Below are 507,746 nucleotides of genomic sequence, written 5' to 3'. Positions count from 1 at the left end.
AAGAAATTAACACAATATATAGGGAAACCATAGAATGACTGTAGACCATAGAATGACTGTAGTGAATTCACGTGAAGCCACAGGGCTCAAAATAGGAAGCAGAGATGCAAACTCTACAGCATGAAGCACAGAGCCAGTGCTCACAGCCAAGGACAAGGACTGGTGGAAAATTCCTTGCTCCTGGGGCAGGGAGCACCTGCAAAATAACAGAATAAAATCCTCACTAATTGCAGATGCAGACCAAAGAGCTACGTTTTTCAGTCCTCACCCATGTGACTCAGTCCAGCTGAACAATGGCCATCTAGCTGCAGTGGGAAGAGGAGCTGTTCCCAGCAAAGCAGACAAGATTGATACATGTGTTGTCCACTGAACATTGCAAACTGACGGCACTCTCTCGGGCTAGGTTGCTATATCAGTGGCAATACTGGAGACACACAGTCTTTCTCATTACCTTGAAAAGGTACACTGAGCGCTGTGAACAGAACAGGGTTCCTGACCTGGGGAGACCCGCTCCAGCCAATCAAGATGCTCAAATCCTGGGGTGATGTGTGAGGATGTAAGGGCCAATGGTCGTCCTGCGACCCTGCAACAATGTAATAGATAGTTTTTGGGGGCGTTTCAGGCACACCCACCTGACATGGGAAGAGCAATCGAGCAACTAATATAGGGGATCTCTATAGGTGTTAGTACCTGAGCTACGCAGTGTGTTTGGTTCTTAGGTTATTTGGGAGGGTTGGCGATTGTGAAGTCACTGCGGGATAAAAGTTAGTGACACAGGCCCATAAACTGTGATTGCCGGAGGTTCTGTTATTTCCTGTGTGATCCCTGTCTGTTTGGAAAAATAAAGGACAGTTCTAACTTGCCCCATGGCTGAGTCCTCCGTCATTGCCTGGGGAGGGTTTGATGGGCCTTGGGTACACTGCTAATCAGTGATTTTGTGGTGCAAACCCCCTGTCCTCTGGCAAATGAAAACAGCACTATGGGCTGATTCATGGAATTTTCTGCACAGTTCAAAGTGACTTTGCACTGCTGAAAAGTGACTTTTAAATAACAGACTGGGCCCAAATTACAGTTTCACCACTTAATACATCCAAATATCACCAATTTACAGGCATGCAAAGTATCAACAAACTTCATTTCTACCCCTCATTCGTGTTCTTACCTATACAAATCTTCCTTGTATTTTTAACCTTTCTCCCCATTTGTCTTTTTTCCTGCGTGTGCTTTCCTTTTCCTATTTGCTTACAGACCAGGGTCTGGATACCCCTGGCGACGACACGATATACTACTCACTGGAGATGCCTTGGCACTGTCATGCCACGAAAGTGGTGAGTGGTGCGTTATAAAATCTACTCTTAACAGAACACAATGTGTGTCATACTGGGCAAATCATGTTATATCACTCTGTCCACTACGCCAACATCGGGAGTGCTTGGAAGTCATTAAGTTGCAGATTTTTGATTAAAAAGCCTCACTCATGGTTTAGTAGACTTTAGAGTTGCTCCAAACATAATAACCATAGGGACATTTCATAACTTGCACGTCACAAAGTGGCTTGTTTCCTGGCATAATCAAAGCAACTTCTTGTAATGCCCCTATCCATGGATGACATTCTAAGGAGTGTCATTTTTTTTATTTTTTTTTTTATTTCAAACCGTTGTTTTATTAGTTCGATCAACAAACTTTTACAACTTTTATAAAATATATTTTCTTCTTGATATACAGTTAATACATTTTTTTTTTTTTTTTATAACAATTAAGCAGTTTCCATCTAAAAAAATTCCTTTCCTGTGTACAGTTGCCTTTGCATTCTAGGAACAATTTATATACATATAAGTAACAATCAAGATAATTTGTTTCCTATCCATCATGTGCACGCAGTTTAAGCATCTTCTTATTTACATAATGTTACGAAAGTCCACGTTGTACAAAAACACTAGTACTCAGGCTTCATTACAACACTTAAGGATAAATTCGCAATTACCATGCAGGTTCCAGATATTATAATGCGATTCTAACTTCTAAGTAAGCTTAAGTATGAAGAAAGCCAAACCGCTAACGAGTATCATGCAAGATTATAGCAAGAGATCAATATGCTTTACAAAAACAGAAGTGATAGAAATGCGGTGTTCCTGACATCAGCAGCTATCCTGCCCCTTGTTCATTTGAAACCTCTTCTCAAGTTCATTATTTATGGTCATTAAAAGTCTACACAGAGCTAATATAAAGCTCGCTCGCGTTCCCCACATACAGGCTAACCAAAGCCATTCCCTGGTTGCCTCAGTTAATACACAATTAGTTGCAATTGTTAATGCACGTGTTGACTCAAAATATGGACAGAATATGACTAGGTGTTTCAGGGTTTCTTTAATAGAACCATCATTACAGAGCCTGCATCCTGACTCCGCTTCAACCTTCCAATATGTGCTCCAGCCACTAATTCGTTCTAAGGTAAGGGATTGGTTCAATTTAAAACGGAAATACGTTTCCCTAGCTTTATTACAGGGAAACTGAATTATATAGGGTTTGTGCGGACGTCTAGAGGAGGAAAAGCGCGCTGCTTCCTTAAAGCCGTTTAAGACCTCCATTCCAGTTACCGTTTTATACCAGTCATTCTCTATAATACGATGTTTCACATAAGCCGGTCTAAATTCTAAGTCTGCTGGTACAAGTGCAATTTCGTCCAATAAATGAACCATTTGTGCGTAATAAATTGTGACAGAAGATCGTTCAGATGCGACCATTAAGAGACCCAGATCTTCATACAAACAATTATCAGGTGGATATAACATTCTGGCGAAGTTAGCCAACAAACGCCAGTTACGGCGTGCAGATAGAGCAGTGATACCAAGTTTCTGCCTTGTTATGATATTTGGTGTGGATTTGGCCAACCTCAAGGCTCCCTTCCACATACAGCCTTGTAATTGATCAAGATATTTATTGATATTCGCTAGGCACATGTCTAAAGCAAAAAGAATGACGGACTCCACTTTTAAGATGTAAAATTGCAATAGTGGCCGCAATGAAAATTTACAAAACTCTAGATATACTATCCGCATTTGTGTGGCGAGGGGAGCCGTTTTCTTATGTAGTACCTCTTTCCACATTGCTAAAGAGTGGGAGTCAGTTATGGTATATCCAAGATATCGAATTTCAGGGACTGTGTTTATAGGAAAGTTTTCAATCCTCCAATTACGTGTGATGTTCTTCCTCTTGCGATTCCTGAATACTACTATATTGGATTTTTCCACGTTACATTTTAGGTTGTGGGTAGAGCAGTAAGATGCAAATAGATCTAATTTAGTTTGCATACCTTTGGGCGTACGATCAAATAATACAATATCGTCCGCAAAGGCCAGCCATTGTATTTTAAGATGGCCAAGCCTTGCTGGATAAGAAATCAGGTTGTTCCAAATGTCGTTAATGCCACATAAATAGAGATTGAAAAGCGTAGCTGCTAAGTTACATCCTTGCTTAACACCCAAGCCGATCTTTATTGGATGTGTAGTTGCACCTTCGTTATTCACCCTTACCAAGTAGGTAGTGTTCGTGTGGAGCTTGGATATCAGTTGTATGATATACTCAGGTATGTTCATGGCAGCCATTTTTTTCCACAAAAGTGAGCGTATGACAGAATCAAAGGCGGAGGTAAGGTCTATAGAAGCCATGTATAGTGGGCCAGAGTCCCTATTTTTATGCTTGGCTAGGAGATGTGCCATAATTGTAGCATTTAACGGAGTACCCATCCTTGCGTGGAATCCAATCTGGTACTTGGACAAGATCTTAAGCTCTCCAATAACCGCTTGTAATTCACCCAAGAGCAAGGTCGCAAACACTTTAGCGGCAGTGTCAATTAGCGCTATCGGGCGAAAATTACATGGCTGCGACCTTACTCCTTTTTTGTATATTGGTACAATGATGGAATTGAGCCATGAAGGGGGGGTGTCAGCAGTTGTCAGCATATTATCAAAAAGTTTCTTAAGAATCCTAGCCCACATGTCAGGCTGCCGTTTCATAACACAGGGTGGGATCCCATCTGGGCCTGCTGCTTTTGAATATCTTAGGGAAGTTATCGTTGCTGCAATAGTACAGATATCCCAGAGCGGAAAAGAAGTGGGGGATAAACAGGTCCATTTATATTCGATTTCTACAAAGGCTGGAGGAAGGGCGAATTTTTCTTCAAAATAGGTCCTCCAGTCCTGTGCAGAAATCGATGAGGACTGGTCTGAGGTGAGTACCGATGTTCCCGCCCTGAGCAAAGCCCAAGTGGATCGTCTATCCATGTGGCAAAGTGTGCTAAACATTTTCTGGTTGTCCTGGTTGTGAGTAAAATGCCTATGATCTCTGCATCTATTCCGATATCTATTTAATACACTTGTTTTCTCTATCAAGTAATCCCCCCATGTGGGTGCGGTTTTAAGAATATGTCGCAAAGCCACCCTTTTAGATCTTTTAGCTTCAAGAATGAAATTAGAATTTTGCGGGGTAGATCTCGATTCGGAGTGCGATATATACCCCCGCAAGGATTGTAATACTTCAGTTGTTATTCTAGCTATAGCGTCAATCTCTCGATTAGGCGAGTTACAATGGACACCAGACTTGCGATAGGAATTCAGACGTGCAGAGATCATATCATTTACCCTGTCACAAAGTTTAGTGGCCCATCGAATTGATAGTCCAGGCCGATCCCCTTCCAGAAACCGTTGTTGCTGGTCCATGGGTAAGTGCACAACGTCCAATTGGAGATTCAAGTGGATCATATAATGGTCATTATACCCAGTATCATATATTGCGATGTCCTTGGAGTGCGACTGCAACCCTCGCGATATGGCAAAATAGTCTATGCAAGTCGATCTATCCCCTCTTCTCCAGGCATGGCACCCATCACTAGAGCAAAACGGGAGGATGTCAAGTTCCCAAGATTCTAAATACTCTTGCCACAATTTGCCTCTCTGCCATGTTTGATGAGTGCCCTCACAATCTACAGGGTTAAATCTAGTTTTCATACAATAGGCGTTGAAATCACCTCCTAATACAATGTCGCATGTGGGATGCAGAGTGAGAATTTCGTCAAATAGCGTGTCGAGCTCCTGGAATGCACCTGTTTGATTGAGCATTGCTGGATTGTGATATAGGGATACCAAAAGAAGAGGAGTAGGCCGAGAACCTTTAAGGATAACTAATACGGCCATCATTGCAATTGCCTTAAAAACGTCTAGCACCAATGCATTTAGATTGGTGTTTATGCATATCGCCAGACCCCCATACGGCCGACCGCATATGCCACGTTTCGCCTTTGTTTGGAGAACAGTGTAGCCGGGCAGCAAGAGTTTGTGGGCACACATAGTTTCCTGGCATAACATGATATCACACTCCATTTCAGATTGGTAAACCACATGAATTCCAAGACAAGATAGATAGGGGAGCAGGCTTCTTAATGAGGAGTATTGTTCATAGCTGGGTTTCGAGTATTTTGTAAAGCGGCTAACCATGACCAGTCCTTGCTGGTATTAGATAAGCTTACTAGTTGTGCAATTCCCTTTGCATTCACCCCACTCTGAGAATCACCAGGGGCCAAATTTGGCAGTTGCGCAGGGGGAGGCGCCAAAGGCGTTTCATTAAAGGAGATAGCATCATAGATTGAATCGAACGGATACGGCATTAGTCCAATAGAGCGTAGCTCCTCCGTGTATTGCAGGAGGAGGTTGGTGATAATAGCCGATTGCACCTTGCACACCATACGATGGTTTTGAATAGGAGGCAATGTCATCCATTCAATATCATTCGTATGCAACGTACGCAGGCCAGGGATGCGGTTGAAGGCTTGCATCAAAGCTGAACGATTAAGTCGCTTTGTGCCATTCTTAGTTGATATAATCTCCCATCCTATGATGGTGGTGGACTGTTTCGGTACATCCCCCAATACTTCCGAGTCCTCACCAGGCCGAGCTGGAGATGAGTCGTGCTGGTTTTGCTTCTCACTTCCTCCCTTTGTGTCCTGGACAAGTGAAGACTTCTTAACAGTCTCCCGATCATAGCCGGAGTGTAAGGACTGCCGGCGTTCTTTGCTTCCTACGACCGTGACCGCAGCGGTCTCCATGCCCATCTCCATCTGACTATTGCATGAAGAAGTCCCATCTACTCTACCTCTTTGAGTGATTTTGTTATCTATATGTTTAAAGAAGTTGGGTAGTTGCGTCTGGGATGAGGATGGTCCTAGCTCCTCAATAGGCGAGTGGGTCATTTAGAGGGGCCGTTTCTTTGGGTTTTTGTTGGAAATTATTTCATCGGGGTCCAAGTTATTTGCAGGTATTTTCAGTACTGCAGATTTAGATAGAGACTTGGCTGTACTATTACTCCCAATATTTATTTTATTTTTTCCATTTACTTTTGTATGGGGGATCACTTCCTCTTGGGAAGCTTTGGACGCCTTTATTCTATCTGCTTTCCTTTTCAAGGCACGGAGGAATAATCTTTTCTCCTTCCTAGAGATAAAGGACCGCTCTGCAAGATGCGGGAGAGTTTCATCATCAGCAGATTGGCTGTTCTGAGGAGCAACTGGAATATTATCAAGCTCCGGGTCAGGTTGGGAGGTGGTCTCAAAGAGTTTAGTTAGTGCTGAGGGGCTATCTGGATAAAGGACCTGACCCCCTTCCATGGAGGTTAAGGAAAGCCCCACTTTTTCCACCTCCTGGCTAGGTTGGAGAAAGAATAGCAGCTGTTCCAACTTTTGAGCGTGTGATGCAACTTCCCTACATAATTGAGCATGCGTAAGAATTTGGCATGTAGTATCAGGTCTTGGGGCAATCAGAGTTTGTGCAATAGATTGCGGGAATGCATAAGTAACTGTGGGAGCATTTGCAATGTTAAATTCATTCACTGGGACATCTGAGTCATCTGTTTGAGTAGTCACAGAGCTTTTTGAAGAGATTTCCCTTTCTGGCGGCTTATGGCCGTCTGATACCTGTGTAAGGCTATCTGCAAATATGAAGCCTTCTAATTTGTTAATTTTTAATAAAATTTCTGTCAATGCTGTTTTGCAATCTCTCAATTCGTAGTGCGTGTACTCATGTCCACGATCCAATAAATTAAGTATTCTTGTTAGAACCGGATAAGATGCTTCAAGAGTTTGCACATCCCCTGTCGGTTCCAGAATATCAAACCCCAGAGGGTGATTCGAATCTTTTTTAGGGGGTGAATTCAAAGGATCCGTTGCCAGTTTATTAGTACCAGGTGGAAACCGGATGGGGGAAGATGGCCGGGTAGGGGACGATGGCCTCGAACTAGATACAGGAAAATTGGTGGACTCGGGTACATTGGATAGAGGTGTTGTAGAGATGTTTAAGTCCTGCATATGTAGAGCATTTTTACAGTGAATATGTACATCAGCTCTTTTGCCTCCCGGAAAGGTAACTGGTGTCGAGGGCCCCACTGATAACCTTACCCGTTTTTCAAGGGCAGCAAGTACCACCAGGGCTAATATGGAATTATCAGAGGGGGAGGAGGAGGAGTCTTCGATAGGAGGTTCTAACTGTGTGGGTACGGTATCCATCCGCATGCTCAGGAAGCTTTTATGGGCTGGTTTGGGTGTAGGCTTCCTAGGGAGCAAATTAGACTCTGAGGGGGGAGACCCATTACTCCCACTGCGAGTGCCTGTGAACGCACGTAGGAGAATGCCACCTCGTGTTTTATTAAGTCTTGATCGGTAATTGGACCCCAATGCACCGCTAAACCAGCGCTTTCACCCAACCTCGGAGCGTCGCTCTTCCCAAAGTCTTTAGGCAGTGACATTTTTTTATTTTTTACGGATTTTTTTCGTAATTTTACTGGGAGACGATTTCAAGGGGCGCCCACTGCGCAGACTTGAAACCATTGAACCCACACGTGCAAGTTAAGACACTGAATTGAGTGATAACAACTTACATGACCCGTGCTCCCAGCCTCACTGCCTAACATCCCAACAGCCACTTGGAGCCCACTTCGATTCAGGCTGTAAAGGGGGAGGGCGATCGGCGGGGCCAGTCAGGGAGTGACTGCAAAGCAGAAAAAAGAGAAAGAGAGAAGGCAGTTACCTCTTTGAGCACAAGAGCAACAGAGGCATATGAGACCTAATGAGGCAACCGCGGTGAAGCCGCGGCAACAGTATACAAACTGAAACTAACAAAACTTTCCAAAACATTAATGCAAGTCCATTTACTTGATGGAATGTCAAATGCAGCGTTTCGCCGTCCAAGCACTTCCTCTTGCGCACGGCGCTCGTGAAGCACTCAATGTCGAACAAACGTAAATCCACTGGAAAGGAGCAAGTCCAGCAGCGAGTCCTGTAAGAAGATTCAATTCAACACTACAGCTATGCCTAGTCTGGGATACTGAATGGAAACCCTTATTGATATATCTTTATGTCCAGTTCATGAGTTCTGGATGACTACCCCTATATAACACCCCTCTCTTAGAATCCCCCTGACCCCACTGAGCCAAGAAGTAGTTCTGTTTTGCAAGTTTAAAAGGTTTATTTGAGAATGTAAACAATATATATATATCACACTTTATAATAAATTAATAATTGAATATCACACTTAATCTGAGCAGTAATCAATAATGGATAGTCTGGCACTAGCACACTTCTTTATAATCAATGATGAGTGGGTATAGGATGGATAAGATAGCAACAATACTTTTATGGTTTCAAAAAGATGCAATGTGGAATGAAAATGCAGTACAGAAAATAACTTGATAGGATTTCAGCAAAAGACAATGTAATCACTTTCTTGGACAATTCACCCCCCCCCCCTTTATGCAATGTAAGGAGATGAAGAGGAGAGCACACAGTTTTTAGGAATGCAATCAAATAGAATTCAGTTCAATTCCCCCCCAGCAGCTTATACAACAGATAGGAGTTTTGAAACACAGGCAAAGGCAGCTATCTTTTTACAAGTAAAGAAATCGGGCCAAGTCGCAAATCGCGGCAAAATTCGCGAGTGCTTGAATCGTGATTAGGGCAAAAGTATAAGCCCAAACGGTTCCAGAGATACAGACGATTAAATAAAGGTAGTTTTTCGGATTTAAAGTAAACTCAAAATGACAGGTGACAGCTTTGCAGCTTCAGAATTGACAAGTGACAGTGGTGCAGCTTTACAAATGACAGGTGACAGTTAGGAGGCAGTTCTGGTTAGATTAAAATAGTTTGGATTAGATTATTTTAACTAAGAGATTGGTTCTGCACAGTTCTGCTAGGTACTCACAATATATTTTTGAAATAGGCCTCGCCACGGATCTGGTCAGGTTTTGGACTGGACTCCGGTTCTGGTCTCGGCACTTCACAGCAGTCTGGGTCAGCTCTCTGGTTCTGCTCACAGCGGTCTGGGTCATTCTGGAACTCTGGCCTCTGGTTCTAGATACTGCTCTGCTTTCTCTGAGTACAGCACTGCTTCTGGATCTTTCTGGCGCAGGGTTTCAGGCCAGAATCAACAGCTGAGTCCGGCTGTGAATAGTCTGCAAATGATTTTTGGGCCTGCTGACAAATACTTTTGCTTGCAGTGGGCCTTCTTGGTTCAAAGTTCTGTAGTCTCTGTTTAGCTTGGAAGTCTAAGTGTAGGATCTCTGGATGTGAAGTCGTCGGTCAGCATGCTACGCAGCAAATGGAATTGAATCTCTCTACCTGTCCCAGCAGTCTCTTTTTATGTGTTTTGAAAGTGGGTGTGTGCCTGGGCCTAGCTAAGCCTGCCCCTTTCTACTTGTCATTGGCCCAATTGTCCCCTCTCCCATGATTGGGGGAAGGAAATGTGAGTCAGAGTGATGCTGTAGGTTTTATGGGTCAGAGGATCTTCCCCTGGTCAGTTTGCCCACAAATCTATATTTGATTCAAATACATATTGCACAGATACACAGTTGTTTAAAATTACATGCACCCATCACCTATCACATGAGGTATACTCTGTTCAAACTCTGCTCTTCCTGGGGGCTTGCATCCAGAAATGGCAACATTTTGTGCTTTTTAGTGGGTTTTGCAACATCGGATTTTTCTCCAGATTTATACACATATACACCCCCCTCCCACACATATCTCAGTAACTTTCCAGGTCGCTAGCTTAAATGCAGTGTCTAAAATATCAATAAATAGCGGGGTTTTGCCTCAGGACATGGCACAGTTTCCCAACGCGTCTTAAAACGTGCACAGAAAAATCACAAGAATTATGGTATAATTTAAATAATTTTGACAAGTCCGCACTGTGAGTTATACATCTTTCTTAGAATCATATTCTGGCCAACAGGGGTGTGTCTTTTCAGGTCACATGGTGTAGAAACCAGTTTATCCAGTTTCTGCCAAGCTCAGAGACCCTGCCACTCCCAGCTTCTGCCAAGAGGAAGCTATTTTACGGCCCCCCCAATAAACTATCTGCCTGAGTCAAGGAAGGGCTTTGTTCAACCTCCTGCAGTCTGTAGGTGCTCCACCCCTAATCCAATTATCAGAGAGATGGCATATCCTTTTAGTGTGGGCAGCAGAAGGCAGCTAGGCCTGGGAACTGCTGTGGATCCAGTTTCACCCCAGTTGGGGGAAGTTGTCAGGCAGAATTCAGTTCCTTTAAGCCCGAATTTAGCTAACATGTCACTTTTTGTTCCCAGCTTAAATCAAACATACAATTTTTACACATGCAACTAAAACACTGATTCTAAGTTCTAAACTATGACATTTCAACAGTGACAAACTATGTGACACTCAAAAGTAGTCACTCAGTTAATTTAAACATTTTCGATTTTTGGTAGTTTTAAATCCAGTTTCAGTTAGGCTGCTGCAGACCTGCAGAGCTCAGCCAGTCTTGTTATGAACATTGTTTTGGGGCTCTTCAACTTCCCAGATTTTGTATGCACACATACTTCATTCTGCCAGATGTCTGCTGGTGTTCAGTGAGATTTTTGGATATGTTGCAATGTTTGAAATAGGCATTTTGAGCTGGCATTCAGGGAAACAAAAGATGATTTTTAAAGTGCGGTTTTTCCTTTGGCACACATTTCACTCATGCCACCCTGGCCCATCCTGCTCGCACTGGTGGGTGACAAGTTAGGCAACCATTTTGGTGTGCTCAAACTGCGTGGTTCTCCTGGATTCGGGCGCACATGTGGGCTTTTTGGCCATCTTGGATTTTCTAAGCCCACAGCACCAAATGTTGCAGCATGATAGCTCAAACGTGGGTCAGGACACCCAACAAAGCCCCCCCATGCGACTGCACTTTGAATTTGAGTCGATGGGGAGTCGGGTGCACAAGGGTTTTGACCCACGCACTGGTATGTCAGCATAATCTTCTTCCAATTCTGCAAATGGCACAGTTCAGCATCTTTTCCTCCATCCGGTACTGATCGATCGGTTCTCCTCGCCGGTCCTGATGGGAATATTGGGCGGTACCCCGGGCCCCTCGGGTCTCTGCTCCCGGTCTCCGGATCGTCCTCCTTGGCCAGTCTCCAGGTTTTCTTTCTCCTAGGACGACAAAGGAAGAGCGGCAATACCTATTCATGGACATTTCTCCCCCACCATTGATATAGTGGGGTGGCATATATATTTTAGAACTCAACAGATATGAACATGCACATTTTTTTAAATTAAGAGACAGGAACACATAAACTTGAGAAACACAGAATTTGATAGGCAATATGTAGGATCTTTTAGGGTTGGAATTGAATTACTCTGGAGCGGTACCCTCTGGGATTGCAGAGGACTCCTCCAGTTGCTGCAAAGTGTGCCTGGGATGGCAACACTTCAACTGGTTTATGTGGACCCACTTGTTTTCCCCCTCTGCCAAACCGCCTTTGGGGATGCGGATCTTGTAGGCCACAGGGGAAATCTTGTCTATAATTTCAAACGGTCCCGTCCATGTAGGCAAGAATTTTCGCTGTTTGGCCTGGTTCCTTTGGAAATTGTATAGATAGACCCGATCCCCCACCTGATATTTCTTCCTGGAAGTTTTCAGGTCATAGTGGGTCTTCATACTCTCAGCTGATCTTTCTAGAGTCCGCTGAGCATAGGCAAAAGCATGTTGAAGGTGTTTCCTTAAATTCTCCACATACTCATGAGTTGTGGAGGCATTTATCAACGTTTGCTCTTGGGTTCTGTAGAGCAAATGCTGGGGAAGCACCATCTTGCGTCCAGTCATCAACTCAAATGGTGACATTTTGGTTGCAGATGAAGGGGTAGATCTGATGGCCATTGGGACCAGAGGTAATCGGATATCCCAACTTGGCCCAGAATCTGCCACAAACTTCTTTAATATGCTCACAATGGTTCGGTTATATCTCTCTACTGCCCCAGAAGAAGCTGGCCGGTAAGCAATATGTAACTTCCTTTTGACCCCCAGTATCTCCCACATCTTTGTCATTACTTCACTGGTGAAGTGGCTACCCCTGTCTGACTCAATCCTTTGAGGTAGACCAAAACGGGAAAAGATGTGGTTAATCATCAGGGCAGCTGCAGTTTCTGCCTTGCAATTTGGGGCTGGGAGGCATTCCACCCACTTGGTAAACAAGCATGTAACAGTCAACATGTACTTATTCCCCCTAGACGAGCGATTCACAGGGCCTACAAAGTCGATTTGCAAATCTGACCATGGCAGTGTCATCCCCCTCTTTTGGAGGGGTGCACGGTGCGTGAGGGATGATGGCTGAAATTGTGCACACACAAGACACCCCTTCAAGTATTGGTCGAGGTCCTGCCCCATGTGTGGCCAGTATGCAACCTCTCTTAAGATTTCCAATGTTGTGTGAAACCCCCTATGACCGGCGGTGGCCGCATCATGGGCGTGACTTAACATCAGGCTTCGGAATGAGGTAGGAACCACCCACTGATCGTGGCCAGCTTGGGATTTCCTTACCAACAAACCGTCTTGGATTCAGAACATTTTTGGACATTTCATCAACACTCTTAGGTCCTCTTTCCCAATGTAATCGGTATCCGTCAGGGGAAAGTTCTCAGGGTCCTCAAGGTGTTGGTAAAACTTACCAATAATTGGATCCCCCTTCTGAGCTGTAATTAAATCAGCATCAGGGGTCTCCTTACTCCATTGTGCAATTGAAAGATCATTGTGAGCATTTGTCTGGGACCTAGTGATAGCGGTGACCTTGATTTCTCCCAACAGGGACTCTATTTCTATTAGATCCCCTTGGATGTCCCCGGTTTTGGCCAGCTGATCAGCTAAGTCATTTCCAGTTTTGTCTGGTCCCTCTACTTTGGAATGACCCTTGATCTTTTTCCAGTAGATGGTCATCCCATTCGATATGACCAGATCATCAATGTTTTGGATTAACTTCCCATGTTTCAGGGGTTTGTTATTAGCGCATAACATGCCTCTGGTTTTCCAGTTGACCAGGTGCTCCACGAACCCGTTCCGTACATAATCCGAATCTGTGATTATGACCAGTTCGTGGAGTTGATGCTGGACAGCAGTGAGGATGGCCTGATGCACAGCCATAAATTCTGCCACCTGACTACTTTGGGGACCAATTTTGTATCCAGCGGAGGGTTCTGGGAACTCCTTCACCCATGCATTCCCTACGCCAGCCACCAGTTCTTTCTCCCCGTCGTTGTCAACATGGTAAGAGCATCCATCCACATAGACAGTGGGCATTCCCTCACACTTGTCTTTTTCAAAGACTTTGTGTGGGGAATTAAGGTATGCCTCCATGTTGTCCTTGATTTTTAGACTTTCGTCCTCGAGACAGTTTTCTCTGGCACAATCATGCAAGTCAGCCAGACCTTGCGCGAGGGGACTCTTCTTGTTTTGGCCATATCTGACCTCCACAGGAAAGCCTTGCATTGACAGAATCCAGGAAGTAATTCGGGAATTACTCACATTTCCGGCCCGGATTCTGTCACTTTGGAGATATTGCAGAGGCTGGTGTGGAGTCTCCACTATGATGTGTTCCCCCTGGATAAACGGGCGGTAATTCTTCAATGCCCACACCGTTGCCAGGAGTGCCTTCTCACAATCGTTGAATTTTTCCTCCACAGAGGATAAAGTTTTGCTCGCATAAGAGATTACTTTATTGATCTTGTCATGCTTTTGGTATAATACTGCCGTCAAGCACGTATTAGAGAACCCCGTCTCCAGGAAGAACTCCTTGTTTCTGACAGGGTAAGCTAGGCAAGGCGCTTGTGAAAGGCTTCTTTTGAGTTATCTTACTGCCTCAGCTTGTTCTGGACCCCATTCCCACTTGACCCGCCCTTCAGGAGATGAATCAGGGGTCTGGTGATCTCTGCGGAGCCCTCAATGAACTTTCTGCTGTAATTAGTCAGTCCAAGGAGGCTCCTTAGTTCCCGCAGAGTTGTGGGATCTTTCAGTTTTTGCAGTGCTTCCACTTTCTTTTCCTGGGGACAGAGACCCTGAGGAGTAATCTCATGCCCTAAGAAATTAACACGGGTTCTACACCACTGTGCTTTCTGAAAGGAAAGTTTTGCTCCGGCGGCCCTCAACTGCGTCAGAACATAACGGATCTCCGCTACGTGTTCCTCCACAGATGAACTTTTGATGAGGACATCATCTACATAAGCCAGGTTACCCCTTGCACCCAGGTCGGGAATGGCCTTGTGCAGGAAAATGTTGAATTCATTGCCGGAGTTGAGGTATCCGAATGGAGTCCGGGTCCATGTGTACTGCTGGCCCCCAAAGGTAAAAGCCAGTTTGTATTGGTCCTCCCTACTGACAGGCACAGTCCAGTATCCATTGTCTGGTCTATTGCAGTGAATACCTGTGACCCCTGGATCTGGGCCAGCCCTTGGTCAATGTAGGGCAGAGGCCATCGGGAAGTATGGACCCGTTTGTTGAGCTCCCTGAGGTCGGCGCAGAGTCTCCACTGGCCGTTTGGCTTCAATATTCCCAGCACTGGGTTATTGAAGGTGCTGTGAACTGGACGAATTATTCCCCGGGACTCAAGGTTCTTAATTATTTCAGTAAGGGACTCCATGGATGCAAGAGGCAAGCGATATTGCTTCACAAACACTGGAGTCATTCCAGGGTCCGTGGGGATTGTTGTTGTGTGGATGTCGGTGCGGCCACAGTCATATGAGTCTAGCGCAAAGAGATCTTGGAAATCCAAGAAAACTTGTTTCAACTTTTGCTTCTGTTCCAGAGTCACACAGGCATCAGCTAGGTTGACTCTCTCTTCCACCATCTGCCTGAAACCTGGAAAGATTTCTGGTTTGGCTATCTCAGCGGCCTCCTCCAGCTGGGTGGAGAAGTTCCTGGTCAGAGTGCTGATTTGGACTGGAGGCTTCAGGTGGGAAAGGCAGCCCTCATGGACCTGGAAAATCACCTCATCCCTCCTGAAGTCACAAGTCACATCTTCCTTACCATAAGGGCAGGAAGTGTACACCAGGAAGTTCCCCCCATGCCGGGTAAAAATCCTGTCTGGTGTTGCATTGTCATCACTGTCACTGTCAAAACAGTCCTTGGGGATTGGTCCTAACAGTTCATTTCCTAAATCAATGGAAAAATGTCGGTCATCAACCGCCATTCCAATAATGGTGCCTGCGGCTAGAGTAATACTCTTTAAGACGCTGTTATCCACCTCTATTGGAATGCTGTCATGTTCTATGTTGACTAATGGTGTTGGGTTTACCCCCAACCCTTGCTGTTGGAGAGAAGCATTTAGATGTATATAAGCATCAGGCTTTTTCAAATGTTGTCCTCTTTTAACTTTCACTTCCAGGGAGAATTGTCGGGTCCTTTCTGGGATGGTGACTTCCTCTTTAATCTGAATTTCAACTGCATAAGGTAGCAATTGAGCTGACCTAAATGCTTTTTCTGAATCATCAAAGCCCATGGGATTATCCGCTAATCGGGACCAAGCTTTGAAGTTTATTAGGTCCAAACTAATGGCAAAGCGATTGAGAATGTCACTGCCTAAGTGAAAGGCGGCAGTGACGTCTCGCACGACCCAACAATTATGGACTATGCTCTTGTTGCCAATGGAGATTTTGAGCATGCACCTGCTTGGCAGGTGATGTTTGGAATTAGGTGCTTCCAGGTCCATTTCCCATTTGTCTATCAGTTTGAATGTGGGAATGGCTGGATCTTTTGGGAGTTGGCGGAACATGGCTTCGCTGATGAAGCTCTTACCGTTGTTCACACACACTCGAGCGAGAACAGAGTCCTTCCCATCATTTAACTGAACAGGGATGAACAACTGCTCTCCAATTTGCTGAATATCAGCCAGGCTCTGAGCTGATTTCACATCTTTCTGGACTATAGGAGTGGGAGTTTCTGATTGTGGATTGGTGAAGAATTTCAGAGTGTTTCCTTCCAGTGTGGAATACCACCTTAAACTGGAAGGAAGGTTGATTTTCAGAAATAGAGAGGACCCCCCCATCACCAGTCTGTTGTCCTACTGCTATTACTGTCACGTCTAGAGTTTGGTTGTTCTGGAAGTGAAATTCTACTTGGTCAGATTTTTGTTCAACCATGTGGCAGGTGCCGTTTAAACTAACATGGTTGACACTCTGTTTTAATTTTATTGGTCGGCTAGTCTGGGTCCAGAGGACCTTGTTTACACAATCTATTAGGGGTGACAACCTTCTCAGGGGGTCATTCCCTAGTAAACAAGGGGTGCCCTCTGGAGTCACTACTATGACCGGGTGTTTCACCTTGTGTCGCCCAATTTTAATGTCCAAGTCTGCAGTCCCCTCAACGGGAATTTCCTTCCCGTCAAAGTTCTGCAGTTGTCCAGAAAGAGAGGTGAGAGGAATTTGGTAATTCTCCCCCCTTCCTGCATTTAGTTCCTCAAAGGCCCTTTTGGACAGAAGGGTAGCTTGGGATCCAGTGTCCACCAGTGCCAAAATTGTACCCTGCCCCTGTACTTGTACCGGGGCATAGTATCTTCCCTCCTTCTCCTCAAGGGGGCACAGATAATGCACATTTTTGGACAACTGGTGGGCTAACTTTCTGGTTTTGGACATTGCTAGAGAAGAGATTTGGGCAGAATTCTGGGGAGAGCCTTGGGAATCTAAAAGAAAAAGTTGGCAACTGGAGATCAGAGCCATTGTGGGTTCCCCTGGTTCCAGTTCTGGGCCGCCCCCCCTTTTTGGAGGCAGTCACCAGGATGGGTTTGAACCAGGGGATTTTGGTATTGTCGGTTCTGGGATGAGATGATGGGCGGCGGTAGCTCAGTCTCCACATCTCCCCAGTCTGGATTGGAATCCCTTGGGACCCATTTTTCTTTGGGAGGAGTTCCCCCATCTCTGAAGGAGAAGATCCTTTTCCCAGGATCTTCTGAGGATCCCTCTCCCTCAAATTGGAAGATCTGTACCTCCTCCACAAAGTGGGTCTGTTTGGGTCCTTTGTTTCTCCTACCCCCCTCTGCTCCTTGGGAGGCAGGCTTTCAGGGGTAGGAGATTTTGTTTCCGGTTCCTGGTTTTCCAGGGACTGTTTACAAGTTGGGAAGGAAGCTTCCTCCAAGGCTTTACACCCCCCTTCCCCTTGTGCCTCCTCCCTGGGAACCGGTGTGTTATCGGGGTGCTGCCCCCGTCATTGTTCTGGAGCACCAGGTCCAGAGTTTGGGGCATTCGGCGGTGGCATGCTCATCTGAGGGTCCTGTTGAGCCCTCAGTATGTGACCCAGATCTCGTGCCATATTTTGGACCTGGCGCTCAAGTTGTGAAACCCGCTCAGGCTGATACGGGGCTCTATTTTCTCCCCTGGGCTGATCCCGGGAAGGGTAGCTATCCCTTCTCTGGTAGTACCCCTGGTTGGGAAGATTTTGGTACCCCTCCACCCTTGGCCTCCCCTCTCCCGGATTAGGTTGTCTGGGCTCAGGGAATTGGGGAAAGAAGGATGGATGATTTTGGGGCGGGAAATTGGGTGGATACCTGGGGAAAAAGTTCTGCCCAGGATTTGGAGAATTTCTGCCCTCCTGTGGGAAGTTGGGAGGGAAGTTCCCTGGGTTAGGTGCTTGGCTGGATCCCCCCCCTTGGGCTGGAGGAGTCCACACATAACCCAGGATTGGGCTGTTTCCCTTGTAGCGAGGACTTACATAGTCAGGAGAGCGAGGGACCCCATTTGTGGGACTACCTCCTCGACTCCCTGTCTGTGACTGGCCCGAGGGATTTCTGGGTTTAGTATTATTAGGTGCAGGTAGGTTGTTAGGCCCCCCATCTCCAAGTCTAAAACGGGGGCAACCTTTACCTCTGCCACCTTGGCAGCAGCAGGGGTGCTGTTGGTTTTGGGGTTTTTGGGCGCATTATTTTTATTTTCTATGGGCTTCTGCACCTCATAGATCCGGGTAGCCTGTTCAATGACCCAGTCTAAAGATCTTTTCTCGTGAAAATCTCTCACGAGCTGGGTCATGATGTATTTGGGCAAGGCATGGAAAAAAGTATTGATAAATTCTCTGCTGTCTGTGCGCACCCTTCTGGTGGTCTGCGCAAAAGCATGCTTTAATTCTTGCACAAACTCTTGTGGGGCCTGATCCTCCCCACACTGCAAATTGTAGGCTGCCTTGCAAGCCTCTTAGGGATTTCTATGAACAGAAAAATGTTTTAATATGGCCGCCCTATAGGTGGACCACCTTGAATGATTTTGGTCATCCAGCCCCGCAAAGAAACTGGAGTACTCTGGGGAGAATGTCCACTTTACATATTGGATACATCTTTGGCTGTCCTTCAAATGAAAAGTCTCCATCATTTGCTCATAGAGCTCCAAGTGTTCCCAAACAGAGTACTTGGCGTTCTTATGATAAGGCGTGATGACACTCCTGATTGCCTTAATCTGTTTCAATGGGTCCTTAAGCAAGGCCCTTTTTGCCTTATTGACCTTTTTGGTTCGAGTAACCCTGGTCCATTCATCCTCTGACTCAGAGGCACTGCTCCCAGAGGTTCCTGTCTGCTCTTCCAGGTTTTCCCGGATTCTGCGAGCCTGGGAATGGCTGGCAGAATGTGGGGACCTGGTCTCCTGTGTCCTGCGCCATTCAGAGGAGTCTTCAGATTCCTCCTTGCTGCCAGGATTTGATGGGTACCCACCCCCCCCCCACTGACCTATCTGGGCAGAAGTTTTCAGGATGCCCTTAATGGGCCTACTCTCCTGGGGTTCCCCACTAAATTGCACTGTGCTTGGGTGCCCATACCCGGATGCCCCCCAATCCATTCCTGGGAGGTACTGGCCTATGAGCCCCATACTTCTAGCTGGATAGTAAACTGCCATCCCTGTGGCCCTAGGCTCATGTGCGCGAGGGGACATGGGGGTGGCAGAGTCCAGGGACTGGGAGAGATGAAGGCCTCTGGTACTAGGGCTCCTGAGGTTATGCTCAGGAGTTTCTCTTTCCCAACGAACCTCATCTCTATCCCCCCTGCTTCCTGTTGCAATGCAAGAGCCTGCGCTTTCAGTTTCTCAGTTAAGGCCTTACTCGACTCTATCAGTCTCTCCTGCATCGCTACCTGTTGCTGGAGCCTTTCATTGTGCTGACAGAGAGCCTCATTTTCTCTCTGTGCCTCCTGATTGGTCCTGGAGTACTGGGCCAGTCTCTGCTGCAGGAGGGTTACCTCCTGAGCTGTGTCCCTATTGGCCTGCTCCTTTCTTGCCAGAGCATCCTCCACCCTCCTGGTGTGCTCTAACAAGTTCTGGTGTTCTTTTTGGAGGTCGCCCAGTCCCTGGAGGGCCAGGCGATTTTCTTCCATTTTCCTTTTTAAGTGGCAGACTTCCTGGCCTAAGGTGTCCCTTTCCTGACTAAGAGCCTGCATCTGTGCCGCCAGGTCGTCCCTTTGCCTTTGGAAGGCACCAGCTTTCTGGTGCTCCTGATCAAACTCTGCCTGGGTATCCAGATCTTTCAGAATCAATTTATTGCTTTCCTCTTTCTCTCTATCTAATCGAATTTGCAGGGTGGCTTCCTGTTCTGTGCATGCCCTGTTGAAGTCCAGTTGTTGCTCCAGCTTTTTCTGGCTCTGCAGAAGGGAGTCCAAACCTTCTTGGTACTCCTTCTGCAAGGCCAGAAATCTGGTATCCTGGTCAGCCTTCTCCTGTTGCAGTCTATCCATGTCCTCTTTTCTTTTAATGATATACTGCCTACTATCATTTTCTGACTCCTGGCTCCTCTGCAGCCTCTGCTCAGAAGAGACCAGGTCAGATTGGGCCTTTTCTAACGCCAGCTGTTGCCTATTTGCCAGATCTTGGCCTTCAGCACATTTGTCCTGCATGGCTCCCATATATAGATACAAATATGCTGCTATCCTGGCAATCTTATTATGTTCATCTTTGGCTTTAGGGGCCATATATAGTTCACTCAGGGCCACATGTAGGGGACCATGATCTCCCCATATATCTGACCCTGTTTCAGTGACCTGTTGCGTGATTGCCTGCAACCAGACCGTTTGGTCCTGATGAGTCCACTCACCTCTCACAAATAGCTTATGTAAGAAGTGCTCTCTGGCTATTTTGATGTCTACCAGTGTCGTCATTCTGGAATTTGAGTTCCTTCCTGACTTACAGAAGTTTGTATTTTATTTTTGCAAAACAGACCGTTTCCTTAGAGCGTTCCTTTGAGGAGTGCTTTACAGCGTAACACAGCGTGGTGATCCGACCGGATATGTGTATCTGGTCAGCTGGCACACTGTATTAATCTGCACAAATGGTAAATCTAACCCAGAATATCCCGGCTCGAGCCCCCACTTTGTAAGAAGATTCAATTCAACACTACAGCTAAGTCAATGCCTAGTCTGGGATACTGAATGGAAACCCTTATTGATATATCTTTATGTCCAGTTCATGAGTTCTGGATGTCTACCCCTATATAACACCCCTCTCTTAGAATCCCCCTGACCCCACTGAGCCAAGAAGTAGTTCTGTTTTGCAAGTTTAAAAGGTTTATTTGAGAATGTAAACAATATATATATATATCACACTTTATAATAAATTAATAATTGAATATCACACTTAATCTGAGCAGTAATCAATAATGGATAGTCTGGCACTAGCACACTTCTTTATAATCAATGATGAGTGGGTATAGGATGGATAAGATAGCAACAATACTTTTATGGTTTCAAATAGATGCAATGTGGAATGAAAATGCAGTACAGAAAATAACTTGATAGGATTTCAGCAAAAGACAATGTAATCACTTTCTTGGACAATTCACCCCCCCCTTTATGCAATGTAAGGAGATGAAGAGGAGAGCACACAGTTCTTAGGAATGCAATCAAATAGAATTCAGTTCAATTCCCCCCCAGCAGCTTATACAACAGATAGGAGTTTTGAAACACAGGCAAAGGCAGCTATCTTTTTACAAGTAAAGAAATCGGGCCAAGTCGCAAATCGCGGCGAAATTCGCGAGTGCTTGAATCGTGATTAGGGCAAAAGTATAAGGAGTAGCTCGTTGAAAAGCTGAGATTCTAAGCTTTCAGGGGAAAGTTAAACCAAGTTCCTAGCCCAAACGGTTCCAGCAATACGGACGATTAAATAAAGGTAGTTTTTCGGATTTAAAGTAAACTCAAAATGACAGGTGACAGCTTTGCAGCTTCAGAATTGACAAGTGACAGTGGTGCAGCTTTACAAATGACAGGTGACAGTTAGGAGGCAGTTCTGGTTAGATTAAAATAGTTTGGATTAGATTATTTTAACTAAGAGATTTGTTCTGCACAGTTCTGCTAGGTACTAACAATATATTTTTGAAATAGGCCTTGCCACAGATCTGGTCGGGTTTTTGACTGGACTCTGGTTCTGGTCTCGGCACTTCACAGCGGTCTGGGTCAGCTCTCTGGTTCTGCTCACAGCGGTCTGGGTCACTCTGGATCTCTGGCAAATGATTTTTGGGCCTGCTGACAAATACTTTTGCTTGCAGTGGGCCTTCTTGGTTCAAAGTTATGTAGTCTCTGTTTAGCTTGGAAGTCTAAGTGTAGGATCTCTGGATGTGAAGTCGTCGGTCAGCATGCTACGCAGCAAATGGAATTGAATCTCTCTACCTGTCCCAGCAGTCTCTTTTTATGTGTTTTGAAAGTTGGTGTGTGCCTGGGCCTAGCTAAGCCTGCCCCTTTCTACTTGTCATTGGCCCAATTCTCCCCTCTCCCATGATTGGGGGAAGGAAATGTGAGTCAGAGTGATGCTGTAGGTTTTATGGGTCAGAGGATCCTCCCCTGGTCAGTTTGCCCACAAATCTATATTTGATTCAAATACATATTGCACAGATACACAGTTGTTTAAAATTACATGCACCCATCACCTATCACATGAGGTATACTCTGTTCAAACTCTGCTCTTCCTGGGGGCTTGCATCCAGAAATGGCAACATTTTGTGCTTTTTAGTGGGTTTTGCAACATCGGATTTTTCTCCAGATTTATACACATATACACCCCCCTCCCACACATATCTCAGTAACTTTCCAGGTCGCTAGCTTAAATGCAGTGTCTAAAATATCAATAAATAGCGGGGTTTTGCCTCAGGACATGGCACAGTTTCCCAACGCGTCTTAAAACGTGCACAGAAAAATCACAAGAATTATGGTATCATTTAAATAATTTTGACAAGTCCACACTGTGAGTTATACATCTTTCTTAGAATCATATTCTGGCCAACAGGGGTGTGTCTTTTCAGGTCACATGGTGTAGAAACCAGTTTATCCAGTTTCTGCCAAGCTCAGAGACCCTGCCCCTCCCAGCTTCTGCCAAGAGGAAGCTATTTTACGCCCCCCCCAATAAACCATCTGCCTGAGTCAAGGAAGGGCTTTGTTCAACCTCCTGCAGTCTGTAGGTGCTCCACCCCTAATCCAATTATCAGAGAGATGGCATATCCTTTTAGTGTGGGCAGCAAAAGGCAGCTAGACCTGGGAACTGCTGTGGATCCAGTTTCACCCCAGTTGGGGGAAGTTGTCAGGCAGAATTCAGTTCCTTTAAGCCCGAATTTAGCTAACATGTCACTTTTTGTTCCCAGTTTAAATCAAACATACAATTTTTACACATGCAGCTAAAACACTGATTCTAAGTTCTAAACTATGACATTTCAACAGTGACAAACTATGTGACACTCAAAAGTAAGTCACTCAGTTAATTTAAACATTTTCGATTTTTGGTAGTTTTAAATCCAGTTTCAGTTAGGCTGCTGCAGACCTGCAGAGCTCAGCCAGTCTTGTTATGAACATTGTTTTGGGGCTCTTCAACTTCTCAGATTTTGTATGTACACCTACTTCATTCTGCCAGATGTCTGCTGGTGTTCAGTGAGATTTTTGGATATGTTGCAATGTTTGAAATAGGCATTTTGAGCTGGCATTCAGGGAAACAAAAGATGATTTTTAAAGTGCGTTTTTTCCTTTGGCACACATTTCACTCATGGCACCCCGGCCCATCCTGCTCGCACTGGTGGGTGGCAAGTTAGGCAACCATTTTGGTGTGCGCAAACTGCGTGGTTCTCCTGGATTTGGGCGCACATGTGGGCTTTTTGGCCATCTTGGATTTTCTAAGCCCACAGCACCAAATGTTGCAGCATGATAGCTCAAACATGGGTCAGGACACCCAACAGTCCGGGCAGCCTAACAGCCACTTGGAGCCCACTTCGATGCGCACGCGCGATGCACGTGCGCGAGGGCTATATAGGAAGTTCAGGCTTTAAAGGGGGAGGGCGATCGGCGGGGCCAGTCAGGGAGTGATTGATGGAATGTCCAATGCAGCGTTTCGCCGTCCAACCACTTCCTCTTGCGCACGGCGCTCGTGAAGCACTCAATGTCGAACAAACGTAAATCCACTGGAAAGGAGCAAGTCCAGCAGCGAGTCCGGGCAGCCCAACAGCCACTTGGAGCCCACTTCGATGGGGTGTCATTAGCCTTTGATACTTTTTGCAGTGTCCTTTTCTGTGATGTCACTTCTGGTGATGGGAATACATAGGAATACTACGATGGCTGCACGTCTTTTGAGCAGACAGGGCTGCCTCATTTGAAGTCCTGCACTGGTGCTACATTTAACATGTCAGTGCATACATGTCAACATTTTGCAGCTCCTGGAGCAAGATTATCAAAGATTTGCAGTTGTACAAAAAAGTGGAGCAAATGAATTTAGCACCAGTTTTCTTCTCTGACAACAGAGAATAGATTAACAGGTTTGACCCAATCGGTATTATCTAAATATGTTTTCACTGGGGGAAATTGGGGCAGGCTGTTTTATTTACTATGTTTGCCCCGTAATATGAAAAGAAATGTTGTAGACACCTTTTGTTGTATGTTATACAGCAAGTATAATGCAAAAAACAGCATGATTAAAGTTTGCCCTAGTGCAAACGTGTTCATATAATGTGGATTGTAACAAACTCTGTTTACATCAAATTGCATTATCAAAACATTTGCTCAGTTTAAGCATTGGTGCACATGTTCGATAATCTGGCCCCAGGGAGGGAGATTTTCTACAGAAAGCCGGAGATCTGAATGTTGCCGTTGGATTGCATTAGGATAATAATTATTTTAGGAGGTAAAAAGTAAAACATTGCAACATTTTTGTTTAATAAACCGGGAGTCTCCGGTTGGCATGTATGTCAGTTCCATGTGTGTATACATGTCATCCAGTTGTTTTTTGTTGTGCTGTGTGTGCAGAAATGCCAAAGGTGGAAAGAGTAGCGCGTAAAACACCACGAGGAACCAACCACACCGTAGGCTGCTTCTTCTGTACCTCCACCTCATAAGTGTCCTGCGAAAACATGTGTTAAAGTAGGCCATCCAAGTGTGTGTTTACTCCCTGTTTAAACGTTCTGTGGTTGGTATACCGCCACATCTACGGTAACAAATTATCACAGTCTGCACACCACATCGCCGACTTGAACGCTATAACATGCCATCTCTCAAGTTGTAGGTTTTTTTGGGGGTAAACGGCTCCATTCGCTGGTCAAGGATGTGGTTTATTTGACAGCCTGTTAACACACAAGTTCAAGTGTTGCAAAAGAGGCGCGGGCTTATGGGGACCCGCTCGAAACAGTGTCCCGTTGTTGCAATGGCGAGTAAGATCTCGCATTTTTCTCTCGCAGAATTAAATTGGACATCCTTCCGGTTTATTGTGAGAAACAGCAGCCCGCCTCGAGCTACTTTCACATTGCCATACGCATGCCATGTTGCATAGCCGTCCAGTTCTGCTAGTGAAGAAAAAAGAAAGCACCCCCCTTTTGGTCCACGCCCCTCTTCTGTTCTCAGAGCAGGGATCTAGGAACTTTCCAGAGGTCAACGTTTTGCATCGCGCATCTGCTTCGGTGTACAGAAAGTCACGTCGCCTTTGCAACAATAGGACACTGTTTCGAGCGGGTCCCCATAAGCGCGCGCATCTTTTTACAACACTTGAAAGTTTTAGTTCACGGGCTTGTGCTTGAGAGCGCTTCCTTCCCCGCGCCCCTTCTTGTAGTCCGCACTTGGCTGAGCGCGCAGGGGGGGGGGGGCGGGACCATCAACCCACGCCGCCCCACACCTGCACAGGGATGGGCCGCGTGCGATAGAGCCCGCGCGCTGCCCTTTGTTCTGTTGTCTGGGAGGAGGGAGCCGACATCCAGCAGAAACCCCAACCACACGGTCGTTTTTAAGAATCGCGCCCTGAGCGCGGGAAGAGGGAGTCAGCATGACAACAAGTGGAACTGTGGAGCCGCGGGCGCAGCACGAAAGGTGAGCACTTTGCCCCGGGATTGGGGAAAGAGAGGGAGCGCTGCTGAGGCGACACCGCCCCGCCTGCGGCGCTGTCCAGCAGATAGCACCTGCGGCTGCGTCCGTGATGGGTGCGCGAGGCAGGGGCGCCGGGATCCCGCCCCCTGCCCCCATTGCATTCAGCAAACGCCGCCTGCAGTGCCTGCCTCGCTCTCACCCGTGTGCATACGTGATATCCCCGAAAGCGCCCTTCCTTAGGTCACGCGTGCCGCCATTTGAGAGGGAGTGATGGCGGCGCGGCCATGTAAAGATAAACACAATAGACACATGCACAGGGTGTTGTTAATAACCGCCATTTCTGCGGCTTGTATATCCGAGAAGTCTAGCGCCCGTCTCGCTGGCCGAGGCCCGAGGGGCCTCGTTAAACACGCACCTTGCTTACCATGCAGAATATGTTAGTATTGCGTAATGAGCACCCATCTCCTCAATACACATAATAATCAGCACTTTTCATGTTCCTGCTGTACCAAGGCTAATGTGTTGCAGTGCCAAGTTGGAGCGCGTCCCGTGTTTGTATATTTTGGACCAACGTTTCAGCTATTTACATCACTTGCAGCATTGCATCATGCCTTTGTGTGCCCGCCCGTGACACCTGCAGCATCACACAACTGTGCACATCAGCATGAGTACTAAAGGATGTCACTTTCACTGATCAGAGTCTGTTCAAGTTTCGATGATGTTGCGCTCACCCTGTAATAATGCGTGTTGTCTCAAAAACGAGTGTGCGGTCCACTTGTGTGTTACCTCCACATGTGAACATCCAAGGGGATATTGACAGTCTTTCAGTAGCTAAAGTCATTGTACAATGTACATATGTCTGCCCTCTGCATTCCTTCAAGCTGTGTCAGGCCATGTGAAGCATATATATCCAATTAATTTCATTGTAAAATAGTTTACTCAATTCTGTCTCCTCTCTTGTTTGGTTTCACGCTGTCTGTTATTAATCAGAAGACGCCATATGCACTTTGTTCTTTTCCTGTGAGTTGTTTATCGGGGGTTGGGGGGCACTGGTCCATCCCGAACTTTCCATTGAAATTAGTTAGATTGGATGACGCTTTTGAAGGGACCAGCAGGAAGGTTTTTTGGGGATCTATGGTAGATGCAAGAGCCATCTGTTTGGAAATATTTGTGGTTCAGCGGGGGTCCATGGATAGAATTAGTGTCTGTTTTGCTCGGGCCCAGGATTATTCCACATACCTTGGAGTTGACTGCCTCCTCAACTAAAGAACATATGGCTACTCTACCGAAAAAGCCCAAACCGTAGTTCTCGTCTCAAGTTATGCACACCATAATAACGAATAGCTATCAAGAACAAACTTTACTTCCATGGCACGGTACCAAAAAGTGTGCTACTTACTAGCATGTGTATACATAGCTCGAACAAGCGTGTAGATAAACGCAAGACGCCCAGTTGTTGGTTCCATGTGTTAATATTCCAGCAAATATATCGGCATACAAGAACATCGCCATATTTTTGCGGCAATATTAGGTCATGGAACCTGCGAGGGAAAGACCCTGCAACTCCCATCATTTTTTTAATGGAGCGGGGGACACCCCCTCAACCCCGTCCCATTAACCCCATAAATTATCCCCACTAATAATATCACCTATGGCCTTACCCCACAACCATACCTATGGCGATATAATTGGTGGCAATGATATTACCTGATACCCAGTCATTCTATTGAAGGCAGCAAAAAAAATAAAGTGTTGGTAATACAACTCTTGTCTCCTAATGTTCTGAATCTGAAACATTTCTGTTGATCCAGTGCAGGGAAATACCAACACCATGACATCTGAAATGACTACAGATTTAGAATATTCTCTTAAAAAGATCTGCTTCGTTATGTGTACAAATTGACGTGCCAATCACCAAAGCAACCCCAGCATATTCAGCATATCTGCCAAAACACCAAGCTAGGGTCAAGCTATGACTTCTGGGAAAGTAATAGTGCCTCACATGTCCTCTAACTGGGGTCTTCAGCCATCGACTATACATATGTTGTGGACTACAACTCCCATGACCCCTCACCATTGAATTACCTGGCTACGGTTAATGGGAGTTGTAGTCTACAACATCTTGAGACCCAAAGGTTATGTTTTGTTTCCCGAAACTGCCTTCCCTGAAACATTAACATTCCAGACTGTACTAACTTTTAAAACATGTACCAGATTATTTGCATATGGCTGGATCCCTTTTGCAATGGCACAGTCAGGCTAAAAAACGGTGGTGTGGAAGGTTGCCCAGAGCAGTGCTAGTGGTTCAGATTTATTCAAACCACCCCCCCCCCACCCCATCAATTTATTTGGCTGTAGATTATTTTCCCACACAACATTGTGACTGGTTAGGCACACGTCCTTTACAAATCAGCTCAAGCAAGGGGAGGCAGGCCTAATTGGATTGAGCAACCTTTGCACATGCTTCTTTTCCTTTTATGTTTAAAAAAAACATAGGTTCCTGGGGAATTAACTCAGCTGGGTAGAATTTCACTTGTATCAGGAAAACCCCCGTGTTTCTATTACTAAGGACCTGTTCTGTATCAAGGTGATACGAGGAAGCCACCAAAGACACCACCAGTAAAAGGTCAACACCTTTTCTCTAGAATGGCCTTAGAAGTAGCAAATGTGGCCTTATTGCCTAGCGACATTGCTAAATGCAATTTCTTCTAGGGCAGAAAACATCATAGCACTAGTCTTGCTATTAATTACTATATCCATTTCTAGTCATCATATTTACTTCCTACTGAGGTTCCCTTCCTGGGTTGAAGCCATTTGAATTGAGATGAATTTAGCAGAAGATACAATTGTTTTAGCAGATGCAAATGACAACATCATTATCTTAAGCAAAGAATAGGGTCACCATTATATCATGTTTGGTACTTGATGGGATATTGCTTTGGCATATCACCCATTTTGAAAACTTTCAAACATAGGTAGGCTTGCCAACAACCTCTGTAACAACTGGCCTTAGCACATATAGAGGAGCAAATTCAGGGAGGACTTTCTCACTCCATTCAACCGTCAGCACACTTGTATCACTAGGTACCGCAGCATATATACCACACATTTTTATATTTTCAAAACGTGATGACTTTCCTGAAATACTTATTTATTAAGTACACATATTAAGAGAAAATCTAAAGCATTAGCCTCTGCACTGCAAATTATACCACATATATGATCAGAAAATATTATTTTTTTTAATTTTAGCGGATACTCATTAAGTCGTCATTCAATTAAAACAAGTATGTTGCAACAGTGAACTAGCTCTCTGGCAAATCAGTAAGCAACCAAAGTCTGTTAATTAACGAAATTCTGCCCAAATACCGAAATTTTGCATAGATTCCCCTATTTAAGTAAGTCATCATCATAATAATACTTTATTCAGCCTTGTGCCTTTAGCACACAGAACAGACAATTGTAATACATATTGTACATATTTTCAACATACAAGGTTTTGACATAAAAAAAACAGTAATGTAAATCTAAAAATTATAAAAAGATAAAAAACGTGCATAAAAATCATACATTGTTCAATCACTTTATTATAAAGTTTCTACGTAGCCAGGCTCAATGGATACATCTTGCCACAAAATCTCAGTCATTTATTGATGCAGTTGATTGGCATATTGCTAGAGCATCCATGACATATCTGATACCCGCTTTTTTAAACAGAGGTAATACATATGTTCTCCCCAGGTCATCGTATTCTGCACAGAATAACGAAATATGTGTAACAGTCTCAGAGCCTGCTTCATACAGCGGACACATTTCAGAATTACCAACTTTCCACCCACCAGTGAATTTTCCTGTCTTAAGAGTGCTAGTTCTGAACCCCATTAAAATAGAATGTGCATGTGCTGGGAAGATCAGGTCTATATGTTATGTTATGTTACTTTGCATTTATATAGCGCTTTATATATCATTGGTATGGTCTGAAGGCGCTGGTAGGTTGAACGCTCTTGGGAACCAAAGTTCAGGTCAGTAGAGAGAGTCAAAGGTGCGTGTGAGCACCGGATATGTGTGCAGCTGATGTGGTATTCGTGTAATAGCTGCTTCTTAGCGGTAGGTGTGGTGGTTGAGATATCAAGAGTATGTGTTCGTTCTGGCAGGATTTATCCAGACCGATTGTGGCTGTGTTAGGCCTGAGGAGAACGCCTGGCTGGGGGTGTGTAACCAGCAGTGTTTAGTTAGAGTGATGGGGAGTATGAGGCAGATATTGGTATGAGAACAGTTATACCGAATGGTGTCATAGTATCTCTGTGTTCTAGTTGAATAGTGGTGTAAAGAAGAGAGTAAGCGCGGTGATGGGTTACATGCTCTTCAAACGTTGCATGCATTCCAAATCATTTCATGTAAGTCGCGCAATTCTATGCACTCCAGTCTGCTCCATGCACTCCAGTCTGCTCCATGCACTCCAGTCTGCTCCATGCACTCCAGTCTGCTCCATGCACTCCAGTCTGCTCCATGCACTCCAGTCTGCTCCATGCACTCCAGTCCGCTCCATGCACTCCAGTCCGCTCCATGCACTCCAGTCTGCTCCATGCACTCCAGTCTGCTCCATGCACTCCAGTCCGCTCCATGCACTCCAGTCCGCTCCATGCACTCCAGTCTGCTCCATGCACTCCAGTCTGCTCCATGCACTCCAGTCCGCTCCATGCACTCCAGTCCGCTCCATGCACTCCAGTCCGCTCCACGCATTCCAGTCCGCTCCACGCATTCCAGTCCGCTCCATGCACTCCAGTCCGCTCCACGCACTCCAGTCCGTTCCATGTACTCTGTGTATTTCTAAGTTGTTTTATGCACTCGAGCCACGTATTTCATCCGTACCATCCACACACTTCCCGGTACCTTTCACATATTACACCAGTACCTTCCACTTACTTATCATCCACATATTTCCCTTTCAATCCACATATTTCACCTGTTTCATCCACATACGTCACTCGTTCCATCAACATATGTCACCCGTTCCATCCACATATATCACCCATTGCATCAACATACGTCACCCGTTCCATCCACATACATCACTCATTCTATCTACATATGTCACCCATTCCATCCATAAACTTCACACGTTCCATCCGCTCTAGGCACTCAACGGCTCTACGCACTCATCCGCTCTACGCACTCATCCGCTCTACGCACTCATCCGCTCTACGCACTCATCCGCTCTAGGTACTCATCCGCTCTGCATGCTCTACGCCCTCATCTGCTCTACGCACTCATCCGCCTTACGCAGTCATCCGCTCTACGCACTTGTCTGCTCATTGCACTCGTCCACTCACGGCACTCATCCATTTTATGCTCTCTCGTGCTCTATGCATTCACCCGCACTACGCACTCACCCGCTCTGCGCACTCACCCGCTCTGCGCACTCACCCGCTCTGCGCCCTCACACGCTCTATTCACTCACCCGCTCTCATGCACCCCTCCGCTTTCACGCACCTCTCCACTCTCACGCACTCATTCGTTCTTACGCACTCGTCTGCTCCATACATTCGTTTGCTCTACCCACTAGTCCGTTCTACGCATTCATTCACTGTACACATTCCATCGTTCTTACACACTCCTCCGATCTGCACACTCTTCCGCTCTGCACACTCTTCCACTCTGCGCACCTATCACGTTCTGCGCATTCATCCGTTCTGCGCACCTATCGTTCCACGCACTCATCCGTTCCCGCCACTCATTCGCTCTATGCGCTCATTCCTTTCACTCACTCATCTGCTATATGCACTCATCTGCTCTACAAAGTCGTTCGCTCATACGCACTCATCCGCTCTATACACATATCCGCTCAAAACACTTATCTGCTCTATACATTCAGATGCTCTATACACTCATCTGCTCTATACACTCATCCGCTCATACACTCATCCGCTCATACACTCATCCGCTCATACACTCATCCGCTCATACACTCATCCGATCAATACACTCATCCGCTCTGCACATTCATCTGTTCTGTGCACTCCTGCGTTCTACACACTCCTCCGCATTCACGATCTCATCTGCCCTATACACTCGTCTGCTCTACACACTCATCCGCTCTACATTCGTCCCCTCTGCACATTCATCTGCTCTATGCACTCCTGCATTCTACACACTCCTACACACTTACGCACTCGTCCGCTCTACAGATTCATCCGTTCTACACCCCATCCGCTCAACACACTCATCCGCACAACATACTCATGCGTTCTATATACTCATCCGGTCAACACACTCATTTGCTCAATGCATTCATCCGCTCAGCACACTCATATCTTCCACACGCTTCATTCATTCTAGCGATTTTGTCCGCTCCATTCACTTTGTTCATTCATCGTGCATTATCGATTTCAGGCCATGTCACTCGTCATACGCACTGGATCTGTTCCGTGCTCTCTATCTGTTTCATGTACTACACTCGTCTCATGTACTTGAATCGTCTATTCTGTGTTTTCCATTTATGCCATGCACTCATACAGCCAGTGTCATCTGACTGTGTATTCATTAGTCTCTTGTATTCATCTTTTCATCCTCTTCTCTTTATTAATTTCGTTCATTTTGTCCATTGCACTCATTACATCCATTTCATTAATTTAAACCTCATTACTGTTTTCGTACGATTTATTCTTTTTATCCACTTCACTGCTTCGATCTACTTCACTCGTTCTATTCTGTTTGTCCTTTTAGTTTACGTTAGCGGTTCTTAGTTGTCGCTTTCTTGCATGGATCTTGATGTTGTATTGTCATTTGTCTTATTGGTATTCACGATCTAGTAGTTAGTTGGGTTGGTGTCATTGATATGCTGTTATTCAGTTTGGGTTAGTTTGAGTATGGGTTGGTTTTAGGGGAAGAGCCAAGTTTTCAGTAGTTTGCGGAAAGACATTAGATCTTCAGTTAGGCGGATGTGGGTTGGGAGTGTGTTCCACAGCGTGGGGGCCAAGGCTGAGAATGATGATCCGCCTAACCTGGCTGAGTTTGTTTTAGGTATGACTAGGAGGCCGGCTGAGCTTGATCTTAGAGTACGTGGAAGGAGATAGGGTTTTAGCTTGTCTTGAAGATATTGTGGTCTGGTTTATGCACTGCTCGATGAGAAATGCATAATGTTTTGAAAGTCACCCTTCGGGCCACTGGAAGCAAGTGCAGAGTTTTAAGGGCTGGGGAGATGTGGTCTCTCGGGCCGAGCGCTAGTAGCAGTTTGGCTGCAGCGTTTTGTGCTCTTTGAAGTTTATTCAGTTGGTAAGCGTGGACTCTGAGGTAGAGGGGGTTAGCGTAGTCCAGTCTTGATATAACAATTGATTGGACCGCAGAGAGTCTGTTGGGAAAGGAGAGATATGGAAAGATGCGCCTAAGAGTTTTAAGGTGGAAGTGGCAGGACTTTGAGACGTTGTTGACTTGACACAAGAGTGTTAGGTCGGAGTCAAGGGTGCATCCAAGGTTTTTTAATGAGTTAGCGGGAGTCAGTGAGTTGCCCATGGCAGATGGCCAGGGTAGTGGGTGTGGAAGAAGTTTGGAGTTGCCACATACCATGATTTCGGTTTTGGAGGGGTTTAGCAAGAGGTGGCTTTGGGTCATCCAGAGCTCTATGTCCAGGAGGCGAGGTCAGGTCGGCGGTTGGGTTTTGAGTTCAAGAGTTTTAGAATTAGTTGACGTGCCAATCACCAAAGCAACCCCAGCATATCTGCCAAAACACAGAGCTAGGGTCAAGTTATGACTTCTGGGAAAGTAATAGTGCCTCACATGTCCACTAACTGGGGTCTTCAGCCATCGACTATACATATGTTGTGGACTACAACTCCCATGACCACTCACCATTGAATAACCTGGCTACGGTTAATGGGAGTTGTAGTCTACAGCATCTTGAGAGCCAAAGGTTATGTTTTGTTTCCCGAAACTGCCTTCCCTGAAACATTAATATTCTAGACTGTACTAACTTTTAAAACATGTATCAGATTATTTGCCTATGGCTGGATCCCTTTTGCAATGGCACAGTCAGGCTAAAAAACGGTGGTGTGCTAGGTTGCCCAGAGCAGTGCTAGTGGTTCAGATTTATTCAAACTCCCCCCCTCCCCCCCATCAATGTTTTGGCTGCAGATTATTTTCCCACACAACATTGTGACTGGTTAGGCACACGTCCTTTACAAATCAGCTGCTCTACGCACTCATCCGCTCTACGCACTCATCCGCTCTACGCACTCATCCACTCTACGCACTTATCCGCTCTACGCACTCATCCGCTCTACGCACTCATCCGCTCTACGCACTCGTCTGCTCATTGCACTCGTCCGCTCACGGCACTCGTCCGCTTTATGGTCTCTCGTGCTCTATGCATTCACCCGCACTCTCACTCACCCGCTTTACGTACTCACCCGCTCTGCGCCCTCACACGCTCTATGCACTCACCCGCTCTCATGCACCCTTCCGCTTTCACGCACCTCTCCGCTCTCACGCACTCATTCGTTCTTACGCACTCGTCTTCTCCATACATTCGTTTGCTCTACCCACTAGTCCATTCTACGCATTCATTCACTGTACACACTCCATCGTTCTTACACACTCTTCCACTCTGCACACTCTTCCACTCTGTGCACCTATCACACTGCGCACCTGTCACATTCTGCGCACCTATCTGTTCCACGCACTCATCCGTTCCCGACACTCATTCGCTCTATGCGCTCGTTCTTTTCACGCACTCATCTGCTATATGCACTCATCTGCTCTACAAAGTCGTTCGCTCTTACGCACTCATCCGCTCTGTACACTCATCCGCTCAAAACACTTATCTTCTCTATACATTCATATGCTCTAAACTTTCATCTGATCTATACCGTCATCCGCTCATACACTCATCCGCTCAATACACTCATCCGCTCAATACACTAATCCGCTCTGCACATTCATCTGTTCTGTGCACTCCTGCTTTCTACACACTCCTCCGCATTCACGCTCTCATCTGCCCTATACACTCGTCAGCTCTACACACTCATCCACTCGACACTCGTCCCCTCTGCACATTCATCTGCTCTATGCACTCCTGCATTCTACACACTCCTACGCACTTACGCACTCGTCCGCTCTACAGATTCATCCGTTCTACACCCCATCCGCTCAACACACTCATCCGCACAACATACTCATGCGTTCTATATACTCATCCGGTCAACACACTCATTTGCTCAATGCATTCATCCGCTCAGCACACTCATATCTTCCACGCGCTTCATTCATTCTAACGATTTTGTCAGCTTCATTCACTTTGTTCATTCATCGTGCATTATCGATTTCAGGCCATGTCACTCGTCATACGCACTGGATCTGGGTCTGTTCCGTGCTCTCTATCTGTTTCATGTACTACACTCGTCTCATGTACTTGAATCGTCTATTCTGTGTTTTCCATTTATGCCATGCACTCATACAGTCGGTGTCATCTGACTGTGTATTCATAAGTCTCTTGTATTCATCTTTCCGTCCTCTTCTCTTTATTTCTTTCGCCCATTTTGTTCAATTTATTCATTGCACTCATTACAGTCTCTTGTATTCATCTTTCCATACTCTTCTCTTTATTTATTTCGGCCATTTTGTTCATTTTGTCCATTGCACTCATTACATCCATTTCATTAATTTAAACCTCATTACTGTTTTCGTACGATTTATTCTTTTTATCCACTTCACTGCTTTGATCTACTTCACTTGTTCTATTCTGTTTGACCTTTTAGTTTACGTTAGCGGTTCTTAGTTGTCGCTTTCTTGCATGGATCTTGATGTTGTATTGTCATTTGTCTTATTGCTAATCAAGATCTAGTAGTTAGTTGGGTTGGTGTCATTGATATGCTGTTATTCAGTTTGGGTTAGTTTGAGTACGGGTTGATTTTAGGGGAAGAGACAAGTTTTCAGTAGTTTGCGGAAAGACATTAGATTTTCAGTTAGGCGGATGTGGGGTGGGAGTGCGTTCCACAGCGTGGGGGCCAAGGCTGAGAATGATGATCCGCCTAACCTGGCTGAGTTTGTTTTAGGTATGACTAGGAGGCCGACTGAGCTTGATCTTAGAATACGTGGAAGGTGATAGGGTTTTAGCTTGTCTTGAAGATATTGTGGTCAGGTTTATGCACTGCTCGATGAGAAATGAATAATGTTTTGAAAGTCACCGTTCGGGCCACTGGAAGCCAGTGCAGAGTTTTAAGGGCTGGGGAGATGTGGTCTCTCGGGCCGAGTGCTAGTAGCAGTTTGGCTGCAGCGTTTTGTGCTGTTTGAAGTTTATTCAGTTGGTAAGCGTGGACTCCGAGGTAGAGGGAGTTAGCGTAGTCCAGTCTTGATATAACAATTGATTGGACTGCAGAGAGTCTGTTGGGAAAGGAGAGATATGGAAAGATGCGCCTAAGAGTTTTAAGGTGGAAGTGGCAGGACTTTGAGACATTGTTGACTTGACACAAGAGTGTTAGGTCGGAGTCAAGGGTGCATCCAAGGTTTTTCAATGAGTTAGCAGGAGTCAGTGAGTTGCCCATGGCAGATGGCCAGGGTAGTGGGTGTGGAGTTTTCACATACCATTTCGGTTTTGGAGGGGTTTAGCAAGAGGTGGCTTTGGGTCATCCAGGGCTCTATGTCCAGGAGGCGAGGTCAGGTCGGCGGTTGGGTTTTGAGTTCAAAAGTTTTAGTATTAGTTCAGTGTCATCAGCGTAGTTGTAACACAGGATGTTGTGTGAACGAATTATTGGTGGGAGGGTGATCAAGTCGAGATTGAACAGGAGGGCAGATAGGCATGCTCCTTGTGGAACTCCTGTGTCGACTAGTCTGGCTTGGGAGGATTAGGTGGAGAGTATCATTATTTGGTACCTATCTTTGAGGAATGATGCTATCCATTTGAGAGCGGTTCCACAAATTCCTAGGGAGTGGAGGCGGTCAAGGAGGATTGAGTGCTTGATTGTGTCGAATGCGGCAGATAGGTCGAGAAGGATTAATGCGGCGCATCCTGCGGAGTCTGCCATGATTTTAAAGTCATGCCAGAATGAGGTTAGGGTGGTTTCAGTTCCTTGCCGGGCTCTGAAACCTGATTGTGCGGGGTCAAGGAGATTGTTGGCTTCGACAAAGGCATTTAGTTGGGTGGAGGCGGTTCGGTCAATGAGTTTGGCAAGGAACCTGGTGTTTGAGATGGGGCGGTAGTTTTTGGGCTCGAGAGGGTCGAGGGAAGGTTTTTTTATTAGAGCTTTGACATGAACCATTTTGAATGCATCGGGAAAAATACCCGAGGAAAGGGAGGCATTTATGATGGATCTTGCGTGTTCTCCTGTGCAGGTAGAAGCAAATATTTCTTTGAGGGTTGTGGCCGGGTAAGGGTCTAGCGGAGAGCCGGATGGTTTGCGGGCAGAGAGAAGTTTGAGAAATTGGTTGGGTGATATTGGACTAAAGGAGTCGAACGTTGGTTGCGCAGTGGTCACAGGCGGTGGGTTGGCCAGTATGGGGGGAAGGTTGCCTGGTGGATGTCAGAGAGCCAGTTTGGTGGTTAGCGAATTTGTTCTTTCGAGAGCCGTGGCGTAAAAGTGGAGAGAAAGTGAGTCGCACAGTGATTGTGAGGGGGTCGGGACGGTGGTAGTGCATGCCGGTTTGATGAATTTGTTGATGATTTTGTGAAGTTCTTTGCTGGGGTTTTTGCAGTTTAGGATTCTGGAGTTGTAGTGTGCTTTTTTTGCTTTCCGGATTTCAGCCTTGTACTGATGAAGGTGTCGGGCCAAGGTTGCTCTACTCTCTTGGGTTTTGTCTTTCTGCCATTTGCGTTCTAGGTATTTTTGTAGTTGTTTGCTGGTCTTCAAATCAGGTGTGAACCATCTAGGGAAGAGGCCACGGCGGGCTGATGGTTTGCAGGAGGGTGTGAGTCACATTAGTGAGGCATTGAGCCATGAGTCGAAGGCGTCGGGGGTTAGTTTATTGAGTTGGCAGATAGGTGGAGGAGACTGGAGGAGTGCGTCGGCTAGGTCAGGAACGTTTATTCGTTTTTTCCAGCATTTGCATAGATTCGGAGGTTCAGGTTTGAGTATGGGAAGCGGGTCGGGTGAGCGAATGGTGAAAGAAATAATGAAGTGATCAGACCAGATGATAGGGGTGGGGGTTTTACATGAATCAGGTTGTGGGAGCTAAAGATGGCATCAAGAGTGTGTCCTTTATAGTGAGTTGGGCCGTTTATGTGGGGTTGGAGGTTAATCACGTCTAGACCGTCAACCAGAGAGTGAGTCATAGGGTTGGTGGGGATCTCAAGCCATAGTTGAAGGGTGGCAATAGAGTCGCAGAGGTTGTTTGAGAATTGTCTATCATAGCCAGGGGGTCTGTAGATTATTAGGAAACTGTGTGAGAACGACGGGGAGAGGGATAGTTTAACGAGGAGTGATTTGCAGGAAGGAATGGAGGGTTGATTGTCGATGATTGAGATATGGAAGTGAGACTTGAAGACGAATGCTATTCCCCCTCCTCTAGAGGGTCGGTTCAGTGGGATGAGGGAGTTGTCAGGGGGGAAGGCTTCATTGGCAATTGGGGCAAAGTCATCAGAGAGCCAAGTTTTGGTGATGAAAACCAGGTCTGGTTTGTCAGAGGCGAGAAGGTGGAAGATGCTGTGTCTGTTTTTTGCTACAGATCGGGCATTGAATAGGATACAAGTCACTTCGGTAGGTATGGTTAATGTCGGAGCTGCAGCGGTGGGGGCTTGGGGGGAGAGGGTGTAAACTGGAGAGGGGTGGGGAGGTTGATGATTGGCTGGAAAAGTGGGCGGCAGAAAGGTTGGCGGGTTTCGGGTGGGAGTGGGTGGATGCGCGTGTTAGGGTGATTGGGTTTGGCATGGGGGCATTTGAAGGTGGGGTGTGAGCAGTTAGGAGTTTCAGTTGCGGTCCGTGAGAAAACGTGGAAGAGGGGTTTTAGGAAGGGTGAAGCAAGGGGCGGATCGTGGTGATTGGGGGAATGAGGTGGTGGGTCGAGACAGGATAGGTGATGAGTGCTGAGAGATTGAGGGGGACCAGGTACGTTTCCTCTTTAGTGTCTTTGTTGCGATTGGTGTGTGCGTGAGGGTAGGGGGGTCGACGGGGGAGGGGGATGAGGCTTCTGTTTTTGCCAGGGCTAGGCGTGCGGTTTTCAGGGAGGGGAAGGGGTGTGGTCGGGGGGTGATGGTGGGTGTTAGTGGGAAAAGCAGGGGGTGCATGATTGCTGGGCAGGGAGTGCCCGGTATGATAGCGAGGGGAGCGGGCATGATCAACGTAGGTTGGTCGGTGGTGGAGTTCGGGGGAGCATTGGTTTTAGGGTGGTTGGCTCGCCATCGTGCCCCTCTGGCTTGGTGTTTGGAAAGGGGATGGGTAGAGGATGTGAAGGAGGGTGGGATGATTTGGAAAGGGGGGGATGGGCGGCAAGGCTGACCGGAGAGTGGAGGCCAATAGCCTCTCTGTGCAAAACTTGACGTTTTAAGCGTGCCCTCTGTGCAAAGTTTGGAGGCGGTCCACGGTTTCCGGCCGACCTTGGCGGATTGGGCCCATTCATGGTTAGCATGTGCTATTAGGTTTAGTTTCAGGTGCAACTTACACTTTATGTTGGACTTTATAAGTTCGGCTATATCACTGGGTGAGATTAGTCTTGGTTTCTGGGTTCCACAGAGCAGGGTGATATTATTCACTTATTCTAGGTTTTAGTGTACTAATTGTAACTAGGATGCAGATATTATGCCGTTTTGAAGTGTAGGTACATCTTAGAATATGGTGTTAAGGGGGCCTATTTAGTTGCAACTACACCACAGTTACGCTGTTGGGTAAGCTTTCTTCAAGCAAGCTGGAATACAGGTAAGCTATTGGGGAGAGATTGAATGTAGCTAAGGAATGCTTTTAGGAGGACTTTTAAGTGCTGTTTAGGAGGACTTTCTAATTGTAGTTCTAAATTCAATCGGAGCACGCTATTAGGCAAACCTCAAGATTCAAGCAAGGCGTGCTATTAGTCCCACTTCTAAATTTGAATTTTGTACAGATAGGGTATTGGGGATGCTTCTATATTCAACTAATAACTCAACACTAATGGGCCCACTTTTGCAGAGAGAGAGGGATATTGTGTCCACAGAGAGGATAATAGATGCGCTTCCAAGTTCAATTTGCACAGAGAGGATATTAGGGACACTTCTGAATTCAACTAGGGCACGTTATTGGGCACACTTCTAAATTTATGCAAGGTGCGCTATTAGGTCTACTTCTAGATTTAGCTTTGCGCAGTGAGGATATTAGGGACACTTTTAAATTCAACTTTGGACAGAGGGGATATTTAGCCACACTTCTAAATTCAATTTTATTCACAGAGGGGATATTAGGCTATTAGGCACACTTCTAAATTCTACATTACACAGAGATGATATTAGGCACACATCTAAATTAAACTTTGCACATAAGGGATATTATGCACACTTCTAAATTAAACTTTGCCCAGAGGGCACGCTTAAAACGTCAAGTTTTGCACAGAGAGGCTATTGGGTACACTTTTAAACTCAACATTACACAAAGCTGAAATTAGGCACTGTTCTAAATTCAACCAGGGTGGACTATTGGGTGCCCTTCTAAAATTAATTTTGTACGGAGAGGTTATTAGGGCTAGTTAGTTGGACTAGACACGCTATTAGGTACGCTTCTAAATTAAACTTTGCACAGAGAGGGTATTAGGGACACTTTGTCAGTTCAACTAGGGCACGCTATTAGGCACACTTCTAACTTCTACTTTGCACAGAGAGGATATTAGGCACAATTCTAAATTCAAATAGGCACGCTATTAGGCTCACTTCTAAATTCAACTTTACACAGAGTCGCTATCGGGCACAATTCTAAAATCAGCTTTACACAGGGAGGATATCAGGCACAATTCTAAATTCAAGTCTTGCACACAGAGGCTATTAGGCAGGGTTCTAAATTCAACTTTACGCAGAGAGGATACTTGGGACACTTCTAAATTCAATTTTGCACAGAGATGATCCTTGGCACATTTCTAAATTAAACATTGCACAGAGAGGATACTTGGCACATTCCTAAATTCAATTTTGCACCCAGAGGTAATTTGGCACACTTCTAAATTCGACTTTGCACAGAGCGGCTATTAGGCACACTTCTAAATTCAAGTAGGCACGTTATTAGGTACACTTCTATATTCAAGTAGGCACGCTGTTAGGCACACTTCTAAATTCAAGTAGGCACGCTATTAGGTACACTTCTGAATTCAAGTAGGCACGCTGTTAGGCACACTTCTAAATTCAAGGAGACACGCTATTAGGTACACTTCTAAATTCAAGTAGGCATGCTATTAGGCACACTTATAAATTCAACTTTACACAGAGAGGATATCAGGCACACTTCTAAATTCAACTTTGCACAAAGAAGCTATCAGGGACACTTCTAAATTCTACTTTGCACAGAGAGACTATTAGGGACACTTCTAAATTCAACCCGGGTACGCTATTAGGCACACCTCTAAATTAAACTATGTACAGAGAGACTATTAGTCAGTTCAACTAGGGCACGCTATTAGGCACACTTCTAAATTCAACCCGGGCACGCTATTAGGCAAACTTCTGTCTTCAACTTTGTACAGAGAGGCTGTTAGGCACGCTTCTAGAATTTAATTGTACACAGAGTGGCTATTAGGCACAATTCCAAAATCAACTTTGCACAGAGAGGTTATTAGGGACACTAGTCAGTTCAACCAGGGAACGCTATTAGGCACACTTCTAAATTCAACTTTGCACAGAGAAACTATCAGGGACACTTCTAAATTCAACTAGGACACGCTATTAGGCAAGCTTCTAATTTCAACTTTGCACAGAGAGGATACTTGGGACACTTCTAAATTCAACTTTGTACAGGGAGGATACTTGGCACACTTCTAGATTCAACTTTGCACAGATAAGCTATCAGGGACACTTCTAAAATTCAACTAGGACACGCTATTAGGCACACTTCTAATTTCAACTTTGCACAGAGAGGATACTTGGGACACTTCTAAATTCAACTTTGTACAGAGAGGATACTTGGCACACTTCTAGATTCAACTTTGCACAGAGAGGCTTATTAGGCACACTTCTAAATTCAACCCAGGCACGCTATTAGGCACACTTCTAAATTCTAAATTCAACTTTACACAGAGGGGATAGCAGGCACACTTCTAAATTCAACTTTGCACAGAGGGGATATGAGGCACACTTCTGAATTCAACTTTGCACAGTGAGGCTATCAGGGACACTTCTGAATTCAACATGGCACAGTGAGGCTATCAGGGACACTTCTAAATTCAACTAGGACACGCTATTAGGCACACTTCTAATTTCAACTTTGCACAGTGAGGCTATCAGGGATACTTCTAAATTCAACTTTGCACAGTGAGGCTATCAAGGATACTTCTAAATTCAACTTTGCACAGTGAGGCTATCAGGGACACTTGTAAATTCAACTTTGCACAGTGAGGTTATCAGGGACACTTCTAAATTCAACTGCATAGTGAGGCTATCAGGGACACTTCTAAATTCAACTTTGCACAGTGAGGCTATCAAGGACACTTCTAAATTCATGTAGGGCACGCTATTAGGCACACTTCTAAATTCAACTTTACACAGAGGGGATATCAGGCACATTTCTAAATGAAACTTTGCACAGAGAGGCTATCAGGGACAATTCTAAATTCAACTAGGACACGCTAATAGACACACTTCTAATTTCAACTTTGCACCGTGAGGATGCTTGGGACACTTCTAAATTCAACTTTGTACAGAGAGGATACTTGGCACACTTCTAGATTCAACTTTGCACAGAGAGGCTTATTAGGCACACTTCTAAATTAAACTATGTACAGAGAGACTATTATGGACACTTCGTCAGTTCAACTAGGGCACGCTATTGGGCACGCTTTTAAATTCAGCCAGGGCACACCATTAGGCACACTTCTAAATTACAACTATGCACAGAGAGACTATTAGGGACACTAGTCAGTTCAACGAGGGCACGCTATTAGGCACACTTCTAAATTACAACTATGCACAGAGAGACTATTAGGGACACTAGTCAGTTTAACTAGGGCACGCTATTAGGCACACTTCTAAATTCAACTTTACACAGAGGGGATATCAGGGACACTTCTAAATTCAACTTTGCACAGAGAGGATATCAGGCACACTTCTAAATTAAACTTTACATAGAGGGGATATCAGGCACACTTCTGAATTCAACTTTGCACAGTGAGGCTATCAGGGACACTTCTGAATTCAGCTTTGCACAGTGAAGCTATCAGGGACACTTCTAAATTCAACTTTGCACAGTGAGGCTATCAGGGATACTTCTAAGTTCAACTTTACACAGAGGGGATATCAGGCACACTTCTAAATTCTACTTTGCACAGTGAGGCTATCAGGGACACTTCTAAATTAAACTTTGCACAGTGAGGCTATCAGGGACACTTCTGAATTCAACTTTGCACAGTGCAGTGAGGCTATCAGGGACACTTCTAAATTCAACTGTGCACAGTGAGGCTATCAGGGACACTTCTAAATTCAACTGTGCACAGTGAGGCTATCAGGGACACTTCTAAATTCAACTGTGCACAGTGAGGCTATCAAGGACACTTCTGAATTCAACTTTGCACATTGAGGCTATGAGGGACACTTTTAAATTCAGCCAGGGCATGCTATTAGGCACACTTCTAAATTAAAACTATGCACAGAGAGACTATTAGGGACACTAGTCAGTTCAACTAGGGCACGCTATTAGGAACACATCTAAGTTCAACTTTACACAGAGGGGATATCAGGGACACTTCTAAATTCAACTTTGTACAGTGAGGCTATCAGGGACACTTCTAAATTCAACGGAGAATTCCTGCTTCATAAATGCAACTATGCCACAGACATGCTGTAATGCGTACTTCTAAGTGTTAAGCTAACACAGTATGGAGATTTTTACAATGGTTTAGGTTCTAAGGTTGAGTGGTAGGGTAGTATGGCATGAAGTAGTTGCTTCAGTCCCCGCCCTTGCCACACTTACTTGTTGTTGTCTTCTTGCTTCTCCTGCGGATACTTGCAGATACGACCTGGCGCCGTCTCAGTGGGAGCCGTCCTTTGCCTCAGGTCCTTAGCCGATGGGCTGCCGGACAGAGGGCTGCCCTGGGAGGACTAGCAATGAAAGGGGGACCCTCCTGCTAAGACCAATCAGGGGCGGTGGGCGGTCAGAGGGGAGGGCAGAAGGGAAGCAGGAGAATGGCGAGGGGATGCGGGCCAAGGGGGCACAGGGAGGGTTTTACACGGTACTGGGCAAATTTAACAAGAAGGAGCACCTTAGGGGCACTCACCTGCTCAATCACCCATGGATGGCAAGAAGGAGCGGGAGCCCAAGCGCGGCTAGGTAGATTCAGAAGCTTACAGGGAGCGGACCAATCAGGGGTCGTGGGCGAGCAGAGTGGAGGACAGAAGTGAAGCAGGAGAATAGTGAGGGGATGCGGGCTAAGGGGCACAGGGAGGATTTTACACGGTACTGGGCAAATTTAACAAAAAGGAGAAGCTAAGGGGCACTCACCTGCTCAATCACCCATGGATGGCAAGAAGGAGCGGGAGCCCAAGCGCGGCTCGGTAGATTCAGAAGCTCACGGGGAGCGGACCAATCAGGGGTGGTGGGTGGTCAGAGGGGAGGGCAGAAGGGAAGCAGGAAGCAGCAGAAAGGTGAGGGGATGCGGGCTAAGGGGGCACAGGGAGGATTCTACACGGCACTGGACAAATTTAACAAGAAGGAGCAGCAAATTTAACAAGAAGGAGCTTAGGGGCACTCACCTGCTCAATCACCCAAGAATGGCAAGAATGTTTTTCAGTTCCTTGATCAGTTTTTCGTGTTAGATATTCCAACCCAATTTTTAGATACAAACATGAACTCATAAGCAACTCATGCCCAATCTGTTTGACAGCGGATTTCACCTTTTCCTCTAAGTTCTCTAGTTTCTGCCTCATGTTGCCAAGGCCTAAGCTTTCAACTGAGGCTTTACATGATTCACCCATGGAAAAGAGAAACCTCCTGGGTAGTTTCTGATCAACAAAAGTTTCACGATATTTCTCAAGCTCCGGCGTAACCCAGAGCCATATCCAGTAGAACACCGGTTTCCACCCTATGTGGAAGACTATTGGTTTTACACCACATTCCATCAGCAGGGGAGCATTTGGAAAACTACTCAGAAGCCTCAAAAGCATTTTTAGAAACCGGCTGTCCACAGTCCCCATTTTCTGACAATTGATGTGCCCCCATAATTCAGCACCACAGAGAGCTGTCGAGGATGTCTGTAATTTATAAATATTAATTGCAGGAGACACTTTGTCAAGGAGCGTCAGGGGCTCTCTTGCTGTCAACCCGATTACCTGCAGAGAGACACCAAGGCCCATCAAATCTCCCCGCTGCAAGAACAGATGACACAGCCAAAGGGCAAAGTTTACTGTCTTCATCATCCAACAAATTGACCGGGATCACACTAGAAACACATAAATTCTCCAGAGTTCTTGTCTTCTGAGAGTGACCTCACAAAACCAAGTTCCGTCCCCAGAAACCTATCAGGTGTGCAGATTTGTCAGTTTAGGCCAACCATGTACACATTCTATACAGTTTAATTATACTATTGGATAGCCATATCTGGTGGCTTCGCCTGAGACTAGGTGACTCTGGATTAGGCAGAATGAGCCCTCCCTGCCCTGGGATCCTGGACGGTTACCAGGCTGGATGTACCTTCTCAAGAAAATGCGAATGAACAGAGGTACTGTGTGTTCCCTAATGTTGCCATCTCTGATCGCCTAAGCCCGGGAGAGTGCTTTCAGTTGTTAATTTGTAAGTAACACTTGTATATTTCCACCTCTGGTTTGATGGGAACAGCTTCTCTGTCTACCTTGATTGAATGGGCAGTGTCTTGCTCTGCTAGGTCACGTGCGTTGGGACTACGAAATGGAGCTCTCCTGCTTGTAAATGTGAGGATTTTAGCCTGAATTTCTTGCAGGTGACTTATCGTCTTGGTAACCGGGAACTTTCTATCTCCACTCGTTCTGGGCTGGGGTGTATTGTGTCTGCCTGCCTCTGGCTGTAGCGATCCTGTCAGCCCTTCCATGTATTGGGAGCCTGTCTCCTCTTCCTCATTTACCTCAGTGTGACTAAAGCTTCCATATTCATCCTATGGCTTTCCATTTTGATGGCAATCAAGCGTGTGCAAGCTAGGTATACGTATACTTGTCTTGCAGTTTCAGCTTTGGCAAATGACCTAAAGGACCTATATATATATATATATGTATATATATATATATATATATGAATATATATATATATATATGCATATATATATTTATATATATATTTATATATGTATATATATTTATATATGTATGTGTGTCAGTCATATGCCTGCGTGAGTCATAAGCATATGTTTCATGCCTATATGCACTGAACTAATGCATCTTTGTGTAGCTTCATGAGTGGATGCCTGTGTACTTCATGTCTAAGTGCACCTACGTCGTGATGTCAGTGATGATGTCATTGATTTCTCAATTTGCTGCAGGTTGACTTGTTCGATTGATGACATCTCCATTTCCTCAATAACATCAGTTGGATATAGTTTAAATGGATGCCTGAGAGAGTAGCGTTTCTCACACCTGTGATACATCGACAATGGGGATAAAAGGCCTAAAAGTGATGTGCAGCTGTCATTTCTCTGTCTTCGAGCTGAGAGTCGCGTGGGGTAATGAGGGCCATACTTGGAACTCCGTCTTCAATCCCCCTCTGGTCGACGAGTCAACTGCATTACGTACACAATTCTCTCTGCTCATATGCAGTTTCGGGAGCCAAACCTCTGTTATTCCTCCGAGATGTGCATGATTCTTTGCATGGTCATCAAAGCTTCAAGTCAGGTGACTGCAGCCTCCACCAGGGTTGCACCAGTCCCATTTTCCCCAATAGTCACAGGTGTTCAATGGAAACTCGGAACACTGCTCGCATTGGGAACAGGGGACACTGCGTCAGTTGTGATTTCAGTGCACTTTTATCTTTGTCTCTTCGTCTTCTTCAGTCTCTGTCTAGCAGGACTTTCATTCCTATTGTCTTTTCATTGGTCTTGCTCCATTGCGTGAGTTCTACTCTGATGACACAAAAGGCAAATACTACTAGTATCAATGCCCCTACCAATACTTTCATTCCATCCATATTGGTATCCAAGAGAAGATGTACAACAGCCAGTCATCGCCCTTTCTTTCAGTGTTCGTCTTTGCTTCCATCTGGGCATGCAGCTCTGTTAATTGGGTAAAGGCCTCTGTCAGGGTCCCATTCACTTCATCATGGGCAGGAATAATGTGCAGCAAGAAGGCCTGATCTTGGCGCAAACACCTCCCTTCATGGCTGTGAGGAGGTCTAGAACATATCTGTTCTGGAGGGCCATTAACCTTACTGCTTTCAGTTCTTCATTGATAGCATTGAACCCTTGGGCAGTATAATTTATTGTCTGCATCAGCTCTCAATGTGTTATCTGAAGCCATTTGAAATTCGTGTTTGCCTGGACTGCTGGAACGATGGACGCCAAGAACATTTCAGTTCTGCTGAACAGCTTGTGTTCTGGTGGTATTGCGTCTAATGCATCTTCCATTTTTGATGATACATCGTTTTCTCTCTTCATTCTTGTCAATTCTACAGATCTCTTCTTCCTTTGATGCACATCCATTTGAGGGAACCCATCTACTTGTATGTCTTTCTCAGGCACTACCAATGCAGGTGTGTTCAGCTGTACGAGTTAGCACACTCCTCCCCAGTTGGGTTGCAGCTGCATGTACGCCTTTGACTCGCAGGCCCAGTAGTGGTCCATCAGCACTGCGGTTCTGACCTTCATGCCTGGTATTTTCAAGATCTGCTTACAGCCTTTATTCTTTCCAATGTTTACTCCACCGTCATTCTGGAAACATAATGATACACCCTTGAGCGGTAGAATGGACATGAGCACTGCTTCATTTTCTACCCATGTGTGCAGTTTCGCACTTGCTTTCCACTCCTTGAGGCAATTATCATTTTCCTTCTGTACTATCTCCACTGGAACGGTTAGGAGCACATGTGCTTTCTTCCCAACCACTCCTTCTTTCCACCAACCTGCTATGTCTAGCATCTACATCCAGGCATTCCCAGCATCCTGGCATTCACCCTATTTCCCTCGGTCCTGTTTTGGGGCACCTGTAATTCCTTTTGTGTCACTACCTTTGCTCCTCCCTTGTGCGGACCTTCAGTGATGTATTCTATGGTATTGTCTGTGCTCCAGTAGTCGTCTATCATTTCTTGAGTCTTGATGTAATAATCTTCATACTGGAACGTCTTTCTGGATATCCACCTTAGTGTGGCCCGTCTCCCTTGTAGTCGTCCCCTTGTGGTGCAGAGTGATAGATGCATGAGGCATTGTGCTCTGGTCTTTGGAATTTCCGTTGCTATGAATGTCCTGGATGCATTTGTGGCGTAGGGGATGAGAGAACATACGTACCAGCTCTCTCCTGTGGCCTCTTTGCCTACCATGGCCATGTGGATGTGCCACATTATGTTAGAAATGTGGGCCAAATCAGTTAGATATGAATTTACCTGGCTGAAGTCTATGGGCCTCATTATGAGTCCGGCAGTAACTCTGGCGGTGCTACCGGCGCGTTGCCGCCGGACTCGTAGCATTTTATCGGCACCTAGCTTCCCGGTGCCACCGGGACATTACAAGTAAAACATACTCCCCATTCCCATGGAATTCTATGGGACTCCATGGGAATAGGTTCAGGGATGACGATGTCAGGCGCAGAGAACCCAGCAGGCATACTTGTAAGCATACCAAAACCCTTGTTTCCGGACAGCAAGGTCGTAATTAGGCCCTATGTCTGCACTGTGTCTAAGTTGCTTTATTTCCTTAGCAGTGCTTATCACCTGGCAAGATATGGCTTTCGTAACAGCATCGAAAGGGGTTACGTTAGTAGGGGACAAGACCTGTGCATGTGAATATAAGACTCTCTGTAATACAAGGAGGGTAAAGAGGTAGAGACAGCAGAAGGCACAAAACGTTATCACAGCATTTCGATTTATGTTTCCCATTTTATTTTGTGGTTACCAAGTGTTCTCTTGTGTCGCTCCACAGACTGATAAAACTCACTTGAAAAGCCTAAAAAATACGTAATTATGGTGTCAGTGTGTGAGGTTAAGCTCTGTCTATAATATTGTGCAAGTGCCTCAGAAAACAATCGTTCCCACACTATACAGATTCTCTAATCACTGAGTAAGTCAAGGATGGATACGTTTTTGTGGGTCAACTGTGGGTAGGTCTGGGCTACATAAAGCAGAAAGGCATGGAATAACATTTGAGGAGGAATCATTTGTTCAGTTTCAGACTCAATCACGAATCTAATAAAGTAATCTTGAAAGGACAGATGCGGATAGAGAACCACGTATCTAGGACAGCCTGTACTTTCTCAATGAATATCTAATGTAAAGAAGAGATTGTTTGTCTAGTCGAGGTGTGCATATTTTCGTTCCCTAACTATTTGGTCCTGGACGGAGTTTGCCACGACTGTGGTGCTTTTTCCTTGTCTTGTTCTTCTTTTTGCATCAAATCGTCTTCGTTCTGGTGGGAGGTCTCACTTCGGCAGGGCTTAACTTCTCCAATGAAGTTACAGACCATCTTGCCACTTAATTTTACTGCATGACCTGTGGCCCGTTCGACGTGTGGCCGCTCAAATCTGGGTTTATACCATGGCCTGATGAAACTCTCTAACAAGACATTGTCACTGGGGTAAAGTAGTTGCGACTTTAAGAGTCCCTTGTCCGTTTCTGGGATGTTGTCTTCCTCGCTGTTTCTTGACCTCGCCCCACCATGCCTGTATTTGGCGAGAAATAAAAGAGGCACTAGCCATCAAAGAAGCAATATACTCATGCATTTAATTTCCAAGTACACCAGAGGTGATATAGGCATCTATCAATGCCCTAGTGGGAGGAGCCATGGTGAGTCGCATGCGCCACCCAGTCCCCACCTCACGGGGCGTTAATTGGTGGTCAGATCCAGGCTGATTGCGCAATGCAAACAGGGCTAAGGGCAAACAATGGAGCCACCCCTTTTTAAAGTGGTTTTTATTTTCACAATTTTCTCTTTCAGCAGGTCATTGAGGAGCTCACAGACCCCATTTGGTTGTGGGCTACAGGCACAGGAGAATTTGGGCCTTATCCCCAATAGAGCCGTGCCGTGATCAAACATTTAATTCACAAAATGAGGTCCATTGTCAGACCGCAGGATCTAACACACCCCCAATCATGGAAACACCTCTCTAAAGAGATATTTTGCAGTTCTGAGAGTATCGGGGTATGAGCAGGGACCGGCTTTGATCCACTGGGAAAATGGGCATACAACCACTATCAGGTACTGTTAGCCCTGACATACTTGGCTCAGGTCATCATAGTCAATGTGCAGATGTTGGAAAGGCCCAATCAGGCAGAATATGGCTCCTCTCACTACATGTAAAGTATGACCAGCAGCACATTTCTTTAGAGGTACACAATTATCCATGACCGCGACTATATGCTCTGCCATATTTGGACAGAACCACTCTTCTCCAATGTGTGTGACAAGTACGTTCCTACCCAGATGAGTCGGTAGTGCAATTGTGTGAGCGCAATCTGCAATAATGCTGTTGGAATCACTAGCTTGCCTATGCTCTCCTGTTGCCACAAAGCTTCTATAGGGGATATCGAACACCCCTTTCTCACCCACAGTTCTTTCTCCTCCACCGGTGCCCTTACCTGGAATTGCATTATTTGCGTGGCTGGTAAGGTATTACAGCCTTCCTTTAAAATCATATTGCGCACCCAGATACGCGTGCTAGATGGAGTGTCAAAGTCTGTGATTTCGGAGAAATATGCTACTTGCTTTGCTTCAGCATCTGCGGCTTTGTTGACCCAGGAGACTAGGCCCTCCCCCCTCGTCTGGGCCTGGCACTTCATGACTGCTATGGCTGCTGGGAGTTGGAGCTCATCTATAAGCCTACCCAATAGGGGTGCGTGCTGCACTGGTGTGCCATCAGCACGTTGGGAGCCCCTCCTCTGCCATCATGATCACCCAGAGTGTACTGTAGATGATACGTAGGCCGAATCGGAATACACTGTGACTTCCTGGTGCCTGAGCGCTTCTAATCCCATTATGAGAGCCACTCATTCTGTTATTTGCGCTGAAAAATGTGAAGGCAACCTCGTGCTTGCTATTACTTCAGCTGTCCCGTCTGACTTCATCCTCACCTGTGGCGGTCGCTCACATAGGACGGGGCGGCGTCGCCCCTCCACCCTGGTTCCCCTATAGTGTGCTGCAGAGTGCAGACACTGAACAAGTTGTGTGTTCTTTTTTTCTTTTTTGTGGATTTATTTATTGGCAGCGCTGCATCAGCTTTGTGGCAAAAAAACACAAAAGTATAAATAATGAATGTGACTGCTGAGAGGCACATAGCTCAATCATTAACATTACAGAGCACGGTCTGACTCAGAGCACTCTGCAATGTTGATGACTGGGCCTGGCCTGGCCTACAACAACACAGGGGCGCGTCCACTTTTACGCATTTTCAGTTGTATTGTAGATGCATGGAGCTCATAGCTCCACTCATTCTACGTTACATCACACAATGTAGGCGACTGGTGGGGCGCTAGAGTGGTGGCCCCGCCAGTATATAATCTGTGCGCAAATAGCGTACCACCAGGCAGCCTCTGACTTTGAATTAGGCGGGGCATAGCAAAAGTGATTTTCATGTGTGGGTGGGGTTGGGGGTGATGGGTGCCGGCGTGTGGGTTACGTCAGTGTTGCCACCTTCCTTCTAGAACTTCTCTGTCTCACACTTGACTTTGTACTGGCTGGTTGAGAAGTGGCACAGCAGCAAGGCCATAAAACAGGAGTCAGGACAGAGGACCTTAAAATGGCCTATGTGGTGCCAGTAACAGTGGTAAGTAAAAGGGGAAAAAGAAGACTTTGTGCCGGCCTGGGCTGGCCTTCAATCATTTCCCAGGCCAGGAGGACAGTACTCCCCTGGAGCCCGGCCCTGGGGAATGCAGTAAGGCCAGGGAGGGCCTAGTGGCTGTCGATGTCAACGCCATAGTAGGCCCTGGCTGCATCATGTCCACCTCCTCTTCCATTCTAAGAGGAGTGGTCGTGGAAATGATGCAGCAGGGCCTAGGCGATGTCAACACAAGACATGACTGAGAGGAGGACCTGCAGTCAGGGTGGATAATCCCTTTGGTGTCAGGATATTGCGGCCAGTGGGCAGCTGACTTTTAGTTTATTATTGTGTTCTTGGAGGTGCCTATTAGTCCTGATATCTGTGTTTTTATGCTTTAAGTCCTCTCAGCTTTTATATACTTCATTATTTAAGGGCCTGATAAGAATAAGATGTATGGGCTTAACGCCTGGATTGGATTACATACTGTATACATACACTTTTACTGAACATCACAGTACACATGCTAACCACCCATACTTCCTGGTCAGCAGGGCTTTGCCTGCACGTGAAATTTGGGGAAAAGTGAAACGGGAGCCATGCTGGGTGGGAAGTTAGTTACTTTATCCAGGAAAAGGGCCGGGGGAAGAGCCAGGTAACAAATGTGTTGTGGGAGGTGGAATTTGCCTCATGAAAAGACTGGTTTTCAGCAGTAAATAATCTAGGCATTCACACAAGTCACTCATGCTGAATATTTCAAACCTAAGCTGCTTAGCATTTTGCATTTTTTGTTAGAGTCTCCAGAAAGCCGACCTTACCTTGTCTCTGCTGACAGTCACTACAACATAGAAGGAAATCTGCTAGTAATTGCTGTCCATTTTCAATGTGCAGAGCAGGCCTCCTAGTGGCGTGGATAATGGATGGCATTGGCGCTATAAGCGGCCATATGCATTCACCTCTTGCATTTTCGAAGAGTGGACAAATGAATGCCACTGTGGTGGTTCACGGTGGTATTAATTTGTCAACTCATGTAAATTCTGAGAAATATATAGATCACTTACCACAGAACTGCAACTCCTGCGAAGTTTGGATTTTGCCAAACTCCCTCTCCTACAGCTGATGAACCACTGAGACCCGGTCACACGGATATTATAATTTCTGGCCTTTCTGGTGTAATGGCCTAGTTTGTGGCCGTGGGAGCGGGCTGTAGCACCAGTGTGCTATCTGCGAGCCCCCCTCTGAATCAATGAGGCACTAAAAATCCACACAACGGGAGCCGAACAAAGCATGCTCCCATTTTGACTGTGATGTGTAAATTACAGAGTACAGCCACCGGGATGGCTCAAAGTTCAAGCAATATCTTTCTCTTTCTGTCTTCATCTCCTCCAAAGGTGCCTCTTGCAGCCTAAAAATCACTGCTGATGCCACAGGGGCGTTTTCTAGCAATTGCAAATGTTAAAGCCGAGCCAAAACAAGCGTAATTCTCCAATTACACAGAGCGTGCAGCACTGCATTTATCATGTGATTGGTGTGTACTTCCAAAATAAATTTTTTGCTAGTGATCATATTAATGGCATAGCCCTGCATAATACAGCACCGCATGAGCAATACATGTAGAACAATGCCTCGTGTCGGACTCGAGTCGTGATTATTAGAATAAATTGCCAGGCGGAGACATAAAAACCAAGCAATGCTCTGTGTGGTGCCCAGGCATCCCCTGGTGGAGCACAGGTTCGTGCCCCACGGTCAGTGACCCAGCACAGCTTAGTGAATGTGCTTGACAGTTCTGAGGTACGTGGTCTCCAGAAAGAAGGAAGCCAGTCGCCCAGATCACAGAATAACATTGCTGCGAGGCTGCATATTAAATTGGCATTGCCTGACTGAAGCACGAAATATTGAGAAAGAACAATTTAAAGTGTTCTCCTTTATAAAATGGCTGATTACAGTTTACAGTCTTGAAATCTGCTGCTACAGGCGAGCAACTGCCTAAGACCATACCCAGACAAGGACATAGTGTGCCTCTATTATACATTGGGACATGAAGGGGAAATAGAACTGTTACCCTTTTCTTGACAGATTAAAAATAATGCATGTTCGGTTAAACAGAGGTGTTATTTTGTCTCGACTTCTGCAGGGCCACACTGCTTGTCACTCTGAAGTACAGTACGTTCAATATAGTATATATAGTAAACTGTATTCCTTGGCTCTGGTGTGTAGTTGCATTTACGTGGGACTGTTTTGCGTGCACCATGATGAAGTTTGGACCCAGTGTATCCTTTCCCTCGCTGCTCACATTTCACCCCATTTCCAGGAGATTCACACAAGACACTGCTCTTTCCTTTGCATAAAGGCATAAAGAAGTGTCTGCAGACTTCAATATTCATGTGCTAAGTGGACATTTGCATTGGGCTAGAACCGAAAAAGAGCCACAGCCCCTCCTGCAGTGAGAACTGTACAAAGGGGTGACATCTGATAGCTGTGACAGTGCTGAAGAGACAGATGACTCTCTGCATCTCTACTCTCTGATCCAATTACAGTGCACATCTCTCTGACAGACCCAGCAGCTTGAGTCTGACTCCAGCGTTTGGGGAAGGACAGTACTGATTTCTCAGGTTATAGTATTCAGGTACAAAGAAAGGTGCAAAGGGTAGCCTCTAAATGCTCTAAACTTGAAGAAATCATATCATAGCAATATGACACCCCAGTCATGCTTACGGTGCGGACTGGAGGCAGACCTGGTAAGACATTTTCATTACACCATTAGCGGGTTTCCAACTCCAATGAAGTCATTAACTCTAAGAAGACTGCTTTGAAAAAGCACTGCTCGCAGGCACATGTTAGCACAAAGTTTGATGGCAAGCTCAGAGTTCCAGTGAGGAGGTGTTTTGGGCCAGAACTGTGTGGGAATGACTGATTAGCAGGCAATGGGTGGGCAAATAACCAAACAACAACTACAGGCTTTGTGACCCTCCTCATATTCCATGTCCTCATATGTCACTATGTTGTACGATTCAACATAGTACCAGCTATTCCCAAATACAAGCCGCTGTAAGATACACCATCACACTTGCACACATAAGAATAATGTACCGCCATTAGTATGTAAAACCTAATGGTTTTTATATCCTATTTCTGTGGATTTGGACAGTAAATTGCACATTTTGAAAGCCATTTTACAAAAGATTTCTCGCGGGGGACATCCCCCCACACCGCCCTTGGTGTGGGTGTGCTTTCTCACTGTGCTCTCTCCCTACCAAATTCAGACCCACAAACCTACTCCCCACCACCTTTCAAAGTCACCAGCCGCCACTGATCCTCACCACTGTCGTCTCAGTTTGTCTTTTCCCCATGGCATGGTCTATCGCTGAGGGCCCATCAATATAAAGCACTTCTCCCCCCTCAAGTGCCTTCTCAGCCGCCTTGGGAATAGCATCATACTGTTCCATGTACATAGTACAGTCGTGCACATAGACTCCCTCCTCTACCAGTTCAGCTAAAAACGTTGCTGGGTTTACAATTCTGCACCTCACCACCTTTATTGCTGGATTCGAGATAATGACCTCATAGCCAGAAGCTCTCTCTGAAGTCAACGTACTTTTGGGTCTTTCGAGGATTGCAAATTGGGCATGTTCCACGTAACGCGTGGTGCTGCACCCCATTCTCTACCGTGAAAGCGGCAGCAACCAGAGCTTGTCGCATGGGTAATGTCCTCTCATTACGGGGTCTAAACATCCATTATAATAGACCGGTCGATTGTGTCCTAGGGTAGTCTTCTGTGTGAGTACCGCAGTCATCAGTACTCCGTTGCAGGTGAGAACAAATAAAACTTGTCATGATAGTGTATAGATGTGAGCGTGGCTCTCTAGCAGTGACCCCAATTATCAGCGGAGAACATGTGGGCCAATAAAAGACTCCCCGCCACAAGAACGGAAGACTCAGCCATGGGGCAAAGTTACTGTCTTTTAGTAGCAAGCAAAATGACAGGGATCACACCAGAAAAACAAGTATACTCAGGAGCTCTCGTCTTCTAACCATGTATCACCCAGTGTTATCCCGGTATGAGGTCACAAGTTCAGGTTCCATTCCAGAAACCTATCAAACATTTACATTGGTCAGTTTGGGTGAGCTAAATATGGGAGCTATAAGCGTTATTTTTACTATTGGATAGCCATATCTAGTAGCTCCTCCTAGCACCACCTCTACTAGTATCAATCTACAATGTTGCAGGGTCGCAGAGAGACCATTGCTCCCTGCAAAAAATTGTATCCCCACGCAAAAGGTGAATCTGGATTGGGCAGAATGGGTCCTCCCATCCCTGGGACCCAGGACGGTTACCAGACTGAGTGTACCCTTTCAAGGCAATGGAAATGAACATGGAGGTGCAAAGTGTTCCCTAATGTTACAGATTGAGTGCGGAAGGTAAAATCAGTGCGCAGATCCCAAAGTTCTTGTTATGGAATCCATGAAACAAAATGCAAATTAGGCTTCAAATCCAATTTATTATTCATTAAACAGCCGGCACGTGTTTCGACCTTTCAGGTCGTTCTCAAGGCTGTAAATTAGTCCACAAATAAAATAATCATGTATAAAGATAATCAGAACATATATAATAAATTCAGATATGGTGACACAAATAGCAAAAGAAAATGACATACCAGTGTTTCAATGTATGGATGTAGCCAATGAAAACAAAAGAATGACCCAAAGTAAAACAAAAGAGAAATATAAATTAGAATATGCTTATTTAGCGTAAGAAAAAACATATTACATTTTTAGTAAACAATATGTATGCGGGAAGTTGCAACATACCGTGATTCCAATGAAATAATGGACAGGGTCGCGTGTTAAGCAACACAGTTGCTACCTAAAGTGATGATAAAGTAACCTTATTAAAAAGAAATCTCTGATGTCGGTAGAGTAGCAATGAGTAAATGTCCAGTATAAGCAACAATGCTTTTTAAAAAAGGGATGAAGATAACTTACCCTCCAATGGGTATAAGCCTCAGTGAGAAAACGATGTGTCTACAAGGTAAACAGATTACAGATATAATCTCTGCTCAGCGTATTAATTCAAAAAAGTAAATAAACTGTACCTGATGCAGGTAGCGCCAAAGTTGTAACAGGGTCAAATCCCCATCTCCAAATCAATATTTTTTATGAACACTGGTGTCGTGCGGCAAACTCAGTGTAAAATCGCAATAGGGAGTGAAAATGAGGCTGCGCGCGTGACGTCATGCGCACGTTTTGCGAGTGACGTCACGCGCGCACACACCGCAATGATGTCATTCGGCGTCATTGGTGCGGCTCGGATCTGTCGTCCGCGGCAAAATCTAGTGAAAAACTAGCATAAATATGGGAAACTGTTATTTAAATCATGCAACTCATTGTGCTGGAATCTATGAATGGATAATCCATAATAGTGAAAACACATTACTCGCATCATATCGCTCATCATTATGATGGTAAATGAAATACTAGCATAAGTATGGGAAACTGTTATTCACATCATGCGGCCTATTGTACTGGTGGTATGTTGCTATATCAGGAATGTATAAATGGATAATCCATAATAGTGTAAACACATTACTCGTATCTAAATGAAAGTGTTCTGCAAGGTGAATGTCCAAATTCCCACAACATATTGAATCTAAGTCAACAGACAACAATATTCTGAATTAATTACCCCCAGGGTAAGCAGGGACTTCTAAGGCATTCTTTTGAATCACAATATTACGGTTCATTTACAATCAATAGGTAAAGCTAGATGATATTGTTATGCATTGTAAATGGCCATATAGCCGGCCAAAGTGATATACAATGTTAGCTGATCTCATTATCAGTGCTAAACAGTATTGGGTGCTAATGCCCAAGTATACAGATATGTGTCAAAGCAATGACAAAGTGACAAAGTTCTGAAAAACAATATGAATAATAAATTGTCCAAAATTATTAATATTGGAAGTCAAAGTTAAAATATCCATTGGCAAGGCAAACAGAATATACATAAGTCATTATAAAAAAACATGCATTTCATGGTCTGAATTCAATCCAACTGAAGTACATCTGAAGTGGCAAATGAGTTTACATTATAGTCTACTTAGTTTCACGCAAAGGTCGCCACAAAAATACATAAGCACTTTGATATTCTGCCGGAAGTGAGGCCAATTATGAGTGGCATAGGGTGGATTACTGAAGCAATTTCACAGTATCTAGACGAGATTTTGCAGCCGCTTGTTACCAAAATGAGTACCTATATTAGGGACAGTACACAATTTTTACAATATTTGCAAACTGTAATATGGCGACCCTCCTTTCGTCTGGCCACCCGTGATGTTTCAGCTTTATACTCCAACATCAGACATGATTTAGCCATTCAGTCAATAGAATATATCTTTCGTAATACATCTGTATCCTACTACTGTCATATACAAATGGTCAAAGCATTTTTGCAATTTGTGCTTACCAACAATGTGTGTATCCATTTATACATTCCTGATATAGCAACATACCACCAGTACAATAGGCCGCATGATGTGAATAACAGTTTCCCATACTTATGCTAGTATTTCATTTACCATCATAATGATGAGCTATATGATGCGAGTAAATTGTTTTCACTATTATGGATTATCCATTCATACATTCCAACACAATAAGTTGCATGATTTAAATAACAGTTTCCCATATTTATGCTAGTTTTTCACTAGATTTTGCCGCGGACGACAGATCCGAGCCGCACCAATGACGCCGAATGACGTCATTGTGGTGCGTGCGCGCGTGATGTCACTCGCAAAACGTGCGCATGACGTCACGCGCGCAGCCTCATTTTCACTCCCTATTGCCATTTTACACTGAGCTTGCCGCACGGCGCCAGTGTTAATTCATTAAAAATATTGATTTGGAGATGGGGATTTGACCCTGTTACAACTTTGGAGCTACCTGCATCAGGTACAGTTTATTTACTTTTTTTTTGTGGACATTGGGCCGGCACACATTGAATTAATACGCTGAGCAGAGATTATATCTGTAATCTGTTTACCTTGTAGACACATAGTTTTCTCACTGAGACTTATACCCATTGGAGGGTAAGTTATCTTCATCCCTTTTTTAAAAAGCATTGTTGCTTATACTGGACATTTACTCATTGCTACTCTGCCGACATCAGAGATTTCTTTTTAATAAGGTTACTTTATTATCACTTTAGGTAGCACTGTGTTGCTTAACACACTACCCTGTCCATTATTTCATTGGAATCACGGTATGTTGCAACTTCCCGCATACATATTGTTTACTAAAACGTAATATGTTTTTTCTTACGCTAAATTAGCATATTCTAATTTATATTTCTCTTTTGTTTTACTTTGGGTCATTCTTTTGTTTTCATTGGCTACATCCATACATTGAAACACTGGTATGTCATTTTCTTTTGCTATTTGTGTCTCCACGTCTGAATTTATTATTTATGGTCTGATTATCTTTATACATGATTATTTTATTTGTGGACTAATTTACAGCCTTGAGAATGACCTGAAAGGTCGAAACACTTGTCGGCTGTTTAGTGAATAATAAATTGGATTTGAAGCCTAATTTGCATTTTGTTTCATGGATTCCATAATAAGAACTTTGGGATCTGCGCACTGATTTTACCTTCCGTACTCAATCTCATGTTTACCTGTACTGGTGTTTACTAGGGGACATCAGTGGAAGGTTATCCGAGCAGCAGGCCATCTTTTGTGCATTAATTTTGGTATTAACCAGCTCACTGGCTACTTACGACCCCCAGTCTGTCTTATTGTTCACTAATGCTGCCTTCTCTGATCACCTATGCCTGGGAGAGTGCATTCAGTTAGCAGCTCGTGGGCAACACTTGTAACCGTTCCCCTTTGGTTCGATGGGAACAGTCCTCTTCATCTACCTTGATTGAATGGGCATTGTCCTGTTCGGCTGGTTCCCGTGTGTTGAGTTCACAAAATGAAGATGTCCTGCTTGTAATTATGAGGATTTTAGCTTGAGTTTCTGCAGGTGGCTCATTGTCTTGTCTTGATAACTGGAACATTTCCTGTCTCCACTTGTCCTTGGCTGGGAGCCTTGTTTCTGCTCGCCTCTGGCTGTGGCGATCATGTTAGTCTTTCAATGTACCCAAAGCCTGGTGCTCCTTTGCCACCCATTTCAGAGATCTATAGCTTCAGTATCATTCAGTATATGGCTTCTCCATGTTAGTAGCAGTCAAGCATGTGCAAGCTAAATATATGAATATTTTGCATCCTTCGGTTTTAAGCGTTGGCGAAGTAAATTAATATAAAGAAATATATATGTGTGTCCATCCTCTACCTATGTGGGTCATAAGCATGCGCTTCGTGCCTGTATGCAATAAACTAGTACATGTTCGTGTAACTTCTTGAATGGGTGAATATATACTTCATGTATAAGTGCGGCTATATTGTGATGCCAGCAGTGACGTCATTGATTTCTGACTTTGCAGTCAGTCAACTTGCTTGATCAATGTCCTTCCATGTCAACCAAATCATTGATTGGGTATTGTCTGAACGGCTGTCTGAGAGAATAACATTTCTCACACCTGCGATACATCGAGGATTGCAGTGATGGCTCTAAGAGTGAGGCACATCTGTCGTTTCTCTGCCTTCGTGTTGAGCGTTGTGTGGGGGGCATAAGGGTGAGATTTGGCCACCCGTCTGCAGCAGCCTGGGATTCCTAACACTGGAGCTGTGCATGTTGTTTTTTTTAGCTCCTCAAATGCTTCATTCATCTCGTGTGTTCATAGCAACTTGCCATCCCCTTTCTTTGCCTCCTGAGCCCACTTAGCAAAGGTCTCCTGTAAGTGCTATAATCAAAGACCCAGGCCCTGCAATAATTACAGAGGCCCAAAAACTGGAGCATTTGTCTTACTGTCTTTGGCACTGGTTTGGTTTGGTTTTTTATTTGTATAGCGCACACAGCCCTTGGGTACCTCGGTGCTTAACTTACGCATGTCTTTACAATAAGTGCAGTACAGTAATTATATAAAGGTGAACATTAGGACTGGGTAGTGCAGGAGAATACATGCATGGGAAAGCTTTGCAAATTTATGCAAAGAGCTACAACAGGTACATATGAGGTCATGCAGAATTCAGCATAAAATATATGCTATGGAAAGCTTGCCTCTTGTTATGGGGAACTACCTCCAGTATATATATTAAGTCAAAGTAGGTACTGAGAATATGTCTGGGACAACTCGTCTCAGGTTACAGGGAGCTACATCAGGTACATATTTGGTCGTGAAAAGGGTGCTGCAAAGCAGCATCACACAGGTACAAATGTCAATTAAGCTGTTTACCTACATGGCACCTACCCCATGGCACCTACCCCATGTTGCAGGGTGGCAGCATCACACAGATACAAATGTCAATTGGGCTGTTTACCTGCATGGGGCCTACCCCATGTTGCAGGGTGGCAGCATCACACAGATACAAATGTCAATTAGGCTGTTTACTTGCATGGAGCCTACCCCATGTTGCAGGGTGGCGGCTTCACACAGGTACAATGTCAGGATCCACAGTTCAATAACACTAGATTTGGGTGTGTGAAGCAAGATGGGGGTGGAGTCCACATTAGTGGCCCAATGTAAGACATAGAGATTGTAACAAGGGTCGTTGCAAGAAGGAAATATTGTGTAGAATGCAATTGTGATGAAAGGCAGTTATGGGGCTGCAAAACAGTGACGGTGTCATTAAGGTAAAAGTTCTGCTGTGGAGGATCAAGAAGGTACAAGTATAAGACAAGGTCAAATCAGCGATCCGATCATTGGTAACATCCGGAATATACCAGGTGGTATCATGAGGGCCGTGGAGAGGCGAAAGTGGTGCAGAGTGTGCACACTAACGGAAGAATGAAGAGGATAGTGAATGTCATTACATTACGTGATTTAGGTTGGGTTTGAGGCGGCGGTAGTGGTTGAATACATCTTACCCGTGAAAGCATCAGGTATGCTTTAAGGCTCAGACGGGATGGGCGTTAGACGATGCAACTCCAGGCAACTCCTGGGCAAAGACAGGGAAAAGGCATCTGGCCTTCAAAATCGGGCCTTTAAATACCGGGCCCTGCTTCGCCTCACGGCTTGGCTGGGCCTTGGTATTTCATGTATGCAGCATCCGATCAGGCTGCGACATGTAGCAGGGTGCTACTCCAGGCAAGGACAGGCAAGGCAGGCAGGTTGGTTGTACATCAGGAAGAAGATGGTGTTCTGCAGATCGTCTCTGGTGTTCCTGGAGTCACTTTCTTTTGGCCTTTCTGTGATATCAACTGCCCAATATATAGCACTTCCTTTGGACAATATTGACATTTTGACTTATCCACCTTGTAACCCTTCTCTGCCTGTACTGTCAACATGTATACTGAGTCATTTCGACACTGTTCCTCTGAATTGCTACAAATCAGAATGTCATCTATGTACTGTATAAGGGTCTTCCTATCTGTATGTTTCCAAGATCCATCTGGGGGACCCTATTAAAGATGGGAGGTGACTCACGGTACCCCTGAGGGAGTCTCCTGTGTTTCCACTTTCGGTTTCTATATAGAAACGAGGTCAAACCCTGTGTCTCTTCATGGAGTGGTATAGAAAACAAGGGGTTCTTCAAGTCTATTACTGTGAATTGGGTAGCTTCCACCGGGATGCTATATAGGATTGGCGCTGTTTTAGGAACTAGCGGAAATTCTACTCCAAAAATGTTGTTCAGGGGCGCAAATCCTGAATAAAATACCATGACCCCAGTCGGCTTTTTTACTGGGTACACAGCAGTGTTACACTGCGACTGTGAGGGTACTAGAATTCCTTGTTTTACTAACATAGCGATCGTCTTGTAAATTCCTTTGTCTGCTTCCTTTGATGGGGATACTGTCTTGCCGTTGGTGAAATAGCTCCTGGTTTAAGCTTTATCTTGACTGCCCCATCCCTTTTAGCAACCTCGCGTCGTAGGGACCATTGGTCCATAGGCCGCTGGGTACTCACCTCAAGTGTTCCTCGAGAAATGGTGGTGGTGCTTATGTCAAACTCCACCTCGTGATCTGATTGATTATATTGAAACAGTTCCTCATCTGTCACATCAGTCAAACTGTATCCCTACCCCACTGCAATCACCATCCTCCATGATTGTCCTGTGTCATCAGTCCCATGCAACACTATTCTCTTGTCCCTCACTATAACTGCCTCGAGTTCTGTTGGGATCACCTTCCCTTCCTGTTCATCTAGGGGAATCTCTGATCTAAATAAGAGCTTGTTAGGTGTGCATAACCGCCTGCCCTGTATTCCTGCAAGCCACACTATCAACACTTCCACTCCATATTTGAACAGCTCAATGTCTGCTGGCCCCCCCTTTTACTGTCTGCCCACAATATGCCTGAATGAGTTCCCTCACGTTCATGTAATGAATTCCTGGTGTCAAGCACACTATCCCTTCATCTGTGAATGAAAAGGTCATGTTATGTCGGCTCATCATGGCTCTACCTATTGTGTTCTCTGGTGTCTTTCAGGAATATAACAGTGGCATGGTTAAGTCGTGTCCTCCTACCGTAAGTGGAAGTTTGTCAGTAAAAAGGACCAAATCCGTAGGCCTAGAGAATCCCTGTGCATTCATGGCATTGCCTGATATTGGGTATCTCCCTTCCCTAATACAGGACCGTGTCACCCCTACGAGAAAGGAAGAAGTCTAATCACCTATTGTCACCCTATACGTAGTTCCTCATTTAGATTGGGTGTAACTATAGGATCAAAAACATCAGGTCTGTCAGTGGGCTGTCCTGTCACTGATATAATGACATTCCCGACCCTGTGAATGGATTGCCTCCTATTACAGTCGCCCCCCCCCCTCCCATTTTACGGACAGGAGTTTGCATTGCGGAATTCGCATGTGTCATCAGTGTAGTGTTCTGCTGTTCTGATGCTGATGTCTGCTGTGCTTGCTGTGATGGCAGCGTATGTCCCTGTGACTGTGGTGCATGCCCCTCGGACTGATATGGCTACATCTGGACATCCAGGGTGTGTGTTGGTTGTGGCGCATATGCCTACACTTGTGTGTGATCCTGGGCATGGTAGTCGGTCTGCCCTGTCTGATATGTGGGCTGGAGCTGTATTCCCCTGTTCTGGTGCATCCCATCACTGTCCCTACACACTCGAGATATGTGGCCCATTCTCTCACACACCCAACATTGTACGGGACCCCCGTCTGTCTTTGCTGTCCCACATGGAACCTCTCTGTGCCCTGCTGCTTTGGGTGACCAAACCCTCTTCCTCAGGGTGCCCCTCCAAGTCCCTGTGGCCACTGATTCATGTTGCCTCGTCCTACAAAGCCTCCTCCTGCTATTTACGGTCTGTTATGCGCATGCTGAGTGACTATTCCCTCCGCACTAGTTAGCATTGCCCTTTCAATTGTTTACTTTGATCATTTCTTCTGCACTAACTTCGCTACTTCCTGTTTTCTCTCCTCACGCTCCCTTCTCACATTCTCCTTGCATTACCCGACAATAGTGCACTATGGTTAGCTGAAGTTCTGACCACGGCTTAGCCTCCATACCTGCCAACCACTTCAACTGTTGTTGCACCTACTCAGGTAACCCATGGCACAATATGTGGTAAAATAACCCCACTGTTTTGTCCCACAGTTCCCTCGTCTCGAGACGCAAGCGCTCTTCAATCTCTTGAATTTACGGAAGTGAGTCTTCATCCTGATGCATTTTGCGCACCATATTCACACTTATATCCAAGGTGTCTGGGTATTGCACCCTTAGAGCTTGCCATATGGCCGCTCAGCAATTACTGAATGGCGGATCATTGTGTGCTGTATTTTGTGCTGTCACTCCGGGGTACCCTGCTCTTTTCCACACATCATCTTCTACTTCTCCAAGGATGGCTGAGAGTAGACTCTTCATGTCACCCACTGCTAATGTCGTCCCTGTGTCAGTCTTTCGAGCTCATGAATCCAGTTCCCAGCCCCAGCAGTCAACGAAGATAGCTTACTTCTTACATCTTCTTTATCCATTTGTTGCCATGGAATGTACTGAGGCCATCCTTCTCCAGTAAGGGAAACTGCATAAGTCTCGTTCCTCCGTCCTGTCTCCCCATGTCTTAAGTAGCTATGAACGCCCTTGTCATCTCTAGAGTCAGTTCGGGGTCAATATTCTGTGCTCGATTTATCTTGGAGAATGAGTATATAGTTCAAATAATGCTCAACAAAAAGTGCAATTTTCAGAATGTGGTTTATTGACTTAGTTCTAAAGATTCCAAGTTTTATATTAATCATGTTGTTCCACATATTACTTGGATCAAATTGCAACTGATTATCATACAATATGTGTAGTCATCTGGCTTCTAATTTCTATATTAGGATTTCTTATTCAGGTCCTAATGGTATTCATGTTGTCTGATTTCACTGTTAGGATCTCTTATTTAGTTCCTAAATATAATCAACGTTGTAATATGTCTGCTTGTGTTCCTTGTGCTTGGGTTTCCATTTTATTTGTTCAATATTATGGTCCTCAATATAATATTCCTCAACATGTGTTTCACCACAGTCATGACTGTGGATCTTCAGGAGGATCTTTCGGTATCAATTGGTAACATCTGCAACCAGGATAGGTGCAATCAAATGCTCTAACATATTTATGATCATCAGTATAATACACGGATATCCAATAGGACATCTTGTTTCAAGAGCATAATCAAGAGAAACACACCCTCATTAGTTATATTCCATGTGATTGTGGATGCTATCCTTCACTGTTGCCAGTATTTGTAATGGATAATGCAGTGTGTTACCTCTTGGTGTCGTTATCTAACACCAATGTGACTTGCTCATTTCAACCACCCTTTTCCTAGCCCTTGTCATCTCTGTCTGTTTTCGACCTGGCAGGGCCTTAAACCTCTGCACATACAGAGTAATGGTGCCCTTCAATTTGTTTCTCTTCTCTCAACCCTATCTTCTCCATCTCACCACACTGTGTCTCTGTCAAGGCTTGCTTCCCTGGCTCGGCGATAAGGCCTATCGCCTTCATCATCATCACTACCCCGTTGATCCTCGTGTGACCCCATGGTCCCAATACTACTGTGACTGTCTGAATCTCTCTCATCCTTGAAGCTAAACCTCCTTAGCATTGGGTGTTCCCGCTGGTTTCCCTTGGCCCGATCTGTACTCCCTCGTTCTCCCTCAATGAGGGCCCTGTGACACTCCTAACCATCCGTGGGGCAGCCGTGCTGCCTCTCCTACTCCTGTAAAGTTCCACTAACCTTCTTTGTATTCCTAGCCCATCATCTAAATGTACCAAGTCTGTCTTAATCCCCAACGGTTTGAAAAAACATCTCGTTTTACTTCTATCCCTTTCCCGCTTGTGTCTCCGTTCCTCTTCTTCCCTGTATCATCGTTCTTTAACGAGCTGTTCGACTTCTGCCTTCCTTCTCTTCTTCTTTGTTTGCAACTGCCTTTCCTGCTCATCTTCTGCTTTCCTCCTTGCTATCTCCTCTAGCTCTCTGTCTTTTCTTCTCTCTTTCCTCTCTCTCTCGCTCTTTCTTCTGCTCACTCGTGTTCCTTTCACAACCTCTCGTTTTCCTCTTTCTCTTCCCTTTCTTGTCTGTGTACTTCCCCCATTATCTCCACCCATTCCTTAGCTTCCTCCTCTGCGTCTTTACAACTCTACTTCCTACCCTGCGGGTGCCGTTTCACTTGTGGCCTTCCCATCCAATTTGAGCAATATCTGTCCACCTACCCATTCATTTGGAACTATCATTTCCTGGCTCATCCTAAGACCTGTCCTCCCCAAGTCATTCTCTTTTAATTTCACTTGCAGCTGGTTGTGTTCCCTACATTCGCTGCTAGTATCCTGTACTCTTTTACTCACTTGCTTTGCGCTGCTAAGTGTATCTTTGCCACTAAACGCTGGAGGTATGAAAGTGGGATTGGTGTATCCTGCTGTTGCTTTCAATTCTTTTATTGGGTAAAATCCCTTACTTTCTGCTACCTGACCTACATCTGTGGTTTGAGGAGGAGGAGGTGGAGCCGAGGGCGCTTCCCCTTCCGTATCGCGTTGACTGGGCATCCAGTGCTTTTTGGATCGGGTCCCCTTCTTAGTCTTGGAATATTGTCCATAACTGTAATATTGCCAGCCACTTCCTTAATTTGTTCCCCTTGTAGGCTGCATGTAAATAAGTGGTCATATGTTGCTGCACTCATTTGGAAAAGCTTCCATCTTTGGGCCATGGTTTTGCCAACTTGTCCTAGGTATCACAAGTCCATTCTGCGCTATATGGCATATTGTCTTGATACCGTGGGAAGGACTTGCATAAGTGTTGGAGGGGTGTATGTCTCATTTCGTCACGTTATTTAGAAAGTCTCAATACTTACTTGACCTCAAATCGGGATTTCAACACATCCAATTTACCTTACAATTTTTGCAATTCATAAACTCCATACTGTCTCTCGAGTACCATTTCTCCAAATAGTAATAGTGCAACAAATCTTTTCAAACGCCTCTCTGGCTCACCAACACCCACACAGGCATGGTCCATGCACCACCCCCATTGCGTCCTCTGCCCTGAATGCTCAAACCACAACTCCTGTCATGTGCTTCTCTAGCTTCGTCCCAATGCCACAACACTGGTTCTCAACTCACTTAATAGTCCAAAAACTGAAATTCACAGTCGCTTCTCACGGGTTGCTGTGCAGCCCTTCTGGCATGCGGCGGGATGAGGCGGGCTTAGTGCTGAGAGGTGTAAGCGACCATCCTTTTGCTACCACTTGTCAAAGAGTGGTGAGGCCCTCTAGCAGTCACCCTGATTACCAGCATAGCCCATCAATACTCCCCACAGCAGGAACAGAAGACACAGCCATAGGGTATCCAACAAAATGACAGGGATCACACTAGAAAAACTTTAATTATCCAGAGCTCTCATCCTCCGAACATGTGTCACCCGGTTTTATCTGAGAGTGATGTCACAAAACCAAGTTTCCGTCCCTGACCCTACTGGGCATGCAGATTGGTAAGTTTACGTGAACCATATACACATTCTACACGCGTTAATTCTACTATTGGATAGCCATATCTCGTGGCTCCTCCTGAGACCACCTCTACATATAACGAATACAGAATTGCAGGGTCGTGGGGAAGCCATTGGCTCCTGCAACATATTATGCCTTCACGTGAAAAGTGTCTCTGGATTGGGCAGAATGTGCCCTCCCTGCCATGGGACCCTGGATGGTTACCAGGCTGTATGTACATTCTCAAAGCAATGGAAATTAACATGGAGGTGCTGTGTGTTCCCTAATGCTGCCATCTCTGATCACCTAAGCCTGGGAGTGTACATTAATGTGTTAATTTGTGAGCAACACTTGTATCTTTCCACCTCTGGTTTGATGGGAACAGCTTCTCTCAGTCTACCTTGTGTGAATGGGCATTGTCTTGCTCTGCTAGGTCACTTGTGTTGGGACCACAAAATGGAGCTCTCCTGCTTGTAATTGACAGGATTTTAGTCTGAATTTCTTGCAGGTGGCTTATCGTCTTGGTAACCGGGAGCTTTCCATCGCCACTCATCCTTGGTTGGTGTGCATCGTGTCTGCCTTCCTCTGGCTGCAGAGATCCTGTCAGCCCTTCTATGTATTCAAAGCCTGTCTCCCCTGCCTCATTTACCTCAGTGTGCCTATAGTTTCCATATGTAGCCATATGGCTTTCTATGTTAGTGGCAATCAAGCGTGTGCAAGCTAGGTATACGTATAGTTGGCATCTTGCAGTTTCATCTTTGGCAATGGACCTCTGTATAGCAATATGTATGCGTGTCAGTCATCTGCCTGCTTGAGTCATAAGCATGTGTTTTGTGTCTATATACATTGAACTAATGCATGTTTGTGTAGCTTCGTGAATGGAAGCCTGTGTACGTGCACCTACGTCGTGATGTCAGTGATGATGTAATTGATTTCTCGATTTGCGGTCAGTCAACTTGTTCGATTGATGACATCTCCGTCTCCTCCATATCATCGATTGGGTATGGTTTGAATGACTGCCTGAGAGAGTAACGTTTCTCACACCTGCGATACATCGACAGTGGCGATGTAGTTGCTCGAAGTGATGTACATCTGTCATTTCTCTGTCTTCAGTCTGAAAGTCGTGTGGGGGTCATGAGGGCCAGACTTGAGCCTCTGTCTTAAATTGCCCTTTCACCAGGATCTGAGAAAACCTTCTTAGTTCTTAAAGTTAGTATCAGACCCATGCATTGGTGGGAAGCGTTCCTTGTTTAAGCGCAGTGCTTGATAACTGCAATCCATTATGCTCCAATGTGACAGAATGCAGATACATTTTGAGAATGTTGCTATGTTTACTTAGAGGATTACGCTTTGTCATTTTTGTAGCATTTATGTAGTTTGTCAAAGTGTAGTCATTATATTCTTAGATAAAGTTCTATGTCACCTTTATAAGGTTAGTCCTTTCTCACCCAGGGTCCTGGACAACCCAAATGCCATTTAATTCCTTTATGATGTGTGCCCAACGTCACTACAGTTAGTAAATGGCACACTGGTTTGGAATGGAACTTTTATGTTGCATGAAAGAGCCATTGGTAGATGTCAATTTGACAATGACTAACAGAGATCAACATTTCTGGGAGATGGCAGGTTTCTAGCATGTGCTTTTGTAGCATAAAATAGCCTGGTTACATTGACCTCGAAAGCTACCAGAAACTACCATTGCGTCTCCAGGCCAATCAGTGACATTCAACTATGCCTTTGTAAAATGTACTTGTGTTTGGGAATGTGTATGAAGGAGCATTATGAAACACGTAGATGACATGCAAAGCATAATAGGTGCTATATAATGGACAAAAGTTATGGTTTTCATGTCGTGGAAGTTGGGTTTGTGGTACACTATCTTCTAGCACCTTGTTTCCCAGATGTAGTTCCTGCTTACTGTATGATGCCTGATGCCAGGGACATGCAAATACTTCTCTTTGTTTTGTCAAGTGCAAACATGCACTATGCTCTTCCTTTTTTTCTCTCTCATTTTAGTGCACTTTGTTTACTTTCTCTGTAGGCCCTTGTGCCCGTAGGCAGTTCCTTCCACATTCTGCCACGGAGTGGAGCACACTGAAAAACTTTCCTCTCCTCTTTTTTTCTTTGCTAAATTCACCGCCCTGCAGTGCTTCGAGGGAAAGAAGACAGTCATCGCCATTGTTGTAGCCAGTCCTGTGGGCACAAAATCTGGCATGATTAGTGTTGCAAGCACCTAGCAGGGAATGACAATGCCATGATCATGCAGTATTAGTAGGCTGCCGGGGATCACTCCGGCACAGATGACTGATCTGTGGTCCCACGGATCAGGGACACACAGGCCGAGAGCACACGGCAACCCACACAATAAATGAGCCAGAGACATAGCAGGAAGATCCCCATTAGACACCCCCACCTCCTTTGGATAGAGTTATAGACATAAGAATAAATAACACAGACAACTTTGTAAGATTCTTTTTTGGAAAGTACAAGGTCACAGTTTATTGGGAGCAAGACAATAAACTTGGGACGGTCCCAGCCACATAATCATTACAGTCAGGTTACGGGTGAACCATGTCATCCTATTTGCCACCGGCAAAACTGACGAGCTTCTGGTTACTACAAGCTAACACTGGCTACTACCAGCAGGACACACAGGGGCACTGACCAGGAGGTTGTTGGCCTAGAGCCCTAAGGAAGGGAAGTCAGTGCCCGTCGAGGGATCCCGAGCCGCTGCTGCCGAAGCTGCAGCGTGAAGTCCATCATTGGCTCGGACTGCCCCGATACTCCGCCTGTAACAAAAGAAGAAAATTAGAAACAATTTGCACAACACAATACCATTATCCTAGCTCTACATTCAAGTCATTACTACTATCCCTACGTGAATTACAGGTCAGTGATATGAACGCCTCTCCATGGTCCTTTCAACTATTAAATATACATTAAAAACTACCTTCACATGTTTATGCACAACTTCATGTCATACGACCTTTTAACATGTCGTCCTCTGTGTTCCAATCCTATCTGGTGTGGGTGGGTGGGGATCAACAGACACGGCGGGAGCTGCTGGGCAAAGAGACTGATTGCCTGCAGCTCCCGCCTTATAAGCGTCCCCCGGGAACCTGACCGGAAGCCAGGTCGAGGGGGACGCCTCTTCCGCCTAGACGGAGGAGGAAGAGCGGAGGCTAGACCAACCCCTGGAAGGGGGTGGCCAGAGGGGACAGCCCGCTATGTAGGCTGTCCCTCTAGCGACCCCTGCGGGGCCGGTCAGCCTCTGAGTTGCCGGTCACAGAGTCTTCCACCGCACTGCTGCACGTCCTAGCAGGGAACTCCCTTTATTAAGGGTACGTCATGACTGAGGAGCTTAAAGGGGACACCACCACAGCTAGGAGAAATGTTGCTTTGCAGAAACGACTCATGTCCGTCTTCTAAATGTTTTAAAATAGTATTCAGTTGGGTGAGTTGGTTTTAGAATGTTAGGGTTAAAAAATGGTACGAAGAATTCTAATAATTGAACAGGATTGTGTTTAACCATGTAAATTGGTACATAGCCACAGGTGTGCATTTATAATTACCAAAATGCTTTTAATGACATTCAATGGTGAGATTTTGAACGGGATGTTGTAGTCTTAGAAAGGTGGCTGTGTGTGATGGCAGTAAGTATATATGAGTATGCAGTTTTCTTTTCTTGTTAGTTACTAATCTTTCAGGGATTGGCAGGCATACAGCTGCCGAAGCAGCAAATTGACTTTTTGAAATTGCGTAATGCCAAGCTGGAAGGAACTGGTGTGCTTTGAATGTAGGTTTTTTGTGTGTGTTGCATTGGTTATTAAGTCTGTCATGGGAAAGGTGGAATGTCCTATTTAGAGGATAAACATTTTCCAGCATTTTCAGTAGTAGAGTTGCGCCATCCAATTATGTGGTTAAGACCATATAGCTTTCACTTGTTCTTGGTTACCACAGTGGGGTTGGCACGGCCCCATCTCTCATTCACATGTTTCATGTGTTGTGTCAGTGTGAGGCTTGGAGTTTGATGTATGAGTGTGAATGAAATTGTGTGTGTCTGGCAAGGAAGGGAGGTGTATTGTGAAGTGCTTCAGGTAAGGAAGGGAGGTGGGTTGTGGAGTGCTTTGCTCTATGGATGGATGCATGCTAGTCTGGAGTGCATGAGGTCAGAGACAATGTTGAAATTTGTGAATGGTGTATGAGTGAGAAGATGCTACGATGCTGGCGTTCCACCCGAGGAGAACATACAGCCTTCTGGTGGGAGCTAGTGGGTTCCCCTCTTGTGATCATAAGGACTTCTACGTCACTGTAATGAAGGAACTGCAAAGGAACCTACATGAAACGTCCTGAAGTGCCCTTTACAACAAGCTGCTTGTAATTACTGCTCACCAGAGCTTTACTTTTAACCCTGAGTATCAGACAACCTGTGTAATGAACACTTTTCTTAAGCACTGTTTTTGTTTGTTGCTTAAAGGCTGCTGATAGCCCGAGTTCAGCATGGTGTTTGTATACCAGCCATTACATCTTAACAAACAAATATTGGGTAATTTTGACACGGACGCTTCCCCACCCCTATTTTCTTCTTCTCCGTAAATTACCCTTGCATGATCCACACACAGAGCCTTAAGCACGTGGGCCTTGTTCCTGGTTGGCAGTACCGCAATTTTCCACCGTTTTATTTCTCTGCCTCTAGTGAAAACAAAGTTAAATGCTGCCTAGTGATTGCATGTGAATGCCTGCCCATTCCCTGTCATGTTTCATATTTTATTTTTAATGTTGATTTTTTGGCATTTTACAAAGTATTACATCTTAAGTGGAGCAAGTCACAAACAGGTTCCGTGAACCGTATGTGTAGCCTGTGGCAAAATGTTCAGAATCTAAAAAGACACATTTTAAACAGGGTTGAAGACGGAAAGGGCGTTCTGATCAGCCTCTCAATTCATGTTTCTCCTGTAACTCAATACCTTTTTTTTCTACCTGAGCTTTAGAAATTGCTTATTTAGTGCCTTGTAATTTTGGACAGTACGTAGATAGAACTTGTTCAAGACAACCACTGTCTAACCCCTTCCATGCTCTCCCTACCCACCCAGATTCTCTGCTACCTCTGCACCCTACTTATATGTCCGCTAGGTGGTGTCCCCTGTGTACAGCGCTCATTGATTTCTAGCTAGCTTTGCGTTTTATTAATCCCATACACACATACATGCAAATCACACTGATGCAGCCTCAGGGAGGCATATTGCAGTCTATCCTTATTGAACAACACACTTGTATCACAATCATTTGCGCAACCGGCTAATGTATTTTACGCAAACAGCACTGGAACCAGCGCAACTACAGTGCAGATGTATTTGTGTCGGGGTGCTAATGTCGTTTGCACATGCACAAAAACTGATTCCGGTTGTACAACTTATTGTAAAGCACCCTTCGTCTACTCCCATGGTTCCGTTTGTGCAGTCACTTATATTTTTGGTGGAAAGCAATTTGAAGTAAAATCTAGTAGTGGCAAGTTTCAGCAAAGCCCCGTTTTAGCAATGAAGAAAGAGCAAATTACTTTTTCCTCATGACTACTGCTAATGTTTAGTCCAAGAGATTGAAGACATTATTGTCTTTTTAATGCAAGTAATTGGAAAAGGGGTAGAATTTTAAAACTACTAGCAAGGCATAAAAAGTCATTCGCCCAGTTAGTTTGCAACGGACACACAGCTCACTATGTGCCAATTTCCACTCGCCAATGTCTAGTGACAAGCAGTTATTCTGAGGCCTGATTAGAAGTCTGCAGTATCACCACAAACTGTTTTCAATGTCTGAGTGGTCACCACACTGGAGCTGCATTTCCTCCTCATGGCTAACACCATGGGCCTCATTATGAGTATGCCAGTGTAGAGGAGCAGGTGATCTCATCTCTAGTGACGGCCACCTCATACTGGAAGAACAGCAAGAGAGCGGTGTGTGTGACACCAAGTATCATCCCAATACGGCACCGAAGATATGAGAAACAATATACACTCAGAACAGCCGGATCAAATGTACCCTGGTACTGAAGTGGTGGAAGGATGTTGACATACACCATTGGACATAGAAGAACTTTAACTACAAAGTGACACGAGTAAAGCAACGTCATAAAGGGAAGACACAAGGACGCACGGAAGCGATATGCAGACACTTAAAGAATAAAGGTGCAATTGAAGTAACAAAGTAATCAAGTGTAAAGCGATAACAAAATTGTCTATGTTGGAAAGATGAGTGAGATGAAGCTCAACAAATGTACATTTGCAGAAACGGGAGGTAGATAAGACATATTGCTTGCTGTAATAGAAACGTTAAGTAGGGCGACCATGATGGAACACATTGGATCGTGTTGAAACTACCTAAGAGGCAAACCGAGGCTGCAGGACTAGGAGACACTGCAGAAACAGTTTTGCGCGAAGAACAAAGAATTTCTGTTTTACTAAGTCTAAGGATGATGCAGCAGAACATAATTGGAAAGTACCAAGGGAGTTAACCAGGATAAGCTATGAACGAAGGGCATGTTTCTCTTAGATTAAGCAGAAGCAAAGAGCTCTGCAAGTGCCAAGTATTGGATAATTAAAGATGCAAGAACCATATGTAAGGTGGAACGCCCACGTCTCCACAGGCCAAGAGGAGTAATAGCACCCAGCACAATTAAATCAAATAGCAGTAAATAAAAGATAAAATGGAAAAATGTTTGATCTACTAACATGTGGTGCAAGAACAGAAGACAAGGTGTATTCATTGGGACTCAGACGAAGATAGTGGTGTGCCCTGACTCCATTAAAAGTCTCAGAGATGAAAGAAGTCACCAAGGTCAACTATAAAGGAGAAGCCTTGGCTTGTGGCCTAACTGATGAGAGATGGTAGGCTAACTGACCAAAGATGGCATTGTTCGGATGTCGTTCTCTGCACCTGGGTTTCGTTTTGTTCATGCTCTGCTAGTGAGCCGAATGTCCAAGGTTGGGAGACTATACCAACCAATCATGAGTGGTTATGAAGCAGCATTTTATACAGTGTTGCAAAAGAAAAATCCATTGTTAGTATTTGGCTAGAATCCGTGTTATATGTATTTTAGGGGTAGTTCCTTGATAGGTTTTGTTGTTTGCCACGAAGGATGATGTCTTAGCTGATGTACATTGAAAGTATAAAGGCTTTGTGAAATCAAAAATTTGACGAGAGTGAGTGATCTGCATTTTGTATGATCACCAGATTTCCCTACTTTATTTGAGCTGACAATAAAGTAGCACTCTGCCATATTCTTTGAGTCTGTCTGATTATTTGGGTCTGAGATTATTTATTATGGTAATTCCATCCTGTGCATAAGAAACTCTCCAGGTGCTAGTGCACACCAGTGGATAATTAACATGACAATAATTCCATTTACCAGCACTTTTCCGTACCGGCATACTCCGAGTTTGGTGGTGTGGTGGCCAGAATTACCTCCAGCTTGGAGCTGGAGGTAATTCCGGCACCTCACCATCAAAAAATACTAGCCGCTCCCCCGATGGAGTCCTATTGGACTACATGGAATGGAGAGTAACTGCCCCTACTGGCACTTGGAATCTGCTGGTGATTCCGGCAGACCAAGTGCCGGTAATGGCATTACCATTCGGTGGTATCCCGCTGGATTAGTGTGTTCCTACTGGAGAAACAGCTGCACATTATTCCAAATCAGTGCCAAGTTAGAATCCGTAGAGTTGCACACTATGACAATTCCAGACTCTGCAAATCCCTTAACAAGGACATTCGGAACAAGATCAGAACAGAGTGTCACAGGCCTTACATGGAAATAAAGTGGCCGACAATTGACCCCCGTTATACTTTTTTTGTCAAAATTTGTGATGGATTAGAAAAACCGATGACTAGTGCAAGTTATGGAAGGATAAACAGCTAGACATTACCGGTCTGCTGATGAAGATATCAATGATTCAAACATCCAAAAGTGAGTGGATGGATTACATTTTTGTACACATCTAATAGACAATATCCAATAATGCCTGTGTTATTCAGACAGTGCAGGACCCAAAGATACATTTTTTGGGTTCCCCACAGCAGACTTCACTCACACTATTATTTGTTTTTCACAGGAGGATGGAACGCTCATATTACATAATGTTAACGACTGTGTCAGAAAGGGGCAAATATACAGACCAGAGCCCATTCTGTTAGGGTTCACAAACCAATACCTTTTTAGTAAAGGAAAAGGCCAACCACCCTGGGATAAACCTCAGCCGCTTCAACGCCTTGGATGTCCTCCCATCTTCTTTGCCTAAATGATGAGAATTACGAAATCTTCCTGGTTGGCATTCGAGCCACACTCAACAAACTCGACCCAGCTTATCGCTCCTTCGACATGGACAGAAACACAATTCCTGTCTCACCAGCTTTTAACACCATGGGAATTTGCTTGGATGCTACCCTTTGCTTGATCCGACAAGTAAACACCATCGCCTCCTCCACCACCCACACCATGAAACTCCTAAACGCCAGCAGACCCCTTCTCTCCACTGACAACCGGCTCACCATCGCCAGAGCCATCATCGGGTCCAGACTCGACTACTGCAGTGCCCTACTGGCTGGCACCACAGAACGAAACCTATGCACATTCCAAGTCATCCAAAACAACACCCTCCGCACTACCCTAAGCCTATCGAAACACAATCACATTTCAGAGGCCAGAAGAAAGGTACACCGACTCCGTATACGGGAACGCCTCAAGTTCATAACTCTATCATCTACTGCTGCCTCACCAACACTGCCCCAGCATACTTGTCACAAAGACTTGTGAAACCCAACCCACTGCAGGAGACTTGATCAGCAAATTCGTATAGTCTCAATGTTCCAGAGTTCCCAGAATCAAATGCTCTAGAGCAGGAGGTTTGAGTTTTCTGGTCACCACCGCCAAACTATGGAACTGTCTCCCTCTCGCCTTCCGGGCTGAACCATCATTCTGGACTTTCAGAAAACATTTAAAATCATGGTTATTCACCTAAGTGCCCAGACTGCCTACACCTCATTACGAGTTTGGTGGTATGTGACCAGTAATTCTGGTGAGATGCTACCAAAACAGAATTAGCATTCCCACTGCCTGATATCCCAGGATTACCAGGATATTACGGGCAGCGAAAATGCCAGTAGCGCCCTATTGCATGGATTCCCATGGGGTCAAGTCCCATAGGACTGCACAGAGGTAATTGTGGAAGTATTTTGCTGGTGGGGGCCTGATCTACGGAATGATCGTCAATTTTATAGGCATTTGTTCTGGACTGGGGAAACTGTAATGAGCCCCCTGTCTTAGTGTTCACAACCCTCTTCCTTTGTATGTAACTGGTGCCTAGTTGCCTCAGGGTTAAGTGCGCTATCTTCGAATGCAAAAATAAATAAATAAATAAATATATTGTAGAGAGGTACTTAAAGCTGGGAGCTACTTTTCTCTCACCTGCACAACTGGTGCTTGTAAGGAACTCATGGTGGCAACAGTAAAGACAGACAAAAGTGATCACAATTCAAGGGTGTTTATTAAATTGTAAATCCAGGGTGGAAAAGTGCCTAATCAAACCTAAATCTAAGATGGGAGGAAGCGTCGACTATAAAATGAAAAATAAGGCTGTCCTTGTGGCGTTGTGTCAAAATAAAAGGACCTACACTAAGAAAAACCTATTGCCAATTCCTTACAATTCTTTACAAAAAGAGTTTGGGATATGGGTTCAATAAAGAAAGAAGTGTTCACAAATAATAAGTCAGGATGTGATTGCCGAGGGTCTCCGTTCCCCACGTTTTCAGCACGGAACAAGGTGGGACCTTGGAGCACAGCACACGCTCAAGCTTTCTCAGCATGAGCTGACAGATCCGTTCCAGCTGTCAAGTTCTTCGATGGATAAGTCTCTTTTCAATAAAAAAGTCTCTTGCCTGCGAGGCCTAATGTATTCACCAACAGATAAACAAACAAAATGTTTCTTTGCACAATTACTTTGGGTGAGGACTTTTCATCCCTGGATCTCCCTCGACCGGGCTCGGACCCACTTGACAAGGGGGACCATTCACTTCCCCCCCGTCTTCCAATGCTTCTTACCTTCGCAAATCTTAATGCCTTTTAAAACAGTTGTTCAGGCTTCGCCCCTGATTGTCGGCTTCCCTCTGCTGGGTTCACTGTCGCCAATTTTTACAGACAGTTCACTGTGGACACCCATTGGTCAGGTCCACTTCACTTAACACACTATTCTGGTTGTCGGCTTCCCCCTGCTGGGTTCACTCTCGCCCACTTCTACAGACAGTTCACTATGGGACTTTAGACTTCACCCTGTCTCGTTAGCATCCCTCCACCGGGTTGACTCTTGCCAACTTTTAACAAACAGTTTGTGTACTAATTTTCACAATGCAGGAGTCATTTCCCTTTTCTTTCACAATCATCTGTTCTTTCACAATCATCTGTCGGTCAAAGACTTTCATTGGTACAGAGGATTTTACAAGATCCCTGCATGTCTACTTTGACCTCTTTTCGCCTCTTCCCAAGGCCTTCTAGTTATGGTGGTCTCTTATCTTCGGGTAATCACTGAGAGTTTCCTGCGTGAGCACCCGTGTGGTGCCGGATGCCTCTGTTGCAGGTTTTCCCCCTCTCCTTTCTCAATAGTTCCTTTCAAAGTTCAAATGAGCTCTTGCTATTTTTTGTTCAACACAGTTCGGTTTCTTTTCGACTCTCACGTCGACTCACCGGCTGTGATGAACCGCTTGACTTTTTTCTCCTTCGAGTCAAGGTTGGTACCACCGAGACAAGCGTCTCTCCCTGGCTTGCTTGTCAGTGGAGGAGGGTCTTGTGTACCGTAGACATCTGCTGCAACACATTCTGGCCTTTGTTCGCGGCCTTATGTTTCCGTTTGCAGAGGTTTTCGCAAGCCTGGATCGGAAAGGGCAAGGTCACGTCTCTCCTTGTCCGCCACGCATTATTTGCCGTCTTTCGCCTTCTCAAGAAATACAGTGCTGAGTTAGCTCACACATTGGTCGGCCTTGCTCGTCCTGTGCTCTTGTGGTCCACATTTTATCCCTGTGGGGAAAGGAAAGGGCTGTCAGGTGTGCGCAGTTCTGGTTAATTGCCTGACTTTGCCTGACCCTCGGATTGGGACATGCCAGGTAAACGGCTTTAGTGTCAGTGCGTTGTTTGGTTTGATGGGAGAAAGTGGAAAAGGGGGTTGTTAGAGTTTCCAGGTAGGATCTGAGATCGCCAGCCCTTCCCTGGTCACTTGAATAAGGGTTTCCAGTGGTCTACTCTGGAGAATACCCTCAGGTTTCTCACAAGCTCACTGTGTGTGGCATTTGCTATGTTTGGGAATGTGTATAAAGAAGTATTAGTACAGAAATGTATAGCAAATACAATGGACAAAATGTTATAGTTTGCAACTCATGTAGAAGTCAGGTAGCTCCTGTTTACTAGGTTATGCCTGATACCCAGAAGCTGCATTTAACCTCTGTTCATTAAATGTTTACTTCAGTGGCTCAATAGGAACATTTCCATTACTTCCCCTAGAGCTGTTGCTTCTAGAGTAGTGTTTCACAAAGCTCCTCAGTCTGGTAGTGGTGCCTTACAAAGCAAGTGGGGTGGAAATGATTGAGCAAGAGGATTTTCATGACCCAGAATATGGCTTTCTGTATAAATTTGGAAACAGACATCGCCACATTGCAAAAGATGCAATTCCACGTTTTTCTTGTGAACACAAGGGTGGTCATGCTCAATCTACGCTGATAGCATCCACTATTTTGTTGATCTACTGGTGACAGACAGGTGTCATGTCCTTTATGGAAGAGTGTACTTTTCAATTACTGGTAAAAGTGTCAGCACTATCAGAGGATGGTGCATCAGAAGCAGTGACTAGCACAGCAGAATGGGACGATGCTTTACAGTCTAGAAAGAGACTGATTAGTACAGAGCAACACGGTTCCATCATGATGGAATACTTACAAAGTAACACGTTACCACAAGGGCTTATTGTCCAAAATGAACCATGTCTCTTTGTGGACAATCTCAAATTCAGGACAATGTAGAGCCATGTGGCTAATAAGTGCGCCCCCAATTGGCTTGTTCTTATTATAAACACAGCCAGGGTAGTAAAAAAGGAGATTTTAGAAGACCTTATGAAAAAGGAAGAAGTCATAAAAATATGACTTCATTGGAAGTTTTAAAAAAAGATTAGAAGAAATAGACTGGGAAATGGACGAATTTAAGGAGTTCACAACTATTGACAGAATAAAAAGAATGAAAAAAGATTTGACCAGATTCAAACATGAGAATGCATTCTCTTACTCTGAAGAGGGCTACAAGTTCAACCCACAGTATCAAGATAATGATCCAGGCACATGTTCAAATTAACATGCGAGATTCAGGGGACCTTCATATCACTCTAGCAGTGATGATACAATAGAATTGTCGCTTCAGGATACACTAAGAGCTTCCAATAAAGGAGAAAATACGAATAATGACAATCAAAGAGGAGGCCTTTTACACAGTCACACTCATTTTTTAGACTTGGGCAGGGGCTGTTAGAGAGGTCAATAATGGCAACCACAGGTGATGAGAGTCAGGAGCAGTGGGCTACGCAAATAATTCATCTATCTAGGCACATGCTGTCAGTAGATGAAAAGACTATTTTGAATAAAGGCCTAGGATTTGTTACTACCAATAAACATGATGCAGTTAATTACCGCAAAGAATTCCAACAGTTAACTCGTAAGATTATACTCAAACAATTCTCCGCAGATAACCTGCCACCAGAATCGGATAACATCACAGGCTTAACAACTCTGTCAACTTTTACTCCACCTTGGCCCTGCATGCCAGCTGAGCTCAAGGTGTTTGAGAAGCGAGTCTTAAATGATTTTGATAATTTAGAGAAGAAAAACTACTGGTTCTTTCGAAATATAGGAAACTCCGTAATGAGGCCCATTGTTTTATAGGTTTTGTATTTCAATGAAACCTTATAGACACAGCATTGGGGATGGTATATTTAATGGTGGTTCCATTGAAAGAGATCTATATTCAAGGGCTTTACACCAGTGGCGCTCCCTTCCAACATGATCGCACTCTATACCAATTAGTTAACATAGGCATTACATCCTTAATTTTATCAGCGTCCCATACAATTACTTGCAGTACTCCTTTAATTGTTATGTGTTGTTTTGCCCACTAACCACCACTTCTTCGTGGTCATGCAGTTATCCAGCACGGCTCTGGACTGTAACGTTTCTAGCGCCCCATTGGTTACTCACCATTAAGGTAATCAAAGCTTTGTTTTGTTTCAGCACATTTACACAGGCTGCAGGTGTGCAAGCATAGTGCAACTTTGTCAAAATATAGTCTACCGTAACGGCAATAGTGACCAGGTTTTCAGCTCTCACTTCATGTAGGTTGGCAGTGATCAGAAATGCAAACAACGTTGTATGTATAGGCGTGGGGGTGAATTTCCGCTCCTGATCAAAATGTTTCTTGACAGGAACCCTCCATATTAGTCTTTGCTACACTTCAAAGCATTATTGGATCTGTATAGACACTCTGAGCATTTCTGTTCCAGCCAGCTGCATAGCCATGTGATGCATTTACAACTATACACATTATACTTTCTGTAGACTGTGCTTCAAACGATTATGACTGAATAGTGGCTGATAACAAAGAATGAAGAAAAGAAGTACTGCACTGCATGATGACGTGTTCCATCCCTCCAACATTAGAAAGGTCAGTTTATTTAAAAGCTCACCTAAACATTGGTTGTGGCAATAGGTGCGTCATTGGCTATCTTCCTCTGGAAGAGGGTGTGTACAGTCACACTCATGCTTATTAACATTGCCCGATATGGGCAAAATTAACAGATAAACATCATATTTACAATGATTGGGTTGCTGTAACAGAATGAATTAGAAATATTTGTTGGAAGACAGTGCTTCCAAACCTCTAGATCATAAATACAACTAGAACTCTGTTCTTTTGCATTGCAGAAGGCCAAATGTTCGCCACTCTTAGATCGGGACATTTATTGTCAGAAACCTCCCCTATAGAATGTTCTGTCACATTTTGGGAACATGAACATGTTGGGAATAGGACCTGCAGAGATTCGATAGTTGCTTGATTCTGGTCTTTGGGAATTTGTTGCGTCTTTACTCAAAGGATTCTTTTTTTTTCAACTGAAACGGGTTTTCTTCTGTCTTTATGCATTTTGTGATTCCATTCTTTTGCCACTTGGTGATGGGTTATTTGTGTCATTTTAAGTCTCATCATTCATCATAAGTGTTGTTCATAGTGTTGTGTACGATTCTTGGTTGAGGTCCATATAGTAAACTGTTGTTGTTTGTAACTGTTGTTGGTATCATGATTTGTTAATAGGAATAATTATGCATTTTGAACAAAATGTGTAACATATATTTTTTTCTGATCATCTATCTGGAAGTGATTTATAATGTGTGCAGCATAATATTCAACAGGAAAGGACTTCAATGGCATGTATCCAGTATTTGCCTTGCGCCAGGTATAAAATTAAAACCAGATCTGTGTCTTTGTGCTATTTCACCATACTGCTAGCTCTTCTTTTCTTGTTCGTACCGGCCATATTCATAGACCTTTTTTAAAATGGTTGATCCTACTTTACGAAGATGCGCATGTCACTCAGCCTAGGTCAGAACTGGATTGGCAAGAGCAGGAGGGCCAGGATCCGCAATTTCCTGAATATGAGTGTATAGTCTGAAACCAGAACATCAGGCTGGTGTACTCATTCCGGGAGATGGCCATGGGTGACAAATGTTCCCATGAGGATCTGCTAATGCATCTAAATTACTTGGAAGTTTTAGGGACATTGGTTTTCCATGAAGTCACAGAACAGTTCTGTGAAGATGTAGTTGATCTGCCAGATACTACCTTACAAACATCTGAGGGAATGAAATCAAAACTGCTGTCAGATATGGCAGGGGTCTGTCTCTATTTTTGAACAGATATCAAAATTCAGTTAATCTACAATTTTGTTGGGTCTGAATGGAATTTGCACCACCTGGTCAATCGCAGTAATTGAAAGCTCGCTCCTCTGGTGTTTCAGAAGTTGATGGATTAATGATGTCCATGTTCATTGAGACAGTGTTTGCAACTAGACTTAGTTATCACTTACAGTTTGTTTTTTAGCAGAAGGCTCCTTTGGTCTTCACTAAGGATACTTCACTAAAGAAGTTGAGATGGGGATGCTGCGATGACTGTTTCCTCTTCATAAGGATTCCTCAAGTGAATGCTCAGGTGCAGAGATATAGCAAGTCCCTGGTAGTGTTTTTACTGCTTTGGTCAGCATACACATGGTTTACAACCTTGCTGGTACTCTGCACAAATTCTTTAATGTTTCCTCCCCAGAATCAAGTGTTGCTTTGGAATCGGACCGTCTCCCCCACAATCTGCTTTGAGAAGGATCCCTGACAATAGTGGTGCTGCCATTAAAGAGGTGGATGGACCCTGTCAGCAATTATTCAGGACGGTTCGCTTTTTATCCGACTTCAGGACACTGGACACCAGTAGTTATTTTTTGGATCAGCCCAGGCTGCATAGCCTTTTATAATTATAATTATAATTGGCTATTTATAATGCACTTTATACCAAAGAGGTTTCTAAGCACAGACCCGGGATTCAAACCTGTGTTGCCCTGCATCGTCTTGCTTCCAAGACAAGCGTGTTGCCAATGACCCATACTACCCGTGTTAATGGAGAATTTGCCTTTCATGGAGAATTCTCTTAAGTCTTTTAAGAACAGTATAGTCTTCATTTGTAATTTCTGTCCAGTTTTGCCAAGAAAGGTAAGATGTACAGGTTAATCAGTGTCTATAGGGTCACATTTTCATCAGGGCATTATCTAGCTCTGGGAAATTGGTCACAATTATTTCTTCAAGGGGAAATTCTTGTCAAATTGACAAGAAGATTAAGACGAGCATCTAGATTTCCAGCAGGAACTACACCTCTGGGTGGTGAGATAATTCAAGACCAAAGAAAAACAGAAAAGGGATCCTCAAATTGTCAAGTGTTCAAAATTGCTAAGTGATTTAATGAAATCACATGCACTGGTGAAGTGCCCTCTCTTGCCATATGGGTTAATGAAGTGGGAGGTAATGGTGAATACAGATGAGGAGATTTCAGATTTGGGGCACACTAGAGTTGCAATGGCCTCTAAGTCCTTCAAAATAAATTGAATCTAGGATGGAGGACAACTTGAGGATGGCGGTATCATCCATCCACTGTTTAGACCTTTTTTTAAACTAATTTATCGACACCTCCTATTGACATACATTATAGGTGTTCTATAAATTGACATCAAAAAGTCTTCATTATTATTAAGGGCGCAGGGGGCATGCTTTTCCTACCCTGTGTTTCCCTTTCCAAAGCAAAGCTAGGGTTTGAAAGTAGTGTGGTCTCCTTTAGAGGGACAGAGTTGAACGTGATATTCTGGAATCCCCTGACTTTTAAAAAATTGGCGTGATGGGTAGATGGTTGTTGGGTAGTCCCTATCAATAATACAAGTATTTTGCTTTGTGTTAAGTGTTAGAGACAAAGCAGGATTGATGGATTGGAGGGGAAACAAGAAATTTCTTAGGCTCAACAAGTCATACAAGTCTGTATCAGAGCTTGATGGGCAGTGATCAATTGAGGGCATAGAAAGAAGGTCATGTATTGGATCGGCTAGGGAGACCATGAGAATTAATAATTTGATTCTGTGTTTGTCCAAGACTTCTCATGGGAAGTAATTCAAGTGATAATTGTATTTTACGAGCTATCTTTGGTTTAGAAAAAAATATTTTAGCAGGCTTCTTGAGACACCACCATACCTTTAAAGTAAAGAAAACATTCCTATGCTAACATATGGAAAATATGCTTTATGTCAGTCGACTTCTGCATTGTACTTCAACATTTTACTCATTATAAGAGAGAAGATCCATCTTTTTTTATCTCTCTTAGAGTAATAATCTGAGAGCACATTAGTGCCAGGGCTGAGAACTTTTTTTCAACTGGAATAGGAAGACAAAGGTATATTTGTTCTCTTTGCTTCTAAAAAGGATAAAGGTGCATCTTCATGCCCTGATCAGTCTCGATGTAAGAGCAAGCTGAGTTTGTTTTTCTAATAAAACGTCCCTTTTATTTCTAGAGGAAGCTGCCTCCATCAGTTATTTGTAGAGTACCCATCTCTGAGACATTCCTACCAGTAGTCCCCAAAGAAGACAAAGGGAATATCATGTTTTTTGAATTTGGAAACCCTGAACTGTGTGTCTGGACTTTCTGGCACCGGAATGTGGCCAGTAAGTACTTATTCTAACAGTAAAATGCAATATCATATATTTATTCAAGTTTTAAATGGAGGATCCATGTCATCCCTCGTGTGTAGTTAGATATTTAGGCCCCAATATTTGCAATTGCCACTAACCACTGGCTAGTGATAATTGACTCCTGGCACGTAATACATGGTGTGCTGTGAGTATGTGGAGAATTGAGAGGGCGAGTGATTTTTCATGCCTTGGAAGCCGCTTCCTACTTGAACATTTTACTCCTACGGTATTGCTTCTAAGGACTGCAGTTTTCACTGAAGTAGTTGACTGGTCTTTGTGTGGGATGACAATATCGCCACTATCCAGACAGATTACACCAGCCTCAGGAGGACAAGACACTCACATGAATATGGACTTTATGGCAAGCCTGTTGCACAGGGTTATTGTTTTCCTGAGAGACGGTGGTTCCAACAGAAAAGTTATCAGTAGAACTTTGTGATACTGTGCTGCATTATCTGCATATATTTTCAGCAAACAATGCCATGATAATCCTTTTGTTACTTTAAGTTTGGTGCTATAACATTTCACTTTGTTCTTTAAGGTTCCAGTGTTAGTAATAGAAAGCCATGGCATTTGAACCTTACACAAAAAAGCATAAAACCACCAGCTAACACTAAATTACCGATTTACCATAAAGTCCATCTAAAGTATGTTTGAGCCAAGTGATGAGTGTCACCTTTTTCTTATACCTATTGTAGAGCTTTGCGGTACGCTTATCAGCCGGCCAGGCTCTTAGACGGCTACCCTTTCTTCTATTAAATACTCCACAGAGGCAATTTTCCACTGTCACACTCACTTCAAAACTCATACGAGTATCCATTAATGCAGATTGCCTTGTCAGCGATTGGCTAGCTTTGGCTAGCTTTGGTGGCACCCAGACATTTTTCTTTTTGACTTCAGGGATTTTGCTTATCTGTATTTTTCCATTATTGGGAGAGAGGCCCTGTCATTCTGATGAGACATTTCTACAGCAGTGATAGACTGTGTTCTTCATTGAGTGGACCTATGAAAACAAGGGTCATGTGATCCTGATAGTTCCCTCTTGGCATGCTACGTCAAGTACTTAGAAATGTGCCAGATATGTGTTTGCCTTCAGTGGGGATTCCAATGTTTCATGGATTTGTGTCCCAGCATGTATGACTGCATAGGTGTTGCTCTTGCAAAAGCGAGAGCTTGAGGGGGTGTAAACCTTGCCAATGATTTTTATAACTATTGTAGAGACCTGAAAGACCTGTATCGGAAAACCTGATGGTGCCCAGAAACATCTATGCCAGCATTATTTTTGGATTGGGGGTATGGGCAGTGCTCCAGATAGGATTTTGGAGTGAGAGTATTTTACTCTCAATTTTTAGAATTGGAGAGTATATCCAATTTCAAGAGAGTAAACATGACTCTTCCTCCTTCGCAAGAGAGTAAAAAGTGTCTGACAACTATCCAATTTGTGTGTGAAGTTAATACTTTGTTGGAAAAAATAAGTGAGTCAAAGTGGTTCTAAATATGTTATTGCACCTGTCGAAAACATATTTTCCCCACACAAGAACCCTGTAGATTCATACTACCCAGCTTCATCTTCATGATACTTGGGAACAACCTCTGTTAAGAGTTATTACAGATGCCAGCTCATTACATCAGGTGATTCATAAATCATGTCCCTCACTCTACCAGCATCACTTCTCTGCCTTTGGGGCCTACTGCTTGACAACCACTCCATGTTTTTGCTCCATCTCGCCTTCCCTTTTGTTTCCCCTGTCTCTCACTTTCTGATGCTCTGTCTCTCACCCTTAAGTGTTGCGATACCACATTTTGCGGTCTGTTTCTCTGTCACTCTGCCTCTCCCATCTCTGCATTTTATTTTTGCTTTTTCCCTCCTATATCTCACTGTATCGTTTGATATAACTCCTCTTCCTCTCTCATGTCATTACTCTGGCTATATATGTGTTTTCATTTTTCTCGGTTGTGGTTGCTACTCCTTTTGATTATCTTTCTTGTGCTGTCTCTTATGTTATTGGCCTGCCCTTCTCTAGTCTTGCATTTCTATTTCCATCTCTCCCCACCTGCTGTTGATCTGTGTTTTATTTTACTGTCTCCAAATGTCTCTTTTGCTTTGTTTCTATCCCTCGCTCCTATTGTGCATTTGTCCTATTATTAACTCTGTTTCCCTTCTCACGTTCTTTGTTGCCCTATCATGTAGCTCATTGCTGTTGCTCGAATTCCTGTTTTGGATTGTCTAGTATGTTCTCTGTTCCTTCGTCTTCCCTACCCGCCACAGCTTTGTTCTTCTGTGTTGCTTAGGTTCAGGTTCCTCTCATGTTTTTATGTTTGTCTTTTAACATAGCACCAATAAATATCCCAAAAACTGAACATGCTTTTTCTTTAAAAAAAATTTAGTGCAGCTTTACCATTGGATGCTCCCTTTTAGATGTGTGCCAACCTTCGTTTGGCCATTATTATGGGAATTATAGAGTTAGAGGTTTGTCTGACCAGATGCAGCACTTGCTTGAATGCAGATGCTTTACCAACACTGTATGCCATTACAAGTACAGGAGCCCATATGATGTGTGTGTTCTGGGCCATTACAGGTATAGCAGCCTCAATGAGGTGTGTATTTGGAGCCATTACAAGTATAGCAGCCCTGAAGAGTTGTGTGTTCTGAACAATCACTGGTGTAGCAGCCCTGATGAGATGTGTGTTCTGAGCCATTACAAGTATAGCAGCCCTGATGAGACATGTCTGTTCTGAGCCATTACAAGTATAGCAGTCCTGGTGAGATGTGTGTTCTGAGCCATTACAAGTATAGCAGCCCAGATGAGACGTGTCTGTTCTGAGCCATTACAAGTATAGCAGTCCTGATGGGATGTGCTTCCTCTGAGCCATTGCAAGTATAGCAGTCATGATGGGATGTGGTTCCTAAGGGCCATTACAAGTATAGCAGCCTAAATGAGATGTCTGTTCTGAGCCATTACAAGTATAGCGGTTCTCATGAGATGTGCGTGTTCTACTTCTTCTGAGCAATCACAGGTATAGCATCTCTGATAATATCTGTGTTCTGAGCCATTACACATATAGCAGTCCTCATCATGGGATGTGCTTCTTCTGAGCCATTGCAAGTATAGCAGCCCAAATGAGTTGTGTCAGTTCAGAGCCATAACAGGTATAACAGCCCTGATAAGGTGTGTAATCTGAGCCATTACAAGCACAGCAGCCCTGAAGAGTTGTGTTCTGAGCAATCACAGGTATAGCAGTCCTGATGATACAAATATAACATCCTTGAAGAGCTGTGGGTTCTGAGCCATCCCTTGTATAGCAGCCCTGGTGAGGTGTGTGTTATGAGCCATTACAAGTAGAGCATCCCAGATGAAATGTGTGTGTTCTGAATCACTGAACATTTAGTAGTCCTTTTGATAAGTCGAAAAAAGTTAAGTCAACCGTGTTACAAAAGAATGTTACCTGCATCTTAAATGCATATCTCTGATGCAGACTCTTTAACTCACCTATTAATAGCAGTTGAACTAACAGGCTACACAATAATCTCTGCAGCAGTGTTATTGACCGACTGAGCTGCCTTTCCCAACAGGCTGTTGACACTGAAAGGCACATAGGGTTAGGGCACTGGCAGTTCCATGTGATGCTTGCCTGACATGAATGGCTTGTCAAAAGCTCTAAGCCTGTTTGGACTATCCTTCATTAGTCAGGAGATTCATAATGAGGCTTTGAATTGTGCTTGATCTTTGGCAGTGGGACTCAGTAATCAGACATGCGAAAAGCATAAGTTTGGAAAAGCGCAAGACCAAGTAGAAGGGATTGAAGTATATGACAGCAATGCCATCTTCTTACACTGTCATAGGTTGGTGGGAATAGCTCAGACACTGTTTTTGCTCTGTACTTTAGCTCGCTGCAGAAAATGCCAACACATGTTCGTGCTTTCTTAACAGCAGCTCTGTTAAGAAATTCAGGTACTGTCCCAAAACATAGCAGTCCTGCTAAGAAATGTGGGCATGATGCAATCAGCCCTGCTGTGAATATTTGGCATTGTGCCGTGACATGCGTACGGTATAGCAGCTCCATTTGCCACTGAAAATATATGCAGAACTTCTTCTACCTGTATCCATTATACCTGCTTGCGGTGGGTGGTCTGAAAGGGAGTTAAAGTTCAGACCACATGCCTAGCTATGCAATTGGTGTGCTTCTGTGATGAAAAGAAAACAATATATGAAATGCCCATGCTGCTGCAACTGCGCTGCCTCTATTAAAGCCAATTGTTCATGTTGCATTCACCTTCTACAAAGGTCATTTTAGTGTTCTTCATGTCTGTGGATGCTATGTTAATTGTCTTCATGTCTAAATGCATATATCTATTATACGTGTTATCTATTGTACGCATTCTTCATGTGGAGTACATATATTAAGCCACCTCCACAGTCCACAAACATGACAACGCTTTTCTATATTCCATACGCTTTGAACAGAGCACCTGCCAGGGGCTTTGTTTTACCTGCCAACAGAGGGTTTAGTCCATAAATGCGTACATGTTTTTCCTTATGGCATTCTTGGCTGTCTTCGTGCTTGTGATTGCCTGAAGCAACCAAGAAGCTCTACATTGCAAACCCTATATTGAAATGTAATCCGATTTTCCTTAAAAGGGAATTGTAATAAAGTTACTCAGTTCAAAGAACTGCAAACTCAATTTTAAAGTTACTGAAAGTGAGGCCTACTTCCTCATTCTAACAGCTCCATCAATGGCTGATCAAATCTAGTTTTGGGGCCTTCTATACCTTTTCAAAGCAAATATCCTAGACATTCAATAGGCGTCAAATCCCGTTTCAAAAGAGGTCCCTCCATTAGGTCTGTTCTTAAGGTTATAGGACAGCATCCAGATTAGTTTTAGGCAACCTTAAGGGTTTCAAGTTTAATGTTGGATTAAATTTGGGCCATGCACATGCAGCTTTTCAAGTCTAGGCAGACCCCCATTGTGACTGAAGTCATCAACGCCTATGGCAACCCTGCTCGGAATCCACCCATTTCCAATATGTACACATGCAATTATAGATACTATTGTCCAGTGGGTGGATCGCTGAAACGCAGTAAAAATTAAGGGATGCAGAAGCTCCCTTCTGTTTCTTCTTCATAAACTTAAAAAAGCCGTTTATATTTGTGTTTATATGGGTGATGAAGTCTGCACTTTGATAAAAACGGTGGACTTAATAAAAACAGGCAGTGCAGGCAGTCCATTTCTGGGTGTCTTAACAGAGTCCCTGTAAATATGTGGATAGTGAAAGGCCAGTTGTTGGAGGCCTTGTGGTCCGGAGATATGAAAAGGGGATACATGACAACAATGGCAGATTTGAAGTGCCCTTTTACAAACAACTACTTGAACCCTGGGATTCTCTAGACTCTATGAAGCCAAGACATGGGGGGGGGGGGGCTGCTCTTTAAACAATAGGAGTCAGGGGCGTCTCTTCTTTATGGATCTTTGTAAAGGCATAGTATATATCTATAATCCTGCTTGGGTGCCTTTGTTTGTACTGTTCAGGACCTTTGGTATTTTGAGAGGAGGCTTAAACCAATTGCCATGAAACTGCAAGTTATGCCAACTTTGTTGTGGATTTCTTTTTGGATGAATGAAAAAGCAATTTTACCACATTTAATTTTGAATGATGAATCGCCTTTAGAACATGTCCATAAATCACCCTGGTTTGGCTATGTCCGTTCCACATTGTATGAATGTGTTTTTTCAGACTTCTAAACACGACCAAGCTGTCCAAACATGCATACCTTGCCATCTGCCTTTCCACTCTCAATTACAAAACCCATACTCATCATCTTCTTATGTAGCTGATATACATACATGTGTGTTAATGTACAGGTTTAAGGCGGTTACATAATGCTGTTTAATAAAGATAACTTAAACGTACAGAAATCACAATATAAACCAACCTGACAAATATTGAAAAGCTTATGATAAGTATAAAGAGTGGTGATAGCATTATGTTCACCATTCTGAATGAAACTCTACATGTACAAGAATGTAACATAATGTTAGCCCAAACAATCCCACTTGTTTTTCAACTGTACCTTTGAGATTTAGATACACAACACAACTACTATTTGCAGTTATTGTTTCACATAGGGAACTGGTTATTGTGCACAGCATCTAGTGGAATTAAACCCTAGGAGATGTATGCTCAGTCTTTTAGCAGGCATATGTGGGAGAAACAGGAAGTACCCACAAGTCATGGATGGTGGAAGATTGAGGACGAAAACTATGGCAGGTGGCAAGCCTCATCCCTAGACAAGCATCCCATCTTCCTAGGGCCAGTGTGACCACCCACTGCCTCATTTACAAACCGGGTAGTACATGGGGGAGGGGATGAGTAAAAGAAAAATTCCAGACAGGCTCCTCATACAGTAAAAGAAAATGTCCCAGGAAAGCATTCTTTTTTTATTTTTTCTTTATTTTTGGTATTTTAACATCGTAAATACAGAACACACAAGTAGTTGAATTTAAAAAAAACAAAAAAGAGACTATGCCCCACACATCGCTCCGGCCCCCCGCTCCCTTACTGCATCCCGCACCTCCCACCCACCATGCTTCAGGTTTGTAGTGTATTAATGTCATTTAGTCGCGCCATGTTCAGATTTGTAGAGGGATGTCAGACGACTCACCACCCCTGGGACCTGGGGAAGAGTCTTGAGAGGAGTTTTGGTCCGGTGCTGACATTAAATAGGAGATATACGGGCCCCAGATTTCAGGGGGGCGGGCATGAAGGGGCAGGAGTCTAATAAAATTTGCTTCAATGTCTTCACAGTACGTTAGGTCCATCTGCCATTGTTGGATTGTCGGTATCAGACCTTTTCCCCACGACATTGCAATCCTTCTCCGAGCAAGCAGTAGCAGCAGTCCTGCTAGTTTATGGATTGGGGAGGGTAGATATTTAGTAAGTCCAAGTAGAGTGATCTTGGGGTCTGGTTCCAAGGGGGTATCTATGATTGCTGCCGTTTTCTCCAGGGTCGACTTCCAGAATTGGTGTATGACCGGGCATTCCCATGCCAAGTAAAGGAAATCCGCCACTGGGGCATCGCATCGACTGCATGATGCTGGTGACGTGGGATGATGTGCATGTAATCTGGCGGTGGTGTAATATGCTTGATGAACGTATTTTAGGTGTATTCGTTTATACCCCGTGCTCAGTGATACTTTTTGGGTTTGAGCTAGTATATAGTCCCAGTCCTCGTCTGAGATGTTTGACTGCAGGGCTTTTTCCCATCTGACTTTCGGGGTGATTGGCAGTGGGGCCGTGTCGGTTAATAGGGTTTTGTAGATTAGGGACACTAGTCTACCTTCCCCCTGAGACTGGACCACTCCGTGTAGTAGTTGCCATGTTGGCGCTTGTTGTGGAAACGACCGGAAAATGGCCTGGAGGGCTACTCTAAGGCGGAAGTGAATTTTTTATCATGGAACAGGTCTCCCAGGGTATGTAGTTGAAGCTTATCGGTCCAGTTCAGGTAGACTTTTTCTGAGGTTAGGGGGATCCCAGGGATGAATCTTGTTGGGAGTAGAGGGGAAAACCTTTCCTGTATGTTTCATTTTAGTGCTATTCTTTTCCAGACTGCAATCGTGGAGAGTACTGTATTCAATGTCGCGTGTGGTATGTGAGATTGTCCTATAATGACCGCTCTTAGCATATTGGGAGATGCTAATGCTCTTTCGAGTTGGACGTGGGGTCGTATAAAATGAATGGCGTACCAATGGCCAAGGAATTGGGCTTGTGCTGCCCAGTAATATCGTTCCAGATCTGGGAGCACCATACAACCTATTTTTACTGGTTGGATCAGAGTTTTATATGCTATTCTAGCCGGTTTGCCCGTCCACAATAATTCTAGAATCAGGCTATGCAGTTTTTGGAGGTATTTTTTGGGCACTAATATAGGGAGGTTCATGAAGAGGTACACAAATTTAGGGAGAATCACCATTTTAACTAAGGCTACCCGGCTCCAAAGAGCGAGTGGTAATGCTTTCCATCTGGTTACCTTCTCTTGGAGGTTTTCTAGAGCTGTGCCCAAGTTGTCATCATGGCCAGATCCCATTGAGCTTCTGATGGGATCTGGCCAGTTGTATGCCTAGGTATCTAACCTTGGTGTGTTCCCATTTGAACCCAAAATCATCTTGGAATTCCCGGGTCTCTGGTGTCAGTGGGAAAATGATTGATTTACTGTTGTTTATTTTCAGGCCGGAAAAAGTGCCATATTTGATGTCCCACATGACTGGATTTAGGTTCTCGGAAGGGTCTTGGATATAGAGGGCGATATTGTCTGCATAGAGGGATATAATTAATTTGTGTGGGCCGAAGGATAGGCCTCTATGTATGTGGCGGGCTCGTAGGTCTGATGCTAGTGGCTCCATTACTAGCGCAGATAGGACTGCAGACAGATGGCAGCCCTGTCTGGTACCCCTCATCAGGTTTATAGGTGGTGAGTGGGTTTTCCCAGAATTATGTGGGATTGGGTATACAGAAGTGTGATGTACTTAATGTATTGGTTCCCAAGACCCATTCTTTTTAGGACTTCAAAAAGAAAGGGCCACTCGACGGAGTGGCCCTGCATCCAGCAGGGTCGCCACCGCCTGGCTTGAGGGGCTCAGGGCCTCCATGGCTCCAAACATTCTTCTAATACCGAATGTCGTGTTGCGGCCGGGGATGAATCCTGCCTGGTCTGCAAGTACCAGGGCTGGCATCAAGCGGAGCAGCCTGGTAGTTAGTATCTTGGCTAGAATCTTGTTGTCGTGATTGATCAACGAGATTGGTCTATTGGAGCCGCACTCCTCTGGAGGTTTCCCCGCTTTGTGTAACAGGATCACATTCGCTTCTCGAAGGGTTGGTGGGAGGACTCCTTTTACGAGAGCTTCCTCGTATACTTGCAACAGCAGAGGTGCCAGTAGGGGGGCGAATTTTTTATAAAATTCCCTGATCAAACCGTCAGGGCTTTGGTGCTCGGAAGGGATTTTATTGCAAGATGGATTTCCTCTAGTGTGATGGGCTGATTCAATGGTTCTCTTAACTCGGAGTCCACCCAATATAGTTCGATATCGTTTAGGTATTTCAGGAGCTCATCTTGGTTCGTGCAGAATTAAGATTCATACAGATTTTGGTAGAATTCACAGAAGACTTCTGCTATCTCTTTGTCCGTGTGGATTAAGTGACCTCTGGGGTCGCGTACTTGCGTTATCTGTGAAGGTTTTCTATCCGCTGCTATCAGTCTTACTAAGATGGCCCCTGGTTTTTGCCCCTCGCCATATTGACGGATATGGTGAACTTGGGTCAGGAATTTTATTTCACGATTGGCTGCATCAGAGAATATATCCAGTTCTTTCTTTAATGCCGCTAATATTGACTGGTCCGTGGGTGCTGGGTTTTGACGTTAAAGTTCTTTCAAACGGGATTCACTGGCGTTGAGCTCTCTCCTGATGAGTTTCAGAATTCCCTGTTCCTTGGAAATGCAAACTCCTCTTACGTAGCATTTCAGTGATTCCCATAGTGTTCCAGCAGATGCCACCGAGTCCTGGTTGATTTATATGAAGGAGATGATCTCTTTGCGGAGTTCCTCTTCGAACACTTGGTCTTGTAGCACTCCCGGTTTGAACCTCCAGTGACGATCTCCTTTTGATTGATCAGGGAGGGTGCATTCCAGCGTGACTGCTGAGTGGTCCGAAATCGTCCTTGGAAATATATGGCATTGTTTCCATTGCAGCTCGCTCTGAGTGGATACCAGAAAATAATCTAGTCGTGAGCTTGTTTTGTGGACCCAGGAGTGGAACGCGTAATCCCGGGTGGAGCCATGTTGGTGTCTCCATGCGTCTTCCAGACCGTATGCTTTGCATATTTTGCGATTTTGGAGTGCTGCCTTGGGGAGCTGGGTAGATGTTGGGTACGATTTATCTTTTTGGGGATCAAGTGTGGTGTTCATGTCACTGCCCCAGATTATTGGCGCTGACCCTGCCTCCTCAAGGTATGTCATGACCCAATGAAAGTTGTTTGCACCGTTGACGTTGGGGCCGTAGGAATTCACTATGATGAGCTCAGTCCCTCCTAAGACCCCTCGCACGAGGAGTGTCCAGCCAGTTTCGTCCCTGCTGGAAGATAGGAGCTTGAATTTGAGGTTTTTGCTTATCAAGATGGCCACCCCTCTGGAGTATGAGGAATAGGAGGAGAAATACCTGTGGAAGCCCTACTCCTGTGCCCAACGATTTTCCTTGCCTGGGAGAAGATGAGTTTCTTGGATCAGGGCAATGTCAATTTGGTGTCTCCGGAGGTATTGGGTTATTTTCCTTGTTTTCACACGGTGGTTGCCCCCTCTAATGTTCCATGTGATTATCTTGAATGTGGCAAAATGGTAGCACAGTTGACTGGTTTTGGAGCCCCGAAGACGATGATTGCGTGATTCTGCTCATTTGTAGAGTGGGGTGTGGGTGCGGTTATTTCAGTTCCGTGGGCATTTCTGAAGTTTCTGATCGGAAAGCTTGAAGGGAGGCGGAGGGGTAGGAGTGCCCGGCGGGCGCGTCTCATAAACTGCAAACAGTATCCCTCCCACTCACAGGCAACCCCCAACTCGCCTTACTGATTCCCCCATTCAAAAACCCAACACATAACGCTGCTGCGCTTGGGGCGCTAGTGGCTTCCCAAGAGCTGTCGCACCTTGCCTTAGTGCACTGTTTGAAGATTCCAGGTGGTTGATCGTGTGGAGTTGGACTGGACCCCTTCACGTGGTAGGCAATGTCATGGAGGGACTCTTCCAGGTCAGTCTCTCCTTGAGGGTCTCGGATTGTTCATCCCGGGTTTACATCCCAAAGTATCGAGAAAAGAGTTTGCTTCCTCTGGGGTATTGAAGAAGTGGGACTTCCTGTCGTGTTGAATGCGTAATTTGGCTGGGTATAGCATAGAGTAAAGCATTTTGTTATCTTGTAACCGTCTTTTCACCCCGGTGAATGTTCTTCGTTGTGCCTGGACTGATGGGGGAAAAGTCTGGGAAGAATTGTAGGCTGTCTCCTTTGAAATTTAGATCACCCTTCTCCCTGGCCAGGTGCAGTATTGTGTCGCGGTCTTTATAGTTGAGAAGCTTAGCTATGATCGGGCGAGGTGGTGCTCCAGGGAATGGGCGACTGGCCGGGACCCTGTGGGCTCGCTCCACCACGAACAAGTTACAAGTTGGAGAGTGCTGAGCTTCCGAATAGTGTTGTATAGACCCACTCTACAAAGTCCTCCAATTTGGTGCTCTCTCACCCATAGGATCATAATATTGTTTCGGTATTAGCGCCCTTCAGGATCCTCATTTTTGGCTGCCACGGCATTCATTTGCATTTCCATTGTTGACATCCTTGATGCGTGTGGTCATCCAGGTCAGAGATCCGTTGCTCGGCTGTGTCCAGCCGGTCGCCGTGCTTGTCCAATAGGTGTTGGATCTGGTCAACCTTGGCGGATAGATTATCGAGTTTACTGTCGATGTTGCCGATGCCAGATTTTAGCTCCAGGAGGATCCCTTTGATGTCTATGGATTGGTCACCGTCGTTATCATGGTGTGGGGTTTCCCCAGGATCGGCTGGTTGGTCGATTGATAGGGGTGTTTTGGCTGCTGAGCCTGATTTTGAATGTGAGTTTCCTTTGAGATTTATCGTCTTTCCCCATTTTTGTGGGCTTGTTCGTCTTGCTTTTGTTCTTATTCACTGTAGGGAAACTTCGGGTCTAGAGGAGGTCTGAGAGGTTCGCTGGCCGCAGGGGTCGTCCGTGTGTGACGGAGGCTGCGGAGTGGGGAGGATTGCCGGCTCAGTTCACAATGTGATTGTCTCTTCTTGGCGGCTAGGGGGGGGGAAGAGCGGCTGCTGGTGCAGAGTGTCTCAATTGGCGGGTCTCGGCACTGCTCAAAGCTGTGGTATCAGTGGTGTGGGACACTCGCCCGGCCTGGCGTCCGAGGGAGTAGGTGGCACAGTGTGGTTGAGTACCTGTGCGTCGGTTCGGGTGTGCTTTGTTTAGGGGTGTCCCTCGCTTGGGCCGGGGTCGGCGACTGGGATTGACTAGGAGACCGCTCCCGGTAGTTCCCTCGCTGTGTGCTATTCAGCAGAGTTTCTCCAGGGCCTGGGGGCCCACCGCTTGATGGCCCTGATGTTGGCCTCTGTGGCAGTGGGGGCCTCTCAGAGGATTCTGGGGTTTGCCTCTTGTCGCTGCTCTGCACTCACAGTGATGGCCCACCCACTGGCGATGACTGCTGTTAGCCCCCAGCCATGGACTTTAGTGGCCATTAGGTGATTCCAAGGGGGGTAGTGGGGGCCCAGGTCCCTCTCACCTTGCGGTGCATGCATTGTCTGTTCCGGGTTAATGGCGCCAGCTGGTGATCAGCTTCTCTCCCGGGCCTCCCTGCACGTGTCCTCTCTCTGCTTGTCTGGGGCCCGGGGCTGGCGCGGCTCCAGCCACCTGCGCGGCTGCCCATGTCTCATTTCCGCCCCTACTCTCTTCCTGTCGCATCTCCCGGCCGGGCGAGCCCCCACCAGGGTTCGGGGGCGATGGGTGCGGGTCCGTCTCCGGGGCTCGCCACTCCCCCCAGGCGGAGCTTGCCTCGGTCCGCGCCCCAGAAGGCACCAGGGCATACCCTGCTGTGTGGTCCTGCCTGACCGCGATCACAGAGCACCGCTCCGCACCCCCGTGCCAATCCCCGCTCGGGCTGGGCGCCGCTGCTGGCAATCCGTCCCTGGGCGCGAAAGAGCAACGGCTCTCCCGCGTGTAGGAGGCCAGGACGGCCGGCGTAAGCTGGCACGGCAGGACCCCTGGAAAGATTTGGAGTCTTTATTGGGGCAAGTTTCCTTGTTGCTGGCTGCCTGGGGAGGCGCGTGGGGGCGAGTTTTATATGGATTTAGCCTGGAATCCATAAAATGTCAGGATTCATTAGAGGTGCGGCGTCGGAGCTCGCTAGGGAGCCGCCATCTTGGTTGGCTCTCTAGCGCCCTCGCAGGAAAGCATTCTTACTCACCAAACAGTAAAGAAAATAATCTATTTCATTTTTCTGTTATGAGAAACATGGCTCATAAGTGACAAAGCAATGCGGAAGTTAGGGGATACTTCTGCCTGTGGAGTGCACAATATAAATGATCAATATTCTCATGATATATTTTGTGTATTAAATTCTATCCTTTAACACACTATACATAAGCTGGGCTTTTTGTGTAGTGCACAATTAACAGAATCAGATCAAAGTGATCGCATTTACGGCAGCCACAGGAAACATGGTCCTTTAAGTAGAGAGATTTGCCCAAGATTGGGTAGAGTGGTCAAGTGTGGATGCCATGTTGTCTGGTTGCACATTTTGCAGGTTTCAGGTGACATATGTTCCCATTGCATCATTAGTTTTGCACCAATATGCAATACCTGCCAAAGTAATCTGTGCAGGTAGGTGATTGCATGCAGTTCTTTTAACTGTCACTGGGAGCTGTGTCACTTTCATTTACTCTTTGATGGTAATGGAGGATGAGGTGATGCTTGGCTCCAGTTGGACTTTTCTTTCACAAAGGCACTCAAGCCAAGCCAGAACCAGACTTTTGGATATAAGCTGGCTTGAGCTGCCTCTGGCTCCCCCACCTCTATGTCAGACATGTACAGGTAATATGTATTTCACAGAAGCAGAACCATAAGTCAATATTGTTGAAAATACCCTCATATTAATGACATCTATGTCATACTGCCGGCGTAAGAACACCCGCTCTGCTTCATATTATGCACATGTTGTTATGCCTTTCTATTTGCTTTCATGCTCTCACCCCTCTGCTAAGGTGGATTTCTATAATCAGGCCTTGCGGACAGATTTTAGAATGCCACCCTAGTTATGATGAACAGGGAGACTCTGAGAGTTTAGCCAAAACCTAATCAAGGAAGTGTGGAGAGCAGTCAAGACTTAGTATCAGAAGCGTTTGAGCGTGGTCAGGACCCACACAGAATAACAAACTAATTCAGCTGACACAGTCTGTTAGAAAAAAACAGTAATTTATGCAGACCTTTAGAACACGCTGAAAAATGAAACTAGCAGGTAGTAATATCACACAACACCATATAAAACAAACATATACATTCACCAGTAGGTTCACTTAAAATACATGACTAAATAACTAACCATGTGAAACAGCTAAGTAATGCAGATGTAGGTAAAATGATGAGAACAAGTCACAAGAACAATTCCCTTTTTTTAGAAGTCCAGCCCTAAGACTTATTGGTCCTAGTGCTCAAATGTTACAGGTTCCAATACAGGGTTTGCCACATGTATGGGTTCTTTAAAGGGACTCAGTGGGCCTGTGGTGGCGATTCCAAACAGTTCAAAACTATTTCAAAGTTCAACAACTATTTGTTGGAAGACAGGTAAGTTCTCCTCTCTCTTCCAGACCCAAGGCTAACCTAGAGGCAGCATACTTGACCCAAGTTCGACAACCAAAGGTACAAGGGAGATAGGAGACAAAGGGCTTCACACACTTACGCTTACTTCCCCCTTGACTCCGATTTTTCCAGGGGTACAATGTATCGACTGGGGTTCACTGGGAGTGCCGTCTTTAGTCCTTTGTTTAGATGAGACATTGCAGACTTGAGTGCTTCTTCCAGTCAGATGCAACTGCAAGATGCAAGCCCAGTCAGTGAAGAAATGCAGACTTTCACAGTGCAGACCTCTTCAGGCACACTTTACGGGATGGCGGAAGGTGAGTGTGACGAATCCACTTCTGGGGCACCAGTGGTTCAGGGATGAATATCGGTTTCTAAACCATCAATCAGCCCCACACCTCTAGTACACCTGAAGGGATACAAGCAGATTGGAAATACAAGCAAATTATAAACCTCCTTGTCAAATTTTGGTAACCTGAACGTAACGGCAGGCTTATCTATGCAGGGTCGTGGATTGTTGGTTAATTGCAACACAGCAAAAATACAATTATTACCCAATGATAAGAGACTGTCCAGTCAAGGTTTTATGAAAATATCTACTTTATTATTATCACAACAGATAGTTCTAGCTAGAGCTGGGGGAGCAAGGGAACTCTAGGGTAGGGCCGTGCCAGGGCCGATCCTGGGGGTCTGGCCTGGCTTAAGGGGGGGCCAACGCAGGCCAAGCCTGGGAAATAGCTGCGCAAAACGAGAGAGAGGCTTGGGGGGGGGGGGGTAATGTCGGTGAATAAAAAACAGTCTGCGTGGAAGGAAAGGGATTTGGAAAATAAAAGCACAATATAAAGCACAAACATGAACTTCGCCTTTACCTCCACTTTGAAATGCTACCCCTTGGAGCACACAGTCCATGCAATCCACTGCAAGACATGAAAACAGTGCTTCATGGGAAATGGAGAGCCTTCTTCCTGCCGACTGCCCCCCATGCTCCTGGTTTGCCAGGCTGGCAGCACTGCCTGATGTCCTGTCCTGCCACCACATAACTTTACAATACCACCCCCTACCTGCCGCCAGGGGTGCCGAGTACACAGGTGCTCCGGGGCTCGGGCACCCCCGGGAAAAGCTATTTTCATGAAAGTCCCTATTCTTAGAATGGGACTTTTTTTACCCGCCACCTTATCCCCCTGGGAAAACCAAAAGTCAGCACCCCTGCCTGTCTCCCTGCCACCAAACAACAATCACCAGACAAAATAGCACTCAAGTCGATAATCTCAACTCTACCCTCACTGTTATCAATGCAAAGCGCTTGCGTGCCGTCTGGGACCAGTTCCTGATTTTGCATAAACATATATATAAAACAAATAAATACTACTACTAATAATTGCTCTTTCTTTTATGTATGCTATAAACCCAAAAGCATCCAAGCTGACCATGGAATTTTGTGAAGAGAAAGTAGCCTGCTTTCATTGCCTGCACTTCCTCACTGATGTCCCACGGGAGTAACACCATCCTGATGCAAGTCAGATGTGTCTTTGTGAGTTTCCACCACAGATCTCAGGGCACACGTGACGATGTTCACTGCTCGTGCCTTTTCAGCCTGATAGTGGCTGTAGTTTCACTTCCCCACTTAGGTTTCCCGCAGGCCCTCCGGCTCTGTTATGCAGTTTGCTCTGGCCTCCAACCAGATAATTCTCTTGCTGGCCACGCCACTTATGGGAGTGCGTCTTTTGCTTTTTTACCTAGGGAGTGGGCGGCGAGCACCTGGTGGGGCTCGTGGCTGGCCCCTGCTTTCGGCAGAAACTGGCCTGACAGGGGCGGGGGGCAGGTGAGAGCCTTGGGTGGGGCTCGGGCCGGCCCAAGCCCCACCGGGCTCGCCCAGCTCTACTATTAGTCCACTACAAAATACAACCCACCCTGTAAAGGAATGCAGAGGACAGTTTCAAAGAAGGAAAAGGGATGCACTGTGGATACTGACAGGAGGGTAGTCTGTAAAGTAAGTCATCGCAATATTTCAAGGATACTTGGTTTCAACACAAAGAGAGCAATGGGTCGTAAAATGTCACTCTGGGCCTTCAGGGAAGAACCAGTTGGACAGAACCACAATGTAACTTGTGCTGTAATGTAAATGTTCTTGGTGCTCGACAGGGTCGAGTCAGTTTCAGGGTGCTTTGCAGCTTCTGCGAGAGTTCAAGACTCGAGACATCTGCGGGTATCAGGTGGCAGGCATTTTGACGAGTGAGTCTGGATGGACGGCTGCTGGCTGGCCTACTCAGCGGCTCTGGGCCAGGAATCGCCTCAGTGCTGGTCGGCGGGTCGAGGAATCTCGGATGGCTTTAGCGACCGCGGTGTAACAACAGGCAGCGGTGCAGTCGGTTACAGCTCGAGGGATTCGACTGGCTCAAAAATGTCCTTAAGACGGACTTCTGTAGATGCTTGTCGATGCACTCCTCCTTGCTTCTTCACTGGGCTCATGTCGTCCTTTAAGGCAGACGGCCCAAAGCTAAGGAGAGTGTTGCAGTCAGCTGCCTTGTCCTTGGTTTGGTTCGGAGACTCTCTGGCACTTCCCACCTAGGACACTTTCTGCAGAGCCTAGCAGAGCACTCTGTGTGCTGGCTGGGTAGCAGTTTTGGATCTGATGGAGGGTCTGCTGGATTCAGTATCTCCCTCTGTTCCCTGGGAGATGTTTAGGGGAGGGATCTTTCTTTCCTCTTGGAGGTCCTGGCATTCCTTCACTGGCGTTAGAGATGACGCAGACTGCAGCTTCTTCCAGGATCCAATGCTGAGTTCTTCTTGTTACTCCTTGCCTATCTTATTGAACCAATTCTGAGTCCCCACCAACAATCTACTGTATGCATGAGGTCATAACCAGAGTACTTTGCAACAGAAAAGGTAAAGGAATATAACACATGTAATACTAAGTCCCACCCATCTTCCTGTCTGTTGTGGATGAAAGGGTCTCTGGTTAATTGAGCTCTATGTGGTTCCTGCTTAAAGCGGCAGGTCTTCCTTGAAGCTGCAGCATGATCAGACTTTCTGGCTTCTGCAAACATTCTCATACTTCTGACCCCATTCTGAATGGGGTCCCCCTGTGGGGATGATTACTTCAAACAGCCGTCCCAGACATGACAGTTCACTTCCCTTGATACTGAGAGGTGGGAGCTGCCTTCAGGTTGACACTGATGCATATCAAAAGTTGTTGGGGTTTCCTGTCCCCTTTGTTATGTGGGCCTGTTTGAAGTATACTCTATTAGTATGCTAATTGTGTTAATCACTGCCACCATTCCGCAGGGCTCCACAAAAGGCAGATGCATAGAGCCTTTGATAGTTAATTAGGCTGGCCATGGCAGGAGGAAGGTTTTGCCCTCCCCCTTCTGAGAGTACATGATTTACTCTTGGCTTTCATATCCCAACTAAATAGGACAGGTGGGACGGCACCTGTAGGCTGTGTCCACTTAGAGGTCACAGGTCTATATGTATGTTGTGCGTTGAACATAGGAAAATGTGTGCGGATTAGCTCCACCCATTTTCCAGAGGCTGATCTACCATCATTCAGTTTAATATAAAGCCAGGTGAGCGCACACCCCCCTTGAGGATGGTGAAGTCCTCACAGTGAGTTCCAGCGACGATCACTGTTTGCAGGCGACGACTGGCATCCTTCTAGTCATCGTCAGAGAAGCTGCTTCAGGACAAGTTCCCTTGATGATAGGGAGCTAAAAATTATGATGAAGGCGATTTATGGCACAAGATGGCGACCACCAAATTTCTGGGCTGAACATGGAATGGCGACGATTCTGGTGAGGTAGCTCACGAGAGAGCTGGTCAGTCCACATGGCAGTCCACGGACACTTCTGAAGGTTCAAAGGGCATGCAACTTCAAGTCTAGTTTATCCCACTAGTCCAAGGGCTGAAGTCCTGATGAGGGTCTATTGAGATCTTGCAGATGAACATGACTTCACCGAGCCGGTCTCTGGAGGAGTTGCTGGTCCACTACAGAAGTCTTCCTTGGGTCCTCAATGGGCTCAACTTCTTCAAACGATATCTGGCTCCTAAATAAATCTCCTCTTGCCCAGATTCGTTACGGGAAGCAAGTCCAAGCCCACCAATGGTAAGGATCTGTACCATTCAAACAGCTAATAGTTGTCCCATCGGGGACAACTACTGGTCTCACATCCGCCCGAGTAGCAGACTTTCTGGCACCAATGATATGGACTGAGACTGTGGGAAACACACAAATGCTCACTAACCCATGAAAGCAGCAGCTTTCCCGGGAAAGTGCATGACCTTATAGTGGATTTCAGGAACTGGGAGGGCAGTAAGCAGGCCAAACTACAATATGGCCAAAGAACAAGTGAAAATGTCGTGGCACGGCCATTTTAGGGCACTTGCAACGTTTAGTAACCATACGCGGTTAACACGAATGTGCATGAATAAAAAATAAATGTAAACATGTAACCGCTGCCACCAGTTTGTGTTTAGGCACATATAAAAGTAACAAAGTCCCAAGTGTAAAAAGTTAGGGTGATACAAAAGTATCCCTGTTCCCTGTACTGAGAGTTGCTGCTTGCAATAAAAAAATACAAGCATTCAAAAGGAAATCAAAGCTTCAAGTACTGATAGTATGAAGGACTGGTCGATTCCCCATAACAAATGAGCAAAAGGCAAGGGGAAGTGAAGCGGAAGGCTTTTCTTCCCTTCCAAAATGCAGGACAGGATCAAAAACAAAGCAAAAAGAATGGGGTTCCACAGAAAACTATGGAGCGAAAGTTGCAAAAGAAAATATTTCCTAACACCCACTGGCCTGATTATAATTCTGGCAGTTAGTGTACTGCCACTTTATTTCAATTTTTTGACTTTCCCTTTGCAAAACCTACCCCACAATCCCTCTATTTTAGTTCTCCTCCGCCCAAACACCTTGTTCTTTGCCCCCCACCTACCAAAAACTTAACTTACACACAGTTAGACTGCTTGCCCGTGGTCCCTTATGAACGTTTCTCACAACTCACTCAATGCCACATGCCACCAGCAAGAGTTTTAATGTGGAGCCTTCCATCCCGGTCTACTTTGTTTATGCATATTCTTGATGATGTTTTCACCCTGTCATGGACGCAGATGAGATGTTATTTGTGGCTATTTTATGCAGCCTGGGACACATAGTTTCTCGTCAGGCACTTCACTTTGTTACTTTCCTTACATGTAAATCAGCAAGTTATAGAACAGGCATAACACTTGACATTATTTAAACAGGCAAGATTTATTGTCACATAAATCAATCATGAGTATTACTTTAATTCCCTTTTGTGCATTATTTGTTCAATCCTAAAATCACTGAAATCAATATGATCTTCACAAGCATGTTACGAATAAAATGCACAACTAATAGTGACAGATTTCACGTGTTAGTGTTCTCTTTCCTGTTGTGCATACAAATAATCGGGTGCCCTCTGCCATGAAATGAGATATCTGACCTGTCAATTTCTGTTGTGGGAGACTGCTTCATCATCAGCTGCATGGTGATAGAGGGTTTTTACATGAGGTCTTTGGGTAGAGATATGTTCAGTCATGATTCAAAGTGGGCTGTGGCTCCTTAAATCAGCTATCCTAGACTTGGACCTTTAAAGTTGGCGAAGCAGTTGCTGCTCAGAAATGTTCCTCAGAGGGTTCTGGCTGCATGGCCCTGCACCGGGCACTGGAGCTACTCAGCACACTTCATCGCCTGCATGGGTCCAGCAGTGGCCTTTGCCTTAGTCAGTTGCACTTCAAGGGGTGATGCGGTTAGTGCCCAAAGAGACTATTGGGCTGACGCGTGGTATAAACTTGAGGGAGAGCTTCCTCAAACCTGATGCATTTGCCACCTCAACATTAACAACCCCCCTCTCTTAACACCTGCCCCGCTCGTAAATTCCACAATGGCTCTCTACAGTGCTTGCCCTGGCAAAAACCCTAGTGTGCAACAGCTTCACCCAAGGTTGCTGCAAAGGTTCAGTTCATGTTGACACAAGGCTCTTATGACACATTTCAATGTAGAGCATCTGCATTGGGTACTAAGGCCGTCCATTGCCTGTAAATGTTGGAGACATGGGCCTGCATATCTCTGGCAGATATTGTGGATCAGGATCTTCTCCCAACTATGCCTTGTATTTGCACACCTTGCCATTGGACACCCTGAAAAGGACATTCAGAGCCGTGCACGATTTGTGCCGACAGAGGCCAAGTTCACCAGAGCCTGCAATAAATACACCATAGATCTCCGTTCACCTTCATTTGGAAAGTTAGGACTTGCAGTCACAAAACAGCCAGTTTCCTACTGTGCACCTCTGCAACATGTAAAAAGTTGATAAGTTTCCAGGGTGGGAAAACACTTTTAAAGGTTGAGGGGCACTGTGGTGGTGCACCCTCACAACCTGCATTACACACCATGCACATAACCACTAATATGTCAGTAATGTAATGAGCGTTCTGTAAAAAAAAGTATATTAAACTTTCCACTGCAAAGTTACATTTGCTTTTTACAGTACTGCCCACTCTGTACATACTGTACTTTAGCAACCCTAATGATCAGTCATCTATATGCTCTCCCATCCCATTTTGGATTCCTCACTCTACATATAGTATCACTTTCTGGTCCTTTGAGTAAATAATTGAGTTAATGATGCCAATAGCTGTCATGTTGTTGGGAATCCTCAGAATTGTTGACATTACTTGTGAATTTGACGATCGATGTATCTGCATATTATATCATCACTTCTATTCTAATGGCAGTGCCTGGGCATATACCAGTGCTTCATGGTGCATTGAATAGCAATACAGACAGGTGAAAACATCTGTGAAGTACCTGAGCATTTTATAGCAATATGTGGATTTTATGACAATATTTGACCTAATGTAGAATGCATGGAGATATAAAGGCACACTCTGGCACATTGTGTGAGCAGCTGTGTGCATGATGACACGGAATCCATCTATCTTTGTGATTCCTGAGTCACTTCCTAAGTGTATGATGACAAATGGTGGCCATATAAGCCATCTCTTATTCTTTGAATCCCTCCCTGCCTCCCTCTGTAATCCTCTCTTTTGTCTTCCTCATGATCTATCCTGCATGCTCCTTCCCTGAATTCTTTGCACTGCCTGACCTCCCCCTATACGTGTTCTCGCTGCGCTGCTTGCTCTATGTTTATAAGACTCATAAGAGCTGCACTGAACAAAAGCCCAGCTATTGTCTTTTGTCAGTGTTTTTCCGGATATGTTGAGTCCTTTAGACCAGCCACTTACCTAGAAGTTGGAAAATCTTTTGTTTGATGGTGATCATTTGAGTGACAATTCAATGCTAAACCAAAAACAGAAGTATTGATCTAAGGCAAACAGTTATTTTCGTTTGGCTTGTTGGCACTTCTGTGCTATTTCTGCCGAATGTCCGTGGCCACAATACCCAGTGTGTGTAGTATTTAAGCTTCAATTTTCACTTGTTAGTGTCTGTGCACTCTTGCTGTCTAGTTTAAAAACTACAACGTTCTCTTTATTCCTTCGGATCCTTCTCAGCATCTCTCCCATCTTCTTCATCGAGTCCTCTTTCCACCTATTCACATTCCTTTACATTTTCCTGGGCTCATCAGCCTTTGGTCATTACTCACTATTGGACTCTCTGTGAGTGTTTTTATTGAAGCAATATAACTCAAGGAGGGCGGCATTACGGGTCTGGTAATGCCTTTGGGGCGATAGTTATAGGCCCGAATCAAGCAAGGGATTTAACGTAGACACAGCGGCATTAGCAGATTGGTAATGCCCACCTCAGAGGGTTCTATTGCTATTGTTTCCCCGGCACGTCATACTAAAAGCATTTTTTCCTCGAGCTTTGAAACAGCGTTGAAACAGCATTGAAACCGTTTCTCGACTAGAGGAAAAAAAAGCACAAAAAAAATACCCACCAGGGATCGGGCAGAAGGGACTACATGTAGTCTCTTCTCCCTGTCCATGGCGGCCATTGAAATTAATTGAAAAAAATAAACAAAATGGCCACCATGGAAAGGGGAGAAGGGACTGTGCCCTTCTTCCATTCCATAGCAGCTAATTGCGTGCCGGAGATGCACCAGGAACAATTCTGTTCCCGGCACCAGGGAGGGGCAGAGGAGGGCAGCTAAGTTGGATTTAGGTAGGGAGGGGTTTAGATATATGAAAAAGGGGGGTGTTGTGTAGCGTAAGGGGCAGGGAAGGGGCAGGGGATGGAGGGAGCGCCCTTACCTTTGGTCTCGGCGAGGGAAGATAGCGGCCTCCCGCTCCCAGGAGTCACTTGCCCCTCAATTCTCCACATACACATATGTCTTACTTGTCAAGAGTCTGGTATCGCTAGCCAGTGGCTAGTGGGAATATTGAGTCCTACTAAACGGAACTGGTGATCATTCTGTGAGTGGTTCTAGATCTTCCTCCACATCGGTAACATGCTATGGTGGTTGCTTCATCATTTTCCCTTTGCTTCATTGACTTTAAGCACTTCACGTGGTAAGTCAAGTATTGTTTCTTGTGATCAGGTTAGCTTATTTGTTAATTTAACTTTCCAGTGACTTTAGTGACTTTGTATGGTGCATGCTACTCTCCAAGGATCTTATTGTTATTAGGTAGCAGGAGTAAAACTATATCACCAACTTGGACTTTTCTTAACCAGCCCCCCTTGGTTATAGCTCAATGTTTCTTCAAACTGGGCTCGTATAGGTTTTTCCAAATGTCTCACAAGACCAAATGTCTCACAAGACCAAAGTGTTCTTGAGTGTTCTGGGGAAGGTCAGCAAGGTCTGACTGATCATTTCATGTTCTTCTCATTCTTATATCAGAGTATACAGGAAATCTCTTTGGTTTCAACCTCACACCAACTTGAACACTGAAAAACCTGTTCTGTCTTGTGGGGTCTGCAGTATAGCAAACGGAAACACATCCAGCTTGTTTCCATTTATTTCCGCAGCTTTTCTTAGCATGTGCTTGCGAGGTTAGTTAAACCTCCCTATTGGTTTGAAGGTAAAATAAGAAATATGGATGTCCAGATGGTTTTGAGTCCCATCTCTTGTTGAAGTCTTTCATGAACGATGTCCCTTGATCATTTAGAATTTGCTGAAGAAACTCTTCTCGGGGATCGTGCTCCTGCACGAAGTTTGACAGTACTTGCAAAATGCTGTGGTGTTTTTCTTCATAAAGGAATGTTGCCTTTGTATCTTGTCGTGCAATCTAATGCCATTCTTTGATGGTTCCAGGGGCACAATAATGTCCATGGCTATTCACTCAGAAGTTAACTATAACCAAAGAAGTGATGGGTGGAAAGTTTTGAATTAATCTGAACCACTGGCACTGCTCTGGGTAAACTTTCACACCACTGTTTTTAACCTGTCTGCGCCTTTGCAAAAGTGGTCCAGCCATGTGCAAATCAGTCAGGTACTGCCACCAATGGGAGCAGCATAGCCCGAACTACTAGGCCAGGTCCCGTCTGCCAGAGGTTAAGATAGATTCTGATTCATGGAATTATTTGCGCTGAAAAACGCAGATTTGCGCGCCTTTCTGCCCGAAAATCCCCATACTTTAAACAGGGATTTTCGGGCAGAAAGGCGCGCAAATCTGCGTTTTCAGCGCAAATAATTCCATGAATCAGGCAGTAAACCTTCCAGCCATCATCTCTTGTGTTTTGCTCTATTCACTCGGAGGGAACCTTGATAAAAGGTAGCGGTTCTGAAAGAGCTTTTTTTATATCGCCGTTACTAGTTTCTTGACATATAGGGCACTTGATGTAGTGTATTATTGGCCATCTACTTCTTCTATGGATTTGCTCTTGCGATTTGTTGATGCCATGATGTGTGGAACTAATACGTGCAGTGGTGTTGCCTGTATCCTTTTGGAATGGATTATATATCCTGTCCAACAACCCCAGCTTTTCTGTGAAGACCTGATTTTCCTTCCTTCGATCTTCATCTCGTTGCATCTATACAATTGAGCATTGTCCTAAATTGGGGGCTGGATAAGAGTGGGCCCAATGAAGTCATTTTTTTCTTGTGTTGTGCTTCCTTAAAGCCGAGCTTAGTGTCCCTGTTTATTTTTTAGCGAGTTTACGTCCTACAACTCTGGATATCCAATTTCTCTGCAAATCCATGGGGTAATCCACTGACCTTCACAGTCCCTATATATTATGTGTGCATAAAATTGACTCTGCTTTTTAATGATATGGATTTGTAATTTACATAGCTGTGCATATAGCATGTTTACATACAGTTATCACCTAACCGAAGATGGTACACATTTATTGACCTCAGAAGGACGAAAGGCTGAATTGGCATTGCCGGGATTTGAACCTGCGACTTGCAGCTCACACATAGATCACAACAAAGCTTGCTCAAGCTGATTAGCTATCTTACCGCTTATCTTCTCTACAAACTTCTGTAATGCGAGTCCAGGCCATAGAGCAACCTCACCGTATTAACCTGGGAAGATTGCACCTGAAAAGTTGTATATATGAGGATTCAATATTGATGTGTAATCCTATTTGTGTGAATACTATGACAATTCAGTCCTGCAGCCTCTTCACTACCCCCAACTGTATGTGAAAGCTTGTGGCCTTATCCTGACTCATTGGAGCATAATTCTGATCTGGCAGACTACTTGGTTTGTTGCATTTTTATTCAACTCTATCTCCTTTGAGTGAAGTCCCTCTGATCCCGCTTCTAACACTTTGCGTAAGATTTTCAGCAAGTGATGGCATCACACAATAGTTGAAAGTGAAAAAGTATTTTATTTATAAAGGTACCAAAAGTTGTTAAGTGAAAAGCTTTTGTTTTTCTCCCTTATTTCAGTTATCTGGGTAGTCGGTAGCTCTTTCTCTTATTCTGTCCTGTCTCTCCTTCGGTCTGTGTCTTTCTGTCTGTGATCCTCAGAGATGCTTGAGTAGGTCAGCCCCACGTGTGTCTGTTGCGAAGTGGTAGAGACGCAACCCTTGGTGTTCAGTGTTTCCTTTAGCTCTATTTCATTTATCCATGCAACATTTGTGCAGAATGAGTACCAACCACTGCCAGTGTGTAGTGTTACTTTCTCCATCCAGCTTGAAAGGGGTGACATAGCCTGAACTTGCAATGCTATCATTTATTTGTATTTTTTTTATTATTACAAATGTTAATTTCTTCTTGGCTGCCTTTGGTTGTTTAGCACCACATGGCCTATTTCAGTATAGTGCTAGAGCTACAGCTCCCAGTGTTCGGTTCTCTTGTGTTTTCCTCAACTTGTCAGTGCCACTGTGCTACTGTCACAAAGTGTTAAAACTACAAATCCCAAGATTCATTTTTCCATTGTGCTGCAGTTACAGAGCGTTAGAACCACTCCCACTCCCAGTCTTCAGTCTCCTTGGTTCTCTTTTAGTTTGACAGCTTCTCTGTGCTTCTGTTTCAGAAAGTTAGACCCACAACTGCCAGCATTCACTTCTTTTGTTCCTCGACCTGTTTTAAGTGCCAATTGTGAGGGATTGCTAGAACACTAAACCGAGAATTGATCTCTCCTTATTATGCATTCGTTTTTTTAGTGCGCCTTGGCTATGGTTGCAGAGTGTTAGAACCACAACACCCAGAATGCAATTCCTATATTGTTGCCCTGTCACTGCTCCTTTGCCATGGTTGCTTATGTTAGAACCACAACATCATGCATACCTATCGCTTGTTTCTCTCTTTGCTTACTAATGCTCATGTGCTATGATTGTAGAGTGTTAGAAACCTCAACATCCAGTATGCAATTTTCGTGTTTTTATTTTGACCTGTCTGTGCTCCTTCACTACGGTTATCCGTGTTAGAACTACAGCACCCAGCATGCAGTTTTCTTGGTCCTCTTTTGGCTTGTCCGCCCTCATGTCATATTTCTGCGGAGTATTCGGAACCACGACACTCAGGATGCGGTTCTTTGCATTCTCTTTCGACTTCCAGGCCCCTGCACTTTTCCTGCCGTGTGTTATAACCACAGCACCTAGCGTACAATTGCTATGGTTTTTCCAGGCTCTTCACAGCATCTTCCCTGGCCTTTCCCTCAATATTGCCTCCGCCCCCCTCTGTCGCTCTCCACCTCCTCAGATCCTCTTTGGTCGCCATTGTTCGTCAGCGTCTCTCAGGTTTCTCCACACACGATACCACTTCTCTTTCACAGGCATTGGGGGAACGGTTTCCGTTCCTCCTCCCTGCTGGTTGGCCGTGTTTTCTCCGTGTGCAAGTTCGTTTTAAAGCCCTCGCTTGTGTACTAGCTGGTCTTACTCCTGGCACGTACTTCTCGCAGGCACCCGAGAGTGACAGCCTGCAGGTCGAGATGTGACTTCTGTGTTCTTTCAGTCAACGTTTCCGCTTCAAGCTTCATCTGGCAACTTCAGGAAATCAACCCTATTCTGACCTTCTAGTCTGATCCCCATGACTGGCGGTCACTCATATCTTGAGATCAGTTCATGTGGCAGTCTAATGCTTTGGATTTATGCAGAGCGTGTTTTATAATCCTCCCACTTAAAGGACCTATACGTTTATTGGTATACCACCAATGATAGTCATATGTAGTAACTAGCGTTACTGCATGCTCTAATCTGAGTGCTCCAGCACAGTTATGAACTTTATATGCGGCATTAAACTCACAACAAAGATGCAGATGTCATAAATACTTCATTCAGTTTTTCTGAAAATCCACATAACCACTTTCAAGAAAAATTGAAAACATTCATTTTCATCCCTGTTTGGGAGTGGAAATCAATATGCTACATCAGCGGGTGAGAAGGTTGCTCATCCATGTATGGAAGAGCTCAGAAGTTTCAGACGTGACCCTTTGGTGCATCATACAGCAAACAGGTGACAAATGTGGGATGCCTCAATTATTACTCCCTTCATGGATTCTTAAGTCAAAGGATACGCTGATGCAAGGACATCCCTTCACTTAATAGAAAGCAACTTTTTTAACATGTTGTTAGGGTGGAGTGTTAAGCATGTTCTACTGCACGTTGTGTGATGGCATTTGGAGGTCACTTTCTACCTTATTTTTTAATCTATTTATTTGTTATTGAATGAAAATGACAGGGGAAAAATGCACTTTTGGTACTCAAATGCGTACAAAACCTTTTAACATTGATTTACAGAGCAGAGGACCAGTGTCCTTAACAATGCGTGAGAGGATGTGGATTTAAGATCCGATGATGCAAAGGAGGTAGCAACATGAAACAGAAACAAAGACAGCAGAGGATGATATAGTAACGGGAAAGTGGAGGAAGTGCTACCTATTAGGATGAAGGGGATGAGGATAAGTGCTGTTGGGTTGTCGTAAAGAGGTAGTGGGAGAGAAGAACAGGCAGATGTGGTGGTGTAGAATGATTGCGTAAAATGCTGTGCAAGTGGTTTTTCCAAAAGGAGGAGAGCTAGAAGGTTGGATTTTGTAGGGCTAGAGGGTCAATGAGGGCACATGCAGGGTTAGCCCTGAGGAGAAGGTCAACAATCTTATCAGGGTTAGTGGGGGCAAAGGAAGACATTGTCGCAGGACAGGAGGGTAGAAGTGGTGGAGAAAAGTGAGTAGGTGGGGGATATAAGTTACTTTGCGAAGGTATTTTGAATGTTGGAAATGTTCGAAGCAAAGTGGAGAGCTAGATCATTATCAGGTAGAAGAGAGTGGATGGAGGAGGGTTTAGGGGGGAGAGAAGTGAGATGAGAGATTTTTGGAGGTGCCTATGTTGAGACAATCGAGACAAAATGAGAGAGAGATAGAAGCCACGTTTGGCAAAGTCGAGAGCAGAGGAGTCGTTTTGAAGCACAGTCTGGTAGAGCTGAAGATCTGAGGAGTGTCTAGGTCTTTGCAACGTGCAAAGATTTTTCCTCAGTGTTGTTTTCAGGGTGCAGATGGTAGGTCTAATCCAAGGAAGTGGAGGGGAGGGTTTTAGGAGGGAAGTGAGAGGAGAAGGGAGCTTTAAGAGAAGGGTTAAAGTTAGTCAAGGCTTTATCAGGGGATGGAACAGTGAATTTTGCTTTGAAGGAGAGAAAGTGGTGTAGGTCAGAGAGGTAGATAGCGAATTTGGAGGAGGGAAGCCTGCACATGATAATAGAAGTGGTAGACGGAGAGATAGGGGTGCAAGTAGGAAAGAAGATTAAGGTAAAGATGATGGAATGATCAGAGAGAGAAGGAGCAGTGGAGATATTAGAGGCAGAGAGTTTACAGGAGATTAACAAAAAGTCAAGGTACCATTTTAATGGGTGGGCAGTGAATAGTTAAGGAGAAGAGAGCCAAAGTCAGTGGATAGAGGGGTGGAGAGAGAGGGGAGGTTAAAGTCACCAGTGACAATGAGGTGATAATGGGGAGGAAGGGCCTCAATCAGCTGGAAGAGGGGATCAATAAATTGACCCGCGGGAATATGAAGGCCATAGGGAGCAGTGATTGTGTAGATAGGTTATTTGAAAGAGGGAGAAATTGCGGGACATAGGGTAGTAACAGAGATAGGTGGTTTGGAAGATGCAAGCAGTCTCACACCACCGTCCCTACTAATTATGCAGGGAGAGTGAGTGGTAGTGTAGGTAGGGTCATGAAGGGTAGCCATGCAGTATTTTTATCACATTTCGCAGTCCTAGAATACTGCCTGCACTAAATAACTCATGACACCAAAATATAGCAAGCAGTGAAAACATATGGTTTTGGAAATACTTTTGCAACATATCCCTGGCTAGGTACTCCATTTATACCGTCATTGTTCTTATCTCTAGGCATAATCTACGTGAAATCATGTAATTTTCTGCAAAACATTAATTTTTCCCCCACACATTTATTAAAGTACAAAAAAAGTCTGCCTCAAGGCACATTTTCACTGCTGTGGCGAAACGAAAAGATTGAACTTTGTGTAAACTTTGTGTGAACTTTTACATGTTATGATAGATGTTTACCTTTTGGGGGACAACATCACTCTAACTTAATATATCTATTTGTGTGGTTCAATAAGTACACAATACTGCAAAAGAATCTAACACCGCAAACTATAGATTTGAAATAGCCACATTTTGACGTGTTTTATTAAAATATGAAGACCACACTGATCACTCTGTTTTGTAAGCTACATTTTGAGTAGAACTGCATATGGTGACCCTAATTCTTAAGAATTTCTCCAGAAATTAAATCGTTTTCTGCATCTAGAATTCGTTAAGGAACATGTTTCACATAACTTTAAGTTGTGAGAAAAGCTAAATACTAAGCAGAAAAAAAGAGAACAATCTGTTTTATTGAATCCAAAGACCAAAGTGACCAACACAGAATGTAGCCCTGGTGTTATTTTGGCCCTGGCTCACTGACGCGTCCTTCACCTCTTGGCTAGAGTGGTTCACTGTACCCCCCACCCCCATCCACAGTGCAGCTGCAAAGGAAGGGGTTTTAGACAATCTGTAAACAAGGAGATTTTAAACCAATTAACACGAGATAGGCTACCACCTGAGTTCCTAACTATCATGCTATTATCCGTCCCTGTAATTAATGACACCAGCCACCAGTGTAGATTTGATGAGTCCCTACGGGGACCTATATATTGGTTGTAAGCACAATAAGGAACATCAACATTACTAATCCACCTTCCTGCTTCTATATAGATTTGGTCCTAAGGCTCCCAGTCTGGGTATGTCCCTCTAGCAGGGGTTCTGATTTGTCAGTCCGCACCCCTGGGTAACCCCTCCACCTAGGAGCCTTATGGAGGCCCTCCTACATACCTAACAAAAAGCTCACTGATGCAGACCCTTATTCCTTAGCCCTCTTCCCCCATGCACCTTGGCTACACTATAATATACCCTAGTACCATTTAGATATCCAGCCCTGTCCCGTTGCATTAATTACCCCAAATACACATGTGCCTAACTATACAGTCAAATATACATAACACTATATAGTCACTCATGATTATAATTGCCCTACATAGCGGTTGCAGACAGTCATTGCAATCCTTCAAGCAGGACCAATGATCCTATTGTAGGGGTTGCTGCTGTTGTCCCTCCTTAGAACCTGAAACCACATTATCCTCAAGTACCCTTATGGCCCCAGAGGGGCAGCTCATTCCCTCTTCACGTGTTTCACATGCTCCTTTGATGAGTGAATCTATGCTGCTGCTCAGAATTAAATGCTGTGCTTTCCTCTGGAGATTGGGTACATCGTCACTCTGTTCACCACTCCCGCACCCAGTTGGCTAGCACCAATTTGGCTGAGAGTATTGCTGTCTTCAGGGTGGTGCCCCATTGCTTTAGGGGCACCACTGTCATCGCCGCCATTCAACCGGGCTGACTGTTTCATGCATGGTGCCACCTAACCCATTAGGGCACCATTGTCACCATTACTGGCCCTGCGCTAGTGGTCTTCGTGCGGCCGCCATGCCATAGTGGGTGCAGCGCTGTCATCGCTGTAGGTCCATTGCTGATGCTTTTTTTTCAGTGGAGCCTGCCCACATAATCACTGCACCTGAGTGGCACTGAAGGAGGTAGACCACGCCCTAATGATGCATCGGAGAACGTTGCACACTGTGGTCTCCTATGCACCTTCCGTCTCTTCACATAGGCTGCCTCCTCAGCGCAGCCTCAGACTTTCGTCTTCTGAACCTTCCCTGACTGGCCCTGGGACAGGCATCTGTTCCTGGAGGCCACAAGGTCTGCCCCCGGGATGCCTGCACTTGCAGACTGGGCTTGGCTTGCCACCACCCTCACCTCCCCGCTTGGGCCATGACTTACACAAGAGGGGAGGGGGCCCAGTGGGGTCCTCTTGGCCCATCCCACCTAGCCTTTGAGTGGGTCAGCAACCCTATTAGGCCATGCTTTTCTGCTTGGGCCTCTCACCCGGTTTGGGCAGCAGTTTTTGCCCAGACGGGCCTGGAATATGCAACCCAGCCTTCTTCAGGGCGGGTACCCCATGGGGCCACCCAAGCCCACATCCCACCAGGGAGCCACACCACATTATCTCTGCTCTTTTCCTGCTTCTCCAAACTTCCCAAACCTTTTGTTCTCCTCTCCGCTTGCTCTTCTGCTGTAAGGTCAAGTAAAAATTGGCATCTTTTGGTAATCAACACCCATGACCCAAAATACATAGATAACAAACTGCAACTCATTTTCAGAAAAGCTCAAACATTGAAGCAATCTTAAGTCCAAGTTATGTACTACCTGCTAAAAATGTTCAGGGTTCATGGTTACCACCGAAATCATGTTTCTATCTTCAAATGTGGCCAGTGTAGCAACTGTCAATTTGCCCTGATCAAAATCAAAGAACCAGAGCATTGGTCTACTGAATAAGAAACCATACAAAAACTAGTTTCAGTAATAGTATGACTACATTTGCAATGCATATTATTGTTTGTCACAAAAGTATGTGGCAGCACCTTTGGGAAAACAAGAGAAAGAATTAACCAACATATTGAGGCATAAAAAAAGGACACAAGACAACAGCTTTCAGTGCATTGGTATCAAGTACATCCAGGAAGCCAAGTAGATCAATTACATTTCTGTGGAATAGAACAAGTCACAGGAAACATCAGAAAATGTGATTGTGAATTACATATAAGACGAAGGGAAGCAGTTTTGATTTAGTAATCACTAGCATTGACAGATTGTCATGATCTCTGCTTCCAAAAGATCAGGACTTGCCCGACTCCCTTGGAAGCAGACCCATAACCCCGGTTCCGAGTGCCAGCCAGTCCCAATTGGGACCTTTTGGACCCTGTCCTGGCGCCAGTGGCACCAGGCTCATAAAGATGCCCAGTCCCAGCGCTGGAAGCGCCGGGCTCATAATGCTTGGGTGAACTTACCTGCAGCAGACCATGCTGCTTACTTACCTGCCAGTTGAACCCCTGATCCTCTTCTGTTTGGGACTACTTTTCCTGTTGGGTGGGGCAGGAGCCACTCCCTAGGTTCAGAACACTGGAACTCTTCTGGAAAGCAGGAACTCTTTTCTTACCTAGACGTGGCTGTGGAAGGAGACACCTAAGCACTACAGGAGGCTATTTAAACCACACCCGATGGATGAATCTTGCTTTGCGTTATTCTGCATTCTCTGCAGCAGAACGCTCATCGTGTCTTCTGCTTCTGATCCTGGGCCTAAGGGAACAAAGGCTTACCATCCTGGAATCCAGTCTTCAGCAGCACCTGTAAAGACAAAGAAAGAACAGGTTAGCACTACGGTCTTCAGTGGCAGCGCATCTCTTACCTGGTCCATCGGCTGTCACCAACTCCTCGCGCTGCATTCCGGCATCTGGAAGACAAAGGCTTACCTACTCTTCGCATGCTCCGGAGGTCTTCGCACTGCATTCCGGCATCTGAAAGACAAAAGCTTACCAGCTCTTCGCACGCTCCGGAGGCCTTCGGCGCTGCATCCCGCATCTGAAAGACAAAAGAAGGTGCGTTTAAAGACATTGGGCAACTTTATTACTCACGTGCCATTACTCCTTCCCACGCCGAATCCAGTGGGTATTCCAGCACCCTTCAGCTTCTCTAAAGCTCCGAACTTGTACCTGCAATATAAAAGGGACAGTTAGTGCGCATCGTGAAGCAGGCTACAAGCGCTTACTTACGTGCTTCCATGCGCTTCTATTCCTCACGCGGGTTCGATCCTCAACTCTCATCAGCCCGCCATCCGCCATCGCCGGAACCCTGCAAAACAAGAGATATCATTACAAAAGACTTTTAAGACATTTGAAGTGCCCAGAACTTACCGTTCGTGCAGTTAACGACGGACAGCAGTCCTCTGAGGTCAAGAGGCCTGCACCCTTATCCAGTGAAGAAACTGGTTACGGCACCCTGCCCCGAGGCAGATGGAGAGCTCGGCGTTCACTTATCTAAGGTGAGGGTGTTAACCTTTGGGGTTCTACAGGAGAAGAGAAAGGGAAGAGGAGAGAGGCACCCAATAACCCCAGTTCATTAATCCCATATTTTCTATCTGCAGACATCTTACTCTTCGAGTCAGACATACAGTGCACAGAGGTCCAGCCCAAAGAGCCAACTGTGTGTTACACATCACCTTTGAAGATACGGCATTCACCCAGTCAAGACCGGCGCCTCTGCGGGAATCAGGTGAGCGTTACAGAACGCAAAGCCTATCGCAAAACTCCCACCCAGGCGCTATGGAAACCTCGGATACCGACCAGCTAGCCCAGTTACTTGGGGAACTAAGAGCAGAAGTGCATGCAGCCCGTCAGGAAACGAATACTCTAAGAAGGGAACTGATTATTTCCAAGGAGCGAACAGACGATCTCGCTAGACAATTGCTACAGTCACAAGCCGGACAAACTCCGTTACCCGCATCAGGGGCAAATCTTCCTTCAACATCCTCTACGAACCCAGTGCAGATCAACCTACCTGGGAATGTACCTCTGGCTCCGCCCGAACGATTTTCTGGTGACCCAAAGAGGTTTGCAGTATTTATTAATCAGTGCCGGTTGCACTTCTTATGCCGGCCAGCAGCCTTTCCAACTGATCAAGCTAAGGTAGCTTTCGTGCTTTCGTACCTTAGTGGCAATGCGGCAGACTGGTCGATCCCTCTAGTTAATCAAGATGATTCGGTTCTCCATGATTTTCAAGCTTTTCAGCTCAGTATGAAAAAACTGTTTGCAAGACATTCACAGGGGCAGGCCTTGGACAATGAGCTCCTTTCATTGCGACAGGGTAATCAAGACCTTTTGGCTTACATTGCGTCTTTCAACAGACTGATAGTGGAAACTCGATGGCCTGAGGACAAAAGGATTACGCTGTTTTATAGAGGTCTACGTGGAGAGCTCAAAGATGTGTTAGCCCAAGTAGTGAATCCCCCGCAAGACTGTTCGGACTATATTGACTTAGTCGTTCAAATTGACCACAGACTGCAGAACAGGAAGGCCGATCGTTCCAAGTTTGATGCTCGAGTATTTTCCAAACCACCAACTCCTACCAAAGGAGTAGACTCCGGGGAACCCATGCAAATAGGGGGCCTGAAAGGACCACTAACACAAAAGGAGCGGGAAAGGAGAAAACAGCTGCAATTATGCCTCTATTGCGGAAACTCGGGGCACTTTCTTCGAGACTGTCAGGTGAAACCAGCCAAGAAGGCAGTAGGAGCTGCAGTTACCAGATCACAAACTCTGAGCAGGGAAACGACCTCGCCCGACAAGAATAGAGGTCCTCTTGCCGAGCGTTAAAACCAGTTCCATGACCTCGCATTTCGTGATACCTATGGTCCTCATTAGCCCTGAACATCCGGATCGATTACATGCGATTGAAGCTTACGTCGACAGCGGTGCCATCGGCAATTATGTGGATCATGAAATGGTTTTGAGGATGAATCTGACTCTTTGTCCAAAGGCTGTAAAGGACGTCATTACTACGGTGGATGGTACGGAGATAGCCTCCGGACCAGTAACGCATACCACCCAAGAAGTGACGCTAGTAAGTCAAGATGGACACCATGAGAAGATCGTGTTCAATGTGATCAAGGCCCCTCAGTTCCAGATTATTCTAGGAATTCCTTGGTTAGAGAAGCACAATCCTCTGATTGATTGGCGAGCAAGAACGGTTCAGTTTCCAGAATGTGTCTCTACTTGTCACCCTCGACCTGGTGTTGCACTGGCAGCAATTTCCTCGGAGGCTCCTCAGTTACCTCCTGAATACCTAGAATTCCAAGATGTTTTCCGGAAGGATCAGGCTAACTCTCTACCTCCTCATAGGTCTTATGACTGCCAGATAGACCTGATACCTGGATCTACTCCTCCTTGTAGTAGAATTTATGCCCTCACCGAGCCTGAGAATCTTCACCTCCGACAATACCTGGATCAATACCTAGCGAATGGGTTTATTCGTCCTTCCAAGTCCCCTGCTTCCTCAGCTTTGTTCTTCGTTCCAAAAAAAGAAGGGGACCTTAGAACTTGTATAGATTATCGCGCCCTGAACCAGATCACCGTTAAGAATAGATATCCGTTACCTTTGATCCCTGAACTCCTGGACCAAGTCAGAAAAGCATGCATATATACAAAGCTGGATCTTAGAGGAGCCTACCACTTGGTACGAGTAAAAGAGGGCGATGAATGGAAGACGGCCTTCCGCACCAAGTATGGGCTATTTGAATATCAGGTCATGCCCTTCGGACTTTGCAATGCCCCGGCCGCCTTTCAATATTTTATGAACGATGTCCTCAGAGAGCTCATAGATGTGTGTGTTGTTGTTTACATTGACGACATCCTCGTTTATTCTTCATCGGAAACTGAACATCGGAAACACGTGAAAATGGTCCTCGAGAGATTGCGTCAACACAAACTTTTCGCTAAGTTGGAAAAATGTGTTTTCAACGTGACTGAAGTTGAATTCTTGGGATTCATATTATCACCTAGCGGAGTGCGTATGGATTCAAAGAAGGTCGATGCAATTCTCAAATGGCCATCGCCATCCTTCGTAAAAGGTGTTCAAAGCATGTTACGCTTCGCTAACTTTTACCGCAGGTTTATCCCCGAATTCTCTCGAATAGTCCAGCCCATCACCGCCTTGTTAAAGAAAAACAAACGTTTTGAATGGTCTACCGAGGCGGAACAAGCTTTCCAGAATTTGAAGACTAGATTTATCTCTGCACCGATCTTAAAACATCCTCGCCCAGAACTCCCCTACATCGTTGAAACTGATGCTTCGAGCCTTGCCATGGGGGCAGTTCTATCACAAAAGGACCCAGTAACCAATCAGTTGCATCCCGTGGCATTTTGGTCCCGCAAATTCTCGCCTCCTGAAATCAATTACACTATTACTGATAAGGAACTTCTAGCTATCAAGTCCGCCTTTAAGGCTTGGCGGCATTATCTTCTGGGGGCCCGACACACCGTTACTGTGATTACAGATCACCGAAACCTGCAATATTTGAAAACCGCAAAAGCTCAATCCTCTAGGCAACTCCGTTGGGCACTATTCTTTGCCGAGTTTGACTTCATAATTACCTATCGACCTGGTACAAAAAACGGTAAAGCTGATGCCCTTTCTCGGATGGGAGTGGAAGAACATTTGATCAATCCTAAACCTGTACCTATCATTCCCGAACAAAGAATTCTAGGTGTAATCGCCACACAATCCATAGAGGAAGTTAAGGATAAAGCCAGGCTACTGGTAACTCCAGCAGACATACAGAATTGGCATCTGCAGGGAAAGGACTTTACGGTGAAGGACAACCTATTATATTTCCAAGAACGGTTATACCTGCCCAGCACAGATTTACAGAAAAAGGTAATCTCTTGTTATCACGATTCTTTAATGGAAGGACATCCCGGTATGACCAAGACCTCGGAAAAGATCAAGCGCTACTTCTGGTGGCCGTCTTGGAAAAAAGATATCAGAGACTTTATAATGTCCTGTGGAGTATGCGCCCAAAACAAGAGTCAAAAGGAAAAACCAGCCGGCCTCTTACGCCCTATTGACATCCCGCCTCGCCCTTGGCATACGCTTTCTATGGACTTCATCACCGATCTACCTCCATGCTCCGGATACAATACGATCCTAGTAATCGTGGACCTATTCTCCAAGATGGCGCATTTCATTCCACTCAAAGGCTTACCAACAGCAGCAACTCTGGCCCGAGAATTTCTCGAACATCATCCGACTGCACGGTTTTCCTTCAGTTCTAATTTCGGATCGAGGTAGTCAATTTATTTCTCATTTTTGGCGAAGTTGCTGTCGGTCGGCTCAAATTGATGTGAGACTTTCGACCAGCCACCACCCTCAAACCGACGGACAAACCGAGAGGACCAATCAAACTCTGGAACAGTATTTGCGCTGCATGCTACAACAAACTGAAAAAACTTGGAAAGATATCCTTTGGATAGCCGAATATGCCTACAATAACTCTGTCCACTCGGGAACTGGGAAGACCCCGTTTTTTCTTTTATACGGTAGTCACCCTCGAACCTCGGAGTTGGATCCACTCCAAGATCTTGGAACACCAGCAGTAGACCACCTGCATTCTACAATCACCCAAGCCTTTAAGGAAGCCGTTTCTCACCATCAAAGGGCTAAAGAACAATACAAGAAAGGAGCAGACCAACATCGGAAGGAAGCCCCCCAATATCAAGTAGGAGATCAAGTCTGGTTATCCACCAAATATCTACCTCTAAAAGGACCACGCACATTCAACCCAAGATACCTTGGTCCCTATTCCATCACTACCATAGTAATTCCAGTAGCGGTCAAGTTGGACTTGCCCCCTCACATGAAGATACATCCGGTCTTCCACGTCTCTCTATTAAAACCCGTGCAACCTCAAACCCGACTAACTACATCTCCAAAACCTATTCTAGTTGATGGAGAACTCGAGTTTGAAGTCAAAAGCATCCTGGATTCCAAGATCTCCAAATCTAAACTATTTTACCTGATTGACTGGAAAGGTTACGGTCCCCAAGAAAGATCCTGGGAACCTGCAGAATATGTCCACGCGCCTCGTCTAATCAAAAGATTTCATCGAACATTTCCTAACAAGCCCAAACCCCCGGAGAAGCCCGGTTTGGGAGGGGCCTTGAGGGGGGGTGCTGTCATGATCTCTGCTTCCAAAAGATCAGGACTTGCCCGACTCCCTTGGAAGCAGACCCATAACCCCGGTTCCGAGTGCCAGCCAGTCCCAATTGGGACCTTTTGGACCCTGTCCTGGCGCCAGTGGCACCAGGCTCATAAAGATGCCCAGTCCCAGCGCTGGAAGCGCCGGGCTCATAATGCTTGGGTGGACTTACCTGCAGCAGACCATGCTGCTTACTTACCTGCCAGTTGAACCCCTGATCCTCTTCTGTTTGGGACTACTTTTCCTGTTGGGTGGGGCAGGAGCCACTCCCTAGGTTCAGAACACTGGAACTCTTCTGGAAAGCAGGAACTCTTTTCTGACCTAGGCGTGGCTGTGGAAGGAGACACCTAAGCACTACAGGAGGCTATTTAAACCACACCCGATGGATGAATCTTGCTTTGCGTTATTCTGCATTCTCTGCAGCAGAACGATCATCGTGTCTTCTGCTTCTGATCCTGGGCCTAAGGGAACAAAGGCTTACCATCCTGGAATCCAGTCTTCAGCAGCACCTGTAAAGACAAAGAAAGAACAGGTTAGCACTACGGTCTTCAGTGGCAGCGCATCTCTTACCTGGTCCATCGGCTGTCACCAACGCCTCGCGCTGCATTCCGGCATCTGGAAGACAAAGGCTTACCTACTCTTCGCATGCTCCGGAGGTCTTCGCACTGCATTCCGGCATCTGAAAGACAAAAGCTTACCAGCTCTTCGCACGCTCCGGAGGCCTTCGGCGCTGCATCCCGCATCTGAAAGTCAAAAGAAGGTGCGTTTAAAGACATTGGGCAACTTTATTACTCACGTGCCATTACTCCTTCCCACGCCAAATCCAGTGGGTATTCCAGCACCCTTCAGCTTCTCTAAAGCTCCGAACTTGTACCTGCAAGATAAAAGGGACAGTTAGTGCGCATCGTGAAGCAGGCTACAAGCGCTTACTTACGTGCTTCCATGCGCTTCTATTCTTCACGCGGGTTCGATCCTCAACTCTCATCAGCCCGCCATCCGCCATCGCCGGAACCCTGCAAAACAAGAGCTATCATTACAAAAGACTTTTAAGACATTTGAAGTGCCCAGAACTTACCGTTCGTGCAGTTAACGACGGACAGCAGTCCTCTGAGGTCAAGAGGCCTGCACCCTTATCCAGTAAAGAAACTGGTTATGGCACCCTGCCCCGAGGCAGATGGAGAGCTTGGCGTTCACTTATCTAAGGTGAGGGTGTTAACCTTTGGGGTGCTACAGGAGAAGAGAAAGGGAAGAGGAGAGAGGCACCCAATAACCCCAGTTCATTAATCCCATATTTTCTATCTGCAGACATCTTACTCTTCGAGTCAGACATACAGTGCACAGAGGTCCAGCCCAAAGAGCCAACCGTGTGTTACACATCACCTTTGAAGATACGGCATTCACCCAGTCAAGACCGGCGCCTCTGCGGGAATCAGGTGAGCGTTACACAGATGCCAAGAGCTGACAAGCCACATTCGTAAGTAAGCAAACATTGCTTCTTCCATACTCAATGAAACATGAAATTAACATAGAGAGTCCCTTTAACTAACATCTTTCCTTTCATTCATTTTAATTCGGCAAAATAATAGACATAGTCAAAATGTAAAATGCTTTTATAAGTATGAGTAATATATATTTGGAATTCCATGCCACTATTCTAGATTATTAAAAATAAGATTTATAGGTAAGCCTATATTAAATTAACAAAACAAATGTAAATTACATCTATAGAGAATGTAACTATATGAATGCATCCAATACACAATTTAAAATATGTTTTTAAATATATCCAAATGCCTTAACATGTTGCGCAACACGTTCCTTAATGAGAATTGTATGCAGAACACATGATTTGAGTTTAGGAGGAATTATTAATAATAGGGAAATCATTTTCAAATCTACTTAATATGTGATTTGCAAAATACCATGATTAGGTTTTTCCTCCGAAAATGTTTTTATTCATGAATAAAATTGGTCAACATCCAACCATTTCTCAGATCAATGGTTTGTGGTTTTAGAACGTTTTGCAGTACTCTATACTTATTCAAACACAAGCCTACATATATTAAGTTAGTTGTGAGTGATATAGTCCCGTCTGTCATAACAATGTAAATGTTCCTTCCCCTTCATGATTAACCACTCAACAGTAGCAATATATATACATCTTTTTTTAAATGTGTTTATTATTTAGTCAACACATTTTTTGATGCAGTGTTCCATTTTTTGTGTACACCTTTGAAAATGCACAAAAGGCTCGTAACACATTCTGGCAGGTTGTTTCATTCTTTAATGTTAATTGTAAGTAGATTGTTTCATTATTCAATTTAAATGTGTGTTTCTAAAAAAATAATGCTTATGGTTAAACTAAGTTAACATTTAACAGATACAGAAAAAGTCAAAAAGTTAATAATCACAAAACATTTATAAAACGTTAATCCACCAGTTATTACATATAATATAATTCCAAAACATATACAATCAACCTCTCAGGCCTTATATCACTAAAAGGGCATACATAAAATTTGATAAAAGTACACCCTCCCCTGTTCCAAGGATAATACAAATATTTTAAGATGGTTTCATCTCAAGCCCTGCACTGCTGGACATACTATCAATAGATGCTTGATGGTTTCACTCTCCACCACCTCTTTACAAAACTGACATTCAAAGGGATTGTGTCCTCCGACGTATTCCTCATCTTAGATATCTCCTTCCAGCTCTGCTGCCCTCGGAAATTTTTTTCTCTCTAGAGGGCGCTGCGCGTCGACGTCCTCCGAGTCGATGTCCCTCGACAGCCGCCGTGTCGACGTCATCCTGCCTATAAAGGCCGCGCGCAGCATCCGTTGCTCAGTTCCGTTTTTCCGCGCTTACTCAGTGCCTCGGAATACCGTTGCTCAGTTCTTAGTCAGATTAATCCTATCTACCTCGAGTCATTCGATCCGTACTCGATGGCTTCCTCGTCGGAACCGACAACTCCTCGATCCGGCTTCAAAAAATGCCGAGATTGTGGGAAAAAGATGTCGTTGACTGACCCTCACAGAGTTTGTCTGTGGTGTTTGGGAGCTGAACACCATTGTTCGGAATGCGAGGACTGTATGTCCATGACAGCTAGGGCCCTGAAGGAGCGTAGGGGGAAGCTGGAGAAAGGTAAATCTTTTAAAGCTTCTTCTTCGTCGACGAAGTCGAGATACTCGTCTCCTCGTCACCATTCGCGCTCCAGGTCTCGGAGTGGGTCTCATCACTCCTCGAGATCGAAGCACTCGAAGAGGAGACGTCGAAGATCCCCTTCTCCGTCTTCCTCTTCCTCTGTTTCGCCAAAAAGAATCCCTTGCCCCACGAAACATAGTTCCCGGGCTGGATGGGAGGAATTCCGCAAAAATATGATGAGCGTCTTCGAGAAAGCGGCCTCGACCCCCTCGAAGACTGCCGAGAGCGATGCTCTGGTCGAAAGATCCGAAGGTCAAAAACGCTGTGAGTCGCAGTACCCGGCGAAGGTAACCTCTCGAGCGCGTCTCGAACCTATGACCTCCAAACCTTCCTCGAAGGTTCCTTCGACGCCGTCGACGAGGGTTCCGTCGACGCCGAGGTCGATGTCTTCGACGCCGTTGTCGAAGGGACCTTCGACACACGGGTCTGTCGACTCGACGCCAGCTTCGACACCGGCGTCGACGCCAAGAAAAGTCACGGTTACGACACACCCAGTGACTATCCCCAGGTCCACGACGACGATGGCGTCGATGGCGTCGAGATTGTCGAGCAGAATTCCAATTCTGTCGAGGTCATCGAGGCCTCCGCCTTTGTTTTCGACGCTCGAAGCCTTCGACGTCGGCGTCGACGACATCGACGTTTTCGAGACCGATAATGACAAGTTCGGCACCCTCTGCCTTGGAAATGGGATTTACTCCTTTTATGAGTTCAGAACAATTGAGAACTATGTCCTCAATTTTGGAAGAGGGTGAATTGTCTGAACAGGAAGACACATTTGAGTTGCAGGGACCTGTAACCCCAATTAGAGAGGAATTTTCCTCTGAAGAACGCAGGTTAAAGGATCTTCATGATTCCTTACATGAGGCAAGTGGGTTAGACACTTCCCCTGAGGTGGAGTTTGCTAGGCCAGTCCCGGGGGAGCATGCTGAAACCCCCTATAGAGCCTTAATGGCCAGAATCACAGAGTTCATGGGGTGGTCTGCACCTTCACAATCTTTCCAACAAGATGACCTCACGGATATTCTTGACAAAGGCCCACAGGAGGATCCTGTGGTGCCTTTTCATAAAGCTCTTCAGAGGAAGATCATGACAAACTGGGAAACCCCAGATGTAGTACCAGCAGTAAATAAAAAACTGTCTACAAAGTACAGGGTATCTTCTACAGACCCGGAGTTTTTGTCTAAACACCCATCCCCAGAAAGTCTGGTGGTACATGCAGCATCCTCTACTGATGTCAAGACTGCTTATCCTACCGTCCCACAGGACAGGGACGATAAAAAATATGATGCTATGGCAAAGAAAGTCTTTTCAGCATGTAGCATGGCGTTAAAATCTGTTAATGTTACTTGCACCCTTGCTAGGTTCAGCCATACACTTTGGGAGTGTGCTTCTACAGCGGCTGACTGCATCCCGGAGGGAGAAGAAAGGGATGTGTTCCTGAATATTATACAGGACGGTTAAGACGCTATGTGCGAATCCCTCCAGACCGGCATTGATTCGGCTGACAGTATCAGCAGAGCAATGGCGGCAAGTACATCAACCAGGAGATTTGCTTGGTTGAGAAAGTCTGGTTTTGCCCCAGATGTGCAAGCCAGGCTCTTGAACATGCCATTCGATGGCTCTTCTTTGTTCGGGAAAAAGGCGGATGACAGTTTAGAGAAACTGCAAACTTCAAAAGCAGCAGCAAAATCCCTAGGAGCTGCAATCCGTCAGACTCCTTTTCGTCCCACAGGAACCTCTGCGAGAGGCAAGTCCTTTCGCTTCTACTCCGCATTCGGAAGAGGTAGAGGACGACCGACTCAAAGGGGACAAAGAAGAACTACCCGAGGTGGACGGGGTAGATATTCAAAAGCCGCAGCAACAGCAGGTGCCTCTTTACCATCGGCATCTGCATCAGCCACCCCAAAACCACTCTGAGGACTTCCCTCACAGGACACCTGTAGGAGGCAGGTTGACTCAACATCTGGCGGTATGGCAGGCTATCACGTCAGATGCTTGGGCATTGGAAACAGTTGCCCAAGGTTACTGCCTGCCTTTCCTACATATACCTCAGAGTCATCCACCGGGGATCAGCTCTCAGAAAGCTCCAGATCCGCTCCTCTTGCAGGAAATTTTGGACCTGCTAGAGAAAGGTGCCATAGAACCGGTACCTGTAGCGGAGAGGAACAAGGGCTGGTACTCCCCTTACTTTCTCATTCCAAAGAAAGACGGAGGACTGAGACCCATCTTGGACTTGCGAGAATTGAACAAATTCCTCAGAAAAGACAAATTCAAGATGGTCACTCTTTCTCAGATCCTCTAGGCCCTTCAGTTCCAGGACTGGTTGGTATCTCTGGACCTTCAGGACGCTTATTTCCATGTGCCTATCCATCTCAAACACAGGAAATACCTGAGGTTCGCAATTGGCAACTCTCACTATCAATTTCGAGTGCTGCCATTTGGGCTGACCTCCGCCCCGAGGGTCTTCACCAAGTTAATGTCGGTAGTGGCTGCAAGTCTAAGGAGGGAAGGGATTCACGTCTACCCCTACCTGGACGATTGGTTGATCAGGGCTGTTTCTCCGGAACAAGCTCAGATCCAGCTAAATCACGTGTGCCACTTCCTTCACAGACTGGGCTTCTCCCTCAATTTAAAGAAGTCACAAATGATACCATCGCAGAGACTCCAGTTCATAGGAGCGATCCTGGACACTTCCCTCGGAAAAGCCTCGCCACCAGAGGTGAGGGCTCAAGATATTCTACAGATGGTTACCAAGTTCCAACATGCCCAACGTCTCCCAGCCTTCGACTTTTTGAGGTTGCTAGGCCTCATGGCATCCTGCATTTTCCTAGTGCCAGAGGCTCGCCTGAGAATGAGATCCCTCCACTGGGCACTGAGGACTCAGTGGTCACAATTCTCAAGGAGAATGACAGATCTTCTTCAGGTTCCCGGCAGGGTGGCTCGAGACCTTCAGTGGTGGGCCTGTCAGAAGAACATTCTGAAAGGAGAACAGTTTTGGCAACCCTGGCCGGAGATAACAGTAGTCACGGATGCCTCACTCACGGGGTGGGGAGCCCACGCCAACGACTTGACCATCAGCGGTCGTTGGTCTCCATCGGAGTCCAGACTACACATCAACCTGTTAGAGCTGAGAGCCATCAGACTTGCGCTGAAGGCGTTCCTGCCAGCTGTACAAGGGAAGAACGTCCTGATAATGACGGACAACACGGTGGCCATGCATTACCTCAACAAAAGAGGAGGCGTAGGATCACTACCCCTGTGCAGAGAGGCGATGCAGCTCTGGTTTTGGGCAATCCAAGAAGGAATCTCTCTATCGGCAGTTCACCTAGCCGGAGAGAAGAACTTGACAGCGGACGCTCTGAGCAGGCAGAACACAGTCTCCCACGAGTGGGAGCTAGCTCAGGAAGTCCTTCAAGAGATCTTCGCTCTTTGGGGAACCCCTCAGGTAGATCTGTTCGCCACCAGCCTAAACAGGAAATGCGACCTGTTCTGCTCAAGGGAATTTCCCCCGAGAGGAGCTCAGGGAGATGCGTTCATAGTGGACTGGGAGTTTCCGCTTCTGTACGCGTTCCCACCGGTCCCTGTCATTCCTCAAATGATCAGGAGGTTGAGAAGATTCCGGCGAACCATGATCCTAATTGCCCCGGATTGGGCCAGGAGAACGTGGTACCCGGACCTTCTAGACTTGTCCATCTGCCCTCCAATTCGACTTCCACTCAGAGAGAACCTACTCTCGCAGAAGGGAGGTCAGGTTCTCCATCGAGACATCAAAACCCTCAACCTTCACGCTTGGCTTCTGAAAGGCTGAGGTACAAGGATTGGGACCTCCCTGATGATGTTATGGAGGTGTTGCTTTCGGCAAGGAGGCCAGCAACAAAGTCTTTATACCGCTGCCGTTGGAACAGATTTTGCAGCTGGTGTAGAGAACAGAATATCGACCCTTTTTCATGTGGTACACCAATGGTTTTGTCCTTCCTACTATATTTGGCAAATTCAGGCCTTCAAGTTGGCACCATTAAGGGCTATCTCGCAGCGCTATCCATCTTTAAGCGTACTGCGGAAGAACCATCCTATTTCAAATTACCCTTGGTAATACAGTTTCTAAAGGGGTTAACCAATGTTTATCCCCCAAGACCATTCCAAGTTCCCCTATGGGGTTTAAACTTAGTACTAACTTTCCTGATGGGTACACCTTTCGAACCTCTCCATTCTTGTTCGTTAAGATTCCTTACCCTTAAAACTGTTTTATTAATAGCACTTACATCTGCTAGAAGGGTGAGCGAATTACAAGCTCTTTCTTGTAAACCCCCTCATACAATATTTCACAAAGACAAAGTTGTCCTGCAAGTGAAGCCTAATTTCCTCCCAAAGGTGGTTTCTGAATTCCATATCACTCAGAAGATTACCCTACCATCTTTCTATCCTCCTCCTCACCCGGGGAAAGAGGAAGAGAGGTTACACAGGCTAGACCCTAGGAGGGCTTTAAGTTTTTACATCAGTAGACTAGCCAGGATAAGACAGGCAGACCAGCTGTTTGTAGGTTACGGAGGTCACAAGCTGGGGTTACCAATAACTAAGCAGACCATTTCCAGATGGATCATTCTAGCCATTCTGGAATGTTATAAACTGGCAGGGAAAGAGCCCCCTCAAAACCTTAGGGCTCATTCGACCAGAGGTATTGCAGCTTCATCGGCCCTCAAAAGAGGAGTGCCGGTAAAAGACATATGTGCGGCCGCTACATGGTCGTCTGTCCATACCTTTACACGTTTTTACAATTTGGATTCCTCCTCCAGTCAAGAGACTAGGTTTGGAAGGGCTGTACTACATTCTATTCATCAATAGAAGACAGCGTGAAGTCAGTACTCCCTCCTCCAATAATAGAATACTGCTATGGGAGCCTATCTAAGATGAGGAATACGTCGGAGGACACAATCCCTTCGAAGAACAAGTTACTTCTTACCTTGTAACGTTCTTTCGACGGGATGTTCCTCCGACGTATTCCTCATCGACCCTCCCATCCATCCCCGCAATTCTACTTCCCTTGTTGTTGCAGCTTACGCTCCTTCAGGGTGATTAGTTTAGTCCAGAAAGTATTATTGTGGGCTACAAAACGGAACTGAACAACGGACGCTGCGCGCGGCCTTTATAGGCAGGATGACGTCGACACGGCGGCTGTCGAGGGACATCGACTCGGAGGACCTCGACGCGCAGCGCCCTCTAGAGAGAAAAAATTTTCCGAGGGCAGCAGAGCTGGAAGGAGATATCTAAGATGAGGAATACGTCGGAGGAACATCCCGTCAAAAGAACGTTACAAGGTAAGAAGTAACTTGTTCTTCCACCTGATCAGCTTCCAATTGGCCAAGTTTGATCCAAATCTGTTTTGTGGGGAATACGTTCCAGCAAAATCATAAGAAGACATGCCTTATTGCCTTAGCTGGATACATTGCTAGAAAGGGGGACAATATTCCTTGTTGTTTATGCTCCCACTTTAAATGGCTCAATGATGAATATTCATGCATTCTCTCAATTGTACCGATCCAGTCATATTCAAACATGAGGTTTTTTTTAACGCTGCAGGGGCTTTCTCTCAATTTAGAAATTGAACTACTTACTTCTATCAAAAGTGTACTACTGTAGTCATATACCTCATTCAGCCATTTACTACACCCTGACTTGGGAATAATGTTTACATCCTCAAACAGGGAGCCCACCACTGGACATATAAGCTTTTGGATCTGTGACAGTATATTCCACTGTGCTCATGCTTGCAGTGATATAATGTCCTAATCATAACAAATTGAATGTATGGGACCTGAGTTGGGCACATGCAGAACCTTTCTGCCAGACTAGGGCTTCAAGAAGTGGCAGCACTTCTAATAGCAATAAAGGATATACTTCCATACCGTACAAATGTTTGGGTACAATTTCTCCTTCATAATATTGTAAAGATAGTTTCAGAGAATATGTGCCATAAAGGGAATCGACCATCACCAATTGATTGACGAATGTCAAGGTACGTTCCTTAAGCCACTCTTTCAGTCTAGTTGACCGCAGGTTTGCCTATATTAGGAACCCCAGATATATTAATGAGTCCACCTTTGCCACTGGTTCTCGACCTACATTCCATTTAAAGGAACGTTTTTTCCGCCCCTTTGAACATAGCAAGATTTTAGTCTTTGTGGGATTGATTTGAAATGCATGGTTGTTCGTATAGACTAAGAAGGCATCAATCGGCCTTTGGAGTGCTAACGGCATACAATCAAATATCAAAAAATCATCCACGTCGGATATCCAAAAAGGCCTTAATGTATGTACTGTTGATATAATTAATGTTACTGGTTTTAAGTAGTCACCTATGTCTGATAAGTAAAAATTAAGCAGGCAGGGTGCCAAAACGCAAAACTGCCTGGCACCCGAGGCATAGAAATATGATGAGAGAGTGCTCCAGAATAATTCAAGCGTGCCTGAATTTCCAAATGTGAATAGAGGCCCACTATTAATGTCAAAAGGTCCTGGGGCACTCGCCACCACTGGAGCTTCTAATACAAACATTGATGATCCACTGCGTCAAAAGCAGCAGTTAGATCTATGGAAGCCATAAATACTGCATTATACTTTCCATACCAGGCCTGAGGTTGAATGATTTTAACTATTGTTCCATTTAAGGATGTTCCTAAATTCCTGCGAAAACCGTTGTGCCATTTTGTCAAACCTGCCGTCTACAGGAGTCCACTCCTCTAGAAGGGACAGCAGGATAGATGCAAAAACCTTGCTGTCCACATACAGAAGAGTAATAGGTCTGTAATTTAAAAGGCTGGTTCTCAACCCCCTCTCATAAATCTGAACAATATGTGCCTTGGACCATGTATCAGGAAAAAGATCCAAAGTCACCACACTCTTAAAAAAAATATGAAGAGCTGCTGCCAAGGCCTCTGGATTAGTTTTAAACAAATAGTTTGATAATCCATTGGGTCCCGGGATGTACCAAGCTACGTTATTACCTACAAGATACTATCCTGATCAAAACAGACCAGGTCCATCTTATCCGATGGACTCCAGTCTGGTTGGATATTCACCTTGTTCCCTTCCAGAGCCATGTATAGAGTAGAAGAATGTTGGGCCCAATCACTCTCTCTTACTGCGTTAATTATAAACCTGCCACAAATGCCTCAACAGATTTCTTTTTGTGTCAGGACTAAGATCCTACCTTTGATTTAAGGACCTAACAACTTTTCTTAGCTGACGCTTTTTCATTGCCACTTCGTCGTTGTATAAATGAGCATGTTTTTTGGGATTCATTGTCCCAATACTATGGCCTGAATGGTGATTCTCCTGGATCAGGTCTTTCATTAATACCTCAAAATTGGGTGCAGAAAACACTTGATATTTCCAATGGATAGAGGCGACCTCAAGAGAGTCAAGGAGTGACACATCCTAGTTGCCAGCACATGGTTCTAATATAATCTACTACACAATGAATTTGTAGTCAAATCAGTGGTACCTAATGAATCAGGATGTTCCATTGATTTACCCAATACAAATTTTGCTATCAACCTAGCGTGATCTCTGAGTGGAGTGAGAAGAGTGGTCAGTAACCTACACTTCTCAAGCATCCAATCACTCACAAAAATGTAGTCGATGGTCGAATACACCTGCCTAGTTGACCAGGTTGTATGGTGAGTGTTATCCTCCTGGACAGACCCATTGAGTGGATATAAACCCACCCCCTCATACATCTCAGCCATTGCCTACCTGTACACGTTTTGAGGTTAATGACCATTGAGTTCCTGCGTGCCTTGTTTGAATAGCGGCACCCATACATTCAGAATTCAAGTCACCCGTTAAGAGTAACTGACCCCCAACTATAATTCACACCAGTCATTAATAAACCTTGGCAATCAGTTTAAAATCAAAACCAAATCTACAATCGTTTCATGCAAATACACATTCACTATTAAAAGATTGAGAGTCAAATCACCAAATATTTGCACAGAGGTTGCTAAAGTACCAAAAAATATGTCCTCCAACTTCACGACCCGTAGATTTCTAGCCCATCTAACCAAAGTTAAGAGGCCTCCATACGGACAATCCCCCTCTCTGCACCTTGCAGGTTGAGAACATACACTATACTCATCAAACACTGTTGGAGTTTGTAACCAAGTCTCTTGTAGACACACCAACATGTGAGTTTTCAGTTCCTGACCCACAGTAGGATTCGTAAATAGCTGGGAATGGCCTTGTGTATTCCATGACACAATAGAAAGGGGCACAGTCCTACCTAATTCAGAGTCCACAGATATTAATGGCTGGTGTTGGGTCACATTGAGTAACCATGACTGGTCCCTTGTTCCTTGTGATGTCTTCATTTTTAACTGGAGTGCTACAATTTCAGCATTTGGCTGATGGGAGCTATCGTATCCCTTAGTTACAATACTAACTAGTTTATTCTCCATATATTTCGAAAGAGCAAAACCAAACACTCTTATTGATTACCTTTCTTGTAAAACAACATCAGCAACCAACTTTGAGTTAAAATAAACCACTGATCTATCAGTCCTGTGTCGTTCTGGAAAGTATATTGTTTTTATTACATTTGTCAAAATTCCCGTCAGAGTTGGAATTTCTAGCAGCATGTGCAAGATAGTAGTACGATTTAGATTAACAGATCTATTTTCCAGAATTACCCATTCAACCAGGATACAATACACCAGTAGTTCTGGTTCTTTCGTCACAACCCCCCTGGACCTACTGGGTGACGTTCATCACCCCCACCCACCTCTTGTTCTTATAACGATTTATGATTCCTTGGGGCTGAACATCCACCCTATGTGACTCTTGACTTAGATGTCTCTGTAAGGACAGATCACTGGGTGCAGGGAGTTGATAAATTCTTCCACCTCCAGCATTGATTCATTTCCTAAGGGTGCCAACACCGATGAGCCAGATACGGCTGGCAGCCTTTTCTCCATAGAGAAAACTGGTGCCCTGGAACTTTCTAACAGTTCCTCCTTATTGGTATCAGACACCTTTTATAGCATTTGCCTTTCCCGAGCAGCCAATCGTGATTTGTTTGTATCCTGGCTTCTCTCCATAATGCAATTTTTTCACAGCTGATTGTGATAGCAGGCGATTAAAAAAGTGCCTATTTAAGTTCGTATTAGGGCAGTTTTTCTTTTTCTTTTTCATAAGCGTTTTCCATTTCCACACTTTCCGGTGAGCAGATAATTGGATGCTTTTAGGTGCTTCAGAGGGTCCTTGGTTTGTGTCCCCCCCTCCCTTGATATTATTGAACGCACCTCCCAAGTACCATCCTCACTTCTCGATATTTGCCCCACAGACCGCAGTGGTTTCTTATTCAACATGTTTACAGGCCCAACTCCATGGTAAGTTCCCGCCTCCTCTTCTGCGGGGGAACCCCCCTCATTACGGGGGCAGGATCAACTTAACAAAGAATGACGCTTTCGGAATTGCGATACACCATGTTCCCCGACTCATGTCTATTACGTGCCACCGGGTCCTCAACCAAAACGACCTATGTACCCTGTCTTCCCGGGGTATGGATCCACTATAGCCCCCCTGGTATTGTTTACAGTGGGAGACACCGCTAATGATGTCACACCCGCATTGTTTTTGGTCAAGCCACGAGAAAACAAAAACTCTTTTTGAATTTAGAAAGAAGGGATTACAATAACACTGAGTTAGCTTTCGTTTCAACCTTGAGACTCTCATATAGCGAAACTAAAATGCAGGGAACCTGGTTTATTTCCACCAATAATTGGTCCCCTGAAGGCACCCCCTCCCTATGCATGTTAAATGGAACATCAGGATTCCTTGCAGGAATAAAGGGCGGTGAGGAGCCAATTGACGAAAAAGATGATTCAAAGTCCGGAATATACCGGTGACCAATCTCAGGTGGTTAGTGTAAATAGCTTGACTCATCTCTGCTCTGAATAGAAAGAACTGAGGGGTCAATAGCCACTCATGGTGCAACAGCTTTTTTTGTGGAAATTAACAATGGTCCTGGTTTCTTCTGTGGCAATATCACCTGCTTGCCTTTTAATGGGAAATAGGAGGTGATTAATTTGGCAGTTGATTTGCCTGGTAGCAGTCCCCCTACCGAATCCACTGGTATACTGTTCACAGTGCTCTGTCCCTGCTTCCGTGATTCAATCTGGGGGACCCCTTTCACTTAGACCATGGTCGGAAAGGGCAGCGGTCAGTGGAGACAGGGGAGCGGCATATTAATTGCAGCCAGAATCTCTTTCTCCGTAATCAAAGCTCCACCTATTGGGGGACAAATGTTATTATACTTTGCGTTCCATAAGTCATACTTATAAAAGGAGCTCCTCCTCCCATTACATGCTAAAACACACAGAGACTACGTGGCCAACAATACAGAAAGTCTTGATAATATTTGTAACACTCACAAGCTCTTACAGCGAGGGCAATTTCAGTTCATTCAATACCCGCTAACCCACGCGCCACGCAGCCCACACACACTGCCTCCACTCGTCTCCACTCCGCTCTATGGTTCGTTAGGGTTTTGATAGTGCAAATCCTCCTTCCACAACAGTAGCAAGAAACAACAGACTGACTGCCTCGGTTCTATGAAGGTTTGCCGCATTTTTTTTGCCGAATGGCAACTTTGCAGAATTTGTTTGCACTGGATTTGCTGATTATTTTTAATACCACAAACAGCACTGGGGCAGGGGTGGCACACTCCCCAAGAACACCACTAAATACAGCAAAACAGAATTCGGCAAAATTGCTATTCGGCAAAACTGAGCTAGGCCCGGCCTCGTGGAGCATATTATTGCATGCTTTAATTTGAACTGCCTATGCAATAGAATCCAAATCAATGGAAAAACTCATTTTTGTTTTTACTGTAGATTGAGAAATTGCGGAATTTATTGCAAATTGGCCAATTTTCATAAACTATCTTAATGTTATGTCATGCAAAATGTATGTTTTGGGGAAAATACATAATTTCATTTAGATCCTTTCAATAGATAACAAAGGTTACTGCAGGATATAGAGCTGTATCCAGGGATATATTGAACAATTATATATTATATAATTATAATTTGCAAAAGCTATTATTCAATAAGAATTAAATATACGGCTTTGGTGTGTTTTATAAAGGCCGAATGTACCAGTTGGAGTCAAGATCCCTTTTAGATAAGCAGCTAGCAATTGTGCTTTTGAATATTAATTTAGAGCTGAGGAGTCCTCTATCGCAGCTGTTTTTCAAGTCGAACTTGGTATTGGAAATACTGCTTGATTTTATTGTAACTGCCTAACCTTTAATGAGGGCCATAGAGTTGGTTATGCTCCAACTATTAATTTATAAAGCCTACATTTAATAATGAATTCATGCCTGGATTCCGTCTGCCTCTAAGCACTGTGATAACAATTGTTATTTTTTCCAGTCTAATGTTACACAATTTACCGATCTTGGCTGAAGGACTAAGTCAAGCTTGCCAGACCATGACATTCCTTGATTTTGTATCCTTTGTCTGACAATATATGACTGTGGATTGACCACTGCAGGTTCCCTTCAGTATACACTGTTAATAACGAAAAATAAATAACGAATGACATTATAATAAATAAAATAAATAACAAAACATAAATAACGAAAAATACTGAGTGGGGGTGGGGTAAGTGGTTAAATCTTGTCGGGAGGGGTTTTGGGTGGTTTTGTAGCAAGGGAAAACGGGGATTTGGGGTGACACCCCAAAAAAAGAAAACAAAATGTCACTCTATTTTTCGTTATTTTTCTTTCGTTATAAATTAATTCGTTATTTAGTTAGTCGTTTATAAGACATGGAACCGTTCCCTTCACCCATTGACTACTTCAAATATTTACAGAGTATTTTATGAGACCACAAGAAGACTGTTTCTGTTTCCAAGTGTCACACAGCATCATAGTTTTAAAGGGCCTGCTTGTTCTAAAACCCACATTGCAACAGCCATGCAAAAGACAATCAGCACAATATCAGTGGACCAAAGACGAGTACCTTGTCTTGAAGGTACTGAGGCTGAAATGGGTGGCGTTCATGCAGAATTGTATCTGCAGGAGCCATTCAGCTACTGCTTTACAGAAAACTGAAATATCGAGTTTGAGATTAATGGAATATCATCCGCGCACATATGGTGGTTGATATTTTGGTTAAACAGGATGAAACAGAGTAGTGATGGGCAGGAATATTGTAAAATGCCAATAGTCCTTTTCAGGGTCTAAAGCTGCAGAAAGTTGCAGTAAAAACATGGAGCTGGTCTGCTCCTGATTCCTGGGAATTATTATTTTTTTGCACATATGGAGAGACACCCAACTTCACTCAGGTGGCAGTATTGTTGGATGTATGTGGCGAGCAGATAAAAATACTGATAAAAATCCTTTGGCACCACATGGAGCTAATAGGAGTATGCCAAGTTGTGGGGTTCTCATAATAGAGATGTTAGAAAGAGGACAGGAAGCCTTGAATGATTTCAGTATCATAGCCGCATCATTGGCTGAGATTGTGATGGAATCGGATAGAGGTTATCCTTTGTCCCCTGAGCAGCAGGGGACCAGTTTGTAGAGCAGAGAAGGATCTCTAGTAATAGCCCACAGGGCATTGAACTTTGTGTGAAAAAATGCATCGGATGAACCTAGTCCCATTGTGTACGATGAGTGAAAGAGGATTCCTTGATGGACAAAGTGATGTCTTGTAAGATCTGCAAGAATCCCTTTGTTGAGTTGTTCCATGATTGAGACACAGATTAGGCACTGAGCTTCTTTCTCTAGTTAGTTTACAGCCTCATAGACCATGTTATGAATGGGGCGTGTTGCATGATCAGAAGAGAACTTTAATTCCTCTCTGAACCGATCCAGTGTTCTGCCACACTGTCTCAATGCCCATAGGTTATTATGAACCCATTTTCTCCTTTCTACTGTGCTAGATTGGGCCATCCGACAATTGAGTGGGCTATGGCATGGATACAAATGTGAAGGTGCAAGCTACTAGCCGAGCATGAAAAGTCACTTGTCACCTCAATTTGCCACATACACAAAGCACATGAGTTTTTACTCGCCTAAAGTCAATTATCACTAGGTGGTGGCGTTGGAAAATTTTGAGGCGTGGGCTGTAATGTCCAATGTCTATGTGTCTTTGCATTCCAAAGTGTTGAAGATCGTAGTTGTTGATCATCTAAATCATTGAAGTGTTAAAGAAATGTGAAGGAAGTGTTTACCTCTGTATAAGGTTTACGTGCAAAACATCTTCCTTCACATTTCTTTAACACTTCAATGATTTAGATGATGGTTTTATAACTTAAGTTCGCTCGCCTATATATATTTTCATATTTTTTTTATGGATTGGATAATTGTTGTTCACCATGCCATGCAAAATGTTGTCAGGAATTTCAGTAACCTATATATATATATATATATATATATATATATATATATATATATATATATATATATATGTATATATATATATAATGTTTATAGTGATGAAGTGTATTATGATATGTAAGCATATACGTATCTAATTCTCCTACAATGTTTTTGCTGTTTTTACTTATTTATGATTTTAAGACAATTGTTGAATAAATCTGATCTGAACTGACCTGAATTCTCTCTGAAATGTTAGGCTTCACCAATAAGGAACAGTTATATTCAGTAAGCCAGTCCAGCAGAGGTCACTCAGGGGGGCGCACTATAAAAGTGATGGAAAAGGGCAAAACATGTCTGTGGCTACCTTTTGAAGTAGGCATGTGACCTAGCAGTTTGGTCTTCACTGCCCCTTATGGGATGGGACCTAGATTCAAATATGAGTATTCCCTTACTGCAAAGGTATGTCAGAGTAAAGTATGATGGAATGGACAGAAGTATGACTCGCTGACCTGTTCTGCTGGATATATTGTTGCCTGCTCGTATTTTACCGGGACTTGCCTATTTGTGCCCTTACTGCTTCCTGTTTGGCAGATACTTATCCACCCACCAGCAGTGTATTTAAACACCGTCTGCACAAATTAGCGTGTGCGCATTCAGGCGCGTGCATCGAGTGCTGACTTGCTGACTGGCTGCGTGTTGATGAAGGACCGGCTTTAGTGGAAAGTGGAAAAAAGTATTTGGCAAGACTCTTGATTAGCCGAACCAGCACCATACATATTTGAAGCTTTGGACCGTGGAAAGTGTTTGAGCTTTACTGGCCTGTGCCCACAAATATCAACTGCGCTGCACTATGTGAAATACTGCAGTTAAATCTACTAACTTATCAAAGGGGGCTAGAATTAAGGAACATGGTCAGGTCACCCACCAACCAATGCTTCTCTGGTAAAACAACTGCAGAATGCTGATAAACGGCCTGAGGATATGACCAAGAGGAGGAAAATTACATCGATTTTCCCAGCACAAGGGAATGTGTCACATGTATCTTCTGCCTCTTCTGCAGTTAGGAGTGCTAACAGCTCCACACAGACCTTTGATTGCTCCTGATTCCTCTCTACGTCCTTCGATTCATAATAACAATTCACTTCTTAAGTTGTGTTATTCACCACAGTGGGACTCTATGAGCTTTTGAGAAAATGCTCCGATGAGCAGCGGGGCTGAATGTAGCAATATCATTGGTTTCACTCTGTCTAAGTCACCAGATTTGGCAAACATTTGTGAAAGTGTGTATGATGTTGTGGTAGAGTTTCATACCCTAAATTAGTCAGTGTCGCTGCATTCAGAGGTGAGTGCACTGTCAGCCACGGTAAAAGTGCTTTTTATGTTATGTACCAACATAGCGCGGGATCAAAATGAGCTAATGTATGCGAATAGCCGCATAGTTGATACCATCATGACTAATAGTGGCATGGATTCCCAAGTATACTCCATATGCCAATCTTATGATCGAAACTTGATAAGGAAGGAATTAACACTGACATAAGTATTCCCGGACAGGGTGGAAAATCTTGTGTGACTAATTATACACTGTCAGATCTTCCTGACAGTAGGAGGAAATCTAAAATAGTGCTCTCTGAGGATATATTAGTCTTCCTCACATAATACTAAGTGCGGCAGAAAAATTACTAAAAGAAGGAGAAGAAGGAAGATGCGCAAGCATGCCAATGTATCACCTTCTTGGAACACTCTTGTGTGGATGTCTTTATCCAAAGTCAATGCTGGATCACTGGCTGTTACATCATCTTCTGGGTTAGCATCTGTCCAAAGAACGGTGGCTTTTGAGCTGGCACCTATGGATAAAAAAACAATGAGCCTATAGGACATGCGAAGCATGGCCCTCTAGGTATTAATTTGCATAGGACCAAAGGACAAACCAGTGTAAATTCCAAACAAGAAATTGTTTTGACTGACTCCTCGTTCTCATCTGCTAGCACCTCGGGGCCTGTGAGGGTAGCCAGTGGTAAAGCTAAATTAACATAATGTGAACAAAGTAAAAATTGTTTAACTTTTTGCAAAGGAGGACAGTCCTTATTTGAATAGGGGCTTGATCCTTCAATTATTACACAATTCTTGCTATGATCACCTCTAAGGACATTTATTTGGTGGAATTGTGCGTGCTTGAGAGTTCTACTACTTGGGTGATAGTCCACTTCATATTGCTGATTATTATTGAAAATGTATTAACATTTTCAGTGGACTTTCTATGGGTTTCAAAACTATTCCTGTGCAAACTATTGAAGCTGGACTTGATGTGGATCCATCCTGGAACTTGAAAGGATTGAATAATTGGAAAATTATTAGGACAGATTTGGGTTGAAGTGTTAATCAGCTTCATACTAATCTTGATGATTTTAAGTTGACAGAATAGAACACCGACTGGCTTAGCTTCCTTCTCCGTTATGTAAGAAGGATTGATTTCAGGGGTTGTGGTGAATTCTATCACAAGTGCGTTCTGTTCCCTGGAATTTCTTTCATGGAATACTCATGGCTTTCCCTCGTTTCTTGTACACCAAGAAGAGATTAATATTCAGAAAGTCTGATATTTTTATATTGCCGGAAACTTGGATGAACCAAAATCTATGTGTGGATGTTTATACGATTGTACAGATATTTGCCACAAGAAAATATGTTGGGAGACCTTCTGGTGGACTAATTGGAGTTAAATCTGAGTTATCCATTACAGAATATTTACCTCATATTGTTAATAACAATGCTCTGACTGTTGTGGTGTTTATTCCGTTAGAGGAGTCTGAATTTAAATTCCTCCAGATGGATATATATGATCCTTCTGGTGGTGGTCTCTCAAAATTGCTGCATAATTATGTTGACACTGTTCTGAACTCACGGTTATTTGAATTTGATGGTTGGCAATTTGTTGTGGCTGTGGATTTCAATTTTTCCTGTGAAGAGAGGGTCCCTGCAATGCCCCAGTGGATCCCCATAAATAAGCATGACAGTTCGAAGAGCCAGAAATGCAAGATGTCAGTCACTGTTTGGACAGCCCTCAGGGGGGCCAGTGACATCCACGTATGCAAACAGATTATCTCCCAGACAACCATTCCAACCTTATCCAGCTGATGTCTTCCTCGATACAGGTGCCTCATTGGTCATGGATGGAGGCGTCTCACTAGACCTGATCGACTAATGCCAAATATCTGACTGTGCTGAAATCATTAGAGACACCACGATTTAGTAACTTTAGCCATGAAGCAAACTCTCATCCATGCACAAAGTTTCACATACATACATGTGCACACACAAAGAACATGCTTACACAGTTCTGTAGATAGAGGACAGATACATATACATACTGTCAAAAGCCTTTATTTTCTCTCATTAGCCAAATGCAGAAATGCAGAAATGCAGAAATGCAAGGAAATAAGAGATGCAGAGCAAGATTACTGACGCTTATTGCAACAAACCATATGAAACTACAGGATCGTATAAGGAACCTCGAAGAGCCAAAATACTAATAACCTATAAGAAGAATAGCACAATATAGACATATAGCAACTATAGCATAACTGTAGTATAATTACATGAAGCCACATGTCTCAGAATGAGAGGTGAAGAAAAGCAGAATAAGGCTGCAGAAAGCACCAGGCCAGGGCCCGCAGCCAAGGTCAGAGACAAGCAGAACATACCTATGCCTCAGAGACGCGGAGCCACCTGCAAAATAACAGAATAAATCCTCACTAATTGCAGACCAGAAAGCTCAAGTTTGCAGTCTTCACCCATGTGGTGCAGCCAAGCCGAACAATGGCCATTTACTTGTGGTGGGAAGAGAAGCAGTTCCCAGCGAAGCAGACACAAAGTGATACATGTAGTGTTTTCCAACTTTGCAACCCAGCAGGCACTCTCAAAGGCAAAGTGGTTATACTGATGGCAACAAAGGGGACACTTAGTATTTCTCATCACCTTGAGAAGCTGCACAGAGCGCTGAGAACAGAGCTGGGTCCCAGGCCTGGGGAGACCAACTCCAGCTTCCCACAAGCCAGCCCACAATTTGAAAACTGTCTTGTATACAGATTTTGTAAAACTGTCTATGTGCCTTGAGAAAGCCCAGGCAAGGGAGAAACAGTAGAATGTGCCTCTTAAAAGGAGAAATGTTGGCACCACGTACAAACTAAACATGCAACACCAATAAAACTTTTAACTTGAATCAAAACAAGAACTCTTTAAAACTTCATTGATCATTTTAGAATCCCATGCACACGATCTGACCTAGAAACTCTACATCCAATTTGAAGTCTAGTTATGACTCAATGGCTGAGTGGTATTCCTTTGAGGTTAATGATATTGTTGAGATCATAAAAAACCTAGAGCCAACAGTCTTTGAAATATATTCACAAGACATGTTTTTGTTTTCTCTCCCGATTCTGTCTTTTCTTTTGTTTTATCCTACAATCTCATCCCTTATCCCCCTCCATTCTCTCGGTGACTTTGCATTTACCATATATGTTGAAAAACTGTTGAAAAACTGTTTAAACTTTATTTACCAATTCCTTTTTGATGTTTTATATTCTTCTATATTTTTTTATTCTGATTTTTTATTTATTTTTCTTGCACTTGTTGCTTTACTATTTGTTTTACTATATGTTCGCAACTTGATTAGCGCTGATTGAAAAAGGCAAGAATTTTGCCGAAACACGTGTCTCACTATAGGGCACATCAATTATAAATTCACCTTGAACTTTACTTTGTGTTGACTATTTCTTGATGGTGCTACCTATAATGTGAAGAAGGGGGTCCACTTCCGCCCACCCTTTTCTTTTGAACTTACTAAACGGAGCAAGGGGTGTTCTCCGTTCCTTCACTAGGCAGACAACACTTCTTTATGCACAGGACCTAAACAAGTTGATATGCCGAGACCCCCACTCTGTGATCAATTACTTAATGTGGAAATATAAACTATCCGGCATGTTTTAACTAATTGTCCTAAATTATGCACTTTATGTGAAAAGGGATATGCTTGTTTTGTCTCTGTCTTGGAACACATAAAGCAGGGTCAGGTCTTTAGCACTTTATATTCAGGTGAATCATTAGTTATTACAGCTGCAGAGTTTTGTATTTGGAAAGAGTTTAAAAAGATTGTAGTTTTCAATTGAATTTATTGTTTTGTATTAATGTATTACTCGAGATGTATGTTATTTGTGATCTGTTAATATGTGTTAAATTGTTATAATAAACCAAAAACACAATAAATAAAAAAAGAAGTGTTCTAAGTGATTATGCGTATTAAGAGCTTTCCACCCATTACAATTTCATCTATTTCTGTTTTTTATTTTGGCCTGGCACCTAGTACAATTCCCACAGCATGGGTCTCAGTCTTCCTTCATAATCAATTATATATATGCAAAAAACACTCCAGAGCAGGTATCAAAAAACATTTGTCACTTACCAGGAGTATCAACATGCCATCAACCGTTTCATGCAGTTTAACTTTGAATGATTGCATTTTAAATATACACTCTTAATTTTCAAATGGATGATTGTGGTATAAGACAGCAGAAGTAGGTGGATGCATTAAAGAATCAAAGTGGATTCAAGTGGACATTCTCTTCTTTGAATCTTCAAGTGACTTGCAATTTTTATGAAATTCAATTTGCACCTGAATATTCACTGGGTGATACTATTTATATTTTGTTCTACCTCTTTGTCCCTTCCAGTGGTGTCCCTTCCCACCACCCTAATTCCATGATACCCCGCCCCATGGCTTTATCTACTGGTTTGCAGCATCCTTCTGCACATGCTGCACTCGGTTACTGTCCACGCCGGGCCACAACAGAAATAGAAAAGGTGCTTTTTTAAAAAAAAAAAAATTGTTTGGCTGATTACTTCAACCTTTCAAATGTTTTTTTGTTTCCAACAATTCCAAACTTTTTGAGAATTACAATAAAATACATTCAATTTCATAAAATACATTCGATTGATAGTTAGAGTATAATTCATTCAGTTTCATATAGTGCTAGTTTAGTTGTGGGAAGTCCACAGACAAATATTGAACCAAGGCAATATGTATTGATGTTATACCGCTGGCCAATAAACAACTCCAAATTTCCTCTTCTGAATAATAACAGAAGAGTTGTATCAAGTTCTTAACATATTTTTGCCGTAGAGTAGTTAGCGCAGGGCAGCCAACTACTACATGAGCTAAGGATTCTTTCTGCATATTGTTATTCCAGTAGCAACACCAGCTTTTGTTTTTTGACACAAGCCCGCGTCTAGCCAGAATTTCATTAGTTGGATACAAGTTCAAATGTATACTCAGTAACTGAGTTCTAACAATGCTTGAAGGACACTTTGGAAGGTACCTTTCCATGTGCCCCAAGCTTTTATGACCAAATAATAAGACAGAATAATCTACGTACTTTTTACATTGGTTCTGAGTATTAATCCAATCCCAACTGTTTAGGATCAAATAAGTTCTAATGTTATATTCGCTTCAGCTAATGATGCCAAAAACACACTTATACCAATTATTGGGAAATTTATCAGACGAAGTTAGAAGATACTGAGCTATAGAGTTCAGTAAGTTTTTCGATGACACCCCTACCAAACGCTTTCTGAAAAAGCTACACATCTTCCAGATTACTTGGCAATATATCGAGATAGTACCCAATTCATATTGTAGAAGTGGAATTGGTGTGCATCCCGGAAGTTTAAAAACTGATTTTCAAAATCTTCCTTTGTATAAATCCCAATAGTTTCTTGGTTTAGGCACTAGCGTCTCAGAACCATATGTGATTATTGGACTTACTTTTTGTAAGTAGAAAGTCATTATATGACTAGTGGTAAACTTACCATACTTACGCATCAATATGGTAGCTTGAGAGGCTAGAGTTCTAATTTTGGCATCAAGAATCAGAGTATGGGCTGAGTCACTAGAGCATCTTGCAAACAGTAATCCCAAATACTTATAATTGTCTACGACCAAAAGCTTTTGCTTGCCCACAGACCAGCTTAAATTAGATGTCTTCTTTTTGGCTTTTTTTTGGCATGTCACAGCCTGAGTTTTTTTTGTGTTAATTATCAAGTTGTTTTTGGTGCTATAGTTATGCAAACAATCAAGCAAGTTTTACAAGCCTTGGGGAGTTTGAGAGAGAAGCACCAGATCGTCGGCATATAATATCCAACTAATTATTTGGCCGCCCAGCTTCGGGGCATCAGTCAGGATGTCATCAACTGCAGCTCCCAAATCCAAAATAAATAAAATGAATAAAGTTGAGGTCAAAATGCACCCTGTTTAACACCTCTCTCTGTTTTAATTCAAGAGGAAAGTAGACCTTCAAGAGATAACCTTATTTGAACAGTGGTTTCTGAGTGTAATTTTTTGATTATTGTCAAAAGAGAGGGTGGACAGTAATATTGCTTCAATTTGGAAAAAAAGCAGTTGACGATCTATCGAATCAAACGCAAAGCAAAAGTCCACAAAAGCCATATACAGATATTGATTGCGGTTAATATATTTGGACTTTAGCATGTTAAGAGTTATCATGTTCGGTGCAGTCCCAAGACCGGCAACAAATCCTGTTTGAAAGGGATCTTTTAAGCTGTTGGCGTTCATCCATATATTTAACTCCGGCAACACAATATGGGAGTACATTGTCCCCAGAGCATCTAACAGAGCTATGGGTCTATAGCTCTCAGGTTTACAATGATCCCCTTTTTTTAAAAAGGGGATCTATTATTGAGTGTTTCCAAGACGATGGAATGGTCTGTGAGTAATTTATTTGTTAAAATATAGAATATAAAATATTAGTCCAACATTCCGGATGTTGCTTGAGAATTTTATTTGACAAGCCATCCGGGCCTGGAGCTTTGGATTGACTTGCTGCATTGATGAAGTGCACTATGTCAGATTTCTCGATGTTGAGATGAAATAGCCCCGACTCACTGTCTACTTGAGACTTGTATCCTCCAGAAGGGCGAGCATAAATCTTACCAAAATAGTTCACCCAAGCTACTTCGGGTACATTCTGAACTTGTGTGGATACTTGGGAGGATGAGGTTAGGTTATTAATCGTTTGCCACATGCGAGCTGTGTTCTTGTTTCGCAGCAATTCCAGCATCTTTTCCCCATCATTTTGGTACAGCTGTGAATGATACGCTCGAATCTAGTTTTTATATACAGTCTTTATGTGCGTTAAGATTTTATAGCGCTCACTTATTGGTAATTTTGCTGCTTCATGCTTTTCCTGACGGAAAATCGTTTTCCTATTTTTAACTGTTATGTCAAGTGCATGAGTCTTATGAATGTTATTTTTCCGTCTTGTGTTGCAAGAGCCAATTCTTTCTATAGCATCATAATAAAAGGATGAGCTCATAGCCTGATCGAATTTGGAATGGGTAAAAGCACCATTCAACAGACTTCCTATTTGCAATATTGATTTTTCTGTTCACCTTACTCTATTGACACTATTATTAGCTAGTATTGTTCATGACCATTTTTGTCTGCTAGGCATCGAATGTCATAAAGTACTGGCCCATTGTACACATAACTTTTTATGGTCGCTGCAGGTTGTTCCTTCAACTTGAAACTATTTAACTTTAGAAAGTAACCCACTGTCCACATATATGTAATAAATTGTACCTTCTATACCTCTTCGTGACTATGTCACTTGTGGGGGACTATCATAGTTACCAGTACCATTCAGCATATGCAATCCTCGTGACTTCATCAAATGTTCCCAAGGTACCCGTCTTATCTGCTTGTGTGGCTTATTGTGGTCAAAACAATGCAAATTTAAATCTCCAGCTACTACCGTATGTGCTATCTCCGGTACACTGGCAATATGATCTAACATTGTTGAAACATCATTGATGAATTTCTGACTTTCAATCCCGTTTGGATTCCAGTATAAATTAACTAGAGCATATGAAGTAGTGCAGATGGATATGATAGTCAGTTGTCAATTGGAATTAGGTGAATATGTATGAACTATAGAAATGTTTGTACTGATCTTTGAACTTGTAATGAGGCCAGGCATAGGTCGGCCTCTAGTGCTCTAGGGGTTAGATGCAATTCATGATCATTCCACAAAAGAGAATCAGTGATCCAAGTTTCTTGCAGCATAACTATACTGAATTTTGTCAAATCACAGTTTTGATTATTGATTATATGTTGGAAACCGCAGGTGTTCCATGATACTAATGAGATCACTGAGTTTACTTCTTCATGCTCTAGTTAACTTCTGGTCTTCACACATTTACAACCACAAGCAGGATTTATCCGACCCACCATGTCCTGGCTACTATTGTTTAGAGACCATGTCACACTTTTTTTGTCCACCTCTTTAAGAGTAGCCTCTTCCGGGTTTTCCAAAGGACCAGATAGCAAGACAAAGCCCATGTCAAACAATTTCCCTTTGGATTGCCATATGAGATTTCTCACAACTCTTGAGCAAAACCATAATCTTACTGTGCTCAAGAGCTTTTTATTTATGAACTCTACCTGTTCGATATCCGAGCTATGAATATCATCCAGCAATGGGACATCTGAAAATAATTCCATGATGCTATGCCGATTTAGGTCATATTGCGGATAGGGATCAGGCCGGCAACCAGGGATAATGATGACATATTTTTATAGTTCAAATTTACTTGATTTTGCACCTTTAACACAGGAGATGCTTTACCAATATTTGTGTGTGGCAATTTCTCACTCACTTTCCCAGGATGTTTTGGTAATAGAGCCTGTAGCACGCGGGCTATCTCCGCACCCGAGCTCTCAGAACTAGGTGCAGGTTTACTCATGCCAGAACTATTAGTTTCAAAGATTCTATTTGGTATGGTTGGGTTCACAGATTTCACACTGCTAAGAGGATTTTTTTAAGAGTTACACTTTTCATTCACTACTGTTGTGATCAGTTTTTGTATTTCAGGAGTAGATGTATGCCTATGATCTACTGTCATTTTCCCAACATTTAAGGGTTGATAAAGCGGCACAGCTTGTAGTTGAAAATTGTGACATATATGCATCAACTTCTCTCCTAATTTCTTTGTGTCGTAACTCATTTTCCTTTTGTTCATCATATTGCAGAGAAAGTTGTCGTAGTCCAGTGGGATGGACAGCGATCAGGCCCATTGTCTTTGATTTAGACAAGCTAGTTTGCTGTTGAACAGCTTTAACTAGATCATCTAAGGGCTCATATTGAACAACCGATTGTTCCAGGTTTCCTACTCCGCCTGATTTAGATTTTGGAGCTTGTGCTAATAGCATATATTTTTTGGTAACTGCTGAGGATGCCATTAAACAATTTGTAGCCGGAGCCTTCAGAGTTTTAATAAATTGCTTTGAGGCAGTTGTCAACGATTGTTTGCTCCCTTTGATGTTTTTTGTTTTCTTTTCTGTTTTACTCATACCTTTTGCGTAGCTACTCTTTTTTTCCACATTCTTCGTTTTGGAGAAAAAAAATTGTGTTTGCAGTCTTCATGTCTGTTGAGTTTGCTTTCATCTCAATGCAGCTTTTATCAAATAATACATCATTTGACAAGCTTGTAGAGACTCTGTTGGTAATGATACTGGGAAAGCATGGTAAAAAGGAGCCTACTTGCAGCTCATTGACACATTTATTTTAGCACCTTACAATGGTGTTATTGTCAAGGGCGAGGTAGCTTTGTCTACACATTTCGTATTAGCCACATTTTTGCAAGGCGTCTCTAATGTTACACTTTTCTCGGTGTAAAGTATGTTGTGCTTTGTTTGCCATGCTACAATAGAAACAAGTTGCATACCTTGTATGTTCATTTTGTCATTCAAAGTATGAAATAGCTTAACTATAGTATTCATGGTTGTTTGCATCGCATCAAAAGTAACAGCTAATAGCTTTGATACACCATCATTTACGTGTTGCGTTACATTGGTATCTTGCTGACGGGGGGGGTTGGCGCTGAATAAGAGTATATTACACTTTTGTTTCGATGTGTGATTTCAGATATGTTTGGAGAAAATGACACATTTGGAGAAAATGACAATTTTTCCATTAGAGCTTGTTTTGAAGAAACTGAATCTGATATGTTTAAGTATATGACTCCTACATCTTCAGTACCCTCAGTTTGAGACCCAGAATTGTCTGGAGCATCAGGTGCCAAGGATTCCCCTCTTAAAACAGTAATATTGGACAGTGATATATTGCAAGCAGTTAATTCAGTCACATTGTGTTCAAATTGCGCAGCGGAAAAAGTAACCATCACAACTTAACCACTAAATTGAGAAGTCCCCTTTTGTCTGCCACTTTTTAGGGGGGGCACCTTTAGGCACTATTGGTGCTGTTGGCAAGCAAAAGGTTCTGATGTCTGTAGTGTTTACAACACTCTCACAATTTCTGCCTCATTTCTTACTATTTGGGCGAGGTCTCGGTGTTAAGCAGGCAGGAAGAAAGCCTGCTATTTTTCAAGAGAAATGTCAGCGTTCTCCACATCAGGTGCAGGATGCCATTCAATCCTTGGAGGCGGCATATCTGTTCTCAAAGTATATACATTTCGCCTCATGGAATAGTTCAGAGTCTACACAATCCTCTTCCTCGTGGAAAACTATGATTGCAGTGATAGAAACCTGTTCAACTATTACTGAATTGTTGTGAAGTAAGGGCGGTTACTGCCTCAAAACAAAGATAAACTAACTAAACAAAACACAAATGAAAATCGCACAAAAATTGCACAAGGCACCACGACGCCGCAGCGAAGTGGCAAAGCAGTGCTTTCCAGGTGCTTTGTGCTAGGTGCGTGCGCGCTGGTGCGCACAAATACCTCCTTTTGAAGATTGGTGAAAAAAGGGGCGGAGCCAAGGCTCGTAAGATACAAATACTCTAAAAACTATAGAAAAGATAATATAAATATAACTAAATAATACTAAATATAGGTCCACTTAGTCCCAGAGGAGTGAGCAGTAGGTCACATAGGTTATATACCCAATTTCCATCCAGGCTGAAAACAAACGTCCAACAACAGCAGCAGGGTCCGGTGCAAAGCGGTGCTTTCCTGGTGCTTTGTGCTAGGTGCGCTTATTCCTTTTTTTCTTTTTACAAGAATGGCATCCTGTCTTTTTCTTTAATTGGAGAATGGGCTCGCTCAATATCTGTGCATCACTTCTACTGTAAAAAAACAACTTTTATACTATTCAAACCCTGAGTTGTGCCTTGGGTACGAATAGCAATCGCTCCTGCATTCGGGACCGTACAGGGCTGGTAACGGTGCTGAGCCCTCTCTGTGACCATTGCTTCGCTCAGGCCTACCCAGGCTTCAGCTGATGGTCAGTTACTGGCCCTGCCTGCCCACTGACATGAGGTTGATGGCTATATAAACAACATCTGCATTTAGCAATACACCTTTCCGGATATCGACTTTCGATGTAAGAAAGACAACTCAGAAACTGTTGCTTTATCTCAAGCTTACAGTGGTGCATTCCTGAAATCTCAAAGTGGATTTCTTGCTTCTTAATATGGGTCCACGTTGGGATAGTGTCTGGAAATCTTTACGTTTTATTTCCAAATCATCTGCTTATTGTAGACCAGCACGATTATGACATTTCCCTCACTTCTCATATCAACTGTCTTCATCTGCCTATGATTTTAAATAAATTATGTTTTTCCTGTTGATAATTTTTCTGATTCCTCATTATTTTCCTTTAGTGTGCATTTTATTCTTTATTAATATACCACGTTTCCATTGCATTCTGTTAGTGAGTGCATGGGTATTTTGTATTGAGTAGTTTTATCAGCATCATGTCCTTGACTTTAGCGTGCAACATTTGTACTGGCTTTTTATGGCACAATATCTATTTTCGTCTGGAAAACACTGCAGGGTGACAGTATTGGCTGTAAAAAGATTGACCGTTATACTAATCTTCACAAACAGATTGGTGGTAGGCCACTGGATTCAATAACTATGTTCTAAATGTTGAAGGGAATCCATTGTGTTAGCCTAAAAGTACTCTATCAAGTGTGAAAGCGTTATGTAATGATAATAATGGATTGAAGGGTAAGGAAAATATATATCAATAACACCTTAGCCTACAAAATAAACACAGGCAGCAATGGACAAACAAAAGGAAATAGATAGGAAGGGAGCGGGTGATTATTAAAGTATAGCACCAATACCAGAGTGGGGGATAATACACACCCCCAACCCTGCTCACAAAGGTCGAAAATAACAACGCTGGGAACTTGTCACGCGATCACCCCTAAGAATTAGACGGACAGGAAAGAAAAAGAGAAAGTGTATGCCTACCCTTTACGACCACCGAATACATAGAATAATAATTATAAGGACTAAGAGACATATAATCCACTAGCCCAAAAGCTCACATTTCTGCATAATTAACTCACTATTTATGTAGTGCATGCCACAGACGGATGTAACTGTTTGTACACATAATGTTCGCTCCTGCTCTCACACCCTCGCCAGACTACCTCGCCGCACCCACCCAATACATGCATTACTCCAAGACACACTGCACCACACAACTGCCTTAAGAATGCAGCTTTCCCCCTCAATAAAAATGTGGTCTTTCTGGACAAAACGGTTTTCTTCTCCTGCTTCTGCATACCCTCCATTCCACCTCTCAGCACTAATTCACCACACACACTACACTAATTTACTTTGCACAACATTTTTGCCATTAGAATGCAACTATCAACCACCATAATAATACGGTCAATCTGCAAACATAATGTCTTTCCTGCTCTCGCACGCTCCTGGTATTACCTCTCAGCACCCATTCACATTCCCAACTTGACATGGGCCACAAACGGGTACGTGGCCACCACTAGCTACCTTTGTATTGGCTTAAATGCACACACGCATTCTAACTCTCTCTGACACCTTTCCCATACCTGAACTTCTGTCCCCCAAGTGCGTTCAACCGACATAGCTTTGGGACCATAACCAATGGTGAAAGTCGCTTTACAAATTACCATTACATTACATTACGTCAACAGCAGTTGTTATTAATACCCAGCAGATATTTTTTGTCAGCCTCTGGAGGACACAATGCGGGACAGGCCTTGTCAGTACTTGAGTTTTTTGTTCTGGTTGAAAGGACGGCCTGCAAGTAGATCTTCACAGCTAATTGTGGTGTTAGTAAAGCAACATTTGCATGGGGACATAGAATTATATAGGTAGGTCTCTTAGGATGTCTGTAAATTGGGGTCTTAGCTTGTGCACTGCCATCCTTACCCTGAGAAATGTCGTCAGGCCTAGTACGGTAGTCGCCTGTCTGTTTCCATTTCCTTCCCACTCTCCCCCTCCTTTCCTTATCTATGTTTTAGCTCTTGTACTATCTGAAATGTCGTCAGGCCGAGTACGATAGTTAATTTCACATCCTTACTGTTCATGGCCTGTAAGAATGTCATTGTATTTTCCCTTGTTCCCTCCCTTGCCTTGAAGCGCTTTGAAACACATTGTGTATAGGCGCTATATAAATAAACTATCATATCATATCAGTCATACTGTTTTCATATACACATTTTAAAGCTCCAAGGTTGCATTTTTGCAAACATTTTAAGTTATGGTGAGTTTTGCGAAAAATATAATGATCAAGAGGCCCTGTGTATAGTATGTACTTTGTGATTTGAGCATACAACCCTTTTATCACATATGTTTGTCAAATATAAATAGCTTTGTCACATTTTATGCAAAGCAGCTGGAAACCTTGCAGGTGCTCTTTGCTCCTTACCCTTAAACATCGGGGTATTTTGAAAGATTATAAGAGAGTGCAGCATACTGTTCATCTTGAAATGACTGACTTCGTTGACACTTTGGGCCTGATTCATGGAAGTGTTTTATAATGGCGCAATTCCATAGGAAAACATTCCATGAATCAGGCCCTAAATGTCCCTCAATTCTCACATCGACTGTCTTCATCCGCCTATGATTTTAAATACGTTATGTTTTTCCTGTTGATCATTTTTCTGATTCCTCAGTATTTTCCAGTGTTAACGGTCTATCACAAAATAATATAAATGGTTGTTACAGGCTTTCGTAATCTGTTTTGCTGAGTAAGACAAGTGTAACTTTCTGCTTATTTGGACTAAAATAAATACTGGAGGAGATCATTGAAATGACCATTAGCTGTTCCCTGCGTAACATACGCCACTCTAGCATATCTTAAAGGTCAATATCGGTCGTTAATTCATAGGGTCACTTCTGTATCCCTTCCTAAATACCAGAATTACCACTGATCGCTTCCAGGAAGGGGGCATAGGTCCCTGTGACTTATTCATGATATGATATGATAAGTCATTTATAATGCCCCTGTACACAAGTGTGTAGGTGCGACAAGACCAGGAATGGGAAGACAAAGGGGAACAAAAAAATTACTAAGCCTTGTGTCATTCAGATCGTGCAAGTGCAGGGGGGAGGGAGAAGAGAAGTGTGAGGGGGATGTAAAGGGAGAGTGCAATAAGCAAAGCTCATGTAAGTGCCGCCGGGGTAGCCAGTTCTAAGTAAGTGCTAGGAGGCAGGGGACTGTTGGATTGCAGATACAGTGGCTAGTGTGTGATAGGCCCGGAAACAGTGCATGGGGCTGTTGGTCGTGAAGGAGCCTGGTCCCCATAAGGTTCAGAGGGAGGCCAGGTAAACAGTTACTGCAGCACACAAGAACATCAGCAGGGTAGAGAGAGAGATAATGCAGAAGCCAAAAGGAAGTTCTTGAGTTGCTTCCGGAACCTGAGGTGGTCCTGCTCAAGTTTGAGAGAGGCAGGGAGCCAGTGGAGAGATGTCAGGGATGGAGAGATACGATCCCTGGGCTTGAGGGCAAGGACACATCTTGCAGTCCTGTTCTGGATTAGTTGCAGAGGGTGAAGAGTAGAGGCAGGCAGATTTAGAAAAAGGCTCTTGCAGTAGTCCAACCTAGTGAGAACCAGGGCACTGGGGACAGTGAGCTTCTGGGGGAAAGTGAGAAAAGGAAGAATACCTCTGACGAGGCGCAGCTGGTAGTGGGACTTCTTAGAGGCGTCTGTTATGTGAGTAGAGAGGGAGAGAAGGAGTCAAAGATGAAACCAAGGTTTCTTGCCTGGCAGGAAGGAGCAGGTAGAGGGCCCAAGGAGGGCAGCCACAGTGAAAGAGGGAAGGCAGGAGCAGGGGTCCCAATGAGAAGGATCAAAGTCTTACTGGCATTCAGGCAGAGATCGTTAGAGGCACACCATTCCTGAATCATGGATAGACAATCAGAGATGAGCGAGAGAGGATGGGAGGCTTAGTGGAACCTGAAGGAGAGCTAAGTGGCATCCGCATAACACTGAAAGTTAGTAGTGAAGGTAGAGATGAGATGGGCCAGAAGTGCCAAGTGAAGGTTGAAGAGCCAGGGTGAGAGGTTAGAGCCCTGCGGAACACCACATGTGTAGAGAGAGGTTTTGGAGAGAAAGGACTCCAGTTGGACCTGGGAGGGTCGATCAGAGAGGAGGGAGGTCAACCAGGCTAGGACCTGATCCGTGACGCCCACGTTGTCACAGAGACGATTGATCTGGATGGCGTGGTTGACCGTGTCGAAAGCAGAGGAAAGATTGTGGAGGATGAGACAGAAGGAAGGCTAGAGTCGAGATTTGAGAGCAGGTCTTCCCGAGTGTTCAGGAGAGCAGTTTCCGTGCTTCTGGCTGCTCTAAAGCCACACTGATAGTTATGAAGACAACCCACAGATTAGGTATGGAGAGTTGGGTTTTCCCAGGTAAGGAGTGATAGCGATCGGGCGGTAGTTTGCCAGAGAGGAAGGATCGGCAAAAGGCTTCTTCAGGAAGGGGTGCACAAAGGAGTACTTTAGGGGGAGGGTAAAGTTCCCAATGCAAAAGAGTGATTGCAGAATTCGGCCAAGGCTGGAGCGAGGGTGTTGATGTGGTCTTTGATGGTTCTAGAGTAGCAGGGGAGCACCTGCTTGGATGATACTTTCATAGATCAGACTGTATAGAAACATCGTCAGGAGTGAACACAGGGAAAGAGAACAACAGAGGAGGAGTGGGAGAGTACGCGAAGATGGGCTGAGAGAAGTAGAGGGAGAGGAAGAGGACAGGATATCCTGAGTTTTAGTGGTGAAGTGAGAAGTCAGTGCTGTGCAGAGGGCCTTGGAGGGAACAGGAGAGGTGGAGACTGCATCAGGATTGGCCAGCTCCTTGCAGATTTTGAAGAGTTTGTCTCACTTGTTGAATGCCGTTGAGACATGGGCTTGGATGTAGGCTCTCTTCTTGGACAGGACAGGGAGTCTGTATTGCCTTTCGAGCAGGGGAAAGGCTATTTTCTCTGAGGATGCGCCTGATGCTCGCCACCTCCTCTTGGCCACCCTGCACTTGCATTTAAGGGTGGTGAGGTTGGAGTCATATCAAGAGTAGCACTTGGAGGTGAGCTTCAAATGGATCCTTCTGACAGGGGCAAGGACATCAAGAGTGTTAGTGATGGAGAGGTGCAGGTTAGAGAGGGCTGTGTCAGAGTGTAAGTCAGCCGCAGGGGTAGGAGGAGGCAGAAAGTGGCAAAAGCCTCCACTGACACGCGCTTCATGGGTCGGATGGCCGAGAAGGTGGGTGGCAGTGCCGGGGTTGGCTTCACCTGGGGGACCGAGAGGATCAGGTGGGAAGAGATAAAGTGGTCGGTCCAAGAGAGAAGAGTGGCGAGAGAGTTTAAGAGGGGGGATGTTAGAGGAGATGAGAACATCCAAGGTGTGCCCGGCGTAGTGTGTCGGGTCAGAGGGTAGAATAGAAAGAGAGAGCGAGTCGCAGAGATTGCGAAAAAGACCAGAAGAGGGGTTAGAAGCACCCAGATGGATGTTGCGGTCTCCAAGGAAAATTTAAGAGGTAGAGGGAAGGAGAGAGGAGGAGAGGTCGGCCCACTGGGAGGAAGAGGGCAACCTAGCCAGTGGGCCTGTAAATGGTGGCCACAGTAAAAGAGAGGCTAGGAGAGATGGAGAGCCTGCAGACCAGACAGTCAAAGGAGGAGTAGGCCTGCATAGGAATGACAGAAGCCAGGAAAGATCATAGCTACTCCACCTCCTGGACGATTGGTTTTGGGTTAGGAGAGGATCTTGTAACCATCGGGGAGGAGAGTGGCAAAACTTGTGACAGAGCTGGCCGTGAACCATGTCTTGGTGAGACCGGCGACATCCAGTTCAAATTCTTCGAGCAGTCGGCAGATGTCGGAGGAGTGTTTGATTGCAGGCCAAGGTTTTAGAGTAGCGATGTGAAGCAGATTGCCACATTTGAAAGACTTCCGTGGAGGGGTACAGACAAGAGGTACGCCCTACGGAGGTGGTAGAGGGGCCGAGAGTGGGCAGAGGAGGAAGAAGGAGATAACCTTTGGTCACTTAAACACTTAGTTAACTAACAGAAATCAGAAAGGATACAATCTGAGACTTTGGAGTTTCTATGCTTTCTCATAGATTCAAAACCTTCACCCCCCCCCATCTTCCAATGTAAAATATTGAGAGGATATAGCGAGAATAGAGAAAGTTCATAAAGGTTATGTTAATTTATCTGAAAGGTCTGACCAGGGTGATGGATATGTTTTCGTCTTGCTTTCAGGCATTTTCATCTGGCAGCTCTTTCGTAGAGGGCACTCTATCCTGTACAAATTGGATATTTAGGAGAGGTTGTCAGTATAACAGACAGGATGACTCATAGAAGGGAAGGAAAACCATACTTGATATGGTGAATGCATCGCATGGAGGCTTAACACAGCAGAGCTATTTTCAGAGACAGTTGAAACAATGTTTTAGATTCAGATGCCAATTTTGACAGGATGGGGGTGGCACACATGCAATGACCTCAATCTATGCCATATCAAGACTCTGCAATCTTACAGACACCATTACAGTCCATAAGTTTACAAAATATTTGAGCAAGATGAACCATATGACTTCATATGGACAACAACTCGACAGTGCAATATATAAACAAATTGGTAGGAACCAAACCCAAATCCCTATCAGACATGGGCAAGAGGTTTAGTGAATTTTCTCTCAAATGTCTTAACGACCAGCAAAGCATTTCTCTTGTGCATCTATATTGTGCTAGTGGATTGGAGTTCCTGGCATCTTTCTAACATCAGTGAGTGAGATCTGGAGCATGGTCCAATTTCACCTCCTTTACAGTATGTGGGGTGCTTTGCAGAAATATCTGTTTACCCCGTTTGAACTGCTCTGGTTCTTCAGTTGGAGGCCAGACCTGGGTGCAAAACAAAGGACGCTTTCTTTCCAGAGTGAGATTGCAGAGTAAATTAAGCACTTTCCCCATTTTCCCTGATCCCGAGGACCTTGCTAAACACCAAAAGGCTCACATAGCATTATTAGTCCCATTCTGGCCTATCCAGATGTGCCATCAGCTCGCTCTGGAAACCATGGTGGGTTATCCTGTGATCCTTCACATCAGCCAAAATTACAAAGGTACTCTCATATGGGATGGACAGGAGATGCATGAGATGAATTCATGTGCAACAATGGGCAATAAAAAACCTGTGCCCCAACCTCCCCTACAACTCCCTCATGTATCTGCCTCCCCTCATCTCAATACCAAAATATATCTAGTCTTTTGCTATCCTCTTTCAAGTTCTTCAAGTGTCCTCCACCCCTGCCCCAAAAAGCAAAGAAAGTACGTGGCCTCCTGCCGCTCTCCTGCAACTCTGTTGTTTTCTCAGTCCCGTAAGAGGTGATGTATCATGAGGGCAATATGATTTTGTTTTCCGTTGGTGTGACATCACAATAGGGAAATACAACATTAGAAAAGGAGGCAATACCTGTGTCTTCGCAGGTCATGCACAGAACAGCTTTTAATGTAGAAAAGCACCCATTATTGCAGTATGTAAAATAGTTGTTCCTGTTGGCCCTTTACTTCAAAAATATGTACAAGTTCATTTTACAGTGCCTTGAGAAAGCAACATATGCTTTCCAAAGACAACCTGCATGAAAGTTGGCAAACACTACCTATTAGTGGCCTGTCTTTAAATGCCAAAGGTCCCTTCTAGCTTGGGCACTGTGGTCTGTAGCTGCCACGCAAACCAGGGTCACTTTCTCTAGTATCATGCTAACTGTTCAGATATTAATCAAAGCAAAATGTCTATTCCCACCACTGCCAATCTCCCTAACTGCTTGTAAGGGTTTTTACTTATCTCAAATATCTTGAAATATTTGTGGGTACGACAGACAAAAAAGATGCAAGAAAAGTTGACTAGAAATGTTCAGTACCTGCTGCCTCTAGCTCCTACCTTATATGTAAGGCTCCCACCTTTATTTTAATTTTTAGCATTTCCACCTACATTTATCCAATTTTATTTTTGAGTATTTCTTTCTATATTCACCCACATTTATTTTTGCAACGTACAAAATAAGTTGTAACGAGTATTTTTCCACATTTATGTAAATGAAAAAAACACATTAGCACTTGGGTGCCTGTAATGATAAGCTCCAACAGCTGGGTTCTTTCACAACAAGTCAAGGGCTCCAGATGCAGCCATTTAAACAACTTAAAAATAAATAATTTCCTTTTTAACCCTTCTGTTATTTTATATCGCGCAGCCACCGACCTGCCATGTATGGTTGGCAACTTAAAGTCCCACCCAAGAGACATGCAGTTCCGTTTTTATCAATTGTTTGCAAATAAATACTGAAAGGAAAGACTGATTTCCCTCTGTATATATGTGTACAAATCAGTAAAAAGGGAACACAGTGAGCCTTCCTTACATGGGCACTAGAGCACTTCACACAAACTTGCTATGCATGAAAAGATTCATAATGAAAATGAAAATCTTCAAAAAAGCTCAACTCTTCCATTTTCACAAAAAGTTCCTTTGAAAACATCAAATCTTCATTGTCGAAGCCATGACCTCAATGCAGTGTTTGTGGTATTGAATGTAGGTCTCTTTGGGTGTGGTTTCATTTGCTGCTCTCTCAAATTTCCTTCAAGAACAAGGGCTCTCAGACGCTTGTCTTTGTTGCCACCTATTATAGATAGACATGCTTTCTCCTGTTACGGCCAGTTAATGGTTGTGCTAAAATGACAATTCTTCAAAACCACCAACCTTTTATTTTACAGAAGACAATCTAAGATGTCACCGACGGGTTCAGAGCATCAAGTTACCTTTTTAAAGGAATTGGTAGATAGTGACACATTTAAAATAAAAAAATTAAGGCCAAATTGCAGGGCTCGAAATGGAGGGGAATGTAGCCCCAGGTTGTAGCCTAGAAGCGCCTGTTTAGCTTGACAACAACCGTTGCCAGGAACTATTTTTGACCCTCTTGTGATCTATAAATAAACATTAGGACACAGCTATACAACATCTAAAGCACAATGGGTCATAAATAATCTTTACAAAATGATAGGTTGGCCTCTTATGAGGAAGTTCTATTTCTGGAAAGGAACGCTATGTACTAGGTCCTCATTCCCCAGTGGTAGCTCCTGGTCACTGGTTAATGTGGCATACCCAGGAGCTGCTTTTAGCTCCTGCATATCCAAACTTAATTTCGGTACATGTACTGTAACACTACTCTGAGCACACAAGCACTGTGAGCTCAAGATACACCTAGTAATTTCGTTTTCAGTTGTATTGTCTACTCTGTAAAGTAGTGTTACCTTGTAGGCCTGTGTTTACTTTCAGACAGGGTGTAGCCTCAGTACAGCAATGTCAGGTTTCCAGTCATCAATCTACTCTTGTTACTTCCTAACAGTTGCAGCAGAGTGTCAAAGACTCCAAAACGCAAGCCCACAGTGGTCAATTTGAGTATTCATTTGGTCTTAAATGTACATATGTACCTATCCACTACTGCCATTAGCCAAGTTGGTGCTGCTGATTACTTGAGTGTTGAAAAGAAAAATTATGCACTATAGCGCTCAGATGTACCAGTAGACCTAATTGCAGAGCAGCACTATGAATAACCCAGTCCTTTGCCCTGTGAAGAACTGTCTAAGGACATTGAGATGTACTGCATGTATATTATTGAGCTGGCCTTCACATGAATGCCTTGCCTCCTTGTGAACAAATGCAAATTTAGGTTTTGAGGCCTTTGAAATGCATTTACAATCTGGCTTGCCTTGCAAACCACAGTATCTCTGCACCTCCAATACCAGGCTCTTCTCTATGCACATTGAAATTTGCCCTCTATTGACCGCTTTCACTTAGCTAACGTTTACTCCTTGCCTTGAGTAGCGACAATGCTTAGTGACCACCTGCCCTGGTGGAAAACTTTGATACATTTCTGTGTGAATTGAAAAGAAAGTGAAACACATTTCGGCCACCTCTGTTTTGCAAGCTTATGAACTGGCTTTTTAAAATGTTGCAGTCTATATATATAAAACGCTTATGTATATTTCCATACTCAGCTGATGAAATTTATCAGTGTTAGGTTGCTCTCTGCTGTCCAAATGGCAAAGTGCACCCACTTCAACAACAGCTATCATTTCAACATGACGCAATTCATCAGTGTTAGGTAAGCACACTGACTTCAACAAAAGCTATCATTTCGACATACGGATGCAAATGATCAGTGTTAGGTTGCACTCTCCTGTCCAAATGGCAAAGTGCACCCACTTCAACAACAGCTACTATTTAAACAAACAGAATGAGCACAATTCTACGCGGTCACCTTCACCTTCCACTATTGCAAACATTCAGAAGTTACTTCTTTTCACCCCCACTTCTCTTAACACACTTAACATATTTCAATGGCCAATATACCAGTGCTTCCTCCATAAAGACCCTTACCGACATCCTCTTTGTCGTTCCGTTTCCATGCCTACGGACCCTGCATATGGTCTCTGTTCTCTCCCCTTTTTCCTCCTCTACCATTAATGGTGACGCTGGGTGGGAGGTCCTCCAGGCCCCCTCCCACTCCTCCAAGGCCATCATTAATGTCTATCTGAATGGCACCGTCTTGGTCCAGCGCCTTCAGCCAATCTCCTCCTTTTCGATAGGTGTTTCCAACATTTTATCAACTTCCTTCCTTCTCCTACTTCTCCTACCTACACCCATCCGGCTCCTCCACCAACTTCTTCCTCCACCACCTCTCTGCCACCCTCTCCATCCTCTCTGTTTACTCTGGCATCTCCTTCTTTCTCCTCTTGATTACCCCCTTGACTATGCGCCTTTTGAAGACTACCATCTAGATATATCAAGAGGTGGATACCTTCTGCCCTCAAAACCTATGGAAAGGACAAAGGAGATTAAAAATAAACTGCAATTCGGAAGATGAAAGATCAAAAGGAAGGCAAGTAAACTCAAATATAGAACTCTCACATACAAATCCCAGAAACAATATTAATCATTTGAAAATAGAAGTTAAGTGAGCTTTCTAGAGACTTAATCGAATCATCCTTCACGCTGGTCTTAAAATGCACTTCAGAAGAGAAATAAATAGTTTCCATCTTGAAATGGCAATTTATACCTAATCTATCCAGCTCCCTGAAACTGGTAGAAACACTCCTTTATTGACCAGAAATTGTAGATGAAAAACCCTCTAGGTTTCTTCAAGCCATTTCTACTGCCAAACCAAACTCTCCAAAATGAAGCATTCATACATTTTGTGAACAATTCTATGGTTATTGCACATATGAAGAATGTCTCATACTTCTGCTGAAGTTCTTTAAAGCCTACTGAAGAGAGAAGGGGTTGGTGGTGAATGGATAAAAATGGGGAAACCAAGCTCATTGTCCCTAGGAAAGCTATAAAGCATAGGGTGGTCATGGGTGGGTTTGAGTTGCAGAGGTTGAGTTCTTTTGACTACCTGGGAAAACACTTATCTGCGTCTAAGTTGTGATGTCCACCGGTGGCCAAGAGCACCCTTCTGCTGAAACAATCCATGGGTGGTGTTCATCATTTTAATGCCTGCTTTGCAGGTAATTCCCTGGATCGATTCTCTGATGTCCTATCAGGGGAAGGCTGTGACAGCTGGCTTAGGTGCAAGTGAAATGTGGGGCCCTAGTAATGTGGGTACCTTGGCTGTTGAAGAACAACTATTTTTTAAATAAATGTCTGCTCGTTCCAAAGGGGCCATCTACTCTTAAGGTGCATGAGGTTGAGCTATTCAGATGCAAGACTACCGAGACCAGTCAAGCAATGTATTTGTATCTGGTCTGGATACTGTGTTTAGACAACACCTTTGAAAAACCTTCTACTCTCATGGCTCATACATATTATATCTTGGCTTTGGAAGTTAGATTTCGGCCATGCTTGCTTCAATACTGAGTAGTTTATTGGCGGGACATAGCTATAGTAAAGGTCCAAAGTTGGGAGCCAGAACAGTGTGCGAGTAAGGGCCTTTTGTAACTATTCACTGTGCTCTCCATTTGTTTCTACGAGATCTTGGGTAGAGAGGCTTTTCTTGATCAAACAAGCACTCACTCCATGCATGTCTTCTATCTGAGGTTCCACCTGGACATATTGCCACTGAGGACGTTGGTGGAAAGTTGGAAGACGCTGCAATCGAATGACTGACTTAGTATATTTGAAGGTCAATCCAGGAGACCATCATCCACTTCCTGTTTTATGTCCTTTGTAATTGGGAATAGGAAGCATGCCTACAGAGAGTACATAAAGCCCTGATGGGTGCCTAGAGTACAATTGTCCAAATCCTTGTTTTTAGAGTTGCAAAATGTTTGCAGGTTCCGGAGGATAAGGTCCAATGCTTTCAAAATTCCTTATCTCAGCTATGCCCCCAATACCAGAGTTGTGTTGGGTAGTAGAAGTACAGAGATATTGAAAATGTTACCTCCTCCTTACTATCCATCTGTTCCATTGCTCCCAATCTACGTTTTCTGTATAAAAATATAATTATTGTAATGGGTTATTTATAATGCGCTTAATACCCAGAGTTTTCTAAGCGTGGACACGGGCAGCAAACCTGTGTTGCTCCGCATAATCTTGCTTCCAAGACGTGCACGTTGCCCCTGAGCTATCTTCCCGAGCCATTATTACTATAATGCAAAAAACATGATCACTTCAATAATATGTAGGTAGACATGTACAAAATGTTATACATTATGCAGATGGACAAACCTGTATTGACATGCTTGTTTTTTGTTTTTTCAGGACAGATGTTTCATGTCTGGAGCAAAATGGTGACCTCCCTGGTATGTTTAGATATTTTTGCATGCATAACATTAGCAATGGGATATATCTTTTATACTTTTTATAAATTCAAATGTAGCTAAACATTTAAATATGTTGTGATGACCAAAATACGGCTTCCGTCCCTTATGTGTTTTGTGTTTTTTTTTACCTTTTATACTATAGTGCATCAGCTCACAAGATCACTTACGTTCTCTTTTCAGCTATAAGCTGTTGTGCACACCCTAAAGTAAAACATGAACCAATATACAAAGCATAGAAACAGAGAATAGTGTTACAACTGAAGTTGTGATACAAGAAGAGAGTAAGCAATAGTGGTTTCCTCAAACAACCTAAGGACACATTCGGAAGCAAGACATTGTTAGTGAAATATATTGAATGTAACCATAGATGGATAAGTTGTAACTGAGAGGCAGCTCTGTGTGCCTCTGTTTGTCTGTGTGTGAGGAATAGGAAAGCAGACATTGAGAGACTCAAAGGGGAGATGAGGAGAGAGCATAACAGGGAGGGGGAGTCACTTAAGCAATAAGCCCTGAGCTGGGGGGGGGATTAACGCTTCAGGGCCATAGTTACAGGCCTGAGCGTAGTACTTTCTGCCTTTCCAAGGTGGCCAGTCGGAAAGAACCTGAGGGACGCGGCAGCGCGGGGAGGTCTTGTCGCACAGGTAAGGACACAGCGAGGGCTAATTGGATCATTTGTAACAATATGATTGTCCCTTGCCGAGTACTAATAAAACATAGATATGTGAGACAGAGAAAGTAACTGAGAGAGAAAGAGAGATAGAGCGAGTGTGACAGGGAGGGAGCATTAGTTTGGTACAAGTGTGGTAAGGAAGCCTCGGCGGGCTCAAGTCCGTAACATGTGTCTTGGGTGATGTTGATGGCCTTAAACTGAACCCTTGGCATGGTAGGCAATGAGTCAAATTTGATCTTAAGGGGCACCAGCATGACAGGGTTCAGAATAATCTAAAGGTTCTGCAGCAGATAGAGACACTGAGATAGATAGCATTACCATATTCCAACCAGAAGTATGCAGGGGCGCTCACAGCTTGGCTCTGAGGTTGACAACAAGAAAGGACAGAATTTTCCTTAGAAGCTTCATGGCAACAATACAGCTACTGGTTTCTGTGTTGATGTAAATGTGAAGAGATAAATTGGAATGAATCCTACAGCTAAAGTTGTTGACCAACATGCCCAGGGGAGATTCGTGCACATCTTTAGATGTGTGCCTCATGGGATTCTCAACTTCTTGAAAATATACATGTCTGGTAAATTCACAGACATGGAATCCAAGGAAATGCATACTACAGTCCAGCGTTACATTTCACTGTTCTTATGTGGGAGTGACAGAAGAGGATTTAGGAAGGTTTATGAAAATACTCATAAATTGACATGTTATGCTTCCTCTGCTGACCAGCTAACCAGACACAGAAGGTTTCCACTCACCAGCTGATTGTGATGAATCCGCCAGAGTCATCACTATACTCCAGCCTGAGATCTCCTCCTATGTGGCCAGAAGAAGGTAGCCGCTACCTGATCCTAACCCTGAGGGTGGTATCTTTCGGGGTATCTTTTTTCATTTTTTTAAATTATTTATTGACATAGTTGAAATTAATCAACCTTTCAATAGTTGATACTATTACAAAAGTTAAAACATAAGATAAAAGACAAAATACAATATATTGCATGATATATACAGAAAAATGAAAGGAAAAGAAAGAAGACCAAATACGCAAATAAATAATACTGTTACATCAATAAGCAAAATATTTACAACTTAATTCATATAATCTTTTATCTCTTCAAGATCACGGTAAGCGATTTTGCCTACACAACAGCAGCTTCCAATTGTAGCCCCACTAAGAAATTAACAGTGGCTATTTGTAGTGGCAAAAAGGAGCTACCCAGAATTATAGCCCAGCACGCCCTCTCTGTTAAGTTCCCCAAGTGCTTACAATATTTGGTGAAATGAATTTGTCGCTGATTATATAACACGGGGCACTCTGTGATCAGATGTTCCAAACTTTCTATGGACTCCCTGTGCTTACAATAGCGACAGGTTCTATCTGTTGGCTGTATCAGTAGCCACTTTATTAGAATTTCCTTGGTATGCCATAGATTGAATTGAAGGCGTAGAACTGCCAATCTATACTTAGGTGATGGGGCTCTCTCTAGATAGTTAGCTAATGTACGTACTTTCCTTGGTAGAAATCTGATACTATCACCCCCTCGATAACTACAACAGAGTTCCTGAGTCAGAATCCAGTCTGCTTGATATAGTTTCTCTTTAGCCCTGTTTGGATCCTGTAACAACAAATTGATCGAAATCTCACTTGAGTCAAGTATTTGTGAGCTTGTGTTGATCCAATTGACCATAAACTGGTGAGTGGTTGTAAACATGTATGCAGACAAAGGTTTTAAGATGATCTCACAACTTGTTGAAATAGTGCATTTCCTAAGGAGCGAACACATTCTCCATTTATACAATGCAGACAGAGAAATTAGGCCCAACTCATACCTTAGCCAAGAGATTGGAACACAACTTGGCAAATGTAATATTTGTCGCCAATATCTGGCTTCCCATTGATCAAATTGGAAGCAGGTATCACTGGGCAAAGTTTCAATGCCATATAGTAAGGCTGGAATGGCTTTGTGAGTCCAATACATCCATGCAGGTTTAATGGAGAATTTCCCAAATTTAAACATAACAATTTTGGTTTGGGCTATAGCTGTGTCCAATTTTCTTCGCATTGCATCAAGTTGTCCTTTTGAATTGCAAGTGCCTTCAAAACACATACCTACATATGTATACTGTGGTACTATTTTTAAAGGTGTCTGATTAATTGACCATTTAAAACAATGTATGGTTGTCTTGCCAGGCACATATTTAACAATGTGTGTTTTTTGTGTGTTTACTCTCAATTCATTCTGATGAATGTAAGTTTGAAAAGCTGTCAGGAGTTTTTGTAATCCTAACTCGGTTTTTGAGATAAGCACAAGATCGTCAGCATACATAACAGCTTTGATCTCATGAATGCCTAGCTTGGGAGAGTCCGAGATTATTTTACAGAAGGCTTCTTTCAGATCATGTACAAAGTAGTTGAATACTGAGGATGCCAAGAGGCAACCATGTTTCAATCCACGCGACATTTTTATAGGGGCCGATAGAGCGCCTTCTAAAGAGAGGCGTACACAAATTGAGGTGTCGGAATGCAGGGCACGGATAATCTCTACTAAAGTATATGGGCACTGGTCTCTGATTAGTTTTTTCATAAGCAGTACACGAGAAATAAAGTCAAATGCGGAGTGTAAGTCCACAAATGCGAAAAATAATGCTTGTTTTATATGCTGACACTGCGCCTTGAGCGCATTTAAACATAACAGGTTAATTTGTGTTCCCATGCCTGGGACAAATCCTGTTTGTGCAGGGTCACGCAATCTGCTGGTATGTGTCCATTTATTAAAGTCTTGAAGCACCAGTTTTGAGAATATCTTCCCTGGTGTATCTAATAAGGCTATAGGTCTATAGCTTTGTGGACATGTACGGCCCCCTTTTTTAAAGATGGGTATGATCACTGAGGTCTTCCACGACATTGGAATGGAACGGGTGGAAATAACCATTCTAAATATGTTATCTAAAATTAAGGCCCATTCACTGATGTTAGTTTTCAATGTAGCATTCGAAATCCCATCAGGACAAGCCGTCCTCGAAGTACTTATGGTCCTTATTAGTTCCTCAATTCTTCTCGGGGAGAATTTTAGCCACCATGCACCTGCTGATGATAATTCTATTTGATGAGTTGGAAATAAGGGGTGGGCATATAAGTTGGAAAAATGTTCGATCCAAGTATGTTCTTTAACGGCCGAAAGCTGCGCTGATGCTTGAAAATTCTGCCCTTGATTGTTAAATAAACTCCATATTTGGGCCGAATTTTTCCCCACCATTAGTTGACCCATATGCTCACTGTCTTGCTGAAAAATAATATGTTTCTTAGATCTTAGCCAATTTTTATATTGTCATTTTGCATGTTTCAAATCCCTGAGCCATGTTGGCCCCTGGTTCGCTAGTATAGTTCGTCTTTCCTGTCTATATACTGCCTGTTGCTGTTGTATCTCACTGTCATAATTATGTTTGTGTTTTATCCAGCCTTTTGAAGTGATGGAGATTGTGTTAGTAAATGGCAATAGGAGATCGGTATACTGAAGCGGATTAAGAGTCTTCGCATTTTTTTTCAGTGCTATGACGTAAGGCTAGTACTGACGAGTCATTCCATTTGAGCCGAGTTTTTGATGAATTGATGGTCACTTTGGAAATATAGGTTGATCTAGAGACACACTCATCCTTGACTGTGATCGTGAGTAATACAAGTTTGTGATCACTATATTGTGTCTCTAACATCTCTAACCGCTGAACTTCGTGAAACAGCCACCTATCTACATAGATATAGTCAATGGTACTTGAACTCGTCTAAAGGAACCATGTGGTATTCGCAGGCATGTCCCCACACCCTGCTCCGTTGACCATTTGAAATTGTCGATCTGACATAAAATTCATCCAGACCTGAACTTTTCTTGAGTCTTTCTTTCCAGACCAGTAATCTAAATTCAAATCTCCTAGAATGATGGTATGTGTAATATCATCAGAGATATTTATTAGATGTAAGACTCGTCACAGGCTAGTATAAAATGCTTGGTCCGTCATTGCTACGATATATATTCACCAGAGCTATAGTTTGAGCACCAAATGTGATTTTAACTAAGAGAATATAAGCACTTTCTGTGGCCCACTTTCTGATTGTGAGACCTTTTTGTACATTAACCGCCACCACTAAACCTGAAGACGGTCTCCCTCCAGTATGCAGTGCAGGTAGTAACACCAGCTCAAAACCATCCCATACCGGAGAATTTAGTAACCACGTCTCTTGTAAAGCAACTATATGGATAGATCCTTGAAGATGACCCAACGAATTTTGGTAAATGGGAGTGGCCTCTAGAGTTCCAACTAATAATGTTCAACATTTGAATGCATGACACTGGTGTTTACGAACGTTTGTCTATGTGGGTAACATGCCCACTTCTGTCTGCCATATTTAAACTTTGATATATATTTGGTCTGTGTGCCGTTCTTACAGCTTGTTGTGCATTATATTCTGGATCCTCTGCCAATAAAAATCCCATACCAAATAAGTTCATTCTTTCTTGCCATAGTAGATTGGTCACTACCCCAGATGGAATTCATAGCCTAATGATCGCGTTAGAAACATCCGATATAAACTCAATTTTAGCTATGTCATGTGATTCAATGTCTCGCAGGGCACTTATGTCACTGAAGATATTGAGCACCCTTCTGCGATTTAACACATAACTGGGGAAGTTACCCTCTCTACATTTCAAGATAAGGGAATACATTTTACCAGACCCTAGTAGGGGTACTTGAGTGGGCCCAAGAGTGTTCAATTCCGGATCATGATTTGATGGAAAAGCTGGCATGGGAGGTGGTTGGTTATTAGACATCAAGACAGACTCACTGTTATGTGCCATGGAGCTTAGAGGAGCTGCCCCTGCTGCAGTATTCATAGAAACCCCTTGTTGTAACACAGTTATGGAACGCCCACCCGCTCCAAGCCCATGTGGGTTACCAGCCAGATAGGCATCAATCATCTGCTTAATTGTTAATGTACTTTTCTCTGAAGGTCCAGCGGCCTGTACGGGAAACGGAACTCGTGACTGATTCGATACATTTTTGGATTGATTACGCTGTGCAATATGGCTTGTTTCACTTGCAGCTTGAATCCTATCCAAGGAAGCGACCAAATCATTCAATGGCGAGAGGGTGGAGGTATAGGGTTCAATGCTGGTGCGTTAGTACTAAGTTTAGTATGTAAGTTTTGCCCTATGTCAGAGGGCACAATAGGCTCAACCCTAGTTGCCACTGCATTACTGACTGTTTGTACAGGAAGAAAGTCACAAGTGTTAGACGGAGGAACAGTACCGCCTATAGCACGAAATAAAGCATTCAAGGTGTGTTTTGGTCCTTTAGTGCCTATAATATTCTTGGATTTTTTTTACATGTTTTTAGGGCCTTGAGTGGGTACTCCTGATTTTTTACCCTTTTTTAGTGGCACTAATGGTAGTTGACACTAATATGTGGTTTCTTTGCTCCTCCATTCCCATTAATAGATTGTTCACCATCAGTTGATAAATCGATGTATGAGGCATCTTGAGACTCAGATGCGAGGGAGTTACAGTAACTGGGCAAATGATATCCTCTATATCCTCTATAATAGGTAGAGCGGGTGTATAAGTCTCCACCTCTATAGAACTATGTGGAATCATCATTGCCCTCGGCTGCGATAAAGACTCCTTATCTGGCACCTCGTGTTGTACTACCAATTGTTTTTTGGTGCAGTCAGTCAAAAGTTGATGATTACTATCTAGCCTCTGCAAAATATTGTGCAGTATTACCATCTGAGACTCCATTTTGACTTCAACCGATTCAAACAGTTTAAACAGGCTCGACACAGAGGTATTGATGGCAGTTAATGCCAACTCAGAAAGGACTGTATTTGCAGACCCATGAATATACGAGGTTGAGGACTCACGAGTGGCTCTAGTCGCTCTTGGTGTGGGCTGAGCAAAAGAAGGTAAAGCTGAGCGAGATAGTGATACAGTCGATGCAAGTGCACTTAGGACGTCTCTGGACAATTCTAAATCTTCTATGATGGAGATCGGTGATTCACATTGGCTCGCATAAATAGAGATTTCTGAGGTGTCCTCATGATGTTTCGGATATGGAATGGGTGATAGCATTGATGGAATATTTATACCGGGCTTTGTTTTTGTTTTTAGTTTGATGGAATCAAGAAGAGTTTGATCTGATACTGGGAGCACTGCCTGCCCTTGCAAATGCATGGACTCTAGACGTGTTGTGTTAGCCACATGGCATGCTGTTACGCCCAACTTGGCAAATGCGTTTGTATTTGTAGCCAGGTCAGGTTGGCTTAACTGTGCCTTACTTGTGGCCATCATGCACCCTCGCATATCATGCCGTATATTCACAGGTGTTAACATTATTGCGCTATGAGTGGAATGGACAGGTTTATGTACCTGAGTTCTGTTAGCACCAGATATGTTAACATTGGTTGCTATCACCGGCATATCTGACTTTAAGGTATACATTCCCGACCCCAATCTCGTTCACTCGTTCTCTCAGCAATTACACAAATCAAGCAAATTCAGACCAATATTACACAATTCAACACAGCTTAAAAAAAAAAATCCGTGAATATGGGATAAGGAAGAGTTCCCTAGCAAAGTCCAAGCCACTAGCCGCGCCGCTGCGGCTGAGCGGCAAAGCGGTATTTATTCGAGTACTTGCCCGAGTGCGCGCACGCTGTGCGCGTGCAGGCAAGATTAAATAGGAAGTCAATGTTCCACTCAGAAGCCAATCCTGGTGATTCTGAGGCGGGACTAGTGGCATGCACAAGTGTCAATCACTAGAGTGAAAAGAAAAAGCAATCAGTCGGCATCAAAACGGGAACAGCCAATGGAACAGTAGTAACTAAGCAAGTCCCAATAGTGTTCTTTTCGCTGTTATTCAAACAATCAGTCACCTTGTTTTCCTCAGAAGAACGCCTCCAAAACTGCCGTAGCACAATCCAGTCCCAGAGAAACAGGGGAAAGCGCGGCAAAGCGGTACTTTTTCGAGTACTTGCCCGAATGTGTGCACGCTGTTTGCGTGCAGGCAAGATTAAATAGGAAGTCAATGTTCCACTCAGAAGCCAATCACAGTGATTCTGAGGCGGGACTAGTGGCATGCACAAGTGTCAATCACCTGTTGTCCTCAGAAGAACGCCTCCAAAACTGCCGTAGCACAATCCGTCCCAGAGAAACAGGGGAAAGCGCGGCAAAGCAGTACTTATTTGAGTACTTGCCCGAGTGCGTGCATTCGGGGTATCACATGGGAGGAGATGGTCGTCAAGGGGAGTGCTGACTCCTATGGTAGGGACGTCGCATTCAAATGCTTAGGAGGATGAGATCCCCAAATATGTAATGGCATGCTGTCAAGTCCCTCCTATGAGAATATCCAAAGGATATGTTGTGAAAAGTAATCAAAAGTCACAAGGCCTAGTAGGGCCACCCCTTTCCTCTTCATCAGTTTTTCTATTTGCCTTTGTTCCCATGTTCCCTCCCCTTTGCCCTGTGGGTGCTGTGAAACACACATTCTTGATGTATAATCACCTTACAAATTCACAATAAATAAGTAAGGTGTATACTTTGGGTCTCAGGAATCGAATGCAACATCCTCTAATTGTCATGATCATGTCTTGGATAGAGGTTCAAAACCCAATGTTAAAGCACAATCCTTTTGTACAAAGTTCCCTCATTTTGACAATGCTTATTTCACAAAGCAATCCAAAATAATTGAACATCAAAAACCCCAAACCATTAAGGACTTCAGGATTCATAATGCACTTGGTACTGGGACAAAGAAGATGCACCTAGAGTTAGTAAGGATCAACAATGTCACTAACCAAAATGTGCGGCATAGTTGTCCTAGACCACAGCACCTGACCGGGACATTTAAGCTTATAAATGAGTTGCAGCTGGAAGAAGGAGGAGAGGAAGATGCCGAAGGAGCAGCTAAAGCAGAGGCAGACCTGAATGCTGGGTCGGTCACAGAAGCAGAGAGAAGAATGCCAGCTAATGCCGGCGTGAGATGTAAAGGACGGTGGCATGGCAGAGTTAGCGCAGCGGGGCGCAATATTGGGGAAAAAAGCCCAACCGAGAGGGAGACACGCTCCCAACCTGGCCAGCAGCGCTTCAGTGTGCTGGAGGACCGCCGGGCTATCAGGGCTCCGGGATGAAGCTGTGCAAACCGCAGGAGTTACGAGGGAGCCAACAGGAAAGCAGAAAGAAGATAGGTCTATCACAGCACCTGCAAAGTAAAAGGAGACGCCAAAGAAGACTGGTGAGTTGGCCTAAAGCTGAAGGTAACCCTAGGGAGCTCCGAATAGAACATTTTTCAGAAACCACTACTTTTGAATACTGAACAAATAAAACCATACAAGGGTGCAATTCCCCTTATATGGGACACCAATTGGGGGAACCTGTACCCCGCAAGAGCCTGTAAAGGAGCAGAAGAAAGGTAACAAGGGTGCAAATACTCTTTTTGTTGACAAAAACTTGGGGAAACATATAACCCACATTTCCAACAGCCAAGAGGCTGCAAATGAGGATTACTAATGCAACAAGGGTGAAACTCCCCTCTTCTGGGACACCAACTGGGGGAGAGCTGTAACCCACATTAGCAAGTGTTAAGAGACTATAAAAAGAGGCAGACATTGTTCAACCCTCCCCATAAAAGATACTGGTGTGGAGAATGTTGGAACAAATATTGCCTCAAAGCATAATTGTAGTTGTTGGAGTTCATATCCTGGCAGGTCAGTTATCCAGGGAAGGGACCAATAGTAGTTAATCCTTGCAAGCGAGTGAACCAGATAAGAAGATGTGTTTTTGTGGCAAAGTGCTATAATGAAAAGGACTTAACATTATTTAATTTGAAGAACAAGTGGGGCATTACCAGAAGTCGTTGTGTTATCTAAAAAGTATTTAATTTGAAGAATAGATTTGATATGCTGATTTGATTTATGAACTTATGTTTTGAGACAAAGACATTTTTACCAAAAAGGATACTGGGGAAGAGACCCATTGCTGTGATTTGTGGAACAAATGTTTATAAAAGAGGCATTGGGCCTCATTCCGATTATGACAGTCAGGAAATAAGGGTGTCGGTAGCAGCGTACCGGCACCCTTTCCGGACCGCCATACTACAACGATGCCGTTAGGGGCCACGGATCCACCGGCAGGCCTGACCTGCTGGGTTTTCATGCCTCTACCAGCATGGTTGTCACAGAGCACTGGCACCGTTAGTAAAGGTGTCAGTGCCTCTGTGCCGCCATTTCCATGGAGTCCTATGGGAGTAACTGTTACTGCTGCCCTTGCGATATCCCAGTGGCATCAGGCGGTGGTAACAGTGTTACGGGTTTGCCGGTAACCTGCCGCCTACCAGCAGGTTTTAACGGCAACCCCGTAATGAGCCCCATTTACTTTAACAAGTGGGCAATAGGGGTGTCACGGTATTCGTTTTATGACGGTATGATAACCTTCTTGCCAAATGACGGTATATCATGGTTATCGCGGTATAGCAGGTGGAGTTAACTGATCTTAACAAATATTTTCTAAAAGGTCATAAATTGACAGATGTATCATCACAAACAAAACCAGGCACCCAGGGCCAGAATTGGGCTTTTCAACATACTTTCCACTGAAATGCCTTGCTTCCACCAAACACACGTGTGGAGAGGAGAGGGTGGGGTGGAGGCCTGCTGCAACTGGCAAAGCAAACTGAATAGCTTTTCTTAAGTGGTCATTTAGGCTTTTTGCTTCCCCACTGGCTACTGGTGAAGATGAACATGTTGCCATCTTGATAACCTGCATGCCACAGATCAATGGAGGCTGATGGTAGTACACACACACACACACACACACACACACACATTCTCTTTACGTTACAGCCTTTAGTTTACTTGCGGGCCAAAAGGTGTTCAGTAATCACTGACATGTTACCCTTTGGTATGGCAGCAGGGAATACCCACAGAGATGAGTGAATTTCGCAGTGTGACTTATTATATGTAAATTCAATGATAGAACCAGGGAAATCCCCCATTGCCATGTTTAGAGAACATTATCCATTATAAATATATAAACCCCAAAGCCGCCACCCCAAAGTAAACCCTTTTCCTTCTTGGCACTGTATCTATTCTTCCTATTGCTAACATATTGATTTTGTGTAAGGCACGTGTGGTTTATGGAATGGCATTAAAAACTGCTCCAACTGAAACTACTTGGCAGACGGCACATCCAACAGTGCAAAACCAAGACTGCGCAGCAATTGCTTACTGCAGCCTTTCCAAATCAGGTTGAAAAGCACACTTAACGGTATGAACGGTATAACGGTATTAACAATGTGACGGTTATTATTGTTCAATTAAGTGGTTCACGGTATCTTTAACGGTATACCGTTATACCGTTACATCCCTAGTGGGCAATCACATTTGAAGAGAAGGATATTGGAAAAGACACCCATTAAGTGTTTATGACAGAGACATTTACTTTAACAGGTGGAAGATCGCATTTGAAGGAAAAGATATTTTGTGTTGAACTGACCAGAACTTTGTTGAATCAGAACTTTTCTAACGGTATTCATACCTTTATCGAGGGGAAGGGAAACCATCCCTGGTCACAAGGAATACTTTGTTATTCTATTGTGCGGAATTGAAAGCAAACAAATATTCCATGTGTTATTTTGTTATATGTATTAGTGTGAGGGACGGGTCAGAGACTGTTGGACACTAGGTCATCTTTCCTTAGTTTAGTTTTCTTGGTCGGGACATCCTTGTTAGGATAGGATAGATGTTTATCTCACCCTTTTTCATTTAATTAAATGTCAAAATCTGAGAAACCCTAACCTTTGAGTCCATCTCGAATTTATGACCCCTCACCAGATGTAGAGTTAAAGTTGTGCAGAACTTAAAGTGATATCTTTTTGCAATGCTTCCTAGTGGTTCTGGGATTGATTCTTGTTGCCAAAGCAGCAAAACCCCAAGCAACTGTTTCATAGTACTAAAATCATTCAGAGATACTGCATGTGATCTAGCGCCTGTAGGGAACCTAAACTTTTGGAAAGCATGTGCACGTTTTGTAACGGCCCTATCTGAGGGCTTCAGATTAAACATGACACCGACTAAATGTTCATGCAATGAAAGAAAATATGGGAGCTCACCTATACAGCCAAATAGTAAGACCCATGATTTGGCAATAATGTCCTAATAGACACAAATATTACAATGGCGTCTATTAACACCAGTTATGAAAACATACATATATTTTGCACTGCCTGACTCAGGACAATATTTTTGTGGTTAACTTTCCAATGTTTAGAAATGACAGTTTGAGAAACGCAACAAAAGGCGAATGTGGTTTCTTGCTCAACTCATTGTTAGAGACATCAACTGAACTAACAGGCACACAAAGCAGGCAAGTGGAGTGGAATTGTGTAGCAGAACAACCAGGAGTGGAAACAGGTCTGACAAGGCGTGGGCAGGAAGGACTGCAAGAATCCTGTTGTTGAGATGGCTTGTGGGTCTGAGGGACAAACTAAGAGGACTAATGAGTAACTGACTTTCTAGAATGCCTCTGCCCTCCCTTGGGAGAAGACTAACACAGGTACAAGACTTATCAAGGTAACACCATGATGGTGAGATGGAGGAGACACATTGAAGTAGAGTCAAAGATTAATGATAGTTTTGCAAAGGCTGAGAATCATGACCAAAGGCACCTTGACAATGGAAAACTTAGGAACAGAGGTAACATGAAGCAGCAAAGTCATGGTGAGAGTTCAGACCAGGTTCACAGGAATTCTGGTGGTTTGGTGACTGAAATGAGTTAAGCTACAGAAGCATCAGGATAGGAGATGTGTTGCACACATACCGGCAAGAGGATTTACAACCAGCCCATTAGCCTAGCTATTTTTCCTCGTGACAGTGTCCTTGCTCATGCTACAGCTTCCAGTAAAATATTGTCTCATTCTGTGTTTCTGTAGACCACTGCAACCTTTGTTGGTAAGGACATGTAGGCTCATCTGAGAACACTGATTTGTGGGTTTTGCACCAATAAATAGACCTTATAGCACTAGAAAAGAACAACCCAATTGCAAAATTAAAAATAAATCTAGCACAGGTGTGCAGAAACACCCTGATGGACCTGTATTAAGCCAAGACATTAGGATGATATACCTTTGTGAATGGACTGTACTGGATGTTGGATAGACTAGTGACTGACCAGAAATTCGAGGAGAATACAAATGAATTAAAAAAGATGGGCTACAGGATGGCCTAGGAGGTGTTCTGCAAGTCATCGGCATGGCTTTGCACTAGTGTGGACATATGAAAAACAATGTTTTTGTGAGTGCTTGCAGATAAAGATTCCATCTCTTAAGGATTCCTCTCCAAAACTCCCACCAACAATGTCAGTGTTTAAAGGAGAATGAGGGTGTAAATGGCGGGCAGAAAGTCAAGATAAACTAGTATATGAATGCTAGTTATGGGTGAGATTTAATGTTCAAATCCCTGTGTGTATCTTTGTAGGTATGCATACATTAATGGGATTCAAAAAGGGCAAACCTGGCTGATAAGCAAGAGAGCACTGTGCATCGAGGATATACCTAAATTGGTTCAGGGAGCAGAGGTATATGAGATAGATATGAGGTTCAAGGGAGGGGAGAGCTCTGGAGAGGAAGAATTGAGGTTGAGTGGAGCAATCAACGGTGGGCAAGATGTTCTTAGAAGAACAGGGTCTTCAGGTTCTTCCTGACGTATGGGATGGAGGGGACTTGTCATATCTGCATGTGTAACTTGTTCTAGCAGCAGAGTGTTTGGCAGCAATAGGCCTGTATGCTAGATTTTTCTTGTTGGAGTTCTTTGTTCCCAGTTTAGTAATCTAGTTGGTTGTGGTGGTGCATTGGCCTCTGGCGATGTGAAGTTTCTCGGGCCGGTAAAGAGGTGTTTTGCTTGTGGCTTCCATGTAGGTGATACAGGCTCTCTTGGGCATGATATATGCTTGAAGTTGTAGTCGGTTTAGCTGCTTGTGGATGGGGATGATCTAGTTGAACTGCCTTAGGCCTGTGATGAGGACTGCTTCAAAAGGCTTAATTTTACTGAGCACAAGCTTGTACCATGAAGTTTGCGCCTTCTTGGCGATGTGTGGTTTGAATGAGATGTCAATGGTAAAGCTGAGATATTTTGTACTTGGTGACAGTTAATATGGGTGAAAGCTTCAGACATTTTCTAACTTATGCCTTGAAGGGTTTTCCTATGAGAGTGAATTTGAACTTGGTTGGGTCATGCTTATTTTTTTTTTTTTTTTTGTAAACATCTTTTTATTCACATTTTCAACCAGAATAATGAAACTCTGCATGAGAAGATGAAAGTATGACAGTACATTGTAAATTTCAAAGCAATAGAATGCTTACTAGCCAACCTTTATAAAGCTCACAGTTCAAATCAAATGGGCCATATTAACACCTTCACCCATGAATCATCCGGATATACCCTCAGGATATTACACTGTCTATTCCAACTTTTCCGGATATAAAATTTGAATCATCAAAACAACAAAAGGGCAACACAACATGAAGAAGAACCCCCCGCCCCCTCTCCCTAGACGAGTTGCACATCAAACACAGCGACTTTGATAGGTTATAGTCAAGCGTACAAAGCATCCTCAAATTACCCAGGGGCTTTGCACACATGAAGTAACCACCGCATTCAGAAACAAGCAGGCAGTCATGAAAGGTAAAGCATTAAGCAGGCTCAATAGTCCGTTTCCTCCCCACTGTCTCGATTGTCAACTAGGTATGTCCTCAACGGAGCCCAGATGTCTTTCGGTCTGCACACTGATGGCACGGATCGAACATATAACTCTTCAACTTCATGCACATACACCAAGTCTTTCAGCCAGGCTTTATGAGTAGGGGCCACTTTAGCTTTCCAACATCGTATAATGTTCCTCTTAGCAACTGCACTTGCAATAGCTACAAGACGACGTACCTTGACAGATGCCTTGCCAGTATCTCCCAGCAAATACTTTAGAGGCGTTGCCGGAATGGATAACCCAACGATATCACTAACCGTTTCTGCAACTTCCTCCCAGAATGCCCGAACCGGGGGGCAGCTCCAATACATGTGGATAGAATCTGCCATGTACAAGCTACACTTAGGGCATATGTGCTGATGTTCCGGGTTAAATTTGGATGCTTTAAGTGCTGTCATATGTAGGTGGTTCAGGATTTTGAATTGTATCATACGAAAGTTGGCATTAAGCGATATAGATTTAGTATACTGACAATATTTAGACCATTTAGCATCATCTATCGTAATACCCAAATCATGCTCCCACCTTCGTTTCATATCGTTTTTGGAAGGGGAATATACCTGCGCCGCCCTGTAGAGGGTAGATATAGAGCCCTTAAACCCGTCTGGGGACATGGTGGCGGTAATAAATGGATGAGTTTCCGGAGCATTTGGAAACGTGGGCCAATGTTTCTTGCATGCAGCTTTAAGTCGATAATAATGCAGGGTAATGATTAGGCCGGCCCCCAGTTTTTCCTGCACCAGTTGCAGCGTGGCTAATTTTCCCTCAGGGTATAGATCACCCAGCCGCATCTCCTTATCGGGATCAAACCTCTTTTGAAGTGCCGAATCAAACGGAGGCTCCAGCCCAGGGTAATGCTACAGGGAAAGGAACGGCCAGAAAGGGGTTTCACAACCCACCCTGGCAAACAGGGACGACCAGGCTCTAACCGTGGTGGCCACAGGATCGATATCTGTTATATTCCCTTTAATCACATAGAACGGCATCGCCTGAATATTGGAGGGGGCTACCGCAAACTTCTCGGCCCGAACATGGGCATGTGGCTCTGCTGTAGTGGCCCAGTATCTAGCGTAGTCTGCCTGCGCTGCATGGTAGTATAGTAAGTAGTCTGGAGCCGCCAAACCACTAGATTCATAACTTTCGCATAGTTTTGGCCAATTAAGTCGGACTGCCTTCCCTCCCCAAACAAATGCAGTGGAAAGTTTTTGTAACTTTTGAAAAAAGACCCTTCCCGGCCAAACGGGAACCCCGCAGAACAAGTAAAGGAGTTTAGGGACCACAACCATTTAAAGTATGGCCACCCTGCCATAAGCAGATATTGGTAACACCCCCCAGATTTTTAGCTTGTGTTCCAGGGAGCTCAGGTACGCCTCATGATTGTTTACAAGGAGTGTTGGTCTGTCTGTAGCCATAATTATGTCCAGGTAACGCGCCGTAGTAGGGGACCATTTAAACCCATTTAATGCCGAGGACTGCGTGGTGGCTGGGGTCAATGGAATGACCTCGGACTTAGCCTGGTTCATTTTATAACCTGAGTAAGTAGAAAACGTGGAGATCGCATTCATAATAGGGGGCAAATGTGTCTGAGGGTCCCTAACATAGACCATAGTGTCATCAGCATACAATGAAAGGAGTTGTGGAGAGCCTCTGATACGTATGCCCCTCTACGTGTGGTCTTGTCTAATCTTAGCAGCCATCCCCTCAATGGTAAGAGCAAAAATAAAAGGGGAGAAGGGACAACCCTGACGTGTACCTCGCCCCAATTCAAAGGAAGATGACATGTTACTATTCGTTCTTACCCTAGCCGTCGGCAACTTATACAGCAGTCGGATATAACCTATAAAGGCTGGACCAAACCCAAATTTGGCTAAAATCAAAAACATATAGTTCCAAGAAACAGAATCACATTTTTCAGCGTCTAGGGTTATGGCAGCTACTTTAGCTTTAGAGTCTAGTTGTGATGTGATGGCAAAGAACCTACACAAATTCAGAGCAGGGGAGCGTGATGGGATGAAACCTGATTGGTCTGTGTGAATCAGTTTATTCATATAAGGGATTAGACAATTGGCTATAGCTTTGGCAAACATTTTCGTATCAGTGTTCATGAGAGATAAAGGGCGGTAAGAAGAGGGATCCTGGGGTGGCTTATGTGGTTTAAGCAGTACTGAAATGACAGCTTCCCTCATCGTGGCTGGGAGCATACCCCTCTCTAAAGAGTCTTCCCAAACCGTAAGCAGCCTGGAGGCCAGTTCGGCTTTGTACGACTTATAGAAGTCAACTGGGATCCCATCCGATCCCGGCGCCTTCCCAGCTCGTAAATCCGCAATAGCCTGTTCAATTTCATCAACTGTCAACGGGAGGTCCAACCTCGCCCTCTCCTCTTCCTCCAGCTCAGGGAGTGGGATAGAATCAATATATCTTCTGAGGTCATCCTGGTCGACCAAGTCGGCGCTAGTATATAGTGAAGCATAAAACTGTTTGAAAACATCATTTATAGCATCCGGGGAAGTCTGTATCGCCCCAGTAGAGTCTAAGATGCTAGTGATTTGCCTAGCCCCTGTTTCTGCTCTAATTAATTCTGTCATGGCCTTGCCGGATTTATTCCCTTCCCCATATTTTCGTGCCCGCATGGGCTGGGAGATGAAATGGAGCTCTCTGTCAGCCAGAGTCCTGAATGCTTCCACTTGGGTTTGAATTTGCAGAAGATATTCTCTTCCCTCGTTGGCGTGCTGATGGACCTCAAGTTCGCAGAGCTTCCTCTCCGCTTGTGTGAGTTCCCTTCTAATTTCTCTCAGGATACCATAGCATGTTCCCATCAACTGACACCTCAGCCATACTTTAAACGCCTCCCAAATCGATTGCAGGAAATCAACTGACCCTTTGTTGCGGTGGAAGAACTCCTCAATTTCAACACGGAGAGGCTCTAGCACTGACTCCTCCCTCAGCATGTTAGGGGGCATACGCCAAGATCTAACTGACTGAACCAAATTCCTCGATATCAACCGCATCATGATCGGAGAGTTGTCCGACAATGTTCTTGGAAGAATTTCACAATGCTCTACGTCGGCAAGCAGCCCTGGCGAACACAACCAATGGTCCATTCTCGAATTGGAGCCATGAGCTCTGAAGTAGAACATATACTCTCTGTGCATTGGATGCAATTCACGCCAAACGTCTACCAACGGCAAAGTGGCCATTGCCTGCTGTAGCGTCCGCGCCGCTTTAGTGTACTGTTTACAGTGCCCTGTAGACCGATCAAGCCCCAGGTCCAAGATTAGGTTCAGGTCTCCTCCCCAAATCACTGTTGCAGAGCCCACAGGTGACAGAAGCTCCACAATCTGCAGATAAAATGCCGGACTGTCCAGGTTCGGACCATAGGTATTAACGATAATAACCTCTTCACTGTTCAGTTGCCCCCATAGGATCACATAGTGCCCATCTATATCAATTACGGATTTAGTCATGTGAAAGTTCAGGCGCTTGTGAACAATAATAGCCACACCACTGGCCATCGTGGAGTAGTTTGTGGCTACCCTTTGGGATACCCATCTGCTCGCCAACGGGTCAATAATCTTTTGGGTGGCGTGAGTTTCTTGGAGGAGTAGAATATCAACCTTGTGTCGGTTTGCATATGCCAAAACCTTCCTGGCTTTAATTGGGTGAGCTAGTCCCCGGATGTTCCATGTAAGCAAATTCACTGTTTGCCCCTTAGTAAGCATCAGTCTTAACATGTTCAATTCTCCAGGGCTTAAACTCGATGAGGTATTGCAACGTCATAGCAATATACTTCCTGCCCAAGCCTGTGTTACTGGGTGTTAGCTCTTGATGCGAAATCATCTGCACAAGCCGGATCCTCATGTCGCTCAGAGCGTCGTACCATGCCGTGTGAATTACAACTCGCGGGCAACCTGCCCTCCAGTGTTCCCTCCCCCCTCCCTCACTATGCCCCCAACTGGACAGTGTAGACCCCAAACTAAATTTCAACATTTGAAAGGACCATTCAGGCGACACTGATTGGCGGCCCTGTTCACGTGACCATACCGACCAGGCCGACCTGACAACCACCGCGCCATTATCTTCTGAATTCAGGTGATCAGACTTCAAGTATTTAAGCCGGGCTGTGCATTCGTCTTACGTTGTGATTGCGGGATGTTTTGCTCAATATACTTCATAGCCTCTTCTGGAGACTCAAAGAACTGCGCCCTGCCCTCATGTAGTAGTCGCAATTTAGCAGGAAAGAGCATTGCATATGGGATGGAACGTGCCCTCTGCGCCTTCTTAACATGGTCAAAGGTACGGCGTGCAGCTTGAACACTGTTTGAAAAGTCTGGGTATATATGAATCCTGTTTGAATCATACATCAATGTGCCCATTTGTCTAGAGAGGCGAAGGACCGTGTGCCTGTCCCGGTTATTGAGGAACCGGGCTATAACCGTCCTCGGCAGGGCCCCAGGTTTAGGCGGAACAGCCAGGGATGGATGAGCACGTTCAATCAAGAACTGTTGTGAAAATTGGGCTTCCGGAAAAATGGTTAGAAACCCAGCAGGCCTGCCGCTCGCACACAGCGCACATGGCGGCCTCTGGGAAGTAAACGTTTGCTGGAATCACCACAGGTAGGGAGGCAGCAGGTCCGCCAGCCCGGCTCACACCCCTCTGTCCTCCACTCCGCTGAAGCCACCAGAACCAATCCGCCGCGCGGCCCCCCGCCGACGGTGTATGTCGCTGTACTGGGCGGGCGTCCAAATGTCCAGCTGCCACGAATCACCTCTCAAGACGGCGCGGGCCCCAGCTGCAAACGTAGCAGACAGAAGAGGAATCAAGAGCCCACCTCACAGGTAAGCCCCGCTGGCCCTGCAAGTGAAGCCAGGATATTTGCATCCACTGCGAGGCCAGCGGCGAGGGGAGGCCCCGCCACAGCCGCAGCCTGGCAAGCACCCGCCTCAGGGGCCTGGCGGGGCCACCAGCCAGGACCGCAGTGGTCTCCCTCACCGGTGATTGCGGCCCGCAGGGGAACCCCGCCTCCGCCTCACATGTCCCTCCGGGGGCTCAGAGCCCAGGATCAGCGCCGACCAGGATCAGGGGACTCAGCCCGCACAGCGCCCGAGGACCGCCCTCAGCTCCGCAGCAGGGATCCAGCGAGCCACGTCCCCGCTTTACACCGCCAGGATGGGGGGAGGAAGGCGGGAAGCACTGTATGGCCGCGGCTCCAACCCAAAGAGCCTGCGGCCTCCTCCGACCGTCGCCACTTCTCAGAGCTCCAGACCAGGGACAAACCGGAGAGTCCAAGCGATGCCCAGGGGGATAGTGCACACAGCCCACACCGAAGATAACGATCAGTCACACAACATTTGCAGGATATTCGTACGGATCTTCTATGAATGGCGCAGCTGCTAAATCAGGCGGCCATGTCTGTCGGCGTACAACAGTGCCCCCTGGTTGGGTCATGCTTAACGTTCAAGCTGGTCATCAGACAAATAGTACTCATGCCAATGAATTTCATTGATGCAATTTATCATAAGCTAATGCTGCTTGTCCTCCTGTATTGTTGTATCTTGACATCAATGTTGGCGAGGAGCTCCCCCAAAGGTTCTATGTAAACGTTAAAGAGGATGGGGAACAGGAAGGAGCCTTGGGGGCCTCCTTGCATTATTGGGTGGTGCTGGGATCTGTCGAGGCTCCTCTGGATGAATTGGTCTCTGTTTGTTAGGTAGGAGGCAGATCACATGTGCACTGCTCTCTTGAAGCCCATGCACATGCTGGTGACTGGGATGGGATTTGAGCCTAGCCTAAAATGCCAGTTTAAATAACCACATACCAGTACCAACCGTAGGCCCTGATTGGCTTAAATCATGCCCCAGTGGCTGGAAAATGTAGAGTCCCAGTATCAGAATAAAAATCAAATCACATGAAAGATACAAAATCAAATCAAATGTTATGATCTGAGAACATATAATACTGCTGGCATTTATAATTGTGTGAGCCAACGGGTGCTGTTATCTGTTGAATAATTTACAGATCGTTTGAACCACTTGAGTTTTAAGTCCAAATCATTTCAATCGTTCACACTGACTTGAAATGCCAGCGTTTAAATGGGCTCCAGTTAGATTTGAGCTGGTTTGCCTATTGCTAGGCCAAGCGCATTTACACAAATGAATACTCAGTAGTTCAACAAGGATCCCAAGGGGATGCAGATTTCATATTAAGGGGCTGAAACCAGATCGAGAGGTGCTTTGGTGACTGATATTCTGCAGTGGTTAATTTATTTATTGTCTCCATTTGAGTTAGTTCTTGAAATACCAATGTATTTCCGTGAGATAAGGAAATGGTCTCTGACTTCTTTGAAAGATATATTTTTCTATAGAGTGAACAAGCCTGTTTTCTTTGGAAAGCCCAGCAAATTGGCTTCACTTGATTTAAAATGCACATTTCAGAAAAGCTTGGATTGGTACGCTGCATGTGATTTCTGAGCAAATCACGTGTTTACGATTCAGTGAACAAAGATTAGTGGACTTTTGCATTTTTGGTAATACAATTACAATGCGAATGGAGCAAAAACATTTCATTCTATTTTTAAATCCATCTGCTTTTCATTGTACATCCTATACCACACACCATAAAATAAGTCGTACAATTGGTCTTCCAGATAAATGTCTCTATTATTTAAACCACATTTTTATTACTTATTACATATGTTTATTTGTTCTTATTTAGAAAGTGGCAGCTCAGAAGGTGAAGATACCAAGGAATCGAATCACTCAGGTAATATTTTATAGTATGTTTTATTTATGTATTCAGAATTGTTGTACATACTTGACATGTTGTAAAACAACTCTTCTAAAATAGACTTTACATTTCTGTCTGCTGCCAAAAGAGTGCCACTTTCAGCAATGAGTACACTGTCTGACTGGAAGCAAACAGAGAGTGCAAGCATGACTTCAGAACTGCTTGTACTCTCAGTGCCCTTCTTTGTTAGATTTCATATCAATGTAGTTGAACTTCTTGGCTGATCCTGGAAAGTCTAGTATATTAAAGAGTTCTAAATAACGGATGGCACAAATATGTCAAAACCCTCAATACTTGCTCCCCACTAGAGTATAATTGTCATGTCAATCTATGCTTGAAGCATTGTGCTGTAGTCCTCACTTCTTCCTGGTTTTCTGTGTGGTTATTGAATTAGGGAATCAGTGGTGGGTGTCCACTAAACAGTCAGGGAATTAGTTCTTCAAGTAGGGGCCTAGCTTAAGGCTGTTTTCGTCGTACAGGTTCCAGAACACACTATCTTCCCTCCTTTCGGTGGACCTCTGTCCCCTGTATGCACTCTGTTCTTGCTGTTTTGTTTATAGATAGCTAGAGAATCTATTGTGATGTGTATCCATTGCATAAGTGAGATATTCCTTCCTAAAATATGTTTTGATTATGGCGTACAAATGCTCAGAATTATTACAAAGAGAGCTGTTAAAACATAAAGCATATGTCAAATGAGTTATTTTACATCTTTTATGACAACACGTGTTTTGGCATTATATGTCCTTTTTCAAGGCCTTCCTGTATGTTCTATTCCTAGTTTCTATGTTTGTTTTATTCATTGTCCCATATGTATTTGTTACTAGTCTAAATCCCTTCAGCTCAGGACACATTTCTTTTAGTCTGGTTTTCCAGACGTGTTTCCTTAACAGAATGTTATCATGATTGCTGATTTCTGCAATCACTCTCTTGCTACCCGATCTTTCCCCTCTTCCCTCAACCACTCCCTTGTGTGAGCCCTCCTGAAAAAACCTCCCGCCGACCTCTCGTGTTTGGCTAACTACCATTCTATCTCTATCACTCCCTTCTTTGGGAAACGTCTGGCGGAACTGGTCCTCCCCCAACTGACCCAGAATACTCAGCTCATTGGTTGCCTAAACAACCATCACTCTGGATTCCGAGCATCCGGAGGCACAGAAACTGCTCTCCGGAACACCTGTAAATAACTGCTTGCATTTCCTGATTCTAACTCACCCGCTGTTCTCATTCTACTTGATCTCTCCTCTGCATTTGACACAGTCAACCGCTCCATCCTCATAAAACGGCTTCATTATACCCTTGGAATCTCGGAGCGGGCACTTGATTGGCTGACATCCTTCCTCACTGACAGTCCCTCCCAGGTTATCCTAGGTTCTTGCTCCTCTTTCACATCTATCTTCACCTGTGGCATCCTCCAGGGCTCCAACCTTTCACCGTGGCTCTTTAACGTCTATCTCGCCCCGCTTGCTCACCTTATTTCCACTTTCTCCCCTCACTTCCAGTGTTATGCAGACAACACCCAACTCTTCTTTAAACTTCCCTCTGACCCTCTCCCTATTTCCTCCACCATTCCTGACAGCTTATCTGCTATCCAGTCCTAGTGTTCCTCTAATGATCTCTACCTCAATGCCAGCAAGACTGAGATCCTTCCTATCAGGATTCCTGCTCCCTCTTTCCCCCTTCTCTTTGGCCACTGTCTATGCCCCTCTCCTTCATCTGAAGACAGAAACATTGGATTCATCTTTGACTCCTCACTCTCTTTCCTCCCTCACATCTTGAAACTTCTTGGCAAGGTCCATTTTCAACTCCACCACCTCAGAGGTATCCTTCCTTTCCTCATTGTTTCCCAGAGGTGCAATGTCTCTAGAGCTTTGGTAATCTATAGGCTGGACTACTGCAACAGCCTCTTCCTTAATCCACCCTATTCCTCTCTCCGCCCCCTCCACTTAATCCAGAATAGCGCTACAAGATTTATCCTTGGCCTCAAGCCCAGGGACCGTATCTCTCCATCCCTAAAATGTCTCCACTGGCTCCCGGTTGCTGCAAGGATCAAATTCAAATCACTCTGCATCATCCAGAAGGCTGTCTGGGGCCAGGGACCACGCTATTAATAACTTGCTCTCACCAAATACTCTCCCTTCAGATCTTTACACTCCTCTGGCTCCAACTCTCTGCGTGCCAAGTGCTACTCTAAGCAGCGAGCTGGTGGTCAATCCCTTTCCTCGGCTGACTCCCTCCTCTGGAACAGCCTCCCCCTTCCTCTCAGTCTTCAGCCAGATCTATTCAAATTCCAGAAGCTCTTGAAGACTTTCCTCTTCACCTCATCCTCCCCCCCTCTCCCTCCCTTGCTAAACGCCACAGTCGCTGAGATATGTGTCCTTCTGGGTCCTGGCCTTTCCGTCCAATCGCCATCAGCCTCTGCCCTCTCCCAGCACCTGCCCTCAGGCACCCACTGACCCGTGTTGTCCCACAGTCCCACACTTATGTTAGTGGCTGATTATCACTCTTTACCAAGTGATCACTGCCAGGCACTTACCTGCTATCTGCAACTGACTCTTTGCATTTCCCCTCTGGGAATCTCTAGCACTTGGCCCCTTCCCTTGTCCCTTCTCTCTCTCTCTGCACTTGCACGTTCCGAATGCTCACAAGGCCTTGCAGGACCGCTTCTGTCTTGTCCATCAGTGTTGTTTATTTGGCTCTTTGTCCCCCTGTTCCCACTCCTTTGTCCTGTGGGTGCTTTGAAGCACAATTTCTTCATGTATAAGCACCTTACAAATGCACAATAAATAAAAAAAAAATGAATCAAGCACCAAATATTTCGTAAAAGTTCAAAGTTATGCAAAACACCTAATATGTACTAACAATTATAATCAAACTTATCCTTACTATATACTTTAGTGTATGCGTTGCTCCTTGTTCCTGTGTTTCTGCTCTAATCATCAGCTCATACTTATGTGTTCCCTGTTTGTTAGCTATACAATTGAATAATGTTTATGTTCATACCTTCTGAACTCTATCACACCAAGGATCTGACCAAACTTCTCAGATTTTCCATAAATGGTGATCAGGGCACTAAGCATAACAACAGACTCATTTTATCTACGTAGACTATCTAGAACAATTATAACAGTCCCTCAACCATACTTTCAACATGGCGGATCGTTAGCAGAAACAGGAAATAATCTTTGATGGAAAGGAGTTCTCATTCCTTTAACTTTGAGGAAAAATAGATATTCTCTTATTTACAAATATATAGTTCGGGTATCTACTGTATATTACATATTAGTAGCAATTGTAGCGTGTCTATCCGGAATACAAAAAATCATATAGGAGCACAGGATTTTTTTTTTACATCTATCAAACTACTACCAAACACACATTTTACAAAAATCAAGATGTAAACACAAGAACTGAGGGAAACACAATATACGAAAACCTTGAAAAAGCACACTTAATACCAAAACACCTGACAGAATACCAGAAGATAATAAATAATTTGGCACACGATTTATGTTTGAACAAATCTCATTGTGAAATGTGTGTCCTCGATTACATACAGTATATTTCAGTTCCAGTCAAATCCGGACAGGTTAGGCAAGTATTGCAGTTTTAACCCGGTTCCAGATCTTTCTTTGGGCACGGGGGTTTTGGTGTTTGACCAGAAAGATCGCTGTCCAATTCAAATAGGCATGATTCTCTTCTGCGAAAGTGTGCATTTTCCAGAATAGGTAGCGTTCAGTTTGCTCACTTCTGCTAAATGTTCTTTAGATACTATTTCAGTCAGGGAGAGAACATCCCTTTGTCCCACGGAGGTGCAATAAAACATTCCTGGTGAATATACGGGAATGCTGATTAACTGGTACCACACCTCCTTCTCGAGGTTACATTCTGTGTAGTAGAACTGTGCACATGGGGAGGAAGGGAGGCATTTCCACTGCATCCTTCAGTAGACTTACCCTCTATGCTACCATTGCAGATCCACTATGGGGCATCTTTATCCCAGCTCCAGCTGGGTTAGCAGTAAATGTTGAAGGGTGTCTTTGTCTGGCACATTATGAGGGCCATGCTACTCCTGCTCAAATGTCCACTAGTAGGTCGTACTTAGGGGTGAGGTGGAATAAAAAACGCTTGTTCTCCAAAGGCACCAGTAATGTAAGCTGTATCTGGGCCTATCGCTCACTTACCGAATGCCTGTCAGTTGCTGCATGTGCTCGACCACTGAATGCCACCTTTTTAGTTTTATGCTTGCATCTTCCAATGTGACCATGTGGCAGATTTCAAAACGTTTTGCCTTACAATGTAATGTTTGCTCTACAATAGGATTCAGTGCTCTTTTCTGCACAAGCAAAGGGGCTTTGTTGACATGGGCCCGAATGCCAGTTAACATCTTTACATATCCTGTTATTGCACTACTGTTATGGAACTACTGGCTAATGAATCCCCTTTTTTAATAGGGACTGATACTTCTGAAAGCTCAGAAAGTTCCGAAAATGAATCTGGTAAGCCTGCTCTTTCATTTCTACCCACCCCCTCCCATCTTCCGCTTTGAGATCTGTTTAAAATGACCTGCGGCGAACATCCCAAGAAAACAGCGCCCAACGTGTCTTGACAAATATATGTGTTTGCTAACGAGATGTTTGTTTCAAATTTCGCATTGTAACTCTGTTTGTTTTGTAATTTTTTTCCACTTCCAAATGCTTCAACATAAAAATAAATATGCCTCATCTGTTTTCTCTTATTCGTTTGGTTTCCAGATGCGGATTCTTTGATCCTAATTTTGAGCACATGATTTTCATGGCGAGTAAAGACGTTACATTGTATATTCTTTTTCTTTCTTTCCAGTGTGTGTTCACTGCACCATTTTCGGAAAGGCTGCTCTAATAGAGGCCTGTGTAAATGAAAGTGCTATGGATGAAACGTGGACACGGATATAATGCAAGCACTGGCAAAGCCAACACGTCTGCTATTATAAGTGTAGAGAGTGCAATTCTTTGCAAATCCACCTTAGGATTGCTAGACCTACCCTCTGCATTTTCAATGTCAGACCTATTGGATTCTCCAGGGCTCCTCGTTGTGCAGTCGATTTGCCATTAATGAGAGTTCCCTGTGCTTCCACTTTGTATGCTGGGTTTCTGAGCTCTAATTTGTTGTGCATCATTATGTGTTTTTAGTTCTCTGACCTGTACCTATCGGGCATAAAGCCCTGTTTGGACTAGAGACTGCTGCATTCTTCCTATAAACCATTTTATACTTTCACACAGGATGAATTACAGAGGCTTGAGTGGAGAGAGTTTAATGGATGGACATTGGTGTGTGAATAAAATGTGTCACCTTAACGTTCACATTTTTCAGAAATAGTGTCTACTACCATTTGGTTGAAATGCTTGCTCAGTACGATATGTTGACAAGAAAAATCACAATCTGCCTTAGGTAAAGTATTGCACACCATAACCTCCAGCCGATTTCAAACATTTGATGAAAAAAACGATACGACTATAATGTGCTCTAGAGAGTCATACACTTTCATGTATTGCTATACACAGCTCAAAATTGTCACACACTGAAAGCACCCATAGAGGAACACAAACGCACCCACAAGTTCATGCACACGCATGTTAACATTTTAATGTGTGTATTACCACTCCAAGAAGGCACCCATGAAAATACTGCACGAGTCCAGGTGTGATGGCCCAATGAAAGGCACTCTTTGTATAATGGAGCAGCTGGTTGTTTTGTATTAGTAGCCCCATCCTTTGATTCTTTAACCCAGGGGAGTTGCTAGGTCTGGAAAATACCCGGGGCTTAGCTGATGTCGGAACTGTTGGGACTGGGGGCTAGCTAGTCTTTTGGCTGTAGCTCCTGAGATTCTATCCGGGGCTACAACCAAAAGATCAGGGGCTATAGCCTCCTTAGCCCCCCCCTAGCAACGCCCCTGCTTTAACCACAATGCAAATCATCACAGAAGTGGAAAAACGTTAATGTACCATTCAGCATAGAAACAAACGAAGCCCTTTGAAGCATCATTTAACAAATGTCTTCCTAGCTTACAAGTATGCGCTCGATTCAAGACAATGTCTCGCACTAAACGTTTGCCATGATGCACTCTTTCTGCTTCACAGTTAGCTGATTAACACCAGAGACCCTTTACATACTGCTCACAGGGAGCTAAAGCTCCCTCAAGCCATACCTAAAACATGTTTATTAGTAGCTGCCTTGGGACAGGATGAACCTTTTTATCCTGATTATTACAAGATTTCGTTTCTGGGCGTGTCAGGAAAATATGCCAAGCAGACTGTATTCAGAGTAGAACAACGAGGAGGAGAGTGGGACAAATCAATCCAATGAAACATGGAAAAAAAGGGTATGCCCCGAAAATAACGAAAAATAAATGCTAAATGCGAGTTTAGTGCGCATAGGGCCTGGGTGAAGACCCTGAATCCCATAATGCCCAACAAGGGGAGCGGTGGCTGCGGGGGTGTCCCCTGCTCTCCTTGTTTGGCATTCTGGGTTCCGGTGTTACAGGGGTATCCCCCACTTCCATAACATGGAAAGCGGGGGACACTGAAAACAAGAACACCGAAAACCAAAAGAAAACATACATATTAAAGATTCATAAACCCTGTGTCTTACTTTCTTTCTTTTTGTGCGCAAAAATAGTAATAAATGCTTGTTTCTATTTGTGTTCACTTTGCACGATCTTGTGCTTAAAGGTTATCCACACAAGGTCCATCTGATGCCGAAAGTGTCACATTTTGTAATGCGAACCTTTCAGCTTTGGCGCCATCATGGCGCGCTGTTCTCCGCTACGTTATTTCAACGTAGAACCCAAAAAAAGAGCTATAAAAGTTTCTCACAATTACAGATAAGATGAAGGAAGAATCGTAAAGGCAGATTCCACACGCTGGCCCACATTGTTCCAATTACAAATTCCACAAAGACGGGAGCAACTCCAATTCGATCCCCAGGTCCAAGCTTAGAAACCTTTGGGTATTAAGCGCGTTATAAATAACCAATTACAATAACAATTACAACTACTAGCGTCAAAGCAAAAACAAAGAGGTGATGGCTGGAAGGTTTAGAACGAATCCTAACCACTGGCATTGCTCTGAGCAACGCTCCAGACCATCATTCATCGCCTGCCAATCCATTACAGAAGGGGAAAGACCATATGGAAATCAGGCTTGGTCCCACCCCAAGACAGCAGTAGAATCAGTATTTTGGGTCACAGCTGGTGGTATGTATTTGAAGTTTGAACTCGGCAGAAATAGGAATACCATTTTTGACAGAATATAAAATTGCAGCCTTCATAATTTGGCGGTGATTTATCTCTCCACTGTAGTGAATACGTAAAAGGAGAAGTGATCACATGGTATGCGCCAATGGTAAAAACACAGCCGGCAACAAAAATAGCATTCTTGTAAGCGAAATTGAAATCATTGTTTCACAGCAAGAGCCATACATGGGAGTGGTGGAGCCCAAGCTCAGAGAAGCAGCAGATAGAGCAGCAGACTCAGTCCATCTTGCCATCAACAGGCCTCGCAGCTCCTACTGCAGTCAACATGTGCACATCTGCGAGGGGAATCCTCTGCGCCACCTCCGCTAGACCCACCTCCCAGCATCAGAGCACATGATCCATGGGAAGGAGGAATCACTGTATCCGCACACAGAGTGAGAGAAAGAGAAAACAGACGTTCGCTAATCAGAAACCGAGGATACTGGCTGCTAGAGTGGAAACTCATTATGATGCTGTATGGACCCAATGCTGTCAAGGTGTCGCAGCCGTGCAAGGACGGAACACTGCAAGACATCTCCATGACAGTACATGTTGCAGGAATGGTCATTCGGACACATGAGAAAGTGTGCAAGCATTGGAAGGTCCTCCAGCATGAGGCAAAAAAAAAAACAGTCATATTTTTTTTTATTTTTTATTTTTTTTATTTGTTTTGGCACAAGCCTTTACAAAACAATAAATTTGCATATGCATTTCATTATTATCCACCAATCCTGCCAAATGTTCCTAATTTTTTCTGGATCAAAGTTTACAAATACTTCTACTTTATTTTATTATATTAGATTGTCAAACCACTTTCTATTATGACCTGGGTTGCTGCAAACATCAATGCAGCGTTGGTGCCCGAGATGATTCTATCCCAGAGGAAGTCTGTAATTATGTCTTCCTCCCTCCGCACGAGATCTCTAAAAAGTCTAAATCGTAGTGGCCATGTGCCTTCACAATCCATTAGAACATGTCTTAGCGTTTGTTTGGCAGGGTTTTCACAGACTGAGCATAGTTTTTTTGCCATGTCCCCTTGGTTGCGTTTTACCAGAACAGCACCACAATGGACAAGGTTCAGTCTCATTCTAAGGAAGTCTGAACGCAGTTTCCTATTAGGGGACTTCAGAAGATATCGGGAGAGACACCCGAGTTTCTTTTCTCCTTTCAGGAAAGTGTTTTGTGTTGGGTCCTCTCTTACTTTTTCTACCGTTTTAATCCAGTCCCATTGTTCGAGTCTTTTTTTTACTTTAAGTGGGTTTAGGGCCAAGATCTCTTCATTTAGATCTACTGCATCCAGTCTTTCCATCGTTTTCTCTTCTAATGAGGCGAGGATGGTTGATCTCTTTAGTAGAGCTTCATGTCTGAGATCTCCATACATTGTCGAGTCTTTACTTGTTATTATTTCTCGATATAATGAGATGAGCTTCCAGTCTGCCATACAGTTCAATGATTTTAGACCTAATTCAAATCTCAGACTTTTTAAAGAGGCACAATTTGGGAGGCCCAGAGCTTTTTTCCATAGATGGCCCTCAAAATTGTCCCAGTTTGTAAACCAGAGATCCGGCTTTGCTTCTAAGCCATATAGGATGACTGGTACCACTTTGGCTAGATAAAACTTCACCAATGGAAGAATGGAGAACTTGCAAAATGTATAGTTTAGCTTAATCATTTGTGATGTAAATTGTTTAACTTTCGCCATGATTTCGTTTTCTGCTTTGTATATTGCTGGATGGGCATGGATGTTATATCCCAGGTATTTTATAGTTTCAACGGTTCTTATCCGTTCTCCTCCCATGTTCCAGTTTCTGCATTTTGTTTTTGATAGTGGATGTTTGAAGATCAAAATGTTTGATTTGGCTGGATTAACTGTCAATTTATTTAGTTCCACATACTCATTCATTTTATCAAGTAGATGCTGTAAACCGATCGGTGTTCTTTCGAGGAGAACTATATCGTCTGCATACGCAAGCCAACAGATATTCCTCCCATTTAACATTGGGCTTAGCAAAGCAGATGATTGTAAAAAAGGGCCCATATCTGCCAAGAACAGGTTGAAGAACAGGGGCGCTCCCAGGCAGCCTTGTCTTACCCCTCTATTCACTTCGACCAGTCTTGAGAGATGTCCCATTGCATCAAGCCGTATTCTCAAATTAGTATCTTTATATAGCTCCACTAGAATTGATAATAGTGGTTCTGGCATTCCCCATTTTCTGAGTTTCTCCCAAAGTAGCACTCGTTCTACCTGATCAAATGCTTTGGAAAGGTCTATCCAGGCTCCGTACATTATTTGTTTTTTTCCCCCTCTTTTTTGTTCGTTTAGGATGTTTAGGATCAGGCCATTAATGGATGTTGAATGGCCTTTGCGGAATCCTGTTTGATAGCGTGACAAAATATTGGACTCTTCAACCCATTTCATGATGTGATTTAGCAGGAGTTTCATGAAGATTTTACTTTCAATGTCCAACAGTGCTATTGGTCTGTAGTTACTTGCTACTCTCCGATCCCCAGTTTTAAAAAAGGGTACTATGAGAGCCGTTTTCCAGGATGCTGGAAATGTTCGTTGTTTTAGTATTTCCTTAAAAAGAGTGGATAAAAGTTTTGACCACAGCACTGGTTCATTTCTCAATGCCTGGTAGGTCAGGCCATTTAGTCCCGAAGCTTTAGATGTCGATGAGTTGGCTATGATTTCAAGTATATCCTCCTCCTTAAAGTTTAGTTGCCAGTGGATATCTGTTTTGTTTCTGAATTCGCAGTTGATTTTACTCTTGAATGTTTCTGTCAGATATCTCACCCAACTATCTTCTGACACTAGATTACATAATGATTGTGTCTGGTCCCCTTCGAATTTGTTCAATATTTCCCAGAAGTTCTTACTGTTTCTTTCTCTAAGGGTGCTAAGTATATGCTCGCCATCTGTTTGCATCCGATGGGCTTTGTGCGAGATTGACCATGATTTATAATTTGCTTTTTGGTTTCTTATCTCAGTTTTCATTTTTTCAAATGAGTATCCTGCTCTTTTTATATCTCTTAGAGCTTTTCTATGCTCTCTTTTTTTTCTTTGTGTGAGTTCATCGAAGGCATGAAGGTGTTTCTGTTTGGTTTCTCCCGCTAAATATTTGGGCGTTAGAGTTGTCCATAGAAAATTGGTAAATCGTTCTGGGTCACATTGTGTTTTCCAAAAGTGTTCAGGGAGCCCTTTAAGTTTTCCATTTAGTTTGATTCCCCCATCTTTGTATTTTACAACTATAAGTTTTCCTTTTTTACCTTCTAGCAGCTGAAGTTCTCTTTCAGCCTCCGTTATTATAATATTTTCAAATGACAGCTCCAACCTACTGTGATCACTGCCTAACTCCTGTTTTATTTTTAGAGTAGAGGGCAAAGCATGTAGGGTTTTTGAAACAAAAATATAGTCTATGGCGGAGGATGTATTCCCTCTTCTCCAGGTTGTGTATGGTTCTTGGTTATCCTCTAGTGTGCACATTACCATGTGAAGATCCCATTCTTCCATAAATTCCTGCCACTTTTTCCCCTGACTGATTTTCCCATGAGACATTCGATCTAAGCCTCCTTTTTGAGGATATAGGCAGTTCGAATTAAAGTCTCCTGCCATCACGATTTTACAAGCAGCTAAGGTTGTTTTTAGTAGTTCGAATAGTGCTGCTAGGTTTTCTAAGAAGCAATTTAGTTTCGATGTTGCAGGGTTCCAGTAAATATTTACAAAGACCCAAGTTGTAATAGTTTCTTGTAATTTTACTTCGGCTCTACATGCTTGGATACCCTGGGGATTTTTCCATATTTCTGTAGCATTTTTGAAAACTTGATTTTTTAATGCTATCAATAGGCCTCCCGATGGACGTCCTAGTGGTTTTTGCGCAGCTGATAGACAGTAAACTGTATATCCTTCAATATTTAGTGGGTTTACCAGCCAGGTTTCTTGCAATAGAACTACATCTCCCTGGCTAAATAGATATGATCGTGTTTCTTTGCCTCTAATGACACTAGAGCCCCTTGTATTCCAACTAAAGATATTTACATTGTTCCTTCTAAAGACGCTGTGTGCCTAGGCCCAGTTTCTGTAATACTTCTGTCAGTATTTCTGGGAGGAGCAAAAGAGTGTTGTCTTTTTCTTTGAAATCTTTTTCTGAATTTCCTTTCTTTATGAGAATCGCCTCATTTTGAGGTATTTTTCCTTTGATTGAGTGTACAGGGTTGTGTTGTTTACTCATAACGTCGCTTTCCCTGTCATTGCATGAGACCTCTAGCCCGTAGGATTCTAGTTCAACTGAGTTTTGTAGAATGTCATTTTTTGCATTCTTAGAGGACAAGAGAAGTTCAACCAAAAATGGATCAGTTGACAGTGGGAATTTCACGCTCTCGATGTCTTTAGATTTGAAGGAGTGAAGATTTTCAGTTTTTTGTATTATGTCTAAAATCACTCCCCGATTCAAGGCTTTGTGGCGTCCATGGTTTGATCGTAGTCTCAACCATACCCTTTGGATTTTATTTTCCAACGTTGTATTTTGGATTGGTTGATCACATGTTACAGAGGAGTGTTGGGACCCTTCTTTATTTTCCTCATGATGTGTAAGGAAGTCAAGCCTAACAAGTTTTCCTCCTCCATTTTGAGTTTTGTCATCATTTACTTCGGGTATGTTTTTTCCCATCGTATTTGTTAAGGCCGATGACTTAGAAGGATTTGACCTAAGATCCTTGATGGCCACTTGCTTCTTTGATAAGAAAATTGGGGCAATTTTCATATTTTCATGTTGATCCATGGCAATAGTTTTGAAGTGGGGGGTTGTGGATTCCTTGGGTCTTCCCAAAGAATGAGTGATTCACCTTCAATGTCACTATGGCTTTTATGTCGCTTTTTCCCCCAAAAAGTTTCTATTTTACTTTGCATCCTTTTTGTTGTGATGGTATATTCCAACCCCCGCTTCCAATTTTGCATTATAGCTACATGTAGGTTTTTCTCTGTTGGACTTTTTACTGGTGTGCTATGGTTTTCTTCAGCATGTACCAGTACTTGGATTTGCACCGGGGTGTTTGAGTTTACATTCTCCTGAGCATGTTGAATAGTTGGTGTGCTTGCTACGTCGTTTTGGTTTAAATAAGATCCATCCCCTGCCCCTTCCATTTCTTTTGTACTGCGAAGTCTCATTCAACTTATTGTTTATTTGATAGACAGTCCGTAGTGTGTATATTGTTTATCAAAGTAGAGTTCAAGCAGAGTGTGTCAAAAAATATTTCATAAAACTTAAATAAATTGGAGACTTTCTGCGAACAGAGGCGCTTGCTGCTAAGGATTTTTATATCTTGATAATATATCAGTTATACCTTGTCGGGGATCAGATATGTATTTTTATTGCGAAACCTGTTTTGCGATCCTAACGTGATCAAAGGAAGTAGTATCCCGCAGTTTCACGTAGGGTCTTCGGTGTATTATATTAATAAAGTTATATGGTGTGGGACCTTACCTCAATACCACCTCATATGATGCTAGGTAAAACAGGTTCCGTCTCAGTTCCGATGTTAGATTGGTAGACTGCGGCACCCTCGCGCAACAGCCAGCGCCCTTGACCCCGCCGGGCTTAACGCCGCAAGGGTGGTTGGCTCTGTGCTTTGTAGCTGGTAAGGTCACGTGATGAGTCACGTGTGCTGGCCGGGTCCCGCCTCCTCCAGGAAGCGACCTCACGCAAGCAAAAGCACCTGGATGGCTCGCAGTTTCTGCAGAATGCAGAATAAATAAACGTTCGTTTTTACCAAAATGAAAACAGGTTTTCAGGCAGCAGTATTCGCCGCTCGGCTGGTTGGCTCTGTGCTTTGTAGCTGGTAAGGTCACGTGATGAGTCACGTGTGCTGGCCGGGTCCCGCCTCCTCCAGGAAGCGACCTCACGCAAGCAAAAGCACCTGGATGGCTCGCAGTTTCTGCAGAATGCAGAATAAATAAACGTTCGTTTTTACCAAAATGAAAGCAGGTTTTCAGGCAGCAGTATTCGCCGCTCGGCTGGTTGGCTCTGTGCTTTGTAGCTGGTAAGGTCACGTGATGAGTCACGTGTGCTGGCCGGGTCCCGCCTCCTCCAGGAAGCGACCTCACGCAAGCAAAAGCACCTGGATGGCTCGCAGTTTCTGCAGAATGCAGAATAAATAAACGTTCGTTTTTACCAAAATGAAAGCAGGTTTTCAGGCAGCAGTATTCGCCGCTCGGCTGGTTGGCTCTGTGCTTTGTAGCTGGTAAGGTCACGTGATGAGTCACGTGTGCTGGCCGGGTCCCGCCTCCTCCAGGAAGCGACCTCACGCAAGCAAAAGCACCTGGATGGCTCGCAGTTTCTGCAGAATGCAGAATAAATAAACGTTCGTTTTTACCAAAATGAAAGCAGGTTTTCAGGCAGCAGTATTCGCCACTCGGCTGGTTGGCTCTGTGCTTTGTAGCTGGTAAGGTCACGTGATGAGTCACGTGTGCTGGCCGGGTCCCGCCTCCTCCAGGAAGCGACCTCACGCAAGCAAAAGCACCTGGATGGCTCGCAGTTTCTGCAGAATGCAGAATAAATAAACGTTCGTTTTTACCAAAATGAAAGCAGGTTTTCAGGCAGCAGTATTCGCCGCTCGGCTGGTTGGCTCTGTGCTTTGTAGCTGGTAAGGTCACGTGATGAGTCACGTGTGCTGGCCGGGTCCCGCCTCCTCCAGGAAGCGACCTCACGCAAGCAAAAGCACCTGGATGGCTCGCAGTTTCTGCAGAATGCAGAATAAATAAACGTTCGTTTTTACCAAAATGAAAGCAGGTTTTCAGGCAGCAGTGTCATATTTATGCAGCAGTATGTAAATGGGTAGTGGAGGAACAACAACAGGGAAGGAGCTCAGGAAAAAAGAGCAAGTTGCAAAAGAAATACTCGCAACGGAGGAGAGGGTTGGAGTAGGGACAGTTGAGACCAAGCCCAGAGGAACAGACCTACGCGTAACATACAGCTGTGCTGCCACAGCTACATTTGGCTTGCACCAAAGTCACCTTCATTGTGGATGCACTCACTATTAGGTCTGTGCCAAGTTACCCATCAACATCATGTACCAATTAAAAGTGACATCTGCACCATTGGTGACACTCTCAAACATGGATGGTGGCTCAAAACACTGCTTACTGACATGATGTTGGTGTACACTACAGTGCACTTTGTTTGGCCAAGTTGGGCATGGGTTTGATTAGCATACCATCCATTTGCTTTGGTTCAAATACCTCTGTCCAGCAGGATGGCACACTCTCACTTTCCCACTGAGGGATCAGTCATCCTGTAACTGGTATGAGTGAAGCGGCATGTTGTGTATGAATTCTCCCATATGCACTGACATTATTGGGCATGAGAAGAGGTTCTGGGTTGGGATACAGTGTCTACTCCTAAATCCTTCCAGAGGTTTACCTGCCAGGGGAAGGGTGTAGGATCAGGTAGCACTGCACCTATGTCCTTTTCACACAACACTCATCATGCAGGGTGTAGGATAGTCACATAGAGAGATTCACCTTTCACTCCTCAAATGGAAAGAGAGGAGTATGATAGGCAAGACTGACACAAAGCTGACACCACACGTAGCACCGTGTTGTGCAGAATGTGGTGTGGTAAGTCAGATATAGGAGACGGACAAGAGGACATCTTTAAACACAATTCTTATTTTAAATGAAAGTAAACCTTTTCTAAGCCTAAGAACTATAAGAGTTCTGTGCTCTGAAATACAACAAACGGGTGCTCGTAAGGACTTCAAACAAATAAACTCAGTCCTCTGTCAAACTAAAACAATCCTAACATCTGTCGTACCACTATGAAAAGAAAGAAAGACAATTGAAGATTAACTCCGTATAGGGTGGCTCTCCCCTGGATTCACTCGGTGCTCCTGGTTTTCTGACCCCCACGATGGAGTTCTCTAAAGTCTCTTCCAGTTCCTGGTTTGATAGTTCCAACGAACAAACAAAAGAGTCTTCACAAGAAAGAGTCTCTTCCAGCTCTTAGCCTGCTGGTTTAACTGAACAAACAATACAAAAAATGTCTCAATGCTCTTTTGGCCCAAAAATTGTTTTCTTCACTAGTCCAACCAGTTCTTGGTTTACCCCTTCCTCAGGGTTCTGCTAAATCTACTGAATTCCTCTGATTTGTGGTTATCATATTTACAAAACACCACTCTCCTCGTGTTTTTTTCTAGGATTTTCCTGCTTTCGGGTGGTCTCCCTGCGTGCACAGACCTACGTTCTCGTCCTAGATTTGGACTGCATGGTCGGCTGCTTCACCTCTGCTCTTTCCTGCTGTGCTGGAGGATCAGGCGTCTGCTACGTCTTCCATTGCGGAAAGTGGCTTCATCTCTGGGTGGTCCTAGGCTTGGTGGGATGTGTGCCGGTGAGGAAGAGGCAGAGCTCCACTAACTGCTTCCTGTCCCCGCTGATCACACCAACTTTGTGGCTCTACCGTTCGGCTCTTCCTGAAGGGGAGGGAATTCCTCCTATGCGCAGCAGCTCAAGCTGGCATCTCTGACACCTCGGCTGGTCTGTCCTTCTCTTCATCTGCGGGTGTATTTTAGAGAATCCTTGGAGTGGAGGTGTAAAAGCAAGAGGAAATCTCGAGGCTGAGTACCACAAAAGGAAATACACCAAACACGGGCTAATAAAGATTCACAGATCGTTAATGCTGCACACTTTACAAAGAAACAAATCTGGCCCTCAGTACATCACAGCGAATACCAGCCCTTCAATGTGAGAAGTGAGAAGTACTGAACATCTGGACATTCGTGCATTTATACAATTTCAGTAATAATGTCCAGCCCCTCTGCAAGTTAATAATCCATGGTCTAGAGTTTGTGCCGACTTCATTTATAGCTTATACGACAATATGCACACGGATTATCTTTGGTTTACATTCAAACAAGTTACAATGGCAACAGTGTATTCCAGGATTTAGCAGTAAGCCTTAGCACATTTCCCTTCACAATGCATTCAGCCAGTGTCCACGTTCGACATTTGCTTTGTATTGTCTTCGATGTATGTTCGTGAATGAGGCTTATTGGTGCAGACAATCCTAAGACCACAAGTCAGGTATGGGACAAGGGCCCTCATTACAACACCGGCGCTAAACCATGGCGCTATTAGCACCATGGTTGGTGCCAGTGTTGTAACGGGTCCGCCATGGTTCAATGGGGAATTACCACCTCATTCCAAGGTTGGCAGGGCAGTAATTCCCCATTGAACCATGGCCCTTCCCAATTCCCATTTTCGCACCATAGGGATCTATGGGAATGGGGAAGGCGCTAAGTACGGTACCGCAAATTGCGGTACCGTACTTAGCACCAAAGTCCCTTTGCGGGTTCCCTACTTTAACGGCTGGTGTACACCAGCCGTTAAGGTCGGGTCCCGCAACGGGACCTCGTAGTAAGGCGCTAAGCGTTTAACGGCGCCGCAGCCTTTTACGGCGCTGTTAAACACTTAGCGGCAGGGTCGTAATGAGGCCCAAGATCTCTTTACCCAGTCTAAACATTCGGCCCGCGGATAGTCTAAACATTAACTAGGTGCAAGGGTCGGGAAGACTCGGTTACAAGTTGGAAACACAGTCCACCATTTTAGAACACAGAGTTACATTTGAACAGAAATCAAAATGGCAGATGATCCTAAAATGGCGTCAAAGTCGATCCAAAATCAGAACTGTTGAAACGCGGTTTTCGTCGCAGAGCGACTGGGCTCAGGCCAATATATATGAGAAAGGACTCACGATGTGATTTCCTGTTTAACAGAGGGAGAGATTCCATTGGTTCTGGGTTTGCCAATGAGGCTGCAACAGATATGTCAGAGGCCAAGCCATCCATCCTAAATGGACCATTCACATGGTTACCCTGCTCAGTTCCCATAGAACAAACGAATGATTGGGACTTTGCAGTGAGGGCAGGTGCCAGGCAATCCCTACTTCGGCATTCCTTGTCCCCAGGGGTGGGTATTGCATAGCAGGCTAACCTCCCTGGTTCCAAAGGGGGTGTCCCCCCAAGGGGAGAAGAGTCAAATTCCATGAATGACCAAGCAGATCGGTTTCTTTGTGCTTGCAGATCTTGACGGGTATGGGCATTTGCATAGCGGTCGTCCTCAGGCTGACAGCAGAGAAAATTAAATGAGCCTCACTTTAGATTTTAGCATTTTTTTAATTTGACATTTTCAGATGCTGAGCACTTTCGAAACAAACATTTTCTGAATGCTTGCTGTTTAAGAACACATGCCAATTTAGCACAAACATCAGCTTTTGTGCAAGCCTGAATGACCTGCAACGGCAATGCAAAATACTAATAGCATATTCAAAGCAGTGTGTTTGTCAGTAAAATGTTCTTGCATGTAAGCCTTTCATACTCTGTGGTAACAATGTCTTTTAGAATACATAACTAATCAGCAGCAAATGTTTAGCTCCATAAATGGAAAATTCAAGGAAATAGATTTACTTTTCTCGCCAACTACCCTTGGAAGCTTCTCAGGATTGTTAGAGGGTAGGGCATTTTTCACTTTGTGTAGGGCAAAGCAACACTTTTGAAGGACAAAGGGGCACATTTGAAGGACAAAAGTTTTTTGGACAGGGATTGTCATAAAAGGGCAGAGCGCTGCACGCCGCACAGGAGTTCTAGGCAAACATATAGGAACTTGCAGATAAAAGTTTGCTAGAAAATTTCTCTGCAGCCCTAGTGAACGATGTTCACTTAATTTGCTAAGAAAATAAATCTCCAGCCCCAGTCCATATTCAGACTTTTTACACAGTGCTTTTGTAGGGATTGAACACCATGATATCGATTGTTGCTGACTTTGTTTACTGCAAATATGCTGATTACATTTGCTTTTGCAAGAGCCCTCCAATATTGTGAGTTTATTTCACAATTTCACAAAACTGGTGAAGGGGACATTTCTCCAATGTCACTCCTAAAAGTAATGCACATTTAATTTCCTTGTGTGTGACTGGAAAGACTGTGAGATCAGACACACTCATAACTCTAATGCAACTGGACCCTCCACATTAAATATCTCCACTGATCCAAAATAACATCCCTCAGCACAGACAGTAGCAACATGGTATGTGCCAGGTTTACTACACATCCCAGGGAAACCAGCTTACAACTATCAGGCACTGAAATCACAGAGAAATAGTGAAGAAATACATTTGCACCGCTTATTTGACTGGAACGGTGACAGCACATATCATCATCTGCCAAGGTTAGCATCAATTAGCCCAGACACACCATCAACCCAAGGGAATGCCTGCTTTGCCCCTAAATAATCAAGCAATAAATATGGAACTGTCTCATGACAGCAACACTATTTTTTAAGACATTTCTATACCTAATTAAGGTGTAGTGATGCACTGTACATAAGCATATAAGAAAATCAATCATAAATCAATGAGAAAAACAAACTAGCCCGGCACAGAGAGCTAGGAAGAAAATAACAGACTGATTTTGGGCATATTCTTATACTTGTTTTATTTATTAAGTACTTCTAGTCTTATTTATTGAGTACTTCTATGACCATCAGGCTACTGTCATCTTGGAAGACCGTTATGATACATCTTAAACTCTGTTTGCTTGTAAGTTGCCTGCAGGCTGCCTCTTCAAAAGCGTCTGAAAAGCTATGAGTGAATGTCTTGAAAATACCCAGGGCCAGTCTAGGTCCACATCCCTGCAGGGGAGCAAAGATGAGAAAAAAAAAAAAGATATCTCTTTGTAAGTCCTCCGCCACACAGAGCCTGCTATACTGGACCATCAAGTTGATCTAATGTGTTAATGCTCAGTATACATAAACAGCTATTTAAGAATATGCATACATCTGTTTGATGTGTGCTTGCAGTCTTTTTTGCTCAATAAATTAGCGTAGCTTGTGACAGCAATGGAAAAACCCACTTTCACTCTTTTGGATGTGTTGATGAAAGGCATTTGGCATCAATGTAGTGCATAGCCTCAATAAATGGATACAAATGTAATTCAAAATCCAAAAGTGGATGTTTTACCAAATAAATATAGGCTTTGAAATAGCCAAACTAAATGGATTATCACATCGAACAAACAAGTTTAGTTTACTTTAGTTTATTCATTTGTATTGCGCACCAGACCCGAGGGTATGAGGGTGCATGAGCAGCATGGTTATTCAAAGCTTGGTTACAGGTTGATTATACAATACAGTGTTACAGTATGACAATGGAGGAAAAAAAATGTACATGTTTACAAAAAGGCAGATATTTTACAAATTTACAAATAAACATACTTTACAGGATTGCAGCAGTGTTCCGGGTTAGAAGTATAAGTGGTCCTTGTTCTTTATCCACTGGATATAGTTGCGTCTAAAGTGTGTATAGGTTTGGGGTATCCTGAGGGATGGTGGTAGGGCGTTCCAATGTTGGGATGCTTTCACCTGAAAGCTGTTGCCACCCATTTTGGTACGTTTGAACCTGGGAACTATGAGCAGTTTTGCGTTGGAAGTTCTGGTAGGTCTGTTGGGGGTGTATTTGCATATTCTGTCTACTAGGTAATGTGGGGCAGCGTTGTTCAGGCATTTGTGAGTTAGAGAGGCTACTTTAAGCAGGATTTTGTCTGAGGTGTTGAGCCAGTTATGGGATTTCCTGATGTTGGAGATGTGTTCTCTCCTGGGAGTGCTGAGCGCTGCTCTGAGAGCGTTGTTTTGTAGCGTCTGAATTTTGTTGGTGACTTGCTTGCTGGCTCCTACGTAGAGGGCATTACAGTAGTCCAGTTTAGTTAATACCAGGGCTCTGGCTAGTGTAATGCATCTCTGGGTGGATAAGAAGGGTTTGGCTGCTCTTATAAGCTTACATGTGTAGGCCGTGGAGGATGCCATAGAGCTGACCTGTTTGTGGAAGGTTAGGGAGGAGTCGAGGTATATTCCTAAAGTTTTCACTTCTTTGGCTACCTTGATCGGGTTCCCGTCTATGATGAAGTTGGAGTAATTGTGGTGTAGTTTGGTTAGGTTTGAGGTGGAACCAAGGATGATGAGTTCAGTCTTGTCATCATTCAGGCATAGGCTGTGCGAAGCCATCCATGCCTGAATGATGAGGTACACCTTGTTTACCAAGGCCAAATCCTGGTTGTAATCTCCCGTCAGCGGGATGAGGATCTGTGTATCATCAGCGTAGTTGGTGTAGGTGATACCCAGGCCATCTAGATCATCAAACAGGGGCTTCTTGAACACGTTGTACAGAGTAGGGGAAACGCAGGAGCCCTGTGGGACTACGCATGTGATGGGTATGGGGTCGGCAGCGGAAGGGGTGGAGAAGACATGCATGGATCTGTTGCTGAGGAATGACTCGATCCAGCGGATGGCTTCTTGGGAGAAGTGGGCTGCTGAGTTTAAATGATTACATAGGATTTTGTGGTCAACTAGATCAAATGCCGCGGAGAGGTCTAGTACAAGTAGTAATGTGGTTTTCCCGTTGTCTCTAAGGGTGTCTATTTGGGCTTTCAGGTCAGTGAGGGCCGTTTCAGTCCCATGTTGGGGTCTGAAGCCTGATTGTCGAATACCTAGGAGGTGGTTTGTTTCAATGTATTTTGGGATTTGTTGGTATGCTTTCTTGTCTAGTATCTTGAGCAGGAATGGGATGGTGGTAATGGGTCTATAATTGGTAGGAATGGAAGGGTCAAGGGAGGGTTTTTTAAGGAGGGGGAGGACCCAAGACTCTTTGAGGTTACCGGGGACTGTTCCTGAGGAGAAGGAGGCATTGATGAGTCTGGCGACGAATGGCGAGAAGTCTCTTGCCGCATCTTTAATGATTTGTGGGGTGCAGAGGTCGCCCTTACAATTGGATGGTTTAAGGCTGAGAATGCTTTTTTCCACTTCGAGAGTAGAGTCTTTGGAGAAGCTGAAGCGAGCGGTGTTGGGTGTGGGGTATGGGGGTGAGGTTGATTGGTTTGGTAAGGGAGTCTTTCTTGTTTTTAATTTTGGTTTGAAGACCTGTGACTTTGTTGTTTAGTGCATTTTGGACACTAGTGCACCATTGTTTGTCCTTCACACAGGTATCTGGAATTAGCACCGGTGTTTCCAGTTCTTTGATGATTGTAAACAACTCTTTGGTACTGGAGTTGGATTGTGCAATTCTATGGTTATAGGATGCTTGTTTGGCAGCTATGATTTCTTTTTTGTAATTGGACGTTATTTTATTGAGCATTAACTTGTTGTGGTCTGTGGGAGACTGGCTGCGGCTAGCGCCATGCTGGTGATGGGGCTCGAAGCTTCGAGGGAGGAGAGGAGGTGATGGTCAGACCAGGATTGAGGAGAGTTATTAGTGATCAATGCTGCGCAGTTGTAGTCTGCTATCCAGTCAAGGGTTCTCCCTTTGTTATGGGTGGGGCTGGATACTTTTTGTGTGAAACCTAGTTCAGACAGAGTGTTGTTGATGAGGGTGGCCTGGTGGTCTTTAGGGTCTTTGTAGCCTAAGTTAAAATCTCCCAGGAGGAGGCATTGTGAGGAGTTTTTTAGGTTGTCGGTGAGGATGGCACTGAGGTCTTCCTCGAAGGATCCTAGGGGTCCAGGCAGTCTGTAGAGTAGGTGAATTGATATTGTTTGGGAGTTAGCAGTGGGCAGCTTAGCTGTGAGTGATTCGCATGATGGGAGGTGTGTAGCGGAATCGAGTCTGATGTTAAGGTGAGTTTTGGCAATGACGGCCAGGCCTCCACCTCTAGATTCAGTTCTATCCACTCGGATGATGGTGTAATCGTTGGGGATGGCTAGCGAGAGGGCTGGGCCTGCGGCTGCATGGGGCCAGGACTCCGTTACGGCTAAAAAAAACGAAGTCTTCAGCTAAAATGAGGTCTGCAATGTCTGTGGCATGGGCAATTATGGAGTGTGCGTTAATGAGGGCACCTTTTATGGGTGGGGCGATGACTTTGGTGGGGGTGGCCGCTGTGTTGTGCGCTTTGATATTGGTTGTCATAATATTGAGTGGGTTGGGTTTGAGTTTTTTTCAACGTGAGGTTAGCTCAGGTGCTAATGGTGGTTCGGTTGGTTAGTTTGGGTTGGGTGGAGTCCCTGGCTCGGGGCTCATGTAGTTTGGGTAGTCTGGACCGTAGTCTGGTAAGTCTATCCGAGAGGCATGGAGGGGAGAATCGGGGAAGCATGATTGCGACGCTAGGCTCTGTGGGGAGGGGTGAGGTGGTGCCTAGGGTGACCGTGCTGAGGGCAGAGCTAGGCGGGCATGCAGAGTTGATAAAGTGGAGAATAATTCTCAACAGTATTCAGTAAATACCTGGGAGGAACATTTTGTTGACTAGATTTGGAAATCATATATGGGGTAACATGCAATGTGCAGGTAGATAGTAGCAGTAGTGACAGCCTACCTAGATTCTAAGTTCTATACAATGTGCAGGCAGATAGCAAATAGTAGCAGCTAATGCAGCCTACCTAGATTCGAAGTTCCATACAATGTGCAGGCAGATAGCAGGTAGTATCAGCCAATGCAGCCTACCTAAGATTCGAAGTTCTGGCAATAGGGCAAAATACAGTATGCCGGCAGATAGCAATAATTGAGTGATCAACAGTTGAGTGTACAAGGTGCAAGGCGCAGCACTGGGTGGCATTCAATATGTCAGTTGCGGTAGATCCTATGCTTTGCTAAGACATTCAGCTAATCATATATCGGTACAATCAAGAAAATCTGATAACATTGAAAACATCGTGCAGCCTTAATGTGATTAGACGTTTATGAGAAAATCACTTGTGCCTGAGATATAAGCGATTATATCCTCACTTCCATGAACATGCCCTCCCAACTGAGCAGAACAACCCTAGACATAATAAACACACTTATGGGAAAAAACTCCTAAATCTAGGGAATGCTCAAAGCACTTTTACCATTGCTACCCCCACAGTAATGACACTAACGAGGGATTACCAGAATCAGCTGCATGAAGCAGAGAAAAGACATGCATGAAGACACTAAAACAAATTGATGGCAGCAATAGCTTAGAAAAAAAGACATTTAAATCTCTCTCTCGCCTGGTGACATTTTTTTGGTGCTTCCCTGTGTGCTGGAAGTGTGGTGACTAAAACCAGAAAAGTGATGGGTGTAAGGTTTCAAATTAATCTGAACAACTGGCATTGCTCTGGGCAAACTTCCACACCACCGTTTTTTAGCCTGTCTGCGCCATTGCAAAAGGCATCTAGCCATATGCAAATCAGTCAGGTACTGCCACCAATGGGAGCAGCCCTGCCCGAACTGCTAGGCCAGGTCCTCTCTGCACGGAAACACAAGCAACCCCAGACATGTTTCGTCCTTGTTGGGCCTCCTTAGTGAGGTGCAGCTTGGTTCCTTATGGCGTAGCGAGCAAGGGACCCAGGTCTGGGCATACCCTCTCTCACATAGGTAGACAAACTACAACCAAAAAAGTGATGGGTGGAAGGTTTCACATTAATCTGAACCACTGGCATTGCTGAGGGCAAGCTTCCAGACCACTGTTTCTTAGCCCGTCTGCGCCATTGCAAAAGGGGTCCAGCCATATGCAAATCAGTCGGGTACTGCCACCAATGGGAGCAACCCTTGTAGGAGGTGTGGTGACTGCCAGGCTTATCGAGGCCCTTTAAACCACCCTCTTCCTCAAGTACAAAACCCTTGCTACAGGGCTGAAGCGGCGCACATCGCCATCGCCATCACCGTCACATTGTCATATGGAAGGACAAAGGAGGGTGAGATGGCATAGTTGACCAGGTCTTTCTAATTGAGATGACTTTAGGGACTACCGAGAGCGTGGCGATCAAGGCCCTATCTTTGTCATCTGTGAGTGCTCATTCTGCCCCTTTTAAAACAAAGGCAGCTAACTCTTTTGCCCAGGTAACATGACAACTCAAATCTTCTAAGACAACCAATGCTCTGCGCAACATCAAGTTCTAACTAACTTTTTCTCGCCTCTTACTGAGACTGTCTTTGCTACCAGTCCCATACTGGGGGAATGTTTAACCTCCTCTTGGGCCTGTCTGGTAAGCAAATAAACACAAAAGATTGTAATATTATTCATGATTAATTCTCAAGATAATCTCTACTCATCTGTTGTGGAGACAGCATTGCCCGAGAGTGAAACCAATATCATTGAATCAACCTCCAGCGATAAATCATCTTCTTTTCACTGCACTACTGCCATCCATTCTACTATGACCATGGACACTAATATTCATACGCCTGCTCCATCTACACATGATACGTTCAAAACAGAACCTATTTCTTGTGACAATCCTGCGCCTCTAACATGCTTAAGTCCTGTGTGCTATAGAGAGGAAATTTTCTCGGACCAAAACAAAAGCTTTATCAGCCCTACATTTTCTGGTGCATCATTTTGATAATTATTGAATTAAAGTTTATTGATGACCCCACAATTACCTGTCTTAAATTCCACACTATCCAAAGAGGACAATTCAGGTGCCTCTGGCCAGATTGGTAATCCATTAGATTTATTTGAGGCCAATGTCACTATAACTTAGAATTCCAGCCACTTGATTACCTACTGATGCCATTAGTCAAATTGTGTGAGGAGCTACACAATACCACATCAGAACATTCACTTCTAAACACCATTATTGAGTATATTATACCTAAGAGGGCTATCCCTAACGTGTCTTGTGTGATGTCAGAGTCCATCAGTTTGGCATATGATCATGGTCTTGCGGCAGAGAGAAAAACGATAAACATAAACACCACAGACTGTCTGCTGACAGCACCACTGACCGATTGCCGACTGATACTATGCAACCTATAACCTTAATAAGTGGAACTCCTATTACATCTCATGATGATTATAACAATAGAGATACTACTAAGGAGGCCACCACTAGGCTTAATAATTGTTTCAAACATCATCATGAACCCAAAATCGCAGGAAAAAAACCCAATGAAAAGCAGGCACAAGAAATGGAAAACATCAAAATCATATCAAATCTTCAAAGTGTAAATCACATGCAGAGAAAATTAAATCGTCCTCAGTGATTCTAATTACTACTGACAATGGCAATTATGACATTGTAGAGGCTGGGAACAAAAACAAAAATAAGAAGAGTACCAACAACACCAACGATATACAAAAAATACAGTAGACTAATCATGCCAGACTAAAAATAGATAAAGATCATCACACAGGCTCTAAGGACATTTGTTTGTTTTTACCTATGATCAATCGGCCCAATTTCAACAAGATGACACCCACGAGCAATGGAGGCATTTTTTGGGCTGCAAGCTGATTATTGGTGGCTGGGTTTGGATGGTGATGTAGAAGAAATGATTAAGGAATCTCCAATGTGTGAATTCTCTGATAAAGTCTTAAAAAATATGTTGAACCCCTCAAATCGCTTGAATTTCCCAAGCTTCATTGGACATATGTAGCTTTGGACATGTTGGTTCCATTATGGGCAAGAGGGGGCATCAAGAAATATGTGTTGGTAATGGTGGATTTATACTCAAAATAGGTGGAGGTGAAGTGTGTTACTGAAGCAGATTCCAGGGTGGTGGTACAGTTTATGGATGGTATATTTGGTTGTATACTAATTGACCTTTTCACAATTGACCTCGGGAGAATTGACCTAATTTAGAAGGTTAATTAGGACATATATGCGGGGGGAATCCCCCGCAACCCCCCATTCAATCCAAAACCCCCCGAGACCCCCTACCCAATCCGCTTATATTATTTATAATCCAAAACCAACCCAATACATATATAAAATAACTAAAATAATATAAAGGTCAATTGTGCAGAAGGTCAATTAGGACCACTATAATTAGGTCAATTGTGCCACAAGTCAATTGTAAAAGGTCAATTTGGGTAATACCGTATATTTTAGAGAGAAGACATTCCCCTAAAAGTTTTAACTGACAATGGTGTTCAGTTTACTTCCTGGATAATGAAGAATTTCTCAAAGGCAAGTGTGTGGAGCATCACAAAACTGCTCTATTCCAAATCTCAACTAATGGTATTGTGGAAAGATTTAACAGAACGCTTATGGAAGGGATTTGCATGGCAATAAGCTCTGGTCGGGACTGGGAGGAAGACTTGTAGAAATTGGTGCTTGTAGGTTTGCACCACACTCAACTACATGCATGATCCCATCTGAAGTCTTGAGGAGAAGACAAACTGCTACTTGAGTTGGCCCCCCCTGGTTGGGAATGATGCGTTTTGTGGAGTGGGATGATACAATGCTGAGAGAAAAGATTAAAAAGAAAAATTATGAAATTAAAATAATACTTGATAAAAAATATGTTGGTAGACTGTCTAGAGATGAGTCTGGTGATCAAGTCAGGGTGCGTAGACCATGTGGTGTTTTGAAAAGGGCGAGCAAGTTTATTGTTCTTTTGAGAGTAGATACAGTGCTCGATGATGAGGTGCTGGAAGATGGTCGCACATGGAATAAATGCAAAATCACATTGAGACCCAGTGGTGTTGGACAATTAAAGTTTGTGGGTATTTCTATCCTTTTCAAAGGTAAAGTGGGGGAGGTGTATTATATATATTTATTAGGACATGTCTGTGTATCAATTACTGTTATATTTCTCAGTTGGTCACTTTGTAAGTGTTGTTCCTTATATAATTCCACACTGTTTCACTAATCTGCACCAAATTTTGCATAGTTACCTGTTAGGACCCTCCGGACATGACCAGCTATGACATTTGAACACGCCACCCCTTTCCCTTGATTTCAGCAACTTCACACATGAGACGGTGGCCTGAAATCAACTAAACATCAATGTGGTTGTAGAAGCACGGGGACAATAACTCAAGGTCCAGGCCCCAGGATGCACGATTTCCAAGATATTTGCACTGCACTGCAAAAAACTGCACCAAGCAGGGGTGAGGCGACAGGTGAGAGAGAGCACAGAAGGTCCCAGTATGCAGCAGCACACAACTCTTGCCTCCCCCCGACGTCTTCTCCGGGGTATGTCTGCCAGTCACACGCACCCATTCTCAGTGCAGTGTACTTCGGGGTGCAAAGCACATCAAGAGATAAGGGAATGGGAACAGCGACCTACAAGATCAGTGTTATCATGTCTGTCTACAGAGCCTGTTTGTAGAATGGGTACTTTTGCTAGTGTGTATATAAATGGAGCAGAGTTCAGATTGTCAGCTTTTTGCTGAACAGGAGGGCCTCTTTATGAAAATAAAGACTTCTTGCAACTTACCTGGTTCCTCTGGATTATTCAAGATACCTCAAAATCTGTATATATTACCAATGAGGATGGCGCTCCCCACCACCAAGATTAGGGCAACCTTAAATTGCTTTCTTCCTGTCTTCTTAATAACTATCTAAGACAACCCTAACCATTGCCTAAACTTGGTCTCATGGAAAACGTGTGGTTTCTCTCACTTATTTGAAGAGGACAAAGGTGAATCCACCCTTAACAACCTTAGTGTGGTTGCTCTGCTAGAAACCTGGCTCAATAAAGAGGTAGTGATTAATGGCAGATGCACCATACAGATAGCTGCTGTTAAAGGTAGAGTGCAGCACTCCTTGGTTGGCCTCTTAATTTGTACCAATAATTCATTTTCTTTGACTAATGTGCATGGTCCTACAGACCTAATTTTGGCTGGTATTCCTTTCTGGAATCGTCTACTTGGCTCCTGGAGCCCTCTCCTGATGGGTAACCTATATGATCCTCTGGGACGTGTACCTAAACTTACACTTCTTGCAATGGTTACAGATCTAATTGAGCTTCACTAAGATAGTCACCTCATCCTAGTCATGCGTGACTTTAATGCCATGCCAAAATTCCTACCCATCAATGGATAGCTGAATCCACTCTTACCCAAAGCACTCATGATGCATGCTAATTTGCATGGGCCAAAGTATTTGGTGCTTATGATTTCTGTATGTACAATGTACATTGTCCTGGTTATTCTCCTGGGAAGTACACCAGCATCAGTGCCTCTGCCATTGAGTTCCTTTTTGTTCATGGATCCTTGTTTGAAACTGAAGTAGATTTGACTATTATCCTGCGGGAAGAGTGTGATTATTCACCCCTCAATGCTACTTTCGAAATTCCTGAATTTCTGCTACCTGTCGATAACAGCGGATATGCAGACGCTGGCCCGAGTGACAATAGAATCAGCTTCAGCCCTGTGAACCTCCAACTAAAATCATTGAAACACTTCCTGTTAATATAAGATGCAACTGGGTGGACTGATTTTGGCCTTGGCAAACTGTAGGGCCCCATCACAGAAAAGATGCTAGCCCATGGACAAGGGGCTGGAGAGTAGTTGGAGGATGATTTATCACACCTCTATGGAAGATAGGCGCTCGACTTGATGTGAATTGGCAGTCCAAGTGATTTGATTGGTACCTACTCTATTATCTATATGGCCTGACAACTCTTTCTACCTACATCATTGAGTGTTATGTAGAAGCTATTAAACGTATCAAAGAACTAATTATTCCAAATAGGACGCCTGCTCGAACTATGGCTTATGACATTAACAAATCACTTCATACCCATCAATATGCCATAAACTGAGAGAAGCTAAATGGTGTTTAAGGCGCGATCTGCGCCATCTTCCAAATAGTACTAATAGTAGATCTGAACTAATCACTACAGTTAAACTTCGGAAGACCATCCATCATTAAGAAAACATATATGAACAATGGCAAGCTGTTATGGAAATATACCAAAATGTCGCCTCCAGAACACCGACTGCCGAAAATTCCGACTTTCTTTTTCACACCCCCTTTACACCACATATATATGTGGGAGGGGGGTATGGGATATAATACAAAAGTGGAGGGAATGAGGGGGTCTCACCCCGCATATGTATGTGATGTAAAGGGGGTTGTAAAAAAAATCTGCATTTTCGGCTGTCAGACTTCTGGGGGACGCAGTAATGACATAGATCCGCTTTTATCATTGCTGCAAGAATTAATGACCCTACGTTGTTTAGGAAATTAATCAGACCCTCTCACGCTCCACGACCGCTTCCAAGGATGAATGGGAAAACATATAATTTACAATATTGGCCGATATACACCATCCGAATTCCACTTTTATGCAATTAATGCGTATTGGGATTTCACACGCCAGATTGTGCACCTAATAACCATTATAAGGTCTTAATTGAAAAACTCTCGCCCACCTGGCCCTTATGGGATTTGCTATGCACTTAAGTTAAATTCGGCATGGTGGGCTCAAAAGTTGTTTGTTTTGTTGAACGTGATTAGTTATGCTGGTCTATTTCCCCCAACTTAGCGAGAAAGCATTATTGTGCTGATACCTAAAAAGGGGCCCTATAATAAACCAAAAAACGACAGGATCTTGGCCATGTAAGATGCCTCAGCCATGATCTTTGCACAAGTCCTCATAATTAAATTAGAGAGCTGGCACACCTGCATTTAATAATATTCCATACAACCAGATGGGCTTTTGCAAGTGCTCGGGCAGCCGATTAACATATTGGCAGTAGTACGTATGGTTGAATCTGCTTGGATTTTGAAAAGACAGACCACTATGCACCCTTTATTGAATTTAGTGCTGCCTTCAAAACCGTATGCCGGGAGCTCCTATGGCAACAATTAAATAACTGGGGCTTTCCGGCTAGTCTCCTCAAAATGATTATAGCCTTGTACTGACTATATCAGGAAAAATCACTAATCCTATGAACTCCTTTGTTGGGCTCAAACAGGGGTGTATTCCAGCCCCCATTCTTTTTAATCTTTTTCTTGCTGATTTATCTGACGAGCTTTGCTTATGCATTGTCATCCCCCAGATTAGGCACTGCACAGGTGCAGTGGCTTGGGTATATGGAGGACGATCCTGTGATTTTAGATAGCACACCTGAAGGTTTACATGTTCCATTTAATACATTGAGCTACCATTATAATAAAAATGAACTCACCATTAATGTGAATAAAATCAAAATTATAGTGTGTAGACTGCCTAAAGGCAAGGCTACAAGCAAATTCCTGTGGTAAATATCTTTGCACAACCTTGACATTGTTCATGAGTATAACTACTTGGGGGTTACAATGGATGACAGGCTTACTTGGCAATCCCACTTGAATAAAACTGAAGTAAAAGTGTGACAACAATTAGGTGCCATTATGAGCTTTTTTAGGATGCATGGGGGCTATTCAAGTCACTCATCTCCATCATAAAAGCGTATAAGGTGGAAATACTCCTCCTTTTATGGTGCTGAAATCTGGGGTTGTCGACTAGATTTTAATATCAAGAAACCTGAAAGCAAGTGCATTAAACAAATATGAACGGCCCTTACTAGATGCCGGTAGAATACCTGTATGTGGAGCTTAGACTCAATAGCATTGTTAGCCCATTGAAGTTACGCAGATTAAATATATACTGGAAGCTGACAAACTCTTCCCCTAATGCTTTAATGTACCTCATACATGCTGCAATGATTAATAGACCTTGTGGCCTCAGAAATATTTGTTTAAGCTTATTGATAAAAGAAGCTCATAGTGGTGATTGTGCGTTTCTATTAATCCTGTCATTATTCCATATACCTCATACAAATCAATAATCAGAAAGAAAGCACTTGATTTGGATACTGAACATACACTATGACTGATTTGACAAGAGTGTGAGAGCCTCTCTATTGAGAACGAACACGGTTCAAATAACTTATGGAATTTCTTCCATTCAGGGGAGTCTACAGCTGAGTTTTAGCTCACCGACTCTTCACAGAGGAGAAATATGCATTAGCATATCAATCTGGTCCCACCCACAAGGGCAGTCCAACAGCGAAATGCTAGGCAATTCTTCACTGAACATTAGTACCCGGCGCGCCAATGCTGTGGGAAACACAATGTGGATTGACTCAATTGCTAGCCTTAACACAGTGCAACGTCTTTAGCGCCACTGCGTGCATCTCGTGCCGGCTACCTTACCTTGTTCACTCACCGTGATCCGCTGCCATTTCCTCCGACGAACTTGCATAACCAATGAGCCCGGGCCAGCACGCTGAAGCTTCCCCAATTGGCAGCGCTCACTTCAGAACGACATCCAGTCCTTTCCTTTCCTTATTAAACATGTTCAGGCTGTCTGTCCACAGCGCAAATGTCAGCCCACAGAACCGAAATCAACTTTTCCGTTGCCGGAGATCTCTCAGTGGAGGAGTGGCTCCAAGACAGTAGCATGAAAACTGAAAAAGGACCAACTTTATGACCCATACAATGCTGTTAATGCTTGCATAGATCTCTTACTGTATATCACTACATTATTTCCTAAATAATTACTACGGATCAACTTGGCCCAAAATGGCGCCCTGTTGATCCATAGTAATGAAGCAGTATGCGCCTGCTAATCTTTCCAGAACTAACACGCACTACAGCGGTCGCCTTTTCAAACGACACATACAAATGCTGAATGAAAAGTATCCCAGGGATTTAAACCCCGGAATAGTAATGGCAATAAGCCCCTCGCCGGCGGGCCATTACCGCCTATGGTAATGGCCTGGAGCCTTCGTTAAGGCCCCAGCGGCATTACCTTAGGCGCTAATGGCCCATCAGCTTGGGGCTTATTGCCATAATAGTAACCCCAGACAACTGTTTCGTCCTTGTTGGGCCTCCTCAGTGAGGTGAAGCTGAGCCTCTCTAAGGCACATTGAGCAAGGGCTCCGTGCCTGGTTTACCCCGGGTTATTTAGGGTGAAACCCCAGGTTTGACTAATTTAACAAGAGTGTGGGAGCCCCTCTACTGAGAACAAACATTGTTCAAGTGAATATACGTGATTATTGCGTCGCTGAAAATGTCAAATCCGAAAACTATGAATTAGAAATGTATGGCACGCAATAATCATGTACATCTCCCCCATCCCCTATCCTCCACCCCCATACCCGTAAATCTTACCTGCGTGGCAACACTTACCTTATGTCCACTCCCGCTGCACTTTCCCTGCAATGTGAGTTCCTCCTCCCCATTGTGGGGCGGAGCTTCTGCTGCAGGGTCCCTTTTTAAATTTTTTGTTTTTTTTAAACTTTCCTTTTTCCCCGATTTCCTTTTTATGTAAGCGTGGGACAACCACACAACCCCTGAATTCCCATCATGTCTATTGGGGTGGGGTGCAAGGGACACCCCTGCAACCCCCGCTTCCCTTATTTGACATTTTAGACATTTGCTATTTTTTATAATGCCGAACGCGCACTCATCATTTCTTTTCTGAAATATTCTGCGGAACCAGGGTTCAAATAACCTGCTCTATTGCATATTTTCGCCTTAGGCGGGTCTACAACTGCATTTTAGCTTACTGACCCTTCACAGAGGAGAAATAACCATTTTCATATTGTCTGGTCCCACCAACAAGGGCAGTCCAGCACCAAAATGCTAGGAAGTTCTCCTCCTTCCAAGAGTACCATCAACAACCCCAGACAGTTTTTCAGCCTTGATTTTAGGATACTAGCAGGGTCCACCTTAAGACTGCTTGCACCTACCTTAAAGGTTGCATATGAAAATAATCCTTTTTTCTCCCTTTTTCAGTTAAATGCAACTCTCAGACTGTGTACTGTGTCCGCTACTTCCAGGATTTTGTATAGCCTTTTGGATAAGAAAGAGATTTTGGTGTTGAGTGGACACCGCTGCGGTTATACAATATAACAAGATTTTGAAAGTTTGTGGTTTAACAATAGTAAATGCTCTGTATGCTATATTTGGTCCTGTTGCCAGAAAGGCCCGACTTGCACTATGGCGTATTTGGAAGCTACAATAGATATTGACTGGGTTAAGAAGAAGCCCAGTCGTCTGGAAGGACCTACATTTTGTAATACAGATACATAGATGTACTTTTATAAATCTTTAAAGTTTTTCAACAATGTGCATTGTCCTAAAGACACATCCCAGCCCTAGTACTTGTGGAATACCATAGAACAGCTGGCGAGTACCTACATTTCTGTCAGGGTACATGATTAAAAAGGGAAACACAATTTTACTCAAGGGAAAAGGCCTAAAACACAATTCACCATCTATTGAGATCTCCTAGGGCCTTAACAGTATTAATGCCCAGTCACACAGAATAATACATTAAAGCCACAAAGAGGATTAATCCATATTGAACCTTAGCAAAAGCATCCGCACTACTGGAGGTGAGTCTGATACAGCCCAGAGAAGCAGATGCTGCGACAATCAACCCCAGGGAAGGCCACAGGAGACCCCAAGTAAGAGTTACAGAGGCTGGAATATGGGCTCCAGTCTATGGGGAATCGCAGTTAGGACCTGCCTTCTAGGAATCTCTACCATATACCATAGACCACCCAGGGGGTGGGGGTATCATGAATAATCACCCTTCCCAGGACCCAAAGGTAGGTACTCACATCAGTGAGATTTTGTCGTAAGTGGCTCCAGTAACCCGAAACAACCTGGTAAGGGAACAGCGATTTTCCACAGGTGTGTTTTTTTTATCCATTCCCATGGTCCCATGGTCTTGCACTCTGAACCAACCATGATGCCAGCAACATAGGAGAAGAACAAAGGCTCCTCCTAGGATACCTACCTTCAATCCAGGAGTGAATGATCCAGTGAAGATAACTTCAGGACGACGAGAGAACCCAAACAAATGTCTCCTGGGCCATTGGCAGCACAAATGATAAGGTATTTCTATGGAAAACGATCTCAGGATGGGCACACTGGCCGGAGGGACCTTCCCATGCGACACTGCAACAATCTGGTGAAGTGATGGATTTACAGCACCCCTCTGGATGCCTGCAGCAGCCCACAGCCAAGTGGAAGATCCTGGGGGTAAACTGTGTGTTATGGTGGTAAAACGGCCCGTAAATGGTTCCAAAGTGGAGAGATTGACCCAGCAGGTGTAGGGAGTCACCTGGACTCTTCAACGAATCCGGAATGGACTTCTAGCATCAAAAATCCCAAACCGCGGTTTCTTCGTAGTGGATACAGTCAAAATAAAACTACCCCATTAGGACAAAGAAACTTTATCCAAATAAAGTGCACCAACAGAGATATTGACACCTTCAATGCCACAATAGTCATAACTGGCTGAAAAGTATGGATCATGTCCAGGGCCGCATTGTACAAAAAGAACCAGAATGTCCAAAATGCAGAAGCGAGAGAAGAAACAGATCACCAACAGGAAATCAAATGCTGCACAATACCCCTCCAGATAAACACAGGAATCCATGGAGTGAAGCTGGAAGCGGAAAACTAGAGCAGTCAAATCCACAAGTCAACCAACCAAGAAGAAATCCCAGAAGGGAGAGAGAGAAATCTTCAGGTGAAAGACGCTAGCACACGTCCAGAGATGCAGAGAAGAACCAGCCTTTAGACAAACACGTTCGACCGACTGTTGAGGAAGAAGTTAATACCAGTGAGATTCAGCCAGTATAAACTATATTGACTTAACAAAGGTAGACGAAGTAGCATTGCTCCTCCTCCTTTGCGCCACATCTGCAGGCATGCGCACACTTAAGATGGACTCATGGATGCGTGACACAGGGGAGGAGTGTGGAAGAGCGAGCAAGGCAGTACACCAAAAGATCAGTAATGCGCAGAGAGCAATCTAGGACAATTACTGGGTGCCGATGAAATTAATGAAATTTAGCAAATAATGTGAGTTATTCCTGACCAATAACTTCTCAATATCGACCTCCACACCTTTGTTCATATAATTTGTAAGTGTCCAATTTCCAGATTGAATTAAGACATGCCTTTAATCTCACATAATACAGTATGTCGAGGAGTGGGGAATAGGTTAAACAGGGTAAGAACATGTAGCCCAGACAGACATTGAGAAAGCAAACGGTTCCCATTGTGGTACATTGCTTTGGGCAAGCCAAATCTTTCCCCAGGAATGTGTGTCATCATATACTGGAGTGTGGTTCTCCAGCACAATCAATAAGTCTGACTTTTTCTCTCCACTTTCAAAGATGTTGTATTGATAACATTGTTCAATGCATTTTCTGAAACTGTTGTTAATATTCTACCAGTCCCAACAAAATAAAGTCGTACAGTTGGGAGAGGAAATTGGCAGAGAAAGTTGCTAAACAGGATGAGCATGAAAAAACTCCATGGGCCTGCAGTACTGATGTTAATTATTAGGAAGCCGTTGTTGGCTTTATTGTGTTTGTTAGCATATTACATTTCAAAGTGGTCTACTGAATGTTGTGCAAGAACTGTATTTGAAAAAAACTTGCACCCAAATGGGTTTACACTGTTTATTTTCCTCAAGGGCACATTTATTAATAGCATAATTAGCACAAAGGCCCCTTTTGTAAAACCAGATCCACCCTTTGTGTGCTGGTACATTTTTCACTGGGCTCAATCTCTTTTGCTATCGGCAGAGCCGCATGCAAATGATATCCACCCCTTGTCATTGTTTTGTTGTATATCACACACAATCTACTGGTGTGCCTAAGTCTACATTCACTAGCAAACCTTTTCGACCATCCTGAGATGGCATAAACCATGTATTCTACATTGTGGGCCTTAGTCAAGTGTCCAGATGCACCTCATCCCTCTTTGTTGAGGTGCATTTAGGGCGTGTACCTCCCTCACATGACCCTTTGGCAATCTGCCAAAGACAGGACATGTGGAATTATAGGTAGGAAGCCTCTATAGGCTTGGAGCATTGTTCGTTGTGTGCTGGTTGTGAACTAGGACATTTTACATAATACCATATTCAGCCAGTTCTTGTGCCAGGAGCAGCCATTCAAGAGAGTTCTAAAGAAAAGGTGCACACACTGAGAAGCCATGCCTTGTTGTCAAGGTTGTGAAAAGGGGTTTGCAGAGACTGGGATTTTAGCCTGAGATTGAAGTCATCTGAAATGTTTGTAGCAGGATACACGGTTTGTACAATTTAAAAAAGGACCCTGCAAATAAGGTTGAATTTATGTCCCACCTAAGCGGAATGCCAACCGGGGCAAATGTTGCATGGTTGGTGAAATCGACTATCAAACCTTCAGGCGCAAGATCCTACTGGCTGCAGAAATGTCTTTAATTGGCAGCATGCAATTTTAGTGTTAACAAAGAAATGCTCGGTTACTTTTAGGGTCAGGCATGTTGGCCAGATGTCCTCCCTCACCAGCAGTTCCATCAACTCTGAATTTTAAAATTGGCATGTACATCTTAAGATGCTTGGAGGCACCACCGAGGTTCACATGAAATGGATTCGAGGAAAAACATGAATTATGAATTGATGAAATTGTGGAATGACCCATTGGGGCTGAATTGAATAATGCCCAAAGCAGGGCCCCCTGCAATGTGAGCTCCCCTAAAGCCCACAGAATGGAAGGTCAACCTGGGCACTCGATGGAAAAAGGACCTGAAACAGTAAGTCAGGAAATGTGTTTGTGACCACTGACAAAGGCTTTTCCTCTGAGGCCACTCATTATTTCTATGATTCAGAAATATAGCAAGCCCACAGTTTATAATTGCTGCATCATAGATGGACAAGTACATTACTGAAATATTTAACTTCTTGCCACTACCAAGCAGACCGATGCCCTTCTGTAGATGGAAAGGAAGTTATCTTTTATGTGTATTGCATTTTGCCAGGGAAGGTCAGTCCTTCCTTTTTGGGTCACCTATCCACCCATAGGACTTTGTGTCATAGGACACTGTAGCCAACCACCGGGAGTGAGAGGAGTGAGAAACAAAGTTTGTTTGGTTGGGTTACATTTCTAAAATTCTTCATTGAGGAGTGATTTAGACTGTAGGTGACTCTAAACACTGCATGCTAAGGTTTGACAGTTTGAGGGGTGGAGGCCTAAACGTTAATACCATTCTTCATCCATCTGATCCAGGAGGTTTAACTAATCACTAGTGACATGCAGTACCCATCACCCACATCCCATTCCATCTTGCTACCTTTTTCTTGCCTTTCACCAGTTATGGAGTCTCTGCAGTAATATCCTTAAAATAGCCACTGTCCCACCCTCAGCATGCCCAATTCCAACTGGGCCTCAGCCAGAAATTAACATAAAAATCCCTGAAAAAAAACATTGTATTCTATCCACCATTGTTTTTCACTAGGAATGATGTTGTGCCCCACCAAGTAACACCACACCTGCATCAGCAGGCTCTGCACAGATGTCAAAGCGAGCGCTCTACTCGCTGTGCTATCTGACCGGCAATGAAACCCCTCCCTAAACCTTCCAATTCGCAATCCAAACATAGGAACACTCAGCACCAGGCGGTGCCAGCCGTATTCGCAGTGGCCCCGACCTCGCACCTGGTGGCACCGGCTGTTATTGCGGCGGCCTGAACTACACACACTAATTCACCAATCATGACCATGGTTCCCCACAAGCACCACTAGCTGAAACACTGCCCTTCATATAATTTTTTTCACATTATGAAATGTCACAGGATTACACTTTTTTTTATGTTTGACTGTTTGTATGTTTGTTTTGTTCTGTAACTTGTGTGTGTCACTGGCCAGCAATATGCGGCTACATTTCATTAAAAATGTTATACATTTTTCGTTTTTTTATGCAGTCACCTTCCTTTCTCATTTCTGTAGTATTGATGTGATAGAATCACCACCATTGCAATTGAACAGATTGGGATGCACTGCAGGGAATTGTCACGGGAGGAATTATGCCATGGCCTTGTCTCAGGCCAGAAGGCCAGGAGGGGGTTTCTCGTGCATTACTCCAGGAAGGCAATCAAGAAATAGCCCCAGAATCACATTGGAAGGACTTGAGGGATGGACAGATATTGTGCATGTATGAACTATAGGATGGGTCACCCAGGGTAAAGGTAACAATTGAGAAGGTTCAGTACGAGCACAGTATCTGGGTAGACTTGCTGCGTTATCTGCCTAGAAGAACTTGGAAGTACAACCCGTGCTCCTCTAGTTGCAAATAGCTGGACTGTCGCCAACTGTTTTATCTAGGCTGCAAGAATCGTCAGAAGAAGCCACAAACAAATAACCAGTGAATCTCCTATGTACGTATAACGCACCACTCCTGTGGACACTGGCCGGAAGCATGGCTACTGGCACACATCAGAATACAGCAAGGACTTTGACATAATTCAGTCATCCTGGCCACATAATTCTCTGCCTACCTACCCCAGACTATGCCCAACACCTCTGTCCTCAGAATTCAGCGAAGACCTATGACAAATTTGGGCACGCTGAACCCATAGCGAGTCTCTAGCACTCACGCCATCCCCTGACTGCATGGCTTGCTCTCTACCAGACCCTAGCCAGCCCTGCTAAGCCTTATTTGGCAAATGCATACACGCATTCTAATCTTACTCCCTGACCTTCAACACTCTAGACTTTGGTCCACCAATAGCGTTTCCACTACCAGCGCATTCAGACTATAATAATGGTAAAAGGCACTATATAAATGACAAGTACAATACAATACAGAAAAAGCGGGGCTAACCCTGAGGTGGTCAAAGTGCGCTTGGTACAAATTAACTAGATTATATTAATAAATTGAGTGTAAATAAATTCTGGATAGCTGCTGTCAATGGTACAGTAAGGCTCTTTCACCGCCTCATAACTAGTGAAGATTATTACGTCTGTACCCTCTTGATTGTGCTTACCCTATTTAAGTCTCTACAATTCTTTCGCACACAATATGTAAAGATGAACTTCTCAGCCAAATATCAGTGAACAGATTTCCCAGCCAATGTAAAGCCTTAGATTCACACCAAGTTTAATTGAACATAATGTTGATATGATATGATAAGTCATTTATAACCCGCCTGTACACACGTGTTTCTAGGCGCGACAAGACAAGGGAGAGAAGACAGAGGGAGGACAAGACCGATCTTACTAGGCCCTGTGTCATTCAGATTGTACAAGTGTGAGAATGAGAAGTGCAAGGAAAGGGAGGGGGGAAGTGCGAGGGAGAGGGGAGGAGGAACACATGGCAGCAATGCTCTGAGTAAGTGCAGCCAGGGCAGCACCGCTCTGGGTAGTGCAAGGAGAACAAGGGTCAATGAGGAATGTATACAAATTCACGCAGGTGTGATATAGTAATAGCGATACGGCTATCAGCTGTACATTGGAGCATATAATAGTGCACTGGAGTCGCACAGCTTTTCTTAAACATACCATAATGGTAATATGGATTTTGCACTTGGTGTATGGTAATTGAGGCCCACTTAATGGGACGCATGTGAAACAAGAATGTTGACACAACATGAATAGTTTGAGTTGTTGAACATTGCACACTACTGATACGGACATATATGTATTTCTTTCCTGAGTGCATATATTTCTTCTGTTTTCCTATATTATTTTGTTTCATATTCGATATTTCTTCTTCTGTTCCTATCCGTATGCTCCCTGTTTCTCCACAAACCTAATGATGTAATCATGGTATTTACCATTTGTTATTATTTCTCTGGTGCATGAAATAGATTTGGGTTTTGCACCATTTGTAAGCCTTGGCAAGGACCAGCGGTTGAAAACACGTGTCAGCTGTGGCTGTGAACTGGCAGTGAAAACATTTTCAACAATAATTGGCTGAGGACTTTGCAACAACATTATGTTCATTTAAACCTAGTGTGAAATCTAAGGCTTTACATTGGCTGGGAAATCTGTTCACTGATATTTGGCTGAGAATTTCGTCTTTACATATTGTGTGCAAATTAATTGTAGAGACTTGAATTGGATAAGCACAATCAAGAGGGTACAGACGTAATAATCTCTACAATACAGTACAATATGAGCGAGTAATTTTCACTGATTCAGTAGATGCAGTGGTCGAAGTGTACGAAAGGAAGGAGTGGAACGATGTTCCCTGCTGGCCTGCACCCACTCACCTCGCCCCCTCCCACACACAATACAAACCCCCAAACACTTGTACCTGCTGTTTAAGGGAACGTTCTGTGCAGTGCACTGAAAGTGCACGCTGCAACGTCTTCCAACACTTTTATTTTAAAACGAAACAATTCCGGAACTGTTTCTTTTTTAAATAAAAGTATAGGAGCTGTAAAACGTAATTTAAAAAAGTAGAGGAGCACCGCTCCCGACCGCTCCCACTCACTTCGACCACTGAGTAGATGCCAACATTAAGGAACAAACACTCAGTTCAAATAAAGTTGTTCTGTGAAATCTTTAACTCGCAACAATTAACAACTCATGGTTTACATATCAGTTAGGTTACTTCCATCCTATAGTTAAAGCTAGTTTTGTGAAGTAGTGGTGGAGTGTTAATTAAGGTTGATTGTGTAGTGTGATGGACTTTTTTAGGAGAGAGTTTGTTTATTTTGAATGAGCGTTTGTACCTTAAAAACAGCATTCTCAATATTTGTAGAAGTCACCTTTTTCTACATAGCAGCCATAACTCGTTTTAAAAACCCGATTTATTCCACTTGTATATAGATATGTACACGTTTTGTAGATTTGAGGATCACACTATGTTTCTAGCTTCTGTTATAGTTCGTAGAATATGTTAACGGGATCATGTGTTATGCACGGCTGCACACAATCCTTGCTTGCCAAGAATGGTGTTAAGGAAATCAATATGTTTCATATTGGCTCAGGAGAGAATCCTTGATGTGATCTCGTAATACCAAACCAGCTGCCAAGTGGACATTCCACCAAATCGACCTGGGTAGAATATTTGATATCTAGAACGATCTTTTCAAAGGACTATGTCATTATCATTGTCTTCATCTCCTGTTTAGATTTAGGTTGCTGCATTTTATAACTGTATAAATTATGTTGTATTCCATTTTACTGGTTAAACGTTTGTCAAAAAAAACACAAGACTAAACTACATAGCAAAGGGAAAGAAGACTTCAACTCCTTGATTATAGTGTACAATGAAAGGGTTTATAATAATAAGACTGGCAAGGGGTTATAATAATTAGACTGGAACATGCACGTATTTTAAAAGTGCATGCTGCAAGTATGTGAAATGTGAGCTGCTTTAACAGAATGCATTGGCCTCAGTGAGACTTAGAGAATATAAAACAGAGGGACTGATTGTAGAGCTTGAGGAAAAGACATTCTCAACAGCCAAGATCCTTAACTGAGTTATGATGACCTCAACATATCCCAAACCTAACCCTGCACTCTGCTTATTTGAACTAACCCTGGTTAGTCAAGTAGCATCAGCCGCACATCTGCAAATGGTATCAGCTACTTTAACTGGGAGTCTATTAAAAGAATAGAATGGTTTCCTTAAACTCAACCTGCTGAACCAGAAAGTGCCAGTAGCATGGATAGCGGTATGTGCCTTTCTTTGATAATTTCTCTTCTCTTTGGTCTTTAAGACCTACTACGACTTAATTTCCTAGATGTACACATTTAGTTATTTAGCTTTTCACACATTAAACATCTCTTAACTAGTCTTAAATTATGGGTTGGATCAGGCTTTTATTTTCACCTAATGAACTATGTGGTTTAATTATGGCATTGAGTTCTTATCTTCTGTATATTTTGACATATATCTAATGCTGTCCTCTCCATATTAGTGCATTCACTGCCTGTATTCACCACCCGTTACATCTGAAACTCTGGCCTCCCTAGTCATACACACATTGTTTATGAAACGGAACTAAATCTAAGAGTAGAAGGGTAGAAAAATGTATTTCAATATTCTATTTATTATTTTTTTTCAGCAATTTATTTATTTACATTTTATTTTAACAATTGTTTATGGAACGTATACACGACTTTTAAATATATGCCCTTCTAGGGTTAGTACTTATGTTCTTTGTCACAATGATGTTAAAAATAAAACACATCATTCTTTATTATTGCTTTTTAATAATGTTAATTTTCAGCATAAATCCATTTTTGCCAAACATCCTGGAGGTAGATAAATATTGGGGCCAATTTGCAAAGGTATTTGAATGCATTCTGCTTAAGAAATATTGTAATTTGCCCATGCATAAATCATCTACAGTTAACATAAGTAAAAAATGTGGAATTGATTTGCCCAAGTTCAATAATATCTGTGCAATACATCTACCAATTACATGCTTACACACATGTAAATAGCTATCACATCTCTGTAATTGGTCATTCCAGGTGGATTATTGAGTATGGTCGTTACAGTCCTGCCAGACTGTTTTGTTGGGTTATGGTTATCATTGGGAGTAATTAGCATAACTTTTTTTTATTGGTGCTTATGGAAGAACATAGTCGACCTAAATTCAAAACACTCAAAACATGTAATTCATTAAAACCAGTGATAAAAACCTGTTACTTTTTTTGACATGATACATAAAATATGCTTAAAATCTGGAAACCATTTCCCTTTTATCAAATGACCAATTTATCTGCAATAGATTAGGATGCCTTGGAGGATTCCACCCCAAAGATCGTGTTCCAAAATTGGTCTGCCAGGTGCAGCCTGAAGTTTGCGCATCCCTTCTCGCATTCCCTTGCGAGTGCCGCGGGTTTCATGTGCATAACTCATGGTATTAATCGGAGGGTCGCCCGCTCGTTGCATGCGTGCCACCGGCTTGGATCCAAAGCTGGCCATTTACTGAAATACCGCTGCCGTTATTTGAGTAACTGCGCACGCATCCTGTCAAAGTATCTTTTTAGAACCATTTCCAGCCTCACCGCGAGGATGCAAATGATTAATGTGCAACAGTGTCTCATACAACTATTGTACAATGGTCCGCTTAGGCACAACTGGGTGAAATCCGTATATGGTTAGAGGATGGGCAGCGGAATCCCACGTGTTACTCCCCTCACAATGTTCCCCAGGGAAAATAATTGCTTCCTACAGTGAAGGGAAGTTCTTGCCCTTCCGTGCAGGAAAAAACTATTGAAAAAACATCAGCAGACATTTTTCAAACCTTATTGAGTGAAAGTAAAAATGTGAGGTATTGCAAGATGGAAATCCTCTGGGTAAATGCAGTTGTATTTTCCCTCGGAATACCGCCGGCTGTAAGTACACTCCCAAAGCTGTAAAGGAGTGTGCCCTATAGCATGCAGGGTTGGTGCAATCCGGACCGTTTAAACGTCATCACCACACCTGTGGTGAGGACCAGAGTTGTATCACCGTTAGAAATACAGCTGGAATAAATAATACAACCAGTTTAGGGTCTTGAATGTTATTGCATTCACACAGGACATTATACAAGGAAATGTAGTCACTTATGCATTTTATGTATGAAGAGAGGTATCCATGTGTTATGATCTACCAGGGCCCTTAAATAACGCACAGACACCGTGGCATGTCTTAACCTTAACTTTATTAACCACCAACTGTCAACTCTCCCTTTCCCGCCTCCCCTCTTCCCCGTCCCACCCCCCTCCTCCCTTTTACTTTCACTTCTGCCTTAAAGGGCCCGTGTCCTTTTCTGCCGTAACACCCCCCCCCCCATTAATTATCGATTGAGTCTGTGGTCTACATCTCTTCGATGAGCCGGGTGGGCCTTCTGGCTGCCCTTTGAGGCTGTCCGGCTGACTCATTTCTTTCATGGTCTGGGCTAGCTGGCTCCAGCGCCTCAGGGGGGCCTGGGGGTGTCTCGGGGTCCTCAGGGTCCTCTTCTTCTAAGGGCATGTCCTCAGTCGGATCTTCTTGGAACATTCGCCTGAAGAAGGATGCGTTTCGAGTTATCTCACCCTGATAACCTGTTGTGGTGACCATGGGTCCCTTTACTTCCATCACTATCATTGGTTTGGGTCGGTGTCGCGAGTCTGTCTTTCGGTGCTGGGCTTGCCGGACCAGTACTGTTTCTCCTACCGGGAATACAGGTTCCTTTGCTTTCTGTTTCCTGTCAGCCCATTCTTTGGCCTTTTGTCTTTTCCCTGCCTCTCGCCGTTGTATCTCGTCGTCCTCCTCTGGCGTCTAGTCTTCGAGCTGAGGAAGTCGGGATCGCGGCTTGTACTTGATCATGAGTTCAGCCAGGGTGTAGCCGGTTGCCTCATGTGTGCCGATAGCTCCGTAGCATCTGTGAGATGGCCTGCGGCATCGAAGCTTGATCTGTCGCCGCTTTCTGGCGTGTACGAGTAATGTTCGCCATGAAACGTTCCACCTTCCCGTTAGCCTGGGGCCATAGCGGGGTGATCTTTTGGTGGTGGAACCCTCGGTGCGCTGTAAACTTCTTAAACACTAGTCCTTGGAATGGGGACCCGTTGTCCGTTTTCACCGTATTGGGGATGCCCCACTCACTGAACAGCTCATCTATTATGCCTACCACATGATGGAAGGCTGTGGACTGCACGTGTTTCACCAGTGGGAAACGTGAGTACTCGTCTATGGCCACTAGAAGGTAGCCTCCTTCTTCCAGTGGTCCGTAAAAGTCGAGTGCTACTCGTTGCCATGTTCCGTCTGGGAGCGGGACTATTTGCAGTGGGCAGAGTGGTGAGCCGGCTGCATTTACCTGGCACGGGTTGCAGTGTTTTAGGGTGTCGCCACAACGGTGTCCATGTGGGGAAACCACACTTGGTTTTGCAGTATCTTTTTCGTGTTAGCCACGCCTCTCTGGCCCTCTTGTGCAATCATAACTAGTGACTTCCTTAGGCTTTTGGGAGCTACCAGGCGGTTCCCTCTGAGTAGCGTGCCTTGGCTTGTTGTGGCCAGTTCGTTGTGTATTCTTTCCATTCTGGCTAAGTCTCTTCTGTCCACTCCCCCCCCTCTCCCGGCTCAAAGTGTTCATTGGCTGCTAGTCGCCATTTGTTCGTGTTGGTGAGGTGCACCGCTGCTCTGATGGTGGGATCTGCCCTGCTCTTTTCTGCGAACAGGTGTGCTGTGATGGCTGGGGGAAGGGCCTTTAGCGACAGGTATGCAACGTATTCGTCAGCCTCACTCTGCATAGTGGCGTCGGACACCCCGTCTGGGTGACGGGACAGGTAGTCCGCTGGGTTTGCATCATCTCCAGGTTTGTGAATGATGGTATAGTTGTATTCTTGGAGGCGGATGCCCCATCGCTCGATGCGCGGGGGCATTTTGATTTTCCGATTACTGAAGAGGGCCAGCAGGGCTTGGTGGTCCGTTATGAGGGTGAAAGTGTGTCCAATGACGAAATGGTGGAATTTCTCGCACGCCCACACGGCTGCCAGGCTTTCGCGTTCCGCCTGCTAGTATGCTTGTTCGGTCGCGTTCAATGCACGACTAGCGTATGCGACAATGTGAGTTTTCGCGCTTTCTTGTGGGTCTGTTTGAGCCAGTATTGCCCCTAGCCCTACCAGGCTGGCGTCCACAGTGATTTCAGTGTGCCAGCTCGGGTTGAAGTATGCCAGTTGTCTATTCGTGGCCAGTTCTCGTTTGATGGAGGAGAATGCCTGTTAGCATTGGTCTGTCCATGTGAAGGGCTGATCTTTCTTCAGCAGCTGTCTGAGCGGGCATGTGAGTGAGGTGTATTGTGGGAGGTAGCGTGCGCAGTACCCTGCCATACCCACGAATGAGCGAAGTTCAGATGTGTCTGTCGGGTTGGGCAAGTTCGTTATGGCGTGGATTTTGTCAGGGTTGTCTTTGATGCCCTGGCTCAAGAAGATGTGGCCAAAGAAGCATAGGGTGTGGGTGTTGATCTCACATTTTTGACTGTTCAGCGTGAGTCCTGGCTCATGGAGGATGTGGCAGACCTGATGTAGCGCTGTGTCATGTTGGTCCTGGGTGACTCCGAATATGAGGATATCATTGCTGTAATTGAATGCGTTGGTGACCGGGCTAATCAGTCTGTGAATAGTTTCCTGAAAAATTTCGGCGGCAGATGAGATGCCAAAGTTCACCCATTTGTAGCGAAACAGGCCTTCATGGGTTGTGAATGTAGTGATTGGTCTTGATTCGGGATCGATGACCAGCTGGTGGTATCCTTGGAAAGGTCCAGCTTTGAGAATTTGGTGGCTTGGTTGAGCCTTATTAGCATGTCTTCGATGTTTGGGCGTGGGTGTCTCTCCCGTTGGATGGCAGTGTTGGGGATCCTCATGTCTACACAGAGGCGGAGACGTCCGTCTGCTTTGGGGACAGCGACCAGTGGGGACAACCTCTGTGTGGGCCCTGTCGCCCTCTCGATGATATCATTGTCCAGTAGTGTTTGCAGTTCGTGGGTGACTTTTGCTTGTATGTGAAACCCTATACGCCTGGGGTGAAACCCTATACGCCTAGGGTGTTGCGGCACTGGTCGTACTGTCGGGTCGATGTGTAACTTGATGACATTGTCTTTCAGCATGCCTACTCCTTCAAATAGGGCTGGATAAGTGGTCTTTAGTGTCTAGATGTTTAGGAGTCCTTGGTCAATGGCTTGTATAAATTGGGAGTCGGGTGGGATTCTCTGAATTGTTTCTGATTCATCGTAGTGAATGTCGATGAGATGCAGGGCGGCAGCGGTTTTGTGGCTGAGTAAACATCTCCCTTTTGCTCGGCTGTGAATGACATGTATCGTTGTCTGTCCCCTTTTTCCTCGGTGGATGAGATCACACGCAAACTGCCCTTTTGAAGTCACTGGTTGAGTAGCGCCCCATTGGAATATGTTGGCATGCAAGGGTTGTAGTGGGAATATGTCTGCTAGGTGATCATAGGTCAGATGACTCATGACGTTGACGGTGGCTCCGGTGTCTACCAGGAATGGGGTGTCGGCTCCTCCTAGACGGACCATCACTCGGGGTGCGGTGCTGTCATCTGAGGCTTCGGAAATGAGCCGGACATACTCTCTGCTGTACCACGAGGGGTGGGTTTTCATATGGGTCTCTCATGCTGCTCTCTCTGCTGAGTTCTTCTTCGGGGTATGATTGCATTTGATATATCTGTTCCTGGCTGGGGTAGTTCTCGTTTGCCGGTTCTACTTGTAAGTTTTCCACTGCTTTGATTATCCCAGAGTTGGACATGGGTCTGGGGTTGTTGTTTCTGGTGCTTTCTCGCTCAGGATACGGTCGAGGGTTGAAGGGTCTTGGAGGGTCGAACCGTCTTGCTTGTGACTGTTGACTCGGAGGCCGGTATGCTGGTAATAGTGGTGTTTTCACCCGGCACATGCTCTGAAAGTGGTTCTCCTGACCACACCTCATGCACATTTGTCCTCTTGTGGGCCACTGGCCTTTATGCGGGAATTCAAACCCGCAGCGGTAGCACTGTCTTTCTGGGGTTGTTCGCCTCGCCGGGTTCCACTGGTCTTGCTTGTATGTTGTGCCAGACTGGCGGCCTTGCTGACCGGATGTAATGATCGCTATCGTCTCATTCTTCTTTGGGTTCTCTAGCTTCGGACACCATTAATAAAATTTAAAGTGGTCTTTTTTCTTCACCCTTGGCTTTGCTGTGGTTGCAGTGAGTGACCTTGACCCCCTCCTGCCCTCTGCCACCCCTTTATCTCCTCCTGATTCTTTTCCCCATCACCCCAGTTTAGTGTTGATTTGGAATGTAGCATCCGGCTTGCTGTGGATGGCCCTGGCCACTCCTTCCTCCCAGACTTTGAAACGAACGTTGTTGCAATGTCTTTCTCTCTCGTGCCCTGAATCGACTTTTTAGACGTGCACACCTTATGAATGTTTGGAACTTAATGCTTGTTGTTGGATACGTAGAACGGTGATCTGAAGAATATCCGATGCAGCGCGTTGTCTGTACTGCCCGCTTTTAATGTACAAGAAAAATATGTTAAAAATCCCATTTCAGCGAGGCCTCAATGATCCCGAACCTTTAAAATATGTGAAAGAATTATCCATCGTTTCTGGCTAGACGTTTAAGCCTCTGAAACATATAGTTTGGATAAAGGTATGCTCGATGTACACGATGCACACAGTATAAAGACCGGTTATTTTACTTTTCTAAATGCTCTTTCGAGGCTTAGGGAGATGTGGAGTACGTTTTACATATAATTGAACCGCGCGTGCGAGGCAGACAATGTTAACTCTAGTACTGATGCCACTTAATTTGAATACAATGTGGTATTCATCAATCCACGTAGACTGACTGCGTGGGAAATGTTATGACCGGAGGATGAGACCTGGTCATCAATGCTATTGGCAACCTTGTGCAATACTTTTAAAGCCGTACGTGTTTTTCTTTCTTCATTAGACAAAACTGAAGTTAATGTGCTGGTTGAGTTTGGGATTTTTCTATTGTCGTATATCATAGTTGCATTGCTGTAATTGCTTTTGTCTTGATCCTATGTAAATATTTAATGACAGCAAATATTCAGTCTTGACTTGCATTGTCAGAATGCATTTGAAAACTAATACCGATAAGTTAATAGAACTAATAGTAGAAACAGCAAAAACTGGCTTCCACGTTAAACCGAATGCGAATTACTGCTGCCATTTAGTGTTGTCAAAGATTAATTTAGATGATTTTGAGACAAAATATTTATGGTAATTGTTTGTTTTTACAGATGGAGAATTAGAAAATACTTCTGAAGACTCGTCATTGCCAGCAGGCATGTATAATTAATTGTTGACGTCACTCCTTTGAGAATATAGTGAAGGCAGTGGGTGCATGCCACTGATTTTAATGCCCTCTCATTCCCGTAACATGTTTTTTGCTATACATTCCTGCTAATATCACTCAGATGCGGATGCTGTAAATGGCTGTGAGTACGCTCAGTTGTGTTTACTGTGTAGCATATTTGCTTCCTTAACCCATTTTCCACGATTAAAAAGTTTAAATAAAACAATGCAATTGAGTTCCTCAAGAGTATGCACGGTGCCATTAATGCAACATCTACTTCTAGAGATTGCCTTGAGATTTATTCTTGAAAGGTCGAAAAAAGCTAACGGTTCCTTCCTTATGAGTTAACCAGTTTCTTCTCGGATTATGGCAATCAGTCATTAGCTTCAGTGTGTGTGGTAATCTGAAAGTCTATGCAGATTTAGGTTTTTATCAAGCAATCAGCAGTCAGTCTTGCATATATCTAGAAATACTGATACTGCATGCAGTATTTCACAAAATCTGCATGTCATGTGCTGCTAACAAGGTTTAATTACAGCCTTGTTTGTGAATTGTGTACTGTCCAGCGAAGGGGATGGGAAGGTCGGCCTCTAAGATACACACATCGTCACCCAATTTGAGGATGTCCATCAAATGTATGTGCCTTAAATTTGAGCGGTGCGCTAGCAAAGCTTTTTCCTTGCTGGGTGGCCTATTTTACTGTTACCGTCTGTCTCATATTGAGTCCCTAGGAAATGGAAACCCCAGCACTCAAATCACTTTATCCCTATTGTCATGCTTCCTTGTTTGCCACAAGTGGACAGCAGTGCCGGCAACATAACACTAAACATTGTAGTAGTACTCATGAACAATCACACTTGCACGTACACACTAGTGAAAGGGCCCAATGGAACCTATATTGTAGATGAGTAGAAATATAATTTCTATATCGACTTTAGATACTACATATTTTCATCATACCTGTTAGGCTTTCCCTTAAATGTCACCAACAAATGTGTATATGTTGGCTCCGAACATCAAACAACTCTTTGTGTGCAGTGAACTTGGGTGGTAGACACGTTCTTTCTCTTCATTTTTGGTTTTGGTGAATTTTTGTGGTGCTTGCGCTACAAAATTGCAGAAACCGTGGTTACAGAAGAATGAGAGACAGGGAATGGGGGTTTTGAACTGAGATTATTTGGTTGGCATAACAGAGGGCAATACCATGGCATGAAACTGACAAAACACTAACTCTTTTTCCAAACTCCTCCACCTACTACCCAATAAGAAGTTTCCTAACAATTTGTGCTCCAATCAGTAGATTTGTAAGAAGCAAGTCTTTTCGGGGTGGATTGGGCTACGTTTTGGGCTATGTTGACAGCAGATTTGTTGTCCTCCTGAGGCTGCTTTTCTACACCCACCCCACGTCCACTCTCTCTACCCCCACCCCCTCTCTACTTTTGACAAGTCCTCCAAAGGCTGCCTTTTTCCTCATGATTTTGCCCTTACTAATTACCCGCACCCACCCTACTCCCACCCCTCACCCAAACCCCTTTCTCTTTACCCCCACCCTCCCAATCCCCAACCCCTAGACCCTCTCGACCCTCACCCATCCAATCCCCTCTAAACCACAACCCACCCACCCTACGCCCATCCTGTCTACCAATTCCCTCTCTCTAAACCCATGCACCCATCCTCCCCCCACTCTCTCTATCCCACCCACTCTCCCCCCACTCTCTGCCCCACCCACTCTCCCCCAACTCTGTCTACCCCCACCCACCCTCCTACCCCACTCTACCCCCACTCACCCTACCCCATTCTCTCTACCTCCACTCGCCGTACCTCCACTCTCTCTACCTCACTCGCCCACCCTACCTCCACTCTCTACCCCAATCTCTACCCCCACACACCCACCTCTCTACCCCCACCCATACATGCTACACCCACTCTCTACCCGCACCCACTCAACTATCTATACAGCCCATAAGATATGGTGGGGTAAGAGCGCTTGGGTTTTCAATTATATCATAATCTAAGATAAGTATATAGGCGAGACAGCTGCACCCCTATAGGAAAGCAGATATTAACCCCTAAATCTCTCCAGATGATACTATAGTGAACATTTTTTCTGGGTTGTGCGCTTGTCTTTAGACAGATATCTTAACAGAGAAATATTCATATTCAGCCAGGCCTTTGTCATGTCAGATGAGGGTTATATTTCAAAAGTATTGCACATTTTCTTTGAATCCTCTACCGACCTTTTTAACGTTGAAAGTGGAACCAGTGTTATTGTATTCTTTGGACATTTGCTTACATAATCTGAAAAGTCAACTGAACTCCATACAGGGTACTTTGTTAAAATCAGCATTCCTATTATCTCCATCTGTTCAGAATAGTATTATCAGGCATGAGTGTGGGTTGATTTCCTTGGGATGCAGATGGGAATGGCGTTCTTTGGCAAATTATAGTAAAATTACTAACCCTCCATTGATTTCCCTTTATCAAGATCTAAATGCAATGATCCATGGTGGTAGCTCAAGTTCCCTTAGGGCATTTGGTGCAAAAATGAAAATAATTCTAGATTCCTTGGGAGTTGACCTAATGGATTTGCATATGATACCTGGTTATGTGAAACAAAAAGTTTTAAACAGGATTGGATAATCACTGTTGAAGAACTTTCAAAATTGAAAACCTATAAAGAATATGCGAAATACCCACACAAAAAGGGATAGCTGTTGCCTATACCTTTCAATTTTTCTGTGTAAAATTGTAAGGAGGCAATTTATGAGATTCAAGCTGAATCAGATTCATACCCTAGAAAGAATAAAGCATTGGGCCCCTCTTAAAGACAGTAATTCAAAAACTAATTGTAGATTTGTAAACTGTGATGAAAATATTCAAACATTGAAATATTTGGTATTGGAATGCCCGTTTTTCAAACATGCTCGAACAACGCACTTAATGAGATTCGTAAATATTGAATACGTCGACTGTATGGAAAGTCTACGGGACCGTTTGGTGCTGGGGCAAGGGAAATCCCTAATTTATGCCCTTGTGGCTTTTATAAAGGTAATTGAAGATGAACTGCTTTTGTTATAACCATGAGGAAAGGATTTGATACGTTTTAGTATCACTATGTTTGCATCAAGATCTGATAAATCAATGAAGACTGAGCAGGATTGTCTTAATGTTATGATTGTTTCAAAATTCTAATTTGAAAGTGTCTGTAAAGAATGTTGTTTTTTTGTTGTGTTGTTTTTACTTTACTTTATTTTTATTTTCTATCATTATTATCATTATCATTATTATCATTATTATTGTTCTCAATTATTTTCAATTGTTTTCAATTTTCTAAAAGTTTTAAATGTGACTTAAAGATGGAAAAATTCGGTCTCAAGAATTGGAATGTAACTTTACATTTTGTAAAGGTTTATATTCTTTTTAGCCATAAACACATAAAATAAAAAAATAAAAATATTCAGTATTAGTTAATTATTGTAATTTCAATGATTGCTTGACTGCTCAGACTCACTCTGTTGAGATATCTGTCCAAGGATAGGCGCACAACCCAGAAAGTGTGTTCACTGTCTATACAAGCCACCCCACCCCCACTCTATACAATCTCTCATACTTCCTCTAGCACTCTCACTTTATTTCTTACCCACTCACAACCTCTCTTGCTCATATTCCTCTTGCTCATTATCGATGACACCTTCTCTCAATAATTTCCTCCCTTGCTCTATTCTTCTACCTTCTCATTCTCTTGCAAACCTGTGCCCCTTATCGCATTGTCCTTTTGAAACTTTGCACTCTGCTCCTTTCACCCTGCTGCCTATAAATACAAAATGCAAAGCACATCAGTAAATGCCAAAACTGTTGGTTTTGCCAATGCTTGTCTGAGCCTAGGGTCAGTTAAGCATTTACCACATACATTACATTTGACAGGTGCTGTGGCTTTTTGTGTACCATCTGTATTACAGTTTCTCATGAACATTGTTCAGTATAAGGCACATCAAAAATATTATTTGTAGCCAGAATCACATCAGAATCTGCTGTGACAGCTTGTATTTGTATTTATAGAGTGCTGTAGCCAAAGCGTTGAACATAAAGATTGAATAAAGTAGAATAGTTAAGTACATGACACCAAGCCAGCCAATGGCCTGAGATTGAGTCAAAGAAATTAGGGGTTGTTAAGAGAGGAAAGAAGATGTGTTTTAAGCCAGGTACACAAAACATGACGAGGTAAAGAGAAATTAATTGCGAGAGGAAGAGAGTTCCAATTTCCTGGAGCAAGAAGGGAAAAACGTCAAGAGGCACAAGAGGGGTCTAGAAACAGTGAGGTGAATGGATTTTAGGAACAAAGAGTGTGAGGTCCATAAAAAGAAATAAGAGCAGAAAGATATAGTCGGATGAGACCATCAATGCATTTGTAGACAACAGAGAGGACATTGAAGAATGCAAGCATCAAAAGGTAGAATTGAGATAGGGAGGAGTGCGGGTGTGATAGAAGTGTGTGGGGAGAGTGAGAATAGGAGACAAATAGCAGGATTATCAAAATGAAGATGAGAAAGATAGGAGGCAGGAAGTCCAATAAGTAGAGCAGAGTAATAAGGAATTTGGGACAACATTAGAGATGTGACAGGAATGTTGGTGGTGTGGAATGATAAAAAGTGTTGGCAAGATGAATATTTAAAAAGTGAGAAAAGAAGAGAGAAAGGAGGAAAAGAAAAAGAAGGGGAGGAACTTGGGAGTATATTATTGGCTGGAATAAAGAGGATCTCTTTATTCAAGGCATAAGTTAGTTTTCAAAAATTGATTAGCAGATTTTGCTAATAAACATTTTTTTGATTAGCAAATGAACTAATTTGATTTGCAATTTTCTACTAATATTGAATGTCACCAGAATTAGTTGTACCCCAAGATATAGAATTAGCAAGAATGAAGAAATTATTTCTATGTACCTCTGAAGTATAACATCAGTGCAATGTCTGTAAAATGTAACGGTTCGCTGCATGAATGGCCAAACAAAGCTCTAAAAACATTTTTCAGTTCAAGGATGTGTGGCTGGGTCATGCAGTCAGTGTTGCAGCACAGTGATGTGTCGTTCATATTGTTAACAAGACATCAAGACATCAGTTAAAGACTCAATAGTGTGTGCATGTGCAATTTTTATTTTATTATATCAAGTTACAAAGTATTTGGCATAAACGGTCACAAGCAACTTTACTTGGTTTAAAATTGGGAAAAACATTTTAAAATGAATGTGTAGGACTAAGAATCTGTGGGCCTCATCACGAGTATGGAGGCAGCCATGCCTCCATACAGGGCTCCAGGTAATTCCTCATTGAAAAAAGCCATCCCCATTCCCATTTGAGCCCCCATAGGGCTCAATAGGAATGGGGAGGGAGCTAATAACGGGCCCGTTACTAGCTCCCTGGTCCCCTTGCGGGACCCGCTAAGGACGTGTGGTCTGACCAGACGTTCAGAGCGGGTCCTGCAAGGGGACCTCGTAATAGGGCATCCCGTAATGAACGGTGCTAGTCCCGTACCGGCACCGTTCATTACAGGTGCGCCAGGGTCGTAATGAGGCCCTGTGTCTTGAGACATGCTTGGTGTACATGTTCTGTTCTTTTTGGGAGAGGTAGGCCTTAAGTCATCATTGGCAACACCAGGACATCTTGGTGTCATGCAAAAAAAATAATCTGCAGCCTTTTTGGATTTGAACTCTGCAGGAGAAGGGCCTTGCTTCTTAATACGAATGAGTGTTTCAACTGTCTCTTCTGATAGGGATGCCCTCCAGTCAGTTTTAACTTTGTTCATGCAGGAAAAGCAGCGTTCTACAACTGCATTGGACACAGGGAAAACCCTCAAGATATTTATGAGCTTCACAAGCTGGGGATATGAGGTGCCATAGAGGGTTGCCAGTTTCACCCAGATCTCTTTTGGTGGCAGTTTACAAAGGTTGTTCTGGGCAAATACTTTAAACTCTTGCCACTCAGAATTGTTCCAGGACTTGCTACTGAAAAACTGCAGTCAACAATTAAATCAGAGAAGTGTTCTGCCACTCTAACAATTTCATTATTTCCATATTTTTCCAACTCTTAACTCTGATGGCCATAATCTTGTGTCTAACACTTTTGCACAGTTGTAAATACTGTCCTCAGTAAAAGACAATCTATCTTCAAAAGATTTGTCAATGTTTGTGACATATTTTTTACACTGTTGCTTGAAACTGTTCAGAACTTGAGCACTCACATGTGTTAGTTGGACCCCACGATAGAAAACGGACTCGCAGATTCCAGACAATCATTTTTTGGCCTCACTTGTAAGAGTATCAAGCTCACTTCCTACCAAGGCAGTCTCTCCCCTTAAGGTTTGCAGAGTCATTTTTAAAGTAGAAATGGAGCTAATGAGTTCTGGCATTTCAATCACTTCCTTCTGAAGTGCAAGAGAAAATCTAGCAAGGGGTTGCAGCATCTGCTCAAAGAAAAGCAGATGGCATACCATCTGAAACCATGTTAAAAGCTGCAATACTCCCTTGGCTTTTGCCTGGTCATGGCTTGGATCAGCTGCCATACTTTCTAAATGTGCACAAACAACAGAGAAAGATTTATTCAGGGCCTGAGTAGCAAGTAATTTATGTTGCACCCAGCGGGTCCCGTGAGCTTTCCTTGGTTTCTGAACAGACGGTTCCATGGCTAATCCCAGAGCACGCAATTCACGCAACGTTTTGGGGCTTTTCTAATACAAATAAAACAATTGCATTAACATATTGGACACATCACTGAAGTAAGTCTTATCCAATGCATCCTTCACAGCCAATTCAAAATGGTGAGAAAAACAATGGACAGACACCAGCCAATTAATGTCTTGTCTGAGCAGTGCAGCAAGACCTCGTTTGACACCCAAGTTAACAGCTGCCCCGTCAGCCCCAAAACCCACCACTTTCTTTAAGAAGAGTCCCGTTTCATTTAGGACTTCCAATAGAAGTTTTTCAATCCCTCACTGCGACCATCACTAACTGATTTTATTTTGAGAAAAGAAACCTCCACTTCACCACTTTGTGGGTTCACATATATAACATACACCAACTCCTTCTCTATTAGACCGCTATCTGTGCTACCATCCATTAAAACAGAAAAAGCATCAGCAGTCTTGAGAACATAAAATAGTTCTTCCTCAAGGTAGCATCCAATACATATTGTAAGCTCTCGTCCCGTTAGAGCATTAGTGTACTTGGAGCCCAGGTCAACACCATGACGCTTCTCCTGCTCAGCCAATGCAGAAAACCTTTTAATAGGAATGTCCTCCTTTGCCATTGTATAAAGGCTATCCATTAGCTTGCCCACAGTGAGTCTATGCTGATCCTCTGCTGTAGCCAAAGCTCTCCCTGTTTTAACAAATTAAAAATCATAAAATCAATGACTGTCAAAAGCGGCTTGGAATTGCTCGAACTAAGCACAGCCCGTGGAAAAATCTTCACTAACTCACCAATTGGAGTGTGGCGATAAAGGTCCACAGCACTGCGTTGCTTTCCAAATTTCTTTAATTTTTTGGTTTTTCGGTGTTGCTCTGTTTCCAAGTGCTTGCGGAGTGTGTCTACTTTCAGCTGGGAGCCACTGATCCCAGAAATCAATGAGGCTCTGAAATTACTCATGGAACGCAAATCTGTTTGAAACTCTGCACAAAGTGTACATCTTGCACACACAGCGTCTTCCTCTTCATAAATGTCTAGCCAGGTTTTGCCCGGGTTTTATTTTCTTTTCCACCCCAAAGCTGTGGCCAATTTCACAGTATGTAGTTTTGAGGTGGCCATGACTAAACTGTAAACAATTAAACATTAAAGGTCCATCAGTTGACTGCATTTCTCAACTGCTCAAGATGAAGATAGCAGCTACAAGGAGTTTGTGACAAACTGGAAGTCAGAAAAAACTCAGATGATATAAAATCAAAATAAATTATCTAAATAGGGCATGCATCCGTCCCAAATACCTCTTTATTCCAATTTTAAAAAATTAACCGGGTGCCCAAGAGATCAGAAATGATCTGTTCTCTGAACCGGGTCACAGGTGCATTTTGTGACTCCACAGCATTGTCGGAAGTACTGATTGGCAAGTTAGCAGCAAATTGTGCAATGTAATGCCCCTTTAGGCCACTCAGTGCTCCATATTTTTGTAAGTGGGAGTATTTTACTCCCTATTTTTTTAAAGTCTGGAGTAAAATTACTTTTTCGGGGTAAAAATATCATTCAAATTACAGTATTCTATAAGTGGGAAAACATTTGTTTTACTGGAAAATGAAATTGTCTTAGTAATAATATTTCTTTTCACCTAGTTATTCATTCAGACTCAAAGCTACAGCTTTACTTCTGATCAGGCAAATATAACCCTAGTCTCTTCCTGTGGTACTAACTGGTTCAAACATAACATACATGGAGCTGTGTGGATGAAAGCAGGGGCACACGTTTTTTGTTGGGTGTTATTTGCCTTTTTTAAGGGAGTAAAAGGGGCTGATACACCCCTTATCTGTACGGCTGAGGCCACTGGCACCTATGGATAAAATGCAAATTTCTGTTCTTGCCAGCACTTTTATGGTTGGGTGGGTCAAATGATTTGCCCAGGATCACATGTTTTGGTTAAGCAGTGAAGCCAGAATTGCCAGCAATTTAACTTACCTGCCACAAACCTTCAAGCTCTAATTAGTACACATTTGTTTTGGGTTAAACAAGAGCCATAATGGTCTTGTTTATTTGCAAAGTACACCCATAGCAACCTCCTTGGAGTATTTGCACCACCCTGCACCGAAGATTACACATCTCAGAATGCAAAACCATGTTTGATCTCATGGATGAACTCAGCTTTAAAAAGAAATAGCTTTGAGTCACTTTCTGTGCAAATGTGGTGTTTAAGGCATCTACTTATTTACACATTCACGGAACTCTCGACAGTTAGATTTGTTTAATCGGTATCCCGTTTCCTCTTGCTTCCATGCACTATTCTGATTCAAGTGCTAACATGATGATCACAAATCTATTATTGCAAGTCTTAGTTGCTGCTGACAGGAAAGAACAAATGATTTAGCCTTCTGCAGGCTTTATCAGTGCAGAGCTGCGTGCTAGCAAAGGGCTCTGGGACGGATATTTTGCCCACCAAATGCACACAGCCCTGCAATGTTAACACAGCCTGCTCAGAACATTCTAATATTCAAATTGTGATTTAAAGGAGGCTTTCTGCCAGCACGGGCAGTGCTTTTAGTGCGGGGCTGAGTGCAAGCAAGTGGCTGGTGTTGATATTTCTCCCACCAAAACGGGCAGGAGAAAATTAATTCCCAGCGCGGCCACCTGCACCAATAACACATCCTGCTTGCAGAAGGCCTTTGAATTATATTAAAAAGATAGTTTTAGAATAAAAAGTTGGGCTAGGCTTTGCTTACCTCTTAAGGCCCATTGCTAAGTCACAGTGGGAAGGTCCTCTCTGCCTAATCTTCGTCTACACTGCAGACTAATTCCTACAAAATAGGCAAAAAGCAACTCATGACCTACCCACAACAATGCACACTCACTCGGGGGGGGGGAGGGGGTCCTCGAGAATCGACAGCCGAACAAATGCCAGTGCAGCCACTTGCTAACACCCAGCCTAGCAATCGGGGATAGCGTTGAGGCATTTCACCTTTACAAACATATGCAAATTAGGAGGTTTACATGTATTTTGCCCCAGAGCGCCTGTACAGAACTCGAAGTTTCCTGCATAAAACTGCAAAATCATTGGCTGCATCTGTAATGATTCTGCAGTTTTATTTGTTTTTGTTATGTGTTAAAATGCCATCTTCCACTAATGCCAGCTATCAAAAAGTAATTGGGGCCGGGACGGGCGGATTAGGGGGGCAAAAAAAAAACTTCAAATAACTAAGAGATATGTAGGCTTAACCTCAAAGGGGGAGGGTAAATCGAGAACAGGACCGTTTGCAATGTGCTTCTGAACAGAGGCATCAGGCTGTGAGATAGCAGACAAGATCAAAGTGCAGTTGGATTCTGGTAAACATTTTAAAAACTCTGAAAGACTTTTATTGCAGGCAGTGTGTGAGAGAACAAGGGTGAGTGAGAATGAATGCTAAGGAACATGGGACAAGGAGCAAGGGAGAGTGGGGGCTAGTATATGCAAGAAAGAGAGCAGTTGTGAGTGAGATCTCGGGTGCAAGTAAAAGTAAGGGGGTGGGTGACTGCGATTGAGAGCTATCGTGCAAGAACGCATGAAAACTAGGTTTGAGTAAAAATGAGAGCTAAAGTACGAGTGAGAGTGAGAAGTAGCATTATTTGAATACGTAGTAAGTTTTCATGTTGAGAGGGCTAAGGTGTGAGAGCTAGGATGCAAGAGTGAGAACTATGGTATGAGAACGAGAACCATGGCTGTGGTGCATAACACATTGACCAAGGCAAGCAACCAAATCCTGGCCTGGCCTCTTGTAGTGCAGCCCCTGAAGGTACTAATAACTCAAAAGTTGCTGCAGCGCGTTTAGTGCTAAATCCCCTATGCATGCAACCCAACCTGCCAGCCCTCCCTCCTGGTCCCAGTGATAGTTAACGCCACTAGCAAGGCTTCTCACTAAGGAAGGTGTGGGGGTGGCCTTGAGAGGGCCTGCACCTCTACCCCGTGCTGCAGCCTGCCCTGATACCAGGCATCAAGAAGGCTGCAATGAGGTTGTTAGATGTGTGTGTAGTGCATCAAACTTGAAGCCACAATGGTGGTGCTTCAACAGGTGACCAGAAGGTATAATGTGCAAGACTGCTACGAGCTGTTCAATGATGCTGACACAAAATATATGGAGATACATCTCTGTAGGCACTCAGTAAATCTCTGGAAACAGTCATCAAGCCTGAACAGGATTATGGCATACACCACATGGCATGGTTGAAAGTCAGAAGGGACCAGATCCTTTGAAATTGTGTTTGTGGTAGGTCTGTCTCTTTTGACCTTCTTGCAGCGACCATGTGCCAGCCACAAAACAAAGCATTTTTCATTATCCCAAACAAAGTGTTGGTGCGGGAGCAGTGGAAAGTCGCAGAGTGATGATGGGCTCATCATTCATTTAATCAAATTTAAGATTTTTCGATTATTAAATCTGAAGTCGTTATTTTGCAGCACCTGCCGTAATAACACAGCCTGCTGCTCGTAGAAGAGGCCTTCTACGAGCAGCAGGCTGCGTTATTACGGCGGGTGCTGGGTGTTACAGAGTAGCTGCTCTCTAACACCCAGCACCCGCCATAGCTCTTTAACACCCAGCACCTGCCGTAATAACGCAGCCTGCTGCTCGTAAAAGAGGCCATCTACGAGCAGCAGGCTGCATTATTATGGCAGGTGCTGGGCGTTAGAGAGTGGCTGCTCTCTAACACCCAGAGCAGCTGCTCTCTAACATCCAGCACACTGCATTATTAGGGTGTTTGCTGGGTGTAAGTGTCTGATGATAATATTTCTCTCTTTTGAAAGGACTTCTACGAGCAGCAGGCTGCGTTATTAAGGCGGGTGCTGGGTGTGAGCAAGTGGCCGAGAATGATATTTTTCCCGGCCAAAAGGGCGGGAGAAATATTATCATCAGACACTTAGACCCAGCACCCAAACACGTTTACATGAAAAGGGCCCGGCTCCCCACCCAAACCTCCCCTACTGACTCCCTCGGCCTCCTTACCTCAAGAAAGTTAAGCCAGAGTGTGAGAGGGGGGCTGAGATCCTCCTCTCACGACGTGAGGACGCCGCTTCCGGGCTGGGCTGACATAACATTGATACAATGTTTTTAGCCCAGCTTCTGCCTCACCTGCAGTGCACATTGTGCACAGAGGCAGAACTTTAAAGGCAGAATCTTTTTCTTTTCTTTTTTGCTATGGAAATTCATATCGCAGTTGGTGCGACATGATTGTTAAAATAAACAGCAAAACATCATTATTATATTGCAAATTGCGATGCGATACCGCTTATTTTATGCCTTGGTATTAGAGAGGTTCAGGTGAAGAAAGTGAGAAGACTTCACTTGTTGCACAGCCGAGACACCGTTAGAAATGTAGAGTGGATCGAGTCAGTGATTGAGGAGAAGGAAAAGAAAATGTGTGTATCATTAGCGTAGAAATGACAGGATATACGCTATAGAAAGATATTAGAGAAGAAAGGGGGATAGTGTAGAGGGAGAACAACACAGGGCCAAGAACAGCGCCTTCTGGGACACCTTAAAGAAGAGGGCGAGGTAAGGACATTTGTCTGACCAAGAAAAAGACTAGGTATGCTTAGAGAGATGGGATTCAAACCTATTAAGAAACCAGTCAGAGATGCCGAGGGAGGCAAGGGAAGAAAGAAGGACAGGGTGAGCCATGATGTCAAAGGCAGCTGAGAGATAGCGAAAATGAGAATAGAGAAACGTTTAATGTGACAGGCGCATAGGAGGGCATTGAAGACATGCAAAAGGGTAGTCTTAGTAGAATGAGAAGATCGAAAAACAGATTATATAGGAGGTAGGAGACAGCCATTCATGGAACTTAAAAAGAAATGAAATGGCAGGAGAGAGCTAGGGTGGAAATTGGCAGCAGAGGTACGGTCAATATAGGAATAACAACAGCATGCTTAAATTAGGATGGAACATATGAATTCGAGAGAGAGAAATATTCAGATGGCACTTGAGGTAGTGATTAAGATGAGGGTAGCCTAAAAGGAATCATCAGTGATGGTAGGGGCTTAAGATGGGAGGCTATACGGTGAGCACGAGACAGGAGAGTAGTGGTATCTAAGTCAGTGAGGGGAAAAAGAACGAGATTGGGTGAGGAAGAAGGGGGGTTTGCAGAAGTTAAAAGGAAGAAGGATAAGAGGAGCAGAGGGAGTTGAATTTAGAGGTGAAATAGCAAAATCAGAGGAAAAGAGAGTAGAGGGAGGGATCACGAGGGCAGGGAGAGAGGATGTTGTGCAGGAGTTGGAAGAGACAATGGGGGTGGAGGGAAAGAGAGTGAAAGGCTAGAAAAGTAGTGCTTCTTAGTAGCTAGTAGCAGCAGATCGATCGTAGGAGGAATGAAGAGAGGAGGGTTCAAGAAGATCAGAAGGGGAGTGGGTTTTTTGCAATGTAGTACAGCTCTACAAAGAGAAGTTAGAGTGGGAGTATGCCAGGGTTTTGGAGGTTTAGGAGAGGAGGAGAAAACATGCATAGGGAAGAGGGAGTCCAGAATGTAGAGGACTGAGGAGTGAAGGGGGGCAGCAGCAAAGTCAGAGGAAAGGGAAGAAAAAGTGTTGAGAGGGATGCGTGGAGTAAAGAGAGGAAAGAAGAACGATTGAATGACCATAGGTCACGCCAGGAAAAACGGGAGGATGAAGGTGGAGGGGTTGAATTCAGGGGAAGGTAGGTAGAGCGTGGAAAGAAGAAGGTGGTCCGAGGAGTGAATGGGGTGAAAAGTGATGATAGTATAGTATGGTAGTAGAGCAGAGGGAAATCATTTAAGATCAAGGCTGGAGCCAGAGTAGAAAGGGGAGGGGGTGGATGCTGGGTTAAGTGATAGGACTCAATAAGCGAGAGAAAGGGGGATGCATTGTAAGTAGAAAGTTTGTTTGTTTGTTTGTTTATTTATTTGCAGGGCACCCAAACCCTTAGGTAGCTGGGCGCACATCATGACAAGATTACTTATAGCTTGGTTACATTTGTCATAGATGAAAGGTATATACATATATATACAGTTACAATTTTACATAGATACAGATATGTACAAGAGCAAGTAGAGGAAGATTAAAATCTAGTGAGAAGAAAGTAGAAGAGAGACAGAACGGAAAGGCAAAAGAGAGCCTCGTTCATCGTAGATGTTACTTATGGAGTTGGGAGGTGGGCAAAGAATGTGAACAGTCACAGGATGTAGTTTAATGAACTAAGATGATAATCAAAGGAAGAAAATAGAGGAAGGTTGGAGGGGGAAGGGTTCGGGGGTCGAGGAAGAATGATAAAGCATCCTGGTACCGCCACCTCTGGTAGAGGTACGAGGAGTCTGGGGAAAAATATGTAGAAGAGGTAAGAAAGGAAGCAGAAGTATTATACAATGCAATCTAGGTCTCGGTCAGACAAAGAAAGTGGAAATAAAAGGGAAAATCTGATCAAGGACAGAGTGAGATTTATTTCAGACAAAGCGCAAGCATTTAGGAGGCCAAGGTAAATAAGAGCTGGTGGATTTAAAGCAATGTGATGGTAGGTTAGATTGGATAGATTCCAGGAGTGGTTAAAGATGGGAAGGAGGAAAGACTGAGAAGGAAGTCTGGTAGGGTTAGAAGAAATCATGGTCAGCACTGTCCGAATAAACAGCCAGGAGTATAAAGGGAACAAAATGATAAGAAATGTAAGGTGGCACATTGTCAGGCGCAAACAGGAGTGGGAAAAGCCCTTGTATGAGACACCCTTAGAGGCTGTCGCCCAGGGCGAGGATGTCCTAGATGTATGGTAGAAATAGGGCAATGAGCTTCATGTGATCGCTCAATTGACACTGGTCACTGCATCAGCGATTAGTCATTGAGGCAGGTGGGGGGTATAGAGGAGGTCTGAGTACAGCAGGGCTGGCGGTGGGATGTGGACCTCCAGCAGCAGCCCTCCTGGCGATGGTTGAGTCTTGATGGAGGAGGCAAGGACCCTCTAGCTAAAAAACATAGGTTGCGGGTCATGTGATAAGTCACATGACCCGGGCTGTGGAGTCAGTGTTAAGTCCACAAGGTGGGTGAGAAGCTCTGGGGTGGACCATTTGCAGCAGGAGCCACGGTGGGATTCGGACCTCAGGCGAGAGCCCTCCTAGTATTAGCCAAGACATGCTGGACAGGTGAAGGGCCATGGAGCAAAAAAACGTAAGGTGCGTGTCACGAAATACTGCACGTGACACAAGCTGTGGTGTCAGCAGCAAGTCTGTGAGGCGGGTGGGGGCCATAGGGGAGGGCTGCTTGCAGTAGGAGACATGGTGGCATGTGGACCTTGGACGGCAGCCCTCCTGGTAGTGGGTGTGTCTTGATATTCTTTGGCTACAAAGCAACTTTGCAGTATGAAAAGTCAGTAGCAATTTCTTTTCTATAAAATTGAGAACAGTTGCTTCTCAGAAAACTGTGTAGACTGATGTGTGTTGCAGTCTATATTTTATATGAAGCAAACCCTTGCCATTGAGATGTAGAAAATGGAACTAACTAACAAAGGTAGACAAAGGTATTGTAACATGGCCATTACATCGACTTACATCATTATAATGATTCTTATACATCAGTCACCATTCCTAACTTTTGGGAACACTACCTCCTGATCACCAGGCACTATTTGAAATGTGCGAAATAGTGGGCCAAAGGTGCATATTTCGTTTTTCAATTAATTCCGCCCTTGCCGCCTATCCATTTTCTGCATGCCACACATCCGATTTACATTCTTTCTGCAAGCCTAGACATACTGGTTTTGTGACCCAGTCTTATTTTATTAAAGCTCATATGGTTATATTCTTTTAAAGAGTTTTATGCTAGTATCTCTGTTAGTGGTTCATGTGGCAGGTAATAGAAGAAGCGAAGGAACACCATTTTTTAAACCTCTAATTCCCCTTGGTAGATCTATTCCTTAAGGGATCTGGCACATGAGGAGGATGTTTAGTGAAGCACTCCCTTTTCATTTGATCACTTTTGCCTTCTGTCATAGAGCTAGAAATGTACTGGAATTGGACAAGGTCATACTTTTCCATTGATACCAGAAAGCAATGTGACATCTCTACTCTGGGTTAATTAGAGATCTCTTCATCCTGATTTATGCTGTGCAGGAACCTTACAGTATTTTAACAATTTATGAGATGTATGTGGCAGACTTTGTTGTAAGGGATGAGCCTTTGTATGGTGCTACTCACTAGGATCATACCACTTGCCCCCATGTGTAGAGCCACTGGCTATTCACCGGGGCCACCCCTGAGAGCTATTGGTACTCTGAGCAGATCATTAAGATGTTTACTTATTCCCTGGTTCTGAATGGGCTAGTCTCCAAGACGTTTTCAAAGGAAAGGTATCACTTTGCTCCTTCTGACAAAGTCACATTTAATACCCCTCCTTAGGGGTATATAGCGGCTCTAGGGATCAGGGATGCCAACTAATCTGTTAAAGAGCTGCAAGGATGTGTTGTTTGTGTAATTCCCCAGAGCCCCTCCGAGTCCAACATCCCTATTGTAGAGTGGCAATAAAAGTAGATGTGTGTCACAGTCTTCAACGTGAAAGATTATCGTTAAAGGAAGAGGTGCCCTATTCCCTGCCACTGGAGTAAACCGATACCTCACCAGTCCAGCACACACACAGGTCCCTCAGGCAGGAAACCTATCAATGAGCCACAATCAATCTCATGGATGGTTATATTTCAGCTTGAGAGGACATCTTTATTCTCTGTGCTGGCTCTTGGGTAGAAAAGAAATTGCCACTTTTTGCTTTGTGGGTATCGTGACCAGGCAGATATCTGGCAAGGAGCCCCAATGCCACACCATGTAGCTGCACTGCTGAATTCCCACTTCCACCTGACCTCAAAATGGCAGATGGGGTTTTAAGCGCTCGAATGATGCCATGTACACATCAATCAGGGGTCATTTCCAGAGAGGGCTGTCAAGACTCTGTTTCCCTCGACTAGCTGGGGCTCAAAATACATCGCAACAGTTGATACTGAATCTTTTTCATATATTTTTCCACCTTGGCATTCCATTAGTAAATAAATGTCAAATTGGATTTCATTAACTATATGTCCCACAATGTACCTGTTGGTGGTTTGAGAACTGGGCTATATGTATATTTATATATTTCTGAGGCTTGTGGATCTGCTTAGAATCACATGCTTTGCATAGGCCACCATCTAGTGGTATGTGCAGAGTATTGCACGACTTGTTTTCGAAAGTCGAAAAAGGGATAGCGACTGAGCGTGTCTGTAATACTATCCCTAGTGTGATGTCCTTTGTACCCATGGTCCTTCACCCGTCGAAGTCCCTCCACTTATTCTTTTCTGCCCTAGTGAACGGTAGCATATTGTGGAGCTCATGGCTTGTAGCATTTAAAGACACATTTCGTTATTAATCATAATTAAATATGTTCGACGAACAGCGCTGCGACTAACGTAGATCATCGATAGCCGTCTCCTCATCCATGACCGTTGTCACTTCGGCCTACCCTAGGCCTTGGCCCTACACAGTGGGAAGAGAGGGGAGTTTTCGATTCAATATTTTCTTTAGAGAATGCCTACATTTTCTCTATACCCCCTTTCTTCTAACACGTTTTCTGGGTTCTTTTTTCATGGAACACACTCCTTACAAATTCAGTCCCATCTGCCATAAAAAGTACCCCTGGAAGGACATTCATAATTGGTGCCTTCCTAGGGATCACTGTGAAAAGCGCTGCGCTGCCTGTCAGCTTTTTCCTCCAAAGACTCTTAAAGATCTGCAAACCAAACTTGGGCAGAACAAGCCATGCAGGTGGACACTTCTATAGGTGTACCAACTGGCACCGAAGAGTCAGAGGAGGAACAATTCAGCGCACAAAGTGACACCGAAAATGAAAACAGGGGCTACAGATTCCCAAGTGCCAGTCCCTTCCGAAAGGCATGCCGTCGGCATCGCTATGGAGACAACACCCAGCGACAGTGGCACACATGGACATAACATGGGGAATCTCACCACATTCTCGAGATAAACACAGAACCCCTAGCCCATCGACAAATAATTTGTTGAAGCATGGCCACGTGGAACAGAAACACTCCTCCTGCGATTCTGCCTTGATGAAGTCCTCTGCGCCAACAACTCGTGCGTGTCATGACAGCCCTTCGAAATAAGTGTCAAGTGAAAAATCTTCCACGCATACGTTTCGACACAAAGGAATATATACCCAAGCCAATGCCCATTTCCTCCAGCGCTCAGGCTCTCGAACGTACATCCCAAACAAGTACACTAAAGACGGCTTCAAACCAACTGTCGAACCGCACACATTCACAAACAAGTATTTCGGCTCAAGTCCATACATCACTGAAATGCAGTCACTAGACTGAACCCTCTTGACCTCTGTCACAAGCTTTACATTCTATTCCTACACATAACCCTGAAGAGGTAAGGTTCTTGGACAAAGAAGTTTCAGCAAACTATGGACAAAGTCTCATCCTTTGTGTCTTTTATGGAAAAATATCCACTTAATCAAAAACAAATTGAACTAATGCAAGGAGAGCCTCCCTCTAGATCCTCTAGACTACAGCTATATACCGTTTTACAGCCCAGCAATGCAAGGCTTACAGAAGAAGAGGTTATTGATTTAGATCAGGATAATACTGATTATGACAAGGATCAACATGGTGGTGATCAATATTGTGGTAACAATCCTTTTAATGAGGAAGACACATTTTTAATTCCTTCACCTACAGATGGCGACCAGCCTATAGCTGGCTCTCCTGGACATGATCAGATTTTATATAATAATCTGCTTTAAAAAGCAGCAGAGCACTTCATTATTCAGACACAAGATGTCCCACAGAATCTAGATTTTGCAGATGAGATGCTAGAGGAAAACACTTCAATAGGACAATTCATCCCTCTACTTCAGTCAGTGTCCAAGAAAATAAAACCTTCTTTAGAAACACCTTCTCTCACCAGGGTGGTCGCCTGAAACCGGAATCACTGGTGGTTATGACCACCCACAGGAGGGCGGGTACTCCCTTAGCTTCCACAGAAACTCCTTCTGAAAAAGAGAGTAAAAAGCTTTTCACCGTAGGTAAAAAGATGGCAACTTCAGTTGCATATCAAGTGCGTATTGCTAACAATAACACTCTTTTTCCAACTATATTCGAACACTGGAACAAGGTCCAGTCACAGCTGGACTCAGTTCCTGAACCTCTTCGCATACAAATACTAAAAGCAATAACTGAGGGCAAACAAGTAGCTAACAATATTATAAAGGGAAACCTATATGCAGCAACCTATGACCACAATGATGACATCACAGATCATATCACTGATGACATCACTAATTACATGTTGTATGAGAACACTGATGACATTACAAATCGCATCACTGATGACAACAATAATTACATTGTATATAACTAATTACATCAATAATAGAATTAGACATAACATAATTTAAAAGTTAGCTCATGAAAACTTTGATTACCTTAATAACAATTTAAGCCGTGGACTTGGTCATGACCAAGTGCCTCATCATGAGTTGGGCGGTAAGTGTAACTGCTGGGACCCATGGTGCAAATAGAGCTGTATCACAAGTTCGCAAGCATGCTCAGCCCCGGCTGTAACGCTAATTGCATCGAGCGGAAACAGCGCCGGTAGGCACCCTACCACCCAAAGATATAGGGCCTCATTACACGGATGGCGGTAAGGATTTACCGGTACCGGTAAAATACGGTACCGGTAAATCCTTACCGCCTTACTACGAGGTCCCTTTGCGGGTTGGGGGATTTAACGCCTGCTTTTTGCAGGCGTTAAAAACCAACCCGCAAAGGGACCCAGGGAGCTAATTAGCGCCTTCCCCATTCCCATTAAGCCCTATGGGGCAAAAATGGGAATGGGGAAGGGCAATAGGGGAAGGGGGAATTACCGCCCCGCAAACCTTGGAATGGGGCGGTAATTCCCCTTTCCGCCAAGGCGGTGCCGGTATTTTACCGGCATGAACCATGGCGCTAATAGCGCCATGGTTCTCCGCCATCCGTGTAATGAGGCCCATAGTGCATTTAGGGCTATTATTACCAGCGCTATTATCGCCAGCGCTATTAGCGCCACTGGGAAACGTGCCACAGCCTGAACGGGAAGCACTCCGGACGACATTTTGGAGATGCCAATTCAATAAAAATCAGAGTTCCTGGCAGCCATCCACACTCCCCAAGCACCAAAAATGTCCCAGGAGAGGGCCAGTGGCAAAGCAGCCCAAGATCAGCTGAGAAAGCCAAAATGTACAGAGGGTGAGCTGGTTGTGCTGGTTGATGAGGTTGTGGCCCACCATGATGAGCTCTACGGCACAAGGCAGCGTGAAACCTCCACCCAGTGCCGAACCCAAATCTGGCAGAGGGTGAGCCGGAAGGTAACTGAAGTCAAGCGCGTCCCACGGGACGGGGAAGACTGCACGAAGAGATGGAATGATGTGCGCATCTGGGTTTGAGGACTGCTGTCCCAGCAGAGGCAGGACACCATTGCCACAGGGGGAGGCCCACTGCCCCCACTAGCACTCATGTCGTGGGAGGAGAAGTGCAGCTCGGTGCTTGACATGGAGGGAAGTCAGGTTGTCGGAGGTGCAGAAGTGGGTGCGGGCAGACAGGAGGCAGAAGGTGAGTCAACTCCCCCAGCTTGTGTATGCAACAACCGCCTAGTACAGATTCCCCCAGTCTAACAACCCATGAGCCGGCCATTATGACTATGGGCAGTGTCTGGGAGCCACTACAGGCACCTACCATAACATCCATGTGCCTGTGCTCCGAAGCCACCCCTGTGAGCCAGAGCATTAGTGCGGGCAGCTAAGGGACACATCCAAGAGCCATGCCGCACACATCCATGGCGGGAGCACAGCAGTGCCCAATGGGGACCAGAAAGTGACAAGTATCATGCCACCCCTCGCCCTCCAAATATCACATGTGTCAGCAACATTGGGGCATTTGGATCCAATGCATGCAAGACAAGCAACATCTAGTCCACCAAGGTACCCTTGCCACCCCCCCACGGCCAAATGCAAACCCCCTCTGTGTCCCCCCTAACAGCACCTGTTCCCATTATAGACAATCCACTTGCAAACACCCCAAACCAGGCCTGTGCATCAGTCCAACATCGTCGTGCATGCCAAAGCATGTGGGAGAATGTGTTCTAACGCCATGCCTTATGTCCCCTACAGGCACACAATCTTCGCCAGAGGCGTTGGAGCATTAGGAAGCAGCTGGCCCGTCAGGGAGTGGGCAGTCCTACGACACCACCACCACGCAAATGGACAGACATGCAACCATAGGCGCAAGACCCATCCCACCAAACCCCATCGCAGCAGGACCATGCCTACAACCCCAGCCCAGCCCACCAGGAGCACACATGTTGCCCCAGACAACACATCTGCTGCCGTTGACACCGCCAGAGAAGATACACCACCACCAACCATGACACTGGAGGAACAAGGGGACAGCACCAGTGACCACGACCATGGAGCAGTGCCCACAACCCCAGGCTGCAGTCTGAGCAGGCAACCCACATCCACACCCAAAAGCCCACCCTGTCAACGACAGCACAGCCTGAGCCCCCAGAGCACACCACGCCGCCCACAGCGCAGCCAGAGCCCACAACGCCGCTGGCGCTGCCACACTTCCGAGCCGGACATGGACACCCCCTCCTATGGCTCCCCTGTTGTCAGCACATCCAGGCAACGTACCCCCTCACTACCGCAACCTATGGCCGCATTGGGCATGGTTATGCAGAGGCTGACTGAAATGTAAGCAAGGCAAAGGCCGTTGAGTCCATTGCCAACATCCACTTCGACCAAATGCAAGCAATCCGGTACGCCATCCATGGTGCAACACGCAGGATGGCACGTGACAATGTCCAGACACGGAGGGTTGTAACTGCATGCACCGCATCACTGACAGGGTTCGGTCAATGGGTGCGCAAGATGTCTGAGGTTGTCTCAGCCCTTGCTGAGCAGATCCGGCACACCAATGACCTCCAACAACAGCTTCAGGGTGCAGCCTTAATAACCTCCAGTTCAACCACGCTGATCGAGGAATCTCGGCAGAGCACCCCTAGGTGACAGTCCCTGCGCCAGCTGCCTTCACGGTCACTGGCTGTTGTGAGTGGAGGGAAGAGGACAAGGCCATCGTAAATGGCATGACTCTTGTTGGGCTGGGCGGCCATGCCATGGACACTTTGGAGGGAAAGGTGATGGGGGATTATGTGCTGGGGAGTTGGTGGTGGGTGGAATATTGAGGGGATTGTGTGCTGGGGAGTTGGTGGTGGGCGGAGGGAGGTTAGTTGGTGCTAAATGTTAGATAAACGTTAGTTGAAAATCACTAATGCGTGGACATTCCTGATTGTGTACAAGTGCAATTTATTGACAGAGCTGGTAGTGGACAGAGGCGGGGTGTAGTTCTAGAAGACATTTTCAATTAGTGCCTGCTATGCCTGTCTCCCTTCCCTCAGTTCACCCCTGTGAGTGTCTGCTCTGGCTCATGCATCATGATGTTCCTTAACTTCTTCCTCTGGGTGTGGCCAGTCCGCGTCAGAGGGTAGTGGCACATCCCTCCTCAAACAAATGTTATGGATCATTGCACACACCAGAACAATTTTCCCAACTTTGTCAGAGACATACATTAGGGCACCACAGGTGCGATCTAGGCAACAGAATCATGCCTTGAGTAGTCCGAAGGTACTCTCTATGCATGCACGGGTCTAGGTATGGGCATGGTTGTAGTCGGTATCGTCTGGTGTATGTGGGTCTAGCACAGGGGTCATCAACCACGGCAGCTGCGGATATCCAGAGTCACCTGCATGGGGTGACATTCAGATATCAATCAATTGTCTCACACTTGGTTTTTGTTAGGTACAGATTTGGGGTAGTGCTCTTAGGGGGCACTACAACAATCTCAGCCTCCTGGCAATAGGACCCAACCTTTGGTATAAGTCTGAACTACACAGGTTGGTAGTGTGGTAGAGCAACCAGGCTTATCTCAAGAGGGGTCAATGTGAGCTGTAGAGTGGTTACACAAAGATTAACAGTGACAAGTATTCAAACAAACACTTAAACTCAAGGTTTCTTGATAAAACAATTATTTATTTATTTACCGGTCAGTTGTTTTAGCCTTCTTTAGAAGGGAGCAATATAATAGTAACACACAAATGCCTTCAAAATACACACTCTTAGTTGCTAAATCAGCAAGCACCCATTGGCGATGCCACACAGACACTTCTTACACCCTCAGGTGAAATCAATAGTTAGGATACTGTGGACATTGTTATGTTACTGTTAGCATTTAGAATAGCACTGAGATGTGTTAAAGAAAAGGTTATTAAGAACATACAAGAGATCATAAATATTCTTAAGCAGGCAAATACTTTTCAACCCTCCCCATTGTCAGAGGAGAGAAGAGTCTTTCAGTAAAACAGGCTAGGCCAAAGTCAATAGGCAAAAGTCTATGTAGCTGAAGCACTTCTTGCAGGTAAGTAAGAAAAGTATTTGCACAATGTTTTAGAAGTCTTTAGTGAAGAAGAAGAAGAAGAAGAAGAAGAAGAAGAAGAATCAATGTAGGGCCACAAGCTGTTAGGCTTGTGAAGCGTAGAAGCAAATCTACAACAAGAGGTAAGTTCTCTTAGACTTTACAGTACCTTTAGTTAGAAGACAATGCAGCAGATGACTTCTGTCTGTTCCTGTGCAGCATTGCAGATCCTGGTGTTTCTGGGTCTCAGTCGTGGGGATAAGATGGAGAACTTCTGGGGATTCCTGCACTTCAATGGGACGATTATCGACAGCAACCGGCAATCTTCATACTAGTGGTAATTCGGTGTTTCAGCTCCTCGATTCTACCGCAAACAACACCACCGTGGTTCCAGGATGTCGAGACAGACTTTCCTTGCATATGGGGTCCAGCACTCTGTTGAGGTGGCTCAGGCTTGGTCAGTCCTGCTTCCTCGGAGTCCGGAGTATCTTCCTGGAGCTCTTGACCAGCTTAAAAAGCAACACACACAAACTGGTGTTCCTCTACCTGGTAGTTCGGTTTCCAGCAGCAACTCTGTGGAAATGCAACCAGCTCCGAGAAGGATGTCCAGGTGGCTTACTTTGGGGTTGATTGGTCCTGCCAACTCAAAAGAAGAAGTCATCCTTGCAGGGGCTTCTCTGTCGATACGAATTTGGAGTTTCAGCACAGCAGCAGGGCTTCACCGAGCAAACCAACAGTCCAGAAGTTGCAGCAGGCGTCCTCTTCAAGTTCTTCTTCGGATTCCTTCATCCAGTGGTTGACTCTGCCTTCCAAGCCAAAAAGCCTCGCCTTTTATGCAGGTTTCTCCCATTCATTCCAGCCTGGCTGTCAATCACCCAGCAGGGTGGCTGTCCTTGCCAGACAGCCAGCCGGCCAATTACCTAGGAGTGCATTCCTGTCTCCTAGGAGACTAAGCACAGGGAGTTTCGGGTACCTCCCTCACTTCCTGCCCCCACCAGACACCTGGAGCCAGAGGCAGGCTTCACTCGTGAATCCCGCCAAAGACAAAATGAACAAAGGGACGAAACCTGGTTTGGCGCGTAGAGTAAATCTCAAGAAGGACCTTTCCACAAAGAAATGGCGAAAAAAGAAGACCGGGTCCGCATTAAAGACACACCACATAACAAAAAGTAAACCACTGCCACCAGTCATTCATTGAGGAAAGGGTAACATAAAAATGTTACATGAGAAGCTAGACACAGGGGATACTATGTAACCCCTCCAGCACCCTACGGTAAGATAGTGTGTGCTGGGTCTGATGATGAGGTTTGGGCCGCAGGTCACCTGCACCTTGAGGGAGTGGTAGTGTTTTCAGTTTCTGTATATGGCCTCATGGGCCTGGGGCACCTCCAACGCAACATGGGTACAGTCAATGGCTGCTATGACGTTAGACAGATGTGCAGTGGCATGGAAACTTGTCTTAATGTCGTAGACCGGGGCCTGGGTAGGAGGCAGTGCAATATATCGGTTCACATGGCACAGGAGGGCATCCAGCACCTAGCTCAGGACTGAACTGAATGTGGACTGCCACCAACTTCAACAGTGGGGGAACGGCTGTGTGAATGTTGATCTTGCTCCCAATGTCTTCATGAATTGTGTCCAGCAGCTCAGTAATGGTCTCAGGCGGTACTCAGTTACCAGCTTGGTGTCACTGAGGGCCTAGGGTAATGGCCTGACCCTGGAGATGGGTGCTCGCCTTGCTGGGCTTGCCTCCTCCTCCTCACCCCCTCCCTGTGCTCTCTGTGCCCTGGCCTGGTTGGCCTGCATCTCGAGGTCCAGGCGCAGCATGAGCAGCTGCCTGGCCCAGCCTACAGCAATGAATGGCAGATTGGTGGTGGAATCAGTGTTTGGGGCCTGGGTGTATCTTATATAGCCCTCTGGTGAGTATTGTGTACACCTATGGCTTGATACCTGGCATCTGGGTTCATTTACCTCCAGCTGGAGGCAGGCGGTAATCCTCGGCTGTATTACTGCCGGTTTTCGGCGCTAATACTGCCGTATATGCACTTGTGATACAGCTGTAATTGCGCTTTGTGTTGTCGGCGCTATTTACTCTGGCTGTAATAGCGCCGGTTGTTATTGCGCTGGCGGTAATTGCACAGTTGCTTTTGGATGTGGCAGTATTTGCGCTGACTCGTATTCCAGCGGAGCGGTATTGGCAGCACTAATACCATTACTGTTGGATTTAAGGGCTGCCACCCAACTCGTGATGAGGCCAAAAGGCTGGGGTCACTGGCCAGCACCAAAGGCCATATCTAGTGGTCAGTGTTCAAAAATACCAATGTCCATGGTTAAAAGCCATGCGTAGTAGCCCATTACTGTTTTAAAACATACAGTGGGAAACGTTGAAAGCTGTAGGCAGTGGCCATGGCTAAAGGCCATAGCTAGTGCCCATTAATATGTTAGAATATACAGTCGGCACAGACAAAGGCCATGGCCAGTGGCTGGTATTGTGTTGAAGACCATAGCTAGTGGCTGGTTTGTGTATATAATATACAGTGGGCACGGCCGAAGGCCATAGCTAGTGGCTGGTTAGTGTATAATACACAGTGGGCATGGTCAAAGGCCATTGCTTATTGCTTTTATTATTTTAAAATATACAGTGGACATGGCCAAAAGATGTACAAACTGCTCAAGATCAAAGGCCATGGCTAGTGGCCCATTTATATGTTAGAATATATAGCGGGCACAGCCAAAGATTGTGGCTACTGGTCAACATTGTGCTAAAGTCCATGGCTAGTGCCTGGTCCCTTTGTTCGTTGGCCTTTGGGGGGCTTCAGTGCTGAAGCCCTCCTCTGGCGCCTAAGTGTCTGGGGTGGACAGAATGTGAGGGAAGTGCCCAAAACTCCCTGTGCTTAGTCTCCTCGGAGACCTGTATGCACTCTGGCGTGATTGGCTGGCTGGCTGTCCGGCAAGGGCAGCCACCCTGCTGTGTGAGTGACAGCCAGACTGGAATGAATGGGGGAAAACTGTTTAAAAGCAGGTCTCTGGGACTTGGAAAGCAGAGTCAACCACTGGAACGAAAGAACCAAAGATGAGCTGAAGGAAGAGGACTGCTGCAACTCCTGTACGACCGGTGAAGCCCTGCTGCAGGTCCGAATTGCCGCCCCTCTCTCAGCCTCACCATTCGGTACAGATACACCCCTCCTCTGTCCCTCTCTGTCTCCTACCCCCCGCTGTATATCTGTTCTGTTTTTACCACCGCAAAGCGCTCTGTTTTGCATCTGTAATGTTGTACACCTCTGTAAAGTGCTCCGTTATGTATCTGTATTGGTGTACACCTCTGTAAAGCGCTCCATTGCTTCTTGAAGCTAGGTCCGCGCTCAATAAATACAATTACAGTAATCATAATAATGACTTGGCTAGATTAGAGTTGCAAAAATGCAATAATGAAAAAAACAGAAAACTGTAATTCTCTATATGTGCCCTACAGCTGTGGGACCTACCGGTTAACATTAGACTCACACCACCCTCTTTGAATTCAGAAGGGGCTCAACGCCCTCCTCTTCAAGGAGCACCAACTTCACCCACCTTAGACACCCACAAGCTCACCTGTCGGCTGACAAACACCGTTAATTACTGCTTCTGTTGCTGAATTGTTGTTCACAGTTGTGTTGTCAAAATCATGTTGTTGGGTTTCATATAAAGCAATATTCATGCTTTAAGGTCTGGTTAGTAACTTGAGGTATGAAAAATCTTTTGGAATGGAATTCTTCATATTTGGGCTCTGCATTGGTTACATCTATTTGATTTGCAAAACATGCTTCCAGTTTTAATGTTCTGAAAAAAATAAGCTTGAATTACAAAAGCAGGGTCACTCACATCCATTGATAAATAATGATGTTTCAGCTTTGGTCAATATTTGTTTTGAGATATTGATAACTCATTTGTTGCTTTGAAATTGTGTGGTTATGCAAATATTTTTTCTTCCCCCTGCACCTTGTTGCCATTCTTGGCGTTGATCGAAATAAATCGATTGTGATTGTGAATTGGTGTATTTGTACTAGGAGAGGAATAGTTGCTTAATATTTGTTGGTCACTGCACAAAGCCTCTGATGGAGTAGATATGTCGAAGAAGACGCTTGTTGGAATTTCCTAGCACTTGGAGAGTGATCCCCATGGACAGTATGTGCACCCCCGCAGACATTATACTCATTACCCCCACCTATCTTGATCTTTTGTACTTTATGCATGACTTGAGTATGCTCTGTTGATCCTTGTCACAGTCCCTGGAGGCGACACCTGATAGAGGATAGGAACTTGTCATTTCCTTTTTTCTCAGAAAGTTCAAAAAAGGGAAGGACAAAAAGAATACATGTATCCATCCATTCACCCAGTTACACTTACCTTCAGCTTTCCTTCTTTCAATACTTCTCATCATATTACATCTCCTTTCTCCATCTCAATTCCTTTCTTATAATCTCATCTCAGTCGTTGCGACTCTTTGCTTATCTTTTTACTTCGCCCTTTGGTGCTGGTGCACTGGAGGCTTTGCTGCTACCGTTTGTGTCATGTTTGGGTAACTTCTTTCAATCATGACAGGTCCTTTGGTACTCAGCATAATAAATGAGTTCTGGGAAGTGGGGTATATTATAATACCATTTGCACAATTGTGCTACGTTGTTATAATTCTCAGATCATATAGAGATGTGCATAGTTTGCCAGTTTCCTTTACTTCTGGGAGGTGTACTGGTTCTCAGCATTGAGGGATATTGCGTCATGGCTGTCCTCAAATGCTAGAATTGCCCATGTGGTGCCTGGAAATTAGCCCGTGGTCATCATGGGTTTTCACAGGAGAGCCATGATGGTGGATATGAAATAATCTCATCATAGAAAATATTAGACTCGAAATCTCTGGGAATTAATTTGTTAGCAAGTTGTATCACATTGTTTTGTTCACTACCTGTTTTTTTGTTGTAGTCTTGCAAGTCATATTTGACTCCTGTTGGCATGACAATATTGGTCACGCCCTCCCGAGTATAGCAACATTAACCCTACATTTTATCCCCAGTTCAAATATATTATCTGTTTTGGGATTACCCTACTCACTCTTAGAAAACAGTATACAACTAATATTTTTAGTATCCCAAACCCATCCTTTCCTCTAGCCTGATTCATGTCAAAGAGTTCCTTTCTCCTGCCCCTTCCTTCCAGTTACCTTAAATCTTGTATTCTTCCTTCTTCTGTCTCATCTATCTCATTTCTCCTTCTTTTTGTATCTGCTTCCCCTCTTTCTTTTGTCATTTTTGTTCTCTTTTCATCTTCTTCCATTCTTCCTTCCCATCTTATCTCCTTCACTTTTCCTTTTGATTATTCCTATCATTACTCTCCCCTCATTCCTTTTTAAACTTTCTGTCCTCATCCTTCTTTCCTCCCATTCCATATCTATATTTTCCTGCCTTATCTCAACTCATATTCATCCATTCTTCCATCTCATATTTTTCTTTTCCTTCACCTAACATTCTTCCTATTGTCTCATTTTTAATATATTACCTTTTCTAAACTTTTATCCTTTCTTCTGCACGTACTCCCATCCCATCCTATTCCTTTCCCCCTTCATCTTATTTCATTTCTTCCTAGATTGCCGTTTTGGACGCAAAGCAGTTGGTCTACTGTATGAAAAGCTGTGAATGGTTCATCCAGTAGGTCAGTCATTGTTAGAGAGGTGGTGGCTGTTACTTTAGTGTTAAATTATATTTTTGTATTGCTGTACCTTCGTCTTATTGAACACCGTGGTTATTATACTGCCAGAATTACTGTGTGTTGTAATTAGATGTAATCAGTAAACAGCCATCTAATTTTAATTTTATCTCAGTTGTAAATTCGTCCAATTATGTGGCAGGATAATTACAAGTGACCTGTCTTATTGAAATGATTTTCCTGCTTTCCCTGTGGACCATTGAAGCAAAGAGTTCTTTCTCCCTATCGTACCACAGTCAAATCTCATTCAAACCAAATACACATGCAAATACACTAAATCGATAGAAGCCGTCCTGAAAAGCTGTGTACTAGTATGTTTACTGTTAATATAGGACAAATGCTCCCAGTAAAAAGAAACTGGCAGTAACACATATCTATCGCTTGGTGCTGTGATGATGTGTGCAGATCTCAGGATGGCGTGCCACGTAGATGAGCTCTGCTATTGTGCAATGTGATGTGAGAGGTCCCATAAATAAAAAGAATAACATCTTTTTATTTATGGTAATTAACGAGTTCACAGGAAGCATGTGACATGGCTCTACGGTGCTTTGTGCAGGAGTAGCACGAACCACTCGCCCCCACCACGGTTTTGGTACCTGCGATTGTTAGTACACACACACACAGGTCTCTGCAACACCGGCAGGGAAGGTGGGTTGGGGTATCATTGGCTGGATGGATAGGGGAAGTGAGGGTAACTGGCTAGATGGTTAGGGAGAGGTAATGGATAGGTATTGAGAATAGGGAAGGTAGTTTTGCGCACCTTCCTTGGTGCCGTAATGCCTTGTGCACATTCACACACTCACTCTCGTTCACAGTACACAATGCATACCTCCTTGTACATTTTCAGACACCCAATACGATTGCTTGTTTAGATACACATGATTGTCCGCCCCCCCACCCCCCTAGCTACAACATAACACATATATCTCAGAACATAGAATAGGCACTTAGCTTGCTCTGGGCAGAGTGTCCTCTGTTTTCTCCATGAGACTTCCCAGTATGCTCTAGACTGCAAGAAATTAACTATTAGAATGTCTATGCTTCCCCTGCACATACACTACCATTGCGATGTTAGCATGGGTTATAGGCACTGGGGAGTGGCCTGTAGCACATGCTGTGCATGGACTGTCTTGTGTTTGCCTGACATGAGTATGTGGGCTGACAAATCCAATGCACAGTCTGTTCTCATGTCTACACCCACACGTATAGCAGGAGCAGTGGTATTAATTTAATGCGCCATTAGTATCCCTGACGCGTTGATCCTCTATAGTTGTATGCACAGTGTTAGTATTCTCTGGTGCGTTGGTCCGCTCTATGCAGATGTGCGCGGTTAGTATTCTCTGGTGCATTGGACCACCCCCCCACACCCACTGGTACTTCTCTGGTGCGTTGGATCACCCCTCCACACCCACCGGTACTTAGCTTAAGTCTGGCAAGGAGCCGATATATGTTCCAGTGGGTCTTGGCCCCCTGCACGACCCGTGTGTGCCAAAGTGTACACTAGTAGTGAGGGGCCAGTGAGGCGATCTGGTGGGGCGTGGCTACTCGTGCGTGCTCTGCGTTATGGAGCTCTGCAGGGCACGTCTTGTCGGGCTGGCAGCTCGATCACAAGCGTGAGGAAAGTGGTGATATTGTTCGCCCAAAATGTCCACCAGGTTGTAGTCTTGTGGCCCGGTGTTCCTGGATAATGTAGTTTTGGGCGTCAAAAAGTGTCTCTTCCAGCAAGAAAGCCAAAGCAGCACTTTGTAGGGCCTAAATGGGGCTGAGGCAGTTGTGGTTAATGCCACATGAACATGTATGCTTCTTTTCTGTTTTTGTGCATTACATGGCCTAATCCTGACAGTACGTTTAGCAACAAAAATACCAATGGTTTTTAAAACGAACATGTACTTTTGCTTGGCCAAATATACCCCGGTCAATGGTGAGAATGACCCTTTTCCTCCTGAATATAATATTTGTACTCCCATCAACCAAAGTCAAGTAGTAAAATGCTCCCCACTCAAAATCTTATCTGGAGGCTTTATCAAAACCATTTTAGAGCAATGATGACCTAATTAGTCCTTCACACAGGCACACACTACAGCAATTGGGGCACCGGCAATACATAGGTATGCCCTTTTTTGTTATTGCGAACTGCTAAAAAAAACGTCTGCATCAATACACTCAATCCCAAAAAGGAGATGTTTATCAGAAGGTTCAAGAGGTTTTGTATTCTCATTCTTTGCAATAATGGCTTCATTCAGAAAATCTCTATGGCATGCACTGGTATAAATTGCCTCCTTATTCACATGTGTTGTCAACATGTACTTCAGTTCAAAATGGAACAAAAACTAATTCTCACAGAAGATTTCCTTCATACTTAAGGTATCTACTATGTTTGGAAGGGTAAGAATATTGGATTACCCCAGGTACAAATATGCCCTTTAAAAAAAAACAAAAAAAAAACACGTATTCTGAGGCTAGAGACAATTAGGATACCACAAAAGGTTGCAAACAGTTTTTTTTACCAGTGTCCACATTTAATTGATGTGTTTGAGCTGGGCAGGAATATCTTGTCAAAGCAACCTCTGTGAATGGCAGAGCGGCTCAGTTGTAAATAAGCTTGACAACTTTACTGTCCTTTTAGACATCTATACATATGCCTAATATTGTAAGCAAGTATGAACGCACAGGGTATGGGCTTCTGATTGTCTATTGGATGTACCCCACTAAAATCTTTGCCTTACTCTCTCCTAAAGTACATTTCTGAAAGCAGGATTTCTTAACACAGGTTCTTATCGTAATGATGATGTAATGATGGGATGGACCACAAAAAATGGACTGCTATGGAGCTATCCCCTGATAGACTATTTCTGGGCAAATCTGCTGTCGAAGGTGGCAGTGTACATAATGTTTGAGACCTATGACCAGATTTAGTCAAATGAATATGAAGTTGTGGCATCTGTGCTGCAGACTCGGTTAGGAAGGACAGTATTGAATTCAGACTTGTAGGGGAACAAAATGTGGGTTGCTGGCAGCAGCAGTGAAGCACAACCAAGACTCATTCAGTGCAAGTAGTGACAGGAAGAAAGTAGGAGTCTTAGGTGGATAATGTGAGGCACTCCTGGAACTGTGTTGATGAAACTAAGAGGAAATATTATATGGATTAATTTTAGAGTGAGCCTCTGTAAGGAGCTAGGAAGCTGTTTTCTTGAGGTAGTGACCCACCATCATAATCTATATGTGTGTATGCAACTGTGTTAATTGCTCACATGTGTGTGGAAGCTTAGGTAGGGGAACCGTTCAGGTGCGCGTCTGTAGATGCAAAAGATGGATGTTATACCCAAATGGCCGATGCCATCTGGACGCAGGAACACCAGAGCCCTGCAGCATACAAGAACATGTATCGGAATATAGACAGCACAGACCGTCACCACCAGCATTTGTAGCAAGTGGGCAGGTAATGTTCCTGATGAAATGCAGAATGCTGAGTATGGTAGATGGAGAGCCCCGACATCCCTCAGCAGTGTATTCTTCTTAGCTGTGTTCACTTTGACTAACACAAACATTTTCACTCGTCACTAGCCATTTGCTAGATAATCTGCCACTGGACAAGTAAGAAATAGTCTGCTGTGTTTATGTGGAGAATCGTGGGGGGAAGTGACTTTTCATGCCAGACTAGTGGCTTGCAACTTGATATTTTTTACCCTTGTTTTGATCCATGTTTTTCGAAGTGGTCTGGCTTTGGCTGTGTCACCTTCTGCTGATATGCTATGCTCTTAAGTATTAAACATCTTGTACTCGCAACGTACTTTAATCAGATCTCAATGCCATGCTACTTTCTTGTAATACATTCAACCCCCGCCATACAGCTAAGTCAATCTCATCTTTTGTTTTCCCATATATCAACATATCATCTTGAAAAACAACTGCGCCAGCAATCTCTCTCAGTGGATTATGCAAAATCCTTTGAAAAATAGACAATGCATTTTCTAGCCATAATGCATTCTCTTAAACTGAAATAAGCCACTTGGCGTTATGAATGCTGTCAGCGACTTGGACATCACGTGAAGTCTTACTTGGTGATGTGCACTTGTCATATGTAATGTGCTAAACACTCTTGATTCACCCAGCAGAGCCAACATCTCCTATAAATTTGCTAACAGGTGCCAATCAGCCACCACAAATATATTGAAATTATGTAAATCTACTCATATTTCTATCCTGCCCTCGGATTTCCTTGCCAAAATATTTGGTGGCACCCATTCTGCACTTTCAATCAGCTATAGCACATCATTGACCATCTCCTACAGTTCCTTCTGCACATTTATGGGTACCTTCCAAACTTTACCCTTTAACCGGGCTAGCTCCTTATTTTAGTACTATTTTGTACACAATCCCTTTAACACCCACAATTGCTTCTTGAATACTTCTGGATACGTCTCTACTATTTCTCTTGCCAGTGGTTCACCTATGCACAATACATGTTCTGTTTCTCCTGGTTGTGACTTCGTATGTACATCTTGCTGGTAGTATGCAGCCCAACATTGGTGCTCCCTGAGTAGCTACATAAATTGTTGCTTTGGTACTGCGATCCTTGTATCCAATTGTGCATTGAACATAACCTCGAGTTGCAATATGTTCCCCTCCATTACCACCTGGCTAAATACCTGGCCTGTGCAATTTGCATTTCCCCGAACACTTCCTTAAAGTCATCTAAGACTAATATAGTGTAATTGGAACAAGCGTTCACTGTGACTTTCTTCCTATGGCCATTTAATTAAACACTGGGGCCTTTCTCGTTCACTCATGTCTTCCACCTAATCAACCATTAAGAAATAAATCTTCAATTTCCTTTTCTCGTATCACCATATTTGGCTCAATGTAGCTAATGCCACCTTTGTTTCTCACTAAGAATTTTTTTGCCAAATGTCCTCTTTGTCCACACTTGCAACATTCCTTCTCAATTGCTGGACATTGTCTGCTATTTCCCAGGTGATCTGGTTTACTGCATCTGAAGCAATAGCTCCCAGTCCCTCAGGCTTGGTATGCACTAGCTCCTTGAAATAGTCTTCCTTTCTTTCCCTCGTTTCTGACTGATCCAATTACATACATATTGTCCCTTTTCTCTCCTTCCAACATTTTCATGCTCACTTGTGATGTTTCAATACTCCTGGGTATTTCAGTTGTAATGCTCAAATCTGGATTGGCTCCTGTCCATAGTCTTTCCCTTATCTTTTTGTTGTATGCATTCATTCTTATTTGGACTCTCAATGCCCGCTCCAGTGTTTTTTTTTCTCAAAATCACATTTCATAGCCAACCCTCTCAACATGCCCGCAAAGTCATCTACTCCTTCTCCCGGCATTTGTTTTCTTGAATAAAAGTTAAAACAATCTAGGACCACATTTTTCTTCTCCTCTTCAAATCTTTCTTCCAATCTTCCTATCTACACGATGTATACATCTTGATCCTTTTCATCTTGAAGTGTTGGTAAGTGTTTCATCAACCTTACTGCTTCTGCTCTTATGGTGGCTTTTAATTATGACACTTTCTTGGATGTGCGCAACAAACTCCCTCCACAATTCCCGCTTCATGCTGGGGTGGACAAACACGGGGTGGAGTTAACACTGTTACATTCACCATCTTCTTCATTATCACTGTGTTTCCATTTCCACTTTCCTCTTCAATCCTGCTTTACTTTTTAGCCCCTTGAAGTACATGTTTACCTCTATCCTTTCTCCCTTTTTCCTGAACTTCACTTGCTTCTTCTGTATTTGTACTTCAGTACAGATGTATTTGCCTCCTTCTTATTTCTCACTCTGCCAGTGTGCATATGTCCATTCCTGCTCCCTCTTACTCCTTACTACTTTTCTTTAACTTGCTTCAAGCTCTCCTTTTCATTAAAAATGTGCCAAATCATAGAGGGTTAATCTAATGCTTCTCCTTCAGCCCCACCCTTTGACCAGGCGAGTGTCTCAGGACACGGCATGCAAAGGTACGTGCCGTCAGACAGACACTAGTCTTTGTCCTATCATGGACCCCATCCCTTGTCACCACTTTGTAGAGGTGAAATGAAGTCTCGAGAGCTATAAGGTAAGTTAATTTGTTTATGAATATGAGCTGTGGGAGAGAGGTGAGCGCCCGATGAGGGGAAAGCGAATAAAGGCTGCCCCAACTGTCATCGCTCAACATTCACACCCAGAGGGGACCCCAAGTGAAAGTTCCAACACAAAAATCATCGCACCTGCTGCTTTAAGGTTAACCACAGGTTAAAGCATTTTAATCTTGTACAGTATTTCCCCTTCCATGAACATGGCACCTTCAACTTAGTTTCTACTGTGTTCTAGCCACACTCCCAAGAGGCAACCATTCTGGGCTTCATACAGCTATACTGCTGGTGTATCCAGAGAGCTCTCTAGGTTAAGATAACATTGTCTTACCCTCTCAACTATAGGATTTGGGGAATACCAGATATCAATTATTGCTCTTTGTTGTCACATAGGTAATTACCCCAAAAACATTTTGTGACCTGAAATACATTTGTTTCTATAATTTGGCTCAAATCAATAATATTGCCTTCAAATTAACAGCCTCGAAAATGATCTGGCTACCCCTTTTCCCTAAACTCTCCCCCACCTACCACCAATCTTTTACCTTTTTGTTTTTGAATGTGGGCACCTATGTCAACGTTCTCTCCCAAACCTCTTAACCCCCCATCCCCCCATCAAATGGCTTCAGTTGAAGGAAGCCACCTAATACCCAAGTATTCCAACAGAGGTCCACCGCTACCTGACACACCAACCCCATTAGCTCCACTCCCCCTCTGTATTTCTAAATCAATTAAATATCTTTCCCTCGTCTACTCCCATACCTTTCACCTCTCCAAGCCTTTGCTGCCTGCTTAATACTTAATTCTGGCTGAAAAATGACCCAGCTAATACATAGCTCTTGTGTGTGTGTGTTATTTTTTTTAATTCTGTTGAATGTCAGTATTTTCTTTTTACAATTTGTTAACAATGATGAATGATGGCCAACACATAGGTAGACCATCTGCTTAAATGTGAGTCCAGTGAGCAGGGCCATCATTGACCATAGAAAACACACTTCATGCAAAATAAGTTCTAGTGGAAAGCTTCAGTAAAATAAATTTGTGATCAAATCATTTGGACTATTAACCCAGCAATTTATCTGGGCATTATTTGGCACTTGGTTTCCAGCAACATGTCGGGCGCACATCCCCAACTAGAAGACACATCCCAATGTTTCTGGAGATAGGTGAAGAAGCAGGCGGATCGACTCTGGGAGCAAAAGGAAGTCCCGCAGGAACCCTTAGCAGGGCAGAACATCTGTTTGGGCAGGCAAAACGACTTAAATGTCGAAGATGTTTAAACATCAGTGGCCCATAGATCATCATTTTGAAAAGACAACTCCTGAAGCATAATTGCTGAGATTTCAAGCTCACTAAAGTAACACTCTTAACAAATTTACAGTTTAGCAAAAAACTGTGAGAAATGCCTTACTGTTTTCTTAAATCTCACTTGTAACATGTGCACTACTACTGGTCACCAGAACAAATGATAGATTTGTTGCAAAGGCTTGACCCCTTTTTATCAAGAAAATGCTAGTCGCAGAAGTACCCTTCTTTGCCAAAAACCTAGCACAGTCATGTTTTTGTATTTGGGACAAATGCCCGCTACAAACCACCATTGAGGTCTCAGCAACTGTACTACCCAGGGATCCATGTATGGTATGTGGGCAGGAATATCCGGTATCACTACATATTTTCCCCCTAAAAATATCGCCTTATATATGGTCATCTGGAACGGCCATAGACGATATTTTTGGGGGGACAATTTTTGGGGGTTTCGGGAGCAGGGGTTGCTCCTTTAAAAAGAATAAAGGGGTTGCGGGGGTGTCCCTTGCAGGTTCCATGCCTTAATATCGCCGCAAATATATGGCAATATTTTTGTATGGTGATATTTTTGCGGGGATATTAACACATGGAACACATGGAACCGAATATTCTACTTGCTACATTTCGTAGTAGTTGGTAGTAAAATGTACTTTTTGTAGTACAAGACTCAAGTAACAATATATTTGCATTGCATTGTATTAGCCAGATTGCAGAAAATAAAATAGAATGGTACCTTTCTGGAGCCCTGGTACTACCCTTCATCACCAAGTATCACACTCATAGAAAGTGCAAAACCTCTACTCCCGAACAAATCGCACTCATAGCAAGCGCATGACCTCTTTATGACACACATTGTGATTTAACAAACTGATATGTTTAACATGTTTGAAAAAGAATACATGTCATTTTAGAGAATAGAACATTCCTTGCAGAAAAACATCATACAGAGGGATTTAAGTGGGCCGGACTCACTTGTCCGATCTGATTTCCTAGTGCGCTATGCAAATGAAAAGATGAGTGACAGTACTACGATTCACCAACATATGTCATGGCCCACCATGTTTAGAATCACATCACCTGCTGTAGTAATTTGAAATGAGATGTTTTCTAACACTGAATGTAAGGGAATATATAGCATATAGAATAATTATTTGATTTTTGCAACTTATTACATTGAAGAATTGGCATTAGAATGAGTTAAATATAGAAATAATACAAATGCAGTATGGATTTCCTTAATACAAATGTAGTATGGATTTCCTTAAAAATAACTGATGGATTGTAACTTGCATTGACCTATTTTTGATTTGATTTTAATTTTATATTTCAACATCCTTATTTTAGTAAATTGTCTGAGTGCACCTAAATAATATTTGATGCACTTGTTTAAAATAGATATAAATCGCTTTAATTTCCTCTACGAAAGATTGAGCTGGTCAGTTAGGCCACTCGTTTTACTATTTAATGAATTGATTCACATGTCTTTCAAACGTTCCTCAGTTACTTGGGATTTAGAGGCGGTGCCAGAAACTTGTTGTGCCATGCACCCAAATATTCTTTTCCAATGCGTTAGAACCACCCTTGATTTCTTTCCCCAGCAATTTGTTTCATACTCCAATACAATATATCTGAAGACCTCAAAAAGCCACCGTTGGAAGAGTATGAGGCAACCCTTTTCCTCCTTCGAGGACCATATACAGCTGAAACTTCCTCCCTATAAACATGAAGCTCTACTCTTCATCCAATGCTTTCCATCCCACATCTGATGTACTGCCGTGTTCTGTATATAGCTGTATATCCACCTACATGAACATCCCAACGTTCATTTTTAACACTGCATATATCTGTATGTAATATTCCCTCATTCTCTTTCATTTATTTAATTTTGTACAATTCGAAAGCGCACAAAGCGGCCCTGGGGCATCGTGGCGCTGCTACAGCGGTGCTTACTTAGTTACATGGAAAAGAGACATGAGCGCCGGTCTGTGGTTCTTGGTTACAGTGAACCTGATGCCAGACAGTTGAAGGTTACAATGACAATGAAACGGAGGAATAGGCAGAGTAACAGGCTTAAATGTTCAGTTACAAAACAGAAGGCCAGAGATGGCAGGAGACCTTCCCCGGGATGGAAGAGTGAGTGGGCAGTAAGTACTGGGTTGAGCTAATTAAAAAGCTCTGTTTTGAGAGATTTGTGGAATGCTAGGTGAGAGGTCTCATTTCGAAGGGTTGTGGGGAGGGCATTCCAGTGTTTGGGAGCAAGGAAAGTGAAGCTGTCACCTCCTGCTTTGCCCCTTTTGAAGGTGGGGACTTTAAGCTGATTGGAGTGATGTGACCATTTGGATCTGGAGGAGGTAGCTCTGATTACTTTTTCAGCAAGATAAGGGGGGCTGTGAGTGAGAGGCATTTATGGGTTATGGCTAGTGTCTTGAAAAGTATCCGTTCTTTGACCGGGAGCCAGTGAGCATCTAGTCTGGGGCGGGAGATGTTCTCCCTTTTGGTAATGCTGAGGGCAGTCCTAAGAGCATTATTGTGAATGATTTGTAGTTTAAGATTTTTGGACGAGGTGCCGGCAAATTAGACATTACAGTAGTCTAATTTGGCTCAATGGTGGCTCTAGCTATGGAGAAACAGTTGTGCATGGATAGGTATGGTTTGACTGCATTGATCAGTTTGGTTGTGAAGGCAGATGAGGACTCAATGGCGCTAACTTGGCATGTCATTCAGAGAGTGGAGTCAATGTACACCCCAGGGGTTTTGGCTGCTGCTGAAACAGGGATTTTGGGAGTTTTCTATGATAAAGGAGTTGTACTGTTTGTCAAGCTTGTTAAGTGTTTCCTTGGGGCCTACAATGAGGAGTACATTTTTTTCCCCTGTTGAGGCATAGACCATTAGCTGCCATCCAGGCTTGGATGGTGGCGTAGGTTTTACATAGTGTTTCTGCGTCTTTTTCATATGAGCCAGTGAGAGGAAGGAGTACTTGTGTATCGTCGGCATAGTTTGTGTCGAGATTGTCCAATTTATTGAAGAGAGGTAGGGTAAAGAGATTATACAAAGTGGGAGAGGTGCAGGAACTCTGTGGGACTCCGCAATGTATGGTGGTGGGAGCTGCACAAGCCTACTCTAAGAATACCTTCATGGCTCTTCTTTCAAGGAAGGAGGTAATCCAGGCAGTGGATTCCGGGGAGAATTGGGCTGAATTTATGAGTTGTCTGTAGAGTGTCCTGTTGTCCACAAGATCAAATGCTGCAGGAAAGTCAAGAAGGAGGAGCAACGATGGCTTGCCTTCATTATTTCACCTACTTGGTTCTTTAGGTCTAGTAAGGCAGTTTTGGTCCTTTGACCAGGGTAGAAACCTGATTGCCTCTTACCTAGGATGTTGTTTGTTTCCAGGAATTGTTGGATTTGAAGCTTTGTCTAGGATTTTTAGCAAGAAGGGCACAGGAGTGATGAGTCTGTAGTTGTTTGGAGAAGCAGGGTTTAAGGATAGTTTGTTCAGGAGTGGGCGAACCCATGCCTCCTTCAGGCAAGGTGGGACAATGCTGGAGTTGAAAGAGGCCTTTATGAAAGCTGTCGGAAAGGGTGTTAGGGTGTCTGCGCAATCTTTGATGAGATTGGCCTTGCAGACGTCATCCTTACAATTGGATGGTTTTATGTTTTTAAGGATGGCTAGTACTTCAGTTTTCTCGACACATCTCTGAAGGAGAAAAGTATCTTATCTTCCGAAGAGTAGGGTTTTCAGTTGGCGAGGTAGGCAGATCGGATCTATTTTATTGAGCATGGCAGACTGGATGCTCGAGCACATGCAGGGCTCAAGTCGATGGTGCACGCGGGGGGACGGAGTCCACCCACTTTATTCAGAGGGTGGACTCAGACCCCCACCTAAAATGAGAAACATTGAATGACCTCTTATGAATTAAAGATGACTTCGGGGATCAAACTGCAGTCGTCAGGTTTGTAGGCTGGAGACTTCACCACTGCACGATATAACGTGATGAAAAATAACAACCAACTAAAGGTGAAATGTCACATTTCGGTGCTGCAAGTCCCAAGGAAAATATTTGTATTGGTTCTTTGAGTTTAAAACATGCATACCTTTTAATGTTTTCAAAACACTATTAGAGAAAAATATCCTCTCTTGGTTTTGTGTGTGTGTTGATTTTATGAAAGGCAAATTCCATTCATCCTGTGCAATGCGGGTGGTTATGCAAAGCCAATTTAATGAAATTTGTATATTTCACCTTGATATGCTAATTTCTGGTGACTGTGTTTGTTGAGAAGTCCCCCACTTTAATTTTTAGTACTTGACCCCTGAGCACATGGATTCGTCTTTTACGAGATCTTGGGTGCTGGTGGCTGGGGTGCAGTTCCTTGAATATGGCAAACATTTCCTTAGATTGAGATTTGGCATTTGCGATTCCGGTGTTATAGGAGGCGGATTTAGCTATTTTGATGGCTTTTTGTATTGGGCAGCAAGTTTCTTGTAGGCATGTAGGGTGATGTCCTGTGTATCGGATGCCATTTGGTGAGTGCTAGGCGCTCGAGGGAGAGTAGTTCCTTGAGTTCCGTAGTGAACCAGGAGTTTGGCATGTAGAGTTCTACCAGAGCCGGGGGGTCATTGGAGAACGGAGGCTTGAGGGCAGGAATCTCTAAGAACAGTAGGATATTTTTCTAGCTAAAGCAGGTGGTGAGGGAGTGTAAGGTGTCACGGTTTTCTTGGTGGAGGGGATGGAGAAATGAATGAGGTGGTGGTCCGTCGAGAGGCAGGGGGTGTTGGAGCTGATGTCTGCGTTGCAGTTACAGTCTGCTACCCAGTGTAGAATGCGTCCTTTGGAGTGAGTGGGGTTGGAGATTCGTTGCACGAATCGTAGGTCCTGAAGAGCTTTGGCAAGAGATTTCGCTTGTTTGTCTTTTGGACCATTGAGGCCAAGGTTTAGGTCACCCAGTAGTAAGGATTTAGTGGTGTTTTTCAGGTTATTGCCTAGTAGATGGAGTAGGTTTTCCTGAAAGTCCTGTAGTGGGCCAGGCAGCCGGTAGATGATGTGGCTGGCAATCGTGCAGTTTGGTGAGAGGGAGAGTTTCACAGTCAGGGCATCAGCGTTGCCCCCTATTGGAGAATTGGTGTGTCTGATCGACATGGAATCCGTAACTATGAGTGCTACTCCCCCTCCTTTAGTTAGCAGTCTGTCCTGCCAGAGTAGGGTGTAGCCTGGTGGGAGGGCTACGGAGATGGCTGTACCCGCTGCTTCGTGTAGCCAAGATTCTGTGATAGCAAGAGCATCAAGATCCTGCTGCCTTCTGTGTCCAGGCCTGTTCTATAGAAATACAACACCCAGTAAAATAGAAAAATAAACAGATAAATAATGTGTATTGCTTTAAATATTGATGTTAAATGGTATATTTTGGAACTTTAAGACTCAAACTTTTCATTAAAGCTCATGTATTTTAACATGTGCTGTATGAAAGGTACACCCGCCCCTAGTGTTCTTTGCGTATTCACATTTTTATTCTGAGACATCTATGCCTGGTGGCACTTAAAGGATAAACATGAGGGATGGGCCATGAACAGTGAAAGTGGATGCGTCATTGATGTGAACCCCATTTCTAGGTGACTCAACTGATCGTGGTTGCTCAATGGTATTGAAGGCTACAGAAAGGTACAGAATTACAAGGGCTGTTCTCTGTCCACTGGCCATGTGCAGTACAGCATAAGTTGCTGGACCCAGCATGGTGACCTCAGTTCTATGGCAGGCCAGTAAGACAAACCACATATTGGGCCTCATTACTAGGAAGGCGGTAGGGGGTTAACAGGGCCGGTAGAGCTGCCAGCCCTGTTAACCCCCTACCGCCTCATTACGAGGTCTCCTCGCGGGACCAGCTAAGGACGCCTGGTAAAACCAGTCGTCCTTAATGGGTCCCGCATGCAGACCAGGATGCAAACAACAGGCCCGTCATCAACAGGCACATTGTTTGCATCCTCCCCATTCTCATTGAGCCCTATGAGCAGACTATAATGACAAATGACCAGATTCCCAAAAGCTTGAGTTTCAAAATGCGACCAAGTCGGCTTCGCAATTCTGAAACTCAAGCTTTTCGGAATGCGGTTTTATAACGTAGATCCCTTTGCATACTCCATGTGATATATTGTGCAGTCAGTGGGAAGGTTGGATGAGGAATGCTTGTTTGTCAGCACACAAGTATCCAATCCCAGCGTGTTCAGGATTAGTTTAACGAGGGCTCTTTTAAATGAATGTTGTGCGCCAATGTCTATCTCAGACCAATTCAAGACACAGGAGGTCCATGTCACTCCAGTGGTTAGCAGAATGGGGCCTGCAATTAAACCAATATAGAGCATCATATAAAACACATCCATTTGAGGATGGCAGGAGAACTATGTATGCTCCAAGCACATCTTGGACACGCCCTATCTTATTGTTTATGTTTATGTTTGTGAATTTGTAATGCGCTCCCGGTACTAAACAGGCTTATTGATGTTGATTTTTTGCACAATACACTTCTTGAATCTGGACGGTGCATTTCTTTGAAAAAGTGAGTGAAATTGTGTCTTTCAATGCACATAAAGCCAGTAAAACTCTTGAAAATTACGAGCTGCGTAGTCATTCAAGCTGGACAAATTGGACCAGAAATCCTGCCTGTCTATCAGGCTCTGGTCAGTCAGGCATTGCCTATCACCTTGTGTTCCAGTCTGAACTTGGCCAACACTTAAACTGCATCCTAAGAGGATACACAGGTATGTAGGTTTCTAGGGAAATAGCTAATGCTTCAAACATTAAAAACAATGTAAATAGCAAGCATTATGCGATTGAATGTGCCATGTCGTGGGCTTCCACTGAACTGCTCGGTCCAGAGCCAGAGATCCACAACCCTTCCTTCCATTTCATGTGTGGTACTTGGTGGATGTTGTGATGTTACACAGTGGAGAGACAATTACTTCGTCGCATTTGTCATCCAGTTACTGGCTTAGCGACCCCATTGAATAATCGTCCTCACGTGCACGCCACACCCAATCATTCCCAGCGTTCAGGCTGATGGTTGGCAGGGGACACTTTTCTCTCGCTTGATTTTTGCCTACTTCCATGTCCTTTTATTTTCGCCTGTACGTCATAGTAATAAGAAGGCCTGTTTTTGCATTGTAAAACACCAACAGCAGAGGCAGGGATCAGGTTGCAAACGCAAAACAGAGCACACCTTTATTGATGTTTCCTTTCATAGGAACATGACCTCATTCTGTTATTGCACAATAAGCTGCATGAGATATCACAATAGGATCCATTCTCTGGGATGCCCAACACATTCACAGCGTTGTCTGATTGTTTTCACTCGGTATAGATTAAAGAATTACCGATCTGTAGTTTCCCAAGTAGGTATTACGTTTAACATTTAAAGACTGGGCATTTTTTTAATTATGTTATTGAATCCTATTACTATCTGTGCACAGTCATTTGTTTCCTTTCATTCCTGTTCCATTTGTGGTGTTCTATATAAAGAAATTCCCTATTGGCTGAATTTTCCTGTCCCAAACTTGCGGGCTGAGGCCGGGGGATTTTGCTATACTACAAACCTATTAACGCTTCAAAGAAAACAAGGGCTGGATGTCCTAGTCACACAAGGGACTGGATAACTAGAGAGTTCTGTAATATGAAGACACTATTTTTACTCCGGAACAACATCAGTGGCTGGGACATTTGAAGGGGTTTCCTCGTAGCAACAGAAAAAGGAATGTAGGCTGTAAGAGAAACTCCAGATTATTAAAGTGCCCATTTTATAGCAGTCAGCTCAATACAACCCCATTTGTGAATGTAATTGGAGAACTTGTGTTCGCTGACTATATGAGTTTCTTTTGAGCTTAAATTGGAGCTAGTAGACACAATAAGCATACTATTTAGTTATTCATTTATAATATTACACCGAAGCAACTACAGTTTGCTCATCATTAACACAAACTGAGGTTATCAGTTTTGCTCAAAAAGCTAATTTACAGAGCAATTGAAATATAGGTAAAATCAAAATATTTTATGTGTAAAGAGGTTACACATTCCTTTTCAAATCTATGACTGGCATCACGCAGCAGCCCCCACTCCCCTCTCCCTTGCGACCAATATCAGAATCCCCCGGATGTTAGATTTAGACACCTGCTAATGGATCAACTAAGCATGGGGCTGGCCCCCCGGCACAACGAGGGGTTCAGATAAATGGTGTCTTTCTGTTCCTGGTTAAGAGTTACCTTGGGTCGAGCTATCATGCAGCAGCACCATTGACAAGCAGTGCTATGTGGAGCTGCCCCACGCCCGCCGCCTTTGTTCTACTAGGAGGCCGCCAGCTGTCCCTCTGACACACCACAGATAGACTATCTTAAATTAAGTCTGGTGGCTTTGAATGGGACACCACAGGCACTTCATAGTAGCTCTGTTCTAGTATTAATCAGACAGGATCACGCCCCCTCAAAGCTCCTACACTTTTCCCAGAACACTTCATGAACTTCCCAGCAGTGCTGCTATATTCTTTCAATCATTATTTGTGTCCTTCTATGTGATCTATTGCAGAATTTATCCCTTAGGAATAATAGCTGTTGTTACCTATTTTATTGGTACTCAATGTATTGACCTCTGAAGGATATGAGGCTGAGTTTGCTCTGACGTTGCATTCAAACTTGCCAAGTGCAGGATGAACCCCTGTCCGAGGAGAGTGCTTAACTAATGCGCTATCCATCTGGGCAATACAACAGTACCAGCCCCATCAAGGATGTTATGCTTTCAATGGGCCAGTAGGAGCACATCACCACAGGGCTATTAATGTTAAGATGCAGTATCAGTATTTCTCATTAGGGCTGCTATACCTGAATCTCACTGTAATAGACCTTCTATATTTTGCTTCTGTACAACAGTGCACACACATGCCCGCATGAATACTGCACTATGATTGATACAGTAGCTGCACTTCATAGAAGGGCTGTTGTACTTTTCTTTAACAGCATCCATAACTTCTTCAAAAGGAAGGAGGGTCAGTACTGTGAAATGGGGAGTGGTTACACGTCTTTCATGTTAAGCACCAGTAATATCTACTTTCCCTTTGCCGGTCTGAGTATATCTGCCTTCCTCATCTCTTTGTTGTGTATTTGTTTTGAGAAAGACAAAGAAATGAGAAAGAAAATATTTGTTTGAGAGAAAAAAAAAAGATATAACAAAAAACACAAGAAGAATATACTTTAGATACATTTTGTTATTGCATTAGCATCATAACATCATGACGACCCTTAAGTTTCTAATGATTGGTATATATGACATACTTTAGGAACAATTTAGCCTCCCTGTCCAATGTTTTCTAAATAATAAAGTGATGATTACTCATTCCATTAACTGGATAGCATTAGCCTAGTCATCATTTGTATGTCAAAACTTGTGAAATATGTTTCTGCTACTGCCCCTAATCCTATTTGGGCCAATCTGTAAATAGTGTAAAACTTCAAGTATCGCCTATCACATTAACGATGCAACAATCTTTTTTTCTCTCAAACAAATATTTTCTTTCTCACCGCTTAATCCTACCATACTCCAACCGATCATTCTCCGTCTGGGTTATGGATATGTTTTATTGTCATACATTGTTCATAATTTTAACAGCATATGTCCAGTTTTGATAAAGGCCTCAAGGCCGAAACACGTGTTAACCAATGAGCATAAACAATAATTATAAATTAAAACGTGGCGCAATTTACAAAGTGTCTCTTGTATTCAAAGTTCTTTTGCAGTACGGGGAACACTCCTCTGACACTTTGAATGCAACACAGGTCATGGACTAAAGCAATTTATCGGGTTATATTCCTGTCGCAGGAAGAATATCCCTGAATACCCCATAATCTCATTAAACAAACTTGATGCAGCCATATGCGACATGCCCATTCATGAAGTTATTAAAATGATTTGATTCATGAATTATTGAGATACAGTAATGTTTCATGTTTAATCTCTTTTAGAGGGCACTCTTTCCTGGTTTCTGATCAGTTTTCTTATTTTCTTAAGACCAATGTATTGCAAAGCTATTGCCCCAACCTTGATTTGCATTATTTTATGTTCTCCAAAAAAACCACATCACTTCGTCCCCTTTTATTCATTTATATGGGAGTTGTATATCTGCTAATCACGTAAGCCAGGCCGGCTCATCCCTCTGGGGACTGGAGTCATGCATTGGCTCAGCACAGATGCACTTAAAGGCCAGTCAGGGATCAAAGCAGGTCAATAAGTGCATTCTTCATGTATACTCCTTCTGGAAAAAGGCCTTCCTCAACATAGACCACCTGATAATAATACAAGGTTTTGAGACTGGATTGGGCTCATTTTGAATCTACAGTTTTTCTATTGAGATCAGAAACATCTTCATGAGTGCAGCCCATTCATCAAAGGATTTGATCTGCCAGATGGTTGCCTTGTGACTTTCTGGATGAATCCAGTTTTTATTTTTCCAATATGACCTGCAGTAACATCTTGTCATAGGATTTACTCAAAGAACAAGTTTTAGTAAAGTGATGATACACATATTCTGCTTACCTTTCCTTCATTTAATGACTCTTCTCATCAGCAGCTGTCTTTCCACACTGAAATCTTGGGTTACCTTCATTTCCTATGTCTCAACAAAAAGAAATGAATTTCTATTTGTTACAGCGGTTTCTTCAATCTCTATACCTCTTTTAATTTCTTTCCCCCACTTCGCTATCTGTTTCTCAACAAGCACTTTATCTTTGACTCTTCCTTTTCTATACATGTTTGGATTGCTTCTGCAGTCCAATCTTCCTGCTTTCATCTTTTTAACATCAAGATAAGTAATTGCTTGCTTTCCGTTGCTATTGCTAAATCTCTGTTACAATCTATTGTTCTTTCCTAACTACACATTCCTCCTCCTAAATTCATTCTGGCACTCAGTGGTTAGGAATATTTTTGGTCTTTCTTTTTCTTCCAATATTTCCACTTATCTGGGTTGCCTTCATAGGCTTCCGGTTAAACAGTGATTCGAGTATCACTTTCTTTGTAAAGTTTTGTAAAGTATTCATGCTATGGCCACTACATATCTCTGTTGTTTGTTTTCAGTTTACCATCCTACTGGAGAGCTCGGCTCAGTCTGTACATTTCTTCTGTTTGTCCCCCATCCACCCTGTGCATCGTCATGTTTTTGCTCATTTCACATTCTTACCACAAACGTATGGAACTCTTTACTCTTGGATACCCATTCTTCCTCCTCTCTACCTCAGTTTAAAAAGCACCTTAAACTTTATTTACTGCATACTGCTTTCTCCTAATTTGTTATGTTTTATTTAGTTGTCATGTGAATTATCTCTCTGGATTATGCTCGTCTTCCAGTGTTCATTTGTTTTTGTTCAGTGTTTAGAATAAAAGCACTATATAAGCATTGCCAAATAAATAAATGCAATTTTAGGACCACAATACTAGTAATGTGCTTAAACAGCAATATATGTAGGATTTCTATTGAAACTACAATTATTTATATTCCCGTAGTTTATATGTGCAGGTCATCAATTACAGTTGCATTACACTGATTGCTGCCCCATGTGTTTAACTAGAATGGTACTACATTTGACAAACCGTATCCCCATTCATGAAAGTAATGGTGTTCTTGAAATTAGCCTTTTAAATCAGAGGCCATGAACATCTGGACACATCGTCCATGCATACAAACATTCTGCAGTACCTCAGAGGGAGATTCTCAGTGAAAGCAGGATAATTTAATTTTCCCATTGGATTGCATTGGGCTAACAGTTATTTTAGGAGGTAGAAAGTAAAAAATAGCAATATTTTTAATTGAAAAATCGGGGGTCTTCTGGCCACTTGGGAGGGCTGGCGTGTATGCAGTGTCTAAGCAAATGCAGCTCTAGCCATTTTTCTCACCATCATTATAAGCGACACATTAACAAGTGCCTGGACATTCTTGCAGTTTACTCTGTAATGCATGGTTTGCAATACATATTTGTGCCCCATTTCAGCTGGAGTTCTGAGTTTTTAGTTCAATTAAATGTATTTCCCTTTTTAACATTTATATTGTAATGTGTACTGTGCTTTAACTTGACAAGTTGTATATATAATAAGAAATCAGTTCACATATGAACCATAAGGCATCTAGAATTTGCAAGATCTTCACTATAAGATATGCATATATTCTGAATTAAGCATTTGTTGCAATACAATGTTCACATGTGACAGTGTAAACTACTTACAATACATCACCATTTAGTTTAAACCCATGCACAATTAGAAGTTCTACACTCACACCAGTGTGGATTATTTGTTTCAAGATGTCTACCATATGCCTGTATGTTTCGAAAAATATCTTTATCTGTTTACCCTCAGAAGCTATTTTGCAGTGTATTCATCCAAAAAGTGGAATCCTCTTGGTACATTGCCTAATATCAAACTCACTGCTGTTGTGCTTATTTTTTAACAATCCTCCATCACTCCAATACACTTATGGGACAAACTTTAGTGTCCCCATTTTAGAGAGTTTGTGATGACTCATTTTTATTCTTTTTGGCCCTCGTGATTATATCATGTGTGAACCTGAAATATGGGCTATATCACATGGTCTTTAAATATCATGTTTTACAATCCAGTGGCTCTGAAAACAGTGAAAAAGAATTGCAGTTGACCTGTTCAATGCCCTTAGGATGTCCTTATAGGATCTTATTCCTGTAGAAAATCCATGAAGTTACAGCAGCTAAACTGTTTAGATATGTTCTTGCTTTGCAATCAAAAATATTTATCAATTAAAGCTTCTAAAAATAATTTCAAAATAATGCACTACTTGGATGAAGATGATGTATTTCCAGTTTGGGGTGTCCAAGGTGTGCCTGACTCTGTAAAACACCATGCATTTAGAGGTGAGTTTGCAGTGTGACTGACTTCGTCTAGCTACAGGCATCCTTTTGCAGATGATGCTGACATGTAGGTACATCCTTACCAATGTTTCAGAGTCAACTGACTATGTGACTCTCTACCCCAATCCTACCAGCCTTTCATAGATGATCCTGACACGTGTAATTTTCTTTCCTAACATATGACCTTTACCTTACAAGTATAAATGATCAGACTTTAAATGAGTGTGGGTGTTTGTGCGTGTCGGGTGGGGGTTGTTTTTAGCGCAAAAATACATGAAATGCAGAATGTAAATATATGTTTAATGTGTTAACCACCAACTTGTTGAAATATTGTCTTTACACAAGTAAAAACAAACAGTCAAATTTATGTCACTGATAGATGAGTTCAAAGAACACTTTACAGGCAACAGAAAATAACTTGCTGCCCCACGTGAGCAAGTCCTGGGAAGAAGGCGTATTACCATCTGACCCAACAAAGCTTTCCATTGCCAATGAAAATATAATGAATGAAAAGAAAACAACTGGCACACGTTGCAAAAAGTTTATTATTACAGCCAGTCAATTTGAAAATCACAATACACGTCAGGAAGCGACATGCACATGCTTCTAACAAATCAGCAGCCTAGGAGTGTGGAGAGGAAGGGCATATAGCCAGAGCACTGTATTTTTCTGCCAATGCCATTCATGCCATTCTTGGTGTCCACCCATGAGACAAAACCTAAACATGTCCTGGATCAATCATAGAGGATGGACAGAGGTATTGGTAAAAAATGAAAAAGCATGAGGTTTCTCATGCTTTTAATTATTTTCTTTGACTTTTTATGTAACAGGCACATTTCTGCAACTATTCACTCACTGAAATAATTCACAGCTGTGATGGTGTGATGATGGCTTAACATGACTAGCTTATACAGGTCATCTTAATTTTGCTTGAATGCTTTTAAGAAGATGCTTTATCTTTAGCATGCTGCTTGGACATCCAAACCATTGCTAATTGGGAGAATGGAGCGAGCATGTCCTGAAAATAACTTGTCTTTCTCTTTCTAGAGCAAGCACGTTCTATGGCTACAGGGCCAACAGGGATCTCCCCTGAAACAGGTATGGTAGGACATGTTTAATCTTGTTCAAAGTATATTGTTATCATTATATTGCAGTTATATTGTTGCTTTTCTTTGCTGCATTCAGGATTTTCTGGTCCAACTGTATGTGAACGGTGCAAAAATATACATGTAAGTATCTTATTTTCTGATTTTCCCATTACATTTCTTTTGTTGGAATTTCATTTTTATAAGAATTTATTTTTCTTAGTGTTTGCAGAGTCAGAAGGAAAAGGCCGCACCAAGAAAAATTGCAAATGGAGAGTTCCTGTAGGTATAGTTTTACTACTGTTATCAATATATTTATTGTTCCTCCCTGAGGACTCTGAAGTTATCAATACTTGTCAGCAACTTTCAGTTATATAAAATAGTCACATAAAGGACAAAATACTGTTTTCACCCTTGATACATTTTATTTTATTTTATTGCTAAATCATGGTTAGTGGCAAGTCAAGTAGTTTCTTGATGGAGAACACCAGTGAGAAAACCTACGGGAAGTCTTTCTTTGGTGAATTTGATCTAGAGTTGGAACGCTGGGACCCAGTCACTTGTGCAATCTTTTAAATTGCCAAAGCCTGTGCAGAGTGCAGTGCGGTGAGTGGCAAGTCAAGTGGTTTCCCCAAGGAGAACACCTATGAGAAAACCTATGTGAAGTCTTTCTTTGGTGACCTTGATCTAGAGGCGGATTGCTGGGACCCAGTCACTTGGGCATCTTTTAAATTGCCATAGCCCATGCGTAGCGCAGCGCAGTGAATGGCAAGTCGAGTGGTTTTCTGTGGTTCGCTGCAGTTCGCTGTGTGTAAAGGTCGGGTAATGCTTTACTGCTCCTCATGTGGCTTGCTACCACTTGTCATCTGTGTAAACAACTTCCTCAGATATGCCAGCGGCAAACAGGAAATATTGACTGCATAGTAAGGATCATATGGCATGTGCTTGCGCTTTGTCATTGACTCGTGATTTGAAAAAGAAGTGTAAGAATGCCAATAATCCTTCCAAAGCTATTGCTGTAGGTATTATGGACACCATTTGCGAAGTGAATAGCCTAGAAGACTGTGATAGAGGAAAAATAACAACTGTTTTGAAGTCGACTATAAGAGCTCAAGCGGAAAAGGTAGATATCAGGGTTCTCCCTCACTCAATCTGTCCTGAGAGACTTACATATAAAGAATTCACTGTTTTTGACCTTTCCTTGTAAACCCGATAGACAATAATTCTTTATCGAACATGTGCTTAAACTTACATACAGAATCAAATGTGGATAATAATGTCACATCAGCATCGCAGAACCTTTCCTTGAGCATGGAGAAGATTTCAAGTACTGCTACAGATTTAGCAAAGAGTCCTGATCTAACTCAAATTGCAGCAAAGGTCTTTGCTTCTTCTCCTAACCATCAAACAAGTTGTACTGATTCTGATATCTCCAAGGTAGAACTTTGCATGGAGCCTGAAAGCTCTTTTTACGATTTGTAAGAGCCATACACAAGGATCCACAAATTATCAAACAAGGACTGGCTAGTTTAGGTGTATGTGGTTCTCTCTTCACATGACCTCCTTTTTATGGAAAAGCCATGAGAGGTGATGATACACAAGAACATAGAGAACTCATCCACTATTGTGTTCAGAATACTGGTTCGCCTCTATATATTCCTGAACTATATGTGAATCAACTTAATGGAGGGTTGAATAAAATTTTTAAAAATGCCAATACTAAATCTGTGATAAACACTAGCCAAGAGGCTACTACCCCAGGCTTAAGGTATACAAAAACCTTCCCTAAAAGGAAGAAAAAACAAAAAAGAAAGAATTTAGAAAAGAAAAATGGGAAGTTGGTTAGTAATCTTTGTGGAGGTTCTTCTGTGGCATCACAAACGTTAAGCTCTTCATTGCAGAATAATATGGTGTGCTGAAACAGAAAAGGGTTTTGAAATTAAATCGAATGTTACACAGAGGCCAGAAAAATTACAAAGTACTATCCCTGATTTATCAGAAAAAAGACAATAAAACTGAGTGCACTGCTCCCCTAGGCAAATTCCTGGAATTGCCTATGTTAGAGTGTTTAAATAGCCAAGTTGGGGGAAAGGTAGATGAAAATACTCTTAAAACATTTAAGGGGACTTCTAACCCTTTAATTAATATCGAGAATGAAACTAGGAAGATGAATTCTGGTGTAAAAGAGGCTGAGCAGGATGAATCTATGACCTTAGGGAGAGAGTCTTGGATGGATTTTAAATCAATATTTACTGGCCATGATAAAAAACTGTCAAAAAAGATAAAGACTGTGGTTGCATATGCTACTTCCGCAAGCTCATATCTTAATAGAGCCAACGTACTTGAGCTAATACATCAAGTCCCTAACTTAAAGGTGATAACTGCGCAGGTCTTTACTTTGGTAGAAATACCTACTATGTCCTGGTAGGAAAATTGATCAGTAGTTCACCTTGTCTCTCCAATTGTTACTCCGCTAATCATGTCCCAAGCTTTGTATTTTTAGGGAATGGGATACGAGTTTGTGAAATTGGTTGAGCCAATATGTGAAGGCAACTTAGTAGGATGTTCTATTGTGCCTATTACGAGTGAGGCCTTGTGCAACAAACTAGGACTTATTTCTTTGGTTAGAAGATTTTTATAATTGTAATTCTATTTATTCTTATTTCGTAAATCAAATTGGTTTTAATCCTTCTATTTTTAGCATTTAATCCATGGGTGAAGGAAACTCAGATATTTCTGGATGAAATAAGTTAAGTTTTTACTGCAGACGATAATTTTGCTGTTAAGTGTAAAGAGATATAGAAAAAAGCTGCTATATATGATTGAACTTTTAGATGCGCCAAACTTTAAGAAAAATTATCCTTTTCTAACTATATTTTACAAACTTTTCTATGGGTGCACCTTGTACATATATAAAAAACATACAAAATAAGAGGGTAAGACATTTTATAGTGTGCCTTATATTAGGACAGTTTCCTACCCTATCACGGATAGGGTAGGAAACTGTCTATTCCAATGTCGGCATGATTATGTAGACTCTGCAAAACTTAGAGACTTTTTGCCATCTTTTAACGGATTGCAATTCTTTAACTGATATCTACAGAAAAGGATATGCAAAGTTGTTATATGACTTGAGTTATTTGCAAAATGACCAGTTGTGGGCTTTATTGTAAGCGGGACAACTTTTACAGATTAATTTTACTATGTATTACATTGGGTAAGAAATTCTCAGGAAACTGCAATAAAACGTTTTTACTCTATTGCGTAATGTTGGATTGTGTTATGTGAATAATATGTGCATATTTATATATTGATTTTATATTTGTATTTCTCTTATGTATCTGTGTTATAAGGTTATACTTAACCAATAAAACACATTAAAAAAAAGAAAAAGAACAATTGCTAAATCATATTTGCTATTGTTGAAACAACAGTGTTTTGTTTTTATATCCATACATTATGGCATTATCCTGGATGCATGCCATTTCCATGAAATATCTACTGTTTATTACAATGGGAAGCCTAAACAAATATTTCCTTTCATGCAATGCCTCTGATAAATACCACATAATGGGCCTCATTCCGAGATTGGAGGTAGCCATGGCGCTAATAGCGTCAATGCTGCCTCCAATAACGGTACCGATTCCGCCCTCATTCAATGGGGACTTACTGGTCTAGTCGGGCCTTTGCGGGACCGGTAAGTCCCCATTGAAAATACCATTCCCCATTCCCATTTGAACCCGCAAAGGGACCTCGGAATAGGACGCAAAGGGATTACCGGCACTGGTGTCCTTATCGGTGCCCGGTTTCCCTTTGCACCCAACTCGTAATGAGGCCCAATGTGTACATTTTATATCGGGGATGCTGGTGTCATTAAAAACATTCAGCATTTGTGGTTAATGATTACAATCATGCCACTAAAACCACCTCAGTTATCACCTTGAAACACATTGGGCCTCATTACGAGCATGGCGGTAGCCGTGCCTGTATGGCAGGCACGGCTACCGCCATGCTTGCTACCGGCACCGCCTCCCGCGATTGGGCAATAACCGGCCCATTACGAGATGAATGGGCCGGTAATTGCCCATTCACGGGAGGTGGTATTGCTGGGCTCCCGATCCCTATTCTGCCCCATCGGGCAGAATGGGAGTGGGGAGCATGGATGCGCCGGCACCATTGATAACGGTGCTGGCGGCATTACGAGTTATGCTCGCGGCCGGCTGTCTTGAAGCCACGAGCAGAACTCGTAATGCGGCGGGACGGTATGAACGGTGCCGGTGCCTTACCGTAGCATTCATACCGTCACCGCAAGGGTCCTAATGAGGCACATTGTGTATAGGTACATTATAAATATCCAATGAATAAATTATAAGGCCATAATACGACTGTGTGCCAGTAATGTTTTCTCTCCCTATTGGATTGAAAAGGCCACATCACAAATAAAACAATAGCTGAACAAATTGATCAACATCCTAAGAAGAACATATTTGAACTGCTTTCTAATGTCCTTAATGCTTTTGAGATGTTGGGCCAATGCATTCCAGAGGGTCACCCACAAACTGAAAATCTTCCATCATCAATGGTAGAGATTTATAAAATGGCGTGTCGATCAGATTCATAACGTTAGTTAAGTCTTCAGTGGAAGCAATATGTGTGTCATTTATTTGGGTTGCTTGTTGTGAACTGCTTGGTGAAACAGAACCGGCATCTTAAACTGGTATCTCTTCTTGACAAGGAGCCATTGCAGCGCCTTCAAATATGCTTTCTTAGCTTTGATAGCAAGAGTTTGAGATGAATCTTACAACAGAACTAGGGAGGTTTTAGGAATCAGGGATTCAGTAACATACATTAGTGTGGTGCAGTGGTTTCGTTTTTGAATGATCAGCTACTGTCAGAGACTGAGTGACCCCGTCTGCCTCAAAGGTCAGAATCTGCATTTGTGCAGGCCCAGGAAGCGTGAGCCCCTATCTGAAATGAAGTCTGACGTAGGTCTATGACAGTGTTTCTATCAGACAGTGTGTGTTAGTGTATGTCAGTGCATGTGACAATATGTGTGTGTGGATGACAGCCCCAGACAATTGGTTTGTGAGAGACAGTGTTTGCGAGTGTGTGGCATGATGTGGGTGACGGTGTGTGAGAGGCAGTGTGTGTGCTGTGTGTGCATGTGCATATGCACACCTTCGTGTGTGTGTTTGTGTGTGTATGTGTGTTTGAGACACTGGGCCTCTTTAGGAGTGTTGCGGTAAGGCAACAACGGCGCCGATAGTGCTACCGGCGCCGTTGTTACCTCGCCACAACATTCCGAATTTGCTTGCGGGTGCCGCTCTGGACGCCTGATCAGACCAGGCGTGCAGAGCGGCACCTGTGAGCACACTAGGATGGTAGCAGCGGTACCGTTATTAATGGTACCGCATTGAGCCCTATGAGGCTCAAATGGGAATGGGGACGTACCGGGTCCCGCGAATGGGAATTACTGGGCCCTCCAAGGTCGGAATGGTCCGGTAAGTCCCCTTTTGCGGGACCCAGACCTGAGTTTGGGGGTAGCCATGCCCTTTATTAAGGGCATGGCTACCTCCAAACTCGTAATGAGGCCCACTGTGTTTGAGTGCATGAAAGTGGATGAAGGATAGTTTATTTGTCACAGCAGGAGAGTTTTTGTGAGAGCATCTATGTGATACCCTAAAATGGTATGCCTGGCAATATATCTGTACAAGATGTAGACATAGTTGCGAGATTGTGAAAGAGAATGTTTGAGGCCTGTTGATGTGTATGGGAAAACTAGCCATACTTATTAGTGGACATGTGGAACTGGTCATACTGGTCATTTAACTAGACATTTGAAAGTGACAGTACTTTTTGCTAGCAGTTTAAAGTATGTAAGGCAGTTGCTATGCATATTAAAACTGCTGATGCAGTGCCTGGACATTTACCTGGTAGTATGTTACTAGACTCATGAAGCTGGTAATATTAGTTAGAGAGCGTTAGAAAAATGTGGATTGTTACGAGGCATGTTTAGGTGGCAATGCACTTACTGGACATTTGAAGCATTGACTATTGATGAAATGCACATTGGTCTAGCAATACTGCTTGCTACTTTTAGCTAGTAATATTGTTGTTGAATATGTGAAAACGTACCATTCCTGTTTTTGGACAGCTGGAGACTAATAATATACTCTTAATCATTGTGTAAAGCTGGCAGTGCTGGTTCTAATCATGAGAAGGATGGCTGCATGTTATGGTGGGCATTTGAAGACTGGTAATAGCATTGGACCTCCAAAGCTGACAAAATATCTTTTGGAGCTGTTTTCGTTCATTTGAAGACAACCAATAACTGACTTTATGGGTGCTGAGGAGAATACCAGCCACCCCTTGAAGTTGTATTTAAGTAATTTAAAATGGTTTAACAGTTTTACATGCCCATTGTCATTAAATAACCTTGTTTTTCATCATCATTTCTAAGCAGCTCTCTGGGGCAGAATGTCTGCCGCTATAAAATGAAATTATATCATGGTTGGCCGGCGCTATTGAACTAATATTTTCAAATGGACCTTGAACAAACAATACCCACTACCCCTATAATATGGTATTTGTATTTTTTAAAGTTTTGATCAATGTTAGTGGTTGAATGTCATTTCTAACATCTGCTTACACATCCCAGAATAAAATCACTAATTATTAGCTGGTAACTCCACTGTTAACTGTGAGTTTTATTTCTGTTTTTTACACCTTGGGGAAGAGAGACATTTGTGATTGTACATTTCCGTTTTAGGTAACTCATGTTTCAGCTCACCACATTCTGCAGGGGGACACTACATTTAATGTGGTCCTTGGAAACTCCCCAAACCATAGTTTAGGCACCTACTGAAGAAGATTCTCAGTGTCCTGGCCTTAGGTTGACAAAGTCTGAAAATAAACTACTTTACAATGTTAGCTCTTCAGTCTTCAGAAGAAAGTCATGCAAGACAGGGGCCCACGAGCAGATTGTTTGCTTTAAAATCACATGCCTGTGCCAATTCTGTTTGAGAACCCAGGTGGATTAAAAACATAGAGAGCAATGCATATTTGTCAGATATATCCATACACAGGGCAACATACATCTGTGACCATCATAACCAACAACGTGAACTGTGAGAGAGACAAGTCATCCTTTGGTACACTTCTTGAAAAAAACTGAAAACACCACTTTTCTGTGTTTTCTACTGCTACCCACAATAGATTGATTAGGCTGTGCAAAATTTGAAAATATATGGATATGCTATGTTCCCCAAGGATTTCATGCTACCACATTGCCATTGAAATTTCCCTTTAAAAAAAAGCGTAATCAAGCATTTCTTTTTGCCAAAGAAAAGGCAATATTTCTTTCATCATGGCATCACCAAAATATAAGCTGGGATATAGCAGGTCCCATCTTTTTTCACTTTAGTAGTCATCACTGAATGATCACTGGTCACAATCCCGCACTCTAGCCCCAGCCCTCATAAATGAGAGTGCTCTGAGAATATTTGCTGGTCTCTTGGACTCCTAAATCACACCATAAAATTGTGGTGGGCATTGGATGCCTGGTATATACCTGTCTGCTATCAGTGATACATACTAGACATCCTGTTCTTTCGATGTTTAGTTTTGGGATAATAAAAAGTCAACCGATCCAAAAGTGAACATGCCGCACTACCGGTGGGGCCTGTTAGGTCCCTCCATGGCAGTGAATCATGATTTCTTTTCAAACCTTCTTAACCCATGGTAGACATTCTTTTCATATGTCTAAAATGGCTATAGGAGGCCATCAAAGTAAATACATACTCTAGGTACCTGTTCATCCTGCAGCAGTGCTGTGGAGCCTGTTCATTCATTTAGCCCTTCCGGATCACACCTAGAGACGGTATCTTTTCTATGTCTAATTGAAGGCCAGGGACGGTCATATGTTTTAGGATAAAAAAAAACATCATCAACCAAAAATGTGGGTAATTCATATTTCCCCTAAATAACTTACTCAGTCCTACATCACAGCTCTGAATAATCTTGTGAGGATCTGCCCCAGATTCCCACTGAGGGACAGGCCCTTCCAACGATAACGGTTCTCCTGCCATCCAAGGACAAACATTGGACCTCTGTATGACTAAAGAGAGCAGATGGAAATTACAGCTACTCAAATGAAGATCAATGAAATACTGAAAGACTTGATGCAATGATGTGGGCACGTAGTGTCCATACAATAACTAATTTCAACTTAAAACGGCACACAGAGTACACTGAACATTATTGGTTTTTAGTCTCCCTAGAAAAATTCACCAATGAACCATTATATATCACCCAAATATTTGATTGTGACACAAACAGGCAGAAATCGAAATAAAAATACAATTCAAGGTAATATTTTTATTTAAACTCGATTTAACAACCCTACAAGAGAAATATGCAATATAGATGGCATCTATCCATGTCATTTCAAAACTTGAATAGTAGAATATCATAAGAAATGTTAGAAACGTTGATGCCATGATATTAAATCTTCTTTAAGTAAAGGATTCCTAACTCTTTAAAAATCGACCCATCTGGCCTATGTGTTTCCCCCATGAACTTTCAGACAAGCAAATCTAAATATCTTCCAAATCCATAATCAAGAATATGCCTCTCATCTTCTGTGCCATCAGGGTATGTAACAATATGATTTAAGTAAGAGGATAATTTGATATTAATATTAAAAGATATTCCATCCAAAAGGGTCTTACTACTTAACACAAATTACTGCAAACCGATACCATAATTAACTACAAACTACTATGCTGTAGCATGTCAGAATACTCCAAATTGTCATTACAACCAAAACATAGTACACCAGATCGTCAAAAACTACTGCAGATCTTCACATGGATGGTGGTATGACAAAGTACCACACACTAGCATGAACTGTAATAAAGTAGTACAACCAACTACCAAAATTGCCATAAATGAGTTCTAGTATCCCAAACTACAATGTAGTATAAAAAAAAACAAATTATCAAACTACCACAAACTATGATAAGCACCCATCAAGTAATATCCTTTCCCCAAATGCTTTGCTTACTGGCATAGCAAACCCCCATTTGTTGGCCCTACTTGAACAAATTGCTATAATATGCAATGAATGGGTGACTTACAAAAATGTGTTTTCATCAGTAAAATGACAGCAAGATTTCATTAATATTCATGTGCGTTACAAGCAATCCTTGTCAAACAATCTATCCATGGCATTTCATCTCTCTATCTGCATTTCCATTCCTCGTGCCTGCAGCTTTGCTTCCATATGTACATAAACAAGTGTACAAACAAACAAGAAATAAAAACAATGAAACTAAAAGAACATACTTTCTCTAAACTCCTGAAATGCTTCAGGAACACCATGAACCAATTAGAAAGCACATACACACTGCTTCAAACCACTTTAAACTGTTATTGATAAATTAACTAACCAGGGTACCTCTTGCCCCTACCGAGTATTTGACATTCACTCTGTACCTAGCCCTTAGGAACTGCAGAACATACCTTTGCTGCTGTGGAATAGGTAGGAGGCTCGGTGAGCTGACCTCCCTCACTCTCATTCTTAAGCAAAACTGCTATCTTAAGTTTCTGTATCACAATTGGTAACAGGTTTAAATGGCTTTGACATGTCACTGCACTCTTCTATAATGTTGGGAATGCCATTAACATCCCGAATAGATGAGATGCAATTAGAATTTTTCATACATTGAAGGTAGAATATGATGTTAAAAACAAAGAGAGATAAAGAAGAAACATTTGAATGTCGGGAGAGATGTCTATAGTCAATAGCACCAAGCACATGGGGCAAAGACAAGAAGCTGTCTTAGAAAACGGGCTGTATCTTTTCATAATGGTCTGGGATCTAAGGTAGGTGAAGTTTTTTCTCTGCATGCCTCTGCTCTAGCAGACATCCTCCTTTGCCCATCCCCTTCCAATAGACCCCTCCAAAATGGCATAGACTAACCTGACCCTGCTTGCTGCTGCACCACTGTATTCTGGCACAGGCCACCTGTACTCTAAAAATAGGACTTATCCTTGAGTTCCCTTTCCGATGAGGCTGACCGCCATCTTGTATTTTGTTAATTGCTTGTGTGACTCACTTAAGCTATTTTTCCACCATAGATGTAATGCAGTTGTGCCAATGACATTAATGGCCTACGGCACCCTGACCACGCTTGTAATGTGCGAAAGCCCCCATTGAGCCAACTTAGGTTATCAGGTTGGTACCAGATGGTACCGGCTGGGTCAGCCCACCATGGTGTTCATTAACACCTCATTATTGCATAGAATCTGAAGATGAGATCAGGCTAACGGGGAAGCACCAAAGCTGCTCTTCATCACCAACCATGGAAGTCGCTGTTCATCGCATATCAGAATGGAGACACTATGATGTGATGGTAGCACGTGATCAGCATCACCTGAATGTGTGACAGTTCAGGAGACATACTGAAAGTGCGTCGCCATGTTTCCATTCAGTAAGTGAGGTAGAGTACATCTCTCTTTCCTGAGGGCTTTGTCTCATTTGCATAATATTCAGTCAGCTTTTCTGACAAATTCAAATGTGGACAGGGAAGCAGCAATATGATTTTTATCAATGATTTATGCATGCTCCAGTCTCATTATCTAATGCATCTTAAAAACGCCCAGTGGTTCTTTTGTTTTTTATGCAACAATTTACACACAAACTATTTCATAATAGTTCTACCAGAAATGATGATAACTCATGACTTTACCCTTTCCTTGATAGTGATACAGCATACATTGTTACTTCAAGCTTAGTTTTCTTGCTAGTGGGTGCAAAAGAATGTCATCGCACGCGCCTCGGAAACCAATGGAAGTACAACATATGTTCCTGCTTATACTTAGCATTACAAACCACACTAAAATGGAACAGAGAAAACAAATACATTCAACATCTAGATTGAATCACAAATGATGTAATAACTGGACTGATAGACACAATAGATCATTGGTATCTTCAACTGTATATCTAGATTGAATCACAAGTGATGTAATAACTGAATTGACTGACAAAGAAGAATATTGTTATCTTCAACTCTATAGACCATAATCATCATACTTCAGTGGTCTTCTTCTTACCTGAACTCTGATTTGACCATCACCAGCATCACCATCACCCTGTTCTAAGCTGCCCTCATCAACCCAGTTCTGACTCTCTGATGATTCACTCAAATCCCTAGACTCCTAGACTTCCTTGACCCGTCCCCAATTCACTGCGGCATACCTCAGGGATCTTGTGTGTCACCTACACTCTATAACTTTTTCACAAAACCTCTCTATGATGTGCTTGACTATCTGGGTGTCTCCTACACTAACTATGCGGACGACACTCAGATACTCATTCCCATCACAGGTGATTATCTAGCTGACACCAAGGCCCTTAACGACGTCTACCTGGTCATCCAAGCTTGGATGGCCCAACACCAGTTATGCCTAAATGATGACAAGACGGAACTCCTGATCCTGGACACTGCACAACGCCTGAGCAAACTAGAGCCGTCCTATCAGTCATTCACCATAGACGGTAACACCATACGAGTCTCTAAAGATACTAAAACGTTAGGTTTTTACCTTGACGCCACCCTATCCTTATCCCGACAAATAAATGCAGTCAGATCTGCTTCTGCATACACCTGCAAACTTATTGCAGCTTTCAGACCATTCCTCACCACCCCTAACAGTGTCACACTAGCTAGAACCCTCATTATGGCTAAAATTGATTATTGTAGTGCTCTTTACTTAGGCACCAGTCAAGAGAACCTGAATAAACTCCAAACAACTCAGAACAATGCCATTCGTGCTGCCCTAAACATCCCCCGCAACCACCACATTTCAGATTATAGAACCAACCTAAAGTGGCTACCTGTCAAGCAGAGAATCTCACTAAAAACACTTGCCCTTATGCACAAATGCTTGGCTAACAAGGCCCCTATCTATCTCTGCAGTCGGCTGTCGCGCCACTCGACCTCCCGACCACTAAGAACTGCCCAGTCCCACTATCTATCGATCCCTTGGTTTAAACTGCAAAAAGCGGGGGGCTCGAGCTTCCCTGTCCTAGCCTCTAAGCTATGGAACTCCCTCCCTGCTACAATCAGAGCTGAAGACTCTTTCAACACATTCAAGTCTATAACCAAATTTTGGCTCTTCGACCAGCTTTAAGACATGTAGCACCCTTGTCTTACTTACACTGACCCTCTGACCTTCGTTACTATTTTTTCCTACATCCTATGGGATATCCACTGCTAAGCCTTAGCGGCACTGAAACCACTGTAATATTTGTAGATAGAAACCCTGTTAATATTTCTGTTAATGTAATTTTTATGTCTGTATATATGCATTTCTGTAACTTTGTACAAATTGCGCCCTGATGCCCCCGGGCCTGATGGTCTGCGCGTTATAAATAAACAAATACAAATACAGAGACATTTCAGTGCTCATTATGACTTTGGTAATCACTGGTATTTGTTCCTCGACTATCTACACATCCGTTCCTATACCACTCCACATCACCATAGCTTGACATACCATTTTCCTCACATTCTGAATTTACATGCCAATGATTTGGAAGTTGGAAGACATACATCCAGATTCCTAAGAATAGCAACCCGACTCACTTATCACCACATATCTCTCGCCTACTTTCACTACTGTATTAGGGTCATAGTATCGAGAACACCCTTTCAAAACACCAAAAGCTTTCTTTATTCTCACTACATCACCCACCTTCATAGGAAGCTCATCACTCTCACCTCTTAAAACCCTTGTGTCACCTTTACCCACCAACCATGCAGTTATACCCTAGGCCGCATCTCCCTTCCCCTCATCTTTTCAAAAGTTGCAACCCCAGTCACCACAATAGGAGTATCTCTGTATGCTTTCATCATGTCTTGGACACACTGGGCCTCATTACGAGCAGGGCGGTAAGGGATACCGGGCACCAGTAAGGAACCGGTGCCGGTAATCCCTTACCACCCTACTACGAGTTCCCTTAGTGGATCCCTCCTTTAACTCCTGGTCTGACCAGGCGTTATGTACGGGGCCCGTTAAGGGACTTCAGAGCTAAAAACGGTACCGCAATTTGCGGTGCCGTTATTAGCGCCTTCCCCATTCCCATTGAGCCCTATGTGGGCTCAAATGGGAATGGGGAATGGCTTTTTCAATGGGGATTTACCAGTACCGCAAAGGTCGGACTACACCGGTAAGTCCCCATTGAACCATACCGGTGCCGGACCCGTTATTGGAGGCAGTCATGGCGCAAATAGCGCCATGACTACCTCCAATCTCGGAATGAAGCCCACTGTCTCCACTCAATACCTTTAGGATGTGCTAGCTGAATTGTCTCTTTAATGATGCCATTTACCCGTTCCACCAGCCCAATCACCTTGGGATTATATAGAGCCATCTGACAGTTTTTAATTTCGTGGACCTCCAGATATTTCCTAATTTCTTGTGTTACAAGTTGAACATCATTGTCTGAAATAATGATTTTTGGATAAACCTCTCTTGCAAATAACTTCTCCAAATAGTCCTCCTCATACCTTGTGGTGATGATGTCCACAAATTGTACCTCAAACCATCTCATGGCATAATCTACCACAACAATGGTACACCTCTTTTCTTGACCCAACAAACTCATAGGGTCCATGAAATCTATCGACCCTTTTCCACCTTACTCATCTCCATGCTCTGTGTCTTCAACAACTTATCACTCATGCAACATGGAACATATGCCCCTACCTCTTCATCCACCATCACATCCATTCCGGGCCACCAAAATGTGGCTCTTAAACTGTGTTTGGTAAGACTCCTCCAAGATGGCCGCTATGTGCTCATCTAGTAAGTTCCCTCCGCAAGGTTGGAGGTACTAACCTCTCACCCCTTGCCAAAACCAGTTCAAAGCTATAAAACTCATCCCTCACTTTGCAATAAGGCAAACATACTTCTACCCCATCTTCATCCCTGTTCATTATTTACTGTATCTTTTCTCATATCCTCATCACTCTTTACTCAATCCAACCAAACGCCCTTTGAAAAGGCATTGTTTGCAGTTTCCTCTACCTGCGCTATCCATTCCTCGCATACATCACTTTCCTGATTCCTCACCTCCATAGGTTCCCTAGATAAACAGTCCGCCACTACATTGCACGGACCAGAGACATATTCCACCACCAAGTTGCACTCTTGTAGCACAGCCAACCACCTTGCAATTCTCGGGGCTGCTAAACCCGATTCTCTTGTCAAAAACAAATGTATCAAAGGCTTATGATCGCTCTTGATCTAATATGGAATCCCCCAGATAGACGTCCTAAAATATCTGTATGTCCAATAACATGCCAATCTCTTGCACCTTATAGTGGAATACCACGCTTCAATATCAGTTACAGCATGAGATGCAAAGACTATAGTCACTTCACCGCCCCTCTGAACCTCACTCAAGATAGCCCCTATATCCTTAGCAGACACATCAACTGTTATTACAGTCCCAGCTGTAGGATCAAACCTATATAAGGTGGGCGCATGAGCTTTACTTCCTCCTTTATTTTCTTAAATGCCTTCTCCTCCTCAATTTCCCACATAAATCTATTTTTCCTTTCAGCAGATCCTGAAAAACTGCACTCTTCACTGCACATTTGTCAACAAACTTATAATATTCTTTTAACCATAAAACCATAAAAAGGATCTCAACTCATTATTGTCAGGTGACTTTACAGAAAGAATAGCAGCAGTCATCACCGGTCATGTCTCCAAACCCTCTTTAGTCAGCCTATGACCCAAATATGACACCTGATGAACTTTGGATTGGCACTTCTCCGTCTTAACTGTCAAACCTGCCATTTGCAGCCTCTGTAAAGGCATCGTGAAGTAAGACACAGGCAACAGATTTTCTAAGTAATAGCTTTATTTACTTGAATTCCAGGGCAGAGTAAGGCCCAACTTGCCTTATGCTAAGGTGGGATGTCCCTACCTAAAGAAACTAAGGATAGTCTGCGTCAGTAAGTTCTAATCAAAATGTCTGTCTGTGTCAAAAACCTATACTTGCCCTCACACTAACTATATACAATGGATGTCAGCAGCAAAAGAAATGGTGTTCCAAAATAAATAAATAAATACATATCTTCGCATTCCCCAAGTTCGGTACAATTCCAAAAGGCTGTGGGGTTCACTTCCCCAAGATTTCAACACAATTCACAAAGTCTCAAGGCTCCCTTCCCCAAGAATAGAAAACTATCAGCTTGCAAACAAGACAATACCAATTCAGATCTTCCAGTCCCAATTTCAAAACCAATACCAGTTCCAAACCTTCTTGGCCATCCAGGCTTTTCTCTATTTTAGGTCTCAGCGTTTCCTTCCCCAAGAGTTAAAATTTCCAGATTTCAAAGGGAAAAGGAGCACTACCAGTTCAAATCTTCTAGCTTTGAAAAAAGGTCTCAGGGTTCCTTTCCCCAAGGATTCAGCTCTTTCAACTTCCAAAACCAAAATCAGTTCCAATCTTTGATCAGCCAGACCTTTCAATAGTTCACACAGATTACTCTGCTCCTTCATTTACTATGTGCTTCGACAACTGTAGCAAAATACAAGCTTCTATATATTGGCTTTCCTTGGCTCTTTCTTGGCTCACTTGGTCTATGTGCAGTTGTCGAACCACATGGTTCACCCAACACAGGTTCCAAGTAGGGGCCACTCACTCTAGGCGCAGTTGTCGGACCGCACAGTCCACACATCACTGGTCACACAACCGATAACTGCATGTACTTTGTTATGCTTCTGTATTCTTCAAGTTTTTTCAACATAGGTTTTCTCTCTTTTGCTATAATGTATAAATGGACCCAAATCTGCAAGAGCTTTCACCCTACACCCAGCCACACTTATCTCCACCTCAGGCGGTGCATATTCCCCATCTTCCTCCTCACTAACCTCACCAACAATGTGATCTACTTTGTTAGCCCACTCCACCGTTTCCTCTCACACATATTTTATGCTCTTGTCCTTGCCACCCATCTTGTTGGTTTTACATAAAATGGCCAATTTGTCCACACTTTCTGTATTTGGCTATCATAGCAGGACATTCCTTAGGGTTCATGGCATGTTTTTCGAAACCACATCTGTCCTTTGCACAACTCTTGTAATGTTGTTTGCCCACCACCATTTGTCGCTCCCCACCTGTTATTTTTCTTTATTATATACACCTACACCTCCTACCCTGCCACCCTTCGAGCTCCTATCACTCTCTTCTTCCTTTAGCATCTGTATGCTGTCTTTGGCCACTTTAGATTTGACTTCCTTCAAACACATGCTGGTCAGTTCCATTCCCTTCGCGATAGACATTACTTCCTGCAAAGGTGGATTTTTGGCCTGCCACAACTGTTCCTAAATCTTGGGATTCAACGGATGCATCATCAATTGGTCCTGGATGTATTGATCCTCCCACCCTGTGAACGGAAATGAAACCAGCAGTAATACATATGTCCATAGATTCACCCACATTGTGTTTCCTCAAGAAAAATGTGTATCTCTCCTAGACCACATTTATCGGTTTCCCAAATTGTGCCACAAATGTTTTCATGGCCTTCCAATACAACCCTCCAGTCTCACTTCTGCCATCATCTCCTCTACTCCAACCTCTTCTACATCAAGCAACTTATTTATAATCCTGACCGCTTCCACCTCCAAACAGTATATCAAGGTTGAAAAATTCTGTTCGTCTGAAAACCTCTCACCACCTGATACAATAACATAAAACTAGAATAAGTCCTTCCAGTCTTCCCATGGGATAGGAAACTCTCCTGGGTTGGTCAAAAATGTTGGCGGTGGGTCCAAGCTCTTCATACTTTCAACTAAGGATGAATTTGCAGCCACTCAATACAATATCTTTCACAGTATTAAGCATTATGATGAGGAGGCTCACCCAGCAAGTAATGATGATCACTGTCTGAACACTGATCATCTGAACATCATAAAAGTCTCCAAAGAGGTTAAAACATTAGGTGTATACCTCGATTCTACCCTTTCACTAAAGAAACAAATAAACTCTACCATCTCAGCTACCTCATACACCAATAAATTGATCAATGCCTGTAGGCCTTTCCTCTCCACCTCTAGCTGCCTCACCCTATCTAGAGCGCTGATATTGTCTAAATTAGACTATTGCAACACACTCTACTTAGGCACTACCAATAAAAACTTGAACAGACTCCAGATCCTGCAAAATAATGCACTAAGATGTGCCCTCAACCTCCCTCGCAAGGCGCACATATCCACGGTTAGAAAAGAAGTCCACTGGCTCCCGATCCGTGACAGAATTAAGCTAAGAACACTGGTCATCACCCACAAGTTCCTATCACATACTGCCCCACGTTACCTTTCTGACAAATTCTCTAGACACTGCCCCTTTAGACCCACCAGAACACCTTACCTACACCAACTAAAGATCCCTAATTATAACCTAAAAACAGCAGGGAGCTCCAGTTTTCCAGTGCTTGCAGCACAATGTTGGAACACCCTCCCCACTACAATTAGATCGGAAGCCGCATTCTGGCCATTCAGAGCCATGGTAAAATCATGGCTACTAGCCTAAACAGCCAGATTCTCACCGACATGACTTGGCTAGCCGCCGCTCTCCACCTGTAGTAATGTTTACTCCACCTACAGCCTATTCAGGACCAACCTGTAACCCGGTCCGCATTAGCCACTGTAACTTTTTTTCTTTTTGCATACTCTCTGTACATACTTTTCTCGGTATATTCTACTCTTGTATGTAAACATTCAGAGCCTGGGCTAATGTACGCTCTGTCTGTTGTACTATGATGCTCGTGTAACGATATGTAATTCTGCTGTACACATGATTATGCGCCCAGTTACCTGAGGGTTCGGATGCGCTTTACAAATAAACAAACTAAAATAAACTAACTGTAACAGATCCCTTACTCCAAGATGTCCACAGATTATGCACACTTGAGGGTCCATTCCTCGAACCCCACTCGGCGCGTAACAGCCAGCTGTTAATGTCCGCTTTTATCAGAGTCCCGGCTAGTTCAAATCAGCTGCCTACGCTCACCCTTAAGGTGTTTCAACCTTCTATGGTCACTGACAGCACCGCCAATCTAGACAGATGGATCTAAACTAGCTGAGCGGACCTGTGGGCAAAACACTGCCAAGCCCACACTTACTTTGTTGGCCTCTTCATGGGTGACACATCAGATCTTTTGTCACCTCCCACCGGGTTGACAGCCCTCGACACTCAGCCTGCCTTTGGTGACACTGGGTCTGCCTCAAGTCACTGCATTCCACCAGCCCTGACACCTGATGAGGCAGCCGCAAACCATTTTGTGACAACGCCTTTCGCCGGCTTTTATTGATGTTGCCTTTCTTCCAACCTGTTCCTGTTCATCAAGGTCCTTCCCCACACCGCTCGTCTCCACAAAATGTAGTAATGATGTAATGATGAATAAGGATCCAAGATAAAGGTGTAAGTGGTGGTATTTATTATAGTAATAAAATTACCTTGACTGCATTACCTGACATCAGGCCATCTGAAACATCAACTGTCAACCCTAGTGCGTGCGATGACACCTCCAAAATTCTAAAAGAGAATGTCATCATGCTCACCAAGATAACCAATGGAAATACAACACATGTTGCTCTGAAGTTTGATGTCAGGTAACAGGACTGTGTCTGGAAGAGCAATTGTCAGATCTGGGAGACACTCATTTTGGGGAAACTGTCAATGGCAGTGTTAGCGGGAACCTCTCACTTATACGGGAAATCGCCGCAATATACTGTACAGTATCTTCCTGCTCACCATTCTCTCTTCCTTGAATGGGTCTGTATGTTTTTGATCAAAAGTGCAGTGTTTTCAGATGACAATTGCCACTGCAGTGCCTGCTTTTCCTTGTATGCTGATGAAGTCCCTTGCATCATCGCCTAACGCTCTGAAGCTGTATAAAAAGCATACAAAATAAATAATAAAGTAAAAAACAGACCATTCCTGTTGTGTAAAAAAATGTATAATATAATTTCGTGCTCCAGTGCTCTGACATTCTTTTTCATATCTTGCAATAATTGTGTAGAACAGTTAACAACTTGCATTACATTATGACTTGTGGCGTAAAGACCTCATAATCCTTACAGGGAGTCAGCTGGCAATTAAATCTAGTGTGATTCCCAGGAACCTGCTAGACACTTATGATTTGCAATTTAACACAATATCAACAACTTGGTTGTGTGTTCCTTGAGCCCTTGCGCCTACTTGTGGTGTTTTGTAAATACCATCCGGTAGAGGAATTAGTAAAAATACTGAAAGATGCCAACTGCCATCTCATTCCTCATTTCAAGAATGGTCGCATTGCTCTCCATTTCTGATTCTGAGCATCATATGACCATGAAGTAGTTGCAGAAAACATTCAGTCAATGGGAATACTCAAATGTCGATAGCTGCTGGAATGCATTGAAAATAGTTAATATTTTAATTGTCATATTGATTATTCAGGCATGATATCCCTAACTATTCTAATTGTCTAGTCAAACAAAATGTTGTTCGCTTGTTGCTTAGCTTTGCAAATGACATTATGGACTGGCAAGCCTTTGGGTGGGACGAATACTTGCTGTGCAAGATTGGCCATATGCCTCTTTGTTTCGGTGTCTTATTGTGAGAGGAATAGGTTATCTGGCCGATGATGTTGGAAAAGATCTGCTACCCTGCCCAATGCAGCCTGTTTTTCCTTTACCATGGCTGGCTACCTCCGAGCGGATTGTAGATTTCTCACCCGTCATGTTTTCTGTAGACTGCAAAGGTGTCAGGAAGCCATCCATAAAGGAGCTTAGTAGGGAGTAAGAGATACCTGATTTTGTCTGTGCGATAAGCTCCTGGATCCTGACTTGGATCGATCTTTTCCTTAATTTTCCATTGCTTTCAGTACTCTTTTTGGAATGCTTAAAGATTTCAGGGAACTTTTACCTGGAATGCATCTCCTGCACACTGATGCCCTTCTTCCTAGACATTCCCACCAGTAGGAGAGCCACCTCGAAAAATTGAGCACATTGTTATGTTATGAAGAATTTATATTGTGCCAGATCACCATCAGTGGTCTCTGAGCGCCTGTCTTGTCCGGGAAGTTGGCATATTGAGTCCCCACCAGAAATGACCAGATCTTAGTTTGTGGAGAAAAGAGGAGTGGGGATAAAAGAAAAGTGAGACCAGAAAGTGGGTAAAGATTTTTCCAGACATTGTGAGGGGATGTAGCTATGAACATGTATGTTTCTTATAATGTGGATGCATGTGGGTCTTCTGGAGGGTTGTATGTCCGCGCTTGAGGAAGGTGGTGCCTCTATATGTTGTATAAACAATTAGTAGAATGATTGGCAGTTTTCTGAGGAGGTTTTATCATGATGTTTATACCCGAAGCACTTGGATGCATGACTGGTCCAAAGTGTGCTCAAGCTGCCCAGGTAAAAGAGAAGACCTTGATACGAATTGGGTTTATCCTTGTACCAGATCCATTCCTGGAGAAATAGGTCTGGACTGCCATGCCTGTTCATAGGAAAGTCCAGCCCAGCGTGATAACACGTGAATGCGATTGAATAACGATCAAGAAAAGGGCAAAGTATTGTAAATGAGTGGCCAACGATATGGCACCAAGAGACCTATGGCACTACAAGTACCCCACATTCATACCTAACTCTGCAGATGCTGTAGTTAAGGAAGCATTTTAAAAAAGGACATGATTGATGTATTTATCAGAAAATCCCATAACTTTATTTTGTATGATTTAGAACATTTCCTAAAATTGCAAATAATGAAAATATAACATGTTTCTATTGTAGGTTGATTTTAAATGATGAAGGCATTTATGAATGCACGGAAACGGGTTTGATCTTTGAAGTCACCAAAAGGGTTCATATCAAGTATAGCGTTTTGTCGTGGAGCAAGTTTGGCAGATATGTTAAAAAGCCATGGACCGTGGGCGGCCCCATCTTCGATGTCAAATGCGATGCCTCTATTCTGAAATCTATCCAGTTCCCCCATTCCATTTGTCTGGCTGGTAAGTAACCAGGGATTTACATTTGCTGTCACAATTTGTCGCTGATTGAAGAATGCTGCTTAGAAATAATGCTACTTCTCATATTTTTGCAGATCAGGAACATGATGTAACTTTTAAAGTGTTACACATTCATGGTTCCGAGTCAGAAATTGAACCTTCAGTGGATCATTCGGCAACGCATGTAAAGTGGCGCGTCAACTCGCTTTCTCCAGTGGGACCCCTCATACAAACGTCCGACTCAGTGCACCACCACGGCGTTGTCATTGTATACAAAGTCATTGATGCCCACCCATCATTATCCTTTCGCGTTTATCTTGCTATTAATAATGAATCTTTTATTAAGGTAAGAGCTTATAAATACTGTGGGGCAATCATTTATGTGTGAACATGCACACAGGATTACAAATTCACCACCAGGCCCCAATAACCCTAATACACAATGCACCAGTTTTCCTGTGAGGCATAGTTTTATGTCTACACAGATAACTAATACCACGTGTTTCCTCAGTTTCTGGCCTTATGCCATGCACTGTTTGTGGCAGTGATCATCTCACTTTGCATTTATTTCTACAGTGTAAATGCTGTGCCACTTTTGCTGACTTTCTTATTCAGGTTATACTTTACAATTGCAGGTTGTAAATTATTTGCTGAGTGTGGCTTCCATTGGTAGCAAACTGCAGTGAGTTCATGCATGGCAGAGGAATATGGAATTCATAATCAACTGCAGTGACATCATGCCAGAGGGATGCTGCATTTTCTTTGCCTCCCTCAGGTCTGTTAAGATGGACGGATGTAGAGAAAGACTGCTCTGCTTTTGACAGCATATTAAGTTGCAGCTCTAACAAACCTTAAGTCTTGCACCTCCCACACTAATTGGGAGATTCCCCAGGAGAGAGCTTTGGCAGCCATGAGTGAGGTGGATAGTATAGATACTGCAGCCCAAGAGAGGTGGGACAGGGTTTGGGGACATTGTGTATCACATTTATTTGTTTGGTGTGAGGGGGCAATCAAAAGGGAGATGGGAGTGGGTGTTACGATGCCAGGATGGGGTTGTGAGGGGATTACTCTATATTTCATGTTGTATATGGATTCCCCATACCTCAACTTGTCTCCTAGGAGGGGGTCAGTGAATGGCATGAAAAAAACACACAAGAGGGCATACGTAACATAAAGACACAGATAGGTAGTTTTCAACTATAGGGTACAGTGCACCTTAGGTTTTCGAGTGACATCATTGACATTGCAAGCTTTGCTTTGGTTGCCTATCAGATGTCTGTAGGAGCCCCTCAGTGGAATATATTCCCATGGTGATAGTTGCTCTATAGTTAAGTTGAAACCTATCATCTGTAGGAAAAGTGAAGATTTTATGGTTAATAGCTTTTGAGCCATATGACGGATCAGAACAGCGTTTGACATTTCTATATTAGGCCCCAGGACCCCATGGACTGGAAATCTGTGTTACGGTTTAAAAGATATAAAGGCTCCAAAAAAGTGTGTTTTTCACTTTTCCATTCATTTTGCCCACAGGGAAAATGTCCAGTTTTTGCTCATGCTCAAAGGTCAAATCGCTGGATGGACTTGCACCAAATAAGAAACAAATTGGCCACAAAGCGCTGGATGAAAATCCTATTGTGTTTTGGTGCAAATCCATCCAGTGTATCCCTGTACCCAAACAGTTAGCCATATCTCCTATGATGCATTGCAGCAGATGTTGAGAACCTTTCAGAAAAGAAAATCTGCAGCTCCCCCAATATTCTTTTGCAAATAACTGTTGACTTGCTGGATGGATTTGGATGAAATTTTCCAAACAAGAGTTTTGTCATGTGCCCCACCCTATGTGGACATTTTGGGAACAACATGTTAAAAAAGGAAAATGGTTAATAAGAAAACCTAAAACCGTTGGGCAGATTTGGACCAAATAAGAAACAACTTGGGCATGAAGCGTTGACTTAATTTCCTTGACTGTTTGCGGTAAATCCATCCAGTAGATTTCCAAAATATTCAACGGAGAACTGGCTGTCTCCTGCCCCTTAAAACCTTTATTATTTTTGTTATTGTTATATAGTTGATAAAATATCAACCTTTAACATATCTCATATTATTAAAAAACTATTTTGACCTGTATAAAGAAAAAAGAATAGATATACATACATTATCTATTACATATACATCAGAAATTAATTACAAAAATATCAAAATTTTAAACGTATACCATGAAAGAGTCATTACGAACATAATTACATTTTCATAAAGCTAATCATACATATACAAATTAATTCATCATAGGATCCAATTTCAGTGCTTTTAGAAAACCAGTAACTGCAATTACTATTGAGGTAGTTCACCCAGCTAAACATATAGGGCCTCATTACACGGTAGGCGGTAGGGGATTACCGGCACCGGTGCTGGTAATCCCCTACCGCCCTACTACGAGGTCCCTCAGCGGGTCCCGTCCTTAACGTGTGGTCAGACCACACGTTAAGGAAGGGACCCGCTGAGGGACTTCAGAGCTAATAACGGTACCGCAAATTGCGGTACCGTTATTAGCTCTTTCCCCATTCCCATTGAGCCCTATGGGGGCTCAATGGGAATGGGGAATGGTAATTGGCATGGGGACTTACCGGGTCCTCCAGGGTCGGAATGACCCGGTAAGTCCCCATACCGCCTACCCGGACCCAGAAGGCGGTAAGGGGTAGCCATGGCGCTAAGAGCGCCATGGTTACTTCCTACCGTGTAATGAGGCCCATAGACCAACGTTTTTATATAAATTGGCCTGGGTACTTTGCAGCAGAGAGCCTGAGAGGTAATCAGAAATGAAAAGTCTGAATTTTTTTTGTTGTTCAATGAAAGGGGTTCTAGCAATAATTACCGCGGTAATCACGCAGGAAGCGCTCAGAACAGAAAAAAATGTGCATGACGAAACGATGAGTGATGGCGGTAATGGGAGAGGGGTTAGGGAGGGAAAAAACTATTCAGTGGAGTGAGGGGACCTGGACAAAAGAAAGAGGACTCATGTTGAGTACCTCTGAGGACATGGAAGACTTTTCAGATCCAAGCATTTTTTCCCGTTATCATGGGAATAGGCAAACCGCCACACTACCGCTAGAATTTCTGTTTTTGGAAATGATTGGTGTGAAAGTATTGCTAGAATAAGGAGTTCAAAAACATCTGCAGCACCTAAATCTATTGGGCTGGAGGCAAGGGGTGTTTGGTAACAAATTAATGGTTTGATATAATCAGTGATGCCAACGATGATGTAATTAATGATGTCACTAGTGATGCCACCAGTGATGTAATCTCTGATGTCATCATTGTGGTGATACGCAGGGCAACAGGGGACAGGTAGTTAATGTGGCTTTGTCTAAACTGTCTGCCGAATTTCAGGGGTTTTATTGTGTTAAACTTCCACCTTAATATCTCTTCAGCTAAGATTTTGTCACTGAATTTGAAAGGATTGTTGCAATGAAACCCTCCGACTTCTACAGAGAGGCACATCGGCCTCTGAAGTAACCACACACGCTTCCAAGAAATTCCCCCAGCAGTTAAACAATGAAGTGAGAGTATGCAGCGCCCTCTGACCCTGTTTTGGACGTCAATTGGGTACTTAGCTCAACTTCCTTGCCATATATTACCCGGACCTGTGTGTTTGCATGGAGGGACTTCAGTATTTGCAGAAGGGGTTTTGGGATTCCCAGATCAGATAGGCTATGCCAATGTAGGCTCCTGTCCACCTAGTCAAAGGCTGAACTAATGTCCATAAAACCTACGTAGACAGGAGACTGCATATTCTTAAAATATCATGAAGGATCCAATTTTGTCATTAATAATGATTTGGTAAGAGATAGTAATCAGGAATATTTGTATTCACTGTAGTTAATATTCTATTAAAAACGAATATGAACCACTACGATCTAACTTGTGTAATTGGAGCTTTGGATCAGGTTCTTTTAACAAAATGGTGTGGAGAGCATGGAGCCTATTCTATGTTTATACCTGGTTGTAACTCCCAGCAGGGATGAAACACCTTGAGCTGCCATATTTCTTTTTTCATTGTCGTTAAGGATGAAAAAAAAGGTTTCACTGAGCAAACTGCTCATGTGCCTAAGCATTTTCTCTGTTTTGGAAGGCATGGAGAATGGAATTAAAGATATTCAGTTGTGGCTTTTAAGGGACCGACGGCAAAAGGTAGGGCGCGGGTGAGAGTGAGCAAATGTGTACACTTTGCAGTAGTTAAATTGCCTTGTTTTTACCATTCCTTCCAACTTATGATGTCCCACGGCTATTGACTATGCAGTGATCTCCATTTATTATGTGAACAATGGGTGTGGCAAAACCCACAAAATTAAAAGAATTAGCTATAAAATTGTAAGGGAAAGTTCAATTAAGAAACGTTTTGTAATCAGGCCAGTAGAGTGCCAAGATGATCTAATTACTGTAATGTTTCTTCAAGTGCCATTGAATGTAAACATTGTTTAATTTCCTTAAAAATAAAGAACTGTAAGTATGAACTGGGGGGGGGGGGGGCGTACTACTTACAAGTGTAGGTTCTGTGATGAGTCTGGTGATGTCATCACTCGTTTCCTGGAGAAAGTCTCTCCCTGTGGCCAGGGAAAAAAAGGCAGAGGCCACCTGATCTTGACCCTGGGGGCTGCTGCCTGAGGGAGGGCCATATGGGGAGACAGCCCCTGTGGGAGGGACGGAGACTCACTGGCAGGAACATGGTATCCCCCTTTCCACTCTGGGAATGACACCAACCCTTTGACTTTCCAAACCTGTATTACATTTTGTAGCATAGATCTAGTTCATCTGCCTTGCACTGAAGATAGGGCTCTTTCTTTTACTTATTACAAAACATCTGAGACGCGGAAGAGCACCAGAGTAATGCAGACGGGACATTTAAAAGTCATTCACTACAAGGAAGCAGGAGATCCACTTTACCCGACGCGGGTCGAGAATCAAGGAAGAAGCCAGCTGCAGAAGTGGACAGCAGAACTCCTACTGGTGTTGTCAAGAGAAGCTCTGAGGTCAAAGGTATGCTGCACAGAGGCCTGCAGCAGTAGATATTGTGGAGAGGAGGTCAAGGTAGAGCGAGTACTGGGGAGCAGACGCAATGCCAGCAGATGGAGGAGGTGCCCCGCTGGAAAAGGCTAAGCCTGCTGAGATCTACAAAGCAGTCTCAAGACACTGGTGAGCCCAGAGAGGAGAACTGGGACACCAGGACGCTTCACAGCCTATACCGTGCACAGAGAAAAGACAGAGACAGTCACAGGGCGAACTGAGCAAGTGAGCTTGGACACCAAGTGTGTTACGGAGTGATACAGATGAAAGGGAGTCGATCCATTGACTGAATGAGCCAAACTGTTACGTGTGGGGGAAGCCCTGGCAGGACAGTGTACTAGGCAACCAATTGCGAGTCTGGAACCGCAACCAAATACAAAGTGAACATTGTGAAAGCCCTGGCAGAAGAGTATACCAGGCAACCTGTTGCAAGTCTGTGAATCGCACCCAATTATAAAGTGAACATTGTGAAAGCCCTGGCAGGAGAGTATACCAAGCAATGTGATTGTGGGTCTGGGACCTGCACCCAATTGTGAATAAAGTATAAGAAGCAAGAAAGATAACCTCTTGAATTGCTGAAATCCAGGGGAAGGGAGCCATACCCGCTGCACTGGAAAATTGCATATTCTCAGAAAGAGAACTGTGACTATGAAGTTGTGGTAATCAAGGAGAGAAAGGAACTCCCTTGAGTTTGTGAGGTCCAGGGAAAGAAAACCATACCCCCTGAAGTGGCAAGTTGAAAATAGTGGGGAAAGCAAACCAAAGAAAATAAGTAAGATCTGGCAGGAGAAACCCCAGGCAAATTGTGAGTCTGCGACCCGCACCCACATATATAATAGAAAGTAAATACATTCTTGAATGTGTGAAAACCAGTGTAAAGGGGAAACATAACCCCTGAGCTGGAAAAGAGCATTCTGTGAAAAAGAAACCAAGGGAAGAATCATACCCCTTTAACTATTGTGTTTGTGTACTAGAAAGTATCTGAAGAGCGCAGGGGGAGAGAAATAGCTACCGGAAATTGTGAGTGTGAACTTAAAGGAAGCTGAGGAACTTGGGGGAAGGCAACCCTCCCCTCCTGAGAATTGTGGAACCTTGTGGAACTTTGATTATTTTTTTTTTTTGCACCTTTTGGAACTTTGTGCTGGAACATTGGAAAAAGCTACAGATGGCTAGCTGAAAGACTGTTTCCCTTTGCACCTTATTTTGATTTTAGCAGTTAAAGGTCAGGTTAGATTCTGCACACAGGATGGAGAACACTTTCTTTTTGGACATTCTAACACTGACATCCTTTAGTTTCATTGAGGCAGGGATGCCTCTTGTAGTGATAGGGCGAGATAGGTTTGAGATAAGTCTTTCTCCAACCCTTCTTTTCTTTTAATAAAAGTCTATAACAACCACCAGAATAACTCCTGTGTCTTAGTCTTACTATTCATTACAGTACCTTGTCCTCGTTAATGCATGGCTGTTTTGGTCCCCTGACAATGGTAGCCTAATGCAGCAAAGATATAAAATATAGAAGAGTGACAAGCCGCATAAGGAGTCTTTCCCTTCACAGTCAATGCCAACTCAACTTTGCCAAAAGTGTGTGGTTCTAAAGGGTTGTGTAGGGCAAGTTTGTCCTTTTCCGATATACTTCCACTGGGTGTGATGTTGACTGGAAGACTCGAACCATCCACATCATGAGTTTGCTGCAAAAATTGGAAAGTGATTAAATACACGTACAACTAATTTAATATTCTTTATTTCAGGATATTGCAAAAGAAGTCAAAGCATCAAACAAGAAATTCAAGAAAATCGACAAACCCCCTGTTTGCCTGAAATTATTGCAGTATGGTATGAAATACAAACTAATCAGTGACCCAGAAGCTGAAATAAATCCCGAGGTATGTGCTACGTTCACTAGAAACGCTTGTTTTCTTTGGGGCAACTGTTGATTAGGTTCTGGTTAATCGCTTGCGATTAAATAGTTCCTGATTTGCCTAGATTCTCAAAGGCAGGATCAGTCTCAATACTTAAGCAGTGACAGCACAATCATGAATGCAAGAAAACGCATATTTTATTCATCTCATTCTTTACCATACACAAGGCCTCATTTGGGTACGGTGATAACCGTGCCGGTGCTACCGGCAGGTTGCCGCTGGACCCATAATGATTTACCGCCACCTGACTTCCCGGTAACACCGCAGGACTACAACCCCAGCAGTCCAGGTAGTCAGGCGCCGGCAAATTATTTTTAACGGTGCCGGTGCTTCCGTGCCAGCTTGCCTACCACGGCCGCTGTGGCCGGCAGGGTCAGACCTGTTGGGCTCAGCGGCTCCGGCAGGCAAACCTGTAGTATGTAGGTCCGGAAACAACGGTGCCGGTAAGCTTACCGTCACCGTTGTTTCTGAACCGGCACACTTATAATGAGGCCCATGATCATTCAATCATTTAATTTGTATGAAAAGGTGAGCTCCACATGATGTGGCAGAGATGTGCAACGTCTGATGTTGTCTTTGTTGTAATGTGTGGCCAGTGCTTTCTTAGTGAGTGCTTACTAACACCACTTGTAGTGGAGGCACACGCCGAATTTTATTTTTCTCTAAATGCTCCGAGCAAAATCAATGGCTTGACAATTTGTGACAGATGCACATTGTATGTTACTCAAAGTGATAGTTTTTCATTTTAAAGCCAAGTATAAAATTGTGCATTTTTGCGAATCAAGAATAATACAAAATTGTGTCTATCAACAGAACGAGTGACAACTGCACACTTTTCTCACCTAGCATATGGAGTAAAAAACATGCACACTGCAGCCACCAAGAGACTTTGCACTTGCTGCATAAAACTGGGTGCTTGATCCTAATCAAACTTTGGTTCCATAGACATTTAAAGGTACATTAGGCACACCCAACACAATTAAAGACTCCATGAACAAATATATACTATCACAAATAAAAAATGTCATTTTTTACATAAAAGGTCATATGTACATACTGCCTCCTATAAAATCTCACATAAATCCAATGCCTGTAGTGCTCAAATGAAAATGTAGTACAGGAACAGGACCAGTTGTAGAAATACCACACTTTATCCACCAAGTATTCTGTGTAGCATATGGAGCAGCCAACTCTGGCTCAAGACCTCGGAGCAGGTGTCGCCTTTGCACCTCTGCCTCTAGAGAGGTAACTGTCCACCCAAAGGGTGTCTTTGGATCAGATTCTCGTCATAAATACCACATTGCAGCCCTAATGGACCTTGCTTTAGACTCAGCAAGCAGGGGTATCAGAAGTGTGCGCAACAGTCTATTATGAGGGTAAATAAAACATTAAAACACAAAATCCCTTATTATGAGTTTGGTCTGGCTTTTCCTTGGTATTACCACATCTAGTTATTGGTGAATAAAGCTACAGCTGTTCAATGCAAACTAACAGCAGAGAATGGTCATTATTGTCTCTGCATCTTGTTATAAAGGGGTCAAAAAGATGGACATCTGAGATGCCACATTTTTCTCCACCATTTGGGTTCCCAAGTGGTGCCCCTTAATGTGAAGGGATGCACCAGAGATGGTGCAAATGTGCGGTACATGTTTAGTTTCTGCACTTTGTATAGGTGAATTGATTTTCAAATAGAAAACGCATATGTTATCAACTAGATGCAGTATACATTATATCTAAATGGTTTCTATTGGATCCAGTTTCTGACGTATGAGCTCTTGTGCATCTTCTGAATTTCTGAAGATTGATTTAGTGCTGTTTATGTTCATCCTGTGCACTGCACTAACATCCCTCTCCCTGCCTGTACATCTGCAAGCAGCAACCTGTGAGCTCCACTTTTTCCCTCATTCCTTGGCCCTCTTTGCCTTGCCACTCGCTTCCCCTCTTGTTTTCGTTCCTCACCAGACCTCTTGCCTTAAATCCTGACCACTTTTTCCCCTAACCTCCTCATTCCTTCTGTGCCCCTCTTACACTTGCTCCCTGCAGACCCTATTTTGCAATACCTATATCGAAGCAAAAACGTAAAGCTTTGGCAATGCTTGTTTAACACATTGTGATGATGTCCGCACTATGCCACCATGATAGTTCTTGTCTTTCCATCATTCTCATGGACACGCTGAAATAAATCGGGGCTCACAACTCAGGCCGGGCAATAAAGAGGCTGACTGGAATAAAATGTGGACTCTGAACTTTTCCCATTTTTCTGTCAGTCCAGTCCCATTTCCACTTCTCTTAAAGCAAAGGCTCATTCAATAATTTCTCACAGGTGTCCCCACATTTTCCCTACAACTCTTATATGTGCACATGAGGTTTGGAAAAGTGCTTGGTCCAAATTGCCTTGGAAATGGTGGTATCCATGTAGGTGGTCGGATCAAGTAATTCCCTCTAATACCCCAGAATCAGCTAACGTCATGATAGTCAATGGCAACGTTTAATTTTAAGCATAAGTTTGTCTGTATTTTCTTTTGCCTCTATAAAGATCGCACCCTGACACTCCAGCTTGTCTTTCTTAAGGGAATGCCAATTTTCAGACAGTCCAAACACTGTTAAGGCACGCTTCAAATCCCTCCATTCCTGATCTAACTAGCCACCCCCCAACTAGATCTTACTTTCTTACTCTGTGGACAATACACCCCAAGCAAAAACAAGCATCTCCTCATCGGTGCCCACCATATTAGCAACTGGGATCTGAAACTCCAAATGTTCTTTACAGCATTCACCACCTAATCCTTCTTTCACATTTAGACACTCCTATCTTTGTTAGAATGCCTGTCGGTCATCTTACCTTGAATTGGATCTTCGGGACGGTAGACTTGCATAACTAACAAGTTATGGAGGTTTCCTAATCTAAGTGCAGCTTCCATATCAGAGACTGCCTGCTCTATGAATATGAGGCTGTGATCAGTTATTGTTGCTCTGAATCATTCCGCATCCATGTGATTGACCAGTGTATTCAAATGTATGGTTAACTGCACTTAATATGTAATATGTGTACTCAACACTAGCCATTGGCTAGTGATTTTTGTCTCTTGTCGAGTAAAAAATGGTGTTGTGTGTGTATGTATAGAAATGAGGTGACAAATGAATTTGTTTTATGGCTGCAACTTGAATTTTTGCACCCTGCTGCAGCAACAGGAAATATAATGATATACCTGCATTTGCATATTTTTCATGCAAGCCTGTTGCAGGGAAAGCTGCCAGGCTAAATCCTCCTTGCTGTATTTTCGCACTACTAGAAAGTGACGTATTGAGGGGCAGGGTCAAGCAATTAAAAGCAGGACAATCAGGACACTAAGGACTGTGGGACTCTGAATGCTATGCAGAGGAAGGACTGCAATGCAGAATGCACTCTTACTTATGTATCTCGTCAAAAGCTTCCACAGCTGCTCCTCACCAGCAGTGAGGCTCCCTCACCAATCCGAAAATCAAAGAAGAGCTGGGTCACATGTTGTTCTTTCAGATGTCAATAAAAGAACAGCTAATGGGCTAATGGAAACATCTGTTATCATTGCATTGCTGTCGCAGTGCTTTAGCTCTGCTCAAAACATTCATTCTTGTGCCGTAGCCACAAGCCTGATTGCTTACAGTGGTTTCCTCTGAGATTGTATCCATAATGCAAAGGCAACCCCTGTACTCGCCTGTTCACCGTGTTACCTGCCCACTCCCAGGCTGGGATTGGGTTACTCTCAAGGCACTTGTTAGATAATATCAGGCTAGAAAGCAGTCAGAATAAAAAGCCATGTAGTTAAAGATGATGATGTATCAATGTGCCAATATACAATCATTTAAAGGGAATAAAGAACTCAGAGGTAATGCCCACTAAGGAGTACACCGGCTTTTAATCCATCCCTCCTTCTGCTGCTCTATTTTAAAAAAATACACTTTTGCCTCAAATTCTTCTCACTCCAGCACATGCACAAATGATCACCCTGAAACTGCAGCTCTTAAACCTCTTCTAGGAGTAGTCACAGTGGTAGCCACAGCACACAAAGTCAGTTACACTTTGACTTGCACTTCCTTCCACCCAGGACTCCCCTGTCCAACCATAATAGGGCACTCAAATCACCAGGACAGCAAAGTGAGGGACAGGACCAAGCACCAAAACAGCAGGTCTCCGGAGGGGTGGGAGTAGGATGTCCAGCACTCTGCACATGAAGACTGTAGAGCTCACTCACTCTCTGTCATGGGCCTATGTTCATGCTCCCGCTTCTGCTCACAGTGTCATAAAGCTAAGCTCATTCTCTGTTTTGCTAATAACTGCGGGCTAATTATCAAAGATGCATAACTCGTTCTGATCTACGCCAATTAGCAATAAGTGGACGAAAAATAGGTTTAGAATGTTTGACTTTCCCTTTGAATTATTATGTTATATGTTATGATTGTGTGCTGGAATATCCCAGTTGTATACTTAAGGTGTGGGGTATCGTCTTAAACCTAGAAAAACAGACAATCCTTTAGATTTCCTGCTCCCACCTACCACTCTTGTCTAGTGTGGTGTTATGAGTATTGCACAATTCCGCTGTAGTTGATTTATACTAACATCTTTCTCTGACCATGGAGTGGCGCTCATTGAAGTCATGCCCTTTCTATCACTGTGTGTTCAGCAACTTAGCACGTCTTGCTCATTCCTCCCCTTCATTCTCTGCCTACATTAAGAGACTTGCACCCCCTGTGCACTCAGCATGGACATACATCTGACACGTTATCATGCAAGCAAGGCAAACTCCTATGTCAGAAGGAAGTAGACAATAATGCAGAGTTCCTCAGTATTCTTTTGAATAAAGGAACGCCCACAAAGAGGTTATGAAAATATACTTCTACATATTTTTCATTTTTACAATTGTCCATGGTTTTTGGATAGGGTTTCGGATTGATCTTCGTTTTTGCCAGGCTACCCCCTTAACTATTTACTGGTGTTTGAGACAAACTGAGACAAATTGGGGAACACGTTTGGACGTAGCACATATCCAATCCTTTACTCGCCCTTTTACTTCTAGCCAGACCTGTAGACTTAAGTATACATCTTGTGAATGGGTGGGAGGGATAACTCTGGTGGATTCCTATAGTCTACCAATAACTTTAACAATGGCTTTAGATTACTTTTTATCTTTTATATTTTATCAGCATGAAATTTTGATAGGTTTTACATTACCTTTTTGATAGGCCTGGAGTTACTGGAGTGGCATCACATGACTACTTACATGCCTTTCCAAACAGAACACATTTGAGTATCTGTTTTTAGTTTTATAGAGTCTGTGAATATGTGCTTTTATGATTGGCTGTAGGCGGTAACATTCTAGAAGTGAGTATGGTTCTAGGAATGTTCACAAACATGCGTTTGCTTATATTGGGAATTGCTTATAGTTTCACTATACTATTTATAATGCTGATATATCATATTTACATAAGAATAAATATACATGAATGTTACATAGAAGTGTGAGAGCATTTTTGTGTTCCTATTCTATGATTATTAGAGGCACCCTCTCTAAGTAAATGCTTCTGTTTATAGTAAAAAGCTGAAGGAATTTGTAATTACTTTAGTTTTGGTCATTTACAGAAGGATAATAAGAGTAGGTTCTCTGAGCTTCTGGGTGGAGGAGCAGAACAATATTGCTGAGAACTTATAAACCTGTCAAGTGTTAAAGAGTAGAGGGTTTGCTTGCCCATTAAATGCAGACCATTTTTCAGAAGCCCTGTGTCATGTGTAGCACGGTGCTCTGCTGCAAAGCTTGCCACGGTCCCACATACTGACTGATTCTGGGGTGGAGGTTAGGCTCCCTTTTTCCCTTTTCCTTTCTCTTCTCCTCCTCCCCTTACTTTCCTCTATGCACTTACTCTATCAGAATTGTCCCTGGACCTAGTAGGATAGCAACCTCGTCAGTCTCACCCCCCCCCCCCAGCACTATCGGAAATGACGTCAAGCCTAGTACAATAGTCTCTTGTTTTGTTCCTCCCCTCTGTTTCTGTACCCCTCTCCCTCGCCTTCTGTTTTTCTCCAGCTCTACCAGAAATGTCGTTGGGACTAGTACGGTAGTTGCATGTCTGTTTCCATTTCCTTCCCACTCCCCCCCTTCCTTATTTATGTCTTAGCTCTTGCACTATCTGAAATGTCATCAGACCGAGTACGATTGTTAATTTCACATCCTTGCTGTTCATGGCCCGTAAGCATGTCATTGTATTTTCCCTTGGACCCTCCCTTGCCTTGAAGCGCTTTGAAACACATTGTGTATAGGCGCTATATAAATAAACTATCATATCATATCTAGAAAAGGTATTATGTATTATGAAGAAAATCACAATGTCTCATGATAGAAACCCACTGCAACATTAAAATTCCTATGAACGATCAAATCATTGCACTGTGAAGAGGTACTGAGTATCCATCTTGTGAATCTTGGTATTCAGTATTATTCCCCGTCATGCTCCATACTCTGTCATTTATCTTTGATGTTTATGTTGTTTTTAGTTAATTCATTTTTTTCTTTACTATGACATGCTTTTCCTCTCTGATCTCAATTTGCGTCTATAATCTTATCATTCCTCCCATCCTTTTCTCTTTACTATCAACTCTTCTCATCTGTCACGGCTGTCTAATCCCACTTCCCATATTTCTGGGTCATCTTCTGATTTAATCTTTTCTGCCTATACTACTGATTCTCCTGTTTCTGCATTTCCTTCTCTCTTGTCATGATCATATTTTTAGTTCTTTTTCCTATTGCATTCCTGGGTGGTGCCTTCATTTGCTGCAACATTTCTTTTCTCTGTTGTTTTCTTTGCTTCTTTGACACATTGTCAGCCCAACAGATAAGGGGTTTATCTGCCACTTTTATGCACTCAAAATAGGCAAATACTCCCAAAAATAAAAACGGGGAGTAAAAATACTACCAATAAAAAATGTGGAAACAGGCATTTGTAGAACTTTGTCCCACAAAGCTCCACGAATATGTTTGGACCAGTTGTGCACGTAGTACCACAGGAAGAAACTGCTATTATTAGTGCCTGATCAGAAGAAGTAAACAAGTATCTTTTAATGTGCATGAATAACTAGGTGCAAAGACATGGGCCTCATTACAAGGTTGCCTGTCCGGTAACAACGGTGCCAGTAAGCTACCGGCACCATTGTTACCAGACCGGCAAACTACGAGTTCTGCGAGCGGGTGCCTTTCAGCCCACCAGGTCTGACCTGGCGGGCGGAACGGCACCCGCTCGCAGACCTTGACGGACGCACCAGCACCATTCATGAATGGTGCCGGTGCATCCGTCCTCCCCATTCCCATTGAGTCTAATGAGACTCGAATGGGAATGGGGAGTCATTTTTTCCAGCACCTGGCAATGGGGAATTATCGGGACCGGCGGGGCTGTAATGCCCCGGTAATTCCCCATTGCTGGGTGCCGGAAAAATACGACCCTGGCAGCAGCTGTGCCGTTTTTACCGGCACGGCTACCGCCAGCGTCGTAGTAGGGCCCATCATTATTACAAACACATTTCTGCTTTCCAGTTAAAACAGATTTTTACCCGCATATAAAGTAATTGCATTGGAAACTGGACTTACATTTTTACTCCGTAAACAACCATTTTACTCTCAACTTTAAAAAATAGGGAGTAAAATACTCACATCTCCAAATCTTTCCTCTTTTCATTACTGTCTCTTGATACCTTTTCTTCTCTTTCTCCTGATTCTTCTTCTCTTATTATTTCTTCCACATTGTCTTCAACCTTGGACATTCTTTATTGTCCCCCGCCCTTTGTTCCTTCTCAAAAGCCTCTCCAACCCTGGGTGTTCATGGCAAAAATGGTACCCGTCATCTGATCTTGATGCTTTGTTCTCTTTTCATGCTTTGTATTACCATGAGCTTTTTAATGCTAAGCACTTTACTATTTATCTCTTATCTCTCCCTTTCTTCATCCCGCTATATATTTTCTTTCATAATACTCTTTTTTTTCTCACCTTCCTGATCCAATTTTTCCTCATATTTACTTCCAAGATTCTTAGATCTTAATTTTTTCTGAGTCCTCCCTTTTGTATTTCATATGTCACTGTTCTGTTTAACTCTTCATTATCCACTGGTGTCTTTCCTTCTTCCAAAGATGCTACTATGTTACCTGTTCATGAACAGTCTTCCTGTCTTGCTTCCAATTATCTGTCATGCGCCGCTTCAGCACCTGGCGTCTTTGGCCCCGCTGCCGCTTAGGGACTTCCTGTTTCCCGTCACGCTGACGCGACGGTTCTCTCTATGCGGTCTAGTCTTCTCCGCCGTAGCGCTATTTAACCACTCCTCTCCCAGATCACTGCGCGTTGCAACCTTCCACGGTCAGCTGCTTTTCCTCGCTGCCGCGGTCTTGCTACACGCAGTTTACCATTTGCTCCTTGAGCATTTCTCTTACTCTTTCCATCCTTATTTACCAGTCCTACTCCGGTCCCAGCTTTTCGTCTCCTCTCTACCTTCATTCCTCTGTTTCCAGCCCTCTGCCTTCACTTGTTTACTTTATTCTATGGGCGTATTTGCCGTGTTATATTTCTCCTGGTTCCTGTTGCTGCCTTCTCCCATTATCTAACCGCATACACGTCCAGCGGCCATCAGCATACCTTCCGGTCCAAGGGGTTTTTGCCTATTCTGGCTTTTTTCCCCCTTCCTGTCTCTCCCGGGAGGGGGATACGGTCAGGGCGCATTTACACGCTCTCACTGTGGCTTCCTCTTGTGGGAGACACTCTCAACCAAGAAAAAAGGAAAAGGATTATACGGCTCATCGAGCACTCAGTCCAGCTGAAGAGGATTTCGACTCCACAGGTGAGGAGGTTGAAGAGAGAAAGAAGGGTATTATAACAGTGGTAGAAACGGAGGCTGACAGTTTGCAACGCCTACAAACACCAATCATGGCTACTCCTGAGCAAGTGCAGGAACTGATTGCTGCGGTACAAAGCCTTTCTCTAGAAATGCAGAATATGAAAACTGAAAACAATCTGTTAAGACAAATGGTGGCAGTGAGGGAGCCCCCCAACACAGACCTGCCCCCTATGCCTTTATCTTCAGGGAAGTATGATGGTTCCCCCAAGACCCTAAAAGAATTCCTTGACGCTTGCAGGGTGTATTTTTCCTTCAGAACCCGCACCTACGCCTCGGATCATGCCAAGGTTGGATTCCTGGTGTCTAATATGACAGGGAACGCTCTGGCTTGGGCCACCCCCCTAGTCACCGGAAATGACCCTGTCCTTCAGAATTTCGATGCATTTACTGCTTTTGTTAAACAAACCTTTGAGAGACCCGAAATCTCAATGGCAGCTGGTGAAGACTTGATGGACATTCGTCAAGGACAGTTTGATGTACTGTCTTATATCTCCTCTTTTAAGAGATTGGCCATGGAGACGGGTTGGTCGGAGCAGTCTCAATTTATTTTGTTCCGCAGAGGCCTTCGAGAAGAATTAAAAGACGAAATGGCTCACTTTCCTCGGCCTACTTCCCTGCAGGACCTTATGACGGCCGCCCTTCAGATTGAGTTCAGGATGCAAGAAAGGCGTCAAGAAAGAAGAAAAGCACGTACCTCCTTTTCAAGGACCTCCTCACCTCCTTCGGCAGCGCCCAAACCTCACGATGAGCCCATGCAAATCGGCACTACTCGCCGTTCTTTAACACCTGAAGAAAGAAGGAGGAGAAGGGAACAGGGCCTATGTGCCTACTGTGCCTCTGATCGCCACACGGTGCAAAATTGTACTGAACTAACCAAGAAACCGGCGGAAAACGCAAACCCTCGAACCTAGTGGGGACGGGTTATCGAGGGCAGTCTTCCAGTCCCTACGTTACTATGTCTATTGATTCCTCGAACCCTTCTGAAGATTCCCGCCTGATGGTTATAACGGTCCAGGTTACTATCAATGGCAGCCCAGTAGAGACACTGGCTCTCTTGGATTGCGGTGCCGCAGGAAACTTCGCTGACACCCTTTGGGTAGACAAAGTGGGTGCGTCACGGATAGACCGGGGCCACGGTCAGAAAGTAGAAGGAGTAGACGGCACACCTTTAAGTTCAGGACTCATTGTTCAAACAACCGAACCACTTCCTCTGACCATATTTCAACATTCAGAAGTCATTACCTTTGACATCATTCGAGCAGCCCATTTTCCTCTTATCTTGGGGATTACCTGGTTGCGACAACATAATCCCCATGTCGACTGGAAGTCTAATACTTTGCAGTTTAATTCCAGTTATTGTCAGACACACTGCTTTAAAGAAGCACATTACCAGGAGGTAAAGATATCTCCCACTGTTCTCCCCACGAGTATAGGGGTGCTTTCCATTGACTCGGTATTGGAAGAATACCCTATGGTGTTTGCTGAATCCGCTCCAATGGCGTTACCACCTCACAGACCGGAGGACTGCTCTATCGAGCTAATACCCAATGCCCTGGTTCCATTTGGACGAATGTTTGCTTTATCCAAGACTGAAAAGGACGCTTTACGAAAATATCTGGATGACAACTTGTGCAACGGTCTCATCAGACCCTCTAAATCCCCGGCGGGTGCTCCCTTGTTTTTTATTCCAAAGAGGGATTCTAAGGACCTTAGACCATGCATCGATTACAGGGGACTCAATAAAGTCACTCGTAAGGATAGATATCCCATGCCCCTCATTCCTGACATTTTGGAATCTGTACAGGGTGCAACAGTCTTCTCTAAATTGGATCTGCGCAATGCATATCATTTACTCAGAGTGAGTCCAGGAGATGAATGGAAGACGGCTTTCAGGACACCTTTCGGCCTATACGAATACTACGTTATGCCTTTCGGACTGGTCAATGCTCCCGCTATATTCCAAAGGTTCATAGACCGAATATTCTCTGATTTATTGTTTATTTCAGTTGTGGTTTACCTTGACGACATACTTGTTTTTTCACAGTCTATGTCAGAACATCTAAGACATCTCACTGAGGTCCTGGAGCGCCTTAAAAAACATCATTTATTGGCCAAACGTGAAAAGTGTGTTTTTGGGGTATCCTCGGTCCCGTACTTAGGGTTCATCCTCTCACCACAAGGAGTACAAATGGATCAAAAGAAGATTGAGGCCATTCTCCATTGGCAGGCTCCTTCCTCAGTCAAAGAGGTTCAGAGATTCCTGGGACTGGCTAATTTTTATAGGCGTTTCGTGCCAGGTTTTTCCAACACTGTCCTACCTATTACCAATTTGTTAAAAAAGACATCTGTGCCTTTCATTTGGAGCCCTCAGGCTGAAGAAAGCTTTTAACTCTTGAAGAAGAGCTTCTGCAGCGCTCCCATCCTATGCCAGCCAGACCAAAGTAAACCTTTTATTGTGGAGACAGATGCCTCTGCCGCAGCTATAGGAGCAGTTCTACTACAAGAGCATGACAACGCTGAACACCCCATAGCATATCTATCAAAAACTCTCACTCCGAGTGAACGGAATTATTCAGTAATCGAACGTGAACTACTGGCCATGAAAAAAGCCTGTGAAGTCTGGAGACACCTCTTACAGGGGTGCAACCACCCTTTTGTAATACGGACAGACCATAAGAACCTACAAGTTTTACAGTCAATGGATTGCATAAATTCCAGACAAGCCCGGTGGGCGCATTTTTTCTCACAATATGACTTTACCATCACATATATTCCTGGAAGCCAAAACACTTTGGCAGATGCTCTGTCCAGAAAGGCTTTCTCCTCCCATGTTGCCTCATCCTGCCCGGAAAAGTTGTTTCCCAGGAATCGCATAGTTGCCACTATCTCTTCCCTGTTTCAATGGATAAAAGAAGCTGTCTCCTTACGTCCAGAACCTCGCGGCATGATCCAAAAAGATGGTTTGTTCCTGAAGAAACAGAGGATCTGGATACCATCCAAACCTCTTCAAAAAGACATATTGTCCTGGTGCCATGATCACAAGACAGCAGGCCATAGGGGACAAGCCAGCACCTTGGACTTGATTAGTAGAGCTTTTTATTGGCCTAATATGTCTAAAGATGTCAAACATTATGTCAAGTCCTGCAGAGTCTGCTGTCAGAGTAAAAACAACACAAAGAAACCCATAGGTCTGCTGCAACAAGATGCCATCCCGGAACGTCCGTGGAGTCATATATCGACGGATTTCATTGTGGACTTACCTTTGTCCCACGGATGTTCATGCTTAATGGTGTCCATCGACTCTCTCACCAAGATGGCTCATTTTTCTCCACTCCCTGGTATACCAACTGCCGATGGTATGGCATTAGTATTCATTAAAGATGTGTTTCGACTCCATGGTCTCCCCGACAAGATTGTATCAGACCGAGGAAGCCAATTCGTCTCCAGATTCTGGAAATCCTTATGCGCCGCTCTTAATATTCAGCGCGCTTTGTCATCAGGATATCATCCCCATACAAATGGGCAGACAGAGCGGTTAAACGCCACGTTGGAACAATATTTGCGCAGCTACACCAATATGGAACAAGACAACTGGGTGGATATGCTGCCGACGGCGGAGTTCGCATATAATAATGCCAGCCATTCCGCAAGCAAGATGTCTCCATTCTATTGCTCATATGGCTTTCATCCCCGAGCCATCATTCCCCATTTTTTCTGCAAACCTGCTCTTCCGGCGGTCGAGGAGGCACTAATCCGAATAAGGGACATCCAAGACAAAGCCAAGTTGAACCTCAGAGACAGCCTCCAGGCTTACAAGAGGCAAGCTGACCGGCACCGGCAGGTTGTACCTGATTGGGATGTGGGCACCAAGGTATGGTTATCCACTAAATACCTTCCTAGATGGTCTCGCCCATCTAAACTGTCCCCCAGGTTTATCGGTCCCTATCCCATTTCTGCCAAGATCAATCCAGTGGCCTTCCGCCTAAAGCTGCCACATTCTCTTAGGCGGATACACCCAGTGTTTCACGCATCTCTTTTGAAGAGTGCAGAACAGTCATTAAGGGCTCGTCCTTTCCCCACTCTTTCTCACTCACTTGATGTTCCTGAGTATGAAGTGTCCGGGTTGCTGGACTCCAGATACCGCAAAGGGCGCCTGGAATATCTGGTGCATTGGAAGGGTTTTTCACATACGGAGGACTCTTGGGAACCAATTGCACACATCCACGCTCCTATCCTTCTCCGGAAGTTTCACCGTTTGCATCCCGGCAAACCGGGTGGCCTGGGTCTTGGAGGGGGGCATACTGTCATGCGCCGCTTCAGCACCTGGCGTCTTTGGCCCCGCTGCCGCTTAGGGACTTCCTGTTTCCCGTCACGCTGACGCGACGGTTCTCTCTATGCGGTCTAGTCTTCTCCGCCGTAGCGCTATTTAACCACTCCTCTCCCAGATCACTGCGCGTTGCAACCTTCCACGGTCAGCTGCTTTTCCTCGCTGCCGCGGTCTTGCTACACGCAGTTTACCATTTGCTCCTTGAGCATTTCTCTTACTCTTTCCATCCTTATTTACCGGTCCTACTCCGGTCCCAGCTTTTCGTCTCCTCTCTACCTTCATTCCTCTGTTTCCAGCCCTCTGCCTTCACTTGTTTACTTTATTCTATGGGCGTATTTGCCGTGTTATATTTCTCCTGGTTCCTGTTGCTGCCTTCTCCCATTATCTAACCGCATACACGTCCAGCGGCCATCAGCATACCTTCCGGTCCAAGGGGTTTTTGCCTATTCTGGCTTTTTTCCCCCTTCCTGTCTCTCCCGGGAGGGGGATACGGTCAGGGCGCATTTACACGCTCTCACTGTGGCTTCCTCTTGTGGGAGACACTCTCAACCAAGAAAAAAGGAAAAGGATTATACGGCACATCGAGCACTCAGTCCAGCTGAAGAGGATTTCGACTCCACAGGTGAGGAGGTTGAAGAGAGAAAGAAGGGTATTATAACAGTGGTAGAAACGGAGGCTGACAGTTTGCAACGCCTACAAACACCAATCATGGCTACTCCTGAGCAAGTGCAGGAACTGATTGCTGCGGTACAAAGCCTTTCTCTAGAAATGCAGAATATGAAAACTGAAAACAATCTGTTAAGACAAATGGTGGCAGTGAGGGAGCCCCCCAACACAGACCTGCCCCCTATGCCTTTATCTTCAGGGAAGTATGATGGTTCCCCCAAGACCCTAAAAGAATTCCTTGACGCTTGCAGGGTGTATTTTTCCTTCAGAACCCGCACCTACGCCTCGGATCATGCCAAGGTTGGATTCCTGGTGTCTAATATGACAGGGAACGCTCTGGCTTGGGCCACCCCCCTAGTCACCGGAAATGACCCTGTCCTTCAGAATTTCGATGCATTTACTGCTTTTGTTAAACAAACCTTTGAGAGACCCGAAATCTCAATGGCAGCTGGTGAAGACTTGATGGACATTCGTCAAGGACAGTTTGATGTACTGTCTTATATCTCCTCTTTTAAGAGATTGGCCATGGAGACGGGTTGGTCGGAGCAGTCTCAATTTATTTTGTTCCGCAGAGGCCTTCGAGAAGAATTAAAAGACGAAATGGCTCACTTTCCTCGGCCTACTTCCCTGCAGGACCTTATGACGGCCGCCCTTCAGATGGAGTTCAGGATGCAAGAAAGGCGTCAAGAAAGAAGAAAAGCACGTACCTCCTTTTCAAGGACCTCCTCACCTCCTTCGGCAGCGCCCAAACCTCACGATGAGCCCATGTAAATCGGCACTACTCGCCGTTCTTTAACACCTGAAGAAAGAAGGAGGAGAAGGGAACAGGGCCTATGTGCCTACTGTGCCTCTGATCGCCACACGGTGCAAAATTGTACTGAACTAACCAAGAAACCGGCGGAAAACGCAAACCCTCGAACCTAGTGGGGACGGGTTATCGAGGGCAGTCTTCCAGTCCCTACGTTACTATGTCTATTGATTCCTCGAACCCTTCTGAAGATTCCCGCCTGATGGTTATAACGGTCCAGGTTACTATCAATGGCAGCCCAGTAGAGACACTGGCTCTCTTGGATTGCGGTGCCGCAGGAAACTTCGCTGACACCCTTTGGGTAGACAAAGTGGGTGCGTCACGGATAGACCGGGGCCACGGTCAGAAAGTAGAAGGAGTAGACGGCACACCTTTAAGTTCAGGACTCATTGTTCAAACAACCGAACCACTTCCTCTGACCATATTTCAACATTCAGAAGTCATTACCTTTGACATCATTCGAGCAGCCCATTTTCCTCTTATCTTGGGGATTACCTGGTTGCGACAACATAATCCCCATGTCGACTGGAAGTCTAATACTTTGCAGTTTAATTCCAGTTATTGTCAGACACACTGCTTTAAAGAAGCACATTACCAGGAGGTAAAGATATCTCCCACTGTTCTCCCCACGAGTATAGGGGTGCTTTCCATTGACTCGGTATTGGAAGAATACCCTATGGTGTTTGCTGAATCCGCTCCAATGGCGTTACCACCTCACAGACCGGAGGACTGCTCTATCGAGCTAATACCCAATGCCCTGGTTCCATTTGGACGAATGTTTGCTTTATCCAAGACTGAAAAGGACGCTTTACGAAAATATCTGGATGACAACTTGTGCAACGGTCTCATCAGACCCTCTAAATCCCCGGCGGGTGCTCCCTTGTTTTTTATTCCAAAGAGGGATTCTAAGGACCTTAGACCATGCATCGATTACAGGGGACTCAATAAAGTCACTCGTAAGGATAGATATCCCATGCCCCTCATTCCTGACATTTTGGAATCTGTACAGGGTGCAACAGTCTTCTCTAAATTGGATCTGCGCAATGCATATCATTTACTCAGAGTGAGTCCAGGAGATGAATGGAAGACGGCTTTCAGGACACCATTCGGCCTATACGAATACTACGTTATGCCTTTCGGACTGGTCAATGCTCCCGCTATATTCCAAAGGTTCATAGACCGAATATTCTCTGATTTATTGTTTATTTCAGTTGTGGTTTACCTTGACGACATTCTTGTTTTTTCACAGTCTATGTCAGAACATCTAAGACATCTCACTGAGGTCCTGGAGCGCCTTAAAAAACATCATTTATTGGCCAAACGTGAAAAGTGTGATTTTGGGGTATCCTCGGTCCCGTACTTAGGGTTCATCCTCTCACCACAAGGAGTACAAATGGATCAAAAGAAGATTGAGGCCATTCTCCATTGGCAGGCTCCTTCCTCAGTCAAAGAGGTTCAGAGATTCCTGGGACTGGCTAATTTTTATAGGCGTTTCGTGCCAGGTTTTTCCAACACTGTCCTACCTATTACCAATTTGTTAAAAAAGACATCTGTGCCTTTCATTTGGAGCCCTCAGGCTGAAGAAAGCTTTCAACTCTTGAAGAAGAGCTTCTGCAGCGCTCCCATCCTATGCCAGCCAGACCAAAGTAAACCTTTTATTGTGGAGACAGATGCCTCTGCCGCAGCTATAGGAGCAGTTCTACTACAAGAGCATGACAACGCTGAACACCCCATAGCATATCTATCAAAAACTCTCACTCCGAGTGAACGGAATTATTCAGTAATCGAACGTGAACTACTGGCCATGAAAAAAGCCTGTGAAGTCTGGAGACACCTCTTACAGGGGTGCAACCACCCTTTTGTAATACGGACAGACCATAAGAACCTACAAGTTTTACAGTCAATGGATTGCATAAATTCCAGACAAGCCCGGTGGGCGCATTTTTTCTCACAATATGACTTTACCATCACATATATTCCTGGAAGCCAAAACACTTTGGCAGATGCTCTGTCCAGAAAGGCTTTCTCCTCCCATGTTGCCTCATCCTGCCCGGAAAAGTTGTTTCCCAGGAATCGCATAGTTGCCACTATCTCTTCCCTGTTTCAATGGATAAAAGAAGCTGTCTCCTTACGTCCAGAACCTCGCGGCATGATCCAAAAAGATGGTTTGTTCCTGAAGAAACAGAGGATCTGGATACCATCCAAACCTCTTCAAAAAGACATATTGTCCTGGTGCCATGATCACAAGACAGCAGGCCATAGGGGACAAGCCAGCACCTTGGACTTGATTAGTAGAGCTTTTTATTGGCCTAATATGTCTAAAGATGTCAAACATTATGTCAAGTCCTGCAGAGTCTGCTGTCAGAGTAAAAACAACACAAAGAAACCCATAGGTCTGCTGCAACAAGATGCCATCCCGGAACGTCCGTGGAGTCATATATCGACGGATTTCATTGTGGACTTACCTTTGTCCCACGGATGTTCATGCTTAATGGTGTCCATCGACTCTCTCACCAAGATGGCTCATTTTTCTCCACTCCCTGGTATACCAACTGCCGATGGTATGGCATTAGTATTCATTAAAGATGTGTTTCGACTCCATGGTCTCCCCGACAAGATTGTATCAGACCGAGGAAGCCAATTCGTCTCCAGATTCTGGAAATCCTTATGCGCCGCTCTTAATATTCAGCGCGCTTTGTCATCAGGATATCATCCCCATACAAATGGGCAGACAGAGCGGTTAAACGCCACGTTGGAACAATATTTGCGCAGCTACACCAATATGGAACAAGACAACTGGGTGGATATGCTGCCGACGGCGGAGTTCGCATATAATAATGCCAGCCATTCCGCAAGCAAGATGTCTCCATTCTATTGCTCATATGGCTTTCATCCCCGAGCCATCATTCCCCATTTTTTCTGCAAACCTGCTCTTCCGGCGGTCGAGGAGGCACTAATCCGAATAAGGGACATCCAAGACAAAGCCAAGTTGAACCTCAGAGACAGCCTCCAGGCTTACAAGAGGCAAGCTGACCGGCACCGGCAGGTTGTACCTGATTGGGATGTGGGCACCAAGGTATGGTTATCCACTAAATACCTTCCTAGATGGTCTCGCCCATCTAAACTGTCCCCCAGGTTTATCGGTCCCTATCCCATTTCTGCCAAGATCAATCCAGTGGCCTTCCGCCTAAAGCTGCCACATTCTCTTAGGCGGATACACCCAGTGTTTCACGCATCTCTTTTGAAGAGTGCAGAACAGTCATTAAGGGCTCGTCCTTTCCCCACTCTTTCTCACTCACTTGATGTTCCTGAGTATGAAGTGTCCGGGTTGCTGGACTCCAGATACCGCAAAGGGCGCCTGGAATATCTGGTGCATTGGAAGGGTTTTTCACATACGGAGGACTCTTGGGAACCAATTGCACACATCCACGCTCCTATCCTTCTCCGGAAGTTTCACCGTTTGCATCCCGGCAAACCGGGTGGCCTGGGTCTTGGAGGGGGGCATACTGTCATGCGCCGCTTCAGCACCTGGCGTCTTTGGCCCCGCTGCCGCTTAGGGACTTCCTGTTTCCCGTCACGCTGACGCGACGGTTCTCTCTATGCGGTCTAGTCTTCTCCGCCGTAGCGCTATTTAACCACTCCTCTCCCAGATCACTGCGCGTTGCAACCTTCCACGGTCAGCTGCTTTTCCTCGCTGCCGCGGTCTTGCTACACGCAGTTTACCATTTGCTCCTTGAGCATTTCTCTTACTCTTTCCATCCTTATTTACCGGTCCTACTCCGGTCCCAGCTTTTCGTCTCCTCTCTACCTTCATTCCTCTGTTTCCAGCCCTCTGCCTTCACTTGTTTACTTTATTCTATGGGCGTATTTGCCGTGTTATATTTCTCCTGGTTCCTGTTGCTGCCTTCTCCCATTATCTAACCGCATACACGTCCAGCGGCCATCAGCATACCTTCCGGTCCAAGGGGTTTTTGCCTATTCTGGCTTTTTTCCCCCTTCCTGTCTCTCCCGGGAGGGGGATACGGTCAGGGCGCATTTACACGCTCTCACTGTGGCTTCCTCTTGTGGGAGACACTCTCAACCAAGAAAAAAGGAAAAGGATTATACGGCACATCGAGCACTCAGTCCAGCTGAAGAGGATTTCGACTCCACAGGTGAGGAGGTTGAAGAGAGAAAGAAGGGTATTATAACAGTGGTAGAAACGGAGGCTGACATTATCCTCTTATTTCTCGTCTTAATTTTCTATCTAAACTCTGACTATTCACTCTAAACTTTCCACATAAATGCAATCTAGCTCTCTTCTTCCTCTTCTGCATTCTGCGTTTTGTCCGGATCACTTTACGGAGACTGCTCTTTTACATGCCACCAGTTTCTTTACCTTCTCTCATCCTGTAAATCAGCCCTCTTTTCTTATTACTCCTGACCATTCTGCCACTTTTTGACATGATGGATCACTCTATTGTTTGTTCTTCGTATCATACATCAGGTACTGGCCTATAGTAGTTTTTTCTTTTTTCTCTGATCATACATTTGCGTTGGGGACTCATCTTCCCTTTTTTGTTTTCGTGACCAGCAAGTTTCTAATTTTGGTCCTTTATTTTTTTCTTTAAACATTTTTCCTCTTTCTTCGATTGTTCAATCTTTTGGTTTTTCCTACTACTTCTATGCCAATGACTCTGAAATCTTTTTCACTTTTTCTTCTTTTCTGATTTGCGTCATCTATTGTTAAATGTTTATCAGCTTTTGAGCTCTGGAGTCGTTCATGCACTACATCTTACTCCCTCTGAAACTGAAATTCTATTCTTTCCTGCTCCTTCTCCTAACTATTACTATATTCCTCATCCATTTCCTTTTGCCCAAATGTTCTTTCTTTGACTTCCTCTGCTGGCAATCTTGGTGTCAACATATTCAATTCTTGCTTGATCTTGCTGCTACCAGCGTTACAATATTCAATCTTTTCTTACCGTCTCTGCTACCAAGTTTCTAATTCTTACCATGTTTCTTTCACATCTTGACAATTGATTTTCTCTTCTTGTGAGTCTTCCTGTCTATGTACTTGCTCCTCCTCACAAAATCTCTAGTGGGTCTCCCCTGAAGTTTATCCATAAAAAGGACACGACTCTATTTTCATTTGGTTCTTTGCTCCTCCTCAGTCAGTTTTTATTTCTGCAATTCAAATTGTTTTACTCTCTTCATTCTTCACCTCATTGGCTATCTCTTCCTTCCCACGATCTATTTTCTTTTCTTTGTATTGTTTGCTTGGTGTCAGTTTATGTACCATCTCTGTTACTTTGTTTTTCACCTCGATATCTACTGACAGGACATCGTCCTCAGTCTTGCTCTCACTCTCTTGGTTCCTAGACTCTGGAATGTCTTTCATTTTGTTCCTCTTCTGTGTTGACCAATGTCCTTTTTTCTCTTAGACCTGGTCGTCTCACTTCTGAATAAAATTAGTCTTCATGTTTGATCAACTATGCTACTTGCAATTACTGTAACTATGTTCAGCACTTTGGCGAAATCTCTTTATACATTCAAAAAATAAATACATGAAATGTATCATTTTGGTTGGTTTGTGTTTAAAAAATGGTACCCAGATATTGTGCACCCATTATATCAATATTATTTATAAACTTATAGACTGAGGGTGGGATCATTCATTGCAAGTTCAAGTTGAAAATCCTTTATTTGGCTTTCTCCATTAAAACATATACAACAGTTACAACATTCAAATCTCCCAACATTCCAAAATCCCAATTGCCGCAAGTATAAAAGGAGTAAAACAAACCCCAAAAAAACTCTCATTGTACAAATGAAAACAGCCTTATGTAGTGCGCAAGACGGTAGAGTGCTCACCTTAGCCTTGTCTGGTTCTTTACCGATTCCTATCACTTTCCTTGTCAGCTCCTTTTTAATTTTTTTAAATTGCCCAGCTGGCAACTCCTTCACACCCTTGTGTCCCCATTTACTCAAGATGGCACACCCATTGTTGTACCCTTTATACCCTCTCACCCCAGGATTCTGAGCACACCATCGCGGCCAGAGGGTTTCAATATTGGGGTTCCTTAAAACCAACACATGCATCTTTAAAAAAGCTGTTGCGATCCTCATATTTGCCAGTACAGCTATACTTGGGACTCCCAACTCCAATCTAAGTACACTATTTGGTTCCCCCCGAAGGGAGTCCAGTTAATTCTATTTACATTTAATTCTGGGATACCTCCATTTGGTTGCATTTTGAACCCCACCCTCATTGTTTTCCCATATAGAATCATTGACCCTACTATGACTCTATAAACTTACAAACATTTGTTAAGAATCTTGCCCCCATATTTATAATAAAATCTAATCAGGCCACCCATCCTTGACCTTCATTTTGTGGTTACAGCATTAATGTGCGGAGCCCAACTTCCAGACCTATCGAAGGTGAGCCCCAGATAGCAAAAAGTGCTAACCAGTTCGATCCTGTAGACCATTAACTGTCACGTAGAGTTATTTTTACCTTTCCCAAAAAACAATATTTTAGTTTTCCCCATATTAAGCTAAAGGCCATTAGAGCAGACGTAATTGGCTGCATAGTCCAGGCTTATTTGTAACCCCCATGGAATAAGCTAAAACACTGGTGTAGCGTCTGCGAATAAAAGTGAACCATCTGACACATTTTTTAGTGAGGGTGGGGCGATTTTCTCCTCGCTCTGTTCAGGGCTACAATCTGAGAGGAAAATAATAAATAAAATCAGGGCCAGTGAACGTACCTGTTTTACCCCCTTATTAGTATTAACATTCTGGGCAAATCCTTCCTTAGATGGGCAGTTTACTGCTGCGTGAGTATCATAACAGATGTGTATTAGCTTCAGCAATGCTTTTGGAACCCAAAGTGATTCCAGTTTCTTCCAAAGAATACACCTGTCTATGGAATCAAAGGCCTTTTCCAAGTCTAAAAATGCTACCTATAACTTGCCCCTTCTAACCTTACAATACTTCTCAATTCAAATATTCATAATAAAACATTCATCAAGGGTGGAAAAACCGTTCCTAAACCCTGCTTTGGTCAATATATTATTACTCTCAACCCATTCCTCTAGTCTCTGAATCAAACATTTACAAAAAAGTGTATTGGCTGTGTCCAATAGTGATATAGGTTGACAGTAATTTGGGTCTGTGATAGTACCTTTTTTTTTAAATCGGGATAATTAAACTCCCACTCCAAGATTTAACCGCAGCTCCCTCTTTTGAGACTGCATTAAAAATCCCTGTGAGTAAAGGAGACCACCATTCCCAGAACAATGTATGAACATCAGAGCCAAAACCATTTGTGCTGGTGGCTTTCCACAGGGGCAAGGTTTTAATTGATAGGGCAACTTCCCCCCTCAGAGAAGACTATATCCTCAACCCCGTGAGGGTTTATCCTACCATCAATGATTAATTCTGGTTGGAAAGAAATACTTTGATAGCGCTTAACCCAGTCTTCCGGCGAAATAAATCCCCACACCACCAGTCTCCAAAAAATGTTAATGTCTTTATTCAAGACAGCCTCCTTCATCAAGTCCCATAGTTTGATCCCATACAACTTTTTCTTTTCTTTCAAGACAGATTTATAATCTTTTTTGGATTTAGCAAGAGTTGTCCCACTCATTGTCCCCCATTTAACAGAGTCATTCAGCCAAACTGGAAGAGCTTTGCATTCTGCATCATGCCAACGCCTTCCCAATTGGGATGTCCCTGCATTAGGTACAAGCGACGAACACCTTTCTCTAATGTCCTCCATAAGGGATTGGAATTCTAGAAGAAATGTCTCCCTGTGGTAATTTCCCCCCAGCAGACCAGCCACTTTAAACTTAATTGATGGGAGATTAATAATGTTTCCAAAAGTGGCCTTTCCTATTTCCCTTGTAGTCCATTGCAATGGCGATGGTCAAAGACGGGAGCTTAAACCTGTCATAACATGAAGATTTGCCGCAAAGGTAAGAGGGGAGTGGTTGCTATCCGGGCATTTAATTACAAGAAAGTCCAATATCCTCTGGAAAAAATAACAATGAACTAAACACTCTATAGTGGATGAGCTGGCTCCCCGCCCGTATGTACACCTAGGGGGAGTGTCGCCCTTACACCTGCCATTCAGTTCCTCCATACAGTAGTCCTCCATAAAGGAATCAAGAAAATGTCAAAAGGCTTTAACGCTCTGCAGTGATTAGATTACTAATATGAACCAATTTCCATGTTCAGCATTTTAATTGCCAACTCAGTTGCACTGGAAAGGTTTTAGCATGAGCATGCATTAGGTGTAATGTAAAAGTAAACTGTGTCTCTATAGGAAAGTGAAAGCATTGTCACATAGCTTTTCTTTGGTGCGTTCAGTTGGATGTTGCAGTGAAAACAAAGATCCTACCAGATATAGAGTGTCTTGTTAAAACGAAATCTTGCCTGGAAATTGTATTGTTGTTTCTGTCTGCTTTTGAAGTTAGAACCTTTAGAATACAGTCAATATCATAGTTATTGACTGCACTCCGAACATTCTGATTGTGAGAGAGCAGGTCAATTATGACTTTCATGTGCTAATCTGACTTTTTTTTTCTTTTGTCCTTTGTGCTCGAAACTTAATAAATCATGATATGACTTCAATACATAAAGTGATCAATCACACGTTATTCGAAAACCTGACAGTTGATGGATGACAAGCTTGAAACAATCATAGCCACTATGAATGCATCTGTCCAGCTTCTAGCTGATCCCCATTACAGAAGGAGACCAGCTATACGCAAATCTGGAAATTGCCATTTTGTAAATCCTTGAGCTCTGGAATATGCTTATGAGCCACCCACACACTTTCCTGGATTTTAAATAGCATACGTGTACATGCTTTATATATGTCTAAATGTTTTTATTTTCGTCATTTTTTTCATCTGTCATCTGTCTCACTTTGTGTTTTAGGATTTTCAATTTCATGATGATTCTATTGCAAAACTTAAAAGTTATTATGAAGTTTATTTTGGGGAAGCTGTGGAGTTTAAACTGTCATTGGTTGAGGCAGAGTCAGATGAAATAGTGTGGACTTCAAAGCTAAGAGCATGTAAGTATTTTTCTTATTTTGAATCATATTACTTAAAACTCTTATTTTACAGCTTCCGTGTTTGCTTGCAGATCTGAAAAACTCCAATTATTGTATATAGTCAGAATCAAAAAATAGATCTATTTTGGAATTTGTTTTCTTTGCAGTCGGATTCAAAGGTTTAGGGTGGCATGCTCTATCTACATAGAGAGCTCACTGAAAATAGATACAAAATACAAGTTAAATAAAATTCTCACAACCTACATATAACAACTATTCCTTGTTTTTCAACTTACATAACAAAACACATATTTCAATCATAGCTGATGCCTTGTTGATAGTGATAGTTTTAATGCTTAGTCCTGTACAAGCCCTGGTTACAGCAAACATATCAGCTATGCAGACCAAAAGCAACAGATAGACGAGACATTCACACTTTACCCAATACAAAAAAACACGACTGGAGATTATATTACACATCTGAATTAACTAAGTGTATTCAACAATGGCTTCATGTTAAAAATCCTCTGGGCTATCATATGTTAGAAGGGCAAATATTGTGCTTATAAAGCCATGAATGACTATGCTCTTGATTCAGAAGTTTGGGCAAGAGGCGCTTTGTTCAGTTGAGCTCTAATGCTGGATACTTGAAGCGGCACAATTCTAGCGTAAAATCTGTCCTGGGATCACTCGTCATCATAAAAAACTACTGGGTGACGTCAGTTACCATGCACATGGTGAATCAAGAGGAAATAGTGCTTTTCTGAATGTACTGCAAAAAGGACAGAATATCAGAACATGCAGAGGTTTTTGTACCGATATCCTCTCACAGAGGAACATAAAGCAGTTATTAGCATGCTCGCCTGACAACCAATAGTATAATGGCTGCTTAAATGGATCAAAAGCCCCTGTAGTTAGAAACCCATTACAGCTATTTCTCTCTACATGTAAATACAGATGAAAGATCCAATTTCTGTAGCCCAACATTTTCCATGTGGTTGCTAATTGTTTTACCTTGGCATTAATCACTTCTTGGCACCCATGTAAGCAAGCATCAAACATTTAATGTCACTTACACTTGTCCCAGTTCATCAATAAGTGAGTCAAGTCCGCCACATTCTACCACCAAATGGATTCCAAGAGTAACATGTGATTCCATCACAATATATCAGTCAGGAACTGATTTCTAGTTCCTCATGCAGGATGAATGCTAAGGATTAATGTAGGTTTTTTTTCTTTTCTAAAAAAGAAGGGAAACCCGGGTTACACCTGTATAAATATACGTGCAGCCCTGATCATGCCCCGGAAACTATAAACACCAAAAAACAAATATGAGATCAGGATTAAGTAGGTATCCACAACATTCAAAAAACAGAGTGGGAGATTAGTGTATAGCATCACAGTTGAGTAAACATTTAACGATCAATGGAAATCTGGTGTATGAATGAAACAAATGTTAATAAATATTTTAAAAAACAAATAAACACACATAATTATGTATACACAATCACAAAGACAAACTTAATCCGATAATCATTGCTAATACATCCAAAAATAAACAACAAATTGTAAAGTGTTGTAGTGACTCCTGTCTAACAAAATGTAGACTAACTGTTGAGGAAGATATGGTCTATAAACAAATTACAAATCACATAGAGATATTGCTCAAATTGTAATGCCCGAAGGTTTATACATCTGCCATAGTAATGTTACAGTGGCTTGTGCTCGACATGTTTCAGTTCCTAATTATTATAAATAGATGACCCTTCCTCAGGAGCTGGTGAAATGAGTCATGCTTTGTTGTTGCACGTCTAAAATGGCAACCCTACCTGTGTTTGTACAATAGAGGCTTATGTCTTTTCAAATCTCTGATTTGTGCGCTGTGCAATACCAACAAAAAGGAAAAAAGTGTAGCATTAGTGCTACTTGTCATGTAGATAGAGGGTTAAACTAGCCCTCTCTAAACAGCCCAAAGGTAGTAGGAATTAATAGTCAAATTACCTCTGGGTACTGGTGGTGGAGTTCTTCACTAAAGGACACAGGTCTGTAGCTAATCCTTTGAATGAATGTGTATCTGGGAACACACCAGAGGTTATGTTAAAGAACCTAGAAGGGATTTATTGGATGGCAATGCAATAGACACTGACTCTTTTAGAGGAACACTGGAGCAACTATTAATCGTTAAAACAGTTAATATTACCTAGGTCTGTAATGTCTTCTCTGTGGAAAAACATTTAAGCCCAGGAGGCACCTCACAAGATGATTGTGGGACAGTAAAAGAATCTGCTACAACAAAAGTTAAATATTGAGGTAAGTTTCGAGCTTGGATGGATTCACTAATAATTTCTCGTATGTTAGCTCACTTCAAGTATCTGGTTAGTTCCACTCTGCAATGTACCGTGGAATGGGAAAAGTCGGCCTCCTCCAATCCTGGCACTCAGGCGATCACAAAGGCCAGTCTGCTGAAATATACAATTAACCAGGCTAAATAACTTCTCTTAAAATGGTTATTAATTATCGTAACATTAGTTGTGTGAGACCTTACCGTCCAGTATAGAGAAATAACTGTAGCCGTCTTATGATATGTGGCTTCTGCAGAACTGCTCTGTGGCGGTCTTGGTCTGCATCGTTACCCTTGATTGCAAGGGGCAGTAAGTTACCTAGGCTGCTATGAGTGCAGACACGGACGTGTAAGTTCAAGGAGGCGAGCAGCATTGAGAGGGATGAACGGAGTGCAGGGAGGTCATTTCAGCAAAATGCCAGGGGTCGCGGAAGTGACATCCCATGACCTTTGATCTCTGATGACATCACAGGAAGATGTAATTTCACCCCACCCCAAAGTGACACCATGGGTGTGATAGCACACAACCTTTCAGCCCTTGACAAAACAGGAACTGGCATCACATAGCATTGTTCCTAAGTACACTACGAAAAATATGGTTACAATATCACTGTAATGTGATATAAATTTCATACAAGAATGGATCACCATATGTATCATTAATATCAGTGTTTATAGGCTCATATGGCCAAATTACTGTGAATGCAAGCAGAAGTCCAAGGTAAAATGATAATGATGTATTATTGTATAGCACTTATACTTAAGCGCTTTATATAGAACAAATGTACATACAATTTCACCCAACCTGTGTTGGTACTCATGTATCGACCTCAGAAGGATGAAAGGCTGAGTTGGCCTTGCTAGGATTCGAAACTGCAACCTGCAGATCACACACACATCGCACCAAAGAGTGCTCAACCCACTAAGCTATCTCATCGGCTATAGTAAAAAGAGCAATTACATGCATGAATGTTCTCATAGTCAGAAAGTAAATTACACTCTGTAGTGGATACAATTAAACTGGTAACTGTGAACAGCAGGCCAGTTCATCTGAAGGTCTGGTGCAATTCTGGCCACATGTCAAGCTTGCATGGATCTACTTTTCAGGCTTTGTAAGTTGGCAAAATACATGCCATTAGGAGGGTTCGTAACTATGTATTAAATAATTTAGAGTAGCGCAGGGAAAGGAGCACACTCGCACAGCATCTCGTACTGTGGGCCCTCGTTACCTCATACATGCAAACAAACAGCCTGAACAACATGCTAGGGAGATAGGAAATAACGACACATTACAATAAAGCATTAATTGTGGCACAATTAAATCAAGGGCCACTTTAGGTGTTATGGTCAAACATTTCTACACTACACAAACGTTCAGGCACAAGAATTTTGTCAAGTGTCCGAGGACACCGAGATTGAATGTCTTGTGATGATCGTAACAGAGACAATGGCAGAAAAAAACAGCCTATAACTGCAACCTGTCAAAAGCAACATACATAGGGCCTCATTACGAGTTAGGTGGTAAGTGGTAAAATTGGCAGTTACTGAGTTACTGCGAATTTAACCACTACTCCAAATTATGAGTTTTGGTTTTGAGTGGAAAGCCTGGAGGTAAATCGTTCCACTCAATGCCAAAAATCAACAGAATTGGCAGAATTACCGCAGCAGTAATTCTGCCACATTAATTCTGCAAAAAAAGCCCCATTTGGTCCAATTTACCCAAAATAAATGGGGAATTACACCGCCACTTCCACTTGTAGTGAGGCAGAAATTCCACCTGACCAAGTGGCTGTAACAGTAATTCCTCAGGGCTATTTGGTGGAGTTACATCTGCATTTCCACCTAGAAATGGATGCTTACTCTACTCTAAATTCTTTTGGGAAGTTTTTTTTCTGCATTGTGAATTTGAGGTGTTTAAGAACAGACTAAATCAGTGACTCAACTCCTGAAATGCCTAAAATAAACCTTTAATGAGTTTAGCAATTATTGTATATAATTCCTATTCTTTCTTATTTGGAGTCACTGTTACATTTGTGGAACCCCCTGTTTTTTAAGAGGACTGAACAAGAAAGCCTGCACTCCAGAAACAAAGAGCCACATGGGGCTGGCCACAGCCCAAGAGCTTTTGTTTGTAAAAAGAAAGAAAAACAAAGGAGACCACAGGGGTAGCAAGGAAGAGCACAGGGGTCCAAGGAAGAGCACAGGGGTTGCAGTAGCGACCCCTTCCAACCTCCAAATGACATCCCTGGCGGAGTAGTGCTATACAGAGGGTCGGCAAGGAGACTGGAAAGGAGGGCAGGTGACAGATGAGAAGACAGTGTGCATGGGTGCAACCGGTACTTCAGAGGAGAAGAGATTAGGCAAGCCTTTCTATCAGGTTAGGTGCTTTTACTAACCTATAGGAGTGCAATGTTCTCCCGCCACAGCTAATAATTTGTTATTAGAATAGATTTCACTGATGAAACTTTCAATAAGATCCTAAGTAAATACACCACATGTTCACTAGTACGTCTGTGAATACCATAAATGTAATGAACGCCTCTTTTCTATATGCAATTTAGGTCGGTAGTAAGCCTAATCTCTATATTAATAAATGATTTGACCCACTTCATATACTGCCCCTTGATAGACATGCATTTTCTTTGTCCAGCCTGTTCTCTGTGGCCTTGGTTTTGGGTTTCCCCACATGCCCTTGAATTTCCCTTTCCTTAATGCATTCTGTGTATGCCCACATCAATATTTATAAGCACATAGCTGGTATGTGCCATTAAAATACATTTCTTTGCCTAAAGTAAGACTTGCAAATAGCCCATGCCAATTCTTGGTGTATCATGTGGAAGTGTTTTTTATAACACTCTCCATACAAACATTGAAATGAAGAGGGGTCAGCACAGAATGTTGCCTTACATCTGCAACGGAATGGAGAAGAGAGTTTGCCATTTAAACCATATCTAACTCCTGCATGGGTAAGGGTGTGTGGGATTTCTTGGACAGGACAGCTGTTCCACATGCCTTCTACCTTACTTTCTTTAGGAGGCTCAAAAGCATCAAGCAGGTCTTCTGGGTGTTCCTGATGGATTTGACGTGAATCAGAATGTTCAGTCCAGGTGACTCCAAGCTGGCAAGCAGCTTGAAGAAGCTCCATCGGATTAATATGGTTGTAAACCAGAATGTTTGACTGCCCTTCTCTTGCAGCTGGATGCCCCTCAGTAGATTCAAAAACGGTTTTAGCTAGGCCCTTCTCATATATTGTTTCCCACAGCATTTGTGATGAACACAGTGAGCAGCACTCTAGAAAAGAAAAACAAACAGAATAGACTGATAAAATGTTTCCTGGTGATTAAGTAAATTGTAGTTATTTTTTATTGGATAAAGGCAATTGTGCTTCTACCAAGCATGGCACAATAGGACCAAAACACCAAAGCATTTACGAAGGGGGTGTTTGTAACTAAACTTCTGCTTTGTAGGAGTATAGGAGTAAGCAGTGAATAAACCACCTACTCACCCTCACACTTCTACAAACCAATAGTGATCCCAATCAAAAAGGTAAAACAAACACAGTTAAACCTCCTTCACATTTATTGGTAATAGGGCCAGGGAAGGCTATACTCTCAAGAGGGTTGTGAATGTGATCCAGTAGCAACCCAAACAGCAAAGCATAGCAGTCTAAAATAAAATGAATGTCCAATCAGCGTTCTACAAACATATATATACTTTAAGACAATACACCATCTGCAATAATAACTAAATAAAAAAACACTGTACAAATCCCACCCCTGTGGAAAGAATAGAAAATATGCGAAGAAGAAAAGATGCTGCACTCTGAATAAGAATACAGGGTTGAAAGGCAATTCAGCAACCACAACTTTCTTTATAAAGGATATGTCTTTTGATGACAAAGTTGCACAAGTGACCTTACCAGTTTCTAGTGCCAAGAATTGACCAGTGGAGCAGATATGGGTCAATAGTACATTCTTGGTGGTTTGAAAGCATCAGACCTGGCTTCAGGCTGTTGTGTGAGTGGATCGAACTCAGTTTGTTTGCAGTAAGTCGTGTTGGCCCAAGTGGCATGCTGGCATCGAGTTGGTTTGAATGCGGCGGCACACATCAGTTCGAAGGCAGTGTTCGCGTAATGCACATTGGAAATGCTCACCAGGATAGGTTCTGGGACAGCCTGTTTGAGACGTGTAGTAACTGCTGTGTAGGGTCAATGCACAATGCTCCAGCAGTTCAAGTCAAAGGTCATCGATGGTTCAAAGCAGTGATCCTGATGTTCCAGTGTGTGATTGACAAAGCGGGTGTTCACATTTCAGCTGGGTTGAGTCGTTCAGTAACTGCTCGTTCGAGTCAATGAGTAACACTCCAGTGATTCAAGTCGATTCTGGTGATGAGCGGTTGATTCGAGCAGAGCAGGTGAAGGGCTCTGCAACTATATGATTCGGCATCAAGCTGGTTCGAAGTTGCAAGCACAGTGGTCTGAAGGTTCGGTTTAGCTCCAATAGCTGTACCGGTGGGTCCCTTTGGTTCGATGGTGGTGAATGTAGTGTAAATGTTTTGATCGATTTGATGCAGCAGAACAGGGAGCCTTAGTTGATAGTGTGCTCCAGCTGCAGGGAGACCCACTCCAGGGGCTCTAGGATAGGATGAGTCCATACAAGGGTTTAGTGCCAGGTCCTGGTCCACAGCAAGAGTCACTGCCATTGTGCCTTACGAATGGGTAGAAAGCAGAGCTATCTTCTGCCTTGGAGTGCTCCATCTTTTCCTCAGGTTGAGGGCTTTGTAAAAATCAACTCTCCCAAAAGAGTTCTAAATTAATTCTTCCTCAGGTGTTTGTCCAAGGGTGAATCAAAGAAGGAGTGGAAGATCCCTTATTTTAAAAGCAAACTTCCACAGGTGATTGAACAGCAGCAAGCTAGCTTTAAGGGGTTCAATCCCTGGCCTTAATATAAGTCGTCTTTGCCTTCTGACATCATACACACATTTCTTTATGCCAGAGGAAGTGGATTGGACTGGAAGGAGAGAGATGTACAGACAGAAACAAGATGGTGGAATCCTCCTCCAGCTATATCTGAGCTCTCTGCATCTACACTAACCCTGCCCCCATCCTTGTCAATAGCATCAAAGGCCCTCTTGGTATGCAGCGCCTTTGTCTGTTAGTCCATTTTGGATGTTTGTGCCCTTTGATTACTGTTTCCCATGCCTGGCCCTGCTGGGAGGCTCTCCTGCCAGAGAGAGGTGTTACTCAATCTCACAAAGGATAAAAGGAGAGGCATAGCAATCCAGTCTCCTGCCCTGTCAGTTGGCAGGGCCAGGCTGTCTGACCAGAATACACATAACCCTTCCACAGCTGGGCTAGGCTCAAAGTGCTGACACATGTATGATATCAAATTGATGTGGCTGCAATAAGTATGAGAGATACTAGCCACCATACTTTAAACTCTGGTATGGCTTATGTTTAAAGTTTACAACTGCCACCAGGATAGTAACTCTCTTAGTTATGTGGTTAGGGAACAGAGGTGCATATCTTAAATGCAGCTCCTGCCCTGAAGTGACTCGGCTGTCACTGAAGCTGTCAAGAGAGAACCTGTGACCTCTCGACCGGCTTTGTGCCACTAGAGAGTAGATACTGCAGATCAGGATACTGATTCAGCAGGGCACAGGTGTATACTATGGTTCCTAAATAGTCTCCAACACAAGATTCAAGATCAAAGATGTATCAATGAAAAATGAGCATGTCAGGATTGGATCAATGCTGTTTTACGTGGTTCCCAATTTAGGACACACCCCTTCTCTACTTGCTTTTGGTCTTTTCACTTTCTCTCAGAATTATTTTACTTCTTTGTGGTTTAATGTACCATTGTCCTCCTTTCTGAGTTCTTGACACATAGGGATTTGTCTCTGGAATCCAGAGTATAACATATCATGCTCTCTTTCATTGGAGTTTTTCCTTCCACCAGAGTTCATTCTCTTAAAGTTCTCTTTCTTGGGTTTCTGTGTCTTACAGATTCCCCTCTGTATGCAAGAATGTAGCATCTTACTTTCCTGGTCAGATGCACTAGACTGTGTCCCACCCTGGCGCACTCGACTGTGTCCCACCAGTACAATGTAGGGTTCTCTTGTTTTTCTGATGATTAGGGTTGTGCCTCTGTATCTGAGGATGCACGGTCTGACTTTCAGTGGCTCAATGTTCTCTTTCTTAAGTTTTCCAGGAGCTACTGCTGTTGAACATGCTCTCTCTTTCCATGCAGCTTTAGTGTTCATCCCAGTTACCTTCTGGCTGTTCTCTCACTCAACCACTTTCCCTGTTGTCTGCTCGCTGGTACACCAAAGCCCCAAAGCCTTGTGTCTCACTCTAATGCTTTGATGTTTGTGTTTGTTCTATGGTTTCGTCATTCTGTGTGCATTTAGAATGCTCTCTCTCTCTCTCTCTCTCTTCCCCCCTCTCTCTCTCTCTCTCTCTCTCTCTCTCTCTCTGTTTCTCTCTCTCTCTCTCTCTCATACCTCAATATAGGAGGCACACTCTCACAGCCTTTCTTCTGATGCTGTTGTCTTCCGAACTGTGCTTCAGTTTGTTAGGTCTGCTATCAGCTTTAGACTTTTCTTCTTACTCTTGCCTAGATGGATTCTCTTTGGGCTGGTCCAATTTCTGTGAATTGACCCTGTGTATTCGGAAACCTTGCATCAGCATCTCTTCCATTCCTGATTTCTCATTCCTGTCCGTGATGTAGGTCTCCTTACCCTCACTGGCTCTGTGTCAGACATAGACAAGCTCATGTTAATCAGCGCTGTAACATGATTCAAAGGTGTAAAAGCCTTGTGAACGGCTTTAACGCCTTCCAATCACGCCACAGCTCATTTTCAAGCATTTGTATGGCGGAGATGAGGGGCAGAACGCAACTTGCATTTTCTCCACCTCCTTTCTCTCCACCATATAAATTCTCCAGCATCTGCACCCGGCATGGATTTTCATGCTGGTGCAAATGCTGGAAATCCCTATGGGGTCCACCATCTTTATGCATAAAGCAGGCAGACCCCATAGGGATCCATTGTACACGCTTGCATGGCAGGGAGCATGTACAATTGCAATAAAACCCTCCCCAACATGCTCGCATGTTGGAGAGGGTTTAATTTCAATTGGGAACACTTTTTACCATGCATGCATGGCAAGTGGAGCTCACAAACAAAAGTAAAAGCTGCCTGGCATGCCTGGCAGCATTTACTCATTTTTCACTGCAGAGTGCAAATGTGAAGGGCAAAAGGTGGTGTACATACTTGTATGTCGCCTTTATATTTGCACCCTGCATTGCCAATGACAAACATTTGGTGGCGGGGACCCTCTTACTTTAAAGCATAAATGTAACAGGTCTTCACTGCCAAATTACTCATTTAAAGAAAATGAGCTCCACATTGGCTTGTCTCTGTGTCTTGTGAGCCACTGTCTTTTCTGTTTCGCTCACCAATGACCACCACAAAGCTCATCATTCGCATGTCGCTTCAGGCCCACATCTTGGCTGCCAAACATACTTCTGAACCTCCTCCTCCTTACATTTATAGGCTTGCTAGCTTAATAGCAGTTCACACTGTTACTTTGATGGAAAATGATCCTCCTCCTTCCAAAATCTGTTTTTGCTGACCACTAGTACTCCAGTGTTTTCTGGGACACTCTGCCAGAATTATTACGGGTAAAGAAAATAACGATGGCGAGAGGACCAGGTGAAGGAGAAGACATATTGGTACTTTGAATCAGAATGATGCAGACCATCTTGCAAGTTGTTGAGTACACTTTACAGAAATGTACAGTGGAAGCAGGCTGATCGAGAGTGTGGTTAATTTACCTTCTAGGTCATGAATGTATCCCTTAAGATCTAATTTAATTCAGTTGGATGTGCCAATGCTTTTGGTTTCTTAGGGTAAGACGTTCCAATTGAAGTGCGCCAGCAGTTGGACACAGGAGTTTGTGCAGGGTCAACAAGGGACATATATGATAAATAGTGCTTGGGACCAATGATTGAATCAGGGAGTGTAGCTTGGGATGGAGTTATCCAGAGACGTGTTAGTCCATCGATATGTTTGTAGAGCAGGAGGGGGAATTTGAAAGGATATTAGAAAATAGATTGATTGTACAAGGACAGCCATCTAGCATAGAGGCGATGAGTAGAGGTGAAATAGGATTCAGGGAAATTATAGAGGTTGAAAGTAATAAACTCCAGAACTATGTTAAGGATGGATGAGTAGGGGGGAATGCCCAGTAGGAGGCTAAAGCAATAGTTGAATCAACTGTTAACCAGGGTATAAATCAAGGTTTTAGTAGTGTGATAGGTCAGATGGATGGATTTTTTCCATGTGTTCATGAAGTTAATCTGAGAAGCTATGGTTACTGAAACGATGGAGTACTGGAGCACAAGGTCACTATCGAGGAGGACCCAGCGTTTTGAGGGAGAATAGAAATAGGGGATGTGGAGATGGGCAGTTGGTGCAGCGGGGTAGAATACTAGGTTTTGGAGGAATAGAGCATGATGTACCACAGTGCCATCCAGTGGCGGATGATTGAGACAGATGAATTTACAAGATGCTGACTCGGTGGTGAAGGTGGGACAGGAAAAGAGGTTTGGGTGTAATTGGCAAATCCAGTACTTGTCACCAATATTTTTTATGTAGGCCGAGACACTATGGACCTTTTGCTAAGGTACAAAATTCTACATCTCGCCAAGCAGCGATATGGCATTTTTAAAACAGAAAAAGTACATATAATGCTAGATGATTAATGCCCTTTTCCTTTGCTTTTGTGCATCACTGTCTGTCCACCCATAATTAATAATAGTAATTTTATGTGTATGTGCAACGTCATTTTACTGAGTCCTGTACAGGAATGGCTGCCCTATGGAGATTATTGTTTATGCTGTAAACTCAACTTACTACTGCAAACACTATTTTTGGCTGATCCCTACTGTAAGGCAGACCTCCACACTACCAGACAAGAAAAAACAATCCTCTAAGGAAAAAAGCTTGGTCTAATTTTTAACAAGGAAAACAAGATTTATTTTGTATACAATAATGAAAAAGGTGACAGAAGGTCCCATAGAACCAAACTGCCACGGAGCTCTCAGTTAGTTCAAAGCAGACACAAGCTTTTAAGGGAGAAAAGTGTCAACTCATGACATAAGCAATATATAGCATTAACCCCCACCCACAATGGCTACCACGTATATACAGTCTACCATTCCCCCATAGTCCCTGGACCGATTGGCCACATCCCAATCTACCCCGGCCCTTTAACACGTGGTCTCTGTACTGCGTCATCTTGATTCCCTGTTACCTGATTGGCAAGGTACCTGGAATGTTGCCCTCCCCATTAGCTTAGTCACGTGGTGTGCACCTGGCTGTTACAATGATCTCAGTGGATAACTCCAAGGTCAAATTGGCCCCTTAGAATAATGATACGCTTCTCCTGATGCTAGACATGCAGGCGCCCCCACCATGCTCCTTGTCACGGGACTAAATTTGTTGGCATCGCCTCCTGCTCCTCGTTGCATAAGTCATGGGTTGTTTCACTCCTTGCTCCCCCCTTATTAGCTGCTCCTCCCTGCGACTTCTCCTGGGCCTCTTGAGGACCACACTTATCAGCCAAGTTCTGATGGGTTCAAGTATTTTGTTTCATGGTCGTCTGGCAGTTCAAATGGGATGGCCATTATTCTGGGTGGTGCAAGTGCCCTAAATCCTGGTCTGGTGTTTTGGTAACCCAAAACCAGTGCTCTGACTCCCATGGGATTGTCCGTCCGGATGGCCTGCCCTGTGCATTCTAGACCATTCACATTGCTTTCTAGTTTCGCGGGTTTCTAGCTCTACACAATTAAACCACTATCTACTCAGCATGAAGGCCTTTATGCTCGATTTCACTGAGGGGGCTTGGAATGGGAAGTTGATCGTATTATACTTCTGCTTTCTCTGGGCATGGAAAATACTAGGCCTCACTCCCAATGTAGAGTTATTTCTGTATTTCTCGTGTTGAGACCAGGCTATATATAATCATCATTGTACACCATATTTTGCCTACTATACTTCAAAATCGCTTGTGCCCAACACCGAGTCTTAGTATCACTTCTACGTTTGTTTCAAAACACTATGTTGCTTATTAGTTTGCGAGATGCACCCCCCTGCAGCCATGCACGTTCACTTGCGTGGGTGCTAATAGATTTTTCGGAGCCTGATTCGTTTAACTGGCCATGGGAGCTGGACATGCATCCCAACAGTACCCCAAAATAACATGGTTGTATGTCTTGTTTCTCCTAAAAAGAAGTGCGATATAAAAGGGGACATTAATACTATTAAAAAACTGTAAACATGCAGTAGTCTTTATACTTGGAGAAAAAACTAAAACATTGGTTGTTTGGACCCATCCCACATCTAATATCGTTTGCCAGAATCCAGCTTGAAATTAAATAAGGCCCTCATGGCTAGCAAGCAATGTTTTTTACAGAAGCTGTTTTGTGAGTACCTACTATCTTGTAATATCCTGCATACTAATATTCCTCTGGTTATTAACACTAAATCCCAACATGTGGGCACCAGTGTTGCTTTGCAGAATCAGACTCCACAACACTGATTTTAGCCAGCAATTCAAGTTGTGTTATGTAACCACGCCCTCTGCCAAACTGTATTGAATAAATGTGTAAAGATAAAATGTGATGTTCTTGAGCCCAATCCAAAAGTTGTTAAAGCATGGGTGTGGAGTTGAGAAATCACTCTACTCCAGAAAGCCCTGCCATTCCACTTTACCTTATCCAATAGCATAGCTTGCAAGAAGAACATCACTTTCACCACTCTTACTTAGAACTGTAGACAGTAGCCTTTGTCGCATCTAGACATGTGACTGTTATGGAAATGCCATTCTTAGATATAATTGTGACTGTTAAGGAAATGCCACACTTAGATAAAATTGTGTGCGTTAAGTAAATTGCACACTTTGATAGAATTATGAACGTTAAGGAATGCCGCACTTGGATTGAACTGTGTACGTTAAGTAAATGCCCACTTAGATAGAACTGTGAACGTTAAATAAATTGCCCACTTTGATAGAATTGTGATTGGTAAGGAAAAGCCACACTTGGATAGAATTGTGAATGTTAAGGAAGTGCCACACTTGGATGGAATTTTGAATGTGAAGGAAGTGCTGCGCTCAGATGGAACCGTGGCCAGGTGCCTGCTTCGCATCTAGACATGATTTTGGGTCTTGGTGGATGACGCACTTGGATAGAATTGTGAATGTTAAGGAAATGCCCACTTAGATAGAATTGTAACTGTTAAGGAAATGCCACACCTAGATAGAATTGTGTGCGCTAAGTAAATGCCCACTTAGATAGAACTGTGGATGTTAAGGAAGTGCCACACTTAGATAGAACTGTGAATGTTAAGAAAGTGCCACACTCAGATGGAATCGTGATCAGTGGCCTGCGTCGCATGTAGACATGATTTTGGGTGTTGGCGGGTGCCATCCTGGGATAGAATTGTGTGTGTTGAATAGGTGCCACACTCAGACAGATTTGTGAACGTTAGCAAGTGCCAAACATGGATAGAATTGAGAGTGTTGTGTAGGTGCCGCAATCAGATGGAACTGTGGATGGTAGCCTGCGTGCATCTAGAAATGATTTGGATGTTGGCAGATGCCACACTTGTATAGAATTGTGAATACTAAGCAAACATGGACTCTAAAATCTAGATGTATCCTTCGTCCCTTCTGTTATATGTGAAGAACCGTCTATTGCGGAACCTGGACCTGGATCATCTTGAAAGTACCCCTGAGATAGCACTATGACCCACTTGCATGCGCTGCACAATAGAATTGCTCTCACTCGCTCGACTTACAACTAGATAGTTCTGAAATGTAGTCACCTATGTTTTAGATCATAACTCGACCCTATATTTTAGATCATAACTCAACCCAAACTCTCACCTCCCCATATCACTATGCTCACTCTCTTCTCTAAACCATCACTCAATTAGAGTGCAGCTATACCCATCGATACATTTCGGCCTAGCTGCTCACATAGGAACATTTAAGCAATATGCCTCGAGCGGCGAGGGCATTACCGACTCAGGTAATTCCCCGGGGCCCATAGTTATAGGCCCGAGCGAAGTGAAACAGAAGTGTTCCCAGCGCGTCCACTCCCGAAAAAAAAGGAGCATATGGTACATGGGGTTGGGAGGGTGGAAGGTAAAGAAAAAACGTACCTGAGTCCCCGGCGGGGGACAATGGAAGCCTCCAGCCATATGGAGGCGCGGAGCAGGGATGGCCCCGCTCCAAGTCTCCTCACAGCTGGAGGCTGCCATCGTCCCCCACCGGGAACGAAGCAGCAAGAAGGTAAGTGGGGTTGGGAGGGCAGGGAGGAGGGAGGAAAGGGGAAAAAAACAATAAAAAAAGCCTTACCCGAGTCCCTGGCAGGGGGCTAAGGCAGCCTCTCAGCCGTGGGGAGGCTCGGAGCAGGGATGGCCTGCTTCGAGCCTCCTCATTGGCTGGGGGGCTGCCATGCCCCCCGCCGAGGACAAGGCAGCTGGAATCCTGGCCGAGAATCGAAGAATTCTCAGCCGGCTAACGACCCGGCGAGAGCTAAATCAGAATGCATGTTGCATTCTGCTTGACTCTCACCGGGTACTAATAACACATAAACACCTCATCACTCTAATAAATCGCAGCTATATCCCATGACAAACCAGCCTAGCTGCACACATAAGCGTCACACAGGCCCAAAGCAGCCAGAACCCAGTCTTAGTGTCCACCCGCCTGACTGCACATGTTCAACTGATATCAATACCACCACACCTAATGCTAGGATGCAGCTACCATAAGGCAATTACATCAGCTGAACACATAACTGGTGCACCCAAGCACCCTACGACACCCTATTCTCTCAACTGACCTGGACTACGGTCCCCGAGGGCGTTCAACCTACCAGCGCTTTGAGGTCATACCAATGATATATAGAGCGCTATATAAATGCCAAATAACATAACATAACATTATCCTTCCCACATTTTCACCATTGAATCCAGTAGGAAGTTAACATAATAACCAATTTAATGGATTTGTTCTATCCCCCTTCTTAAAAATGGGAACAAAAACAAAGGCCCTTCATGGAGGAGGAGTTGAAGCCAGTGCCATATAGTTCGATGCTATGGTTTTGGCAGCCGTGATTGTCTCTCACAGCATCAACGGGAGAACTCAGTTATCAGCCAAGTCACCAGTGACCACCCTTGACTTGTTCTTGGTGGTGATCCTTTATTTAAGCTTGAAACATACTAAATCCATTGTGCCAGTTAATGCAAGCGTGTGGTAATTCCCAAAATGAGTGTCTGTTGCAACTAATCTCCAGAAATATATGGTCTTGCATTGTTAGCTGCACTCTATAGCACTGTGCAATCTTTTTATTAAAACACTGGGCCTCATTATATGTTTCCTGGTCCAGAATCAAGGGTGCCGGTAAGCTCATTGGCAACCTTGTTTCCAGACCGGCAAACTACAAGTCTGCCTGCCGTGGCAGCTGTGTCCGACAGGGTTGACCCTGCCGGGCACAGCGGCTACAGTATGCAGCCTCTTTACGTGAGCACCAGCACCGTTGCTAACTGTGCCAGTGCTCCTGTGTCCCCTCTCCGATAGAGTCCACTAGGACTCTATGGGAATGCGGATGAACAAATATACCGGCGTCTGACTTCCCGGCCACCGGACTCGTAATGAGCTGGTGGCACTGGGGGTGAGGCGCCAGTAAAGTATTATGTGTCCAGTGGCAACCCGCCGGTAGCACCGGCAGGGTTACATCCGGACCCGTAATGAGGCCCACTGTCTTTGTGGACTATCATTTGTTGGCAGTTTTGCTTTTGCATTAGTGTTCCACTACAATGTTCTATCTGTTTATTAGCCCCCAGCAGCGCATTTTTGGTACTCTGCAGGGATGTTTATACCGGTTGCTTGTGTTGGACGTAGGAAGAAACCGCCAAGCAAACTGTAGGAGCTAGGTTGCCAAAGAAAGCATGGATATTTTATTTTTTACTGGTATGTGTTTTTATTGATGTATTGGTTTTAAGAAGAAAAAACATAGTAATCACACTAGAACAGTCATTTTATAGCCATATAATTGTATGAATTGGGGTGATACGAACAAAATATAAACACCATCAGTCTCCGAAAGAACATCTCAAGACAACTACTTTGTCATTGGCCAGAACATTGCATGAAGTAACACAACTAAGAGGGGAAAAAGAGGGGTGTGGGAAGTATCAGAACATAGGTAATGAGACAACGAGAGAATTGTGGTGTAGCCTGTGGCCCAAATATATTCCTCTAAGGGAAACCTAGAAATAAAGAAAGACACCAGGGTTTTGTTAATACAATATTTTATTTAGTGTGTGTGTTAGGTGTGGTGTTTGTGTGTTTACCTACCTGCACTAATCCATCCAGCCCACCATGGGCAATAGGACAATGTTGAAGAGAAAAGAAAACCAAGTTGAAAGAATTCCTCTGTCTGAGAATGTAGTTGGCAGGAGAGAGATTCTAAGAGTTTTGAAAAGGAAAAAACATTAGAGAATGGTTAGGGAAAGAGTTAAAAAGAAAGAAGACGGGGAGAAAGACAAAGAAACAACTCCCTGAGAGTCCCTCAGCCTCTAGCATCCCACCTCCCCCAGGGCCTGAAGAAACATTTCCACTGGTATGTGTGTGTGCTGAGTGACCCGGCATGGTAACCGGGGTCCTTGGTTGCGTGCCCAGAATGGATGGGCCCATCTTCAGTAAAGGCCCCAGGATATGTGTTTGTGGCTGCTGGGGGTGAAGATCCAGGAGCTTCTCTATCCGGGCCATGTGTGGGTGTGGCCCGAACCGGCAACCCGGCCATGCTGCTTGATGGCCGGCGAGGTGGACCGTGCATAAAGTCCTCCCAGCCCATGCATGCCAGATGGGCCGTAAAGAGCCGTAAAGCCTGTTCCACCGTGGAGCACAGAGCAGTGAAGGAAAGTGACAGGCTACATGTTGTGCAGTCAGGGTGAATAGAGAGGCTGGGGAAGTCCCAGGCTGCCTCATTGTGGTAGCCTGGGTGAAGAAAAGTCCCCTGTCTGCCACAACAGAGCAGTGTTGTTGAAGAGAAGCAATGCAGAAGGCGGTCGGTCGGCAAGGATGCCGGCTGCGCCGGGGGGGGGTGGTGGAATGACAGGAATGCTGCCTATAGTCAAAAAGGTGTTGCAGGATGCAGTGGTGATGCGGGCTTTACCCCAGACTACAGGGCCACCCTGAAAATGATACATGGACGTGGGTTGCGGTGCGGCCTAGGTAATGTGGCCCCCTGCAAAGCGGTTTGTGCCTCTGAGCTGCACTGGTGATCATGGGCAGGCCCTCGAGGGCATGGGTCCACCCAAGTAAATAAGAACAGGTGAGGGCAAGGGGGTGTGTACAGCGGGCTCCCACCTGGGCAGGGGGCTGTGTAAAAACCCCTGAAGTGCACAGCCATGCGTGGTGGGGGAGGGTGGCCCAACATGGTGGATGGTGCCACCCAGAAGAACCAGCTATGGGGGAAGAGGCCCCTAATGACAACAGGGGCAGACTTACCATTTTCACAAACAGGACTGCACCAAATACGGTACTGAAAAGGGTTGGCAGTCAGCCCTGTGTTTAAATATATTTTTTTATATATCTTTTGTCATTGTTTCTGGTTGTGCATATTTATGTATATGTTTAAGTGCGTGTTTATAGTTCTAGAAATGTATAGTATATAGGCATATGTTTATAGTATTAAGTGGAAAGGTTAGAGAGGTTGCAGTAATGAGGGGGAATGTTATGCAGTGGTATGTTGATAGTATTAAGTATAAGGTATAGCGGAGGTAAGACCCTGGTGTGAGGTAAGTGATGGAAGTGGCAGCCTGCCTGCAGCAGCCTACGGGGTGGGTCCACCCTCAGAGGCCATCCTCTGACCCCCCTCTCTATGGGTGGTACCAGAGGTAGGATAGGGTTCTGTTCAGTCAGTCTCACCCTTCTGGTCTCCCTGTGACCTCTCCAAGGAAGGGTGAGCTGCCAGAGTACATCCCTATTTAGGAGGAACTCACGCCAGGGGAATTTAAGGGGTATTAGGTGTTAGATATATAGACATGGTTAATAATTGAAAAGGTTTAAGTGTTTTTTCATGAATGAAGAGCGGTCTCCATTGGGATCCCTAAAAAAATCTACCTTGGTGTCTATGTCTAATGAAGGTGCACAGTAAGAACTCAGGGCACAGCCCATCGCCTGTTTAACATCGATTGTATTTTGCTGGTGCAGTGCTCCTCCCTGTCCAGCTGGCCTGGGGTGTGTGGTGGTGGTTCCCATGGGGACTATACCTGTTCTGTGGTGATGGTGGTGAAGGTCTGGGTGGCTTATCTACCACCCAGATGCCTTTTGGACTTGGGACATGCTTAATAAATATATTACATTACACCCTTCCCAGACCAGGGCCGCAAAACACGGGATACAGTAGAGTGAGAGGTGGGCTAGACAACACCACCCGCAACAAGACAATCTGGATTCGAAGTGAATTTTGTGAGGGGCTGCATTCTCAAAGACAACCTCTAAGGCAGAGGTGATTATGTTGTGCGTAGTGCATCATGATCTCTTAATACACGTCTTAGGGACCTGGATGTATTAGTCATTTAGACTAGTTGTAGTCCATTGATAGTTACCTCCTGACAGGACCCTAAAAGCTAGAGGATCAACAGCACTGTTTATACATATGTGTTCAGTGAACTAGGCTGGCCAAGTAAGTTTGATGTGATATTACTGGTTGACAGGACTGCATTTAATTCATCTTAATTATTAGTGATTCTGCAAAGGGTGGCTCCCACACATTTACCATGCCCAAAACCCAACATGTCCCACATATCTTTAAGAATAATGCTATTTTGCCCTCATCTCTTATGGCAGCAGACCAAATTTTGGCCCAATCCATATTACTTTAAGATGTTTGTCAATGCAGTGAAATGGTTTTGCCCCTTCTCTGCCAGCGTGGTGGCGAGTAGAGCAAATAAGGCTTAATTTAAACTTAACTGGGGCCATGTCATATAACATTTTCAACCAAAGCAAGAACACGTATTTTTTGTTTTGTTTATGTTCCTAGAGTAGAGAAAAAAAATGAAATGTTCCTCCACTATTCCAAATTGAAAGATGGAAGCTTCTTGGAGCGAAATATTGTTCGTTGTATGTCAGGCAGTAAACATAGAACAAAAATGAGACTGGCTAATTGTCCCCAGTTCAAATACCTTCATGTAATATGGATTGGCAAAACGGCTGTTTACACCATTCTCTATTACACAATTACCAATACTGGATAAAGTGCAATTGCCCAGTTGTTTTTAGCACTGGTACAATTGTCAGATGATCTGTCCCCAGGAGTCTGTTGGTGATTCCAGAGATTTCTACGACTATTCAATGAGCAGCAAGAGGTGTACCATGGGGACAGTGGTTGTCACGCAGAGCCTGCACCTCACCCACAGAGCTATCTGAGATATCCTTGTAGGCTGAGCACTGGCTGGATAAAGTGCATATGCTAAAGATGTGTATTAGTGCAAATGGAAGAGTCCTGGATGTCACACCCTTAAAGAAGAACGTGTCAGAAGTATGACTTGTACTTCAAATGATATTAGGATCTGAAAGGAAGCAGATGGCAGCAATTTTTTCCATCACGCCCACTCTGAGTTTAATTTACCTGAACCTATCTCATAGTTGACAACTTGGTGTATCGTATGAATATGAGGGACACCTTCGTTCAGTCTTGGTTTGTCACCAACAGCACTTTTCATGCTGCAATTGTAGTTCTGCGTTCCCATTATAATGCCAGGCCTGCACATCCTGTTATGAAAAGTGCCTTTTGCTAAAAAGGGCATTACTGGAAGAAGGTGACACTTATGACATGGAACCAGTTGCCAGCTATGCCACCATAAGCACTTTCTATTCTTCCAGTCTTCTATCTTGCCTTTTCCGGTACTTTCCACTTTTTTCCACCTGCCTCTGTTTTATTAGTCTATCTGCTCAACTCACAGCATCACATCGGGCCTCATTACAAATCGCCCGGTATGGAAACAACGGTGGCGGTAAACCCGCCGCCACCGTTGTTTCCATGCCGGGCGATCACAACTCCTGCAGGCGGGAGGTGATGTTCCTGCCAGGTCTGACCTGGCGGGTTTAACACCGCCCGCCTGCTGGCAGACGAGGAAACATAGGACTCAATGGGAATGGGGATTAACACCATTCCGCCTCCATGATTCCCGGGAAACCGGGGTTGTAATGCCCCGGTAATTCCGGGAATCACGGAGGCGCATGGTAATACGAGTCCGGCGGTAACCAGGCGGTTTTACCGCCTGGTTACCGCCGGACTCATAATGAGGCCCATCGTCTTTTACTCCCACCCATTCTTCTCCAACATGTTAGAAAAGCAAGAGTAGAAGAATTGCAAAGAAAAGGTAAGAATGCGAGGAGGGTCAATATTGGCAGTTAACTGGGAAGTGACACAACAGTTGGATTATTGTCAGGGTCTGTGATTCATTGCCAGGAGCCGTCACTGGGCATTATCCACCTTCTCTGCCAAACTTGCATGAACTGAAAGTTAGGCTGATTAATTCATGGAGTAGACTCAAATGCCCAATGATTCAAGAGGGAAGCAAATATGTTGAATTGGTGCAATTTCCCTTGCTTGAAGTTCAGTAGACCAGGCTGACTCTTGACACCAGATTTCCTTTGTGCACTCGTTCCAGAAATATTAAAGCCCATTTCTTGGCACTGGTAAGGGTCCTAGAAATGAATTCCTGTTTTACATTTTTTATTCCATGTTATTATCTCGATCGACTTTCATTAAACAAAACAGTGATTGTATTTTAACACAAACATGACAAAAACAGGGAAAACATCACTTTTGATTTCAGGGGATAGTCTACCCCCTGAATTCCAGGGTCTGAAATCCAGGACTCTTCCATTTGCACTGCCACCTTTTTACATTTTCGAATTTGTCCTTTTGTTCCATGGATTGATGGAACATCTCGTTGGTATAGAGCTGTGGACATAACAATGCAATCTACCCTCGTAAGTGGGAGCCAAAATATGAGGAGAAAAACATGTAAATAAATTAATACAATAAAGCACAGCTGTTAAATTTAATGCTGGGGCAGTAAAGAAATGTAGGTATCCTCTGCTCTTAGACAGCATTGCCCCCAACCTCAGGCACTAATGCTTAAGTATCCTAGATACTAAGATATCCTAGTGATAATTTCCTGTTTTGTGAATATCCAAAAACTTGTCAACATTTTCTGTTATAGACCGATTTTTAAGTAATATTATAGTAATAATAACTTGCCCTGCAGGCTTCACATGCAAGACTTGGGCCATGAAGCCCGCCGAGGAGGTTCTTACTTCTATTAGCACACCAGATTTTTAAACCAGGATGCTGGTAGCAAGGTTTGAGTTAGCAGGTTGTGTGCTCACCTGGAACTGTTTATTCAAACAAATACACACCCAAGATGGCCACCATGCAAATGGAAGGCATGGCTCCATGCAAATCCTCTCTTCTGTTTCCTCTGCAGCATGGGATGCAGGAGCGGCAATGGTGACACTGGGTAAATAGAAATATGGTTAGTGGGAGGGGGCAGAGGCAACAGCCGGAGGGAAGGGAAAGTGGGGGAATATTGCCGGGTGGGTGCGAGCAGCTGTCAGCTTGTTCAGAAAAGTGGCTTGGATCCTTAGATTCAAACTACAACCTGAACAACATGATTCAGTGCAGCGCCCACCCTGGGTGCTAATAGACATTTTCTAATCCCACCTAATTTGTATACTTGAAAAGGACATCAAAGTAGAATAGGTTGAAAATCACTCTGTCCCTTTTCAATTTGTTCCATGAGTCAGCTTTTAATCTCTGGGATGTCCCGGATTTAACTCAGATAGGGCCACACAACCCCATTTTTAACCTTGTTGCTTGGCCACCGGGACTACTATGCCTGCCTCCTACTGGGACTCCAATGTATGCGTTCACTCCACCTGACACTCAACTTTTCTAACCGTATCGACTACATAGTTCCCAATTCCTCTCTCAAACGCCACCTACGTGTGGACGGGCACTCAATAAGAAACCAATCTGTCTTTACAGTTCTACTTCTCATTTTGAAAGCCCTCCATGGACTTTATTCCCCTTCCTAGCTAACAGTATCTATCACTAGACTCACTGTGCACACTGCATTCTTCTCTACTTCCTAATCTCTCTTCCCTTATATTCCCTGTGCTCCCCTCTTGCTTCTACTCCTTTTCCCTCCTTACACAAATGCACTTGAATTCCCTTCCATGTTAAAAACTCTTCCACTATGCACTCATTCAAAGGTGCCATTTACATTTAAGCATCCCCTCCTTAACCTAGAACATGTTCCCACTCCCTACTCTCACATTATCCCTCTTCTCAGAGTTTAGACACTTCTGCTCTCCCATGTATAACCTATAGTTTGTGCAAGCTTGTTCATATCTACTCTGTTTTATGCAATTTCCTGTCTCTAGTCTCTCTCATATTCCCTCCCATCATCCTGCCGCCTTCTACAATCTATCGATCCCTTTATTTTATGGCACCTGAATAAACATTGCCCCACTGACTTTGCAGCTTATTTTTGTGATTCTGGTCGAAACACCTGTATCCTCAATAAATACAAAACAGTGCATATCCATTAATGGGCTAGATACCCTAGTGCTTGATCCCAATGGGTGGTAAGTTTCAGACTTCAGACAGGGCCATGCCGTAGCCAAAAACCACAGGCATATTATCCCCTCTTTCCCCCTTCTGTTCTGACATACATGGAGAGTAAATCTTTAGATTTTTTGTGGTAGGCTGGAATTGAGAAGGTAGAGCACAGTTTTTCTGTTATTTTGGTGGGGGTGGTTGGCTGTGATCTACAATTTATAGTTCACTACAAAAGTCAGTTTAACCTGTTGACCTGTATCACTGGGTTGGGAAATTCTGACCCACAGGGTACAAACATATATTTGCAGCTGGTACCTAAGCACTATGAAATATCTCACTGGGTTCAGAACATGCACTGGCCTCTTTTGATTTGATATCTTTCTTTTATTTTAATGTTTTTTGATGCATGATTTCTTGTCTAATAATTCATTATGTTGCACATGTTTTTGATACATGTTTCTCCCTTTCTTCCCAGATATGTTTTATATTACATTGAAGCTTGACTTTTGTCTGTGAAACCTCACCCTAGTTACATAGGACACAGCTATTTTAAAGGTTCCTTTGTTAATTATGCTCAGTTGTGGCAGATACTTCTCAGTTCCAGTTGTCAAATATTTCTTGCTGACTTGTTAGGCCCACCTCAATTTCTCATCCCACCGATAGCACTCGAGAGCGTAGCAATAAGCAGTGAATACTATGTTAGCTCTACACGGTTATGAGCAAATTTTGCAGTGGATAGTGGTGGAGTGGACAGAGGGGCCTACCAACAGGGAACACATGTTTCACATTCAAAAATAAAACTATACATGTTCTTAATACACTTTTGCCACTCCACAAAGATGGATCCCCTCTTCAGGAAAAAACAAAGAAGCCTAAATGGGTATTTTTGATTCACACCATACTGGTATGTTCCATTAACATTTTAATGAGAGTTTAGGGTGTAGGAAAGCAGTAAACAGGGGATGGATATTTCTTGCTAAACCATTTTCACTGTATCCTCATCCTGTTGCATTGCACTATTCTTTATGTGCCAAATAACTGGGGCATCATTAACTAAATATGGTCCTTAGGCTTCAGTACATATAAGAGCTTATCAAACTTTCCTCAGGGTCAGTAGTATTGTCTATGTACTTAACATACCGTTTGCATTTGCCTGTGATGTACTACATTTCATTCATAAAACATGCCAGTCGTTGCTGAAAACATTTTTGTTCATTCTTTCAAAACAGGTGACTGGGTACTAACAGACCACAATTCAGATGTTCGGAACAACAACACAAATGGTAAATCAAGAATATATGAACAACACATTAGATGCATTAGAGAAGGTTTGTAGCTATGTGTGTCAATATTGTCTTTAGTAATGTTTTCCTTCTGGATGACACAGGGCTTTTCACAATCTATGTATGGTTCAACTATGGCTATATATCCATACACGCTTTATCGGAACAGTGAAGTGGCTCAGGTGTTCTGTAGTTTGCAGTATAATGGGGGTGCATGTTTGGAGCATTATCTTGGTCCCAAATCAGATATGTTTACTTTTTACACCACTGTATACCTACTGGGAAAAAGAGAGAAAGATAGAGAGAGGAAAACAAAGAGATAGAGAGAGGTAGTGTGTGTGTGCTGTGCACCCTGTGTAGCACTATTGTTTACCACCACGCTTCCCAGTTTTCTTCTTCATTTGTCTCGTTGATTTTTCAAAGCACAGTGTACTTTTTCATATTCTCTCATCTCCTTCCAGTGGTCTTGCCACAATTTCATAGGAACCATTGCCTCTGTCACCTGGTTCCCTTAGATGTGATATACAATGCAGATTCATCTTTCTCTCTTCATTCCAAACTCTTCCATTCTATGCATGCACAGGAGATGGTATTCTTCGATTTGCACGGGTTCAACATACTAGGCCAGCCTTTTCAGTACACTTCCATGGAGTTTTTCACAACCACAATCTCTTGCCATGTACATGTATGCCTTAATTCCTCATTTGAAACTAGGGGTTTCTTTATTGTGTTCTTTTTTTGTCTTGTTTTTAGCCGTGAGTTAAGTGGCATACACACTAGGGATATCCACACTAGTGACTAAGCCTTTTTGTTTTTGTACAGTAACCAGTGCAAAAGCCCTCTTTTGGTCTTGCAGAACCCCAGAAGGCAAAACACCATTGCGTGGTCAGCCTTCATGAGATATGTGTGCATCAGTGCTACCAGTACTTCATGTACCTGCAGCCCATTTCTTTCAACCAAGTGCACACATGTATTTATAACTGTGTTCAGTCGTCTCAGAAAGCCATTGCCCTGCGAGTGTGAGTGTAATCTTGCAGTGTCTGACTCAATAGCAAGCCATGCGTTACTGTGGAAGCAAGACCAATACCTAGGTGTCAGGAAACAATTTTCAGGCTGACAATATTCCTCATTAAGTCAATGTCCCTTTCTGCGGTGATCTCAAATAGGCACATAACCTCAAGCTGGTGGTTATAGTAATCCATCAACAGAAAAAATCTCAAATTGCCAAAGGCAACTATTAAATGGTCCATTAACGTCTAATGCCAGCTTCAACCGTGGCCCTCTGGAAGGGTAAATGGTGTCAATGGGAAACATTTCAATTTAATTAAATTGAGCAATTTTCTATTCTCCCTTTACTTTCATCTCTTCGCCCAACGTGTACTCAGGAAGACACGATTCTAGGACTAGGAGCCCAGGAGCATTCTCCTAAAATAATACCTCTTATCGCCCATCTAGTGAACCTCTCCCACTCCAAAGGTGAGGCCTGGCTGGTTTTGATGCAGACTATTCAAAAACTTTAACTATATATCCAGCAATTTCAAATGCATTTCCGACCCATCAACTCGCTTGCCTGGGCCATTGTAATTACTGGAGAAGGTGATCACTGTCCAAAAGTTCATTGCATGATTCCTTCCTCAGGTAATCGACGGCGGAAATCAAGTAGCGTATCTGACGACGAGACAATGAAAAAACGAATAAAGTTAAATTCAGGTGCAGTATATAAATGTATTTCCATAAGATAATGCCAACTTTATTTACATTATGATACATGATTTCTGTCTAACCTGAGGCATGCTTCCTGTGTGAAATCTCTAGTCAACTTTGCCATCAGTATGGGATAGTCAAAATATGGAAATATGTGCTATAATGATTTTCATGGGTTCAAAATGTACGGACTGCATTTTTTGGATTAAACAAAAGGTAAAAATAAATTGAAATTTAATCTAGTTTTGTATTTCTAATGGCAAGGAAGAGTAAACAAAAGGCAGGCATTACTAATGATTTTAGGAGTGATGGGAACATCATTAACTTCTCACATTTATGCTGATGTGAGTCATGTAATGTGACCAAAATAACATGACAGTGTTGTGCACATTTGAGCTTCCAATTTTCCTAAAATATTATGAAGCGATAACATTTGTTATACTCTTTGCTATAATTGGGCGCACTTTACCATTTCCAAGATTGACCTGCTATTATTCAACACATGAAAGACATTCAGTTAATCAGAAAAGTGTGATAAAGTCAGCTAAAATCAATACCATAGATTGCATAATTTAAAATTGAAATTGGTTATCTTTGACTTTGCTTGAAGTGTCTGTGGTCTTTTGATCTGTATTATTGCCTCCCATTAAGAATCAGAAAGCATTGCTAGTGCCTTAAGAACCTCTTTGAGAGGTCCTGTACTTGGAAGAAATACTTGAACTGTTTGTTGGTTGGATTTACTGTTTAAAACAGACAATCAGGTTTGAGTGCATTGTAATACAGAGAAACTGTGAAGAAACAAAAAGTAAACATGAATTTTCCAATGTTCTTGTTTGATCAAAGTTTACTGCTGAAAAGGCACACGCTCCCACCCGCTATGCTAAAGAAGGTTATTGATGATTATTTGTATAACTATAACTTTCAAAACTAACTGCATGTTTGGTACATAACTCTTTCCTACATTTAAATGCAATTACCTTTTCCACTGAGCACTTTTCTTTTACCAATTTGAATATGATGCAGGGGTTCAACCTTCACGTTGTTGCCTGGGAGCCCAAAAACAGATGTTCAAATTCTGCTGAACTGATCTTCAGAAAGCATTCCAACTGTTGAGGAATCAACAGACAACTCAAAACCAATTCTGAGTATTTTAGCGTCTTTATTTTCTGCCAGCACAGTGGTTATTAGCTCCCCCCTCCCTTTAGGACCATAGCTCTGAATCTGTCCATGTCTTTCTGGGTCTGGTACTCACCCTCCACAGATGATAAAGTCGTTCATATGCTCTGGGATTTGATAGAGTTCCTGAGGACCTCTTTCTTAGTACAGGTCTTTCTTAGCTAGCATAGGATCCATCAGGACATTTTATTGTGTGTGTGGTCCACCTAGAATTTCTGCTATCGACAACCACCAACCTGGCACCCATAGGTCATCTGACGGATATCGGGCAACTGACTCTTCAGCGGCAGTTGGACTCCTACATACTGTTGTATTTTTAGGCAAGGCTTTATGCAGCCCCTCTACTCCTGATGGCCACTTCTGTCCTCTCCTTCCTCTTTCCATTGCACTTCCTCCTCTCCTGTGTAGTTTCCTCTGCCTGCCCCAACCTGTCCCTACACTCCTCTTTTTTTCTCTCTTGTTGGCCCTTCTTATCCCCTCTTTTCTCTTGCTTGGTTTCTCCTCCCATTCGCCTCCTCTTTCTCCTATTGCCTCTCCCCTTGGTCACCAACTCCTAAATCACACAGTCTTGGTCTGATAGGGCTACCTTGTATAAACCCCTCATTACTGCACTTGTGTTTCTGAATAGAAAACCTAGAACATCTATGTTGCAATCTGTAGCGTATGTCCTTATTGTTGGGGTCCTGGCTAGGACTGCGTCCTGATTGGACGACCAGTGTTACATGTGACACAGCTTGTGCTGAGGATATGGCCTTGGCTCTTTTGCACTAAAAGCTCAAAAGGCGGTCTACCATCTTGTTCCTTTCCCTTTGGCTGGGATGGCAGCATCTGTCTGTATCACTGGTGTTTCTCCATATGTGTGCTCCTCTTCCCGACAGTATGATCTACAAGTTTCCCCCTGCCATAGCTGTGATACTTCGCAGTGTGCACTCCAAACCCGTTTTGCACACTTTCTAGCGGATGGTGCTTGGTTTCCATGGGGCTTGTGGCATCCCGTAAACTGTGGATCATGAGCCGTCATTCTCAGGCCAGATATTTCTCTGACACCTAGATGCATACTAAAACCCCTGTTTGGGGACCACAAGGAACATTCTTCATCTCTATGTGGGATGCAGCCCATGAGGATTAAGATAGAGTTGAGGCCTTAGAGATATCCATATATGCCTCCAGAGCCAGTATAATGTTGTGGGCTGCAGTCCCCGGCCCCCAGGATCCCCATGGAGCCATCCCCTAACCTCCTCAAAGTGAGTAATTCACAGCATGCTAAGGATTTTAATGCATTGTAGTATATGCATTGGCATACCCAAAATGTGCATTTTTGATTAACAACAGTGGCCAATTTACATTAACTGTTATCCTTATTGTTTGTATTTTTTTTGTAACATTATACGTGACATCAGTGTTTTGTGCTCAATAGCATTGCTAATCCACAGGTGATCTCACAAATAGCTTCATTGTCAATAACATGTGTCTTTAATTGGGTGTTCATATAGCATTTTATTTAGATTTTGTCTACTGTATAATTTTATTTGTATGCAATAGTTCTTGTCTCTGTGTGAAACCGTATAATGCTATTGCATTTTTAGTATTAAGTAGTCCTGAATGAACCAATGTGTACAAACAATTTGACCAATTCAATCTAGTTACATTTCTAAAAACTCATTCGAAGTTCGAGCGAGAACAAAGTCATGTCTAGTCCAGCCTTTATAAGGTGCATGCATCAGAGATTTATGATTGAACTCAGAATGTGTTCAGTGGGGTAGAAAGCTTGCTCATGTTTGAGTGGCCCAAGACCTGCCCTATTATTCTTCACCTTGACGTATTGGCGGCCCTTCCCTGGTGCTATTGTGCTGCCTAAGTCATAAAATCAGAGTTATGCAGAGCAGCCCATGGTTGAAAGCCTATCTTGGAGAAAGATCTCTTGGCAGAAAAGAAAACCGCTAGAAGACCTTGATCGGGCCCAACTTCTGGTACTAGCTGGAGGACCAAGTGATGAGAAAACCAATGGCACACAAGGAGGCGAGGAGCATGAAAAGTTGCAATGGTACTTCCCTCTAGCCATCAAGCCTTTCATACTGATGGATTATCGGATGAAAAGAAAGTAGTGCCTAACCACCATGATGGTTTTAGACACTCCCATACACTACCAACCAAAGGTTCCTGGTCCTAATGAAATTTCAGAATGGAATAGAGTACTTCATTATTCCTCCACTTTGGATATCACTGAGAAAAGGTGTGCTGCCACAAGTAGCAAAACATAGCTGCCACGAATGTGTTCTTATTACAAAACTCACATTTATTGAAACAGTCACACCTATTTCTCATTTTATCGCATAGTAAAATAATCATGATCTAACTATTCCCATTCTAGACCTAAATTAGCCTCATTCATAATCTTATGTTTCGTGTGACATAAGTCAGTTTCTTATTCATCTTTCAAAGAAACCTTTCCATGTTCAATTTTTGATCCTTGTTTTGCGTTCTGTGTTTAGTGTCTCATTATCGTTGTGAGTCTAACATGTTTCCTTAGCAATGCTGGAGGAAATTCTTCTGAAGGTTTAACATGCACATCATATAATAATCTACAAATAAAAACATTACCTCTATATACCTGGGGTCACTTATACTTTTGCAATAATACATTATGGTAATAAACCTCTGGGCATTGAGCACACATATTGAGTCATACCTTTGTCTGAATGATTAAAGATTCACACTGTTAAATCATACATTTATGACTCACCCTTGTGAATGAGATGACTCACCCTTGTGAATGAGATGTATGGAGACTTGTGGGATGTACATAACCTATTGAGTGTACCCACTACTGGGAGAACAAAAAAAACAAATACACATTATCACCAACTGTATATTTGTGTATTTACTCATGCATGCAGTTATTAGAGTCCTAATAATATATTGTTTTATATGAAGCCCCATTACTGATCTGCAACCTGAATGGCTACTAAACGCTGTATCTTGTGAAATGTTTTAATCAGTTGTGCTGTTTTCTCTGCCATGAATTCATTTTCTTTTAAGAGGATACTTCTGCGTCCATTACATGTGTTTATGTTAAGGGTCCTACAAGAAATAATAACCTCACTTTAATCTCAAGTTCTTTACTCGCTGAATATTTTATATTTAATGTATGTATTGCGCCTTGATGAAATTATGGAGCAATAACTGCTGGCCAACATTACTCTGTTCTCCATGGTTCTGTTCTGCATGGTACTAACATATCTCAGATAGAATCTCTGAGGATAGTGGCAGATGTTTTGCAAGAAATTTCACAAGCAGGCAAATCAAGAGTTTATCTTTTTTGGGCCCCATAAAAGTCCTTGAAAGAAAACTTTTTTTAATGTAATTATATTGTTTACCATCATACAGGAGGCATGGCCATGGGGGCCTTGGTAGACTCCACAGTAACTAACCTGTATGTGGAATCCATTGAAAAGCTCAGATGTATACCCGCACCAACCATTTTCGAGATAACATTGGAGTATGCAAAAGATAGATTGATGATGTGTTTCTGGTATGGGAAGGAAATGAGGCGTCATTTAGAAGATGTTTTGATTGGATTACCACAAATAATACTCATTTTATGTTCATATCCATATTAGATATCAGTAATGTCAATTTCTTGGACATCACAACATATAAAGACAGGGACCTTAAGGTAAAACCCTGTAACAAACCAGCTGAGATGAACTCATTACTGATTAGTCATCCCTTCCACTCGAAGTCCCGTAGGGATGACCTGCACAATGGATAATATTTGTTTTTACACAGACCCAGTACCTGATTAAACAAGTGCAAAGGTGAGTTGGCAACAAGCACAGTAAGACATCCCAGTGAAAATATGTGACCCAAATGCACAAATTCAACACTTTCTATGCAAATAAAATCAATTGTCAAACAAGATTGAAAGACCCTCAATAGCAGGGAAGTGATATCGTTTTCTGCTATTTCCCTTTATACAGAGTAGGTCCATTGGCGACAAGTACATCAAAGTGACATGAGAAAACATTTAGAACCCATAAGTACATTTAGCAAGGTCACAGAAATGCGGGGGCTGTCACCCATAATAGGTCATCTTGCATGCAGGATATGTTCAGTCTGGAAATGTATTCAGACAACTAAATAAGTAGACATTGGACTAGCCTGTACATGGGAACACATTCGTTTTCCTCATTGCAGTAGCAATATGGTGTTGCGACAGAATCCCACCTGTGTGGGGATGCAATGTCAAACCGTTTAGATTTTGTTCTATGCAAAATGATGCTGGTTTAATATCCCAGAAAGGAATCCCTTCTAACCAGGTCACACTTTCTCCATGCTACTAACATACCAGCAGCATCAATTTGATTTGGCAGTACTGCAACCACAGAGTAATATGTGCATCCTGAATTAGCCTGCTGGAATCCAAACTATTCCAGTAGCCACAGGCTGCCTTTAATGGTGTGCAACCATGATTTAAAATATACATATAACTGTGGCAGAACTCTGGTTAAGTATACATATAAAACTATATATAGATTGATATAGTGGCCTAAAAGGTTATAATTGCTTAAATTGCTTGAACCCTTGTGATGTCACTTTACTATTGACTGGTCTCCTGTGGCCCATGCATCTGTCAGAGCTTTTGTGTTTTGCTCTTTGGGGCTGGTGATTTCATCAACAACAGATCTTCGACTCAGCTTATATTTCTATCTGGTGCTGGGGGGTTTCACCAACAACATCAATGACTAAATCACCCCATGGGGATAACTGCTGGACAAGTTCTGATCTCAAGCAGACGGTAGAGGGGGAGATAGATTGTAGCTGCAGAGAGGATCTGTACCCAGGAGAAGGACCCTGCCATCTTGAACAACACTTCCTTCCTGTGCCCCCTCATCATTTCCTGCATTCAAAGCACTCTTGGAGCTTGCATCAGAAAGCAAAACCTGTGTTGCAGAAGCAATGATTGGCCCTTACAGAAGGCTTGGAATGCACCTATCTACTGAGGTCAAAATTACTATGTAATGGGGTGAGAGGCATCTTAATTGTGTATTCTTTAAATCATCTTCAGGGAACCATCTTCTGGAAGTGTCTTACGAACAAATGTTTTGGATGCTTTCATGCTGGTTCACACCCATCTGAAGAGTGTAGGCTGTATAGGGCCCACGCTACCTTAAAGAGGAGAAAGAGGTGTACCATTCCTGTGTTTGTTTCACCTTTACGATTGAGATTGTAGAGAAGCCCCTCAACGCTCACACCAGAAAAAATATGCCCACTAGGGAAAAAAACACAGCACACCTCTTGCAATGAAAACAAAGTCTTATTCCACACAAATAATATTGTGCCAGCAAAGAACTCTGCTACCACGGAACATTCTGGCACAGTTAGTAGAAGCAATACTTTAAAAAGGTGCAAAGCCTCATCAGTGATATAAGTTACATAGGTTACAAATCCGAATGGCTGGTTGGTGCAACCCAGGCTACCTGCTCCATAAGGGATCCCAGGCCATTGGCCCAGCCTTTTTTGTCCATCATCCATGTGGGCTCCTCTTGACACATCAGCGGGCACAGAATTACGAATAATTATCAATTAGGAATAAAAACACAATGCACACTACATCTCTGACCCAATGTGCACCTGGTACTGCAGACAAAAAGATACTTCAAGGTAAGATCATTGCATACACTATCTCGATTCCAGACATGTCGGTGCCCGCCCAAAGCTCCCCACCCTCATTTTGGCTATGTTGTTTTATCCCTCCCGGCACCTTGCAGCACAAATCAAATGACCTATAGTGAAGGCAACTAGTCCCTGCTTTCTGATCTTTTCTGATCGATTGGGGGGTCTAACAGTTTTATTGTCGGTGGCCTGGGACTGGCTGGTACCTTGGAATGCTGGTGGTCCTAGGATGGGGGGCATTTGGGTGCTATTACTTAGAGCTGGGACAGGGAAGGTCAGAGGCTCATGCCCTCCTTCTCGTGGGATTGTTGTTTACAAAAGCTCTCAACCCCCCTCGTCGCCTTGCAGGGCGCATTCTTTCTGGAGTACGAATGCTGGCAACCTGAGACAATGAAAGGTCTATGAATCTCTGCAGCTCAGACCTTTCTCACTGGTGCCCATGCTATGATCTATTCTCGCATGCAATCACTTATTTACCTGTATGTGTCTTGGCCCGTCGGCCCTAACTACTAGCCCTCAATTGCAATATGGCTGTTGCCATCTAAAATGGCGTTTGATTACCTGTGCACTTTAAAGCTAAAACATGCAGTACCCTTTCCACACTATAGCCTCTACTAACACCCCTCTCACCCCTGTAACCTCCATGAGCCCCTACTACTGAATTCCAGGCCTCTGCCGCACGCGGATGCACTTGGGGGACTGGGACAATCATCCCTCCTTCCCAACATTCCCTCCTTGTGTTAATACTAAATTAATGAACTCCTATGTTAGCTTCCCCCCCCTCTCTCATTATCCTTTCTTCCTCCAATCATTCAGCTTCTAAATATGGCAGGGATCCTTCCTTTGGTACCCATGCTCTGCATATGTGCCGTCATCCTTCTCCCACCTGGTAACAGTAGTGATGTGAAAAAAGTTTCTTCTTTGCTGCAAAGTCAGTACTGATCTGGAATTTCTTTCAGTAACTGAGTAATCCTGGGACAGGTAATTCAACCTGCTTCTTCTTCGCAAGTTTTGTTTTTTCTCCTTTTCTGGCAGGATGCAAAATATAGGTTGATGTGGTGGCACTGTGATGGGGATGTCAACTGGTGTATGTGTTAGAGCTGACAAGCCACCTGGTCTCACCATTATTTGTTCTTCAGGGACCACCAGGAGTGGTGAGTGCAACAAAGCCAGCAAGCAGGTGCCCCTCTATGTTGGCAGGAGGTGCAAAAATGCCTGCTGGCTGCACATCCAGTAGTTATCCATCACTGCGGCTGTCCCTTTCTTAAGATCTGGAATGTATAATGTCTTGTTGCCTCTCCTATTGGTCGCCACAAAGACTCTCCCTCCGTTGTAAAAACACAGTTTGCATTCTTCTTGCTTTTGCATCTTCACTGGTTTCTCCATCTCCTCTATTCATGTGAGTTTTGCTACTTGCTCATTACAGTACCCACTGCATACATTGTTCACCTTTTCAATCATTTCTTCTCCAAATCCTACTAGTCCTCCTGCCATGCAGCTCATTGTACTTTCTTGCCATCTGCTTTCAACAATCCTCACTCATTCCAACTTTAGGTACAGTCTTTGCAAGCACTGCACACTCTTGGGGTTTTGGGCACATTGCAGTTGACCAGGATCCACTACTTCTAGTTGCACACTTCGTGCCTGGAAAGTGCGTTGCAGCTTGCATAATGTCAGATATAATAAGCATTGAGCCTCCAAAATCGTAACTGGGGGAATTAATACATTGGGGCTCCCGACGCATGTGGTATCGGGGAGCAAGCATAACAGCTCCCATTAACCTTCTTTTTCCCCACTGAGTTCATGTCTGTATACCAACTAGTATTTAACCCTGGATGGTGCACATCTGTTGTATCCTACCCAAGTCCTCAGTACCGATTGTACTGAACCCTCCTAATTTGTCTTTTAAAATGTTTTAGAACACTGAAATGTGAGGAACTAGGAGAGAAACTATCATTGGCACATATATCAGAAAGCACAGGAAAACAATGATATCAATACATCTGTAAGCTTCCCTGTGCGCTGGTGGGGGACATGTGTATCATTAACAGATGCATTATGCTGTATTCTATGGACCGTTGCTGCAGTATTCTTCACTTAATTTGATATTTTTACCTGGGATACATTTATAGCATTGTGAAGTGTTAAAGAACCAAAAGAACCATCAATAATGTTTGCATCACTTATATTTACATTCGTTATCCCCCTTTTATATTCCCATCCCATATAAAAGTATATCCTAAATAAATGCCTAATCCTATCGTAGAGATGGCAAAAAGACCAGCTACACAATGCATGACACATATTTATGTGGAAAAAAACACAGTTTTAAGAGAATATTGTTGAGAACAGGAATGCTTTTTTTTTGTAAATGGAGTGGTTAGACCAGTGTATATCCATCACTAAAATGAGAGAGAGAAAGAAAGCAAAAGGTAGAGAGAACAAGAAAGGGAGAAGTATTTCTGCAAACAAATGCATTGCAGCATGTTTATATAGCACAAAAATAGGTTTGTTGTGATAAAAAACACATCAAAAAGGAACAAAAAAAAGCACACAAGGAGCTAGTCAAAATCGACAAAATCAAAAAAGATAATTAAACAAATCAAAAACGCTTACAAAAAGAAACAAAATCAAAAGCACATAAAAAGGAACAAAAATCGACCAAAATCAAGGCGTTTTCAATTAATATGTAGTTGCATGTGTTCCTTTTGATAATGTGCCAGGTTGGGTGCTTGGGCACAGCATTCAGCCTTTATTTATGATTATTATTTAGACATGGTCGGGGGGTTTGGCCTGAGGTGCTTTGCGAATGTCAGACATATGTACCCAATACTGCAACTCACTAACTTCTTATCGCAAGAGGCGTAGCATAGATGACCCTTGTATCTAGGCTTTACCGGCAGACAAAATTCTTTATGAAAACAAAATCACCAGGTAGGAGCTGAAAAGGGGCTGATGTAGGTTGAGAGTCCGATGCAGCGCTGGTAGTTGCTTCAGTTCTCTGCAGTGCGATCTGTTGAGAGATAAATTCTATTGCATTCGTTAAGGCATGCAAATAATTTCTAAACTCGTCCCCTGGAACATACGCAGCCCTGTGAGCATCTGATGCTTTCCTGATTGGAGATAGGGGTGTGTGCATGTGCCTACCCTTTACCACCTTACAGGGCTGTGTGCGAATGCTAAACAGTGCATGTGGTAAGCACTGCACCCAATTCTTCTTTAACGTGGTGCAAAGCTTAGACAACTTTCCTTTAAGCAGAGCAGTTATCCTCTCTACAACCCGTTGGCCTAGGGTGGTAAATTATGCACATCCAATGCTTTTTGCCCAATAAGTCTGTTATCTCTTTGAAGAGTTCATTAAAAAGGTGTGTGCCATTGTCAGATCTTATCACATCGCAAACGCCCCACCGAGGAAAAATCTCTCTGACCAAAAACTTTGCTGCACATTTCACATCAGGGTGTGCACAAGGACCACCCTCCACCCACCGTGAAAAAGGACATACAACCACTATTAAGTAGAGGGATCCGTTACACCTTCCTCCATGTCCGCATAATCAATATGCAGTTCGCGAAATGGCCCCATAGGGCGGCAGAGTACCTCAAATAGTTCTAGTATATCCAGTGCTGTATGTCTGGCTTGTGGTGCAATGAATAACCTTGGTAGTTAATTCCTCTTGCAGATTTGGGACAAACCAGTCATCCTGTATATCTGCAGCAATATGGTGTTTGGACACATGTGAAGGATTATGCAATTGTTCGAACGTGACCAGTAGCAACTCGTGCAGCATAACTGCTTTGCCAGATGTTTCCTGCCACCATAGTAAATATGTGTGGAACTGCTTGCAGCCCCTCTTCACCCATAGAACCTTCTCTTCTTGCAGTGCCCGACCCTGCAGCTCAATTAGTTGTGCAATTGGTAAGGAATTGTAGGAGTCTAGCATCTGCGCTTTGCTCTGTGTCACTACTAGGTACTCTGAAACATTTGGGACAGGTCAATATATTGCTTGTTTTGCTGCCGCACCTGCGGCAGCGTTACCGAGTGAGACCTTGTCCGTATTGCTAGTATGAGAGGCGTATTTCACCGTCGCTGTCAAGGAGGTCTGGGACAGTGTGCCGATCAGTTTATCTGACAGTGCTGCATGCTGCACTGGGGACCCGTCATACCTCCCAAACCCCCTTCTCTTCCATCATGCCAGTCCTGCGTGCACCGTGGTGGTGATGTAGTCTGGATCAGAATAGATGGTGAAGCGGCACCCTTGAGACACTGGGAGCGCCTCTATCATCACAATTAGTTCTGCTGCTTGGGATGAATAATGCATGGGCAATCTTTTCTGCACCAATACTTGTAGACCCCGTCCACTAGGCGTACTACTGCCACCCCAATATGCCTCAAACCGGTGCCCTGGTTGATAGTTTCTGTCTCGTCAACCAAAAGCACCCCCCCCCTTTGAGTGGGCAGTGTAAGAAAGGCATGACATCCAAGTAAGACAGACACAAGTGATCACAGTTCAAGGGTGTTTGTTAAACTGTAAAATGGGTGTGATAAAAGCCTAATCTAAACCTAAATCTGAGATGGGAGCAAGCTACGATCATCAAACAATAATAGTACTGTCCAAGTGGAGTATAGTCAAATAAAAGGGTCTATTCTAAGAAACGTATTGCCAATCCTTACCGCTATGTTACAAAATAGTGTGGGATAATGTTCATAAGAAAAGAACAAAGTGTTCACCAAATTATAAGTCAGGATGTAATGGCCGGGGTCTCCCTTCCCTGTGCTTTTAGTACGGGACAAGGGTGGATTCCTGGGTTTCTCCGGCACAAGCTTACAGTTCCTTCTCTTAGTATCAGGGCATACCGTCCCCAAGTCTCATCTCATGCAAAGTCTCTTGCCTCACAGGGCCTGATACGACAAAATAACAAAACACAAGTTCCTTCTGTTAACCTTTACATCGGGTGATTACCCTTCACCCTTGGATCCCCCTCAGCCGTGCTCCAATCCTTCTCTCAGTCGTCAGCCTTCTTCAGTCAGGCTCAGACCAACCACTCAATGTGGACATCCCTCAGCCGGGTTCAAACTTGCCATCACAATGTTGCTCACACAGTTTTTTCACAGTTCAACAAAAAGGTCCTTCTAGACCCCTTAAATTCTTTCATTTACCTAAGTCTGTGTCTCAGGACCCCAGTCAGGCTTTCTCTAAAGCCCCCAGTCAGGCTTCGCTCAGTTGTAATATTCAACACAGTCTTAGTGTCCTTTTAAACAACCCCTTCGGTTAAGTGAGGTCCCCCTCATTGGGGCTTTGATCTCCTGTGACAACTTTGACAAGTTTTCTAATATGTGTCCTTCTGGTTAACACATGTGGTATACAATAAGAATCATCGACATGAATCAGATGTCGCCAGCGAGCTGCAGCGAGAATCCACCTAGTCATTCTCCCCTCACCTGTGACAAAGCCAGGGAAGAGCTGAGTTTCCAGGGAAACCCTGTGGGCGAGAAAACCCTATGTCGTGCTGCAGAGGGATTCACGTCTCCTGATGAGATGAAGGGAAGTGGCCTTCTATGGAATGCTCAGAAGCGGGATTATAGGAGCTGCGAAAGGTAAAGGAGAAATGTTAGGAAAAGTACCTGGTGCTTAAAGATTCAATATGAGATGCACCGGGTTCTTTGCAGTGTTGCGTGAAGTAGACTTGCCTCTCTGCAGGTACAAGGTAATAAGTGAGAGAGAAAGGACACAAAGGGAACCATGCAAATAGAAGGGAGAAACTACACCCACCGGAGAAGGTTGGAGTGAACCGCTGACAGGCGGCATCTGTTGCTAGGATATGGGCCCCCCGGGAATATCAGAGGACCCAGAAGGACGGAGAAACGCTGGAAGGGCGAAAACCTGTTTTAAGTAATAAGAAGGAAAGAGAGACAAGGTGAGTGCAGAATTCCGGATGACGAACGGACCAATGTTGGGGAATCTGGAAGGGTTAACAATGAGCATACCCTACGGGGTAGAGGCTCCAAGGTTCCGTAATGGACCGCAGAATGAGTCTCCGGGCAAAGAATGAGATTCTGGAGAGAGAGGGAGAAAGAATGAGAAGTAAGCAATTAGTTTTACAAAGGTAGCGGGCGCCCCTCTCTCGCAAGAACAGACATGATAACCTGTTCAGTGGTTATTAACCACTTGAGAGTTCGCAGCCACTGCTTTTACTCACTGTGCCTTTCACAGATGGGAAATATCCATTTGCATATCAGTCTTTGTCCTGCCCAGGGGCAGTCCAGCACCGAAATACAATGGCAATTCCAGTCTGAACGAGAGTACCACCAGCAACCCCATACACGTGTTTCACCCTTGTTGGGGATCATCAGTGAGGTGAAGCTGATGCCTCTCTAAGCACAGTGAGAAGTAAGCAATAGTTGTCTACAAAACGGCACACGCTAACCAAGTAAACCTAAGACGGACTTATGGAGTGTAGCTGCTTAAAGAGTAGCAACGCGACTTGGCTCTGGCGGAGACTGGTGATAAACTTCCGCCCACGTGGGGGGACGAGCCGAACCCACAGTGCTCCCAGGGAAGACTGCAACGTTACACAGAGTTTGTGCTGCCATGTTAGATGGAAAGCAACAGTGCACACCCAAACACTTCCATCTATCTCAGAAAGACCAACCACGCCCCTGAGGCATGACACCTCCCAAGCCCTAGCCAATCTTTAAACATAGACTTCCGAAAGGCGATCTCGTCTCGCTGGGTCACTCTGTTAGCCTACGGCAAGCGTGGGCTTCATACATTCACAGTTAACACAGCGTTCCCGTCAGCCGTGCGCAAACGCCTGTTTCACAATAGCAAATGTTCTGCAATGTATCAAGGACTTTTGATTGTACAAGGGATTTGGCTTAACCCTTGTGTGACCACCTTTAAACCTCATACCAGCCTTCCCTCTGTCCTCTTGGTACTTGTAGTTTTCTTTAGATAAGTCACAATGTTCATCACAGTCTCTTTTCTCAGGAGAGGGGTTCTAGCCAGAGACCTTCGACTGAGCGCGGACGTGGCACTGGACCACTCTGACTCTGGTACCAAGTTTGTTCACAAAAGTCCTCTTGTCTATTTATCTTCTTAATGTTGCCAGTGCAACCTTTGACCCAACACAGTCTGTGTGAATATCAGGTTCTTCCGACGCACCGGCTGTGCTGAACTAGTTGGCAGTTTATTTGTAGCTGCAGTCAAGGGCAGTACCACGATGACAACCACGTCTACCCGCCCAGGCTATCAGTGCGGGAGAGTGCCATGTACCGCTGACATCCGTTACACCATTTGCCAGCTGCGATTCCCGGCCTTATGTTGCTTTCATCGGAGGCTTTGCTTGTCTGCGTTGAAAAGAGCAATGGCAACTCCCTCCTTGACATCCTTCCAGATCTTGCCGCCTTACTCCTCTATTTGAACTGCCGTCATGGAATGGTTCGGCCTTCTTCGGAGTATGCTCTTGTGCTCCGCCTTTTATCCCTACGGGGAAGGGAAAGGGTAGACGGGTGTGTGTAGTTGTCAGCAATTGTCTGACTCAGCCTGACCCTTGTGTTGGGATATGTCAGGTAAACGGCTCAGGTATTAGTCTGTTGTCATTCACGCTGTGAGAAAGTATTCGTATTGGAAAGGGGGGTAGAGTTTCAAGATATCCTACCAGGCAGGATGGGGAAAAGGTGTCAAAAGGAAGGGGGTAACGTGTTTCAACCCTCGGTGTCCCACTTCCATTCCCCGAAGACCCCTAATCCAAGTGATCCTCCCGCACTGGTCCAGCCTCAGGAACTGGATCCAATAGTGATGGCTGTGTCCTGGCCACCTGGATGACAGATCCCCGAGGACTAGAGAGTGGGACACCTTCAGGTTATTCACAGATGTCTCTTGCCTTTGGGATGTCATCCTCCTGCCTCTCGAATGTTAAGCAAGCATGTGCTGCAATGTCTTCCTATGTACATTGTTCTGTCAAAAATGTGGCAGGATTTACAGCTTTACACCTCACAATATGTATGTTCTTGCTGAACAGAATCATCTCATATGTGAATGCCTGCTGTGTGGTCAAAGTTGATTGGGAATGCTCCAAAATGGTAAACACTACATGCTCCACGTACAGTGTTACAGAGCACCCCATGACAATTGTGGAGCTCTTCTCAATTGCAAATGTAGCTGCAGCAAGCACTTGTTTGCATGGGAACTGACCCTGCATCACATGATCTAGCAGACCGCTGTAGTAGGCCAATGGCTTGTGGCCCATCATGCTTTTTTGCATCAGTGCTGTGGTAATCAACTGGCCATTTCAATTGGAAAAGAGATACAACTCTTGTGTGTAATCAGGTGTAGCCAGCACCACAGTGGAGATCACTTCTTTCAGAGCATTAAAGTTGGTGAGCATGTTCAGGCCCCATAACAGCTGCCTGGTGTAAGCTGCATAGTCTAAAATCAATGCCCTACAGTAATTCCACAACCCTAGAAACATTTGCATCTCTTTAACATTTTTGGGCTGGGGAGTGTTGTGCGCTGAGGCGGCGCGATCAGGCGATATTTTCTTCCTGCGGACAGATATCAACTGGCCTAAATAGAGCACCTTTTGCAGGCAATATTGCAGCTTTGCTTTGTCTACCTTGTATCCCTTGTATGTGAGCAGCTGCAGGAGAATGATGGAGTCCTTCCGGCACTGCGGCTCACTGTTAATACACACCAGTAAATTATCATACTGAATGATAGTACTGGACACTTGAATGTTCCCTAAATCAGCATGCAATATCCTGTGAAAAAGGCTGGGGGCCTCACAATACCCCTGAGGCAATCTTGTGTGTTTGAAGCGCATCCCCCATGCAAAAACGCGGTGAGGTACTGAGAATCGAGGTACAGGATATTTCAAAGAAGGAGTTTTTAAGATCTAGCACTGTGAAATTGGTCGCCTCCTTGGGCATACTGCATAGTATCATTGCAGGATTTGAAACTACAGGAAGGTCTGCCTGGACAATAATATTTAGAGGGCGATAGTCCTGGATCATCCTTCAACTCCCCCTTTTGCCTTCGCTCTGGGCAACACTGCGCCTGGCTTGAGTGTTATTCGGACCCGGTGCCACCCTCTGTAGGATCCCTACATCATGGGCGTTCATTGTCCATAACCTTTCTGGTATTTGCTCTAAGTCACTCTCACTAAAAAGGGGCTGGGCGACAAGGGCCATCAAGGAACATTATACCTTCTTCTATTGTACCATAATGTCACAAGGGATACATATTGCTAACACAATTTCTCGATCGTAGTCACTGTCCTTGAACAATTCTGCATCTACTTCCTTAAGGGGCAGTGTTGGGTCAATACACAGCACTGTCTGCCATTCGCACCCAGGGGTATCTGTCCCGACCATAACAATCCTTTTAGCTGACACAACCATGCCCTGTAAATCTAGGGACAATATCGTATCTGCTTCAAGCTCGGGTGTTCCCACAGGGTGAAAGATGAAATCTGAGGCTACCCGCCAACAAGCCTTATCAATCTCGGGCACTGCACCAAGCAATATTGGTATTCCATAGACAAACATGTCCGTGTCTACTGGGATGCCGCGGACCACCACCTGCCCTCTCCATGCCTGAATAATGACCATTGCCCTTAAAGCACACATGCCTGAGGTGGTGCATACCACCCGACTGTCCGTAAAGGAAATTATCACGTTCAGCTTGCTCAACAAATTTCGTCCCAACAAATATATGGGGGACGCTTCTGAGTATAACAAGGGAGCACGCACCACTTTCCCTCCTATTTTGATAGCTACCTCTTTTGTGTAGGGAACTGTTTCAACAGTCCCAGAGAATTTTTGCGTGCCGAGAGTTTCACCTGATAGTGCCAAGTTTCCCTCACTGATGCATGAATTAGTGGCACCTGTGTCAAGCATGATGATGAATTGCTTGTTGCCTATCTCAGTGCCCACAAAGGGTTTCTCGTCAGGGTGGGTAGTCATGGACAGGAATGGGCATACTCAAGCTTTCTGTGGGCTGTCCTAGTGAAGATAGGTATTGGTACCTGGGAATGTGAAAGGGTTTCCTCCCATGAGGCTGACCCCTCGGTAAGGCACCACCGTTATATCTGACACTGTTTTAGATTTGGACATTTGTCCCCCCAACACAGTATTTTGCTGGCCCTCTTGTGGGTGTGCAGTAGGTGGTGCTTGTGCCTGCATGTGTGGCGGATTTGGTGGGAATTGGGTGTACTTCTGGTGTATTTCGCATGGTAAAGAGGTGATGGGGTAGGGAGGTAAGTGGCTGTAGTAGTGTAGGGCTAGTTGGTTGTATGGGTTGTACCCTGCCCCCTGTCTGCTTCTGCACTCGCTTACAAAATCTCCCCACTTCCCGCAGCTCCAACACTGAGATGACCCCATATCACCCCAGGCCCCATCCCCCAGAACCACCCTCAGCCCCTTCTACCTCCTTGGAACCCTCCTTTGCCCCGATGCTGACCTCCTTGGTAGCATTCAGAGTACTGATGCTGAGGTCCGCCACCCCACTGCTCTGTCCTCTGCCTTGCCAGAACACTGCTATCCTCACATCTGTGCAGACTGTCACCTGCTCTGCCGAGTCTGTCCCTGTACTTGCCACTATCTTCCACTTACGTGCTATTTTAGCAAATGTTTTCTGAACTAGTTTCGCTTCCGCAGCCTGCAATCACTGAGCTCTTTCATTTTCTGTTTCTTTAATCCTTTTACACTAATTTAGAATGATGGTCTGAATTTAAGTCCACCCCTTCGCTTCCACACCTACTATCTTGTCAAGTGCTTTGTGAACTTCCTTTGGTAAACCCCCCTTAATGACAAAATAAGAAAGGGGAACTGATCAGTCCCATTGGTCACCCATCTCCGCTCCCCACATCTCCTGCACTTTTAAAATGTACTGCGTGGGGTCCTCATCGTCCCCCATAGCGTACTGCCAGTCCGGTGTTTGTGGGTTCGACCGCCGCAGTGTGTCCCACACTTGCACTTTGATATTGTTAAAAGGGGCCCCATCATGTGCATCGTCATCTAACTTCAATCCTGGGTACCTGGCCTTAACCCACACGTCCCCTGTCTGGTCTCCCACGATTGCAACAGGTCAACTTTTCATGTCTCCTACTGCTTGGGGAATCCCTGCTGTCTGCTTTTCAAAGGCATATTTCCACTTTCCAGCTGTGACAGTAAGGGGCAGGAGCGTTTTAATCAAGTTATTCTTGTCCATCTGAGCCCATGGCACATAATGTGCCCTCCCAGCTCCTTTTGTAGCAATGGTAGTTGCGTGCCCACTCCCCTCCTCTCTCTCCGTCCATCACTTCCGTTTTTCATTGCCAATGCTACCCACCCAAATCTGTTCCTCAATTGTGGTCCCCACAAGCTCTTTACTCTCGGTAATATCCCTGGCGCCTCCTGGGCGTCGCCCTCGTTGTCTTTGAATTCATCCACAGTATCCCATTCCCCTCCCAGTAGTTCCCTGTCTGCTTCCCTCTCTGACCTCACTGTTTCCTATCTTACGCTTTCCACTCTGCTGTGATCACCCTTCCCAGCGGTGCTATCCAATTTGAACAAAATATCTCCTGCCCTCCACTCGTCCAGCCCACACTCCTTCTTGCTCTCCCCTTTTTTCACTGCCCTCAGACGGGCCAGCTCTGCTTGCGTCACCTCTAAATCTTTCTCTAGCACCTTTTGCAATTGACTTTCCTCTGGCACAATGCTGCTGGGTGTTGGTCGATATGGCAGTGGAGCGGTGGCAGGTGTGGGCTCATATGTCGGATTAGTGTATCCTGTGACTGGGCGGGCAGTAGGTGGGTAAAGCCCATCCCTAGGCGCAGTCTGCGGCCCTTCCACTGTGCTGTCTCATTCACTATCTTTGAGGTAGCACTATCTTTGCGCCGGGAAGTGCACCCAACAATAACCTCTATATCTGCCACCATTTTCCACAAATCTAAAATATCTTTTCCTTTCTGCAGCCATTTACCTTTATATTTGGCAGGTAGGAACCTGCTCATGTGTTCTAACAACTCTGTTATTTGTACCATGTTCTGGCCAGGGGCGGGGCATCCCCCCTTGGGTCTCTGCCATCCACTGCCATTGATACTTCTCTATTCTATCGTTGTACAGTGGTAATGCACTATACATGTACTCCAGCTGAGTCACCACCCCTATATATCGACAATCGTACTCTATGGATAAAAAGATCTTTTAATATATGTTACGTGCAATATACATACCCATCACTACCAGTCCTCCAATCTCACCTCCCAGTTGCCCCCGGCTCGTTCTTCCCTCCTACCTATGCACTTTCACACTTCTCACTCCACACACTCACAACACTTCCACTGGCCCTCCTTCGGCCTCCACTAAGTTCACAATAATAATTCAATACACTAAAACAATCCATTAAAATAATAAGCTAAAACACTAACCACTACTTTTCCTCCTTACCCCACCCAGAATATATTGGGCGCAGGAATCCAAGCACTCTAATTATAGAGCTCCTACCTTTATATCCTTTTCATCACAATAAAAATATGGCACCACTTTCTCCCCTTACTCGGAAAGGATCCCACACTCCTATTTTCCTCCTCATTATCTCCTTAATAATAATATAAATACTATAACCGACCCGCAAAAACTGCCACGTGGCCTCTCAAGCTCTCATACTCTTCCATCACCCGCAAACACACATTTTGCCTCCCCACTCGCTCTTACCCCTGTTGTTGTCGCTCTAAAGAGGTGTACTTATGTCTGTACGTTCACCCGAGCTCCTTTGTCATGGGATCCCAATAACGGCCTACACTCTCCTAGGAGCCACGCCCACTCCAAGAGCAGACAGGAATTTTGTAAAAACAGCTCCTGTACACCACTGCCGGTTGCACGCTGGGGACTGGTCACTGTAGGTGGGTGCAGCCGCTCCAGAGAAGCGGCTTGGAAACCTCTGTCTTCACAGAGTCACTGGGATCACGTTGGGTCACCAACAATCTAGAGAAGCCCCTCAATGCTCACACCAGAAAGAATATGCTCCACTTAGGAAAAACATCCAGCACATCTCTTGCAAGGAAATCTCATTTTATTTCACACAAATAAAACTGTACCATCAAAGAACTCTGCTGTCATGGAACATTCTGGCAAAATGCGTACAAGCAATACTTTAAAAAGGCGCACAGCGTCATCAGTGATGTATGTTACAGAGGTTACAAATCCGTATGGCTGGTTGGTGCGACCCTATACATAGGCTACCTGCTGCATAAGGCATGCTAGGCCATTGGTCCCATCCTCTTTTGTCCATCTTCCACGTGGGCTCCTCTTGACACGTTAGCGGGCACAGAATTGCGAATAATTACCCATTAGGGTAAATTCGTCATTTTGCAATTTCAAAAAACAAAGATTGCTGCTACGGATCGGGGAGAAGGGACTTTGCGTATTATTCCCTTTTCCCTTTCGATGGCAGCCATTTGGACGTCAGAGCTGCACCGGGAATACTACTGTTGCTGGCGCCGGTAACGAACAAGAAAGCTGAAGGTAAGTGGGGCAGGGGGGCAAAATTTTGGAAAAGGCATGTGTGTGGGGGGAGGGATGGCCCACCAGGGCGCATGGGAAGTGCACTTACCTGGCAAGTCAGAGAGTGAAGATGAGATCAGGAGGGAAAGTGAGAGTAAGGACAGGGAGAGGTGGAAGGTATGACTTAGAAGTCTCAAATGAGACTTGGAAGGGGTCCGATCCAGCCCAGAGGTGAACAATTCAGGCAGAATGTAAAACATAAGGCAAGAGGTTTCTTGAGAACATGGGGGGAGCAGTTTACAGTGACCAATCTTAGAATACCAGGAAGCAAGGTTGTTAAAGGGAATCAGGGGCTTTCTGTCCTCTTTATCAGCAATACCAGAAAGACAGGTTGGTGTTCAGGGTAGCGTGGCAGTGAGCAGGCCATCAGCACAACTGTGAGACCCTGGAGCTCATACTCTGATAGGTGCAAGAAATTCCTACCATGACCAACTCTGATGGGGAGATGCCTGCCCAAATTGTCCCACTCAGGGACGGCCAAGCCAAGAAATCCCCCAGGCACTGGAGTCAGAACTATGCACATGTCCACTCTGCAAGTTGCCCAGATGGGAAAACCAAGCCAAGGAAACCCCTATAGCAGGAGGGAGAAATACACATCTTCCCTTTCCAGAACCCTGCGGCCATCTACCAACCCAAAAGGCAGTGCTGCCAAGGCACAGTTGATGAGCTACGACCAGGGTCTCAGAGGATGAGACCCCCAACATTACAGTGCCCAGGACTCTTCATTTTGCCAAGACTGTGAATGAAATTCTTAGACGATATCCTGAGGGGGGGTCTCAGGAACCTTGCTTCATAGAACAGAGCCTGGCCATTTGGATTCTGGATAGGGGGTCTGTCTAGAGCAGGGGATGCACTGTTTTATTTAATTGATCCTGTCACTCTTAAGGTCTTAGACTGTGCCTCTTTTTGTTCTGCCTTCCCTGTTAAGCCTTCCTCTACTTCCCATAGCTTTAACAGGACTGAGTTGGGACATAAGGTGATCTAGGCAGCACGAAGCAGCCAAAGCGCCTGTTGAGATAAATATCTTTGCACTTCATTTTTTGGTCAGACCTAACTTCTCCCAAATTAAAGTATGTTTCTAAGTGAATCTAATATTAAACTAATGTGTGCAGATCTTCTCAACAGGTTTACCCATCCTCAGTGGTCTTGTGTGGTACAAATTGCTCTAAATGAGCAGAGGGAATCTTCCAAAAAGATGATAAGCTCTTTGATTGGCTTGACAGTCTCTTGTAGTTGGTCCTTTTGCGAGTGTGTCCGTTTTCAGAGTGTTGCTGTTACAACGTTTGTTGTTTTAAAATACGATGTCCCTGCTTGGCTCCTTAAAGTCTACTCGGACAGTGCTCAAGTCTTTGCAGAGGTTTGTTTGTTTGTTTGTTTTATTATTTATAATGCGCAACATACCCTAGGGTAACAGGGAGCAGCAGTTCCATGAATATGCGAAGCTTAGTTACACATCATTAATATTTACATACAGGTATTAAAAACAAAAGGTATATAGAGATAGATCATATTTATAGACGGAGGTACAGGAATAGAAATACAAGAGATACATACGGCTTACTTAAAATAGCAGAATATACAGGTATGGGTGGTAGTAAGGTGGGTATGTAAAGGTATACAGTTGAGAGGAGAGGTAGTTATGGCTCCTTGTAGACGATCCTGAATGCTTACTACATTTGATGAGCATTCACTTTCAACCACCACTACATTTGATGAACATTTTCTTTCAACCACAGGATAGTGTTGGTCCTAAAGTTTTGGTAGGGAAGGTCAGTTCTCAATGTGGGAGGTAGGGAGTTCCACAGTTTTGCTGCTTTCACCGGGAAGCTGTTGCCACCGATTGTGGAGCGATTGAAATTAGGGATAGAAAGGCAGTCTTTATAGGCTATTCTAGAGGGTCTCGTGGAGATCTGTCTATGGAATCTGTTGACCAGGTAAGAAGGCACAGCGTTATTAAGGGATTTGTGGGTGAGTGACAAGGTTTTTAGGAGGATGTTATCCTTAGTGGGAGCCATTTATTCTGTCGGCTACTCTCAGAGATGTGGTCTCTTCTGGAGATGCCCAATGCCGCTCTAAGGGCATTATTTTGTAGAGTTTGGATTTTTCTAATGGTAGCTTTGGTTGACAGGACGAGGGCTCTGGCCAGAGTAGTGCAACTAGTGTCAGAAAGAAATGGTTTAGCTGTGCGGATAAGTTTACACGTGTAGTCCGTGGAGGATGCTAGAGAATTAACCTGTTTGACAAATGAGAGGTTTGAGTCAAGGTAAAAGCCTAGCGCTTTTACCTCATTTCCTACTTTGATGCTATTGCCGTCAATTGTAAATGAAGAGTAATCGGGTCCTAGTTTATTTAGGCTGGAGGTAGTGCCCAGGATGATGAGTTCAGTTTTATCATCATTCAGGCATAGTCCATGCCTGGCCATCCATGCCTGGATGGCGATGTACACTCTATTCACCAAGGCAAAATCCTTTTCATAATCCCCAGAAAGCGGGAGGAGGATCTGGGTATCATCTGCATAGTTAGTGTAGGTGATACCGAGATGATCCAGATAATCGAAAAGGGGCTTGGTAAAAAATGTTGTACAACGTAGGCGAGACACAAGAACCCTGGGGGATGCCACAGGTGATTGGTATGGGGTCGGCAGCTGCAGTAGGTGAAAAAACCCTCATGGCTCTACCATTTAGGAAGGATCTAATCCAAGTAATTTCCTTATCAGAAAAGTGTGCAGCTGAGTTAAAATGGTTGCATAAGATAGTGTGATCAACCAAGTCGAATGCGGCCGAGAGGGCTAGGAGGAGGAGTAGGGCAGCTTTGCCGTTATCTCTACACTCGTCAACTTGGGTTTTAAGGTCGATAAGTGCTGTCTCTGTTCCGTGTTGGAGACAGAAGCCTGATTGTCTGGCTCCTAGTAAATGGTGTACTTCCAAGTGTTTTTTCGATTTGTACATAGGCAACCTTATCCAGAATTTTTAGGAGGAAGGGTACTGTCGTGATTGGCCTGTAGTTTGTCGGAACGGATGGGTCAAGAGTAGGTTTTTTTAGAAGTATAAGTACCCAGGATTGTTTAAGATTGGTAGGGATGGTGCTAGTAGAGAAGGATGCGTTGACAAGCTTCGTAATGAAAGGGGAGAGGTCTCGGGCTGCATCCTTGATAAACTGTGCGGGGCAGAGGTCGCCCTGACAGTTCCACTTCCAGGATGGAGACTTTGGAAAAGTTGAATCGGGTAGATTCATTAGCAGTTGTACTCTCAGTTGTTTTAGATGGGGGAGATTCGTTTAAGGAAGCTCTTTTAATGGAAATCCTATATTGTAAGGTGGATATTTTGTTAGCTAATGCATTTTGGATCTCTGAACACCATTTTTTGTTTTTAATGCATGGGTCAAGTGGTTCTATGGGGGTCTCTATTTCTTTGAGGATAGAGAATAGTTCCTTCGTATTGGATTTGCCTTGGCATATACGTGTGTCGAAGGAGATTCACTTTGCTAGACATATTTCTTTTTTATAGAGGGATGAAAGTTTAGTGAGTTTGAGTTTGTTGGCTGCTGAGAGTAGTTTTTTTCCAGGTGGCCGTGCAGTTTCTTTTTTGTTGTCTTAGGTTTTTTAGGAAAGGCGTAAACCATTTGTTCAAATGAGTTTTAGGCTTACTTGGTCTGAGTTTGGAAGGGGCAATCAAGTCCAAGGAGGTGGTCATAATTTTATTATATTCTTCAACCAAGATCTCAGGATCCGTGTTATCTGGGAGCATGTTGAGGGTAGGGAGTAAGGCAGGGATAAGCCTGTCCACAGTAATGCTCTTTTTATTTCTGGTTAACGTAGGTGGAGCTGTGATAACTGGTAATGGCGGGGGTCTATTGGTGGAAAGCATGAATGACACAAGGTGGTGGTCGGTCCAAGCTAGAGGTGAGATAGAGAGGATATTGGCTTGGCAGTTGTAGTCTGCCACCCAATAAAGTATTCTACCTTTATTAGGGGAAGGTGCGTTACTTTTTTGGGTGAAGCCTATTTCTGAGAGGGTATTGAGTGTAGTCAGGGCAAGCTGGTCTGATGGGTCATTGAAGCCCATATTAAGGTCCCCAAGTACAAGTACTTGTGTAGAACATTTGAGGTTACTGGACAAAATGGTGTTGATGTCATCTTCGAATGTTCCGGGAGGGCCTGGGGGCGGTAGATCAAATGGATATTAAGGGTTTGGGCATTGGAGAGTAGAACTTTAACAGATAGCAGTTCACATGAAAGGACATCAATAGGAGTGGCTAGTCTCATGGATAGGCTACATTTGTAGATAATAGCAATGCCACCTCCTCTAGATTTTAATCTGTCATGTCTCAATATGGAATAGCCGTCTGGGACTGCAAGCATGAGCATAGGGCCTGCTGCAGGGTGTAGCCATTTCTCAGTGATGGCGAGGAAATCTAAGTCCTCATTTAGGATCAGGTCAGCAATTTCAGTAGCATGTGCTACTAGAGATCTAGAGTTGATTAGGGCACCTTTGATCTGAGGTTTCAGAGTGATAGTGATTGTCGAGTGGTGGACTTGTGGCATTTTAAGTTTGCTGTGCTTGGTTAGGCTATTTATAGACACAAGGGGCCTCATTACGACCCAGGCGTTAAGGGGTAACGGCGCCGTAAAAGGTTGCGGCGCCGTTAACCCCTTACTACGAGGTCCCTTTGCGGCTCCCAACCTTAACGGCTGGTCTGTACCAGCCGTTAAGGTAGGGAACCGCAAAGGGACCTTGAAGGAAATTACGGTACTGCAATTTGCGGTACCGTTATTACCGCCTTCCCCATTCCCATTGAGCCCTATGGGGCAAAAATGGGAATGGGGAAGGGCCAATGGTAAATGGGGAATTACCGCCCCGCCAACCTTGGAATGGGGTGGTAATTCCCCATTTCACCATGGCGGATTCGGTAAGTTACGGGCGTTAACCATGGTGCTAATAGCGCCATTGTTTAACGCCAGGGTCATAATGAGCCCCAAGGTCGGAGTTAGGGGCTGGGTTTACGTTTATGTTAGTTTGGCAGGGCTGAGATGACATGTATCTTAGTCCTGTTGTGTTAGGAATAGATCTGATAGGAGGCTTGTAAATTTGGCTAAACTAGCTCTAAGACATAGGTTCCTAGTTGTAGTTGGGCATGGGTAACTTGGTAGCGGGAATTTAGTGTCCTTCATGTCTTGGAGAAGTCTGGAAGTTGTGATATTGTAAGGGTTAGAAGTGTTTGTCAGGGTGGGTAGGTGCAGTAGCATAGTGAGGAGTGTAATGCTTTGTATGATGGCTATGATGCAGGCAATGTGGCTAGCGGCTAGAGGGAGCGTGCTACAAAGGTGACGGGACACTTTCAATAGTTAAGTGCAGACCACCATACGAGGGCTTGGACTAACAGTCAGTCATGAGCTCAGAGAGGCAAATAGTGGCATTGATGGGCAACAATCAGTGGGAGAGGCACTAGCCACACTTCTTCATAGTTGGTGTCTCGCACACTTTGCAGGAATTTTGCATTTTGCCATCGCTATTCATTCTAAGGGTCACTGCTTATAGTGGAAAAGGTGACTTAAACCTTTTTCAACAAATCTTCTTGCAGAAATGCCTCATGGTATTGAGAAAAATCACTACTTTTCCACGCCGCAGCTTATACAGTGGTGGGGTAGGTAATCAATTGCCAAGTGATGCTTAGAGGAGACCTAGTTTGCCGGATCTGGTAAGTCGAGCCCATTTCCAGCACTGTGTCCTGCCATATGTAAGATTGCAATGTCATTTTATGCTGGAAATGCGAGCAGAGAAGCAAGTGCAGTAACATAAACAATAGGTGACTGCGCATATCTGCTGCTGATCAACTACAAAAATGCTTGACTACTTGTGTGTTCTGTATTTCGCACTGGAATACACCAATACACTGGGGCCGTCCAGAGCTGTGAGGAGTCTCTGTATATGGGATTCACAACTGGTGATGATTTCCCTCTGGGCCTTACTATAAAGCCTATGCTCAGGTCAGGGTGCACAGGCTGGTTGTATCTTGCAGGCCTCAGCACACAGAACCTTTGACATTGCAGCGTAGCTTGCAGGCAGAAAGCTGACAGTGAGGAGGAGGTATTTAGGGTCTCCACCCACCATAAGGTTCTCTTCTAAAGTCCAGGGCCAATCACCAATAGATTGATAGCAGTGCTCGTGTAGACATGTGCTTCCTTGGGCCTGGGAGGGCAGGCCTTCTGCATCTGCTATTTCTTTGTGTTCTTTTCAGGTAAGAAGCCTCCTAATTTCCTTCACGAAATTCATCCTGTTCACACCCTTTATTGCATAGGTCTGCCTTCCTCCCTGCCTCTCAGGGGGACATCCCCAGCACCACCATCCATATTCCCCCACACTCCTAGGCAACCCACTCCCATATGTGTATCCCCCATCCACTCCTCAGTCCGCTCACAATCCCCTCCCCGATTCACCCCACACCGCCTCCCACTTACTTCTCCTCCTCTGGCCTAGCCCGTCCTGTCCCCTTTCAGTTTATCTGTATTGCGCAGGGGACATTTCGCACTGGATTCTGTGCAAAACGTCTTCTGCGCAATACGTGGCACTTAGTCATAACTATATGTTGTAAAGAAAGCTGAAAGGCAGGTGAAAGAACTTAATATGACACCATATCATGTTCAGCCCCGGTTTCAGTGTTTCTGAGTTCAGAGAACAGCACAGTGGCAATACTGGAAGTGACATGACGGAAGTGACATGGCATCCCCATCTTACCTCTTTCACCCCATTATAACTCCCTGTCTACCAACACCAAGGACCTGATCACGAGTATGGATGTATTACACCCAGCAATTTGTCCAAACTATTTTTCTGTTACCATATGCAGTTATTACCGGGTGGCATAGTAGGTTCACAGTATTGAGAGGTATGCTGACCATACCTTTATTCCCCATTGTGCACAGTAAGTTATAAGTTATAGGCTTAATATCCTGACTCCTTTACATACTGCCCATAAGGAACGTGTTATTAGGATTTCAAAACATTCTCTTATCAAGTGTGGCCATATCTTTTCAGCAGTGGCAGCCTCTGCCTGCAAGTTGGCGCAAGCACCTCTAGATGGCGCCATTTCTGTTCCTAATTGATAGTAGATTTTCAGCTCATAAAATGTAGCTCCCGTTGGATCTGCATTGCTCTGGCGCAAATGCTCTGGCGCAAATGTAACATCTGCCCCTGCTTGAGTGACACCAGACACTGGGGCCGGAGCCCAGAGTCCTTAGAGTCCTAAGAGTGAGGAAGGGGTCTAGAAAGCCAGATGGTTCGCGGTAAAGTAGGATGGAGGGGAAATCTGTGGAAAGAGAGGTGGTAAATGGGAAAGTGCTTAGTCGAGAGCCCAAACCAGGCCTCTGAGCAAGTTCCACCATCACTTACAAAAGTTTAATTTGTGTTTACTTTAAAAGAATATGTTTTTGTTGCCTAGCAGCTGAATGGCACCATTTTGGTTATATGGGCAACCAGGTATTCTTTGTTGTGTTGTTTATTTATAATTATTTCTCAGAGCATTATTGAATTTTAAAACTAGTGTGTAGGTTACCAGTTCACAATATCTCTATGTATTCATTCTTACCCGATTTTAGATTTATTTTTGTACATTTATGAGCAGTAACATATTTCCTGATTTTGTCACCTCTATTCTAAACATGTATTGTGCACTGTGATCTTTTCTGTATATTGTCTTGAAATTTTGTTTTTCAGATAAGGTAACTGATCAACAGTTAATGGCCTTAGCTAGAAAGTTTGGAAAGACCTGGAGGGAATCTGCCATCCTTTGTCTTCATGTGGATATGAAGGATATTGAGGACATTGTGGCAAAAGAGGACGACATTACAATGCGGAAGTTCAGGGTGTTGATGAAGTGGCGGGACAAAGAACAAACAAATGCAACAGTGCAAAACCTGCACGAAAGATTGCTTACTCAAGATGATATTGATTATGAAGTCATCAAAGAACTGGAAGGTATACCTTTACTTTTGTCTTGTCTGTAAATGAATGTTCATTGTTGTCAACCCACACACACACACACACACACACACACACAAATACACACAGAAAGATGTTACTCATTGATACTTCAGCACGTTAAGTGATTGAAGCAAGCCACCCTTCAGCCCTATACCCATCTCTTAAATCCACTAGAGAAATGCTTTCCTCATTGCTAACCACTGTAATCTAATAACATGGTTCCAAGAAAGTCTGATCTGGGGGTAAATCATTGCTGGCACTCATTTCTAGCATCATGGGATCATTATTAAGTCATAAACACTGACTATCTCCATATGCATCTGGGATCTTTAAGCAATTTGCCAGAGAGTAAGCTCTATTATCATGTATCACCAAGTACACAGTTTAGGAAGTATATCCATTTTATTATTAACATTTGTAACAATAATTTAGAAATAACATCAGTGTTGCTTTAGAATAATCAATTTCCATCCACTTTAACAATGACAAAAGGCAAAGCTACAAACACCATCACTGCCAGAGGAGTAATGCACAGAATGTGACTTTTTGTTAGGTGAAGACGTTTTTCACATTTGTTTCTCCAGAAATGTTCCCTATGTTGACCTGCTTCGGAGGCAGCAGGTCCACTCTGTTTGACACTTGTGGGGAAAAGTTATGGAAAGGGGAGCGTACAGTATGTATAGCGTTTCTTTCTGATAGTCACTCTTAAGAAGAGTGTTAGGTTAATCAGAAAATGTTGTACTGAAAGCTTTGGGCTGTTGGATGATCTGGACTGTATACTAAGCTGAAGGCATCCTCTGAGATGCACTCTGTATCCTCAGCATTTGGGCCAGCGCTGGCAAAAGACCCAAGAATGAGGGCTCCCAGTCCTCTGAAGAGTCTGTGGCTAGTGCTCATACTCCTGCAGTCTCTCTGAAGGGGGTAGTATCACAATCAATACCACTTGAAGCCAAGAGTTTTTCCAGCAGCTCATCATTGAGGTCACTCTTGACGTTAAGAATCTCGACATCGGCAAGCTCCCCATCAAAGAGCTTGCTGTTGAGGTCTATTTTCTCAGTCAGGGTTTCCCATTCTTTCTCAGAGGACTGGATTATCTAGACTTTCCTACACATCTCAAAATAAAATGGGACTCTTAACAGAGTTCTGCCCTCCCACACCTCTGAGAGATCTGGCATATCTATCCAGCCAGATGTGATTAAAATCACAACTGAAATAGGACAAAAAACAATTGCACAATTTTTCAAGGAAATTATGTTTGTGTCATCTCGCAACCTTCTCCGCAATCTTTATGGTGTCTGCAGCCTAGATCAGGGAGAAGGGCAGAGTAGGATGGGAATCTTGCTTCCTCCCTTGATTCCCCCATGGACAAAGAGCATGGCAAAGTATGTCTCCTCTTTACATCTATGACAGGGCAGTGCAGTCACTATTTTTGCTGATTGCATTCACATACTGGAAACCTTGAGGTTTTCTTCATTCACCTGCGTTCTTAGGAAATCTATAATGTCGAGCAGAATTATTCTGAAGAAAGGCAAACAAACAGCCCTCTTTCCGAGTATGCCATGTGAACATGGCTGCTAAGGACATGACTGTGGAGATGGATGTTAGGGAGAATTCTCTTCTAAGGCTAATTTACCTTACCTATAGAGTCCTCCAGCAGCTTTGCTGTATTTGAAGGGTTTATTTGTTTCTCCTGCTAAGAGTGAGACTCTTTTTCCCACTCTTAGATATGTTGCTGATGTGTGTTTTAGGCTATTTTGTGTGCTTATGGTCTATGTGGTTTTTCTCACCCTCATAGGTATCATCTTTTTACATGTGTGTTACACTGCACCCTCAGTGCAGTAACACAAGGGTGTCATAGAGACCCCCAAACATAGACTCCATACCCTGGGACTGACTACTGTCTCCCAGGGCGTGTAAATTACCATTGACTTTACTAGTCGATAGTTATGAACAAAACCAGTACAACCCATCTTACTATGGAAGTACTGGAAAGGGTTAATAGTTTTTCCCTGGTGTTCATTTTTGAGAGGGTATCGTCCAGTCCCTCTCTCCAAAGTTTCTGGCTGGTGGCAGTGGTTACTACCGTAAATATTCGACCGCAAATATTTCCCTATGGGATTTTCCCATTGGTCGAGGCTACCACTTTTACTGACAGCCTCTAACATACCACCGGTTTATTTTAATATTATCGGTTTATTTTAATATTAACTTTACTCTTAGGTTTTTATTGCCAGATCTTTGATAATAATTCTTTCTCGTGTTTTCACTGAAATCCTAAACCAGGTCGGCGATCCTTTGTTCGTCCTTTTGGCGGGCTTCTGCACAGAAGCCCTCCTTTTGGCGTCACTGAGTCTTGGGTAGACAGGATGTGTGGGAGGGGGAATAGGCACCCTGGACAGGGTTACCTAGGCAACCCAAGTCGCACTCTGCCCTGATAGGTTGGGGGCTATGCCGCCAGGATAGCCACCCAACTGTGTGAGTGACAGCTCGGCTGTATGAATGTTTTTTTTTTTGCATAAAAGCAGGGCTCCGAGGACTGGAGGACAAGACGTCGCCACTGGAACTAAGAAACCCGAAGAGGAGAAAAGCTGAAGACATCTGCAACGACTGAACCACCAGCGAAGCCCTGCTGCAAATCCTCACCACTTTTCTCCAACGACTCGAGAAGATCTTCACCTGCAAGAGTCTTCTTCCCTTGAGCTGGTGGGGCCAACCAGTTCGCCAATCACCTTCCAGGACCTGCCTTGGTCGAATCGCCAGTGCCAAGCACTAGGAGACCGGATAGCCAGGCACACGTCCACCACGACCGCGATTTAAAGGAGCGTGCCTGTCATGATCTCTGCTTCCAAAAGGTCAGGGTTTTCCCAACTCCCTTGGAAGCAGATCCATAACCCAGGTTACGAGTGCCAACCAGTCCCAATTGGGACCTTTTGGACCCAGTCCTGGCGCCAGTGGCACCAGGCTCATAAATATGCCCAGTCCCAGCGCTGGAAGCGCCGGGCTCATAATGCTTGGGTGGACTTACCTGCAGCAGACCATGCTGCTTACTTGCCTGCCAGTTGAGCCTCTGATCCTCTTCTGTTTGGAACTACTTTTCCTGTTGGATGGGGCAGGAGCCACTCCCTAGGTTCAGAACACTGGAACTCTTCTGGAAAGCAGGAACTCTTTTCTTACCTAGGCGTGTCTGTGGAAGGAGACACCTAAGCACTACAGGAGGCTATTTAAACCACACCCGATGGATGAATCTTGCTTTGCGTTATTCTGCATCCTCTGCAGCAGAACGCTCATCGTGTCTTCTGCATCTGATCCTGGGCCTAAGGAAAAAGGCTTACCATCCTGAATCCAGTCTTCAGCAACACCTATAAAGACAAGAAAGAACAGGTTAGCATTACGGTCTTCAGTGACAGCTCTTCACTTACATGGTCCATCGGCTGTCACCAACGCCTCGCGCTGCATTCCGGCATCTGAAAGACAAAGGCTTACCTACTCTTTGTGCGCTCCGGAGGTCTTCGCACTGCATTCCGGCATCTGAAAGACAAAAGCTTACCAACTCTTCGCACGCTCCGGAGGCCTTCGGCGCTGCATCCCGCACCTGAAAGACAAAACAAGGTGCGTTTAAAGACATTGGGGAACTTTAATACTCACGTGCCATTACTCCTCTCCACATCTAACCCAGTGGGTATTCCGGCACCCTGCAGCCGCTCCGAACTTGTACCTGCAAAATAAAAAGACAGTTAGAGCGCAACGTGAAGCAGGCAACAAGCGCTTACTTAAGTGCTTCCAGGCGCTTCTATTCATCACACGGGCTCCATCTTCAACTCACTTCAGCCCGTCATCTGCCATCGCCAGAACCCTGCAAAACAAGAGACATCATTACTAAAGAATTTTAAAGACATTAGAATTACTCGAAACTTACCGTTCGTGCAGTAAACGACGGACAGCAGTCCTCTGAAGTCAAGACGCCTGCTCCCCTTATCCAGTGAAGAAACTGGTTACAGCACCCTGCCCCGAGGCAGATGGAGAGCACGGCGTTCACTTACCTAAGACATCTTACCCTTCGAGTCAGACATACAGTGCACAGAGGTCCAGCCCAAAGAGCCAACCGTGTGTTACACATCACCTTTGAAGATACGGTATACGCCCAGTCAAGACCGGCGCCTCTACGGGAATCAGGTGAGCGTTACAGAACGCAAAGCCTACCGCAAAACTCCCGTCCAGGCGCTATGGAGACCTCGTATACCGACCAGCTAGCCCAGTTGCTTGGGGAACTAAGGGCAGAAGTGCATGCAGCCCATCAGGAAACGAACGCTCTAAGAAGGGAACTGATTATTTCCAAGGAGCGAACAGATGATCTCGCTAGACAATTGCTACAGTCACAAGCCGGACAGACCCCGTTACCCGCATCTGGGGGAAATCTTCCTTCTACATCCTCTATGAATCCAGTGCAGATCAACCTACCTGGGAATGTACCTCTGGCTCCGCCCGAACGATTTTCTGGTGACCCAAAGAGGTTTGCAGTATTTATCAATCAGTGCCGGTTGCATTTCTTATGCCGGCCAGCAGCCTTTCCAACTGATCAAGCTAAAGTAGCTTTCGTGCTTTCGTACCTTAGTGGCAATGCGGCAGACTGGTCGATCCCTCTAGTAAATCAAGATGATCCGGTCCTCCATGATTTTCAAGCTTTTCAGCTCAGTATGGAAAAACTGTTCGCAAGACATTCACAGGGGCAGGCCTTGGACAATGAGCTTCTTTCGTTGCGACAAGGTAATCAAGACCTTTTGGCTTATATTGCGTCTTTCAACAGACTGATAGTGGAAACTCAATGGCCTGAGGACAAAAGGATTACACTGTTTTATAGAGGTCTACGTGGAGAGCTCAAAGATGTGTTAGCCCAAGTAGTGAATCCCCCACAAGATTGTTCGGACTATATAGACTTAGTCGTTCAAATAGATCACAGACTGCAGAACAGGAAGGCCGATCATTCCAAGTTTGATGCTCGAGTATTTTCCAAACCGCCAACTCCTTCCAAAGGAGTAGACTCCGGGGAACCCATCAAATAGGGGGCCTGAAAGGTCCTCTAACACAAAAGGAGCGGGAAAGGAGAAAACAGTTGCAATTATGCCTATATTGCGGAAACTCAGGGCACTTTCTTCGAGACTGTCCGGTGAAACCTGCCAAGAAGGCAGTAGGAGCTGCAGTTACCAAAGTTACAAACTCTGAGCAGAGAAACGACCTCGCCCGACAAGAATAGAGGTCCTCTTGCCGAGCGTGAAAACCAGTTCCGTGACCTCGCATTTCGTGATACCTATGGTCCTCATTAGCCCTGATAATCCGGATCGATTACATGCAATTGAAGCTTACGTCGACAGTGGTGCCATCGGCAATTATGTGGATCATGAAAGGGTTTTGAGGATGAATCTAACTCTTTGTCCCAAGGCTGTAAAGGACGTCATTACTACGGTGGATGGAACGGAGATAGCCTCCGGACCAGTAACGCATACCACTCAAGAAGTGACGCTAGTAAGTCAAGATGGACACCATGAGAAGATCGTGTTCGATGTGATCAAGGCTCCTCAGTTTCAGATTATTCTAGGAATACCTTGGTTAGAGAAACACAATCCTCTGATCGATTGGCGAGCAAGAACGGTCCAGTTTCCAGAATGTGTCTCTACTTGTCACCCTCCACCTGGTGTTGCACTGGCAGCAATTTCTTCAGAGACTCCCCAGTTACCTCCCGAATACCTAGAATACCAAGATGTTTTCCGGAAGGATCATGTAACGCTCACCTGATTCTCGCAGAGGCGCCGGTCTTGACTGGGCGACTACCGTATCTTCAAAGGTGATGTGTAGCACCCGGTTGGCTCTTTGGGCTGGACCTCTGTGCACTGTATGCCTGACGTGTAGAGTAAGATGTCTGCAGATAGAAAATATGGGGTTAATGAACTGGGGTTATTGGGGTGTCCCTATCTCTTTCCTCTTCTCCTCTCCTGTAGACCCCCAAAGGTTAACGCTCTCACCTTAGGTAAGTGAATGCCGAGCTCTCCATCTGCCTCGGGGCAGGGAGCTGTAACCAGTTTCTTCACTAGATAGGTAGCGCAGGCCTCTTGACTTCAGAGGACTGCTGTCCGTCGTTTACTGCACGAACGGTGAGTTTCGAGTCATTCAAATGTCTTTAAAGTCTTTAGTAATGATGTCTCTTGTTTTGCAGGGTTCCGGCGATGGCGGATGACGGGCTGAAGTGAGTTGAAGATGGAGCCCGTGTGATGAATAGAAGCGCCTGGAAGCACGTAAGTAAGCGCTTGTTGCCTGCTTCACTATGCGCTCTAACTGTCTTTTTATTTTGCAGGTACGAGTTCGGAGCGGCTGCAGGGTGCCGGAATACCCACTGGATTAGATGTGGAAAGGAGTAATGGCACGTGAGTATTAAAGTTCCCCAATGTCTTTAAACGCACCTTGTTTTGTCTTTCAGATGCGGGATGCAGCGCCGAAGGCCTCCGGAGCGTGCAAAGAGTTGGTAAACTTTTGTCTTTCAGATGCCGGAATGCAGTGTGAAGACCTCCGGAGCGCACGAAGAGTAGGTAAGCCTTTGCCTTTCAGATGCCGGAATGCTAACCTGTTCTTTCTTGTCTTTATAGGTGTTGCTGAAGACTGGATTCAGGATGGTAAGCCTTTGCCTTTCAGATGCCGGAATGCTAACCTGTTCTTTCTTGTCTTTATAGGTGTTGCTGAAGACTGGATTCAGGATGGTAAGCCTTTTTCCTTAGGCCCAGGACCGGATGCAGAAGACACGATGAGCGTTCTGCTGCAGAGGTTGCAGAATAACGCAAAGCAAGATTCATCCACCGGGTGTGGTTTAAATAGCCTCCTGTAGTGCTTAGGTGTCTCCTTCCACAGCCACGCCTAAGTAAGAAAAGAGTTCCTGGTAAGAAAAGAGTTCCTGCCTTCCAGAAGAGTTCCAGTGTTCTGAATCTAGGGAGTGGCTCCAGCCCCACCCAACAGGAAAAGTAGTTCCAAACAGAAGAGGATCAGAGGCTCAACTGGCAGGCAAGTAAGCAGCATGGTCTGCTGAAGGTAAGTCCACCCAAGCATTATGAGCCCGGCGCTTCCAGCGCTGGGACTGGGCATATTTATGAGCCTGGTGCCACTGGCGCCAGGACTGGGTCCAAAAGGTCCCAATTGGGACTGGTTGGCACTCGGAACCTGGGTTATGGATCTGCTTCCAAGGGAGTTGGGAAAACCCTGACCTTTTGGAAGCAGAGATCATGACAGTACCCCCCCTCAAGGCCCCTCCCAAACCGGGCTTCTCCGGGGGTTTTGGCTTGTCAGGAAATGTTCGGTGAAATCTTTTGATTAGGCGAGGAGCGTGGACATATTCAGCAGGTTCCCAGGATCTCTCTTGGGGGCCGTAGCCTTTCCAGTCAATTAGGTAGAATAGTTTAGATTTGGAGATCTTGGAGTCCAGAATGCTTTTGACTTCAAACTCGAGTTCTCCATCCACTAGGATAGGTTTTGGAGATTTGGTTAGTCGGGTTTGAGGTTGCACGGGTTTTAATAGAGAGACGTGGAAGACCGGATGTATCTTCATGTGCAGGGGCAAGTCCAACTTGACCGCTACTGGGTTTACTATGGTAGTGATGGAATAGGGACCAAGGTATCTTGGGTTGAATGTGCGTGGCCCTTTTAGAGATAGATATTTGGTGGATAACCAGACTTGATCCCCTACTTGATAGTGAGGGGCTTCCTTCCGATGTTGATCTGCTCCTTTCTTGTATTGTTCTTTAGCCCTTTGAAGGTGAGAAACAGCTTCCTTAAAGGCTTGGGTGATTGTAGAATGCAGGTAGTCTACTGCTGGTGTTTCAAGATCTTGGAGGGGATCCAACTCCGAGGTTCGAGGGTGACTGCCGTACAAAAGAAAAAACGGGGTTTTCCCAGTTCCCGAATGGACAGAGTTATTGTAGGCATACTCGGCTATCCAAAGGATATCTTTCCAAGTTTTTTCAGTTTGTTGCAGCATGCAGCGTAAATACTGTTCCAGAGTTTGATTGGTCCTCTCGGTTTGTCCGTCGGTCTGAGGGTGGTGACTGGTCGATAGTCTCACATCAATTTGAGCCGACCGACAGCAACTTCGCCAAAAATGAGAAATAAATTGACTACCTCGATCCGAAATTAGAACCGAAGGAAAACCGTGCAGTCGGACGATGTTTTCGAGAAATTCTCGGGCCAGAGTTGCTGCTGTTGGCAAGCCTTTGAGCGGAATGAAATGCGCCATCTTGGAGAATAAGTCCACGATTACTAGAATCGTATTGTATCCGGAGCATGGAGGTAGATCGGTGATGAAGTCCATAGAAAGCGTATGCCAAGGGCGAGGTGGGATGTCAATAGGGCGTAAGAGGCCTGCTGGTCTTTCCTTTTGACTCTTGTTTTGGGCGCATACTCCACAGGACATTATAAAGTCTCTGATATCTTTTTTCCAAGACGGCCACCAGAAGTAGCGCTTGATCTTTTCTGAGGTCTTGGCTATACCGGGATGACCTTCCATTAAAGAGTCGTGATAACAAGAGATTACTTTTTTCTGTAAATCTGTGCTGGGTAGGTATAATCGTTCTTGGAAATACAATAAGTTGTCCTTTACTGCAAAGTCCTTTCCCTGCAGATGCCAATTCTGTATGTCTGCTGGAGTTACAAGTTGCCTGGCTTTATCCTTAACTTCCTCTATGGATTCTGTGGCGATTACACCCAGAATTCTTTGTTCGGGAATGATTGGTACAGGTTTAGGGTTGACCAAGTGTTCTTCCACTCCCATCCGAGAAAGGGCATCGGCTTTACCGTTCTTTGTACCAGGTCGATAGGTAATTATGAAGTCAAACTCGGCAAAGAATAATGCCCAACGGAGTTGTCTAGAGGATTGGGCTTTTGCGGTCTTCAAATATTGCAGGTTTCGGTGATCCGTAATCACAGTAACGGTGTGTCGGGCCCCCAGCAGATAATGCCGCCAAGCCTTAAAGGCAGACTTGATAGCCAGAAGTTCCTTGTCAGTAATCGTGTAATTGATTTCAGGAGGCGAGAATTTGCGGGACCAAAATGCCACGGGATGCAACTGATTGGTTACCGGGTCCTTTTGTGATAGAACTGCCCCCATGGCAAGGCTTGAAGCATCAGTTTCCACGATGTAGGGGAGTTCGGGGCGAGGGTGTTTTAAGATTGGTGCAGAGATAAATTTAGTCTTCAAATCCTGGAAAGCTTGTTCCGCCTCGGTAGACCATTCAAAACGTTTGTTTTTCTTTAACAAGGCAGTGATGGGCTGGACTATTCGAGAGAATTCGGGGATAAACCTGCGGTAAAAGTTAGCGAAGCCTAACATGCTTTGCACACCTTTTACGGAGGATGGTGATGGCCATTTGAGAACTGCATCGACCTTCTTTGAATCCATACGCACTCCGCCAGGTGATAATATGAATCCCAAGAATTCAACTTCAGTCACGTTGAAAACACATTTTTCCAACTTAGCGAAAAGTTTGTGTTGACGCAATCTTTCGAGGACCATTTTCACGTGTTTCCGATGTTCAGATTCCGATGAAGAATAAACGAGGATGTCGTCAATGTAAACAACAACACATACATCTATGAGCTCTCTGAGGACATCGTTCATAAAATATTGAAAGGCGGCCGGGGCATTGAAAAGTCTGAAGGGCATGACCTGATATTCAAATAGCCCATACTTGGTGCGGAAGGCCGTCTTCCATTCATCGCCCTCTTTTACTCGTACCAAGTGGTAAGCTCCTCTAAGATCCAGCTTTGTATATATGCATGCTTTTCTGACTTGGTCCAGGAGTTCAGGGATCAAAGGTAACGGATATCTATTCTTAACGGTGATCTGGTTCAGGGAGCGATAATCGATACAAGTTCTAAGGTCTCCTTCCTTTTTTGGAACGAAGAACAAAGCTGAAGAAGCAGAGGACTTGGAAGGACGAATAAACCCATTTGCCAGGTATTGATCCATGTATTGTCGAAGGTGAAGGTTCTAGGCTCGGTGAGGGCATAAATTCTACTACAAGGAGGAGTAGATCCAGGTATCAGGTCTATCTGGCAGTCATAAGACCTATGAGGAGGTAGAGAGTTAGCCTGATCCTTCTGGAAAACATCTTGGTATTGTAGGTATTCGGGAGGTAACTGGGGAGTCTCTGAAGAAATTGCGGCCAGTGCAACACCAGGTGGAGGGTGACAAGTAGAGACACATTCTGGAAACTGGACCGTTCTTGCTCGCCAATCGATCAGAGGATTGTGTTTCTCTAACCAAGGTATTCCTAGAATAATCTGAAACTGAGAGGCCTTGATCACATCGAACACGATCTTCTCATGGTGTCCATCTAGACTTACTAGCGTCACCTCTTGAGTGGTATGCGTTACTGGCCCGGAGGCTATCTCCGTACCATCCACCGTAGTAATGACGTCCTTTACAGCCTTGGGACAAAGAGTTAGATTCATCCTCAAAACCATTTCATGATCCACATAATTGCCGATGGCACCGCTGTCGACGTAAGCTTCAATTGCATGTAATCGATCCGGATTATCAGGGCTAATGAGGACCATAGGTATCACGAAATGCGAGGTCACGGAACTGGTTTTCACGCTCGGCAAGAGGACCTCTATTCTTGTCGGGCGAGGTCGTTTCCCTGCTCAGAGTTTGTAACTTTGGTAACTGCAGCTCCTACTGCCTTCTTGGCAGGTTTCACCGGACAGTCTCGAAGAAAGTGCCCTGAGTTTCCGCAATATAGGCATAATTGCAACTGTTTCCTCCTTTCCCGCTCCCTTTGTGTTAGAGGACCTTTCAGACCCCCTATTTGCATGGGTTCCCCGGAGTCTACTCCTTTGGAAGGAGTTGGCGGTTTGGAAAATACTCGAGCATCAAACTTGGAACGATCGGCCTTCCTGTTCTGCAGCCTGTGATCTATTTGAACGACCAAGTCTATATAATCCGAACAGTCTTGTGGGGGATTCACTACTTGGGCTAAAACGTCTTTGAGCTCTCCACGTAGACCTCTATAAAACAGCGTAATCCTTTTGTCCTCAGGCCATTGAGTTTCCACTATTAGTCTATTGAAAGATGCAATATAAGCCAAAAGGTCTTGATTACCCTGTCGCAACGAAAGAAGCTCATTGTCCAAGGCCTGCCCCTGTGAATGTCTTGCGAACAGTTTTTCCATACTAAGCTGAAAGGCTTGAAAATCATGGAGAAGCGGATCATCTTGATTAACTAGAGGGATCGACCAGTCTGCCGCATTGCCACTAAGGTACGAAAGTACAAAAGCTACTTTTGCTTGATCAGTTGGAAAGGCTGCTGGCCGGCATAAGAAGTGCAACCGGCACTGATTGATAAATACTGCAAACCTCTTTGGGTCACCAGAAAATCGTTCGGGCGGAGCCAGAGGTACATTCCCAGGTAGGTTGATCTGCACTGGATTCATAGAGGATGTTGAAGGAAGATTTGCCCCTGATGCGGGTAACGGGGTCTGTCCGGCTTGCGACTGTAGCACTTGTCTAGCAAGATTGTCTGTTCTCTCCTTGGAAATAATTAGTTCCCTTCTTAGAGCATTCGTTTCCTGACGAGCTGCATGCACTTCTGCCCTTAGTTCCCCAAGTAACCGGGCTAGGGGGTCAGTATCCGAGGTTTCCATAGCGCCTGGGCGAGAGTTTTGCGGTAGGCTTTGCATTCTGTAACGCTCACCTGATTCTCGCAGAGGCGCCGGTCTTGACTGGGCGACTACCGTATCTTCAAAGGTGATGTGTAGCACCCGGTTGGCTCTTTGGGCTGGACCTCTGTGCACTGTATGCCTGACGTGTAGAGTAAGATGTCTGCAGATAGAAAATATGGGGTTAATGAACTGGGGTTATTGGGGTGTCCCTATTTCTTTCCTCTTCTCCTCTCCTGTAGACCCCCAAAGGTTAACGCTCTCACCTTAGGTAAGTGAATGCCGAGCTCTCCATCTGCCTCGGGGCAGGGAGCTGTAACCAGTTTCTTCACTGGATAGGTAGCGCAGGCCTCTTGACTTCAGAGGACTGCTGTCCGTCGTTTACTGCACGAACGGTGAGTTTCGAGTCATTCAAATGTCTTTAAAGTCTTTAGTATTGATGTCTCTTGTTTTGCAGGGTTCCGGCGATGGCGGATGACGGGCTGAAGTGAGTTGAAGATGGAGCCCGTGTGATGAATAGAAGCGCCTGGAAGCACGTAAGTAAGCGCTTGTTGCCTGCTTCACTATGCGCTCTAACTGTCTTTTTATTTTGCAGGTACGAGTTCGGAGCGGCTGCAGGGTGCCGGAATACCCACTGGATTAGATGTGGAAAGGAGTAATGGCACGTGAGTATTAAAGTTCCCCAATGTCTTTAAACGCACCTTGTTTTGTCTTTCAGATGCGTGATGCAGCGCCGAAGGCCTCCGGAGCGTGCAAAGAGTTGGTAAACTTTTGTCTTTCAGATGCCGGAATGCAGTGTGAAGACCTCCGGAGCGCACGAAGAGTAGGTAAGCCTTTGCCTTTCAGATGCCGGAATGCTAACCTGTTCTTTCTTGTCTTTATAGGTGTTGCTGAAGACTGGATTCAGGATGGTAAGCCTTTGCCTTTCAGATGCCGGAATGCTAACCTGTTCTTTCTTGTCTTTATAGGTGTTGCTGAAGACTGGATTCAGGATGGTAAGCCTTTTTCCTTAGGCCCAGGACCGGATGCAGAAGACACGATGAGCGTTCTGCTGCAGAGGTTGCAGAATAACGCAAAGCAAGATTCATCCACCGGGTGTGGTTTAAATAGCCTCCTGTAGTGCTTAGGTATCTCCTTCCACAGCCACGCCTAAGTAAGAAAAGAGTTCCTGGTAAGAAAAGAGTTCCTGCCTTCCAGAAGAGTTCCAGTGTTCTGAATCTAGGGAGTGGCTCCAGCCCCACCCAACAGGAAAAGTAGTTCCAAACAGAAGAGGATCAGAGGCTCAACTGGCAGGCAAGTAAGCAGCATGGTCTGCTGAAGGTAAGTCCACCCAAGCATTATGAGCCCGGCGCTTCCAGCGCTGGGACTGGGCATATTTATGAGCCTGGTGCCACTGGCGCCAGGACTGGGTCCAAAAGGTCCCAATTGGGACTGGTTGGCACTCGGAACCTGGGTTATGGATCTGCTTCCAAGGGAGTTGGGAAAACCCTGACCTTTTGGAAGCAGAGATCATGACAGATCAGGCTAACTCTCTACCTCCTCATAGGTCTTATGACTGCCAGATAGACCTGATACCTGGATCTACTCCTCCTTGTAGTAGAATTTATGCCCTCACCGAGCCTGAGAACCTTCACCTGCGACAATACCTGGATCAATACCTGGCAAATGGGTTTATTCGTCCTTCCAAGTCCCCTGCTTCTTCAGCTTTGTTCTTCGTTCCAAAAAAGGAAGGAGACCTTAGAACTTGTATAGATTATCGCTCCCTGAACCAGATCACCGTCAAGAATAGATATCCGTTACCTTTGATCCCTGAACTCCTGGACCAAGAAAGAAAAGCATGCATATATACAAAGCTGGATCTTAGAGGAGCCTACCACTTGGTACGAGTAAAAGAGGGCGATGAATGGAAGACGGCCTTCCGCACCAAATATGGGCTATTTGAATATCAGGTCATGCCCTTCGGACTTTGCAATGCCCCGGCCGCCTTTCAATATTTTATGAACGATGTCCTCAGAGAGCTCATAGATGTGTGTGTTGTTGTTTACATTGACGACATCCTCGTTTATTCTTCATCGGAATCTGAACATCGGAAACACGTGAAAATAGTCCTCGAAAGATTGCGTCAACACAAACTTTTCGCTAAATTGGAAAAATGTGTTTTCAACGTGACTGAATCTTGGGATTCATATTATCACCTAGCGGAGTGCGTATGGATTCAAAGAAGGTCGATGCAGTTCTCAAATGGCCATCACCATCCTCCGTAAAAGGTGTGCAAAGCATGTTAGGCTTCGCTAACTTTTACCGCAGGTTTATCCCCGAATTTTCTCGAATAGTCCAGCCCATCACTGCCTTGTTAAAGAAAAACAAACGTTTTGAATGGTCTACCGAGGCGGAACAAGCTTTCCAGGATTTGAAGACTAAATTTATCTCTGCACCAATCTTAAAACACCCTCGCCCCGAACTCCCCGACATCGTGGAAACTGATGCTTCAAGCCTTGCCATGGGGGCAGTTCTATCACAAAAGGACCCGGTAACCAATCAGTTGCATCCCGTTGCATTTTGGTCCCGCAAATTCTCGCCTCCTGAAATCAATTACACGATTACTGACAAGGAACTTCTGGCTATCAAGTCTGCCTTTAAGGCTTGGCGCCATTATCTGCTGGGGGCCCGACACACCGTTACTGTGATTACGGATCACCGAAACATGCAATATTTGAAAACCGCAAAAGCCCAATCCTCTAGACAACTCCGTTGGGCATTATTCTTTGCCGAGTTTGACTTCATAATTACCTATCGACCTGGTACAAAAAACGATAAAGCTGATGCCCTTTCTCGGATGGGAGTGGAAGAACACTTGATCAACCCTAAACCTGTACCAATCATTCCCGAACAAAGAATTCTGGGTGTAATCGCCACACAATCCATAGAGGAAGTTAAGGATCAAGCCAGGCAACTTGTAACTCCAGCAGACATACAGAATTGGCATCTGCAGGGAAAGGACTTTGCAGTAAAGGACAACTTATTGTATTTCCAAGAACGATTATACCTGCCCAGCACAGATTTACAGAAAAAAGTAATCTCTTGTTATCACGATTCTTTAATGGAAGGACATCCCGGTATGGCCAAGACCTCAGAAAAGATCAAGCGCTACTTCTGGTGGCCGTCTTGGAAAAAAGATATCAGAGACTTTATAATGTCCTGTGGAGTATGCGCCCAAAACAAGAGTCAAAAGGAAAGACCAGCAGGCCTCTTACGCCCTATTGACATCCCACCTCGCCCTTGGCATACGCTTTCTATGGACTTCATCACCGATCTACCTCCATGCTCCGGATACAATACGATTCTAGTAATCGTGGACTTATTCTCCAAGATGGTGCATTTCATTCCGCTCAAAGGCTTGCCAACAGCAGCAACTCTGGCCCGAGAATTTCTCGAAAACATCGTCCGACTGCACGGTTTTCCTTCGGTTCTAATTTTGGATCGAGGTAGTCAATTTATTTCTCATTTTTGGCAAAGTTGCTGTCGGTCGGCTCAAATTGATGTGAGACTATCGACCAGTCACCACCCTCAGACCGACGGACAAACCGAGAGGACCAATCAAACTCTGGAACAGTATTTACGCTGCATGCTGCAACAAACTGAAAAAACTTGGAAAGACATCCTTTGGATAGCCGAATATGCCTACAATAACTCTGTCCATTCGGGAACTGGGAAAACCCCGTTTTTTCTTTTATACGGCAGTCACCCTCGAACCTCGGAGTTGGATCCCCTCCAAGATCTTGAAACACCAGCAGTAGACTACCTGCATTCTACAATCACCCAAGCCTTTAAGGAAGCTGTTTCTCACCTTCAAAGGGCTAAAGAACAATACAAGAAAGGAGCAGATCAACATCGGAAGGAAGCCCCTCAATATCAAGTAGGGGATCAAGTCTGGTTATCCACCAAATATCTACCTCTAAAAGGGCCACGCACATTCAACCCAAGATACCTTGGTCCCTATTCCATCACTACCATAGTAAACCCAGTAGCGGTCAAGTTGGACTTGCCCCCGCACATGAAGGTACATCCGGTCTTCCACGTCTCTCTATTAAAACCCGTGCAACCTCAAACCCGACTAACTAAATCTCCAAAACCCATCCTAGTTGATGGAGAACTCGAGTTTGAAGTCAAAAGCATTCTGGACTCCAAGATCTCCAAATCTAAACTATTTTACCTAATTGACTGGAAAGGCTACGGCCCCCAAGAGAGATCCTGGGAACCTGCTGAATATGTCCACGCTCCTCGCCTAATCAAAAGATTTCACCGAACATTTCCTGACAAGCCAAAACCCCCGGAGAAGCCCGGTTTGGGAGGGGCCTTGAGGGGGGGTACTGTCATGATCTCTGCTTCCAAAAGGTCAGGGTTTTCCCAACTCCCTTGGAAGCAGATCCATAACCCAGGTTCCGAGTGCCAACCAGTCCCAATTGGGACCTTTTGGACCCAGTCCTGGCGCCAGTGGCACCAGGCTCATAAATATGCCCAGTCCCAGCGCTGGAAGCGCCGGGCCCATAATGCTTGGGTGGACTTACCTGCAGCAGACCATGCTGCTTACTTGCCTGCCAGTTGAGCCTCTGATCCTCTTCTGTTTGGAAGTACTTTTCCTGTTGGGTGGGGCAGGAGCCACTCCCTAGGTTCAGAACACTGGAACTCTTCTGGAAAGCAGGAACTCTTTTCTTACCTAGGCGTGGCTGTGGAAGGAGACACCTAAGCACTACAGGAGGCTATTTAAACCACACCCGATGGATGAATCTTGCTTTGCGTTATTCTGCATCCTCTGCAGCAGAACGCTCATCGTGTCTTTTGCATCTGATCCTGGGCCTAAGGAAAAAGGCTTACCATCCTGAATCCAGTCTTCAGCAACACCTATAAAGACAAGAAAGAACAGGTTAGCATTACGGTCTTCAGTGACAGCTCTTCACTTACCTGGTCCATCGGCTGTCACCAACGCCTCGCGCTGCATTCCGGCATCTGAAAGACAAAGGCTTACCTACTCTTCGTGCGCTCCGGAGGTCTTCGCACTGCATTCCGGCATCTGAAAGACAAAAGCTTACCAACTCTTCGCACGCTCCGGAGGCCTTCGGCGCTGCATCCCGCACCTGAAAGACAAAACAAGGTGCGTTTAAAGACATTGGGGAACTTTAATACTCACGTGCCATTACTCCTCTCCACATCTAACCCAGTGGGTATTCCGGCACCCTGCAGCCGCTCCGAACTTGTACCTGCAAAATAAAAAGACAGTTAGAGCGCAACGTGAAGCAGGCAACAAGCGCTTACTTACGTGCTTCCAGGCGCTTCTATTCATCACACGGGCTCCATCTTCAACTCACTTCAGCCCGTCATCTGCCATCGCCGGAACCCTGCAAAACAAGAGACATCATTACTAAAGACTTTTAAAGACATTAGAATTACTCGAAACTTACCGTTCGTGCAGTAAACGACGGACAGCAGTCCTCTGAAGTCAAGACGCCTGCTCCCCTTATCCAGTGAAGAAACTGGTTACAGCACCCTGCCCCGAGGCAGATGGAGAGCACGGCGTTCACTTACCTAAGACATCTTACCCTTCGAGTCAGACATACAGTGCACAGAGGTCCAGCCCAAAGAGCCAACCGTGTGTTACACATCACCTTTGAAGATACGGAATACGCCCAGTCAAGACCGGCGCCTCTACGGGAATCAGGTGAGCGTTACAGAACGCAAAGCCTACCGCAAAACTCCCGTCCAGGCGCTATGGAGACCTCGGATACCGACCAGCTAGCCCAGTTGCTTGGGGAACTAAGGGCAGAAGTGCATGCAGCCCGTCAGGAAACGAACGCTCTAAGAAGGGAACTGATTATTTCCAAGGAGCGAACAGATGATCTCGCTAGACAATTGCTACAGTCACAAGCCGGACAGACCCCGTTACCCGCATCTGGGGGAAATCTTCCTTCTACATCCTCTATGAATCCAGTGCAGATCAACCTACCTGGGAATGTACCTCTGGCTCCGCCCGAACGATTTTCTGGTGACCCAAAGAGGTTTGCAGTATTTATCAATCAGTGCCGGTTGCATTTCTTATGCCGGCCAGCAGCCTTTCCAACTGATCAAGCTAAAGTAGCTTTCGTGCTTTCGTACCTTAGTGGCAATGCGGCAGACTGGTCGATCCCTCTAGTAAATCAAGATGATCCGGTCCTCCATGATTTTCAAGCTTTTCAGCTCAGTATGGAAAAACTGTTCGCAAGACATTCACAGGGGCAGGCCTTGGACAATGAGCTTCTTTCGTTGCGACAAGGTAATCAAGACCTTTTGGCTTATATTGCGTCTTTCAACAGACTGATAGTGGAAACTCAATGGCCTGAGGACAAAAGGATTACGCTGTTTTATAGAGGTCTACGTGGAGAGCTCAAAGATGTGTTAGCCCAAGTAGTGAATCCCCCACAAGATTGTTCGGACTATATAGACTTAGTCGTTCAAATAGATCACAGACTGCAGAACAGGAAGGCCGATCGTTCCAAGTTTGATGCTCGAGTATTTTCCAAACCGCCAACTCCTTCCAAAGGAGTAGACTCCGGGGAACCCATGCAAATAGGGGGCCTGAAAGGTCCTCTAACACAAAAGGAGCGGGAAAGGAGAAAACAGTTGCAATTATGCCTATATTGCGGAAACTCAGGGCACTTTCTTCGAGACTGTCCGGTGAAACCTGCCAAGAAGGCAGTAGGAGCTGCAGTTACCAAAGTTACAAACTCTGAGCAGGGAAACGACCTCGCCCGACAAGAATAGAGGTCCTCTTGCCGAGCGTGAAAACCAGTTCCGTGACCTCGCATTTCGTGATACCTATGGTCCTCATTAGCCCTGATAATCCGGATCGATTACATGCAATTGAAGCTTACGTCGACAGCGGTGCCATCGGCAATTATGTGGATCATGAAATGGTTTTGAGGATGAATCTAACTCTTTGTCCCAAGGCTGTAAAGGACGTCATTACTACGGTGGATGGAACGGAGATAGCCTCCGGACCAGTAACGCATACCACTCAAGAAGTGACGCTAGTAAGTCAAGATGGACACCATGAGAAGATCGTGTTCGATGTGATCAAGGCTCCTCAGTTTCAGATTATTCTAGGAATACCTTGGTTAGAGAAACACAATCCTCTGATCGATTGGCGAGCAAGAACGGTCCAGTTTCCAGAATGTGTCTCTACTTGTCACCCTCCACCTGGTGTTGCACTGGCAGCAATTTCTTCAGAGACTCCCCAGTTACCTCCCGAATACCTAGAATACCAAGATGTTTTCCGGAAGGATCAGGCTAACTCTCTACCTCCTCATAGGTTTTATGACTGCCAGATAGACCTGATACCTGGATCTACTCCTCCTTGTAGTAGAATTTATGCCCTCACCGAGCCTGAGAACCTTCACCTGCGACAATACCTGGATCAATACCTGGCAAATGGGTTTATTCGTCCTTCCAAGTCCCCTGCTTCTTCAGCTTTGTTCTTCGTTCCAAAAAAGGAAGGAGACCTTAGAACTTGTATAGATTATCGCTCCCTGAACCAGATCACCGTCAAGAATAGATATCCGTTACCTTTGATCCCTGAACTCCTGGACCAAGTCAGAAAAGCATGCATATATACAAAGCTGGATCTTAGAGGAGCCTACCACTTGGTACGAGTAAAAGAGGGCGATGAATGGAAGACGGCCTTCCGCACCAAATATGGGCTATTTGAATATCAGGTCATGCCCTTCGGACTTTGCAATGCCCCGGCCGCCTTTCAATATTTTATGAACGATGTCCTCAGAGAGCTCATAGATGTGTGTGTTGTTGTTTACATTGACGACATCCTCGTTTATTCTTCATCGGAATCTGAACATCGGAAACACGTGAAAATGGTCCTCGAAAGATTGCGTCAACACAAACTTTTCGCTAAATTGGAAAAATGTGTTTTCAACGTGACTGAAGTTGAATTCTTTGGATTCATATTATCACCTAGCGGAGTGCGTATGGATTCAAAGAAGGTCGATGCAGTTCTCAAATGGCCATCACCATCCTCCGTAAAAGGTGTGCAAAGCATGTTAGGCTTCGCTAACTTTTACCGCAGGTTTATCCCCGAATTTTCTCGAATAGTCCAGCCCATCACTGCCTTGTTAAAGAAAAACAAACGTTTTGAATGGACTACCGAGGTGGAACAAGCTTTCCAGGATTTGAAGACTAAATTTATCTCTGCACCAATCTTAAAACACCCTCGCCCCGAACTCCCCTACATCGTGGAAACTGATGCTTCAAGCCTTGCCATGGGGGCAGTTCTATCACAAAAGGACCCGGTAACCAATCAGTTGCATCCCGTGGCATTTTGGTCCCGCAAATTCTCGCCTCCTGAAATCAATTACACGATTACTGACAAGGAACTTCTGGCTATCAAGTCTGCCTTTAAGGCTTGGCGCCATTATCTGCTGGGGGCCCGACACACCGTTACTGTGATTACGGATCACCGAAACATGCAATATTTGAAAACCGCAAAAGCCCAATCCTCTAGACAACTCCGTTGGGCATTATTCTTTGCCGAGTTTGACTTCATAATTACCTATCGACCTGGTACAAAAAACGATAAAGCTGATGCCCTTTCTCGGATAGGAGTGGAAGAACACTTGATCAACCCTAAACCTGTACCAATCATTCCCGAACAAAGAATTCTGGGTGTAATCGCCACACAATCCATAGAGGAAGTTAAGGATCAAGCCAGGCAACTTGTAACTCCAGCAGACATACAGAATTGGCATCTGCAGGGAAAGGACTTTGCAGTAAAGGACAACTTATTGTATTCCCAAGAACGATTATACCTGCCCAGCACAGATTTACAGAAAAAAGTAATCTCTTGTTATCACGATTCTTTAATGGAAGGACATCCCGGTATAGCCAAGACCTCAGAAAAGATCAAGCGCTACTTCTGGTGGCCGTCTTGGAAAAAAGATATCAGAGACTTTATAATGTCCTGTGGAGTATGCGCCCAAAACAAGAGTCAAAAGGAAAGACCAGCAGGCCTCTTACGCCCTATTGACATCCCACCTCGCCCTTGGCATACGCTTTCTATGGACTTCATCACCGATCTACCTCCATGCTCCGGATACAATACGATTCTAGTAATCGTGGACTTATTCTCCAAGATGGCGCATTTCATTCCGCTCAAAGGCTTGCCAACAGCAGCAACTCTGGCCCGAGAATTTCTCGAAAACATCGTCCGATTGCACGGTTTTCCTTCGGTTCTAATTTCGGATCGAGGTAGTCAATTTATTTCTCATTTTTGGCGAAGTTGCTGTCGGTCGGCTCAAATTGATGTGAGACTATCGACCAGTCACCACCCTCAGACCGACGGACAAACCGAGAGGACCAATCAAACTCTGGAACAGTATTTACGCTGCATGCTGCAACAAACTGAAAAAACTTGGAAAGACATCCTTTGGATAGCCGAATATGCCTACAATAACTCTGTCCATTCGGGAACTGGGAAAACCCCGTTTTTTCTTTTATACGGCAGTCACCCTCGAAGCTCGGAGTTGGATCCCCTCCAAGATCTTGAAACACCAGCAGTAGACTACCTGCATTCTACAATCACCCAAGCCTTTAAGGAAGCTGTTTCTCACCTTCAAAGGGCTAAAGAACAATACAAGAAAGGAGCAGATCAACATCGGAAGGAAGCCCCTCAATATCAAGTAGGGGATCAAGTCTGGTTATCCACCAAATATCTACCTCTAAAAGGGCCACGCACATTCAACCCAAGATACCTTGGTACCTATTCCATCACTACCATAGTAAACCCAGTAGCGGTCAAGTTGGACTTGCCCCCGCACATGAAGGTACATCCGGTCTTCCACGTCTCTCTATTAAAACCCGTGCAACCTCAAACCCGACTAACTAAATCTCCAAAACCCATCCTAGTTGATGGAGAACTCGAGTTTGAAGTCAAAAGCATTCTGGACTCCAAGATCTCCAAATCTAAACTATTTTACCTAATTGACTGGAAAGGCTACGGCCCCCCAAGAGAGATCCTGGGAACCTGCTGAATATGTCCACGCTCCTCGCCTAATCAAAAGATTTCACCAAACATTTCCTGACAAGCCAAAACCCCCGGAGAAGCCCGGTTTGGGAGGGGCCTTGAGGGGGGGTACTGTCATGATCTCTGCTTCCAAAAGGTCAGGGTTTTCCCAACTCCCTTGGAAGCAGATCCATAACCCAGGTTCCGAGTGCCAACCAGTCCCAATTGGGACCTTTTGGACCCAGTCCTGGCGCCAGTGGCACTAGGCTCATAAATATGCCCAGTCCCAGCGCTGGAAGCGCCGGGCTCATAATGCTTGGGTGGATTTACCTGCAGCAGACCATGCTGCTTACTTGCCTGCCAGTTGAGCCTCTGATCCTCTTCTGTTTGGAACTACTTTTCCTGTTGGGTGGGGCAGGAGCCACTCCCTAGGTTCAGAACACTGGAACTCTTCTGGAAAGCAGGAACTCTTTTCTTACCTAGGCGTGGCTGTGGAAGGAGACACCTAAGCACTACAGGAGGCTATTTAAACCACACCCGATGGATGAATCTTGCTTTGCGTTATTCTGCAACCTCTGCAGCAGAACGCTCATCGTGTCTTCTGTATCTGATCCTGGGCCTAAGGAAAAAGGCTTACCATCCTGAATCCAGTCTTCAGCAACACCTATAAAGACAAGAAAGAACAGGTTAGCATTACGGTCTTCAGTGACAGCTCTTCACTTACCTGGTCCATCGGCTGTCACCAACGCCTCGCGCTGCATTCCGGCATCTGAAAGACAAAGGCTTACCTACTCTTCGTTCGCTCCGGAGGTCTTCGCACTGCATTCCGGCATCTGAAAGACAAAAGCTTACCAACTCTTCGCACGCTCCGGAGGCCTTCGGCGCTGCATCCCGCATCTGAAAGACAAAACAAGGTGCGTTTAAAGACATTGGGGAACTTTAATACTCACGTGCCATTACTCCTTTCCACATCTAACCCAGTGGGTATTCCGGCACCCTGCAGCCGCTCCGAACTTATACCTGCAAAATAAAAAGACAGTTAGAGCGCAACGTGAAGCAGGCAACAAGCGCTTACTTACGTGCTTCCAGGCGCTTCTATTCATCACACGGGCTCCATCTTCAACTCACTTCAGCCCGTCATCTGCCATCGCCGGAACCCTGCAAAACAAGAGACATCATTACTAAAGACTTTTAAAGACATTAGAATTACTCGAAACTTACCGTTCGTGCAGTAAACGACGGACAGCAGTCCTCTGAAGTCAAGAGGCCTGCTCCCCTTATCCAGTGAAGAAACTGGTTACAGCACCCTGCCCCGAGGCAGATGGAGAGCACGGCGTTCACTTACCTAAGACATCTTACCCTTCGAGTCAGACATACAGTGCACAGAGGTCCAGCCCAAAGAGCCAGCCGTGTGTTACACATCACCTTTGAAGATACGGTATACGCCCAGTCAAGACCGGCGCCTCTACGGGAATCAGGTGAGCGTTACAGTGCCTTTGACTTCGTTTTGGCAGCATCGCAGCTGGCTTCATCCCTGGGCAGTGCAGTAACTGAAACCTTCCTCCACGACGAGAGCCTCTCTTCCTCTGCTGGATCTCCCGAATTGCAGGAACTTCAAGGAACTACTGCCACCACAGGAGCCTCTTCCACTTTTAAGGTACATTGTTCCGCCAGGCCTCCCGTTTTGTTGGGTACTGCTAAAGGTGTTTTAAATCCTTTACTTACCTCTTGGGTTGGCCACCCCTTTCGTCTAACATTATCTTCTTACATCTGCAACTTCCTTTTTCAACTCGTTAAACAAAGACTTGACTGCAGCTACTAGAACCGTTTGATCCTGGGCACTTGCCATGTACCATTGACTCTGGCTAAATCTGTTACAACTCCCTTCTCTAGATTGTTTTTCACTTAGAAATGTGTGGGTGCACCTAAACTCTTATAACCACCTTTCCCTCCCCTTTCTATATTGCTGAAGTGCCATTTTGCTCGGTTTTCACCAAAGTATTGCTTATACTAAAGTATTGCTGTGCCTAACTTGTTCACAATCCAATTGGGAAGTGTTGCTGCTGTGTTTAGGAGTCTAACCCTGTATGACGTATGACTTGTCCTTTCCCTCCCTCTGAAGAAATTGTTAGAGTGCCATTTCTGCTTGGTTTACATTGTGCCGTTTTGCTCAGTTTTCACTCTTGCTTAAACTTGTCTACAATTTAAATAGGGAGTTGTGTATACTTTTCTTGACTGTTTTTACTTGCTTCAATGATAGGGATTTGTGTGTGAACTTAAGATTGTGTTAAATAAATATATATATTCTTTTTGATACAAAGCTTTGGTCAGTGTTTACTTGTTCCATAGTATTGTAGCCCTATTGTGTAAACTCTGAATACTGCTCATCTCCCTCTTGAGATAGGTCTGACTGCTCAGCCACAGCTACCAACTAAATCTGTGTGGTACAGACTGATACCAAAGGGTATTTATTCAATATACCTGTAGTCCTAATCTTCTGTAGTGCTCCCTACGGGAACTGCATAGGATTCTGCCCAACAATGGATGCCTGCAGGGAGCTTTGAGTGCTCTCTTCCTTTGCTTTTGTAAAGCCTCAAAACATTTTAAATATAACATTCATGAGAAATAGCCATTTGCTTCCTCTTTGGAAGATCAGATGACAAAGTCCAAGTCATGGGACTTAATGGCCAAGCCCATGGCAATTGTTTTCTCCAGACCTTCTACAAAACCCCTTTTCTTTAATCCTAAACAGATCCAAACACTTGCAAGCCTATAGTGACTATGTCAATGGTAAACCCAGACAGTGCATTTCTTCTAGCGGATAGCGAAAGAAGCAGCAGCAAATCTCAAAGAATGGTTTAAGTACTTTAACTGCCACAGATTCATTTTTTAAAAACCTTATTTAAACTCTCAGTTTGCCAAATAACACGTTATCAGTACAGCATGAAAATAGTAGTAACACATCCAAACTCAATGCATTCTACGAGAGTGTGATATTATTACATCGTCATGCGGCAATACAACAACTTTGGAAACAGATCCTTCTACTTTACCACAAGTTGGAAAATAACAAGGCTGTAAACACCTATTTTTTTAAATCAAATCTTTCGATATTTTTGAACATGTTTTCGAAATAAATAGATAGGGAGTTGGGTTAGGAAATAAATAAATGTGGGGGGTGTAGGGGTCAGTGTGGCTCCCCTACCCCCCGCATTACATTTTTAAAAAAAAATTGCAATATAAAACTAAATTCGATTACAAAAATTCTGTGTTTTCAGCCTTGGTTTTTTTTCGTTATTTTAACGTAGATCTGGTATTTTAGCCTGTATGTTGCAACGTGCAAGGAAGTACGACCGATAAAAGACCCCCATATGTCTTGGGGGCTGTTCACTACCGGCTAAGGTGAAACATGAACATCATCATTATTGTTCGCCCACGTAAGGTCATGTAGCCCATGGTGTAGATTCAGAGGACTAGAGCGTTTCCATTGCAACAAGATAACTCTTTTAGCCAGGAAAAAAGCAATGTTCAGATTCCATCTTTTTGTAGGGAACAAGTGGGCTCCAGAACAGTGACACCTACTGGTGCGGACCTCTCAGGACACACTGCCGACCAGTATATAGCAAGTTTGGGACAAGACTAAAACATAGGTAGATGATCAGCTTCAGGAGATTTACTTTTCGGTCAGCAACTGACCACAACACAATAAAATGTCTGCAACATCATAAGCGTATACTGTAGGCCAAGTAATGTCTTGAAAAGTATCAGGCGGCATATATAGTTGAACTCATAAGCAAGCATGCACCTCTCCACATGTCATCAATTACCATGTCTAGAGCTGTGGCCTACTTAATATGCACTCTGGCTCTTGGGAACAAGTCTGGCTCTTGGGATTCATGCTGCATCAGGTTATAAAAGGTGGCTATAATGTGGCGACATGGAAGGCATGAGTACAGAAAACCCACACATAGACCACTTCCAGGTATGTAGTCTCGTGCAGTTTCCATTTTAAATTCATACTGGTGTCGGAGCAGGTCATACCATGTGTGAGAGTGAAGATGCTTGACTTGGCCAAGTTAATGACTAATCTGGAGTGTTTTCCATAATTTTTAATATCCGTCATTATTGGGTGCAAGTTAGTGGTTGTGCCTCTGTTGATCAGTAGTACGTCATCCGTGTACAATTAAACTATCTCTGGGGTTCCGCTGAACCTAATCCCCCTCTGCTTATGTTTACGTCACATCAGGTCCACCAAAGGTGCAATAACTAGAGCGAAGAAGAGTGGGGAGAAGGGGCATCCCTACCTGGTACCTCTGCCCAGTGGGAGTACCTGTGAAAGGTCTTGTCCTATCTTAACCCTAGCCACTGGTCGGGTGTACAGCAATTTAATACAGGACGTTATGTAAGGACCAAAATCAAAACACAGTATCGAACGCCTTCTCTGCATCGAGCATGATAGCATCTGCAGACGTATCTGAATTAATCTGAGACGTTGGGCCTCATTCCAAGATGGATAGTGTGGAAATAAGGGTGCCGGTAGAAATGTACAGTCACCTTTTCCGGACGGCCAGACTAGGATATTGCCTGCAGGGCCTGGATCTCCCGGCAGACCTGCCAGGAGTACCGGTGGCCCCTGCAGGCATGATTTTCACAGAAGCACTGGCACCGTTAGCAATGGTGCCGAGGCTTCCATGTCCCCATTCCCGTGGAGTTGGACTCCACGGGAATAGGGCATTATACTTTCATCCGCCTGACATCTGGGCCCGTCGCCAACTGTAATATCCCGTGGCACCGGGATATCAGGCGGCAGAACAGTGTTACGAGATCGCCAGCAACCCGCCGGTAGCACCAGTGGAATATTTCTGTACCAACATTGGGTGAAAAAAGGCGGTAAGAACCGTGTATCTCTGGGGGCTTGTCCAGTTTCAGCAAGTGTGTGATGACCGCTACCCCCAATAGTTTGCCATCAGAAGACCAGCCGCAAGTGATTCCTCCCAAAGCTTCAACACAGAAGGACCTAGCAACCTCTTATTTTTTATAAAACTATGCGCAGAGCCCATCTTTGCCTGGTACCTTACCATTATTTCATCAAGTTTGATCACTGCCTCGGGTGATAGTAATGAAGTCAGGAGACCGCTTATAATTCCCTATTGTCGGCCCTTTATTTGCCTGGATGCTCTGTGTATAATGTTTTATAGAAATGAAGGAATGTATCGAGTATAGCCTTGTCACTGGCAGATGTTTCGCCTAGGTCGTTGCAAACCACCATCACACCAGTCCCCCACCATTGCATTCCTTATAAGCATTGCATGAGGCTTGTCTGACTGATCCACGTCCCAATACATTCTGGCCATTGCCAGTACAGAGCAATACCTTGTCACCCTGTCAGGCTTACATTAAACTTTTCAAGATTGTCTTTAATCTCTTATAGCGCACCCGCTTCTTGCATCAGGATATATGTCTGCTCTAGCTTTTCCAGCCTCCCCTCAGATGTCTCCAGATTCTTTACATATATTATGAAGCACTCCAAATTCAGTGCGCATGGCTATTCCGCGTAGTCATACCTTGAATGCCTGCCACAGGGATTCTATGGTAAATACCGACCCTTTGTTCCTATCAAAAGAAATATGTCCATGATCATGTATGCTGCCTTCAAAGTCTATATCCAACAGTTCCAACCGCTTGAACTGCTGTGGGGGTCTATCCTAAACTCAGGGTCCCAAGTTGATACCCACCAGAAGCAGTGAATGATCTGAATTGGTACGTGGAAAGATGGTGCATCTGCTCACCTGACCGAGTAGACACCTACATGCAAACCAATAGTCAATACGAGAGGCCATGTTATGAGCTGAGGAAAAGAATGAAAACTCCCTGCCCGTCAGAGGCATGCATCTCCCGACAGCTACCCAATCTCTATCACCCATATCTATAATATCTTGAGCCGAGTCGGTCAGGAAGCATTGTGTAGAACTGGAACAATCAAACGGTACATTTAAAATTGTATTGAGGTCCCCACCGCATATCACTGGTACCTCAGGAGTTCATCACACAACTGAAGCACATGCTAATATAATTCTACGTCATCAGTGTTAGGGCAATATATGTTTACAAACAGAAGCAGGGCGCCATTAATTACGCCATGAAGAATAATGTATCTTTTTAACGAGGGATCACATCTGGATGGTAAACAATAGAAATGTAATGACCTGTGAATTAAACATTCATACCGATCCGGCAGGCCGAGTCAGCTGTTATCAATTGTGGATTTAAACATTTAAGTTGTAAGATGCTTTGTGCATGTTTTTTGTACATGTGATATGTGCAAATTAGCATCAAGGTGCATAGTGCATATACAGTACAAAACGCTTATGCTATGTATTACGGCATAAATACTATTTCGCCGAGCTACCATTACATTAACAGTGGCGATACTAAATAGCAGCAAAGAAAGTGTGCAAATTGGCAACTGTGCTTATATATGTGTATGCCAGGATAATGGAGGTGGAAGTTGGGGTTGTGGGCTAGGGAGGTAGGCTGTAGGTTAGGGGGGCATGGAGAAGACCCCATAACAACATAAATGTTGAATTCAGGTTGATCATAAGTGGTCGACCAAACTGCAGACTTTCAAAAGTAAGTCTATCAACCAGCGTATAGCCAGTGACTAAGGTGGTGGCCACAGTCTCGATGACTATATCAATATATTGTCAAGTACCTCCCTGGGGTACTGATCTCTCCCCATCTCTGTCTGGCTCTCTCTAAACATCACCAAACTTCAGCATTATGGTCCCCGTGTTCAAGCAGTGCTCTTCAACAAATGATGCACAGGAAACACTGAAACTCCACTTCTCATTCGAATCAGGATAGGGAACATCAGTCACGTTTAATCCTTATCTTATAGGTGGCAGAGTAGGTTCATCAGTGCTGGTGAATGAAGGCAAACCTATTCGTGGGTACCTGATTCGTACGTCTGAAGCCCACAATATCTATCATTGCAGACTCCTTGGATTACGGCTGGAGTGCCACCCTGAGGCAACTAAGGGTTCACATCAGGGTGCCTCTCCAGCAGCTGTTAAACATCTTCATGGCACAGAAGACCTTTCTACCATCAGACAGGGTTATTTAACCTCACAGACACCTCCACAGCAATGTTCTATATGAATAAGTTGAATTACCTGTTCTTGCATCAACGTTGCCTTCTTTCTGCTAAAATGTGATCTTGGACACTTGTTTATGACATGCTTTTGCCAACCATTCTCCCGGCCAGCTCGTTCAACGCTCAGATGGTCACCCTCTTCCAGCTGATTTATGACATGCCCAAATGGGAGTTTGACAACTCAATGACCCCATATTCCACATCTGCGGTCATCCATCAGTTGTTTGCTTACAATTACAACCCTGCTCTGGTCACTCCAAGACTCGGATCCGCTTTAGCAGGAAATGCATTTGATATGTGTTAGAAGGGACAATTTCTCTCTCTCTCTCTCTCTCTCTTTCTCTCTCTCTCTCTCTCTCTCTCTCTCTCTCTCTCTCTCTTTCTCTCTCTCCCTCTCTCCCTCTGCCCTTCTCCCTATCACCCCTTTCTCTCTCCCCTGCCCCCTCTCCTTCTGCTTCTCCCAGTCTCTCTCCTTTTCCCTTTCTCTCTCTATCCATTGTCCTATCCAAATTGGTAAAATCTCACAGGGGCCAAGAAGCACATTTCTCAACAAACTGCTATCAATCATTCAATCAAAACTTTTTTTCGGGATTATATCCCATGCAAGTTCATATCAAATAAAATAGAAATGATTACAAAACTCATAGGTGTCAAACCACGAACAATACATTAATTATGCAACGTTGCTAAAAATGTATTATCCAATAAATATAAATCATTTGAACGTGTTCACAATGTCCGTTCGACCCTACATCTGCTATGTACCTCATCCAAATACTTGTTAACTGCATCATATGTTACATATGACTGTCGAGATGTTCTCGATGTGTCCCTTTCTGTATAAAAAAAAAGTACTTTCCAGTTAAATGTGGAATTCATTTCTGCTATCCGCTATCTTGATCGTTATTTTTCTGTTTCCAGTTCCTCCTGCAGCCTTTTGATTTCAGTTCTTCTGCACAGAGCCGTAAGCCCTGCTCTTCCCCTTTTGGTGAAAGGAAATGTGCTCTTAGCTATAGGGACTTCTTCTACGCCCTTGGTCTCAGCCAATGAGCTTGGACACTCACTGCTGATTATTCAGTGTAGCGTCATCTTTGTGCGACTCAAAACAATGTAGTCATCCTCCAAGTGGACAGACAGTGCTCCTTCACGTGCCAATACGAGAGGAAATGGCTCATTTCTTGCATTCGATCTTGGCAAAGGATATACAACATTGAACCGGCTCTCTTGGTGATATTTTATTCTTTGTATCTCATATGCCCAGGTTGGGAATCCAGTCGGACTCATGCAGAGCCATTTTTGCTATGATTTGCATTGGTAGGAATTGAAATCGTATGGGTGTTTCTCGGCCAAACTTCTTTTTGAGGGGCTTCTTCATTTGATCCCTCTACCTGGCTATAGTTAAACCCCATGCAGTTTGGCATTTACTTCAAAACATTTTATTTAGTCACTTGGCGAAGCAAAACGTTCAATAGAGGGTTACAAGACTCTGTGCAGCGGGATATTGCATACAATATAGTTGGTGAGGGTGATAATACATTCAGGAGTGATGGAGCAGACAATAAAATATCAGCAATTCCCAACCCAGCAGTGGTGTATTGGAATAAATAAGCACAGTAGTGGGCCCATATGTTTCTCGGTCAGCTCATAACCAGCTGAAGTGAAATATATTAAACCTCGTTATCGCTGGGCCAGGTCATAGCCGGTAGCCAGTTCTTCAATACCGGCAGAGTGCACTGCTTCCAGCTTAACAATATCTCCCTATTGGCAAACAGAAAGGCAATATACAGGAATTACAATGCAACCTCGCTACTTCATCATAGTGCCCCAAAAGCGACCAGCAAGGGTCCACGGATACAGTCAGGCCTATGATCAACAATAACTCGGCACACACACATCCTTCCAAAATGACAACGAAGGGCACGTGAGGAAGATATGCAAGTGATCAGCTTCCGCGGACCCACATCTCAGACAAGTAAGTGCAGTGTCCCCATGGAACTTTAATAGAAGCACAGGCGTGTAGTGCGGCCTATGCAGTATCCTGGAACATATCACCCGAAATTTGGAGCTGAACTTAAACCTCCTTCATTATCATATACACTCTGCACCACATTTCATCATCTATGTCTATGCCTAAACTGCTTGCCCATCTCTCCCGTGCATTGTTACTTGCTCTTTGGACTGGATCGGGTTATAATAGGTTGTTGTAAACTTCTTACACGAGTTTGAATGAAACATAAAGTCTACACACCTGTGCTTGGCCGGGTCAGCTGGGAACACCAGCCACTTGGAGGTCAAGGATGCCCTGATGAGCATGTACTGAAAATTACAATCACAATATCATGCATACCAAGAAACTCGCCATTCACGAACATGTCGCACAATGTTGCAAGCCCATTCCGCAACCGGGGTTTGCTGATCGTCATGTCCAAGGTAGGTTTCGCATCCAGGATATGATATGATATGGCATTTGTAACGCGCCTATACACAAGTGTTTCAAGGTGCGAAAACCCCAAAGTGGTGCAGCCCGGCATTAAGTTCGACTTATAATCACCTAAGAATCCTGCGCCACGCTTGGAGTGTTGTACCGAAGGGAGCAAAGGAACAGGGATCAGTATATTCAGAGCTGTGTAGCACAGCCCCCAATTCCATGGGAGCAGTCACTCTCTTCTCAACCTTGATATGTGGATACTCGATGCCACGGTCCATCCAGTATATGACAAAGCTAACCTGAGCGACAAAATAATATAGCTCAAACTCGGGCACCTGCAATCCCCCCTGGGCATATGGCATAGACATTACTGACATTTTCATGTGCACCGCATATATAAAGAAGGATGCTAAAGCATTTAACATTTAAAAGAATGGTCAACCTAGTGATGTAGGGATGTTCAGGAAGTAATACAGCAATTTTGGCAGCACCACCGTTTTCTGCACTGCCGCTCTGCCCATAGCATAGATAGGCAACTTCGACCAAAGGGGCCACTTAGTCTGCAGCGTGTCAAAGTATGCACCCAGATTCTGTGCATACAGCTACACTCCATCTCTGGACACTGCCCAGATATTGTATTTCCTGGGGCGCCAGAATATTGAGGTCAAAAGTTGTGTCTAAATGCACCAGTGGCTTAAGCCTCCACAGCAATCTGTAATTGGCATCCTGACCCAGCCCAATAATGAGCCAGAGAGGTGTGTGGTCTGAAAACATCTGGGGGAGGATAATACACTCCCTAATATGTCCCATCAGGTGCTTAGTTGTCACCCAGTAGTCGATGTGTGAGCACATTTTGTGGACAGAGGAATACAACGTGTATTCACGCTTGTTACAGTGCATGGCCCTTATTATTTATCTTGTATTTTACTAATCACTTTGTACTTCACTTCCCCTCTCCCTTTCCCCCTTGTACTTTTCCCGTCCCCCCTACCCATGCACTTGCACGATCTGAATGACACCTGGCCTAGTAGGATCGTTTGTCTGTCTCCCCATGTTCCCCCCTCCCTGCCTCGTCGCGCCTTGAAATACTTGTGTATAGGCGCGTTACAAATGCCATATCATATATCATATCATGCATTGCCACACATCGACCCACTCCCTGTCCTCCATACCCACGAGCATTGCCTTAACAGAACAAGTCCTTCTCGTCACACTAGTCCTGTTCAGCTGTACGTTGAGGATTGTATTAATGCCTCCAAACCTCCCCTCCACACCACAGGAATCTCGAGCGACAAATCGCATTTGTGAAAAATATGAGCATAAAATCCTGGGTCGTCTAAGTTTGGACCACAGACATTCAGCCCTAAAAGCTTGGTCCCATTAATCACTCAGTGCCCCAGTGCCTCAGTGCCCCAGGACATACCTGCCCAAGCGAACGCACAGTGATGCAAGATGTAAAAAGTTATGCGTTCTATAGAACAAGAGTCAAGAACTCCCTCCCGCCCCCCGTTAGTGTGACAAGTAATCCATGTAGTACCAACGTGTCCCCCATTTTATCGCAAATGACTCATGAACAGCTTTGATAGCATGTGTTCCCTGCAATAATACCGTATGTCTCTCAATGTACAATTACAGTTTACAAGCTGTTCAAGCCCCTAATGTACAAGCTCAGAAATGCAACATCAGCAACATCCCTCTCCTCTCACCAATACCTGCCAGAGAACTGACAAACAAGCTATCTTGTACCTACTCCAGCATTGCACCTTCACATCGTCCACCCAAACGAATAGTGACAAGATATTTTAAGCAACCATACCCAATCCCACCCCCATAGTACCCCACCCTCATCACATACCCAACCAATGCGATGTAACCCATGAGTGTCAAGATTCCCCAACAAGAATAAAAAACTAAATAAAGAAGAAGACTCGCTCGTAGAGGGGGCCGCTGAGAGAATCCCACTGGCACACCATACACTAGGAGCATTCACTTAGTAGATAGCATCCTTGCAATAACAGAATGCAAGTACACAACTATAGCTAACAATTTAGGAACACCATGGCACCTTCACCCCTTGTCAGCTACTACATTCACATAGGTATATTCCCTGCATCCTCCGGAGTGGTAAAGTAAAAGGTTTGTTCCTTGAATTGAAAGTGCTGTTTAGCTGGGAATCGCTTTGTATATTTGATGCGCCTTTCGTGCAGGAGTTTCTTGACACCAAATAATGTTTTGTGCTTGTTCTGGATCTGTAGGGAAAAATCAGGATATAGGTAGACTATGATGGTTTTATAATGAAATTCACCATTTTTCCTGGCATACTTCTTCAATAAGTCCCTGTCCCAATAGTTCAGGATCCTGGCAATTATGGGCCCAGGGGGAGCTTGCGGCTTGGGCTTAGATGCAAGTGAGCAGTGCATGCACGCGACAGTGAAGTTTGGTGACAACTCCGGATCCCCCAGGAATGTTTTCAACAGCTTTTAGACAAAAAGTTCAACTTTGGTACGTTGTTCTGACTCTGGAATTCCCACAATCTGTATGTTGTTCTGCCATGTAAGTGATTCAAGCTTGTCACATTTAGCTTGCACCGCCTTCAAATCCTCATGGAGAGTGGACAACATCAATTTCATAGCCACCATGTCGCCCTCAACTGTGTGGATACTCTTCTCAGCTTCATTGATGTGTGCATTCTCCTTGTCCAGCTTTGACTTCAGCATGCTCAAATTGGAGATAATATGATCCAACTTCTTGTTTGAAGATGTGAACCCCTCCTACATGCTGCAGAAAATCTGCTGCATGTCTAGCACCGATTTGAAATCAGAAGAATGGGGCAGGTCTGAGCCTGCTGCACCAGTCGGTGCAGACACGGGGGTCCTAGGCACATATTTGCAAAGCCATCCAGGCTGTCCCGCTTTTTAGCTCCACTACAGACCATGGTTACAAAAATACCAGAGCACGCTGCAGCCCATCACGGCTCACAGCCACTCTACTCACCAAATGCTGTTCTCGGCTCACCCATGCCAGGGATTAGGACACCACAATTGTCAGTCCAGGGCAGAAGGGGGGAGGGCACAATAGGTATGTTCTATCCCACAACCACCAACGGCACGCGTGGCCTATTGCTCCAGCAGCAAGCACAATGTCCCGCCAGCTGCCAGGAGAGCTGCAGCGCCATAAACAATCGATGCAGGGGCACTGGTAGGCAGAAGTGAGGCAGGGAAAAGAGGAACACCACCCTTCCACAAGCAACGGAGCGCACGCCAGGCACACATTGTCAGCCCAGCAGAGGCCGCAGTCACCAGCCGCCAAGCTCCAGCACCTGCGCAGACCCTCAGAAAGCAGCCATCCAGCTGCCAGAACCACTGGAGAAGATGCGCCCGGCAGGCAGCCAAGGCAAAGGGAGCGCCACTCTTGCCCCTCTGGCCTTGGGCATCATGCCATCAATTAGTCACCCAGGCCGCATGCAGTGATTATATCGAATAGAAAATAACTAATCAAAATTACAACGAATACAAAAACAAAAATAATTAATTTGGGGAAAAACTAAAAATGGGGCTGGGAGTGGGAATAGTGGTTTTGGGGTTGGGGAAAAGTATTAGTAAAAAAAAAAAGGAAGGGCTTTGAAGGGGACCCCATCAAAACAACGAAAAAGAAATTCGTTATTTTGGTATTAGTTGTTTTGTATTTGTTGACATTTCATTAGTTGTTTTTGGATTTGATGAAATCACATGTAACTGGCCACACTACTGTACCGCTGCATGCTCCTAACTGCCCACAGAGATGGCAATCAGGGAAGTAGGCCTCCACGCAGCTACACAGCTCTTTCGCATGGGTGCCCAGGACCCTCGATGCAGTATCGTCTTGAGCCGGTCCATCTACGAGCAGATGCACCCACAGGATCTGCGAAGATTAAGCAGTGTAGTGCAGAACTCATGAGTTAAGCGACGGCCATGATGGCTGCTCAACAGCTCCCCCCCCCCACTCATGGTTCTTTCTTTTTGAGGCTATAGATCATCTGAACCTTTGCTCACCCATGAGTTGGAATTTGTGGTCTAGTAAACAGTTTTTCCGGTTACTCTTACTTCTTCAGTGCAGGTTTTTTAATCACAATTTCTTCCAACTTTTAGGCAGTATTTTGTAAAAAGTCTTCCTCAGGAGGATTTTTACCCCAGTTCTGTCCAATTACACTAAATCCTTCTTTCTCCTGGTCCCTCTTTGGAGAACGGGTGGACGCTAAGTGCTTGGAGCTCTCAAGTTTTACTTCTATTGTATGAAGACTTTCTTTGTTACTGCGCTTTTACTGCTGCATTAGAAACGACTTTTGCTTTCAGCGTATTTTGTAGTGTTACGCAGTTTGGGATGCTATTTGCTTTGCGTCTGTGCATGCTTTCTTTCTTTATGACTTTATTTCAGAAAAGTAGTATTCCATAAAAGCAAAACAGTAATAAATATGCCATGAATAAAAACATTGAAAAAACAATTCCGTGAATGATAAAATGCAGTCAGGAGTTTTACAGGAAAGAAATGTAGCCCAAGAAATATAATCTTATCAACAATTTAACTAACATTATTCATTTTTAATGAAAGCTCTCTTGGTGTGAAAATTAAGCATCGATATTTATAAATAACTGTGTTTCTTGAAACTTCCGAGACTTTAAAAACACAATACAAAATTCCAACTCATTAGAAGACATCTGCCGAGCTCTGCACAAAGAAATCATAAGTTTGTTACAGGTTATTTTTGGAATTTGGCTATTTGAATATATAAACTACAAAGCAATTGCTTTATTTCTAATGAACATTGCATTAGCTAAGAATTTTGCTAGAGCCCAAGTCACTGCTACATCGTTTGTCCAGAGTAAATACAAGGTGCAATTTGCATTGTCGGATAGTTCTGGACCTCAGGATGGGGAGCAAAAATGTGCTTCTCAAGTGAACATCATTTGTGCAGAAAAAGAAGACATGAAAAGAACTCTCCGGGATGGCAGGGCAGAATGCATAGAATATTGTTGTGATTTCATCATTTCTGTTATTCCATAGTTTATTCCTAATGTTCAGATTAAAACAATTGAAACAAAGTTTTGAAATGAAACAGTCCCTCAGGAAACTACTGTAATCAAGATACGGCTGAGCGCCGCTTCCGCTTGATATTGCTAATAAAGCGCAGTTTAGTGGTTCCTTTAGCGCAGCTTCTTCGCCAGTGCTTTTTAGGATATTTCCAGTGCCAATTAGTCTGTTCATGCACTTGGGGGTAAGGCAGATGTAGTTGCTTTTTATCTGCTTTTTTCGGATGTTGGTTCCATGTCAGATGTTTGCAGCTTTTTAACCCTTTTGAGGGGACCGGCCTGTTGTACCAGTGGCAACCTTCTTTGGTTTCAAGGATGTCAGGTTTGGCCATGCTCTTCTGGAGGTATTTTTGGGGAATGCTGAGTATCTGTTTTCCTCCGGCCAATCAGAAATGTATAAACTGTAAAACCTTACCACAGGTCTGTTGGAAGGCGGTAATGACAGTGTTTTCACTATGGTTACACTTTACCAGTTGTCATTAGCCCCACTTTGTCCAGGTGATCCTCTCTGTCTGTATTCCCCACTGATTAGACACAGAAAAAGACTGGCTAGGCTGTTAAATTGCGGGTGTGGGTGGCAAATTGGGGAGCGTACGGTCATCATTGTTCACTGGGCTCCCCTTTTAATTTACATTTTTTCATTTGCCGCATATAATGTGTTCTGGTCTCGTTTCTTACTGCCAAAAGATGAGAAGCAGTACCAGCGTCTCCACCATGACTGATTTTCTAAATGTGTTTCTTGATATTAGTACCCTGCGCGCCAACAGTACGGGAGGCCTTACCATAGCATAATTCCTTTCATGCAACTGTGTGCCCCTTGCACCGGTGCTAATCCTTCCTTTACTTGCCATAGTTTGGTGCAATTTCCTCAGACGACGGCATACTTCACACTTTCACTACTTGCCAGTGATCGCTACTATGTTAATCCAACATTTTTCATTGCGAAAACGAAGTACGAAACACCTTTCTCGTTGTGAAACAAGGCAACCTCTGTGCCCGCCTCGCAGTTTTCCAGACCACCAGCAACAATCAACTTTTCCATTACCGGCAAACTAACAATAGAGGAATGGCTGAAAGAGGGCATCTCAACTGAAGTAGGACTAACCACCACAGCAGGTTCATTACTATGGAACAACTGGGGCCTAAAATAGCACCCTTTTGATCCATAGTAATGAAGCAATACGCACGTTCTAGTCATTTTAGAACTAGCACGTACAGCGACGGCTGCCTTCAGAAACGGCACATAGAAATGCAGAAAAAAAATCACCATTAATATGCCAGGGCTTTAAACCCTGGAATACTAAAAGCAATAAGCCCCTCACCGGCGGGCCATTACAGCATAAGCTAATGCACCTGCGCTCTTCGTTAAGGGCCTCGCTGTGCTTGGGCCTGTAACTATGGGCCCTTGGGGCATTACCTTATGCAGTAATGACTCGCAAGCTCGGGGCTTACTGCCTGATTAGCGCTCCGAATCTAAATGCCTTTTTCTTGGCTGTGATATCATCTTTTCCTGTTCTCAAGGGCAGGGTCTGTTATCCAATATAGATATTACAGGCACCACATTTCATATCAATTAAAGTTGAAACCATTCCCCTTATTCAGTTGACTGCCGACGGACGTGGGGACGGCTTAGAATCTTGAGGGGTGCCCTGAATAACTGTTTGCCTTGTCTACAGTCAGACGGGCCAACCTTCTCTGTGCTCTTCAAATGTGGAAGTCAACCCAGGTGATCACCTCATAAAACATTGCAAAATTGGGTCTTTCCAAGATGGAGCTCTGTAATCAGACAGAACTGCAAGAGCTCTGGGTTGACACGTGTGATGGACAGGAAATCCGGCTCCAAGGGTGTACGCATGCTTGTCATGTGTCTCTTTTTACATGTGACCAGACTCCTCTAATTTCCAAGAGCAGACATGCCTGCTCACTCAGTCTCACAATCACTCTCAGTTTTAGTTCTCGACTACCAGTAAAGAAGGGCATATGTCTTCACATGTCCCATCATCTTGGGGCTTCATAATTGGTTCCTGATTAATTGAACTCTATCTTTCTAGGTGTCTTTACATCATATTAAGACCTATATATGACCTTAATACATAATTAATTGGCTGCAATTTTACGTCTGAGCTTTCCAGTGCAATAAGTGGGATTAGAAATAGAGGGGGGCTCTCCTTGTGAAGCCGCCCCAAGGAGCCCCCCTCGCCTAAGTTTGGGGCGTGCTGGTAATGGAACTAGAGCTGGCACGCACTGGCATTATTACCTTTGATGCGCCCAGCCCCTCCTTTTAAACTAAAGGGGCTGGGCGCACCAAAGGTCTGACACCAGTGTGCGCTAGCTCACATACAGCAGGCAGTCCTTTCATGCAAGGAGCCGGTGGTAGGCAGTGCTTTAACCATCGGCTCCTTGAATGAAAGGTCGCCCCGCTGCTGACTTCTCTGCACTCAGAAACAGGAGGAGGGCTGGACTGCCCAGCTCTCCTTTTGTTTTCGAGTTAAGTCATCAAGCAGTATGAAGCCGCTTGGCTTCATGCTGCGTGATTGCTATTTACTTGGAAACAAAAGGAGATCTGGGTAGACCAGCCCTCCTCCTGTTTCTGAGTACAGAGACATCAAGCAGTCTATGTAGCCGAAGTGCTGCATGTTACACAGGCTGCTTGCAGGTGTCAGTACTTCCGAAGTTCTGACACCTGCAGGGAGCCTGTGTAACCGCAACGCTTCGTCTACACAGGCTGCCTGACTGAGGTGTCGGAGTGGCTGGGGCTAGTCGGGGGTGGGCCCCGGCAGGGCCCCGGCTCGGGAGCCCTTTTTGGAGACTGCTGCTGGGGCTTGGTCCCAGCTAGCCCCGGCCCACTTAAAGCCCTGGAGCTTTGCAATCTTGGATAAAGGCCCTCACCTATTTCCTCAACACCTTTCATGCCATGTCAATATACTTAGAAAGCATATCCATCCTTCCACTATAAGGACGCATGAAAACAGACACATAAAGTATATTCCTCTTTCAAATAAGGTTATAAATCACAGTTTGATAGGCTCATTTACATGTTTTTACAAGTGTGAGAGCATGTGCGCCTGCATACGCGCACACACACACACCCACACAGACAGACACACACATCAAAATGGTTCCTCTACCCCTAAATAAATCCATACCTACTCAAGCAGAATTAAGGCTGTATCAGTGACATTTTAAAACAGTTATCGTTTTGGAATATATGTAACTTAACCACGTGGGCAACTACGAATGGTCTACTGCAATTATTACTCAAAATTGTGGACAGCTTAAGCTGCGGTGTTGTATTCTGCCACAAGGTGGTGCCAGGATCTCAGAAATGGGTCAAAGTTGTGACTATTAATATTAGCAAAAACTCTGAGTGTGAAGCCTGCTATCTGAAAAAGTCAACTATTTTACCGTTCTCCTTTTCGGTTCGGTTTAAGTTGATTGGCTATGTCATTGAAGAAGAATCTCTTGAAAAAGAAAATATATAGGAAAATGTTAGTACTTTAGGACTCATAAAGGTGCATATTTGGAGCAAAACCTTTACTTAGAAATGATGATAAATGTGTCAACATGTATATACATGACATGATAGTGAGTAAATAAAACGTCAGCAGCGTAGGTAGCCAGAGAGCAAGGTGCTAAAACCATGATCTAAGCTGATAGTTTTGGCTTTTCTGTATGCATGGGATACGCATTTTCCAGGCAATGCCATAATGGCACTACCTGGCTATTAAATGTTTAAAAATAGTCAACGGATTTAGTACCTGATCATATTATAGCAATGCTTTCTAGCAAAATCAGCACTTGCGGTCTCCTTTTTTAACACACACCCGTCAATGTCCTTAATACAAAACACCTGGAAACTCGGGGTACTTCCGGTCTGCACTCACCAACACAAGAGCAGAGCCCTTTTGTACTTTCCCTGTCATCCCGAGTAACCAAACCCAACGCACTCTCTTTCAGACAAACTCAGACTGGCCTTTAGGTCAATATGGCAGTGCCGTACCTCAAACGTAAAATGCTAGTGTGGGTCCGTTTATTTGGTCAAAGTGCGCCACTTTGTTGGCCAATGTGGGCCAGTTTGATGAGTTACTTCACAATGCAGCAAGTAGTTTTGACCATTGTTGCTAAATACATTTTCTTTAAGTTGCACAATTTGCATCCCATTTTATCAAAAAACTCCCCCTTGGGTACTATCCAAACAGTCTTTCACAAAAGGAATCAATTGGGGGGGGCGTGGCCTGGAGCGCCGCAATGCGGACCCTCTCCTAATGGCCTCCTTGATGGACCCGCTGCGCTGCTGTTTTGGTGAAGTTCCAGAGTACTAAAGCTGCAATGAAATCCTAACCGTGACGTCAGAAGCCCTGCGGCATCTACCGGGACAAAAACGGAAATTTTTTGGCTCCCGAGAAGTCATGGAACAAGCCTTCGGACCCCACGGGTTCTCCGCCGCCCTCCCCCAAGATGGCGGGCGGAGCTACGGAGCCCGCGTTAGCACTCGGTAGAGTCCTGGTGGCTGGACTGATGAGCCTTGCTGCACCGTCCCCCCCTCCCGGATGATCTGCTAGAAGAGTCGCGGCCCCCACCTTTGAACCCTGCCTGCCTCCGACAGCTCTCCCTGGTGCAGTTGCGGGTGGCGGCCCGCCCGTCCTGGGAGCCCCGTCTCAAGGCGTGGTGACTCTGATACTGAGGGCTTTGGCTCGACCCGCAGCACCGCGACCTGAGGGGTGAAGCTCCCGGCAACACCCAGTATCCTGGTCCGTAGGACACAGCAGCGGAGGAACCAGAGCGCCGGAGCAGTGGTGAGACATAATGTGGAGCTCCTCCGCTCCTCCCTGCTCCTGAAGACGTTAAGCAGCTTTGCCCGCTGCGGGGGACAGAAACGTCCTGTGCTCTACACAGAATGGAACATTTACCTTTCTTCACCAGTCTCGTAGCTCCTCTCTGTCCCCCCCCCCCGCCTTGGGGAGGGGGGGATCAGCTTTGGAACCTACTCCAGCCTGGGCCTCAGGATTCGGGATGATTTAGCACAGTTAACAGATGGGCCCTCACTGCCACCAGGGACTTTTCATCGCATGAAATTAATTAAGCCCAAAAACACCTAATTCAAAGAGGGTCTTCTAGACAGGAGTGTCCCCCCCCCCTCTGCCCCAGCTTCTGTGGCTGCTCCACCCCTCCCCTTCTATTCACTTCCTGCGATACCCCAGCCCACGCATCAACCTCCCCCTCCTCAATCTGGACCAAGGAGGATATATCATTCCCATCCACAACTAGGGGGATCAAGGACCACCTCCCTTCTCCGCCACGCTGGTGGTGATCGCAGTTTACAGAAGCATCCATGCCAACAAGGAACAGAGGCCAAGGCTCTCAGACCCTCACTCTAGCTATCTGTAACAAACTAAACCCAAATAACAGCCTTGCCTACCCCACGCTACCTCGGAAATTACTGCACCACTCATTCTACACCTTGGTAGTTGCTATAGCTAAGCAACTAAAGTCTGGTAGGAACTCGGACATAACCACAATCTTGATGTTGACTGACAAGAGGAAGATACATGACCGAGCTCACCACAAAGGTGGAATGTACCGACCAAAGGGTGACAGAGGCAGAGCAGAGGCTGGGCGAGGTTGAAAATCTCTCCCAGGACCATGCAGCTGCACTGGGGGAAATCCAACACTCGATCAGAACCCTGCAAGATAAGAAGATCTTGAAAACAGGGCCCGACGCAATAACCTTCGGATTCGGGGGATCCCAACCTCAGTCCTGGACAAAGACCTGTTGGAATATGTGGGAGATTTCTTTCAATCATTGATTCCACAGCTGGACAAACCTCAGCTCCTTCTTGATCGCACCCATAGGTTGCGCCCACGTCGGGGGGGTAGAATCAGACTCCCCCCCCCCCCATACGTAATAACTAGGGTGCACCTCTTCACCACAAAGGAAGCCATCTCAGCAATCAGCCGTTCTCGGGATGAATTATCCTTCTAGGGCTCACCCCTCCAGATCTATCAGGACCTCTCTCTCCTCACACTCCAGAAGAGGAAATCCCTTCGACCTCTGACTCTCTTCCTTCAGGACCACCAGATCCGGTATAGATGGCTGTTTCCAACGGCCCTACAGTTCTCTTACAAAGGCACTTCACGTAGAATCAGTCATCTCGAGGATGCCGAAAAGATCATGCACCCAACCTCGCCTGAGGAAGCTGCATCACCGGCTTCAGAAGGCTATCTCCCCGGCGAAACGTAGGTGGACATCTTGGTCGAAGGTGTCGAGGAATAGCAGGAAAAGATGAACCGCAACAGGAATTCTACTCTGCCAGGGGCTGCGGACTCTGAGACTCCTGGGACCTGGTCGTATGTCCCTATGTCCCCTGCCGCACCGCGACCTCGGATAACGAGACTCTGCTCCTCCTCTTCATTGGGGACCTTCTTTCATCCCAAGGAAACTTCACCGATCCTAGAATAGTGAACGAATAGCTACAACTACTGCAGCGGGCTCCTCCCACAGCCCATGCCCATTTCCAAGGTACATTCCACGTATGAGTCCTTGGAATGTCATCAGTTCTTGTTCTTGGCTCCAGCCACATTGGCTGGAGGCACTCATTTGGCCCGGTTGGCCAGGGGTGGTGCCGAACCCATAATGTTGCCCCCCCCCCCAGTTAAAGTTCCGGCCTCCCGTTGGGGACCTGAGTTAAAACCCCAAGAACAGGATGACACACACCTAGCAACTTCTCAAGTTGATAGCTGACTCACATTCACCCCACCCCCCTATTCAGATCCTGCGGTGGCACCAGACTCAACCCGGGAACATCGGACCCTGAAATTTCTCTCCCTCAATGTTAGAAGACTGAACTCTCCCGCCGAATGCAAATCTATTCTAGAGAAGCTTCAGGATGATGACGAGGCCGTAGCTCTACTACAAGAAAATCATCTACTACCAGTGGACTTTGGGCGACTCAGTTCCCAACATTATCCACTTCAACTCTTCGTCTCGGGCGACTCTAAGAAAGGAGGTACAACAATCCTCTCATAAAGGGATTGAACCCCCAGATTCTGGAAACAAAAATATGCCCAGAAAGCCGATTTGTGGCGGTTAAATGTCTGTTGCTGGGACACGTATATACATTGCTTTCCATGATTCGCTGAGTTCTTCCCTCTCCCCTTCGCAGAAGGCAAAATTATAATTGGGGGAGACTTTAATGGAGTTCCAGACCCCACAAGAGACAGATCCCACCCCCCTCCCCTGGGGACTTCACTCTTGCGCTTAGTCCTTTGCGCCTATTTAGATCTCTCGAGGTGTTGGACTTGTGGCGGGTGCTCCACCCCTCTGAAAGGGACTTCTCTTTCTATTCCTATGTTCACCGAACTTTCTCAAGGATTGACCTCCTCCTGACGTCCCCTCAGGTGTTTGCTTACACCAATGACGTATCCATTGGATCAAGGATCCTATCTGACCGAGCCCCGGTAACCCTAGAGATCCGAGCACATGAGCCGACTCCTAACACTCAGTGCAGATGGACCCTGTACGACCCGATACTTAATGAAATGCCTCTAAGGGACATGATTGCGACAGCAATTAAAAACGTCCTCAGAGAAAATCCTATCGAGGATACCTCCCCTGCAAACACTTGGGATGACCTGCAAGCGGTGATTCGGGGAGAACTGATCGCACAGGGAGTGGCATTCCAAAGGAGTGGACAATCCGCTCTGGAAATGGGCATGGGCTGTGGGAGCAGAGTCTCGTTATCCGAGGTCACGGTGGGACAGGGGACATAGGGCCAGACAAGCTCGCCTGATCCTCGAAGAGGAACTCAAACAAGCGGAGGAAACTCAGAAGAAAAAAGACTGGTCCCCTAAAACACAGCAAGCCATCCGCACTGCACGGAAGAACATTGAGGCCCACTACGCGGAACACACGCTATTGGCCAAAGCCGAGCAATTCTACTACGCGAAGAATAACAAAGTAAACAAGTTGCTAGTGGCTAAACTGGCTAAAGCAAAGAGGAGCAAAACCATCATTGGGCTGTGAGATTCACAGGGCGTAGTACAATATGTGGAACCAGAAAAGCAATGGGTGGCGGCAAACCACCTGGCTCAGGTGATGACCGCACCACCACGAGACCGGAATGAACAAAAGAATACCTGCAGGTAGTGGCACTCCCCCAACTACAAGACTAAGCCCAGGATAACCTGGATGCTCCGATCTCAGGTGAGGAGTTTGAGGAGGCCATTAAATCTCTCAAATCCTAAGCCCCTGGTTCTGACAAATACTCCTCCAGATTCTACAAGATCTTTAGGCCCCAACTGATTGTTCCCCTAGTGGCGCTTTTCAACTCTTTTAGGGAAACAGGTTCTGTGACCCCCTCTATGCAAGAATCAATCACCGTCCTCCTACCCAAACCAGGGAAAGCCCCAAGGGAGCCTGCTTCCTACAGACCAATCGCCCTACTGAATATAGATGCCAATATCTATTCCAAGATTCTTGCTAATCGCCTATCACACGTATTGCCCGACCTAAATCACCCCGACCAGGCTGGCTTTATTAAAAATAGGTCTGCAGGTGATAACATTCACAGAGCCCTAGATCTGGTAGACCTTGCCTCCCGAGGCTTTCAGGGACTTCTATTGATGGCCCTGGATGCTACCAAAGCGTTTGATAGAGTTGACTGGTCCTTTATGAGTCTCACCCTAGAAGCCTTCGGGTTTGGACCGGCGTTCCAGGCGATGGTCCTGGCTAACTATAAGTCACCAAAGACCTTCCTTAGGCTTAATGGCTCCCTCTCCGCTCCAATCCACCTAACCTGTGGGACCAGACAGGTTTGCCGGTTATCCCCGCTTCTATTCGCACTAATCATGGAACCTTTTGCCTGGAAAATTAGACTGAATAACCACATCAAGGGCCCCCAGGTTGGTCCTTCCCAACATAAAATCGCCCTATCTGCGGACAATGTCCTACTTACCATTTCGGAGGCCCGCTCCTCATTAAGGCATGCCCTCTCTGAAATAAATAATTTTGGAGGGTCACCAGCTTTTCTATCAACTTCGATAAATCTGTACCTCTGGGGATAGGTTTGTCCCCGGACGAACAGGAAGCTTTGGCCCCGATGTGTCCCATTCAATGGAAAATAAAGTCGATCCCCTACTTAGGGGTCCGAGTGTCCCCAAATCTGAGGGACACATATGTAAACTTTCCCCCGCTCTTCAAAGAACTGGAAGGCGATCTGAAACGCTGGGTGTCCCAAGAAATCTCACTGATGGGACGTATCACTGCCTGTAAAATGAACCTCCGCCTTAGATTTCTATATGCTTGTTCATCTCTCCCCTCCGTGATCTGCAGAGGAAAATGCTCTGATTTATCTGGAGGGGGAAGAAAGCTAAGATTCTCCAAAAAGCAATGCTAGGTAACGCAAGATTGGGCGGACTGGGAGTCCCTGACCCGCAGGCCTATCAGGTGGCAGTGCAGCTGGCGCACATTCGAGCATGGTAGGTAACCACCGACTGTTTTAGATGGGCTAGTACAATCGTGCCTCTCTCTCCCCTTGCGGTTTCTTCCACACATCCCGCCCCTTCAGCGGGGACGATGGGAAGGACTCCTATCAGCCACTAAACTCACCATAAACACTTGGGATTGGGCTCTGAGACATAAGGGAATCCAGAGGGGACTGGGTCACCTATCTCAGGTCTTCCTCAACCCGGCTTTCACACCCAGGGCAAATCCCCAGAACTTCAAGAACTGGATTGCAGGGGGCCTTGAAACTCTGGATCAGAATTTTGTGGGAGGCCTGCCCAGCACCTTTGAACAATATAAGGAATCCTTTCGGCTTCAAGAAAGAGACAGATTCTCCTACATTCAGCTACGTCATTGGTGCTCTCACCCTCAAACTCTTCAGGCAGCTACTCACATCCCATAACTCTCAAAGATCTCCCGGCCCGAGGCAGGATTTCCACCTTATACAAACGCTTTCTGGGAGACTTCCTTGCTTCAAAAACCCTATGTATGGCTCAGTGGGAGGCAGATCTGGGACATGCCAATGAGGACCAGGGCTGGGTGGATATTTGGACCCGAACACATACATCATCCTCCTCTGTCACCAATAGAGAATGTGCCTACAAATCTCTGCTACGCTGGTACTACCCTCCCCTTAGGCTTCACCACATGAACCAGGCACTCGACCCTGCCTGCTGGAGACAGTGTGGTTGCCAGATTCCTTTTTCCACATGTGGTGGGTATGCCCAAGGATCCAACAGTTCTGGAAACTATGCCTAGCCACCGTTGAGCAGATCACCCAGATGGCACTCCCACTGGAGCCTGAGCCTGTTCTTCTGGGGGCCCCAATCCCAGGGATCTATCCACGTTCCGGAAATAAAGCCAAACTGCTGACCCAGTGCCTTCTGACGGGAAAAATAGTAGTCGCCCACTCCTGGAAATTTACAGACAGCCCCCTCATGTCCCAATGGTGGGGGAAAATATTGTACATATTGATTGCAGAGAAAGTAACAGCGGCTAGGGCAGGGCTTCTTCATCGCTTCCAGAACATCTGGGCCCTGTTCTTGGACTATGATTGAAAATTTCCGGCCTTAACTCATAAGCCTTGGAAAGTCGGATGGGCTCTGGGTGATGTGGGCACTCTCCAAGGGGGAGTTGTGGCTGAACTGGATGCAGAGAATACAAGCTACTGAAACGCTGGCCCTGGCTAGCAGCCTTGGAGGGAGGCGGTGGAGGGATTGGGTGGGATTATTATATGATGATCATCATGTTTTGATATATATTGTACCTTTGTCACCCTGTCTTGGTTTAAAATAAACATATTTAAAAAACAAAAGGAATCAATTGCCATTTGGAACTGTAGGCCACTTTTTCATTGGTGCCTGAGACATTTTTATGCCCCAGTTCGACCCTGCTTTCAGAGCTGGCAGCTCACCTAGAGACCATGGAAACGGCAGCGGTGCATGGCACGCATCCTAATAACATAAACATATTTTTTTACTTTGACAGTGCATGGTTTTGTCGCGGTTTATTACGCGGTCACACTCAACTCAGGGAGTTCCTTTCCCCCAATCAAGGTGGCGCACAACAAAGCACTATTAATTTGTTAAAGTTCAATTTCGTAAGGCCTCCAGCCCGTTTCGCACCCAACCCCAACAAATACCCAGTGCCACAATGGACTAGGAACCAGGCCGGTGTGTAGTAAGCATATATATTTATTAATTTACTTAAAGTAAATTTGACAAACAGACTAATATCAGCCACCAATGCTGTGACAACACATGAACAAAAATTACTTCCATAATGGCACCAATGCAGGGATAATACTAAGATATGCAGTCACAATTTCCCACAGCTTTCTTTTCAAATCATTCACCAATACAGAAAAAGAACAATTCAAAGCACACATTGATTGCCTATTTGGTTATAATATAATATGTTTTCTCCCAGCAACCCCCACCCTCCAAACCTCAATTAGACTTGACCACTCTGAATTGTAGGCCAGTGGCAGAGAGTGGGAAGACAATGGCAACATTGTTTTGGGTTCTGATAGAAAAATGCTTGGAAAAAGGGATTCAAGGGGAAAAATCGTTTTGCACTTCTTACTACAGATGCAATCTGAGGGAAAGAAAAGCAATGGGAAAATTCGGAAATATAAGGCTTCACACTTCTGGTTTAAATTGCAGGGGATCAATGGGAAATTTCGTTTTTGCACCCTGCACACTCACTTGGAAACAGGGTTTTGGGGATTAATTCTTTTGGATTCAGAACCCCCCCTTCTGTACCAGAGTCAGGGTTTTCTTACAAATAGTCAATCAAATCTTTATGGCTATACCGGCTCAAAACACACTCGGAGGAGCTTGTTAGATTTGCATGCTAACAAAACACATCCCGTGATTTCTATAGGGGAATTAATTGATTTACTTTAATTGATTAATTAAATATGCCATGGATCTACACAGACAAACAGTATTTTGCTATGGGGAAATATCTAGAACAATACTTGAGAAGTGCAGGACCTACTCGATCTATGACTTTGGTATAGTTTTACTTACAGGAGAGGCCTTGAAGTGGGCATCATGGAACAGCAGGGCACCTCTGGGACAGCATGGGTGTCCGTCAAGGATAGTACTCTCTGGCTCCTCAAAGGAGTCCCATCAGCTTCTATGTCTCCTTGTCCCTGTCTCCAATGCAAGATTTGGGGACTCTCTGCTTGGGTGCTTCTCGCAAGAGTTCAGCAGCCGGTTACCTCCCGGAATAAGTGAAAAAACTCAGTTCTGATGCAAACTGGTTTACTTATAGGGCAAATTACATCACAAACTTGTCATGATTCCTGCAGAAGGGATTGGTTGTTTTTCTCTACCCACCTCCCACCTGTGTGCTAATAGGACAAGGAGATGAGTGGTGTGAGTTAGGAAAGCCTGGGGAGGAGAAAGCTTTGTCATGCCAAACTGACATGTGAGTTTGGCATGTTTAAACTCTGAAAATCTATCAACATGGCAAGTACCCTCATTTTTCAAATTTGTACATGTATGGATATATTTTAAGTACTACATTATAAGCCAAATCAGATGATGCTAATATGAAGTTGGCACACCTTTCCTATGCAGAGACACAGGTTTTCTTCATTTACTCAGGAGCCGCATCGGTGAAAAATATGACATTTCATAGTTCCCATGTTAATTTTGTCCACCCTAACGCCAACTTCCACATCTCTCAGATTCATGGGAAGGCCCGAATCAAATTTTCCTTAATAACTTCTGTTATGTTTATCACACAAAAATCGCTTTGGCATGGTTCAAAGGGGGTTACTGTCACCTTTAATAAAAGTCTGGAAGGAGCATTGTGGCATATACGCTGCCCTTTTTATGCAATACAATGTATTTTTCTATTAACTAAACTCCAATTTCACATGCCTCACTCACTCGGGCCCCACCTTTTTTCTCTTAAGTTGCATTTCCCCATAAGCATGTGACCAGCCAGATGCTGGCTCATGTTTATCTTAGCCTATCCCTTCTTGGCCTTGTAATGGTCCTGGTTGCAGCTTTAATGCACATTTTATGGGAGTTGTACCTCAAGGTCACTTTTGCTGCAAAGACAGGCATGACATTATCTATTTCCACAGTGGTTTCCATCAAGTGCAGTGCATTTCTTTGTATTTTTAAGCAATGGACCTGATTGATTGTTGATAATCAGACCTTCCTCTCCGGGACAAGCAGAGGAAAGGTCTTTGAGCTTAAAGTTTCATTTCAGTAGAAATTCCCTGCTGCATGTAGAATTCTGCAAGAAATGGATTTGAACTCACACAATGAATTTTACATGACATTTTATAAGGCATCCAGGCCTTATATCCATGTTTAATGTATTTCTTTAATCTCACCGTTGCCAAAGAGATACATATCACTTCTGGATTGCCCATATATAGGTCAGTTATATGACAAAACCATGTTCACCTTGAAACCAAGGAGGCACTTCTCTTTGCATACTGTCATTTAGGATGAGGAAAAGGAAGTTGTTTTATTTCGTACACATGCAAGAAGCTTGGTTTCACTTGGGATTTCGGGATCACAATCTGGTATTACATTGAAGATATTGTACACGCTGCTATCTGTCTCTTTAATTAAAAAGTGTAGCTTTCCATGGATTTAGTAAAACAGCATTGTCAGCAACATGTCTTTCCTTTCCTGGCTGAAATGCACTGTGCATATCTTCGCACTTTTGAGATTTAACCCACTTTCTTTCCTTTGATATTTAGGCCTGTTTTTGGTTCAATAGGCCTCATGTCTGACATCACCATTTCTGTGCGGGCTTCAGACTTCAATAGGACTCCACAAATCACTCTGGCCTCTTTATTTCTGGCATTCAGGGGCTATATTCTACCCCACACCTTTAAGAGAAATTTAGTGCAGGGAACAGATGCATGAACACGCAGGAACACATATGGTGTTCGTTTATGAAGTAGCTGATGGCACACTTGGTTAAGATGATTTCTTATTTTTTTAATGAATTTATTTAAAAAAAATCTTTTACTTATATTTCATGCATAGATACATGCATATTAAATGCATGCAATGAGGAAGTTCCATTTAAGATCATCTATATCACACTAATTCATTATTATAAAATATTTAAAAGTTTTAGTTTGCCAAGAAATCTAAGTACAGATAAAATGATAGAAACCTGTTTTTCATACAGAATATGATGCCATACATTTTCAACATCAATAAAATCCATCATATGAACCAGTTGTTTAAAGTACATCATTCGTAATTGAAGAAGGGCAGGGCTGTTCATGACTAGATGCTTTAAATTCTCGATTTCAGTCATACAATTACAAAAGCTGCAAAAGGTTAACTCTTTAGGAAGTTGATTACGAACACAAAATATTCCTTTGATAGGCAATATATCACTTCTTAACCTCATAAGGTTATTATGTCATTGGGCGTTTGTAAACTTCACAAGGTAAGGCACCAAAGTTCCACCGTTTTTTGTGCTCTTCCTTCAAATGAGCATATGGAATATACTTTCAGGGAGTCAATCCAATGTTTACGGGTAACAGCCAGTTTCACCCTGCATGGGTTCTGTATCAGCATTTCACGTGAAACCTCCAAATCCCATAATACATTCATATCCATAATAAATTCAGACATCTTATTACAAATGCCTTAACCGGATTACCTTTAAATTCTAAGGCTATCGCAGGAAAATTGGTAAAAAGGGAGTCCTCAGGAGGCTCCCGGAATTTACGAAAGAAAAACAATTGCTTCCATACAGCCTTTGCTCTCAATTTGCATGGTCTCGACACCTTAGATGAATTTTGGCTCTACCTTGCCTACATACAATTTGATTTGTGGCATTAAAGAAAACCTTCCAAATGTTCTATTTACTTTGCCCATTTGGGTTGCTAACATTGGGGCTTTACGATTTAAATGATCCATAATGTGAGATTTATTAGGTTGTGCAGTTATTGGGAAGCCCAAATAGAATATGTTACCTATAATTTCGAATTTTATGTTGTCTATAGACCAAGAAAACATTATGCTCTTTTTCATATTAGATTATCGTAACATTTTCGTCATTATAGGATTGATTTTAAGATGATTATCATTCATAAAAATGCAGAAAAATCAATTAAAACTTTGTAATCTAATTTGTGTACATTAGAATAAAAGGAAATCATCCGCATATGTCATCCAGATACTTTTTTTTTATTATTTTTTTTTTACTCCACTCTCAAAATCGTCTTAATCTGTATGTGTCAGTATGTCAGAGTATTTTACTATGCCAAGAGCTGGTTTACAAATTTAACCATTCCATTGCCTACTTTAGAGTAATATTGCATTTTTTTTAAAGCCCAGAGCTAGATCAAAGGAGTCTGGAGTGGAGTGGCTGGGTGTTTTGGGCATAAAGGGGCAAGTAGTGGGAAATAATAGCCAGATGGACTAGCATGGCAGTGACTGGCCATTGACTAGGTAAAACATACAACACACTGCTCTGCCCTAGATTCACTTGTCAATAGTGTTGGCCTGTAGACAGTGGTTACAGTGCCACCTAGCAGTCAGAAGTAAAATTGCAAATGGATAGCTAACCCTGTAACTTAAGTGCGTGCTGCTAGATGTGTACTAAACCTGCTGATCACAGGTTTGAATCCTAGCCAGGACCGCTCAGCATTTACACAAAGTGCTCATTGCAAGTTTGGCGGTAATTTGGCTGTAAATCTGTCAATTTACTGGCAAAATTGATTACCTATCACTCGGTCCCATGGATATACCATTGGATCACAAGTGGTAGCAAATCAGTGTTAATCTCACTTTTTGGAGGTCCTAAGACTCCATGGGGATTCTGGCTATATTGCCATCTGTGGTAAGTCTGTTGTGGTAATTGTGGCAATTTTTGGCCTCAAAGTGGAGGATTTACGACCAGCCTGATGTTGGAGTTAAATCCTTCACTTTAAGGTCAAATGGAATTCAGCATTGCAGTAAAAATGGCAGCAATTCCATAACTGACAAACAATGTGGTGGTAACAGAATAAATGCCACTTTGTTTACTGCACCGTGAAACTCGTCATGAGGCCCAACACGTGCTAAAGTTAGGAGTAAAAGGACATTTTAGGGAGTACAAATATAATTTTTATTCCCAATGAAGGTATTTTTTAAATGCAGAAACAATATCCTTTCTCTCTAAATCTGATATAATTTTACAATGCATATTTAATTACACCCTGCCAGTAATACAGATTAAAAGATGAATGCCTAAATTAAGGTCCTTCTGAGCAGGCAGTAATAATAGTCACTGTTTTTATTTATTTGTAATGTATAAGGCACTGCGCGCGAATGCTGGGCTTTGTTGCATCCAAGTGATTATGTTCAGCTGGTACCACTTATCCCGCCATACCCGTGGAGCTGATCGGGTGGAAGCAGGGGAGAAGTCTCTTTCTGGTGACTTTTTTCCAATTTTTGTTTTGGAAGTGTTTTTATTTTGTTTGGGTGGGGGCTGTTTTTAAGGAGTAAATATGGTAATATTTCACTTAGCTGTAGGGCTGAGGAGACCTGTTACTTTCAGCTGAATGGCAAAACCTGTTAAAAGCGCTACATAGAAAAAGTTATAATTCCTGCTCTAAGGTGGGGGTTTTGCTAAGTAAATGTGTGCTGTACACTGTACTACACGTGCCCATGGTTGCATTCCCTTTTAATACAGCACCGGGCATGGAGATGAGCTCAAAGTTGGTAGGGACTCGACACTGACGCAACACAGTGAATCAGAAGTTCGAGAATTCAAGCTTCTCTTGCAGAACTGAAGGTCTCAAGTTAGAGTAAAGGTTTGTCATTTGATAGGTTTTTTTTTCCTGCCATTCACCTCTTAGCTGCAGAAGTGGGCGGATCTTCCAATGATTCCTTACGGGAATTCAGGAAGAACATACTCAACCTTAGCGCGCAATGGGATTTAACGTTCCTCTTATCATTCTTGCAAATACTGATGTGTGCACAGTCGCAGTCCAGAAGTACCAGTTTCCTGTGTGCAAGAATGTTTCTAGGTGATAAAACAAAGCTTACCAATTTAACTAGAGGGGAGAAGCCATGTGTTGGTAACCTGCTTGATGCGCCACCAGTGCAGATATAGCAGGAGATACGCTGGTCTGGAAGAGATGGGTTTATGTCTGGCAGTGGGTACAAGTATAGTGGCACACATAGAGCTCTCTGGTGTGCTGGTTGGGTGGTGGGAGTGCTAGCTGGTGCTGAGGTGCAGTGTGTATGGGGATCAGTGCATGTAGTGAAAGATTCCTGGTGGGAAAGATTAGTAAGTTATTGGGGATGAGTTTGTGAGTGATGGTATTTGTCAGACTTGGGTGTCCTTGCTCTCCTTGGGGTTCATCTTATGATAATAATGGAGATGGTGGAAAATTGGGTCTGTTAAGATTAATATATATTGCAAAATCTATTGAAAAAAAGGAAAAATTCACCTTATCCGTGACCTCTTTGCATTGTGTGCTGTGTTCTATGTTTGTAAAATCATGTGTTTTTTTTTCATTAGAGATGCTGCCTGCTAAGGGATTTCAGGGTGAAGGATTCCCAAGGGAAGGACGATAAGAGTAAAGAACTTGCTGAGCCTCTCTCACCCTCAATCCTGAAATGCTTGCACTTGAACAGAAAGAGCAGATTCAGCGCATGGACAATGCATGTATTCTGGAGGACCACAATAATGGAAGCACGTGCCATGCGCATGTCCCCCAACCACTTGTAAATTGAAATGCGGGTTAACATGTGTGTATTGTTTGTAACGAGAATGTTCAATTTATACACTAAATTGCGATTTCTTATTCAAGGCACTGTAAAATATAAATTGGACTGTTTGTGGCAAATGCAATGTTCAGGGAGCGGCAAGGCTTCAGCAAGCAGGTCTTGCTCATTCTTGCCTTGATCCCCTGGAAACAGCAGAAGAATGGGGCATTGGATTATTCTTAAAGTTGCTGATGTGCTCATTAATATCTGCATCATGATCATGTGAAGCCAATTAGCGATCATGTACATATTAGAACGGACTTGCGCACTTTCACATGCACTTTGCGTCTCTGAAACACTAGTAAAGCCATAGGTGTGAGATCGTTGGACTGCAGGTGTAGCTGAAGCAGTCTGCTAGTTTTATAGAGCCCATTGGGGCAGGTGGAGCATTAGTGAGTTTGACCATTGCTCTTCTGCAAAGAGTGACAGAAGTAACGCAGCAGGGATGGTGGAGCCTGCAGGAGTAAGATGTTGCATAGATGTATGCAAGAGCTGCGGCACATTGCTATGCAGTGGGACCAGGCGCTGAGTACTGACATCTCAGGGGGACTGCATAATTCACCCATCAGTTGCAACGTCTTTATTCAAAGTGTGCTGTCGGGGTGTTTTCTGAAAGCTCATAATGCCGGTGAGAACACGTAAGGAAGGCAGAGAGCCAGGGCTTGCACACGCAGACACAGCACTCCCATGTCTGTTTTTAGAACTGCAGTCTGGTTCCAGTCACTCAGCGCATGGGGACTACAATAAACAGCCCTGAAGGCATTATGGGCTTTGCTTGTAATGGCCATAAATACGCTTCCCACTCAGGAAAATAAACGGGTCTATTATACTTAGATGAATACCATGGCACTGCTGCTCATTTAAAGCAATGAGAAGTCCCCTGAAACTCAGAATGCTTTTGACCAATTCATCAACATTATTTTCACAAATATCTTCCCATCTGGGAAATGCAGGATTTTTGAAGAAATCAAAGCCATAATGAGAACATGGGGATTCAATACTACCGCTAACATCCCATTGCTTAACAACTACTGTTTAAATAAGAGAGTATGTTTGTAGGGACCCATGCTAAATCTCCTTCCCCCTGCCAAGAAACTGTGGAAACTTGCTAATGAACCATTCTCTATATCAACAGCTTTTGTTAGATACGCCAGGATCAAGGACAGAAAGACCTCCGATAAAATGGGGTGTTCAGTGTCCAGTGGGGACCCATGTGTGATAGAAATCCAGATAGACCGTGTACCCTCCAACCAACCCTCTGCCCCCATCTGAGTGCCTTTGCCACTTCCTCTCTCTGATCACACCAAATAGAGCTCAGCCAATGGATGTGTGAGTGGCGGACATTGCTGATGGCGAGGTGTTGGCAGAATTGTTGAACAGAGTGCTTTGGTAGCTACAACAAAAAATACACTGTTGCTGACATTTGGTTTCCATCACTTAGACCAATGTAGGACATGTGGTCACATGGCACAAGTCAATACGTCATCACCAGCAAAGCTTCATAATGCAGAGCATGCTGCAGAAGGGATTTGACAGCAGGACGTCAAACACAAAGCCCCAAACGCTGCAGGCCTTTTGACCTGTGCAGATGACATTGAGGTACATATAAAACTGTCAATTTTCTAGTTCCTCCTACCGCTTTGTTTGTGTTGAGCAGCTGTGGCTGCCTGTCTGCATTATTGGCATTACAAAACAAAATGGTATGTGTTAATTATTGCATCCCACTTCCATTTCTTCTGTTGTCCAAATGCAATGATTCACTACAGCAGCATCACCCGCGTGCTAGGACTGCCTGCAGAGCTGTACAGTTGTATTTTCTTTCCATTGTATTGTTTACTATTGGGGCTTGTAAATAATGGAATTATTTTTGTAAGACAGTGAATATGTAAATAAAGTAAAGATTTTTTGTTAATAGTTTGTTTTTAGTTTTTTAGGGAGATAACTTCTGAGAATGATGTGTGCGGAGTATAAAACACTGTAACATTAATATGCAAAATGTCAGTGAATTAAGCAGTCCTGACTGAAATGAGAACTGGCAATGTTAATACATTTTCAGGAAAAACATCTTTAGCCAGATCACATTTACCCACTGTTTGAATTCTGCGATCCCCAGCAGGAAAGGTTGCTGTGCATATGTGGACAATTCACACGTGTGTGGTGTCCCTGCAGTGATCACCATTGCAAAATAGTAAAGAATAGTGCAGCTCGAATCAATCGGCCATACTTATTGGCCCTGATCCATGGAATTATTTGCGTGTGAAACAGGGATTTGCGTGCCATTCTGCCAGCAAATCGCAGTTTGATGAATGGGGATTTGCTGGCAGAATAGCACGCAAATCCCTGTTTTACACGCAAATAATTCCATGAATCAGGGCTATTGTGTGAATGTTTTTACATGCAAGCCCACTCATGCAGTGTCCTTTACCTTACAAAATCTCAAATAATTCTGCACAAGCCTTTTATGCTTACATGCTTCCAGAAAGTGATGCTGTGTGCACAACGGTAGGCACACGCTGGTGATATTTGTTGCATGCATGAGCAAATGCATAGACTGGGCTGCTTTGTGGAGTAGTAATGTTGGCATTCGGGAATCAGTTAAAAGATTTCAGTGATTCTACAGAAATGATTCCTAATTAATTGTATAGCATGTCTGTGTGTGTGCTTCATTTTGAAAGGTAAGGGGTTGGACTTTTGGAAATCATAAGGGAGGGATTGGGTAGCTCATACAGTATTGAAATGAGGGAAAGTGCAGGATATTTAAAAATTTGAGGAAGGTGGTATGACATTTGAAAGAACAAGAGACGACATCAGGTGGAAGGAAAGCGTTTTTTGGGTATATGTGTATCTTCGTGATCATTGTCCAGAAATAAGGAACCATGTGCCAATTCAGTTTGCCCTTTAATCCTTTGTTTGAAGGACAGCATGTGAAAAAGGGCGGATGGCCATATTAAGCATTGTGACTGTAACCAGTATGTGATGGTGGAACTAGATTTAGCAAAAAGGTGGTAATGAGGAAGGAAAGTAGTGCAAAGACTTCAAAATACATAGATGTAATGTCAACCCCTATCTGTCCCCATTCTGGCATGTTGTCAACTTAACTTAAAGTGATTGCACCTTCTCTACAAGTGGTGGGAGTGGTGGCTCCTGCCATTTTTGAAGTTAAATAGCAGTTGTGCTAATATTGTTGCAAGCATGTGCTCTCTCCTGGATTGCAGATAGAAAATCAGTAAGAATAGGTCTAGCTATGCAAGGGTACATTTTCAACTTAAAACGTCCTAAATCTGCAGAAAATGCAGTTTCGGACCGTTTCGCCCAGTACGACTCATTTGCGAAGCGCGGGCCCTTTCGGGAACACATCATCACACTGAGCGTGTGCGCACGTTCACGTGACGCTGTCTGTAATGATGTCAGACATCCGCAAATGTCGGCGGACAGGAAACGTGGCTCAAAAGTTGCAGAAAGTTCATAAAAGTGTTAAAAATGTTGCTAGGAGTTGGGGAATGGCACAGTTTTTACTTAACTTTCTGGATTGGCTGAAAATGCTGGTATATTGGGGTAAGTATGATAACACGAAGTTGTAGCACATTAGGGTGCACTGGTGAAAACCTGTGAAATTCGCTGAAAAAACGTTTTTAAAGGGATGTTTTGGTTAAGTTGCACTAATAAAAACCTATAAAATTCAGTAAAAACATGTTCTTAAAGGGACGTTATGGTTACAAGTAAAACTGAATATCTCCAGAAACACAGATGACATTGCATATCTGAGCCACTTCTTTTTGTTCACTGACATATCTACGCCATGTGGTTTTGTTCACTGAAAGAGTGAATTAAAAATTGAATAGGTGCTAGCTATGCAGACATTAACCTTGTTGCATGGTGTGAAGACACTTTCCTTAAGATTTGGCCACACCTCATGGGGCACATACATGGGGAAATAACCAAGCCTCAAACACACAATTAATTTGTGTACATGATAATGAAGTCTAATGTTATTGTCTTTTATTGGTGGAGTTGTTTCTTACTTCCTTACTGAAGTTTCACTGTATGTGCCTCTGATTTGTATGCATTGTTGGTCTTCATATGTAGTGTTTGTACTAACACAAGTATGTAGTAAGTCTTCAATTGCTAGCTATTTATTCCATAGTTAGTTAGTACAAACTCTCATAGAATTGAAGTTATTATTTTGCTGGCCAATATTACCAGATAAAAAATGCTGTACTTTGGTGCATGGTGGAGCCATTGCCTATGTGTATGTATGATTACGTTCCTCTATTAGCAACAACTCTCCAATATAATGTTTTGTTAAGATAAGTACCATTTTTAAAACATTAAGTTGTTCATGCTACATCTCCCAATCAACCGACATCTTGTTACCAACATTATAAACACAACCACTAAGCACTTTTCATCAAAATTATTTCATATGTTATGTCGTCAGTGATGTCTTCAATGACATTTGTGATGTCATCTTTGATGTCCTGGGTGTTAGTCTAAGCAGTGCACGGTGGGGGTGCGAGTTACGGTTGCTTATCTTACCATAACTGGCGAATTTCTGTGGATATTTGGTTTTACTTGTAACCATAACGTCCCTTTAAGAACGTGTTTTTACTGAATTTTATAGGTTTTTATTAGTGCAACTTAACCAAAACATCCCTTCAACAATGTTTTTACAGTGAATATATATGTATTTACATATATATATATACATGTATATAAAAATAGAGTTGGGCTAGTAGGAGACTGGCCACACAGGAAGTTGCCCGACAAGAAAGCGGACTGGTTAATGGTATATAGAAAGAGCAAATCTCCTGAGACTAGGCTAGAAAAGTAATTATTTCAGGTACATGAGTCTGTTGTATACACAGTGTATGTAATTCATGCTTGCATGTATATATAATCCACTATAATATTAGAACTAAAATTATAAAATCAATAAAATATGGAACATAATGGAATACTGACAAAACACTCATTACGTTTGAATTACTTAAAACATAATATACAACAAAAGCACAAATAACAAAATGCAATTATTTATAATGCAGACTCAGACTAAATGTGAGAAAATTACTGCAAAAACATAAAATAGAATAATAAAAAATGAACAGAAGAGTACAGGAGTCTGCAATAGCTCAGTCATTGATTTAAGCACTGACCTCATATTGAGGGTTTAAAAACCTGACAAATGCAATAAGGCAACCAAAGCAGCAGCAGTAGAGTCACGTTTATCTCTATGGACGTGTGCAGAAACAGACCGAGAAGCCAACAGAGTATCCCCATCCCAAAAAAGAGCCTCCTTGATCACAGACTTCTCTGGGGTTTTATTGGGTTTTACACAATGAGGTTCAATCAGAAAGAGTAAAATAACATTTAGTCGGTTAAATTGACAATTAACTTCCTAACAGAACATCCTCCGACCTCAAGGGGCATGGGTCATCAGTGCATGCTATCCCGGGAGGATAGCTCAGCTGCAACGTGCTCGCCTTGGAAGCAAGACAACACAGAGCGACACAGGTTCGATCCCCGGGTCCGCGCTTAGAAGCCTCTGGGTATTAAGCGTGTTATATAAATAACCTATCATATCATATGCTCGTGCAGTTCCGCTGCATATCTATGTGATACAATCTTTGCCCATGGCACATGTTTCCATCATACATAGTGAGGCTTGGTGTAACGACTAGCACCCACGTGACACTTATTCTCAGGCAAGAATACTTCGCCCTCATGTGTGATGTCACATATCACTGGGCATGTCTGTTTCCTGGGAAGAGACTAATGTCCCAGCTGTACAGTGTAATGAGCTTCATGATGTCTGCCAAACAGTCACGCTTGTAAGGGTCTATAGTGTGCCACATCCCTTATTAGGGCTGTGGCGCTGCTCTACCCATTACAGATACACGGTCAGTGTTTATAAGAAAATATAAAATGCTCTTATTTTCGACTAGGGTAATCAACTAGTAGTTGCAAAGTTCCTCGCACATTTTGCAACAGTACCTTCATCGGGACAACAAACATAAAGGTGTAACTTTTAGATTATCCACAAAGCAAAATGTGGCAGGAGTGACAAACTATTGCGATATCCTAGTTGAATTTAGAAAGCAGACTTTAAAATAAATAACTCCAGGGGAATCAATCAGAATTGGAGGTAATCCTCTGCATCACAGTAGTGAGCTGTGGGTCCTAGCTTGCTGGATAAAGCTTAACAACTATTTTAATACTGTGACTAGTACTCCTCTTGCGTCATTCCTCAATTCAGATATTCAATATTTTGCCAGAGTAATGCACAGCAGTACATCAGCAATATAGATGCTGACAAATGAATTGAGGCTTAGCAGCTATGCAGAATGGGAGCCATGCTATAAGATCTGCCTGTTTGGCAAAGGGCGGAAAGATATCTCTGCATATCCAAACCAGGAGCTGAAGTGGGATGCAGGGCCCTGCGTAGGCACCAATTGAATAGGCTGCCTCAGCTGCTGGCAGCAACAGAACACTCCTGGGGCCCAGGAATGCCAGAGGAGGTATTTAGTGAAGCGCAATGAGCCTGGGACATGCCTGCAGATCTAGAATCCAGCACAATACGAAAAGGAGATGATCTGTGTGGAGAAGTGGGGTATGGTCACTGTGGGGATCCCAGAGTAGGCGTTCGAAGGGGCAGAATCGGCCATGGACTTGCACCACCAATTCTTGAATTAGGTCAAATAATATTTGCCATGGCCATTTAGGCAACTCCAGGTGAATTCACCTGCTGGCACGGTACAGCCAAGAGCCCGCTGGGCAAGAGTGCAAACGGTAGTGGGGGGAATTGCACAGCATTGCCATACAAACCTGAAGGAAAGTATCACAGGACTCTGATATGGCATATATATGTCAAAGCTTTCCAGCTAAGTGTTCTGCCTGGAAACAAAGAGATTTGCCATCAGCAGGCCCCAAACTGAAGCAGTGCCATCAAAGATACTTGGAAACAAATAGCCGTTAATGTTGCCGATTGTGTGATAGAGCTACAGGCCCATGAGCTCATTGGACACACCCAGAATGAATTCTGCCATGAGCACTATTTTCTGAACTGGGCAGGGTAACCAGAGACGCTTTGGCTGATCTGACAGCCCTTTTAACCCCATAAGTGGTACATAGTGAACCACTGACATGGCCATTCACAAAAGGATTCAGTAGTACTCACTAAAATCCTAGTCCTTGACCTGTCTCACCTGCTCCCAAAATATTCTCGCTGTGATTCCCACGCAGATTTTGTTAAAGAAAAAGTCCCTATTAAAAACTAATATGTGGAAACAAGACTTCATCTAGAATGAAAATCACATCATGAATTGATTAGTTGGTTGGCACCATTGTTAAATATGTATCCTATCAAGTAAAACTCAGGAAAAGATCCTACCTTAACTACCTACAGAAAAACACACAGTGGTTAGATTAACAGTGTCAATTTAAAATTAGACTACTGCAACAACGTGTGTGTAGGCCTCCTTACTTTTCAAATTAAAAGGCTACAAACAGACAATAATGCTGCTGATTAGTGGCTTGCAGAAATGCCAACCAGTCACCAACCAACTGAAAAGCATACATTTGCTTCCTGTGCAGGCCACAGTCTTCCTCAAGATCAATTTCACTGCCTACAAAAGCGTGGAAGACGCTTCACCATACAATCCGCAAGAAACATCAAACAATACTGACCACACAGAACCCTATGACCCAAACAGACCAACTCCCTGATAATCCAAAAAACAGTGGCCAAGACACGAGGGGAAAGATGCATACCTGCTTCTGGAGTAACCTCCAGAAGACAGAAGAGATGCCCCCAACCTGATGTCTTTCAGGGCACAATTCAAGACCTATCTGTTTTAATAGGACACCTCGAAGAAACCATTGCTGAAATGGTCCAAATGGACCAAGATGCAATTCAGTTTTGTAGCAAGTGCTTCACAAAAGAATGTACATAAACATAGCAGTCTGAGTCATGGCACACCACACTGTAATATACAAGACAACGGTTCCAGCTGGTTCATATGAGAGTCATCTCCATTGTGGCTCCCCATCTTGAGCTTTCATTAGACATCCAGGACTGAGCTGAAGATGGCCTGGCTCTTTCAGGCATCAATGTTTGTCAATCACCTCAAAAGCTCTACCTTCAAGACCTGGCCCAGAGCGATTGCCAAAGATTAGGGCAGACACCTTCGAAGATGGGCTGCCATGAACCTCTGCAGTTTCCTGTATTGAAGCAAGTCCATAATGATTGCCTGCATTGATGAGGAAATGAGTCGCAGGACCTGCAAAAGCAGACATATGGTAAAGTACCTACAGGCACCCTCCTTGCTCGTGGCTTGAAATGTATGCAGCAGGAGCCTCAGCACATTCAGACATGAGCTGTTGAAAATCCAATAAGCCATTTTAAATAGGTGGTATGCCTCTCCAATTGTTAAAAACTCACCAATTATCCTAGGCTGTGAATGAGGTCTGCCAAAATAGTCAAGTGGGAACGAAGCATGGCAGGGCATTAATCCATCAACCCAATGTCACCCAGGTAGATGACAAGTAAATCCCCATTTGTGAACAAAGGAAACAATGGACCTGAGGACTTTGGTAAAATACCAAGGTAAGTGAAGCGAGACCAAAGGGGGAGCAGCAGAACTACCAAAGATGTCCATACCAGTGGAACTGCACACAACTGCATTGACCTCAGAAAATTATGAAAATTATGAAAAAGTAAGCATCGCGCAATTTCAGGCCTTTCAGCCAGTCACCCAATTGAAGTAGGTCACTCAAGAGAGGGATGCCTTCCATTTTCAAATGGTTGTATAACAGCCAGAAATTGAGGGCTTGCGTATTGAAGGGAGGGTGCAGACATTTTCCATTTTGCAAATCTGGAACTTGATGATGAAGTTTAGAATTCCACCAGGAACCAACTTGATGGCGCTGTTGTCAAGCTCACACACACTTCCTGGGCCACAACCCTGAGTTTCCTGCTCGGAAAATGAGATGAGGTTGTGGGGGGAGGCGGTGTTGGATGGTGAGTCTGTAAAATTGAAAGCTGATGCCCCAAATAGTCTTGTGGCCCTGCATACCATACATAATCTTGGAGCAACATTACAAAGGAAAGGTCTTCACAGTCTCCAATACAATAGCTGGCCAGGTAGGGTGAAGTGTTCTTGTGTATTTACAGGTGGAGGATTTGTGGCATCCGACTGGAGGCTGGTACTGGGGGCAATGTGCAAAGCATTCTCATCATGGGAAGATGAAGGTTGTTGTAGAAGGTCTCTGGGTTTGGATTCCTCTGGTGGCTGAGTAGATATATGACCGGCATCTAAGGACGTGCCCCATTCCTCTTTTGGCCCTGCCGAAAACAGCGTAGCCATTAAAAATGTTGTGGATCAAAGACTGAGCCCTGTCAAGGGAAGCAAGGATGCAGATGAATTTGGCCTTCGTTGAGATGTCACCTGAAAGGTGGCCAATAATGTTGCTACTGTATTCAGAGATCCCATATCGATCCGTTTATAATCAATTTTTAAATGCATGGCTTGTTGACCTACAGCCAACACGGCTGCGCATTGACTTGCCAAGGAGACAGATGACTCACTGCACCCATTCCCAGAGAACCGCTTGTTCAAAGGCCAGGTTAGTCATTGTGACATCATCAGTAGCCTTGAGGCCCCCCCCAACAAGGCACCCGTCATGCACAGCGGTTTATCCTGACAGTGCATGTGAGTTGTTGTGATGAACTGCCATTTGGTAAGGGTGGGTAATTAATATAATTATGCAGGTAATTCCATCTCTGAAAGGGGAATCTGCTGATCAGATTCCCCTCTAATAAGCTGCATGCCAAAAGCGTAGTGTGTATCTGTGCCCTGCTGCATCAGTATCCTGATTTGCTGAACCTGCCCAACCAGTGGCACAGAGCAGGTTCAGAGGCCACAGCTGCCCATTTGACAGCTGCAGTGACAGCCATGTCTCTGCAGCACATTTAAAATATGCACTGTTGTACCAAAACTATGATCATCATATGCAGCCCATGATGGTGGCAGGGTAAGCCTGAAATATAAGCTATGCTTGAGTTAGGCATGGTGCATCGCACTATTCATAATCCTTGCAGCCACATCAAATTGATACCACATATGTGTTAGCTCTGTAGGCCCAGTTCAGCTCTGAAAAGTGTGTGTATTCTCCCCAGACATGCTGTACCTTGCTCTACTAATGTAACACACAAGCAGGTCCTGCCACTTGTAAAGTTAACATACCGTGGGTTATGATATGATATGATATGGCATTTGTAACGCGCCTATACACAAGTGTTTCAAGGCGCGATGAGGCAGGGAGGGGGGAACAAGGGGAAGACAGACAGCGATCCTACTAGGCCAGGTGTCATTCAGACCGCGCAAGTGCAGGGGTAGGGGGAAGGGAAAAAGTGCAAGGGGAAGGGGGAGGGGGGGAGTGCAGTACAAATAGTAGAATAGAAATAAAATAATAAATAAATAGGGCCAGCTGGTGGCAAGTGCAAGGTATATACTACTAGTCCAGAATATTGGCTGTAGTCAATCTGCCTGTAAGACCCATCCACAGTCTAATACTATGTAAATGTCTATGTAGTTATAGAAAAGTGAAGTAAACCACAAAATATACTTTTCAAATTGGCTGTCCCATTGTGATGCTGGAAATGCATCAGAGAGAGAGGGCTTCCGTATCCTTGTCCTTTATTGCTTATCATGCGTGTTTGGTCTTGTTTTCCGCGCAGGAGTTCATGTGGGACTCCTGGCGGTGCAGCTCTTCCTGTATTTGGTTTGGTGAACAGACCTTTGGGATACCCTTACGGCACCCATGGGTGGGAGTACAACCCTGTACTCCTAGTGCAGGTCTTTGGGGCACCTGTGTGTGGCCCACAGAGCAGGGCACCGGCTGGTGGCAGCTCCGTGCTGAATTGACAGGTGCCTTGCACATCCTCCATTTTGGGATGCCCCAGGCCTTTCATTGGAATCAGTGGATTCCTGATAGGAAACAAGATGACCCCTTTGGCCTCTTGCTTTCTATTGCCTGTTACCTTACTTTTCCCAAAGTCCTGGGAAGTCCTGACTTTGTCCCTTCCCCCCGACTGGCTGTTGGGTGGGAGTTCCATATATGGTTTGTGGGGAAGTACAGGCCAGACTGGCTGGAGCCTTCCCAATGACTGTATGATGTGGGTACGCCCTTGGGGTGGGACCTGGGTGAATGGAGTGTGTGACGAATACGCATTCTGTGTTATGGGTGTCTAGTATCTGGTGGTTGACACAATGACTGAGACAGCCCTGCCCGAAACTGGTATGAATGCAGTGTGTAGTGCTGAATGGTCTGAGTGCTGAGTGATCTGAGAAAACAGGCCCTGTCCCAGGCACAGGGAGAAGTGCCTAGGACATTCCGGATCTATTGTGGGGCTGGGCTCCTTGTTAGTGAGCTCACTAAGCCTGAACCTGGTGCCCTCAGGAGGTTGGTGGTACCCCAGGTTTACAGGCCCTTCCTACTGCAGCTGGCACATGAGGTGCCCTTAGCTGGTCATCTGGTGACCAAGAAGACAAAGCAAAGGCTCTCTGCCCATTTCTACTGGCGCCGTAGGGGGGTAGAAGTGGAGTCCCACTGCAGGACCTGGCCAACTTGTCAGTTGTCTGGCAAGACTGGAGGCAGTGGCATTGCCCCACTGCAGCCATTGCCAGTGGTTGGGACACCATTTGAGAGGGTGAACATCGACATTGTCGGACCCCTTGACCCTCCCACTTCAGGTGGACATCGGTTCATCCTGGTCTTGGTTGATCATGCCACCAGGTACAGTGAGGCTATAGCCCTTTGGACTGTTACTGCCAAGGTGGTTGCCAGGGCTCTCCTGGACATTTTGACCCATGTTGGATTCCCTAAGGAGGTTGTCTCTGCCAGAAGGTCCAACTTCATGTCGAGTTACATGAAAACCATGTGGAAAGAGTGTGGGGTAACCTACAAGTTTTCCACCTCTTATCATCCCCAGACCAATGGTCTGGTTGTGAGATTTAATAAAACTCTCAAGGGCATGGTAGGTGCTTTGGAAGAGCCCCCAAGGAGGAAATGGGATCTCCTCCTGCCATGCCTGCTGTTTGTTTACAGAGAAGTTCCTCAAGAGGGTGTTGGTTTCAGTCCCTTTGAGTTACTCTTTGGCCATCAAGTGAGGGGGCCCCTTTCCTTGATCAGAGAAGGTTTGGAAGCCAACCCTCAAGGTCCTGCCAAGCAAGTGGGGGACTATGTGTTAGGCCTCAGACGGAGGATGACACAGATGATGGGCCAGGCGACAGCGAATCTCAAGGCAAGCCAGGAATTGAATAAATACTGGCATGACCTAAAAGCCTTGCAAGTGGATTGGACTCCAGGACAGGAGATCCTTGCCAAAGCCTGAAGCTTTGGCAGATAAGTGGACTGTACCCTTGAGGATAATCTGTAAGATGGGCGAAGTCAACTATCTGGTTGACCTGGGACCCTGGGGTAGCCCCTCAGGTATTCCATGTTAACAGGCTCAAGCCTTCCCATAGTCGAGCCAAAGTCTCATGTCTCTTGCTGGCTTCAGAGCAAGAAGAGGATGAGAGTGAGCCCCTTCCTGATTTGCTGCATAGCAACCCCCAGGATGGCCCAATGGAGGGAGTGCATCTCTCTCCGGATCTGACGACTGAGCAGCATAGGGCCTGCAGGGCTTTGCTCCGGCAGTATGCTCATCTGTTCTCACTGACACCAGGCCTTACACCATGGTGTAGGCACAGAATTCGCACTGGTGACAGTGTGTCTGTCAAAAGCAGGTGCTACCGTATGTCAGCTACAGTTAATGATATGATATGATATGATAGTTTATTTATATAGCGCCTATACACAATGTGTTTCAAAGCGCTTCAAGGAGGGAGGGGACATAGGAAAAATACAGCAACATTCAGCGAAGTCCTTGAAACAATACAGAATGTGAAAAGTAACTATCATAGTAGGCCTGTCGACATTTCTGATAGTGCAAGTGCATAGAACAAGTAAGGCAGAGGTAATGGAAAGGAAGGAAAACAGAGCAAGCAGTAACATTACTAAGTCTCTCGACAATTTACGCAGTGCAGGTGGTAACAGGAGGCGGGGAGGGAGGGGGGCAAGTGGAAGGAGGGGGGAAGGAGAACAAGACACGCTACTGAACAAAAAGTCGGTGACAAGTTGAAAAGCAGGGGAGGGGGGAGGGGGGAAAAACAAAAAGGGGGGGGGACAGACAAGCTCCTATCAGGAACAGATGAAAGGAGTAAGTGCTAGGAGGGGGAAGTCTAAGAGGGGGGGAGAATAAGAAGGGGGGAGTAAGAAGGAAGTTGCAGAGGAAGGAGGTGAGGGGGGGGTGGAGCGCAGAGCAGGGGGGGGCACACAGAAATCGCAGGGGGGCAAGAAGAAATGAGGGGGGGCACAGACACTCAAGGGGGGGGCAGGGGGGCACAAAGATACACAAAGGGGGGCAGGGGGGGCACAAAGATACACACGGGGGGCAGGGGGGGCACATAGGTACTCACGGGGGGCAGGGGGGGCACAAAGATACACACAGGGGGCAGGGGGGGCACAAAGATACACACGGGGGGCAGGGGGGGCACATAGGTACTCACGGGGGGCAGGGGGGGCGTAAAAATACACACGGGGGCAGGGGGGGCACAAAGATACACACGGGGCAGGGGGGCACATAGGTACTAACAGGGGGCAGGGGGGGCACAAAGATACACACGGGGGGCAGGGGTGGCACATAGGTACTCACGGGGGGCATAAAAATACACAGGGGGGCACAAAGATACACACGGGGGGCAGGGGGGGCATAAAAATACTCACGGGGGGCAGGGGGGGCACATAGGTACTCACGGGGGGCAGGGGGGGCACATAGGGAGCACAAAAATACACACGGGGGAAGGGGGGGCACAAAGATACACACGGGGGGCAGGGGGGGCACATAGGTACTCACGGGGGGCAGGGGGGGCATAAAAATACACACGGGGGGCAGGGGGGGCACAAAGATACACACGGGGGGCAGGGGGGGCACAAAGATACACACGGGGGGCAGGGGGGCACATAGGTACTCACGGGGGGCAGGGGGGCACAAAGATACACACGGGGGGCAGGGGGGGCACAAAGATACACACGGGGGGCAGGGGGGGCACAAAGGTACTCACGGGGGGCAGGGGGGCACAAAGATACACACGGGGGGCAGGGGGGGCACATAGGTACTCACGGGGGGCAGGGGGGGCACAAAGGTACTCACAGGGGGGGCACAAAGGTACTCACGGGGGGCAGGGGGGCACAAAGATACACACGGGGCAGGGGGGGCACATAGGTACTCACGGGGGGCAGGGGGGCACAAAGGTACTCACGGGGGGCAGGGGGGGCACATAGGTACTCACGGGGGGCAGGGGTGGCATAAAAATACTCACGGGGGGAAGGGGGGGCACATAGGGAGCACAAAAATACACACGGGGGGCAGGGGGGGCACAAAGATACACACGGGGGGCAGGGGGGGCACATAGGTACTCACGGGGGGCAGGGGGGCATAAAAATACACACGGGGGCAGGGGGGCACAAAGATACACACGGGGGGCAGGGGGAGCACAAAGATACACACGGGGGGCAGGGGGGGCACATAGGTACTCACGGGGGGCAGGGGGGCACAAAGATACACACGGGGGGCAGGGGGGGCACAAAGATACACACGGGGGCAGGGGGGGCACAAAGGTACTCACGGGGGGCAGGGAGGGCACAAAGATACACACAGGGGCAGGGGGGGGCACATAGGTACTCACGGGGGGCAGGGGGGCACAAAGGTACTCACGGGGGGCAGGGGGGGCACAAAGATACACACGGGGGGCAGGGGGGGCACATAGGTACTCACGGGGGGCAGGGGGGGCACAAAGATACACACGGGGGCAGGGGGGGCACATAGGTACTCACGGGGGGCAGGGGGGGCACAAAGATACACACGGGGCAGGGGGGGCACAAAGGTACTCACGGGGGGCAGGGGGGGCACATAGGTACTCACGGGGGGGCGACGATCCGGCGTACCACGGTGGACAGCGGTAGACAGGGCCTTAGTTGTGGGCCTTCGACAGTGTGGCCGGCTCCCGCCTCCCGGTTGCTGCCATTGGCTTAAGGGGCCAAGGCGAACCAATGGGAGAGGGAGGCAGGAGCTGGCCCAGAAGGAAAGCATCAAACAAAACAGGAATGAGGGAGACGGCCATCTTAAGAACCACATCCAGGCTGAGGTCACCAATATGTTGGATCTGGGTGTTATTGAACCCTCAACCAGTTCCTGGTCCAGTCCAGTGGTCCTTGTCCCCAAGACAAGTTCCCAGGCAGGTACCAAGGATTGGAGGTTCTGTGTGGACTACAGAGGAGTCAATGCCGTCACCAAAACTGATGCGCACCCATTGCCCATGGCTGATGAGCTCGAGGCCACCACAGGTGCTGCCAAATTTGTGAGCACCTTCGACCTTACCTCAGACTATTGGCAAATAGCTCTGACAGACCATACCAATGAAAAGACTGCATTTTCAACACCCGAGGGGCTCTACCAGTTTAGAGTCATGCCTTTTAGGTTGAATAATGCACCTGCCACTTTCCAACGTTTAGTCAATCATGCACTCGGTGGACTGGAGGCCTTTTGTGTGGCCTACTTAGACGACATCGCTGTCTACAGTTCCACTTGGGAGGAGCATGTGACTCACTTGAATAAAGTGTTGCAGGCCTTAAAAAGGGCTAACCTCACTATCAATCCACCATTGGGTATTATCGCAACTTCATGGCGGACTATGGAACCATAGCTGTCCCTCTGACAGCTCTGACTTCGCCCAAACAACCAAGGAAGGTTAATTAGACAGAACACTGTCAGTGGGCCTTTATTGGCTTGAAATAAAGTCTGTGTAGGGCACCTGTGCTGCGTGCACCTGATTACAGCATGCCCTTTATCGTCCAGACGGATGCCTGCAACAATTGGAGCTGTCTTGTCCCAATTAGATGACAAAGGGAGGGAACATCCAATCATATTCATCAGTAGACAACTCAAGGGTAGAGAACTTAGGTGGGCTACTGTTGAAAAGGAATGCTTCAGTATAGTTTGGAGCCTTAGGTGCTTTAGGTCTTACCTTACAGGGTCTACCTTCAAGGTCCAAACAGACCATAAGCCCTTAAAGTGGCTTATGCAGATGAAGGGTGAAAACCCGAAACTGCTCAGGTGGTCCATTAGCCTGCACAGGCTAGATTTCAGCATAGAGCATAGACCAGGGAAGAGTCATGATAATGCAGATGGCCTTTACAGAAGGTATGTTGACCGTCTGGATGAGAGCGTCAATCTCGTGGGAGATTAGATGCCCTAACCTCAGTGTGGGTGGGGGCGACTGTGATGCTGCAAATGCATCAGAGGGACAGGGCCTCCATATCCATGTCCTTTATTGTTTATCATGCGTGTTCTGTCTTGTTTTCTGTGCAGGAGTTCATGTGGCAGTGCGGCTCTTCCTGTATTTGGTTTGGTGAACAGACACTTGGGATACCCTTATGGCATCCAGGGGTGGGAGTACAACTCTGTACTCCTAGTGTATGTCTTTGGGGCACCAGGGTACGGGCTGGTGGCAGCTCTGTGCTGAATTGACAGGTGCCCTGCGCATCCTCCATTTTGGGATGCCCCGGCCCTGTCATTGGATCAATGGATTCCAGATAGGAAACAAGATGGCCCTTGTGGCCTCTTGCTTTCTATTGCCTGTTACCTTACTTTTCCCAAAGTCCCGGGAAGCCCTGACTCTGTCCCTTCCCCCCGACTGGCTTTTGGATGGAAGTTCCATATATGGTGTTGTGGGGAAGTCCAGGCCAGACTGGCTCGAGCCTTCCAATGACTGTATGTTGTGGGTACGCCCTTGGGGTGGGACCTGGGTGAATGGAGTGTGTGATGAATACGCATTCTGTGTTATGGGTGTCTAATATCTGGTGGTTGACACAATGACTGAGACAGCCCTGCCTGAAACTGGTATGAATGCAGTGTGTAGTGCTGAATGGCAGAGTGCTTGTCCGAAACCACATTATGTGTTGAGAGTGTCTGGATGGAGAAGAATGGCCTGAATGCACCGTGCACCTCATTGGCTGTCTGGCTGCCTGAATGCCCTTATGAGTGATTGGTTGCCTGAGTGTGACCCAGCAGAGTGAATGGGAGATCAACAGTATATCTGGGTGCCTGTCACTGCTAGAAATCATTCAGAAGCTGAAGTAGAAACTGATATTGAAACTGATGCTTAACTTTGAAGCCCACTGGAAGAAGAATAACTGCTGCTGCTGTCCTTCACTGATCCGAAAGCTGCTGTGCCTTGACGGAAAAGATCCAAGAGAGGACCTGGCTAGGAGACCTCTCCCCGGCTATGAGGGACCATCGTGCACCAGCTGATCTTTGCCAAAGCTCCCTGGTAGACAGACCTACGAAAGGCTGCCGACCGGAGAAGGGGAACGCTGAGGAGAACGAAGAGAAGCACCTGACAGCCGTCCACCGCCGATGACGGCTGTCGCCGACCGAAGCCACAGTGCTCCCTTTGCCTAAGAACATTTGATCCAAGGACTCCCTTGTTCAATCTCATCGACTGCTTTTGTCCTGCTGGAGAAAGTCTAGGCCGCCGACGACCGAGTACAATCTGCTGGTGGATTTCCCGCCACGCACATACCTCAGAGTCGCCGACGAAGCTACTGAAGCCAGCCATGGTCACGTCCCGTTCGCCGACGCCAGACGCAAAGTTCTTCATTGACTCTTTGTGGCAATGAACCATCGTTGTCGAAGTGCACTGCACGCCTCCCCTGTTGCAGGATGTTTTGGACCAATCGTCAACGAGCACCGCAAGGACCGAAGCTTCTGCCTCAACGACAATGTTCACCTTACCTTCATCTCGGAAGTTCGATGACCCGTGGCTCCAGCCTGAAAGGGAGTGCACTCACGAAGGGCCCGACGATCCCCTGCGAAAAACTCTCCAACACAAGGTACATTTGGGTTGCAGAACTAGAGAAGAAGATAAGACTTTAATAGACAATATATGGACTGGGCTTGCAGTGCATCTCCATTTACAGGTTGCCCAGGTGGGGGGATCCTCATACAGAACTGTGCCTAGGGGTACGGGGCCAGTATTCTGCCAATTGTCTAACCCACTCGTGTTCCTCCTAAATCTATGGTTGATATCGTTTTGCTGTGTTGATTCGTATGCTATTTGAACTGAGTACAGTTGATGTATTTTAATGGAATCAGAGTAATCGTGGCACCACCTAGAACCGTATATATTTACCATTTTAGAATTGTCGAAGCACAAAGTGTGTTATCGTGATTGTGTATATAACCTTGAACCTTATTTATATAAAGACTGTGATTTAACTAAAATAGTGTGTAGACATTCCTTTGTGGGTGCTTGGGGGCTACAAAGAACCAGCCTGTATTACCCCCTGAGAGCTTAAGCCGTGGTTGGTCGACCACAGCTACCGAATAGAGAACATTGGCTGGGTTCCTCTGTGCCTCTCCTCTACCATATAGAGAGCAGAGGTACAGACAACCCCCTCTATTGCTTTACAGCCATTGACTGTATTCTTTTTTTTGGCAAAAGAGAAAACATCATGGTGCTAAGTCTGCCATATACACAGAGTCAAACTGCAACAATTTTAGACAGTGCATTATGTAAGTACCGCAGATCACCTCAAGAGCAGTACCTGTGTGCATTGTTGTGAAAATACAATTGTTATTGAAACACAAGACAATAAAAAACGTAACTTGACATGATTATGAACAGAAACAAAAAGCATAATCTAATAATTCATCATCAACTAAATGTTCATATGCGTGTACTCATAAGTGAACTAACATAGGTCTGGCTGCAGGCAAAAGGTCACCAATCCTGGGTCTACGTCGAGGTGGTATTCCCTGGATGTTTAATGGACTAAGCAGCTGAGTGTTTGCTGGGTCCATGGACGTTTCGGCTACAGTTCATGGCACCTTCTTCTGGGCCGTGTATTGAGTCTCTCTATAGAAAGAACACACATGGTAAATTTAATGAGGATAAAAGTGGGATAAAAAGAGACCCACAAGATGGGCTCTGGGGGGATGGGTGAACCCATAAATGAAGGTGAGGAAGTCATGGCTTCCTGGGTAGGTACCACTAACCTTGTGCGTGTGTCCTGAGGGTAGGAGTAGCCTGTTGAGTCGGTTCTGTTGGCCAAGGGGGGCTGTATGCGCACCACTGTAGAGAAGGCGACAGGGTGTCATCAGAGAGAAGTCATCAAGCCTAGAGATGGGTCTGTGTGACTGCCCGGGGTACGGCTGTGGTCCCTGTAGTCAAAAGAGCTCTGTAAGCGCGGATCAAATGAGCTTAGTGAAGGGGGGGCATCAGCTAACACGTGTCCCTCATATGGTTCGTTTGCAAGGAGGGAGGGAGAGAAAGATGGAGGACAGGGCATTGAGGGTAGAGAAGTACTGGAAAAATGGCCTCAGCCATGGGGGCAGATGGATACCACTGCCTGCCGGGCTTACCTTAGGTACCGCGTTGCTGGGCGCATGGAAGCTCTGAGCAGGTGCAGGCTGGGGACAGTCAGATGTAGAGCGCCTCGAGGATCAGTGTACTCTGTAAAAATTGTAGTAGTTCATATCCATGGTGTTCCAGTCTGGGAGTTGAGTAGTCTATGTGGATCGAGAAAAGGGCCAGGAGAGTGCTTACCTAAGCTGCGAACTGCAGCTCCGGGGCCCGGAGTGCTGGTGGCAACAAGCACAAACCGTTGGGAAGGAGCTGCTTACCATGGGCAGCGTGCATGCGTGCCGAGATAGTCTGCTTTGCCAAGTTGGCGCTCATGCGTGAAAGATTAGTGCGCCCACACTGTGTTTGCGGGCGTAACCATGGATACACGGCCCTGCTAGGCTGAGCTGTCGGACAGGTAACCAGAAGCTAATTAAGTACACTCCAAATGTTGGTGGCCTCTAGCATGAAAGAACCCCTAGTGTGATGGAGAAGAGGGAAACCATGGACATTCTTGGTGGCATAACACATCGGGATGGGGCTAGGCGAAATAAGTGAGACCACTAACAGATGTATGAGGCGGGATGGGGCTAAGTAAAACAAGTGAGCCCACGAACAGATGTGTAAAGCTGGATGGGGCTAGGTGAAAACAAGTGAGCCCATTAACAGATGTGTAAGGGGCTAACTAAATGACACAGTGCAATTCAGCTATATGGGCACACTGGCTTGGCCTTGTTGAGACCTAAGGAGATGGATGGGAGTTTGAACATCCATCATGCTTCCTTATGGTTGAGGGCATTGCTAACATTGGTATTATCTTGGATCCTATCAATGACCCACCATTTAAGGTCATCTTGGCTGTGTTGGTACTCAATGAAGTGCGATACCAGGGGCGCAGTTTGTATCCTGCAGTGTGTCCTGCAATAGTGTTCCCCAAAGCGCTTGTTAACCAGTCTCTTAGTCTGGCCCACCTACCTGAGCCCGCATGGACATTCAATGGCATAAATGACATGTGGTCTTGCAGTTGGAAAAATGTCTTGAAGTTGTTTCGATTTTACTTGCAAACAGAGCAAGTCCCGCAGGGGTAGTGACCTGAAATGTCTGTGAGATTCCCAAGCATAGTTCTTGTGGTCTTCTTGTACAGCTTAGCATGGTTGAGGTAGTCACTGAGATTTTTGGAGCATTTAAGAACCATCCCAGGGTTTGGTTCCTCGGGAAGGACAAGTTGGACCAGCGGCCAGAACTGTTTGATTATCCGCTTGATCTTGTAGGTGACTGGACCAAAGGTGGTTATGCAGGTAATTATGTTCTGCTCAGAGATCCTGGTGTTTGGTTGTAATAATGCTTCCCGTGGGTTCAGAGAGCTCTTTTGCGGGTGTTTTTCAAACGTGTTTTGGGGTAACCCCGGGCTAGCAACCTGGACTCCAATTGTTGAGCATGTTGTCTGTATTGTGCAACCTCAGTGCAGTGTCTCCTTAATCTAAGGAATTGTCTGAAGGGTAAATTATCCTTTAAGTTCTTAGGATGACTGATCCTATAGTGTAGTAGTGTATTCCAGTCAGTGTCCTTCTTGTATAGGGTGCATATTAACTTGACATCTTGCACCAACATGGTAAGGTCAAGGAAATTGATGGCAGAAGGGCTACTGGTAATGGTACATTTTATTTCCGTGTATTGGATGTTGAGCCAAGCAAAAATGTGTTAAGTGCCATACAGGTCCCCTTTCCGATGAAAATAATGTCAATATACCTCCTACACATGTTGATATTATTGTAGAATGGGTTGGTCTCATTGAGGATGTATGCCTTTTCATACTCAATGACAGCAAGGCTGGGGGCGAAGACAGCACCCATGGCTGTCCCACAGATTTGGAGGTAAAAGGTGTCATCGAATGTGAAGTAATTTTTGGTGAGAGCTAGTTCAAGGAGCTCGATGATGAAATTGACAGGGACTTTTCTTTGGGTCATATGATGGGTAAGGTGCCCCCTTACACATTCTGAGGCTGCTCCTTGGGGGATGCTAGTGTAGAGTGCCTTAACGTCTATGGTGACAAGGATGTCTTCAGTGTTGGTAAATGGTTTATCCTGAAAGGCTGTCATAGTGGACATTGTATCTCTGAGGTAAGTGGGAGTGAGTTGACTCAGGGGTGTGAGGAAGAAATCAGTGAATTTACAGATGGGTTCAAGGATCGAGCCACATCTGGAGACTATGGGACTCCCAGATGGGTTAACTCCACCCTTACGCATTTTCGGTAGCACATAAAACACAGGGATTCTGCCTTCAGAGTTATTTAGAAAGGCCTTTTCTTTGTCAGTTATCCAGTCATGTTCAAAAGCATATCTGGTGATGTCTTGAATTTGGTGCTTAATTTCCATGGTACGGTCTTTCCTCAGTTTTCTGTAGTTGGTTTCATCATCCAGTAGTGTAGTAACCATCTTTTTATATTGGTCGATGTTCTGGATGACAATTCCTCCTCCCTTGTCAGCTGTTTTCGCAACTATGTCAAGTTAGTTATTTGCATGTGTGGCGTTCATTGTTGGTCAAGTTGTGCCTCAGTGATTGGCGGGATTTTTGTAATTTAGAAGTCTTGTGTGAGACACATTTTTCAAACGTGATTATAGTCGGAGTGGTCTCATTTTCATTGGGACAGAATGTAGACTTGGGGCCTCATTCCGAGAATGGTGGTAGTCATGGCGCTATTTGCGCCATGACTGCCTCCAATAATGGGTCCGGCACCGGTGTTGTTCAATGGGGACTTACCGGTGCAGTCCGACCCTGGCGGATCCCCATTGAACAAACCATTCCCCATTCCTATTTGAGCACCCATAGGGCTCAATAGGAAAGGGGAGGGCGCTAATAACGGGTTCGTGACTTGCAAGCCCGTTATTAGCGCCCTGGTCCCTTAGCGGGACCCGTAGGGAACGTGTGGTCAGACCACCGTTCAGGTCATAATGACCCCCTTGGTCCTTAAGCCTGTGTCTTCAACTGGCATGGTATGGTTGGAATCTTTGAAATGTGCTTTGAGGCATATGGTCCGGAAGAAGCCCTTCAGCATGTTGTCAAGATTAAACCAATTGGTGGGGTTGGTTGGTACATAAGAAAGACCTTTCGAGAGAACAGACAGCTTATCTTGTGAAAGGTTAAACCCTGAGAGGTTGAATATAGGTATCTCATTCTGCTTTACTGTCTCCGTTGGTTGCGTGGTCGGCCTCTCGGATGTCGCCAACTCGGGTAGTTGAACATTTGCATTAGTGGTGGACCCCAAAGGTGCCTCTGGTGTTCCCTCTTCCTTAAAATGGAGGCGGGGAATGGTATGGTCTTTGGTGTGGGTTAACACCGTAGGTACTTTATTCGTTGTCGGGTTCACAGTCTAAGCTCAATGTATCAGAGAAGGTGACCCATTGTTTTCTTTATCTCACAGTCCCTATAGTATTTTTTATCTGTTCTTTATTTTTGTTCTCTTTATAGTCTGGGGCTAGGTAGGGGTACACATTTTCTAGCTTGAAATGATTCATATCCTCGGCTAGCTTCTTGTGCTTCTTCTCGAGTATCTCTTTCAGTTTTTCGCATGCGTTCTCTAACGTGGCATTCTTCAAAAATTGTTTTTCTTCGTTCCCAAGTTCCTCCTTGATTTTTAAGTGTATGCGTTTGGCTGTTGTTAGTGTTAGGACCATCAGGTCCCTTCTGTATTTTTTAGCAATCTGTCTGAAGCCCACAAATACTCTTTGTCTTCTCGGAAGAGTGCTGGTTCATTCCGAATGGTTACTCCCATAGGGACTAGATTTGCTTTTAGGTATTCCCTCAAAAAGTGTCCATGGACCTCTGTCCTAAAACACTTCTTTTTCATTTTAAGGAGTTCATCTCCTGAGGCTGTTGATGTGAACTGAATGGCTACGGGCATGTTGAAGAGAAACAGGCCTCATATGATGACATTAATCTGGTCTTCGGTGAAACTGAGTGTCTGTTGCATAGTTTCTATGGCTAAGGCCAGTACTCGTGTCCCTGGAAAAATGTAATCGGAGCCAGAGACTGGGTAAAAGTAGTTGTGCTAAGTGAAAGGATTTTAGAAACCCAGGACAGGGCGCACAAGTAAAAAGCCTTGCTACTTAGTGCTGATTTGCACCTTGGACACAGTGGACGACTCCTCTGCATGCCTGACATGGGAATACAACGTTCCTTTGCTAGGAGCTGACTCTCTAAGCTGCTCCCAGTGTGGGCCTCATTCACTGGGTGTTTTTCAATGTGACAATCCCATTGAAAAACACTCTGTGAGTCAGTCTCTTTCTGTCTACAAGTGTTGCAATGGAAGGGGCCCCTGCCTGGAGGCTATGCTGCACCAGTCCTTCTGCCAGCCATTCACCAGGTCCCTTCAGCAACACTTTCCAGTGAGGAACGCGAAAAAGAAGTCTGCATGTGGCCCAGTCAGCAGAAAGTGAGAAGACTTTCAGGTGGCCTGCTGCTTGTGAGGGTGAGTGGGCCCTGTGGGTAAAGTTGCGTAGAATAACCAGCAAATTACCACTACATGTGCAGTGCCTGTTTGAGGGTCTCAGAGCAGATAGGCTCTTGGCAACACTCCCGTCGAGTGAAGAATTACGGTATTTAGAGTGTGCACCTTTTTTGGGCCCGGCGCTACACTTCTTCAATCTAGCGCAGTCTGCACTTGTGTGTTAGAGAGATGTGTCCAGATTGTGGTCTGGACAGACAGATTGCCGCCTCAACCCTATATCAGGAACTCAGATTATTGCATTGTGTGACTTGTGGTCCATGGCATGGTTTGAGACTGGGGAGGTGGTTGGGAGGGCTGTGTCCAGGCCATTATACTGATCCATGGAAAGGAGCTCTAATAAGTAGGTGAAGCATTTTGGAGTGTGCATGTGTTACACGACTCTGAGCCTTTAAGGCACATGGTAAACACCAGGCGGGACGAGGGAGGAAAGGGAGTAGTTGTGGGTTTTCTGTGTGGGAAGTCAGTTCCTGTATGTACGGGGTAAGGAGAGGAATAAAGTGAAGGTCCTGATCCAGCCTGGTGTTGCTTCCTTTCTGCACTAATTGTCTAACAACTGGTGACGAGGTTTACTCCTGCACACTGGCATTCCACTTCTCCTCGGGCCGGTGATCCCTCTTGGCCCCTTCCTCGACACAGCGATCCCGCCGTCGCTCCAACATACACCGTCCTGAGGCAATCCCACCCGCTACAGCATCTGGCGAGTCCACCCACATTACGGCACACGTCTCCCACGGGTGATACCACCCACCTGAAAGCTCCACGATACTCCGGCAATCCCGCGTGACAACTGCAGGGTGTTCCGACCTGAACTACAGACATTCCGGGGTTGATCCCATCCCATTGAAACAGAGAACTAAGGACATTTTCCGGCAAGTCAAAGACCGCAGAGGCAGGCAAGGGTATCCCGATTTGCCAAAAGAAATAGATTATAAAAATAAGTGAGGGAAATCAGGAGCAGCAGCTCCATCGCACTGGAACCTTCCATACATCCACCCCTCAGCAAGGAGCAAGCTCACAGCTCCGTTGACTACCCAGGCCCAACAAGGAGTCTGCACCCATGAAACAGAGAGTGCCAATCTACGCCCACCAGAAGAGGAGTTTGCTGTGCACCTAGACACAGCAGCACAACACTGCTGTCAAGGACAGAGGTACTGTGCAACCCTGCTACTCGTTTACACAGCGACACTGCCATTTTCTGAGCCCACGGCAGCATCGCAGATAAAATTAGTGGTCCGAGCTCCCCCACTCTCCCTGGGGCTCAGGCCCCCACAGCGCCACCTGCATCCAAAGCGGCCCTGCTGAGTAAACCGCTCCCATTCACCCTCGTGCCACAGAGCGACAAAGGGCTGCGGTGGATCTAATGGGTAGAGGACTTCAATAACTTTGTTAAAGCGGCAGGCGTAGACAAATCCCCCACATTAAGCGACATGTTCATCAACCTAGTAGGTGGTGAAATTAAAACCATTGTAAAAACCATACCCCCAGAAGAAAAGGCTGACTTTGCTGCCCTGATCATGGCCCTCAACAGAAAACATATCATTGAGCCCAACCGTGATTATGAGAGATACATGTTCAACCAGTGCAAACAGAAGCCGGAAGAATCCATTGACGAATTTATCACCCGCCTTCGCGTGAAAAGGACCCACTGTCAATTCCACCTCTCCTGTACAGACAAAGCTATAAGACTACGGGTGATCGAGGACTGCACGTCACCCACATTCCAGAAGCAACTACTAAAAAAGCCCCTGACCATTGACGAAGTGAGTGAGCTGGCCAGGATCTTTGAGAGGGTAGATGCTCAGGCTGCCTCCATTGAAAACCACACAGGACACAAAATGCGACCACCATGAAACCATTGCAGCGGTACAACCACTAACACAAAGGCTGGGAGGAAGAGGGATGTCAATAGGAAGACCAGGCAGCCAGGAGCCTAACAGGACAATGCTACCGCTGCGGCAGGAACTTCCTGCACTCCGATACCTGTCCGGCTCTTTCCCAGAGGTGTTCAAACTGTGGTAGAGAAAGGCATTTTAATTCGGTCAGCAGAGAAGGGAGACTGTTTCCCACCCCACTGTGGAACATACAACCACAAGCGAGACCTTACAACCGACAAACACCACCCCCAAGCTACCCACCGAGATACAACCCATCACAGTATCAAGGTTAGAGTAGATATGTGAGCGCAATGGAAAAAATTCCACCCCGAGAACCCAACCAAGAATAAGATCCTCAAGACCAATACACCAACTACGGGGATGAATGCAACGAAACCCTGTACCTCTACCAACAATACAGGTACCAACAATACCAGTACCAATACGAATATGGCACAGAATGCGAGCTGAGTCAACAAGATGAATACGTCAACCTCATCCATGATGACCAGGAAGCGAGAGAAGTGCCCAGAATCCCTATCAACATAGGTAATAAACTATAGTGCTTTCTGGTTGATTCAGGTGCGACAGTAAACATCAAGAGAGAACAGGAGTTCCAACACATGCCAGAAAAACCAAAACTTACAAAGAACAACGCCTCACAAATATTTCAATGGGGTGCAACGCAACCCCTGCACTCTATCGGGCAGTTCCAAAGACGACTGCTACACAATGGAAATGCCATTGACACCACCATCCACCTCATACGCAGTCCCATGAAAGACTGCTGCCTACTCAGTTATCACACAGTGAGCTGCCTCAGCCTCATTGACATCTGATTTCAGGAAGGGGGAGGGATCCAGTCAACCACAATGCCCATAAACACCAGAGAGTCCATATGTGTGCTCAGCGGGAGCACGGAAGGGGGCAGCACATCACAAAAGAACTCATCCATTCCAAGTTCCCTAGCCTATGCACAGGGCTCGAGAGACTCAAGGGAATGTTCGTAAAGCTGCACGTCAATGAGAATGTCCGTCCTGTACCCCAGCATCCAAGGAGAGTGGGTTTCCACCTTCAAGACACAGTCTCGAAAGAACTAGACCAACTCCTTCTAAATGAAATCATTGAACAGGCCACCGGTCAAACCCCGTAGGTGTTGCCTCTAGTCATCTTCCCCAAGGGTGAGGGTCACATCAGACTATGCGTCGACATAAGGATGACGAACACCGCTATCCAGAGGGAACGACACCAGGGTCCGTGTGTTGAGGACATGATAGTCCAGCTTAACAGAGAGACCACTTTCTCCAAGTAGAATCTCGTGCAAGGGTACCACCAGAACTCCACCCAGAATCCAGAAGTATCACCACATTCGCCATGCACAAAGGCCTTTTCGGTACCGACGTTTGAACTTTGGAATCTCTTCCGCAGCAGAAATCTTTCAAGAGGCCATCAGGCAGGTGATCCACCCGATAAAGCTGGCACTAAACTACAGTGATGACATTCTAGTTTTTGGCACATTGCAAGAAGAACATGACACAGCCCTTCTTCAAACCTGCACCGCCCTCCAAACTGTGGGGCTGACACTAAACTTGGAAAAATGCAGGTTTAGTAAGAAAAGGCTCAGGTTCTTTTTCGGACAAAGGAATGACTCCAGACTCAGACAAAGTACACACGATCGCCAACTTCCAGGCTCCAACACAAGTGGCAGACGTGAGATTCTTCCTTGGCATGGCAGGATACTGTACAAGATACATCCTGCACTATGCAACAATCACTGAGTCCCTGCGAAGGCTACAACAAAAAGACTATGAGTTTGCCTGGTATGCCGAATGCCAAGCTGTGTTCAAGGGCATCAAAGCATCAGTTGCAGAAGCTCGACAGCTTGCCTTCTTTGACCTTTCATGGCACACTGAAATGATTGTTGACACCAGCCCAGTGGGACTAGGCGCCATCCTCTCCCAGATCAGTGGAGAAGACACGCACCTGAGGCACATAGTTGCCTCTGCGAGCAGAGCACTGTCTCAAACGGAATCAGCCTACTCCCAGGCCGAAAAGGAAAGCCTTGTGGCAGTCTGGGCGTGCACAATTTTCATAACTTCATCTTTGGCAAGAGATTCACCCTGCTGACCGACCATCAAGCTTTGCTCTCCCTGTTCGGGAACCCTCACACAAAGATACCGGCCAGGTTCAAGAGATGGGGCATCCGCTTACAAGAGTATGATTACGTAATCATTCATCGACCATGTGGTGATCAAAACCCTACAGGCTACATATCATGCCACCCGACTGGGGCATCAACAACAAGAAAAGGAGACAATGAGTATATCAACTATGTCGCAGAAAATGCACTACCACCTGCACTATTGCTAGAGGCCATCAACTGCGCATCAGCAGCAGACCCGTCCATCGCTCTCACCAGCAACAATAAGTGGAGGGACTACTGACGCGCCATAAAAAGTCACCTAGGGGTAAGCCAAGTGGAAATAGAGAGACTGGCGAAAGTGCACACCAAACTTGCAGTCAAAGACCAGTCCATACTACTGAGAGGGTGCAAGCTCATCATCCCAGCAACACTCAGAGCAGAGGTCATCAAGACAGCACATGAGGGTCACACGGGAACCGATAACACCAAGAAGCAGCACTGGTGCAATGTCTGGTTTCCATTCATGGACTCCTTAGTGGACAATTGGGTGAAGAGCTGTCTACCATGCCAGTTCACCGCAAAGGCAGAGACGCCCACACCCCTACAGTCAACACACATGCTGACCAACCATGGGATCAGGTCGCAGTCGACTTCTATGGACCCCTAGTGTCAGGGGAATACTTAATAGTCTTCTTTGACGAATACTCAAGGTTTCCCATTGTAAAGAAAGTCGCGACAACCGCATATCCCCAAGTGGCAGCCATATTCGATGAGGTACTAAGTGAATGGGGCATACCACAAACAATTAAGTCAGACAGTGGTCCCCTGTTCAATGGGCACGATTTCTCCACATTCACGAACACATGCGTTTTGTTCATCAAAAGATCACGCCAAGATGGCCCCAGGCAAATGGAATGGCTGAACGCTTTATGGCATCAATTAAAAAGACAATACAAAGAGCATACATCGAGGCCACCAACCCGCACCAGGCCCTCTGCAGGATGCTCAGGGATTATCGCAATACACCCCACGAAGCGACCAACAAAGCACTGGCAGAAGTGATGATGTGGTACATGGTTAACACCAGACTTGTGAGAAACGTTGATGATCAGGAAGAGCTTGACGCAGAAACCATATCGAAAGACACACAGGGAAATGAAAGAGCAAAGCATGACACAAACATCAGAAGGAGCAGAGCAAAGAACAGGAGACGAAGTACTGGTGAAACAGACACCAATCAGGAAGACGGATCCCAGATATTCACCACACCCTTTCAAGGTGGTAGCCGTCAAAGGCTCCATGGTGACAGCACAGAACGAGATGCAGGAAATCACAAGAAATAACTCACACTTCAAGCACCTGATCAAGAACGAAGAAAGTGACACACCGCAAGTGGAATGGGAGCCAGAGGCGAGGGAGACCTGCAATGACTTGTGAACGCCCCCAGAGGATGCAAGGAACATGCCGTCAGCTGGGCCACAGGGCCCAGAAGGACCAGGCCCGAGTGAAGGTTGGGCTCGCCCGCAAAGCACCATACGAAGACCCATGCGTCTAGTGGAGGAATGCTGAGACGGCCTCAGAACATTTGTCCGGGGGTGATGTTACACGGCTCTGTGCCTTTAAGGCACAGGGAGGACACTAGGTGGGAAGAGGGAGGAAAGGGAGGAGTTGATGGTTTTATCTGTGGGACGTCAGTTCCTGTATGTACAGGGTAAGGAGAGGAATAAAGTGAAGGTCATACTCCAGCCCGGTGTTGCATCCTTTCTGCACTAGTTGTCTAACAGCATGTTTCATATGCTGCATTCCTTTTGCTGCACTGGGTTTTGAGAGCTTCCCAGGGATGGCTTAATTCCCCTAGTAGAGGCACTTGCATTACCACATTATGTCTCTGACCTGAAGGGCGTCAGGTGGCATGCCCTTGTGGTTAATCTGCCCCACTTCTGTCCATTCAATGTGCTGTTCCATTGTACATTCCCAAATGACCCCCAGGGAAGAAAGAGGAACGATCTAAGTGAGACCCACCAACAAGTTGGCTTCTTCCTCTGCCCCTTAGCTGGAAGGGCTGTGTCTTTTTCTTTGAACTGTTTCATCTGCGGTTTGCAACTGCAGACATCAGTGCCACAGTGTTGAGTAGAAGCGTGGAAGTAGACCCACTCCCAGTCCCAGTATCAATACACTTCCCTTGACAATAGCCTGTGAGAAAATATATTCTATGCAAGGAAAGGGCGCAAGGAACAGCAAGCTAGCCACATGCCTAATAAAGCCAAGACACCAAAGGCTGCAGCCTTAAATAGGATGCTGCCATTATGGAGCCACGCCTGGGGGTTCGTAACAAACCACTCCCCTACAAGGTTGGGGGATTGGACCATTCCTGTAAATCCAGGCGTGTCACCTGCCCCACGAGGAACACATGACCCCTGAGAGGGATGCCACTTTTCCTGGGCACCTCACATTATCTTAAGCCAAATCGCTCAGCAGTAGCTATTGGATCTTGGTAATTGTACTAGAGCCGATCCAAGCTGAGCAGATACCCCTTCCTCTTATGGAGCAAGAGACTGCATGCCCAACAGTGGCTGCACGAGAGATAACAGCACTACCTCTCAGGAATTTTCAGTGAAAAAGTGACTTTTCAAAATCAAAAAAATAAGAAAGGACAAGGCTGGTGCTGTTTTTCTTTGTGTCGCCCTCGTTTGCGTGCATTCCATTTACTTGCTTTTTTGTTTTTGTTATTTGGTCATGTGGGTGCTTGCCACGCTGTCTAGGACGCAAATCATTGTGAAAGGACTGGGACGAGTATGTTGAAAAGGGTGGTAACAGGTCCCGAAGAATGCCAATAAAAACTTTATAAGGTTTAACGTTTTTATAGAAAATTAGGAGTATGCTTGCATTGTATTGAAAAGCAACAGCTCTGAGAGTGGAACAAGCCACTTTCCGAAGAAGAACCTGTGTGAAAACCTGGTTCCACAAGGCAAAACTAGGTTTCCCGCGGATCTCCACAGAAGCTACCACAAACCCCAGGTCTGTAGGGTAAACTGGCTATATTTTTGGGGTACATTTCAAGGCATTCTATATAACAGGAAATTAGGAGTGCAATCATCAAAGAGGCACAAACTACACAGGAATGCGAGGCAAGCAAATACATTCAAGACTTTAGAAAAATACATCTACTATATTAAACTCGTTGTGGCCAGCGTATCATATGCTGATCCAGCACTCTCTCTTTGCTCTCTCTCTCGCACAGGCTTTCTGCTCACTCTGTATACCTGATTCACAGAAGCGTTGTATAATGGCGCATTCCTAAAGGAAAACGCTCTGTGAATCAGGCCCTGTCTTTGTCTCTCTCTCTCCGAGCGAAAGCCACACTGTCAGAGGCGCCCTCTCTATATTAGTGAGGCTTGGTGGACCATCACTGCCCTTCTCTGTTAATGTATGTTTCTTCTCTCTCTGTCTCTCTCTTTCTACCTTTTCCTCTGTTAGTATGGTCTTATGGGCTCGTTCCCTTTGTTACTCTGAGCCAGTGCAGTCTGTACACAAGCGACTCTCTCTGTCAGTATGGTCTGGTGTTCGCTCTCTCTCTCTCTCTCTCTCTCTCTCTCTCTCTCTCTCTCTAGTGCCCTCCCTCTCTGTGTCTCTATCTCTCCTAGCGCCTACCCCTCCCGTCCCTTCCTTGCCTCAGTTTTCCTCTCTATCTATTCCTCTCTCCCTGTCGCTCTGTCTTTCTCTGAACGTCCCTCACCCTTTCTATCTCTTCTTTTGTGAATGCATCTCTCTTCGCCATCTCTCCCTCTTTGTGTTTCTATCGCTATGTGTGTGTGTGTGTCACTCTCTCTCTCTCTTTGTTCCTCTTTCTCTCTCTCTCTTTCCCTAGATCTCCCCAGCTCTCTCTCCCTCTGTATGTCTCACAGTGAAATTTGCCTCGGAACTCACAGAAGAAACAAAGCATTGGTTTTCCATCTGAGCACAACTCTTTCCAAGAATGAAAATGGTGTGCATTCTCCTCATGAAAAGCTATTTAAAAAGGAAAATAATTTATTGCACTAACTTTGTAAACTGGCTTTATTAAATTGTACTTTACACTTGTCCTACTAAACAATGCACATCACAATCTAGAGTAATAATATACATGATTTCCAATTGGTCTCTTTCGGAATACCCAAATGGGAAAGGGGAAGGGGAAAGAATAATAGAAATAGGTTTCCTGGCCACCATAATTAAAATCAAAGAGCATTTGGGATCATAAGAATGAACACCAACCATTATATTTGACAAAAATATCTGGGGAAAAAAAGGTTATGTAATGTCAATCGCTCCTAGCTTGTCACCAATAGTTGTGATTCTATTAATGACGCAGAGGTGAGTATTATGCATCTACCTCTTAGTGCTTCCACAGCAGTAAGACCATTACAGAAAAAAGAAACTACAGGACACACAATCCTCTTATCAACATGTGACGGTCCATCAATCCTCATGGGTCCATCACCATAAGAATCGTAAAAACCAGCAGTGTTTCCTCTTTTCGTCTGTGGCACTAGAGCCATTCCTTCAACGTCCCTTGAACAAGAAATGCCATCCCCAAAACAGTCCACAGCCAGCTGGAGCAACAGGAGGATGCTAGACAACCCTCAGTAGAACGATTGTCCTGAGAATGCACCGTCAGCTGAAAGTCATAAAGGGAATCACGAGGAAGGGTACCAGGGCGGGATAATACTTTGCTCTGTGCTATTAATAGAATACCAACTATCCATCACAAGCTACGAGCAATCAACATGCTGTCGCATGGCACAGAGGCTTCATATTTTGTACGTTGAAGACCCTTCTGGTGTGATCCATGCATCGGGGACAATCAGCTTAAAGCAGTATCGATAAAAGGTTTCGGCATTAGGCCAATTTGGTGCCTGTAAAATTCTTCCAACATAGCCTCGCCCCCACCAAGAATGCTTTGAAATCCATAGCCCCTCTAACCGAATGCGCCCAGAACAAAGAGACGTCAATACCTGCCTGGTGCATAACCCATCAAATCCCCCTGGTCAGTGTGGGAGAAGGTACAGCATGAAAGGACCCGCAGAAAGAGATGAGTAGCAGATCTGCTGAACCCTGAAGAGCTAGTGTTCTAGCCTCATAAGCCTGAAAACATTGAACCACACACAACCATGAAAAGTCAGGAAAATCAGGTAAAGACATGATCCCAGACCCCCCCCCCCCTTGGATCTACGATGCAGATGAAAACCTGTCCACTCTGAATACAAAAATCTTCCTGAGACATTGAACACCCGGATATCTCCCACTCTCCTAAAGGAAACCAGACACATCAAAATTACCAATATGGCTAACAATGTCTAAAAGGAAAGGTCTGCATTTTTAGGCAAACCCCTGAATACAGACCGAACAATGTCAACATGCCAGATAATGGAATACCTAAACAATGAGGGTGTTCGGAACACTTGAATCCCCTTCAACAGTCTGCACACCAAGTGGCAGTCTCCCAATAGAAGGTCCTCCACAAAGGTGTGCCATGAAGATAATGCCGACCTGTAGGTATTGAAAGTGCGGATAAGAGCAGGGTACAAAGAAGCCAGAAAATGTACCACTTGAGGTAATCCGACATGAACGGGATTGAAGTTCCCTGAAACACAACAGCAAACCCATGCCTTCCAGGCCTAATCATAAGCTCTAATCATCCTGGGATCCCAGGAATGCTGCAAGAGCTCTTTAGCTGCTCTAGAAATACCCCAGAGGGTACATTGGTACACTATACCAGCCAAGTTACCAACGGTAGGGACCCATCTAAATCCATGGAATGAGGACGGTGAAGTGTTTCTGTTGAGTAAGAGCAGGAAGGCCAGAGTAGGAGTAGGTGGTGCCATGACCATCTGCAGGGCCGCCAGAAACCATGCATGACCTCTCCAAAGAGGAGTGACCAGTGTTGTGCCCTGCAGGTGGGCATCAAGAAGAGTCTGTGTGATCATGGCAAATGGAGGAAATGCACAATGTCTCTTTCTCCCCAGTGTTGGAAGAATGCATCCGGCTCACCGGCAAATAGGTCTGGTCTCCGATGGAAAAAGAACAGAATCTGAGCATTCAACTGTTACACAAACAGTTCTATCTCCAACAGAACCCACAAGGACAACACCCCTTGAAAAAAGAGGGCGGTGAATCATCCAGTCGCTTAAATTCCTCAAATGACGAGAGCACCAATGGCAAAAAGATTGAGGGATCCTGGCAGATACTATGCTTGTACTTTGATGCAAAACCGAATGCAGAGGTCCTAGAGTGCTTTTGCCACGTCTGAAAGAGACTGATACAGCCCCGCCTAGCTTGTTCATGTAACAAACTGCAGCTGCGTTGTCTATAAAGAGACACACCAGCCATTGAGAGAACTGGCCTTCGAAGTACCTGATTGCAAAAGAAACCGCAGGTATCTCTAAACAATGTATATGCCAACATGACTTTGTCACAGAAAACAGCCCTCCAGTTAAGGGTGTCCACACCTGGCACCCCAACATCTTGGATGCGCGTCTGATTCTAACAGAAGACCGTGGGAGGTAGTGTAGGCAACCTCTCAATTACAGACGTCCAGGTGTTTTACCCACCAGTTCAATCCTTCTCTTACATTGGAGGAAAGTGGCACCCAACCCAATTCATGGAAGTCTTGCCTGAAGAGCCTGAATTTTCAAACTCTAAAGCTCGATAATGTAAGGAGCCTGGAAATATGGCCTGGATAGATGCTGCAAACAGACTGAGGATCCTGGAAAGATGCTTGACAGACACCCCTGAGAACCTGAGGGCTCTGCAAACAGCTCTCTTTGAATGACCAACAATTTCCTTCGTGGAAAACTCACATTATGCGACCTGGAGTTCATCAGAAATTCCGGAAACTGTATTTCTTGTGAAGGCACCAAGTCTGATTTCTGAAGGTTTCACGTAAACCCCAAGGACTGGATTAGATTCACCCCCAGTATGGAGTGGAACTGGGTGATCTGAACCAACTCTCCCAAAATGAGGATATTGTCATAGTAAATAATCAAGCGAACCCCCTCTGGCCCAGAGAAATTCCAAAACTGGTCTGAGGAGCTAAACCACCAGGGAGTCTATGATAAAGAGAAGGGAAGGATTCGAAAATGGTGATACGTCAATTCCCAAAGGAAAAGCCAAAAACCATCTGTGAGGCTTGAAAATAGGTCCTGTGATGTAAGCATACTTGAGATCCTGCCTCACAAACCAATCTCTTGGCCTTAAAATATCCTTTAGCGCTGCTATCATCTCCATTTTGAAGTGGCGATAGAGAATTAACTTATTGCACTCTCTCAAGATTATCACTGGTCTGAAGCCCTTGTCTTTCTTCCAGACTAGGAATATATTGATGGGCAAATGCAGAGGGTGTGTCGTAGCATCTCCGTGGCCCACTTTTCCTAAAGAATCGCGAACTTCTGACTGATTAACACATGGTTTTATCTGGAGGAAAAAGGTGCCTTCCCGGGGCATAGTTGCCAACGAGTCCCCATGAACTCTAAATGCAACCTTCTTATAGTTTGAAGGACAAAGAAAGAGGTGACCAATTTTGCATAAATATTCTAAGATGCTCACCTGCCGGACCCTCCATAGGTGGCAGGAGTGCAATACTTACCCAGGGAGAATGCAGCTCCTTCATGGCCCTTTTGAAGCCTGTTCCTCGAATTGACTGAGCTCTCTTTGGGAAGAAGGGCTGTCTTGGTCTCTGGATCTGGCACTCTGATTGAAGAGCAGTGGTAGGAGCTGAGATACAGGCACCCAAATGTCTAAGAAATGCCCCCCACATAATCCCCTGTGAGAATAGACTGAGGTCTAGGCTGAACGTCGGGAGCCCTAACATATCCTGCAACCTACACAGGGACCCTCGCCCAGGTCCAGCAGATAAAAATCCCCATCCCAGGATACTGGATCATCAAGAAAATCCACTGATATGCGGACTTAGAGGCTCAAGTCTGGATCCACTAGTTTCCTCCTAAGAGGAGCTTTAGAACTGGACCCTACCCTCACTCCTCCCCCCACACTATCTGCTCCTGGCCAGTGAGCCTGGCTATCATGAAATCTGGTGGTAATCCCCAAAACTAATGGTTGGGAAACTGAAGACAGGATAGTCTAGGACAAACAGGAGAGCTTCTGGTTCAAGACCTCATTTACTGCTTGGGCAAGGGAAGAATTGGCAAAGGAAATTAACTGACCCTTGCGATAGCAGTGCCTCTTCTACCCCCTTATCTTCTGACACCAAGTCCCCTACATGGATATCCCCCAAATCTTCCTCTTGGGCCATAATCTCATAAATGTGTGCAAATCTGCTCTCCTCTGTTAGGCTGCCACAAGTCCTGAACTATGACCATTGAATGAATCTCCATCCTCAGTGTACGCGTGTGAGCGCTACATGGCAGGGTCCCTTGTGCTAAACCTCCAGAGCTCTCTCCATTCAGCAACCTGAGGAAAACAGCAAAATGTTTGAAAAAAACAGTATGTACCACCTTGCCCGGCACCTTCTCACCCTCCTATGACCTCACAAACAACGCTGCGCCCCATGCCATAAACCCTGCGCCAACGCCTGGGCTCAATGAACCCCACATGAAAAACAAAACAAATATTAGGTAAGCGAACACACAGGGGTTTCCCTTTGTAAACGGTGGCAGCAGTAAGAAAAGAAGAAGGAATGTGAAGTAAGTAGGGGACACCAGGTAAGAGTATAGCAAGTTTAATCTGGACCCCAGCCGAGCAAGACCCCTCTGGGAATCTGGGAAGCGCACAAACCACCAACTGACTTGTGTGGAATGTTGATCCCTGAGTATGGATCAACACTCCACACGCGCACCTACAGCAGAATACAACATATCTCCTTCCCTTATTATGCAACAACATATAATATAGTTAAAGGCTGAAACATTGGGTAATAAACATCATGGAAACAAAGCAGAGGGAACAACAAAGTTAAAAGCACGACATTCTATAAATATACCTAATAACATTACTAACATGTGTTCCTTTGCCATGACCACATCCACACGTATGATATATATATCAACACACAAAATCTCTGAGTCTAATGGGAGGTCCACACCTTCTCACAGGCCTCTCAGACACTATCACTCCTCTTCTTGTCACACTATCCTCCACAGACTTACTCAGACCCTCTTCACCATTCTGGTAATCCGAAACAAACTGACTAACCATATCACTCACTGGAACACTGGAACATTGACTATCCAGAACACTCACTGGAACCCTGGAACACCCCTCTTCCGGAACATAATCAAACAGATCACATCCATCCGCATCCAAACAATCACTGTTCCTTCGAAGTACTAGGTTGGTTCTGGAACTATTAACCAACACCACCCTCTTCTTACTCCAAACCTAACCATCCTCCAACCGCACATAACCTTTACCACTTTTAACAACTTTCCTAGCCGGAAGAAATACACTGCCCCCTTTCTGGAGAAACCTGGGATTCTTCACATATACAAAATCCCCTCCTCCACATTCAACTCCTTCCTATTCCTCTGAGATTGCCTAACATTCGACTGACGATCCAGTATCCTCTGCTGAACACTGCCCAAGTCCAATTTACATGGGCCATGGTTCCCCCAATTTACACGGGCCCCCAATGCCATGGTTCTCAAAGTGGACCCCGGTTTTCTTCCCCTCATCAACTCTTTTCCCTCAAGCTGACGGGCGGAATCAACTTTGTTCCTCAAGAACCTGGGAATAACCTTTGCTCTCTTCCCTGTCTTTCACCACATCCCAACCCTTAGTAAGGCCCTCCTTGATCCAAGACAACTCAGCATCTTTCTCACTCTCTACGACCCACATGGATTTATCAATGGCCGGGATGACACATGAAACTTGACACTCATCCCCCCTTCCATATCATTGCACTGAGTTTCCCCCAAACTTGCCGATGGCAAGCGTGATAGACAATCCGCAACCACATTTCGTTTGCCAGGCACACACTCCATGCTGAAGTTATATTCTTGCAGAACATAGACCACCAAATAATCCTAGGAGACACTGCCCCAACACCCTTCGTAGATAACACATGTACAAGGGGCTTGTGGTCGGTTCTAACTACGTACGGGATACCCCAAAGGAATGTCCTAAAATGTTTGGATGCCCAGGTCACGGCCAAAGCTTCACGCTCAATCACCAAATACCTTTGCTCAGCCCCCCTCAAGGTTCTAGACGCAAACGCCACGGTTCTGTTCTCACCCTCACACATTTGTTCCAAAACTGCGCCTAAACCCACTTCGCTGGCGTCTACTGTGAGAATGGTCTTATATTTAGGGTCGAACAACCTCAGACATGGAGCAAGATCCACGCTGCTCTTCACCGCTTCAAATTCCCCACCAGACTTGTCTGACCATTCAAATCTGACATTTTTCTTTAACAACGCTCTCATGGACCCAGTTGTGTCAGAATAGGCTGGAATAAATTTCACATAATATTCAGCAAGCCCCAAAAATGCCTTAAGTTGATCTTTACTGGCGGGCTCTGGGGTATTCCTCAACACTTGCACAAGTTCTGCCTTGGGAATGATTACTTGAGAACTAAGGGTATGGCCCAGATATGTCACTCTGTCCACCCCCACATGACATTTTGCCAATTTCACTGTCAAACCCTTTGCTTTTAAAACTTCCATCATACCACGCACCCTACCATCATGTTCCTGTCTATTAGCACCCCACACTAAAATGTCATCCTGAAAATAACATACCCCAGGTAACTCACCAAACAATTCTTGCATTAAACGTTGGAACACAGCCGAAGCCGACGCCTAGCCAAAAGGCATGCGGCAAAAACGATATGCCTGAATGGGGTCACAAAAGATGTAAGGGGCCTAGAATCAACATGCAGATCAATTTGATGGTATGCCACGGACAAGTCAAATGTAGAAAAACATTTAGCATCACCTAGAGTGAGAAGCAGCTCATTAATGTTTGGCAAGGGATGACGGTCAACCCAAATGCTTGAATTAAGTTCCCGCAAATCCACACACATTCTAATGTTGCTGTCACCCTTCCTGACCAAAACCACAGGAAACAACCATTCCGAGGATTCAATAGGTTTGATTACCCCTGCAGCCATTAGATTATCCAGTTCTAGTTTCAGACCATCCCTTGCTAACACCGGAATACCCCTCACCTTGTGTACCTTAGGGACAGCACCAATTTTCAGGATGATGCGATGTGCAAATCCTTCGAGTTTCCCTAATTTACTCGAAAACACCTCAGGAAACTCTACTCCCAAAGATTCAGACATCACAGGCTCCCTCACATCATCACCCTCGTGAACACTCAACGCAGGCGCTTCCTTCCCCGGGTGGATCTCAATACCCAAAGCAGCTTGCTCGTCCCATCCCAGGACACTCGTACCCTTCCTCGCTACATACAATTTACCCACAGCTTGTCGACCTCGGAACTCATTACAAGATACACTGTATCCTAACACAGAAATTGGATTTTACCCATAAGCATTGGGACTGATATCCGACGGACACAGTGCTGATATCTCCTTGCCAAGTTTTTCTGTGTACGTTTCTGGGGACACAATGGTATAAGGAGAACCTGTATCCACTAACATGTGCAAGGTTCAACCATCCACCATCACAGAGACTCACGGACCTTTCCATGAAACACCACCCACGTGTAAAATCACACCTTGCTCTACTTTAGTCACAGACTCACCCTCTTGATCAGACACACCCCCGTCCCAAACCACGCCAACCATATGTCATGACCCACAGAACGCGCCCCTTCTGGACTTCCTGGTCCTTATCGCCACGGGGCTTGTATTCATTGTTTCTTCTAACATGGCCGTATCACATGACCCGCCCCGTACCAGCCTTCACGGCGGACGTTGTACGTCCCATACATGTGGCACGCCCCCGCGACCCCACGCGTCTCAATGCTATTGCGAAGTAGCGACCAGATGTGTGCTCCGTAGCTCGCGGTATTGTATCCTTTGCTTCTTCCAGCTTACCCCATCCTAGTCCCTTTCCTTCCTTTCTTGGTTACTGGACTCGTGTGCTTGTTGCGCACCCTGTTACTTTCCTGGACTCTTGGATCCCTGCATCCCGGAACCTTGAACGCACGCTGGAGTCGGAAGAGGCTTGTGCAGCTTTATTCAAGACTCGATCAGTTCGCATGAAGGCATCGACCAAGAAATCCAGCAAAGTTCGAACTCAGGTAAGAAGGGGGGAACTCCTTGACACCATACTGTTAAATTTGCACATGCGAGCATAATGTCCTTTACATTTACATTTCCTGCACACACATTTATGGCCGGACACTCCTTGAAGCCAGCAAAATGAGTAGGCCAGCCACACTTCCTACATGACTCTTTGCCACCAAGTGACCTCCCACTTTGACCATCACTCTTATTAAGTTTCTTCTTATTGTCTCCGCCACCTCTTCTTCCCTGTGGCATGACAGCTTGAACTGTATCTCTGGCACAGTCTTGTTCTGTGACTAATTGCACACTCGCTCTGGAAGCTTCGATGGCCCTAGCGATCTCAATAACTTTCTCCAGGGGGGGATCATTTTATATCCACAGCCTCTCCCTGATCTTCTGATTACTTGACTTCATCATAACTTGGTCCCTGATGTACTCATCTAAAATCCCTGAGAAATTGCACGTAGCCATTAGAGTCCGCAATGCCGTTACGTAAGTATCTATGGACTCACCAGGACTCTGTGCTCTCAAGAAGAATTTGTAACGTTCCAAAACTACATTTATTCTTCTACCAAAACGCTCCTTTAATTTCTTTAAAGCAGTCTCATACGCGCTCACCACCTTTTCACCTTTGCCAGGCACAGTCGGTACCGAAGGTTTACACATTTTCTGCCATGCTTACTTCTCATCATCAGTAAACTTTGCCCCTCCAGCCGCTCGCAAATATATTGCAAAGGAGTCAATCCATTGATGCCATGGAGCAACTGGGTCACCTGGGGTCGACAGGAATGCAGGGGGTGGGGAGCCTAGCTGCGGTATGCCACATATTTTCCAAACCAGATCAACAGACGTGAAAGCAAAACGCTGCTAAAAGGAGTGGCAGACTGCATACACAGAATTATAGTCACACAGCACGAAACACTCCTATTGGAGCGGACCCTGGAATCATAGAAGTCACTGCACACTCTGCCAAATAAAGCTATTGTGCCACAGTAGTAGTATAATACTGTCAACCCACCACCACGTAATGCCCACAGTACCTTGAATGACATGAATACAAATTGCAATGCTGGTGATGGATGTTGCAGAGCAATCAAGCCTACAGCGCTTGCAGCACCTATAGCAGGTGACCACCTCTGTGCTGCCGGGCACCAGACTCTCCAACGTGTTGCGCCCAGCTGCACTTGGCACCCAAAATGCTCCTCACGTTGCCTGACGTAATGCCACAAAGAGGCTACTTGTAAGCACCGCCCGGTCACTTCCGGGATGTCCGATCAACGAATGAGGCTTCACGGGTGTTCGTCGCTGCTCAATTAATCACGGCTCCCGACAGCCAGGAGCACCGCATAGCACACACGTGTACAACAGGCACCGTATCCACAGCCAGGGAGCCAACACATGCCACCGCTCCCTCCTGGAAGCGGAAGCGAGGCTCAGACAGGACGACCTCTTCTCCTTGCTGGGACCGCACCGGGCCTCAGATACTGCCCGAGCCCAGCAGTGTCTTTAGGGCGGAGCAGCACCGAAGTAGCAGCCGTCCTCTACTCGGGAGTGCCCCAGACCAACGGGCCAGGTAGCAGCGAGGCAGGGCCCTGCGCCAGCAGTGCCCCACAACACAGCGGCGGCCGGCGCCTACAGGGGAACCACAGGTGCCAGTTACCTCGCCGCAGCCGGAGCGGGCTGCTCCCAGGAGACGGGGTCGGTCCCAGGAGCACACACAGCTACGCTCCCCGAGGTCTTGCTCCAGCGAACACAACGGGATCGCAGGAATGGCATTGCGCGCATAGGGTGGGGGTCCAGATACCTCGTTGCCAATGAAGTAAGTCGCGGACACCAGGTAAGAGTATAGCAAGTTTAATCTGGACCCCAGCTGAGCAAGACCCCGCTGGCAAGCACACAAACCACCAACTGACTCGTGTGGAATGTTGATCCCTGAGTATGGATCAAAACTCCACGCGCACCTACAGCAGAATACAACAGATTGCTGGTTTGTAGCATACTGATGAGGATGGAGTTGCAGGGATTGGTTGAGGGTCACATGTTGATAAAAGGATTATGCATTTTTTCCTGTAATTTTCTTACTGCTGTGGACGCAATAAAGATTTCGATGCATAATAGGAAGCATCCGTGCCACAGAATTGAATCACTAAATATATAATGCACACAGGGCTTGTTGCTCGTGCATTTTTCCTATTACTCACCATGACATTGAAGTGTTTGCAACTCTGATCCATATATACTGATTTTGACAACTTCAAGACGTGCTAGTGAGAACAAAATGGCTTTGATATTGTCACTCTGTCTTCTTGTTGAATTTTAGAACCGTAGGGCCTGAGCGGGGAAGTTGTGTCTGCGAAGATCGTCTTATTAGAGAATTCTAAATATATATAGGTTTAACTGATCACGTTCAGTAGAGCAAATGAAATAAATAATCGAATCCAGTGGATCAAATAAATGAAATCTAGCAAATAAATACGCAGGGTGGAGACAAAAGAAGGTCCATCAGATAAAGTTAATTTAAATGAACTAATGAAATGTAATTACATCTGGCAGAAATAATAAGAGAAAAGCCCAGAGGCAGCACATTACATTGAATTAATTAATAAGTCACAGATGCAGTAGAAAAAAAATCAATCCAATTATCCAACAAATTAAAACGTAATAAGCTGCAGCACAAAATCCGCAGATAAGATCATCTTCCTCTGCAGAGTAAGCAATGAAGCGAGCAGCATGTGAATCAAAGACTGAACTTTGTAGCAAAACAGAAGGCATGCTACAGAAGGGATGCAATCCACCTTGCGCTGATGATTCCAGTAACACCATGTTGTGACACATATACTCAGGCTTCCCAGGGCTGCAATAAAAGTTCACACTACAGCTTAACCCAATGTAAGTCATTTAATAGCACTGAGTTTGGAAGGTTATGTCACCACAGCCAGAGCTTGATCATGTGACCACTCAGGTCACACACATACGTTCATCAGAGACATTACCCCACTGGGCTGTTTAGCAACCTTTAGTTCATAATCTTCAACTTCTATTATGGATGCTTAAAAGGTTTAGATGTTTCAGACAGAAGCTCTGGAAGCAAGTACCTATAGGGAACTTGTGGCCTGGATGATTGGAACACAGAAAAGGGAGTGTTTGATAAGGGATAGAAGCAGCGATCTGATGTGGAGTCACATGCTTCTTTGCCTTCTTAGGAATCACCCTCTTCCCCACCTGCTTGGATGAGGCTCCATGGTGGAGTGCAAGCACAGGGAGTGACATTGGATGTTTTGCACTGAATCAGTCAAACTGGCCTGGCACCAGATTGTCATAACCTTGCTCTTGATAAATAAAAAGGAGCAAATGCATTTAGCACCCATTATGCTGCTAAAACAGCATGGAATAGAACAAACAGGATTAGCCCCAATCCAATGTGTCTACAACTGTGTTGTCGGGGACAACAACGAGGCAGACTGGTTTATTTCCTATGTTTGCTGTAGCATGAAAAGAAATGCAGTAAAAATATGTATTTGTATGCTAGGCAGTATACAGTACAAACAAACTGTTTGATTAATTTTTACCCTAGTGTAAATGTTTTTAGATAATATGAATTGTGAAAAAAACAGTTTGATCTGTTGCACATTAACAATTTGCACCCAGGAAAGTATGCTTAGTCAATCAGGTGGTGTGAAATGTGGGCATAAACTGCCAAAGTCCATACGTGTTCCACCAACCACCCAAGCACCTTGACCAGGCACTGCAATCTTTTTTTCAGCACTTCAGCACAGTGGCCCCCAGTCCCTCCTGCAGATGCCCCGGACCGCCACCTCATTCCAAAATGTCCCCCTCTTGACCTAGAGGCCTGTGTCCAGCTGCTGTTCTTTTTCGTGTCTGTGCTGGGCTTCCACAGTAGAATTAGAAAAATAGCTTGGTCCATTTTCTATGTTCTCTGATGATGGCCATCTTGTTTTGCTCCTTTGGGCTTACTGCATAAAACCCAGACTCACTTAAAAGTGGAAAAGGTCGCTTTAATGTGACAGGCCAAAGCTTACAAATAAAAACACTAACCTGGCTCCTGGCCTTACAGACTAAATTAATCGCTTTAACATTTCGCCAAACATTAAATAAATTATTCATTCTTAAAGCCCCAACAACTGATTGAATAGCCCCAATTTCCTCCCTACCCATCTCCAGGTCCTCACCATCCCCTAACCATCTTCTCCAGCCTTCGTCCCCGCTTTCTGCCCCCTTCTCCCCGGGGCCATGCCCCTCCATCTTCCAGACCTGCTCCCCCCTTTGCATCCCCGAGGTAGCCCGTTCGTGCAAACAGCACTACCCCCATCCTTACCCGCGCTACCCCCCCATTGCTTGCCTCCCCCCTCATCCAAAGGGGCCATGCCCCCCGCCAGCTACTTCTTGCACCCCCACAACTCCCCTTAACACCAATCGCCTCCTACCTCAGACCCGCAGCCAGGCCGACCTGTCACATCAGCAACAAAACCTCTTAACATTCCAAACTAACGCCCCAACCTGTCACACCAAAGCTACCAACAACCCCCTTTACCTATATCCTAAACACCCCATTAACAACCTGAAAAATCCAAAAAACCTGGGGGAAAATAAAACCGACTTCCCAGTCACAAATCAACCACCCCTACCTCGCCCCAATGGACCTCACCAAAAAGAAAAAAGGGGGGGGCGGGGACAAAGACTCGCCCTCAACGGTCGCCTGCTCTCGAACCTTCCCTGCCCCTTAAATACCCCCCCCCGGAGACGCGCTATGCGCAGGCCAGTTCGCTGGCCTGTGCAGCGCCCAAAACCACCCTGGGGGAAACGCTGCCCGTTCCCCCCGGGGCCCCCTTTTTCGATGGGAGATTGAGCACATGGCATATGTGCACAGCCTATCTCTAGTTAAAAGAAAGTTTAAATTATTCGCACATTGGATGCATCTCCAGGGTAAGAATAGCTACCAACCCCTTGTCAGAGTGGGGGGGGGGCGTATTGGGCTTGTAAAGGCCCTAAGTCTTTTCCAAGGGCCTCGCAGGCTCCCAGGCCACTAGCCATTACTGGCCCGGTTTGGCCCCCGATGCGGGGATGGTTTGTTCATTTCTTAGCACTGGTGCAAATGCTAGATAATCTGCCCCCAGACTGTCTTTTGGAAAATATTTGCTATGTAACATACAAAGAAAAGTGGTTACTGCACTCCAGTTTATGTTAGATGGTAAACGTAGTAAAAAAGTAAAAGAAAGGGGGGTATGGGAGTCTTTGGGTCTCACCCTAAGTTACCAGGGGAATACAGACGTGGACCCCTTGCTCACTGTTCTTATAGAGGCACAGCTCCACCTCACTGATGATGCCCGACTAGGCCGAAACACGTGTCTGGGGTTGCTGTTGGTACTCTTGTTCAGAGAAGAATTGCCTAGTATTTCGGTGCTGGACTGCCCCTGGGCAGGACAAAGACTGATATGCAGGGATATTTCTCCTCTGTGAAAGGGACAGTGAGCTAAAGACTTGGTTGAGACTCTCCGAGGGGCCATCCACCCAAGAACAGGTCAATGGGCTGTGTTCGTGCTGGTAGAGAGACTCCCAAACCCCCCTTTGTTTGATAGAAAAACAGGATGGCGGCTGTTTCATTTCTAAAAACCCCCAGTTTTGGTAAATTCCTGAGATATAGCTATCTATTTTTGAGAAGGGGCACCCCTTTCTCTGTCAAATATTTAAATAACTACTGCACGGAATAACCCCAAACCAAGCCTGGATCGCGAGTTAATGCTTTGTGCCCAAGTTGTTTCAGTCCTGGTCCATATCCGTCTAGCGGTTTGGGCTATGTGCTTTGGCAAAAATGGACCTTCTTTGTCTATGGGAACATGAATTAGAAGTAGGCCGCAACTTTGTAAAATAAAAATGTTATCTTCTTAATAGCTTTCTCATTTTTTAACGTATCTTTATGAAACTTTGCAGTCTGGGGGAGGCTGCGAGCCCCTAATCACTTTTGAAATTTCTGTCAAATACCTTACACAAATCAAAACGTATTAACAATAGAATTTTAAGGGGTTCCTATGGGGGTCCAACTCACCTTAACTATAGTTGGCTTTCACTGCCCTATAATATATGTTCTCATAGGATACCAAGATCAAGGTTGTGGGTTGACTGGTCCTCATTACAAGTTTGGCAAACTTGCGATTTTTACCGGCACACACAAGTGGCCAATTGCCAGGTCATTACGCCCCGCCGGACCCGGTAATTGCCCATTCGCGGGCGCCAGAAAAAAAATCCTCCCCATTCCCATTTGAGCTCCAAAGGGCTCAATGGGAATGGGAAAATCTGAGGCATCGGCACCGTTCAGAAAGGTGCCGGTGCGTCCGACATGCTATGCTCGCAAGTGCCAGTATGCCCGCCAGGCCAGTCCTCATAGTTTGCCGGTCCAGTAACAATGGTACCGATAACTTACCCATACTGTTGTTACCGGACCGGCAAACTTATAATGAGGCCCACTGTCTTTATTTAGAAGTCTGTATACAAGGCAACAGAAATTAAACAATACAATAGGATGTTCTTCTTCCAAAGAAATGTCTCTTGTGCCATATTTGGATAATCAGTTCTTAAGGCTTCTTGAGTCAATGTCCTAGTCTCCAGAATTCACAAGAGGTTGCCTCACCTCCTTCTGCTGTTGCAGGTTTCCCAAACTATCTTTCTTTGACTCATGTAGATGCAGTCTTTCTGATGTCTATTACCACTCAACTGACTGTGATAGTTGTTTTTCTGGGCGGATAGGTTGTTGTTAGAAGGGAGAGCTATACATGTTTTTTGGGAAAGTCTCAGTGCACCCTGGACACCTTCTCCTTTCCCATCTGAACTGCCCTTACCTGTTTTGCATCCCATTGTTCAGCCTTCTGCTATCTGACCCTGGCCTGCCAGAACCTTTCCATTCAGACTGAATAGACGCTGGCCTTCCCCACTCTCTCCTACACTCTTTGACCTTCCTTTATTTTCCCCACCTCCTCAGAATCACTTTCTTTTTCTGTATAACTCCTAGGCCCTGATGCTGCACCAACTCTTGGCCCAAGGGTTCTACCTCCACCTCCTGAACCTTTTCTTTCATCGCCTCCTTCCTACCTCTTGTCCCTTATGGCAGCTCCCCCTCCTCTTGTATCGGTTATCCCCATGACCTCAACATTTTCTCTGGTCTTTTCTTCTGAAACCTCTTCCTTCTCGTCACCTCCTCATGCAACTCTCAACTTCAGATGTTACCAGCCACTTTACTACCACCTTTTTTACTTCATTTTACCATCACCTCCTAAGGTTAACACCTCCTCCCTATTTTCATTTACTACTGTCACCTTCACCCCGGTCTCTTTTTTTTACCACCCCCTCCTTCTGTTCAATGTCTCCGCTAGCTATTACCACCCTTTCTGTTCACTCTCCCCCTAGATATTATCACCACCTTTTTAGTCTCATTTACTATCGCCACCTCCCCTTGGTCTCATTCAGTTTCACCTCCTCCTTCTGTTTGGTCTCCCTTCCAGATCATACCACCTGCTTGTTAACTTTCTCCACTACAAACACCTCTTGCTGGGTATTCTCTTCTACCATCCACCTGTTACCACCTCCTCCTTAATGTTCTCCACTAACACCCCCTGCAGCTGGGTACTCTCAACCCTCAGCTCCTCCTTTTGCTCAGTGACGACTCTCGCCACATTATTCTGCTCTCCACTGAGCCACCATTCCACTCTTCCCATCTCTTCCGCCTCTGCAGCCTCCACCAATCTCCAGCCTTCTCCAAAGGTGAGCTTTCTGCTCATGCAACTCCTGCTGCCAGACTAGCCTGCATGGGTTTTATAGTGTGGGATATTTTTACCCATGCCAGTGCGCGCCCCACTACACCCTTTTGCCAATGGGGGAAAGAAAACAGCCAAAAATGGATGTGCTAAACCCTGTGCGCGCCAAATCTGCAAAATTGCGCATGGTTCACAAATCACAAAAAGGCTGCACACCCTGACAGACAGTCATAGTTGGTGTAAGTAACATAAAGGGCCCCGAAGGGTAATAGGGTAGGGCTTAATTCAGAAAGGGTACTGAGCCACAGGGAATAATGTATAAACAAAAGAATGAACCCTTACTAGTGATAAATGCTCTAGGCAAATGCTTGGTTGGACAGATACAGAGTTTTAGGCCTGTCCACAGGTATTTCCAAGGTATGGTCTCCTAATTAGCAGATCCAAAAAGGAAGTCTATATGTACTAACCACTCACTGTGTTAGAAAATACAAAAAATTAGAAAGCAATGATGTATTTGCTAATCATAAAAAAGAACATATAGTACATGAAATTAAAGATGATGCTGAGAAATGCGACATACATGTGAAAGATTAACAATTAACACAGACATCAAATGACAAATTAAACATATACAATAAAGTAAGCATAAAATACTGTATGGTTAATATACAGATACATCTCAATAGTTGTTTCATTAGCACAGTAAATATACATACTTGTGTGGTCATATAAGTGCTCTGTGGTGAATCAAAAGAAAGAAGAAAACAAAGGGGCTTTAGATTTGACCAAGTTTTAAAAAAAATTCCTAATTAGGGAATAATTTCCTATTCATTTTAGGTATTCCTTCTAATTATAACAATAAATGTTACAGGTCATAGGAAAAACAAGATATCTTTTAGCCAACGTGGCAGAAACTGAATGAACAGAGTCTAGTACAACGGGGAACCGTTATAATAATCAGATGTTCCCGGTTTATTTCATGTTTCGGAGGATTTGGAGTGACTTGTGTCCGCCTTCATCAGGGCTCCGTAGGGGCGACCCTGCAATGTATATAGAAAACTCCAGTGAGTAAATTTACGGAATGCCAACAGTTGGTGGGCACAAGTGATAGTATGGATAATCTCACAGCACCGTGCTGGAAACTTACCTGCCGGTGCTATGTATCCCAAGTTCCTGGTTTTTGGTCACTAAGAGGCCAAGGCTGAGCATGGAGGATCCTCAAACTGGGTCCCACTGAGGTATACGGGGGCCCGGGCAGTAGTGGTAATCCACAAAATGGTGCTGTGTGGGGAACAGAAAGACAGTAGAGGGATCGATCGGAAGTTGCTCGAGATCCATAATCCTGTAATGGCCTCCTGAGAGGGCAGTGAAAGGTAATGGCTGAAAGATCAGTAGTGCAAAGATGAATGCTCATGGTGGAAGTACCTGCCAGTTAGATGATTGTGATCCACTAGTTGGTTAGTCGGTTGTTGCTGGGAATATTGTCCATGCCAGCAGGCTGTTTACTGATAAGAATCCTGGGTGTGTCAGGGAAAGAAAGAGATGACCAAAGTAAGAAGGAAGGCCAAACTTAACAGAGGAAGTTATAGCTAAGGAAGTTAGTGCATTCATTAAATATAATGTGCACATGAAAAGAGTTGCGGAAAGTAAACGCCCGGTATGCTCAGGTTTTGAGCTATGAGCTAGTACGAAGCATTGGTGGCGTTACCAGACCAAACCAATGATGACGCCGGCAGAGGTACTAAATCCCCTACCAAATGCTCAAACAACCCCCGTCTTTAATCTAGCCAAAAGTGACCTCTCTGAACCCGAATTATCTGTACTATCCAAAGGTCTATCCTTCGTACCGACAACTCCAACAGATTGGTATGACTCGGAAATGGAGGTACGCACCTTTCTCCGGAAAGTGAGATTGCAAACCTTTTTCCAGGAACATGGCTTAGACGGAGAAACCGACAAAGATGATACTGGCCTTCACTTGCCTTCTACCTTCACTCCGACTGATAGTCAAGTCCCTCATGATCTTCTCACATTTGAGAGATGCATTCTACAGGACCTAGATCGACTAAAAACTAGAAGCATGAGAACTAAACATAATCTTAGCATAGCGGAGAGAAGAGCATTGACATCATTACAGAATAACAAAAAGATTATCATTAAGCCCCCCGATAAAGGAGGTGGCTTGCTGATAATGAGCAACAAACAATATAGGGACATGGCATTGCTGCTACTCAATGACAGAGAAAGCTATAGCATTCTCCGCAAGGATCCTACAAAAGATCTCTGTCATGAAATTAACAATGCTGTTAACTATGCACGAGAAAGAGACTGGATCTCAGACAAAGAGGCAGCTTTCCTAAGCAGACCATCCGGCAGAACTCCATGTTTTTATGCCCTGCCTAAAATACATAAAGACCCTCTCAACCCGCCCAGTCGCCTGATTGTGTCGGGCTGTGGCTCCATCCTGGAGCCCCTCTGCAAGTTTGTAGACCATTTTCTCCAACCTATCAGTACACAAACATCTACATACTTAAAGGATACGACACACACAATCACAGTTTTTGAGGGCCTTGCCTTTGACCCTGCATTTCAGTTTTTGGTGACAATGGACATTAAGTCCTTATACACAAACATCCCCAAGCTGATGCCATTGAGTGTGTTCGGGAATGGCTCTCTGCAGACTCTACCCCTTGTAAGACCCCAATTAATTTCGTTTTGGAATTAATGGAGATAGCACTATGTAAAAACTTCTTCACATTTGATAACACAATATACTTGCAGACCAAAGGAACTGCTATGGGTGCGGCATTTGCCCCTAGCTTGGCAATCCTGTATATGGCCAAATTTGAGAATGACCATATCTTTTCGGACCGCAATCAGTGGCGGGCCCAGATTAGTAACTGGCATTGTTACATCGACGATGTAATTTTTACCTAGACGGACACTGAACTGAATGCCTTTTGGATGTGGCTAAACACCTGCAACACAGATATACAATTCACTATCGATCATAGTAATACTGAGATTAACTTTTTGGACCTAATCATTAGACACAAAGAGGGCACGTTACAATGTGACCTTTACCGAAAACCTACGGACAGGAATACCCTCCTGCACTACACCAGCAACCACCCAGCACACACTAAAGATAATTTGCCCTACGGACAATTCCTCTGTATTCGGAGAAATTGTACCTCGGTTACGGATTATAAATGCCACTCTGAGGCCTTTTCCACCCGCCTACACGGCTAGAGGCTATTCCAAAAGACAACTCACACAAGCAAGTAAAAGAGCCCGTAATGCCAATCGAGACAACCTCATCCATCCAGAATGAAATGATACTTTACCCACTGAGACACGCATGACATGTGTTGTCACTTTTGGCACACACACGGCACAAATAAAGAAAATTGTTAACAAATACTGGATTATAGCACGTTTGAACCTGCCGGACGAACAGCCCCAGAGGTTCGCCTACAAACGTGCCAAAAACATTAAAGAACACCTGGTACACTCCCTCTACCAACAAGACACTACTAGCGGGAGTTCCCACACCCTCCACCCCCTACAAGGTCACCATCCATGCGGCAATTGTGTTGCATGGCAATTTACTAAGAAGATGAAAATGTTGTGACTGTAAATGGGGAACCAGTCTATTTAAATGGCGTCCCTCAAGTTAAGGGATGCGCCGACAATCACCTTCCTGAAATCACACGAGTATATGAACAAGGTGTCTCCTACCTGGTCTTCGGAGGGTATTCGGAGGAAGGGAGTGATTCACCTGACACCCTCTCTCGGCGCTGACCAGTCGGCGCAGAATGAAGACGGCAGGGAAACCCTCAAGGGGGAAAAAACCCTCGCTGATGAAGTCCAACGGAGGAGGAGCTGGACGGGACAGGATACAGATGCGTGTCTCCGTGGAGTAGGTTTGGCGTCTTATTCCTTTGTGTTGAATTCAACGTCTCCTTCCCCCAGCTGTCCGTGTAGGCTAAAAATGTGAAAGGAGAGGGTATACCTGATAGAAAGGTAGGTGAGAAAGGAAAGTAGGTTCAAGAAGGTGGAACCTACCCTAGGAATCAGACTGTACGGAGACATGGAGAGATTGGATCCCACGTGCAGGACGAAGGTAAATATCTATGTGAAAACAGACACGTTGGTAAATGAATGCAGTTTCATAGAGAGAGAGTATTGCGATTACGGAAGTCTATCTTCCTTCCGGTACCGTAATCCCGACTGAGTGTTGGAACGAGTATCTGAGGGCAATGATTTGGATTCCAACCGCAGTGGCAGTCGGGAGGTGTGGTCCGTGTGCGTGCAAGACGCGGGTTGAACTGTGCCGAGAAAACAGAGGAGAGGGTAAACAAGCGCTAGTGGAGGGAGTATATAATGGATGACTGATGAAGAATGCTGCCTACTTAAAGTGGAAGGGTCCCGGAGGTTTCCGTGTTGTGTTGAGCTATGAGAGGGCTGGCTCAGGAGTTCTGGGGGGTGAACGTGAGGGTTCCTAACGAAAGGGAGTAAAGAATAAAGGCAGTGAGGTAAAGTCCTCTTGATATTCGGCGTCCGTGAAATCTAGAAGCGATACTCACGAAGCGTGGCTTCTGTGTACAGTAGCAACGCGATGCTGTGATGGATCCAGGACCGGAAATACATTCTTGTGATGAATGGGAGGAGCTTGGTCTGCGGTCTCCTGAAACACTGCACTGTCCACTGGTAAAACTCCGGCCATCTTGGATTGGGGAGTTTGGATATTCGAGATACGCCGCCAACGGCGCCAGAATGACCATCTGCCGAAAATACTATGATTGTTCGTAACAGTATGCCCCCTCTTATACGCGACAAAGCCGGGTTTACCAGGATGGAAGCGATAAAATGATCGCACCAGTCGAGGGGCGTGAACAGCAGAAGCCGGTTCCCAAGATCGTTCGGCTGGGGAATAACCCTTCCAGTCCACTAAAAACTGTAACCTCCCTCTACTGTAGCGGGAATCGCAGATTCCGGACACCTCATATTCAGGGCCGTAAGCACTGGAAGAGGATTTTTAGTGGTTTGTAAATGGAACTCATTCCGTATGTCTGGTTTCAACTGAGAAACATGAAAAGTGGGATGTTTGCGTATCCAGGAGTATGGAAGTTTCAATTGAAAGGCTGCCTGACCCTTTTGTTTGACAACTCTAAAAGGGCCGAAATACTTAGGGGATAACTTAGAGGTAACCAGTCTTTTAGGGAGGAATTTATTCGATAGCCACACTTTGTCTCCCACTTGTGCTGGGGGGGCTGGAGTTCGATGATTATCCACTTGTATCTTGCTTTTGAGTTGTGCCTCTATCAAGGCTTCCCTTGCCTCTTTCTGTCCTTGCTGAATGATGTCTATCATCCCGTTGATGTCCGGAAAGGATGGCGGAGAAGAGGAAATCGGTGTGAATACCGAAGGGTGAAATCCGTAGGTACAAAAAAACGGGCTGAGGCGTATTGCTGAAAGTGGGGCATTGTTATACTCGAATTCAGCCAGGGGTAACAGACTCTTCCAATTATCCTGTGTGGCTGAAATGTAACATCTGAGATAGGCTTCCAGGGTTTGGTTGAGTCTTTCTGTCTGTCCATTTGTCTGGGGATGGTACCCAGAACTTAGAGCTCTGGAGATTCCGAGGATATGACATATCTGTTTCCAGTATTTGGATGTGTACTGAGAGCCTCGATCGGATATGATGACTTCTGGAAGTCCATGCAGAGAAAATATACGATCCAAGTATACCCTAGCCATCACAGCAGCGGATGGAATATTTTGAAGTGGAATGAAATCAGCCATCTTTGTAAGGGAGTCAACTGTCACCATGATGGTATTACATCCTTCCGATATCGGGAGGTCCACTATAAAATCAGTGGATATGATCTGGCAAGGTTTGGTAGGTATCTGCATTTTGACCTGTTCTCCCAAGGGAGGTCATCTAGGGCTCTTGGTTTGGAGACAGATAGGGCATGATGCTATGTATTCTCGGACGTCCTCTTTGACTTTTGGCCACCAGAACTGTCTGTGTATAAGATCTAACGTGCCTGCACAGCCGCGATGACCTGCTGAGTTAGAATCATGACAGAGACGTAATACTTCTAGATGCAAGTCTCTGCGAGGGATGAAGATCCTTTGATTTTTTAGGAACAGTCCTTGGCTGGGAATCAAGTGGTATCTCCCAATTAAGTCTAGGTGTGAGGCTTCCCATTCTCTTGACGCATCTTTGATCTTTTGAAGGAAGTCTCGGACCACTGTTACCCTCATGGGTTTGGGGAACATAGTCTCGGATCTGAATGGAGTCTCCTCCGCCGGGTCTCTCCGAGACAATGCATCTGCCTTCAGATTTGTCGAACCTGGGATAAAAGTAAATTTGATGCGGAAGGGAGAAAAAAAATGTGCCCACCGAGCTTGGCGACTGTTACAAGTTTGAGCATACTGTAATATGCGGAGATTGTGGTGATCCGTTCTCACCTCAACTGGGAATCGGGCTCCCAACAACAAATGTCGCCATTCCTCAAAGGCACGTTTAATGGCCAGAAATTCTTTTTCCAGGACGGTATAATAAAGTTCCGCTGGAGAAAGAGTCTTCGATAAATAGGCTATGGGCTGTTACACGTTATTAGTCCCTGGTTGGAGGAGGACTGCTCCCAGTGCCTGGTGTGATGCATCCGATTCCACAATAAACCTCTTCTGTTGGTCAGGCATGGAAAATATTGGTGCTTTGGTAAAAAGTTCTTTCAGTTCCCTGAATGAGAGTTGTACTTCTGATGATCAATGGAAGGGCACCCCTTTCTTTAGGAGATGTGTCAAAGGCTGTGTAAGAGAGGAAAAGTGGGGAATGAAACGCCTATAAAAATTGGCGAATCCCAGGAATCTTTGGATGTCTTTGACCGATTTCGGAATTGGCCATTCTGTGATTGCTGAGATTTTGGAAGGGTCCATCGCAATGCCTTCCCCTGAAAGTATGTATCCTAGATAGGCGACAGAGGGTTTATGGAACTCGCCCTTCTCTATTTTACAGAAAAGCTGGTTTTGTTGTAAGCGGGAGAGAACTTCCTGTACGTGGTGGATATGTTCAGATAATGAGGAGGAAAAGACCAGGATGTCGTCTAGATAGATTATTACATAGTGTAAGGAAATATCTGCGAATAAGTGATCCATAAACCGCTGAAATACGGCTGGGGCATTGGATAAACCAAAGGGCATAACCCTGTATTGGTAATGGCCACATGGAGTGCGGAAGGCTGTTTTCCATTCGTCCCCTGGCTTAATCCGGATAAGGTGATAAGCCCCCCGCAGATCGAGTTTAGTGTAAATGCGTGCGCCCCTTACGGCCTCCAATATTTCTGGGATGAGTGCCATTGGATACTTGTCTGGCACCGTGATCTTATTTAAGCCGCGATAGTCAATGCAAGGGCGGAGCTCTGAGGTGTTCTTTTTTGGTATAAAAAAGAGGGAAGCTGCCGCCGGGGAAGTTGATTCCATGAATAGACCATTTTGGATATGGGTTTGTAAATACTCATTCAGCACCTCCTTCTCTTTAGCTGAGAGTATATACATGCGTCCGAATGGGAGAGGACTGTTGGGTACCAAATCTATGGCACAGTCATCTCTGCGGTGAGGAGGTAATTCAGTGTATTCAGAGTGGGTAAAGACAGGTTGGAATTGCTGGTATACTGGAGATAAAGTGGAGATTTGGTTTAAGAGGGTTACAGTAGGATTCAAGTTTCCTGCTTCACAATTTCCAGAATGGGTCTTCCTTCCCGTTAGGCAGTGCTGAACACAATTCTCGGAGCCCAAGAATAAAGTTCCTGCTGCCCAATTAATGTACGGGTTATGTATTTTTAACCACGGAATTCCCAATATGATGGGATAGTGAGCTGTCCGTATGATGTCTAACATAATTGTTTCTTGGTGTGTCGCAATTGTCAAGACCAGGGAACCCGTATGATCTTTGATGGGGCCAGAAATGAGGGGACTACCGTCTACACTCTCTACAGGGATGGATATGGTTTTTGCGGTTCTTGGAATGTTATGCCTTTGAGCTTTGAGCCGATCTACCCACTTGACTCCTTAAAGAGGCATTTTCCTGTTTGAGATTCTGTACCTCTGTGGATAGGGCCTGCATGGCTGTCGCTAGATGTTGGATCTGTTGATCCATGGTTATGAGAGATTTCTTGTCCAGCTACCCGTGTGAAAGGTGATCCAGTAGAATACTCCTTTTTTTTTTTTAGGCGTTGCTAGCTGTTGTGTCTGTAAATGGGGAACCAGCCTATTTAAATGGCGTCCCTCAAGTTAAGGGATGCGCCGACAATCACCTTCCTGAAATCACACGAGTATATGAACAAGGCGTCTCCTACCTGGTCTTCGGAGGGTATTCGGAGGAAGGGAGTGATTCACCTGACACCCTCTCTCGGCGCTTACCAGTCGGCGCAGAGTGAAGACACCAGGGAAACCCTCAAGGGGGAAAAAACCCTCACTGATGAAGTCCAACGGAGGAGGAGCTGGACGGGACAGGATACAGATGCGTGTCTCCATGGAGTAGGTTTGGCGTCTTATTCCTTTGTGTTGAATTCAACGTCTCCTTCCCCCAGCTGTCCGTGTCGGCTAAAAATGAGAGAGGAGAGGTTATACCTGATAGAAAGGTAGGTGAGAAAGGAAAGTAGGTTCAAGAAAGTGGAACCTACCCTAGGAATCAGACTGTACGGAGACGTGGAGAGATTGGATCCCACGTGCAGGACGAAGGTAAATATCTATGTGAAAACAGACACGTTGGTAAATGAATGCAGTTTCAAAGAGAGAGAGTATTGCGATTACGGAAGTCTATCTTCCTTCCCGTACCGTAATTGCGACGGGGTGTTGGAACGAGTATCAGAGGGCAATGATTTGGATTCCAACCGCAGTGGCAGTCGGGAGGTGTGGTCCGTGTGCGTGCAAGACGCGGGTTGAGCTGTGCCGAGAAAACAGAGGAGAGGGTAAACAAGCGCTAGTGGAGGGAGTATATAATGGATGACTGATGAAGAATGCTGCCTACTTAAGGTGGAAGGGTCCCAGAGGTTTCTGTGTCGTGTTGAGCTATGAGAGGGCTGGCTCAGGAGTTCTGGGGGGTGAACGTGAGGGTTCCTAATGAAAGGGAGTAAAGAATAAAGGCAGTGAGGTAAAGTCCTCTTGATATTCGGCATCTGTGAAATCTAGAAGCGATACTCACGAAGCGTGGCTTCTGTGTACAGTAGCAACGCGATGCTGTGATGGATCCAGGACCGGAAATACGTTCTTGTGATGAATGGGAGGAGCTTGGTCTACGGTCTCCCGAAACACTGCACTGTCCACCGGTAAAACCCCGGCCATCTTGGATTGGGGAGTTTGGATATTCGAGATACGCCGCCAATGGCGCCAGAATGACCATCTGCCAAAAATACTATGATTGTTCGTAATAGAAAACCTTTACCATCGGTGAACGACAATGGACCCTTAGGGATCTGTCTAATTTCAAAAGCCAAAACATGATCTACTGTATCGAGTGCCCATGTGGCCTCAGGTACATAGGCCAGACCACCAGGACAGTCAATATTCGCATCTCAGAACATCACTGAAAAATTAGATGCAAAAATCTTACTGCTCCCCTAGTGGAACATTACCTTGCCCTGAACCACACTCCCAACGACATTCTGTGGTGGGTGGTGGAAAAAATTAAAGGTGGGCCCGATATCCAAGACAGTGTTCTGAAAAAAGAATCTAGGCGGATTCACCGCCTAGACACATACCGTCAAGGTTTGAACAAAATTTTTCAGCCTCTCATTTAAGCCCCCCTTAAAGTGGGGAGCCAGCCTCCCTGATCCTCATCATGCATCCTTTTTTTGGCTGCACCTTTCCCGAGTACCCTGGCATACATAACCACCATTTGTGACACTGTTTCCATTTTTCAGCTTGAGGGGACCTGGAACACCTGTTTCACATACAGGTACTCCTACACTCAACCCATTAGCTTCACATGTCTCATGTATCCACACTATACAATAGGCTTTGATGCCCGACGAGCCATGTGTTCACATACATGACAATTACACATGGACCCAGGCACGAGGTTCGTTGTATATCTGCACTACACAACTACGTGCTGGGATTTACTCATGCAGACTTATCTCTCATGAGGGATGATCTCTGGGCTCACAATGAGCGTCAGTACTGATCTCTCTGCACGTTTCCTATACGTTTGCGCTTCCTGATTACTCAGGATTGGCCATCGCCATGGTGCCTCAGGCTCCACGCACACGTGGTCGCCAGGGACGCTTCTACATAGACAACGGCATCCCCCGCCCGTGTCTCCACATACAATGCCTAGACGCGTTCGAGACAAGCCGGACAGCTCGCTCCCCCTACACAGGAGGCACAACCGAGTCCCTCAACCAGGTAAGGAGACTTCTGCTGTCCACCCTTTGCCGTACACCAATCCCCACTTGGCAACGTTTTTACACAAAGTGGTTACTCCGTTATTTGGATCGGGATTTTCTTGGATATAGAAACGTACAGCATGCCTGTATGCACGAAGTGAGTACACATAACTAAACCTTTTCCTCCCCACCCCTTTTTTTTGCCTGCATCTTGCCACACGTTAAGGTTCACAATGGAATACATCGTGAAATACGTATCTCAATCTCTGGTACGCACGCTCCCCAATCGGAACTCCATGGGGTTACCATTACCAAACAAGGATTCAACGTATTTTTGAGACCGATAATAACATGCACTGCAGCTTGGAGATGACTGGTGTTTTCCGCCACCTGCACTATAAGACTAACACCACCAATGCTTCGTACTAGCTCACAGCTCAAAACTTGAGCATACCGGGCGTTTACTTTCCGCAACTCTTCATGTGCACATTATATTTAATGAATGCACTAACTTCCTTAGCTATAACTTCCTCTGTTAAGTTTGGCCTTCCTTCTTACTTTGGTCATCTCTTTCTTACCCTGACACACCCAGGATTCTTATCAGTAAACAGCCTGCTGGCATGGACAATAATCCCAGCAACAACCGACTAACCAACTAGTGGATCACAATCATCTAACTGGCAGGTACTTCCACCATGAGCATTCATCTTTGCACTACTGATCTTTCAGCCATTACCTTTCACTGCCCTCTCAGGAGGCCATTACAGGATTATGGATCTCGAGCAACTTCCGATCGATCCCTCTACTGTCTTTCTGTTCCCCACATAGCACCATTGTGTGGATTACCACTACTGCCCGGGCCCCCGTATACCTTAGTGGGACCCAGTTGGAGGATCCTCCATGCTCAGTCTTGGCCTCTTAGTGACCAAAAACCAGGAACTTGGGATACATAGCACTGGCAGGTAAGTTTCCAGCACAGAACTGCGAGATTATCCATACTATCACTTGTGCCCAACAACTGTTGGCATTCCATAAATTTACTCACTTGAGTTTTCTATATACATTGCAGGGTCGCCCCTACGGAGCCCTGATGAAGGTGGACACAAGTCACTGCAAATCTGCCGAAACGTGAAATAAACCGGGAACACCTGATTATAACGGTTCCCCGTTGTACTAGACTCGGTTCATTCAGTTTCTGCCACGTTGGCTAAAAGATATCTTGTTTTTCCTATGACCCTGTAACATTTATAGTTATAATTAGAAGGAATACCTAAAATGAATAGGAAATTATTCCGTAATTAGGATTTTTTTTAAAATTTGGGCAAATCTAAAGCCCCTTTGTTTTCTTCTTTCTTTTGATTCACCACAGAGCACTTATGGGACCACACAAGTATGTATATTTACTGTGCTAATGAAACAACTATTGAGATGTATCTGTATATTAACCATACAGTATTTTTTGCTTACTTTATTGTATATGGTTCATTTGTCATTTGATGTCTTTGTTAATTGTTAATCTTTCACATGTATGTCGCATTTCTCAGCATCTTTAATTTCATGTACTATATGTTCTTTTTTATGATTAGCAAATAAATCATTGCTATATAATTTTTTGTATTTTCTAACACAGTGAGTGGTTAGTACATATAGACTTCCTTTTTGGATCTGCTACTTAGGAGACCATACATTGGACATACCTGTGGACAGGCCTAAAACTCTGTATCTGTCCAACCAAGCATTTGCCTAGAGCATTTATCACTAGTAAGGGTACATTCATTTGTTTATATAGTTGGCGTAAGAACAGGACTCACTGAATGTCAATGGGTGCTGTCACCTGTCACATGAAGCAAGGCCACAGAAGTGCCCTAAAATCTGAAGATGCCCTTAAAATCCAGTTTTCCCCATCCATTGTAACCTTCAAAAGTGCTGTTTTGGTGCTAATTTCAGTCATTTTCCCAGTGAGCCATTGAAATGAAAAGTGTGCTGAAATCACAGATTCTCCAGGCAGCTCAGAGAAAGCGGGGCCTCACGGACTGACATCTGCATAAGAAAATTAGATGTCAAAACCAGTTTAAAAGTGTTGCTTTTTCCTGAAGAAATTGCAAAATTCGCCTATTTAAAGCATGTTTGTGAAGGGCTTAATTTTTTTAAATGGTCAAATCCCTTGTAAACTATGCTTATTTTTATATGTGTGAAATGAAAAGACTGTAAAGTGAATTTAAAGCAACCCAGTATTGGAGATAGGTAAATACTTAATTCTGACCTGACAGTGCTAACCTGGGAAAGATTGACACTTCCATATTGACACTCTCTTGCTACAGGAAGTCCTAATGGTTCCCGCATATTGACAACAAGGAGCACAATGGACTCATCAGACTTTCGTCTGTGGCTGAGCCAAAAACAATGGCAAGCTGCCTACTGATCTCAACAAGGGAGCTTCCCTTTCCAGGAAAAGAACACACCTCCCTGATCAAAGGACTGTGACAGCTGCTGCCTCTAAAGGGGAGTTACAAAGAAAAAAAACAGCTGGAACATTTTGATGTTTAAATCTTTACTTGTGATTAAATTTGAAACTTTTTAACTGTGCAACCTGAAGGAGGATAAATCTAAAAATTGGTAGATGTTAACCTCATTTTAGGCTTTTGCTTTGAAGACATTAATGAACCCTGTACCATCCAAGGGACCAAAATTACAGGAAAAACCCTAATTTGAGCAAAACTATTAATGTTGCCAGTCTAAGATTATATATACATGACCCAGTGATTATCGCCCAGATATGTACTGAATTAGAAATTATTAGTCCGGACTGTTATGATTAAAATTGATCAAATTCTATAGAATGAAAAAGACAGCTCTCACAGAGATGGGGATTGAATGTGAACATAACCCATCAAATATACAATGTATGTGTCCGATGTTATTAGAGGACATCATTTTAGAAATGTACATTTGTGCAAAAGTTAAGTTTTGCTCAAAATCAATGTGGGAGTTCCTAAATCCCATCATAAAGATCACAGCTCTGTTCTGGCTGCCAACCAGAACAAGGTAAGTGCCTGTGGCCACTCACAGCCATGGGGGTGTGTTTTGAAATTCTGCCCACATCATAAACTTTGTGATGTCACTTGGTAAGCTATATATAGGAACTTCACCATACATAGGACAGGGTGCTTCCTGAACCCATCAGATATCCGTGCAGCACCTTGTTCCAGAACTCTTAACCTTGCAGCTGACTCCAGACTTCCTTGCAGAATCCAGACTTTAGCATTGCTGAACTCTTTCTAGCTAGACCCAATTTCAAACATCTCAAACTTGAGGGGATTTAATTGTAATTCAGTCTGGCTTGCTACCATTAAGGCTTGCCGCTGAAACTCGCATCCTGATAATCTACTGTGTCCATTGACCAGAAGGGCCCATCCAAATCCAGTCTGAGGTGCAGTCCAAAAGTGACCAGAACCGCACTGCTGATCCAGTCCCGCCATAGGTGCCCTGCTTCCGGTAGACCTGACCCGATCCAATGACCAGAACCCTGACTGTCCAACTTTAATCACAAGGGACTGTAAGTATCAATAGGAAGAACAGTGACCCATAGTATATTTGCATTGTCTTATCCCTACCACCACGTCAAGGGTTACGCTTGCCACATAACTGTGGAGATTCCCGGGTGGCATTCTCTGTTTCATAGTCATATTATTTTGTAATAAACCAATCTGTTATTTTTAAAACCGAATTTCTGTTTTCATTTTGCGCGTATTTTGTAAAAATGCCTCTCACTAAAACCTCTATAACATCTTCAATTTTATATATAGAAATGAAATTTCAACTTTCACTGATACCTAAGACCCTTATCTACATCCACAACCAGTGCATATTGAATTTTTTCCTTGAATTTGCAGTTTTTAAACGTTTACATGTGTCTTTTTCCCATTCAAAGTGTTTCTTCTCTCCCTTCCTGATCTAAAGTGTGTACTGTTGTTTATATTGTAGCTCATGTTTGTTAGGATCTGTTTAGTGTTGCTTTCCTAAGAATTCTTCTCCATTTAAGCATTTTTGCAACCTTTTGCATTATTTTAGAAAGCCATTTTTCACCTGTCATTTTAAAAGTGTCAAATTCCAAAAATGGTTTTCTCTCTTGTTTGGGGGGGGAGATTGCATTTAAACTCTAGACATTGGGCCTCATTACCACCCTGGCACTATGGGATTACCGGTACCGGTAGGGGTACCGGTAATCCCTTAGCGCCTGATTATGAGGTCCCTTTGCGGGTTCCCACCTTAACGGCTGGTTTTACCAGCCGTTAAGGAATAGACCCGCAAAGGGACCTTGGTGCTAATTACGGTACCGCAATTTGCGGTACCATAATTACCGCCTTCCCCATTCCCATTATGCCCTATGGGGCAAAAATGGGAATGG

The 507,746-nt window shown here is 44.4% G+C and overlaps 1 protein-coding gene across 1 annotated transcript; it reads left to right on the top strand.

The window, feature by feature from the left end:
- The first annotated feature begins 25,193 nt into the window (after positions 1-25,193).
- LOC138491761 (NACHT, LRR and PYD domains-containing protein 1a allele 5-like) lies at positions 25,194-446,866 on the top strand. Its single transcript, XM_069618461.1, has 16 exons — positions 25,194-25,590; positions 164,512-164,552; positions 185,754-185,801; positions 190,280-190,324; positions 234,275-234,319; positions 284,551-284,601; positions 284,689-284,732; positions 284,812-284,870; positions 305,448-305,665; positions 305,758-306,008; positions 312,472-312,606; positions 336,279-336,417; positions 360,681-360,734; positions 362,373-362,444; positions 390,549-390,809; positions 444,707-446,866. Exons 1-16 carry the CDS (start codon positions 25,547-25,549, stop codon positions 444,760-444,762), a joined length of 1,563 nt encoding a protein of 520 aa, XP_069474562.1. The 5' UTR covers positions 25,194-25,546; the 3' UTR covers positions 444,763-446,866.
- Positions 446,867-507,746: the final 60,880 nt, after the last annotated feature.

The sequence above is a fragment of the Ambystoma mexicanum genome, chromosome 10 (assembly GCF_040938575.1).
Source record: "Ambystoma mexicanum isolate Mex_15411 chromosome 10, UKY_AmexF1_1, whole genome shotgun sequence".
In the NCBI taxonomy this organism is placed as follows: domain Eukaryota; kingdom Metazoa; phylum Chordata; class Amphibia; order Caudata; family Ambystomatidae; genus Ambystoma; species Ambystoma mexicanum.
Note: the sequence above shows the minus strand (reverse complement) of the source record. Positions and strands in the feature narration are given on the sequence as shown.

Excerpts from the sequence above, each read along its gene's own strand:
- LOC138491761 (XM_069618461.1), top strand. The coding sequence starts at position 25,547 with ATGACAACAAGTGGAACTGTGGAGCCGCGGGCGCAGCACGAAAG. Across the intron at positions 164,553-185,753 it reads GCAAAATGGTGACCTCCCTG|AAAGTGGCAGCTCAGAAGGT; the intron begins GTATGTTTAGAT and ends GTTCTTATTTAG. Across the intron at positions 390,810-444,706 it reads AGTCATCAAAGAACTGGAAG|AGATGCTGCCTGCTAAGGGA; the intron begins GTATACCTTTAC and ends TTTTTTCATTAG.